Below are 576,716 nucleotides of genomic sequence, written 5' to 3'. Positions count from 1 at the left end.
CTCTTTCTGTCACTCACTTCCTCTCCCCCCCCCCCAGCACAAACGGTAGCTGCTCCTCCAGCCCCCGCAGGCCAAGAAGGAAGAATTCCATCGATCGCGGGAGGCTCATGCTGCTCTCTCCTTTCCCTTCCGCTTTCTCCCCCAGAGCAGGAAGATCAGCTGCCTCTCCTGCTGCCACCGGACTCCTGCTATCTTCCGGGCGTCCGAACTTCCTGTCGGGGGGGGGGTAGCGGAAGCGCAGCGCACAACGTCCGCTTCCTCCCTCCCCCCCCCCCCCAAGCAGGAAGATCGGCGGACCATACGGCCCGACGCCAGAAGATAGCAGGAGGCTGGTGGCAGCAGGAGAGGCAGCTGATCTTCCTGCTTTGGGGGAGAAAGCGGAAGCTGTGTGCGACGCTTCCGCTCCCCCACCCCAAGCAGGAAGATCGACGGACCATACGGCCCAACGCCCGAAGATAGCAGGAGAACGGGTGGCAGCAGGAGAGGCAGCTGATCTTCCTGCATTGGGGGGAGGAAGCGGAAGCTGCATGCGGCGCTTCCGCTCCCCCCCCCTCCGAACAGGAAGACCGGTTGGCCATACGGCCGCAGCAGCGCTTCCCCATGTGTGCCGTGATGGCGCGCGAGGCGTGGGTTCTCTTGCGGCACGGCCTTTCTTCTTCCCGCGCACCACTTCCTGTTCCGGGTCCGGGGGGGGGGGGGGGGGGGAATGCAGGCGCGGGAAGAAGAAAAGGGCAGCCGCGGATGCCACAGCTTTTTTTTTTTTTTGCACCGCTGCCGTTCCCGCTGGGCTTGAACGTGCTGATAGCCCGGCGGCAACGGCAGCAGGGAAGAACGAGCAGCGGGAGGGACCGGGAGCCACGCGACACACCTGCCGGTGCTTGGCGACACACTAGTGTGTCGCGACGCACCGGTTGAGAACCGCTGCTCTAGGATAAATATGCTTAGATCTTTAAGTCTATCCTCATATGCTTTAGAATGAAGACCACTGAACATTTTAGAAGCCACCTTCTGGACCGACTCCATCCTGTTTATATCCTTTTGAAGTTGCAGTCTCCAGAATTGTACAGAGTATTCCAAGTGAGGACTCATCCCTGACCTATACAGGGGCAATATCATCTCCATTTTTCTGCTGGTCATTCCTCTCCCTATGTAGTCTAGCAATTTTCTAGCTTTTACTGCTGCTTTATCCACATGTGTGTATCTGAGAGAGAGAGAGACAGTGTTTGAGAATGAGAGCCTGAGTGTATGTTTGAGGGAGGAAGGGAAGACAGGTGGAGAGAGAAGGAACAAAAAAAAAAAAAAAAAAAGAAACCCTGTAAAAGGAATTGGGAACAGACTGAGAAAGGGAATGTGGGAAAAAAACAACCTAGGACTAATTGATTAGAAAAATAAAATCAAACAACAAAGGTAAACAAAATTATTTTGATTTTTTAGTGATTGACACATCTTATCTTTGGAATGTGCATTACATATTTGTATTTTGTTCTTTCTTCAGTATTTCACTATTCAGAGTCTGGTTTCTTGGGCTTTCCATTTTATTTTTATCTGCATGTTTCTGTTTCTAATTTGTAGTCTCTTATTCTGAATTGGTTAAGGGTCTGTCTGTGTTCTGCATGTGTAACTGAGATGCAGCATTTCTGCTAATGTAGTTTTTTGGGGTTTTTTTTGTAGGACTTTGTTCTGTTAACCCAGTAGGTGGTGTATTAGTGTTCTAGGGCATGGTATAATATTTGCACTGCTGCCATGTCATAGATAAGGCTGCTGCAGTTTGAGTCCTGAAGGGTTTGTGTTACTTCTCAAAGTGTTTGGCAGTGAAGGGTTTGCAGTTACTGAGATGACTGTGAGTGTGGAAGAGGAGGACAATTGAGTGAGTGTGCATGTGTGTGAGAGTCTGGAGAGTGAATGAGAGGAATGAGAGTGAGTGTGTGTGTGTGTTTGTGAGAATGAGCATATATGTGTGTGAAAAAGTTAGAATGTAGCCACATATGGCAATGAATATCACCATAACTTTTCAGTTATCTGTCTACCTGGCTTTTGAATATTGACCTCACAATTTAATTTCTGAAGAAAAAATCCTTCACTCATGCGGAGAATAGGTAGTTCTGCTGATTTAAATGTGCAACTAAATTATGAACTTGCCAAGAAGTCTCTGTCTATCTGCATATAGACTTTGCATTTGCTGTGTAAAAAATGGTTCCCTAACACATGTAGCATACAGGCCTTTCTGGGCTGAAAAACTGGCAATGTGTCGGTGTGAGCTAAATTTCTGCCCATATGAATATTCAGTTCATCAAAGAGGAATGAAAACAGCAAGGTGGTGTGCACATGGCTGTGAGCACAGAGCATATGTCTCTCAAAACAGCATGCTAATGTTCTTCTAGGCTGAGGTTTTCTGACTGGTGGTGACAAGGGAGGCCCTTAAGACAGTGGGGCCCAAAAGCACATCCTGCTTCACGACAGGTGTAATTATTTTATGAACTGCCATTCATGATCATGCTCAAGGCTACCAGCGCATTATCTTAGGCCTTCCTGTAAACAAGAGCTGCCAGCCTCCTCCAGACTGGAGGCACCGTGAGGACTAGCTGCACAGGCAAATGCATACCTAGTAAAACTAGAAAGTGTCCTTTAAGCATGTCTTGGTTTTCACTGGCAGTACTGACTTCTCTTGTGGAAATCTCTGACTACTTTGTGACTTGAACCCAATTCCTAGCTGGCTAGGCGGCTTCTGCTCCATTGCCCATTAACATATTTGCCTAAGAAACTGGGACCCTTAGGGCCTTATTTTCCAAGGCTATCGCACGCCTGCGCTACCTACATCGGGGCAGAGTCGGCCCCGGAAGAGGAGGAGTCGGGGCGTCACCGGGGCCGACTCTGCGAGGACGGCGCGGACAGCGAAAAGGTAAGGGCCTTTTCGCTGCCTATTTCGCGCCCAATAACTACACCTTCTATGGTGTAGTTATTGGGCGCGATGCCGGCAGCGATCCCACCTCGGACGTGCGATCGGTGCCGGCTAGCGCAGGACCGCCCCCCCCCTGTTTCTGCCCCCCGCCCCTCATTACTGCAGTTTTCTAAAGTATCGCAGGCCTGCGATACTTTAGAAAATGAGGCACTTAGTCCCAAAATGGAGTCAACGCTGTAACGAGCTGTCTCAGACACAAAAGCAACTCTAATTTAGAACTGGCTTATTCCTGATATAATTTCCTTTTTTTTTTTCCAGTGAAAATATCAGGATGCTGCTGATGTGACGTTTTCTGTTCGTTAATGCACTAAATCTCATCAGGAGACACCTTAATTTATCATCCACCCGAGTGAGTCCTCTCTGCAGGAACTACGCTTCCTCCGCAGGAACAGATGGAGAGTGTTTTCTAAACACTACAAAGATTAAAAAAATGTTGAACAAAAGCGTGGACTCTAAAGAACTCTATTTTTTAAATAATTATGTTCATCTTTTCTTCATCTAAAAATATTTGCCAGCAGAAGTTTTATTTTGTTAAAAGAAAAAGATTAGCATTCATACTGAATGATTTTATTTCACACCTTACTAACTTCGTTGACACGCCATAATAGCCTCATGAGAAGCGGTAAGTCACAGTTTCTAAAGTCAAATGTCGACACATTCATCTCATGTTGTAGTTGGTCTCAAAAATATCTCAAGTACCACATGCAGCAGCATCAAAATGTCTTATTTTTCCCTACAGGCATTTGATTTATCAAATGTTTTCTCCCACTCTGCTTATGGGAAATGAGAAATCAGGTCTAAAACAATAAAAACTAGTAACAAAGTTAAAATAGTAGGATCAGTAATGATTCATTCTAGGGGGGTTTTCTCATACCACACCACATGTATTGAATTCCTTGGTACTGACAATGTTTGCAGACAGCTAGGACTTTATCACATAAAACATCCTTATGACATCCAAAGCAGACTTGAGTGAAACACTGTACTTCTGTCTATTGCTAAAAGCAAGAATTAAGTTTTGAATGTCACTAACAAAAAGCAAGCAGCCTGCAAGTCAGTTTGTTAGCATAATTTTTTAAATAACACATATTTAGTTCAGGGGAATTTGACTTCCTGCAATTTCAGGCAAGGACACATTTGCACTGGGGGAGAAAAATATGATGCAGGCAAAAACTCGTGCAAAAATCAATGGGAAACTTTTGTCCCCAATTCTGATATGTTGACGTTTTGTCCAACTATGCCTCTTTGCCTTGGATTTAAGGCCAGATCTTTTACAAAGTTGAAGAAAAGTTAGCAAAGGTTTGCACCCTTAAGAAACTAGTACAAACTCTCCTAAATATTCATAAGCAATAAACAGCAACATCAAAGGGCCATTGATAATATACTTCTATGACTTTGTGCCAAAATATTAAAGTGAAAAGTGGTGATCCCTGTTATTTGTAAGTGGGAAAACTTTGTCCTTCAAAGGAAAATAGGACAAGCTAAAAAGGTCCAATGCCAGAGGGACAGCATGGAGACACACCAGTATTGCAGCAAGGGGTGCCAGTGTTCGTTTCTGCCAGGATTATCAGACACCATGAGGTAGATTTTAAAAGCCCGGTGTGCAGCAAAATCGGGAGATAAGCACGCAAGTTGGGCTCACACACACCCACCAAATTTTAAAAGCCGTCCAGATGCATACATCTCAAAAGTTTTTAAAAAGGGGAGGGGCATGGGTATGGTCTGTGCAGGACAAGGGTAGCTTGGGGTGTGGCCAAGAGATGTGCGCATAAATATTTACGCACTTGGGCGCATACCCCAGATCCCCTGCTGCTTAAGTTTATTTCTGCTAGGGATGAGGTGTAAGCTTAAAAAAAATAAAAATCTAGCCAAACCTGAGGGGTTTTAAGGGTCTGGGATAACTGAGGGAGAGTGTAAGCTATGCAGGTGGGGTGGGGGTTTGGAGGACCTAGCTGTTAACTGGGCGAACTGGTGATACAACTGGCAATGGCGTGGATGCGCACCCCATTTAAAATTCCCCGATTTACACGTTAGAAGCAGGATTTGCATGCCTAGACAGGCGCCTATTTAAAAGTAGGCGCAAATGCACGTGTCCAGACTATTTTATAAGGTACGCACATATACGTGTCAGTGGGAGCGCCGGTGCACACGTGCCAATGTACGTCCGCACACTGGTATGAAAGTTACTGTCCCCAGGAGTACAGCCAGGCAGTGCATCTAGCTTACATGTAATGCTCACAGCGCCTCCATGTGGCAGCCGTTAGAACTACACAGAATCATGGACAGATGGGCAGGACCTGGATAGAAGGCATCTTTATTTTTCAAGTAAAGGAAGTCTAAAAATGTGGAATTTGTTAAAGACTGTATGTGACCATCTTTCATTTGAAATATTAAATAGTGAAATGTTTGTTGTAGTAGTTTGTTTTTTTAAGTAACTAATGTTATCTTAGTCACAATTCTGAGGAGACGGCAGCAGGCTTGTGAGGGCATGGGACTGGGAACTAGGGGGAGCATGAGGCTGTGCTTTCCAGCCTCTCACAGCCTTTCCATATATTTAGCAAATAACTGCAGTTGTCTTCAATCTGCAGATTCTCTGCGCCTGAGTTTTATCCTGTTTGTTCCCAATGTGTTCTCTCTCTCTCTCTCTTGTCTGCCACATCTATGACCCACGTTTTGCCAGACAAGAGAAATAAAGGTCTCAAAAAAAAAAGGTCCCTTTTCATTGGAGCACCAGTATACATTTCTGACTAGCTTTTGTGAGCAAGGCTTCCTTCATCATGTAAAAACAGAATGAACAGGGAAAGGATGAAGGAGGCTGAATTTACCATTGAGTCAGAGACTCACAGTTTTAGCGTATACTGTGTCTTAACACTAACAAGAATGAACCTTGAGCTGGCACAAGAAGAAATGCTTAATTCCAGTAAGTTCTTAGAAAGTGACATGTGGCTCAGGAAACAGAGTCCGCTGTGGCTTGCTTCTGACAGGAAGCAGGACTGCATTGACCCATCTTGGCAGGTAAATGGTGACCTGCTTGAAATCCTGTTGGATGAGAAAACTGAACAGCTTTAGTAAAATGATTTTCAGTTTCTCCATGTGTCTTCAGAATTGAATAGATCATGATATGACGTTCAGAGGGAGTAGACTTGGGAGTAAAAAATATTTCTTGGCAGAAAGAGAGGTGCATGCATGGAACAGGCTCCCAGTAGAGGTGATGGAGGCCAAAAAAGCACCCCCAACAACCCAGCTATAGATTTTAAGGGGCATGGCCTAAGCACAGAGGACTCTTAGTTGCAAAAGAGTGAAAGCAAAGCAATGGGATCAGTTGTGATCTATTGCACTGCAAAAGGAAGCAACACAAACTAGATGGGCCTTAAAATTCTTATCTCATTGATATATTTTATTTTTCTATATAATGTCAATAATTAGGATATATTTTTATTTGTACCTCCCATCAGGAGCCGACATGCTTTAAAACTGGCAGATCAATTTTAAAATATAAGTAGGTAGGTGCAAAGCTCGCAGGTGCACCAGCGTGCACCCACGAACTTTGCACCGGCTCTCTAAGGGAAACTTCATGGTGCACTTTCCCTTTGAAAATTTCCCCAAGGAAAAGAAATGCTTGCGGGGGGGGGGGGATTTGCACCTGTTTTTTTTCTGTGGTGACTTTATCGCTTCAAAGCAATTTGGAGTAGTTTTGAGAATGCAAAATAGACGTGCTGTTGCCTCCTCCAACCTAACCTCGCCTCTCAGGGCACTTACTTCCGGTGCTAGGAAAAGGCCACACATTATTGATCCCCACACATATTTTTCCCCGGAACAGGATGGGAGATTTTGAGACAGCTCTTTTACCCGGGTAAATGGTTTCTAAATATTGCCCTTTTAATATGCCTAGTTACTTTGGGTGCCTTATCTACATGACACCCTGCAAAGGGAAATGCCAACAATGTTATTATTACAGAGGGATAAATTAAGAAACCAGTGCTATCTTTCTCCTGAACACCTCCTCCTCGCTCAGTGGAATGAAAACGCCTTACACAATAAGAAGGGGAATTAAGAACCTTGGCGTGTAATCAAAGTATTGTGCTTTGTCTCTGGTTTCTCCCCATCTGAGCCATATAATTAAGTCACTTTACTTACTCAACTATTAGAAAATCATTAGGCTGATTGCCACTTATCGGCTGCGCTGGCGAGACGTCCAATAAGAGTGGAGACCGCAAACCACAGCACTAGAACGGGATGGCTTGCCGAAGACAGAACGGAACAACAAGGCACCATTTGGCGCCTTTTTACATTTTGACGCTTGGTGTTTGTATGCACCTTCCCCCCCGTTGCTCTTGAAATATGAAAACCTACATAAAGCAACTCACATTCAAATAATGACATGATTTATTTAATTAAATGAGTTCTTGTGTGCTTCTAAGACTAATTAACAGCAAATGACTGTAATTCTTGGCATGTTTACAGTCAGACTCGACTTGCTCGAGCATCCAGCCTGCATTGCTTTTCTTTGCATTATGTTTTCAGTTTCACTCCAGTCTGCTGCCTCTCTCCCCCTTACATAAGAAGAACAAAGGGCAAGAGCTAAAGGTATAAAAGGACAAAGCTGCAGCAACCGTCCTTCAGATCTCATCAGAGGCCCCCGCTTTAAAATTCTCTTTCACACGTGGCAACCACTCTGAAAATGAGCCCGTTTCTCTTTTTATTTTTTGCAGGTTCTAAATTCAGCAGCCGGCAGCAGCTTTGGTTCCTTTAACTCTCCAGCACGTGGGATGGAGGGCTGACTGCTGAAACGTGGCTAGGGGCTCTCACAGCCGCAAAGGAATCCCACTGGGGAGAAAGCAAGTTCCACGACCACAGAAAACACTCCATGGGATTTTCCAGGGTGAGAGGTCAGGTGCTGAAGTCCTTTCCCCAATTCCCCTGCTCTCTGGTTTGTTTGGTTTTTTTTCCCTTGATTTTCACCTGTTTATTTTTATTTTTTTTTATGGCTTTGGATTGTGATCAATAAAACCCTGATGCTAAGCAAAATGTATTATGGTTTACCAAGAATAACAATTTTTAACCCATCTGTAATTTAAAATGCTCATATAAAAATAAGCATCAATTCATTATAAGAGGAATATGTCTTAGAGAAATAATCAAAAATCATAAAATATATTCTGTTGATATGTATAGCATTTTGGCCCAGGCCAGCAGTTTTTTTTTTCCTTTGGGTTCCCATCTCAGATTGCAACCAGCCTCTGTTGGTTTTTTTTTTTTTTTTGCTTTGCTTTAGCATGCTGTATTATTACAATGTGTGCATTTTACCACATTTTGCAAATAGTATGTGCTAAACTTTTACAATGCGCATACTATACTATACGAAATTTTATTGCAAGTGCATTTTACCAAATTTGTGAATGGCGCAAAATGAAATGCTGTAGCGCATGCTAAAATGACAAACATCAGAAATACTATTTAATTCACTTTTTGTATCATTTCAAGTGAGAAATAGCACAAAGCAATATAACAGATATCATTTAAGCTTCGGTGTAGTTTTTCAGTGCCAGAACACCCCCCTGAGACTCCCCATTTTCAGGGCTTGAGAATGCTGCCTACAGAGCTTCCACAGATTCCTTTGCCTCAGCCAGCCCAGGAAGCAAAAGCTAGGTCCAGGAATCAAACCAAAACTGATGTCTACCACATGGCATTGCATACACTGCAACAGGCCAACCCTATCGATATATGCTAAATGGAAAAAAAATAAGGAATGGTAGAAAACAAATAATGGCATCATTCTAAAAGTGAGACATGGAAATATTTGAATCAATAAGGATACAGGAAAAAAGTAAGTGTTCAGTACTTTATATGCCACTTGTATTTGATTGGTGCCTAGCTAGGCGGGTACTTCCTCATAGCCGAAAAGTATGAAAGCCACCTTAAATTTTGAGCGTGAGTTTATCCTTGAAAAATCCTAAATTATAACCCCCTTCACCTGTCATTTATATAAGATTAGGATTTTATTTTTTTTAATACTGATGCATGTATGCCAAGCCTTGCTCATTAAGCATGAGTCTCACTCATTCTCAAATCACCAGTCTTGCAGACTTCAGCAGAATCTCACTGCCAGATATGAATAGTATTCCCTCTAGTTAGTAGTTACACATTTTGGCCTACATAAAGCCCACATTTAACTCCTTTGTATCCCTGGAATTTCTACTGATGGGGGCCGTTTATCTCTCTGACTTTTCTTGTCTGTGTTGTGTGACTAAGACACTGGCTTTTTTTTTTTTCCCCCTGCAGATGATCCTGGGTCACTTGTAAAAGAATAGACCTCACCACTCTACTAATAGATACCTGATGGCTGGTAACTGGGAGATATCCGACTCGCTTCTTCTTCAAACTCCTTCTTAACCCCCCACCCACACCTTTGGCCCCTTGACACAAATGACATGACTCTTTGTTTGGATTAATAAAGGCCGCAGTTTATTAACCAGACCCGAGCCCGCTAACAAAATTTTTTATACAATACATATAAACCCCCTTTTCATAATATTGTCCATTGTGCCCCCCACCTTTTCCAGTGGTAAGGCTCCTATAATTCAACGCCTCTGAGCATCGGCCCCCCTCCTGCTCATTAGCAATCTAGTGTAGCAGCCCCCCCGCACTACACAAGATTCTCCCCCCCCGCCATACAACTTTTAACCATAACATCAATTCAACAACGTTTGGGCTCGGGTTCCCCGCTTCCTGCGACAACTGCCCCTACTGGCACCCTTAACCTGCCTGCATGTCCTCTATCGGGTGGGAGGGAGGGAAATCCTCAGCCCGCCGCCTCAGCCGTTCCTCGTCCGACTGAGGAGCGCAACCGTTTCTCCCTCTTCCCATTCCCTCCTCACCCAATCACCATTCTCCTATTTAAAATCCTACCCTCTTATTGGTCCCTCCCATTATTCCTACCCCCCCCTTCTTTATTTCCTTCCGTATCTATCCCTTTTATTAACCCTTCATACCACTCGCTTTCCTCCCGTTACCTACGCTGAGCGAGACAGGCTCACTCTGCTGCATTAACTGGGAGATATCCGACTCGCTTCTTCTTCAAACTCCTTCTTAACCCCCCACCCACACCTTTGGCCCCTTGACACAAATGACATGACTCTTTGTTTGGATTAATAAAGGCCGCAGTTTATTAACCAGACCCGAGCCCGCTAACAAAATTTTTTATACAATACATATAAACCCCCTTTTCATAATATTGTCCATTGTGCCCCCCACCTTTTCCAGTGGTAAGGCTCCTATAATTCAACGCCTCTGAGCATCGGCCCCCCTCCTGCTCATTAGCAATCTAGTGTAGCAGCCCCCCCGCACTACACAAGATTCTCCCCCCCCCGCCATACAACTTTTAACCATAACATCAATTCAACAACGTTTGGGCTCGGGTTCCCCGCCACAGAACACTGACGACTTCAGCCGTCATTGTTCCCCCCCCACTGCGGCCCCATAACATTTAACTGCCTGTTCCAAACCTTCTTGTATGTCATTATTAAATAAATCTAACCCAACATCAGACAAATGCACACCGTCAGCTCTAAAGAATCCTGGTATAACCTCCCACGCCCATTCATGTTTTATCCACCCACTTCCCAATTTGTTTATTCACTTTCTTCACACCCTTACACCATAACGGCACTCCCAAAAACTTTATCCGCACAATGATGTCTGACCACCCCAACCGCGTGTCTTGCATCGCGTTCAACAAAGAACTAAAATCTTTCTTGATTTTTATGACTAGGTCCTTAGATGTCCCATCACCAATGTCATTACCCCCCAAGTGTATCAACAGCAACTTCGGGATCGGCAATTCCAACACGCTTGCTTGTAGAAAGGGCAAAAGTCCATCCCACTTCATCCCACGACGACTGAGCCATTGAACATTCCAATGCAGCGATTCCAACTCCAGATGTTCACCATAAGGTCTCTGTGCAGCTCTATGTTGCGCCCAATGTATGAACGAATGGCCCACTACCCAGGCCCATTCGCCTGCCCCCCGATGGAAACTGCGTTCTGCAAAAAACACACCAACGTTAGTATCCCCTTCCAATTCTTCGCCACTACCCCCCCTTGCACCCACACAACAAATCCACCCTAGAGCTTGCCTCCTTTTAGCACCCTTGCCGAACATAGGACTGAAAGGCTTCCGACTTCCACCTTCCTATTAACTGAATATCGCTGCTTGACAAGCCCCTCTCGGCCGCCGATGTCGCTGCTCCGATCCTAAACGAATGCGAGGTATATCGCCTCTCATTCCATCCCAGCACCCTTAAGACCTTTTGCAACACCTGTACAAACTGGTAAACCGTCATAGGGGAACCATCCTCGTGTATCAACAATAAACCGCTCCTCCGAGGTCTCTCATTCACCAAACGCTGAACACATCGCACTGGACATACCAGCTCGTCCGCCGCAGGCACTAAGGTAACAAATTGTCCTTTACCTTGCTGGTCCACCTTGGAACGATGAATACAAATAGTCACCGCTCGATTACAGACCCATACATTCTCCACCAACAAACCTGTCCGAGACTTGCTTGACTTAGATACCGCCACCAACTCGCTCACACGCATGGCCCCAAAAAATGCCAACACAAAAGCTGTTTGGAATAACAGCACCTCATAACCCGACCAACAGACCTGAGGCAGACCCCCCACCAGAACCCCCAAATCTTCATAACGAATGGGAAGCCTCTTATCTGGCACCCTTCCTTGCTCCCTTCTCCATCCCCTCAACACTCGTTGCAAAACAAAACTCTCTGTCGGATTACCCCATCCTTTTAGTTTCTGGAAGAACGAAAAACCCGCCAAGTGGGAACGCACCGCTGGCAGCGAATATCCCTGGTCCCTTGCCCATAATACAAATCCCACAGACTCGTTTTCCCCCACCGGACCTCCCTTCCATCCCACTCCCGTGAGATACTGTCCTATCACTCTACAGCCTCTCATATATGCCTTCCATGTGGACGGAGCCAACGACTTCTGGATTAACGACCATGCTGCAACCGACCCAACCTCTATAGATGCTCTGGAAACTGCTCCCCATCCCTCTTTGCTTCCGGCGCCAGGTCTCGGAATTCCTGCCACTTAAAACGAGAAAGAGCATCCGCGATTACATTCTGCTCCCCCGGCACATGTCTCGCTCTCACCGTGACATTTAACATTAAACATTGCAAAACCATTTCTCTCAATAACTCAGATACCCTAGGACATTTTGCCGACTGTCTGTTAATAACCTGTACTACTCCCAAATTATCACACCAGAACAACACCTTTCTATTAGCCAATCGCTGTCCCCATAGATGCAACGCAACGACTATAGGAAATAATTCCAGAAAATTTATGTTCCCAGTTAAGCCATCCTCCCTCCAATCTGCCGGCCACTCTTCGGCACACCAACTTCCTTGAAAATAAACACCAAAACCCACCCCCCCAGCGGCATCCGTAAATAACTCTAATTCCCGATTAGTTATCTCCTCACTCTGCATGATACAGACCCCATTAAAGGATTCGAGGAAGGATTCCCAAACCCCCAACTCGTCCTTTACCCTACGTGTTACCCTGATAAAATGATAACTAGCGCGAATACCTACTGTGGTACTGGACAACCTTCTGATAAACGCTCTCCCCATCGGGATTACCCTACATGCAAAATTAAGTGACCCAATAAGGGACTGCATATCTCGCAACGTGACTTTAGTAGCCCTGCCTACCTTCTGCACTAAATTCCGCAAGCGTTCTACCTTCTCCCCTGGTAATCGCACTTCCATGGACACTGAATCTATTTCAATACCGAGAAACACCAATCTGGATACAGGACCTTCCGTTTTCTTGTCTGCTATCGGGACGCCAAACATCTTTGCCACATGCAAAAATCCTCCTAATTGTCTCTCACAAAGATCAGACTCAGCTGGACCTACAAATAAGAAATCGTCTAAATAATGTAACATGCTTCGAAAACCAGTATCCACTTCCACTACCCAGTGAATAAATGTGCTAAATGCCTCGAACAACGCACACGACACTGCACAACCCATCGGTAAACATTTATCAACATAATACTGCCCTCCAAAATAGAATCCCAACAAATGAAAACAACTGGGGTGAATGGGCAAAAGCCTAAACGCCGATTCAATATCCGCTTTCGCTAACAACGCTCCTCTCCCCGCAGACTGCACCAAACGAACCGCTTCATCAAAAGAAGCATAACGTACAGAACAAAACTCTCGCGGTATCCGATCATTCACTGACCGTCCCCGGGGGTGCGACAAATTTAATATGAATCGGAACTTACCTGCCTCCTTCTTAGGAATCACTGCAACAGGAGACAAGTGCATATTAACATAAGGTTGAACATCGAACGGCCCCGCAACCCTCCCCAACCTAATTTCTGTCCCGATTTTTTCTTGCACAATCTCTGCCTTCGTACCAGCAGACCGGGCATTCCTACCCCTAACGTTCCCTCCCCCTTCTGCAACCGGTATCACGAAACCCCCGCGGAACCCCTCCAACAAAAGCTGCGCCTCCTTGCCATTGGGATACTTCGCTAGCCAAGGGATCATTGCTCTTAACAACACCGGAGATCGTGCTACCTCTCGCAGGCTGTTAAACCTGTCCCCCCCGTCCCTGGGCACTGCTAGCTCCCTGTCCACATTTGAGCGCGGAATGGGCTCCTCCACAGGTAGAACAAGCATGTCGGAACTTACAGGCTGGGAATAAACACACCGCTTTATTGTATCTCCAACATGTATCGTTCCCTCCCGCTTTATTCTTGATCCCCTGCCCTCCTTTAGGTAATTGTCCGATACCCCGAAAGGAATGCCCAGCCCCAACAAGACTATTCGACCCCACCCCCGCTCCCGCCCCACTAACCCCTATACCGCCCGCTTTTTGTCCTCTCACGCCTTTAAAAGACATTTGTGTTAACCATAAATTGATATCCTGTGAACCCCACGCCATTGCCCTACTACCTGCCATCTTATCCCGAAATTTCTCGTCGTAGTTGAGCCATGCCCAACCTTCATAATCCCGAAACGCCCCCAATATGCTATCAGCATATGACAATAAAGACCCATATTGAGATGAATCATAATGACCCACCACGCTAGCCAATCTTAAAAAGCCCCTTACCCAGTTCACTATATTTTTAGCTACCTTAACCCCACCTGACTTATGATGCTTCTTTTTATCCTTTTTCTTACTTTTCTTAATCCCCCTTCTCCCTTCCAACAACCTGAAGATATTAACATATCTCCGCTTCCTGATCCGCCTGCGCAATTTGCTCGGCACGCCCTCCCACAGCTCAGCCAAGATGGCGCATCCCGATTGACCCGCACCGTGCCTAGGCCCTTCCTCTAAAACCTCCGTATACTTAGGACCTGACTCCGAAGAAGTCTCAGAGGAATCCGAATCACTGAATGATGAACTAGAAGAATTAGTTTGATGTTTACGTTTGGACTTCCCTTTGCTACTCCTCTTCCTTTTTTGAGCCTCACCTGCTCCCCGAGACACCTTCCTCACGCGCTGCTGTGGAGTGCGATGCTCCCCTCTCTCCGATTCATCACCCCCACTAGTCTCTTCACCCTCGAATTCTCTATTTCTCCACGACTCCTGCATCGACGTGCCAGGCCTCTCATCCGCTTCCGGCTCTGAAAAACAAAACACATCCCTTCCCCCCCCCACCTCAAGCGTATTCCCGAACTGACGAGAAGATTCAAACTTGCCTTTGCCGCAGGTGCCTACCTGAAACCCATCCTTCGTAGTACTACTACGAAGCGCCAAGCCAGCTGGCCCACTACTGGGCATCTGGCCGCTAAACCCAGCTCCCAGACCTCCCCAAGCTGTCCAACCCCCGAAATGATCCTCTGAAACCTCTGCATAGTCTTTATTCTGCTGGGTAACACGCAGAGAGCCCCGTCCTACATGTACCTCACGAGCTGAACCCCCGCTACTGCTGCCCCTGACCTGTCTCGCACCCGAACTAAAGCACCTGCCTACGGACCCCCGCCCCCGCAAAGCCCTGCCCGCTCCCACACTAGACCGTCGGAAAAACCCGGAACCGGAACCTGCTCCCCCTCCCTCCAACCTCGGAACTATGGGCCTGTCTAGTTGCGAGGAAAACCCCGGCTCCGGAGGGGGAGGGGGCGGCGCGCTACGCCGGACCTCCCCCCTGCCGGTAGAGGCATAAGAAACCCGCCCCTTAGCTCTGCGCACAGGACATGCCATCAAACCGCGGGGACCGCGAGAAGCAGGGGGCGGCATGGCACGCGAACTAAAGGCTGGAGGCGCACTGGCACGCGCGCGGGAGCGCGTAGGAGGAGCGGGGGGAGGGGTAACTCCTAACGGAATGGCGCGGCGCACACCCGGCTCCTCGTCGAGGAAACTGAACTCGGCAGCGGAGGCATACAAGGAAATCTCTGCCGCGTCCTTACCCTCTACCGTCGCCAGGCCTGAAGTATCGAAGGAATCCTCCTCAGCCGCCTCTGCCGACTCGGGACCGCTCTCACCCGAGTCGACCATCGCAGAACCATGAGGTAACTGGGGAGTGGGCAGGAGTGGCGTGCCATAGGGGTATACAGGAGGATAGGAAGGAACCGCCTCACAGGGAGGTACCAGGGGAGCCGCAGACCGCGCGAGCCGGCTAGGAGAGGCTGAGGCCGGTGGTGAAGCTTCCCGTATAAGGGAAGGGAGGGCCGGAGGGCGGGGAGGGGGGCAAACGCGGTCCTTAACTCGTTTAGGCATTGCGGGACCGTAAACCACCCTCCAACAATAATTTACTAGAAACTATTTTTAAATTTCGGTTTTTTTTTTTTTTTTTTTACTAAAACCACATAAGGATAGGGACAAACTGTGAAAACCCTACCCCCAATGCAATTTGCCTCACAACCACAATTCTATCCAGGAGAAATCCTCACCCCGCCGCCTCAGCCGTTCCTCGTCCGACTGAGGAGCGCAACCGTTTCTCCCTCTTCCCATTCCCTCCTCACCCAATCACCATTCTCCTATTTAAAATCCTACCCTCTTATTGGTCCCTCCCATTATTCCTACCCCCCCCTTCTTTATTTCCTTCCGTATCTATCCCTTTTATTAACCCTTCATACCGCTCGCTTTCCTCCCGTTACCTACGCTGAGCGAGACAGGCTCACTCTGCTGCATATTTCTTTCCTTTCCTGATCCATCACAGCTTTACAAATTAGAACAATCCCAGTCAGACACACCAACAAGAAATCTGAAAGGCTACTTTTTGCATTTTATAATCCGACTTCTCATACTGTCTTCTATGACAAATGAAGAAATTAGTCACATTTACTTGCTAGCTTGCATTCTTTTTGGGTCACATTTGGTGCAAAGTTTCTCAAAAGATTCTAATTATTTCAAAATGCAGTATCATCTTACATGTAAGACTGACCTATTTTCTGCTCATTTTTCAGAGCGATTTTCTATTTTAATGGCATATGCCCTGCTATTGATGCAAGAGAGAAATCTCTGCTGTAAGAGTGAAGCCAGTAATTATACTCTGCTAAGCACATCAGCACAGCCCAGCTGGCACAATTAAAGAAATAGCTGATCAGTTCCAGTTATTGATTTCACTAATATGTTTGTTCACGGTCACTTCTTGTCTAATTAGTTTTTCTGCTTTTTTTAGTACGAAAGCATACGATTTCAGCTAAGCCTTTTCTCAAACATCAGACAGCAACTAACTAGCCTTTTTTTTTCCAAATGAAATAATGCCACCATTCACTCTTTCATCCCTTACTGAATCAGAGATTTTCTACTCTTGCATTTGGTGGTTTTTTCAGTTGTGAAAGTATAAGGCAATAAATACATATTTCCTGACAAATAAAATGCCATTGAACATAACTAAAGCTTCCATCTAGAGGTGTGCCAGCTATGCTGGCTAAGGTAAATCATGATTTGAGACTTATGACTCAACAAGTCAGTCGAATTTGAATCAAGCAGCTATTCTCCAGATCTGCCAGGAAAATTGACAGACTTTTTACCAGCAGATTTATGAAAAAAGTTAAAGGAATTAAAAAAGTTAATCCTGCATTTTAAGAATTGTGCTTCAACATTCTTCAAAAGGATTCATTAATCAGAGACTTGGCAGCAGCCATGGCCCTACACCCAGGGACTCAGAGTACTTTGTGGGGACTTCAATCTGTATCTATGAGGAATGATCGGTTTGTGTTTTTCCATAAATGATTAAAAAAAACAAACATTATTTCAACTTTTATCTTCAATTTACTGTATTAATGATGTACAAATAGGGTTGGAATTTATTCAGGCTGTACATCTCCATTTAGTTCAAACCACTTAAGAGAAGAGCCACACACTCACTCACTGGTACTAAGCTGTATTTCCATTTTTATGGTGTGCATTATGTTCCTTAAATCTTTTCCTATTGTATGTTTAACCAATAGCAGATCTTATCCTTCAACCAGTTATATTTCAAAAGGCAATTCTCATGCTTAAAGTCTTCTCCCCTCTGTTTAAAAAAAAAAAAAAAAAAAAGGCCAGAGAAAAGGAATGCCTTAGTGTTTATTAAAATCATCTTTTTTTTTTCCTTTTAAAAAATGCACAGTTCTTAGATTTAAATTGCTTTGACTGTCTGTGGCAGATTCATTCTCTTCCAGAAACTATAGGAGCAAATTCATACTGCACAAATGTACAGGGGCCTCCTTTGACCTGTGCGTGTTATCCCCTCAGTGGCAAGCTGTAAGCAAAACCACTACCAGAAGCCACAAGGAACTAAGAATATTAAAAAAAAAACAAAACAAAAAACAATTTGTAAAGAGTTTTCAAAGCTGAACTTTCAAAAATGTTCATTCTTTTATTAAATATGTTTGAACATGGAAATATTACCTCTTTAGAGGATCAATTTCCTTCTTATGTTGACTGTTGCTCTGAAAATGTATTATTCTCACTAGTGCTTTCTATTGCAAGAGATATATTTAGAAATAGCCACACACTTCTGGCTTGACACATGGAAGCCATATTTTTTTCCTAGATTTTTTCCCTTTAGCATCAATATATAAGGGGGATTTGTTGTACAAGAACTGAGAGGTCTGAGGGGATTTAGCAAAAAAAAACAAAAGTCCTTGATGTTAATTTCCTGCATGCTAACACTTCTTACATCAAAAAGCTCCCCAGCAGTGTTTGCAAGATGCACTCAGCACCAAATTATCGGCACTATCAAAGGAGAAAGAATAAGGCTTCAAAATATGGCGGCAGATGCCAGTGTGAAATGAAGAAATTACCTCGGTGGCAAAACAGAACAGTTTACGGATAAAGCTTTCTTCAGCTGTACAGTTGTGTTCAATAGCTTGACAGCTGTCAAGTTGCTTAGGGACTCTCTACTCTGACTTCAACATTTTAATCACTCAAGCAAAAACATGCAATATCTGACTGTGCTTCTTGAAACACTTTTATATTGAAGACCTGTTAAATTCACCCTTTTGGGTCTCTCTGTTTGTTGTGATAGAATTTGAAAATAAAAAATCAAGGTTTTCCTTTTGGCCTACTAGATTTTTTTTTTTTTTTACAATAAATTTGTAATTGTAGTTCAGCCTTTTTGCAGGCCAAGCCCACAGCTAATGCGTGTTACAATATGCCTAATGACCTACTCAGAGAATAACCAGACAAATCATCACATACAACAGCACTACTATAACCTGACCCTTCCCCCACTCTCATTAGGGAGCTGGAATAGAATGCACTACAAATTAAAAGCAAAACATCAAAATTGCTCTCCCTCCCAAACTCACATATAGTATAATAAATCATACCCCCCTCTTCATCGGCCAAATCAGCTGGTGACTAACTTACAATCAACCAACAATAGCATTAATAATATTAGCCAAACAAAATTATATCCTTCCTAGGAAGGATGCTCAAACTTAGGTGTTTTTTTTCATGATTCTAGCCCCTTCATAGAAGGATCACATGTTTCGTTGAAATCTACTTGGGATCCACAGGGACCTTTTAATCCTTTATTAATTGCATTTAAATGTATGTTGTTGATGGGTGTTTTAACTTTTTAAATCATCTTTGGGATGTCTCTAATATTCACATTTCTCAAAGTCAGATTGGTCTTTATCTTCTGATACTAATATCATAATAAAACCAACAGATAAGGGTGGTTGAGTGGTGATTTTGGATTGTGTTAAATATATACTGACGAGATTTAATGCCAGTTGTCTGACTCATCATATTAAATTATTGTTGTGCTCAGGGGTGGACCCTTGTCCTGGGGCAGAGGTGGAACGCCTTCTGAAAGGAAACAGGAGGTAACTGCCCCCAGGGGGCGGAGCACTGGAGGAGACAGAGGCTGGGAAGAGCTTCACCACTGGAAGCCTGAGGTCCCCCCGGGGAGGAGCCCGTAGGAACCCTCCTGGACTTAGATGGGCCTGGACTTAGATGGGCCTCGCAGGGTCTCCTAAGAGAATGAAAGTCCAGCGTGCCCATGGAGACAGGGGAGCATGATCGGGTTCAAAGGTGGCTGCTGGTTGGAGCAAGGAGAACCAGAACAGAGTTGGTGTTGACAAGGCGAGGAACAGAGCCAGAATCTGGAGATGAGGTCAGGCAGGCAAGGGTCAAGATCCAGAGGTCAGTCCGAGGAATGGTCATCAAAGCAGGGGTCAGGTACTGGAGGTTAGACGAGGTCGCAGGCAGGCAGGTCAGGAACAAGCTTAGGTCAGTACCAGTAAGACAGTCCGAGGGTACTACCTGGGTAGACAGACAAACACAGGAACTAGGATGCAGGAACAAGTCAGGAACAGAACTGGAACAGAAGGACCCTGGAACGAGACTAGAAACAAACAGGAACAGGTACAAGCGCAGAGGCAATCTTAGAACAAACCAACCCGATTGCTAAGGCAAGGAAGCAGTGATAGGAACTTCCTTATATCGAGGGATCAATCAGGGCGCACCGCGGAGCTAGGACCCACCCTTGGCCCTACATGAGTCTGGGCAGTCCACGTGTATGTATGGGCGTGGCTAACGTGGCCGAGCACACCGAGCCTCGGCTTGAGGCCTGGCGCACAGTGGAAGGCTCGGCGACCACAGCCGCAGGATGCCGGAGCCTGGCAGGACGCCGGAACCTTGCAGGACTGGCAACTACCGCAAGGGAGGTCGTCCTAGGACCCACTATGGAACCATGAAGGTGAGCAGGCCAGCGCGCGGGAAGACCACGGGCGGGGCGCGTAACAATTATCTTCAGATCCAAATGGCAAATTGTTAGTGCCTTATGTTTTTTTGTTCTATAACAAGTCCTCCTAAATCCACGTGGAGGAGAATGTATTCACTATTTGTCAAGGCTTGAACAGAAGTGGATTTATCGGTTGCATACTGTGATCTCTGATGGAATACTGTGTGTGGGTTTTTTTATAAGTAGGATTTGGTGTTAGATCTGCATATTTATATTTGTCTCGGTTTTTTTATTTTTTGTTTGTCATGGATTGGATAAGAATGGTTTCATTATTTGCATGGTATAATGTAACCAGTAAGTTATATCTGGCTAAGTTACATACCTGGCTAACTTTTAAAAACTGGGCCCATAGGAACTGATGCAATAACTGTCCGCAGAAAAGGGTGTCAGGTATGGCAGGTACTCAACCATACCTTGTCCCCAGGTCTAAATTTGGTGCGGGACGCTGATGAGCATCCGTTGCTCTCTTGTGCCGTTTGTGCATTTAGACGTTGTGCTTGGTGAAGTTGCTCCAAATTCTTGTGGTCAGTATATTTCATAATCCTGTGTTGCACACCTTCTAACCACTGTCGCCACTCTTCAAGCACCATCTTGATAGATTGCAACTCCTTGTCTCCAATTCCATAATTCCGCTCAGCAGAAGAGAACCTTCACGAGAAGAAGGAGCAAGAGTGGAGGACCCAGGTACAGCAGGGTACCTATAGCCAGGGAGGCGGTATCAATCTCCAGGATGGAAAGGGTGCATGGGATCTGGGTGGTGGAAGCACAGTTCCTGGAGGAAGGCCTTTTTCAATTCTAGGAACACCGTTACTGCTTCCGGCGACCAAACCTTGTATCAGCTCTTTTCCTGATGAGCACTGTGAGGGGGGGCTACTACCTGGAATAATTGAGGATGAAGTGCCAATAGCAGTTTGTGAAGTGCAAAAACCTCTGCAGTACGCGGAGGCCCAAAGGTTGGGGTCAGGCCTGGATATTCCGGACCTTCTCTGGATCCGTGTGGAAGCCGCAGGGTATATTATTTCCAATTGCAGAAGGCCTGTGATGTCATCTCAGGGCACCACGGAGGATTTTGCCACCGGTTGTCCTTAAAATGTTCTCAAGCCACGCATGCACCTAGGGATGCCCCACTCAGCTGAACAGTGGCCCTAGCGCGGTGCATTAGGCCTTCACAGCAGCCGACCGTGTTTCCACCCAGCTGGCGTCGGCGGGCCTCCTGCGGCCCGGGAGGAAAGGTAAGAGCAGCTGGTCACAGGATGGACCCGTGACTAGCCAAACGCAATAGTAAGTGTAAGTATGAGTTTAAATTCCCCAATAGTGAAAAAAAGGTAAGGACAGTGAAGACAATAGTAAACCCTGAGCTGAGACATAGGAATTTAAATCAGCTCTTTTATAGCTGTGACCAAGACTGAATGTGAATACATATTTTTTGTGTGTGTGTGTGTCTAAGAAAAGTTAAATTTACAATCTAGATTAAGTGAACCTATATATGGAAAATAGGCTTTAACCAAATTTTATTCAGAGCAAGAATAAAGGGACAGGAACTTTAAAATGAAAATGTGGGCATCCATATATGTATGAATGCGCGCATGAGTGCACATATGCAGAAATTTTAAATCGTCCACACATGTGCGCAAGTACTATTTAAAATACACCTAACGCAAGTATGTATGCTCCTCATTTTAAGCGGTTACATGAGCAAACGTTATTTATAGGAAATGATGGCAGATAAAGACCTTCCTTAGGAATTTGTTGGCTCTTACACACACAGCTATGCAGATTTTAAAACATGAGCGGGTGAAGGAAATAGCCAGTTTGGCCAATTATTCCATTAGTTTGCCAGGTCTATCTCAAGGTCATCCAGAACTCTCTAGTTCTTCAGCCTGCATTTCCCCTAGTTTAGCCAGACCCCTCACCCAGTCGTTTTAAGGCCTAAAGCGAGTTTTATTCAAACTTGCACCTCATCAAGAGCAGAAGAAAATAATCTGCGGGTGTGGGATCTAAAATCCGTTTTTACACGCATAAATGGTGGCCCCCATCCTGGAACGCCCTTGATATGCCCTAATTCCACCACTTTTTCCATGCATTGGGTTGTTCACACATGCACATATACATATATAATTGGGCCAGTTTATAATGCAAGTTGCTCGCACTCGGCCCAGTTACTCGCGTACATGGACCTTTTAATGTGAGCAACTCTTTTAAAATTCACCCCTAAGAATTTAAGTATAATAAACTCAGATACTAGTGATGACGTAGTGAACTTCATTTCCTCAGGTATTTTCCAGGTTTTTTTTTTGGGAAGCAACTTAAAAAGCCCTTAAACTATAAGGGAAATTAAACCTGATCTCTCTTTTAACTGCAGTTTTTATGTGCAAGTGGTAGAGAGTGTGGCTGAACTGGTAGAGGATGAGGGCAAACTGGTGAAAGCCTGTGTCAACTGATGTAGGTTTTAGCAAACTGGTGCACGCAAGAAAACACTAAGTCAACACCAAGAAAATTCCACAGCCTCAGAGAAACATAAAGCATCTAAAACAACCCAAGAATTTACAAGACACTCCACATAGCCACATTCAATGGGCTAGCATAATTACCTAAACTATATAATAACCATGATGTAAATTCTATCATTAAAAATATGATGTAACAATGTTCTCTAATACAACTCAACATTTGTTTATCTAATGTAATTATTCTGAACCTTTATGATGGTATACAAAACATGTTAAATAAATAAGTACATGCACAGGTATTTTTATAAACAAGATACAAGCATACCACAACCCAAAGCCCACTCTGTAAGATACCTGCCTCTGCACTTGAACTGAAGATTATATGCCTAAAATATACACGTGCATTTTTATAAAACAGGTATATAAACTATATGGATCCCTGCAATGCAGGCATAACCTTGGATGCATTTATTTAAGCATGTATAGGCTGAGTTATCCACACTATTGAAAATGACCATTCCTATGGATAAAAGTAGATGTTTCAATATGGTTGTTGGAAACTTGTTTCATTGCTAAAGTTTAGCAATGGAAGCTTAAACAGGTGGGCTGGAAAAGTATTTTCACGTTGTGCTGTCTTGTTTTTTTTAAACTGTGAATGATTTTATGTGAATGCAGAGGGATATGCATTTTATTTAAATAATAAAAATAAAGTTGTGCACCAGTTCTCCACAGTGGAGAAATATTGCACACCGCATGAACATTCACCCAGTGAGGTGAACATATGTTTTCCTGGAGGATGATGGATCACCTAAAGACATGCCAAAGCTTTGCAGCAAATGATCCCTAATCCAGGGGGAAGCAACATTAAAACTCTTCACCTTCAATTAGTTTACCAGTTTTACTACAACCATGTCTTAAAATACTGGAACACTTATTCAGTACATTAAGACATTTTTTATTAACTGGAATTCCGAAAGAAAAAAAACTGGTATGATGAAAACAATGAGGTTAAAGCTTACTAAATTTGTCAGCGTTCACAGACTCCAGCACGGGAAAAGAAATCCAGTCATAGCCATCCCACAAAGGCAGGAAGAGGGATAAAAATGAGTATAAACCCTGGGGAACTGTAAATATTCAGAGTTAGCCAGATAATTTATCCGGCTATCTCTGGTTGTGCCACTGACCTATCCTGAAGTTAGCTGGATAAACTTATCTGGCTAACTTTTAGATATCTGTGTATATTCAACAGTGCAACCACAATGCTAAATATATTCTGCTAGTTAGCCAGATAAGTTTATTCAGCTAACTAGCAGAGCCACACAGCAGCTGAAAATGGACTTCCTTATTATTTTTATTCCCTAGTGAGAGAGATGCTGTATTCATCCAGAATTCAAATTAAAATGTTCAATGGAAATATGGGATTAGGAATAGTAACATAGTAAGTAATGGCAAAAAAACCAAAACCCAATTGGCCCATCCAGAATTCCCAATTATTCCTGCTCACACTGCTGAGGATATATCCCAGCTGCCAGCTCTAAAACATGCAAGAAATAACTCTTTATCCAGGACAATTGTCATCTTCTTTTATGATTCAGGCAGTGGACCCTTGGTCCGACGTAGTACTTCAAGTCACTCACGTCGGTAGGCGAGGCGAACTCGGAAGATCTTGTGTGGTGTGCAGAGCAAAATTTGGATGCAGGCGCCTCCTGCCGGTCATGTGGTCCAGATAGCTGGCGCCTCCAGCGGGTCGCAACTGCTCTGGCTCATGCACACAAGTAGTCTGGTAAAGTCCAAAGAATAATCCGCAGCCAGTCCAGGGGTCAAGAATCCAACGATACTCCACAGCTAGTCCAGGGATCAGGAACCAAACAATAATCCGCAGCCAGTCCAGGGATCAAGAACCAAACGATACTCCGCAGCCAGTCCAGGGATCAAGAACCAAATGACACTCCGCAGCCAGTCCAGGGATTAAGAACCAAATGATACTCCACAGCCAGTCCAGGGATCAGGAACCAAACAATAATCCGCAGCCAGTCCAGGGGTCAAGAATCCAACGATACTCCACAGCTAGTCCAGGGATCAGGAACCAAACAATAATCCGCAGCCAGTCCAGGGATCAAGAACCAAACGATACTCCGCAGCCAGTCCAGGGATCAAGAACCAAATGATACTCCACAGCCAGTCCAGGGATCAGGAACCAAACAATAATCCACAGCCAGTCCAGGGATCAGGAACCAAACAATAATCCGCAGCCAGTCCAGGGATCAAGAACCAAAAGATACTCCGCAGCCAGTCCAGGGATCAAGAACCAAACAATACTCCACAGTCAGTCCAGGGATCAAGAACAAGACGTAGTCAGCAGCCAGTCCAGGAATCGAGCACGGGAGGTCAAACAGCGGATCAGGAATGGAACACCGGAACAAACAAACCATGGGAGCCAAGAAGCCAAGGCAAGGTCTGCGGTGCAGACCTTGCCTTAAATACTCATTCACAGATGGAGCTCACAGGAAGGAGCCAATCCCATTTCCTGTAGTGGCTCCTTTAAAAAAAATAGCTTCTGCCGCACGCGCGGCTCTAGGGAGATCCAGCAGGGGGCGGAGCCAGACGTGAGCAGGAGGACGGCCGACGCCAAGGCCATGTTGATTGAGCAGCGGAACCAACCCGCTGAAGTCAAGTGCGGTCACCGTGGGTGGAACGGTCTGCTGCGCCAGTGAGTGGCTGGCCCCGGTTGTGGCTTGCCGCCGCCGGTGGCCCTAACATCTTCGTGCTTCGAGGTAGTTAAGCATACAAGATCCCCCATTTATTTCACATCCAGAATTCCTCCCTTCTTATGTCTAACTGAAAAGCTTTGCAATAATCTAAATAGTTAAGATACTGATATGCATCAACCAGGAGAAAGAACTCAGGATGATTGTATCTGAAGATCTCAAGGTAGGAAAACAATACAATAAGAGGATGGCCAGAATGAGAAACATGCTCAGATGCAAAGGGACATAATCATCAGAAAGAATAAGGTGATAATGCCTCCGAACAGGTTGTTGATAAGACCTCACCTAGAATACTGTGTCCAACATTCCAAGAAAACAGAGAGAGGCCAAGCGAGGCCAAAGAAATGTTACTAAAAGGGCACAGGGTTGCTTTCCACAAACAGAAATACAACTTGAGACTTAAAGATCTAAATATGAGTATCCAAAAGGAGAGAAGAGCCTGGCAATGTGATAGAGACATTCACGTACCTCAAAGGAATAGATCAGGCGAAGATCTGTATAGAGGAAAGAATGCTCTAGAAGAAGAGATCCTGGTATTAAGAACATGCATTAATTTATTGATCTTATGTCTATTACCTTGTATCTTTGTAAACCGTTGTGATGGAACCTTCTAAATGACGGTATATAAAATGTTATAAATAAATAAAATGAATGCCATTTCTGTAACAAAAAAGTCTAATTTTGGTTTGCTAGAAATGGAATGAACTGAAAATTGGCTTACCAGAAAATATCCAAAAATATCAATAATACTACTAGTAGCATTTTTATGGGTTAAGCAGCTTTGACAATTCAGACAATGCTTCTTGAATGTGCTTTGATTTTGGATTTGGCCGTACAATCAGTCCTGCACATTTTCCTAATATCTGTGTATCAGTACCCCGGACCTTGTTGTCTGAATTCAATTCCTCTTTTTCCTCCACTGTTGAAGCAGAGAGAGATGTTGCAATTGTGTCAAAATCCTAAAAGCTAATTGGTTAATGGTAATAACTGCTAGGGATAGGAAATTGGGAGAAATGAAATAGAAAATTAGATCAAATTTCCTATTTTGTTTCATTTCATTATCAAGGCGAAACGATTGAAAATCTGATGAAATTCTGTTTTTCATCTTTCATTTTGAATACAAAATTGATCCGTTAGGCCTAAGCCCAGGCCTGAAGCAGGGGCCACGCCAATGGAATAGGCAGGGACCTTGGCCTAGGCCACAGCATGATGCTGGTGCTTGGGACTAGGCCTAGGCCCAGGCCCGAGGCCGGGACCTCACCTAGGCATAGGCCACAGCCCAATGCATGAACCAAGGCCTAAGCCAAGCGTTATGTCAGAGTCTCGGCCTAATGCCGGGGATTTGACCAAGACCCCAAAAATGTAAAAACCTTACCTTTTCTTGGGATCCTGAATTGCGGTCCAGGCCTGACACCATGACCAGGTCTGGATACCGGATCCTGATGCTGGCCTTGGCCCAGAACCAGGCCCAATGCTGGGACCTGACTGGGAGACAGGGTCCCGATGCAAGGGCCTCAGCCCAGACCCAAGCCCAATGCTGGGGCCTGACGCGGAGGCCGGGTCCCAATGCCTGGGCCTCAGCCTGGGATGGGGCTCGGCCCAGGCTCAACACCATAACATGATCCAGAGACTGAGTCACAATGTCAGGGCCTGGGCACGGACTCAGTCCCAATACCGGGACCTGACCCAGAGGCGATGTTCCAGTGCTTGGTCCTCAGCCCAGTGTCAGGCCCAGGCCTTGGAGCACTCCTCTTCCATCTTCTTTTCTTCAGCTCTTGAAGCCAACTGACACTGTAATCTGGGGTAATGCCCCAGTTAATTAACTCCACTGCATTCACCTCAGCAGATGGCACATTTTGATGTATTGCAACAATGCTGGGTCCCTGCGTCAAGCTGGGTCTGAGCCTAGGCATTGGGACCCAACCTCTAAATTGGGTGCCGTTGTCAGGCCCCACCTTGGCTAAGGCCTAGGCATTGGGTATAGGCCTTAAAGCCTAGGCCTTGGCATCGGATACCCCCTGGACCAGATAAGTGGGGGCAGGGGAAGATCCTGGCCCTGGCAATTTTTCTGGTGACAGGGATGTGTTGGGGGTTTGGGTGACCCAGTTTCTTTTTCTTTTTTTTGTTTAACTGTTTATTTCATTTTTTTAACTGAATAAATGAAATAAACATTTGTCAAAACAAAATGCATGGAAAATCAAACCCCCTAAAATGAAATGAAAAATGAAAGGAAAATGTTTTCTTCTTCCTACCCTAGGCTCTGAAAATTGGATGGCTGCAGAGGCTTTATCAACTGACCAACCAACAAAAAAGTAATGTAACTGCTGTGATAATCCATATTATAATTCTAGATGATACTGAATTATAAAATTGATTACCTGTTGTGGCTCCGGTTCAGGGGAAGCGTAGTGAATACCACCTCTGGAGTGGCACAGGATGACAGGGAGAGGCTTGGCCAGGCTGGCAAGGCTGGAGCAAAGCTTTGACAGTCAGGTATAGAGGCGAGGCAATGCTAGAACCAAGGCTTGGACTGGAACAGTGTGCAGGCAAGGCTGGAACTCAGGAACTGCAAGCAGGCAAGAGTGAAACTCAGGAACAGCATTCATGTAAGACTGGAACTTAGGCACAGAGTGCAGATAAGACTGGAATTCTAGCTGGGACAGGGACAGACTAAGATAGGAAAAGGACAACACAGAACATGAAGCCCAAAGGCAGAAATACAGGAAGGGGTCTAGGGGCATGACAGAGAAAGGTCTAGAGAGGCCATAGAGCTAAGCAAGTTCTGGATAGGCCAGAGGTTAGGAATAGGCCTAGAAGGCCGTAGAGCAAGGAAGGCCTACATAGGCCAGAGTAAAGGAAGGCTGGATAGTCACAAGGCAAGCAAGGCTAAGTGCAGAAGGCTGAGAGGCTAGGAGATAAGGCAAGGCAAGGCTATGATCACAAGGCCTGAAAACCACAAGACAAGGCAAGGCTGAGGTCAGAAGGCCTGAAGGCCACAAGGCAAAGCATGGATAGACCTGAGGAGGCCACATGGCAAGAGTAGCTAGACAGGGAGCCAAAGGAGACTCTATGCAGAAGCATTGAGGCAAAGGACAGACAGGGTTAAGTAGGGCTGGAGTCTGGGTGTGGTGCAGGCAGGAAGGAGGAGCTTGGCTAGCCGGTAGAGTATACTCACTGAAGTCACTTGGTGGAGGGTAACTGCATGGCAACCGAAACAGTAACAATACCAAATAAAAAGCAATTCATGAAAACAGCAGGCAACATGTAACAAAAGAATTATTGTCTATTCTACGTGACCAGTGTATGAGAAGACATTACAACTAAACACAAGGTAAAAGGTGAGCATACCAGAAAATTCTGAGACAGCGCCAAGCCAAAGCAAAGTCTAAAATGTAAAAGTTGAAAACAAGAAGACTTGTGCATTTCTCAAAAAGAAGTTAGGAGGAGAGAGAGACTGCCTGTCTCTTTATGGCTGTTTGGAAATATAAACTAAGAAGCAGAGACTAGGTTACAAGGAAAACTATTTGATCCTCATTTTCTATCATTTTCATTCCATATTGGATTTTATTCTTTACTCACAAACCTTTTCTTCCTGTTTCATTTTGTTCTCATCAGCAATTTTCCATTAAAAATAAACTGCAGGATTTAAAGGCCAGATCACACCTAACCCTGGCGTTTGAACAGCCAGCGCCTTCCGTGAGCATAGTTCAATACTATGAACAAAACCCCAGTGCTGTCACGCTCATTGCTGTTTTCCTGTACCATTTAAGGAGTTGAGCTAAGTGTTACAGGATCGCATTTTAGTTGGTAGGTAGAAGTGCAATAGCTGTATCTCCTCTCCCTTCTCCACCACCCCAAGTCAGAGATGGAAATGGAAGTGGAATGTACTCAAAGGCGGCCATAGGAAAGCTCTATCTGTATGAGTCAGAAGTATTAGCTCCCAAAAACTAGTCATAAAGGGGTACATATTAAAAAGCCATTTAGACGGATAACAGGAAATGTATCCATCTAAGGCCTAGATTTTCTAAGACACCGCAGCGGCGTGAATCGTGTGGTGCGCGGGCCTGCAATAGCCAGCAGCGATCACACCTCTGCGGTGCGATCGCTGCCTATTTCGCGCCCAATAGCGCCAGAATAAAAGGTGGGGCTATTGGGCGCGAAATAGGCAGCGAAAAGGCTCCTTTCCTTTTCACCTTCCACGCCGTCTTCGTGGCATCCACCCCGACTCCTCCTGTTCTGGTCTTGACACCACCCCTTTTTAGTGATCGCATGCGAAAAGGGACTTTTCGCATGCGATCGCTTTGAAAAATGACCCCCTAAATGGCTTAGCTGCATTTTTAAAATGCTTACCCGGCTAAATTCTAGCCAGATAATGAATTATCCAGCTAAAATGTAGCCGAGTCGGGGTGCTCCTGAGGTGGAAGGTAGGCATTCTGGGGAGGAGGTGAGTTAGCCTGCTAACTAGGGGTGTGCATCCGTTTTCCACGTATTTGTGATCCGCAACGTATTTTATCCTATCTGTTAAATACGTGGGGAGGCGAAACGCATCGCGACTCCCCACGTATTTAACGGATTTCTGTTTTATTCGGCCACCTAAATAAAAATTTAAACAAACCCTCCCTCCCCCCCAAGACTTACCAAAACTCCCTGGTGGTCCAGCGGGGGGTCCGGGAACTATCCCCTGCACTCACACCCTCGGTGCTGGTTTCATCATGGCGCCGATAGCCTTTGTCACAGGGGCTACCGGTGCCATTGGTCAGCCCCTGTCACATGGCCATTGGCGCCATCTTGTGCTCCTACCATGTGACAGGGGCTGACCAATGGCACCGGTAGCCCCTGTGACATAGTATGGGCAAAGGCTATCGGCGCCATTTTGAGTCCTGGCATCGGACGGCCGGCATGCAGGAGGTTGCTCTGGGACCCCCGTTGGACCCACAGGGACTTTTGGCCAGCTTGGGGGGGCCTCCTGACCCACACAAGACTTGCCAAAAGTCCAGCGGGGGTCTGGGAGCGACCTCCTGCACGCCGGCCGTCCGATGCCAATTCTCAAAATGGCGCCGATCGCCTTTGCCCTCACTATGTCACAGGTACTGGCCCCTGCGACATAGTGAGGGCAAAGGCGATCGGCGCCATTTTGAGTCCTGGAATCGGACGGCCGGCGTGCAGGAGGTCGCTCCCGGACCCCCGCTGGACTTTTGGCAAGTCTTGGGGTCAGGCGGCCCTCCCAAGCTGGCCAAAAGTCCCTGGGGGTCCAACGGGGGTCCCGGAGCGACCTCCTGCACGCCGGCCGTCCAATGCCAGGACTCAAAATGGCGCCGATAGCCTTTGCCCATACTATGTCACAGGGGCTACCGGTGCCATTGGTCAGCCCCTGTCACATGGTAGGAGCACAATATGGTGCTGATGACCATGTGACAGGGGCTGACCAATGGCACCGGTAGCCCCTGTGACACAGGCTATCAGTGCCATGATGAAACCGGCAAACGAGGGTGTGAGAGTGCAGGGGATGGCTTCTGGACTCCCCGCTGGACCACCAGGGAGTTTTGGTAAGTCTTGGGGGGGTCAGGAGGGTGGGGGGTTGTAGTTAATTTTAATTTTAGCTGGGACACGAATATAACTCGCCATATTAACGCATCGGGGCGCCATACGGCCGAATGTAACGCATTTGCTCCCCGACGAATCCGAATCACGAATGCAACATATGACGTCCTTCTGCACATCCCTACTGCTAACTCTAGACATGTCATAGGGCAGATACCACATGTCTGGCTAGCTGTAACTTATCTGGCTGAATATCCTGGTTAAGGTTGCTGGATATGGGTATCTGGCTAAAACCAGCCTCTTAGCGGCTGAATATGTACCCCAATATGTATTAAGTTAGTCCAATAAATAGGTATCACCTTATACCTTATATATATATATATTTTTTTTTTTTGTTAATCTTTATTTCTGTGCATGCATAGCAAGAAAAGGAAGCCCCAAAAGGCCATCTTTCAATTTGTGAAATGGCCTTATATTAACTGTATTGCAGCTCTATGGAGACTACCTCTGACAATGCTGGAAAATAGCAGATCAGGTGTTAAGTCCAGAATCCTGTCAGGAGCACACAGGGAAATGGAAGATCTCAAGCACAAGTGGAAGAATGTGTGATCACAGCTAGCTCATAAAGGTGGTTAGGTACCATCACTCCTCCTGGGTAACATCAAGCTAGGTTGCGAGAACATTGTACAAATCTCATCTTTGTGTGAGTTTCCTCACTCCAAAGGACATCAAATCTTCACAAGAGTGTACTGTTCTGTTCGTACATCTCACTTTGCATGTAAAAGTGGCCCCTAACCCCTACACTACTATCTAAACCTTACCTTGATTTACGAGGTGGGCCTCCTATAGTAGCATAAATAGCTGCTTACTATGATGCCATCCCCAGAGTCTGTCTCACTCTCTCTCTCTCTCTTTCTTTCCTTGTGCTGTTTACCACAGGTGTTAATGCAGCCCTCATCTGCTACACAAGTACTGCTTCCTAATCTCCTCAGGCAAGTCAAGATGGATTTAAAGATATGAGTCCAAGGAAATATATTCTTTTCCCTTCAGTACTGCCAATGCATAAGGAGGAGGAAGTAGAGCCCTCCGATAAGAGAAGTGCTCCCTCTTTCCCATACTACAATATTTTATTGCTGTATCTCCTGAGTTTATATGAAGGAGATGAGACCAAAAGGAGTTCAAGCTCCTATAAGACAATTAGTCCTTGAGCATAATCTGGAACAGTTACTAGATCTTGAAAATAAATAAGAAGAAAGTTTTCATGCACAGTAGGACCAGCAGACTGAATTTTTTCTCTGCTCAATAGAATTAACAGCATCAACATATCTGAAATGTGTATTTGCGCATGAGGGTACTGTTGTTTCCACACATAGGTGCAGATTTTAAAACTTGCGCGCGATGGCAGATTTGTTCGCACAACCCAGCGCAAACAAATCTACGCCCGATTTTATAACATGCACACACGTTATAAAATCCAGGGTCGGCGCGCGCAAGGGGGTGCACAATTGTGCAACTTGCGCGCGCCGAGCCACGCAGGCTGCTTCCATTCCCTCCGAGGCTGCTCTGATTTCAGAGCGGCCTCGGAGGGAACTTTTCTACCGCTCCCCCTCACCTTCCCCTCCCTTCCCCTATCTAACCCACCCCGCAGCCCTAACTAGATCCCCCCCCCCCACCTTTATTTCAGAAGTTACGCCTGCCCGATGCGTAACTTGTGTGTGCTGGCGCGCCATCCCCGGCACAGGCCGCTGTGCCGGAGGACTCGGGACTGCCCCTGACCCCTGGACACACCCCCGGACTGCTGCCACGCCCCCAGACCCGCTCCCTTCCCGCCCCTTTTTTGAAGCCCTGGGACATACGCGCATCCCGGGGCTTGCGCGCACCATTGAGCTTATGCAAGATAGGCTCGGCGCACGCAGGGGCAGCTTTTCGGGGGTTACACACATAACCCTTTGAAAATCTGCCCCATACAGTATATCATCAATACTGGACAACTATGAGGGAAATGTGGCAGAAACATATGACAACAAAAGAATAGTACTACCACATAACACCTCAACCCCAGTAATTCACCTGTCAAAAGGAAAGGATGTCCTTCCTGCACCTTCAAATTATTTGTAAACTGATGTGATATGTAAATCGAACACCGGTATATAAAAACAAACAAATAAATAAATATAGTTATAAAAGTCCGTCATAACAGGCTTCATCAGAAAAGTGTATTTAAACACCTTCGTAGCCTTCAGCCTTGCGTATAATCATAGGCCTTTTTTACTTATAATTGTCCAAATCTTTTAGTATTTTGCTTGCAAATAAAATGCATTCATGACCATTTCAACAGTTATAACTTATCTCATTAGAAACAATCCCATTGGTGTTTTCCGCAGCTTCTGCAATGACAATAACTTTTCAAAATAATCTGACTCTTCATCGATATTAAACACCCATCTAACTGCCAACATGGTCTATAAAAAACAACCACACTTGTTTTTTAGTGGAAAAATATAAATAAAATCAATTATACAAATACCAAAGCACTCAATACACAATGCTGCATGGTTTCACTCGGGAAATGACGTCAGACACCATACTAGAGAAACCACCCATCTTATACCATTTAGTCTGTCAATCAAATGATGTCATACCCTCAATACTACAACACTTTTTTTCATGTATTGTATTATATCAAAGAATATCAGTCCACTTTGTTGTTCAAATCCTTAGATGAAACTATCCAAATAATATATCCAGCATTCTCTGAAATTAAGCTCATATTGAAAGTCCCTACCTCTTGGATTCCTGTGAACTTTCACAATTACTCACCATTGCAAATCTGTAAACCCATGGAAATGGTCCACACGGTGCTGGACTATTGATGCTTGTAATTTCCCCGTAGTAAGGCAGCTATGATGTTCTATAATCCATTTATTAACAGGACGTGAAATGCGTCCAATATACTTTTTATTGCAAGGAGAGATTATCATATATATGACATTAGCCGTCCTTCATTCTGTATAGCACTGTGTCGTGTATGTTTGGTCATTTGAAACATCACACCATGTCAATCTAATGAATGCCTGTGTACATACTGAACACTCCCCACATTCCCAATGACCTTTCTTTTCCACTGTATCCTGTATCTCAATTGACTTCTCTTGAAAACACAAATGTACCACATAATCCTTGATGTTCTTGCCATGCTAATGCACTATTAAAGGTTTGTGTTGAAAAATAGGATAATATTGTAATAGAGACCAATACTTTTATATCAAAAAAGCCACCACTCCTGCCTTAGCTGTATATTTCAAAACACAAACTGAAATGTTATCAATATCTTCCCCTTCCTTCAGGTGAACTAGGAGTAACCAGCTTCTATCAGCATTCATAGCTCTTTTATATGCTCTCTTAATGATCTTGTCCGGATATCCCCGGTTTAATAACCGACTATATAGAATATCAGAATGTGTTTTTTAAAATCTCATTTGGAACAAAGATGTGTGGGTCTCAAAAATTGACCCATTGGAAGATTCTCCCAGAGATGTCGCAAATGATAACTAGAAAAATGAAGCAAAGTATTCTTATCCGTTGTCTTTCAAAACAATGTAGTACCCAATTTGGATCCTCTTTTGAAAATAGTCAGGTCCAAATAGTTAATAGATTCAAAATCATATATCATAGAAAATTGTATGCTAGAATGTAACGAACTGAGCCATTCAATAAAGAGACCCAATTGTTCCACAACTCCCTGCCACAATATCAGGACATCATCAATATACCTCGCCCAAAGGGCTATCTGTTGAATCCATGTGGAAGAATATAAATGCAATTGTTCAAATATGGCCATAAACAAATTGGCCAGAGAAGGAGCCATTGTTGCTCCCATTACCATTCCATATGTCTGATGATAAAACTTACCTTCAAAATGAAAATAATTCTCTCTTAAGGCTATCATGACCATTAGAGATGTGAATCGTGTCCTCAATCGTCTTAACGATCGATTTCGGCTGGGAGGGGGAGGGAATCGTATCGTTGCCGTTTGGGTGTTTAGAATATCGTGAAAATCGTTAAAATCGTGAACCGGCACACTAAAACCCCCTAAAACCCACCCCCGACCCTTTAAATTAAATCCCCCACCCCCAAATGCCTTAAATTACCCTGGGATCCAGCGGCGGTCCATAGCTAAATCGGGGGAAGGGGGAGGGCAGGAAAACCGGCACACTAAATCCCCCTAAAACCCACCCCCGACCCTTTAAATTAAATCCCCCCAAATGCCTTAAAGTACCCTGGGGTCCAGCGGCGGTCCGAAACGGGCTCCTGCTGTTGAAGCGTGTTGTCTTCAGCCGGCGCCATTTTGCAAAATGGCCGCCGCAAAATGGCGGCGGCCATAGACCAACACGATTCGACCGCAGGAGGTCGCTTCCGGACCCCCGCTGGACTTTTGGCAAGTCTTGTGGGGGTCAGGAGGCCCCCCCAAGCTGGCCAAAAGTCTCTGGGGGTCCAGCGGGCATCCGGGAGCGATCTCCTGCCGCGAATCGTTTTCCGTACGGATAATGGCGCCGGCAGGAGATCGACTGCAGGAGGTTGTTCAGCGGAGGTCCGGAACCCTCATGACCATTAGAGATGTGAATCGTGTCCTCGATCGTCTTAACGATCGATTTCGGCTGGGAGGGGGAGGGAATCATATCGTTGTCGTTTGGGTGTTTAGAATATCGTGAAAATCGTTAAAATCGTGAACCGGCACACTAAAACCCCCTAAAACCCACCCCCGACCCTTTAAATTAAATCCCCCACCCCCAAATGCCTTAAATTACCCTGGGACGTTCAGCGGAGGTCCGGAACCCTCGCTGAACGACCTCCTGCAGTCGATCTCCTGCCGGCGCCATTATCCGTACGGAAAACGATTCGCGGCAGGAGATCGCTCCCGGACGCCCGCTGGACCCCCAGAGACTTTTGGCCAGCTTGGGGGGGCCTCCTGACCCCCACAAGACTTGCCAAAAGTCCAGCGGGGGTCCGGAAGCGACCTCCTGCGGTCGAATCGTGTTGGTCTATGGCCGCCGCCATTTTGCGGCGGCCATTTTGCAAAATGGCGCCGGCTGAAGACAACACGCTTCAACAGCAGGAGCCCGTTTCGGACCGCCGCTGGACCCCAGGGTACTTTAAGGCATTTGGGGGGATTTAATTTAAAGGGTCGGGGGTGGGTTTTAGGGGGATTTAGTGTGCCGGTTTTCCTGCCCTCCCCCTTCCCCCGATTTCATTTAAAGGGTCGGGGGTGGGTTTTAGGGGGATTTAGTGTGCCGGTTTTCCTGCCCTCCCCCTTCCCCCGATTTAGCTATGGACCGCCGCTGGACCCCAGGGTAATTTAAGGCATTTGGGGGGGGTTCGGGAGGGTGGGGGATTTAATTTAAAGGGTCGGGGGTGGGTTTTAGGGGGTTTTATGTGCCGGTTTTCCTGCCCTCCCCCTTCCCCCGATTTACGATTTTTTGATGATAAATCGGGGGAATTGGTATTGTATCGTGGCCCTAACGATTTTTGACGATTTAAAATATATCGGACTATATTTTAAATCGTCAAAAAACGATTCACATCCCTAATGACCATGGCTATTACAAAGTCCATGGGAAGTCTATGCAGATGAACCCATGTCTCCAGGACATCCTGTATTACTTCTAAAGCCTCTTGCTGTTGGATACTCATATACAGGCCGATACAGTAAGGACGCGGTAGAAAAAGTGCGGCAGTGCCGGGCGCCCGCTTGTTTGCCGCGCGCACAGTTCGGATCACATACCGCTCGATATAGTATTTAAATGGCATGCAAATGCAAGCCGTGTCCAAAGCGCATCCAAGAAGCGTCCATGAAGCGCAATCCATTTTACTGTATAGAGCGCTATACAGTGCCTATACAGTATCCTGGGTGCGCTGGTACCTGTCATTTCAAATGACATTTGAAATGACAGGTACCAGGAAGTGGATCCCAACTTTAAGCAAAAGAAAAGGATCAGAGAAGTATCAGCCAGCCATTAACAGCAAGGGTCAGGATTTAGCAAGACAATTCCCCTAGGGGAAAAAAATACAATCAAATCAGACCAAAAGAAAAACGTATTAGGAAGGACCTGTTGTTTCCAAGCATAACCTAAATTCTTGCCTGCCCAACCTAAAATCCAACGCACCGGGAAAGCCACTCTTCAGATCGCGACTAATCCCATCACTGGAAGGGCGAAAGATTTTTTTTTAAGCGTCCCAGTTCCTCTCTCCTCTATGTCAATGCATTCTCCTTTCCACTGCAATGCAAACAGTATTCTGAAAAATAACTTTCAAACCCAGGGTGGTGGAGCAATGTTGTGCTTGATAAAACCTGCACTCAACAGGATCGGGCAAACTTTCCCCCAGCCCCCGCTCACCTGCCCTGGCCGCGTCCATGGGTGCCGGTCTCCGGAGCAGCCCCAGTCCTCTCTCCCCTCCTCCCAGGGGCAGCCGGCAGCGAGAGCGAGAGCGGCTTCAGCAGCCTGGGGCGGATCGGGCGCTCCCCATGTGAGGCGGCTTCCAGCAGCCCTCACCGGCGATGGTGCATGAACGCACGCCGTGACCTCTGACATCCAGCCAGGCGCTCAGGTCATGGAATGCATTCATGCACCATCGCCGACGGGGGCTGCTGGAAGCCACCTCGCATGGGGAGTGCCCGATCCACCCCGGTCTGCTGAAGCCGCTCTCGCTGCCGGCTGCCTCTGGGAGGAGGGGAGAGAGGACTGGGGCTGCTCCGGAGACCGGCACCCATGGATGCGGCCAGGGCAGGTGAGCGGGGGCTGGGGGAAAGTTTGCCCGATCCTGTTGAGTGCAGGTTTTATCAAGCACAACATTGCTCCACCACCCTGGGTTTGAAAGTTATTTTTCAGAATACTGTTTGCATTGCAGTGGAAAGGAGAATGCATTGACATAGCGGAGAGAGGAACTGGGACGCTTAAAAAAAATCTTTCATCCTTCCAGTGATGGGATTAGTCGCGATCTGAAGAGTGGCTTTCCCGGTGCGTTGGATTTTAGGTTGGGCAGGCAAGAGTTTAGGTTATGCTTGGAAACAACAGGTCCTTCCTTCCTGCTCTGGAGCTGTCAGCGCGCCCGCATGGGAGATCGGCACCCATGGACGCGACCAGGGCAGGTGAGCGGGGGCTGGGGGAAAGTTTGCCCGATCCTGGCTCCTCTAAACATCTTGTCCCTGGGGGGTGAGGGGGTCGTTTGCCCGTGAAATTTCGTTTCTCTGACCTGACGCTCCACACTAACGCAGGGGTAAGGGTAGGCGGTAAATTAGCAGGTTAAACACGCGGCAAAACTGCAGGTTAAAAAGGCGATAATCGGGGCGCACACGTTACTGTATGGGAGGGAATAGCTAATCCGATCGTTTACATATCATATACATGCCGCGGGCGGAAAGGGTTACCCGTTGATTTAAAGAAGCGGTAAGGATGGGTTAAAAGGGATAGTGAATCGCGGGTTGGACTTGCGCGGCCAAATTGTGGGTACGAAGCGGGTTAGAAGCAGGGTAACCGCGGCCGCGCTTTACTGTATTGGCTTGATAGAGAGCTTTTATATCAAGGGAAACCAGTATCATGTCCTGAGTATCTTGTATTCCATCCAGAATCCTTATCATATGGGCTGAGTCATGGACATTCAACTTAATAAGCGGGACAAATGGTCTCAAAAAATAATCCACAAAAGTGGATAAGGGCTCCAAAAAGGAATTAATAGCAGCCACTATTGGTCTACCCAGTGGTTGTTTCAAATCCTTGTGTATCTTCGGTACCACATCAAAAGACGGGATTTTCGGATGATTTTGTACCAAATACTTACTGTAGCTTCCCTAGAAGTCAAAAAAAACAATCTTTTCTCCATTTTTCACCTCCTTGATTATATATTTTTTTATATGTGCTGTTGGATTTTCATTAGGTTTTTTGTAATTACAACAATCCATTAATTGTGATCATACTTCCCGTATATACTGTGTCCTACTCAATATTACTGTGGCTTCTCCTTTATCCGCTGGCTTTATGACTAAAGACTTGTCCCTAGACAAAGTTTGTAGTGCCCTATATTCTACTTTAGTAAAGTTAAATCTGGGAATTGAGCTTGATGTTTCAACATCCCTTAGGCCATGTAAAACCATGTCCATGAAGGTTTTGATGTGAGGATCAATGGGTCCCTGCGGTACCCAAGATAATTTTGGATGGACACCTGAGATATCAGACTTAGTTGGTTGCTGCATGAAAAATTGATCAATTTGTAATTTGTAGAAAAATCAATACAATTCAATTCTACACAGAAACAGATCATGAAACTGACATGGGATGAAGGAGAGACCTTTTTCCAAAACAGCAATTTGAGCTGTTGAAAGTGACTTACCAGAGAGATTTATCACAGAAGATTTTGGCGTTTCTGCGACTGCATATTGGGATATTCCTCTGGGTAGTTCCACCTCTGACGAAATGTACAGCGACCATATGATCTGCCCCTCGTCCGTAGTATACCCCGATGTTCTTCCAAAAAAGGTGGGTTTTGAACTGGAACAGTGGAAGAATGCAGACGTGTATCAGATCCATATTCTTAATCTGAACTAGATGAAGATTCATCAGATGTTCCAAACAGATTAGCCCTGAAGAAGAATGTGAAGTTCGAAACACAGACCCGTGTCGGCAGTTAGATAGATGTTTCATATCGATGAAGAGTCCAATTATTTTGAAAAGTTATTGTCATTGCAGAAGCTGTGGAAAACATCAATTGGATTGTTCCTAATGAGATAAGTTATTTTAACTGTTGAAATGGTCATGAATGGATTTTATTTGCAAGCAAAATACTAAAAAAAGATTTGGACAATTATAAGTAAAAAAGCCCTTTGATTATACATAAGGCTGAAGGCTATCAAGGTGTTTAAATATACTTTTCTGATGAAGTCTATTGTGACGGTCTTTTATAGCTATATGTGAATTACTGTGGTTGAGGTGGTATATGGTAGTACTATTTTGATTCCCACTCATACCTATTATTGTTTGGGGATGGTGTTGGTTTTATCTAGTAAGAATAGAATAGTAACATCTGCTTTTGTGTGGACTGGGGATCAAGAATATGCACAGTCAGCATCAGCAAAGGTATGCAATTTACTGCCTAATCCAGTATCCTAAAGACAGGATGCTTCAAAATTTTAAAAGGATTCTGGATGAGGATTCAGTCTTTCAGGCTTGGAGCATACCAGAACATGATCCGAATTCCTCTTCTGCCTGCCCTTTCTTTCTGGATCCACATCTCCCTCTAGGTCACAAGCTCCTGGCCAGTCAGCTCCAAAATCCAAGAGATTATGCATAGGTTCCGGATATTAGCCATAGCACTTCCCTTCCCTTTCTCCTCACTTTCAGGTATAGAGGCTTGTATTCTCAAGCTCTTGGATTGTATAGGAATGTCAGGCAGCTGTATTTGACACATTTAAACTCTGTCCCAGAATTTCTTTAAATCTAACTTTTGTAGTTATACGCTGTTATCGGTTGTCTTTGGTTTGTGGTGAGCAGGATGGTGAGCAGGATGTTTTCTACAGCTGCTTGATATACTCCTTTGATATATAACAGAGGAAAAGTGATCATATGAGTTGGAAAGGTGGACCCTTGAGCCAAGACAATGGTTGTTGCTATCACCAGGAGAGGGATCCTCTTGGTCCTTGTCGTCGGGAGGTGTTACAGAAGAAGAAGACCTAACTGGACCTTCACCTATTCCAGCCCTCGTTCTCCACAGGTTGAGCCCTTGGGTACCGGGGCCAGCAGGACTTAGGCATGGGTCTCTCAAGGAATGGAACCGGAAGATGAAGCTGAAGCAGTGTCGGATGGGCCAAGGGTCGAGGCAGGCAGCGGACAAACAGAAGCAGAGACAGGCCAGAGGTCGGGACAGGCAACAAACAAGCGGTGTCAAGAGGCCAGGCAGAAGGTCAGGGCAGGCAGAAATCAAGCAGAGTCAAGATACTAGGGATGTGAATCGTTTTAGGACGATTAAAATTATCGTCCGATAATTTTAATATCGTCTTAAACCGTTATGGAACACAATACAATAGAGATTCTAACGATTTATCGTTATAAATCGTTAGAATCGTGAGCCGGCACACTAAAACCCCCTAAAACCCACCCCCGACCCTTTAAATTAAACCCCCCACCCTCCCGAACCCCCCCCAATGAGTTAAATAACCTGCGGGTCCAGCGGCGGTCCGGAACGGCAGCGGTCCGGAACGGGCTCCTGCTCCTGAATCTTGTTGTCTTCAGCCGGCGCCATTTTCCAAAATGGCGCCGAAAAATGGCGGCGGCCATAGACGAACACGATTGGACGGCAGGAGGTCCTTCCGGACCCCCGCTGGACTTTTGGCAAGTCTCGTGGGGGTCAGGAGGCCCCCCACAAGCTGGCCAAAAGTTCCTGGAGGTCCAGCGGGGGTCAGGGAGCGATTTCCCGCCGCGAATCGTTTTCGTACGGAAAATGGCGCCGGCAGGAGATCGACTGCAGGAGGTTGTTTAGCGAGGCGCCGGAACCCTCGCTGAACAACCTCCTGCAGTCGATCTCCTGCCGGCGCCATTTTCCGTACGAAAACGATTCGCGGCGGGAAATCGCTCCCTGACCCCCGCTGGACCTCCAGGAACTTTTGGCCAGCTTGTGGGGGGCCTCCTGACCCCCACGAGACTTGCCAAAAGTCCAGCGGGGGTCCGGAAGGACCTCCTGCCGTCCAATCGTGTTCGTCTATGGCCGCCGCCATTTTTCGGCGCCATTTTGGAAAATGGCGCCGGCTGAAGACAACAAGATTCAGGAGCAGGAGCCCGTTCCGGACCGCTGCCGTTCCGGACCGCCGCTGGACCCGCAGGTTATTTAACTCATTTGGGGGGGGTTCGGGAGGGTGGGGGATTTAATTTAAAGGGTCGGGGGTGGGTTTTAGGGGGTTTTAGTGTGCCGGTTTTGCGATTTTTAGATTTTTCACGATTTTTCACGATTTTTCACGATATTTTACCCCCCCAAACGGCAACAATACGATTCCCTCCCCCTCCCAGCCAAAATCGATCGTTAAGACGATCGAGGACACGATTCACATCCCTACAAGATACCAGGCAAGAATCAATGTAGGCGAAGGTCAAGCAGAGTCAGGCGAAGCAGGGTAGGAACCAGAAGATCAATCCATAGAGATGAGGAGCAGGGCAGGGAATGGAGACTAGGAACAGGAACGATGGAACCAGGAGTCAGGAACAGGAGGCAAGGGAGGGATTGGGAACGCAGACAACTTGCACTTAAGAATGAACAGGATCTGTTGCTGAGGCAAAGTGGTGGTAGCGGGGCAGGGTATATATACCCACCCTGCCTGACGTCATCTTCATAGGCCACAGGGAACTCTCTCATCGCTGATCCTTTACATTTTGCTGCAGAGGCACGCAAACATGCCCAGGGAGCCAGGCGCAGAACTTGGCATCGGCAGCATGTGGAGGTGCCGCATGAGCAGGCCGCTGCCATCAGCAGCGGGAGGCGGCAACGGGGCAAGCAGGAACAGGCCTCCTGCCCGCCCAGGTGAGGGGACCCGATCGCGGTCTCAAGCGACCAAGGATCTTAACAATATGGTGGACCCTGGCACAATGAAACACGACACGGATCACAGTACTGTCACTGCATGATAGTCCAAGACAATTTACAAATGTATGGAAACTGAGAAGAACATTTGATAGATTGTTTCATGTACAGTTGTGCTCATGACAGAGAGCCCAGCTGTTGCTTTTTGTGCAAAATAAAGATAGAGCTTCACATGTGATTAAATCCCATCCCCCAGCCCACACCTGTTGTAAATGATGGGAGCTGCATGGGTGTGGCAGCGCTCCTGGAACAGCAGCAAATATATGAGGAGGGACGGAGACAAATGAAAAATGCATTATGTATTTGGAAGAATTGATGTTTATGGACAGATTTAAAAGCACAGCAGAAAGCATTAAATGGTAAATTTATAGTGGCTCATCCTCCAACTCCATGCCTTGAATCTCTTTTTTTAGGGCTGCGAAGAGCATTTGATTTTATTTTGTGGTAAATATCTGCTTCTGTGAAAATGTGTTGCTGTTCAAGGCTTTTTTTCCATTATTTACACTCCAGTGGATAAAATGAATTGAGCCTTTTATGACAAGAAGACAAGCTTCCACTCTTGAAAATATCAGGTCTTGTTTAACAGTTTTCCTTCTTCTTCTTCCCCTATATCACAACTTAAAATATGCTTTTCCTTTCTTAAAATGTGTACCCTTTATCATATGTTGCAGCTGTGAGCCCAAGTCCTCCTGAACACGGGAGACCAGAAACTTCAGGGCACTGCGACTTGTAAATATTGTGCTCTTTCTGAAGTCGAAATAATAGCCGTGTCCTAAAGTTTTATAAAAATATAAAAAGAATCATGTTCAGCAGTTATGATCTACCTCATATTGCTAGCGAATTTTCAGAAATAATAAAAAAGCAGAAACTGAAGGGCTCTAATCTCAGGATTTCCTCTGTGTTGGTGCAAAACTCTTACATGGAGAGCCCTGCAGGACTCCATAATTACTTCTGTCTTGTTGACTAGATTTCCTATGCTTAAGAGACTAAAGCCTTATCTTATGGCCTGTTCTCAGCTCGATATTCTAGCAGCAGGTTTCTTCACATTCATTTTTACTCATGTCATGCCCTTCTTGGAAAACCATGGATTTAGGACTTGAAAGTAGGGCACAAGCATCATACAACAAGTTTCAAATGCATTTCCCTAACCCGGGGGTGTGAAAATGGTCGCAGAGAGGGAGGCAGCATTTAAATGATCCCGAAGGGAGGTCTGCCAGCTGGTTGATCAAACACAGCCTCCATTATTTGAAAATATATCTCTTGCATATTCATTGTGGATGTCCTGAAAACCAGACCTACCGGTGGCACTCAAAAACCAGAGTTGCCTACTGTGATCTAAACTATGCACGCTGTTTTACCCCTGGAAAGTCACCACACAGAAAACAGAGCTGCCAAGTTAAGCAGTTCCAGGAGGGAGCTTTTAAGTCCGTCTTGGATTTCTGACAGGCTCCCATCCTGATACATTTGTGGACAGGAGAAGAAAAATAAAACTAAAATTTAGCTGGGGAAGGGACATCCATACCCCCTAGAGGGGACCCCCTGGTAATGCCCATTCTCTGCAGAGGGAAGGAGGAGATGATAACCAAGGGGAAGCTTTCCCTCCCTTTCATGGGCCCTATGCCTGGGGAAATTGGGGAGGAGCAGGAATGCACATTACTGCCCTGGCTCTTCCCAACAGCTGCAGCAGTGAAGAGCAGGGCTGGCAATGAGGAAAGGGCTGCTGCTGATGCTCAGAGGAACGTGGAGGCGAGCAGAGAGGAGTACAGAAAAGCGACTGAGAGCCATGGGAAACTCCTCCATGCTAAACAGACTTTTGTTGGGCCCGGAGGCCCAGCGCAATGATGTCTTAAATGGACCAAGTCATGTCAGTGCTGCGGGAGCAGGATAAAGAAAGTAAAAGAAAAGAATAGTTAAAAAAGAGAAATTAAAAATTTTAAAAAGTTAAAATAAATAAAAGTAAAGGGGGGGGGGGGAAGAATGCAAGCAGCAGAGGGCACTGGACAAGCCCCAATGCATGGAGTAGACCCTCATAGCCCTCAGGATTTCCAGGCATGCACTAGGCCACATCAGGAGGATGGGGACAGCAGCAAGGGGTTAGAACCCCTGCCACTAGGGTGTGCCTGGGTTAGAAAGAGAAGACTTTGGAAGCAACTTCAGTGAAGTCTGGGGGAAAAACAGTTTAAAAATAAGCGTTTGGGCCAGGTTGAGTGATGGTGTGGTCAGTTCATGCCCCCATCACCTGTGCAAGGGGGGGTTGAGCACTTTAATGTGACCAGAGAAAGCCCCTGTGCAGGGATTCCAGTCTAGGCAAGAATCCAGTCTGGGTTTTCCTGCAGTTCACTGTATATCCCCTGTAGCAGACCCAAATGTACAAGGGCTAGCCTCATGGCTTTTGTCAGTGAATTGCCAGCATAAGGACACTAAAGAGTAAGGTGACCAGGCCCCAGGAACCTTGGTTAGGACAACACAGCTACTTTAAAAGATTATGCAAATTAAATAGAAGTGGCTGGCACCTGTGTCCTATCACTAAAAAGACTGAGTGTGATAGTAGCAGGGGGGTTGAGATTTTTCAAATGTGGCACTACTTCAGGTGAGATCAGTGGAGCAAGGATTTGCTCTCTGAAGAAAAAGGGTTGGCAAATGGAGATTTGAGAAGAAAGCCTGAGGTTTTGAAGGAGGTAGAAGTGTTGATCACCAGTTCTGCCTAACTCCAAATAAATTGTGGTGGAGTCAACCTGTACCCTAGGGAAACAGCCTCAGGAACCAGTATAACTTCTGTTACTGGGAGACTGAGGTTTGGAAAAAGAGAAAAAAAGAAAATTGTAAGTTTAAATTCAAAGTGCTTTCTATGCCCTGGTTCAAGGTAAAATGGGGACAGGGTAGTTATCAATAAAGAACTGAATAGGAATATGGTCTAATTAAACCTGTTCTAGTTAGAGGAGAGTGGGAAGACAGAGAGTGAATGCTGTTCCCCTGAAAAATTCAAGATGAACTTTTGATTACGCTTATTTTCTTTAGCAAGTTAACCAAGCCATCGGACAGCCTCACTAGGAAACTCTTAGCTGCGGGAAGATACTTGGTGCCAGGGAGGCAGACTTTGTTGTTGATTTGATACAGCCAGATAGTAGGTACAGCCAGGTAGTAGGTACTCCCTCAAGGTAGAGGCGGATGCAAAATGGAGGAAGGCCTGATGCTCATGACATTAAGACTCATTGCCAGGAAACATTGGCTGCGCCAGACACTGTCACCCAGGGTTAATAAACATGTGGATAAAGGTGAACCAGTAGTAGGGGTGTGCATTCATTTCCTACTTATTGGTAATCTGCAACGTATAGGGCCATATTTGTTGTATTCGTGGGGAAGCGAAACATATCGTGATTCCCCACGAATACAACGAATCTTCGCCAAATTATTCGACCGTCTAAAGGAGCGAATATAAACAAACCCCCCCCCCACCCTCCTGACCCCCACAAGACTTGCCAAAAGTCCCTGGTGGTCCAGCGGGGGTCCGGGAGCGACCTCCTGCCCTCGGGCCGTCGGCTGCCAGAATTCAAAATGGCGCCGATAGCCTTTGCACTCTCTATGTCACAGGGGCCGACCAATGGCACCGGTAGCCCCTGTGACATAGTGAGTGCACAGGCTATCGGCGCCATTTTGAATATTGGCAGCCGACGGCCCGAGTGCAGGAGGTCGCTCCCGGACCCCCGCTGGACCACCAGGGACTTTTGGCAAGTCTTGTGGGATCCTCCTGACCCCCACAAGACTTACCAAAAGTCCCTGGTGGTCCAGCGGCTGCCAGTAATCAAAATGGCACCGATAGCCTTTGCCCTTACTAAGTCACAGGGGCTACCATTGCCATTGGTCGGCCCCTGTCACATGGTAGGAGCACAAGATGGCACCGGCCATCCATTGCTCCTACCATGTGACAGAGGCCAACCAATGGCACCGGTAGCCCCTGTGACATAGTAAGGTCAAAGGCTATCGGTGCCATTTTGAATACCAGCAGCCAAGGGTGTGAGTGCAGGAGATGGCTCCTGGACCCCCCGCTGGACCACCAGGGAGTTTTGGTAAGTCTTGGGGGGGTCAGGAGGATGGGGGTTTGTAGTTAATTCAATTTTAGCCGGGAAACAAATAAGAATTAACGCATGAACGTATCGGCGGCCCCCTTGCCAAATGCAACGTATCTGCCCCCCGACGAATACAAATCCCGAATGCAACGTATGGCGTCCCTCTGCACATCCCTAACTGGTAGATGTAGTGTATTTGGATTTTCAGAAGGCGTTTGACAAAGTCCCTCATGAGAGGCTTCTAAGAAAACTAAAAAGTCATGGGATAGGAGGCGATGTCCTTTCATGGATTACAAACTGGTTAAAAGATAGGAAACAGAGAGTAGGATTAAATGGTCAATTTTCTCAGTAGAAAAGGGTAAACAGTGGAGTGCCCCAGAGATCTGTACTTGGACCGGTGCTTTTCTATATATATATAAATGATCTGGAAAGGAATATGACGAGTGAGGTTATCAAATTTGAGGATGATACAAAATTATTCAGAGTAGTTAAATCACAAGCGGATTGTGATACATTACAGGAGGATCTTGCAAGACTGGAAGACTGGGCATCCAAATGGCAGATGAAATTTAATGTGGACAAGAGCAAAGTGTTGCATATAGGGAAAAATAAACCTTGCTGTAGTTACACAATGTTAGGTTCCATATTAGGAGCTACCACCCAGGATAAAGATCTAGGCATCATAGTGGATAATACTTTAAAATCATGGGCTTAGTGTGCTGCAGCAGTCAAAAAAGCAAACAGAATGTTAGGAATTATTAGGAAGGGAATGGTTAATAAAACGGAAAATGTCATAATGCCTCTATATCGCTCCATGGTGAGACCGCACCTTGAATACTGTGTACAATTTTGGTCGCCGCATCTCAAAAAAGATATAGTTGCGATGGAGAAGGTACAGAGAAGGGCAACCAAAATGATAAAGGGGATGGAGCAGCTCCCCTATGAGGAAAGACTGAAGAGGTTAGGGCTGTTCAGCCTGGAGAAGAGATGGCTGAGGGGATATGAGAGAGGTCTTTAAGATCATGAGAGGTCATGAATAAGTAGATGTGAATCAGTTATTTACACTTTCGAACAATGGAAGGACTAGGGGGCATTCCATGAAGTTAGCAAGTGGCACACTGAAGACTAACAGAGATTATTAAAACAAGGGGAACATTATTGGTTCAACTAGCATTTTCAACGGACAAAGATAATATTAGGGATGTACAGAGGGACGCCATACATTGCATTCGTGATTCGGATTCGTCGAGCAGCAGATATGTTGCATTCGGCCGTATGGCACCCCGATGTGTTAATACGGCGATTTCTATTCGTGTCCCAGCTAAAATTAAAATTAACTACAACCCCCCACCCTCCTGATCCCCCCAAGACTTAACAAAACTCCCTGGTGGTCCAGCGGGGAGTCCGGGAACCATCCCCTGCACTCTCCCACCCTTGGTGCCAGTTTCATCATGGTGCCGATAGCCTTTGTCACAGGGGCTACCGGTGCCATTGGTCAGCCCCTGTCACATGGTAGGAGCACAAGATGGCACCGATGGCCTTTGCCTATACTATGTCACAGGGGCTACTGGTGCCATTGGTCAGCCCCTGTCACATGGTAGGAGCACAAGATGGTGCCGATGGCCATGTGACAGGAGCTGACCAATGGCACCGGTAGCCCCTGTGACAAAGGCTATCGGCGCCATGATGAAACCGGCACCGAGGGTGTGAGTGCAGGGGATGGCTCCTGGACCCCCCGCTGGACCACCAGGGAGTTTTGGTAAGTCTTGGGGGGGTTCAGGAGGGTGGGGGGGTTTGTTTAAATTTTTATTTAGGTGGCCATATAATTCGGCGAACATTCGTGTATTCGTGGGGAATCGTGATACGTTTCGCTTCCCCACGAATACTACGAATAGTGCAATATACGTTGTGGATCGCCAATACGGCGAAAACGAATGCACACCCCTAGATAATATTATGAGGTCCTTTTTTCAGAACAGAACAAACACCTTTTATGGCCAGAAGGTCTGGATTTTTCTTGACCTTACTAAAATTACACAAGTTCGTAGGAAAGATTTTCTTCAATATAGGGAGAAAATATTAGAAAAAGGAGGCAGTTTTAAACTGTTGTATCCATGTAAATGTAGCATAAGACTGAATGGTTTTAACTACCTATTTTTTGATCCAATAGACCTTAAAACCTTCTTGGAAATTAATGACCGGTTTAAGAATGTATAGAAAGAGATCTAGATAATGCTTGTTTCTTAAATTTGTATCGTTCAATTATACCAGAATATCACTTCTAATTTTCCTTATGTTTATAAATTTATGAAAGGAAGGTGAGATAATGTATTACCATATGAAATTGTTTCTTGAAGTTATTAGCAAAACTCAATCCTGATATTCCAATTTTTAATTTATTTGTTGTAAGTATGTGAAAGGATAAATAAAGAATTAAAAAAAAAAAAAAAAAAAGAATAATCAGAGAAAATTCTTTTTCACTCAACGCACAATAAAGCTCTGGAATTTGTTGCCAGAGGATGTGGTTAGTGCAGTTAGTGTAGCTGGGTTCAAAAAAGGTTTGGATAAGTTCTTGGAGGAGAAGTCCATTAAAGGCCATTAATCAAGTTTACTTAGGGAATAGCCACTGCTATTAATTGCATGAGTAGCTTGGGATCTTCTTAGCGTTTGGGTAATTGCCAGGTTCTTGTGGCCTGGTTTGGCCTTTGTTGGAAATAGGATGCTGGGCTTGATGGACCCTTGGTCTGACCCAGCATGGCAATTTCTAGGGGTGTGCATTCGGATTGACCGCATTAGTGAAACGCAACTCATTTTTTTTTTTTACTTAAAAAATTGATTCGACATAAACGATCGGATTTCCCACATATCGAACATAGATATGTTCGATATGTGGGAAATCGCGATTGTTGAGCCAAAATAAAAATATAAACCCCCCCACCCTCCTTAATCCCCCCCCCCCCCGACTTACCACAACTCCCTGGTGATGGAGCGGAGTGAGGACGCCATTTCTGCAATCCTTGGCGAGAAGCATGTGACGTCGGCGGCACGTCGAGTGACGCCGGCGTCACGTGATTCCCGGCTCGTTCGCGCCGGACGGCTCGTTCGGCCCAAAAAGAACTTTTGGCCAGCTTGGGGGGGTCAGGAGGCCCCCCCAAGCTGGCCAAAAGTTCTTTTTGGGCCGAACGAGCCGTCCGGCGCGAACGAGCCGGGAATCACGTGACGCCGACGTCACATGATTCCCGGCAAGTTCGCGCCGGACGGCTCGTTCGGCCCAAAAAGAACTTTTGGCCAGCTTGGGGGGGCCTCCTGACCCCCTCAAGCTGGCCAAAAGTTCTTTTTGGGCCGAACGAGCCGTCCGGCGCGAACTCGCCGGGAATCACGTGACGCCGCGTCACTCGACGTGCCACCGACGTCACATGCTTCTCGCCAAGGATTGCAGAAATGACGTCCTCACTCCTCGCTCGATCACCAGGGAGTTGTGGTAAGTCTGGGGGGGGGGATTAAGGAGGGTGAGGGGGTTTAAATTTTTTTTTTGCACATATGTACATATACCCAACTCATTGGATTTTTTTTATGTCCATATTGGCCGCAAGTGGGACCCCCTTTCGGACATAAAATATATGAACATAAAATTTTGCTCTGCACATCCCTAGCAATTTCTTATGTTCTTACTTTTCTTATGACAGATCAAATTTATACAAAGACCCAGAAACCACAGATAAGTTTGTATACACATCTGCAAGACACACCTTAGTTCTGGCTAGATTAGCAGTCTAGTATAAAATACTAATAATAATATTGAGCTCAATAGGAAAGTAATACAGAAAAAATAGACAACACTGAAAATACTACAAACACATACTGAGAAGCAAAGACAAGGATACTTACCGCAAAAGGGATTCTCTTTTTCATAGAACCTGAAAAGAAAAAAATACCACAAAGATTCAGTTTCTTAAGATATAAATTTGAAGTCTGAACTCAGAGTAAAATAAAGAGAAACAGAAAAAATAATACTTATCTAACTTTGAGTCAAAGTCAGCAAAAGATCCTGCAAGAAACAGATTAGGTTAATATTGTTTAGGTACTGCAATATATGAAAAAGAAAAAGTTCGAAAGCATTTAAATTTCAAATTGTTGACTAATGATATTTATAAAAAAGAAAGGAAAAAGGATTTTTTAAAGCATTGTTTCAAAGAACTTGAATACTTATTATCTTGTTTATTGCCAACAAATTCCAAATTATTTTCTTTCTAGTAAAATAAAATTAGTTCAACTTCTTACTTGAAGAATTATTCATTTCAGATTTCATGACTTTATCCCTACTTCCCCTCCCTATCACCAGGAGACTTTACTGGGTGGGTTCTAGACCCCATTTCTGCACAGGAGATCCAGTTGGGAAGAGGACATAAAACAGTGCACCCTGTAAAGTTCCAACTAGAGACCTTGCCACACAGAAACACCTAGCACCCCAGCAACCTCGGGTACGACAGTGGGAAAAGATCTCTGCTGTAGGAAGGTGCTGTGCAGGCACTATGGGATCCAACGCACTGATTTTGAGGGGTGGAATCAGGGACATCAGATACCACACTGCTTTGGGATACGAGTTCAAAACCAGGGCTGGGCAAACAGTCTCCCTCCTGGAACTTGGAAGCTATGAGAAAAAGAAAGTGCAAATGTATGCAGTAGCTTTGTACATACATATATTCTGAATAATGTTCAAAAGGATACTATCCAGCTAGCTTCCCTTTGAAAATTACCTACAAGATACACATGTACTAAAGTATACACACATCTTGCAGCAATTGAATGTGGCACGGTGAGCAGTCTGGGGCTAGCCAGAGAATAGATCCAAGCTAGATTCTGGCTCGTCTTTCATACATTTTTATTAATTAAGAACAGAAAAACAGCTCTGATTACCTTAGCAATTCTTAAACAAGGAAAATAACATTGTAGTTTATAGCTTCTGAATTTTGGCTTTCCCTAGGTTCCTTCTCTCCCCAGGTCTCCTCTTCCCTCCTGGGCCTGCTTAGTTATACCCCATTTCTGGGAACCCTCTAACAGGAGAGGGTGTATAGGGTTTAAAGTGGATGGGCCAGATCTCTGGAGCTGGTCTTTTAAAGTATTCTGGGATTTTCTCCTGTATACCTCTTCACATGCAGGCTATGAAATATAGTTCCCAAATAGTGCACTTCATCAGGTACTGAAAACAAGTCCTACATGCAGATTTCTTATAGACTCTGCTCCCAATGTAACACACACATGCACACACTCTCACAAACACTTCATCCCACCATCCACCCACTCTCTGAGCCCACTGCTTCCCCAGGTGAACAGATATTGGGGAAGGGGGGGGGGGGGGGACAGGGGGCAAGGTTGTTGGGGCTGTGGCAGGGCTGGCAACTTTGGAGAAATCTAGAAATATTTCTGATACTCTGTCTGCTACATGCCTACATATCTGGGAACTATGCTGCCTGTTTTTCCCCTTTGCCAGCATTTCAACTCACCGAAAGAGCTAAACGTGATCTCCTCTCAAAACCTTCTTAGTAAACAACTCCAAGGGGCTCTCTTCCTCCATCTCTCTCTCTCCCCACCTCCGCTTAGAAAACTATGAGGAGAACCTTCCCACCCCCTGGCCTTCTTGGTTATTTGAAACGCCCTAAATGGCCCTTCTCTTGAAAAGTGTGCAGACTCCTGCAATAAAAGGTATCAGACCCTGCAAAGAATAAAAAGCACTAACAAATTTGGCATTTTCAAGCAACTTATGTCTTTGTGTTTTATTTAAATCTGACTAAAAGGGAAGTTCTACCCTTTCTATACATAGTGGGCTGCTCCAAATAACTAGAGACATTAGTCTGAGTTGAATTTAAACCAGGTGGATTTCAGCCTGGATTGAGTTAGATAAGTTCTGATAATCTATCGCAAGATTCACAAGAAATGTCCTCCAGACTTTCTACCACTGAACCCATCAAAATCCTAGGGAACTCCAAAGTAGTTTTGATAAAATCCAGGCAGTTCCATTGAAATTCAAAATATGTTTTGAGAATATCTACTCACAAACTTGCATAGACCTGCTTTTTTGGTCTATCTTTAGGAAAAGGTTTGTGAACCAACTCAAGGAACCTTCCCCAGTACTGGTATTATTTTGAAACAGTCTGTGGTGACCCCAATTCTGAAACGGGCTACATTAGATCGATTCAGTCATGCTAGCTTTCACCCAATATTAATTGCTCTTTTTTTTTAATCTAAAGTATTTGAGAAGGTCTTGTGTTCACAAAGTTATCCAGTTATTTGGAAGAAGTGAAGGGGTTGGATAGGTGTCAGTTGGGGTTCAGAAAGGGCTATGGTACAGAGAAGATTATAGCTACAGTGCAAGATGATATTTTAAGATGTAGGAATTGGAGGGTATCCATGGTTGTTATACTTGTCGAGTGCTTTCGATATGGTAAATCATGGCTTACTTTTGGAGAAATGCAAGCAGGTAGGACTGGTGGGGAGGATGTGGAATTGGTTGTCATCTTTCTTGATGGGGCAGACATCTGTAGTACAAGTGAGGGGGGTTTCCTTCAGCATCATTTAGTTTAGAATGTGGAGTGCCTCAGGGATCACCCCGTCCCCTCTGTAGTTTAACCATTTTATTGCATCCCTTGGGCTCATTTATTCGGGAGCAAGGGTTTAATGGGTTTATATGCTGATGACATGCAATTATTGTTCCCAGTTGGTGAAGATATGACTAAATCGATGAATAGAATTAATAAAGGGTTAAGGAGGATATTGGGGTGGTTTGAATCTCAGAGAAAAAAATGAAATGGTTGTAAGCAGGGAGAGAGGCTGTTTTAAAGGAACCAGTTAGTTTGAATATAGGGGGCATGTTTATTGAAAGAAGCCAAAAAGTGAGGAATGTAGGGGTGCTATTAGATGAGTCTTTCAATATGGACACACACACACATCTCTTCGATGGTTCAGAGGGTTTGGTTTAGTTTGGTTTGGTTTGGTTGAGGAGGTTATGATCTTTTTTAGAGGTCTCTGTTTTTAGATTGTTGATTCAGGCATTAATCTGCCCGCTACTCGATTATTGTAACATTGTGTTAGTAAGTTCCCCTAAAAAAAAGTATACAGCATTTACAAGTGATGCAAAATAAGGCAGCCTGTTTAATTTTTGGCCTTCCGAGATGAGTGAATGTGACACCATTATTAATGAGCCTTCATTGGTTACCGATTGATAAGAGAGCACAATTTAATTTAATGACTTTGATGTATAAGGTACTAAATGGAGTGGGTTCTAGCTATCTACAAGATAAGATTAGGAATAATGTCCCTACCCATAATTTGCAGTCAATAACAGCGGCTTTGGCATTGCTTATGACGAGGCAGGAAGTGCACAAGGTGATAAATAGGAAAAGGATGTTCTCACAGTTGATTGTCCAGAACGGTGAAATTCAGCACCATTGGAGGTAACAGTGGAAACAAATTACCTCAGTTTTAGGAAAAGGGTAAAGGCCTGGCTTTTTCCATCATAGTTTGAGTTTCTGTAAATTTCTCTTAAAGGGATAGTGGGTGTTTTTGATTAGAAAGAGCACAGGTTCAATGTGCTATTAAATGTGTTCTGCGGTAGTTTTAAGGGAGTGATTTTTTTTTAAGGTTATGTATGTGGTTACCTTAATTGTAAACCTTTTAACTGCAGTTTTTAATTGTAAACCACTCTGGCCAGATCTGGAATCTGTTGTGTGGTATATAAGAAACAACAAATAAATAAATAGATTTGTCCATAGACCCCTTTGAAAGAATGTCAAAGCTCCCTTCAGCTCCCTTTCCACAGTGTATTGGAAAACAAGTGGCATGCAGTTTGATGGGCTTAAGGCTCTCAGTACCTTGTAATGTTCTTTAGGAACATGTGACAGCAGATTTCTTTTTTTTTTTTTTTCCCAGTTTACATGCTGTTCAGCTCTGGGCCCCTTTGCCACAGCTGGCAGCTAGTGCCAGTTTGCGGGACACACATCCACTAGCTCACTGTCTTTTTTTTTTTCTGTGAGCTGCCCAGGCTTCTGCTTCCCAGGGATGGTTTGGATATTAATCTGCGCCATCCTTAAACTGAGTCCTCTTAGGATTCCCCTTGTAAATTTAGGGGTCCGTATACTACATGCTTTCTCCCACTCTGTGCCCATGGGAGAAATGTTTAGTAAGTTGGGCCTTATTAAGATAAAAGTATTCCCTTCACTGACCAAATGCTGTATGACTAAATCTCTGAAAATCTTGGGTTGCAGTATCCTGTTTTCTCTGTGCTGTATAACTACAAAATAAAAATAGCACATTCAGAGAGTATTTAGGCAATGGGCGAGGGTTCCGAGACCTGAAACTGTGATGCTGCTTCACATGAAGGTGTCAGATCCTACTTTAGTCTAGATTATTTGTGGTGTTCAAGAGCCATTTAAATTATATAGAAAACACAATGCACAGTAAGTCAGTCAAGCTAAATTAAAGCCAGCCCTCTCCAAACTGGTCGCCATATTTCAATTCCCTGTCTCCAGCAGCTGACTGTTGCTATGGAGACCAGTCTCTGTCAGCCACATTTGTCGGTCCCGTGCGGCTCCTTTTTTTTTTTTTTCCCAGAGTATGCTGCTGTCACTGCTGAAACTGCAACGGGAGCAGTTTGCTTCCCCAAATCCTTCTCAGCACTACCACCTGGGTCAGGTGAATGGTGGTCATCAGTGGGCCAGTATGGAGAAAGACTGATGTTCCCTCACTAACCCAGCCTGGGACCTGTTTCATGAGAATGTACATATTCAACTTTTTGCGTTCTCCTTTAAGTGGTTCCGAAAGAACAGTTCAGAAACAACATCGTATCCTATAGGAACATTAATAATAATAATAAAAAAAAAAAAAAACCCAAAAACCCAGAAACATGGATTGACTACCTCCAAGATCAAAGCTGCTAAATTAATTACTTTAATGACCTAAACAGAGTTCACTCAGCAGAGAGAAGGCCACATGCATCAGCACACCTGGGCAGAAGGGGATGGGTCTTAGAAGGCTTAAGATATTCCAAAACGTCTTCTATGGACTTTCCAACTAAAAGCTCGGAGAACAAGATCCAGAATCTGTGGCAGAAACATCAGAAAAGAAATTCTCTCCTATGTCAGCTACCTAACAAGAAAAATACATACACGTACAGAGGGTTAATGTATAAAGGCCCGCAAATTGCTAAAGCCTGTGGATATTTTACACCTGCAGGCCACAGCCCCAATTTTCAAAACAGAATTAGGGGCATAAGTCTTCTTTGAAAATCCATGGCTTATCCCTCATGTGTGGAACCATGCGCATATGGAGTTACATCTGCTCGGACATTTCCGTACATATTTTAGAAAACTGAAAATGTGCCCGTCATCGCATCCCCTGCCCTGATGCCACCCCCTGAAATATCTCTTGCTAGAATGGGTAAAAGTGGGTGTGAAATGGGGTTTTGTGTGTACCTTTACCCACATAAACCCCACAACTGATTTCCAAAGTGCCACAAACAGACCTTTTTTGCCACGTGCACCACATTGAAAACCAAGCCCCTATTGGCCACATGTTAACAGAGATGGTAACAGAATCAGCACTAGCACAAATCGTCAAAACTTCAATCCTTGCTATGCTCCATTCACACACATTTCATATAAACTCATAATCTTAAAAGCATTTTTAAAGTGGAGAGTGTATCTCATATTTACTTAACCTTATGCTTGAATCAGATAAAAATGACTCAAAAAATTGGCTTAAAATATAGCCCTATAGCGCCTCATAGGAAGAGAAAATAGCATTTTGTCGAAAATATATTTTTTAGTACTACTTCAACCTAATTGAATTTGAGCTGACTGGCTTAATATGGTTTTCTCCCTCAGCCATGCACGCAGAGAAGTACACAACACCTCAAGAAATCTTTTGCTCTAACGTACCTCAGGTCATGTTTAATGGCACAAGACGGGCTGTTATTTATTTATTTATTTTTTTGCTCACACCTTTTTTTTCTGTGGGATTTTTCCTCCTTTCAGAAGTCTTACATTACGTGTGTGTGGGTGGGGGAGAAATTCCAAACTGCTTGCATAGGTGCAGTAACCGTGTGTACTATTAATGTTTTCTTTGCACCAGTTTTCAATATGCCCCCCCCCCCTCCCTCCTAGGAATGCTTTCTTTTAATGCGGTTAAAAGTTTGCACAGAACCACACAGCCTTTTAGCTTAATGGAGGAAGTGCAATTTGCAGGCTGCTGATTTATACGGTAAAGCACATTTTGCACACAACAAATCGCTTTGAAAATTGCCTTCATACTTCCATAAGTGACTCCATGTATAAATATTGGTGGCGGAGCTGGAGAGATGATGGATGTAGCACTGTAGGAAAAGGGCTAGGCCTCCAGGTCCCAGAGGAAAGAAAATATTGTAGTCCTATAAGCAATTATGCAAATGAATGCTATTCTTATTGCTCCCTCAAATGTTACAGTATATGTATGTATGTGTATACATATGTAATGCTGGCAGTTAAGAGAAAGGAAACAAGTTGTTATTGATGCTGGAAGAAAGAGTGTGTGCGTCATCATCTCAAATTATCCCCCTGAAACAGACTGTATCTTCAGACCTTTCGCTATCCTGCCCCCCTCCCAACAAACTCCCGCATTTAACCAGGATAGGCTTTCTGGACTCCACTGGAATCCCCCCATCTCCACGTCAGATCAAAGATGGGTCTTTCAACCCATCCTAGATCACAGACCAGCCTTCCAGTCCCCAGAATCAAAAACAGGCCTTCCGAGCTCGCAACCATCACTACCACTCACCCTCAGACATCACTTACTGGCTCCTTGGTGCCCCTAAATTTTCAACAGAAAGGAGATGGTTTCCCTCCTCTTGACTGTGCCAAATTTTAAATGGTTCTGCTAATACTTTGACTCACACATGCTTTGATGCCCATCTTTCTTCTTTAGGGTGTGTGGGCAGCAATGGGGCTTGAGATGGAATCCAGGAGCCAAGCTTTATGTTGGGGGGATAGGTTGAGGAAAAGCCCATTTTGTGTCAGGCGGGATCTAGAGCAGAAGGGTTCCAGTAGAAAGTCAGAAAGTCCGTCTTTGATCCTTGGGGTGTCGAGGACTGGGAACAGTCAGTCTGTGATCCACAAGGATAGAGGTGTTCATAAGCCCATTTAATGATTGGAGAATAAGGGGGGTCGTGAGCTACAGAGATCTAATTTGAACCTGGGAGCAGAGGGGCCACTCAGGCTCATAATTATGTTTCAGGGACGGTTCTGGTGGCAAGTACCAGGTGGGATTTGACACTTTAGCACCCATAGGCATTCTTGGAGAGGGTGTGTGGAACCTCAGGCATTGGACAGCCTGGGGGGGGGGGGGGGGGGTAAGTCGTCCCTCAGGATACCCTGGACAGGTCTTCTCCATCTGCAGACACACACCCCGGTCCTCTTCTCCACCTGGCCCATGGCAGCAATATCAAGAAGTTAGCCTGGGGCCCTGTTGAAAGAAGCAATGAAAATAAGTTAGTGTGGAGTTAAGGAAACCTGTATAAGGGGGTGGTGGTGCTGCAGGGCCTGTGAGAGCATACCTGCTCACCAGCTCCAGGTTAACTTCTTCCTGTTGCTGCTGCAGGTTGTGGCCAGAGGAGAGAAGGGAAGGGACACAGCACCATTTGGATCCCTGTCGGCATGATTCAAACTCTGGGCTGGTGCTGGAGATTAGGGATATGCATTCGTTTGAAATGACATAGACAATATCAATGACACTGTCAATGTCATTTCTTGCCATTTTCAAAATGAAATGATAGGAAAAGAACCACATAATGTTGTGGTTTTCCTTCTATCATTTTAGTACACACTTTTTCCAAACACAAAATACAAAAAAAGGGAAAACCAATAACGAAAATGAAAATCGACCCCCAAATGACACAACACCTGCTCAGCTCTATTGGAAATGGAATTAGCACACCCGTGAACTTCTGAATTATGGTCACCCTAAACCTGCTGTGGATTAGCAGGGTGTGAATGTGTATGGGCGAATGCATATCAACTATTTCTCTCTTTCACCCCCTACTCCTCCATACTCTACTAATCACACTCTCTCTCTCCCTCCCCCCACCTCCAGGGATGACCCCCCAGCATTCTTCCTTCTTCCAGGCCTGACTTCCAGCTCTCTTTTCTTTCACCCCTTCTCTGACCCCAGCACTATCCTCTCCTCTCCCCCCCCCCTATAAATTACTCACAGTTCCCGGACTTGTGCTCCAGGGTGTCTCCTTCCTGCTCTTTCCATCTGCTCTCATCTGAGTCCAGAGTCTTCTGATCACAGATAGCTGCAAGCTGACTGTGTCTGCTCCTGCCCTTCCCCACCTGTTAATACCAGAGAGGACAGGATAAAGCTACCTCTGACACATCAGAGCCCTTCTCCAACCCCCTCTTCTCCTGTTCCCTGCATCCTATTTGAAAGGGATGAGCTGAAGAAGTATTTATGGGGATCAAATGGTGCCTTAAAAATTTGGTGCTGGAGGTAATTGCCTACGTTGTCCTATGTGTAAATCCAGGCCTGGGCATGTGTAAATGTAGGTCATGGCAAAAAACAACTACACCTCATGAAGCATAGTTAACTTTCCTGCATTAGGTGGCCCATATTAAATCTGTTCAGTATTAATGTTGGATAGTACATCCAGTATTAATACCTAACTAGATCATTTGCATATGTTTTTGGATGGGGTGGGAGTTATTTGCATGTGCCATTACTATGCTATTTATATGCATGTTAGCATTATCACATACATTGTACATAGGCATTAGATAAAGCCTGTATTAAAGCACATAACTGCGCATGAACACTAACACCCTTTAGTACATTGACCCTATTGTGTAACATGCTCATTACTCAGTTTTTCACCAGTTATTGCAGATTTTTTTTAGTTTCTGTTTATTGAACCTGCAGTTGTTGCCTACAAGTTAGCACCATCATGTACATCTTCCTAGAGTCTTGGAGATCAGGCTTTTTAATTCTCTGTTGTAAGGGCTCAGGACCAGGAAAGGAAACGGCTGTCTTTACCATGGTGCTGCCTACCAGTCAATGAGAAGTGGTTGAGGGTGCCCCTAGGAGTGTCTTTCCTTCCTTAGGGCTAGTTATGGTTCTCGAAGCCTCTTTCTGGGGATCAAGGCTTGAAGATGGAGGGTAATATAGAGGTACAAAAGGCAACAAAAGAAATGTATTCTAAACTTCAAAACCCATTAGAATATTGCTAAATCAACTGACATCTGTTATTTTGGTGGGGTCTGGTACAAAGTATTTAGGACTGTCACAAATATTCAACCAATTGATATGAAAATAACGCACCCCCCCCCCCCCCAGCTATTAACAATAATTTGAAAACATGTTGAATGAACTTAAATGCTTTTCCCTAAGAATTTATGGATAACAGTTTCTAAGGGCTGATTTTGCTAATTCAAAATTATGACTAAAAATATGTTATGACAAAATTAAATTAAATTGAAATATCTAATTAGATACAGAAAAAAATTCCATTATAGAAATCCATGTGCTATCAAATAAAATAATGAATGTTGAAAAATGAATTACTATAGCAATATCTATTCCATATTTTTCCCAGCAAGGATGAATATGGAACAAATTGAAGAATCAATTTGGAAGAAAAGTCCATAAACCATTATTAAGATAGAGTTGCAGAAATCCACTTCTTATCCCTGGGAAAAGCAGCATGGAATCTACAGTATTTACCCCTTGGGATCCTTCCGGGTACTTGTGATCTGGATTGACCACTGTTGAACACACAGGATACTGGGCTTGATGGACCTTTGGTATGATCCAGTATTGCAAGTCTTATGTTCTTATGTACTTATTCTTTAGGGATGGACTCTTGTTTTCCAAAGTATCAAAAGTCTATTTACACCAAGCCTCCCACTACATTGTGACAACAGAAGCAGGTACCTAATGTTTATGTAGTTTGTGGAGTCAAAACCCTCAAAGAAATAATATCCTGCCAAAGCCCAAATATTTCTCTTCTCAGAATCAAATCATTATTTTCTCAGGCTCTGCTTATTAAGCATTTTTCTCATAGACACACAATAAGAGAAAATCTTTAGTAAAGCAGATACTGGCTAGCATGACAAACTCTATGTCTTTGGATTGGTGTCAAAAAAAGGTTGGCATTTATATTGACTCTGTGCATTGCTACAGCTGTGACAGATTTGAACCTACACACTTAAAATACTCATCTTGCGAGTTACCACACACCGTGAAGGCAATTGCCATTCAGATGCCTAGTGGCAAAATATACATCTGCCTTTATAGCTGAGTTCATATTAGCAAATATTCAAAGGGACATTTCCCAAGTAGTTTTCCTGTTGAAACTGTATTACTTTGCTGCTGCTATTTATATGAATGAGGACAGGCAGGAGAAACTCTTTGCATCTACTGAAATATTCCAGACACGTGTGTTCTTTTCTTCTCCAAGTTATGCTCCTGGGAACGCCTACATTTACAACAGCTAGAACTGAACCAAGGTGGCCAGATTTAGCTGCTCTGCATAGGGTGATTTCCACCTTCCTTTCCCCCCTGCCCCAGGAATCAAGCTTGCTAATTCATTATCCTGCTAGATCCATATTGAAAATTACTCTCTTTACCTGTGCATCTCAAGTGAAGGACATGATCATCCAATAAAGTCCCCTGTCTGTTCAAGCTGAGGCTGGTTGTGGGAGTAGCCTGCTATTTCAGGATATGACTTGTACGTACGCACAGCCTTCAACATGTACAGGCAGAAGAGTCTATGCCTTCTTGTTCTTAGCACTGCCTACCTTCAATGAAAACTGTTCTAGCTGTCTACGTGACCAGAAAACACAAAGCAAAATGTCAGAAAAAAAGGGAAACATTTTGTCAAGGAATTAGAAACATTTCATGTCATGTTAGGAATGGCTCAAAATCCATACTCTTGTGGCTCTGCTTCATTCTGCCATTTGTGATTGAGCATCATAGTATGAATGACCTGATAGATAGATAGATAGATACTGATGTGCAATAGTTTACACACATAGAAATGTGCTCCACTCTTTTTCTCCTTTAGGTAGATATGCATATGATTTAGAAGTCACAAACAAGTCATGCAATACGTTGCATTTCTTTCCTGAACATGTTTTTGAGGATATTGAAATTTGTTTGGTGGTACCTAATGAAATTCCTCCAAGAACAGCTAACAAAGAGGTCAAAGTGCTCAAAGCTATACTTTCAAGCTTTAATTGAGCTCTAGTGACTCAACCAGAAGTGCCCGCCTTGCAAAGAATGGTGGTGCTCTCTATGTGCTCCAAACAATGGAAATGTGTGGGTTGATGCCATCTGCAGCTCAGGGTTTTGTGGAAACAAAAAAAGCTGTCTGAAGCAGAGAGAATTTCTCAGAGATATGAAATAATGGGAATTATCTGAAAGTCATCCATCACTACGTTGACACAAATGACAACAAACAACAGCCCTGATCCAGGAGGTGTCTTGGGATGTCATGACCGCCCGCGGCGTGTCACTCCTCCTGGCATCAGCACTTTGTGCGTTCTACCACCGCTGATTTCCAGCCAATCACTTTCATCGGGCAAAGAGACCTTGGAATGTCACTTTGCCCCCGCTGGCTTATTAATGGGAGCATTATTATTGCGCATCCTAACATGCACTCAAGGCGCATTCATCCCTTGACACAGGCAGACAATTGATTTGAAACAGGATGCCAAATCCGCCAGATGTCAGATGATGTCATAATTAGGTAAGCGCTAATGCACCACAGCAACAGCCTTGAAACAATATAGGCCAACTGGGGGTGCAAGCAGACTTTTAAAATGGTCATCTGCTCCCATTCTCACAATCTGGCCAAAAAAGCTTTTTCAGACCCTAAGCTTCAGTCCTTTGCTTGGCATTCAACAAAATGCTCCATATATACAACTTGTTTTCAGAAATTCATTCTCTGGCAAATTATAAAGAAGAATTGACTAAACTCAATGGTTATTCATGGGTGCATTTCCTGCGCAGCTGCACATTTGTAGAAAAATTAATATCTACCATGACCATTTCAATTGGTTTCCTAACATCAAGAGTAAACTAGAATTAGACTTCCTTCTGACTAAAAATGTGATACATAACTGGGAACACACCCAAATTCTGGTTATTCATTGCCCATTAAGAAAGGTAATGCAGTTCATGAACTATAAGACTGAAAATGGCCACTATTATAATCTTAAGGTGAGAGATCAGTATTATTATCATCATTTGTATAGCACATACCAGATATACACAGCACTGTACAGAGACATATAATGGAGAGTCCCTACTCCTTGTAGCTTACAATCTAGTTAAAATGGACAGAGAAGCCACATAAAAAACAAATAAGAGGCTTTGAGTTAAAATAGTGAGGCCATGATTGAGAAGAATTAAGCCATGTGGGTTAGGTGGGATTACTTGAGGGACAGTAAAAATGAAGTGCATTCATTTTTGGAGTTTGTTTATATACATTTTTACACACATAAAATCAAATTCTATGCACATAAAATGGCAATTATTTATTAGTATTTAATTAAAAAATTGTAGGTCATGCTATCCCTTGTTTTGGGTAGCTAACATCATAAAAACATACATAACAAACATTTACATGGATAAACTCCAGAAATGCATGAACCAAATTGATAAAAAACATGCTAAAAAGACAAAACTCCTTCTAGCCTGCTCCTCCTTTCCCCCCTCCCCGTTCATTGTATTTTCCATTCCTTATAGTTAACTGTAAACCGGCGTGATGTTTCCCATGAATGCCGGTATATAAACGTTTATAAATAAATAAATAAAATGAATAACTGAGCCAAACCAAAAACCTTTTTTGTGCAAATCCCTACTATACTGTACTGTGAGACCCCCAAATTAACATCCAGATTGATCAGCATTATTTGAGCTAGTTTACAGCAGTTATCTGCAAAATATCTTCTAAATAAGAAAAAAACTGAAAAGATGTAAAGTCTAAAGTTGAACCCAATAAGTTGGACACACTGGTCTCCACTAGCATCAAACCTTTCCAGTGATCCTGATGTTTGATCAAAGTTACTTTCACTGTTCAATAATCTGAATCAACGGTGCCCCTCCTCCACGATTGTCTTTAGGATAACATCCTCCCAACTCTACCCTCATGGAAAATCTTTTCCCTCTTGAAAACTACATAAACATTTTCAAAACTTTTCTACCCTTCTTCTGCTCCACCTCAGGATTTTCTGGAAGTAAAGAGAGTCCCACACAACCTCCCTCCACAGAATGCCCCTGATCTGACTTCTCTCAGCCACTCACACACCACCAACAAAATAAGTCACAATTCCAATGCAATAAAAGTAACGTCTGAGCAGGCACAATCATATTCAGCTCCAAATGTTGTGCACTCAAAATACTTTTTTTGTATTTACAACATTCTGTCTTGTCACTTTTTTTGGAAACCTGTCCTTGATTTTTCAAACAAGTGAGCCCCTCCGCTCTCTAAACTTTTTCTCTGGGGAAGTCATGAAGAAGTATATGCTTTCTCTTTTAAACCACTGACAATCTGTCTGACAAAGCGTTTTATCCTTGCATTAAACTCTCTGCATTAACAATATCTTTTTACATCATTCTCTGAGGTCTTTGTCAAATCAAGCTTTTATTGGTGTGCTGAAATCTGCTGTTGAAATATAACTTTTTTTTATCGCTGCTCATAATGTTCCGAGATCCATCATTTTTAAGACTTTTTTTCTTCTAAATTAGATCTTATTGTGATGTAAATCAGTGGAAGCAGTCATGGTGTTCTAAGATGCTCTTTTCCATCAAAATGTTGGATAATGGAATAAATGAGAAACAGTATTTCTTAGACAGAAAAAGAAAGCTGAACAGACACTAGAGCCTTGAAATAGCAAATACTTAACAATTTAAACTAAAGCCATGTCTCAATTAATTGAGATCATGAATAACCCAGCACTCTGAATAAAATCATCATATTTGGGTGAAAATCATCAATACTACGTAGACTGGTTGTCATTTTGCTCTTCTATCCTGGTTACCATCGCTATGGTTTGCAAAAACTTGCATGAACTGCTATTTGAGCCCTGGTGATTCAGATAGAAACCAAATCCAGAAGGGGGCTGGTAGATATGGACCGGAACTGAGATGGGGGATAGTACCCTTTCCTACTTTAAATATGGGTCCAGTTCAATCAGCATTGGTTCTACTGGCATAAAATAAGAATTTATAATGAGACCTAGACCCCTACAGTAACGCATATGTGCAGAGCTCACAATTTCAGCATAGGTTTTTAGATGTTACTTATCCAAAATCTCAATGGTAATTGCTGGTAACTCTTGAATCTTCTAATTAGAAAGCTGAGAATTCTGATTCTAGAATCTTATATGTCAGATATAGCGGGCAGCAGCAAGAGGAAGGTGGGGGAGAGGTATCATGAAAGAAAGGGAGGGGGAGCGCTGGGTGCTGAATTGGGGTAATTTATCCACGCAAAATAGCAGATGGTCATAAAGTCACCTTGCACAGAGTGGCAGTATTTAAGTGTAACGTTTCCAAGAAGAGGAGGCAGGATAAACAAAGTGGCATCAAAGCAGTGGTATATTCTCAGGTGTAAATGGGGGAAGAGCCAATTTTTCTTGCTTGGACAGCAAGCTGACTTGGCTATAATACCCAGCAAAGAAGATAAAGGAAAAGTAACAGTTCTATTACAGGTGGTCAAGCTTCTACAGCTGACAACCGAGAGAGATTTTTTTTAATGTAGTGAGTAGGGATAAGGAGAAGAAAGGATGATAACCAGAGCCTTAGCAATATAGACAATCAAGCATCTGTGTCTGAGAGCTGAGAGAGATTCTCTTCGAGCAGTGCAGGTGGCACAATCTAGCACAGACTGCGTAGGCTAAATAGTTGTTATCTGTCAATATCTACTGTTTAGTTACTATGTTACTGTTCATTAAATTCAAGCCAGACTATTGCCAAGCAATAACTTTATGCCAAAGTAACAGAATCTGCCTTACAGGCCGATACAGTAAAAATCACGGGAGAGCGGGCGAGCGCCCGCTCTCCCGGCACACGCAAAGGCCACTCTCCTGTGCGCGCGATTCAGAAAAAAAATTATTCAAATGAGGGCCCGCGGTAAAAAGAGGCGCTAGGGACTCTAGCGCATCCCTAGCGCCTCTTTTTGGACAGGAGCAGCGGCTGTCAGCAAGTTTGACAGTCGACGCTCAATTTTGCCGGCTTCTATTCTCAAACCCGCTGACAGCCACGGGTTCGGAAACTGGACACCGGCAAAATTGAGCGTCCGGTTTTCAACCCGCGAGCCGCAGACCGATTTAAATTTTTTTTTTTTGATTATTTTTAACTTTTGGGTGCATAGAAAAGCAGTTTTTACTGCTTTTCTGTGCATTTTCCTGCTGCCCGGAGAAACTTACGCCTACCTTTGGGTAGGCGCTAATTTCTGAAACTAAAATGTGCGGCTTGGCTGCACATTTTACTTTCTGTATCGCGCGAGAATAACTAATAGCGCCCGCAACATGCATTTGCATGTTGTGGGCGCTATTAGTTTCAGGGGGGGGGGGGGGGGGGTTGGACGTGCATTTTCGACGCGCTATTGCCCCTTACTGAATAAGGGGTAAAGTTATGTTATTTTTTTCATTTGACTCATGAAGAAATGAAGATCAATAAACAAATTGTAGAGGACACTTTTTTATTGAGCTAAATGTATTTTTTGAGTAGCTTTTGAGAGCTATACTCCTGCCACCGGGTCACTGCAGCATGAGCTAAGGATGAAAGCAGCAAAAGTCTTAAAAGCTAATCACAAATGTATGACGTTAGTTCAATGAAAGGGGCATCATCTGTAATTTGTTCATTGTCTTTAATTTCTAGTTTTACATATCCAAATGGACTAGTACTGCAATCTCGCTACTTTATTCATTTGACTTAGAATTAGTTGCTTGTAAAATTAGTAACGGAAGGCCATTTACTAGCATTTTTCCCATAGACACAAAGTGGGAGAAAGCCTTTAGTAAATAATCCCAGAGACATTCATGGTGTACTTGATTCCCTCTTGTAAACCAGTAATGCACTACTTTAATCACAAAACCAAAATGGTTACTTCAGCCAGAGCTTCAGTCCATCTTTGAACTACCTATTATTCTGGCTTCCCTTTTACCTGATCCTAGGCTTCTACAACTCCTGGCTAGCCCTTTCAACCAGTTCAACTTTTATCCTCTTTCTGAAACAAATTCAATTTAAAAAAATATATAACTGTATGCTAATGTTATTTGAAAGCACTACAACAGCAAAAACCATAAAAAGACAGATAAAACAATAAAGTACACAGAAACAAATCCACCCACATAAAAGACACAATACTGTTTCCAGCACCACTCTACCTTAGGGGAATTCGGCAGACCAAGGAAACTCTGAGTTCCTCTGAGGTAAAGTGGTGCTCGAAACGCGGTACTGTGACTTATATTTGGGTGGAATTTTTTTTTTCTGTGTCATAACTTTATGTAACTTTAGAGAGAGTTTAAAAGCTTTCATTGGTGTTCATTATATTACAATACATTTTCAAAGACTATCCAGGCTTTCTCAGTCAGGTCTGAAGAAGACAACGATTTCATGTAGAAAAGAGGAAGTCAGGCTTGCCGCAAAATAAATAAGAGCTAAATTATTTACTAAAGCATAGAACACCCACCGCCATCACCATCACCAAAAGCAGATTCGTGGTCAGGAGAATCCCTGCTTTTTATTGCAACCCTATCTTCTGCCAACAGCTTTTTTTTTCCTTTATAACATGGGGACTATATTTGTAAAAGTCACACAGACATCACAGTACCTGCAGATTTTCTCTCCACTCCTCTTGGCTTTTGTACCAAGGCACACAGTTTTAACCAGCATCTTAGATTTGACCCTCCTTAAAGAGGAAAGCCATCTCCTAAACTTAGCCATGCAATGCAGGAATCTTCCGATTGTAATGGAGAATTTCTGAGCTATATACTACTGTGTTTGCGATTAGGAAATGTTTGCATTAAGCTTCTGTCACGATTGTGTGCTCAGTGCCTAAAAGTTGCAAATTTTGAGAATTCTGGGAAATTTTGAGGTGCCTGCTGAAAACCGCATATGTTTTCTGCTAAAAGCAACAAATAGCTTTCATTTTGAAGGGTCTTTGCGCCCATGAGGCATAGAGTTCATCAGGACTTGATCTAACTGAATTTTAATGCATTTTCTATAGCACTAGAAATGTGTCAAAGCTGTTGAGATTCTAAATATGTTTTTATTTCTTTCAAATAAAAAATAAAATAAGTAACACAGGAAGTGTCATTAACTTGCAAGAAAAAACTGCTATTTCCTAAAAAAAAAAAAAAAAGTAATCAAAATTATTTTGACAATTTTGTTTTTATATCTCTAGTGTTCCTTCTATTCTTGCAAAAAATATGTACATATATAACACAAAGACCCCTATGTCTGAAAACAGGTCTTATCCTCAACTGAAGCTGTAAACCTATGCTTGTTACATGACAAAATGCTGTTGGGAAAATGATATACGATCACCAAGATTTCTGCTTTCAAGTGAAGATGAGTAACAGGTCCCGATGGCTACAGAGAAATAAAAATCCAATTTTACATAAATATTTGAGAAATAGGTGGTAAATGACAGAACGATGGTCAAACTGCCCCGCCCCCTCTGTTAAACTGAAAAATTGCTAAACAGTTCTTGGCAAGGTGTCATTCCTTCTCCACAGGTATCATAAATATTGAAGACACAGAACAGACTTTTGGCCTCTAGAAACAAAAAAGCTCTGTTTTTAGGAATGTTTCATAACAGAGCTTATTGGCTTTGTTGGGTCTGTATGTCTGTCCATGTATCAGCTATGCGCCACATGAATATGCCTAATAATTTATGCTACGTGACCAGTGTGCAGTTTTCCAGTTTGATAATTTGACTGGGAAAGCTAGATTAAGTCATATGCCTTGGTTTTAACATTGTCCCAGAGGCACAGGGAGGTAAAGTGATTTGCCTAAAGTTACACAGATGATCAGTGGTAGAAGAAAGTCTTAAACAGATATTCCTGAACGTCTTCTGAACCATATGGTAAGGCCAGTGCTCTAAACACGAGGCCACATCTCCTCCTTTAGAACAGGAAATCATGGAGAAGGGGATGGTTACTTTGAAACAGCTGCGCAGGCGCGCATGCCGGCTTGCGCCATTGACCATGGCCATTTCATAACATACATGCGTATATGCGCTATAAGATAGGCTGTATGTGCGTAGATATGCACACAATTTTATATAGATGTGCACATGTGCGTACAAATGCTGCCTCTACCAGATAGGTGGGGGGATCTTAATAGCCACACGCCCCAATGCAATTATCAGTTTCCCCAGTTTGTTCCCATTTCGCCCAGGTAAAGGATAGGACTTCCTAACCCCTCCTACTTAACTAGCCTACCTTTTACCCTGTTAGCCCCAATCCTTAAAACCCCGCTAACCTCTTAGGGTTTGTTTTTTTTTGTTTCAGGATTTATCCGCCATCCATAGCAGAAGTAAAGTTATATGGTAGGGGACCCCCAGCGCATGCTTGACAGTGTAAATACTTACACGCAGATTTCATTGAGAAATGTAAGGATGCCCATGCCCTCCCCAGACCATGCCCACGCCCTGCCCCTTTTAAAATGTTTGTGCGCATACCGGGAGATGCGTGCGTACTTGTGTGCTTTTCAAAATCCGTGCGGCACATGCCGGCTCGACTTCTGAGTGTTTCTGCCAGCTTTGGCGCATGTAGGGCTTTTAAGGGCACAATTTTTAAAACTATGTAGGTAGTTACAAAAGTCCACAAGTACTTTTTCCTGCAAACCTTATACCAGGTCTCAAAGGAACATACACATGTACTTTCCCTTTGAAAATTGTCTAGGGAAAAAGTACTTGCCGAGATTTGAACCTGCTTTTTTTTTTTTTTTTGTGACTACATTTTCCCTGTAAAATGATATGTACGGCTTTGAATATGCAAAACTACACGTTATTGCCTCTCTCTTCCTAACTCCACCACTGTATTCACCTTCTTTCCCCTCCAGTGCATACTTGTACCTGCGTACATTATTTAGACAGCCTTTTAACCCGAGAAAATAGTTTTTGAAAATTACCCTCTATAGTTTTGTTTTCCAAAGTGCAGATTCATTGCTTTAACTGAAAATGCTCAAACAACTTAAATTACAGAGCAATTTTGGTACGGACAGGAAAAGGAAAGAGTGCATGTCTTAGAATGAGCAATCAGTGAGTGCTATTACGTGCAAAAGAAGTGGGAAAAATCAATGTGCCAATCCTGAAATATTTTTCACAGATATTTTTGCAAAGTTATACACAAGAAATCCAAAATATTATGTCTAGTGCATGAAACCACTTTCCCCTCAATTAAAAACTGATGCAGGATCATTGCACGGTTACCCAGGGTGTGTTGCTGGTATACACAAGGTCCTTTAATTGTAAAAGAAACCTTTAGTAGTGACAGTGTGAACACTAAGCCTTGGCTAATCTCATTATGGACATTTTTGTAAGTTAAAAAAAAGTGGAACATATACTATAAGATTGAGATAGAAGTCAATGACGTCTAATCAAACCTAGACCTCTAACTCCCGTCACAGAACTCGTCCTCCCCCCTGTACCTTTGCTCTATTTTATTTTATGATGTAATCTTTGCAGCTGTACATGTCTAATACATCTTTCCCATGTACCCCGCCCTCTTTGATGTAATTTAAAGAAATGTAGATAAGTTGCCTCTGTTATTATGGTTATTCCTCTCTCTTCTTTCACTTCTGCCCTTTTTCCCCCTCTCCTTTCTTTCGTTCCCTTCCCCCTCCCCCCTTTTCTCGCCTGCTCCCACTCCTTGCCCCCGTTCATTGTATTTTCCTCCTTTCTTGAGTTAATTGTAAACCGGCGTGACGTGTCTCACGAACGTCAGTATATTAAAAATTCTTAAATAAATAAATAAATAAATAAATAATAAAATAAATGACTTTTCAAATTTAATGTTTAAGGGATAAGCTCCCCTTTTTCCCAGTAAAGGATGTTTACTGCCACTCACTATCAGGCCTATCCTGTAAAGTGCGGCCGCGTTTACCCTGCTCCTAAGCCGCTTTTTACTCACGTTCCGGCCGCGTTAGCCCTTCCTGCGATCCCGAATCCCCTATAACCTACTCCTACCGCGTCCTAAATCCCCGGGCAACCCCTTCCGCCAGCGGCATGTATATTGCATGCAAACGAGCGAATTAGCTCGATATTGCATGCAAACGAGCGAATTAGCTATTCCCTAGCATCCCGTAACCCGCGCCCCGACTATCGCTAGTTTTCCCTGCCATTTTGTCGCGCGTTTAACCTGCAAACTTACCGCCTACCCTGACCCCTGCGGTAGAGGCAGGGGTAAGGGTAGATGGCAAGCTTTCCCCCAGCCCCCGCTCACCTGCCCCGGCCGCGATCGTGGGTGCCGGTCTCCGTGGCAGCCCCAGTCCTCTCCCCTGCTCCCGAAGCCAAAAAAAAGCGAAAAAAACGTTGCAGCCCGGGGCTGCAACGTTTTTTTCGCTTTTTTTTTGCTTCGGGAGGAGGGGAGAGGACTGGGGCTGCCACGGAGACCGCTTTCCCCCGTGCAAGTAAGTTGCTTCACCGCTTCAGTTCTTCCCTCCTCCCGGAGCTGCTTTTTCAGCCTTGCTCCGGGAGGAGGGGAGAATAGACACTGACAGCAGCGAAGCGAAAAAAAACCAAAAGCAATTTTGGTTTTTTTTCAAAAAGCTAAAAGTAAGTTGCTTCGCCGCTGTCAGTGTCCCCCCTCCTCCCGGAGCAAGGCTGCTTTTCGCGCCCTGCTCTGGGAGGAGGGGAGAAGAGATGACAGCGGCGAAGCGAAAAAAACCAAAAGGGGACCCGACCCGACCCAACCCGACTTACTTTTGCAGCCGTCCGGCATCGTTGCTCCCCTGCCTCGTCCGGGAAGATGGCTGCCAGCACGGGGGAAAGCGGCCCCTGTGCATTCAATTGGCTGCTCAAGACGTGACGTCACGACGTTTGCGTCACGGCAGCCAATTGAATGCACAGGGGCCGCTTTCCCCCGTGCTGGCAGCCATCTTCCCGGACGAGGCAGGGGAGCAACGATGCCGGACGGCTGCAAAAGTAAGTCGGGTTGGGTCGGGTCGGGTCCCCTTTTGGTTTTTTCGCTTCGCCGCTGTCATCTCTTCTCCCCTCCTCCCAGAGCAGGGCGCGAAAAGCAGCCTTGCTCCGGGAGGAGGGGGGGACACTGACAGCGGCGAAGCAACTTACTTTTAGCTTTTTGAAAAAAAACCAAAATTGCTTTTGGTTTTTTTCGCTTAGCCGCTGTCCGTGTCTATTCTCCCCTCCTCCCGGAGCAAGGCTGCTTTTCGCGCCCTGCTCCGGGAGGAAGGGAAGACACTGACAGCGGCGAAGCAAAAAAACCAAAAGCAAGAAGTAAGTCGCTTCGCCGCTTCCCTCCTCCCGGAGCAAGGCTGCTTTTCGCGCCCTGCTCCGGGAGAAGGGAAGAGTGAAGCGGCGAAGCGACTTACTTTTTGTTTTGGTTTTTTCGCTTCCTGGTATCTGTCATTTCAAATGACATTTGAAATGACAGATACCAGCGTGGCGTGAAGCCTTAGGCCCACACACCCAGGATCCTGTATAGGCGCTCTATCCAGTAAAATGGGTTGCGCGGGCCTAAGGCTTTTCGGACGCGGTTTACATTTAAATAAAATTAGTGTTCAGGATCGAGCGGTAGGTGAGCTGCACTGTGCGTGCGGCAACCGCGGGTGCCGTAGGCACTAACGCAGCTCTTCCTACCGCTCGGTACTGGATAGACCTGTATGGGGGTAATCAAGACAGGTTTGGGAAGCTCTGCCAGAGGGTAAGGAAGTCCTATTATTGCTTGATGGTGACACCTACTGGCTGGAACTAGGATCCGCATTCCACAGAGAACTGCAGTCTGTGGTGCTTCGTCAAGAAATGTCATTACAATGGCTCAGTGGCTGGGCTAAGGAAGGTTATAAAATCTCTGGGTAGCTGTGAATGAAAGCCCATGTCTCTATTATCTTATAGAGACTGATTCTGATTGAGCTGGAAGCCCAAAAAAGCGGGATGAAACGAGCCAAAAATATAATACACAGGTCAAGAATTGGAATACAAATTTATAAGAAATCATTTTATGTCTAATCTCCCCAGCTGCTTTCCTATCTGAGCCTCCCCAAGCTTCTTTTTTCCCCTTCCTTTCAGCTGACTACTTAAGCTTCTTTCCTCATTCCAGCTTGCTCCCCCCTCAGCTGCTTTCCCACCGCTTTTGAGCCTCCTGAAGTCTGCCTGTGATGTCACTATCACAGATGGACGAAGAAGCAGACAAATAGGGCTTCACATTTAAAGGTTTTAATCAATAATCCCGCAATAATACCACAATGCAAAATAAATAAATAGGTAAACACCAGAAAAACACCACTTCCCCTAGTACTCTCACCCCTCCTTTGCCTACCCTGGATCCTCTGCTTGTGCCTTTTCTACCCCAATGACTCCTCAGCTGCACAAATGTAGGTATTTGATTCAACCAGGAAAGGTACCCAACCATAGTACCTGTGCAGCCATAATATTTTGGCAATCCCAAAGAACCCGAAAGCCTGGAAAAACAACACCTACATTTACAATCAGAAGACCTATGTATAAAATGCAATAAAAATAATAAAAGATTTTTAAATTTGGGATGCAAGGATGCTTTACAAAAGAATAGAAGATTTCTAAATTTTGATTTACTTTGACAAATAAGTTAATTGATGTTTGCAAAGGTCTCTTATTATATAATTCATTCTGGTTTGGGGCTTGCAAAATTCGTAAATGTCAAATATCATGCATTAGAGTAAAATATTTCCTGAACCAAACTAATTCTCTTTTTGCAGTATGAGAAAACATAGCAAAGGTTCAAATATTCATCCATTTACTTGGATCTGGAACTGGGCGGAGGTGGAACCTGAAGAAATAATGGAACAGCCCAAATGCTGAAATGTCAACATCAGAACCTGAGAAGGAAAATGCCACGTGCTTGGGAACATATTTTTAAAAGATTCAAAAGTACACAACGAAAATGGTCTAGACACTGGAATATGGTTGGAGATTTTTTTTTCTTGCCTGGGAAAAAATAGGAACTCAGAGGACAATAATCAGCACCACTTAACTGGATAAGTTCTGACTTATTTGGCTAAGTGCTGTCATTTCAATATTTGGCTCCATTCAATAGCTGACACTTAGCCAGATAACTATTTATCTGGTCTAATAGTTAGCTGGCTAAGTGAGGGTTGGGACACGGGTGGGATGGGGCCATTTCAGAGCAGAGCTACTTATCCGACTAACTTTGCCAGATAATGCCAATATTCAACTTTATCCAGCTAAGTTAGCCATATTAATTTGACTGTTATTCAGCATGACTAGTTAGCCAGATAAACTTATCTGGCTAATTATTAGATAGCTGGGAATATTGGGCAGTGTGGCCACACCGCTGAATATCCCAGCCAGGCTAGCCAGATATGTTTACCCAGCTAACTTGCTCAGCCAGACAGCAGCTGAATATTGACTCCCAAGTTTCTCTTGTCATAAGTATGTTTCCTGATCCACTCTCATCTGTGTTTTGTGAAGAGATTTTGCAGTATTCTATTAGTGAACTTGGCTCAGTTCATTGCTGTGCATGCCAGCTTTAGCTCTCATGAAGCTGTGTGCCACGAAAGTGCTGGGCTGAACAGCTCCAGGTTTGGAAAGGAACCCTGTACCAGTTTGTCTATGCTAGATGCCTCTGAACTGAGCATAGCAACAAAGAAAAATGAGTGGCAGACCTGGAGGAGCTGAGGCAGAGGTACATAGATGAGACTTTTAGAGTCATAGTAGTCAAGTCCCAACTCCAGTCTGGCAGCCCTGGAGCTGCCTTGGAGGAGGAAGGTCTCATGATCAGACAGCATCAACCTGGTGCAGCAGGAAATGATCCTGTAGCAAGGACCTGCTCTCCAGGTGGTGCACTGTTCTCTCGCACCAAGGATGTGTCTCCCAGGGCTACTGCCCAGGAGGGAAGTGTTAGGTTGGCCGTCATAGTTGGTGATTCGATTATTAGGAATGTAGATAGCTGGGTGGCTGGTGGGCGTGAGGATCGCCTGGTAACATGCCTACCTGGTGCGAAGGTGGTGGACCTCACGTGCCACCTAGATAGGATTTTAGACAGTGCTAGGGAGGAGCCAGCTGTTGTGGTACATGTGGGCACCAACGACATAGGAAAATGTGGAAGGGAGGTTCTGGAAGCCAAGTTTAGGTAGAAAGCTGAAATCCAGAACCTCTGGGGTGGCATTCTCTGAAATGCTCCCTGTTCCACGTGCAGGTCCCCAGAAGCAGGCAGAGCTCCAGAGTCTCAATGTGTGGATGAGACGATGGTGCAAGGAAGAGGAATTCAGTTTTATAAGAAACTGTGGACATTTTGGGGAAGGGGGAGTCTTTTCTGAAGGAATGGATTCCACTTCAACCAGAGTGAAACCAGGCTGCTGGTACTAACCTTTAAAAAGGAGATAGAGCAGCTTTTAAACTAAATCAAAGGAGAACACCAACAGTTCAGAGGGAGGTATCTTCGAAGGATACTAATGAAGCATTAAAGTTAGGGCATCCCAACAGAGAGATTCCAATATTAAGAAAAGTAGTGCAAGTGCCTATAATTAAAAACTCACCTGAGCTAAAAGATTCCAATTTATCTGTTAACTGAAAAGCAGAATGTTAATACAAACAACACACTTTGAAATGTTTGTATGCTAATTTTTCTATTTTATTTTTCAAATCCATAATATATCGGGCTTGGAGTGTGTCCGTCAGTGATTGCGGATGTTCCGCAGCCCGCCGATAGATGGTGCTATAATATTTATTTATTTTTATTTAAAATCTTTTCTATACCGTCGTTAAGTTAATTTACCATCACAGCGGTTTACAAAAAGGCACAAATAGTATTAAAAGTTGATTGGTATAGATTACATATTATAGATGTGCCATTAGTGAACAGTAACATGGTTTTTATAATATAAAAAGCTATGTGTTGATTTTGTTTATATGTTGGTTGAAAAAACTTCTTTATGGTTCCTATATATAACACTCTAATATGTATTAGGAGATAGGAAATAAAAATTTTAAAACTGATTGCTTGGTAGGGATGTGAATCGGACTTTGGACGATTGAAAATATCGTCGATATTTTCAAAATCGTCAGAAATCGGGGGCTCCCCCGAAACGATAGGAAAACCCCATGATATTGATCGTGGGGGTTCTCTTATAGTTTTGGGGGAGGGCGGGAAAAACGGCACACAAAAATAACCCTAAACCTACCCCGACCCTTTAAAACTAATCCCTTTGCTTCCCCCACCCTCCCAACCCCCACAAAAAACATTTTACAGGTACCTGGTGGTCCAGTGGGGGTCCCGGGAGCGATCTCCCGCTCTCGGGCCGTCGGCTGCCACTAATCAAAATGGCACCGATGGCCTTTGCCCTTACCATGTAACAGGGTATCCATGCCATTGGCCGGCCCCTGTCACATGGTGGGAGCACTGGATGGCCCGCGCCATTTTTAAAGATGGCGCTGTGTATATTACGCGCGTAACCCTTTTAAAATCTGCCCCAATCTTCACAACATATAAAATATCGACATTCACATAACAATTGGTATATGCTATCAACATTCAATTAAAATAATAAATATTTCAATACATAATCTCTAAAAGCCTATTACAACTAAAATAACTAAAAAATCTTTAAAACTAAGTCTAAGTCCTGTATGATTTCTCTCTACCTTAGTCTGCCATATTCAGATGTTCTAGTTCTCATGAAAAGCCTGTTTAAAAAGCCATGATTTTAACAAATTTTTAAATTCATACTGTCTTGATTCTAGCCTTAATTCCACAGGCAAGGTGTTCCAAATTTTAGGTGCTGCAAGGGATAATGCCCTTTCTTTCACTGATGTTAATCTGGCTGATGTTAATGAAGGAATTGCCAATAATCCTTTATTTGAAGATCTCAAATTACGCTGGGGCATATGCAATCTTATTGATGCATTTAGCCATTCTACGTGTTCTGCATGTATTGCCTTGTGTAGAATAGTCAATGTTTTATATTGAATTCTTTGTTCCATTGGTAATCAATGCAGGTCTGCAAGTATTGGTGTTATATACTCATGTTTGGGAATTCCGGTCAATATTTGCGCCGCAGAATTCTGCAGGATCTGCAACGGTCTTACTGTAGTGTACCATGGGCCAAGTAGCAAGGCATTACGGTAATCAATTCCAGTAAAAATCAAGGCTTGTAAAACTGTTCTAAATTCTCTTATACCTAGTAATGGTTTCAGTCTTCTTAATAAATGTAGTTTATAAAACCCATCTTTAGTTTTTGAACTAACATATTTTTTAATGCCAGAAGTCTAAGAAGTAAAATGGGAGAATTAGAGTGTATAGCAGTGAATGATATCATAGACTTAATTGGCATCTCAAAGATATGGTGGAAAGAGGATAACCAATGGGATAGTGCTATACCAGGTAACAAATAATATAGCAATGATAGAGAGGAACATCTTGATGGTGGAGTGGCATTTTATGTCTGGGATGGCAGAGTCCAACAAGATAAAGATCCTGCATGAGACTAAATGCACAATTGAATCTTTATGGGTAGAAATCCCTTTTGTGTTGGGGAAGAGTATAGTGATAGTATACTCCCATCCACTTGGTAAAGATGGTGAGACAGACAGTGAAATGCTAAGAGAAATTAGGGAAGCTAATCAAATTAGTAGTGCAATAATAATGGGAGATTTCAATTACCCCAACATTGACTGGGTAAGTGAAACATCAGGACATGCTAGAGACATAAAGTTTCTGGATGGAATAAATGACAGCTTTATGAAGCAATGGGTTCAGGAACTGATGAGAGAGGGAGCAATTTTAGATCTAAATCTCAGTGAAGCGCGGGATTTGGTATGAGAGGTAATGGTGGGTGGGGCCACTTGGCAATAGTGATTATAATATAATATAATTTGAATTAATGACTGGAAAGGGGACAGTAAGTAAATCCATGGCTCTAGCACTAAACTTTCAAAAGGGAAATGTTAATAAAATGAGAAAAATAGTTTTAAAAAGCTGAAAGGTAAAAAATGTGCAACTGGCATGGACATTGTTAAAAAATACCATTCTAGAAGCACAATCCAGATGTATTACACACATTAAGAAACGTGGAGGGAAGGTCAAACGATTGCCAGCATGGCTAAAAAACATTAGCAAGTTAAATGTAAGACATTGATAAGACAGGCTAAGAGAGAGTTTGAAAAGAAGCTGGCCATAGAGGCAAAAACTCACAATAAAAACTTTTAAAAATATATCCAATGCAGAAAGCCTGCAAGGAAGTTGGTTGGACCATTAAATTATCAAGGGGTTAAAGGGGCACTTAGGGAAAATAAATTTCATTGCTTTGGTGTTTACTGAAAACGATGTTGGGAAGATACCTGTTCCAGAGATAGTTTTCAAGGGTGATGATTCAGATGAACTGAACTAAATCATGGTGAACCTAGAAGATGTGGTAGGCCAGATTGACAAAGTGAAGAACAGTAAATCATCTGGACCAGATGGTATACACCCTGGGTTCTGAAAGTACTAAAAAATGAAATTTCAGACCTATTTGAATTATTTTATTACCTATCATTAAAATCAGGTTATACCTGAAGACTGGAAGATGGCCAATGTAACCCTTATATTTAAAAAGGGCTCCAGGGGTGATTTGGGAAACTATAGATCAGTGAGTCGGACTTCAGTGCCAGGAAAAAGCGTGGAAATTGTTATAAAGAATATAATCACAAATAATGTAAATAGACATGGTTTACTGAGACATAGCCAGAATGGATTTACCCAAGGGAAGTTTTGTCTCACAAATCTCCTACATTTTTTTGAAGGGGTGAATAAACCTGTGGTCAAAGGTGAACCAGTAGATGTGGTGTATTTGGATTTTCAGAAGGCCTTTGACAAAGTCCCACATGAGAGGCTACTAAGAAAACTAAAAAGTCATGGGATAGGAGGCGATGTCATTTTGTGGATTGCAAGCTGGTTAAAAGAGAGGAAACAGAGAGTAGGATTAAATGGTCTGTTTTCACAGTGGAAAAAGGTAAATAGTGGAGTGCCTCAGGGATCTGTACTTGGACCGGTGCTTTTTAATATATTTATAAATGATCTGGAAAGGGGTATGATAAGTGAGGTGATCAAATTTGTGGATGATACAAAATTATGCAGAGTAGTTAAATCACATGTGGATTGTGATAAATTGCAGGAGGACCTTGGGAAACTGGAAGATTGGGCTTCCAAATAGCAGATGGAATTTAACGTGGACAAGTGCAAAGTGATGCATATAGGGAAAAAATAGCCCTTGCTGTAGTTATACAATGTTAGAGTTACCACCCAGGAAAGAGATCTAGGCATTATAGTGGATAATACATTGAAATTGTCGGCTCAGTGTGCTGGGCAATCAAAAAAGCAAACAGAATGTTAGGAATTATTAGGAAGGGAATGATGAATAAAACGGAAAATGTCATAATGCCTCTGTATCGCTCCATGGTGAGACCACATCTTGAATACTGTGTGCAGTTCTGGTCACCACATCTCAAAAAAGATATAATTGCGATGGAGAAGGTACAGAGAAGGGCGACCAAAATGATAAGGGCATGGAGATCTACAAAATCATGAAAAAACTGGAAGAAGTTAATGTAACTTGGTTATTTCCTCTCTCAAATAATAGAAGAACTAGTGGGCACTCCATGAAGTTAGCAAGTAGCTCATTTTAAACAAATCTAAGAAAATTATTTTTCACTCAGCACATAGTTAAGCTCTGGAATTCATTGCCAGAGGATATGGTTACAGCAGTTAGTGTAACTGGGTTTAAAAGAGCTTGGATAAGTTCCTTGAGGAAAAATCCATAAACTGCTATTAATTAATAAGCTTGAGATGTATTTAATGTTTGGGTACTTGCCAGGTACTTGTGACTTGAATTGACTACTGTTGAAAACAGGATACTGGGCTTGATGGATCCTTGGGCTGACCCAGTATGGCAATTCTTATGTTCTTAAGTTCTATGATGCCAGAGATGGATTACAAGGCTTATGTAGTCTAATCATTCCTGTTGCAATACCACAACCTGATCCTACCAGATCTTCAGGCGTTATCTTTATGTCCTTGCATCTAAGGATCTATTGTAGGTGTGTGCCTGGAATAAAACTTCTGCTCCCTTTTCTTTTACTATTTTTTTTTCTTTCATTTATGCATTTTGGCATGAGCTAAACTGTTCTGTTGGGTGTTAAGAATAATTAGCATGCATTACAGCTATTACATGCTAAATTATTTTGGCATCTCCTAAAATGCAGAAACAAAACAAAAATGTGTTGTTTTTTTTGTGTTTGTAGAGAACATGAGGTCTCCACTACATGGCCCTAGTCTCCAGTCCTTTTTTTTAGTTATCACTATTACAGGCTATGCCATTCCATATTGCACCTCCTCCAGAGGTGCAGGAATAGGCAGTCGGTTAGGCATGAAGGTGGGGGTTTAGACCATGTGACTAGCAGGCTGTGCAGCTTTGTTTTCAAAGAGGAAAGACGTGCTCAGTGTGCTCTCCAAAGTTAGGCCTACAGTTTAGCAAACAAGGGAGAGACACTGTCCTGCCAGTCTTGATGATAGTCTGGAGGAAAGAGGGAATGAGAGAGTGTGCTTTTCTATGTTTGGATCTGAGAATTAGGATTTTTGCTGAATTCTCCTCTCCAGGGGTGCAGGAAGGATCTGTATACACCTTTGTCCCAAAAGGAGGAGGTTGCAGAGGCCTGTAGGAAAGATACTGTCAATTTAGCTAGATTAAGTTTTTTCATCTTTTGGGAAGGAAGCATTTTGCTGCCTCCTTCCATGCCTAGGGGTGTAATAGCTGTTCCAGAACCAGCCTTTCCTCTAAGAGGGTCAAGAACTATTCTTTCAAAGAGGAGAATGGAGAAGAAGACCATCAGAAGAAACCCAACTGGAGTTTCCACCCTGGAACACGGGGACACACATGTAGGTGAGGAGCTGGAGTGCCCTTCTGGAATCAGATACTATTGAGAACAGGGACATCCGCCCTGGTTCGTATACCCCAGTCCCCTTGGGACAGCATTAATTCCACATCATGGAAGGTCATAGGGATGTGAATCATTTTTTGACGATTTAAAATATCGTCCGATATATTTTAAATCGTCAAAAATCATTAGGGCCACGATACAATACCAATTCCCCCGATTTATCGTCAAAAAATCATAAATCGGGGGAAGGGGGAGGGCAGGAAAACCGGCACACTAAAACACCCTAAAACCCACCCCGACCCTTTAAATTAAATCCCCCACCCTCCCGAACCCCCCCCCCCAAATGCCTTAAATTACCTGGGGGTCCGTAGCGGCGGTCCGTACGCGTATGGCCGGCGCCATTGTCCGTATGGAAAATGGCGCCGGCAGGAGATCGACTGCAGGAGGTCGTTCAGCGAGGGTTCCGGACCCCCGCTGAACGACCTCCTGCAGTCGCCATTTTCCGTACGGAAAACGATTCGCGGCAGGAGATCGCTCCCGGACCCCCGCTGGACCCCCAGGAACTTTTGGCCAGCTTGGGGGGGCCTCCTGACCCCCACAAGACTTGCCAAAAGTCCAGCGGGGGTCCGGAACGACCTCCTGCGTCGAATCATTTTGGTCTATGGCCGCCGCCATTTTGCGGCGGCCATTTTGCAAAATGGCGCCGGCTGAAGACTACACGATTTAGTGTGCCGGTTTCCTGCTCTCCCCCTTCCCCCGATTTAGCTACGGACCGCCGCTACGGAGGTAATTTAAGCTACGGACCGCCGCTACGGACCCCCAGGTAATTTAAGGCATTCAGGAGGGTGGGGGATTTAATTTAAAGGGTCGGGGTAGGTTTTAGGGGGTTTTAGTGTGCCGTGTTTTAGTGTGCTGCTGGACCCCCAGGTAATTTAAGGCATTTGGGGGGGGGGGGGTTCGGGAGGGTGGGGGATTTAATTTAAAGGGTCGGGGGTGGGTTTTAGGGGGTTTTAGTGTGCCTGCTCACGATTTTAATGATTTTCACGATACTTTACACACCCAAACGGCAACAATACGATTCCCTCCCCCTCCCAGCCGAAATCGATCGTTAAGACGATCGAGGACACGATTCACATCTCTGGAAGGATTCCAAGATCCAAGTTTCAGTAAAAAGGGACACTTCCACCCAGGGATATATCAGTTAAACTTGTACTACACCAAAGACAAGGAATCTGGATGTATTTTGTCATTTATTCACTTTATTGATTTTCTTACAATCAATATCGATCAATATTATTTTGAACATCCATTCAACAAGTCCTGTCTATTTTGTCCTAGTACCTGTCCTGAAGAGCAAGGGATACACACATATATAAGGTTTCCAATGCCTGGGCCCAGAAGGTTATCCTTCCCCCCCATAGAGAAGAATTCCCCCTGGGAAACAAAAGGGTTGGGGAAAGGATTGAGAAGCCAGCCCACGTCAAGAAATTATTTTATGGATGCTTAAGAAACAACATAAAATGAGCAATAAATGTCAGTGTTTACATTTGAATTGAGCAAATATCAGTGTTTACATTGTTGTTTTAAATGACTGCACATCCCTTATTCTCTGTAGTTATCCCATGCTTTCTTGAATTCTGTTAGTTTTGACCTCCACCACCTCCTCTGGGAAGCTGTTTCATGAATCAATCACCTTTCCTGTGAAGAAATATTTCCTTATGTTACTCCTGAGATGCTTGAGTGCTCCAAAACCCAGAGATGGTATAAAAATCGGTTCATCCTCTGGGTCTGGTGGCTGTCTTGGAAGGAGGTAGACTGTAGGCAGATTTATTAATGAAGATATTTTAGGTCTAATTCTGGAAGAAAGGCAATCATAAACATGGAACAGAAATTAGGGATGGGCAAAGACAGCAATTTCATTTCAGTTTGTTTATTTTTGTCACAGGTCACCAACATTCATCTAGTTTGTTTCAGATGGGAAAAAAAAAATGTTTTTGTTCATTTTTTCCCATTAAAGTCAATGGGGGAAGCAATGCAGCATGTTTTGGGCTTCAAAATTAAGGTGTTTTGGTTTTTTTTTAATCAATTCTAATGAAGCTTATGGGTAGACATTATCAGAAGTGAGAATTGCATGCTGAGGTGCCAAGAACGTGTCTATGTGGCAACAAAAGAGGCACGAAGAGCTCAAGGCACTGTAAAGGAGCAAAATGGCAGCAGCAGTGGCAGGAGTGCTCCAAGGCAATCTGTGAGGAGAAAAGCAGCAGAAAGAAAGAATGAAAAGAACACCCCAATGCTCCAAAAGAGGAGCGAAGAGTACCAGCAATAGTTGCAGAAATACACCAAGACAGCACGAGAGGGGCAAAGCAGTGCCAAGAGTATCATGAAGAGGGAACAAAGCAGCAAGGATGGCAGGAAAAGCCACGCGGCACTGAGTATCATGAAGACCCCCAAGCACCATTAAAGGTGTAAAGCAGCCACCCATAGCAGCATGAACACGCCAAGGCTCCAAATGAGGGGCAAAAATTGCCATCAACAGTGGCAAGAGGACCCAATGCACTAAAAGAGGTGCAAAGCAGCACCAAGAATGGCATGAACAGGCCAAGGTAACAAAAGGAAAATGCAAAGCTGGCAGAAAAAAAAACCCAAAGGCACTGATAGAGCATCAAAGCAACACAAAGAGTGGCATGAAAGTCGCCCAAGGTGTAGGATCAATGGAATAGCAGCAAAGCAGGAACATTTATTCCTCTACCTGATGCCATTCCCTCCTCTCCCCTTTCCTTACAGTGGCATGATGTAATTCAAAATTCCATCTCCTGGGGGTTTTGATGTCACAATATAATTTATTAATGTACTGTTGTGTATTCACCAGTACCACTCTAATAATGACTGTCTTTCACACACACAAACCCGTCATCAGACTGAGTGCTTAGCAAGCACTGCCAAGCAGCTTGGCACTGGCACACACTGTCTGTTAGCTGGCTATCCTTAAGTGTCGTGAAACAGTATAATGTAGAACACCCGGTAACAGTGTGTGCAAAAATGTCTCAAATACACATACAGTGCATGTGACCTGCACAGTGCATGTGACCCATTAAAGTCAATGGGGGAAGCAATGCAGCATGTTTTGGGCTTCAAAATTAAGGTGTTTTTTTTTTTTTTAATCAGTTCTAATGAAGCTTATGGGTAGACATTATCAGAAGTGAGAATTGCATGCCGAGGCAAGGCTCAGGACTCTGGCTGGTCTCAAGAATAGACTGCAGTGCACTGGAGGGAGACAGAAACACTAAAATTCCCCCTGTTCACTGGCAATTACTGCTTTTCTCCATTACCCTACTCTAGTGAACAGACAGACAGAATTCCAGTGCCTGTGTCTCTTTTGACACAGTAAGCACTGCAGCAGTGAAGATAAAAACAAGCCCTTTCTTTGCTCAACTCCTTCTTTCTTTTTATTTTCTCTTTTTAAACTTTTTCTTTCACTCACAAAGAGCTCCAAAAAATGCAACCTTCCCCTCTGAAATTCCCCAGAGAAGTGAATCTTAAAATGGAGTCTGAAAATGCTCAAACATTTCAGTAGGAGGAACTCACTGTTACTTTATACTGGGGTCAGCTATAGGCTACTTCCTGCCTTGACTCCAGTCAGACTATGACTTCACTCGTATTGTTGGTTGTTAAGTTACCTAGAAGAAAAGGAGGGCAATCTAATCTCCTCTGTTTTCCTTAGGTCATAGACTTGAAAGGGAAACATAAATGAATAGAAACTGAAATTTTGTGCTTTTGTGGGTACCCTCCATTTGTTTCGGGGGACCATCATTCCAGAAAAGATTAGTAGCCTGATAGTAGTAGATAAGATGAGATAAGGACGCTTTAGGAATTCCACAGGTCCAGCAATTATGGTTAGTAGAAATGCCAGCTTTGTGGATAGTCCATGGAGTCCAGATAGCACAGTCAGCCAAGAAGAACATTGATTGAGTGAGGTGAGAGGAGAGAGAAACTCGTAATGACTTATCCTAAAATAAGGTCCATGGAAAATCATAAGACATTGACAGCTCATGCGTCCAGATTTTTTTCTAAACTAGTGCAGCATTTGAAGGAAAAAGAGTTTAAAATGTTTACACACGCCACTCAGTCCTCTGGCAAAGGTTGAAAAAAAATTAAAAGGCTCAGGTTGCTATATTGAAAAAGATGTCATTAAGGAGGACATAGGGCATTTATTTATGTATAAAATGTATTAATCACTTTCCAATTTCAATAATTGCAACATCTGCAAGCTAAAAATAGATTATTCATATGACATAGCATATATGACATAGGAAAGTATGGAACATTACAAATTAAACGTGAATACATTGCAAAAGTCTGTAAGACCGTGATGGGGCTGGGTACGGAAAATCCAAGGAAATCAACAAAAAAAATCCGTAACTTCAGAAGTTGTAATAGAAACAAAAGTTGCACCAACTGGATCTTCTCCAGAGAGCTGGTGCTCACCAGCATCCCCAGGTGCTCATGGCCAAAGAAAGACAGAGAAATAGCGTCAGCAGTTACATAGAGCCTGAAAGCATAGGAGCAGTGTCAGCTGGGCCCATGTGGCTGAAGAGGAACAATGTCTACCCCATGAACAGGAGAGAAAAGAGTTATCCTTATCCTGAACAGGCCCAAGGAGGAGGCTGCTGTTGCTGGGAGAGGGAGAAAGAGACTATATATGTGTATGAGTGAGCAAGTATGCAAGAGAGCACGTGTGTGTGTGTGAAAGAGCTTGAAAGGCAGAGATCATGTGTGTGTATATGAGAGAGAGTATGTGTGTGAGAGAGAACACATAAGAGCATGTGTGTGTGAGAGAGCATATAAAAGTAGAGATTGTAAATATGATAAATAAATATAATATGCATGTTGTTGTAAGTGATACTGTACCTCAGAATGCCCTTTTTTTTATATAAAATCTATTATTACAAATGCATAGAGGTTGATTTTCAAAGCGTTGCTTGTGCAAAAATGCCCACATATGCCCATATGCATAAGCAACACAGATTTAAAAAAGCTGTGACGTACGCGCATATATACCCATGCACACATCAAAAATAGGAGAGCAGGAAATAGGCGGGGCATGGTGGTTCCAGGGCGGGGCAAACAGTTTCACACGTAACTCCGTAGTTTAAAGCTCGGAGACCGTGGCGCATGTCGGCTTGTTATCCGTGTAACTCTACTGCTGTTCCAGATGAGGAGCCTGTCTGTAGATTTCATGTTTTAGGACAGAATGAGGGTCTGGGTCAACTGGTTGGTGTGCAGGATGAAAAATCAGAAGGGTCTTGAAGAGTATGATATTAACTGGGCAAATTGGTGGACTCAATGGAAAAACTGGGTAGTTCCTCGCACATGCATGCTTTAAATTCCTCCTACATATGTGCGTAAAAGTCAGCAAAGTCCCAGGAAAGATAAGTGAAATGCGATCTCTTAAGATTAGGCACATACATACACACAGGAGGTGTATTTTAAAACATACACGTGCCACTGCGCGCACAATTTAAATTAGCAGAATAGATCAGTTCGGGGAGCATATGCGCTCATTTTTAAATTAGCCTGATAATTTTTAATTATCCAGAGGAAGGGGAGGGGCGCGAGACTGTAAGGTTCACCAAGGGTGCTTCATACCCTTAAACCGGCCCTGTCTATACCTCTGTACAGGGGATATTTGGAAGATAGTAAGAGAGAAGAGTCTGTGTGTGTGAGAGAGAGAGGGGAAAACACGGTGAATGTGTGCAGGTATGTGTGTATGAAAAAAGAATGGGTATATATGTGTCTGTATGAGTAGGAGGCTGGAAGTTTTGGAATGTAAATGGGTATGGACGGAGGCTCTGTGTTTGGTAGAGAGGTGTAAGGAGATGGGTGCATGTATATATATTAGAGGGGCTTTAGTTGTGATAGAGAGCACAACCCCATGTTTGATGTTTTTATAAGTATCATTGAAATAATTAATGTAATTTTATAAAATAAAATATATAGAGCAGGGAACTTGGAGCCCAAGTGCTGAAAGGACTGTAAATCAACAATTGACAAAAGGCCCTCCCCTTGCCCCGGTTCTCAGAGGGTAACATAGTGCTCTCTCTCCCCCCCCCCCTCCAAAATAGGTGGGGTGTCCAGTTGCTATCCATGGAAAAATTGGCCATTCTACACCCTTAACCCAAGACATCTTAAACAATCCACTCCAGCATGAACTGGATTAATAACACTCAAGCTTTTTGGCTAGACCACGTGTGCAGGCTCAGTAACCATCATATAAAAAGTATATCATTAAAGAGTCAATGGAATCAAACCTTAATGGTATAATATATACAGTTAGAAAGGCAGTCTTTTCAACTATCCAGTCCTAAAGTGTGTTGTTTCTTTAATCTCTCATCTCTACATTTTATATAAAATAAGATTATGGAGAGAGAAAGTGACTGACCTCTGGATTAGCAGAAATAAGTCGGAATACAATGAAACAGACAATAATCAGAATACAATAGTCGGGCTTGAAAGGCAGGCATGTCATACCTAGAACATGCCTCTTGACTGTGTCATAGAGGTAGCTGGAGAGATTGATGAAAGATAAATACAGAAGATAGAAAGTCTGACACAAATGGGAGGTTAGTGGCATGATCTTGAACAATAAAGCATGCAGGTCCAGATTTAGGCATAAGCAACCTAGGCAATTGCCTCTGAAACCAAACATTCATAGGCACCATGGCGCCACTGCTGCTGCCATGCCCCCATCTGAGACTGCTGCTGCATTGCTGTCCTGTCTAGCGGCTCCCAACCCACAGCAGGAGCTGCGGCACTCTGCCCCTCACATGGGTTTCCATGGTAACAGGACGCCCATGTTTGAGAGTGGGGGGGGGGGGGGGGCAGTGCCACCACAGGGCCTTAGTGTGTGTGATGACTCCTAGGTTCTGCACTGAATTTCTTTCCGGTTGCTGCGAGGCTGCTGCAGGGTGGGCTCTGATACACGGGATAGTGATGATTCTGAGGTGAGGGAACGCGCCGGGAGAGGCAAGAATACTGGGCAGGGGTTTTACCTCCCCACGTCTGATGATTCCTGGGGTGGAGTGGGGGGAAGCCAGCCTCCCCATTTGCATATGGGTGGCTATTTTTGTAAAACTGGCCCTGAAAGTATCAATAAGAAAAATTAGGCAGATCCAGCAGTACTCACTCCCCCCCCCCCCCCCCACTATGGATCCACTCCTGGATACGTCTATAAAGCACGCAGTGCTAAAAGTTACTGCTGATGTGTGGTGCAGAACACTGGGTGATGAAGACAAGAAAGGAACCTGTCAGACTTCTCAAAGATAATTAGAGTATGTACAAAACACAATAAGTAGCATAAAACATTAGAGAGGGGGCGCTGATGACCACCACATTAAACAAATCAACAGAAAGGAGGTTCAAATGGTTTAGAGACACATAAAGAGGAAGTTGGATTGATACTGTTGACAGGATGAGAGGGTTTAGAAAGGTTAAGAAAGAGAGACCAAGTTAAAAATCGGTTGTTGCTGTTAGGAAGCATATGCTGTTGTGTAATCTAATGGAGGGCCTGATTCCAGAGTGAGGACTCTGAATCGAACATAATGGGACAAATACAGAAAAAGAAGGTGGTGGAGATTGGGGAAAGGGGGATAGACTGCTATTTGACTCCACAACTTATGCATATTTTATAAACCATATCTAAAGTTTTGACTGTCCATCAGAGGAATAGTGTCATGGACTGTGGATGGGTACATCTATTCATAGGCAATATAAAATGCAATTTTATGAAAATATGCTTTTCACAGGATATACAATTCATTTTTTTTATTAGATGAGATAGAAAGGACACACAAATTTTCATGAGGTAGAAAAGGCAGATGCAAATGCTATTCTTAGCTGTTTATCGAATGGTGGGAATGGAATTAAATGTAATATCCAAAAAAACATTTATACAACAGGAATACAGTGCATCTTTTTAAAGAATGCACAGAGGTCCTTTATATCAGTTATTCATTGGCATAATGTTAAAGGACACTGTTCTAAACAGAGCCTCATTTTAATAAGATAAAACTAATAATAACGGTATATTTGTTTAATAAGAGACTTTCAGACCCATTCCTAAAACGTTTAATATAAAAAAATGTGGTCGTCTTCTATAGAAACCTGGCTAAGAAGAAGAGCCAGATAACATTGATTCACTAATTTCCTGAGATTAAAATGCTCCTTGGTTTGGGGGTAAGATAAGTGACAGCTACCAGCCAGCTTCATTGCAAGCAGGTGCTGCCGGTGACTATGCAGCTCCTCCGCGTCACTGCTGAATTTAGGACCATATGCTTCATGTATCACATGTGCTTTGTTTTGTACAAATATGTTGCAACTTAATCCTAATGATAATGGAATATGATAAACATGTTTGCAAACAAGGTACACGGAATTCTGTTTAACTAGATCTCACTTCATGCCTAAATGCATCACGCTACAGTCCTATAACGATCTGAACACAATTCACTTTCTACAGGCCTTACTGCAGGGTCCTATAGAATACAGACCTGGCCAAAAAAAAAATAAATGCAGTTTTAGAACAAGCTGCCTGTGTAACATGAGGTTCAGAAACAACTTCATGGAAAGGTGGTACATGCATGGGATAACCTCGCAGTGGAGGCTAAAATGGTGTCCATATTCAAGAAACCATGGGATAAGCACAGGGGATCCCTAGTGCTGGGGGAGGGAGGGTGAACCTGGGAATCAAGTCTGGTAGGCTGCACTGCGCTAGAGAGGGAGAATGGAAAGACCGAGTGAACCTTTGAGTTTTCTTACATCCTATTTTGTTTCTATGCAGCAGTTGCTTCTTAATCCAGTCCTCTGGGCACATCTAGCCTAGCCAGTCAGGTTTTCAAGATATCCACAATAACTATGCATGAGATAGATTTGCATGTGCTACTTCCATTGCACGCATACCTATCTCATGCTCACTCATTGGTGATATCCTGAAAACCTGATTGGCTAGCTTGTGCCCCAAGGACTGGGTTGAGAAGCATTGCTATACAATGTGGATTTGTGCCACATGGAGAGAATGGGAAAATCCCTGACTCAGCAGGCCTCTCAGAGGGCCAAATATTCTGAGCATGCTTCCCATAGCTACAATGGGACAAGCCCTGTAGCACATCTGGCCCACAGTGCCTACAAACAGTAAAAAAATAAATCTCTCCTTTAAAGATATAGCAAAGCTGTAAATCAGTCAGGGCCTTCTCTCATCTTGTGCTTGTGGGGAAACCCTCAGAGAATCAGGTGCTTTAAGGACCTAATTTATTAAGCTTCTAGTTTCATAGACACAGACTGAGGGGAAAAGCCTTGGTAAGTCAGGCACTTTCTGTGGTTGTGTGTGGGGGGAGGGAACAGGGAGGACATTCTGTTGGCGGGGAAACACTGAATGAGCCTATAGGATTAGATCAGTGGTTCTCAACCTTTTATCTGTCGGGGCACACCTGACAGATGGTTCTCACATGTGTAACACACTGAACACATGATTGTCATGGGGCTAAATGTAAACATATACTCTGCAACCACAGGAACCCGGACCCCCCCCCCAGCAATGGGTGCAGAGCAGAACTAGGACATTGCCCGCACAACTCACCGCACAAAAAAATATATTTCTGGTGTCATCTCAGTAGCAGCAACACTACCAGGCGCAATAGCCCTTTTTATGAAAAGACAGCAATTTACCACCAATGCATGCCCTAGTCAGAAAACACAACAAATAGGTGATACAAATGCCTGCATGCTAGTAAAATACCTCACCTTAGTCACATACATAGAAGTAACCTTCATCAAGAACAGAAAGACCTCAAATTACAAATATGAAGACAGAAACTGGAACGAAAACCCAAAAAAAGGCACTCTGCATGCAGTGCAAAACTGGAGAAATGGAAAGTGAAATATAGCACCTAACACAGTCCCAGGATCTGCAATAATGCACAGAAACTAATCTGCACAAAGTTACACCTGCATTATGGAACACATTTAAACAGTAACAACCCAACCTATGAAATGGCAACACTACAAATTTCAAACTAGGCCCTAGACACTAATATACCTCCTATTAGGAAAACAGAACAAGCCAAGCTGCTATAGAAAGTAAAAGCTTGCAGAATACCTCACTTCAGTCACACATGCAGAATACAGACAAATACAGAATAAAGTGATCATAAAGTTAATGTTTTTAATTTTCCATTGTTACACTGTATACAGAGTATGGCTTCTTACTGTTTTCAGTTCAGATTTGGTCTGCACATTTCTACTTAAACATTCCTCAAGTAATATAAAATAATAATTGTAAAATATACTAATAAATAGAATAAATGTTTCAAAACAGTTGACGAACACAATAATATCCAACAATTAAAAACACATAAAAATTCTCCAAACACCAATAAAATACTTCAAAGCAGTAGACACATTACATAATACTCAATAATTAAAATAGCAGTCAATCAAGAAAAATAAACTTAAAAAGCCACTGTTATCTTCCCTCTCCAGCAACTCTCCTTCTTCTCTCCCTTGCAGGCCAGTAGCACACACCAGCAGTAGCTGCTGAACCTCTGTCCTCACAGTCCTCTTCCTTAGGGCCTACAACCAAACTCACACATGCACACACGCACTCTCATACCCAGTTTCTGTCTCTCACACACACCAATCTCCAACCTCTCTCACACATAGTCACCTTTCTGACCAGTCTCTCTCTCTCTCACACACACACACACACACACACACACACACCAATCACCTGCTTGACCAGTCTCTCTCTCACACACATTATCACCTCCCTTCCCTTACACACACACATACCAGTCACCTCCCTGACCAGTCTTGTCTCTATCACATACGCCAGCCACCTTCCTGACCAGTCTCTTTTACCCACACACATCACTTCCCTGCCCAGTCTCTCTCACACATGCCTTCTCTCTCTTACTTATATACATGCTTTCAATCACACAAATGCTCTCTCTCTCATATACTTATACACTCTCAGTCACACACATGCTCTCTCTTACACACTCACACTCAATCACGCATATGCTCTCTTTCACCTACAACATGCTGACTCACTCTCTCTCACTCACTCACTCCCCCTAGAGCACACATAGCAGCTGCAGCAGCCTCCTTCTCCAGCCCCTACAACCCAAGAAAGAAGAGTCCCATTGGCCATGGGGGCTGACGTTGTTTTGCCTCTTCTTGTTCCAAGTATTGTTTCTTGAGATCTTCATGTTGATTCTTCACCATTTGAGGCTGTACATTTAGTGCACTGTACCTATTACTGGAGTCTTGCCTTCCATTAGTTAGTGTTTCTTGTGCTTTGGTTTATAGACAAAAAAAATATTCTTTTACTTACTTATTTTCAAGTCTTTCCTTTTGCAATGGTTTTTCTAATCGAGACTTGCACACATATACCACTTACAACTTGAGTGCAATCTCCTCGGCTTTCTTCAGCTGGTTCTGCAGGTCACAGATCACCATCGCGCCATATATGAAGTCGATCACGATGGCCAGCAGTGCTAGGGTCTGTAGCACTCGCCTCTGCCTGTGGGAGCAAATCCAATTCCCCATATTGCCCTGCATGGCGTAGGAGGCATGGGCTGTGGGGCTCCACGTTTGTCCCGCAGGTATCGCATGGGTGTGGGGAAGAGCTGGCAAGTCCACGGCGGGGGGGGGGGGGGGGGGCAACTGTTGCTTTGCCTGCGCTGTTCCTATTGCAATCGCTGACAGCTGCTCCAGCCCGATGCTGCTGATACATTTGAATGCAGCATGGCCCTTTCTTCTTCCCACGCATTCCACTTCCTTTTCTGGGCTGTGTGGGCTAGAAGAAGAAAAGGCCATGTTGCCATTGTCAGCTTCCACTACTGCTGCTGCCGTTCCCGCCCGGACTTGAATGTGCTGACTAGAATGTGCAGCAGCATTAGTGGAAGAATTATCTGCATCTCGCTAGGGTGAAAGGAAGAGGAGAGAAGAAGCCAGGCCAGTGGGAGACCAGGAAGCCCGTGACACACCAGTTGATAATCACTGGATTAGATTATTATAAAGCCCCAATGTGTAAGTGGCTACATCATGGTTGTATCAGGTGATTGTAAAGCCTTTAGTGCACAGGGTGTGTAGATTGCTAAACATGTCCAGGCTGAGAAATGAAATTACGGACCTGCTATTGGAAATTTGGAAGCTATCAATAACATCATCTATGGTACCTGAAGACTGGAAGATTGTCAATGAAATGTCAAGTTTTAGAAGGGATCAAGGGGTGATCCAGGAAATTACAGACCAGTGAGTCTGACGAGTGAGCCAGGCAAAATGGTAGAAACTATCATAAAGAATAAAACTGCTGAACATATAGATAAGCATAGTTTAATGGGACAAAGTCAACATGGATTTAGCCAAGAGAAGGCTTGCCTCACAAATTTGCTACATTTTTTTGAAGGCATAAACACATGGATAAAATTGAGCCTGCCCACTTCAGAACAGTATTGCAAGCACTTATCTTTTCCAGCACTGACTACTGCAACGCACTCTTACTAGGACTCCCAAGCACATCGATAAGACCACTCCAGATACTTCAAAATACTGCAGCCAGAATACTAACGGGAAAAAAGAGGAGGGACCATATAACCGAAACTAGCAGACTTACATTGGTTACCTATCGAATACAGGATAAAATACAAAGCCTTATGCACCATACACAAACTAATATATGATAAAGAAGCAGACTGGCTAAACACAGCCTTACGAGTACACGTTCCACAAAGAAACCTCCGCTCAGCAAACAAAACACTACTAACAATCCCTTCAGTAAAGTCAGCAAAATTAACCCAAGTGAGAGAAAGGGCTTTATCATCGGCTGGGCCCATACTATGGAACACGATGCCCCCCGAACTCAGATTACAGAATAATCTCAAAACTTTTAAGAAAAATCTAAAAACATGGCTCTTTAAAAAAGCCTTCACTAAAGAGTGTGGAGGGTAGAGAATGAAAGTACAGGGTAATGCAGATGAGAATGAATTTATTCAATCCTACATTTAAGAAGTAATATTTCAAAGCGATAGTAACTCAATAATACACCTGGACTTGACCAACATTACTCAAATAATGATTTTATTTATGAAATTGTAACCAAACTTTATTGGCACCTGTTAGAATGTACGATATCCTACATTTACTTACCTTAGTCTATGTGCCTATTTGTAAACCGTTGCGATGGTATACAACTTAGTGACGGTATAGAAGTTTTTAAATAAATAAATAAATATCTAGATTTCCAAAAATCATTTGACAACGTCCCTCATGAGAGACTTCTTAGGAAATTAGAAAGTCATGGGATAGGTGGCATTATTGTGGATTGCCAACTGGTTAAAAGATAGAAAACAGAGAGTAGGGCTAAATGGTATATTTTCTCGATGGAAAAAGGTGAATAGTGAAGTGCCCCAGGGATCTGTTCTGGGATTGATGCTTTTTTTTTTTTTTATATAACTTTTTATTGGGTTTTCAAACTTAACAGTCATTATTTTGAGTACATAAAGAATGCACTTCAAGTGACATCACGCAGAGGTTTTCATAGACAGGTAAGGCATAACCATATGCAAAAACAGTAACACCTAATAAATAACACATAACAACCAACATATAACAACGTAATATATTTATAAATTACTTGGAAAGGAGAACAACAAGTGAGGTGATCAAATTTGCCGATGACACAAAATTATTCAGAGTTGTCAAATCACAAGAGAATTGTAAGAAATTGCAAGAGGGCATTGCAAAACTGGGAGACTTGGCATGCAAATGGCAAATGAAATTTAATGTAGACAAAGTGATGCACTTAGGGAAGAGAAACCCAAATTATAGCTACAAATGCAAGGTTCCACAATAGGAGTCACCGCTCAGGAAAAGGATCTAGGTGTCATCATTGAAAATACATTGAAATCTTCTGCTCAGTGTGCAGCAGCAGCCAAGAAAGCAAATAGAATGCTAGGGATTATCAGGAAAAGAATGGATAATAAAACAGAGAAAAGCATAATGCCTCTGTATCACTCCATGGTGCGACCTCATGTTGAGTACTGTGTGCAGTTCTGGTCACCACATCTCAAAAAAGATATAGCAGAATTAGAAAAGGTAAAGAGAAGGGCGACCAAGATGATAAAGGGGATGGAACAATTCCCCTATGAAGAAATGCTAAAGAGATTAGGACTCTTCAGCTTGGAGAAGAGACGTCTGAGAGGAGATATGATAGAGGTCTATAAAATAATGAGTGAAATGGAACAAGTAAACGTTAATCACTTGTTACTGTTTTGAAAAGTACAAAGACCAGGGGACACACAATGAAGTTACTGGGTAATACATTTAAAACTAATAAGAGAAAATATTTTTTTACTTAGTGGTAGATTTTAAAAGAAGCGCACGGGCATACATGTGTGAGCGCTACCCGGTGCGCACACATGGACGCCCGATTTTATAACATGCTCGTGCTGGTGCACGCATGTTATAAAATCGGGGGTCGGTGCACACAAGGGGGTGCACAATTGTGCACCTTGCGTGCGCCGACGCCCACGGCCTTCACATGTTCCCTTCCCCCTACTCTGCCCTTCTCACCCCTTCCCCTAACCTTCCCACCCCCTAGCCCTATTCTAACCCCCCCGACCTCTATCTTACCTTTTGCATTCGCCGGCAGCCTGCTGGCATGCAATCCTCCAATACAGTGGCAAATGGCTGCTGTGCCGGAGGTCTCTGGCACTGCCCTGTCCCTGGACCACCCCTTTTTTGAAGCCCCAGGACTTAGACGCGTCCCGGGGCTTTATGTGCGTCGAAAGGCCTTTATAAAATAGGCCTGGCGTGTGTAACCCTGTCTACAAGCGTAAATACACTGGATTTACGTATGTAGAGCTTTGAAAATCCAGCCCTTAATGTATAATTAAGCTCTCAAATTTGTTGCCAGAGGACATGGTGAAAGCTATCATTATAGCAGCATTTAAAAAAGGTTTGGACACGTTCCTGGATGAAAAGTCCATTAGCAGTTATTAAGGAAGAGTTGCAGAAATCCACTGCTTATTCTTGGGATAAGCAGCTTGGAATCTATCTACCCTTTGGGATCCTGCAGGTACTTGTGACCTGGTTACTGGGCTTGATGGATCCTTGGTCTGACCCAGTATCAAGCCTTATGTTCTTATAAGTGTTTAATTTACAAATGTGAAAAAGTCAGACAAAAAGAAGGACTGACTAGCATATATATATATATATATATATATATAACATTTCCCATTCTAAATGTTTTAGTTTACAGTATATAGAAAAGGTCAGTTTGATTTCATAGCTGACATCCTAAGAACATAAGATATGCCATAAAGGGTCAAAGCAAGGGTTCATCAAGCCAAGTATCCTATTTCCAACAGTGGCCAATCCTGGAAGGTGGGAGCTGGGAAGGTGGGAGCTGGCCATGGGTTACAGCAGGATTGCACAAATTATTTACTGAATGATTCTTTTTTATCTAAATATATTCACCAAACAGCCAAGCCAGAGCACTGATGGACAGGATTCTCCTTGTTCATGTGATGGGATACTGAGCAGGCAGAGATTGCAAGACTTTAGAATTACTGGTTTTAATATTGCTTTAATGATGTGTTAACTTCCTTTCTCCAAGTAAAACACAAAAGGCCGGATTTTAAAAGGGTTACATGCTTAAGTTAAGCGCGCAACCCTTAAACCCCCACCCCCCATGAGTGCGAGCCTATTTTGCATAGGCGCGGTGGCGCGTACAAGCCCCGGGACGCGCGTAAGTCCCGGGGCTTGTACGCGACGTTCAGGGCGTTCCAGGGGGGGCGTTCAGGGGGGTGTGGTGCCGGCCTGGGGGTGTTCCGGGGGACGTGACCGAGGCCTCCGAACCAGCCCCTGGGTCCGGAGGCCTCGGTCACGCCCGCGCCGATGGCCCGCGGCAGCGGGCCATCGGCGCGGGCGAATTACACCTGCTTCAAGCAGGCGTAACTTGTGCGATAAAGGTAGGGGGGGTTTAGATAGGGCCGGGGGGGTGGGTTAGGGAGGGCAAGGTGGGGGGGGGGTGGAGGGAACGGGCAGCGCGCGCAGAGCTCGGCGCGCGCAAGTTGCACAAATGTGCACCCCCTTGCGTGCGCCGACCCCGGATTTAATAAGATACGCTCGGCTACACGTGTATCTTTTTAAAATCCGGCGTACTTTTGTTCGCGCCTGTTGCTCGAACAAAAGTACACGTGAGAGCTGTTTTTTAAAATGTACTCCAAAGTGCAAGAATGAATGACTTTTATTTGGCTGCCATTTGTATTTTCCATCAAATTTTATTTTCTATTGTTCTCCTAAAAGGTGACAGACTAATGCACTGAAACAGGAAGTCCTCTATTCCTCTGTTTATGCTTACCACGTGGCTCTACCCCACCACCGAACAGGTACAACATGGGCAGCAGCAGTGTCATCTTCCCTCACACACTGTCCCACCACCGAACAGGTACAACATGGGCAGCAGCAGTGACATCTTCCCTCACACACTGTCCCACCACCGAACAGGTACAACATGGGCAGCAGCAGTGACATCTTCCCTCACACATTGCCCCATCACAGAATGGGTACAACATGGGCAGCAGCAATGTCATCTTCCCTCACACACTGCCCCACCACAGAACGGGTACAACATGGGCGGCAGCAGTGTCATCTTCCCTCACACACTGTCCCACCACCGAACAGGTACAACATGGGCAGCAGCAGTGACATCTTCCCTAACACATTGCCCCATCACAGAATGGGTACAACATAGGCAGCAGCAATGTCATCTTCCCTCACACACTGCCCCACCACAGAACGGGTACAACATTGGCGGCAGCAGCAGCAGTGTCATCTTCCCTCACACACTGCCCCACCACAGAATGGGTACAACAAGGGCAGCAACAGTGTCATCTTCCCTCACACACTGCCTCAACACAGAACGGGTACAACATGGGCAGCAGCAGTGTCAGCTTCCCTCACACACTGCCCCACCACAGAATGGGTACAACATGGCCAGCAGCAGCAGTGTCAGCTTCCCTCACACACTGCCCCACCACAGAATGGGTACAACATGGGCAGCAGCAGTGTCATCTTCCCTCACACACTGCCCCACCACAGAATGGGTACAACATGGGCAGCAGCAGCAGCAGTGTCATCTTGCCTCACGCTGCCCTATCGCAGGACATCGGTGCATTCTGGAAAGGTTATTATGATAGTTTAGAATTATATTTTTCTATTGCTCTCCTACAATTATTCTTTATTTTCCTCTTTGAATACTTCCATCTTTGGTACTCAACTATCCAGATGGCATTCTCTCTGTGGCTCCTTCAAAAGGCACCTTCAGTGATGCTTTTTAGTTAGCAGGGGCTGACACAGCAGCAGCATAAGTTCTCCCCCTGCCTCCCTCCCCCGGCTTGAGTGCACCACTTCTACAAAATGCCCAGGTACCATCATCCCCTCCAGACAGGCAATCACATCCTTTACCCCCCCCAGGCAGGGCTTGATTTGAGGCAAACGATGCCCTGGGTGAAAAGCGCCTCTCCCCCAACTAATGGCGCCTCTCCCCTTGGGCCTCTCTTTGGCTGCAGTGGGATGATGTCTGCCGTGGCCACCAGACCTCTCTCCGGCTGCGGCGGGATGGGATTCACTGTGGCTATGCTGCCATGGGATGGGTGATGCTGACGATGCCCAGGGCACCCACCCAGCTCATGGCGACCCAGGCAACCACTCAGCTCACCCACCGCAAAATCTGGCCCTGCTCCCAGCACCAGCCCGTTCCCCTATCATTTTAGCCCCTAATAGACCCAAACTGAACAACATGAGTGCTGTCATTCATGTCACTGTACACCTGGGACCCTGCAGTCCTTATCTGCAGGCTCAGTAAGCCCAGCAAGAAGAACTACTGCTTTGAGGATGGTGCTTATTAGTATTCCAGAGAAGAATCTCCCAATAATTGCATTTGCTGTAATTTGTAACAGTTATTAAATTCTGTTTTCATCGTTATCTTAATCCTGGCTGTTTAAGGCTCCTGAGCTCCAATATTCTTCCTTAAACATTGCTTTGAGTACATCTGTGACACATAGTTCTCATCATGGAGCCAAGCCTCAGAGGGCCATATTAAAATACCAGTGTTTGGTAATCTGATCATGTGAAATGTATTCCCATTACCTTCTGCCGTGCTTTAAAAATTCTGCCAGGTGCAAGAAGCACGTTGGGGGACCCTGAAAATCCCACATATAGGCCCTGAGCCTTAGGCTTGCTATCACTGGGGTACAGAAACCAGAGACCCTAAGGAGAAACAACTCTTGCTTTAGGAGAAATTGCTGCTGTCAGGACCAAATGAAACTGTGAGAAGAGAGAAAGCTAAGCAGCACTACACTGGTTTCTTTTGGGGGGGGAAAAAATGCTTCTTTGAGTATTTGAATACTAAGAAAAAAAATAGGAAAACACGTGGAATTATATTTTTGGGAGGTAAAAAGAAATGAGGGAAACAGAAAACACATTTCCAAAATCCATCTCCATCTGTGGTAGTTACTCAATTACTCAATCAGCCCGACAGCAAGCAAACAACAACAGGGATGGGAGTAAATTCTGGAATAGGTAACGACGGAAGAGCAATGGAAAATAAAGCTGCAGGAACAGACTCAGTATGACTTACTCTTCATGCTGGGGACAATTTCCCTAGAAAACAGAGAAGAGATGTTGGTTCATACAACAATAATAAAAAAAACCCCCAAAACTCAAAACAGATGAAGAACAGTGGGGGATGAACCAAATACTTAAGCATTTTCAGGACATATTCTGTCATTGGGGAATTGTAGCACATGCTACATGATGCTATGGAAGAATTGTTGCTGCAGTCTCCTAGGGAGGTCAGAATAGATACACTAGACACCACAGCCCCCCCCCCCAGAAATAAGCACAAAGAAGGGGAAATATTTACATAAAATCTTTAATAAGGTAGCCAAGAAATGCATGACCCACAGCTGCCTGAAGAAGAGGCCCCCTGGCTTTTCAACTGTGCTGAGACAAAGCCCGAAAGATTCCAGAATTGAAAAGAATGGGAGCACAATGCGAGGGTGAAACATAAGCGGAGTCTGCAGTGCTTTGATTTCTCATTGGTAAACAGACCCCGTGCCACTACCTGTGAACAACCAGGGCCAGACTTGGAAGATTGGGGAAGGCAACCCCATGAAAGAAACCACAGAAGGACTCTGACATCCACTGTTCTGTGACTGAGGAAATAAAAGGAAGACAAGTCATGCAGCCTGTAAGATTTTTTTTTTTTTTTTTTTTTTTAATGAAAGGAAAACATCAAATAAAGAATGAAAAACAAACAAAAAAATTATAAGATCCTGGAGATGTCTCTTAAGGGTCCTGCCCGGGGAGGGGCCAATAGGGGCCTTTGCCCTGGGCTCATGCTTGGGAAGGAGGGGGACCCATGCTGATGTGACTGACCAGCCCCAGAACTATAAGTATCTGTGAGTTAGGGGGCAGAGCCGCCTATGTTGATGTACTGAGGCCCCACTGTGGCTGCTTTGTCCAGGCCCTGGGCCATCCTAAGGTCTCACTAGAAGAATAAATCCTAGATTATACTCAGCTCTTAGCAGCTACAAGAAGGAATGCGTGCTATACTTGTCAGCCCATGCTATCCTGCTAAGACTATGGTAGCCCATGCTAGTTGGAAAACAAATTCCTGTGTCTCCGTCTGAACCGTGTACCAGTTTTTCAATCTACAGCATGCCTTCACGTTCTTATACTGCGTCTTGTGTGCTTAGAATAAAAATCACGGACCCAATACGCAGCAAGGGACTAGGAGGTCCTAACCAATGTTAAGTCCCTCTGCAGCATCCTGTGCGTGGCGTAGGAAGACTGACCTACTTCTGGGATATCATAAACAGAAAGCTGCATCTACTCCCAAAGTACTCACTGGAAACTGCCATCCCTTCTGCACTAACGGAGAATCAGTCCTCCCTGGCAAATTAAGAGATGTTTAATCTGTGAACGAGAAGTCTGTGTTGCTCTCTGAAAAAGAAGCTACATACAGTCTGGCCGCCCTGTGATGCCCCGGACCAGAAAGGTGCACCTTTTGTGGTTTCTTTCTTTTTGACAAGTGGGCTGTGTGTGCTCGGGGTCCTGGGGCTGGTTCCAGTGAATACCAGAAGCTGGCAAGGAAATATGTGAGCCTGCACCACTTTGTGGGGAAGCCTTGCATACGAAAGGAAATGCTTGTGTTGTCTGTTTTCCCTTCTTCTATCTAAATATAGTGCCGGGGGCCTCAGGAAGCCCGGGCATACACAGGACCTCCTACTGAGGCTGTCACTCCTCTGACAGCAGAAAGCTTTTGGAGAGATGGACGGACATGAGTAGGTGGACATGGAAAGAGAGGGAGAGAAAAAAAAAAGCATTCACCATTGAAAACTAAAAGGATAAAATAAAACTGCATCCTGTGCTCCGCTGAGCGGTGCAGACTGAGTGGTGGTTACTGCACAATTGCATGTTAAAAATGAAAGAAAATGTAAAAAAAAAACAAACAAGGAGCAGTGAAACTAGGAATTTGTTTTAGCATCAGGTTAATAATAACATAGTTGGGATATCTGAGCAGTAACAGAGAGTCCTGCTGAGGATGGCCTGATAAGAAATGTGACAAGCTGATATCTTTCAGGATGGCGCCACCTTCATCCCTTATCCACCTGAGGAAAGAGTGCATCGTCAAGGATGGCCTTACATTATTGCACCTGCACGTTTGGTTAAGGTTTCTTCTTTCTATTCTAGCCAGAGCTAGTATAGAAAAAAGAATGTTTGCACTTTGGGCTCATCTCTAAAGTCCCCCAAAGACAGCAGATGGCCTGCTTTGGGGTCAGGCTTCTGGCTGCAAAGTGGTCTTTACTTAGCAAACTTAAACCTCCGACCATTTCTCCTGCCGTTGGCCAACAGTGTGTGCAATACGAGTGGTTTCAACTTGTCCTTCAGTGGAGTGTTCAGTCACTGGCCACCACCCAGTATCCCGTCTGCATGGAGTAGCCTAGAATGTTCTTCAAAAGGACAGGAAGTTCCCTGCTTTGGGTTAAGTGCGCAGTTCCCTTTGTTCATCTGTCCATTGGCCAGGTGCCTACCTCTATGGCTTTCAGCTTAGGTAGCCCACAGCCAAATGAAAGAGCTCCTGAGAGTGGTCAGAGGGCTAGGCAAGCTGGCAACAACAACAGGCTCTAACTGTATGAGCTTTGCTATAAATGTATTCATTTTTGGTTTTCTCTATTTATTGTTTTCACTTCTTGCTTTCTAGGGTAGGGTTGAGTTGGATGGGTGAGTGGATGGGATAAGGGCAGATCTTGAATTCTATGCACAAAGTATGTTCACTGTAACCACTCTGAGATATTTTTTGATAAAGTGCTGATCAAGTTGAAATGAACAATTGCAGAAAGGGAAAAATCCATTTGAAAAATAGGGTCTGTGTAACATTAACTAAGACCCTTGGGATATATTTTTTTTAACAGCTAACACATCTCAGCTCCAAAAGACAGGGCTTTAATTATTTTTAGAACTAATAAATACCTAAAAGTATAGAATTATCAACTGGAGCCAGGTGCCATTTAATGAGTGTAAAGGATTGAATGGAATTTCATTTCAAACCTAATTTTCTTAATTGAAGGGACCTGACTTATAGCCAATGAATGCAGAAGCTTCTTAATGCCACCAGAAATCTACAATGAACGGGTGATGTTCATATTAGAAGGTGCTTATGTTTCAAACTTGGAAGATCTGGCTGCTGGCTTTACAACAAAAAATACTTTGAATTCAGTTGTGTACTCTAGTGCATGCTTATTGCAGATGATGAAAGAAAAGTACCTCCAACGCATGTGACTAATAATTTAATAATAATTTAATAATAATTCTCTGTACGAAGTTGTATAAATCGTTCTCTGTATGAAGTTGTATAACTCGTTCTCTGTATGATGTTGTTGTTTCGCTGTAAACCGGGGTGAAGGCACTAAGCTATACTTCGGTATATAAAAGAATATAAATAAATAAATAAATAATGACCAGTTTTCACCAGTAGAAGGCACAGAAGTAGGAAATATGCAGAGCTGTAAATAAACAAATGTTGTGAACTCTCCTCCCACCCCCCATAATAAAGCAGACGATCTAAGAAAAAAGCAAAGAAACAAACCCCGTCACCCGTCCTCAAAAAAGAATAGTTCTCCACTGCAAGTACTGTTCGCAGCCACTATTAAAGATTTGCCGTCTCTGCCTCTAGTCCTTCTCTGTCTGTTACTGTTTTATAATTATTGGAAAAATAATAAAAACAGAATAAAAGAAAGCTCTCGTTCTGAACTTTGCTTCCCAACTGTATATGCGGGCAGTACTGGTGGGAGCGCCGCCAGAGCTGGAATCTTGATCATTACAATGTCTTGGCGGGGGAGGGAGGAAAGAGAGGAGATGGATTTTAAAATGTATCCCTTTTCTTAAATCGCTGTATTTAGAATAAATACACAAGCTAAAGCCTCTGGAACCCAAAACAGTAACTTTCTGGGATACATTATTGGAAGATAGTCTTCAACCTTTTTTTTAACGCGATTGTTGCGATTATTGTATTTGTTTACAACACAGTAATGTAGCTCTTTCTCGCTCCTAATTTTATTATTTTTGAAAAAAAAAAAAAGATCGCATTTATATTTAAGTGGACAAAAATAGTGTGCGCAATACTTTATTGCACTTCAAATTCTAGGGCTGTGTAAATCCAGCGACGATGGCACTAAAAGCAGTGATGTACTGGAAGACAGAGTCCCTTGCTAAATGATTTTATTAAAAAAAAACCAAAACAGAATGTCCCTGCGTCCCTCACCAGGTGGAGCAGACAGCCTCTTCCTAAGCAATTGGTAGGGTAAGTCATTATAACAATAATGTTGGTGTTAGAACAAATGTAGGTATCACTCCAGAAAAACAGCTTCATAATTAGGTTGCTATTTGTTATTTTAATTACTTTAGATTTTTTTTTCCTTCGACAAGACTTAAAATTTCCAATTTTTAATAAGTAAATGTATGCTACTCTTAGTCCCCGTGCAGAACAATTAGAACCAATTACTGCAATGCAATTAGTTGGACTATTGATACATAGTAGGAATTCATTCGATGCTGTATGTACTCTTCGCTTTTTTGTAAAACACTCACTTTTCCTCGCCCGATTTATAAGCTATCTTCTCCCACCAGGTGGCGCTATTGTCTTAGGCTGAGGTCTGGCCTCCAACACTAATTAAGAAACCAACAGACTGGGGGCAGCCTCTGGTCTACCGCGTGCGACAAAGCATACATTAGTAATTTGTCACTTTCGGTACCGAAATCTTTTAGTCATATACATTTAGTCAGGAAATCTCAGGAAATTGTAACTTTACCATCGCTTAATTTGTAAAACTGCTTGTTCGTTTTCCGATCGAAAATTACTGATAGGAATTTACAGTGTGCAAGTGACTTAAAAAAAAAAAAAAGCTCCGCCCTCGAAAACAAAAATTGGTTTTCCTGTCTGGAGGGAGAAAATGCATACTACTAGGAGAGGCAGAAAAAGACCAAAATAGCCCATCCAGTCTGCCCAGCAAGGTGTACGTCAACAAAGTTATAAATCAAATGCGAGTACTTGTTTTATTTGAAATCTTAAATGTATCAGCATGATAGAAAAACTTGCAGGCTGAATTAAATATCTTGACTTTTTTTTCATTTGCCTTACACTTTTATATTGTTCTTTTTCCGCTAAACGGTTGATATTTGCTTAGTATTGTTGCACTCGCTGAAACATCTTCAAAGCTGCTTTTTCACGCCCGATTCAACTGCCTCTTCCCGGCTCCTCTCTTTACAACCTTTCTTTTTCTGCTTTGATTTCACTTTTCCTGCTTTCTGCACGTTGCCTTTACATCGAGAAAAAAAAATCGTATTTTTCTACTGGAAAGGAAAAGATTCGGCACTGACCTGTCAGCCCCGGTGGACAAGGAAAATCTGCTGCTGTCCGTATACAAACCAAAAAAAACCCCCCAAAAAACCCCACTGGCAACCACAGCCCACAGCGCTCAGCAACTCGACTTCTACTAACCCAAGCCAATCCGGCGATCTTCCCATCTGAGATGCGCAGATAACCAAAGATCGTGGCAAAGTAATTGCTCCTTCCTAGGGAAGTCAGGCGGCTCCTGCGCAGCTGGGAGGATTCAGTCACGGTTTCCTGACTGCTGCTGCCAGTGTTTAACGTAAAAGTTCGAGGATGAGCACCTATCGGACACATGGTATGATGAACTGCATTATTCGTAGCTCCTACGGGTCCGAGGTCAGGTCTAACTTTCTTAACTGTAAAGGATGACTGCTCAAAGCAGTGCACTAACTGGGAGAGGCAAGACTCACTTTTCCTTTTGCCATCCTCCCCCTCCCCCTTACATCCTTTCCAAAAAGACACACTTCTTGTTTGTTTGGTTAAATAAAGGCTGCAGTTTATTTCAACAAGATCCGAGCCCCCTAAGCATTAATACAAAGCTAAACATCCCCCCCACCCCTTTGTAACATTGTTCTTAACATGCCCCCCACCTCGTCCAGTGGTAGAGCTCTGCCTGTGTCCTCCAAATCTCTTACCACGCGTCCCAGCGTGAGTAAGTGACAGGGCCTCTGAGCATCAGCCCCCCTCTTGCTCATTGGCCAACTCATGTAGCAGCCCCCACGCTACACAAGATTCTGCCCCCCCCCCCCCCCCGCATACCTTTTAACAATACAATCAAATCACCAACATTAGGGCTCGGGTTTTCCGCCATAGAACAATAACAACATCCGTTGTCATTGTTCCCCCCCACTGCGGCCCTCTATTCTGGCAATAACCTGCTCTAATCCTTCCTGCAACGTGTTATTAAATAAATCGATACCAACGTCCGACAAATGCACCCCATCAGACCTAAATAAACCTGGAATAACTTCCCTGGACCACTCATGCTTCACCCAAAACCCCCCCTGTCTCTCCAACCACTTCCCAATTTGCTTATTCAGCTTTCGAACTCCCCTGTACCAGATTGGGGAATCTAAACACTGATACCGCACAATTATGTCTGACCACCCTAACACTGTGTGTGGCATCCCATTCATAATGTTCGCAAAATCCTTCCTGATCTTGGACACCATTTCCCTATATGACCACTTGCCAATATCATTCCCCCCCAAATGTATTAACAAAATTTGTGGTACCCCATTCTCCATAACACACTGTTGCAAGAAAGATAATAATCCGTCCCACTTCATTCCCCGCCAACTAAACCATTTGATGCTCCATTGCAGCTCTTCCAGGTAGAGATTCGATCCATATGGCCTCCTCTCCGCTCTGTGATGGGCCCAATGCACGAAAGAATGGCCCCCGACCCAGGCACATTCCTGATCCCCCCGTCGCACCCGCAATTCTGTAAGAAAACACAATGTTAATACCTCCCATCTTAAATCTCACCCACCCCTCTTATACTTTTTTTTTTTTTTTACCAACCCTGTCTCACGTAAGACAATGGCTTGTATTTTTTCCTTAGATAATCTTCTCTCAGCCGCCGATGTCGCCGCACCTATCCTAAACTAATGCGAGGTATAACACTCTGTCTTCCATCCCAAAATACTTATCACTCTTTTTAACACATGTACAAATTGATAAACCGTCAAAGGCGATCCATCCTTATGTACCAAAAAGGAACCCCCCCACTTTTGGTCACACCTCCAGGAAATTCTGGATATTTCGCACCGGACACACCCGCCTATCTCTTGCTGTCTCCAAAGTTACAAAATGACCCTTCCCCTGCTGGTCAACTTTTGAATGATGTATACAAATAGTATACAAATAGTCACACCCCTATTACCCACCCAAACGTTCTTTACCATGAGTCCTGTTCCTTCTGCATTCTTTTTAGAATTTGCCACTAGCTCCCTAACTCGCATTGCACCAAAGAATGCCAGCACAAAAGCTGTCTGAAACAGCAGTACCTCATAATCTGACCAGCACACCATTCCCAAATGCCCAACTATAACTAACAGATCCTCATATCTGATGGGAAGCCTCCTATCTGGCATACACCCCCTCTCCCTTTTCCACCCTACCAAAACCCTTTTGACCATAAAGCTCGTAGCCGGATTTCCCCAACCATTTAACTTTTGGAAAAAAGAGAACCCTGCAATGTACAAACGCACAGATGTCAACGAACATCCCCTATGTCTTGCCCACAATATGAATTGTACTAAAACCACGTCCTCCACAGGGCCTCCCTTCCATCCCCTTGTCTCCAAATACTGGGTCACTACCCTATAACCACTCAAATACGATTCCCATGTTGTCGGTGCCAGTGACTTCCTTATCAGCGTCCATGCTTCACCCGGCCCAGTTGCCACAGGTGTACCGGGAACGGATCCCCTTCCAAATTTGCTCCGGGCGCTAGCTTTCTGAATTCTTCCCACTTGAAACGAGAAAGTGCATCAGCAATTACATTGTGTTCGCCTGGCACATGTCTCGCTCTAATAGTTACATTACATTTTAAACATAGGAAAACTAACTCCCTCAACAACTCCGACACTCTCGGACATTTCGCTGACTGTCTATTAATCACTTGCACCACTCCCAAGTTATTGCACCATAATAAAACTTTCTTATTTGCTAACTTCTTTCCCCAAATGCTCAGTGCTACTACTATCGGGAATAATTCCAAGAAATTGATGTTCTTAATCAACTCTTCATCCCTCCATTCCTCTGGCCACCTCTCTGCACATCAATTACCTTGAAAGTATACTCCAAGCCCCGAATCAGAGGAGTCCTCTGATGAATCGGTTGAACTAGATGAGGAACTGGATGATACTCCCTCACTTTTTCTTTTAACTTTCCTTTTCTTACCCTTTGCCTCTTTCTCACCTGCTTCCACTGGAACATCCTTTTCTTGCCCAGATGCAGAATGCCATCCTCCCCTTCTGGAACTACCGCTGTCTTGACCTGCCATCGGTCCTGCAAACTCCCTGTCCCGCCAGGCCTCTTGACTCGAAGTTCCAGGCATCACCTCCTCTTCAGGTCCTGCAAGAAAAGATGCCCCCCTTTCCCTGCCTAAACTGCCTTCTGAAACCTCATGCCTTACTCTGCCCTCAAAACCACCCCTGCTAGGAAATTGACCCCCCTTTCTATGCCCCTCCCTCCCATACAACCCCACTGGGCCCGAACTCGGTACCATACCCCTGCATGACTCCTTACCATACCAATCTGGCCATCCTCCAAAATTTCCCATGTCACCAATATCCCTATCCTCAATAACCTGCTTCCCCTTCCCTGCTCTAAATCAAAGCCTGAACTCTCCTGAATACCTCTGGGTAACTTACTCTGTATGCCCTGCCTCCTCCCCTAGCTTTCTCACCTGCATTACAATATTGAACTAAAGGGGCTGTCCTAGATTGAAAACCTGCCCCCTGTGCCTGAACATGCCCTTGCACATTGCTGATAAATTCACTTGTCTTGGCTCTGGCCCCAATCGTGGATGCCTCTAAAAAAAACCCTTTTTCCTCCCTCTCCCTGCCTTGGCCTGAAAAGGAGCAGCACCTTTTTTTTCCTTCTGTGCTTGAAGGGATCCCGGCATTATCCCTCAAAGGGCTGCCTCCTTGTCCCTTCCTATTGCTGCCCCTCCCCCTGCTAGCAACCGCCCTCCCATCTCCATGGTTACCCTCCCCCCTTTCCTTAGGTGATACCCTGCCTGAGCAGTTAACTCATTAGCATCTGAAAGGAAACTAAAGTCCATGAGGGAGGCATTAATAGAAATCTCTGCCTCCGCCCCTACCCCCACTGCACCCGAAAAAACTTGTGGAGGATGGAATAATTCCAGGTCGGCAGACTCTGGGTCACTCTCCCCCCACCCCCGAGTCTGCCGGCATGATCACCTGCTCTGCCGTGCCAGAGGCTGAGGACAAGGCAGCGCTCCTGACCATCGGATCCAAGGTATTACCCCTGCAAACGTTGGAAACCTCGTGCGGCTCCCAACCCTCCCCCGCTGGCGAGCTGACCAGGAGACATAGCAGCAGCAGTCTTACTTAAAGGGAAGACAGGCAACGCAGGATCGGTGCAGCCTTGCTTCGGATAATTTAAAACTTTTTTTTTTGTTTGTTTAATAACCACTCACAGAAACACCACAAAAGCTGCTTGCCTGCTGCCTCAGCCGTCTCCTCGCCAACTGAGGCGCGAAAACGGTTGCCCCTTACTACTATGCTCCTACATCCAATCCCTATTCCCATTTGAATTGTCCCCGCTGCCATTGGTTCCTTACCCCCGCCACCCCTCCTTTTCCCACTCCTTCACTCCCCCACCTCCTTTTCCTCTAACCCTCTCGCTGGCTTGCAACCCGTTATTATCAGCAGCGTGAGACAAGCTCACCCGCTTTAACAAAGGTTAACTTTTGCGGGGACCGCGCATTCATTCCTTGCGGCGGCAGCAGTGCGTGTTCTCGTTCCCTACTACGTTTAGCAGCACGGTGCATAGTCTCACCCTGCCTGCTCCTAAAACCTATGCTCCGTCTTTTATCATATTTACAACGCTGCAAGCCATTCCGGCCAATTTAAGAACTCAGAGGTCCTTCCCGCACATCACTGACGCATTTTCTTTCACTTGTCTCTAGCAGGGAAGTTACCTGATCTCCCCAGTCCTTCCTGCTGTGGGAAGAGGTGTTTTGTTCCCTTATTCTGTGTCTGGAGGACTCTGTCTATGCTTTTCTCAGCTAGCCGGAGGGTGTATGTCGCCTCCCTAATCAGGGCTGGATACGCTAAGCTTTTATCTCAGAGACACAACATGGGGAAAATCTCTTGACCCTTGGAGCTACAGCAGTTCGTGCACTCTTCGTTGCTACTGCTGGGCTGGCACGGTGGAACATGCATGCTCTCCGCGCCCACGTAAGAAAGAATGCACAGGTTACCTTACCCGGTTTACCCGGAGAGAGCGAGACCGAGCACCTCAGGCCCCGCCTCCTAGCCCCGCCCCTTCCAAGGCACCGTGTCCCAGAAACACTGACAAGGGGAGGAGGAGGTGGGGACGGGCCGGCTCCTCCCCTGCTCCCTGATTGGCGCAGGCCTACGTGCCGGGGACCCGGCCCCGCCTCCTGGCGATGCCCCTACAGCCGCCCTGTAAACTCCAGCAGTTATTCCACTGGGATAGAGGGAGCCGGAGCTGTGCGTGCGCCGCCGAGTGCCTGCAACCCCTCACTCACTCACTAATTCACTCACTCGCTCACGGACGGCAAGAAGCGGCCCCGGGCACCATGGCCAGCGTCCTTCACCTCTGCAGCTTCTCCCTTCTCCTGGGCATCTGCGATGCAGTCACCGGCTCCCGGGTATACCCGGCCAGTGAAGGTAAGGGTGCAGCCGGCTATAGGCAGGGGGGCCCTTGCACTGTGCTTGTCAGAGGGCACTTTGGATGACGGGGTTTCGCCCCCCCAACCCCCATAAACACACGCACACTCTTTCTCTTTTTTTTGTTCTTTTTGTTGTTGTTGGGTTGTTTTTTTTTTAAATTATGATTATTATTTTTTAACCGGATGGTTGGCAAGAGCTGACGTTGGACATCGCTTGCTCTGCTCCGAGCTGCTGCTCTCATCAAGTTTTGCACGAGGGACAGAGTTCAGCTGGGATCCATGGGGCAGGACAGGACTCCAGTCCGGAATCCGGTCCGTTTGGACTATATTTGGAGATAAAAGCACTGGGTTCGAATTCGCCACCCCCTCCCCCTTTTTTTTTGCTCTTCTATTTTTTTTTTTTTTTGTTGATCGGTGTTTTTGGAGGAAAGGGCTGCTCCGACCATTCTCCCGGCTGGATATAGTTGAAAACCTGAGGTCATTATCAGATAAAAGCGGATTTCCTTCCTTCTGCCTATTTTCTTTCCATTGATGGAAGCAGCAGCAGCAGCAGTACCAAATCTAGATTCGGCAAAAGTCAAATTGAGCTTGCTTCTGGTGGTTTTTTTTTTTTCTTAATAATTGTGCTGAAACATTCTTATGAGCGAATTTCCTTTGAAACATCATCGTTATTCCCTGTTAATAAATAGCTGCCGCCCTTCATAATAAAGGTGAACGTGATACCCTGGTGTGGGGGGGCAGAGTCCGTGCATCCGATCGGCTTCTGCTCCTTTTCAGGACCTGTCTGTAGAGAGCATCCTGCCGCTCGCTCCCTCCCTCCCTCTTCCCCGGGCTGTGGGATTATTTTAGCCTGCTCGATCTGTCCTGCCCGCTCCCAGAACTGCCTTCAAGGTGACAGAGAAAGCGGAGGATGGGGGGAGCCGAGATTTCTTGTCCCGGGCAGTGAACTTCATCTGATCGTTAAATAAAAGTGGCGGGTTTTCTGGTCTGCGCATAAAGCGGTAGGGGTTGCCGTGGAAGGTAGAAATGTGCACTTATTGACTGATACTTAAAAGTCAAGTGCTAGCCGAGTGTTTGGCGAGTGAATCCCGGGAGCCCCATAGCGGCACGCACGTCGCTGCTGCTGGCTGAGGGATGACTCCTGTACCAGGGGGGGGGTGAAAAACTTGCCTGCGATGCAAGTTGCAGGGCTGGGGTAGGACGCTTCGGTCGGCCCGAGATTGCTTCTTTTGATTCGCCTCACGTTTCCTTTCCTTTTTTTTTTCCTCTCTTCCCCCTCCCCCCCCTTTTTTTTTTGGCCTAAATTGGGTCGTATTGTTCCCTTTGTCTCCCTAATCCACTTTACATTAATCCAAAGGGATGGAGCCCACTTTTCTCTGGGGGTCGGTGACGGGGCCTCAGGAGGAAATGGGGTGCTACAGCCACGTTTTAAAATAAAAGATCAGTGGCAGGATCAATTTAATTCCACGATCTCCGTCAGGTCAGGAAACCGGAAGGCAGAGAGAAAAGAGGCAGACTTTGCTGTGAATGAATGCAGGTGAGGTCGGGGGAAGGGGGCCGAAGATGCTTCATTATTTTGTTGGCTTTTGCTAACTGGGTTTGAGAGCCGTCACCGCTCACAGTATTAATCCGGTAGAGTTGCTGTTCCACTTGATTTTACAGTTCAGCTTCCAACCATGACGGCTTTAGAGCCTTTGGCTTTGCCAAAACTCCGTGGGAAAAAAAAAAAGAGAGAGTTAACGACCGTGATTGCTGGACAAAATGCTACAGCTATAGTGATGATTGCTGCCAAGTCACTTTGTTCTCCAGTTGTGGCAGGGTGAAATCTGCTTTTGGGGTGGGGGCCATATAACTATAAAAACCCAAGCGCCCCCAATATTCTGGCCCTGCTTCCTCCTCCTTATTTTAATTTGAATTCACAAATGGAGGCTTCTGAACCCGACTTTGGAGAGAATGAAATACAATTCAGCATTCAGGCCAATAGAGCAAGGTGGAACTTGCCATGAAGAAAACGGCAGAGCAAGTCAGTAATATTTGCACAACAAAATAAATAAAATAAAAGTCCCCACTTAAGTATTTTTTTTTCAGGTGGGACCCCTTTGTTTCTTCACATCTGGAAAGCACACAGGGACAGTGCTCTTATCCAGTGCTTGTTGGTTTGTGCCTTTACCAATTGCTTGTGTTCTCTTCCATTTGTCTTCTCTGCAGTTACCCTTCTGGACTCCAGGTCGGTGCAGGGGGAGCTGGGATGGATAGCCAGTCCATTGGAAGGAGGGGTAAGTTTCTGAATTTCTGCTTGATCAATAGGGTGGAAAGGAGTGATCAGTGCGTTCCCGGAGAGCCCTAATGGCTTGGTTGTTGTTGATTGTGGAGAGGAGGTCAGGTTTCCCCCATGGCCCATGAAGAGAATAACTCTTTGTGGGGGGAGGGGAGGGGGGGGAACCCTATCCTCCCATTGGACAGCGCTGTCATGGCAGAATCAGAAACCAGAAGGGCAGGGGTTTGGAACATTATGAGACGGGTCGAGGCTTCCTCTTGGATGGCTATTAAACGCTAAAATACCAATGGGGAATGTGATCTAGGCATAAAATAGGAATATGCACCTGCAATTGGGGGTACTGAAAGAGTTAAAATTGGAGCAACTTACTGCTCTGTTTGGCTTTAAAAGGGGCAGGGGGAGGGAATCGGAGGGTCTCCAGGAAGACTTTAGATGGCATGAATAGAAAGTGGTCCAAGTTTATTCCTTTTTGCAATGGGAAACATATATCCTAAATGAATCTACAGCTTTGTGTTCCCTCCAGCCTAAATGCTGGGGCAAATCTGCTGAGCCTGCTGTAAGGAGCAGCCTATGGTAGAGGTCTTAGAGATCAAGCTATATCTATATTTGTCAGGCTATATCTCTATATATAGATATTATAAAAAATGGCCTGTGACCGACGGCCCGCAAATGCGCAGTAGAGCGCAGCTCTACTGCGCATGTGCGGGCAAGGACGTCGATCAGGAAAAAAAAAATGGCGGTGGGGCCGCAGGAGCGGGAGGAGAAGCAGCGGCGCCGCGCGCGCGCGGTGCCGCTGCTTCTCCTCCCCAGATCTGCCGGCAGATCTCGGGGGGGGGGGAGGGTGTCACTCCCGCGCCCCCCGAGATCTGCCGGCAGGAGCGGGAGGAGAAGCAGCGGCGCCGCGCGCGCGCGGTGCCGCTACTTCTCCTCCCCAGATCTGCCGGCAGATCTCGGGGGGGGGGGTGTCACTCCCGCGCCCCCCCCCCCCCGAGATCTGCCGGCAGGAGCGGGAGGAGAAGTAGCGGCACCGCGCGCGCGCGCGGTGCCGCTACTTCTCCTCCCCAGATCTGCCGGCAGATCTCGCGGGGGTCACTGCCGCGCGGCGGGAGTGACACCCCCCCCGAGATCTGCCGGCAGGAGCGGGAGGAGTCAATGGAGCCGGGTGAGGGTTGCGGGAAGTCGCGCTTACGGCGCCGGGAGGAAATGGAGGTGGGTGAAGGGAGGGACTGAGTGGGAGGGAGGGAGAGGGGGACTGAGTGAGTGGGAGGGAGAGGGGGGACTGAGTGGGAGGGAGTGAGGGAGAGGGGGGGTGAGAGACAGAGGGATGTAGCCCGTTTTAACGGGCTTTACGGCTTGTATAGATATATATGTCAGTTTAAAAAAATTAAATTATATATTTAAATAAAATGAATAGTCTGCCAAATGGTTAAAATATGTAGTGGCCCTTAAATTACCAACCTATAGTTTTATAGCATGTAAAGTGTAACCGTTTTGGAATCTGTATTAAAGCAGTATTTGCCAAGAATTTTGATGGTAAAAGATATTGCACTGCAGTACTCAATTGCCCACTCACATTACCGATATCTGTTTAATATGCTTAAAGAGTTTTACTCTGCAAAATAATTGGGGGGAAGGGTTCCATGTATAATCTCTATGCTTCGATACACACGGTCTTGTGAATTTACTTGATAACAGCCTGAGAAAAAAAACAACTGAGACAGATAAGGTAATTTCTCCAGGAAATAGGCTGTAGGCTTTTACTTTAGTAGATAGGGGACAGAAAAAGAGGCATTGTTGCCGCTCTGCCTGAACTTGGCTGCAGTGCTGGTGGTTTTGTGCTGGGAGCCTGAGCGCAATGTGCCGTCCCTTGGAGAGAGTGATTGGCAGGCTCCTGGCAGTGTGGCCAGTTCCCTTTCACTGCTGATCTCAGGCGATTGCCCGCATACGTAGTGTGGGGGGGGAGGTGCAGCTTTATCTCTGTGAGAGCCAGGCTTCCTTGTTAATCCTATGCCCTGAAAAGGTCACTCCTTCAGAAGATGGTGCCCTTCTCATTCTGTGCCAAGGGGTACCTGGGCTGAAGCTTAAAATTTATTGGCGTCTTTAGTGAGTAAACAGTGAGATTAAGGGCTTAATCTGTTGGTACACTATTAATATTTCGAGCATGTTGGATTCTGCCTTTCTTCTGTGCAAGCCTGTCTCCAGTTGAAGCCGAGACTACATACTCTTTTTCACTGTGGACGTGACTAGCTTCACTAAATCCCACATATATGTATGGCCTATTTTTAAACCAAGTAGTGGAAAATTTAAGAGCACATGAACCATGCATCACAAAACAGGGTGCATGGAAAGCATTTTTTCTAACTTGCTGTGCTGCAGAATCGTTTGGAAGCCCCGGAGAAAACCTCCTCCCGGCTTCTCTTAGGAAGCAAAGGGCCCAAGTAGAGGCTTTTGGAGGCTGTGTTGTCTTTGTAACCGTTTGTTGCAGAATAAGAAGCAGGACCCCCCTTTTTCCTAGCAGTCAGGGTTGAAAATGCAGATCGGGTTAGTCTTTAGGGTTCTAAACCCGGCCATATAGTAGTAGTGAAGTGAAGTAGCTATTAATCGATATGTACTGGACTAGAGGGAGTGCTATTATTCTTAATAGATTAATCATTCTTCCCGAAATTTCACAGCTAACAAAATAAGCTTGTTTTATTTGTAGCAAACAAGAACTTGTGTATTGGTAAACTCAAAAGAAGCTTTTGATTAGAAAAGTTAAATTTTGCTGGAAGCTTTTTCCTTGCTCACCAGCACATTTTCAGGTGCAACTTTGCAGGCTGGCATTGGTTGGGAATCAGCCAATTAATCAGTCATATTAAGTAGCTTGCTGTGTCCTGCTTATTATTATTATTATTTTTGTAAGTGAATGACATCGTCTCTGCCAACTAAATAGTTTCTTCATCTCTAGTTTATCTGCAAAAAATCCCCTAACCAATAGCTTCCTAGGGACATGCTGTACAGAGCAAGTTTTGCTGTTTAAAGATATAGAGGAAATCCCATTCGTGTTTTCTGTGCTTGGTTCTACTGCAGGGTAGACATAAGATTGGAGCCCCCATAGACAGAATGTCATGGTGGTGCCCCTCTGAAGCTGCGCTGGCACATGGCCCTAGAGCAAGCAGAGGCTGGCTTCCCTGTGGTCTAGATATTTGGTGCCTTCAAAATTTGGTGCTCTAGGCAGTAGTCTATGTTGTCCATCCCTAAATCTGGGTCTGTTCCGCTGCCCTTCTGGAACATAAGAGCAGATAAAAGCGATAGCATTTAATGAAGGCACTGCCTTGATACCCCTATAGCTTACTCTCTTGTTTTACTCCGTTTCTTTGGAAGTGATACGTGTTGCTTGATCAGTTTTGGGACTAATTCATAAACCCTTTTGAGTGTTAAGTAAAGCATGACCCTCCGTGGCTGCTGAACTCGAAAAATCCTAGATGGCTGAGCAGGTGCAGGTCCACGTGAAAGCCTCTGTGTATAAATAGCAATTACAGGAAGGGCGTTAGAAGTATGAAGAATTACACCCATAACACCAACACTTCCAGATGTTTTTCAGCAATTATCCTTGGCAAGAAACACTCCCTCTCCCCCCCCCCCCCCCTCGCAAGGGTCACCAGTGAAGGGAATGAGAGGAGTTCTGTATATTGGTGGTTACGTGAATCAATCGGGGCAAGCACAATGCTTTATCTTTAGCTTTTTATTATTATTATTCTTTTAAAGGCTACTACAGGCTTGTAGGTAAATCGGAAGCGCCAATGTTCTCTCACACCACGTTTTTGGGGACAGGGATTTCACGGTGTTGGGTGCTGAGCATGCAAAGTGATACACCAAAACCACCCGAGGCAGAGAGAGAGAGAGGAGAGAGTGAAGGAGATGATGCGTGCCAAGGAAATTCATCCCGAGAGTCCTTCTCTGGCTTTATGTACAGATGTGCGCAGAGAAATGGGTGCAGCGAGGCCCTCCACAGCAATTTCTTTTGGGGACTGTCTTCCTGACCCTGAGAAGTGACGATCATTTTGCATGCCTTTCCCTGACCCTCGGTTAATCATCAGGCATCCCTCTGAATTACTACATTTTTTTTTAAGCGGTGGTATTCTATGGGAATGATTTTGATCCATCTCTGAGGCTATTCTTTTTTCTTTGCCACGTCTCTTAGAACACAGTGGTGAGGGGGTCCAGCTCGGAACTACGAGTATATTGTGGGCCACCGTCCACCCAAGCATTGTACACTTTTCCAGACTTCAAATAAAACAGGGCTGTCTCCTGCAGTTACTAACAAGCGAGGGGAGGGGGTGCGGGGAGGCTTTGATAAAAAGCAGTCAATATGTCAAAAGAACTTTAGCAGCTATTTTTCAAGCAAAGTCCAGACAAAGGTAGATTGTTCCGTGATTAAGTTCTACTCTAGGCTTAACCGCCAGCCTTTGCTGGAGCTCTCTCTCTCTCTCTCTCTCTCTCTCTCTCCTCTCTCTGAGGACTCTTAATTTTCGGAATGAAAGATTGTTCCAGTTCTGTGCCCGTATCGAAATGCTAGCGAGCAGGGTCCACAATTTTTTACCAATGCTCTTTACCTAAACCAGGTGCAAAATAAAAGCTAGCTACAGAAGGCTACCGAAAATAGGGCGAAATCTGTATGGTGGCAGTCAGTGATTGTTGCAAAGTTGTTTTCAGGTTTTCTTGAATGGAAATCAGCCTAAGATGTTTGTGGATTGGAGCTTTTTTTTTTTTTTGAGTCATCTCTATTTTTAGCGTTTACGTATCTGGCGTTTTAGCTATTCATTACTTTCTCTTCTTGTGGGCCTCTGTTGCTGAAGACTAGCGGAAGCAGCTCTCCAGCTGACAAAAAAAAAAAAAAAAAAAGGGAAAATGGTGACTTGGAGATAAGATAGTAACACTATCTATTTTTTGTTTTTTTTGCAGTGGGAGGAGGTGAGCATCATGGATGAGAAGAACACTCCAATCCGAACCTATCAAGTCTGCAACGTGATGGAGTCCAGCCAGAACAACTGGCTGCGGACTGATTGGATTCCCCGGGAGGGAGCCCAGAGGGTGTACATTGAAATTAAATTTACGCTGAGAGACTGCAATAGCCTGCCGGGTGTGATGGGAACTTGCAAAGAGACTTTTAACCTGTACTACTATGAATCGTACAATGATAAAGAACGGCTCATCCGAGAGTCCCAGTTTGCCAAGATCGACACCATTGCCGCGGATGAGAGCTTCACCCAGGTGGACATTGGTGACCGGATCATGAAGCTGAATACAGAGGTCCGGGATGTAGGACCCTTGAGCAAGAAGGGCTTTTACCTGGCCTTCCAGGACGTAGGTGCCTGCATTGCCCTGGTATCGGTCCGCGTTTTCTACAAGAAGTGCCCCTTGACCGTTCGCAACCTGGCCCAGTTTCCGGACACCATCACAGGGGCTGACACCTCCTCCCTGGTGGAAGTCCGTGGCTCCTGTGTCAACAACTCAGAAGAGAAGGATGTGCCCAAAATGTACTGTGGGGCAGATGGCGAATGGCTGGTGCCCATTGGCAATTGCCTGTGCAACGCTGGGTACGAAGAGCGCAATGGGGAATGCCAAGGTAAGAATAACCACCTTGTACTTTTCATTAGGGCTTAGAGCACATAATTGAATCAAAGCTGAGTGCAAATGGAGGGAAGCCAGTAATTAGCAGTCCCTGTGAGACGCAGAGGGACAGAGAGGTCTAATGAGCAAGCTCCAGGTGGCAAGGCTGAGGCATGTACAATGCTGACAAAACACGTGATGCCACTGCAGCCAGCAGAAGGCAAAACAAGCCTTGGCTAACAGACGCTTAGATTACAAGTGACCTCATGCACTCTCTGAAATTTGAATGAACACAGAAAGGAAATCTAGTTGGGCAAACCTTATTTAGGGATGCAGAATGAGTTTGTTTATTGCTGCCCTCGTCCTTGGCCAGCCAGCTATTCATTGGTTTCGCAAAACACTTCGGATTGCGCTCAGTAAAATGAATTCTGCAAATACAAATAGTGGCCCCTTCCCCTCCCCCCCCCCAGTAAATTCAAAACGCTCCTTTTCGTAAAGCAAAGGGAGAGGGCAATTGCCCCCTTGAGCCCCAGCCATAAATGTAGGTAGCACAATCGGAGCCTGTACGTGTAACATCTGAGATCCGAGCGGTCTAAACGTTCTGCTCTTTGCTCCATGCTGCCGCCGGTCTCTGCGCAGATCCCCCGTTTTCTTTCACTGTTCGGTGCCGTCTTCATTAGAGGGATTCGGATAGCATGGAATGTATTGGAGACCTGCTTGTCCGTCCTCTCCTATCTGCCAAAGAGTTATGGCTACAGAATAAAACAGAAGGCGCAGTTTGGGTTTTGTTTTTTTTTTTACTTATTACAGACTGGCTACTGCCCAAGGATTTTTTTGTACTTAATGACTTCATTAGTAAACCGAACTGCAGATATAATTGGCTCTTTCACAGCTTCCATTTTCCCCCTGAGCAGCCTGGAAAAGTGCCTTAAGCCTCAGGAGGCTCTTTGTGGTTGGGTACCTGTGCTAGGATTTTTGGCCAGTAGTTGAAGATCTTTCAGCTGTACACTGACAGCATAATACAATCAAGATCTGAATGCTTTTCCATGTAGGAAACATACGGAAGAAGTGGTCCTTTTATCATTTTGTTTGAAATGGTTTTTTTTTTCTCTCTCTCCCCTTACCCCTAATTAGCAGCCGGCATAGAATCGGTTATCAATGAGTTTGAAGGCAGGATTTGCTAGCGCAGCATCGCCAAGAGCAGCTCTTGCTCTTCATTAGAAAGTTCTTGCTCACGTCACGCGTTTGGAGCCCATCTTAACTGTAAACAAATTGGGTTTTTATAGCGAGCAAACCAGTGACTGTGAGCAGAATTCACTAAAAAAAAAAAAAAAATCATCTTGAGAATGGAAGTTCTGCAGACTTGTATAAAACATTGCACTTTTCCTTCATGCAGCCTAGCCTAGCTCGCCAAACACTTTAGATAACTGTTTCTAGTAAGCGCACTCCTACTGATTTATCCACTGGGTACAGGAAGAATAGAAGTGCAGGTTGACCTAAGTGGTGGTTTATTGTAGGGGAATTAAGATGCGTTCTCTTATAAGAGTATTGGACAGTACCAGGGCAAAGGTCAGTACCAGGTCACGCTGATTGATGCTAATCTAATACTTTTCGGAGCCACTGGCCCAAACTTGATGAGATAATTGCATGACAAATACTGTGTTGTTCAAGAGAAGTCATTCGAGATGTTTTATTGGGGGACAGTACAGATGGCGGGGAACTTCAGAGTATAAATGGTTAAAGCAGCAGTTCAAACTGGATTGTTTCCGAGTTGAGTTGCACCCTATTATATTTATCCTATTTTTTGCATTTTGATTTTTAGCATAAACGCTACCTATCTCTTTTTTAAGGGGCACACAGTATATTTTGGAAATCTTTCCAGAGGTTTCACCTACTTCAGCCTGACTGCTCCTGATGTGAAGTAGCACAGCAGCACTCCTGATTTAACTGTGGGTGGGGAGTGGCTTACCAGGAAGATCTTTGGGATGCTTTAAACGCTAATAGCGCCACCACGGGAATGACAAAAAAAAAAAGGAGAAAGAGGGAGCTTAAGTGATTATGTTTGTTTGAACTAGCAGCCGAATTAACCAAGCGTTTTGCTCACTGCCCTGCTGCATTATCTGCTACCCCCACTTTCCTGCCCACAGACTGGATGGGGGGGACGCTGGCTGTCACCTGTTGCTGACCCTTTGCCAGCGGTGCTGTGATGAGGCTGTACTTCACAGAGGAGATCCTTTGCACTACACTGACTCCCAGTCCGGTGTTACCAGCTCCCAACACTATAAAATCCCCCAGCAGGTAGTAAAGTCGCTGGCTCTCTCTTTAGGGTTGTCATTGCAATGTGTTATTTGTTGACCAGGATGCAGTTGTTTCTCTATTTTTTTTTTTGTAATCATTGTAGAAGTTTAAAGTAGATCATGTGTTTTACAGGGTACAAGAATTTTCCTGATTTTCTACTTCTATAGAAACCCACGAGTTAGGCAGGGGAAAATTTTCAGTCATTTATTTGTATATTTACAGCTCACCTCGTCGCTCTGTGTATCCTGTTTAACGAGGTGGGGGTTGGGGGGGGGAGAATGATTTGTTTGAACATTGCTCTCCTCTGGGCAGAGTGTTCCTGGGCTTGCTTCATTTTTAGCCTGGGTAAAGACAGACATTCCTGCGAGCCTGGGGGGGGTGGGGGGTGGCTGAAAGGAAGCACATGGCTAGGGCATTTACAAATGTACACGCGCTCTTTTGCCCCTGCTTGGCCGACCGCACGAATAGAAGGTGCATGTGGGTGCGTTTAGTGCCTGTTACTTTGCAGCTGCTGATTTTCCAAAGGCCAGAAGCTGGCAAGTTTCCCTTCGAAAACTGCCCACAGTTTATGCGGTGTAAAAATACCGGTGTAGATTTCAAATGACACGGGCTATTCCAAATTGCCCCCCTTTGCATCCAGCCCATTCAATGTGTATGTGTGTGTGTGTGTGTGGTTCACAGCGAGAAAAGAAAGGAGTCTGCCCAGGTAAAGACGTCTGCATTAGATAAAGGCCTCCGTGTGAGTGCCTTGCTGATTATCGGCCTGCTTGTCGCTTCTCTGAAGAGGAGCAGCGATGGATCGGAAAGCAGTTGGCGCCCAGGCCAGTCTGCTCAATAACTAGGAACCATGCCCAGTTGCCCAGCTGTCAGGAGCAGGGAGAGAAAACTTGTACCCGTTTTATCACTGCCCTCTGCCCTAACATAGCGTACTTTTCTCAAGAGAATAAAGTATACAGCGTAGTTCTGTGCCGTAACACCACTTTGCACTCGTTCTGACAAAGCCAGAATCCCAAAGCCTGCGAAGACCACAAGCCCTTGTTTCAAACCTAATGAGCAAGTTCTGTGGGGGCAGCGTGGCAGGACAAATACAGGAGAGGTCAGAGGTCACTCACTTCCTCATCCATCTTCCTCCTGTCATTCTGAGGTCAGAGTGAGAATTGATTAAGACCTTAAGTTTGACAAAGGCCTGGTGGACTAAAATGACCAGGCCAGGGGTGGGTGGGGGGAGTAGGAGGATCCTGATGCTGAAGGCTTCAAGACTGGTTGTCTGCTGGGAAGCCGCAGAGCCACTAGAGACGGGAGACCATTCCTCCTGTGCCTCTCATGCCCAGCAGGATATGCTAATAAGGGTCAAGAGTAAGGTGAGATGTCAGAGTTTACAGGGTGCCCCTTCCCAAAAACAGCTGCAAGTTCAGTTCAGCTCCTGCTCCTAAATAACATTTCATTAGATTGGATGTGCGTGAACCAACAAAGCACCCAGCAACTGGTAGGACTTGTCAGGAAACCTGTGTGATCGGCGTTAACAGGAATGTAAAAGTGTGTGTGTGTGTGTGTGTGCGTGTGTGTGTGTATAGTCATAAGAGTATTTAACAGGATAGCTCAGGAAGCATCCCGGAAATGACAGAGTTATTCATTTTGGGCTGCTACTGCTGAAAGTGCATGGAATCCAGCAAAGTTTATTTTCACCATTGAAGGAACCAATTCTCCACTTCTGGTTCTTTTGCTATAGGCACACATTTCAAGAAAATTCTCAGTAAATGGGCCTTTTAGGTTTGTAGTCCTTGCTTGTACAGAAAGAATACATTTTTTTTTTTTTTTACAAAGTTTTCATTGGTTTTATATTCATGCAGTTATGATGTTATATTGTAAAGCTATATGCTGAATTAATGTTTGAATGTAAACCGAGGTGATGTTTCTTACGGACCCCGGTATATAAAAATCCTTAAATAAATAAAATAAATAAATAAATACATTAAATGAACCATACAAAGTTTCTGACTGATAGTAAATACAGTCTCTCTTGGCTCTAGTGCATGGTCGCTGCTCTGACTTCATGTGCATTCACTTTACTTTGCATAAAACCTGCAGTGTGCTGCTTGCATGTTTGCTTGGCAATTCTTAAATTAAGAAATCTTTATAAGTCCATGTAAATGCTTGATTTATCTAAACTCTTTCCCTCTAAAAAAAACTGTATAAAAGTAGCAGCAGTTGCAAGCCCAGAAAGCCTCCTATTCTCTTAATGCCCCAAAATTATGACTTAGGGTTTGATTTACTAAGTTGTTTTTTTTTTTTTTTCCCTTATGGACACAGAATGGGAAAAATAGCTTTAGTAAATCAGGCCCATAAGCTTCAAAACTGGAAACTTAAAGATGAATTTTGAAAGCCCGGCATACCAAAACCGGGAGATACGTGAATGTCTTGGGCCAGCGCCCGCAGAGTGGATTTTAAAAGGCGCCCCCGCGTACGTGCGTATCTCCCGTGACGCGCACACAAATGAAAAGCTCCGAAAAGGAGGACGGCACGGTCTGGGCGGGGCATGGCCGTTCCTGGATTTCAAATTCAAATGTGCATGAAAATACTTACACGCACAGGTACGGGGGCTGGGGGGTCCCCTGCCGGGTAACTTTACTTCTGCTACGGAAGACGTGTAAGTGATAAAATAAAGACAAATGGATCGGAGGTGTTTTAAAGGGAGGGGGCTAACAGGGGAAATGGGACGGCATTAAACTAGGGGGCTTGGGAAGCGCTGTCCCTTACCTGTGCGAACTGGGAAGCGAACTGGGAAAACTGTAAATGGCGTTGGCACGCATCTACTGAAATCCCCCCCCTCCCCCCACTTACGCGGTAGAAGCGGCATTTGCGTGCATAGGTGCGTCCGCACCCACTTGAAATTGTGCGCACGTGCGTGCGGTCGGTCCATTTTGTAATGCGGCAATTATGTAACATGTTATATAATTGCCGCGTCCCTGGATGCAGGCCGACGAATGCACGCCCAAGTCTTCCCGCGTTCCTGTTTAAATGTTTCCGGTCGTGGTGTCAGCATGAGGGAATGCTGGTAGCACTTGGAGCTCTTTTTTTTAGGGCACTAAAAGTTAGCTCCCTAGATTTAGGCCTGCTAAGTCATTTGCTGAGGCTTCTACTGCTGCAAAGCGGTGCTGAGCACTTTTTTTTCTCCCACCCCTAACTGTGTCTTCCTCCAGCACCCGCTTTTTAAGTTTTGTAAATTTAGGAGCCTCCTGAAACTTAGGAGCCTAATTTTAGAGGCTCGGCCCTTCTCCATTTTCAGAAGGGCCAATTTGGGAGCCTCACTCCCAAAGTTGGGCACCTTAAAATCTTTGAAGGTTGGCCTCTGTTTTCTGAAATCCTGCAGTGGGGTTTAAAGTAGGCCAAGCCCAATTGCAGCTGCTAGTGCTTAAAGCAGGGTGTTCAAATCGCTAGCCCTTCCTGGCTACAGAGGTGCTGGCCTGCAAGCAAGCTTCCACTATGAAAGGGGGTCAGAAGGGCTGCTTAGACCCTCTTTTATACATTTCTTCCAGCACCTTGCTTGGCCTTTCTGTTTTTGATTTTTTTTTCCTCTCATGTTTGATAACAACATCCTTAAGGAGTCCTCGCTGGAGTGATGGGATTGCTTTTATCTGACTAGCTTTGAAGCATTGCTCTGATCATCAAGAATAGCTGTTCATGTTGCAGCTGGAGAGGGCAGAGTTTAATTATGGTTATTTTTTTAATCCTTAGAACTTTTTGTTCTATCCTAGTTGCATTTTTGTTGGGTTTTTTTTTTTTGTAGAGACTAGGAGGAAAAAAAAAACACAATACCGGGGCCAGATCAATAGGATAACCCCGGGAGGGGAGCTGTGAGCGGGTCGGTTCAGATATAAGTAATCGAATGGGATCAGAAAAGCTTGGCTTATTTGTGAAGACCTGCAGAACCCATAGAAGGCGGCAGAGTGGACTGAACAGAGCGATTTGAGTCAAATCAAGCCTGTCTGCGGGAGATCCCACAGCTAGCTATGACATTTTAACGTATGACTTTTGCAGTTACAATGAATAGAGCCTGTTTGGTCCAGACTCCTGTTTTTTGGTGCAAAAAGGATAATTATATGATTATATCGTGCTGTAGGTGGAGTTTTGGATTTGCTCCCCAGTTTTAATTGCTTCTTATTCTGTTCTGTCTCAGGCTTTGCAGAGCCCATTATAGGATTTTCAAAACACTTTCTTTATATCTTTTTGTGCTGCTTTCATTGCAAGGTGAAATGATTCCTAACTTTAAAAAAAATCTGTACGTGTTGTTGCTTAGTTCCACGGTTGAAACTTTAGGTAATTTCTTGCAAGTAGATGGTCTGCTCATCAGGCTTCTGTAGTGCATTGTTCTAAAAGCTGTCTTGGTCATGGAGAAATGAGTCTTAGTAAGTTGTGATAAAGTTTAAAAGAAATATCCCCCTAAAAAGATGGATCAAAGCTTGTGTCAAAGAGAAAAAGATGATGAAGATGAGCACCCATTGCTCTAAATGGTTATCAGTAAGTACACCGTTGCTTAACTGGGAGTCATGTCTCATTAATCATCATTTGTCCCTTAGAAAAGATTTTAAAAGTTTTCCCTATACTTATTAAACAACCACTAAAACGTTCAAAATTAACAAAATAGCTTAAACAACTAACGTACTTCCCCCATAATGTTTATCTTCCCTTTTTATTGTGGCTTGTTAGCTTTTCGAAGACCAGCAACATCCAGAGGATCAAGTAGCATGAGCTTCCCAGGTCACCTATCAGAAGAAGGAGGTTCTGACAAAGTTTATGTACAACTTTTTTGGCTGCGCCTTCAAAAAGCTTCCCTACCATTTCAGACTTCTGTAATGTTGTCCGCCATGATAACGTTTGCCGCTGTTGCTGATTTTTTAACTCGCCGGACGCAAACCTTTATTCAGGCTTCAGGGGCTGCTTGTTTATAATAATAATCATAATGTAAAAAAAAAAAAATCAAGTTGGAATCCATCATTCTCTTCAATTTGATGATGTTAGGAGCTGAGAACATTGTAGCCCTACTAGCTCGGTGGTAAGAGGTTTTTGTTTTGTTTTGTGATGTCTGCAACCTTTTTCAGAAGTCTCCCGATGAAAGAACACGCCCTCCCCCTTTGCAGAGGGTAATACCCTTTATTGCCCTTGTAATAAAATGTATGAAAGAAACAGCTCCTTTGCTCACGTGATTTTTTTTTTTAATACAAGAATCAAGCTCCCCCGCCCCGATGGTGGGATAGACACTTTTCTGTCATTGCATCCCATTAGGTTTCCCTTTCGCTAGGTTTCTGGGGAGCAGGTGAGGTCACAGAGCTGGAGGACTCAGAGACAATTAACTCTCCCATGACTAAATGGCCATTTTATGAATATTCACAGCCGGGCTCCCCTCCCTGGGAAGCTAGGCCTGTTGTTCGTTCCCCCCCCCCACCCTCTCCCCGCCTCAGAAAGTTTTTCTCAGTGAATGGGGCCTGTCAGCTGTCTGGCCGGTCGCCCCCTCCTCCTCCTCCTCCCCTCCCCCCCCTTTCTTGTGGCAGGGAACAGATTCCTGATTTACATACTCCTTATACACCCTCATGCAAAACAGTCCTCCCATTTCCCCTCCATGTCACAAAGGACACAAGAGCTTCCATCGGAGGCTCCAGCCAACAACCTCCGTCTGTTTATGCAGAGCCTGATGATTTGAATTTCATGCAAATTCATTCTATTTTGATTTGAGCCTTTCTTTGAAAGATCCGGAATGCCCCTATTTGCAGACTGCTCTTTTTTTGTATGGCTTTTCCTTTGCAAATCTGGTTGCTTGTAGCTGTCGCTCGTTCAGTACTGAGCCCAGGGGCTTTAGGGATGCTCCATTTTTACTTCAGATAGATAAAGATTTTTATTGTTGCTCATTACATGTTTTTTGTTGTTGTTGTTGTTGTTGTTATTGTTTTGGGTGGAATTACTGCCTGACAGTTTAAATTAGGTTTTCCTACAGTTTTGTTTCCCAGTAAACTGAAAGAAAACCAGTTGATGTGGTATGGCTTTGGTTTCTGAAATGTGCCTTTTTTTTTTTTTTAATGGATGTATTCGAACACGAGTTAGCACAGCTAGCTTACTTACGTTTTTAGAAAGAACAAAAATAGTTCATCTACTGTGTCATAAGAAAACAGTCGTCCCCGAAAATAACATTGTAATGGAACAGGGAAACCAGGGACAGCAATTCAGAAATTCAGTAAGGAAAGTCGAATAAATGGGCTCATCGTGAGAACACAAGGCCTCTGGAGGGTATTTGTCTTATTGGTGCCTTGGAGATGTTTATTTTTTCCCCCTTCATTTTGCACTGCTCCAAATAACGGTTAAGGGCCAAACTGCTGCCACTGATGGACAGAAGTTATTTTCTGCAGCTTCACTGTGGAGTCCTGTGGCAAATTAAATAAAAAGCAGAACATGACAGTGACTAAATGATAATTTTTATAAACCTTTTATGTTGCCAGTTTTTTCCTTTACTTACTGCACTCCCTACCTTTGCTCAGTTTCATTCACTCTATAATTCTTTTTTCTCTGAGGCCTTCTCTGTTTTTCTTTTTTGTTGCTTTAATGCCACTTTTCCTAACTTCCCCTGATGCTTCCTCCTGCTATTTATTACCCTCTGCTTTCTTTACCTTGCTATACCTCTCTCCACCTTCTTTTGCACATCTCTCTCTCCCCCCCCCATCCCTTATTCCCTCTTCCCATACACCTTGTGGCATTCTCTCTCCTCCTTTGTTCTATCTCCCTTCCTTTCACCTCTTCAGCCCACCATCTGCCCTTCTCTTTCCTCCTAGGTTGGGCAGAAATAAAGCTGGCATTTGAGCCTGAGCTAATAGGGAGGGGGAGTGCCCAAGGCTATAAGGAGCGTCATTGGAAGGGGCAGGATTTGAACCCTGGCTTCCGTGGTTCTCAGCTGCTGCTGTAATCACAAGGCTACTCCTCCCTTTCCTCGCCCTCTCTTCTCTGTCCCCCCCTCCCCACAAATAAGGATGCTGCTGATCCCATCCTTGCACAAAGCTCTCTGATCTACAGGGGGCATACAGTATAGTTACTACAGAGGGCAAAGATTTTGTAACGTGAGGGATAGATGTTGCCTAATTTTTATGGCAAACGTATAAAATTGCAAGAAAATATCTTTGGATGACAATAAAAAAAAATAATGTCTCTTCTCTTCATTTTTCCTGCCCACAGCTATATTATTTTTTATTCTGATTCAATAAAAGGTAAACATAATCATAAGTTACGAATCCGTGGTAAGTGTGGTATAGTCAAGTCTCCTGATATTACAGTTTTTCCGCTTTCAGGTCTCTATGCTGCTATTTCTGCTCTTTTATACTGGAGTCAGATGTACTAACTTCTACGCCTATAGATACAAATTGCCACGGGGGCGAGGGCAAAAGATTGTTTACTACATCGGGCCCGCACTATAAAAATGGTGCAAGATTAGGGTTGTGCTGACAGGCAGCAGCACATCAATCACCAGATATGTACTTATAAAAGGTAAGAGTCTTTCCGAAGTGAAAAACGATTAAGAGGAAAAATAGGGAGCAAGAATGCTACTTTTCATTTGTTCAAAGTAATAGTTATCCGTTTTGCTCCTGCAGAGCGGGTGATCGTGCACCCTTTGAGGTGCCTGAAAAAGCGAAATATAAATAACATTGTTTCTTGTAAACCGATATGATATGATTGGTGTCATGAATGTCGGTATAAAAAAGCCCTAAATAAATAAATAAATAAACATAAAGAGAGAAAAAAATAAATAGCCAGCGCTGCTGGCGGAACTCACCAACTCTTTACACCTTATCCTGAATAAGGGGTTTTACAGCTGTCATTTAACAGTGACTGCCGTGATTAAGGGCCTGTTTGCTAAGCCTTTTTTTTTTTTTTTGTTTTACTCCCTTAGACCCAGAATGGGGAAAAAAAAGTTGTATATCTGGTCCTACAGCTGAAATTTCACTTATCAGGAGGGATCAGTGAGAAACTTCTTTAAACTGTGTCAAGGAGAAATACACCCTGATTTATTTGGCGACTTTTGGTTGCTGAATGCTCCGTTTGACAGTACTTTTTTTTTTTTCAAGATTTAGTGTTTCTATTTGGAGTAACAGGATGCAGGTGCCACTACTTTTGGACAATTTTTATTTCTAAACCTTGTAAATGTAACAGCCGCAAGCTGGCAGGAACGTTTTTTTTGTTTTTTTTTTTGAGACAACGACTCGGTTGGATTGAAAGTCAATTTCAGACTCACAGAGATCAGGAAGTAGCAACAGGGCTAGTAAAACCAAGAGGGACAAGCAAAAAAAAAAAAAAAAGTCTTTCCTGCTCTTAGGTACCTCCCATACTGTTTGCTGAGACTGGCCAAAGGCTGATTCCCATGTATTCATGGCGCTCCGATAGCTGCTCCTTAAAGCTTTCTCCATTTTCCCTGAACGAGATTCCTAACCGCCAGGTTTTTCCTGATCCTTTAACAGCTATATTCCCTTGACTGCCAACGTGCAGCATCTTCCCCCACTGTACGCAAATCCATTTTATTCCACTGCCCTGCACGAAGCCTTTTGTACAGATTTTTTTTTTCTTATTGTCCCCGCACGATCGTGTTTTTTTTTTTTTTTTTTTTGCTTTTGATGCTTCTAAATGCAATAATTAATTGCGTTTAGCAACGATGAGGCATCGGGATAATTAAGTCTGCTCTTAATAGAAGGCAAATGGCAGTCTAAACAGTAATTAGGATGTTAGACAGACTACTGCGCTTCAAAGCAAATTGGATTGTGGTTCCCCCCCTCCTTTCCATATAGTTCAGCAGGAAGCCCCATAAAGTTAACAAGCCGCGAGCGAGGCGAGTAAGGCCCAGGCTGGCTTTTTTTTCGATTTTTACGACGTTGGCTTGCTTCTCGCTGCTGCCGCTCCGGCCAAACGCTGTTTTGCCCAGCGACTTGGAAAGTATGCATTTCTAGTGATTGTACAAATTTTGTATTTAATAAAAAATTTTATAAAAAGAAAAAAAAAAGACTCCCTGGGTCGGAGGTCAGCGGGACGCGGGCAGGTAGCCCGCGGCCAGTTCCCATTCCGAGCCACGCTGCCCTTTCGGATGGTTGGCTTTCGGCTTGGCCAGCGAGCACACAGAGTCGGAGCAGGCTTCCGATAATAATTATCATCCCCGGCGTGTGTGTGCATTCCTGCAGAGCCAGCTAGCTTCGCAGTTTATTGTGGCAGTCTGCAGCTGCCTTTGGTGGTGGAAGGCAGGCTTGGGAGAGCATTATTTTCCTCCAGTGTTTCAAACCCATAGCATTTGTGTCGGTATCTTAATAAGCCAAAAAATGGAGCAGCCTTCTTAATATTTACCTGGTTGCATAGAGTCCATCAAAATGTGTGTGCAGGTCTATTTCTGGTTTTAGAAATGCCCAAAAAATTGTAAGCTAAGTTGGCAAGCAGCTATTGTGTTTTGTGCTTTGTGCTTTTTGGAAATGTTTTATTACAGTGCACCCTGCCCCTCCACTCCCCTTCCCTCCCCCAAACCACCGCCAGTGCTTTTGGCCTCTCTTTCCTAGATTGTGCTATCTGCTCGTATCAGTCTGGAAATAAGGCACACTGTCAGCTTAATTTCCCCCATGAATAACACTGGGAGGGATGCAGAGCATTCACTGGGGCCATTAATGAGTTATATAGCACTTTAATTGTAGTTAGATTCATTTTTTATCCCAGGAAGAGCAGGTGGCTTGGAATGGATCAATGAAACTCTTCAGTGGGTTACAGATTGTGAAACGTAGCTCTTCTCTTCTAGCGTGTGTGTGTGTGTGTGTGTGTTGGAGGGGAAATAGTTTTCGGGGTGCAGGACAAACTCTCTTTTATTTCACCAGCTTCCTGCCAGGACAGATTGTAAAGGCATTAATTAATGAGGCTTTCACCGTACATAAATTAAACATATCTGGCTAGGAGGATACAAAAAAAAAAAACCCAACGTGTTGCCCACTGCTCCTGTGAACTTAGTGCTTGAATTCTGTTTTGAGCAAAAGTGTTGTCAGGAGTTGCAAAAGACATTCTCGCTTGTTAAACAGTCTCCCTTTGAAGCATGCCTGTCTGGCAAGCAAGGGGAGAGCTAGGAGGCAAATTAGTTTAGTGAGAATCAATGTTCTTTTCTTTCCTTCTTTATCTCTTGTCTTTTATTTTCTCTTCAACATTTTCTTATCTTTTTTTTTCTCCTTTTCGAGCACGTTTTCTCCACCCTTTTATACTGCGTCCCCCCCCCCCCCCCCCATCTCCTGTTGGTGTTGCACCGAGAGCTTTCGCATCTCCCGGCAGCTTTCCTGAGATCTGTGCCAGTGCGCTCTGAGAGGGCTGTCAGGAGTGAGATAGGGGCGACGCACACAGCTTGATCAAATATCCAGGCTCCCTGGTGCGTGGCCATTGGAAAATGGAAATAAGGAGAAATAGCTTCAGTAAGCCGAGCCAGTTCATGTAATTGTGGGGAGGTGCAGGAGATCAGGACAAGGGCATCATCAGTGCCCCCAACTAATTTTCTGACCTTGGAATACTTGGGTTATAATTGCTTATCCTGGCTTAAGAGTTCTCCTTTCCAGAGAGCTGGGAATGCAGATTAGAGAGGGGCCCTAGCACTGGTTTCCCCTTGGAATGTGCTGAGGCTTGAGCTCATAAATAATGAACCCTGAAATGCTAACAACTCTTAGATGCAAAAGTGTTTATTGGCAGGTCTCGTCGGTTCTTATTAATTCAATAATGCTTCTTGACAAGATACTCTTTAAAAGCTGGAAACCAAATATTGTCCTTCATCCAAAAGGTGCATACTGTACTAATGGGCTCCCCCCTCCCCCTTCTTTATTGATGATTTGGAGAACAGTTGCATTTATTTGTGGAATATTGGTGCCTACCCCCTTCTTGCAAGTCAGCACCGACTTTTAACAGATTTCTGAGCAATTGTATAATTCCAAGTGTTCTGCCTTTGCTCCAACTTCTTCTTCCGTAAATGAAGAGTCGCCATTTCAGTCTGCTGGGGAGGATGACAGCCTAGCCAGCTTTGGGTCAGCTAGGCTGAGAGAATTCTTTACCAGGCATTGCAAAGAACACAGCAAATTGCAACAAAGATAATGAATGTCAGAAGGAAGGAGCAGACATGGCATCTGCTCCTGGTTCTATGGAAAGCCAAGCAAAAACTGGCACAGAAACTAATTTCTGGGTCATAAAAGTACCTTTTCATTGCACGCCACAAAAACAGGCTGAAATTTGAAAAAGCAAAGCTGGCCTCCTAAATTTAGGTTCCTAAGTTAGAAACCTGAGTTTTCAGCTGAAAATTCATCTACATTTCTGATCCTAGTCCTTAGGACCTACCTTGCCTGCTCTTCATTTGCTTAGGTTTAGATCCATACATTTGGTGCCTAGTGCTGGAAATCAGTGCTCAACACCTGTTTTCCCCTCCCCCTCACCCACATAGCCACCCATTTTTTAGACTCCTAAATTTAGAATCCTGATGAAACTAAGAGTCTAAATTTAGGAGCCTGTCCTAGTATATTTTCAAAAGCGCCAATTTAGGAGCAGAATTCAGACACCTAAATGCTTTGAAATTTGATCTTGGTATTCTTTATTATTCCAAAGACCATATCTTATGTGGCAAGCAGATGTCAATTTAAACACCATCCTATAGGAAAATTAGTTTCTTACCTGATAATCTTCGTTCCTGTAGTACCACGTATCAGTCCAGAGCTGTCCGGGGATGTCTTCTAGGATGGCTGGGGTGGAGCTTCCCTTGGCTGACAGAGCTTTGCTCTGTGTGGGACTGCGTGTACTTTCCCGTGTGGTGCTAGACAGGTGCTCCAACGCCAGGGCATAGGATCCGAAGTTGTCCTCTGAGGCGTGCGATCTTGGGAGCGCACTGCCTCTGGGCCCAGGGGGACATGCAGCCACAGTCCCTGCAGTTGGCCATGTCATGCTCCGGACCCAGGCACAAATAATCTGTTCCCATTTGGGGGTTTGACTGGGGGTTGGTTGTATAGTTTGGTTTTGTTCCATTCTGCTTTGACATTACGTAAGACTGTGGGAGGCACCTTGGTATATATGCCAGGGTTGTTTTGAAAAACTTCTCTGTCTCCATCTGCTGGAGGGGAGGCAAAACCCAGGTGTCTGGACTGATCTGGGTATGTACAGTTATAAAACTGTAATTCTTTTTTAAAGGATCATCATATACGGGCGGATTTTAAAAGCCCTGTTTGCGTAAATCCGCCCGGATTTACGCGAGCAGGGCCTTGAGCGCCTATTTTCTATAGGCCGCCGGTGCGCGCAGAGCCCCGGGACGCGCATAGGTCCCGGGGTTTTTGGAAGGGGGGGGGCGTGTCGGGGCAGGACCCGATGACGTGGCGTTTCGGGGGCAGGACCGGGGGCGTGGCGCCGGCCCGTGGGCATGGTCCAGGCCTTCGGACCAGCCCCTGGGTCGGAGCACGGCGCGCCAGCAGTCCGCTGGCACGCGTAGATTTACGTCTGCTTCTCGCAGGCGTAAATCTACGGACAAAGGTAAGGGGGGGGGTTTAGATAGGGCCTGGGGGATGGGTTAGGTAGAGGAAGGGAGGGGAAGGTGAGGGGAGGGCGAAAGAGAGTTCCCTCCGAGGCCGCTCCGATTTCGGAGCGGCCTCGGAGGGAACGGTGACAGGCTGCGCGGCTCGGCACGCGCCGGCTGCCCAAAATCGGCAGCCTTGTGCACGCCGATCCAGGATTTTAGAAGATAGGCGCGGCTACGCGCCTATCTTATAAAATCCAGCGTACTTTTGTTTGCGCCTGGTGCGCAAACAAAAGTACGCGAACGCGCTTTTTTAAAAAATCTACCCCATAATGAACTGTGTGATCACAAATGTCTTTCTAACAGTTCCGATGTTATAATCATCAGTCTTAATTTAGTCCTTGTGCAAAGTCTTTACACAATGTTTCTTTTGTAATACTTTTTAAAAATAACAACGTTCTTTTCAATTAGAAATTCATCTTATCTGCAGGTAGAAGCAGGCTGCTCCATCCCCGACTCGGGTTCGTGTTTTGATCGCTGAGTTTCAGGGGGACTTCGACATTGCACTGATAAATTCTGTGTTCGCTGCTTCATAAATAACACAGTCCTCAAAACCGCTGTCTTGCTCCCTTCCATGGATGGCAGTCATTCTGTCAAGCTCGGGGCTCTAAATGGGCCAGAACAGGGCACTGACAGCTGCAGAAAACATGTGGCCTCGGGCATTCCAGGCGCAAGAAGAGACGGGGCTGACCCGGGTAGAAGCAGGAGGAAGCAGCAGCTCGCCTGCGTGGCAAGCAGGAGAAGACCACACCGGGCCTGCGAGAAAATGGCAACAGTCAGGGGAGGTCCCCGCAGGAAAGGGGAAAGTAATTTGCCTGATTTGTGGAAGATCTAAGGCACAGAAGGAGACAACGTCGTGACCGTCCTGGAGGATGAAAGGGAAGGTGAAGGGAGGAGAGAGAGAAGAAGACATCACAAGGACAGACGGGGAGGAGTAGAGGGTAAACAGCAGGAGGGGGATGGTGAGCATGTGCAGTAGGGACGGAGGTGAAGGCGATAATTAAAGGGAGGAGGGCAAGATGTGAAGGAAAGGAGAGAAGGAGGGCTGGGTAGGGGTTATGAATGGGGGGAGTGGGGGGGCTAGAAGGAGAGAGACAGAGGGCCCTGTGCAAGAGATGGTGGAGGCAGCTACCCCCATCTTGGACCCACCAAGGAGGAGTTTGCTAGTTTGGCTTCCATTCCATGTGGAAGAGGAAAAAAACAACTGCTTTTCTACTTGACCTGTGCAGGAGGAAGGAAAAAGTAGACATCCTGGTGTCCTGGAGCCTCATTGGGGGTTAGGGGAAGATGGAGGACTGGGGTGGAGAGGGATGAAAAGGGATATTGGAATGTGAGGAAGGTAGGGCTACAGACCAAGAGCCTGGTTAGTAAGCCATGCACTAAAACTGCGAGCTGAAATTCAGCATACGGTTTCTTAACACACGCAGTACATTTTTAAACTCCCAATGCAGTATGCTAATTTTATGCTAATGAACTGGGAGAATTTCTTTGTGTCTTTTTGTTGCAGGGTTTCAAAACAAATTGAGTACATTTTCAAAAGGGCTATGTGTCAAAAATTAGCATGTACACACACAGGTGGCCTATATTTGTGTATATGCTGTTGTGTTTTGGGTGGGAGGTGTGGGTGAACTGGGAGTAGTTCAGGGTGAAGTACTTGCAAGGTCTTGACGAACTGTAGACGGACTAGGTGAATTGGCAGAGGTATTGACAAACTGGTGATGTCAAGTAGACATGCATATTTTAAAATATATCTGCTTCCACATATAAATCAGTTTTACATGTATTTATTGTATTGCAAATATTTGCCAGCACTGAAACATACATCAGAGCCGAGCGATGTGATATTTTATAAAATAGTTTTTATAAAATATTAGGATAAATTTCCACCTATCCATGTACATGTGCAAATCCAGTAATGCAAATAGGTTTGAAAGTTATCCTCCATATGTTTTTAGTGGATTCCCCTCCCCCACCCCAGTTCATTGGTGGGCTGAATCCAGGGTGCCTCGCAGTTCTCAGGGCCAATCTTTCTCTCTCCAAGGAAATTATACTGCTGCTGGGATCCCGGGATTCATCCGGCGGGAAGGAAGTTTACACCTCTGGGGTCCCTGGTGCAGAAATGGGACCCCGCACGAAGCCCAACGCTCAAATATACTGGTCAGTGGCTACTCACAGTGGCTGCCTAGAAGGACGATGCACTCTAGAAATGGACCAATATTGTTGTGCAAATGAAAAAACCTGTACTGTAACTTACACAGAGTGATCCAGGATAGTACTGAAAAAAATCATCACAAGAAAAGCAGTGGTTTCCTTATCCTTTGTGCACCTTTAGCCACTCTCCTTCCCCACAGAGGATTGGATGATTGTCCTTATTAACAATCATAAAACCGGGGGTAGCCCACCAAAAGAGTCTTTGTTGCTTTAAAAAAAAAAAAAAAAAAAGCTGTTTCCAACAAAAGTTCTTTTCACAGTCACAGATCCCCAAGGTTTTCTCCTTTGCTGTTAACTGGGCACAAACAGGGAAGAGCCCAAGAACTTAGTCCTTCCAGAGATGGGGTTTGCCCTTCTGTCAGGAACTGGCCCACACCAGATAGCAATAACAAAACTCTTCACTTTTTCAAAAAAATCCTCACAAAATTCCTTGCTTCTCACTACTCCTGAAACTCTTCAATTCTCCAAAACTCCTGGGACAGTCCACCTGAGGAGCAGAGAAACTCTGATCAGTCCTCTATGGTAGACGCCAAGAGGAACATTCTCTCCCCAAGCATGTGCAGAGGGTATTTATTAGGGATGTGCATTCATTCAGGACGAATTAGGCAATTTCAATTAATATTTCCCACAGTGGGCCGAAAACGAAACCCAAACCAAAAAGTTCGGGCTTTGCATATCCCTAGTATTTATTAGGGATGTGCATTCATTTTTTACGAATTAGACAATGTCAACGTTATTGTCTAAATCGTAATGGATCGGATGCGCTGAAAATTTTGCCAAAATTTCGTATTTCATGATAGTGCACACTTATGGAGTTACTGCGCACTACATATTTGCTAGTGCGCAGTAATACCAATTAGTGCACTGTTTTTCTAGCTAACAAACTCCTCTGAATTGATACTTTTTACTTTTTAAGTTGCATTTTTTAGTGCGTACTAACATTAGTTACAGCGCACAAACACATAGTGTGCTAAGAGTTCTATTAGGGTTCGTACTAACGAGCCTTAATGCACATTAGCATCTAGCTAGTGTGCACTATCTCATTCAGTGTACTGCATACTAATGCTGAGATAGTGTGCACTAACGCACTTCAGCAGAAATTGCCAAAAAAACCCCAAAATTTTTCACGGAGCAGCCGATCTGAAGCCCAACCCAATATCTTTAAATGAAGCACATCTCTAGTATTTATACCCCTAAGACACAGCCCACAAAAAGGTGGGGTAAAGGCAAAGGGAGGACCCCAAAAATACGAAAACCCTAAGATGCTGGAAAAGCCAGGGCAAAAATACTAGCAAACGAAATAAACATTAAGTAAACCACAACCTGAATTTAAAAAACTCCAAAATGACGAACACACATTTCCTGCACACCCCTATGAAAAAAATGGATCAGGGGACATTTAACACTGAAAAATTGTTTGTGGTTTGCAGTGTTAGAAATACCCATTGAAAAACAAAGGTCGATATTTGCCAAGCTAAATTAGAAAAAAAAAAAGTGACACTCTTAATACAAAATTTGCTAACAATGCTTATTTTATTATAGTCTTTTTTTTTTCAGTTTAATACCTTAGCTTGTCATCCTTGGTACACAGTGGTTTTTTTTTATTGGGCTTGAGATTTCCTCTTCACAACTCAAATACATTAATGTCAGTCAGTGGTGTCTATTTCTGATTTCTGGATGCCCCTAGGAATAGAGCTGTGATTATACAATTATGAAAGTGCAGGCCCTTGGTACATGGAGTGGTGTTGAGTAAATGAAGTTCCATTGTTGCAGTGCTTTTTGGATATTAGGAGCTGGGAACAGTCTTTGAACTCGACTATCGAAGAGGAATACAATGCTAAGAGGACTGGAGAATCTTAGGAGGGGGAGGATGAAGACTGTAAATATTGAAAGATGTCATCAACATAGTACTCTGAGTGCTGGGCAACATAATCAAATAACATGCACTTCAACAAGCATATATACGTCAAATAAGCTTCAAAGGCTTTGGGGATAGGCTTTGAATAATCAGAGATGACATCATATTTTATTGCTGCACAATGCAATGTTGCATTTATGTGGCTGATGTTAAAGGAAATTACCAAATCTAATAAGTGTGCCCACGATGATGGGTGTTTACTCCACTAGAACTTCTTAAAAAGGGAAGGTTTTCTTTTAATCCAGATGTTGGCTCTGTGGTGACACCTGCACTGATGGCTCTGGCAGCCCATTTACTTTGATATTTATTTCTCAGCGAAGCCCTTGTGAAGTGGGAGCATTCGCACTAAAGAAAAGAGCCACATTTTGATGGATCGAAGCCTTTGAAGCGGCAAAGAATAAAACAGATACTAGAAAATGGGAGTTCAGTGGTGCCCCAGAGTTTAGGCAGCTGCACATTGCTCACCACGGCACTGTATACCAGTATCTGCTTTCTGGTTTGCTACAGCCCTCAGTACTCACAGGGCATCTCCAAACAAATCTGCCCACCCTTTTCTTCCATCTAGAGAGAAGACAATTGGAGTTCATCCATAGCAGACCACAGCACATATAGGAGGTAATTTTGTAACTGCCTTCATTAATGGAAACTCTGCAGATTTGTTTTACCCACTAGTTTTCTGGAGGGGAAGTATGCATATACTTTCCATTTGAAAACTATCCCACCAGAACTACCCACACCCAGGGCCGGTGCAAGGGGATTGGGCGCCCTAGGCACCTTCAGCCTTGTGCCGCCCCCGGACGCAGCCCCCACCAAAAGAAAACGTACAAAATACCCGGTGGTCTAGATGGGGGCCCGGTAGCGATCTGCCGCTCCCGGGGCCTCGGCTGCCACTAACCAAAATGGCGCCATGATCTTTAGCCCCTACCATGTGACAGGGGCTACCGGTGCCATTGGTTGGCCCCTGTCACATGTAGGGGCTAAAGGCCACCGGCGCCATTTTGCTTAGTGGCAGCCGAGGCCCTGGGAGCGGCACATTGCTCCCGGGCTCTCTGCTGGACCACAAGGGGGGTGTCAGGAGGGTGGCACGGTGAGGTGGAGGCTGGCAGAATTTTGAAAGGGCATATTTTGCCCTTTCAAAATTCTGCTGCCTGCCGTGGCGCCCCCTTAATCGCAGCGCCCTAGGTACAGGCCTAGCTCGTCTAGTGGTTCCTCCGGCCCTGCCCACACCCGGCTGAAGTGTGCACTGACAGGTGAATTTTCAAAGGCATTACACACGTAAACGTGACATACTATCATAGCACTTCACAAAAGCCATTTATCCATGTTAAGTGCACCTACCCTATTGACAAATCAATGGCATATATTGTAGCAATTTTCAAAAGCTCACTTACATGGGTAAAGTTCACTTGCACATGTAAAACCCTGTTTTAAGTGTGTAAATGCTTTTGAAAATCAGGCCCATAATTTTTTGGGGAGAAAATGTACACACATACATTTGAAAATGCATATGAGTGAGTGTAATTCCAAATCCTGCCCTTACCCCACCTCTTCACACTGTGGATAAAAGTGCACATGTATGTTTGCATGTACATTGGGTGTGCAATTTTTTAGAAAGCCTATTTTATCAGGTGCTTATATATCTGATATTCACTTTATTTATTAAAATGTTTGTACCGCTTTTGCAACATTCAATAAAAACACAAACCCCAAAGCAAACAAATTAAAGCCTTGCTCCTCTCCAGGCCACCTTTTCCCCTGTACATCCCTAGTTAACTCAGCCTCCCCACAACATTATTTTCAGCACCTTAATTCCTTCCAACCACTCTCATCCCACCGTCCTCAATTGACTGAACCCAGACCCATCATATAAGACCCCCTTATCTTCTTCACTGTCATTCGCTATTTGTTCCTTGACTGGGATCTGCTGTCTTTAGTGTGAAACCTTTTAAATTAGCCTTCCAGTAACATTTAGTATGACATCAAGAACTTTGGATTGCTTGTGGTTAGCAACCATCATGTTCTATGCTTGAATAGCCATGCCTCTGAAATTATATTAGTTGATGCATGATACTGTTATTACTCTGCAAGCCACAAACTGCCCTTGAGTTATATTCTAGCTGTCTTTCCTTTGCTATTGTCCTTTGAGTTATTTTCCCATTTGCTTGTGATGTTATGGTGTAGCGTACACTTCAAAATGGGAGGGGAAAAGGAGAAGCTAAAGAAACATCAAAAACTGTTAAATAGACAGCAAGAGGTAATCTTGAGACATATCACCAATAAAACAGTTAAGATGTATCAAATCTTGCAGGAAGTGTCATCATAGAAACAGGATTGCTCATCAGTTATACCACCAAGGATGACTTTATCGTAAGTGAAAGCCCCCGCAGTATAATCGTATGACATTCATATTAAAAAAAATTTTCCCCTCCCTCAGCAAACAATATGAAATGTGCAATCGTTTTTCCTGAATTAGGCAATTTCGTTGAAATTGCCTAATTCAGAATGGTTGGGGAGAACCGAAAAACGATTGAATTTTTCCTGAAATTTTGGAAAAAATTCATTTTTGAGTTAGTGCGACTTAGCTCCCCATTAGCGCGCACTAACTCTGCCAGGTTAGAGAAAAAACGAAATTCCCGTGGGGGGGGGGGCCCCGAAACGAAGCCTGACACGAAATTTTTACCCGAAACACATCTCTATGTAGCAAACCCTTAAGAAAACACTGAAAGAAGTTCAAAATATACATAGAACAATAATACAACTACAAAGATTGAAAGAAAACATCATGAGCATTTGTTTAGCTCAGCTGGCTGAAAAGTTGGTGCTTGCCCTAACCGACCCCCTAGGAATGCCCAGTATTTGAGCTGCTCAGTGGCGATAGATATTTGAAGGGGGGGGGGGAGGTTTGATCTAGCCGCCTAACCACGGCTATGCAGGTAGATCATTTAGAAAATGTGCCTGTATGTTTACATGTATAATTTAAATTACACTTAAAAAAATGAGCAAATGTTTAATTGACATTTTAAGATATATTCATGTACATTTTCTTTGCTAGGCCAGTATTTGTTGACACATTAATACAGTACTATAGATGTCATAAATTTTAATGCTGTAACTGAAGCTGATCTCTCTCTCTGGGCATAGATCAACGAACGACTTCAACTCCTGGCTCTCGTAGGTTTTTTTTGCCAAGCTCAACTCATGGGTTTCGTGAAGTGCCAAGAAATAATTAATCAGCCCAGTGAATGCTGATGGATATTGTTTAGTTTTTGATTAAGTAAGCTCTGACTTTTTGTTTTCCTTCTTAAGTGACAAATCCGACTGATTACAATACTAACAGGTGTAAAGCACTCAGAATTTATTAGGCATGTCCTGTGGCTTTTGGACATGGAAATCTTGATTCCTGGGGAAGTGGAAAAGCTTGTGAAAATGTGCTGGCGTCCACATAATTTTGCATAGCGGATTTTCCTTTTTTTTACCCCTGTTGAAGCCCATTCACAAAATGCTTTGCTAATATTGGAAAAGCCTATGATAATAGCGTTGGGAAATGAGAAGGCCTGTAGAGATGCAAGTGAGGAGGACTGGGTTCAGGAATGGTCTTAAACCTTCACCTGTATTTCTGCAGGTAAGCATTCTTGAACCCAATCTAAGGCACTGGAGGAAATAAATGAATCACCACAAAATAGATTAGTTACATTTATTAGAGTTGCACAGCTTGCTATATCAGAGAAACTACTGCAGTAACACTTGCAAAATGTGAGGGAGGGGCTGGAAAAAGGGAGATGGCAATGGAAACAAATGTTATGGAAGAGAAATAGGGCCCCAAGTGGGCACGTGGTAGGAACAGTGGTACCGAAAAGTAAAAAGTGATGGGCAAAATTGTGCGAACAAAACAAAACGATAGCAATATTTAACCATCCAATCATCTGTGACAGATTAAGATTCTGGGGTTCCCAGTCACCAAGACTTTGTGGACCCCCTGCCCCCATAGCCTCTTATATAGGCTGTATAAGAGTCAGCCTGTGGGGGGTGGGGTTCCATAATGTTGGGGGGCCACTAGGTGCCTATTGGGTAATCTGGCATTGCCAATCATTAAGCTTGCTTGAAAAATCACAATACTTCTTCTAATACCCTCCACTACCTAACGTGGAATCAGATAAATCCAAATCAGATACATCCACTTCTGAATGATTTATTTTTTATTTACACTACCCTATTAAATCCAGCAACTCATACACATATTAACAGAGGTCTTCATACATGGCTAGCATTCATCATAATTGTGCAGTTGGTCCCTCCATATGATCATTGACCTCACAGCAGCCTATATTTTGATTTGAAATGTTTCTTATATCTGCAGTTAAAATGGCACTTATCAGTCTCTTGTAGCCTCTTTCTTTGTTGTATTCCCCAGTGGTTACCTAGTTGCTACTGCCTTTTCCCCAACATGGATCCACGTTGTGAAATGATCTGCTTCTGGTGTGTTCCGCTGCCATGACAGGGCTTGTCAAGCTTTAATGACTATGCACCTCTGGAGCCGCCAATGACTCAGCACAAAGAAGAGACCCATAATGACGACTGCACATTCCTGGAGCAGATCATTTCAAAACGCAGATCCATGCCTGGGGCAAAGGTAGTAGTGGATTTAACTGGATTTGAACATCACAAGATATGTAGTCCTGAGTTGGCAGTTTTTAGCTATATTGGAAAATTAATTGACTGTTTAAGCGTTAAAGAATGCACAATCCTTGGACATTCCATCTAGCCCAACCATTGGCCCCTAGGATGAGACTCCCGGCTTTGATTAATAAAAAAAGGAACTGCAGTACAACCAGTAGACGACGTGCACAAAGGGAAAAAAGAAATGTGAAGCGGTAAAAAAGATTTAGGCCAGTGCCTGAGAGAGGTCCAGATGGGTATAAGCAGGAGAAAGTGTCCCATCCTAATCCTGGTGCTGAGAATGTGAACAAAGATGCAATCAAACGCTTTTTGCTCAAGCTCACCTGTGCATCCAGAGAGCTCCTCTTACTCCTTCCCTCGCTCGCTAGTTTACTTTGTCTCATGAACTTGTGAACTGATTAAAGGAGTTAGGTTTTGGCTCCATTCATGTCTTCATGCTCTTAAGGAGCCAATCATTAACCAGAAAATTGTAACTAATTGTGCCACAATGATGCCTTTATGAAAATTGTGTAATTATGTTCAACAAAAAACAATTATCAATTTTAGATCTATATAGCAATTAAATGACCACTCAGTATAGTGTTATATTACACAACTCATTATTAAAAAGCATGGTTTACATTTCTCCCATGCGGACCCTAGTTTATAGTTATTGGAATGGAGATGGATCAGGGGTGGAGGGTCCTGCAGATAGCCAGACATTAAGACCCGAGAATTAGGAATCTGCGGAAGTCAGAGATTCTGCCAGTCCATACAGAATGGTATTGTCTTAGTGGGAGGAAAATAAAGCTAATGTTAGCAGATTAACTAATTGCTTGTAGGGACAAAGATTACAAAAGTATCCTTGAGCAGAGTTTTCTTGCAGTAGGAATGACTTTTAATGCGGTAGAGCAGGGACACTCGCCGCCATGGTTCTTTGAGGGTCACAAAAAAATCCAGTTTTCAGGGTGGCCAGATTACGCACATGAACCAGGAATACGCAGATATATTTGATTAGCAGTCTTTAGGGATACGCCAAGAAGAAGCCTGCTTCGTGACTCTTGGAAGGCTGGACATGAATACACCTGCACTAGGGTTTGTCTGATAAATGGAATATTTTTAGTTTTACAGAGGCTTGTATACAAGAGGTGCGCTCTCACCATGGAGCAGAGAGCCTGATTTAGCCAGCTAGATTTTGGCCACCTTAGTAAATCACATCTTTAATAAAGTGTTTCTGGCTGAAAATCAACTTAAATCTAGCCAGTCAAAATCTGAGTGGCTAGATTTTAGGGAGGTGCAGCTTCAAAATGTTTGGTTCAGGTTTTGTTTTGTTTTTTAGTTTTGTTTTTGCGTATTGGTTTGCGTATTGTTTTTTGTTGTTTGCCATTTAGAAGAAACCAAAAATGGCTTAAGTCATTGCATTTTTGGCATTCATTAAAAACAAAATGTACATCCCTGCTAGATTTAGGAATGCCATTACAGAGCCCGCAGTTTGTGGACACCTAAGTAAATCAGCTAGCGCTGAAAATCAGTGTCTGTTTAAAAAATATTTGCAGTTACCTGGCAAATGTTTCATCTTCTGCCATTCTGTGATCTCCTACACAGTAGCAGTTTTCATCATCAGATTCTAATTTAATATCTACAAATAAATCTCCCTTAATAAATTCTAGGTATCACCACCCCCCACCCCCTCCTGAAAGATTTGGTTTACAATTGTAGCCACATAATACTAAGAATTAGTAACCAGTTATTACTCTAATAGTAGCATCGGACCTCGGGCTGTCTCTTAATGGTTGCCTAGAATCACATTTCAGAACAGGAGAAGTTGTAAGAAATCAAGGACAAGGGTTAATGATGGTGATTGAGTGTAATCTGAGAGGGTATGTCACAGAGGCATGCAGAATTCAGATTTTTTTTTTTTGATATGGCAGCCTTTACCCCCCAAAAACCTAGAGAGAGAGAGAGAGAGGATCTGAAGTGCTGCAAGTGTAACTGACATCCTAGCTTATGCCTAGCAAAGCATTCAGAGCCACACAAAGGAGCCGGGGAGTACGTAAATCAGGTGAAAGATGTAAGTCCCTGTTTTATTGCTCGTTCCCTGCTGTTGCTCAGGGTTCCCGGTGTTGGTGGCATGGGGCAATCGTGGCCAGCTTGACCTTGTCCACTCTCTCCCCGTACCCTTGTTGGGGGGGGGGGGGGGGGGTCGCTGTCCCAGGGAGCCCTTCGGCCCTTTAAGCCCTTGTGATGTGAGAGTTGGGATTTGGTTTCACCTGGGAAGCAAAATGGAACGGCTTCATTTTTCAGTACAGTCCCTGGGTCTCCTACAAAGAGAGAAACGGGTGGTCAGCTGGTTCCTTTACTTGTCGTGCAGCGTGAGCAGACATCTCTACTCTTCTGTTTGTTGCAGGTCTCTTGTTTAGTAGCTGAGGTGCTTAACACTTCTGTAAAGCAGAAATTGTATGTTTTTTCTTTTCACTAGCCTGTTTTCATTAATTCGAAAATTTACTTTTCAGATGGAACAAATTAAAAAAATAAATCAAGTAGGACCAATGTTCCCCCTATCATTTTGTGGGCTGTGTGCACAATAAAATTCTTGTGTGCAATGCAGCGTACAGATTTGTGTGCAGTGCTGTTTGAAACACCAGTCTATATTCCTTTTCTTGTGTGTACTATGTTCCCCTTGGCAGGGCCGGCGCGTCCATTAGGTGAACCTTGGCGGTCGTCTAGTGCGCTGAGCCGTTGGGGGCGCCGAAGGGTAGCCACGTGGCGCCGCAAGCAGGGCCTATCCCACTCGCGGCAAACAGAAATAGAAACTGTGTGCTTCTCAGGACTTCTCACGGCCCTGAGAAGCACCCAGTGTCGCGCGCCCCCACCTGTTTTGGCGTCGACTGTTTCTATTTCTCTTTTCCGCGAGCGGGATAGGCCCCACTTGTGGCACCACGTGGCTGCTCTTCGGCGCCCCATGTGGCTCGGCACCCTGAGAAGCATACAGTTGGTGCCAAAACAGGGGGGGGGGGCGTGACCGGGAAAGGGGGATGGCAGCGCAAGGGTCGCCTAGGTCGCCCAATACCCTTGTGCCAGCTTTTCCCCTTGGAATGCTTGTTTCATGACCTGTGCGTGAGCGCACACCTGTGCACAGGTTACAGGGAGCACTATGGAAGACCAAGCTGTACGAATGCGAGCCAGTCAGGAAAATCTTTGGTTGCAGTGAGAGCTCGCTGTATTTTTTTCATTCTTAACCAGATCTCTTAGCTGTTAACTGCAGGATAAAACGAGTGAGTTGGGTGGGCAGCATGACAGTGGTTCTGCGCAGAGCTCAAGACTGGCGCTGGCACCATGGAATGGACAGGACATGGGAGAGAAGAGGGTAGTGTTGGGTACAGGCAGGCTGCTTGAAGAGGCCTGAAGGGGCCAATGAAGTTAGTGGTAATTGACGTTGACAAAGAATCTGGTTAATTTTTTGAAACATTCCTGTTTGCTGACCGTATCTGGAAGGTTAAAGATCATCACAGACTGCACAGGGCATTTTGTGGAAAGGCTAGATAGTTAAATCTCAGTCCATTAGTTTGTTTCATCTTTCAAGAGGACCATTGAAATCGGGCTGTGACAATCAAGCAGTGTTTGAAATTCACCTAGCAAACACACCAGGATTGTTGGCTTGGCCCACTGGGGACCCTCCCCATTTAAAGACTGCACATTTCTTGCATTTGCAAAGGTCAATGAGTCCTGCAAAGAGCCGCAGTATATTCACATGTATATAGTAGACGGAGCAAGGTAGTCTGCAGTTAATAATGCCAATATTGTATAAGCACAAAAGCACTAGTAAGCTGCCTTTATGCATAATTCAGCAGCACATCTTGGTGTGAAAATCAACTTAATTTAATTTACAGACATTGAAACAAGTTTGGATTGCTAAAAGGGATTACTTTTCTTTTCTTTTTTTTTTTTTTTTTTTACATTTTTTCTTGAAATTAGTGATGCATTCTCCACCCCAACCCCCACATTATACTTGAACTCACTGGCTATGCTTGAAAATATGCGAATAAAAATCAGAGAGTAGAAGCTAATTGCCGAGTCTGGAGACCAGTGTAATGCAGATCATTCCATCACCCATGTGATACATCCCCCACCCCCCTCTAAAATTTGACCTGCGGCAGCTGAGTGGATTGAATTCCACATTTCACTAAGAAGCTGACAACCTCTGGGTACATTTTGGGGGCTTTATAACACTCGTCAAAGCAGCACAAAATTTCAGGCAGCAGCAGCAGCAAACGTTGCTGGCATTGCATCTAAATGTTTATATCTTGTACAGATGTTTTTCTCACTGGGGTCTTTTTTTTTCTCAGGCTAAGGTTCACATGCTGGTTCTGTTCTAGACTTCCAAATGAGAAAGCGCCGATGGGAACCCGTTTCATCAGAAATAGCAGCCTGGAAGATCTTTGAAATGAGATTTGAGGTCTAACTGACATTTTACTGTGGTAGCTTGCAAATTAGGAGGAGCTCTTTACAAGCTGCAACGAGCTGGATAGAAAGAATGCATGAGCTAATCAGGGACTCATTAGGGTTTTGCTAATTGGCCCTGTTCACTGAGAATTTTTGTCATCCTCACATATAATGAAAGAAACACCTTGCGCAATGGGACCTCTTAGGGGTAATGATACAACTATTTAGCTTTAGGGTTTGGGTTTTTTTTCTAAGTGCAATTAAATGCTAATGCCAACCCTCAAAGTCAGTTTTAGGATTATTATTAGTTTGTTTATGGAAGTAAAATATTGTTAACCAAAGCTGGGGGATGTCAGCGGGCCCTGCCTACCATAGAGGGCGGAATGACCGGCCTCTGTATGTGGGCTGGTCCAAAGTTAGTCTCTTAGAGGTCATTATTGAAAGGGGTTTGTCCGGCTTAAGACCTGGATTTAGGCGGACAAACCATGGGATTTAAAATCCTGCTGGTCTGGCTGCCCTCGACTTAGCTGGCTAACTTTTATTAAAAAATGTGATGTCAGGTGTGATCTGGGGGGCATTTCAAGGTGGAGTGCACTTTTACAGCTACTCTGGATAGCACCGATTTTCGACAGGATACGGCTAACATAGGCCTAGATTCACCCTTCTAATGCAGAATGGTGACTCTAGCGAAAATGGGGGGGGGGGGGGCAGGTCTGTGAAAGCCGGCAGCCATCGCACCACCGCGGTGTTATCGCTGCCGGCTTTCGCACCCAATAGCGCCATCGTGAAAGGTGGTGCTAGTGGGTGCGCTGCTGGCGACGATAACGTTACTAACCTTATCGCTGCCAGCGAAGACATCGCAGCGTCCGCCTCCCTGACTGACCGACTCCACCCCCGGCAAGCTATCGCACGCGATAAGCAATAGAAAATGACCCCCATTGCGAGCTAACTTTCGGATTGCTGAAGAGCAGTTCCAAATTTAGCCAGATACATTTATCTGGCTAATTTGCACATAGCTGGTTATATTCAATGGTGCACCTGTGACATTGAGTATCCCAAGTAAATTAGCTGGATAAGTCTATCCAATTAATTTTACTGGCCAGCCTAGCGTCTCACTATTGACTCCTTAGACCCTGTCGTAATAAGGCATGAGGGAGGGAGATAGAAAGTGAGCATAGAATTTGTATCATTTTGTTCACGAAGTATGTTCTCTGCACACAAAATGTGATTTATGAGCATAAATTGGGAATAAAGTTGTGTGCACCTTATTACAACATTCAAAGTCTTTTTTCTGGGGTGAAAATGCATTCTACCCATGAATGTGCTGTCTTTGGATATTGCCCGATCTGTCTGCAGATAGCAGTGGATAGAAATCTGCATGTTCAACAATGCTGACGCTTTTTCTCATGGATTCTGGAGGCATTCCCAGAGGCAGAGAAAGCAGCTATGCATATAAGCTTTAATATTCAAACCTACCTATGTAGTTTCCAACAGAAAAATTACACACAGGGAAGGCAGGTGCAGGCCCTACAGTTAATTTTTGCAGGGGACAATAAATCAAAGCAAAAGCCTGTGTGGACATTTGCTTTGATTATTGGTCCAAATCCCACAGGTGAAAGTATCCACAGAGTTTGCACCAATGTGGGCAGTTTTTTGATTATTGCCCCTATAGAGGATATTTGTAAAAGGGATCTAGCACAATATCTAAAGGCTTAGCCAGCTAGTTCTGAAGGGCTGAAAGCTGTCCTCTGCTCGGTTGGCAATATTTAGCAGCTGAAACAAAAAGGATATGCCCGAGGAAAGGGTTAGATGGGAGGTGATGGGGAGAGAAACTAGGCACATACCTTTTAGAAGTGGATTTTCAGTGTGCGAATGCAACATATACACATGTGAATAGCACGTACATGCATGCATGCTACTTTATAAACCTCGAGACTGCATGCAGGTTATTTTACTAGGGGAAAAAAAGGGGCAATGCAGAGGCATTTTGTGGTGGGGGTTCCAAAGTACCTGTGCGAGATGCTGTTCTGGAAAAGGTGTACGTGCGTCAACTACCAGACTTCTCCAAACATTTTTACTCCTGCAGGTGGGCTCGCACAATCAAAATTGGACCTGTCTTTTGTCTTCGGGTTTTTGGGTGGGAGGTCTGAGTGAACTGGTAGGGCTTAGGGTGACATGCTAGTGGTCTCGGTGAACTGGAGAAGGATTGGGTGAACTGATGGAGTTATTGGCAAACTGGTGAGTCCAAATACATGTGCAAGTAAGTATTTTTAGAACGGGATACACACATGCTTTATAAAATATCTGCTGGCTATCGCAGGACCGTTACCGCGGGATTCAGAGAGCCCGGCGGTGTTAGTGAATCCAGGCCTTAGTTTGGTTGTGCATTATTTATATCAAATAAAATGTCTGTTCTAGTAACAGTGCTGTGAAAAAATTAAAATGTATAGTACTTGTTTCAAAACCAAACTGAAGAAAGCTTGCACTGCAGGTGCATTCCATTAACCAGATGGGCATAAATCCTCAGTGCCAATATCACTGTTGATTAACAGAATTCAGCCATTTCGGTCCCAACTTGGTCACTAGTCCACAAGTGTCAGAGCACTAAAAATGTCATCCACCAGACACTGAATACCCAAGTTCAAAATATTTAATAGTGGACAATATTCACAGGACAATCTTCTTTGACCAGTGGTAAATAATTAAAATAGAATGCAAGATCCATCATTGTATTCATTTGCTCTGAACATATGGCTATTTTGAACTGTATTTTATATGCATGAGATAGAGATTTGCATGCAAATCTCTCATGCATATTCATTGTGGATATCCTGAAAACTTGACTGGCTAGGTGTGTCCCGAGGACTGGGTTGAGAAGCACAAGTTCAGAGGCCATAGATTTGCACCGTCTTTCCAGATGATGCAAAATCTATGCTCATACTTTTCATCTCCCTCACACTCTCCAAACTCTCATCTTACATAGACCACCTCCTTTGGGCTGGCCCAGTGGCTCAGTGCAGAGAGTCACTACTTATATTCCCAGATCAGGACTTCCACACACTGGGTTGGCAGGGAATGCTGTGGAGACAGCATCCACAGCATTCCCAGCCTTCAGGGGTGAGAGAGTTGTGGTCATCCATAAGGGCAACAGCTGGTGACCAGATTTAGAGCTCAAGGTAAGGGGTCCCTGGTGCATGGCTCCCATTCTCAGGTTTGTTGCTGCATTGATTAGATTAGGAACAATGGAGGGTAAAATCTATTAAAATATGGTAAAAAAAAATCTCCAGGTAGTTGTGAATAAAGGATCATGGCACCAAGATCCCCCGCACTGGTTCCAATTGAACTGGAAGAGAAAGGAGGACCTAGCAGGCCAACAACCCCCTACCTCCCCTGGCACTGAAGCCTTGCTCTTCTTCCTTCCAACCTCAGAACTCCGATCTATGGAACAACCCATTCCCACCCCTGAGCCACGATCTACTCCACTGAACCACCCCCACTCCACCTTGTGCTGGCGCTATCCTCATTCCCATCCCTCAATCCAACAAAGAGCCTCTGACTCAAATCCCACCCCCCCCCCCCCCAAGAAAATCACAGCTCCTCTAAACCCCTTTACTGGAAGCTCATGATTCTAGAGAGTCTCTGCCGGCAGGATGAATATGGTTTTCCTAGTGTAGGCACATCTGATTATACGATGTCTGAGGGTTGAGGGAGTTTCAGGGAGTTGGGATCTGCTTGGAGAAGGAGGGGCAGTGGGTGGGGGAGGACCACTGGAAGCTCTGTTGGATCGAGGACATGAGGAATGACACCACTGGCTAAGGGGAGAGGGAATGTTAAGTGGATCACAGGTAAAGGGGGAGCTGGTTGGCAAGAGGGGATGCTGCCAAGTTCAGGATCATTGTAAGAGATCATCCAGAAAAGAAGAGAGCTGGGTGGCTGGTCTGTTTAATTTTGTTTCTATGCCAGTTTATTTTTGTATGTATTTGCAAAATTTTCTAGAAAGCTTACATCTTTTAAGCATAGTACCTTTTCTGTTTATAGTACACAATTTTTAAAAATACCATAACATTTTCCATCTGAGTTTTAAGCATCTACAGCCCTATACTACTTATAATAATGATTTGGAAATGATATATTCTCTTATATCCATCTGGTGCCTTACAAATATACTGGATAATTTTTAGGAGTAGGAAGAAGAAAAAATTTCATTTTGTTTTTCATTTTGTTTTCAGGGGTTTGATTTTCCAAAAATTTCATTTCTTCAAAAGTTTATTTTGTTTATTTATTTTAAAAAAACAAAAAACAAAATAAATATTTAAACAAAAACATCCCTCAGAAATAACAAAAATAAAGAAATGGGGTCTCTCAAGACCCCCTAACCTGACAAAAATGCCAGAGACAGGATCCTCTCTGACCCCCACTTACCAGGTCTGGGTGGGATCCGATGCCACGTCCTAGGTCCAGGTTCCTTGTGTAGGGCATAGGCTGAGATCATGGAGATCTATGACAACCTAGGTCTATGCAAGGCTTAGCTTCAGCCTTGGCCTAACTGTGGGATGGTCCAGATGCCTAGGCCCAGGCTAAGGCCTTGGCCTCGCATAGGCCTAGGCTGTGGTAGAACGCTGTGACCTCAGCCTATGCCCTATGCAAGGCCCAGACTTTAAGGCCTGGACCTGATGCCTGGGCCTTGGCCCAGACCCAGGCCTGATGCCATGACCTGGTCTGGAGACTCAGTCCTGATGCCTGGGTCCAGACACCACAACCTGGTCTCTAGGCCAGGGCCTCTTCCCAAACCCAGGCCCGACACAGGGACCTGACCCAGAGCCAGGGACCTGACCCAGAGCACTCCTTTTTTTTCTTTGGCTTTTGAAGCCAACTGAAACAGTCTTCCAGGGTTGTGCCAGAGTTAATTGGTTGTGTTGCAGCATTCAGCCTGGGCCTGGGCCTCTGGGTCGAGGCTCGGCATTGAGCTTGGGCCTGGACTGCAATGCTGGATCCCTGGAACAGGTATGTTTTTTTTAATATATATTTTTGAGGTCTTGGTCAAAGCCCCGTGTTAGGCTTGGGCCTTGGCTGAGGCCCCGTCATTGTGCTTGGGCCTAGGCCGTGGTTTGTGCATCAGGTCGCAGCCTATGCCTAGGCAAGGCCCTTACTTCATGCCTAGGCCCAGGCCACGATCTTGCACTCAGGCCTAGGCCGAGGCCCTTGTTTTTGTTTTCAAAATGAAACATGAAAACCAATAAATTTCATAGGATTTTCAATCATTTCACTTTGATAATGATATGAAATAGGTAATTTCATCTCATTTCTTATTTTATTTCTCCCGAATGCCCATCCCTAATCATTTTTTTTTTGGATTGATTGAAAGGATCCCTCTGGAGCCATCAGGTTCTGTAAACTCCAGTCCTTGTGGGGCACAAATGGGCCCATTTTACAGCCTAACCAAAGTTTGTAAAATTAATATAAGCCAGTCTTCTATAGAAATATCTTACAAATATTCTGTAAACTAGAGGTGGCCATGACTCTTGAGGAGTGAAGTTTTCTTTCCACAGCTGTTTCTAACTTGCTATCTTATGATCACTTTGCTTTACCAAAAATGTTGTATCTAGTTGGATCTCATGTGTAGGAAACAAGAAATGTAAATTTCTAGGCAAGCTGGCAAAAATCTAGCGCTTACAAATAGCAACCCTGTCTCAGAGTAACATTGTTACCCTTTCACATGCCTTACTTCACCCTTTCATAGGCACACAGCCTTTTTTATGAAAAGAGAGGAAATGAATTAGTCCCAAAACTCCAGTGAGGTAGAAGAAATGGATTATTCCCTTCCTGTAGGCCAATATAATGCTTATATGTAATACTTGAGATTGAAAATCTAGAAATATAGACATGGAACTCCCTTTTGCCATGACTAAGATCATTAGCTCTAGCGTTTTGGAATAGACTTTATTTTCAAGGTTCATTTAGAAGACACTGTTGTGGGGGTGGACCCTTGGATCGAGGTGGAGTTGGTGCAACTTACAAGATGGAGCCCTGCTGGTTCCCTCCGTTGGCTGGCAGAGTTGTATGAAGAAGAAGCCCAGCTGGAGCTTTGCCTATGCTGGTCCACATTCCCCTCGGGTTGAGCCTCTGGGTGACGAGGCTGGCAGGTCTTAGTTGGGGGCCTCTGCTAATGGTCAGAAGATCTGTTAAAGAGGCTGGAACATGCAAGCAAAGTCAGAGGCAAGGTTCTGTTCAATGGCAGGCAGCATTCAGGGATAACCAGGAGGCGAGCAGAGGTCAGAGGCAGGCAGCAATCAAGGGATGTCCAGAAGGCAAGCAGAAGTCAGAAGCAGGCGGTAATCAAGGGAGGTCCAGGAAGGAAGCTGAGGTCAATACTGGCTATCTGTCCAAGGGAAGGTGGGACAGATAGGCAGGGCAGGGAGGTGAGGAGCAGAACAGGTGGGCAGACGAGGAGACATGGATCACTGAAGAACTGACCACAAGAACTGAAGAGCAAGGTCAACAAGGACTAGAGGAGCAGAAGGCTGAGATGAAGTTCAGGAACTGAAGACAGTAATGCAGGAAACAGAGAATGCAGGCAGGGAACGCTGAGACAGCTCACACTACAAGGACTGTAGGAGACCTGTTGCTGAGGGGAGGACTGCAGGGAGAAAGGGCTATTTATAGCCTTAGGCTTGTGATGTCATCCGAAGGTGCTGCGGGAGTTTTCCTGCCGTGGGCTCTGTAAGTTTGGTCATGGGCATATGTGCCTAGGGGCAGCCATGTGTGAAGCCGGCGGCATCCTGCTGCATATCACATCGGGCTTGCCTGAACATGGCGGCCTGCCGTACGTCTGCTCAGAGGATCTTTGGCGGTGTCAGGGACTGGCTACGGTGGCTCAGAGCTGTCGGTAAGTGTAGCGGTTTGTGGGGGAGGCCTGCGGACCGCCAAATGCAACAGACACAAAGGATCATTTTAGTTTTGTGTCTGTTAATTTTAGTTGCTGTTGAGTTAAATGGATTTTTCAAAGTATATATATATATATATATATATATATATATATTTAATATTACACATTTTGTCCAGAAGCTGCACTTTAATAGTCATGGGAGGGGAGGGGGGCAATTTTGAACATCAATTTCTGTAGATAAAATATTTTACCTGTGTAAATTGGCTTCTTGAAATTGCCCACCCTCTGTTTGCTTAAACGTAATGCATGTAGATGTATCCACATTGACAGGAGATGCTCCCAAAAATGTGTTTTGGTTGTGTGAGGAAAATAACACGCAATGATTGCATTTTCAAATCTACGAACATTAAGATGAATTTTCAGAATATTAACATGAGTAAAAATTAGCATGTATGTGTATAGATAGCCTCTATTGTGTATTCTGTATTTTATAAGAGTCCAAAATATGTGCATATGTTCACTTTTGCATGGATATATACATGTATAAAAAAAGGGGTTGGTCCTAGTGTGTTCCTGGATGGGGCCAACAGTTACACATGTAAGTTTCTATTTTAAAATGCTCTTACATGTGTACATTTTTCAGCTTATGCATGTATTTTTACACCTGCTAATTATCTGGTGTAGATGATACTAAAGGTGCTTATTGTTTAGTATGGACTGGTGGGAGGGGTGGATGAATTGAGGAGAGTTCAAGTTTGAAGACCCAGGAAAGTCTCATTGAGCTGCAGAAGGACTGGACAAGCTAATGGAGAAATTAGTAAAACTTGCAGTTTCATCGACATGTTATAAAGTTCACTAACTTATTCACATAAATAAGGACTTATGTAGGAAAGTCTTACTTTATTTTCACGCATAAAATATACATGGATATTTTTAAGATAGGTGGGTAAAGTATGCGCATTCAGTGCATTGATATGTGGTTTCAGTGCATTGCATACATTCACATGAAAGCCTACATATGCATGTATGTTGCAGGGTAGAGATACGCACATGTTGTAAAATACTATCATAAATCTATGCACAGTCACACATTTATTTATTTATTACCTGCCCCCTCCAGGGCAGGGTGCATAAAAACATCCATAAAAATAAAAGACATAAAAACAACTAACAACATTATATTACTGCGTGTCAAGAAAAAACAATGTGCTTCTATACCAGAACAAGTTACTAGAATGCCTCTGCATGCAGAAAGGTTTTTATTGTTTTCTGAATAACTTTGTGTCCTGTGTGAGATGTAGAGGCAGCGGTAGGGTGTTTCAAAGGGTTGGACCAAAAATAGAGAAACAGCATTTCGTGTTGATAGAAAGACAAGCTACCTTTGGAAAGGGGACATCAAGAAGAAAATTGAGAAGACCACCAAAGAATACGAGCTGGAGTAGAAATGCGTAGAGTAGATGTGAGCCATGGAGACCTAATATTATGTAGTAAATTATGTATAATGACAACAACCTTATATTTAATACGGGCAGAAATTGGTAACCAGTGCAGAACTTTCAAAATAGAGGTTATGTAGTTTCTCATAGGAGTACCAGTGAGTAGATGGGTGGCGGAGTTTTGAATGATTTGTAAGGCTCTCAGGGAATATTGAGGTAGCCCGAAATAAAGAGAAATACAGTAGTCTATAGTGGGAAAAATTAAGCTTGAAGGACAGTATGAAAGCTTGTAGGTTCAAGAATAGGTATTAGATGACAAGGCATTTTCAGTTTGAAAAAGAAACTCTTTACCACAAATTTAATTAGAGGAACCATGGTGGGCTTTGATTTAACATGATATCAAGATTATGGACAGTTAGTGAAACTGGTATATTGACACCTGCAAGTTGGAAGGAATCTGGGATTGTGTATATGGAATTACGACAAGGACAATTACTTCTGTCTTATTAAGATTTAGGAAGAATTTGTTATTAGAAAGCCAAGAATTGATAACAAGAAGGCATGAGGATGCAAACTGAAGGGTAGAGGACCAGGTAGAGTGTAATGGAAAGAGAGACTGAGTGGCGTCTGTGTAAATCATTTATGTGACAGCCCAGTGTGAAAGTAAACGGCAGAGAGGTGTTAGATATTGAAGAGTGCAGCAGAGAGAGCAGAACCTTGTGGAATGCCAGAAGAGATTTGATACCAAGATGAACAATCATTATTGAAATAGATCTGCTGGGAACAATTAGAGGTGTATTAAGAAACCCATGCATGTACAGAGTCACCTGTGCCAGTTTCTGAGAGACAGGAAAGGGTGTCAAAGGATGATGAAATATCAAGGATAAGTAAAAGACAGTGAGAGCCAGAATCAAAGCCATGGTGAATAATATCAAGGCTAGAAATCGGTAACGTCTCTGTGCTGAGAGAGGGTCGAAAATCAAATTGATGCTGATCTAAAATGGTTTGTTCAAACAATTTGGAAAGCTTTTTTCAGCATGGGGGCTTTAATGATTTTTGAAAGAAAGGGCAAGGAAGATATAGGACAATAATTTGAGAAACAGAGGAGTCTAACGATGGCTTTGTAAGAATAGGTTTCACAGATGCTTTTCTAAGTTGACTGGAAGATAGTAGGGGTGTGCATTCATTTCCAGTGTATTGGTAATCCGCAACGTATAGGGCCATATTTGTTGTATTCGTGGGGAAGCAAAACGTATTGCGATTCCCCACGAATACAATGAATCTTCACCGAATTATTCGGCTGTGTAAAGGAGCAAATTTAAACAAACCCCCAATCCTCCTGACCCCCCAAGACTTACCAAAACTCCCTGGTGGTCCAGCGGGGGGTCCGGGAGCCATCTCCTGCACTCACGCTGTCGGCTGCCGGTATTCAAAATGGCGCCAATAGCCTTTGACCTTATGTCACAGGGGCTACCGGTGCCATTGGTCAGCCCCTGTCACATGGTAGGAGCACTAGATGGCACCACTGTCTTTTACTGGCTCTCACTGTCTTTCTTCTCCTTGATATTTCATCATCCTTTGACACCCTTTCCTGTCTCTCAGAAATTGGCACAGGTGACTCTGTACATGTATGGGTTTCTTAATACACGCCAACGGTGTGAGTGCAGGAGATGGCTCCCTGGTCCACCAGGGAGTTTTGGTAAGTCTTGGGGGGGGGGTCAGGAGGGGGGGGTTGTAGTTAATTCAATTTTAGCCAGGAAACGAATAAGAATGAATGCATGAACGTATCGGGGGCCCCCCTTGCCGAATGCAACGTATCTGCCCCCAGACAAATACGGAATACAACCTATGCCATCCCTCTGCATATCCCTAGAAGATAGTGATCTTTGTCAAATCTGGTACTATTTTATCATGACAACATTGGAGAAGTGCCATGGCACAGGGGTCCCGAGAGCAAGTGGTACAGTTGATAGAACTGATGGTCTGAGACATTTCTAACTGGGAGACAGAGAAAAAAACTGGTCCACAAGAGTTCTGGAGGAGAGAGAGGGACAGAGTCAGTACTAGGAAAAGACTAGTTTAAACTCTGAATTTTAGATTGGAAATACAAAGCAAAAGAGTCAGCTAAAGATTGGCCTGGTGAAGGTTTGGGGAGTTATGTATATTGGAAAAGGATGTAGTCATTGATTTTCCAGTATAAAACAATTCACGAGAGTTGTTTAAGGAGCCCATGATTCTATTGTTGAAAAAGTGATGCTTGGCAGTATTGACTTCAATGCGATATATTCTGAAAGAAGTTGTTTGTAAACGATGTGATTATCTTGGGACTTAAATTTCCACCAGCAAGTTTCTAATTGGCGGAGCAAACACATTTTCTTTCAATTGTTGTGAAAACCAAGGTGTATATACCGCTGCATGCAGTTTTTCTTAGTTATTCTCATTATTTCCCTGTAAACATTTGCCCACACAAAAAGAAGGAACAAAGTTAAAAATATTGAGTAAAGTTCACAGAACTGGAGTTCTGAGAATTGGGTAGTAATAGATTGTGGGGCATTTTGGGATTGTGTGTTTGGTTATGCTGTGCATAGTTCTGTGCTATGTATTATGTTCATTCTTTATTGTAACCTGTGTTGAGGTTTTTTATGAAATTGTGGGATATCAAATATACATAAATACTATGGGTACTTTGTACTGTGGCGATAGTCAAATTAAAATTATACATGTAATTTTGCTTTGGCTATTGGTGCAAAGTACCTGTGGTATTTGCACCAAAGCAGGCAGTTTGATTTTTGTAATCTATTGATTTTTTTTTTTTTTGGCTTTTTCTCCCTTCATTGTTGATAATTTCTCCCCAGATGGCATGCGCAGTTGGCCCTATGTAACCTTGACGACCTAAGGTCAGAGGGTGCACTTTACCAGGCTTCATGCCACTCCTTGGCTGGCAGGGATTGCCACTGCAACAGCCGCCATCTTTCCTTTCTCCCTCCCTCCCTGAGGGTAATTGATGCCATTGCAGTGGCGTACCCAGGCCTGACAAACCCCGATGGATCTGAACCCAGTCCCCCATGTGAGCTGCAGCCTCCATCACGGGACCAGCCTGCCGTATTTATTGATGAATGCGCAAAATATACTTTGGAAGTTGGTCATAATTTTCCTAGCAAAGCAGAAATCTGGGTTTTTCAGCTGCCAGCTGTTGGGAATTGCATTAAATTGCAGCATGTTTTGCACAAAAGATGTGACTGTTCACCATCAGTTTAGAAACTGCTGCTTTTTTTCTAATGATCTGTTTGTGTCTCTTTTTCTTGCCATGGCGTCTCTAATGAGAGCTGATTCAGGCCAAATCCCTCAAGCTTTATAATTTATTACCTGCTCAGACTGGATTATTTGCGTCTGCTGTTTATTTTATTTATTTTTGGCATTTGATTAGCATAACACCTGACATGATTTCACTTTTCTAAGTCAACAATCCTCCATGCAAGAGAAAGTTCGTAAGTGTTTATTCACTGCTCAGCCCTTAGCCATTCCGGATACGCCTTCCTAATTGTCATTTATATCCGACTGTCTGTGCCTGTAGCAGATAATAAGCTCACATGGCCACAAATGTATATGTGGAACTCTTGCATGTTTCAAATCAGGGACCTTGGTTCCACCTAAAACTCCCAGGTGATTAAGTCATGCTTTTTCCAGTTATTCCACTTTGTTATTTTTGGGCTGGTGTCAAACAGCCATTCTAGCTCTTGAGCAACTGAAATACTGAAGAAGCAAGGAACTGAAGCATTAAATTCCGACCCTGCACTGCAGAATATCCAGCTTTGCCCCTTCTGTATACCATAGGCTTCAACTGAGGGTGCCTGATTGAACTGGGTGCACGGTGGTATTCATTAGTTACAAGCAAGGTTGGAAGACTACCTTACTTTTATACTCTAATTTATAAAAGATGGAAATATTTGCCTGCGTGATTCAGAATTTTAAAATTCAATTTTGTCTGGCCTTACAGGGCTGGATGGGGGCATGGGCTCTGACAGCACCAACAGTGCCTGGGGGCAGGAAAATCCTATTTCTGTCATTGTAACTGGCCACACTACCTTCCTGTCTTTTCCTCCCAGCCCAGTCTTCTACCTTCTTCTGGCTCCGCAGCCCTCTTCTATTCTGTAGCCTCCCGTGGCTTTGCAGAGCGTGCTAGCCGGCACTGTTTGCAAAGTTCCCACATTTGATGGCAAACAGTGCCCCCTCGCTTCCAGAGTTGCAGTGACAGGTGCCTGACAGACACCACAATCCGCTCTAAGCCATTATATATATATATATACCGGTATATATGGAGAGAAGATTCCACCTGATCCTGCACCATAGATATTTGCCATTACACAGTCTGCCCAAATTTTCCATATTTATCATTCAGCAGACTATATCAGTAGGGGAAGACCCAAAATGTGTATTTTTGGTATTTCTTACAATCAGTTACCTCCTCTTTCTTCGTACACGTTTTTTATGTGTTTGTAAATAACATTTTCTATCTCGTATGTGTGAGATTGGTTGAAATGGAGTTGGCTTGTGCATAGGCCTCAACAGGTGGGCTCTGCTGTGCAGAAGAGTCAGGGAACTTACATGGTGTAACATTTCTGTCAATGTTTACACCACTGGGGCTTTCCATTCTTCAAACCGTGTGCACTCGACCTCCTACCATACTTCCTGTAGGGTACGCTTGCCTGAGAGAGAATTCTCTTGGATCACTGAAGCATTTGCTCTGTCTTCTAAAGAGTCTTATCATGCATCTGCCAAGGATCACAGCAGTTGCCAGGAGGCATCTTGTTTTGCTTGCAATCAAGAGGACATTATGAGTTCGTTTTGAACTTGCAGATAAGAGGTTTTGTATTGTAAATAAGTTCCCTGGATATGTTAACTTACAAGAATGATGTTTTTGTTGTTGTCTCATGGGCCATAGACATACTGGTTATATGAATTTCTGGTCATAAGACATTCTGTTATAAACAAATACAAGGAATGAAAAGTTGGCCCCTCTATAGTTTACAGCAATCTTATAATGTAAATCTACACAGCATTCACAGTCGTATAGTTAAAGCTCACCCTTTTTTTTTTTAATATGTTATAGCTTATGCTAGGTGATTTTACAGGGGAGTCAGGAGAAATTAGGCGACGTGGACAAGGTTTTGAACTGAAGTGCAAAAATCAAGTATGAATATGAGGAACAGGGATGTGCAGGGAAAAAAAAGTGTTTTTGTTTTTCGGTTCATTTTCAGGAGGTTTTATTTTCCCACAAATTTCAGTTCATGGATTTCTTGATTTGTTTCATCTGTGTGAAAAAAAACCCAAATTAAGCAATTAACCCCGCCCCCTTAAAAAAAAAAAAACGGCCAAAAATGTTATTTATTTATTTATTTATGTATTTAACATTTTTCTATACCGTCGTTTGGTGGGAACTGTCACAACGGTTTACATTAAGGCACATAAAATGAGGCTAACGTATCTTAAGTTACATAGGTGCCATTTTAGGGTCGGTAACATAGTTTGTAAATGATATAAATTGGTAAGTGTAATGAGTCATTTCCGATTCATATTTTCACAGTTTAGTTACTAGATTACCTTTATCATTGTACTTTCATCCTTTTGCTGAGCTTTAAAAGAATGAAACTTAATCTGATTAAAATTACACACATTGATTTTGGTTATGTGTTTGTTGTTCACTTGTTTGTACCTGCTTTCCCTTGAGTACTATTCTCCTTTCTCTTTTTGGTAAGCTAGTTTAAAAAGCCAGGTTTTTAGATTTTTTCTGAAGGTTTTGTTGTTGCTTTGTAGTCTCAACTCTGTGGGCATGGTGTTCCAAAGTATGGGTCCTACCAAGGATAGAGCTCTTTCTCTTACTTGTGTGAGTCTAGCTGTTTTGACTGATGGAATAGTTAGGAGTGCTTTGTTGGCAGATCTCAGATTCCTATTTGGGACGTGTACACGAAGGGCTGTGTTCAGCCAATCTGCTTTTTCATTGTGTATTAATTTATGTATGGTGCATAGTGTTTTGTACTGAATTCTTTGTTCAATGGGTAGCCAGTGTAATTCTGCTAGGGTTTCTGTGATGTGGTCTCTTTTGCTTTTGCCGGTTAAAATTCTAGCAGCTGTGTTTTGTAATATCTGTAGTGGTCTTAGTGACGTGTATGGTAGGCCTAGCATAAGGGCGTTACAGTAATCGATACTAGCAAAGATCAGCGCTTGGAGTACTGATCGGAAGTTGGCGGTTGTTAGAAGAGGTTTAAGTCTTCTCAGCACCATTAGTTTGGCGTATCCTTCCTTTACTTTTAGAGATATGTGTTGTTTTAAGCCTAGTTCTGTGTCAATTATTACGCCTAGGTTCCGTACTTTATCTGCAAATTCTATTTTTTGGTTGTTATTGAGTATAATTGGGTTTTGAACGATCTCCGTTCTTTTTCGTTCTAAATGTATAAATTCTGTTTTCTCAATATTAATTACTAGCTCCATTTGGTTTAGCAGTTGTTTGATGATATCCAGATACATATTTGTTATTTTTAATGTTTTTTCGATTGTGTCGTCAATGGGTAGTATTAACTGGATATCGTCGGCGTATATGTAATGTGTGATGCCCAGACCCGCCAGTAGGTGGCATAGGGGTAAGAGATATATGTTGAATAGCATTCCCTCCTACCCTCCCAGAAAATTACTGGGGCCAGGATCCCCTGGCCCCCATTTACCTGATCCGGTAGGGAGCCGCCAGTTCAGACTAGACCTATGCAAGGCCAAGGCTTCAGCCTAGCCCTAGGCTCAATGCCTGGGCCTCAACCTAAGCTGGGGCCCAGAGGCTGGGTCCTGATGCCAAAACCTCGGTCGGACCCAGGCCCGATGCCGCAACTTGACCCGGAGGACAGGTCCCAACGCCGAGGCCCGATGCTGGGGCCTCAGCCCAGATCCAACCCCGAAACCATGAGCTGACCCTGGGTCCTGATGCCCTGGGTCCTGAAACCATGAGCTGACCGCTGGGTCCTGATGCCAGGGCCTTGGTCCATGGTCAGGCCCAGGCCTTGGAGCTCCTTTTCACGCATCCTCTTCTTTCTTCGCTACAAAGCACAATGACGCCATCCAATGGGGGTCGCAATGGAATGAATTAACTCCGGCGCATTCACCCCAGCGTACAGCACCATTTTTATGTATGGCAATATGATGGGGGAGAGAGGGGCTGACAGAATTGTTGGGAGATAGGGAGGGAATGCTGGCTAGGAGTGGACCTGTGAGGGGAAGAGGAGCAGAGAGAATGAAGGGGATGGGAGAGGCGACATGGGCTGTTATTGGAAGAGTTTGGATGTGAGGATAGGTGAGGGGAACTTTAGAGTGTGAGAGAGATGAAGAAGAGCTGTGTGAGACGGAGAGGAAGGAAGGTAAACCGAGAGGTGGAGAGAATCATGGTGAAGGGAAGAGGCATGAAGTTGTGAAGAGAGGGATGGAAGTGGCAGGAAGTGGCAGGAAGTGGATGAGAGTAGATAAGCTGGGAGACACAGCTGGCAGACAGAAAAACATATATACATGGAAGAAAAATAAAAGGAATGATAAAGAAATGAGAGGAAGACCAGAAAAGGAATGAAGGGCGTAAAGAGGGCACTAAGATAAAGCCAAGAGCAAGCAGAGGCAGAGGATAAATTCAAATTATAGACACAAAGGTTGGAAAGTTATTTTAAGTTTGATGAAGAGTGCCGTGCTAGCTGGGAAGGGTCCAGGGTGTAGTATTTGTCCATTTCTTCCAGCCCTGCAATCATTGGGGTAAATGCTATATTTTACTGGAAGGTTGGGGAAGGGGAAGTAATTGTGGTGACATTGATACCATGGGCTGAAAATCTCACTTAAATATTGCTTCCCCTTGGCAACTCCAATATTGAGAGGGGCTATGGCAAAAGCTTGACAATAATAATAATAATTTCCCCTGTTATATCCCACGGGATACAACAATCACTTCCGGGGTGATTCCAAACAGAGAGTGGGAGGCACCACATGCAGCTGTGGCCCTAGAACTGGGGGAGATGCTGACTGTTGAGCTGCCAGGGCTGAGGATATGCAGGTGCCGGAGTGTCTTAGGTGGACTCTGTAGGCATTGGACCAAGACAAGAGCTGCAAAGGGTGGGAAAGCAGGAGAAGTACCATAAAAGAGTCGCACCTGGGCTCATGGGGGGCTAAGCCTGTGGAGGAAGGGAAATCACAAATTGAGAGCCCGTCAATGAAAGGAAGGTTGATGTTTCTGAGGAAGGGGATGGGGTGGGGAGCGGTGAGGGGGATGAGTGAATTAAGCCTACAGAGGAAAGGATCTGGCTAAGGGAGGGATGAGGAGGATGCTGCTGGAAAAGGAACTGAGAGGGGAACAGAGAAGGGTGGGCCTGACCCAAAATACAATTCAAAATATGCCCAGGCAGAAGGATAATTTACAAAGGTTGGAAAGTTATTTTAAGTTTGGTGAAGAGTTTTTACTCAACGCACAATTAAACTCTGGAATTTGTTGCCAGAGGATGTGGTTAGTGCAGTTAGTATAGCTGGGTTTAAAAAAGGTTTGGATAAGTTCTTGGAGGAGAAGTCCATTACCTGCTATTAATTGAGTTGACTTAGAAAATAGCCACTGCCATTAGCAACAGTAACATGGAATAGACTTAGTTTTTAGGTACTTGTCAGGTTCTTATGGCCTGGATTGGCCACTGTTGGAAACAGGATGCTGGGCTTGATGGACCCTTGGTCTGACCCAGTATGGCATGTTCTAAAAGTGCAGAGAGTAAAGAAGGGAGGGGGAAAAGATACCATGGAGAGAGGAAGAAGATTAGGAGAATGTGAGAGAAAAATGGAAGGCGGTCTTGAGGGAGAAAGTGGTGGGGACAAGCAAGGGTGGGGAGGAGACACTGTGCTGTGGAGGGGCTGCAAGAGGTGGGGAAGGGAAGGAGACTGGTGGGGATGAGCTGGGGCTTGGGATAAGAATGACTGGTGGGACTTTGAGTGCTTCTCTAGCTTTTGTTTTGACCGCATGAGTCTTTTCCATGACCAGCCTTACCTGGACTTTTAAATACAGGCCAGTCAGTCACACCCACTACCCGCCGTTTTGGGGGTTTTTTTTTCTCTTTTTTTTTGCTGAGGGTGCTGTTATTTTGTGTTTGAGTTAAGCACCGCCCTCCCCGATGATTTTCAGATTGGCTCTCATGGGAAACAGTGTGACAGAATAAACTGATAGAACGATTAGAATTGAAAAATAAGAAGACGGTTCTCTGTTGTATTATTCATTACTTTCCAAGATGCCATAAAATCCACCCAACAGGATTACGCGTCGCACCCACCTTTTCTGTGCTTAGATACTGAACAGACATAGCTACCAGGAGGACCTTCTTTTCAACAAACCTTTTGTTAAAAAAAGAAGAAAAGAAAGTGGGTTTACTAGTTCAGTAACTGTTATACAGTATGTAACTTCTTCTAGCAGTTAGGGTTCTGCTGTCATGGGTTGATTGATATGAAGGATGTGGAAGGGTAGATGAAGCAGACGGCTGGCTGCAGGGTGGTATCACAGCTCTGCCTACGTGCCACATAATGCGGGGTTTCAATGTTGCTTCCTCTTCCAGGAGGGCCTGTGTCCGGCAGCGCTTGCCTGCTGCTTGCATGGTCATTAGCCTATTCAAAACAACCGACAAACGACTGCAAAACAGGATTGGAAAGCCCTCGTGAATAGCAGGGGGTTGACTTAAAGTTCCCAAATTGATTAACATTTTTTTTTGCGTCGGGCGATGGCAGTTCGCTCAGTGTTTCAATATATTTTCAACTCAAATTGATTAGGCCTTGTTGAAAAAATGAGTAGCAAATTGCTCCGTTCTGCTTATCGGGCTAATGCAAGGCTGGGAGCAGCATGAATCCTAAATCCCTGCACACCCAGCGAGGAAAGCTGCTGCCTTCATTACCATGCATGCTCCCCTTTCGTAGGTTTGCTTTGTATCTGACGGAATAGAGGGTAAGGTATTTTTTTTTCTCTTTGTGTGAGACTGCTAGTAAATTATTTTTTTTTAATGTATGCAATATATTTACCAGTATTTTTGCTGGGCAGACGCTGACAAATTCTGAGTCATTCATGTGAGCTGAGGCAGTTCAACTCTCTCTTCCTTTATTCGGAGAAGCCTTTGTTGCTTGTGCTCTTTCACATCCCAAGTCCGATGTGGTGGAGGGCAGCACTGTATCAGAATTTGAATATTTTTGGGTCGGATGTAGAGGGTAGTGATAGGGGAACAGGGTAGAGACGTATGGTAAAATAACATGGAGGGGGTAGAGAACTGGTGTTGGTTTAACACCGGTAATTTATTTGCTCATTCTTCCTGGGGCTTCCTCGGGATCCCACGGCCTGGTGGCTTTTCAGGGTATCCATAGTGTATATGCATGGGATAACTTTGCCAATTTATCTCATGCATATTGGTTGTGGATATCATGAGGTCTCCAGGACAGGATCGGGAAGCCCTGATGTACCTAAAGTGGTAGAGAACCTAAGGGGTAGATTTTAAAAGGAGCGCACGCGTGTCCATGTGCTCGCGGTTCCTGGCTCACGCATGTTATAAAATCTGATGGCCACACGCACAGGAGGCAAAGATTATTTCTGCTTTGTGAATGAACACAGCAGCGCGGTACCACAGTAACACAGTAGATGACTGCAGATAGGGACCAGCAGGCCCACCCAGTCTGCACGCTTAAGGCCCAATTTTAAAATGGCCACGCGTGTAAAAATTGGCACTTATGCATGTGGCCGGGCCCTGCGCGCACCAAGCGCATTTTCAAAAGGGCCAGGCCACACGTGCGCCGGATTTTAAAACCCCCGCGTGCATGTGCGGGTGTCGCGAGCAGGGAGGGTGAACCTTTTGCTAACTGTGCGCGGTAACGCATAGGTAGGGGGGTTAGGGAACTTCCCTACCCCGCTACCTAAACTCCCTTCCTCTCCCCCTCTCCTCCCTGCCCCCTAAACCCTTCCCAGCAACTTATGTTTTTTAAAATTTTACTGCTCCCCTGGAGCTGAAGTAGTTTGCGCGCGCTGGCCGGCTGCTAGCGTGGGCTTCCCTGGGACGGCTGCTGTCCCGGCCAGCCTCCATCCCGCCGAGACCACACCCTCCGGCCCGGCACTTGTGCGCGTATCGGCACTTATGCGTGTGGCCTGGCCCCTTTGAAAATGCGCTTGGTGCGCGCAGGGCCCGGCCACACGCATAAGTGCCAATTTTTACACGCGTGGCCATTTTTAAAATTGGGCCTTAAGCGTGCAGACTGGATGGGCCTGCTGGTCCCTATCTGCAGTCATCTACTGTGTTACTGTGGTACCGTGCTGCTGTGTTCATTCACAAAGCAGAAATAATCTCATTATAAAGTCTGGTTTCAAGGAGTGTTCGTTTCCTTCCCTTGTTTATTGTGAACCAAAACATAATCTTGAAAAGGGAAGAAGTATTTTTAGCTCCTCTTTTTGTGTTGGGGGGGGGGGGGGGGGGATGATATTTTTTTTTCGTTTTCCGAGTTTATCACCCGAACAGAATTGCCTGGGGTCTCCTGGCAGAAACCTGTCCAGTAGCTGCAGTGTTTGTGTGAAATTGGCATGAGCTGCGATCTGGAATGTGCCCTCCCACCAGTGAGGCTGCTGCATACAAAGGTTAATTTATTTATTCTGAAGGCTGTAACGCTAGCCCTGTCATTGATACACTAAGGCCTTCCTGCTCTGAGCTGTGTGAGATGCTGTTGGGGATGTTACTGATAGCTCTGTGTAACTTGCTGCGGCTAAATGATGTTTTAATATGGCTTATTGAAAAGATAAGGGTGGTGGCACTGGGAGCGTAAGTAAATAGCTTTCGTTCTGAGGCCAGTGAAGCTCTGCTGTACCTGCTTGCAGTTCAGATGTCTACCTGCCATCCATAGTCTTTTCTGCCTTCCTCTGTTGTCAAATCCCTTTTTGCCGCTGTTTCTAAAAAGCCTCTAGTATAAAAATATAATCCAGTACTTTTCAATGGGTATCTTGTATATGTCGGCACTGATTTAACATGTTGGTGTAATCAGATATGTTTCTAAAATAATTCACTGGGCAATTGATGTGATCAAAATCATTTAAGATTCTCCTTTATTCTCACTTCATTTTCCTTTCAAGGAAAGGTTTTTGAAAGTTCTTAAATAGGGGTGTGGTATTTGCTTTGTCTCCTGGGCACTGCTTTTTTAGTGCACACGTAGGGCCTGATTTTTCTGAAGCCTTTACGTGCTTAAAACTGGGTTTAACATGTGTAAGTGGGCTTTTGAAAATTGTTACAGTATATGCCATTGAGTTGTCCATAGGCTTTACCTGCATTAAGTGCCCTCAGCATGGGTAAATGACTTTTGAAAATTGCTGTGAGTTCCACATTTTATATGTGTAACTCCTTTGAAAATTCTCCTGTATTTAGCACACACTAATGTGAAATGACATAAAACAAAATATTTGTGGCTGCACCCCCCCATATTAAGCAATTGTTCCCCTGATCATTGAGGTAGGTCCTGCCCTTTCTTAGTCTCCTCAGCTGGAGATCCGGTGGTCATGGCCTGTGGTGGAGCACCCGGTGGCTGGATTTAAGACCCAGGCTAGCAGGGTTTCAGAAGACCCCCATGGTGCAAATCATCTCCCTTGCCCCCAGCCAAGGACTGCCACTGCTGAGACTGGACTAAAGTAAATCGGAGGGGGTATAAAACAGGGGAGATAACGCCCGGGTTCTGACGCAGAAGGAGGAGAAAATGGCCAGGTCAAAAAAAAGAATAAAAAAAAAAAAAAGAATCCTATTGATCCAGCGGACGCAGCAGGGGTTTGGCTCCAGGGATAGGTGTTTGAAACGCAGAAGTTGTGCCCATCAGAAAAGGTGTGCTCCTTTTATTCCAAAATGCGGAAGATGTGAAATGCAGTAGGACAGAAAAAGAAGAAGCAAAACAGGTGGCAACAAGCTAGGAGGCAGTCACAATGATATTTTGAGGAATGTATTGAACACTGCTACTAATGGCCTGATTTAATAAGCCTTTTCTTCCATTCTGTATCTATGGGAAGAAAGCCGAGTGAATCAGGCCCTCAGTCCTGCCTTTGTTTGCACGCTGAAAGCATCCACAAATGTTACACCTGCTGTTTTGTGCCTGTGGCCACACACACTTTTGAAAGTGCCAAGTACACACACACAGTTTTACTCCTTCGCCCTAAACTTTCCTAGGGGAATGCTTCTTTTATCCCGTAGTAGCTCAAAGTGTGCATCCTGTGGAAGCCTGCCTGTACTTTTAACTGGACAGCGTAGGGCAATTCCGGCCACGTTAATTTGTTTTAACGTGCTTACATTACTTTGAGAACTGGCTTCCCTCTGACCTCAGCATTTTCCATAGCCTCGCTTTCTGTGCATTTCTTAATCCTGTTTTATCTGGCCCGGCACCAAGCACTCTTCTCCCTCTGGACAGACCGGGACGCGGTTCTCAGAGCTTTCACACCCCAGATTAAGATTTCTGCCTTTTTATATCTCAAGTGCTACTAGACCTTTCACATCCATTAGTTCCAAGGGACTTGGAGGCAATCAGAGCAAAAGCAATCAAAGAAACACATTCTGACACCAGTGCCGAGAGATGGAAAGAACTGTGGGAGAGGGGAGGAGGAGACTGAAAAATCTTTCATATTTGGATCAAGATCATCCAGGAGCTCTTGGTCCTGACCGTATCTAGAATGGTTACCTTTTCCCCTTTGCCTGAGCTCGTGCGTTCTGGAAGAGCCAGCAAAGGCCTTTGCGCTCCTGAAAACAGTTTATCAACCGACTACTCTAAAACAGGATTTCTCAATAATGCGTTCCAGTTATTTCCCGGGTTCCCCGAACTCGGGAGGCTATTGCCGGGATTTGAAATTTCTAAATAATTTTGTCTAAATTTGCTACTTCATGATGGAGTTCTGTGCCACCTGGTTCAGGGATTTTCTTGTCTCTCTCTGGAAATGCTGCAGGCATATCTAATATACTTGCAGGTTGCCAAATGCTATCAGAGATTTCTCTGTTTTTGTATGTAGGGACTTCTGTTTTCACTACATGGCTTTCCTCTTCACATTTGCCTTAGCCCATTGTGTTCACATAGTTTATGATCTCATCCGCAGGTTCCCTTTTGATTTAAGGACTGTGCTTATGTTTGTATCTGAATGATATTCTAATCATATCCCCAGTCCTATCAGAAATGTAGTGCCTCCAGAGAGTGATTGCCAGCTGCAGATGATACAAAAGTCTGTAACAGCTTAGAGATGCTGGAGGAGGTGAAAAAGGGAAAGAGAGCGTTAAAAAAAAATTGGAAGAACAATCAAAGGTTTGAAAATGAGCTTTACTGCTAAAAAGCGTAAAATCAGGCACTTGAGATGCAAAAGTTCATTTGCCCCATTTAAATTAAAAGAAAAAAAACCTGGAATCTGTCCAACAAAAATGAGGAAAAATCATTTCAGATTACCTCAAAGTATCCATTTAATGTGATAAAACTACTGAGAAAGTTAGCAGGATGCTTAGATGCAGAGAATAGGCGACAATATTACTAAGGATGTGCACAGAGCAAATTTTTGTTTCCAATCATTTTTTCATTTCACTTTGTTTAAAATTCAGTCTTTCAGATAGCCTGTTTTTTTGAGGTTTGACTTGTTTTCCAAAATGAAATAAAAATACTACTAATAAAAAGAACAGAAATAATGCTCCTCCTCCCCACAGCCCCCACTTACGAAGGGGCCTCCATAACAAAAAGGGGCTAGAGTGATGCCCACTTACTCCTTACCCACCGCTCCTAAAAATGGTGGCAGCGGCTCTGAGGCCAGTGGCAATATGTCTCACAGCCAGCCCGTGCCATTTTTCAATTAGGGACCACAAGGCAGGGGCAAGCGGGGACTGCTTCTCTCCCTTTTGCTACAGAGACCCTCATAGAAGGGGTAAGGAGAGTAGTATTTTGCTAATAGCATATGCTTTTATGCCAAAATGAAAATAGTCAAAAATTATTTTTGAATGACTTGATTTTCGTTTCAGTTGGAATGAATGGAACGGAAAATAGGAGTCATTCATAGTATAAATGAATGCACATTCCAAAGTATTATGTTGTGTAGAGGTCACATTGGATACTGGGTTCAGTTCTGGAGGCCACACCATTGTATGGATATTGAGAGGATGGAAGCGGTTTAGAAGAGTGCTACTAAAAGGCCTGCAGTACAAACTCCACAAAGAAAGGCTTAAAATGAACTCATTGCAGGAAAGGAGGAAAAGGGAATAGAAATAGAAATATTCAACTAGATTTGACAGGCAGATGACATTTTCCATAGAAATGCAATTCAAGGACAATCTGAAGTTGAGTTGTAGGGAGGAAGGTTCACAGGAAACGACAGGAAATACTTGATCTTAACTATTGCAGATGTTAGCATAAAGAAAATTGTCAAGCAAGACAATTTTCTTTTTTTCTTTTCCATTTCAGACTAGTTAGAGAGAATTCCAGAAATACAAACATGAAAAAAAATTCCAAGTAGCATCAGACAGTGTGTGTATATAATATATATATATATATCACAATATAGGTAAATATACAAACAATAACATCCCCAAATCTAATTGAGCAGATCTTTATCTTACTTAGAAAACATATTAAAAAAAGACTAATAACACGTAGAATGTTGTTCATTTCCAATTCTTATCCATGCATTTATAACCAAGGACATTAGTATCCCAGAAAATAATGGAAGAACAGATGGGTAATAGACAATTCCAGCACTGATGGCTAGAACCCATAATGCTTAAAGGAATGATAATAGCATTGCAACTAATGCTTTTCTGACAATTCCAGGACCCTGTATGTGCCATCCTCAGTATAACCTTTCATTTATCATTAGGTACAACAGTAAAAGCAGTTTTACTGTGCACATTTTCTCTCTTCATGACAAAACTGCTTGTGTCATGCTGCTACAAGTGATGCATTTCTTCTCAGATAACTCCCAGGCCTCTGCAGAATCCATTTGTGATATAGGACCACCACTGACAAATGAGAGTGTTCTCACCCTGCTGGATAATCTACCTGGCTCAGTGAAAGGTGATTTATACTTGATCCATGGAAAAGAATACACTGACCTCATTAATTATCCTGCAAATAGAGAGATAAATGTGCTCACAAGTCATCAGTGTAGATCAGATGAACTTGAAAGGGCTCTGGAATTCACCTGCAAGCATTTTCTGGCAGGCAGGCCTTTCTCAGGGAAAGAATGCAGCAGCTGCCAGGATCCATTCAACCTGTACCCAGCTGGTACATCTTGAGGTGGGACGTTCCTTTGGAGAAGTAGACAGAAAATCAGATTCAGCATGAATTCCATCCTGTCAGAGCTTAATTTAGACACGTGAGCTTGCCTGCTAGCTTAGTAACAGCCAGCAGGTAAAGACCAAAATGGGCCATCTGCCTAGCTGAGATTCACCCTCTTTTGGTAGATGTGCGGTAAGGATGTACACAGCCAGTGTTTTTTTTTTATTTTGGTTCATTTCCTTCATTCCTGAGTTGTTTTAAGTTCCATATTCATTTTGGATTTTTTTTAATGGTTATTTTTGTTTTTATTCACTTCAGAAAATAGTGTGTGCTATTTGCAGAGTTTTCAGGACCATTTTCAATTTGTTTCAGATTGACAAAATGAAACAAAAAAACTGCCACTTTTGGTTTGGATTACCATCCATTTTTAAAAGAACATACAACCCTAATCTGCATATAAAATTCCCAAATGCAACCCAGCACCAACTCCCCCCTTTTGTCTTCTCAGCCCTCCCCCCAAGCTTGGTCACGTCTGTCATGGTCATCACACTATTGGCCTCCCTGTGCTTTCCTTGAGCCTTGACAAAGTCATACCACTTCTGTTTTGGGGTTGTAACTGCAGCTCCATTCATATACTTTATTTCCATCTTCTTGCCACTAATTATCCTCTGTGCTTATCCCACACGGTTTTTTAATTACACTACCATTTTTATCTCTACCATCTCCTTCTGAAGGGCATTCCAGACATCCATCCTGCTGTCTGTGAAAAATATTTCCTGACATTATTTCTGCATCTTCCTCCTTGGAGTTCTTCATCATGAGCCCTAGTTGTTCAACTTCCTTTTGTGCACCATTAATACCTTTGAGGTATTTAAAGGTCTCTGTCATATCCCTCCTGGCTTTTCTCTCCTGTAGGACATACATGTTTAGTATCTTCTTCCTGTGGCTTCCAGGACCTTTTGCAAGTAGTAGTTTATCCCAACTGTAACAAATGGTAAATGGTTTCATCTGACATCAGAGATTATGATGGCAGAATTAACAGAAGTTGTAAAACTGTGATACATTCACGTATTTTCAGACTGTTAAAATTTAGTGATAATCCTTAGTATGTGCTACATGCTTTGATACTTCATGCTTTGTCAGTGCACTGTACCACTAACACTGGAGACACTGTCTTAGTATCATTTTGCCATTTCGGATCACCAAGGAATAAAAGCAAGAATTAGGTGTGCTTTGGCAAATGGTACAGCCTGCAGATTTTGAAGTATAGTTAAACAAGATGAATGCCTCTTAATGGTGGACAACAAATGTAGGAACCTCTGGTCCTCCTACAATGACTATTCATGACTGGGAACTATATGTTTTATTGTGTTAAAAAATAGTTACCTATATTGTTAAATATTATATCTCTATTCTGCAACATATGGGCCGGATTTTAAAAGCCCTGTGCGCGTAAATCTGGCCGGATTTACGCGCGCAGGGCACTTGTGCGCCGGCGTGCCTATTTTGCATAGGCCGCCGGCGTGCGCACAGCCCCGGGACGTGTGCACCCCCTTGCGTGCGCCGACCCCGGATTTTATAAGATATGCGCGGCTACACGCGTATCTTATAAAATCCAGCGTACTTTTGTTCGCGCCTGGTGCGCGAACAAAAGTACGCACTTGCGTAAATTTATAAAATCTACCCCTATGTGTGCATGTAGGCTTGTGTGTGAATAATGCATTACATTGAAACCATGCATATTGATGTAGGGAATGCTTGTACTTTTTCCTATCTAATTTAAAAATATACACCCATATGTTTTACATGCAAAAGTAAAGTAGGACTTAGTTGTGCAAATTGGGCAATTTTATAAAATGCGCACGTAAATGAAATTAACCAGTTTACCAGTTAATCCACCAGTTCTCACAGTCCTTTTCCAGGTCATCGAGATTTTCATTGTTCTTCAGTCTGAACTCCTTCCAGTTCCAGTCAGTACTACACAATAAGCACATTACGCAAGATAATTAGCAGGTGTAGAAATATGCCATTAAGTTAGCAATTGTACGTATATAGGTGTCTTAAAATAGTAACTTGCGCACATAAGTGCTGATCCGCCGGGAACACCTCTAGATTATCCCTTTTTTCGGTGCCTATACGTGCATGCGAAAGTGAAAATATGTGCATATTATTGACTTTTAGAAAATACGAAATACGTGAGAAGGCGCTACTTCCCTACATATATGCTAATTTTTACACATGTAACATTTTGATAATTCACCCCATGCCTTCTTAATACTTTATGCCTCACAGAGAAGTTAATATATGAGTTTACAATCTTGGACTTTCCCAATCAAACACACAGTCCACAGTTGAGCCAATATTCCATGACAATATGATAAAGATCTGTAAATAAGATGTTAGTGGAATTTTTATTCTGTGTTAAGATTAAATTCATCTTTAGCATACATTGGAATGCGTTTGCTATTTTCTTCTGCTATATTTAATGACAGCGCAGCTATTTCCAGGCTCAATTGATTGATAAATATTGGTATATTAGTGAGAATTTTCGTAATGTGGATGTCAGGTGGGCAAAACTGAGTTAAATCACATTTCATTTCATTTAAGAAAAGGAGAGGAGGAAGAGGGAAGCAGTTACATATTGATACAAGTTTATAGTTAATATTTGGGTCTGTAATGAGCAACTGCCCATTAATGCACAAGAATGCCCCACATATCAAAGGCTAGAAGGCAGAAACAATTATAGTTAGCATAGTAGATACCGGCAGATAAAGACCACTTTGCCTACCCAGTCTGCCCAGTGCTCACCATGTACATTCATCCAATGCTTGACTTTCTCTGAAATGCTGAGGGTAATCAAGTGTGGACTTGTTAATGTGTGATGATCTGCATGCAACCATTTGACTGATAAAGCTGTTTTCTTAGGGTTGGATAAGCTTTCCAGAGATGGTTAGCACAAGTCATTCAGAAGTTTCTTTGACTATCATCTCTCATTAATTTTAGACAAGACTACCCTTTGTGTTTGTTTCGAGATTACAGCTATTTGCCATATCAATTAATTGACATTATCATTCCAGACCAAGTGGGGCAGTCCTGTTTTCTCTGGTTGGACTTTGGTCCTATCTAATCTGTAAACCATCTGTGGTTTTTTTTCTTTCTAAAACTGGGTGTTGATGTAGACTGTTCTATGAAAGGTGTCTTTTTGGTGTCTTTTTTTTTTTTTTTCTTTGGAAGATCAGAGAGTTGCTAGGCTAGAGGTTACCATAAATATGTCAACATGAATTATGTGCATTCCCTTGGCACGGTCTTTTATAAAAGACCACCCATTTTCACATAGTCAAAGTTGGAAGGAGACATTGACCAGCAAAGTCCTGGTTCATTAAGGTATTTTCTCATTCTGTATCTATGGGAAAAGGACTTGATGAATCAGCCTAGTAAGTGTGCTATTAGATGAAACTGTAATGGCTAAACTGGATGACACACATTTATATTTCAGCTCCCTGTACATAAGCAGAGCTTTTGCTCCTGTGGGTAATACAACTGAACACACAGGGTTTGATTTTAAAAAGCATTTACCCCCTTAAAATTAAATTTTACACGTGCAAATGCACTTTACCCATATAAGTGGGCTTTTGAAAATTGCTACAATATATGCTATTGATTTGTCCATAGGATAAATGCACTTTATGTGGGTAAATGGCTTTTGAAAATTGCTATAGTAATATATTACATTTACACATATAGGGGCGGATTATCAGAGCCCTGCTCGCCTAAATCCGCCCAAAACCGGGCGGATTTAGGCGAGCAGGGCCCTGCGCGCCGGTAAGCCTATTTTACATAGGCCTACCGGCGCGCGCAGAGCCCCGGGACTCGCGTAAGTCCCGGGGTTTTCGGAGGGGGCGTGTCGGGGGGCGGGCCCGAACCGCGCCGCGTTTTCGGGGCGTGTCGGGAGCGTTCCGGGGGCGGCCCGGGGGCGTGGCCGCGCCCTCCGGACCCGCCCCCAGGTCGCGTCCCGGCGCGCAGGAGGCCCGCTGACGCGCGGGGATTTACGCCTCCCTCCGGGAGGCGTAAATCCCCCGACAAAGGTAAGGTGGGGGCTTAGACAGGGCCGGGTGGGTGGGTTAGGTAGGGGAAGGGAGGGGAAGGTGAGGGGAGGGCAAAAGGAAGTTCCCTCCGAGGCCGCTCCGATTTCGGAGCGGCCTCGGAGGGAACGGGGGTAGGCTGCGCGGCTCGGCGCGCGCCGGCTATACAAAATCGATAGCCTTGCGCGCGCCAATCCAGGTTTTTAGCAGATACGCGCGGCTCCGCGCGTATCTACTAAAATCCAGTGTACTTTTGTTTGCGCCTGGAGTATGAAAATCCGCCCCATAAATTCTTTTGAAAATTACCCCATTGTGTTTATTCAAAAAGGACATTTTCTCATTTTGGACGATTGAAAACATTTTTATTCAGAGAGGCTCATTGACTAGTTGATCCACATAGAATTCATATTTCATTTCAAGATAGCATTCCATTATCACATTCTAACCAATACAAAATGCTGGAAATTAAAAATGTCTTTGCACGTGTCTTTTATTTCCAGCATCATGCTAACCCTGCATGAACCATGGTTGGTGCTGGAAGAACAGCAGCAGCAAGCAGCCTTATTAGTTTCTGCTAGCATGCGGGCCGATATAAAAAAACCCATGGGAGAGCTCGGGTGCGCGCGATTCAGAAAAACAAAAAATGCAAATGAGGACCCATGGTAAAAGGTGGCGCTAGGGACACTAGCGCGTTCCTAGCGCCTCCTTCTTGACAGAAGCAGCAGTTGTCAGCGGGTTTGACAGCCGACGCTCAGTTTTACCGGCGTCGGTTCTGAAATCCACTGACAGCCACGGGTTTGGAAAATGGACGCCGGCATAATTGAGCATCCGTCTTCCAACCTGCAGGCAGATTTTTAAATTTTTTATTTTTTATTTTTTTTAACTTTCGGGATCTCCGACTTAATATCGCTATGATATTAAGTCGGAGGGTGTACAGAAAAGCAGTTTTTTCTGCTTTTCTGTACACTTCCCCGGTGCCAGCTGAAATTAACGCCTGCCTTTGGCAGGCGTTAATTTCTGAGAGTAAAATGTGCGGCTTGGCTGCACATTTTACTTTCTGAATCGCGCGGGAATAACTAATAGGGCCATCAACATGCATTTGCATGTTGCGGGCGCTATTAGTTTCGGGGGGGTTGGTCGCGCGTTTTCCACGCGCTATTACCTCTTACTGTATAAGGGGTAAAAATAGCACGTCGAAAACACGCGGCTAAATGCGGGCTAACAGTGCGCTCCACCGGAGCGCACTTTACTGTATCGGCCCGTTGGTGTCACTTTACCTCCAGAAGCTTTACTCTACAGACAGGAGCCCTTGGATTTGATATCTATGACAACTGGCACTCTTCACAAATCAGAAGCGTTACATGTTAGGATGCCAGGTCTTCCAGATCTGCTACTGCTTTCTATCAATGGCTTCATCTAGCTTGCCAAGCTTAATAGCTTTTTTTTTTTTTTTAGCCTGTCCCTGAAGATTTAAGGGATGGAAGATAACCTGCTGAAGGGCCAGTGCTTAGAGATATAGATCTTATTCCCATCAGGGCCTTAAGCAGGAGGGATGCATGTAAGCAGTTCTCCAGACAATGGAATTAAATCGTGTTAATCTACAAATTTGGCTAGCTAATCAGCTTGCAGGACAGGATTTGGTGATCCCTTGCTCGATTTACACTATAAATATTACAGACTACCTTATGATTAAAAATGACAGAAAAAAAATGATTTATGGCATTGTTTCACATTTAAACAGCAAACAAAAGTGCTTTGAATAAATCTGCTGAAGGCACTTAGAACCCTGAGGGCTTTAGTAGTGCTTTGAATCCTAAAATAACCCTCTGCAGCAGGGACATTTCCTACTGGGGCTCAAAATTTGTCACTTCAGCTTCTGCCGAACAGTTTTGTGGAGAAATTCAGTGGAAATGAAGGTCAACAAGCAAGTTGTAGGTAGTACTGATATATAAAACTAGCTTAATACATTTGTATAAGTTATCTTTAGTCATTTTTCTACTGATCTGATAAAAACAGTATAATTCTTAAAAGCTAGTTGCAAATGTATTTAGTCCAACAAAAAACAGTCACCTATGACTTTTTAGTTCACCTTTATTTCTGCGTAGCCAACTCCAGTCCTCTAGAGCTAGAAACAGGTCAGGTTTCAGATGATCCACAATGAATATGCATGAGGTAGATTTGCATGCATTGCCTCCATCGTATGCAAATATACCTCATAATTATTCATTATGGATATCTGAAAATCAGGCCTGTTTCTGCTCTTGAGGATTACAGATGGCTATCCCTGAATCTAAATGGACTAAGATGACAGCCACACCCCTGCATTCGAGGTGGAGTAGCTCAAAATTCATATTCAGATGTGACTTTTAACTTCCTGTGTCATACTGTTGACTTTCGCTCATTGTGGCTTCGTTGGACCTAAGTTCTTTATCCAGGGGTGATATGACTCAGTTCTTAGTTTTACAGAAGCTATTCTGGATATTCTTGACGTTTTTTTGTTTTCTCATACGAAGAGTAATAAGGCTCTTCAAGAGAAAAGGAGAATTGGATTCAGACAGCAAACAACACAGTCCCTGATGTTTACGGTCTCGGATACTGATACATAGACCTAAGGGAAAAAGCACCGGACTGCTTCTATGACCAAGTCCAAAAGCAAAGCATGTCAAGCAGCATTGTCTGAATGTTCAAGAAAGGGTCATCACCCAGTAAAAATGTTGCTAGCAGTAATTTATTTCTGGGTTCGACAGTTGCTTGGTTTTGACTGTAAATATTATTATCCTTATCCTAAGGCTTGGGGATAACAGAGAGGCAGTTACTACCCTTGAGAAACATGGGGATAACCTGCAAGGCGCGGCAGGTACTACCTTAAAAAGCTTGCTGGGCAGACTTCATGGACTGTCGTTTCTATGTTAAGATAGAAAAGGCTGCATTGCCAAGGGGTTTCAAGTGCCACCCCTAAAAAATGGCTTGCCAGCCCAGTTTCAAACAAGGTTATCCTTTACGCTGTTCCCGCTCAGGTGCACACGTTTACGGCCTCACGTGGCTCCTCATGTTGCTGCGCATGCCTCACCTCCGCCCTCACGCCACTCGGACCCAGATCTGATATGTGGCAGGAGTAGGAGCCGTTCCGCCACTTTCTCCTCGTTTGCTGGCCTGCGAGGGTATTCGGACCTCGCGGGGTTGGCATGCTCTGCATGCTGATCTTGTGATGAGCAAGAGCGGCCTAGAGTTAGCACCAGTCCTGCGAGTTTTGTCTACACTTACGGAGCCGGCAAGCAAGGAGGAATGGCAGGAGGGGGCTCTTACATTGCAGAGTTGGAAGATGGTGTTCCAGTGGAGCCTCTGACTAAGCCCATGCGTCAGCAGCTGAAGAAAGCAGGAGATGCTCGGTCTGTGTGTTAGTGTGAGAGGAAACCTGCCTGTGTGTGTGAGGGAGCCTGTCTGAATTTATGCATGTGGGTGTGTATGAGGGAGAGAGCCACTATGAGAGTTTTTTTTCAAGCAATTTGATTTTCCCACCTCATCCTCCCTTCTGTGGTACATCAGAAGTAGGAAGGCATCAGCAATGTGGTGTGTGTAGGTGTGAGCGAGAGAGATCCACAAAGGCTAAGAAGGCCTGTGTGTGTGTGTGTGAAGGGGAAAGAGAGCCAGTGAGTGAGCATGCGTGTGTGAGGGAGTGTGTATGGGAATAAACATGTGTGCTAGTGTGTGTATGAGAGAGAGAGGATAAAGTGTGTGTGCACCCTTCACCTTCCCCACGAATCCAGGACAATTTCAGGGTGACTGGAAATCAAATTTATCAGGTATGGAGAGTGGAGGATTTTTTTTTTTATGTCTATTACTTTTAATTATTGGATATCATTTAATGTGTCTGCTGTTTTTGAAATATTTTCTTGGTGTCTGGTAAATTTAAAAAAATGTTAATATGACTTTTAAATTTATTAGATGTTTTTCTGTTCTGCAGCTCTTTTGGAATATTTATTCTTTTTGTTAGCGCGGTTGATGTTTTGTAGTTCTTGATTTTGCTGTTTGATGTTTTATGAGAAATGGTGATGTTCCTGTTTATCCATTATTGTAGCATTTGGTTTGTTGTTTCCGGTTCGGTTTTTCTCTGCAAGTTTCCATTTATACATTATGGTCTGTTTCTTATATTTGGCGAGGGCTTTCTGTGTTCTTGTATGACTGTGGTGTGAGGTATTCTGCTGGTGTGTAGTTTCTGTGTAGGGATCAAGTGGCCACCTCTCTTGCTCCTAATAGGTATATTGGTGTTTAATATTTCCAGTGCTGCCTCTTCATAGCTAGGGTTGCTAATGTTGAATCCTTGGATTTGGTGCTGTCACGGTAGACCAGGTTTGCTATATAGGTTCTAAGCTTCTTTTTGTTAAGTTTTGTTACTTCACAAAGTGACTGGCAGTGTAAAGTGTTGCGTTGCTGTTATTGAGGTGACAATAACATTTGAAATTTTTTTTTTTTTTAATTTTTATATGGTGAATTGAAAGGGTCAATGTTCTAGGTCCATTGTTGGGGGACTTTCTATAGATGCAGATTGTGCATCTATAGAATTGGAGGTGCAGGATTTACAGTGCATTCAGAAAGTATTCAGACTCCTTCACTTTTTCCACATTTTGATATGTTACATCTTTATTCTGTAATGGATAATATGCATGTTTTCCTCCTCAGTCTACATATAATACCCCATAATGACAAAGTAGAAATTTGTGCATATTAATTTAAAAAATGTAAACTGAGATATCACATTTACTCAGTACTTTGTTGAAGCACCTTTTCCAGCTATTACAAACTCGTCTTTCACTTCATTTAATATTTATATACCGCATAAACCAAACTTACAAAGCAGATCAAGGCGGTTTACAGCAAATAAAAACATACAATTTCAACATTAAAAACCATCCAATTCCACACCCACCTCTTCATAAAATACACATACCCTTATTCCTCCTAGCCTCATTTCTCTCCTTCCCTACACAGAAATGATAACATCAATGATGTGCCAAGATTATAGCGTTTTCTTGGGTAAGACACTACCATCTTGGCACACCTAGATTTGGGGAATTTCTCCCATTCTTCTCTGCAGATTCTTTCAAGATCTGTCAGGTTGGATGGGGAGCGTCAATGCACAGCTATTTTCAGGTCTCTCTAGAGATGTTTGATTGGGTTTATGTCTGGGCTCTGGCTGGGCCAGTCAAGGACATTTACAGATTTCTCCCAAAGCCACTCCTGTGTTGTCTTGGCTGGGTGCTTAGGGTCGTTTTCAAGTTGGAAGGTGAATTGTTGGCCCAGTCTGAGTTCCAGAGCACTCTGGAGCAGTTTTTCATCAAGGATCTCTCTGTACTTTGCTCTCTTCATCTTTTCCTGAATCTTGACTAGTCTCCCAGTTCCTGCAGCTGAAAAATGATGCTGCCACCAACATGCTTCACCGTAGGTGATGATTGGTGCCTGGATTCCTCCAGACATGAAGCTTGGCATTCAGGCCAAAGAATTCAAACTTGGTTTCATCAGAACAGAGAATCTTGTGTCTTATACTCTAAGAGTCTTTTAAGTGCCTTTTGGCAAACTCCAAGCAGGCTGTCATGTACCTTTTAGTGAGGAGTGGCTTCTGTCTGGCCACTCTACCATAGAGACCTGATTGGTGGAGTGCTGCATAGGTAGTTGTCCATCTGGAAGGTTCTTCAATCTCCACAGCAGAGCTCTGGACCTCTGTCAGTGACCATTGGGTTCTTGGTTACCTCCCTGATCAATGCCCTTCTCCCCCAATTGCTCAATTTGAGTGGGCAGTCAGCTCTAGGAAGAGTCCTGGTGGTTCCAAACTTCTTCCATTTAAAAATGATGGAGGCCACTGTGTTCTTTGGGACCTTCAATGCTGCAGCAATTTGTTTGTACCCTTCCCCAAATCTGTTCCTCAACACAATCCTGTCCTGAAAGTCTATAGACAATGCCTTCGACTTCATGGCTTTCATGCACTGTCAACTGTAGAACCTTATATAGACAGGTGTGTGCCTTTCCAAATCATTTTCAATCAATTGAATTTACCACAGGTGGACCCCTATCAAGTTGGAGAAACAACTCAAGGATGATCAATTGAAATAGGATGCATCCAAGCTCATAAGAACATAAGAAATTGTCATGCTGGGTCAGACCAAGGGTCCATCAAGCCCAGCATCCTGTTTCCAACAGAGGCCAAACCAGGCCACAAGAACCTTGCAAGTACCCAAACACCAAGAAGATCCCATACTACTGATGCAATTAATAGGAGTGGTTACTCCCTAAGTAAACTTGATTAATAGCAGTTAATGGACTTCTCCACCAAGAACTTATCCAAACCTTTTTTAAACCCAGCTAAACCAACTGCACTAAGCACATCCTCTGGCAACAAATTCCAGAGCTTAATAGCAAAGAGTCTGAATACTTATATAATTGTGATATTTCAGGTTTTTAAAAATTAATTTGCACAGATTTCTAAAAACCTGATTTCGCTTTGTCATTATGGAGTATTGTGTGTAGATTGAGGAGGGGAAAAACGCATATTATCCATTTTTAGAATAAAGCTGTAACGTAACAAAATGTGGAAAAAGTGAAGGGGTCTGAATACTGTCTGAATGTACTGTATATTGAGATTCTGTCCCTTCTTTTATATATTTTACTCTCATATCCATATAGAAAAATTGGTTCAGTGAGGCTATTTAATAATTTTAATGATTGCTTTACTGAGACATTGAAACTGTTTTTTTTTTTCTCTAAATTGCACAGAATGAATTTGAGACTTTTTTTAAAATTGTATCTTTTACAGCCAATTTAATGGTGTGAGGGCGTGATGTGTGGAAATGTCATTTTGGCTTACCCCCCTGTCACCACCCCAAATACGTCTGTCTAGAGATGCCCCTGCACATCTAGCTGGATAAAGATACGAACGAACAAATCTGCTGAAAAGGAAATAAAACTGGACAGTGGCAGCTGCTGTAAGAAGCAAAACAGCACAAAAAGAAGTTAGGACTAAAATCCTTTAAAAAACAGCCCACAGGTCACGGGAAGAGTGGGTTCTCAAGAAAGCTTTGTGGCCATGGAAAGAACGGCAGGGATGTTGCGATATCACAAAAAGTCCCCTCGGGCTTTTCCCCTTTTTGAGATGCCTTTTCCCACTTTCCCCCTGCCCTCTCCCTCCCCACCTGCAGTGAATGGGGCGTTTAAAAACCAGCATTTGCGGATCAAAGCAATCCTTTAAATTTTAAAATCCACCCATGGTTGCCAAGCACGCATTTCCTTTGAGTGAGGAATACTGCTTTCTCCATGGCGGTCCCCGCTGAGATTAATAATGCAGGCACTGCTTGGTGAGAAACAAGACAATTTTGGGATTTTAATTCAGTATTTGTTTTTTCTTTTTTTTGTATTTGTATCAGTTTCTTGCAGGCAGAATTTTTTTTTAATTAGATTTAAAAGTGCCATATTCTTGTGTCCCTGTGACAAACTTAATAATAGTTTATTTCTTTGGGGCTGCCTAACCATTGAAGTAGGCATTGCAATCCCATTGACTCAGAAAGCATTGAAGTTGAAAGCCCCTCCCGCCATGTACTGCTAAAATACATCATTATACACCTCACAACTGGAGAAAATCACTTTTTAATGAAAAGCTGCTACCTCTGAAATTTGGGGCTTGCTGTGTTTGCTACCAGGCAGTATTCTATCAGACGGGAGGGGTCAAAGGGCAGTCAAGTACTTGGAGAAAAGCTGCAAATTACAAAAAAAACCCCAACTTTTCTTATAAACAATTTTTTTCTTTTTCTGTATAGCCATATATTTTAATTTTGTACACCCAAGGAGGGGATGAAGCACATTTTAACCTTGTCTTTTGGGTCTGTCAAGGTCAAATGTTTCCTTTCTGCTTTGGGTAAAGACTGAAAACAAATATCAGCATATTTGAATATAATATGAGTATGATCTAATTCTAGACAGAGAAGCAGCAGTAGAATTAAAAATCACTGAAATAATACATTTCATATCATTGCATTGGTCAGGGCTTCATAATATATTTTGTAGTAGCCAATCCAATGGATCTAAAGTTGTGATGGAACCAGTTCTGTTTAGAAAATATTGGAAGTGAAAAATGGATAAAGTGCAGATCTATCTCATCTCAATAAAAATGTTCTTGTGAGATGGGATGTCTAGACGATGTCATGGAATTGTACAATTTAATGTAACAAAGATTCAAAAAACAAGTTCATTTTGTTTTAATTTTCTGATGTTTGAACTTTTTTCCCTACCCTAAAGGATTTAAAGGGCGTGACTTTGTTGCACCCAACTAAATTTAGGATAATTTTCAGCTATAACTTGAATGGCTAGCTAGTGATTGAAAATTAGCTCAAACCTAGTCACATATAGCCAGATTAAATTTGCATGGCTATCTTGCCCTTCCTCCCCCCCAGTTCTCCAAACCCCAATCTGAAATCAGCCTCTTCCGGGACCCAGTCCCTGATCTGAAAGCAGCCCCCATGCCTCCACTACCGTGACGCAATCCACAATCTGAACCCTAATCTGAAAGCAAACTCAATATTCCCCCAAGCCAGCAATGGTTTCCGACCCCCCCCCCCCCAATCCCTCATCCCCAATTGTCCCCCTCCAACTATTCTGGAGGCAGGAGGAGGTATGTGATCTTCTCTCTCTGCTCCAGCGCTGAGTTCTGAATACCACCAGTAGCAAGCATTGCTGCAGTGCCTCCTATCCACGGTGTTTGGGACTCAGCGTTGGACCAAGGATGAAGTAAAAAATACCTCCTTCTGCATCCAGGGGGAAGGGCAGATTGCCTAGAGAGAAATGGACAGGGTCAGAAACCAGTGCTGCACTGGGGGATAGTAGGCTTGATTTCAGATCATGGATTGGGATAAAGGGATGAATTTCAGAAGGAGAATCAGATCTAGAAGGAAGGGGGTTGATTTCAGTTTGGGGTTCAGGGAGATGGAAGGGAAGCAAAGCAGAAGCATAAATTTGCATCACCTCCAACAATGGTCCAAATCTGTTCATGTAAACTGTATTCACATATATTCTAGAAATCAAACATATGGCGCTGATTGTAAAATTGTTGCTCGTGCTAAAATGCCCATATACATGCATATGTGGGCCACGCGTAAGCAATGCAGATTTTAAAAGCCACTAATTTTGTGCGTATATGTGTGCATGAGCAAAAATAAGGGGGCAGAAAATGGGCAGGGCATGGTAGTTCCAGGGTGAGGCCAACAGTTACACGTTTAACTCCATATTTTAAAACCTGAGGCCGCTGTGCGTCGTAGTTTGTTAGCTGCATAACTTTTCTGCTGCTCCTGATGAAGAGCAAGTCTGCAGATCTCGCATTTTAGAGTTTACATGATAAGGTGAGGGGTCCGGGTCAACTAGGGGGCATACAGGATGAAGAATCAGAGGGGTCTGGATGACCTAATTGACTGACTGGGAAAACGTGTACTAATTGGAAAAACTGGGAATGTCTCTTGCACGAGCATAATTTAAAATCAGCCATCATATGCACGTTAAAGCCTGTAAGGTCCTATGGAAGATACGCAAAGTAGGTTTTCTTGAATAACCTCTTAAAATTAGGAGCATACTGATGCACAGTAGGCAATTTTTAAACTATACATTTGGAAGTGTGTGAATGATGAAAAATTCCAGCTTATTCCTGTCACGTACCAACTTGTGTGTGTATGGGTGCAAGCACGCTTGTTTTAAAATTAGCTTGTATGTGCTTACTTTTCTCTCCCCGACCACACCGCACACCCAAGAATGTCCATTTTTTGAGCTGATAAATACAGTCTCCTAATTTTCCTATTTTCTTTTTCTACCGAAAGATACTGGTTATGGTGACCAGATCAATTTAAAAGAATCTTCTTTCTTGCACCCTCTTATTATGTTGACCAGTATACTAATAATCCAAGAAATCTGTTGGGTTGGTCATTGCCTCACTCAACAAAACAAAACATCTATTTATCTATAGTTATATCAAAACAGAAAAGCTCTGTTATGCCTGGGTGGTGGGAGAAACTTCATAAAACCTCATCTGCTGCCCTTCCATCAGCTTATTTTCCTCCATATTTCACTAATCAGCTTATGGTCTGGTTATCTGCAATATCTTTCACCTCCAATACCATCAAAAACCGGAGTGAGTTAAGAATACAATGTGTATTTATTTGTTATGACAATGGTTTGCATTACAAATGCTATAAAAGCATGATCTAATGTATCAAATTGGTTAATAATTGTTCTGTGTAAGTGCTTGTGACCATATTGGCAGCAGGGACATGACTATAGGTAGGCAAGAGGGGCAGCTGACCAGGATGCAAACAGATTGCAATGCAAGCATGTGCTAGAAGCAAATGAAAAGTCAGGAAGAGTGCAATTGTCCTTCTACCATTTACATTTCTAACGTTAATAGTTAAGGATCTGAAGGATGAAGGCCCAGGATATTTGAAGGACTTATTGGTCCCATATAGGCAGTTCAGCCATTATGATCAGCTGAGCAGCTGCACCTGATTCCCTCCTTTAAGGAGTTGCAACTTCAAGTAACCTGGAATAAAGCTCTCTCTGTTGCAGGTCCAATGATTTGGAATACTTTGCCACTGGAGCTGAAAAAAGAAACAGGGCTTGTGGTTTTCTTCAGAAAGAAGTTGAAAACCTATTTAAGGAGGCTCACGGAATGTGCAACTGATTGAAATTCCTGTTTTTATCATAAAAACTATGTAGCAGATTTTCAAAGGGTTACGCGCGTAACCCCTGAAAAGCTGCCCCTTCCACCCCCTGCGCGCGCTGAGCCTATCTTGCATAGGCTCAGAGGCGCGTGCAAGCCCCAGGATTCGCATAAGTCCCGGGGCTTTCCTGGGGGGGGGTGTCGGGGGGGGGGGCGTGTCGCGGCCGGCGCGTCATCGGCATTCTGGGGCAGGGCCACGGGCGTGGTTCCGGCCCAGGGGCATTCCAGGGGTGTGGCCGCGGCCTCTGGACTGGAACATGATGTGCTGGCAGCTGGCCGGCAGGCGTAACTTGTAAAATAAAGGTGGGGGGAATTAGTTAGGTCTGGAGGGTGGGTTAGATAGGGGAAGTGAGGGGAAGGTGGGGGTGGTCCGGAAGGAAAGTTCCCGGAGGGAACGGAGGATGGCTGTGCGGCTTTGCGCACACAGGCTGCCGATTTTGCACAGCCTTGCGCGCACCGACCCTATATTTTATAACATGCGCGTGGTAGCACACTCACACATGCTCTCTGGCCCCTGCCCACACACACATAGATGCGCTTTCTGTCCCTCAGCCTTCCCCCATCACATGCTCTCTATCCTCCAGCCCTCCCCCAAACACATCTTCTCACACACATATACATATACACACACACACACACACACACACACACACACACATGCTCGCTCTCTTCTATACACATGCTCTCACACACACATACATGCTCTCTTTCCTACACACACACACACATACGCTCTCTCTTCCCAGACAGTGCAAACAGCAGCAGCAGCAACCATCTCTTTTGGGTCAATGCAGTCACTGCAGCTTCAAGATACATGTTTTCTCTCTCTCATTTGTGGATCAGACACTGTTCTTTCTTCAGTCACACAGTCCCCGCTGCCTCTTCTCCGGAGCCTCTCTTTCACGCAGGCACTGCTACAATGGATCTGTTCAGTCTGAAGGGCCCGGCTGCCACTGCTCCAGATTCCCTGTTCTGTGCTGGTCCCTTTCTTCTGGCCCTGCAGAGCCCCTGTCTTCAGCCTCAGTTTGGGCCATCTCCTCACCTGTGTGGGCCCACTTCATTTTTCAGTCCACAGTTGGGAAGAAAGACCAATTGCTGTGGCTCTGCCACTGAAATCCAGGTTGTTGCTTCCACATTTGAAGAGTGTCCAGGCTGCCACTCCCAGACCTGTGGTTCCCTAGGTGGCCCTGGGAGGGGGGGACATATTGCATGTTTTATTTAAAACTATCTCACGTGCACTTTGTACAAACTAAGCTTATATCCCTGAATTAGTGCAGCATTGAAGAAAGGGGGAGGGATGTAATAATTTGAATCTACAGATTAGGTCATAAGCAAAGCAGTGTTAATTTCTCACCACTGAATGGCACTGTCCCTGGTTGAAACTGACCACCTCCTTTCTCTGGCAGCCTGCATGTTTCTAACCTGTGGGTTTCCCTTGACGCTAAAGATTTCTGCTCGCGTAGCACTTTTATATATTTTTTCTATCTTTTGATATTCGCAATTCCCTCTTGTTTGCTCATGTTTCCTGATTTTGCAACTATTTATTTTTCTTTTAGAGTCTAGGTAGAGGTCCGAGAAAGTCCTTAGTAGGGTGTTTGCTGGGGAGCTACATCTACATAAATGGTTAATTATCTGCTATGTGAGGATAGATTGCTAACTCCCAGTTACAAGCCTCACGGTTTCCCTACCTAAAGCTCTGACTGGTTAGTTTGTTATTGTTACTGCTTGGCATTATGCCCAGGCTTACGGCCTGAATTATTTGCTGACCTTAATTCAAAAATAAATCCCAGTCTAATGAAATATTAGACCGGCACCTATGGCTGGGAAACATCTAACAACAATGGTTTTGCTGATGTGCTAAAACAGCAGCTTGTACAAAAAGATCTTTCTCTAGCAATTTATCCTTTTGCCTTTATGCCCCTGTTGCTGGATCTTTGAGGGTTACCTTCTTCCTGGGGCTTTTCTGCATTTCTGCAGTCATCTGCCTAATATCTCTCTAGATCTGTGTCTTCTGCAGGTCTGAGATACTGTGAGCCTACGTCACCATCCAGGTCCAGGGATTGGAGAGTTAAATAGGCAAGCTTTCATAGCATGTCTAAGCAATTATTGACATTTTGTTTGACTTTCATCACAGCTTGGGTTGAGCTTAACACTTACTGGGCAGCACCCTGTTCAGTAATCCATTCTGCCTTTGTGTATTACATTTGTCAGTGTAATGCTTGCAATGTGACTTTCCTGAGTGGAAAGTTTGAGTTTTGCTTTAGTGCTGCTGGCAATGCAAAAGGTTGGGCCCGAGACTGAATCTGGGTAGATTCTGTTTTCCCAGTTTGATCTGTGATCAGAATCTTCTGATTCAAACATCAATCTGAATAAAATAAGATTTGAATCTCTAGCATGGTATGGTCATATCCAAATGCATTTTTGGATTGCAAACATCGTGAATCGTTCTTTTGCTAATTTTATTTTAAAATATTTTATAACCCACCTTATCCTTCATTCATTATGTCTCTTTTCATGTTCCCCCACCTTGAATTGATGTATAGCAAAATGAAACTAACATTAAGGGTGCATTGGCATTTGAAAATTATGATCATAACCTGAACACTGCAAATATCCAACCCATCTTTTGTTTTAAAGCGAGACAACACAGCAGCACTCTGATATACCTAGAAAGTAGGAGATCTTTAAACACTTTATCTATTGACGTCTTTCTTTTCTTTATTGCTGGTTCTGCTGCTTTAATTTCAGATTAAATTATTCCTTCCATTTTAAATCTTCTAATTTCACCCAGCCCAGGAAGAAAATTTTCTGGCAATGATCTGGTGAAGCATTATCCCACAGGTATTAGGCCACAACTAGGCCAGTTGATGACAGGGGACAAAAAAAGAAGCAACTCCCTTTCTCTCACTTGTAGGTCAAAAGTACTGGTTTTAGAGGCATTTAACAATTAGAAAACCTAGTTCAACATTTGGAGTAAAACAGCTGTACAATCACAGAGTCCTAGTGAGGTGGTGCTGGCTGGGCAGGGGGGGGGGGGGGGGGGGGGGAGGGGTTTCACGGTGTGAGGCACAGAAGCTCATCAATGAGGCCACACAAAACTGAGGCCTATAATTAACCCAGAAAAATCCCTTCAGAAACTGCAGATGATCCCTACAAAAGGAAGTGTTACTGCTACATCCATTTATTTTAGTGCACTGTATAATAGGACTAAATACTAATCAGAAAATGAAGGTTTGCTAATATTTCTCCTTAAAAAAAAAAGACACATTTGAGGCTTTGTTTTCAAAGGCCTTTCTGAGATTTAGTGGCTGTTCCAGACAAAAATTTTACTCCACAAGGAAGCTCCAGTCTTGAAGATGTTGTTCATAGGTGCATAATTGAAATGTAAATATTATACCTCTTCACTTGGAAAAGCTCCAGGAGCCACAATTAATAGCAAATATTAATAGTAGTAAACACATTCATGGAATGAGCGAATTCAAAAACATTCAGAGAAATCCTGCAGTGCAAGTCTCTTTAGGAGATGTGGATATGTGCCTGTTTATTTCTTTTAAGCTTTGCATCGAGACGGATGTCTCATTTTCAGCACATGACACCAACAGAAATTTGGCCCAGAAACGTTAAGCAAGATTACTGTATGTTTTAAATCGTAACCTTGGCTTGTTGGTGGGTGATCTGAATGCCTGAATGCTTCTTTTTTTTTAGAAAAGCTCACAAAACGAACGAATTAAGGCAAAGCTGAAGAAACTGAATTTAAAGGTTGTATCACACATGGGAAGTAATCTTTCCACAATGGCATCTTTCAAAGGCTGCGTTAAAGAATACCATTGGGGCCCTGACATGTCTGGCAAATCCTCGGCAGACGAGGAGGAGAAAAAGGGATTGCTTTAAGCTGGCATCAAAGACTTCAATTTGGGGGCTTGCGGGAGGGGAAACGGGGGAACTATTTATTGACTGCATGTTGGTCTCTTCATGTTTTGACTTGGGAAAATACAGTACCTTTGCCTAGCTCTAGCTGTTATTGTGTGCTGCCAGGCTGTAGACCTGTTTGATCCCAATGTAGCAGATCTTCCAAGAGCTGTGGGCCCGTCCTCAGGCGATCTCGACTCAAGGCGTGACATTCCTTGAGAACGGGACGGAGGTTGGCAGTTCCGAGAGCTGGCATGCTTAAACATTTGTTAACCACTCAACTAGGATGTCATCTCTGAAATCATTTGGTTGTATGCCTGTTCTGCGTGTCCTTCGATTTGCTTGTTGGGTTTCACTATGAAGACCTCATTTGCTTTCTTGCTCTCAAAAGACTTGCATGTTGATAAACAAGCACACAGAAGTTGCTATCATTTATTCAACCAGGCTCTAAATGGTGCAACACATGTCGGAAAAGTAATTTGTCATTCTTGGCAGCCCTAAATACAAGGAAAGTAGCCTGTTTTGCACAAGTCGCCTTTGTTTCCTGTGACTGACAAGCTGTGTGCCCTGGGTTTGTATGCATTCAGGGACTAATTGTGTTTGATGTGGGGATGCTGGGCTTGACCCCAGTGCTTCTTCCTGCCAGGCTGTGGTATCTGTTTTTAATCAGATAAAGCCAAAAATCACCTTTCAGGTTGAACCTTATCTAACGATGTGATATGGATGAACTCTAAAAGCATAAATCCTAAGGCTTTGGAGCAGTTTGTTTTTGTAAGGATTCTTGGTCCAGTAAGAAACTGGGAAAGCAAACCTAATGCTTCTCTGTAGTGGAACCTGCATCCTTAATGTGCTGGTGTATACCGGGGAAATTCCTCAAATATTTTTCTTAGCAAGAAATGTAGTGTCTGGTGTATTTTTGATTGCCTGAAGGTCTTGTAAGTTCATTATTTTGGGAATATGGTTCAAATATATCCAAAATTATGTTGTGGAGGATGCAGGTTGAAGGAAACAAAGCCTTTTTAGCTGGTTACCATTTTTCTAATATAGTATTCAACAACATGGCACATGGGCATGAGAATTAAAACTGGGAGGTCCATATTCAGTCACTGTCCAGATAGCAAAGTTAGCCTGATAAACTTATCCAGCTAACTTTGGAGGGATATTCAGTTAGCCAGGGATATTCAGTTAGCCAGCTAGACTTAGCTGGCTAACTTTAGGGCAACTCTTTGGCCCAACCTGAAAATCGGAATTAGCCAGTTAACTTAGCCGGCTTAGTTACCTCCTCTCAGTTATGCCCCTGGAGCCGCCCCTAACTTAGCCAGCTAGAATTTAGCAAGATATGTGCCCAAATATTCATTTACCCAGCTAACGTCTGAGTTAGCTGGCTAAATGCTCCTGAATATGGACCTTTAGGTGATTCTGGGGTCTCTACTAATTGCTGAGATCTCACAAATGATACTCATTGCTTACTCAAAATAAAACCACTTTGTAAATTAACTTAGATTGTATTTAAATAGCCCAGTGATATCCAACACTCAGTTCAAAATATTGATGGAGGTCTTCATACACAGATGCAGCCAGTCCTTTATTTAAAGGGACAGTAAGAAAACATAGTGATGATAAGTACAAATATAACAAAAAGTCCAAAAGTTGTAATTTGAAATTGATTAAGGAAATTGATTTGTGTAAGGACTTTGATTACAGTGAAGGACCTACTGCATCTGCAAGTGGTATATGAAGACCTCCATCAATATTTTGAATTGAGTTCTGGACATCAAAGGCTATTTAAATACAAGCTCTCCCCTAGATGCATTAAGCCATCCTGTTTTATCGCAGGAGGGGACCTACTACTTCGGGGGACTATCGCCGTGATAGTGGAGCTCTTCCCCCGGAAAAATAGTGCCACCCCCTGAAAAAAAAAAAATAGTGTCCCGGCCTCCAAGACTCTTCCCACCCTCCCCCCATGTCACTTGGCTGGGTAAGGTCAGGTCGGCGCCATTTTGGAAAATGAAACTGACCGGGCCTGGTGCGAGAGTGCACTCAACCCCGACATGGGATCCGTTTTTAGCTATGTAGGGGTGCAGGAGGGGGGGTTGGTTGTGGGGGCCAGGATTCTACTTTTTTTTTTCCTTTCTGGGGGGGGTGGGGATGGTGAGGACCAGTACTTTTTTTTTTTTTTTTTAACACAATCAGGAGGGCCATTACTATTACTTCAGGATGAGGGAAGGGGGCTGTCACTGTCACTTGGGTGATGGGGGGATTGGGATCAGGATGTCACTTGGGGTGGGAAGATCAGGGGCTGGGGCACAGCCACATTTGCCTTTTGTGCTTTGAGGAGGCGGAAAGGAGAGACTGGGCTGTCACCACATGGGTCTTTTTAACATTTTTAACATTTTGAGGAAGTTGGGAGCCCCCTCAACCAGTGGCCCCGGGTTGTGATGGGGGGGGGGGTGGTCAGCAGTGACCTGCATTCAACCTTTCTGTTTGTCGTGAATCTTTTTTTTTCCTGCTGCTTTAAATGTGTGGTGGGAGCCTTGGCTTGGTACCCGCGTTAGGGGCCCAGACCTCCCTCTTCACATTTAACACATTTCAAATAAGTAAAGTTATTTTATTGCAGCTGACCACCTTCTTTGCATGCATTAGCATTATTAATACATGCAAATCATATGCAAAGAAAGTCATTGTAATAGGGGAGGGAATCTATGCGAGGACATGCAAAATACCGTGTATATCACACAATACACACGATATAATGTACATTATTTATTTATTTATTTTTAGATTTTTATATACCGGTGTTCCTGTATTAAAATACAGATCACATCGGTTTACATTGAAACATAAAATTATGCCAAGAGGCGGTACATATAACAAGGTTATAGAACTTGGAAACAGGGAAAACTAGATTCAAAAATTAACATTGAGAAAATTGTAAAGTCTCTTTGAGTATCCAAATCATAAAATAAGGCGTAACTGTCAAAGTTAAATGTGATCTGCAGAAGGGATTGGAATCAATGTCAAGTAATATAAAAGACATGAATATTGCGATGGTGAGAAAATCTTAATAGCTGAAGGTGAAAAAAAAAAATGATCATAGTTCTGGAAAAGCTTGGCTAAAGAGCCAGGTTTTAATTTTCTTTTTTTAGAGCACTATCAGGGCTTACAAAGTGATGCTTGTTTTCATTGTCGATTTCCACTTTGGACGTGATTTTCAGTATTACACAGTAGTTAGATTTCAGCATTTATTGGTAGATTTGTCATTTGTTGTTTTCATTTTTAAATAAATGACTTAAAGAAGGAATTCAATGCAGAAACAGACCTACTTCATGGGCAACGTGTCTTCCATGATTGTCACCATGCACACATTTGGCACCACGGTGAGCAGCTCTGGCAGTGAAGTGTGCGTACGATGGCACTCTTCATACTGTAAATCACTTACCAACTGAACAAGTTCTATAAAATCACAAGGTGTCCTTTTCTTTTGAAAAAGGTGCTATGGGTAAAAGTCCCCCATCCATCGTGGACAAGGGCGGTGTAGCCAAAACATTTTTTTATTTCGTTTTGTCTCTTTTTTCCGTTTTTGCTATTTCATTTCTTTTCAGTGCACACTAATTTCCAAATAATTTAAAAATAGTGCGCAATTTCGATGCGGTACCCACTAAAAGAAATGAATGCATGATAATCAAAATGAATTGTAAAAAAGTGAATGCACATCCCTACCGTGGTCTCTTGCCACTTTTGTCAGAACTGCACAGAATTAGTGGTATTAATTAGCCAATGAAACAGTTTGACTAAACACAGTCTGCTTCTTTATTAATAAAAAAAAAAATTAAAGATGTAATGTGACTTTCAGCCAACGAGTTGATTGAAAACAAAAAAAGGAAATCCTGTTCTAAATCCCCTCGCCTGGCCTTTCGGAGTGTTTTTCCAATAGCTTGTTGGGGCGTGAAGCTGTAGTATTTGCCACTTTTTGCTCACGAAGCAGAATCCAGAAAAGGCACCTGTAGTTCTGCACTACAAATGTGATATTCCATTCCTCTTGCCATCCTTGTATTGCTTTCTGCATGGTGCAGCCTTCTTCACAGAAGTCATGTTTATAGAACTGATGGCACCAAATGCTTGCCAATAGGACAGATCAGCAGAGCCAGGCTTTCTCTGCAGTATCATTGCCATGTGTGGAGTTCGAGCTGAGATTTTGTCTTGCAGAGAGGTGGCCAAGTAAAATCTGCCTCACCAGGAGGGTGATGTGTGCCATTTCCTGGCATACTCCTGCTCTCGAGTTTCACTGCCAGGCAATCATGGCAGTTGTTGTTCCCCCATATAACTGACAGTCCCATAGCATAAACTGTCACTGCTTCAGGGCTTTACAGAAGCTGGAGAGCAAAGCAACTGCATTCCTTTCTTGCTTTTTTTTTTTTTTTTTCTTAAGGAGGGTTATGTGGGATGTATAAGTATTTATTTGTGCGTGGGTGCCTGCACAAGTCTGTGTGTTAATGCCAAGGGAGAGGACTGTTGCTTTTGGATGCTGTGGCAACTTCCATTTCTGCTTAATGCTCTTCACTGAATTAGAAACAGACTCTTCTATGAGCATTCACAAAGCAACCATCAAACTCTTATTTGGTAGTGTGTTCACGGCTTGCTTATACTGAAGAGGCCGTACATTAGGGATGTGCAGGCAATCATTTTTCTTATTTGTTTTGTACCTTCATTTTTCTGGGGTTTTTTTCATTTGTTTTTCATGTTTGCGGTTTTTAAACTTTTTTTTGTTTTCATCAAGTAGTGCACAATATTTGAAAATAGCACATGCTATTTACAAATAGTGTGCATTATTAGCAAACAGTATGTACTATTTGCTAACAGTGTGCACTATTTGCCAAAAACAAAAAACATATGAAATGTTTCATTTTTTAAAAACTTTTTGGTTCATTTGAAATGAAACAAAAAAACGGGCTCATTCTCCCCATTTTATACTTTTGTTTCAAACAAATATACATCCCATATTGTACATGGATGTACATATTTCCAGTTGTTCCTTTTCTAGATTCAATGGAGTGAATTTTCAAAGAAGTTTTGCATGTAAAAGTAGCATACATGTGCCTAAGTAACTTGTATTTGCGTATATGCTATTTTATAAACATCAAAAATACACGCATATTTTTGGTTTCACACATACATTTACCTGCACATAAAAGGGGTAGTCTAACAGCCTTCCGGGCTGGAGCCAAGAGGTACATGCAGAAATTGATATTTTATAAGAGATGTATGCAAATACATTAGACAACATATTTGCCTAATCTTACACCTGCTAGTAATCTAGCATAATTGATGTCAGACTTGTTTGTTGTCTGCTGTTGATTGGGTGAGAGGTCTGGGTGAACTGGGGAGAGTTTAGGTGAAAAACTAGGAGGGTCTTAATGACCTGGAGAAGGACTGCGTAAAGTAGTGGAGGTATCAGGAAATTGGTGATTTTAATGATGCGCATACCTTTTAAAATATACTGGCCTCCAAGGTTTTTCACAAGCAAGTTATATTTTTTTTTTTGGGGGGGGGGAATAACAGATATATGTGCATATGTTTATAAAATAGGTGGGAAAGGTGTGTGCTTTCAATGCATTGCGGGTATTCTTGTACAACCAAACATATACGCCTATGTTGGGGGTAGAAATATGTGAGGTCCATAGTCAGACATAGCTGGCTTAAGTAAATTAGCTGGATAAGATTTATCTGGTTAACTTAGCTGGGATAGTTAGTGGTGCAGCCGTGCTGCTGAATATGCCCAGATAAGTTTAAAGCTGGCCGAATGTGATAACTGGCTAACTTTAGACCTGTTCAATAGCCGGATAAGTTTGAATATCATTACGTCCCTGGAAAGCCTGTTTTTTTATCCAGCTAGATTTTAGCTGGATAATGAATTATCCGGCAAAAGTCTAGCTGGTTATGAGGCTGAATATACCAAAACTTGCCATTTAGATGGATAACTTTTTTAAAGTTATCCATCTGAATGGCTTTTGAAACATGCTGGGAGGGGGGGGGGGGGGGGGGGGGGACAGGCATGGAGCAGCAGTTAGTACCATAAAGTTGCTGGGTAGACTGGATGGACCATTTGGTGTTTTTCTGCTGTCAGTACTATGTTACTATGAATGTCGACGTCATGCATATGGGGCCGCACGGAGTTATATGAAATTTATCCTCAATGTATGGAACTCTTTACAGCTTGTGGTAGCTTTGCAACAGAAGCTCTGTCTAAACGTGATGTTGCATGTGAGCTTTTGAGACGGTTAATAGAACCCTGCACCGGACATTCAGAATATGTGAGACGACTTGTGACTGCTTTCTGTATAAATAATACGTTGCACTTCTGTTTCTCCTTTCAGCTTGTAAAACTGGTTACTACAAGGCCCTCTCAACAGATGCTGCCTGTGCCAAATGCCCACCCCATAGCTACTCCATCCGGGAAGGCTCTACCTCCTGCACTTGTGACCGTGGTTATTTCCGAGCTGAAAATGATCCTGCCTCTATGCCCTGCACCAGTAAGTTTGATTTTCTCCTCTTCTCTTCTTTTGCTTAGTCAACAATTATTTACGCAGTTAGAGAATCCCCCAGTGAGATGCATTCGGCTTCCCAAAGTGTCCTGTTGGTGATGGTGCCCTTCAGTGGCTAAACTAACTGTGGTGCATCCAGAAGAGAATGTTGCAGTGCCAAGGAAAAAAGGCTAAAGCATGAAAATGAACTATGCAAATAAGCAAATGTTTTAAGTCTTTGCTGTTGTAAGAAATAGGGCAACTGTGCCATAGGAATTCCCCCCCGGGGACCTTGTTTGGACGAATCCCGCTTACATCAGAAACTGTGGCAGTACGTTGGACATCCTTCTACGTTCAGTTACTTGCTGCAGAGTAGACCACATTTCATATCCCTGGTATATAGAAAACAATGTAAAATCTAAAGCTTTGAACATTTGATAGATTTTCTAGGGCTTAAACAAACCTTTCTTGTTGAAATTTGTTTTGGAAGCATCCCACTTTGGTATAGATTTTTTTTTCAGTGTTCCAAGTTTTACAAAGGTCTCTCAGTGTGATCAGAGGTCTCTGCTATGCTGAGTGACTTGATTGCCTTGAAGCCACATTTCTTCCCCGTTGATAAGGTGGCTTCCAGACGTGCCTGCTCATCACAGTCCCAAGCTGGCTGCAGTGCTGTGACTGAATTGGCTTCATCAGCCACTGAACAGATTTTTTTTTTCCCTCTCCATAAGGTATGGCTTTGTATTCAGTTTTCAAGGCCATGTACATTTGTAGCTGCAAAGTACGTGGGTACTCTTTTACTCTACAGACTCTGTAGCTAGTTTTCATGGGGAAACTACATGGATCATTTCTCTCTGAAAATTAACTAGTGCAAAATGTAAGTTGATTTGATTTATATTCTGCTTTTGACACTTCAAAGCAGATTGCATTTTGGTATTTCCCTATTCCCAGAGGGCTCACAATCTAAATTTGTACCTGAGGCCATGGAGGGTAAAATACCAGTAACTTGTCCAAGGTCATTAAGAGCAGCAGTGGGATTTGGACCCTGGTTTTCCAGGTTCATAGCCTGCTGCTCTAACCACTAATCTACTCCAGTTGCTGCACACTGTGCTCCTACAACTTGTATTTATGTATGTGTGGTGAGGAATAGCACCTGTCCATTTAAAATATCTCCTGTACGGGCTATTATACTCCTCTTACCTAAACACGCTCAAAGGAATGCTGCTTTATAGTGTGGCTAAAGTACACGCGTTATGAACCCTGCATATGCTTGCTTATTAGCTATGCTGAGAAGGGTAATTATCAGACTGGCCAATTTACCTGGCTGAAAGGCTTTGAAAATTGCCCACCAGAAACAAAAAAAATAATCCCGGTTCACTCTGTGGGAAATATAAAATAATGATAGCAAGGTAGGCAGATGTGAAGAAATGCAAATTCATAGCAAGAATGCAACCCACGGGCCTGAACAAAGTGTGAGATACCGTTGACTTATTGTGGAGGTCCAGTACTGTTTCCTTTGGTTAGGATAGCCCAGGGTTAGAAGATTAAGCCTGCTTCTGCTTCTGGAAGGTTTTGAGATGGGGGAGGGATGGTAGTATGTGTTTACCCAACCTCCCTTCTCCGAGTGAGCATGCTGTGGCGCATGGTCAGCCCGATTCTCCTGCTGGGCTGTCCACCATTAGGATTCATTTGCCAGTTCAAGCCAGATGCTTTGTTGACATTGCAGCAGGTGCCCTTAGGGAGCAGGTTGAGACGTCGCAATTTGTCACGCCTGCCTTCTGCGCAGCAGGGCATTGGTCGCAGCAGGTGGCGGGCTCATTTAAGGTGCCCTCTTTGCCATCCTATCCCCCTTCTCTAGGCCTTGCCCACTGGCTTGGGACTGATTATAATTTCAGGGGATACAGTGGCCTGAAACAATCCCTGGGTTCTGCCTTGAATTCCGTATCAACTCTTCAGTATGTTAGATTTTCTTAACACGTGTTGACCCCCCGATGGACACAAACACCACACAGTTTCTTCTCCATGGATTCTCAGACTGCAATCTCATCTTACTAGTTGGTTGAACCAGGTGACAAACCCAGTGAGCCATAATTATCAGCCATCTTTTTGTTCATTGTGCATTCTTGAGCCCTCATTCAGCTCAGCATTTAGTAATCACTCAGTGTGACGGCACGTTAATGAAGAAATAAAACATCCTATCTGAGATCCATTCTTTCACGCAAGAGAGATGCTCTGCTCCAGTGACTTGTAAAATCAGGTTTTAGACCAGGTGAATAAGGCAGGCCGGGCATAATTTAGGGGGGGTAGCACTTTGAGTGAAGCATGGAGTAATCCCTTTCTGGTGATTTTGTGGCTTACGAATTCCAAACTTTCGGGCATGTTTGTAAACCTTCAGTCCATAATTGATTTCTTTATAGAATCGCACTAGCCCACCTACAGTCATCTTTTTTATTCAGAGCTTGCTCGGCTGAAGGAGGGGCGACTGTCAGGGATCCATTTTTCAACCGCTGCGCATGTGGCGAGCCAAGCTGTACACTTAAAGGCAAATTTTAAAAGCCCCGTGCACGGCAAAACCGGGAGATACGCGCGCCACAAGTCGGCCAGCTCGTGCCGAGAGGATTTTAGAAGCTGCCCATGGGTGCGCGTATCTCCCACTTCAAGAAAGGAGCGGCGCGTGGGCATGGTCGGGGGGGGCAGGGCGTGGGCATGTCGGGAGAAGGCCAAAAGACGTTCACATAAACACTTAACTTGCGCAGGTGCGCGCCGGGACCCCCTGCCATGTAACTTTTCTACTGCCATGGATTGCGGGGAAGTAGGAAAACAAAAAATAAAGCAAACAGAAGATCGGCAGGGTTTTAAAGGCTGGGGCTAACAAGGGAACAAACCCCAAGAGTTAAATAGCCTCCCTGTTCCCTTGTTAGCTCCAGCCTTTAAAACCCTGCTGATCTTTTGTTTATTTTATTTTTGTTTTACTATTTGCATGCAATCCTTGGAAGGGGACCCCAGGCAACCTAGGAAAAGTGGCAATGAACTGGGGAAACTGGAAGTGGCGTTGGCACGCATCCCTTATAAGATTCCCCCACTTACATGGTAGAAGCAGCATTTGCGCACACACACGTGTGCATCCATTTAAAACGGTGCGCCCGTGTACACACGTCCAGGCTATTTTATAGCATGGGCGCATCTACGTGCTATGTTATAAAATGGGTGCAAGCCTGGAAATGCACGCATGTGTGCGTCCGTGCACCAGTATAAAAGTTACTGGCCCAACCCAGCCAATTGCGTGCGCTTTCACTAGGACTGCAATATTTTCTAAATTCAAACAAGTGCAATTCAATGTACGGTCCCCAGTACATGGGGAAAAAGGAGATTTGGAGGTAGTTCTGCACACTTGCAGAGGCATTGAATGCTAAGGAAGTCATTTTGAAAAGGATTTACGCATGCAAAACTGGATTTTACATGGGTAAATGGACTTTTGAAAATTGCTGCTTTTACGTGCGTAACTCCATTGGAATTTCACTGAATTTTCAAAAGGTATTACACAAGCAAATGGGCTTTTGAGAATTGCTATGATGTATGCGGCTTTTACCTGTGTAACTCCTTTGAAAATCCATTCCTAAGGCTCTTATTTGCTAAGAAATTTCTCCCATTCTGTCGCTATGGGAAAAAAAGCTTACGGGTAGAATTTCAAAACGTTGCGCGCATGAAAAATGGGGATAACGTGTGCGGCCAGGCCTTGCGCGCGCCGCATGCATTTTCAAAGGGGCCCGGCCACGCGTGTAACTCCTGTCACGCGCAGAAGTGCCGGGCTGAAGAAAAGGGGCGGTGTTGGGGGAGGGACGGGGCTGGAGGTGGCCGGTACAGCAGCCATTTGCCGCCGTACTGGGGAAGGGGCTGAAAGCACGCGCAAGTTGCTACTGCTCCAGTGGAGTAGTAAGCAACAAAATAAACAAAAACAAGAAAAAGTTAAGAGAAAGGGTTTACTGGGTGGGAATGAGAGGGGAAGGGGAAGGGAAGTTAGGTAGGGGGTGGGTAGGGAAATTCCCTCCCAGTCCGCTCATTAATTGGAGCAGGCTGGGATGCGTTGTTGCGTGAAGCTAGCATAAATCATCTCCCCTTGCTCGCGCCGCACGTTTATGCCATGCACGCGTGGATTATAAAATCCGGTGCGCGCGGCCCCTGGATTTTATGACATGCGCCCGCGTGTTATAAAATCACCACATCCACGTGTGCGTGCGCGTAGCTTTTAAAATCTACCCCTTAGAGAACAGGGCTCCAAATGTCTGTCGGACAGTCTCCGGAAAAGTGAGTGGAAGCAGACCAGAGGTAACATGAGCCATTTTCCTCCTTTGCTCATAAAGAAGACTGTAAAAACATGCTTAAAAGTTCATTTGCATAAGGTTGTGTTGGGGAATCGCTGCTCTAAGCTTTATCTGTTTTTCTCCGGCACTTGGTTGCATTCAGTCAAAGATGTTGATGCAGTAGAATAATGAGCGGGGGATGACTTCCTGGAGAAGAAACACAGGGGCTTTGAGTAGATGTTAGAGAAAACCAGAAAGACCTACAAACAGGAGTTTTTAACGTTCAGAATCAACCGTACTCGATTTGAAAGTGGACGGTTGTTTCACAGTTTGGCATTTCAAGTCTTGTACAGCGTGAAGGGACTCAGCAGCCAAGACAGAAATCTGTATGAGCTGCCAGAGCCTTTTTTCACCTTCATAATCAACATTCAGGAGCAGACATGCGGTGCTGTTTCAAGAACTTGTTATTTTAACCAAACAAAAAAATCATACAGTATAATCTTTTTATGGTCAACTTGATAGCCTGTATATAGTTGTTTAGCTATGCTTGCTGGTGGTTTGATGTTGTGGCTGCTTAAACAATGAGGTTTGATTATTCTTGATTGCTAACTTAAATGGGCCCCTAGCTTTACACTTGGAATAAATGACCTTGAATTAATTCAGTCAGCTTTGCCCATGCAAACAAAGTTAGAATGACAGATATTTTGGCATGGCCCAAGTTATTATTTTTTAAACTGTGAGCTGTAAAATATTTAATACTGGAGAAGCCCAAAACTAATACAGCTATAATTACCAGGATGTATGATAGAAGTGCTTGCTTTTAAAAGGGCTTTCTCTAGTTTAGGATATCAAAAAAAAAATAAAAAAATCGAAACATCCTTCCTTCAAACTGCGCACATCACTTAGTTTGCCTTTACATTTGCTCTTTCTAATTGGATTTAGTGCATTGCTGTATTTCCTTCAGAAAGTATATTGTTTTTAAATTACCATCTCAGTCATTTCAGTCAAGGCCTCGGCCTCTAATGCTTTCTGACAGGTATCAACATAATGAACCATAATGAAATGATGAGCAATCTACAGTGGGGACTCTGCGTGGGTTCTGCTAGTCCTGTGTGCCTGTCCTGCTAAAATCTGAGCACTGATTAAAGTCGCACTGTCCTTGCTTGTTTTCAAGGTCAAACATTTAAAGAAAAGTGGACTTTCTTTAGGTGCTGGATACAATCTTAATGTATAGGCAGATGTTTATTATAGTACATCTGAAATACTCCAGTGACTCCACAACTTTACCTTTTTTATAGTCATCGATTTACAATTTCCCCATGGCTTATTTGCCAGGGTAGAAATGTCCTTGTCATGTACTTGTTATGCTTCTCTTGCAGCCCTTTCATTCTCTTCCCCTCCTTTTTCTTCTCCTCCTCTGTTCCACATTCCCTTTCTCTCACAGCTCTCTCACTCTTCTAATCCCACGGCTCTTACACTCCTTTTCTGACCCTGTTGCCTTTCTCACTCTTTTTCCCTTCCTCCCACACCTCTTGGAGCTGCCTTGCTCTCTTCCCCTGCCCCCATCCACTCGCCGCCGTGCAGCCCTTCTCACGCTTTTCACTGCAGCTCTTCTGCTGCACGCCGTAGCTGCCTCCTCTGGGCCTTGATCGAGGCTGAGGATAGCCAAGACTTCTCCTCCAATGAAAAATCCACTTGCCCCAGCTGAGTGAGCAAGTGGATTTTGAAAACCCTGCATATAGTCAGTCACCTGTTTTGGCAATGTTTATTTGTTGAAATTAAATCTGGAATAGATTTATAGGGAAGATCTATATATATAACGCAAGTCAACATCTTATCTACAGGCAGATATGCTGCATAGTCTAAACTTCCTTGCACTTGGCTATCGGGATCCATCATCTTGCTTGATATGTTATGATTAATTGTCTGCTATAGGACTGAAACATTTTGCAGCTCTTTTAGGCTTGTGGTAATTCAGATTTTGCTGACAGCTTGCAGATTGGCACAGTCAACTTGATAAGGGGTTGGTGACACCTGCACATGGACTTCCTACTCTTGCTTTTCCTGTGTTGTAAATCAGGGGTCCCCCAAACTTTTTAAACAAAGGGCTGCATGCAACATTTCAAATCATTGGGAGGTCTGTGGAGGTGGGGGAGGGGGCAGAGGTTGGAGGGTTGCCCCTTTTGAGTCTGGCTATTTCAGTAATTTGAAGTGCTGAGGAAGAGGGGTAGCATAAAGCAGGAATCCTGCAGCAGTATGGCAGATAGGATGTTGGTAAAAATATTCCTAAGAGGTTGGCCACCCTTCCACACCTGGAAATCTACCACCTACCTCCCCCCCCCCCCCCCTCACAATCTGCATCTCTTCCCTGGGAGAGTGGGGGAAGGGGAATGGCAGGAAGATGCATTTGTGTCACACTCTCCCACTCACTCACACATCTCCATACACTCTTGCTTTTTTCTTCCTTCTCCTCCTCTCATTTAAACCTCTTCTCACTCAATGCACACTCTCACTCACACACCTCCACACACTCTTGCTTTCTTCCTCCTTCTCCTCCTCTCATTCATACCTCTCCTCCTTCTCACTCACACTCCTTCCCCTTCTTCTCTACTCCTTTTCCCACCTCTGGCCCTCCTCTCCACTAATATCATCCACATTCTCTCATCACGCCTCTCTCAACTTTCCTCCCCTGTCTCTCACTTCTCTAATCTCCACTCATCTTTCCCCTGTGTCTCACCCCTTCGCCACTCCTCACATTTATACTTCATCCCTTTCCTAAACCCCTCTTCACTCCTTAGACTCCTTCCCCACTCTTATTCATTCTCTTCCCCCCCCCCACGTCTCTCACTCATACTCCCTCCCGCGCCTCTCACATATTCCCTCTCCATTCTCTCATCCCCTTGCCACTCTTTTCATTCCCTCTTCCACCTCCTCCCCACACTTATCACCCACTCTCTCCCTTCCTCACTCCTTTTCTCACCTCACACTCCTCCTCTCCTTTCTTTCCCATCATTCACACTCTCATCTCCCTACCCCTCACTTTGCAGGGCTTCTGCTGGTAAGGGTTGGGGTCCCCACTAGCATTTCTTCCTTGCTTTGCTGCCACACAAGTCTTATTTGGCTGGCAGGGTTTGGGGACCCCCACCAGTCCTTCCTACATCTGTCAATATATATATATTTTTTTTTTGTAAACCTTGCTCCATGAGCTGATCTGGCCATGGACAAGGAACTGTCGGGTGGGGAGGAGCAGACTAAATTTCTATGGGGGCTGAATGTGGCCCATGGGACTTAGTTCAGGAATCCCTATTGTAAATAGTAAGTTGGAGACCTTTTCTGAGCACTTATGCCAGATACTTTTGAGACAACCAATGTAATCCATGATGAATAGCTGCAAATATGTTTATCAGGGAACAATAATCTAGTGTATCAACATAATTCCATAGATTGTCAGTTCTTCCGTGCAATTCTTTTCTTTTATTTCTTAAAAGACCTGGTCTGCTCAGGCCATGGTCACATTAAATCAATTAAAAACATGATGCACTTGTGTTTGTTTCATTTGTAATATGAGTTTTATGGATTTATCTAATGCACTTAGGAAGCCTACTGCTAAACAAGAAACATTTGTGGTCACAGGATCAGTACCCAGTAAAGCTTGTTTGCTAAGTCTGAGCATAGGGAATTTAAGTGACTCACTCAAGGGCACACAGTGAGGGATGAAAAGGAGAACTTGAAACCCAGTATCCAGGTTCTGTAGTTCTACTGGGCTAGACTCCTAGTCCCCAAGTGCAGAGACTGCTGGTGTTGGTTTAGGCAATGTGAATTTCTGTGCTCCTGTACCCAAAACAGATAGTGAAAGTCGCAATGAATAGTCAGGATGGGCCAGTTGGTCTTTATCTGCCATCACTTACTATGATACTGTGAAAGGTAGAGGTTATCTGTTTACGAGTGGTAATATTCAAGGGAAATATGCATACAAAATTTTTTTTTAAAAAACATGTATTTCCAATCCAGAAATCCAAAGTGAAGTGCAGTGGTGAGGATCAAGTGGAAAGAATACAGAACGGAAAAATGTAGTGTTGCCACTGTTAACGAAAGAGAAATTGTCAATCTATTAGAAGCTCGCACCATTTTGAAAGCATAAATAGGAAAGGAAAGTAGCAGATGACTGATATTTCAAGTGGCTGCTGCATTTAATGGACTGTTGATTTTGGACCTGACAGTTGTAAAAACACATTTCAAGTAATGATAAATGACCAGGCCTGTTTCTTGGAGCTCTCCAGCAAAGAAGCCAGGGATAGCCCTAAATGGAAGTGCTTCCGTACAACTAGGCCTCCAGCAGCAAGAGAGCCATCCCCCTGCTGCTCAAAGAGAGCAATTAGAAACAGCAGCAGCAGCTACCAATGTGGCAGAAAAAACACAGGCTTTATCTCAAAGTCAAAATTTACACCTCCAGTAGTGTTCCTGTTCGCTCTGCCTTATAGCCTTTCTTTCCACTGGAGACAGATGAACCCCCAAAGGCTTGTCCACAAGAGTTTTACAGGTCGCAGCCTGAAGCATCCTCGGCAGCCCTGAAATCAGCACTTGGGTAATGAAACTTCACGAGGTGGAGACTGAGAGCCTAGGAGTAATGTTGACCGATATTGAACCTGCTTTTCCAAGAACCGTGGGAGCCCTTTCAAGCTATTCTTACTAGTATAGCTCTTGGACTAGGGTCCTGCGTAGGAGTTCACGGGGTACGCACACAATTCTCGGGGATTAAATATCCTTCCCAGTTAACTCACTCTTTTCAGCTCCAATCCTCCAGGAATCTCCATAGTTTCGATTTGGCTCACACCTTTTCATTGGTAGGTGCAAGGCAAGTTACAATCAAGTTCTGTAGATATTTCTCTGTTCCCATAAAGCTCACAATGTAAGGGGCTCATTCACTAAGCCGTGGTAAATGATCCTGTTGCTCTGTGACTTCCACAGTAATTTTCCCCATGGAAAAACACTGTGAGTAAAATATAACGTGCACGATGGCCCAGCACAGCTTTCTTCTCCCCTTCTCATTCCTGATCCTCTCTCCCGATTCCTGATCTCCCCTTCATCTCCTATCCCCTTCCCATCCCTAAAATCTCCTTTTCCTCTGCTCTCCCCCCCCCCCCCCACCTATTAAACTCCCAAAAGAATAAATTACACAGGTGCAAAGCAAGGCTGGAAAATCTACTAAATCTTTATTATGCAAAATAAATTAACATTATTAAATATGCAAAATGATTCAAATCTATGCACACATGCAACAGAATTGCCACATTATTTTCTGACTGGTGCCACAAAATCTACTCCTGAGCTGCTGCAGGAAATTAGTAGCAGTGGGCATAATATGGCCCTTATTTACAGAGTGCACTGAACTTTCTTTCACTCGCAGGCCAATGCAGAAATCTAGGCATTAAAACACTCTGCACCGGATTTCAGCACACGGTTTTTTAATGCTCAGATTAACATCTTTTTTTGTAACTCCCAATGCAGCAAGCTAATGATATGCTAATGCATCGGGAGTAAAAAAGAAAGCGGATTGCCTGTAAAATATACGTTCGGTTCAGGCCAAATGCACTTTAACTCGAAGGGGGGCATCCCTGACAGGTAGCTCGACTCCGGATAAATATTTATCCGGCTAAGTAGCAGTGAACCTCACCAGATAGACGGATAAGTACTGACTTACTCAGCTATCTGGCAGCTGTTACCCTCTGCCACATTGCCAAATAAGTCAGTGCTTAACCAGGTAAATGGCAGCAGCTGCTACTTAGCCATGTATCCAAGTTCATTTTCCCCCTTTTTAGGGGTTTCAAGTGTCAGTGCAGTAGTGATAGAAACTTTAACTCCAGCTCTGATTTGGGAGTTAAGTTTCCAAGGTGTGTTGGACCAAATGCAGTCTCTCTGCATCGGGGAGTACTGCTTATTAATGCCCTCATTTGCATGGGATTTCCATGCAATGGCACCAAGCAGTACTCCCATTTAGGGATGCATATTTTCTACTCGCAAAACTCCTTGCTGTATCAGCAGTCAATTTACTGCACAGAAATGTGCATTCAAGGGGCAAGCAGCAAGGTGCGTTCGACTGAACGCACCTTTCTGCATGACGGTGTTTTTAGAAGTCAGCTTCTGATATTTTAAACTGCATGTTTTTTGTGAGATTTGCTAAAACATTAGAATGGGATATCCATTGCATGGAACTGAATAGAACATTACAGCATTGAGACCATCACATATCTCATCTGTTTAAGCTCTGCCGTGCCCCTATCAGGATGTCATTTTCTTCCTGCCATCCCAGCCCTCTCTTTCCCCCAACCAGAAAAGATAAAAGGTCATTACTGATATGTCTAAGATTTTCTACAGTCTTATGGGAGGCACTGGCAGTGTCATTTGAAGCCCACTGTGCATGAAGGTTAAATGCAGGCTCACATTTCTAGAGGAGATACTGTTTTAGCCAAGATTTTAAAACAAGGCCAGAAACAAAAAGGAAAAAGGTGATAATCTGAGTGAAATGTGGTGGCCTGAGGTATAGAATCCTGCTTCTAGTAGCCAGGTCTGAATTCCAAGCAGCAGTGGCTTCCATTTTCAATTTTGTAAATTAGAGCAAAAAACTACTACTACTACGTATTGTTTTTAAAGTGCTTCTAGACATACAGAGTCCCTGCACACTGGAGCTTGCTGTCTAGTCAAGCCAAACAAGAGCCTGTGGGAAGCGTATTTATTGTAGAGCAGTGTTTAGGATTTAAAAGGACCTGCACTGGTTATGCAATTTGTTATTGCATCAAAGGAGAGGGCAAGTGATGCTCTTGTTTATTATGTAAATGCGGGCCACTCACAAAACAGCAACCGGGTGCTTTCAGCTCAGCTGGGTTAGCAGTTTGGTTTTTATCTCAGCTGTCCATATCATGTGAGAGAAATGGGTCTGCTTGCAGAGTTTACTCACTTTGGAGGCATCATCCGAGACCTTCCTATTAATACCATGATCATCCTCATTATTCATGCCTGCCTCTGATACAAACCTTACATTATTTATTTTGTTGTTTTCTTAGTATCCTAAATGGGGGGGGGTGCCATACCTTGAGTTAGGGGGACCATGACTCCCTTCCCCGGAGAAACTTGCTATCTAAATGGGTCTCTGAGGCAAATGGGAGACAGAGTGAACTGCAGGATTTGAACTTGGGTCTCCAGATTCCCTAGCTACTTGGCTACACCCGATGAACTTTTAGGGCTGTTCTAAGAAAGACCTTGCTTGATTGAAAATGAAATGCAATTAGGTGACTGGAAACAAAGGCGTGGATGTTCTGAAATGTTCCAAAGAGAGAGGGTGTGCTTGTGCATGTTTCTTGCTTTTGTCACATCAGCACATTTTAAGTTGGGGGATATAAAATTGATACTGGTTCAAGGGATAAACAACCAAGCAGCCTTGATGCCGAGCTTGGCTAGTTGCCATGATTAATATCTGGCCAAGTCTTCTATGCAATGTGGTTATGAAGGGTGAAACCATGGGACATAAACTGGGGAGTCATCCTATAACAGCAGCACTAGCAAAGGTATTTAATTAGTTCAGTTGGCAGCTAAAAGTAACAAAATCATCCGTATCCCCCTTTTTTAAAATTTTGTTCCACATTTTGTTTTAATCCTGATGAGTTGTTGGTATGGGAAGTAGTTTTCAAAGCATTTCCTACTAAGTCACTATTACCAATGTGAATCTTAAGTAAATCAGGGTCTGGCTGTGCTGATCATTAACAGAAGCCTATTCAGGTATCAGTCGCACTGGTACATGGTTGAATACGATATACAAAATACGGAGTTGGGAAAGGGTAATCTTGACTATCTCAATATAAAAGGCATTTGGGTTTATAGCTGTGTTTGTATCCCATGTGCACACGAGCTGAAGGGACATAGTGCACACTAATAGAAATTACTGTGCGCTCTTTAGTGGACTCCGGAATAGAGGGCATCACAGCTCAGCGGGTGCCATCTCACACAGCTTGACTGGTGGCACGGCAGCGATTAGCGATAAGGGGGACCTGATATTCCTGGAAGGAGGATGGGTGCAGGATCAGTACAGTCATGTCAGTGCAGTCAGGGGACCAGAGCATTGTATCCTGTCATTTTGCACAGGTTGTCCTACTAGTAACTGTGATAAAAAGCTCTGACCGTTTTATTACAACAAAATGTGTATACAAACTACATCAGCCAGAAAACTTAAGCTCCCCACACACATACACACAGAGCAACAAGGTGGCATAAAACAAGTTGTATTACTGTTTTAACCAATGATAGGCAATGAGATCTTATGGTTCATTGGATATCCTGTGATGCTATTTGGGGATAATATGAATGTGTTTGGAAAGACTAGGGTTGGTGTTTCAGTAGTGCATAGTTCTTTGTTCAGTGGAAGATGATGCACCAATTCCTCATCAATATAAGCAATGCTAGTGCTGCATTACAAATATTCTGGTGCCTTCCATGGGTGTTCCTCGTTTCATTCTTTCATCAGGTCCAAGAAATGTGTTTTCATTGTTTGGATTCTGCCCCCTCAATCCCCCAATAGAGCACTTCCTGAGAGTGCCAAACCTTGTCTACCTGAGTTTCTGAAGCACTTATGATAGAAAGACCTGAACTATAATAATTTTTTAGTTTGCATTTGTTCTGCCTCAAAGTTATAAGTAGTGGTGCAACCCTGCTGGTTTTGTGTTTAGTTTTGATTCTGAACACAAAATCAGTGACCTCCCAGCCAATCAGATTACTCACTTTCCTCCAGCCATTTCATAACATGTGTTCCCTTGAAACTGGCAGTGCTTTTTGTTCCACACCCACAACAAAAGAAAATTAGCACAGGCTGTGGTATTTAATATTTCTCCACTGCATTCAGAAGCCATTAATCCACACCTGATAGGCAAACCTGACCAACAGTGAACTGGTTTAGAACATCAGTACTTGTCAGTCTCAACTTGTCCAGCTGGTCCAGTAAAGGAAAACTATAATTTAATGCTCACAGAAATCCACACACCCAGTAAGTCGTTAAAACAAACCGCCCTGCCAAGCAAAGCACTGTGCAAAAATATAAATAAATAAAAGATCAGTCCCAACTTTTCTTATACAGCAGCAAAATGCACTCTGCTGCCAAGTTACGGTGGAGAAATGGACATGTTAGAGCAGGATTCTTCATTTTTAAAAAAAATATTTTATTTATAAATCAGATATACAAAAAAGATGAAACTCTTAACACATGTTCCGTGCCGACTTCACTGACGTACAAGTCCCACACCTGCACCTCATTTTAAAGTGAATTTCAAAAGCCTGGCGCGTGCATTAATTAGGGGATGTGCAAATATATCGGGCTCGTGCACACCGAGTGGATTTTAAAAGATGCCGAGACATGCGCATATCTCCCGGAGCACGCACATCTCAAAAGCTTTCAAAAAGGGGCAGGGTCTGGGCAAAGCATGGGCACTTTGGAGCTTGAAGCCGAGATGTGCGCAGAAATACTTAAGTGATCTGGGATGCGCCGAGGACCCCTGTTGCATAACTTTACTTCTGCTATGGATGCCATGTATGTTATAAAATAAAGATAAATAGGCAGATCTGCAGGGTTTTGAGGGTTGAGGATAACTGGGGGAGAGAAGGCTATTAAACCGGGGGGGGGGGGGGGGGGGGTTTGAAAGAAATCTCTCTTAACTGGGCGAACTGGGACCGAACTGGTAAAACTGGAAATGTCATCGGTGCAAGCTCCTTTTAAAAACCCCACAACTCACACAGTAGAAGCAGCATTTGTGTGCATGTGCGTGCATCTAGGCTATTTTATAACTTGCACGCATATATGTGCACAACTTATAAAATAGCCATGTCCCTGAGCGCAAGCCGACAAAGGAGCACACACGTGCGCCAGCGTGCCATCTTTTAAGTTTAAGGTAGAAAGGAACAGAGACATGATCAATGTGCTATGATAATTTCACTGTGCATCAACAAACTGGGGCTGAAGCTTTTCTTAAGGCTTAAGAAGGCTCCCTCCTAAGTGAGATGGTAGTAAGAAGCTCATGACCCTTACAGAAGTGCTTGTATAAGTGCTGAGGTGGCAAGTTGCGATATCCCTGTTAGTAAAAAGTCAAATGCTGCGTGCTAAGCAAGTTTTAAAATGTATGTAATAAATAGATACATTCCCCCTTGTTTCAATTAAATATGCTACCGCCCAGTCATGTTTGCAATGCTGTCCACAATTTCCCTTGACGCCTGGAAGTCGTCATGTTCAGAGCAGTGTCATAAAATGACCTTGCAGAGAATGGAAATCCATAGAACATAGAAATGATGGCAGAAAAGGTCCACATAGTCAGTGTAGTGTATCTTGTCATGTGTGTCATCCCAGCCTCCGTGGACCAGTTGGATCTTCCGAGCAGCAGGTAATTTGCAGTTCTCTTGTTTACTCGACTCCTGGAGGCTCAGCAGGGACAATAGAACAACCTAACTCCAGCATCTGAACCCTGTTATAGCAGATAGAACATCAAGAAAAAGAGATCTCTGATCAGATGAGAATCCAACTGCTTGCTTCAACTATGAAATGGCATTCTATATTCCAGGCCTCAGAAAAACAAGGCATCAAATCAACTCTTCTGCCTGTAATCATAGTCTGAACTGTTTTAACTAGTTTACAAACCAGAAAAGACTACTACTGCTAATACTACTATTATTTATCATTTTTACAACACTACTAGACATATGCAGCATTGTACAGATACATATAAAATCCAGTCCTGCTCCATGGAGCTTACAGTCTAATCAAGACAAACATGCATGACAAAGAGGAGTCTGTGGAAAGTTTATTTAATGTAGAGAAGGTTTAGGCTTTAAAACCAACCTTAGAAAGGTGAGAATTTAGACTGGACAGAGGGAGCATGAGGCACCAAATCAGGAAGTTTATTCCATGTAGATAGCGTGGAGGTGGAGGAGAAAGGCATAGACGACAGCAACTTTCCTGATGAATGGAATTCACGAGGAAGAGAGTAGGAAGAGAAGAGAGAAGATAGGGCCAGCAGGGTGAATGTATATGTAGGTGAGTAAGAAAAGCTTGAGATGTATGCGGAAGTGGATTAGAAGCCAATGTAGTACTTGAAAAGAGGGGTTACATGGTCATAGCGATGTTGAAGGAAGATAAGTCATGCAGCTGAGTTCTGAATAGACTACTGCAGAGAATGATGGTTCAGTGGAAGGCCAGAAAAGGCAGCTGCAGTACTCTTAAGCGGGAGGTGATAAGAGAGTGGACGAGCATTTTGGTAGCATGCTCAGAAATGAAGGGATGGATTTCAGCAATGTTGCAGAGGAAGACATGACAAGGTTTAGCAGTGTTTTGGATGTGTGTAGAGAAGGAAAGGAAAGCATCATACATGACCCCCGAGAAACTAGGAGGATGAGCATGCCATTCACAGAGACCGAAAAAGAGGGATAAGGAGAAAGACATGAAGTTTTGCCTTGGCCATGTTAAGTTTAAGGTGGTGTCAGGACATTCAGACAGAGATTTCAGACAAGCAAGCTAAGATTTGAGACTTGGTTCTTGGTGAAATTTCTCGTGTAGAGAGGTAGATGTGGAAGTCAGTATAAAAGTGGTACTGAGAGCTGTGGGAGGAGGACATGGCACCTAAGGAAGAAGTATAGAGAGAGAAGAGAAGAGGGCACAGGACAGAGCCTAGAAGCACACCGACCGACAGCGGCATAGCAATGGAGGAAGAACCACTAAAAAATACATTTAAAAGCATAATGGGAGAGGAAAGAAGAAAACCAGGGTAGAGCACAGTTGCTAGCACTTCTTTTAAGCCCTGGCAATCTATTAATAAGGATATTGATTAGGTTTAACTTGGATTGATTCCACAGAAATCTGTGGATTCTGCTAGCATAGATCTTTTAAGAAATTTTGCCCAAGGTCTCAGATTTCCACAGATCTGATGTGGATTTTTTAAAAAATTGAAAAAAGGTGTGTTGAATTACTTCACAACACAATTTTTAGATAATTTGCATATGTCTTCTGTTGAACTTCAGAAGTGAAAGAGGGAGGGAAAATAGTGGGTGATATTATGAGAGCACACTGGGGTATCCATTTTATTATTCAGTGACATGGCTTTTTTAGGTTAATTTTAAAATTATTTCTTTCATATCCTTTATCCACTTGTAATACACTCGATTGTCTGAAGACATTTATATATAGAACATTTTGGATGGGTATTTGCCACCAGTCATGTCATGAGGCCTACCATGAAATATGACTCAAAAACCTCTCCTCTCTCTCTGTCTTCCTATTTTTCTCTTTGTTTCTTGATCCAGGGGATTTTCTCTCCTTTCCCAGCAAACAGGCCTCAGGCCAGTGCAATGAATCCTACTCGCAATCTGAGCTTTCTGTTAGTCCTGTGTCATCGCACTGGAGCCGAGCTTGCCGGTGTTCTTCTTCGCTCCTTCATTGCTCTGTGTTCAGGAAAGCAAAGTGCCATTCCCCTCTATCGCTGCTGATGCACACCACTTAGCGCTTCCCTTCCATCTTTCCTTTCATGCCGGAGATGATGTGCCTGCTCATCTCTGCTGTGACCTGCCAGCATCTGCTTCCTTAGTTTTCTGCTTCATTGCTCCTCTGTTTAGACACAGCCATGCCCTGTCCCACATACTAATTACTGACTTCTTGCTGCTGAAGGAGCTTGATTCATTGTGGCACATTTTCCCATGTGAAACTGGACACAGTGCCTTGGAAAGTGGCTTAATGGACTTGAGAGTAATCACGGTTAGCCCAAAGCTGGCTTCAGAATGTATGTGATGGCTGGCATCCTAAAAGGGACTCTAGCAATGATGTTGTTTTTAAAGCCAAAATAGTAAGGAAATTGTTAAACCTGGAGTTCTGTCTCAGTGACTTTCTAGGTTTAGATTTTGGACTTGTACATAAAAAGAAAGGAATATTTGTCCAGTTTTGCATGATTACTGTAGCTGTGCAATAAAAAGATGAGAAATTCTTTCTATTTATATTTTTTCCTGTCTCTTATTGCTGGAGTTCTAAGGAATTCTCTAAAATTATGCATTTGAAGAATATAATGAACTTGCGCAAAACCAAATAATAGTTTAAAGGAAGCTCTTCTGATACAGCTTGATGTTGCACACAATCTTTCTTTCCCCTAGGCTCCTCTGTCTCTGTATTTCTTCTTCTTCTTCTTTTTTTTTTTTTTTTTTACAAAATATGTTGTTGCTGTTGTATTTTCATTATTTAGCCTTTCTGTAGCAAAGTTATTCCAATGTTGAAATATTAAAAAATTAAGGTCACCATGGAAATCTTGTTTTGCAGGGCCCCCATCTGCCCCTCTAAATCTTATCTCCAATGTTAATGAGACATCGGTGAACCTGGAATGGAGCCCACCTCAGAATACTGGAGGTCGACATGACATCTCCTACAATGTGGTGTGCAAGAGGTGTGGAGCTGATCTGAGCCGCTGCCGGCCATGTGGAAGTGGGGTGCACTTCAATCCCCAGCAAGGCAGTTTGAAGACCACCAGAATCTCCATCACTGACCTTCAAGCACATACTAACTACACTTTTGAAATCTGGGCTGTGAATGGAGTCTCCAAGCAGAATCCTAGCCAGGAGCAGGCTGTTTCTGTCACTGTGACCACTAATCAAGCAGGTAAGAGTTCATAATCTTCCTCTTTCTCCTCTCCTCTTGCACATGTGATATCAGTCTCTGTATTTATAAAGAAACCAACCTAGTATGTGAGATACTTTTATTGGACCAATGACCCATCACTTCTCTTCCTTTCTTTTTCTCGCTGCTTAAATGTTTTTCTGTAGATTTGCGACTTAAAAAATGAAATAAATGCTGGGACAGTCCAGCCCTTTCTGTTAATAGTGACACAGCTTCATCATCTTAAATCATCACAGGAGTCTTGGGGATAAAGGGAAGCATCAGACTTAAGTGGCTTTGATGTCAGGCTTGGGAGACACAGATAAGAGGAGAGTTGCATGAAGAATTCAGCTGACAAATATTATAGGAGCTTAAATATTTAAGCACTTGTTTCCTTTGCTCTGTGGGTGTATAGCAAGCTGAACATTTTTGACTAATTGGGAGTTGCTGTGTACATGTCTGTGAGTGTATGTGTGCATGGGTGGAGAGACAAAGAAACTTCCACCCTATGATTTCACTTACTGGTGAAAATCAGAATGAAGAAGCAAACTAGAATGTCTAGCAAGATGACGCGTTTTAGAAGTGAATGTCTGTGAGCCCTTGGGTGGTGGACAGAGCTCACAGACCGTGTGAACCTTTTTCCTTCCTTATGGTTTACAATGCAAACCTAAACCTTTTGAATATGCAAACCCGCATTGCTGTTTGATTTCCTACGAACAATAGTTCTTCCCATCAGGCGGTCTGTACTTGTGCCAGCATTTCAAAATATGAAAATGTGTAAGACCCAGCAAATGCACCAGTGAGAGAGTGCAGCAGGAACTCTTGTAATGGGCAAATGCAAAAGTAGAAGAAGCCTTGCCTGCCTTCATTGTGTACTGTGCATTTCCAAGAAACAAAATAATTTTGCTAGAAGTTAAATTATTTTGAAATCCCTAGTCCTTTAATTTTTCTTGAATCAAACTGGTCTCCTTGATCAACAGAAAAAAAAAAATCTGTATATTTTATGAGCATCGCTGGGAGAATTCAGAATTGTGTATATTTCAAAAAGTTTCAGTTCTTCATCTGTAGAGGAGTCTGAAATCTGCATTTCTTAGCATGTAGCCAGATGGATTCAGGGCCAATGGATTATGCTGCCCTGCCAGCAGATGGAGATGAAGTCAGATTTCAAAGCTGACATCACCCTAGATACACCCCTGCAGTGCCCTCAGCCCTTAAGTATTTCTCCATCTCTAGCAGATGGTGGCCATATCTCTCCCTATGGGGATTGCTGTACTTTTTGGAAGGAGAAAATCTACATTTAAACTGGAGAAAAAAATTGAGCCCTGCTCTCCTGCGGTGATACCTAAAGGTCACTCCCCCAGTTGAGAATTCCTGAGGTGATTTCCAAAATCGCTCAGAGGTGTGCATTGGTTGGGTGGCCAGTTCCTGGCATGAACTTTGCTACTTAAGCAGCTGAAAGGAAGGGGGTGCAGAAAGCCGGTAAGCACTAGGGATGTGAATCGTTTTTCAACGATTAAAATTATCGTCCGATAATGTTAATATCGTCTTAAATCGTTATAGAACACGATACAATAGAAATTCTAACGATTTATCGTTAAAAATCGTTAAATCGTGTTAGTGCGCACTAACGGGAGTTAGTGCGCACTAACTCCCAGTTAGTGCGCACTAACTCGATTTAGTGCGCACTAACTGAAATGATACAAATAAACACTTTCCAGGTCACTGAAGGTCAGTTAGGAATGAATATGTGTTCCTATTGGCTGGCTGCCCTCTTATCTATTGATGTTACCAAGGTTACCACTGAGGTGATGGTTGGGGGGATGGGAAATGGAACTGGAAACTAACGAACACCAACAGAAATGAAACAAAGTGTTCACACTTCCCAGGTCAGTAAAGGTCACTTAGGAATGAATATGTATTCCTATTGGCTGGCTGTGCTCTTATCTATTGATGTTACCAAGGCTAACACTGAGGTAATGGTTGGGGGGATGTGAAATGGAAACAGTTGGAAGCTTGACAAAAAAAGTAATGTAATGATCAGCACTCACGTGACTAGAACTTGTTTGTTTATTATTTTTGTTAGCAGGCACCTGAAATGCTAGTGCATGTTGAATTTGCCAATCACTGTGCATTTTAGAAAGGTGGTCCTGGCTGGAACTGTACACAGTTCAATATATGTAATTGATTGTTGGTAAGTGTAGATTTTAAGTGATTTTCCTGCACACAGTGCCCTAACCCTGGCACCAGGGGTGTTGTGATCTTCCTGCACACAGTGCCCTAACCCTGATACCAGTCTGAGACAGCTCCCTCCCTGCATTACTAGTGAGAGGCTGGCTTCACAGACAGGGGGGAGCTGCCTGACCCTCACTCCTGACTTCCCCCATGTCCCAGCTAGTGAATGGTGTGTGGGTGAGGGGGGGGGGGGAGGATGGTGAAGTCTGAGACAGCTCCCTCCCTGCATTACTAGTGAGAGGCTGGCTTCACAGACAGGGGGGAGCTGCCTGACCCTCACTCCTGACTTCCCCCATGTCCCAGCTAGTGAATGGTGTGTGGGTGAGGGGGGGGGGGGGAGGATGGTGAAGTCTGAGACAGCTCCCTCCCTGCATTACTAGTGAGAGGCTGGCTTCACAGACAGGGGGGAGCTGCCTGACCCTCACTCCTGACTTCCCCCATGTCCCAGCTAGTGAATGGTGTGTGGGTGAGGGGGGGGAGGGAGGATGGTGAAGTCTGAGACAGCTCCCTCCCTGCATTACTAGTGAGAGGCTGGCTTCACAGACAGGGGGGAGCTGCCGGATCCTCACTCCTGACTTCCCCCATGTCCCAGCTAGTGAATGGTGTGTGGGTGAGGGGGGGGGGGAGGATGGTGAAGTCTGAGACAGCTCCCTCCCTGCATTACTAGTGAGAGGCTGGCTTCACAGACAGGGGGGAGCTACCTGACCCTCACTCCTGACTTCCCCCATGTCCCAGCTAGTGAATGGTGTGTGGGTGAGGGGGGGGGGGGGGAGACGATGGTGAAGTATGAGACAGCTCCCTCCCTGCATTACTAGTGAGAGGCTGGCTTCACAGACAGGGGGGAGCTGCCTGACCCTCACTCCTGACTTCCCCCATGTCCCAGCTAGTGAATGGTGTGTGGGTGAGGGGGGGGGGGAGGATGGTGAAGTCTGAGACAGCTCCCTCCCTGCATTACTAGTGAGAGGCTGGCTTCACAGACAGGGGGGAGCTGCCTGACCCTCACTCCTGACTTCCCCCATGTCCCAGCTAGTGAATGGTGTGTGGGTGAGGGGGGGGGGAGGATGGTGAAGTCTGAGACAGCTCCCTCCCTGCATTACTAGTGAGAGGCTGGCTTCACAGACAGGGGGGAGCTGCCTGACCCTCACTCCTGACTTCCCCCATGTCCCAGCTAGTGAATGGTGTGTGGGTGAGGGGGGGGGGAGGATGGTGAAGTCTGAGACAGCTCCCTCCCTGCATTACTAGTGAGAGGCTGGCTTCACAGACAGGGGGGAGCTGCCTGACCCTCACTCCTGACTTCCCCCATGTCCCAGCTAGTGAATGGTGTGTGGGTGAGGGGGGGGGGGAGGATGGTGAAGTCTGAGACAGCTCCCTCCCTGCATTACTAGTGAGAGGCTGGCTTCACAGACAGGGGGGAGCTGCCGGACCCTCACTCCTGACTTCCCCCATGTCCCAGCTAGTGAATGGTGTGTGGGTGAGGGGGGGGGGGGAGGAGGATGGTGAAGTCTGAGACAGCTCCCTCCCTGCATTACTAGTGAGAGGCTGGCTTCACAGACAGGGGGGAGCTGCCTGACCCTCACTCCTGACTTCCCCCATGTCCCCTGCTAGTGAATGGTGTGTGGGTGAGGGGGGGGGGGGGAGGATGGTGAAGTCTGAGACAGCTCCCTCCCTGCATTACTAGTGAGAGGCTGGCTTCACAGACAGGGGGGAGCTGCCTGACCCTCACTCCTGACTTCCCCCATGTCCCAGCTAGTGAATGGTGTGTGGGTGAGGGGGGGGGGGGAGGAGGATGGTGAAGTCTGAGACAGCTCCCTCCCTGCATTACTAGTGAGAGGCTGGCTTCACAGACAGGGGGGAGCTGCCTGACCCTCACTCCTGACTTCCCCCATGTCCCAGCTAGTGGATGGTGTGTGGGTGAGGGGGGGGGGGGAGGAGGATGGTGAAGTCTGAGACAGCTCCCTCCCTGCATTACTAGTGAGAGGCTGGCTTCACAGACAGGGGGGAGCTGCCTGACCCTCACTCCTCCGGGGTGATCTTCCTGCACACAGTGCCCTATCCCTGATACCAGGGGTGTTGTGATCTTCCTGCATGCAGTGCCCTATCCCTATTAATACCAGGAGTGTTGTGATCTTCCTGCATGCAGTGCCCTATCCCTAATACCAGGGGTGTTGTGATCTTCCTGCATGCAGTGCCCTATCCCTGATACCGGGATGTGTGCAAGAAGATCCCAACACCCCCGGTATCAGGAATAGGGTACTGTGTGCAGGAAGATCACAATACCCCTGGTATCAGGGTTAGGGCACAAGTTCTAGTCACATTGACTGATCACATTACTTGTTTTGTCAAGCTACCAACTGTTTCCATTTCCCATCCCCCATATACTGTCAGTGGGAAGCTTGGTAACATGAATAAATAAGAGGGCAGCCAATAGGAATACATATTCATTCCTAAACTGACCTTAACTGACCTGAAAAGTGTCAAATTGTATCATTTTCAGTTAGTGCGCACTAACTCTCCGTTAGTGCGCACTAACTCCCGTTAGTGCGCACTAACTCGAGTTAGTGCGCACTAATCGGAAAAAAACGATTTTTTAACGATTTTTTAACTAAAAAATCGTGCCTAACACGATTTTCTTGCCCTGCCACACGATTTCTATCGTTAAGACGATATGGAAAACGATTCACATCCCTAGTAAGCACTAAGCCCAGGTAAGCAAAAAAAATAAAAAGAGAAAGAAGAAGATTTACCTCCTGATTCAGAGACATTTGGAGAGGTTTCAGTAAGAGTTCCTCTGGTCTCTTTGCTCGGCGCACCATACCGATGTCATTTCTGACCCCATTGGGGTAAGGGGAAGTAGGCTTCCAAGTGGGTTGAGCGGCCCCCCAGTGGGCTAGGCCCCACTTTAGGCTTGCTTGGCATAGCATGTGGTAGGCTGCGGCAGCGCCAACTTGCACACGTCTTTGTGCATGCCGTATTGCCCTTCATAGAATGTCAGTCCATGAGTGCGTTGGCTCTGCGCACACGCTGTGTGCATAGCAAGTGCATCAGTTGATGAGCACGATACACCCAATGGTGTGAAGCTATCTCCAAGTTCTCAGTTTGATGGCAGCATTCCTGGAGGTAGTGCCATGGGCGAGGGCACATATGCGACCACTTCAACACTCACTACTTTCACGTTGGAAATCACAGTCTCAAGACTATTCAATTCACCTCCACTTACCAATGGGAGTATGCTCTCGGCTCCAGTGGTGGCTGCAGGAAGCTCATCTGAGCAGGGGTGTATTCCTGCCCTCTCCGAACTGGCTGGTCCAGCTCTGGGGCTGGGGAGCTCACTGTCAGGAACTGATGGCCTAGGGACGATGGACCGAGAAAGAAGCTCTCTGGAACATCAACCGTTTGGAAGCCTGGGCAGTCAGATTGGCATGTCTACAATTCAGCCACAGACTCCAGGGTCAAGCAGATCATGTAATGTCAGACAATGCAACAATGGTAGCCTTCATCAACCACCAGGGTGGAACCAAGAGCCAGCAAGTGTCATAGGAGATAGATCTCCTTATGGAATGGGCGGAAACACATCTACAGATGATCTCAGCCTCCCGCATCGCAGGAAGAGACTACGTCAGAGCAGACTTTCTAAGTAGGGAGAGTCTGGATCCAGGAATGTGGGCATTGTCAGCAAAGCCTTTCAGCTGATAGTAGATCGCTGGGGTCTCCTGTCCATCAACATGCTGTCTGCATATCAGAATGTGAAGGTTTCCCCGATTCTTCAGTTGCAGAAGAGTTCAGTGGTCCCTGGGGATTGACTTGGCCGGAAGAAGAGTTGCTATACACTTTCCCTCTGTAGCCCCTGCTGGGCAGGGTCATTCGCAAAATCGAGCACCACAAAGGGCTAGTCCTATTAGTAGCTCCAGATTGGCCTAGGTGTTCGTGGTATGCGGACATGCAAAGACTCCTGGTGGAGACCCCCCTGTGCCTCCCACCGCACTGGGAATTCTGCAGCAGTAATTGCAACCTTACTCTGAGCGTGGAAGTTCTCTACGTCCCTAGCATATGTGCTGGTCTGGAAAGTATTTGAGGCCTGGTGAGAGGAATGCGGTGTCCCCAATCAGGCGGTCAAAATCCTATTAATTCTGGATTTTTTGCAGGACGGCTTGAATAAAGGTTTGACCCTTTACTCCTTGCAGGTCCAGGTAGAGGCTCTCTCCTGTTTCAGGAGTGAGGTGAACAGAACCTGCCTGTCGGCTCATCCAGACGTGGCCAGTTTTCTGAAAGGGGTTAAGCACCTCTGGCCACCCCTATGATGGCCGATTCCCTTGTTGAATCTTAATCTAGTATTAAAATTTTTGGCAGGGCCCTCCTTTTGGCAACTGTGCAGTCTTTTTTGCATTTATTAACCTTGAAAATGGTGTTCCTGGTAGCTATATGCTTGGTACTTCACATCTCTGAACTACAGGCATTGTGTTGGGAACCGTTTCTCTGGATGACTCCAGGATCATTGCAGCTTCATAACATTCCATCCTTCTTGCCCAAGGTAGTCTCGGAGTTTCATTTGAATCAGTTCATTTCATTGCCATCCCTAGATAAGCATGAGGATGTGGAAGAATACCGCCTCCTCCATCATTTTAATGTCAGTAGACTTTTGTTGTAGTAGCTGGAAGTTTCAGAACTGGTCCAAAAGATCGACTGCCTGTTTGTCCTTCATGGTGGAAGGAAACGGGGTGAACTAACTTCACGGGCTACCATAGCTTGCTGGATTAAGGAGGTGGTCTTGGGAAGCTATGTGGAGGCAGGAAAGCCATTACCTTCTCAAGTTAAAGCTCATTCCACTAGGGCTCAGGCGGTCTCATGGGCAGAAGCTAGATTGCTGTTTCCCATTGATATCTGCCGAGCGGCATCATGGTGCTCCTTGTACACCTTCTCCAGGTTCTATTGTCTGGACATACAGGCCCGAGAGGATTCAGCCTTTGCAAAGGTGGTGATAACTGGACTGAGGGAAGCCTCCTGCTCCAATCGGGAGTAGCTTTTGTACATCCCATTGGTCCTGAGTCCATCTGGCTACACGCTAGGAAATGGAGAAACTACTTACCTGATAAATTTGTTTTCCTTAGTGTAGACGGATGGACTCAGCATCTTGCTCATGGCTGCCCAAGAAAGGTGCCAAGGATTTGTCCGAGGAGCGGATATTGATTCCGGGTAAGCTGTCATCCAGTCCCTAGATCAGGGCATGTATATTCTTATTGGGGTTCAGTGTTTATGATTGGTTGAGTGCAGGTATGATTATCCATTTTTAATCATATGAATCATATTTTAGATCAAGTTTTATAATAGTATGTCCACAGTGGCTTTTGAAGAGAATACTGAAGGGCTGAGGTCACTGCAGGGGTGTATCTAGGAGTGATGTCATTTTTTTAAATCTGATTCCGTCTCCATCTGCTAGCAGGGGAGCATAACCCATTGGTCCTGAGTCCATCTGTCTACACTAAGGAAAACAAATTATCAAGTAAGTAATTTCTCCATTTGTTTCTTGAGATATATCCTAATGAAAAATGCCAGTTGTGTACATAAGTAATTGTAGACAAGCCTACCGAGGATACCAGGCCAGTGGGGCAAACGGCAGAATTATAAGCACATTTCTAATTCAAAGGAAAGCTTTAATGGTAGGAAGGCAGTTTCATGGTTTGTTCCACATTCCTGTGTGAACACAAATTGTATAGGAAAGCAGTCACTGGGGGCTTGGAGGCTTAAGAGTCAGATTTAAGGAGTGACCAAAAGGCCCTTGGAAAACTGTACGTGCAATCCCTTTCTTTCAAAATGATTTTGACAGCAATATTAAAATTAAAGGGGTGCTGGACTTTGCAGCACAAAATGCTAAAATTCAAGGGACCTTTTCCTGTAAAGCTTTTGCAGATTCTTTAATGTTGTTGTTGTATAAGATTTTGGAAATGATTGTTAAAAATCAAATATCCTTTTTTTTGTTGCATGACTGCTTTTTGGCTTTTTGTCTGAAGCTAATGTTTTATTTGTAATGTTTGGAGGTAAGCAGAGCATCCACCATAGATACTAGTTTTAAACAAAAAAAAAAAGAGAGAATTGTTTTCATTGAACCTCCCTCTTCCATCACCCCACCCCCCACAATCACATAATTTGAGAGGCATCGCTTCTCCCACCACATGGTAACCGCCTGGAGGTTGCAGCTTGCTTCCACATTCACTGCTCTCTCTGGCTGGATTTGGCATATCGGAAAGCCAGCAACAAAAAAAAACAAAACTAGGGCCCCATGACTGCAGTCTCTCTTGGCAACACCCCTCTCGTCGCCTCTCTGGTTGCTATAGTGATGAAGGATCCAGTCGCAGCTGGCAGCATCCTGTACACCCCTCCGTCAAGATATGCCCAGGCAGTATGAGTGGGGCAAGCATTGCCCAGGCCATGGGAGCTGGTGCCGGTGCAGCACGGCTGGCGCTTCTTTGTCTGAGGGCAATGGAGATGAGAGCGGGCGCGGGGTCAAAGCACAGGTGTGGAGTTGAAGCTGGGGCTTGGAGCCCGGGGCCCGAATACAGGGCCTGTGTGGGAGCAGCAGTGGGCCCAGCCTTCTCCCCTGGATCTTCAGTGGCAGAAGAGCTGGCAGCTGTTCTGGCACTTAGTATTCATTTATTCACTTCACGTGAGGGAACAGACCAGTTCAAAACGCGGGTTATGGTGCAGCTTTGCCATGTCCTGGTACTTGGCATTCCTCCTAGCTGGAGAAAGTACGAGCCTTTCCTCTTTGCCACTGGCCTTCCTGGACGCTTATGGGGATTTGGAGGTGGTGGTGGTGGTGGGGGGGGGGTGTTGTGGAGGGAGGTGGGGATTTCGCAACAACTTTTTTTTTTAAGTTAAGGGAGGCAAGCGGTTGGCACCACTCAGCCACTAAATTTTATTATATCTCGGGGAGGGGAGATTCATAATTGGTGACCCTCAGCCTGCCCTTCTTAGGTAGAAGGATCAGCCATTGCTGTTCCCACTTAGGACAGCAATTTTTTTTTTTTTCCGATCAGAGTTGGCCGCAGAACTTTATCTGGCAATCGCTGAATACCACTGCATAGGTAAAGTTTAGCCATGCCCTGGGAGCGCCTTCAGCACGGCCTCATTTTATCTAGCTACGTTTTGTGCTGGTAATGAGTTAGCCAGATACAATTTAGCCAGGGAGTGGAGGAGAAAGGTTCAAACCATGGTTTTTGCCTGGGTAACTCCTAAAGTTAGCCAGACAAAGCCTTTGAATACTGACTTCTCAGTGCTTCCTACACTATGATCTGCCGCTTGTGACCGAACAGTTTATGGCATTTGTTCACCACACTGATACCAGTAAAAACTTTTTTTTTTTTAAATCTCTTTACTGGTGCTCATTGAGGATCCTGGGTTTACCCGTTGCATGCATGGAGATGGTAGCCTTGCTTTTCCTTAGAGAAGTCAGAACTACGACTCTGTGTATGCCTCCCTAGGATCGGAGCGGCCTCTTAAAAGCGGCAACGTTACTGGCTTGGGTCCTGGGCAGACGCCCGTCATGCGTGGCACGATCCCACTAGTGGTGAAGATGAAATCATAACCACTCAAGAGCCCTGCTTATTTTCTTCCCAGCACCTAAACGTTTTGGTAGGAGTCCCAATCGGCTCTTTTTCCATGCCCTGAATGGAAAGACTGAGAAAAGGATTCTATTCATTTTGCAGCAAGTTGTTTTATGAACACGGCTTACGTGAAGGAAAAAAAAAATGCTTGATGTTGTTAATCATGGCAAGTACTAACAGAATGCGCCATTTGTGCATTTTCTTTCTAATTTTCATGCCTAAGTGCCTGTGACCTTTGTGCTATCAGACCTGGGCACATAAATCTCTCATATCGTTTGCTAAAGCTCTCGGCTGAACCCTGCTTGGCGATCATAAATCTGTCCCTAAAGCCTTCCCTTTCCTTGGCTTCCGTGCATGCCGCTTCCCCTCTTGCCCGGTTTTCCAAGAAATTACCCATGGCAAATGGTTCGGTGGGGGGGGGGGGGGGGGGGGGGGAGGGGGGAGGGAGCTTGCTCTAAGGAGGAGACACATGGAGGGAATCTGCTGGAAAGTTTGCTGAGCCGCACAGAATTACATGGCCTCATTTAATTTGCAGAGAGCAAAACAAAAAAAAAATAAATTTCTCCTGAGCTTTCAGAATTAGAATGAAATTTCTCTGTTAGGTTTCTTTCTAACAGAAGACAGCTGGGCCAAACTGTGCTTTACTATGAGGAGGGGATACTACTAACATTTTAGTAGATATTTTATATTATGATAATTTAGGATTGTTGCCTGGCTATTTATTTATTTGCAGTGATATCTAACCCACCCGATTCCCAGATATCTGTTCTGGGCGGCTTACAAGTTTACATACACATTAAAAACAAAAACATAAAATAACAGCTACAACAGTTCATGAATCTATTTTTAATTGAGTGTGATTGTGTAACAAACAGAAGGTGTGTATAGTGTGAGAGGCTGTGTGTGATATGAAAAGAAATGGGGATGGCAGGTACGGGCGTGTGTGTGTGTGTGTGTCTTGAAAGAAAAGGTAGGGGGAGTGTGTGTGCAGTGTGGGAGGAAAGGTGGAGAGGGAGGGGGTATGAGGAGAAAGGTAGGGGGCAGTGCTTTTAGACTGAATGAAATTGTGTGTAATATAGGGAAGAAATGTGGGCGTACAGTGCAAGGTGGAGCGTGTGTTTGTGTATTCTGGTCGAAAGATTTCATGCTAGGGAACAGAGGAAGAAAACCAGATGAGATTCCAAATAAAAGATCTTTCTGTTTCTCTGCCTTTTTCCCCTCCTTTTCATTCTGAGAGGACAAAACCAGGCCTCCCTTTTCCTTCAATGCTTTCTTTCTGAAGGCGTTTACACGGCTGACATGGGGAACAGACATAAACAGAGCTGCCCAGTGATTTGTTACCTAGTTAACGTTGCTCAGCTCCTTTTGCCTTAAGTGAACCATCACTGCTCGAAGGATACAGGATATGCCAATTAGAACTGAAATACTGTGTAAGTAAATGGAGCTTTCTTTTTCCCTTGGCTAGGCTTAGCCATGGGTAGTTTTGAACAGCTGCTGGCAGCAAATAGGAGGCTTGTCTTATGAGTGGGTCTTTGAACTGTGCCCATCTTTCTATTCACGATGAAGAGTTGTCTACCACCCTCCCCCTGCCTCCCCCCCCCCCCAAACACACACACACACACACACACACACACACACACATTGCTGCCCTCTGATCTTACAGTTTTCCAGCTCAGGGATGCAGACTTTCAGCACCCGGTGCGCCTTCAACAATCCTAACCCTCCTTTCCATTGGTCTTGTTCAGTTTCCCATGAAAATGGCTCTGGCAACCCAAGAGAGGGTGACTGGGGTGGGGGCGGGGGAAGGAGAGGAGCGCGTGTTATCCTCCTGAGCTCTGGGAATGGAGACATTACCCCAAGGGAGCAGGTCCAAATTAGTACAAGAAGGCTTCTGGGACTCATTCCAGCAGCAATCTTTTTATCACGGGGAGCAGGATGCAAACTGTACCTGCTGTGGATATCCTAGTGCTTAATGACAAAGGTGGAATCCTTATCACACCAGGCTGTCCTCGACATGTTTTTCTGGACCTCTTTATTAAATTCTGCTTTGGGGGATTAATAATTCTGTTGCAATTTTCCACGGAATAGTGAGGGAATCACTAACCCCCCAAACCAGAATTTTAAAAAAAAGAGATAAAACGAGACATCAAAGACAGCCTGGTTTGATAAGGAATGTAAAAACTCAAGACAAAAAGTAAGCCAACTCTCAAATAAAAAACACAGAGAGCCCCTCTGAGAAATGTATGCAGCATCTGTCTTCACAATTTTAGAAATTACAAAACAACCCTAAACAGAAAAATGTGAACACATGAAGAAAAAACTGAAATAGAGGAAGCCATAGTTAACAATTCCTTCTGGGACTTTTGGAAGGGACGTAAACTCAAAACCAAATCAAAACTATCTCTCTAAAATGGGAAAATATGGACTGAGCACTTCCAGCACCTATATAAAGATATCAAATCTGAAGATCTCTCACATGATCAAAAACACACCCAAGAGGAATTATACCTGCTGGAAAGGGCAATCAAAGAATATCCTTGACAACCCCCCCCCCCCCCCACACCCCATAACAAAAGATTGCAAGACAAAGAACTTCTAAAAATGCCTACAACACGGAGCACACATTTAATGCAAATAAGAGACCGCATGTTTTCTATAGCAGGCCCCAAGTTATGGAACTCTCTCACAGAGTTACTACGTCTCATACCAGAGAGAGTTTCAAATGGGAACTGAAAACATGGCTCTTTAGAAAAGCTTATAACCTAACATAAAAGCCAATGTCACTATCAGATCTTTAAACAATATACGGTAAGTAAATTGAGTAAAAAGAATTGAACTATTTTAAGTGTAAAAGTCTTCAGTATGAGCATGGCACAGAGGATAATGAAATGTATTTATTTATTTAAAACTTTTCTATACCGTCGTATAGTAGAGCACCATCACAACGGTTTACAGTTAGGCACAAATATGTGGTTTCTAAGTTATCCAAAGGGTGCCATTATTATACGGTTACATAGTTCGATAATATACTCTTAATGGGAATGGGTGTGGTTACATTTACTATTAACTGTCTTTATAATTTAATACTTAAATTGTGAGAAAATAACAAAAGTAAGCAATACTGCTTTTTCTTAGTGACTTCCTGCTTTGTGTATGTGTTATTCCGCTACCTCACTGTGAAATGCTTTTTTGAAGAGCCATGTTTTTAAGCCTTTTTTGAAGAGTTTTAGTTCTTTCATTAGTCTTAATTCTAGTGGTAATGTGTTCCATAATAATGGTCCTGCCAAAGATCTGCCAAATGAAATAGCACCTTAATTAATGCATATGTGATGATGTGTTGACCTAGAATTAGTATTTATAATTGCAAGAAACTAGATAATGAATGAATATGACCTCGACTATGTATTAACTGTTTATATTAAAAACCATAACATGAATGCTGACCGAATGATAACTTTGTAAACCGTTGTGATCTTATCTTGGAATGCCGGTATTTAAAACACCAAAATAAATAAATAAATAACAAAACAGGAAATCAAAGAAGTCAGATTGGGTTCCTCCCAAAACACAGAACTACTGAACATAGTTTTATCTTAGAAACACAGATCATCAAGCATATAAAGAGCACCTCCTCATGGAGAATATTTGCATATTTTATTGACTTTACCACTGCCTTCAAATCTATCTGGTACCTTGGCCTCAACTTTAAATTACTGCAAAATGAAACTGGGTGGGGAAGACCTAAGATATAAATGTAATCCACGAATGAATTCATCCTTCGGCTGTAAGGTAAAAATAAACAACATTCAGACAGATGGCTTCAGACTTGAGTCCCGCCCTCTTTAACATCTACATCCATGACTTCCTGTGGTAACTCGAGTGGTAGCGGTTTGGAACCAGCTAGAGGAAAATGCAGGCAGACCCTGGCTATTCCTTAAATGAAATGTATTTACACAGAACAAATTAGGCAGCTCACCTTGAAATTCAGATATCTCACAAATACTCAGTATCACACATAGCAGGTCTTAGCATATTCCTAGTTCCTGCCTGCTCCCTGAGGCCTCTCTAACCCTTCTGGGCACTGTCAACTTCTATTAGCTGAAGGGATCCTCCCTGGGCTCCGAATACCTTCCAGAGCTGATCCTTAAGGGAGACCTGGCTAGATCTCTGTGGCCAGTCCCTTAAGGTAGTTTGAGGGAGCTTATGGTATACTCCCTCACACCTCCCCACAGTACTAGAGAGCTTCACAGCTCTAGGACGAAAACTAAGACTCAGAATTAAAATGTCTGCTATAAGCAGATGATTTTCTCATTCTGCCTCCCATCACAGAAGGTTTACAAAAATATTTAAACTTGTTCCTACTGCAAATCATGGGTCCTACAAGTTAACCTAGAGAAAACAAAAATTGTGATTTTCCAGAAAAGTCCAAAAATTGCCCATCACAAATTCAGTTACTTCCAAAACAAACAAGAAGTTGAGCATACCCTAAATACTTTAGCTTTAGACTAAATGCATCTGGGAGTTTTAAATTGGCTATAAAGCTCTAAGAGTCCTATCTGCATGAAAGAAACCGCTGGATAAATACAATCCTTGAGTAAAATTACAATTAAAATTATTTGACAGCATCAGTCAACCAATCCTCTTATATGAGAATGATATCTGGGGGCCCCAAACTATACAGAATGGAACAGGACCCCAAAAGATATCCTATACCTCCAGTTCTGCAGACACTGTGTCTACAGAAACCCCTCTAATAATGGGGGCAGAGGAGAATTACGATGCCTCCCCCTTCTACTCACCTTGTAAAAAAAACCAATATTCAAATTCTGGTGTCATCTCAATAACAACGATACAAACTCCCTCCATTAGCAGGCTCTCTGTGAAGTAACACAAAAACCCTGGAGAAAATGCAGCACCTATGTAGCAAACCTGTCATACTAATCCAGCAGTAACACCCAGAACTCAAACAACTACAACCCCGCACTGAAAAGACGACAGTGCAAATACTGCAAGGTGCCCTAGAACATCAATATACCAACTATGGGGAGAGGCAAACTGGAAAACAGAACAAGCTGCACTACTACAAATCTCTACAAGGGAAGTACACACTAACAGTATACCTCACCTCAGTCACAAATGCAAAAAAACAAGCAGACCCCTCACCAAATACAAGATAAATGATCACAGATTAGAAACTGTTATCGCAGCACATCTGTGGTATCCTGTCACTGAAACCTGACCCGGGACAGAATACAGAGCAGCACCAAGGCCCGAGACATGTTATTTGACTTATTATCATGTTCCCCCTTAGCTTCCTACCCTTTTTTATTTTAAATTATTCTGTAGATTACTTGGTAACACGTGCAAAAGTGCCCTGCTAATAAAGGTATCTGAAGCTGATATTCTAGCCCTTAATGGTAAAGGTGGAACGGAGGAGGATGAGATAAGAGTTCTTCTTTTATTTGTTCTTGGGAGTATTGCAAAGTCATGGCAAACCATGAAGAAAATGCAAAGCTTTGCTTAAGCTACTGAAAAAAAAAATCAAAGCTAACTTGAGGTTTATTTACTTTTAAAACATACTCTGAAATGACTATAGATGAATAGCAAGAGAGCTCATTCATTCTGTCCTCTTCAAGGGACTGAAGGTTATTAGCGGTCTGTACCTTTGATGTCCAGGGAGTGACGTGAAGGTGAAAAGCAAAGTAAAGAAATGGTTTTGAGGAAGTCACAAACTATTGTCAAAGAGCAGATTCAGTTCAAGGAAGATAATGAAGTCCAGTCCAACATTTCTCTTTTAAGTACAAGTCATATAAAATATTGAAAGAGTGGTATATTCAACCAGAAATGTATTTTGTACAGTCAGTCTTGATTAACCTGTTCAAATTGGTAACATTACTTTGCATTTGGATTAACATAATATCCAATCTAAGGAATCCCCATTAGCATGCATGAGAATTCTGTTCAATGTCTGTTTTAGTTTTGTACTCTGCCTTTCCAGGCAAAAAGACTACCCAAACAGGCTAACGAGCACAAAATTAACAATCTACCATCCAGTACATAATTACAATATTAACAAATACAATAAAAAAAATCTATAGCAACAGGAGCATAAATATAATAAAAAAATCAATCAAATCAATACATATGCATAAACTATAAAAATAATCAAGAAATGAGATTCATCTAAAAGCCATCAATACAGTTTTAACAACCACTATATCCTGGACCCAAAACAAATGTAGTTAACACCACAACAGCAAAACCATTTTTCAAACAACCCAGGACATTAGCAACTCCCTGATACATTTTCCTAACAGAAGCCACTCCCTTGCTGTGCAGGAAGGGGTGAAATTAGGTTCCCAGTTACAATAGCAACACAAGTTAGTTGCAGACTGGTGCTGATGTCTTGTGACATTTTTCCTGCAGTACAAACATGGTATAACATAATCAGAACTGAATGCTCCCTACAGCCTTAGTTCTGCAAAATGTAAAATTGGCAAAAATCCATGCAAGGGAGAACCCTTTTGCAGGACAGAACCTATCTGGGCAGTGTGAGAAACACAGTGATAGGTTCAGACTCACCAGATATATACTGTAATTTTTAGTGTTGAGGAGTGTTGTAGAATTGGGGCCAAGAGGAATAATGATCTGCTGCACAACATATAGCATGAACATGCTACTTAGCCTATGCCATCTGAATAAATATTGGGTAATATTTTATCTGGAAAGCGAATAAGTGCTAATAAATAAATGTCATGCTTATGAAACACTGGCATGATCTGTTTATAGATGTTGTAGCACAAAGCAGTTGGGATGTGCATTGGGTGCCCGATCGTTTGCGCTTTTGGGTTCGTGTGGCGGATCGTCATTTTTTTTTTTTAGTAAAAAATCATTTTTTGGCTTAGTGCGCGTTAACAAAAATAACAAAATAACAAAAATAAACATTTTTTGTTAGTGCGCGCTAAAGGGAGTTAGCGCGCACTAACCCGAAAAACGATTTTCATGAAAATTCGGTGGAAAAAGTGTTTGTTTCTCATTTTAACCGATATATAACGAATTAAGAAATATCGTACAATATTTCAATTTTTATAAAAATGATTCACATTCATACAAAGCAGCTATACTTTGAAATGTTTTCACTCAGCTAGAGTTAGGACTTCTTTTGCTACAGATCCTTAGCTGATAATGGGGCCGATGCAAAAACAATGCGCTGAAACTGGGCACACTCCCAGGCACTTCTCTTGGGGGTGCCATGCAATATTTTAATTAGGGGTCACGCTGTCAAGGAGGCACTAGGGTCGATTGCATGCCCCTAGCGCCTCCTTGACAGCGGCCACCCGGGAGAGGTTGGCTGTCCGCCGGTTAAGAAAATGGATGCTGAATTTATCGGCATCTGTTTTCCTAATCGGCGCACAGCCATGGGTTCAGAAAACGGATGCTATTTAACTGAGCCTCCATTTCCTGAACCTGACCACCTGCACCTTTAAAATTTTTTTTTATTTTTTTTTTAAATCTTTCGTTCCTCTGACTTAATATCACCACGATATTAAGTTGCAGGATGTACAGAAAAGCAGAAAATACTGCAGGTGTTAATATCTGAGCACAAAAATGTGTATATTGGACGCACCTTTTTTTTTGCATTTGGGGTGACTAATAGCCTCAACAACATGCATTTGCATGTGATGAGCGCTGTTATTTATGTGGTGCACTGAATGCACATTGTGGAGGCGCTAATCCCCTTTTAGCATAAGGGGCTGTGGACGCGCCTACACAACCTGCGCTGTATTGCATCGGCCCCGATATGCTTTACCCCTTCCTGAGCTATATTGATCTAGAGTGCTATAGTTGAGCAGCTGAGTGAGGTTGCAGGTCCGACTCGCAAGCTTGCTTTCAAAGGGAACCAGCTCTAGAATTTCTCTTTGTAAATGTGGCTGCAAAATATGCACATAAGAAGTATGCACAGAGATGTTCAAATGTAATGCCTGCGCATGCCTTCCCTGCCCTGCTATAACACCCACCCACTTTTTTTCACGGGTAAAAGGAATTGTACTGTGAAACAGCAAGCGTATTCCACCAGCACTAAAAGCTTTTGAAAGTTGCCTGCCTTGTGATTGGGTTATGGCATGTGTTATCCTGATTTCCTCTCTGCCGTTGTCTTTTCACAATCACCAGGTGTGAGATCTTCACAAGGGTAGTGGGTAAGGTTTATAGGAGAGTGGGAGGAAGAGGTATTTGGGGGGGGGGGGGTGGCGTAAGGGAGCCACACTGAAGAAGAGCCTAGAAATGTGAAATGCTAACCGTTAGTAATGAGACACAAAGGAATCAAGGCACGGGCAACCTTAATAGGTGTGGGGGGAGACTTACAGAAAAGGTCCTGTAAATTGCTCGGGTGTTTGAAACTAGGGGCTCAGAGTGCACACCGAGGTCCCTGATCAGAAACGGTTTCTGGAAGCCGTGCATTTAATTAGCCAAACCTCAACGCTCCTCTCTGTTCCTCCAGACTGGGGCTGTCCAGAGAAACTTCCAAGTTGTGGGGCGATCAAGCTTTGTGACACCAACCAAGTCAGGGGCAGCCTTGGGAAAAGGAGATGCATATCGGTGCATGGTTGATGACATACCGTCCCGTCCCGGGTAGACATCATGGTCTTAAAACCTACAAAGAGAGTGCTGCATCACTGACTCGCATAGATTGTAACGGCAGAGAAGAACCTCGAGGCTCGCCTAAGTCTGCCCAAGTAGAAGCTGAAACCCCAACAAATGTTGCTCTTGGTGCCCCAGCATGTTTTGCCTTGTGTTTTGCTTTGTTTTTAAGGTAATTGTAGTTCAAGACAAAGCTGGAAGAATCAGCATTCTTGTACCGCCCATTTCCATGAATTTATATTCCAGGTGCAGATATTCAGTCCCAGTCAAGGGAGGAAAGAAAAAAAAAGCTTTTTAAAGAGCTTTAGTAAATAACTAGCTTTAGGGTTCAGTGAACAGCTCAGCAAGCAGCATGTCAAACAGTGCCAAGAAGTAATCACAGCATTTTAAATAAAAGTTGGGTCACGTTTTGCTTTTGCAAGGTTGTAAGCAGAAACCCCTGTCAGAGATGGAAGTTATTACCATAGGCAGAGAAATGTGTTTCTGAGACTGAGCAGTATCTCAAGTGTTATTTTTACTGACGTGGTAATGGAAATGCCTCGGCTGGTACCTAGAAAATGAATAACTTGAGGTCTCTGCTTTAGGTTGAGCTGCGCTTAAAGTGACACTGCTCACTGCTCTGCTCTCCGCCTGCACGCTGGCATTTCACCCAAAAGATCCCCTGCCAGATTTTCAGAGTACCAGACAGTACTGTAAAGAAGGCTGGTACTATGGTCCCCCGAAATTGGGCAGAAGCTGAGCAAACCCTGTTTCCCCACCCCAGTGCTTCTGTGAAATTGTAATTCCGAGAAAAAAAAAAAACAGTCAACGATAACCTCGAGCTACTTGACAATTTCATTTAAAGAGACTCAAAATCAGGCCGATACAGTACAGTGCGCTCCGGCGGAGCGCACTGTTAACCCGTCATTGGACGCGCGATTGACGCGCTAGCTTTACCCCTTATTCAGTAAGGGGTAAAGCTACTTGACAATTTCATTTAAAGAGACTCAAAATCAGGCCGATACAGTACAGTGCGCTCCGGCGGAGCGCACTGTTAACCCGTCATTGGACGCGCGATTTCGACGCGCTAGCTTTACCCCTTATTCAGTAAGGGGTAAAGCTAGCGCTTCAGTAAGGGGTAATAGCGCCCGCATCATGCAAATGCATGTTGATGCCCTATTAGCTATTCCTGCGCGATACAGAAAGTAAAATGTGCAGCCAAAGGTAGGTGTTAATTTCTGCCGGCGCCGGGGAAGTGCACAGAAAAGCAGTAAAAACTGCTTTTCTGTGCACCCTCCGACTTAATATCATGGCGATATTAAGTCGGAGGCCCCAAAAGTTAAAAAAATTTAAAAATTTTAAAAAAAATTTAAAATGGGCCCGCGGCTCGAAAACTGGATGCTCAATTTTGCCGGCGTCCGCTTTCGGAACCCGTGACTGTCAGCGGGCTCGAGAACCAATGCCGGCAAAATTGAGCGTCGGCTGTCAAACCCGCTGACAGACGCCACTCCTATCCAAAAAGAGGCGCTAGGGACGTGCTAGTGTCCCTAGCGCCTCTTTTTGCCGCGGACCCTAATTTAAATAAATTACTTTACTGTATCGCGCACACAGGAGAGTGTCCTGTGCGTGCGTCGGGAGAGCGGGCACTCGCACACTCTCCCGTGATTTTTACTGTATCGGCCCAATTGGGTTAGGTGATACTGGAATTCTGCAGCACCAAAGCAGAGCTTGGGATACCCTGAAAAGAATGTAATGTGTACATGTAAAAAAGTTTCCTTTCACATTATTTGGGGACTTGATTCCAGGTGCCATGGACCCACCCACATCCTGTGGATTATATCAGGGAATGGCTGAGGGTTAGGATACTGCCAGGGAGAAAACCTAGATTATATTGTCCAAACCCTGACTTGCGGGCCGATACAGAAAGAAGCACGGGAGAGCCGGCGAGCGCCCACTCTCCCGACGCGTGCACAGGCCAGTGTCCTGGGCGAGCGAGTCAGTATCGGCCCGCATGCAAATGAGGGCCCACGGTAAAAGGAGGCACTAGGGACACTAGCGCGTCCCTAGCACCTCCTTTTTGACAGAAGCGGCGGCTGTCAGCGGATTTGACAGCCGCCGCTCAATTTTACCAGCGTCGGTTCTTGAACCCAATGACAGCCACAGGTTCGGAAAATGGACGCCGGCAAAATTGAGCATCCATCTTCCAACCCGCGAGCCGTGGGCAGATTTTTTATTTTTTTTTATTTTTGGGGTCTCCGATGTAATATCGCTATGATATTAAGTCGGAGGGTGTACAGAAAAGCAGTTTTTTCTGCTTTTCTGTACACTTTCCCGGTGCTGGCTGAAATTAACGCCTGCCTTTGGCAGGCGTTAATTTCTGAAAGTAAAATGTGCGGCTTCGTTGCATTTTACTTTCTGCATCACGCGGGAATGACTAATAGGCCCATCAACATGCATTTGCATGTTGTGGGCGCTATTAGTTTTGGGGGGGTGGGGTAGGGATTGGTCGCTCGTTTTCGACGCGCTATTCCCTTTACTGTATAAGGGGTAAAAATAGCGCGTCGAAAATGCACGGCCAAACGCGGGCTAACAGTGCGCTCCACCGGAGCACACTTTACTGAATCGGCCCATTGGAGAGAAGATAGAGTAATAAAGGTTAACAATAAAAACAACAAAACATTATATAAGGTGATTCCTTTTTATTGGACTACCCTAATACATTTATTGATTAGTTTTTGAGAGGTAAAACTCTCTTCCTCAGGTCATAAAATATTAAATAGTGCAGCTAAGTGAATCATATGGGGTAACCTGCACGGAGCGCTAGTTACTACCCTTAACAGATCACATGGGGGTAACCTGCACGGAGCGGCAGTTACTCCTCTTAACAGATCACATGGGGGTAACCTGCATGGAGCGGCAGTTACTACCTTTAACAGATCACATGGGGGTAACCTGCATGGAGCGGCAGTTACTACCCTTAACAGACAGCCGCCACTGGGCCCTCATTTGCATACTAAATCGCGCGCATAGGAGAGTGGCCTGTGCGCGTGTCGGGAGAGCGGGTGCTCGCCTTGGAGCGTCGGCTCTCCTACAGGTTTTAATGTATCGGCCTGTATGTTACTGTGTTAAGAGCACTGCAAAGACAAGGTGAAGGGGGAGGGAAGAGAGTGGTAAGGGAGTTTGATGAGTGATGGGAAGGTGACTGGCAGTATACTGTTATGGCTTATATTGTGATGATATATGCTGGTGTTCCCCTGCCAGATTTATTAATTTAATTTAATTTTATATATTTACAGAATACAAAATGCTACTTGAAAGATGGGGTAGTCATAGGGTTCTAGGGTATCGGGGACAAGCTGAGCAAACCCTGTTTTATTGCCCAGTAAGTGGAAAAGCGTGGGTCTGTGGTTTTTCTGTTTATAATTTATAAAAAGCTATTTTTTCCTACCGTTTCCTATGTAATAAATTATGTTTTAATATAAAACCATGAGTTTCTGTCTCTTATAGAGCACAAGAGTCTAAATGTGTCATGTAAATGTGCACACGCTGATTTTGCTTATATCTTTTTGTATTCTCATTTCTTTCTGTTCCAGCCTCTCCTCCCTATCCCCCCTGTGAACCCTTAGTTGTGTGGGCCTGTTACACTTGCTCATTCTAAATCCTACAGCTGAGAGATGGATTATGCATGTGGCCCCTCCTGTAGGAAGTGGGGAGGTAGCACTTACAATGCATTGTCAATCCAATAAAAAGATATCACTTCAGACAGTGTGTGTGTGTATATATATATATATATATATATATATATATATATTTGGACTAACAGCAGTGACACTACTTTATCAGAGAGAAAATAACGTTTTTTCATTTACTAGCATTCATTCACTGTTTGGGGGTATAATAGTGTATTATTTCTCTGCTGTACGCTCGCAAGGAGCTTTTCACCCATTTTTTAGCCTGTGAGAACGAAGTTGCTGTTTTACCTTTTAACTGATTTTAGGTCGTTGTTCTCTTCATAAAAATGTTGATATATTTTACAATTAATATGTCCATGAACATCCCCCCCCCCCAATAAAATATAATGTAGCAGTTCCTTAGAAGTCTTTAGCTCTTCTTTGGTGTGTTACTTTTAGAAAATAAATCACTAAAACTTCTCTGTGAGTTAGAAAAGAAAAGAAGAAAAAAAAAGTCCCTTGGCTTAAGAGCTTAGGATAAAAACCTAAACAGTTTGAAGCCTGCGAGTTACTAAGTAGTCAGTCCAATGAGTTTTTCCCCCCAACTCCTGCGCCGGTCTCCTTCAATGCCCCGCGTTAATTGGTGCAGGCCAGGCGGGCCCTGGAGCGGGACTGAGAGCGCGTTATCAAAGCTTCCATTAACCCCCCGCCGCTGGCCTCAATCAGGATAGTTTTCAGAGCGCCCAAGCACAAAGGCCTCGCAGCCCCGGCTGATTCTGTGAGCGCCCCTGAAAGGGTTGCAGGCCTCACAGTTGCTAATTAAAGCGCCGCGCCAACACGGCGCAAATAAACAGAGCCTTGCCTCTGCCCCATCCTGCAGCGGCGGGGATTTTGTTATCGTCGAGAGAGTCTGCCAAGCCCTGGGATGGAGAACCTTCTTCTCCCCCCCCCCCCTCAGTCCATGCCCCCTTTTCTCCCACTGCCATTCTGCTACGTAGCCATTAATCTGGAGCCACTGGGTAAGGAGGTGTGAATGAGCTCATTTCTATGCACAGAAGATATCCCAAATCATTCTTTTCAACTCCAGGCATTGTTGAGCTGCAAGTAATAAATTGAGCTGTATTTGCTGGCAAGGCTCTCTAATCAAAGGGATGCACTTCCGTGAGACATTTCAGGACGCGGTTGCTCTTGAAAGCTCTTTCTTTCATTCAGGAATGTCACTTCAGATTTAGCTTGCTCCTGAACAATAAACAAGTGCACACTTTTTTTTTTCCTCTTGAATTTAATGATTGTGTAAAGTGTTGGATTGATAGCCCTGAAAATCGAAGTTTTCCCCTTATCATGAAGAGGGCCAGTCTGGGTTGTGAGAGTGTAAGCTCCCCCTCACTGGTTCTGCCTCTGCTCTTTCCCTCTGTCAACATTGCCAAGAGTCCCAGTTTTGATAGCGACTTTTCTTTTAGTGATATGGGCTGAAGCTACCAATTCATGCCGCATGGACTATCCAATGCTTTTCATGATATTTAACTTTCGGCTACTATTTGAACTGCAGCAGCCCTAGAGGTGGAAGGCTAATGTGCCAGCTCTCCAAGGAATTCATTCCGAGAGGTAAAAAAATAAAATAAAATAAAATAAAAGGTATCAGGGTGGCCCAACAGAGGCCTCTACCTTTCACTTTTTCCCAATTGGGGAAAGAAATCAAGTTCAAAAAAGATTCTGGCTTGGTGACTTGGTGTGACATAGCAGAAAATCACCATTGAGGGGCAGGCTGAGACTGTCCTTTTATTTCCCCCAATGTGAGTAATGCCAATGCACTAACCTTGCTGATAAAAGTGTCGACCCCCTTTGAGCCATCCAGACCTAGATGCAAAATACTCTGAATCTCAGTGCCAATTCACTGAACTGTCTAGCAAAAGTCGCTGTATATCAACTCCTGTGCCATCCAAACCTAGAAGTGAAAAGCTCTGTATCCCTGTGCCAGTCCCTTGAGCCATTCGGACTTCACAGACCTATCCCAGTGACCCCCACAGCCAGGCTAAGCCACCGTGAATATGCATGAGGTTACATTTGCATATACTGGGTTTCCACGTGCACATTCAGTGATTGACTTCGGGGGGGGGGGGGGGGGGAGTCACCAGGACAGGCTTGGGAAGCCCTGCTCTTTAACCCCGGGCCAACACCTTGGGCCATCCAGTCTCTTTCCATTCCTCTCAGTATTGTGTCAGTGTTTGTTTAGGACGGTTTCAAGGGATTTCCTCCGTATTATCAAATTCACACACAATGTTGAATCATTGACAGAACACATTAAGATTTCATTTTAAAGCACTCTATCAACATGGTTTTTGTTGTGCGGGCTGTGCAGAAAAAGTATGGTGTTTGCACGAGTCAATAGGAGGCAGTTTGCTCACCGAAGATAAACTATTTTTGAGGAAGTGAGTGAGCTCTGTAAAGATTTTGCCTGGGTGTGTATCAAGACCAAGTTCTTTTCCTTTCCAGCCCCTGCTGACCCCTGTGAGAGGCCCCATGCTAGCCTCAGTGGTTTGTGGGGGTGAGGAAAACGAAGAGGAAGATGGGGGGAGGGGACCAATTGAATATGGAACAGGAACGCAACCAAAATTTATGGAACTAATGAACAATATTTTGTACCTTAGGGCTTGACGCAGAATGGGAGAAAAGCCTTACTGAATCAGGCAGTTAATTTGTAGTTCCCTTGAGTGCATAGCATTAACCTAATAACTAAAAATGTAAGATGTGCCATGTTGGATCAGACTAGAGCTCCATCGAGCCCAGTATCCTGTCTCTGACAGTGGCCTATCTAGATGATCACATCCTCTGGCAACAAATTCCACAGCTTAAATATGTGCTGAGTGAAAAAATACAGTCTCCAATTTGCTTTAAATCTGTTATCAGTTAGTTTCTTGGAATAATAGTAGCTCAGTGGATGATGGCAGAAAAAGGCCATTTGGCCCATTCATTCTGTTCAGTTATTCCTAAATTACTAAAAATATATCCCAACTGATAACCATAGAACTTTAGAAACATTGAAACATGACAGCAGAAAAAGACCTTATGGCCTATCTAGTCTACCCGTGCAACCTTCTAATTTAGCTTTACAATTCCCATCACTCCCTCAGAGATCCCTTGTTTTTATCTCATGTTTTCTTTAATTCAGATACTATGTTTGTGTCCACAACCTCCCCTAGGGGACTGTTCCATTCATTTACCACCCTTTCTATAAAGAAATATTTCCTATGATTACTTCTACCCCCTTTCACCCTCATTCCATGAACCCTCGTTCTAGAGCCTCCTTTCTGTTGAAAGAGTCCTGCCTCTTGTGCATGGAAACCTTGGAGGTATTTAAATTTCTCTATCATATCTCCCCTATCTCATCTTTCCTCTAGGGTATACATATTTAGATCTTTAAGTCTGTTTTCATATGCTTTAGAGCAAAGAACACTGACCATTTTAGTAGCCAGCTTCTGGATTAACACTATTTGGTTTATATCCCTTTGAAGGTACAGACTCCAGATCTGTTCACAGTATTCCACATGAGGTCTCACTAGAGATCTATACAAGGACAACATCACCTTCCTTTTTCTGCTGACCATTCCTTTCTCTATACAGCCAAGTATCTTTCTGACTTCTGCTATTGCTTTGTCCAGCTTAAGGTCATCAGAATCAATCCACCCCCAGATCCTTCTCTTCTTTTGTGATTAGAAGCATTTCACCCCAATAGTCTCCCTTGAGTTTTTGCAGCCTAAATATATAACTCTACATTTTTTTAGCATTCAATCTTAGCTGACAGACCTTAAACCATTCCTTGAGCTTTGCTATATCCCACCTAAATATTTTCCACACCTTCCTCACTGACTACTCTGTGCAGATATTGATATCGTCAGCAAAAAGGCAAGTCTTTCCCGACAATCCGTCTGCAAAGTCGCTCACAAAAATATTGAAAAGAACCGGTTTAAGAACCAATCCTTGGGGCACATTGCTATTAACACCCCCTCCAATGCCTCGGAGTGACCTCCATTTACCACTAACCTTTGCAGTTTCTCCCTTAACCAGTTTCTAACCCAGCCAGTCACTTTAGGGCGCATACTAAGGGCACTCAATTTATGTCACCTATACAGAACGGTGTCAAAGGCCCTACTGAATCCAGCTACACATCTAGCACTCTCCCTGGATCCAATTTTCTGGTCACCCAATCAAAGAAATTGATTAGATTCATCTGACAAGGTCTACCTCTGGTAAAACCATGCTGCCTGGGATTCCAGAAACCCTACTATATTCTGATTTAGAAACAATTCCATTACTCAGAAGTTAGAGTAACTGGCCTGAGGTTCCCAACGATCTCCTTACTTCCATTTTTATGAATAGGACCCATATCTGCCCATCTCCTCGCCTCCGAAACTACTCCCAGTTCTAAAGGTGCATTCACAACGTTAGTCAGCAGAGTTGCCAGAATTTCTTTACGTTAGCTTAGTACCCTCGGATGTATCCCATCCAGCCCCCATCGCCTTATCTACTTTAAGTTTAGTTAGCTACTCCTTAATATACTTTTCTGAAAATTGATTAAGGTTTACCTCACTTCCCATCTTATTTGTCTTCGTTTTATAAGGCCCTGCTCTCGGCTCTTCTTCAATGAACACCGAACAGAAATAGTTGTTAAACAATTTTGCTTTTTCCTCGTCACCCTCTGCATATTACTTCCCTTCATCTCTGAGCCTCTCAATGCCATTTTTGTACTTCTTTCTCTCATTAAAATACCTAAATGTTGTGAACGTGGACCCTTGGGCCGGCTAGAGTGTGTGGTGGAACCACTGAAGGAAGGCCTGCAATGGTACTCGTAGCCGGGAGGTGGATCTGGACCAGGAGACCAGACAGGACCTTCACCTATACCAGCCCTCGTTCCCTGCATGTTGAGCCCTTGGCTGCCGGGGCCGGCAGGACTTAGGAGAAGGTCTCCTGGCGAAGAGGAGTACAGAAAACAGTCTAAGTCGAGGCAGGCTGCAGATATGGGGAGTCGGTGATGGTCCAGGGGTTCGAGGCAGGCAGCAGAGGAGCCAGACGAGGAGACGAGCCAGAGATCAGGGCTGGAAGAAGATAGACGGAACCGAAGAGCAAGCCAAGGGTTAGGACGGGCAGCAGACAGATGAAACCAGGTACCAAGCTGAAGTCAAACCGAAGAAGCAAGCAAGTGGGAACTGGAACTCAGGAGCAGGAGAGGAGCTGGAGCAGGCAGGAGCGGAGTCAGGAACAAGTAGGAAACTGGAACAGAGTCGGGAACAAGTAACTAGATTCTCCCAGGAGGTGACCTCTTGTCAAGGCAAGGCAATGGGGTCTGAGGCAGCCTATTTATAGTCCTCCAGCGATGACGTGGGATTTGGGGCCGGGCTGAGGTTTCCTGCCGTGGCCCCTTTAAATCCCGGGCAGTCGGGCACGCGCGCGCCTAGTGGGCGAAGCTGCCCGAATTCTCCGAAGGCTTCTCCCTCTTGGGGAGAAGGCCCTGACACAGCCCAAGCAGGGCTGGGGCAGCCCGCGGAGCAGGAAGAGAGCTTGGAGGTAAGGGGGACCTGACTGCGGGGGGATTCCCAACACTAAAACAAGGCATTGTCCCCCCCGTTTTACCATATTTACTACTTTTTCTTCAGTTTATACATTCCTGACTTCTTTCCCTTACATTTTCCACATATTATCGCCTGTCTTCCTCTTTCTGTGATTTCTTGTAGTTTATGAACACTGACCTTTCTCCTTTACCTTTTCAGCTACTTCTTTAGAAAACCATAGCAGCCTCTTTTTCCTTTTTCTTTTATTCACCCTCCTAACAAAATGGTTAATTGCTCTTATAATATCTCCTTTTAGTTTTGCTCTTCTGCTTCCCCTAGATTTTCCCACCCAGCCAATGATTCCTTGAGGTGCTCCCCCATTCTAACAAAGTAGAAAACTAAAAAGTCATGGGATAGGAGGCGATGTCCTTTCGTAGATTACAAACTGGTTAAAAGACAGGAAACAGAGAGTAGGATTAAATGGTCAATTTTCTCAGTGGAAAAGGGTAAACAATGGAGTGCCTCAGGGATCTGTAATTGGACCGGTGCTTTTCTATATATATATATATATATATATATATATATATAAATGATCTGGAAAGGAATACGATGAGTGAGGTAATCAAATTTGCAGATGATACAAAATTATTCAGAGTAGTTAAATCACAAGCGGATTGTGATACATTACAGGAAGACCTTGCAAGACTGGAAGATTGGGCATCCAAATGGCAGATGAAATTTAATGTGGACAAGTGCAAGGTGTTGCATATAGGAAAAATAACCCTTGCTGTAGTTACATGATGTTAGGTTCCATATTAGGAGCTACCACCCACGAAAAAGATCTAGGCATCATAGTGGATAATACTTTAAAATCGTCGACTCAGTGTGCTGCAGCAGTCAAAAAAAGCAAATAGAATGTTAGGAATTATTAGGAAGGGAATAGTTAATAGAACGGAAAATGTCATAATGGCTCTATATCGCTCCATGGTGAGACCACACCTTGAATACTGTGTACAATTCTGGTCGCTGCATCTCAAAAAAGATATAGTTGCGATGGAGAAGGTACAAAGAAGGGCAACCAAAATGATAAAGGGGATGGAACAGCTCCCCTATGAGGAAAGGCTGAAGAGGTTAGGGCTGTTCAGCTTGGAGAAGAGACGGCTGAGGGGGGATATGATAGAGGTCTTCAAGATCATGAGAGGTCTTGAACGAGTATATGTGAATCGGTTATTTACACTTTCGAATAATAGAAGGACTAGGGGGCATTCCATGAAGTTAGCAAGTAGCACATTTAAGACTAATCGGAGAAAATTCTTTTTCACTCAACGCACAATAAAGCTCTGGAATTTGTTGCCAGAGGATGTGGTTAGTGCAGTTAGTGTAGCTGGGTTCAAAAAAGGTTTGGATAAGTTCTTGGAGGAGAAGTCCATTAACTGCTATTAATCAAATTTACTTAGCGAATAGCCACTGCTAATAATTGCATCAGTGGCATGGAATCTTCTTAGTGTTTGGGTAATTGCCAGGTTCTTGTAGCCTGGTTTGGCCTCTGTTGGAAACAGGATGCTGGGCTTGATGGACCCTTGGTCTGACCCAGCATGGCAATTTCTTATGTTCTTATGTTCTAAAGTAAGTATTCCTGAAGTCTAGGGCCCTTGCCTTTGAATGAACCTTCGTCTCCTGCACTCTGATTCTGAATACATCATCCGGTGATCACTGGATCCCAGGCAATCATCCACTACAACAGCAGAGATACTGTCCCCAGTGATAAGCTCTCCTCCCTCCTTTGTGGGTTTGCAGAACAGTTTTCCCTGTAGAGAATCCAGGAACTTCCCTGCTTCTAGGAGACACTGCAGCTGGGATGTCCCAATTACCATCCATCAGATTGAAATCCCCTAGCAATAGCACCTCCCCTTTCGTAGCAATTTTGTGACTGTCCTCCTCCAATTCAATCTCTCCTTTCCTAGAGGCATAACTAAACTACTCTGGTTTTCAGGATATCTGTATTGAATATGGATGAGATCAGGGCTTATGGCCTCATTTACTAAGCCTTTTTCCCATAGACACAGAATGGAAGAAAAGCCTAAGTAGATCAATTTGTAGACAATTAGGAATTGGAAGTGGGGAGCCGGAGAAGGGAGAAAAATGTGGGGCCATGTCCAGGTATGATCTGTGTGAAGGGGTGGGGCCAGGAACTCTCTCCCAAACAGCTCCTCCTCCTTAGCCCATCGAGCCTCCATTCTCAGCCCATGTCCAGGTATGATCTGTGTGAAGGGGCGGGGCCAGGAACTCTCCCAAACAGCTCCTCCTCCTTAGCCCATCGAGCCTCCATTCCCAGCCCCCACCAGTGTTCAGCCTTCAGCTGCCTGGTGCCCACCAGATCTGATATGCATCATTTGCCCTGCCCCACTTCCTCAGGCCCCAGAAATAAGGTAGCAGAACACCATTTTAGGTCATGCTACTAAAAATTGTGCCCTAAGTAACAGACACAAAAAGGACTGGTGAATTAGCACAAGCTTGTAACTTGTGACCAGTAGCATAGTAACCAGGTTTGAAGCCTTGACAATTGACATTACTGCTCACAAGTGCTAATTCAACCCCTTTCTGTGTCTGTTCTATGTACTTAGTGTCTGCTTCAGGATCACATGGTCCTCTCCCCTGAAGGAGAGGGGACAGAACAGCAGGGGTGGAGTGACTGCTCTCTGAGGGGGAGACTGGAGCAGAACACTCCTGCTGCTCTACCCGTTAAAGTCGGAAAAGAAGTGGGGAACCTGCATTCCAGACCGTTCTCCCACAAATTAAGCGCTGGAGGAGATAGATTTGCATACATTGGAGTCCAGTGCATACAAATCTATCTCATGCATATTCATTGTGACAATCCTGAAAACTTGACTGGCTAGGTGTGCCTCCAGGAGAAGATCAGGGAAACACTGATCTAGTTTAAAAGCTTCTCTGTCTCCTTTATAAATGTTAGCACCAGCAGTCGTGTTCCATTTTTTTTTTTAAGGTGAAGAGCATCCCATCAGAGTGGGCTCCACCATTTCCCAAAAAGTCTACCCAGTTACTGATGAGTCTAAAGCCCTCCACCTTACACCATTGCCTCATCCAAGCATTGATCTTCCAAAGCTCAGCCTGCTTCTGGGGTCCTGTGCAGGGCACTGGAACATTTCTGAGAATGCTACCCTGGAGTTTCTAGATTTTAGTTTACTACCTAGAATCCTCCAGAGCCTCCCTCCTGTACCTTTTTATGTCATTGACGCCCACATGAACCATGACATCTGCCTCCTCCCTAGCATCCTCTAAAGTTCTAATGTTATGTTAACGGGTAACATGTGCTAGTGATTCATTTAGTGCTCAGTTTTATTTCTTTCTGCAAATGGCGATTTTAGTGCAAAGACTTTTTCTTTGGCATGCTTTAATGCAATTCCATTACTAATGAGTGACTGTGATGCAAAATTATGCAAAGCAACACATTAGCTATGAATGCATAGTTAAAATATATACTTAACACTTCACAAATGCTATTTCACAAAACATTTACACCTCAGCGAGGTGTAGTTAAACATTGTGCGATAAAGTCCATAGAAAAAATACACCTGCTATTTGGCTACTAGGCTAATTGGCAAATAATGCCCGATAGCAAAATAGCACCTGCTAAAAATGAAATAGCATGCAATCTTTCATGAAATTTGATGTTCTTTAGTATACTGGCCTCACAGTTTGAACCTGTTTGGTCTACTGTAATGAATTTATCATCCCTCCGGACCGATGGATAGATTGAAACATCAAATAAACTCTTTTCAGATATGTTAGAAGCAGTACTAATAGCAGTATACATCAGTGACTTTCTCTTAAAATATAAATGAGTTTTGATTGGCTGCATGGAAATGCTGCTTTAAATGCAATGAAATTCTTGACATCTAACTTCACTGCTGCACCTCCTGGCTGCCTTTGAAAAGTTTTATCTGAGTACCCAGAATGGTCTTCAAGTCAAATGTTAGCACCTGCTAACAGAAAGTGAAAAAAGAACATTTTTGTTTAATGTGTGCAGCATGAATAGGGCTTTCTGCAAGTCAGGAATAACTTGCGGGATGCAAACCTCACAAGAATGACTTCACCTCACAGGACTGATGACCAGCATTGATTGTTGAAATGTGGCTGATTCTGCACAGTGCTTTGCAGAGCTCTTTTATTCAAGAATCATTTGGATTGCCTGATCAGTTTGTCTGAGGTGCATGGCATGTTAGGTGATCCAACATATTTCAGCACAGATGAGGCTCTTGAGACTAAAAAAAATAAATTAGAAAGCATATGCCTGAGTAACTTACTATTTGCACTTGCATTTTCTTATTAATCGTTTATCTCAGAACTCACATGGAATTTGTCCACAGTCAACATACTTCTTAGTCCTACTGTTGCGAACCACTTGTTCTAATCCATCTAAAAAAAAACAAACCCAAAAACGCCAGACTGCAGCATCATAATTCTGCCATGCTGCAGATGGTGAGAGAATCTGCTTAGATTAAAGCTCATTGCAAAAGTAGTAGGAATATGCTTCATGTTTGCTGAAGAGTACTAGGCACATAAGAGCAGACTGACTCAGGCATAGTGGTCCAGCTGTCAATATAGAGGAACTCACACCCCACCATTTTACAGAAGTGCTGTCTACATGTGGTACATTTTTAAAACATTCATATCCGCAAACAAAAAAAAATAAACATAAGGCAGGATATGTTCGGAACACAGTGTGTGATTCAGTGGCTTCCTGGGCTGACTGCATTTGTCCTGTCAACATTTTGCATGTGTGTTTTTTGGGAAATTGAGTTGCCTTCTGACTCAGCTTCAGTTTTTCTTTCTTAGCACACTAGGCGTAACAGTCAGTATAGTTCTCCTTCCAGGTCTGGTTTTGCCTTTTGCTTTCTCTCTCTCTCTCTCTCTCTCTCTCTCTCTCTCTCTCTCTCGCTGAAGAGAACATGTTCACAATATGGTTCCTTTTGTGTTTGATGGCACCCCTAATTATTTTTAGTTATAATAATTGTATGTTTTAGTGCCATTAGTGTAGACTCAGCACTGAACAAGATAATTCACATAGTTATTGTGTCCTTACCTAAGAGACGTTACATTCTAATGCTTGAGCAGAGGGAGGTTACACAAGTTTACCCAGCGATGGTAGAAAATAGGAGCTATGGAGTCAAGGTCTTCCAGTATTGTAGCTCTGTATCATGAGCCTATAGACATAGACCAGGGTTGGCAAACTGAGGCCCTTGAGGGCTACAAATAAGTGTGGGGTTTTTTGGATTTTCACAATGAATTTCCTATAATGTATTTGCATGCATTTGATCCAAGAACTGATTAATTAGCATATCATGGCTATCCTGACAACTGGACCTGTTTGCAGCTTTTGAAGACCGGAGTTTGCCATCCCTAAAGTAACCAAAGAAGGAGATGCAGGTTAGAAATCATCCTGTTACTGCTTTCACTCTCCCTCTCTCAGCTCAGCTGCATGCATATAGTCAGTCATTTCTCTTACTGATTGCATGCCTCTAAACATGCTAAAACTTTGGCATTGTTCTGCATTCAAAGAAGAATGTTGTCTCTTGATCAGTTCTTTGCACAGTTGGTAATTTAGAGCACAGACAGGTACAGTTCTCAAATAAGAGTTGACCTGATTTCAGTGTTTTTTAAAGCCATTACTAAAGGAATCCATTTGAAAAAAGGTGGCGGCAAGACTCAGGGGAACCCGGTCCATTAGTGTCTCGGCTAAAAAAGCTCTTGTTCCCTATATATGGATTATGCCCCTATGCACAAGAATCTGAGGGAAAATGCAACCACTGTACAAGTAAATTCTGTCTAAATATTGTATGTGGCAGTAAATCTATTTCCTTACTCACTGCCTGCCAGACAAACTTCAGCAGTTAAAAGTGAAACTCAGGGAATACCATAGGGATAGGTATCAGGGTGTTTTATATTCTCTAAGTTCCACAGTAATATCACCTTCCTTTGAAAATACTGGATGGAGATAAAAGGCCAATAAGCATTGTATCGGAGAAAGAATAAAATGTGTTTACTAAACAGATGTCATCATCTTTCCCACTAGCCTTCACCCTACAATACAGAGAAAGATGAAGAGGAACATGTGGTTTGAATAAGGACTAGGATAGGATACTCAGAAATCTCAATCCTAAATCTCTGTGCCCCATTGGTCCGAAAGAGGAATTCTGCAGAGGCAAAAAATAAGGGGAGAGTGAATAAGAATTGTCCACCATATCCAATGGACAGATTGAATAATTCGGTCCCAACTCTAAGGAATAAAGCCAGGGACCTAAAAGACTGTGCAGGAATTAAATCTGACAGATGTCTGCAGTTATAAAAACCCTAAAACAAGAGGTTACTTCTTTTTTTATTCCACTAGGACAACTCCTTTTTCAGCTCAAACTTACTTAGCGTCAGGCAATGTAACGGTAACAATGGAAATGGACCCCACATCACTCCTGAGCAAGTAAAGGAATAAATCCTGCAGAATGAATTTCTCTCTACTTAACCATCCGCAGGCTCCAAAATAATTATTGGGTGCCTGGAATCTCTTCATAAATTCCAGTGACAATGATGAAACCTCCCAAGAACTGCTGTGGGAAGCAAGCAAGGTCTTGATTAGGGAATCACTAAGAAAAACTGCCTCTAAACAGGAAAAAGGAACCTAGAACTGACCAACCTATATAAAAAACCTATATATAAAGCTTTTGGAGTTGGAGGAGAAAAGAAAAACATATATGCAAATGATGAAAATCTGAAAAAAGGTGAATAGTATAAAAAAATGATAAAGTAGAATACCTAATGAGATTAACAAAAACAAATTATTTAGAGTATGGGCAAGCTGCTAGAATGGCATCGTAAAGAGAAACTGCATGAAAGATGAGTGCTAGAAATCAAAACAGAAGAAGGCTCACATCAGGGTCATTTGTGAGGCATTCAGGCAATGCTATAAAACACTATACACTTCAGAGGTCACCAAAGAAGCCCAGGAGATAATTGAGCATATCCCAAGTGTAAGTATGGACTGAATAAATGAGCAAGAAAATAGAGGTTAATGCACCCATTACAACTAAGGAAACAAAACTAGCCATAAAGAATTAGCCCTGGGAAAAGCAGCTGGACTAGACTGCCTACTAGCTGAATACTATAAATTCCTTACTGATAAGGTATCCCCACCATTAACAAAAGTATTGAATAGAATTCTGGAGACAGGGTCCCTCCCAGAAACAATGAACAGAGCCCACATTTCCATAATACACAAAGAAGGCAAACCAGAAGAGACATGTTCAAGCTACAGATCCATATCACTGCTAAGCCGAGACCCTAATATACCAGCGAAGATGCCAGTAAAGAGGACTAAAAAAATAGCCCCTAAATGAATTCAGCATTACTAAGCAGGTTTCATAATGGAATTGTTAGGGGGCCTCTTAAACATCATATATTCGTTAATATGAAAACAAAGAAAAAGCAATGTTCATTTTATTAGATGAAGAAAAAGTGTTTGATAAGAGTAGAATAGAAATATCTGCTCACAATGATAACATCTCTAAACTTTGGAGCTAAGTTGTTGAAGCATTTTGTAATAACCCCGAAGAACAAATATAAATACCCTGGTGTGCATCACATAATTTTAACCTATACAAAAGAATCAAATAGGGTTACCCGCTCTCCCTATGCATAATTGAATCCTTTGCCTGCAGTATGCAGCCAAAGAAATTTAAGGCAATGGTGATGGAGAAATAGAGGAAGGAAAATAGTGGAGTGCCACAGTAATCTGTACTGGGACTGGTGCTGTTTAACATATTCATAAAAGATCTGGAGAAGGGAAGACATTTCCAGATGACACAAACACGCGCGGACTGTGAGGAACTGCAGAAGGACCTTGTGAGACTCAAGGACTGGGCATCTAAATAGCAGATGAGATTTAATGTGGACAAGTGCAAAGTGTCGTACATAGAGGAAAATAACCTTAACTATAGGAACACAATGGTGACTTCTGTATCAGGAGTCACCCAGTGGCATAGCGAGGGTCTCTGGCACCTGGGGACCAATGCATCTGTGCATCTCCCTCGCGCATCAACCCATCCACCCTTGTATTAATTCTTAAGATTACAGAAAGTACACTAATACAAACCCCAAAAAAGAAATTAACTCAGAGACTGCTGTGAACAGCCTATGGGGTGAAAGCTTTTCTGTGCCAGCATTAGTGGTTTGTAGACCCGGCCAAGATCTTCAGCAGCCTGGCAGCTAGAAAACGTGGTGGGAAAAGATCCTGGGTGATTCACTCATTCTGATGCCTATACCTTCCCCTCCCCCCAGGCTGGGCCCAGCAGTACTGCACTCTACCCCAGTACCACAAGCCAAGGCCAAAACAGTCACCTGAGGCACAGAAAAACACTCTCCCCTCACTTCAGTTGAATTCAAGCGCATGAGCAGTGATCCCACCTGCAGGAGCCTGCTGCCAAGTGGCGTAGCCAGAACTGGATTTTTTTTTGGGGGGCCCAAGATTAATATGGATGGGCTGTAGGCATTTGGTTGTACTTTTATTGATTAAAAGTATAACTGTACTTAGACATCCATGCTACTTAGAAATCCACTTGACAATGGATTTCTAAGTAGCGTACATAACCATTATGCATCATGAGTGATGCTTTAAAATATTTTGATTAAATTATTTCAAGCACTTACCAGTATTAAAAATGTTTTATTAATCTGTATTCATTTATTACAGTTTATAAATACACAATATCATGTAAAAAGTAAACAAAGGACACTTAACACAAACATCAGATCCAATCATGTAATAAAACAAATATGAATGTATTCTTTTATGAAACCTCTTTCCAAAAATGCAGAGAATATCATAACTACAATAAAACAGCAATACTCATAATAATCATAAGAAGATGTGCAACGGGTGCAGAACAGAACTAGGACATGCAAAAAAAAAAAAAAAATTCAAATTCTGGTGCCACCTCAGTAACAGCAAAACAAACTCCCACTGCAAAACACTTTGAAGTAACATAAACTCATACAAAAATAAACAACAACAACAACAACAAAACTCCCCACCTAGAATCTTGGCATACCATGCCATAATAGCAGTAGCTCAGGACTCAAACAGCAGCAACCTATGAAAAGGAAGCAATGCAAATATTCACCAGGCCCTAAAAGACAGACAGAAAATTAAGCTAGACAGATGGGGCCCAATCTTTGTAAGCTGGCTGGATGCACTGCAGTTATTCAAATGAATATTTTGTCTACACTAATATACCTATTCATCATGCTGCCAGTAAAACTGCGGTCCAGCTTCTTAACCAAACTAACCAAGATGCTCAGCTCCTATATTTTTGAATGGAAAGAAATTTGGAACAGAATGGAGCACATTACAAATATCAATAGAGATAATAAAGATAAGAGACAGAGCCTGCCTTAATATCAAACTGTAGCAAATGGCAGCAATAACAAAAGCCATTACATATTACTACAATACCTCATCATCTGCTGCTTGGGTGCAGATAGAGAATAACGTCTAACAACCAAAATCCTTCACAACTCTGGTAGGCTGTGAGAAGGCGACACACACATGCTTCTACAATACAGGCAACCCATTACGCAAACCACTCCCATCTCACCTGGAAAACGCTGAGGAAGAAATTAAATATCAAAGGAACCCTGCTCCTGTACAGCAGAATTGCTTTCTGATCAATTTACAGCACCAAAATATGCAGGCTGGGTCACAAATCTTGAAGATGCAAAGATCACTCTTACATGGTCCTTTTGTTCACTGCAGACAAGTCATTCATGTCCGTGACTCAGATCAAAGATAAAAAAAAAAAATAATAAATCTAAAGATGCCATTCTATTAATGTTTTCTATTGGGATACTTTGTAATGAAGAAAACCCATCTACAGCAAACTATGAGGTTAGCACACTTACTGGAAAAAGCTCTTTTACAGGAATGCTCCAAGAAGGTGCCAAACTATACAAAATCTTGTTAGAAGAACTAATGGGGTAATTTTCCAAACCGGATGCACTGACGCAAAGTCCATGAGTCCTTTTACATGCAGGCTTTACACCATTGCTCAAGGGGAACATAGGAGCATGCTTTCTCTTTGAAAATTGCTCAAGGCAAAAACTACCTGCAGAGATTTGCACTTGATTTTTTCTTTTCAAAAATAATGCGCATAGATTTGAAAAAGCTGATCTGCACATGTTGCTTCCCCTCTCTGGACCTAGCCACGCCCCTTGAGCCTGCCTACTTTTTCGCCCGAGCAGAAGTGCACACGTTGTTGATCCCTGCATGCACCTTTCCCTGGGGAAAGGGCAGGCAGTTTTCAGACTTTCCAATTTACCCGAGTAAATAGCTTTAGAAACTTCCCTCTAAATGATAAAGAGCCTCGATACATAAGATCCGGAATTTATTTGGCTAACAAATGTAAAACATTTACAGTAAATCCCATAAAACAATCGAAACAAAGACACAAAAAACTGAGTGTTACTGTCTCAACGTATCTCTCATAGCTCAGATATCTGTAGTGGAACAGGCAGAAATCTACAGTATCTGCAACTCAGGATGCGGGAGTTTCCAATATCATGACTGCCAACTGTGTGTAAGCTCTACCTTAAATACAGAGTCCAGCAGTTCTGGGGATTTGGTGTGGCTCAATTCCCCACTGGTTGGAAGTGGTTGAATCTGTGCTGAAATGGGCCAAGAAGACCCGCTTCTTTTTTACCTCCCTTCTGAGCAAGGACCCAAGGTTTCTAGACAAATTCAGGAAAAAGTTGTTTCACAGCTCAGTGCTGAACATGTCCAACATAGCCCATCAACTGTACATGGTCCGATATCTTCATGAATTTATGAAGAAGCTGAAGCCTCCAAGTCTTTTCCTGAAAGGGAAGCACAAATCCTATCATCAGGTTCTCCTGAAAATGAAGAAATGTCAGCATCATTCTGCTCTGTGTATAAATCCTTTGACACTGGGTATGTTCATCTGCTGCTGCCATCACAGCCCGTCGCATTGCTTGACTTCAAGATAGCAGCCTCAGGGTGGTCCTTCATGAGAAGCTGGCCAATGTCCAATGTGTTGGCGACAACCTTTTTGGTGACAAAGGGCCTTATTTACCAAGGCTATCGCAGGCTTGCGCTGTTAGCACAAGCCTGCGATAGCCTGCAAAGGTAGTGCACGCCTGTGCTACCTAAATCGGGGAGGAGTCATCCCCGGAAGAGGAGGAGTCAGGGCGTCACCGGGGCCGACTCCGCGAAGATGGCGCCGCCAGCGAAAAGGTAAGGGCCGTTTCACATCCTATTTCACGCCCAATAGCTATACCTTCTATGGTGGTGCTATTGGGTGCGAAATCAGCAGCGATCGCACCGTGGCGGTGCGATCGCTGCCAGCTAGCGCAGGACCGCCCCCCCGGGTCGACTCCCCGCCCCCCATTAGCGCAATTTTCTAAAGTATCGCAGGCTGCAATACTTTAGAAAATGAGGCCCAAAGTCAGGGATATGGTCATGCAGATCAAAGAGCAGCATGCAGCGATTCAGTGCTTATCTGGTGCATTGGATCAGCCACCATTGCTGAAATGCTACTTCTCCTATAAAATGCCATTTTATCAGAGGTTCTGCTTCTCGCCTTTCTAGAGGCTTCCAGCAACTCTGCCTTCCCAACAGCTTCCAGCAACAAGTCATCAACGGGAACATAGTCAGCCAAAATAACAATCAAAGGCCCAGCATAAACAAAGCCTGAGTTTTTGATGGTTCCGCAGTTTCAAACCATGGAACCCCCAGTCTGGGGCAGGATCCAGCAGTTCCTGTCCTAATGGCAGGATGTCACTTTAGATATCTTGGTCCTCAAAGTGGTGCAGTATGGCTACCATTTGCATTTTTCCCACATCTTATGCTGTTTGCATCTGACCTACAACCTGGATTTGTCTACTGAATCTCATCTCTACGTGGAGGTAGAATCCTTCTTTCAGGAATGACCTTTTGAACTAGTCCTGTCATGGGAGCATGGCCAGGAGTTCTACAGATTCTTCCTTATCCCGACGAAGTGAGAAGGCCTGAGACCTATCCTGGATTTGAGGAAGCTGAGTTAATGCATTCTTTGACAGACATTCAAGATGTACACCTCCACTTGACCTGTTTGCATGGAGGGGAACAGGAAGGTTGAGAAGTTCTGTTCCATCTGCCCAAGTATTCTTTTTCTCACTCCAGGAGCCTTCTCAATTCCTTGGAATGAGGGACTCCTCTATGCATTCTCTCTCTTCCATTGGTGGCAAGTACAGAAGGTGCTTGAAGACAGAGCCCACCTCCATCCTGATCACACCAGCCTGGCCCAGACAACCTTGGTTTTTGAATATCATCAGGTTATCAGTTTCTCCACCATTCCACCTGGGAAGAGACCTGGCGTTGTTGACACAGGAGACAGTTGCCTGCTTCACCTGAACCTGCAGTCCCTCCACCTGACAGCATGGATGTTGAGCACTCAGTAGTATCCTCTCTAGCACTCTCCAAGGATATAGAGGACATCCTTATTATGGCCAGGAAACCATCAACAAGGAGATCGTACGGCTTCAGGTGAAACGGTTCTCCTTGTGGTGCAAAGCAACTTCCTTGGACCTGTTCTCTTGCAAACCCAAGGACATAGATACTAAATACATTTGTTATTTCTGGCCTCAGTACCTCATCAGTGAGTGTCCATCTCAGTGCTAATGCTGCTCACCATATTTGAAGGGACAACAAGCCCATGTCTGTTCATCCCTTGGTTTCTAAGTTCCCACTCACCATACCTGCATGTTTTCCATAGCAGAGTGGTACTCTGCACCCATTCTAAGCTTCTTCCCAAAGTGGTGTCTGCTTTTCACATCAACCAATCAACTGTCTTGCCTACATTTATTTCAATGCCTCATGTGCCTTTCATCTCCAAAATCCTCGAAAAGGTTGTTAACATCCAACTCACTGACCTCCTCGAAGACCACAATATTCTACACCCTTTACAATTTGGCTTCCGTAAAGGTTGCAATACTGAAAATCTCTTACTAGCAATCACTGACACTATCCTCAAAGGCATGGACCAAGATAAATCATACTTACTTGCTCTCTTAGATATCTCGGCAGCCTTCGATACTGTCAACCATCAAATCCTCATTTCCCGGCTGGCAGAGATAGGTTTCTCCGACACAGCACTATCATGGTTTTCCTCCTATCTCACCCATTGAGAATTCTGAATCTTCGCAAATTCCCCTCACACAAGGTGTCCCCCAAGGTTCCTCCCTATCCTCCACCCTATTCAATATTTATCTCTTGCCACTTTGCCACCTACTCTATGACCTAGGCCTGAAGTTTTTCCTGTATGTTGATGATGTGCAAATCCTTATCCTTATTCAAAGAACCCTCAAGGAATCCCTGCAATTCTGGGAATCTTGCCTTGTTTCTATCAATTCCCTATTATCCAACCTCCATCTCGCACTAAACGCAGCCTAAACAGAAATCCTCATCATCTCTAAGCAACCAGACCACACATCTCTCTCCACCTCTCACAACACTACCTTAGCCCTTACCTCCTTGCACTCTGTAAGAGACCTAGGTGTTACCCTTGATCAACACCTAAATTTCAAACCCCACATTAAGTCTCTTCTAAAGGGGGGCTTCTACAAACTCCACATCCTTAAAAAAATTAAGCCCCTCCTCCACGCCCAGGATTTCTGCTTAGTTCTACAGATGACCATTCTATCTAAACTGGACTACTGCAACTCCCTTATCCTAGGCCTCCCGTCCTCCACCATTAAACCCCTACAAATCCTGCAGAACGCCATGGCGAGAATCTTAACCAATACCCGTAAAAGGGACCTTATCACCCCCATACTCAAGGATCTGCACTGGCTCCCCATCCCCTTCCGCATTCAATACAAAACACTTACCATCCTTCACAATACGCTATACAAAAATAATCTCCCCTGGCTCGAAGAAATGCCTCGTTTCCATTCCTCTAACCGCCCCACCAGAACCTCCCTTGTGGGTACCCTCCACACCCCATCCCTCAAAACTGCACAACTTACCTTTACTAGAGAAAGAGCTTTCTCCATTGCTGGCCCTTCCCTCTGGAACTCCCTGCCCTCGGATCTCTGCCTTGAATCCTCCCTACACAAATTCAAAAAAGGTATCAAGACATGGCTTTTCCGGAAGGCCTACCCAGATGCTAACCAAATCTAGACAGTGCCTCCAGAACGCATTCTGCTCTGTATATATATATGTGTGTACGGCCTGTAAGTGAGAGCCATGGCTACCTCAGTTGCTCATGGATGACATCTGCAAAGCTGTGACTTGATCATCTGCGCATACCTTCACGTCTCACTATTATCTGAACAATCTCTCCATGGTTGACAGTAATTCTGGACAAGCAGTTTCACACTATCTGTTCTCTGAGTAGTCCACTCTCCATGGCGGAGCCAGGTTGCTTTTCAATATGTGATCTGCCTGCACAACCCTCAGCTTGGGACTCCCAATGTGTCATGGCTAATTCAGCCCTGCTTGATGTTAAAGAAAAGCATGTTTGCTTACCATAAATGGTGTTCTCCGTAGACAGCAGGATGAATTAGCCATGCTTAATACCTGCCCACCTCCCTGGAGAGTCGACTATCTAATTATAGCTTAGTTACAAATGGGCTGAGGAAGCTCACAAGGCAGTGCTCACATGGGAACACCAGCGCATGCTCAGTAGGGTGTAAAAGCTCTCCTGAGCTAAAGAGAAGGATCTGTTCAGCAATGTTGAATGCCATTACCCCCATGTGTTGTGGATAATTCATCCTGCTGTCTATGCAGAACACTTTTTATAGTAAGCAAATATGCTTCTCCTCATTTCCTGCAGCTGCCCAGGGGTAGCTTCTGAGGCAAGAGATAGAATTTTGTATTACAGTTTTGCAGCAATTTTATATAAATTCCTATCATGTTTGCATATAGATGTGTTTTGCACAATAAAAGTAAAGTAGTTTTCTAACCTTGCCTTATTTCTCTATAGTTTATTATGCTCTCTTGGAAGTTTTATGAATGGGAGATCTCAGGGATCAATGTGAGGGAGAAGAACAAGAGGAGAAAAGGAAAGAGAAGGAAGAACATCAAGGACAGAGAGAGGATTGGAGATGGGGATAGAGCAAGGGAAGGAGACTAGAGAAGGTAGCAGAAGGAGGGGAGGGGGGAGGTTCTCAGAACTTTGGGGGATCCACAGGAAGAAAAAGGGATTCTGGGACCTTACGAGGATCCAGCAGGAGGGGATAAAAGTGTCCCCCCCCCCCCCCCCCACACACACTAAATGTTCAGCATCACTTTGACATGTATACCCCCTGATCCCCCAGCTCTTCTGTCACACATACACCCACACCTTCATCCCCCAGCTCTTCTTTACTCCACATTCCCCCCTCTCAGGCTGATCAGGCCAGCAAAAGAAGGAAGAGAGTGGCAGGACCTTGGGCCACATCCTCCTTTTCTGCCACCATATCCTTCTCTGCCACCTGCTGCTTTGAACTATGTAGGACAAGCAGCAATTGGGCCATGGGAGGCAGAAGATGTGACATGGCCCGCGATGCTTCTTCCTCACGCCAGCTGGATTGGCACAGGAGTTGCAAACGTGTCCCCAGCCATTTGCCTCCTCCCTGATCCAGCTTGGCCTCCAGTCTCCTCAGCAGTTCTGTAGGAACTGGCTAATTCTGCAGTAAGGGCCGGATTTTGCGTCCCTTCCCTGGGCTGTGAGATTGTAGGAGACTGAGGACCCTGGGTATACCTAATATATTACTATCTGGGCCTCTGCTGATGCAGCAATGAAAACAATCCCTGAATCTGACTAAGGACTTCCAAACCGAAGGCTAAAGAAAGGTAGTAACTCAACAAGCAGAAGGCACTGTGCTATGAGATACGCAATTTAACGTATACTGAGACTCCTCAGCTTCTGAGTATGACTGTATAGGTTGAGTTCTTAGTATGTGTCAAGGCAATGATACCCACATATATGTGTAGAAAAATAATTAGAAGAATATACACTGATTCACCGCAGTCTGTAAACATATATATAAAAATTGCATTTTAAACTCTGTTTACTTAAGGAAAAACTCAATAACAATAAACTGCATCTAATCCAATTTTTCACCGGACCAGTATAATCTTACACATTCTTTTGCATGACAAGCAGTAAGGCCAGAGAGTCCTTAAGCTAATGGTAAATATCTAGCCTTGCTTTTTTGTTTATTACCAGTATCTTAAAGCAAACATCACCAGTTAAAGCAAAAAGTGGCAGACTTGGTAGTATTTAATTTAAAAGCCTTAACCAGGCGTTTACTGACAAACATGTCTGATATTCGTCAAGAGCCCTAAACTTCTCAACCTTTTGGCTCAGATCAAATGTAAGGTGTGAACCATGAACTGAGGATCTTTTGGCGGCTCCATTTGGCTGAAACTAAGAACCTTTTTCATACTGGGGGATTAACACCCTGCCACACAGCCCCCCCCCCCCCCCCCCCCATCATGGACCCAATTATGGTATGACTGGCCAAAGCAGGAGGAAGAGACTTCTTGTTAAAAAAAAAAACCAAAAAAACTCCTAGAACACAAGTGTGAGGCGTGCTTAATATCTGCCAAACCTTGCAACCTAAACATGGGTTAGTTAGGGTAAAAATGGCTTTTAGCATCCCTTTTAACTGTTCCCCTGAGACGTTTTGGTTCACCTGTTGAAATGTGGATATTGCATAATTGATTTGAGCAGCAGAAGCCATTGGAGTAAACCATAAGCCAATAGAAATCAAGAAAGGAGCTGTATAGTTTATAAAATACCATGTATTTATACTCTGAAAGCACTCATGTTTCCAGTGCAAGAAAACGAATACTTTCTGTACACATTTTATAAACATATGTGTGTATATTTTACATGCAAAATAATCGTGAAAGTGTGCAAATAAACACCCAGAATTAAACATGGAGGCAGGCATTTTATGAAGTGTGCACGTATACCGTTTTGAAAACACTTGCTGGTGCGCATTCTTGGAATCACCAGTTCGCTGATACTTCTGCCAATTCACCCAATCGTTCTCCAGTTCACCAGGGGCCTCTAATGCTTCACTCTGAACTTCCACCAGTTTATCCAGACCTCCCACCCAAAAACTTCAAACAGCTGACAAGTCTGATTTCACTTGCAAGTCAATTAGCAAGTGTACAAATAGGTTTGGTAATGCATATGCATGTATCTCTTACAAAATAGCAACTACTGCACCTACTTACGACTCTTGTTCCGGAATGCCCCATGACTGTCCCTTTTTTCCCAGGTAAAATATACACACATACTCCTGAGGTTTATAAAATAGCATATAAGTCCTTGCTACTTTCATGCATACATGTACAGAACCCCTTGGCAAATTTACTCCTCACTGTTCTTCTGTGGAGTCTCAAGTTTTATCAACATTACTTTGGCTATTGGACATTGGCACATTTAACTTAAATAAACCAAATGTTTTACATTTTGCTGTATAATGATCCCATGAACACCTAGAGCATTCTTACCTGGTCCCTTATTAGGGGACAAGTAGGCATTCTGTCCTCGTAGGAGGTTTCTGAGATGCATCTGAATGATCTTCTTAAAGACAGGGCTGACCAAGATTATTGCAGTCTTTACAGAGTCATCGTGCCATGTTCTGAATCTTGCCTCTTCTGCTACTTTCCTAGATTACATTTGCAGTGATATCCTTTTTGAATGCTTTGTTTAGAGTCATTTTATGTATTTATTTTTTACATCAGATTTCATTGCAAGTCTCTCTTGGGTTTTTTTTTTTAGCTCCACTTTTCACAGTATTTAGCTTAGGTACTCCTGATTTCATAAGAGTCCAATTTAATAGCAACAAAAAGTAGTTCATGAGGCATAAAATTGGGAGCAATAATTTTGATTTGTATGACTGTTAGCCCGCTGTATATTTTGATTGTGCTCCCCCTGTCTCTGCAGAAGATGCTCCCATATACAAGTTGCTGGAGTCTCATGGGCCTATTTCAAATAAAAAAACAAAAAAGTGATTTGTGTGCACTTTGCCAGGGCTTTGAAAGGAGCTCTTGTTAGGTTTTCTTTAATTTGAGCCAAAATCCAGACACAGTGGGTGTCTGGGAGTGAATTATTGTTCCTGAAACCAAACTTTTATCAGCGGCACTGCAAGAAAGGATGCGCCCCGCAGCAGAAATCTCAGTTTGTCATCCAGGGATTAGCAGAAGCCTTACACTTATTGTTGTCATCTAGGGATTAAGAAGAAACCTTGCTTAGCTGTGGATACAGTAGTGCCCTCGCTATCCCAGGTATTTCTCTGTGTACTGGAACAATGTCCTTTTTCATCCTGCCTGCTCTCTTTTGTGGCTGTCTCTTACATTGATTAATCTGGTCTGTCTCTTCTTTTTTTTTTTGTTGTTGTTGTTGATTAATCAGTTCTTTGTGTATCCAGATTAGGAAATTATCATCTCATTTGACAAACAAATCCTAACTCATAAATGTTTATTTTTGTGATTTTCTATGATTCATCTGTGAACAAATTCAAACATGTACCCTAAATATCGGCATGATAAAAAGGTGAAGAACATTTTATCTCTCTCTTTTCTATTTTTTTTTGTCACTTAAGCAGTTTTATCATGTAAGCAGGTCTTAACGAATGAATTTGAATCCCTGTTCTCCTTTTAGGTTTGAACTGGTATTCATATACCCAGGACGTATGCTTAGTATCCAGCCATGTTTCTTTTGGCATGTTCTATGTTAATGCTGTTGGAACATGCAAAGTAGACTTTTAAAGAAGAAGAAACAAAGCTACAAGGGTCACATAGGGCAGCACATATTTATGCTTGAACACTGGTATTTGCTTCAGCAGCAGTTCTGGATTTCCCATTAGGCACCTGCACAGGGGTTCATGAAAAAGAGTGCATGGTGAAACATTTTTTGTCTGTCCTCTTTGCAACAAATTTCAGAGTTTCATAGATGGAAAGTCTGATTTTATTTATTAGACATACAGCTCCTTTGGGAGGGGCAATTCAGATGTGCTGGGATGCAAAACATCAATAAGGGGGTCATTTATCAAAATGATCTAAGGCTTTTTTGCATGTGTTAAGGGCTTAGCGCATGCGAAAAGTCCTGTTAACACATATGATAGGCCCTTACCGCATGCGAAAATGTGTTTAACACATGCGATAGCACCATGTTGTATGGTGTGATGCAAATATGGAAAATAGTGGGAGTTAGGGGTGGGTTTGCCTGTCTGTGAAAAGCTGTTGCACAGACTTAACAATACCTTTTTGAATTGTGTTAGGCTGTGTGATAGCTGCCATGACTGGGTGGTATGGTTTTATCACCTTGCATGATGTCTGAGAGAGAGAGACTGACTAGCCATAATGTCATCTCCCTAGATAGGTATTTGTATCCCTATGGGATGCCCACCTAGTAACTCGAGGTGGGGTTTAGGTATCAGTGTAGGGGGTTAGGGGCCCCTTTGACATTCAATGTTAGACGTACGAACAGAACAGTGGTCTCTTGTGAACATTTGATGACCCTCGGAGTGAGGAAACTCACTCCAAGATGAGATTTGTGCAATGTTCTCTCCACCTAGCTTGATGTTACCCAGGTAGAGAGTCCATCAAGCTAGGTTGAGAGAACATTGTACAAATCTCATCTTGGAGTGAGTTTCCTCACTCCGAGGATCATCAAATGTTCACAAGAGACCACTGTTCTGTTCGTACGTCGAACATTGAATTTCAAAGGGGCCCCTAACCCCCTACACTGATACCTAAACCTCACCTCGAGTTACTAGGTGGGCCTACCATAGGGATGCAAATACCTATCTAGGTAGATGACATTATAGTTAGATTCTCTCTCTCTCTCTCTCTTCCCCCCCAGTGGTCATATGTGGGAAATATAACAGGTCTGGCTCCTATCACAATGTCTGATAATGTTATCACAATTTGCACTAACTTAGCTCTTCACATAGGTAATTAGCACAAATTGCAATAAAATGAATATTTGCATAAACCATGCCCCTTTTGCTATCACATGCAATTGTTACCGCATTTTGATAAATCTAGGTCTAAGATAGTAGCAGCGTCTGAACATAGGGATACCAGCACCGTGGGTAAGTTTGGGAGGGGGCCCCACATTTCGACATCTCATCAGCATAGTCCTCATCCCATGTGAATCCAGCCTTGTTTAGTGGTATCTTCCTTTCTAATTTCCAACTTTCTAAATCTGGCATCCATCTCATTCAAGTGTTATCAGAAAATTATGAGACCTTCCATGACATGAAATCCCTTCAGACCACAGTTTTAGTAATTTGTACAGCTTCATACTGTGTTTGTTGTACAATTTAGGCACCTTATATTTCCAGATGGCTCTGCAACACATTGAAGAGTTGGCAGCTTTGCTTTCTGTTGGAAATAAAGTACTGTTATCTCCTGTATTAGTCCACATAGGTATAGAGAATTAAAAGTCAACAACAAAGTTGTAGGCTATACTTATTTAATGGATTAACTGGATATATTGCTCACTTGCTTTCAAGAGTTGTACTCTAAGAGGTCAATATTCAGCGCCATTTAGCCAGATAAGTAAGGACTTAACCAGCTAAGTGATAGTGGCTGAATATCCAACCACCACTTATCCAGAGAATTACATAGTCTAATAAGCGGTGGGCAGGAAATGGTCATTTCGGGGAGGAGTTACTTATCTGGCTAACTTAGGGGGTCATTAATCCAATTGCTTTAAGGCATTTTCGCATGCTATAATTCAGCTTCTACAACTCCCAAACATTCCATTTACATTAATTTTAAAGAAAATGCAAGAGAAAGGGGATAACTAAATGAAAGGGAATAACTAAATGAAAAATATACTGAAATAATGTTAAACAAAAATTATATATAAGGTGATATCTTTTTATTGGACTAACAGTTCATATCTTGACTAGATTTTGAGAGCTAATAATCTTCCTTAGGTCAGAATAGAATGAGCAAAAGATGATTTTACCAGGAAATATAAGTGGATCATGAAAGAGTGAAGAGGAAGTAGGGAATAGAAATGTGAATCGTGTCCTCGATCGTCTTAACGATCGATTTCGGCTGGGAGGGGGAGGGAATCGTATTGTTGCCGTTTGGGTGTGTAAACTATCGTGAAAAATCGTTAAAATCGTGAGCCGGCACACTAAACCCCCCTAAAACCCACCCCGACCCTTTAAATTAAATCCCCCACCCTCCCGAACCCCCCCCAAATGCTTTAAATTACCTGGGGATCTGGCGGTGGTCCAGAACGGCGGCGGTCCGGAACGGCCCCCTCAATAGAATCGTGTTGTCTTCAGCTGGCGCCATTTTTCAAAATGGCCACCGCAAAATGGCGGCGGCCATAGACAAAAACGATTCGACGCAGGAGGTCGTTCCGGACCCCCGCTGGACTTTTGGCAAGTCTTGTGGGGGTCAGGAGGCCCCCCCAAGCTGGCCAAAAGTTTCCTGGGAGTCCAGCGGGGTTCCGGGAGCGATTTCTTGCCGCAAATCGTTTTCGTACGGAAAATGGCGCCGGCAGGAGATCGAGTGCAGGAGGTCGTTCAGCGGGGGTTCCGGACCGCCGCTGAACGACCTCCTGCACTCGATCTTCTGCCGGCGCCATTTTCCGTACGGACAATGGCGCCGGCCATACGCGTATGGCCGGCGCCATTTTCCATATGAAAACGATTCGCGGCAAGAAATCGCTCCCGGAACCCCGCTGGACTCCCAGGAAACTTTTGGCCAGCTTGGGGGGGCCTCCTGACCCCCACAAGACTTGCCAAAAGTCCAGCGGGGGTCCGGAACAACCTCCTCCGTCGAATCATTTTTGTCTATGGCTGCCGCCATTTTGCGGCGGCCATTTTGAAAAATGGCGCCGGCTGAAGACAACACGATTCTATTGAGGGGGCCGTTCCGGACCGCCGCCGTTCTGGACCACCGCCGGATCCCCAGGTAATTTAAAGCATTTGGGGGGGGGGTTCAGGAGGGTGGGGGATTTAATTTAAAGGGTCGGGGTGGGTTTTAGGGGGTTTTAGTGTGCCGGTTTTCCTGCCCTCCCCCTTCCCCCGATTTATGATTTTTTAACGATAAATCGGGGGAATTGGTATTGTATCGTGGCCCTAACGATTTTTTGACGATTTAAAATATATCGGACGATATTTTAAATCGTCAAAAAACGATTCACATCCCTAGTAGGGAATGGGGTGAGGACCTGAGGTTTTGATAGGGGATCAGAAGGCTACAAAGTAATATTTTATGGCTCATAATGTAATAAGAAACCTAGGTCTTTGTTGTTGAATTCTTTAGAGTCAGTTCCTAATTGTAAAATGGTCTTTAGGATTTAGCTGCACTTGAGGACAAGTCTGTGACTAGATATATTCCAATAAGTGAATAGGAAAAGTCCTCTGTGGAAATACAGTCTAATGCATCTGGAAAGGTAACTGCTGTAATAAGGGAGGTATTCTCACTAAAAATTGACTATCATTTACATCTGGCATTCATGCAGTCAGGTTGAGCATTTCATAAAAAGCTGCTTGCACTCATGATTAATACAGGCCAGAGGCCTTTAATTGCAGCTGCTTACTTGCTGTGTTTTTTTTTTTTCTCTTAAGCCATTAATGAAACTGTCTGCCTCTTCCCTACCTCATGACTGTCATAGGCCATTCATTCCTGACCCTGAACAATAGCTTTATGTTATGTGGTGATGAAAACGTTTGTAGCTGCATCTGCCTACCTACCCTTACTAGTACAAATGAAAGACTGAAGCAGGCTATTGTGTCTTTCAGAATGAGAAGAGGTAAAAGCATTACAGCACAGATTTATTCAGGAGCTACTAGGGGTAGGCAACTTCTAGTCCTCATGACCACCAGTCCTCTTGGGTTTTGAGGATATTCTTAATGGATATGCAAGAGATAGACTTGCATACAATTGAAGAAGTGTTCATACAAATGTTTCTCATTGAGACTTCAAGATTGGGCATCCAAATGGCAGATGAAATTTAATGTGGACAAGTGCAAGGTGTTGCATATAGGGAAAAATAACCATTGCTGTAGTTACACGATGTTAGGTTCCATATTAGGAGCTACCACCCAGGAAAAAGATCTAGGCATCATAGTGGATAATACTTTAAAATCGTCGGCTCAGTGTGATGCAGCAGTCAAAAAAGAAAACAGAATGTTAGGAATTATTAGGAAGGGCATGGTTAATAGAACGGAAAATGTCATAATGGCTCTATATCGCTCCATGGTGAGACCACACCTTGAATACTGTGTACAAATTCTGGTCGCCGCATCTCAAAAAAGATATAGTTGTGATGGAGAAGGTACAGAGAAGGGCAACCAAAATGATAAGGGGGATGGAACAGCTTCCCTATGAGGAAAGGCTGAAGAGGTTAGGGCTGTTCAGCTTGGAGAAGAGACGGCTGAGGGGGGATATGATAGAGGTCTTTAAGATCATGAGAGGTCTTGAACGAGTAGATGTGACTTGGTTATTTTCACTTTTGAATAATAGAAGGACTAGGGGGCATTCCATGAAGTTAGCAAGTAGCACATTTAAGACTAATCAGAGAAAATTCTTTTTCACTCAACGCACAATAAAGCTCTGGAATTTGTTGCCAGAGGATGTAGTTAGTGCAGTTAGTGTAGCTGGGTTCAAAAAAGATTTGGATAAGTTCTTGGAGGAGAAGTCCATTAATGGCTGTTAATCAATTTTACTTAGGGAATAGCCACTGCTATTAATTGCATCAGTTGCATGGGATCTTCTTAGTGTTTGGGTAATTGCCAGGTTCTTGTGGCCTGGTTTTGGCCTGTGTTGGAAACAGGATGCTGGGCTTGATGGACCCTTGGTCTGACCCAGCATGGCAATTTCTTATGTTCTTATGTATTCATTGGGGATATCCTGAAAACCCAAGTGGATTGGTGTCCACAAGGACTGGAGATTTCCTACCCATTGCGCTTACTCATACACCGAATAAGGGAGATTTTGCAGCAAATAGGAGCAAAGACAGTCAAGAGTGTGCTCTCAGCTTGAATACCCTTGGTTGCCACCTAGTGACTGGAGCTAATGTTGATATGCTATGCTCAATACATAACACAGGCAATAGCAAAACCAATGGTCAGCAAATTATTGAGAAAGGGACAGAAAACAAATGGTTTCATTCATAATAGCAGAGAGTAAAGTCTTTGAGGCAGATGAAAAACAGAGCTTTCAACCATGGAAAGTTGTGTTTACATTTTCTTTCATGCCAGAGAGCCTGACATTCTTTACTGCAAACTAACAAGCAAAACTGTTCAATCTCAAGTCATGATTAACTCTCTAATTAAAGGAAGCAATGTTTAAAAACCCAGGCTACATTAAGAACAATACAAATACTGGGTTGTAGGACACCTTCCTTATAAATGCACGCTTAGAAGACTCTACAAGTTATGGGTTCCCTTCACTAGCTACATTTTACACAGATAGCATTCCATGACTCACTGAAAGCAAACTGAAACAGAGATATAATACTACAAGTTTTATAAGTAAAGCCCATCAAAATGAATCAATACTGTTGTAAAGTATTGCAAAGGGCCTACTAGAAGAAGTGCACAGCGGTGCATTTCTGCCCCGCCCCCCCCCCCAGTCTATGGGGTGGGAAGAGCTGGAGAACAATGAGTGTAACGGCGGGAGCATGGACAGCCGCTGCTCCTCCCCCTCCCCACTAAAACAGCTCTAGGGGCACAAATGCGGAGCAGAGGTAGATGCACCAGCAAACACTCCCAGCGCTTGGTCTGCCCTCCTTCCGAGTCCTTGCTCCTCAGTCTATGACCTGCGTAGCTGTTTCACTAAATATTCATGACTGCACATATGCACACACTGCATATGGATGGATGGACAGACACTATCTCCATAACAGGTGGTCTTGCTAAAAGCTCGACTGTTTTTGTTCTGTTTTCTGAGTTTTGTGGCTACATTTATGCCATTTTGTTGTCCACTTAAGGAATGAATATTTAACATTCATTCTTAGTGTTTTTGTACCTGATTCCACATGTACTGGAAGAAGTTTTCAGAGGTGGACCACGTGGTATGGCGTGCCTTAACCCAAAGCCACTGGCTATCTACGGCACCACAAAATGGGAGGAAGCATGTGATGCAGTGCGATTCACTCTTTCTTTGAAAATATTTATGAAAATAAAGGCTTAGAAAATCCAGAAAGATGCAATTGCTGAGGGAAGAAAATCACTTTGGCTGATGATCATAATTGTAATGCATTTTCAATATACAAGGTAAGCATTGAACAGTAATTCTGTATTGGTTTACCTTTTAGTTTTATTTGGTACGGTATAGTATGTAAAGTTGAGTTAATAATTTCAAAGGGTAATTTTCCCCTCATTTCATACCTTTTAAATCCATGCTTGTGCATTCTGCTGAAACACAGGAAGTAGTTTCTGCTCTTAAATGACATATCTAATCCTCCGCTCACAGTCACCTCACCGCTGATATAAAATAGAACATCGTACAGAACAGTTTTGTGTTAAAATGCTCTTTAAATCTCATATCTGTGACTTTGGGAGCTGAAATGGAAAAGTGAGAAGAGAGAGAGAGAGAGCAGAAGGGAAAGAGAGCATAAAATGAACCTCCTATCAAAGGCTGTTGAGGTCAGATTAGTAATTGACAGATCCTGTGTGGAAGAATTGCTTGTCTGCACTCAGAATGGCACTGATTAACAAACTAAGCAAATTTCTGGCGTAGGCAGGCATGAGGAAGAGAATCTGATTTGTATTCAAGATGCTGAGCAATGAAGTTGCTTTTTGGATGCCCCAGTTTTTCCAGGCCATTAAGTAAGCTGGTGGGGCAAGATTTGCTTGCATGACTCTGGATCCTGACTGAGCACACCTTGATCCTCCCTGTTCTCCGAGTTTACTCCCATGGCCTTTACCATCTTGAGAAAATGAGTGCAATTCTTTGGACATGACTAGGCGCTCGGCCAGGCTGCCAACTATTTAATGGCCTCATTGCAGCAGGGAGAGTCCATACAATATCCTCTGGTGGCAGTAGGCTCTTTGCTGTGATCATAGAGGTCATGGGCCTGAGATTGCAGTCATAAAATAATTTGCATTTATGAGGAGTTTCCCCATCCACATAGGATTGCAAAACACTTCACAAATCCGAAATAGGAGGAAGCTCCATCAGCTGAGGCCTCTTTGTAAAGGAATGTAGAATGGATTGTCCTTCTGTCCCCCCCCCAGCACCAAGACACTACACGGCAAAAGTGGTGGTTTACTAAGATATGTGGGTTAACACTAGGGGTGTGAATACATTTGTTATGAAAACGAAGCAGGCTGGTTGGTTTCACTTCCGGTTTATCAAAGTTCATTGCAAAAAAAAAAAAAAATTCCATTGCAGATTTTCTTTAAAATTGGCAATCTGTGATAAAATCTAGCACGGATAAGCACATTTTCCCTGGATTTTCCTGCAGCAGTAAGCTTCACCACAAATTGCAGTGTTTCAGCATAGACTGGCTTCAGATTTGGATCACAGATGCATTTGTAATCTGTTGATTTATCATGAAACTAACTTTTAGATGTTCTTACATGTTTTCTTAAGACTCCTGTCTTGAGAAAAGAGCGGGATCTTGAAACTACCTTTTTAAAAATGAAAAGAAAGAATTGAAATTCAGTCTCCTGTAATCTGCCCCCTTCTGTTCTGTAGCCAGCACTCCTACCTCACACTGGTTCTACAGATCTAGTGATTTGTGAGACAGGGAGACAGCCTTTTAAATTTGAGTCCTGACTTGCTCCCACTTAATTTTGTATAGATCTTATTTCCTGTCATTTTATCTTTTCAGGACTGTTATTATGTTCATATTCTTCTTGCACCATTTGAGTTAGAATGACAAGGTTTCTCTACATAAGTGGGAGAGGCACCGTGGCTCTGGGTCATATGACAAATATATTCATTGTCAGTAGGCCTCCAATCTCTGGTTGTACACAAGAGCTTTTGCTGAGATAAAAGATTCAGACTTTCCTGAACGTCACTTCTCTTTGCCCTGGAGACACCACATTTCTAACTGATAGTGTCCTTGGTGGCAGAGTCTGATAAAAGTTTGCTGGAGGCGTGTGACCACAAACACACACACGCAAAAGGTATAACGGCACCAAGGACTGGACAGCATGGTTCATTCAGCTTCAGAGACTTGTTTCCCAGGCAGAACTGAGAAGCTATTACTACGGTTCCAGGAGGAATGCAATGTCTTTCAGCTGTCTAGGAATACATAAGCAATGCCATGTGGCCCACTGGAAAATTGAGGCAAAACAGGGCCACCTCATATCTCTTGCAGTAACCAAGCTCCCCAGATGAGATGGTTCCACTGTGTGTTTTCTTTTGGCACAAGAATTCAGTTCAACTGAGCATAGTGGATTTTCTCCTCCTCAGTTCCTTTCTTCCTTTTTAAAGTTTCAGAGGACTATTATATGTTGCTAATTAAGTTGTAACGAGGAGGCCTGAAGTCCTGCTCCAGACACTTTAGTTTTTCTGCTTTAAGGGACCTGTGGAAATATTGCCAGGAGATAACATTGAGAGGTTTACTGCGGAATCGGAGACCGATCCCGCATGGCTTTTGATCGCTTAAGCAGTGAAGCTCAGTATCCTAAAGTATATTTCTCCTCGTCCTATTCCCTCTGCATGCACATGTAAATACAATACAAACAACTTTTCAGATTTGAATTTCTTACTACAGAACCTGTGCGTAATGGTAGAAATTTCTCTCTCCAGTGGGCAGGCTGGATGGACCATTTGGTCTTTTTCTGCCGTCACTTCTGATGTTTCTGTACGGGTGGCAGAGATTATATCAGAGTTAGCAGATATTATATAATTCCTCCCAACCCCAATAATGCATGTAGTTTTAGCTCACATTATAAAAGAAAGAATAGTTACATCTAGTGATTAATAATATAGTCCATATCTTGTGAAAAATAATGAGCACATTTTTTCATTTGCTTTGACAGCTCCATCTCCAGTCACTTTGATCCAGCCAAAGGAAATAACCAGACACAGTGTTTCATTGGCCTGGCCAGAACCTGAGAGGCCAAATGGAGTCATCTTGGAATATGAAGTGAAGTATTACGAAAAGGTAAATGTTCTGAAGATAAATATGGAGTTGCTATCCCTGTCTAACCCAGGGAAGGCTATAATATCAAGAAGGCAATAGAGCCTGCTGTGTATTTTTATTCCATTAGGGATATCCTTCTTTGGGATATTCGCAATAAATAAAAACAGAGAGAAAATATCTCATTCTCTGGGAAGAAAGCAGTTAATAGAGTCAGATGGACAAAAGTGTTTTTCTCATTGATACAAAATGGGGGAAAACAACTTTTTTGTATGTCTGGTCCGTAGTGATTTATAAGGAAAATCAATATGTGCAGAGTAATAAGTGTGAGGACTGCATCCAGTCAAGCAATGTAATAATAAAATGCATTCTGCACCATTGTGCCATTAATACTTGTTCATACTTAGAAAGATGTCATGAGGTTGCTGGTTGTTAATAGATTGGTGCAAAAAAAAATAAAAAGAAGAGAAAATTACATTTTGCCATCCCCAGTAAAGCTATGTGAAGACATTATTTCTGCAAATAAGTCTTCGATTTAAAGCACTAAGGTACAAAAAGAACTATTCATATTCCATCTTGTTTTATAAAAGCCTGAATAATGAGCAATTACTTCTTTTTTTAAAGCAAATCTTTCATTTACCTTCTTAATAAAGCCAGCAAGGAGTACCTGCATAGTACTGAAACCACATTTTCTGACACTTTTCTAGAAAAAAGAATAAGATTAAACTGTCAGGTAAAATCTTTCTCGCCGAGATATACCCCAAGGATTCTTGAGAGTTTAGATGCTTCAGAAAAGAGAATGACAAATTGAAATGTTTTTGTTCATCTATGAAGTATCGAAAGCTGAATAATTTTTCCAAAGTATTTTGCACTCCTTTTCTGTTTCCTGAATACAGTTACTGGAATCCAATCAGCCTAACTCAAGCCCCTCTCCAGACTGCCTGAAAAATTAATAGCCACCAGCAGGACCGCTTGACATTTTTCTACCTTTCACAGTAGAGGACAGTGGGGTGCTACAGTTTACTGTAGAGAGGCATGTTCTCTGTTTCTTCCTGACGGGGTTCTTTTTCTCAACAGGATCAAAATGAACGCAGCTACCGAATTGTCAGGACTGCTTCTAGGAACACGAATATCAAAGGCCTCAACCCCCTGACTTCTTACGTGTTTCATGTGCGGGCTAGGACAGCAGCTGGGTATGGAGACTTTAGTGCACCATTCGAGTTCACCACGAACACAGGTAATAGAGAAATCGGTCTGTGTCCTTAATCTTATAGCAAAGTTTAGGAAAAAAATGAGAAGACTTTTGCTTCTATTGAGCTGACGACACCATTTAGCAACTGAATGTAATCCACTTTGAAGTGCCGAAAAGTGGAATCTAAAATCAAATAAATAAATGTATTCATTGAAATTATGCAAATACATTCTACCCATAGCCTCCTAGAAGACAGTTTGGGTAAAACAGTGATGCCACTGATCTTATTCTTTACCTAAACTAAACAAAAATAACACATGGAGAATGTTTCTTGTTATATCCTTGTTAGGAAACATTAATTAAACAAGATGGTGTATATGAATCAGTTAAATAAGGGCAGGTTGAGGTCTATTTATTTATTTATTTATTCTATTTATTTAAGGCTTTTATATACCGACTTTCTTGATCTATAAGTGCTTTATTTGATTAGTAAGGCTGAAGAGCTTTGTCTTTCAGTATAAACCTCCCAGTTAGATTTTTAAATTAAATAATGGTTAAAAAATGCAGCATAACTTCAAATTAAGAGAAACTCGTGGCCGGATAGGCTCCTAGAAACTTTTGCAGTGCTAGTGGATTATTCAAAATAAGTTACACTTCCTAGGCCTGATGTATTCTCTTTAAAATAAATAAGGTTTGTTTAATTTGGGGGGGGGGGGAGCTCAATTTGTTTTGGGGCTCCCCAAATGAAACAAATTGCCCTTATTCATCGCATTTTGCACATTTGTGTAAAACGAATGCACATCCCTACTGGAGAACAATAATCTTAGAACTGCAGTTCCTTGTTTAGTCTAAGCACACCTTTTGTTTGATTAATTGCTTTACTCAAAATTGACTCAGAATTAAAAGCTGGACAAATTGGAAATGACCCCTGAGTTTGCGTGGTGCTGTACACATTCTGTGTGAGAAAAGAGCTTGGTAACATGCTGTTTCTCTGTGATTCAGGGCTCATGTGCTCCAAGAAAGCTCTCTTTCCTCCCTGCTAGTGCCGAAGCCCCTGCCAAGGCTGAGAGGCAGCGGTGAACTTGTCTAGTGACTCCTTTAGAAGCTCCTCCAGGCGTTCAGAAAGTGAGCTGGTGCATGGCACCTGGAAGAAAGCCATGAATTCTGAGGGACATAAACAACTTTTCATTAATCTTTGCTTGTATTGTCAGTTTAAGGTGCTCTTTTCTCATGTACGTAGGGCAGCATGTTAGCATTTTATGCTCTTGGGGAGCAGTTCGTGATATAGCTTTCCAAATAACACATCTCCACAGATAAAGGAAGGACAATTAAACCAAGTTTATTTAATTTTCTACTAAGCCAACTTTAATAAAATCTGACTAAATCATTTTGAAGCTAGCAACAATTATTTGGGCATCAGCAAACCCATATTATGCTCTGACTGCTGGGTGGCCATTGCATTATAGGAGATTAATTTTTAGCAGACCATGTTTCAGAAAAGAATACCTTCATCTCATTATGAGTCTCTTGGAAAATGGCAGAATGAATGAATAAATACACAATGAAGGCACAGGAGAGGCTTTGAGCGCCAGTCGAAACCATCGCAGCCTTCAACATGCTGGGCTGATGGGTTTTTTTTTGTCCATTGGATACTAGAGATGGGGCATTAAGAATGTAGCAAGGTCTAAAAAGACATTACACTGACTGATACATTTTGTGTTTCTAGTTCCTTCACCTATGATTGGTGATGGTGCCAGTCCCACAGTCCTTCTGGTCTCAGTGGCTGGCAGTGTTGTTCTGGTCATCATTCTAGTTGCTGCTTTTGTCATCAGCAGGAGGTAAGAACTTAAGCAGCTTTCTCTCTCTCTCTTTCATAAGGCAGCTTTTTGTCTCACTCAAACAAAGCTAAATTCCTTGGTTAGCATCAAAAACGGTGCATTTGCATTACAAGCCCTCGTCTACATGGCTTTGATCTTCCAAATGCTGGTACCCCCACAGCATGTAATGCAGTAATAATTGTTCTAGTGTTATTTGCCCTTAAAATGCAAACTGATTCCAGTAAACCGCAGCTGAGAAGCAAGCCAGTTGGAGGGTGCCCGTGTTCCTTGACTTGATTATATTTGGGATGAAGTGCTAGATGGGAACACTGTACAACCCAGCAGACTGCATTGGGAGGAGATGCACATAGTTAGCGAAGACACATTAGAAAAGCGAGGAAAATGACCTGCAGAGATGCAGAGACCTTCTTGTGTATGGGGCCCTGTGCATTATGTCTAGGCATTTTAACACTCTTAAAGCTAGTCACTTCATCATGGAGAGAGAAGTGCAGCAGATAAAATCAGAGCAAGGCTCTCAATGTGTTCAGTGACACCTGGAAGCCTTTAATGTGTTCAGCCTAGGATTCTGGGAAATGTGGCTTGCATTCCACAGTTGACTGAACGCCTTTTCAGATGGTACAGGTGCATTTTCATCAGTTCACGGATCAGGCAACATGGCAGAATAAAATGAGCAGATTTCTTTACTCAAAAGTTTGATGCAGTCACCAGTTTCAGCAAGGGACAGACAGGTTTGTCTGAAGAGGCTTCCTTATGCAAAGAAAGCCTGAAGAAATATTTCCATTTTCAGTTCTGTCCCTCAGAACCAAAAAAAACCAACCAAAAACCCTTCCAGATTTTAAAAGCACAACAGGAGAAATAAATATGCAAAACTGAAATTGTACCAATTTTCAACTACAATAGCACATATGGTAAATTCTTTGCTTATCCATTGAAATGCAATGGAATTTCATACTGTTTTAGAAATTGGAGTAGAAATGTACTTTCACATAAAAATACCTGACAATGAAATCCAATGATTGTGAAAATTGTGTAACATTACAACTTGTGTAAAACATTATGGACATGATTTTAAAAAGAATTTACAAGCTTAAAAATTGGGTTTTACATATGTAAATGCATTTTACCTGTGTAAGTGGGTTTTTGAATATTTCTACAATATATGTCACTGAATTGTTCATAAGATATTTATGTGCAAGTACACTTTACTATGGGGTAATTTTCAAAAGGATTTATGCACGTAAATGTAACTACTGTTGTAGCAATTTTCAAAAGCCATTTACTCAAGTAAAGTGCACTTATGTGAGTAAATCCTATGGGCAATTCAATGGCATATATTGTAACAATTTTTAAAAGCCCATTTAAGAACACAAGGCTTGCCATACTGGGTCAGACCAAGGATCCACAAAGTCTAGTATCCTGTTTCTAAAAGTGGCCAAGCCAGATCACAAGCCCCTGGCAGGATCCCAAGGAGTAAATACTGTAGATTCCATGCTGCTTATCCCAATAATAAGCAGTGGATTTCTGCAACTCTTCCTTAATAATGGTTTGTGGACGTTCGTACAGGAACTTGTCCAAACCTTTTTTAAATGCAGCTATACTAACAGCTTTCACCACATCTTCTGTCAACAAATTCCAGAGCTTAATATTTTTTCTTATTAGTTTTAAATGTATGACCCAGTAACTTCATTGTGTGTCCCCTGGTCTTTGTACTTTTCGAAACAGTAAAAAATTGATTGCTGTTTACTCATTCCATTCCACTCATTATTGTTTAGACCTTTATCTTCCCTCAGCAGTCTCTTCTCCAAGCTGAAGAGTCCATAGGGGAATTGTTCCATCCCCTTTATCATCTTGGTTGCCCTTCTCTGTACTTTTTCTAATTCTGTTATTCTTTTCTTGAGCTGTGGTGACCAGAACTGAACACAATACTCAAGATGAAGTTGCATCATGGAGCAATACAGAGGCATTATGACATTATCTTGTTTTATTCTCCATCCCTTTCCTAATAATCCCTAGCACTCTATTTGCTTTCTTGGCTATTGCTGCACATTGAGCAGAAGATTTCAATGTATTTTCAATTATGACACTACCCTTAACATGTAAGCCACAAGTCCATCATTGCTGTCTGCTTCAACAGCAGGGAGAAAGGAGGAAAAGGGAATTAATTATAGACAGCAAATAACTAGGACATTGAATTTTGCGGTCTGGGAAAAATAAACATAGGGGTAACTTGCTGATGTGCCTGTTACTACCCTTAACCAATAAGCCTGAAACTCTTGATGCAATTACAATATTACTCTCAACTCCAACATTACTCTCTGCTTCTACGGCAGAAGGTAACAGGGAATTGGACTCTAACAGCAACCAACAAGGTCCCTGTCTTTGATGGCCTGGGAAACTGATAAGAATGGGGGAGAAACTGATAAGAATGAAGGACTTGCATGGTTCAACAGAAACTACTATAAACTTGCTGGGCAGACTCGATGGACAGTTGGTCCTTTCCTGCCGTCATTTCTATGTTTCTATATGACACCTAGATCCTTTTCCTAAGTTTTGACACAAACAGGCCGATTCAGTACAGCGCGCACACAGGCCACTCTCCTGTGCGTGCGATTCAGTATTTAAATGAGGGCCCGCGGTAAAAAGAGGCGCTAGGGACACTAGCACGTCCCTAGTGCCTCTTTTTTGACAAGAGCGGCGGCTGTCAGCGGGTTTGACAGCCGACGCTCAATTTTGCCGGCGTCGGTTCTCAAACCCGCTGACAGCTATGGGTTCGGAAACCGGGCACTGGCAAAATTGAGCATCCAGTTTTCAACCCGCGAGCCACAGGCCGATTTTAAATTTATTTTTTTTAAATTTTTTTTACTTTGGGACTTCCGACTTAATATTGCTATGATATTAAGTCGGAGGGTGTACAGAAAAGCAGTTTTTACTACTTTTCTGTATACTTTCCCGTCGCTGGCAGAAATTAACGCCTACCTTTGGGTAGGCACTAATTTCTGAAAGTAAAATGTGTGGCTTGGCTGCATATTTTACTCAGTGAATTGCGCGGGAATAACAAATAGGGCCATCAACATGCATTTGCATGTTGCGGGCGCTATTAGTTTCGGGGGGGGGGGGGGGGGGGGGTTGGACACGCGTTTTCGACCCCTTACTGAATAAGGGGTAAAGCTAGTGCATCAAAAATGCGCGTCCAAATGTGGGTTAACAGTGCACTCCGCCGGAGCGCATTGTACTGTATCGGCCCATTAATGTGGAACCTTACATTTTGTAGCTTTAATTTGGGTTACTGTTCCCTAAGTGCATCACTTTGCATTTGTCTACATTAAATTTCATTTGTCATTTGCATGTCTAGTCTCCCAATTTTGCAATGTTCTCTTGCAATTTCTCACAATCCTCTAGCGTTCTGACAACTTTGAATAATTTTGCGTCATTGGCAAATTTGATCACCTCACTTGTTGTCCTCATTTCCAGGTCATTTATAAATACATTAAAAAGCATAGGTCCCAGAAAAGATCCCTGGGGCATTCCACTATTCTCCTTTTTCCATTGGGAAAATGTACCATTTAGCCCTACTCTCTGTTTATCTTTTAACCAGTTTGCCGTCCACAACAGGACACTGCCATCTATCCTATGACTTTCTAATTTCCTAAGAAGTCTCTCATGAAGGACTTTGTCACATGGTTTTTGGAAATCCAGATACACTATATCAACTAATAGAAGAACCAGGGGCACTCCATGAAGTTAGCAAGTAGCTCATTTAAAACAAATTGAAGAAAATTCTTTTTTACTTAGCACATAGTTAGGCTCTGGAATTCATTGCCAGAGGATGTGGTTACAGCAGTTAGTGTAACTGGGTTTAAAAAAGGTTTGGATAAGTTCCTAGAGAAAACATCCATAAACTGCTATTATGGTAATGAATAAGCAATAGTAGCTTGTGATCTATCTAATGTTTGGGTACTTGCCAGGTTCTTGTGACTTGGATTGGTCACTGTTGGAAACAGGACACTGGGCTTGATGAACCCTTGGTCTAACCCAGTATGGCATATGTTATGTTATGTTAACTGGCTCACATTTATCCACATGTTTATTTATGCCCAGTTTTAGTCAAGTAAATGCTTTTTAAAATCAGGCCTGATGAGTGTAAATGGCTTTTCAAAATTGCTACAGTAGTATGTTACATGTATGTGTGTAATTCCTTTTATTATTATTATTATTATTTTTTATATACTGACATTTGATCTGAGATATCACATTGGTTTACATTCAGGTACTTTAGGTATTTCCCTGTCCACAGAGGGTTTACAATCTGAATTTTGTACCTGAGGCAATGGAGGGTAAAGTGACTTGCCTAAGATCACAAGGAGCAACAGTGGGACTTGATGCCTAGTCTCCTGGTTCATAGCCCACTGCTCTAACCACTAGGCTATTCCTCCTCCTACCTTCTAAGAGTGCTGTCAAGTTTTCTGTGTTAAGGGCATTTTAAATGTTTTTGTAAACCTGTTCAGAGTCCTATGTGAAAGGACAGTATAAAAATGAAGTTAAATAAATAAATAAAATTTCTAGGATGTACGTATGGGAAACATCTTTGAAAAATCAGGCTCTCTGTGTCAGTGTTAACTGTAAGCCCTTTTCCGGGGCAAAATGCATTAAGCAGCGCTATGACAGTGACTTTAAAATGGAGGCGCAGATACCTATATACACCTGTATATGGGTGCGTGGCAAGATGCGCTTCAATTTTACATTCTGTGCACAGGTGCACATAAATATTATGAAATAGGCTGGGCACATGTATTTTAAGTATGCACCTGCACAGCAGAGAAATGTCGGCTCTGAGATGTGCAAGTGAGGGAATTTTTTAACATGCGCGTGTCCAGGACATGACCAGTTTCACCAGTTCTTCCACTAGTTTTATACAACAAAAAGAGGCATTTGTCAAACTATTAGTTATTCAAAGGTGTTGCCTATATCGGACATCAGCGATGCAGTGTTAGAGACCATCAAAACACCCGTAAGTGTAAAAATGATTGTTTATTCATACACATAAACCGGGTCATATATAATCATTGGTCTCAAAGTGGTTTTTTTAGTCTCCGAGTACTTTTGGTATGGTATTTCTTTTTGCAAATAAAATAAGTGAAATAAAATCACTTCCCTCAAAGGCTTCCTTTTGAAACTTGTATAGGAGGAACCGTGATTCATTCCACCATAGACACCTTCAAGCAGCAACCGACATAACGTTAGCATGGGGCACATTTAAAACTAATCGGAGAAAGTTCTTTTTTACTCAACGCACAATTCAACTCTGGAATTTGTTGCCAGAGGATGTGGTTAGTGCAGTTAGTATAGCTGTGTTTAAAAAAGGATTGGATAAGTTCTTGGAGGAGAAGTCCATTACCTGCTATTAAGTTCACTTAGAGAATAGCCACTGCCATTAGCAATGGTTACATGGAATAGACTTAGTTTTTGGGTACTTGCCAGGTTCTTGTGGCCTGGATTGGCCACTGTTGGAAGCAGGATGCTGGGCTTGATGGACCCTTGGTCTGACCCAGTATGGCATTTTCTTATATTCTTATGTTCTTATGTTTCAAATAGTTTCTGTGTCAAGAGTACATGTTGCACGAGATGTCACTTGTTTCGTGGCATCAAAGACTTCAATTTGTCCGTGCTGATAACAGACCATTTTGCCCAGTCTACAGTTAGGTCCTCATGACAATGCCTAGTTCTTTAGCCTGCACTCCCCCAGTCAACCCAGACCCCTCAAGCACTTCCTCGACGGCTGGAAATAGTTTTCTTCAGACTTACACCTCATCCTTGGCTGAAGTCACTTTCCACTGAAAAGGACCTGGATGTGTACCCAGATGCCCGGCTATGTGTGTGCGTATCTCTTGATACCGTCCCAGAATGCCCTTGCCCAGCCCACTTTCCACCCCTTTTATTCATGCATCACTACTTGTGAGTGCAAATAGGCAATTTATAAAATCGGATGGGCATGCGCATGTTCTAGATGCTCATCCATCTCCCAGTGTTGCACATGTATGGCTTTTAAAATTCACCTTTAGAATGTAACAACGACTTGTGTACAACACAAGGTAAATAATACAATGGCAAAAAAATACTCAAAAATAGATCATCTCATTAAACTTGTGTATATATATAGAGAGAGAGATAGATAGATAGATAGATATAGATATATACACCAATAGAAGAAGGAAGATCTATTAAACTCAGCAAGGTTTATCTTTATTAAATTAGTGACTTTTCAAGCAACACAATAGTTTTTCATATTTTATGCATAATATTTATATTCAAGCATTAATAATTATTGGAGTGAAAAACCCAGTCATTCCAAAAATGTGTTCCGTTTGTAAATGACAACCCTTATCCTGTAATCATCCAGAGTTAAAAACACTTCAAACCTTTCATACCATGTCGTAATAGTTCATTGCAAAAGAAGTCTACAACAGGTCTATGAACTGCAAAAACACCTGACAATAATAAAAAAAGACCAACCCCAACAAAGGGACTTTATTTTGCCAGATAGCTGGCTTCTTGAAGAAAACTGGTTCCAAGATAGCTTTTAACCTGGTTATTTCAAGGTTTTAACATTGATAATCTATGCAATGAATAAACATTCAATTTATTTGATTGGTCGGCGCGATAATATGTAACTTCATAACACTTTAAAACTTCTAAAATTGTTCATTTATTTCAGTAAAGATGAAAAGCCACATGCTCCAAACTTTAATACATTTGATAATATATAGAGAAATATATATAAATATTCATAGACTTCCTCCAAAAAACCTTTTCATAAGAGTGTAGCTGAGATACTTATGCATTAGATGTCAAGCTGCATCCAAGTTTATTAGCCACCTTCTGGGAGGCTTCCGGAAGCAAGCATTTTATGGATAATATAATCTAAATAAACTTTGCCTCTCTGTTCAAACCCACCTTTGAAAATACTTATGGTAAGACATAAAAAGCTTATGGTAAGGCATCATAAAAAAGCCTGCCACTCTATGTCCCAATTTAATCCTTGGGAAGCCAGTGTTTGCCATTGATAGTTGACACATTGTTCACAGTGCCAAAGCAGTTGAGAAGTATCACCTCCTACTACAGAGCAAATCCATTGAAGAACAACAAATTTAAGAAGCCAGTGGGCTAATAAAGGAGCATCCTCGTTTTTATTCAGATTGCAGGACTTTGTTCCATAATTTACATTTTTATCTGTCTTTCAGTGTTCCCTATCTATATATATTTTTTGACATAGGCAAATGATAACATAGACAACTTGAGTGGTACAACAATTAAAAATGTCCCATACGATGAAGCTGGAACTGTAAATGAGGATGAGTAAAAGCAGATATCAACAACGCGTATTTACAAACTGACCACATACCACACTGAAACTGCCCCTTATGTTAGACATAGTTGGTGGCATATATAGTGAAGATGTAAGTTGGTCCCTAGTATTTCTGCCTTTTTTATAAGCCGTGATAAAAAATAGAGAGGTCAATTTTAAAAGCGTCGCTCATGCAAAAATACCCACATACATGCATAGGTGGGCCGCGCGCAAACAACCTGGATTTTAAAAAGCTGTGAAATACGTGGCGTGTATATACCCATGCGCATGCGAGGAATACGGGGATGGAAAAGAGGCAGGGAATGGGCATTACAATGCGGGGCCAACACTTACACATGTAACTCCAAATTTTAAAACCGAAAACCACAGCGTGCATACACAAGATTTATTTATTTAGGCAGTTTGTATACTCTTGTTCCATATCAAGATCACAATGGTTTACAAAATGAACGTTCATAATTAACACATATTGAATGAACTGCACCATTGCCCCTCTGTGGCCTGTCAAATATGTGACATCTTTTGAGGACACCTTTGTTTATACCTCTTCTTTTTGGCCCAACATTCATTGTTGGAGATGCTATATAGTTGATATATGTTTTATTTGGACAGGAACTGGGAAATTATTATCTAAATTTTAACATGGTTAAATCTTCCAGATCCAGCTCTTAAATTCTCTTTTCAAAGAAGCAATGAAAGCATCTCCTTTTTGGATATTAGAGTATATTAAAGCATTGCAGGATGTAAACCGCTATATTCAGAAAACCAAAAAAAAAAAAACCCAGAAAGATAACATCCTGACTGGCCAGTTTTTTCATCTATGGCGTTTATGTTCCTCCAAACAGGAATATTGTGCTCAGGTAAATAATATGCAGGCAAGATTTCTCTAGCATTGTTAGCCATCATCTGTTATTAACAAAGTGAGCTCTGTTTGCGGACCGGTCGCTTTAACTCCAAAGAGGACAGTAAAATGCAGCACAGTATTTAGTCTGTGCTATACCTTACTCTTCTAAAGCAAATTTGGTGAAGAATATTATTCTTTGACATTAGAATATACTACCTACAAAATCTATTTTTAAAGACTCACCTATTGTGGCTTATAAAAAAAAGGCATAAAGCTTAGGGTCTAGCTTACATCTTCATTATATACGCCACAGGCTATGTCTGTGAGTAAGAGCCAAAAAGGGCAGTTTCAGTGTTGTTGATATCTGCTTTTACTCATCCTCATTTCCAGTTTCGATTTCACTGTATGGGGGACATCTTGATAGTTGTACCCCAAGTTGTCTACGCTATAGTTTGCCCATGTCAAGAAATATATAAAGGGCATGTAAAAAGACAGATAAAAGCATGAATTGTGGACCATACGAGCTACATTCTGAATAAATATGAGGATGCGCCTTTTAGTGGCCCACTGACTTCAAGCACATCATATGATGGAAGATCTACATTTTTTGTGTCTCAACGGATTTGCCCTGTAAGGGGGGGGGGGGGGGGTGATATTTCTCAACTGCTTTGGTGTTAAGAGCAGTGTTTCATCTATCTACCTCAAAGCATTCAGTACGATGTTCTATTCCCTGGTTTTCCCTCAAGCAGCTGCTGTCAGTTATCTTTTTTTCTAGGAAGCTCAAGTCTTATTTTTTGTTTACTGTTGTTTTTTTGCGTTTATGGTTTTATTTTTGTGTATATTTTAACTGCAACTGTACATAGCAAGTATAAATCAATATATACTAAACTATTAATGGTAAAAACTAGCTGCACACTTGTGATAAGGTTTTTGGAGGAAGCCAGTAAATACTTATATATATTTCTCTCTGTACTTTCATATGTATGCAACGGTTTGGAATATGTGGCTCTTTATCATCGTTACTGAAATAACTGAAACATTTTAGAATTGTTTTATAGTGTTAGGAAGTTACACTTTATCACGCTAACCAGTCAGATAAGTGGAAAGTTTATTTATTGCAATGATTGTCAGCATTAAAAACTGGAAATAGCCAGGTTAAAAGCTTTCTTGGAACCAGTTCCCTTGAAGAAGGCAGCTATATGGCGAAACAAAGTCCCTTTGTTGGGGTTGGTCCTTTTTTATTATTGTCTGGCACTTTTGCAGTTCCTAGACCTGTTGTAGCCTTCTTTTGCAATGAACTATTCTGACATGGTATAGAAGGTTTGTTTGGAGTGTTTGTAACCCAGGATGAGTACAGGATATAAGGGTTGTCATTTACAACCGGAACACATTTTTGGAATGACTGGGTTTTTCACTCCAATAATTATTAACTGTTTGAATATAAATATTATGCATAAAATATTAAAAACGATTGTTTTCCTTGAAAAGTTACTGATTTAATATAGACAACTCTTTCATTTTTCCATTGATGTTTCTATACAGCAAGTCATGTAACATTTACGACTTTTCTTTGCTACTTATTTCTTAATGACTGACTGGGAGACCATTTCTATCTGTGCATTCCCAGCTGAAAGAGTTAAGGCCTATGGATAAGAAATGCATATTTCTAAAATCATAGCTATCATAAATCTTTAAATTACAGCGAAGGAATAAAAATGCGATTTTATTGAGCTTGTCCTGCCAATTTCCAGGGAAATAAGAGCTGGTTGCCATAGTGAGTTGTCCTCTGTTTACTGTGACAGGCTTTTCCGAACTCTTCGTGCACCGCACTGAACCCAATTAGAAACTGGAATTTCTGGCTAGGTGCTTGGCTAGGTAGAGGATCCTAGCATTCCCTGGAATGAGCTGAGCTCACCTCTGATTTTCTCTTTCACTTTAAACCACACCTGAAAGATGTTGGAATCAGTACGATCCAGACGTCTAGGAAACAGAGCTCCAGAATAATGATTTCTGTGGGTGTTCTGCTTCAAGTATTCACACTGCAAGGAGGAGGCGGAGGCCGGGACATATGAAAATGCAATGCAAGGAGGCGGCTTTATTAAAAGCCATTGCAACAGGAAACAGCATCATCAGGCGTGATAACTTAATCGCCTCTTTGCTTCTATTGATCACTTTATTATTTGAGACAGGATTGATAGCCGGATGCATTGGATTTCTAATTATGAGCCGCCACCTTGGAGAGCTGAGTCTCTCTGCTTGCTCAGGGATGACTCCTCCCCCTCCCCTCTGGAGAAAAATGTCACTTCCCAAGGCTGATAAACGCCACCTGGTGATTGACCCTCAATGGATCACGTTTTGGAAAATGAAATGTCAACCCCTTGCCCTCCATATTGATTTTTCTTTAGTATCGTCCATAAAGCTGTCAGAGGAAAGGCTGCCTGGAGCCAGGTAGCTGACAAGCTCTCGGCTGCTGACGTGCACCTCGCCGATTCTTCCCTCTGTTCGGGCTGTCTGTTTAGTTATCACAGTTTAGAGGTGTTCCAGCTGACAGGAACGGATAAAGAGCAGAATTTGTACGGGAATGGGGTTGAAAGAAAGGAAAGGGGGTGATGGGGCTAAACAGTGGGCTCCAGGTGTGTCACTGGGTGCGACAAAAAGAACAAAATGTAGAGAAGCTGGACTCGAAATGCCTGACGCAAACTTTGGTAATAAAATCTGCAGTCGAACAGTTCAGTGAGCACCCAGGCATCTGCACAGTGACATCACACACACATAACATCTTATGAACTCCAGAAGGAGGCTCTTTGGGCACAGTGCAAGTATTAAGAAGGACATTAGCAGTGAATTTGAGAGATTTGAGATCGCACTCAGCATATCCTGGTTTATGAGTGAGGTTCACTCCTGTCAAGCTATGCACAAAATAAAATTTGGAGAGAAAGATATATGAAATCACAGTTTTTAGAGTACTACACGGTTTGGTTACTCTAAAAAAACATACGACACAGCATACTGGGTCAGACCAAAGGTGCATCATGCTCAGCATCCTGTCTCTGACAGGGGCCAATCCAGATCACAAATACTCACCAGGGTTGCCCAGTTACACATTCATCCATGTTACCCTCTTATAGTCCCTGCTCAGTCCCAAGCATGTGCTGACTTGCACAGAACATTTCTTAGCCCTTTGCTATTGGCAAAATGACAGCAAATGAAAACTCTGCTGTATTCTGTCACCAAGGAAGATTATGGTGAGGATAAGAACGAATCTACTTCAAGTGTTTATTTTAAATTTACTTTGATGAAGTTATGTAAATTCATCAAATAGGAGGCAGATGGTGGCTTGAACGCCTCTGAATAGCTTCCTGCCGTCATATCGCTAAATTTTCCTAATTCCAATTGCAGCTTTCTAAAGAGAATTTGGGAAACATTTTGTGCAGGCAGAATGAGGTTTTAAGAAGGGAGGATAAAAGTAGATGGCTTTTATGAATCCTCAGCGGTAAAGTAGTTAAATGCTAAAAAGTGTCCTGCAGGAGCTATTCTAGTTCTGAGATTGCTTTACCTTCATTAATCTGCACTTTAGAAGAATATATTACCTGGCTTTTACTAATTAGTTTGGAACCAGCATGCTCCATCCATCAAAGCTTGAACACTTAAGTTACTGTATGATCAAACTGAGTCTGGCTAACCCTTTGCTTCTCCTCCTTATGCTTGCCCCTTTGTCTGTGTGTGATGAATGGGAAAGGTAACAGCAGGTTCGGCGCACACTCTGCCTGCTAACAGTGCATGAGACTGCCTCCCTTTGTTCTGGGCTGTGGAAGCCCATGGGGAAAGGTCCTTGCCCTTCATTCTCCTCGGTCTCACCTATAGACCTGCAGTCCTCTGACTCCCGCAGTCTCTGAAAAGCCCCTGTATTTCCTTTCTGAACACGGCTGTCCTCACCTCTCCCCCCTTCCCTGCTTCTTAATCAGCACCACCTAAAGACCCTGTAATTATGGAATTCAAACCTGTCACAAAGGTTTCCCTCTGTCAATCAGGTGAGCTGTCTTTAAATATCAATTCGGACTCTGCAGGCCTGTGGCCCTTCTCAGGCTCCCTGTTGCTTGACGGCTGAAAGAGTACTTTCCGGGGGTTGGCTACAGTGGACAATGGTAGGACAGCAGTGCCCAGCCCCCAAGCTGGAGAGTAAAGGTCAACAGGTGACAAAAGGTACAGCCGAAGGTGAATATTTGGTTTTAAAGGTATTATTAAAAGCTAATAAGCTATAATTAGGGTTTGAACAGTAATCCATGTGTTTCCTTTGACAAAACCTGACTTAATTTTTTTCCTTTTCCAAGCAAGATAAAAGACTAATAATGATCACCTTCCCTTCTTCAAAATCATATTTAATTTTCACATTTTTCCCTAGTTGTATTTACATGTTCGTTTATTTAAATATGTAAGGCCATTTGCAAAGTCTAAATCATACATATTTTCATCTCCTAGTTTTTTTTTATCACTACTATTCTGTTCAATTATTTATCCTGTATTTATTTTAACCTTGTATACAAACCATATTTATTAAAGATAACAGCTTTCATGATTGCACTTTTAAATTAGTTTAATTTGATCATGCATGCCACTTAACAGAATATTCCAGAACATCTTAAAAAAATAGTACTAGAAAATCTTTTGTTTCAGTTAACTCAGTTCACAATTAAATAATAGAAAGAATAACATTCCTCTTTTACTTTGCTATAATAGACTCACATTGGTAAAAACAGAGGTGAATTTTCAAAGCACGTGCGTGCGTAAAATTAGCATGTACGTGCGTACGTAGCTTCTACTCACATAATCGCTGTTTTATAAACATTGAAAGTGCTCACATACTTTGGATTTCGCATCCACACATGCATGCAGAAAAAGGTTCCTTCCAGGGGCATTTCAGGGCGGGGCCAACAGTTACGCACATAAGTTCCTGTTTTGTAAGAGGCTTGCGCGCATGCTTTTGACACCTTACTCGTGTAATTTTACAGCAACTAATTATCTTGCGTAATTGATATCAGACTCGTTTACTGTGTAGTGTTGGGTGGATGGGAGGTCTGGGGGAAGTTCAGGCTGAAGAACCAGGAGGGTCTCAATGACCTGGAGAAGGACTGAGCAAACTGGTAAAGGAATCCAGAAAACTGCTCATTTCAATTCCATGCATATGTTTTAAAATATACCCACTTCTGCACATAAATCTAGTTTTACCCAAGGAAGACCTACTTTTCTCCCCGTGTAAAATATTTGCGCCTATATTATTAAAATTGGTAGTTAAGGTATGTGCGTTCAATGCTTTGACATACTTGCTTTCAATGCATTTGCTTGTATGGATGCTACATTGAAATTCCTTAATAGCCAATGTTGAGGCATTCTGAATGGGATTAACTTGAACATTTTACTTTGAGTGATCAGTTTTGATTTGTATTCATTTCTGGGGCAATCTTCACGTGTCTGCAGCTAGTTGCAAAGTGCATGGACATTTTTCCCTGTGGGCTTTGCAGTAATTTTCAAAGAGGAAGTACGCACATAGAAGGTAATTTTCAAAGGCGTTACGCACCTAAATGTAACATACTAGTGTAGCAATTTTCAAAAGCCATTTACTCAAGTAAAGTGGATTTACAAAGGTAAAACACAAGTTTAAATGTGCAAATTATTTTTAAAATCAGGTCCTTACCCATAGAGACTTTTACCTGCTTTTTCTGAGGGTACTTTATGCATTCCTGAACTTTTAAGGGGCTGAGAGGAGGTGGGGATAAATAATTAGCTGTCAAAAAGTAAATAAATTTGGTGATTTCAAACTTTTACATGTCCAGTCCAAGGGCAGTGGGGCTCCCCAATTAAATTACTCCCTTACAGGCACAGAGGATCAAGGACTGCTGGTGATTCCAGTGCCTCCAAATGCTCTAACTGCTGCATCTTTAAGGGGCTGACTCAGATGGGACAAGGGTGGCCGACTCAGAGTACATGAAAGGAGGATACCCACCTCCAAGAAGGACAAAATGCAGCATGTATAATTAGCAGAAATGAATTTGAATATGCAAATAGGTTTACATAGATGCAACATTACAAATTATTACTAGAATTTAAATGGAAATGCAATTCATCATAGTGCAGAAGACCGTAACCAAGTAATACAGGTTACAGCATATTTAGAATTTAAGTATAATAATTCCCAGCCTCAAACCGCTTGCCATCTGTGCAGATTCCTTGCCACATCTCAATCTCCCTATCCCCGTAGCCTGCTTATTATTTTTGTGGAGGTGCCCTGCCTCAGCTCCTTCTCTTCCCCTGTCTGCATTCAAGCCCCTTTTTCTCCCCTCTGCCCAGCTCCAGGTCCCACTCCCCTACCCTGAACCCCTACACCCTCCTGTCATCCAGCAGCAGATACCCAAGTCTGCCCCACTTGCAAGCAACAGGAACAGATCCCTCCCTCCTCCCTCTCTCATTGCCAAGTCCCTCCCCCTGCCCAGCAGCAGATCCCCCTCCCCCAAGCCCCACCTGTCCCCTACACAGCATCAAGTCTGTCTCTGACGTACACTTACTTACTCTGACACACACTATCTCACTCACTCACTCACACTCACACACACACACACACACACACACACACACACACACACACACATACACACACACTCACTTGACTTCTGCTATTATGCTGTTCATCATTCAGCAAGTGCTTCCTCATCCACTCTCCACCCACTCCAGGCTCTGGAGCAGCACCACAGAAAGTTCTTGGGTGGGCTGCCAACTCTTCCCCAGCTTGCAGCCGCCACCTTCCCACCATCCCTTGGTACCTCTGCTCTCTGGCACACTCACTGGCTTTGCCTGTGGTGGGCCAGCAGCTCCTCCTTGAGCTCAGGCTGACTGCACGCACTGCTTGTCTTCGAAAATGCAATGACTCCCCTTCTCCACTCACTTGCAGTCCCCGGCACAGCTCACTCCCATTGGCGGCTAGTGTTGCACACAGCCCAACTGACTCTTGGCCCTTTCCACATAATAGGTTGGAGGGAATAGATTATATCATTAGAGGAAAGCAAGAGGGGGCAGTACCCTGCCTTACAAAAAAAAAAAAAAAAAGCATTCAAGCCTAGACTCAGACATTTGGGAGGGTTTAGCCAGGCAAGGCTGCAGGAGGCCCTGACGCCTGGATAGGGGAACAGAAAGTTTACTTTACGGCAAAAAGCCAGACACATGACCACCCTAGATGGGATAGGACCCTGCAGCTAGGATTGGAGGCCTGAGCCAAAAGTGAGGATGCATGGATCCCTGAGGCACACTCGTGACTACACCACTGATTTACACTAGTGCTACTGCTGTGCTTTGGATGGTGTCTTCCCATGGTGCAAACTGGCAAGGGAGCATACCTCCTGTACTGTAGTGAGAGGCTTTCTGTGAACTTTAGTTTATAGAAGCTTAAAAATCATTTTCAAGAAAATTGCATCTTCACGCAAAATGCCCAGGAAGGACCTAGTGCAATACAGAGCAGGTACCTCTTATGGCAACATACAAACCCAGAGCTAGAAAAATCATCAAAGATCTACAGCCAGTGCTAATAAAGAATGAATCATTGAAAAAAAAAAAAAACCCTGCTTCCTCAGTTCTAGCTTTCTGGTGGCCACCTAATCTGAAGCAAAAACTAGTGGGAAACAAGCTTCACACAAATTAGATAAGAAGAAATGTGCACAAAACCCTGCATGAGACCCTGCTGAAAAAGTGCCAGAGAAAGGATGTTTAGTTTAAAAGGGTTATATTCATTCCCACCTATTACTCTTGCACATACTATTCAATGCAGAAAATGTGAAGAGGGATGCTGCCTTGTTTGAATGGCTCACACACCATACATAGCCAGGTGATGCTCGCTTGGGGGAACATTTTTCCTTTCCAGACCTTTGTATCAGTGATCTTGGTATTACAATCCTAAAGGGGAGTTTCAAGATTTCTCAAGAATGTAAAACATTTGAAAGGAAAATGATGAAACACTTTGAAACAAAGAAAATGAACTAAATAGAGACATTAGTTTCCTGATGCATTATCAGACATAACCATTTAAGAACATAAGAAAATGCCATACTGGGTCAGACCAAGGGTCCATCAAGCCCAGCATCCTGTTTCCAACAGTGGCCAATCCAGGCCATAAGAACCTGGCAAGTACCCAAAAACTAAGTCTGTTCCATGTAACCATTGCTAATGGCAGTGGCTATTCTCTAACGGGTCTATCCTGTACCGAGCGGTAGGAAGAGCTTCGTTAGTGCCTGCGGCACCCGCGGTTGCCGCACGCACAGTGCAGCACACCTACCGCTTGATCCTGAACATTAATTTTATGTAAATGTAAACCGCGTCCGTGAAGCCTTAAGCCCGCGCAACCCATTTTACTGTATAGAGCGCCTATACAGTATCCTGGGTGCGCGGGCCTAACGCTTCACGCCACGCTGGTATCTGTCATTTCAAATGTCATTTGAAATGACAGATACCAGGAAGTCGGGACTGCCAGCTCCCCTCCTCCCGAAGCAGGGCGCGAAAAGCAGCCTTGCTCCGGGAGGAGGGGAGAAGGGACACTGACAGCGGCGAAGCAAAAAAAAAAAAAAGCGAAAAAACCAAAAGCTAAAAGTAAGTTGCTTCGCCGCTGTCAGTGTCTCTTCTCCCCTCCTCCCGGAGCAGGGCGCGAAAAGCAGCCTTGCTCCGGGAGGAGCAAAGAATAGACACTGACAGCGGCGAAGCAAAAAAACCCCAAAAGCAATTTTGGTTTTTTTTCAAAATTTTGGTTTTTTTCCAAAAGCGACAATTTTGGTTTTTTTCCAAAAGCGACTTACTTTTGGGATCTGTCAAGATCCCAAAAGTAAGTCGCTTTTGGACGCCTGCACAACTTACTTTTTTTTGCAGCCATCAGCAGGAACACATGGCGATCGTGGCTCCGGTAGCTCCTCCCGACGAAGATGGCCGCCTGCACGGGGGAAAGCGTGCAATTGGCCGCTCAAGACGTGGCGTCACATCTCGTGACGCCAAACGTCGTGACGTCACGGGAGATGTTAGTGGTGGTTTAGGGTTTAGGGTCAGTTTCGCATGTAGAGTGAGACATACGAACAGCATAATATACTAGAGATGTGAATCGTGTCCTCGATCGTCTTAACGATCGATTTCGGCTGGGAGGGGGAGGGAATCGTATTGTTGCCGTTTGGGTGTGTAAACTATCGTGAAAAATCATTAAAATCGTGAGCCGGCACACTAAACCCCCCTAAAACCCACCCCGACCCTTTAAATTAAATCCCCCACCCTCCCGAACCCCCCCCCCCCCAAATGCTTTAAATTACCTGGGGATCCGGCGGTGGTCCAGAACGGCGGCGGTCTGGAACGGTCCCCTCAATAGAATCGTGTTGTCTTCAGCCGGCGCCATTTTTCAAAATGGCCGCCGCAAAATGGCGGCGGCCATAGACAAAAACGATTCGACGGAGGAGGTCGTTCCGGACCCCCGCTGGACTTTTGGCAAGTCTTGTGGGGGTCAGGAGGCCCCCCCAAGCTGGCCAAAAGTTTCCTGGGAGTCCAGCGGGGTTCCGGGAGCGATTTCTTGCCGCGAATCGTTTTCGTACGGAAAATGGCGCCGGCAGGAGATCGAGTGCAGGAGGTCGTTCAGTGGCGGTCCGGAACCCCCGCTGAACGACCTCCTGCAGTCGATCTCCTGCCGGCGCCATTTTCCGTACGAAAACGATTCGCGGCAAGAAATCGCTCCCGGAACCCCGCCGGACTCCCAGGAAACTTTTGGCCAGCTTGGGAGGGCCTCCTGACCCCCACAAGACTTGCCAAAAGTCCAGCGGGGGTCCGGAACGACCTCCTCCGTCGAATCGTTTTTGTCTATGGCCGCCGCCATTTTGCGGCGGCCATTTTGAAAAATGGCGCCGGCTGAAGACAACACGATTCTATTGAGGGGGCCGTTCCGGACCGCCGCCGTTCTGGACCACCGCCGGACCCCCAGGTAATTTAAAGCATTGGGGGGGGGGGGTTCGGGAGGGTGGGAGATTTAATTTAAAGGGTCGGGGGTGGGTTTTAGGGGGTTTTAGTGTGCCGGTTTTCCTGCCCTCCCCCTTCCCCCGATTTACGATTTTTTAACGATAAATCGGGGGAATTGGTATTGTATCGTGGCCCTAACGATTTTTTGACGATTTAAAATATATCGGACGATATTTTAAATCGTCAAAAAACGATTCACATCCCTATAATATACCTTGGTGAAGATTTGATGTCATTTGGAGTGAGGAATGTCTCAAAAAGATTACATTTTGTACTATGTTATCTCACCCTAGCTTGATGGTACCCTGTTATCGTGGGCATTATCAATGCGTTAGTAACACTTTTTGATGAATCTAGGGGACTTTTATAATTTCACATGCAGTTTGCTTCTAAATTCAGGCAACATCACCTTTAGTTCATTTTGCACCTAATAAAGGGGGTCAATTTTACAAGCAATGCGTGGGCATCCATGTGTACGCGGTTCCTGGGAGCGGACTGAGAGGGAACTAACCTAACCCTAACCCTGTCCTTCCTCCCTCTTCCCCTCTCCTTCCCGATCCCTAAACTATTCCTACCTAATCCCTTTTTTTCATACTTACTTCAGCTCCGGAGGAGCAGTATCTTCTGTGCACGGGCCGGCTGCTGGTGCACGCTTCCCCGAGACAGCGGCTAATGGCGCTGTCCAGGCCCACTCCCGCCCCTCCCCTCCCCACCCAGACCCTGTCCCTTTTGAGAGGCCTGGCACTTTGGCGCATAAGGGGGGTTACGCGTGTAGCTAGGCCCTTCCAAAAATGCGCACAATGCGTGCAAGGCCCAGCCACGCACGTATCCTCTGTTATTATGCACATGGCCCTTTTAAAATCAGGCCGAAAGTGAATATAGGTCTTGAAAACTAATCACAAGTATATTATGTTTGGCCAATAAAAAGATATCACCTAGAACTTGTTTGTTGACCTTTATTTGTACATAAATGTCAGGTAAAATTATTATGAAGCATATATCACTGTCAACCTGACAATAAATTAGAGACTCTGCACCAAAGATACCTTTTATAGGATTAGAGAGCTACTGCTTTCAGTTTTGGATAGACATAAGAATATAAGAAGTTGCCACTGGGTCAGCCTGAGGGTCCATCAAGCCCAGCAGGTTACAAGAACCTGGCAAGTAGCCACACATTAAATAGATCCCATGCTACTAATGCCAGTAATAGCAGTGGCTATTCCCTAAGTCAGCATGATTAATAGCAGGAACTTATCCACATTTTATTTTAAACTAAGCTACACTAACTGCCCTAACCTAGACATGTTTTTGTGAATTGACCTTCTTATCCTATAATTAACATCTCTAGCACCATTAGCTTATAGAAAATAAGGAGTTCATAATCTTTTATTTTTTTAATCCGACAGGCGCAGCAAATACAGTAAAGCAAAGCAAGAGGCAGATGAGGAAAAGCATTTGAATCAAGGTAAAGGATGAGTATTTGGTATGCTTTTGCTGACTGATTGTTCTGTCTCTCCACTTTCCTCGCTGTACCATTTCTGTACCTGGTGGAAGATTTGTTTTGTTGCTTCACCACATTTCAAGTCCAAGAGAACACTTGGGAGGTTAACTCTGAAGTATCTACTGAATTCTGGCATAATCTCTCTTGAGAAGCTCCACAGTAATTAAAAAAAAAAAAAATACTAAGCCCATCCATACATTTTATATTGCGGGTACAACTCTGCTGTTCAGATGGAGACACATATATTTCCCAGCTTGTATTGTTTATAATTCTTCTCCCAAAATTTGTAAAACCCAATCCTGGTAGATCAGTAAAATAGTATTTATATGAGACCATCTCAGGACAACACAAAATAAATCACAGAGAACAGAGGCTCCCAGAAATCAGGAGGCCCAGCATATGTATACTTATTCCATGCATATTCAGCTGAGAGTGGATGTCCTGGAAACCTGTGACTGTGGGATCACAAGGACAGTTTCGGGAGCCCTTAGTTTATATACCTTAAGTTAGAGCACAGGAAGAAAACTGGGGCATCAAGCTAGAGTCTCTAGGTTATTTGCACTGTGCTATGCACCACATGCAGGAAGAACATGACTAATTCTAAAGCTTTGTGCTTTTTGAATTTAAATTATAGGGCTTATGGCAGATGTCCTACAGACAACTACAAATTCTTTCTATTGCAGAATATTTTGGAGGATGACTCATTCCTGTACTGCAGGCTTTCTGATTTATACCAGGAAAGATTCAATTTTTTGCAGATCAATGGTTTTTTTTTTTCCTCCCCTAAAACCTCAAATTGTTTTCTACAGGTATAAGAACATATGTGGATCCTTTTACATACGAGGACCCCAACCAGGCTGTCCGAGAATTTGCCAAAGAAATTGATGCCTCCTGTATCAAGATTGAAAAAGTTATAGGTGTTGGTAAGTGATGAAACATCTCCAGGAATGTTATAAACCCACAAAAGGATATCTCTGGCATCCATGTTGTCCTAATTAATTAAGAGAAAATAAATAATGCATTACAGAATTAATAAAATAACCAACAAAAATAGTTATTTGATTACCAGCATCTTATGTATTTATTTATTTATTTATTTATTTAGAGTTTTATATTCCGCTTTTTGCACATTTTTCAGCACACATATCTTGGAAGTTTTCAAAAAGGGGCGGAGAATGAGTGCTTCAGGGTGTGAACCTGAGGTTTTCGCATAAATACTTGCCCTATCCAGCATGCGCTGAGGCCCTCCTACCGCTTAACTTTATTTCTTCTATGGATGGCTATGTTAAAAAATAAAGAAAATGGGCAGATTTGCGGGGTTTAACTGGGAGGAATGAAAGCTATTAAACTAGGGGTGCCTCTCTCTTAACTGGGTGAACTGGGGATAAACTGGTAAAACTGGGAATAGCGTTGTTGCGCACCCCTTTTAAAATCCTCCAATTTACGCCGTAGAAGCAGCACTTGCACATGCGCGTGCCCACTTAAAATTTGGTGCACCCTAGAAGATTTAGGGAAAATGATAATGAAGTTAGATAGTAACATTATAAAGATGAATGATTCATTGTTGTCAATTATTAAGGAAAATAAGATGTCCATAGAAGTTCATGAAAAGAAAATAGAGAAATGTGAAAAAGATATGGTGATGGTCACTAATAAGTTACAACTGATACAAGGTTCTGAAAATGCTTTTATTAAAGATAGTTTGATCATCCATAAAGACCTAGAATATATGGAAAATTTAATTAGAGTAAAAAATTTAAGAAGAATAAATTTTCCTGTGACAAGACTGCTATCCCCCTGGGAATTGTTTAAAAAATATCTTAAGGAGAATCTCTTATATGAGAAGGAAGAAATCCCCAAACTTTCTAACATTTTTTATTTACCTAAGAAAACCTCTAGAGGTACTAGAGGTCATGATGAAGGGGAAGAACCGTCCTCACCAGGTCTATCGACATTTTTAGAAGAGTCAGTAGATCTGATAAATAAGAGAGCCACCTTGATAATATCTTGTTTAGCTGAACAGGATAAAGAGAAGCTGTTTAGGAAATATTTTTCAGTTAAAGATATATTATTCTGTGGACACCGAGCCCAAATCTATCCTGATGTGGCTAGGGCCACTCAGGCTAGGAGGAGGACATTTTTCCTTTAAAACCAAGAGTAATAGCAATAGGTGCTATATTTTTTCTGAAATTTCCATGTTTGTGTTTGTTGAATTACAATGGAAAAAAATATGGATTTTTAGATCCAATGCAATTGGAAATTTTTCTATCAGATAAGAATCTAACTTCGGCATCAGAGACTGAAGCCACATAAGAAAAAAATACTTCTCACTCCGGTAATTAACAGTGATTGTTACCTGGTTACTTAATGTTTAAGTTTTTCTTTGTTTCCTCCCAAATATAAGAATTTGTGGAATGTAATATTGTATATTTATATTTATTTTCTTACCTGTAAATTCATATGGTAATCTTGTATGGTAATTGAATTACATTGTCCACTATTTTCTTTTCTTTTCATAAAGTGTAAACTGTGAAAAATTAATAAAATATAAATAATAAAAAAAATTTGTTGCACCTGTGCACTCGGCCAGGCTATTTTATAACATGCGGCACATATACGTGCACAAATGATAAAATAGCTGTATCCTTGGGTGCAGGCCGACGCATGCGTGCACATGTGCACCCACGCGCCCGTTTGAAAGTTACCGTCATTATGTGTCGTCTCACCACTGATTTCTATGCTTCCCACAGGTGAATTTGGTGAAGTGTGCAGTGGGAGACTCAAAGTGCAAGGAAAAAGAGAGATTTGTGTGGCAATCAAGACTCTGAAGGCTGGCTATACAGACAAACAAAGGCGGGACTTCCTCAGCGAGGCCAGTATCATGGGCCAGTTTGACCATCCCAATATCATCCACTTAGAAGGCGTTGTCACCAAGTGTAAGTAGCTTTTTTTTTTCAGCAGCAAGGCTCTGCTTGAGAAGTCATTGAGAAATTAAATCTGCATATCTTCACGGGGAGATGACAGATGGAGCAGGTCCACTAATAGCTAATAGAAGGAAATCAGTGCACTTCAAATCATTCATCTTGCTGTCATCTATAAATGGCTTTTTGGTTTCTACTGATACCCTGTCTCTAGGCAAACCACACCATTTTAAAGTGAAATGAACACTGTCATTGGTTGGTATGCCAGGCCATCTTGAAAATCTTTGCTAGACTGAGCTAATCATCAGAGAAGAAGCATTTAGATAAAAGCATTTAGATTGAAAAAAAACAAAAACCCCAGCCCCAGTCTCTTCCCCTCAGATTGTAGACTATCACAACCGCAAGGATTGTATCTTTGCAAGAGATCTTTTGCCCTCACGGAACTGTTTTTATGCTGGGACTTGCTGGTGTATGGCCTCAGCAGGTCGGTTTCTATTTACTGCAAGTGGAGTGAGTATCTCTAAATCTGTTATCTCGTGAGCATCGGTAAGGAGGTGAACCAGTATAAGAGATGTGGTTTTCGAGCAGTTTCGGTTAAACAGCACCTGGCGAGCTTTGTTTGAAGAGCTTCATGAAAGAACTCCAAGGGCGCACAGTTCGGTGAATATTTCCTGTGATAAAATACTGTCTGTCCGTACGGCTTTGGAGCAGGTCAGTCACTTCCCTTCCTCCAGGAGCCCTGCAATTTAAGGCTGAGCACAAAGAGATGAAGAGATTTGCTGAAATATACGCAGCGAGTGATGGAATTGATTGGAGTTGTAGTCTCTAGATTTCAGAGTCCTGTGCCATTGTCAGTCCTGTACATGCTCTCCACAGTGTCACCGGAAGTAAAGGAAAGCCTCACATACGCTGCAAGTGCTTATTTACAAAGTGCCAGCAGGTTTGCTGTAGGTTCTTACTCCGAATGCTTACAACAATGAGCTGAAATAAGATGCAATACCTCCTTTATGATGTATTGAATGATAAGCTGCCAAAATGTTTGCTCCACCCTTGCTAACTACCATTCAAATGCATTTTAATCTCTGTGGGCCCTGCTGCTTCATGTAAGATAAGGATTGCTGTGAGCAGATGACAGGATGGGAAGAAGTAAACCAGGGCAGACCCTAAATCTCTTGCTGTAAAAGATAAAGACAGTGTGCAAAGAGCAGGAAAAGAAGGAAGAAAACATTATATGGACACTCTCATGGCCTTTGGTTTAGAGTTTCCTTTCCTTTCCATTTCGGCCAAGGATGCAATCCTTTCATTAATAGTTATTCTGTTGCTCTGCTTATGCAGATCTCTTCCTTCAGTAGGTTGTCTTCCAGAGTGCTGATATATTTTGCCAGAGATCATAGTTTTCCTAGCACTTCAGTAAAAGGGGGACCAGGAGGAATCAGTGTAAAGACCTCCAGCTGAGGCCTTAAACCCAAAGGGACAGATTTTTATTTATTATTTTTATATACTGGCATTTGATCTCAATTGAGATATCACACCGGTTTACATTCAGGCACTGTAGGTATTTCCCTATCCCCAGAGGGCTTACAGTCTAAGTTTTTTGTACCTGAGGCAATGGAGGGTAAAGTGACTTGCCCAAGGTCACAAGGAGGGACAGCAGGACTTGAGCCCTGGTCTCCTGGTTCATAGTCCACTGTTCTAACCGCTAGGCTATTCCTCCTCCCCCTAATCAGAGGAGTGCTTGCGGGTGTACATTTGTGCGCGACACCCAGTGCGCACAAATGTACACCCGATTTTATAATATGCGCGCGCTGCCACGCGCGCATGTTATAAAATCCGAGGTCAGTGCTCGCAAGGGGGTGCACACTTGTGCACCTTGCGTGCGCCGAGCCCTAGGGGAGTGGCCTCGGAGGGAACTTTCCTTTCGCTCCTCCCCCTCCCTTCCCCTATCTAATCCACCCCCCAGCCCTACCAAAATCCCCCCCTACTTGGCCGACGTAACTTGTGCACGCCGGCCAGCTGGGCCGCTGTGCCAGAGGACTCAGGACCGCCCCCCCCAGATCGCCTCCGGACTGGTGCCACGCCCATGACCCCGCCCCTTTTTCAAAGCCGCAGGACATACGCACGTCCCGGGGCTTGTGCGCGCCGCCGAGCCTATGCAAAATAGGCTCGGCGCGCGCAGGGGCAGGTTTTTGGGGTTACGCGTGTAAGTTACGCGCGTAACCCTTTGAAAATCTACCCCAACGCTCTTAACAGCTGTAACGGTTATAAATGGGTGGATTTATCCGCACAGTGTAGTAAAATGATGTAAAACCATTTGTCCAGAATAGAGAGGGGTGACCCGCCATGACCCATCACCTAGCCCCCAGTGGTCACTGCTTCTGCTGCGGTCAGCATGGGAAGCTGACACCTCTGCCAATTGGTTTTAAGTGCTGTTTACTGGCAATGGCATTCATCTCCATTTCTCCTTTAGGCTTTGTGAGGGCTGTGATAAATGAATGCATTTAATAAACACAAAATTAAAAATGCTAAATAAATTACAGAGGTGGAACAGACGGGGGGAGAGATGTAGAAATTCATTAGTTTGCTTGTTGAGCAAGATGATCAGTTTCCTTCCAGTCCTCCTAAAGTAAAACCTCCTGTAAGGAAATTAGCTGAAAGTACCCTTCTTCACTGATGAGTTGTTTTTTTTTAAGGCAGTTTAACAACAAGACCTCATTTGAATTTATCTGTTGCATCAGAAAATCTCTCTGGTTACCAAAAATGCAGATGCATTAGTGAGCCCAGGAACCTTTTTACTTAATTTGTTGGCGATGTTAATGATACCTTTTACTGCACCAGCATAAACATTTCACCCAAACTTTATTGTACTTCAGCTCTGAGGCTGCAACAGGCCAGATGTTCTCTTTCACATCCAAGGAAATGCTTCTCCTGATGCTTCCAGGGTACAAAAGTATACAGCCATTAACACAGAAGTACAGGTACAAAAGGGAATTTACGGATGAAGAGGCATCAGTTCAAGAGCAGATCCGCAGCAACTCTGTGGTTCTTACTGTTATAAAATAAATGAAATACTAGGGGATCAAACAGTTTTAAAACTTAATTTGAAAGCTTAAAACAAAGCAAAGATTTTACTGTGGATAATATACCGTATAGCCAGTCGTGACAGATAATTTTGTTCCGAAATGGAGTCTGTTTGTTAAACTTCTGTTTGCTCAGAAGCCAGGATGTTTATCTCAGCAGTCTGTTAGGACCTCCCATTGCCTGCGGTTCTTGGATTATAATATGCATCAGAATCCACCACATTATATGTGGTGATGATGATGGTACAGTAAGACACGCCATTTACTATCTACATTGAATCCATTTTCCCAGGGCCATCAGAACGACCAATTTTTCTTGGTCACAGATATACAAATACTGTTGAAAACCATTTTCTGCTTTGTACATTTAAAGATGGGGAAAGGAGCATTAGGGTTCATCTTTTCTGGAATAAACCACTCACAGGAAGCAGAAGTGAGGCCTACTGAGTAGGAAGTGTATCTGAAAAGCAAGACTGGCAGAATTTATCAAGGTTAAAGTATCTCACTGGAAGACATTCTCCTGGCTTAAGAATATTCTTGCATATATTAAAGTAAATTTTCAAAGTGGGTTACAGGCATAAAAATAGCATATACTTGAATAAGTAGCCTGTATTCATGTAAATGCCGTTTTGTAACCATCAAAAGTATTTGTCTGCTTTCAGTTTTGCACTCACATTTACCTGCGTAGAAAAGGGACGGTCCTGGGCATTCTGGGTGGGGCTAAGTGGTACGCGGAGAAGTTGCTGTTTTATAAGAGATTTACGTGAATACAATAGGCAACTTAGTTATGCAATTTTACATCTGCTAATTCTCTCATGCAATTGATATCAGACTCGTCTGCTGTTTTTGGGTGGATGGTCTGAATGAACACCTGGGGGGCCTTGGTGAACTGGAGATGGACTGGGCGAGCTTGCGGGGGAGGAGGGGGGGTGGTAGCGGCAAACTGGTGATTTCAAGAGCATGCGCATATTCGAGAATATATCAGCCTCTGCATATAAATCGGGGTCTTACGTGTGCATGCTATAGTTTTTTGCACACGTAGAATACACTCGTATATGTTTATAAAATAGGTAGAGGAAGTACGGGCTTTTAATGCATTGCAAATATTCATTCACACATACTAAAACTTACTCGCCTATGTTGGGGGTGGATATTTGTGTATATTTTATAATTTGCGTGGACCAGATATTAACAGATTATAAAATACTGTAGAAGATCCCTCCTTGCCCATATACATGCGTATATGGGACCACGCAGATATCTTTGAAAGTCAGTGCTCCATACAAACAAAAGAGAGAATTAAACAAAAAATACTGGATAAATGTTCTTCATAAATCATCACAATTGATAATATAGAATGAGGTTCCTTTGGTAGCTGTTTCATGCTGGGTATGCTAGCAGGTGTTACCAGCTGCCTGTATCCCCAAACAATCATTTAACCTACATCTTGTTCATTCACAAAAGATAAATGCTTTCCAAATACTGCTGTTGTAGTAGCTGAGAAATTGTCACCCTCATGTGTCTTTATTTCAAATACAGATGTGCTAGCCAACCCTACATCTGGGTCTTTGTCAGGTCTTTTCCTCTAAGATTGGAAGCCTTGTCAGAAGGCAGCTCAGTGTTAGCTTTCCAGTTCTTCTTTTGGAAATAATGAAACATTAGATCACATTCTTCTAGTACATCTCCAAAGTGAGACCATCCCTTTCATTTGGACACCTCAAAAGCATGGAGCACTGTTCCATAAAAGTGGACAAAATTATTTTTTTTGAGTCCCACCGAGAATATAAGGGTTTTTTTTCATGTTCTATCTTTATCACTGATATTGCATTTCAGTATCTTCATACTCCTTTGCTCCTTCTGGTCTAATTTTGAAAGCAAATATATAGAGGTAAAATTTTAGGTGTGTGCAGAGCATTAATATTGTTTTTCATTTCATTTTTTTCCATTTTGTTTCATTTAGTGCTTTCTTAAACCATTTAACACATACTAGAATGACTTTAATGCACTCTTAAAATCATTTAGTGAGCGCACACTCAGCTTTTTAGCTCATGAGAAATAAAACAAATGAAAGCACAGCCCTAGCATACATCTTCAATAAGGCACCTAACTGGCAAGTAGGCATTCAGTGTTCAGCCTACACACTCCAATCTGACATGCAAGCACAAAATTCGCATATAGATTGTACTTAAAGATTGGGTGGCTATGCAGAGAAAAAATATGTGGGGAAGTCATTTCAAATGAAGGCATAAAATAAAATATGGGCATTGCTACTGAGTAAATTTTCAAAGGGGTTCTGCATGGAAAAATAGCATATACGCGCCTAAGTAGCCTGTATTCACGTATATCTTATTTTATGAATATTGAAAGTATGTGTGCATTTTTGTTTTCGCGCATGTATTTTACAGGTACAAAAAAAGGAGCAGTATAAGGGCATTCTAGTGTGGGGTCATGAAGAACACACAGAAGTTGCTATTTTCCGAGAGATAATACACATGTATTGTAACCCACTTAACACAACTGGTTTGCTATGTGCAGGAAATAAATGTGTTCAGTCACTAAATATATGAACTTATTTGTACAATTTTACTCCTGCTAATCGACTTGTGCAAGTGAAAGTCTGTTTGCAATTTTTGGGTGAACTGCTGGGATTCAGGGTGAAGCGCTAGAGGGTCTAGCTGGAGACAGGCTGGGTGAACTATTGGATGTATTGGCGAACAAGTGATTCCGACTGCATGCAAAGTATTTTCAAAATGCTATATGCGCATACCTTCTAAAATTCCTGCCTCTGCATATAAATCAGGGTTATTATGCGTAAATGTTATATTTTTTTCACACAAAATGTACGTGCGTATGTTTATAAAATAGGTAGAGAACACAAGTGCTTTCATTGCCTTGCAAATATTCGTGCACACTTTCAGAGCAGAACTACATGGTATTTTAGAAACTGCATCTCCTGCTGCACAGCTTATAAAATATTAGGATAGATCTCTGTATATCTACTTATGCATGGAAATCAAGTATTGTGAATAGGTTTGAAAGTTATGTTGCCTGTGCATTGATTTTTGGTAATTAAATATACCTCTGTAGTTTTCAATCATGCCTTCTGACAGGCCCCTGGAATGCCTTTTTTTCATGCAGCAAAAAGCCCTCATGTTGTGAAAACATGCACCTGCTTTTAGATGGCCATTTTACCCAATTTTGTAACCTACATAGAATCTGACTAAGCCTTCAAAAATGTTTCTTATAAAGTTTAAATTAAATGGTAAAAGCAACTAGAGAGGAAGTGAAGACTAGCTCCCTGAAGATCATGTGAGATAAGGTCTGTAAATTTACATCAGTGACATTTCTCCATCGGGAAATCTGCTTGAAACAAAAGAAGAAATCATTTTTAATTCTTTGCTTCATAATCACAGATACAGGAAATAGGAGTCTGTGGAACTGTTCAATAAGTTTAGGATGTAAAGGGTGAAGAGATTTCTACAGCACAACCATATTTTTATGTGTGACAATATCTTCTCAATCTAACATTTTACTTCTCATCAAAGCAGTTTCTGCTACAAGAACCTTCTAGATTCAATTCAAAGCACCATTGACAGTGTGCATCTTATGCAGAGATGTGGTTTGTCCCAGAAGGCAGACACATCTCTCAAGACTGTATGCTTTGGCCTCTTCCCGTACATGCAGGGTCTCTATGTGGAGCGTGCCCAGTGACACTAGATGTCTGAACTAAGCCTAGTGCGTATACCTCTAGTCTCTGTGATCTTAAAAGGCATCCAATGCATTTAATTCTATAACATAAGTATGTACCATTGAGAAGGAGTTTAATCATAAAAATGAATCATGCCGTCCTGTGGCCTTCATTGAAACAAGTCGATTTTTTTTTTCTGGTTCTTAAGTACACAATTATCCACTTCTACAGTCCTGAGAGACCCCCAACCATATTAGTGAAGACCTTGTAAACAAGTCAATCAAGGGGTTAATCTGCCAGATGGAGCTTGAACTTGTCCTTTAATATTTTATTTCCGTCTCTCCACAGCTGAGGCAATAGCTTGGCGTTTTTAATTAAATTAGATGGTGCAAGACAGATGTCTTGGCAATAAAATAGTGTGCAGCCCATTTTTATCCCATTAACGATGGTGTTTATCAAGTAATGGTGTTTTTCTTTCTGAAAACTCTAGGTAAGCCAGTAATGATCATAACAGAGTACATGGAGAATGGCTCCTTGGACGCTTTCCTCAGGGTAGGTGATTGCAGCGTGATAAATGGGAAGCTACAGCACAATTTCTTCATCCACATCCAAAAGTGTGGATTTATTAACATGACTTAAGAAAATAAAATTCAGAGCTGCTGTAAGATTTTAGAGAATGCTCTATGTAACAATGCCTATCTAATCGAGGTGCACTTGATTTATTTTATTCAAACCTTTTTAAAAGCTTTCTTATGTCGCCGTCTTATTAGAAAGGGCTGTAATCCATATATCACTGGGAGCCATAGTGAAATTTCTGAATGCATCCAAGGTTCATGAATTATTGCCGTGTCGGGCAAGCGAGGGAAAAAGTAGAAAATTTCACTTTGGAGAAAAGGATGGGGGTTTTTTTTGTCTGTAATACCAATATATGATTTGATATGATCCTTATGTTTCTCTGTAGAAAAATGATGGCAGATTCACAGTAATCCAGCTGGTGGGAATGCTGCGGGGCATTGGTTCAGGAATGAAGTACCTGTCTGACATGAGCTACGTGCACCGAGATCTGGCCGCACGTAATATCCTAGTCAACAGCAATTTAGTATGCAAAGTGTCGGACTTTGGCATGTCTCGAGTGCTGGAAGATGATCCAGAAGCGGCCTACACTACTAGGGTAAGGCTGGACAGACTTGCATTGTGTGAGTTAGTATAATTTATATATGTTCCCACTGGATTAGTTCTTGTTAGGGTACCAAAAGATGTCAGTGCTCAAGTACCTGGCATAATTTAGCCTTATATTTGATGAATCAGTGGAGAAATGAGGGATTGTTATTCCTGAACAAAGTTAGATGGCTGTGTAACTGTTTCAGCTGAAGCATGAAACCCCTTTGGTTTGGGTTTTTTTTTTTGTTTTTTTGGTGTGCATAGAAACTTGATTTTAGCTAGTAAATAGGATGTAGGACCAGAAAGTCATAGAGAAGCCAAAGACACTGTAGGTGGCCAAAACCTTTTGCTTCCCTAACATGACTGTTATCCCAGGAGGCCTGTTAGATTGCATTTTGATTGTTGCAATTGCAGCCGAAGCTGTGAAGTCACACAGTAAATAGCAACGAATCTTGGTTGTTTGCACTAAAATAAATTGCCTTGGTTAGCAGCACCTTCCAGAACATGAATCTCTTGGATTGTTCTCCGCATAGGCACCTAAAACTCTGACTTCAGCTGAAAGTCATTCTCCTAGATGGAAACGCTGAAGCTCAATTAAAATCACCTTGCACATGAGCGTGAAGAGACAGAGAAATCTTTGGCATGATTCAAGTAAAACAGAATAAGATAAACGTTGAGGAGCTCCTTTCCAAACCAAACTAAGCAGTGACATTGAACTGCTGCATCTTGAAACACACAGTAATGAAAAAAAAACAAGATCTTTGTCCAGTACTATTGGAATTGGCAAGACCGTTCACATTTTCGTATCCTTACACTAGCAAAACGTACCCTTCTTTGACTAATTTAGAGGGCCCTCGAACACCCCCCCTTATAGGCAAGAACATAACATTTTTGATTACATCAATTAAAAGGGAAAGGTTGAAGATATTTACTGGGCAAAATGGCCTGTTTAGATTAGGGGAGGAAAACAGCGTGCCTACGTTTGATTTTCAACTGTATGCATGCCGTTCTGTCCCATCCATTACTGTCACCACAAATAGCAGGTACAAAGTACATGGATGCAAATTTTCAGAGAGAAACAACTCAGGAAATTTCTGTTTGAAAATTTGCATAGAACGTGGCATTAAAATCCCTCCTGTAGATTTCAACTTCACAGGCCCCACCACCTCCAAAGCTTTTTTGCCAGACAGCTATTAGGGGCTGTTGGAAGGCTTGATTGCCTGATGGCCGACCCGCCTCCCTCCCTCCCTCTCTCCAGTTTCAAGGGCCTACAGGAAGACCTGCGTCCTTCCCAGCTTATTGCGCTCTGAGACAAATGTATGCTGTGAATGCACTTTTACATTAAGCCGAGCTTTTGGGAAGATACCAGTTCTCACTGCCTTGTTCTATGTAAGACATTCGTGTTATGTCATCCCAAAGTTAAATGTAAACCGAAGTGATTGATAACATTGTTACCAGAACCTCGGTATATAAAAAGATGTTAAATAAATAAATAAATAAATAAATAAATAATATTAATAATAGCTGGTGTGCCTCAAATACCAGCTCCTCTCAGAAGAAGGATGCTGGAGGGGGAGTCCTAACAGTCCCTTGGGTAAGCTCTCCCCTGAGGGAGGGTAGGACAAACCAGATGGTCTTTCCAGAGCTCACCATGGTGTAAAAGTGCATAGGGATGGTAACTGTTAAACAGGCACGTGTGCGCACATTTGTCAGCATGTGCCCAGGGACGCTGCTATTTTATAACATACGCACATATCTGCACACGTTATGAATTAGCCTAAGTGTGCGCACAATTTTAAGTGGATGCGCACTTGCGCGCGCAAATTCTGCTTCTATTGCTTAAGTGGTGGAATTTTAAGAGACACGTGCCCATGTCATTGCCCATTTTCCCAGTTCATTCACAGTTCGCCCAGTTAAGGGATAAGCGTTCCAAACCCCCCCTAGTTTAATAGGCCTTCTTTCTCCCTTTAGCCCCCAACCCTTAAAACTCCACTGATCTGTTTCGATTTTTTTTTTTTTTTGTTTTAGGACTTGCACGCCATCCATAACAGAAGTAAAGTTACATGGCAGGGGACCGTGCGTGTAACTATTTACGCGCAGATTTCAATGTGAAATCCAGAAACACCCATGCCCCGCCCACACCATGCCCATGTCCCGCCCCTTTTAGGAACTTTGCATTTGTGCACGCAGGGAGATACGCATGTACTCGGGCGGCTTTTAAAATCCGCTCAGCACGCGCTGGCCAGACATTCACATATCTTCCGGTTTTGGCGTGCATCAGGCTTTTAAAATTCACATTTCAGAGCATAGTGTACACTCCAGCCACCCAAGAACACTCAGCCATCCCTGCATAACAGCCAACCATTTTATAATATTAGCAAAAACCTTGAAAACAAGTCAATCAAGGGGTTCATCTGCCAGATGGAGCTTTAACTTGTCCTTTAATCTTGCATTTCTGTCTTTCCACAGCTGAGGCAATAGCCTGGCATATAAATGTTGCTTTCACCATTTTTCCAGGCATTTTGAGTAGAAGTCACAAGCTACTGGTTGCTGCAGCCCTCAAATGCCAGAATTGCAGCACTGGTCACATAGGAGAGGATGTGCACAGCCATGGAGGAGACTGATTTCACTCTTTGGCATGGCGTTGCCATAAGCAGACTAGGACATCTGTCCATTTTGTGCCCTGCTAAATGTTTGTCATTCCGTGCCTAGCACTCAAATTCACAGGCAGTGAAAATGGAAGCTGTAACATGCAAAAGTGGTTGCCAGCCAAAGGCAAAGCTCACAAACACATAGCAAAGCATGTATAAAACCCAGATCTGCTGATTTAACTGGAATTTCTTCCATAGATCGAGGAGACAGGGTCCATATTAGTGAGGATATTCTGATATCAGTTGACAAATTTAATTTGTTTTAATTTGCTTCAAGTGGTTATTTGGAAGCTAATGCTAGAACCTTTCTAGTACCAATATGCTAAGGCAGGGGTAGGCATCCGATCCTCGAGTGGCACAAGTCAGTTGGGTTTTCAAGACAGCCTCACTGAATATTCATGAGATGTATTTGCATGCATAAACAACTCTATTGTTTGTAAATACATTTCATGCATATTCATTGTAGAGATCCTGGAAACTAGACGGTTTGCAGCACTTAAGGTCTGGATTTGCCTACTCATGGAATAAGGGGTAAATTTTCCAAAGGGCACCCAACAGCAGAGGTATAAATGTACTTTTCAGCCTGCAAAAACTCAGATGATTTTCAACCATGAAAAGGCCTTTGCAGTCATTAGTGTAAATGGTAAGGGCTTTTTGTGCATTATAAAAATAAGGTGCTAGATTAAGAGGGTAATTTTATAACTGTGCAGGTTGAGGTAGTCCATGCAAACCTTTTACGTGCAGACTTTGCACCAAATTTTCAAAGCAAACTTAGGCCTGGATTTTCTAAGGTTGCAGACCTTAGAGAATCCGGCGGTAATGGGAGGTGGGGGGGCAGGCCTGCAAAAGCTGGCAGCGATCGCACCTCCACGGTGCGATCGCTGCCGGCTTTCACACCCAATAGCGCCATCGTAAAAGGTGCTGCTATTGGGCGCACTACTGGCAGTGAAAAGGGTTCTTACCTTTTCTGCCGCGTCCGCCCCGATGACGCCCCGACTCCTCCTCTTCCGGGGCCGACTCTGTCCCCGACTCCGATCCGATCTAGCAATCGCACGTGACACGCTACGAAAATGACCCCCTTAGGCACATAAGTCCACTCTGAAAATGCATATGCAAAGTTACACCAGCTCTATCGTGGCTTGACTTGTGGGGGTGAACTCATGTGTAAACTTTTTTAACTCCCAGCTCTGACCTCCCCCCAGAATGCATCTCAGTGCATCTAAAAATACGTGTCAAACCAAGTTATGGGCGGAGTTTTACATGCACTAAGCCCCAGTCTTTTTACAGCAGCCATTCATGTACAGAAACCTATGTTTTATGCATGTTAATGGCTTTACAGATCAGGCCCTAAAGGATAAACTGGGGTCTGATGCTGATTACCAGATATGCTTTGTCCCTACCAGTCTGTAAATGAAGGAATTTCACATGCAAACAAAGCATTAGCAATACAGGTAGACGGCGTGGCATGCTGTCCTCCTCCTGCTGTTAATCCTGCATCTGTTAAGGCTCAAGATGTCTTGGACCAGGTATTAAATATTTGGCACACGCTCTACTTAAAATCCCCTGTGCTAACCAGTCCAAAACGAAAAGGCTGGTAGGCATGGAGGATTTCTACTTTCATCTTATCAAGCTTGCCACTTCCCCCCCCAGAAGGTAAAACCCCCCATACATAAATGACCTCTCCAGAACCTCCCCTGCACTTCGGAGTGCCCCAGAATCCCTTCCTGCACATGAAAGCACACCCACAATAAGTCCTGAGCTCCCATCACCACCACCACCGCCAGGAAGACAAGTTGTAAAGCATTACTTGACAAGTATCATTCAGAATTCGGCAGCGGGCCAAGCAGCCCTCCTGCCAGAAGGGATCAGAAAAGGGAATGCTCCCGAATGGTAAGAAGGCGGGAGGGGGATCTGGAGGTGTGTTGGGGCTTCTAGTGGGAAAGATTTGATACGCAGGAAGATATTCGGGGGGGGGGGGGGGGGGGAGGCACTCTGATGTGTAGAGAGGATTTTGGAAAGTCCTTATATGAGAGAGGGTTTAGAGATACCTTTATATGTGGTGTAAGGAATTAAGGGCTGCTTTGATATGCAAGAGTGATTTGGGGGTGTCCTAAATGTGTGGAGTTCAACCTTCTAGTGAGGAGACAAGTTGGATTGGAGGTTTGGAGAAGAATTGAAGAAACCTCCCCTTTTTCCTTTCCCTTCAGGCTGATTATCATGGAGGATTTATGGCAGCAAGCAGGGACATTATACATTTTGGAGTTAGCTTAATAGAGTGCACACACTGTTGCAGGTGAATTTTAGTATGCACACTGTGAAATTTATTGCCACATCCATTAAGTGGCATTTTAGCATGCACATTAACATTTTACCTAGGTTCATGCTAAAAAATGTGTAAGGTGGGTTTTATTGTATAGGCCCCACAGTACCAGCGCAAATTGTGCTTGAATATCGGCTTGTTCTACAGCTAAAAGTACATGCATACGTTTGCATATGTTAACTGATGGCGTCAATGTACACACATCAACAGTATGCCTGCTACATAAGCACGTTTTAAAAATGTAAATGTATGCACACAGTTTCTAACCTTCTCCCCAAAATGTCCCATGTGGAACTCTTCTTTTTAATGTGGCTAAACCTACACACCTACTTTCACTGATGAGAACCCAGTAAATTAATTGCATAACCTCTTACTGTTCATCTGTATATCCTGCCTCACCATTTGGAAACTTACCCCAGATGTCTGTACTTAAAAATCACTCAAAAGGTGGCAAAAATGCAGAAATTTATGAATTGTGGTAGGGTGGGGGATTGAAAATGTTAATGGATTATTAATGAAGCTACAAACTCCTTGTGATGAGTGGTGTGGAAGTGAGCCCTTGGTGTGTTGGTGTAGTTGACGCTGTCTTGTAGGTGAACCTATGAGGCCTACTCTGACAGCTGGCAACTGCATCCTAAGACGGGACATGCTGAAGCTTCACCTATAGCAGCTGCCTCCCCTGCAGACTGAGCCCTTGGGTTCTGGCAACTACCTAATGTGGTAGAGACAGCAAGAGTCCGAGGGTATGCTAGTCTCAGGGCAGGCAGAAAGCTGGAGGAAGGCCAAGGTTGGGACAGGCAGCAGACAAGTGGAGTCAGGTCCAATGCAAGAGGTCAGATCCAGGCAGCAGGCAAGCGTGGTCAGATCCAAGGCAAGTTGGTCAGGTCCAGGCAGCAGGCAAGCATGGTCAGGTCCAGTGCAAGAAGTTGATTCCAGGAGAGCAAGCCGAGGATGGCTGAAGACATATGAGACACACTAGATGAGACTGGGATGAAGAGACAACGCTGGATGAGAAAGGCTGGACGAGGCAGGTCCAAACAGGAATGCAGGAACGATCAGGAATGCAGCCACAACATGCACTAGCACAAGACAGGAGACCCATTGCTGAGGCACCAGTGCAAAGTCCTGGGGTGCCTTAAATAATGCAGTATGCTGATGTCATCAAAGGGTGCCATGGGGACTTTTCCCTGCTATGTGCCCTTCAAGTCTTGTAGCGTGCCAAGCGTACGCACATAAAGAGGCCCAGGGAAGAGTAGGAGGAGGATGGCGTCTGAGTGCCATGCACTGCTCCCAGCTGCATGCATGCACTGGTGGCATCCCTGCTGTGGAGGGAGGCCCTGTAGTGCACAGGGTGAATGCAGCAGCTCACGGGGGCCATCCCATGAGCCACCTATTGTAACACTCCTCCTATTCCCCACAGTCATCAGTTGGTGCTGCAAGCCTTAACACCTTAATTGAAAGCTTGTGTACTAACCCAGGTAAAAATACACAAATGGCACACTATATGTTAAATCCCACCATAGTGCATGATTTTGGGTATAATGCACACTACGTAGGTATTTAAAGGGTAATTTTAAAAAAGGATTTACATGTTTAAATACTGGTTTTATGCATGCAAATGGTCTTTTCAAAACTGTCCGGAGAGTTGAGCGTGTAAAAGTGTGCACAAAAAAGCATTTTGCCTGTACTTTTACTACAAAGAGGCATTTTGGGGGACAGGGGAGTGTGGAGTTTGAGTAGGGATGGAATTTATACACGTTCTTTCGATTTTTAAAAGTGTGTGTATAAATATACATGCATAAAGTTGCACCTGCTCCCAAGCAGGTTGAACTTTGTACGTGTATGTTGGCACTGATTATGTGCACACTTGCAAATTTTCAAAGCAGATTTATGCACATAAATCTGCTTTGAAAATTGAGGCAGCCCTATGAAAGCTGTTTGAAAACAACTCTTTTAGTGCTCAGAGCTCATTTGCGAAATTTTGTGCATTTGCAAATAGTAAAATTTCACTCATCATGAACTGAGGTGCAGTTTACTTCTTTGTGAAGTTTTTCACTGCCAATTTCATGCAAAAATTTGCTATGGAAATTATTTGCATAAATAGGGACATTTTGCATGAAATTGCTGATCCCCCACAAGAAATGCCAGGGTGTAGGTGATTTCAGTATATATCGCACCCTGAGACTTTACCCTAACCGTTCTCATAAAATGTTATTCTTTTCAGTTGTCTTCCTGATTTTACCCCACTGCCTGCATGGACTTCTGTAAGAAAATCAGAACTACAAGTCCCTTTGAGCAGTGGGATAAAACAAGGACTGCATCAAACTGCCCTAAAAGAAAAATGGGACATGTTGGCAACCCTAAGAGGAGGCACTTAGTAAGTTACCATACTTTGTTCGGACCCATCAGTTAGCTCCTGTTTAGTTTGGAATTCCATGTCCCTGTTTGCTTTATTCAGCCACATTATAAAGGTGGATGAGCTGCTCCTGTAGGAAAATAAGAAAATGAAAAATTGTCAAGCCTTTGTATTATCAACATGCAGTGGTTATTATGTACACAGAGTTTATATAATGTACTCCTGGCTTTTCCCAGGCAGCAGATGGATTGCAAAAATTTGATCATCACTTTAAGCAGGATCCTAGTTTTGGAAAAGCAGATAAGGAAAACCTGTCTTAGGCTGAAATACTTTGTTGGGATATCTCAGATGTTCCATTTTAAGGTTGACCGCAAACTTTTGCCTAACCTGTGTGCTCTGCTAGTAGGTTGAATGCTTTGGGTGTGTCCATATAGGTTTTTAGCTTTTCTTTTTTTTTCTCTTAAAGGGCGGCAAGATTCCCATCAGGTGGACTGCACCAGAAGCAATTGCCTACCGCAAATTTACATCTGCCAGTGATGTGTGGAGCTATGGGATTGTAATGTGGGAAGTTATGTCTTACGGCGAGAGACCATACTGGGATATGTCCAATCAAGATGTATGTTATTAGTAGCATGGCACTTTTTTTCTTTTTGTTTTTAGTGATCCTAAAGCAGAAAATATTAATTTTTTGAGATTAACACAGATCTTCATTATGAGCCTTGGGACAGATTATTTTCACCTTACTGCTGCAGTCTTCAACTAAGTATGTCACCTGCAATGTGTTTTTCCTTTCCTTTCCCAGAGAGAGAGGCATTTAATTATATTGCTAAATATGGAGCGGATGTTAAACCTCAAATTGCACTCATATTTGACTTTAAAAAAACGACAGGTGTAAAATGCTAATGCTATTACTAACTGTAATCAGGACCATAATAGAACTGTGACCTTGAGGAAGTCAAAAAAGGATTTCTTAAATGACTTCCTTAAAACATTTACAGCCATTCTAACATGCCATCTGGCCTTTTCCTGCTTATTCTATATCCTCCCTCACTGCTGTTTCTGAAAAAAATGCATAGCAGTTATGCTCAAAAAATAAGATTGTGGAGTAAAATCTGCTAAAGTGTGCTTTTAATTAAAAAAAAAAAAGAAGAAGAATTTAAAATGAGACCAAAATGTCTCTTGCGGGGGCATTTTTTAAATATAGACTGTTTCTCCTCTACATTACTTGAACTGGAAAGAGAGAAGGCTTCAGGCTAAGAGAAAGACACAGGACATTGAATTATAGCTTTCATCAATCCAGCATTTCACCAGTTGTGCTCCGTCCTGTGTATAGCCGACTCTTTGCAGAATGCACGTACATGTGGTAGGAATTTAATTTTTTTTTAAGGCTTTGCTTTTCTTTTTCCCTCCTGATGTGGATGTGCCTCATTTGGCAAACTGCCTTGTCCTGCATCAATGGAAAGCCATCAAGATTTCCCATGCTAAGAGAGAACCAAGTGCCCTCCCCCCCTCTCCCAAAAAAAAAGATGTACTTTCACTAGTGAGGAAAGATAATTCAAACAAAATAAAAATGAGGCTGCAAATGTTTTGTCCAGCGAGCTGAGCTAGAAGCAAAAGCAATACCCCTACTGGTTTTAGATATGGACATATCCAGCTAAGTAGCGCTGTTCCAATACACAGCTGGGTTCAGTAGCTGCCACTTAGCCAGCTCACTGTTTAGCTGGATAAATGGTTACCCAGCTAAGTAACGGGTGGGATGGAGTGGTCCAGGCCAGAGTTATTTATCCGGCTAATTTGATATTCTGCCATTCCGGCTAACAGGGTCATTCATCAAATTGTGTTAGGGCGTTATGGCGCAATAATAGGCTATAACGCGCATTATGTCACATATATTGCGCACTATCAAGTACCACTTGATGCATGTGATACTTTGCATGTCCGTGCCCCTATCACAATGATCTTATTTGCATTTGATTTGCATGCATGAATAATGCAAATACATGCAAAGAAGGTCATTACGAGGCAATTCAATGCAAATATTTTATCACAGCTGACTGAGAAGGTGGTCATCTGTGATAAAATAACAACTCCTCCCTGGTAAGCATTAGATGTGCAGCGGGAGGCCCAGGACCCTAACGCGGATCCAAGGCTCCTGCCGTACACTTAAAGCGGCGGGGGAAAAAAAACAAACTACGGCCAAATGGGGAGGTTGAGTGGAGGTTATTGTTGATCCCCATTTCAACCCGGGGCCGTCGGTGAAGGCAGCCCTGACCTGATTCCTTCAAAATGAAACTAAAGTTTTTAAAATAAGTGTGTGGCAATGGCCCCCCCTCCCCCTGGTTCCCCTCGATAGACAGATCCCCTTTCTTCTGGCCCCCTGATAGATTCCCCCCCTCACCTGCTCCCCTAGCTCCCTGATAGACAGATGTCCCTTCCCCCACCCTGGTCCCCTCCAGAGACCCTCTTATCTTATAATCTGGGTCCCCTGCCACGTAGCTTTACTTCTGCTATGGATGACATGTAACTTATAAACAAAAAAAATGTAGACAGCTCAGCAGGGTTTTAAGGGTCGGGTCTAAAAGGGGAGAAGGAAGGGTATTAAACTGGGGGGGCTTTGGAAGTCCTATTCCTTAACTGGGTGAACTGGGAAAACTGGCAATGGCATTGGCGCATGTATCTTTTAAAATCCCCCCACTTGCATGGTAGAAATGGCATTTGCGTCCACAAGCGTGTACCCACTTAAAATTGTGCGCACAAGCACAGTCCAGCTATTTTATAACATGCACGTATATACACGTGCAAGTTATAAAATGATTGCATCCCTTGGTGCGGTCCAATGAATGTGTGTACATGTGCGCCAGCACACCACTGTGAAAGTTGCTGTCTTAGGGCCAGATTCAGTAAGATGGTAATTTTTAAACAGCCATGCGCATGTATGCACACACGGTATAAAATAGTGGGGATGTGCAATCGCTTTGGACGAGTTAGGAAATTTCAACAAAATTGCCTAATTCGTTCTGGTCCAGGAACCCTGAAAACCAAAGGAATTTTTCCTGAAATTTCGGGAAAATTTGGTTTTCGGGTTAGTGCGCGCTAACTCCCATTAGTGCAAGCTAACGTTAAAATGTTAGCGCGCACTAACCCGAAATTTCAGGTCCCAGGGAAAACAGAAGCCTGAACCGCAGGAAAAACGAAACTTCCCGCGGCGGGCCGAAAACGAAGCCCGAACTGTAAGGTTCGGGCTATGCACGTCTCTGTAAAATAGGTTGTATGCTTGTACATGTGCGCACATTTTTATACAGATGCACACAATTGCATGCAAATGCCATCTCAGCCATGCAAGTGAGGGGATTTTAGTAGAGATGTGTGCCGACGCAGTTACCAGTGTCCCAGTTTGTTCCCTGTTCACCCAGGTAAAGGATAGGACTTCCTAACCCTCCCCCACCCTAGTTAACTAGCCTACCTTTTACCCTGTTAGCCCTAACTCTTAAAACCCCGCTAACCTCTTTAGTTTTATTTGATTCAGGACTTACACACACACCATCCATAACAGAAGTAAAGTTATGTGGTAGTGGACCCTGGCTTGCGCTTGTTTATGTAAATACGCACAAATTTCACTGAGAAATCTAGGAAAGCCCATGCCCCGGCCAGACCATGCTGCCGACCCACTCCTTTTTTAAAAAAAATTGCGTGCGCGCACTGGGAGATACATGTATACTCGTGTGCATTTTAAAATCCGCGTAGTACGCGCTGGCCCGACTTCTGCGCATATCTCCTGGCTTTGGCGTACCTAGGGCTTTTAAAATTTGTCTTTAAGGCTTTTCTTCTATTTTGTGTCTATGGGAAATACCCTTAATGAATCAGGCACATATAGGATCATTTATCAAAATGCGTTATAGCGTTAATGCATTATCACACGCGTTAACGCCATGCAAAACATATAGTAGCACATGGCACAAATGCAAATTTTTGAGGTGGGGAGTTTGGGCTGGTTTTAATTAAATTAGGGGCCATATAGTGCCAAGCGATAGCATAACACATGCTATTGCTTGGTTTTAATGCCAGAAATAACTACAGCTTTTTCCCTGGCGTTAAGCTGTGCTATATGTCTGAAATGGCCATAACGCAATTCGTGATAAATCTTTTAAATTGCATTTTGGCCATTTCTGTGTGAGAGTGAGAGAGAGAGAGAGCACCTTTGGGGAGGGCCTCACTGTGTGCATTTATTGATATCTCTATAGGTGGGCTACCTGATAGGTCGAGGTGAAGTGTTAGTGGTGGTTTAGGGTTTAGGGGCCAGTTTCAAATGTAGAGTGAAACGTACGAACAGCACAGTACACCTTGGTGAAGATTTCACGTCATTTGGAGTGAGGAAAGTCTCACAACGATGAAATTTGTACTATGTTCTCTCACCCTAGCTTGATGGTACCCTGTTACAGTGAGAGAACATAGTACAAATTTCATCGTTGTGAGACTTTCCTCACTGCAAATGATGTCAAATCTTCACCAAGGTGAACTGGGCTGTTCATACGTCTCACTCCACATGTGAAACTGGCCCCCTTAACCCTAAACCACCACTAACACCTCACCTCGATCTTTCAGGTGGCCCTTCCATAAAGATATAAATACTTAACTACTATGAGGGCCTTATAGATAGTCTGAGTCTCTCTCTCAGTCACTCTCTCTCTCCTTAGTGCACACCTCTTTTTTATAACACATGCGTTATTAACTTTTTTTGATGTATGGTGGGGCTAGATTGTATTTTCAAGTCTGTGCATGTTATTTTCTAAAGAAAATCTACCTGCATCAAAAGCAGGTGCAAATATCCATTGATGTTTTGTATCCATGGCATTTGAAAGTGAAAGTATTTGTGCATATTCTCTTTGAAAATTGGTTCAAAATCTGCAGGCAAACAGTACCTGTAGACTTTGTCCCAATGCAAGTAGTTTGAAAAGTGCTCCCATTAATAGCTCATGCAGCTCTAGATATATACAGTATGATATATATGTATATACGCACACACATGGACACACATACAGATGCCCACACATCCATCTACTTATAGCAGATACACATCAAGGAAAAAGGCGGGTAGGTGATTTAGTTTTCTAATATATTACATAATTGGTTTGAGGCATTAGTAATATTAAGTACTTTTTCCCTTTACAGAAATTTAGAGAAAAAGCTTTCAATGTATAAGGATTTGATGCTCTTGAAAATGTTCTGTGTACTTCTGTTTGACAACGTAGATTCAGTTTTTTCCAGCAGTAAAAGCTTGGGTCTATAAAGGTCATGTTAGAAGTTTGAATCCGGCCCTAATTACTTAAGAGCTTTATTATGTCCAATCATCTGCTGCAGTGCATTTTAATGTTTAATGTTGTGTCATTTTCCTGTTTGAAGGTCATTAAAGCCATTGATGAAGGCTATCGACTACCTCCTCCCATGGACTGTCCCATTGCCCTCCATCAACTGATGCTGGACTGCTGGCAGAAGGAGCGCAGCAACCGGCCCAAATTTGGGCAGATTGTCAACATGTTGGACAAACTCATTCGCAATCCCAACAGCTTGAAAAGGACAGGCATGGAGAGCTCCAGGTTGGTAGTATGCGTCCTTCATAGTGATGTCTTAGGAGACAGACAAGCGATGGGCAAGCTGCAAGTCACTTAAACTTCTTTGTAGGCATTAGCACATTCTTCATGACAGCACTTTTACTATCCAGTGGAAGATGCTGATTGTTCTTCACTAAAACCTGCACAGATGTTTCATCTAACCACACCAAAGGGTCTAGTATCTGCTGACTACTAGAAAGCAGATTTAAATTAAGTGTCAAGTTCCTTACAGTTTTTTTTGCTTAGATTGCATTAGATATATTGCATAGGACTTAGATGCGTTTAGTAATCACATATGCAGTAGGTGTTAAATGTAAAGGAGGGATGTACACTAGAATGGTTTAACTAATGAAAGACAGATGGCTTCCAATGGAGAAATACCAATTTATATAAGCAGATTATAAATCCATGTGAATGAATAAGGCAGTGTCAGGAAAATTTTGTAGTAGGATATCATCCCAACATTCATAGACTTTATCAACTGTTCTGTTTCTGCTGTAACACTGCATTTAAAATGGATGGTCAGAGATGAGTGACACATTTTAACGGTGAAAGAAAATGTTACAGCAGTATAGATCCCTTCTGCTGATTGGTCCAAGCCTACAAGGGGAAACATAATATTATAATTTGAGAGTCAGTAAACAAATGATTGACTTGCACTGTGGAAACAGAATTGCTGGTGGGTCTTCTGACAAGGTCAGCAGAAGGAGTCTCTCGCATGAAGCTAATTCACTAGAGTGATTCTTTATGTCTTAACCGATTATAGGCCAGCATCTCGGAGAAGGCTGTTTTTCTTTGAAACTAGCATAATCCCTCAATGACTATTGCGTATCTCTTGCATTACCAAAGACAGGTTATTAGCCGTCCAAGTTCTCTATCATCTCGTTTCCTCTACATTGCTCTAATTGCAGCTGTAGTCTGGCAAGTATATCTTTCTGTGGGTTAAATTATTCAAAATGGAGGAAGTTATAGGCATAGGATCAACTGTTTAAGCATACCGTGACTTCCACATAGTCCCCAGTTCTACTTCAAAAACAGTCATGACGCTTTAAGAATACTAAATATACTTTACATAGAATGCTAGTACACATGTAACAGAATACCATGCAATTCTGCAATAACAAATGTATTTTAGCAATATAACAGTTCTGTTAAGGAACATAATTTGGAAAATCAGTAGTACAGTTGCTTTGTCATGCATAATATTAATCAGCTCTGCAGTGATTGTCCAAATTATTTTACAGTCCCTAGCTAGAAGGGATACTAAGAATCCCATTCCACAGTGGAAACGAAGATGAAAGGACCATTATTGCTGCAAACCCTTGCCCATGAACTGGTTAGGAATGGGTTGATTGAAATAAGGATTAACTCCCAACTGTCCCATTTCTGAGCCCATTGTAGAGTAACAAAATATTCTTGAGCCAGCCCTGCTTTTTGTTCTTGTTTATCCTGGCATTTTGGAACATCTTTCATTCTTTACCAGTGTATGTGTTGGTGCTACAACAGGATGTGACTAACGTATCCTTCACTGGGACTTTAAATGCTATGCATGGGCTACAGACTTTTAGAATATTGCACTAGAGTACAGTAGTTTACTTGGCCGCAACTTTAGTAGATTCCATGTGGAGTTGCTTCACATGAATATTAAAATAGTAGCATTTGTGAACGCTAATATTTCAGCATTTGAATTTCCATTGTTAGTGCAGTGGTATACGTTTTAAAAATCCACTTACATTTCTTCATTATTACATTGACCCCATTTTTTAGCATATACTATTAGAAATGCTTGCATCCATCTTTACTAATGCATAGGGCTACTTTGAGTATTGTACATGGAATCTAAGATACTGTTTTCTTTTGCTACTTTCTTCTCACAGACCCAGCACCGCCTTATTAGATCCTAGCTCACCTGAATTCTCTCCCGTGGTTTCTGTTAGTGATTGGCTCCAAGCGATCAAAATGGAACGGTACAAGGATAACTTCACAGCTGCTGGCTACACCACCCTGGAGGCTGTGGTGCACATGAGCCAGGAGTAAGTAATCAGCCTTATAACAACAAAAAAAACCTGGGAAATTCTGTTTGGACTTAATTGGCCCCTTTTGACTGCATATCATTGCACTCATTAAACAAATGGGATGGATTGCATTTTGACAGAGAGCATAATTTGAAGTGCCACTACATTGTTGCACTGAAATGTTTAATTAAAGGTTCTCATGTACCTGCCATGCTTTACAGTGTGAATGGTGGTTAATTGTAATATGCTTATGTTCATTAGATTTGGAAATCAAAATAATGCTCTTGATTTATGTCTCTTGTTTTCACTTTTTCTGTTCTTTGAATACAGTGATCTGGCAGTAATTGGCATCACTGTCTCTGCACATCAGAACAAGATTTTGAGCAGCGTCCAGGGAATGCGGACCCAAATGCAACAGATACAGGGCAGAATGGTTCCTGTCTGAGTCAGTACTGAATAAACTGAAACTCTGGAATTTAGTTTACCTCATCCATGCACTTTAATTGAAGAACTGCACTTTTTTTACTTCATCCTTGTCCTTTGGATTAAAAGACCTACAGCCTTGCTTGAAGTATGGGCTGCTGAACTGCAAGGGGCCTATCAAACTGACTCATGTCTTTGGAACCAGACCTGGAATGAGCTATTTCTTGCAGTGAACTTCTGTTGATCAACAATATGTAAAATATATAGCTATCTATATAACATGGAAACCACCATCAAATTTTGATGCTGTTTGCTGCCACATACTGTACTTAGATCTTCATTTCTTTTGCTCTTGTTCATCATACCCATGGATTACAACCATAATATTTTATTGGTGTGGAAAACCACAGCTGTGCAACTTTCTGTGGAATGAAGAACATGCTTGTTTTTCTTTTTTTTCTCTCGTCATGATCTTGGTTTTCAGTACACACCCAATGTTGCGGAGAAGCCTCAGAAAAAAGACTACAGTTGGCTTATTAATGCCTGAGACAGATTACGAAGTGTTGAGTAAAAGGCCATCTCATGGATAACAGCCAAACCTGACTTCTGACTATGAAACTTGTGAAGGGTTTTTGCTGGTTATGGGTGCATAATATTGGGACTAATTTAAAACAATGTAAAAATGCTTGGCCGTGATGAATTGTTAGTGTCATCTATAAAAGTTCCAGACACTTCCTTATCCCTGCTTAAGAAGCAACCGGTGTCAAGAAAAACAAAGGTCAGTTGAAGAAGCTCTGTTTTACGTCTTGTTACCTATTAGGGTAGTAGCACATGCTAGAAGCTTTATGATGCTGCTTGTTCTTTCTTTGAGGATGCATACAGTTGAAACAACAAAAAACAATGTGTACATCCAGGCTGTAGTTGAGTTGTAGTTGTAACATTAGTTAATTCAGTAGAAATAAAGAGATTGATCCCAACATTATTTCTTCATTAGAGGTAGAAATTGAAATATTTCCTTGTGTGAAATATACTGCTTGAGGCCTTGAATTCCCAGGAACGTTTGCTGAAGTAGTGGTGCATGCTTAACTATGACCTCCTCTGGTCCTCTCCTTTGTGGCTCCAACTTTTCACCATGAGTCTCCCCTTTAACTCATTTCTGATCAGATTCTAGAATCAGCTCTCTCACATTCTGTCGTTTATTGTGCTCCTTGTCACATAAACAGAGTGAAATTCCAGCACCCTTATTTATTCCAGAACCAAAACTGCTGACGCAGTTCAGTTGAACAAGCCAAGCTTATCATGTCAAGATGGGATTTTTTTTTTTCCCCCTAGCGTCTTTTTACTGCTTTTGACAGCAGCTCATTGACTTGAACCGCTAGCTTTCACCACGCTTCACCATGAAAAGCAAATTGTTGTTCAGCATGCTGTGGATATATGCGATGCTAAATTTGGAGCCTGTCAGACTGACAGCTTAATAAAAACTTTTCTGCAAGATTAGTTAGGAAAGCTCTCTTTTATTCCAATGGAATATATGCAGTGTTTGAAGCAAATCTTAAATAGTCATGCACAGAGCATCCTGGTTTTCAGTTTGAAGAACTGACAAGTGCTTTTCCTTGGGGGAAAACCTCATATGTAAAGAAGCTACTGTTCCATATTGATTTCTCACTGGAAACTGGATCCAAGCAGATAGCGTTAATTTGCTGAGGTGCAATACTAGAATACAATCTCATTCCTTCTCAATTTAAAGAATTATGTACCATGGCAAGTTTTCAGTATTTCCAGTGAACCATTATTATTAGTAGTATTTTGTAGTATTTAGTAAATGTTTTAGTGCTGTCCTTTAATTTAGTTTTAACTTCCTTGTCACATATGTATATGCAAATGTGCTAAATAAGGTGTGACCTGTTAGCTTTTTGACCATTTAAAAAGCTAAAAGGTTACGCCTTATTTTACACATTCTCCTTTGTTTCGTTGTTTTATGTGTGAAGTATTTACTCCACCTATACCTTTTACACATGTATTTGAAACATTTTGGTCTCCATCAGGATGTCAGAAACCATACTATATGGTAGACTTGATTTGAATTTGCCTGATCATAGAAAACAGCTATCATGTGACGGGGCAAACGTTTCTATGTGGATGACTGGTGCCATTTTTCAAAAGGCAATGCTGAACCCAGAGCCCTAGGGAGTGGTCTGAGCTCCGCTGGACCACTGGGGACTTGTAAGCACTGAAGGGGAGTTGGGTGGGGATGGGCAGGGTTGGGTGGACCAAGGGTGTCAATGGAGACTTTTTGTCTCAAAGGGCTTTCTGAAATGGGGGCAGGACTATGGATGGTGTCAGGGACTTTAAGCTTTTTTTTAAGTTACTTTTTAAACTGGCTGTCTCATGGAGCAGTGGTGGTGCGTGGGACAGAAGCCTCAACAGATCCCCCAAGGTTTTTAACTCTATGGGGGTGAGTGCAGGCAGTATGCAAGCTGCTCGGTTCCTGTGAAAGATGGCGACTCTGTGTTTTGGGGCCACCATCGCAATGGGATTTTTTTTAGGTCACCTAAGCTGTGGTATTTTTTTATTTTTTTTTTGCGGTATTTTACCACCAGGGAGACTACTGCGGGAATCACTAACTTGTGGTATTCAGGGAAAATGCTGCAGTTTGGTAAATAGACCCTCCCCTTTATATTCGTACCTGAGGCAGTAAAGAGTGAAGTAGCTTGTCCAAGGTCACAAGAAGCATCAGCAGGAAAAGTGGCATTTGAAGCCCGGCTCCCCTGGTTTTTCAGTCTGCTGCTTCAACCACTAGGGTACTCCTTCACTTCTTAAGGAAGGGGACTGGGGCAATGAAACATATCCAAGTAAATCTCCCCACAAAGGCCTCTATTCTGTAAAACCTGGAGGTGCAAAGAATCCATGTACAAGAGTAAATCTCCATTGGACATAATGCCAGCTCAGGACGTAGTCCACTATCTTTTTTGGAGCCAGAGAAAACATTTCCTAAGTGGGAGTGTTTCCAAATATTTAGCTATTTGCATGGTTCAGGAATTTTAGTATCGCACTGGTTCAATATAATCATGAGGTGGACGATCTTTCTTTTCTATACCAATCATTACCAGCGGGTGAAGGGAAGATTTAAATAAGAGGTTAGATCAGGCTGATTTAAAAACCATTACTCCTGGTGGGTTAAATGAAAACATTGACTGGTTATCCTGCAATTAAAAATCTTTTTGACGATCTCTGGTTGGCATGTCTTCTGTGCTTTGGGATAGATATAGATTTGATTGGTCATGAATTTGCATGTGACTTATGGACCAAGATGTGCCACGTCTTGGGGAGAGGCTCCTCACATGTTTGATTTGGCGATAGCATTTGGTGAGTTTCAAAAACTTTTCTAGCTATATTGTGTGTTGTTGTTATTGGGATATTGGCATAGGTATTTGTGACATATTGTTTGTTGTGCTTTTAGAGAGAGCGCTGTTATCTGTTAAGAGAATTTCTTGAAGGTGTCTTCAGTGTTTCTGCAGACGACTATAAGAATTTCCAGTGCTGAGGTGATTTTTTGAAGGAAAGGTATAAGAAGCAAATTGTGGGCAGGTGGGTTAAATGGTGAAAAAGGGGGCGGGGGCGAAGGGAGGGCGGGCCTGCGAAAGGCTGCAGCCGTTCGCACCACGACGGTACGATTTCGCCGGCCGTAGCGCAGCCGGCTGCAGCCTTTTGCAGCGAATAGCGACACCGTAAAAGGTGTAGCTATTCGCCACGCTACTGCCAGCGATAATGTTCCTCACACTATTGCCGGCAGCGATGCCACGGCCGACTCCTCCCCCTCCCCGCCCCTCCAGCTAATTTAAATCCTATCGCACGTGAAAAGGCCCTTTTCCTAGTGTGTAGCAGATGGACTCAGGACCAATGGGTATAGTATACTCCTGATAGCAGTTGGAGACGGATCAGATTTCAATCTGACGTCAGCCCTAGTTCATATACCCCTGCATGAAGTGCAGCTCTTCAGTATTTTCCGTCTCCATAGCAGTTAGGGACTCTATGCATGCTAGCACAGCGTTAGAGTAAATTTTACCAAAGAAAACCAAATTAAGAAGAAATCTTTCCTCTACAGACGAGCCCTGCTCTCCTGCGGTGACACCCGTTGGGTCCCTCCCCCAGTTGTGAGATCTTCACAACAATTCACTTGAGAGGCCTTCATAAGTTAGGAAATGAAAGAAAATTTGCTGCTTTGTTCATATAAGTGGTCTTCATTGTTACACGTGTTGCCCACTGCAGCCCCGCGGCATGGCCCTCTAACCTCTTCAGATGGACTCCAGCTGCTGGCTCCTCTTCGCTGGCGGCGGTGGGCCGCTAGTTCCAACCTTGGGTTCCCTCCAGTGCCTCCGGCCCTGACACATTGCCCAGTGTTGCCGACCAGGATGTCCTTGCTCTTCAGGCCTCTCTGCATGGCCCGCGGAGAGAAGCCACCACCAGTGCCGCTCCCCTTCTTAGGCGCGCACGTGCGCATCAGTGATTCCTTTAAAAGGCCCGCGGTGGTAACTTGACCGCGGACCCGGATGCTGACGTCAGACTTTTCAGCGTATAAAAGCTCAGGCCTCGCTCAATAGTGTTGCCTTTGCAACAGATCTCCTCGTACTCCGAGCACTCGTTGCTATTCCTTGGATCGTCTCATCATGTATTCCTGTCTTCCTGTAGTTCCTGGTTCCTGTTCTCCTAGTTCCTGTTCGTCTATGTGTTGGATTGACTCCTTGTACTTGACCTTTGCTATGCCTGACCATTCTTCAGCTTCTCTCCAGCCCCGGACCTCCGCTACGGCTGATTACTCTTCAGCTTCTCTCCAACCCCAGATCTCCACTACACCTGACTACTCTTCAGCTTCTCTCCAGCCCCGGACCTCCGCTATGCCTGACTATTCTTCAGCTTCTCTCCAGCCCCGGACCTCCGCTATGCCTGACTACTCTTCTGCTTCTCTCCAGCCCCGGACCTCTGCATTGCCTGACCATGGCTCCCTTCTCTGTGACCTGACCACTGCCTTCCTGACTAGGTTTGCCTGCTCCATATTGTGACTATTGCTTGGACTGACTATACCTGCCTTCTCCGTGCCTTGACCTTCGCTTTGTACGACTATGCTACAGACTCTCCTTCGTCCAGAGTTCTTCATTGTTTGCCACAACTACCATTCACAGCCAGCTCCAAATCCAGCCTGTCAGTGATGCCTCTCCTTGCCTATTCTCTGGACGTGGACTTTCAAGGCTCAGGCCTTCCTTTGCTCAGGTGCCTTCAGTTCCCTATTGTTCCTTTGGCACCTGAGCTCTTGTACCAAATCCCATCCAGGATAGAACTACACCATCTACTGACTGCTGTCTCTGGGCTGTACAGCTACTCACCTCTTGCTAACCTCGAGGCCCACCTAAGTCCTGCCAGTCCCGGCACCCAAAGGCTCAACCCAAGGGGAATGAGGGCTGGTATAGGAGAAGCTCCAGCGGCCTCTAGCTTCAGCCCACTCCACCTGCTGATGGTGGGGACCCATAGATCCTTGCCTACGGGTTGCGTCAATCGCACCTCAGCCCAAGGGTCCACCTCCGATGCAACATTCATTATTTGAAGAGTGAAAAGAACTTTTGCTGCCTTGTTGATAATTATAAATCTACAGCTACGGAGATATGGATAATTTGAATTTATTGTCAGAATCTGGGAACATTTGTGCCAATTAATGAATTAAATGATGTTATCTGTTTAAGCATATTTTTTAAATTTTGTATATTGGATTCACCTATGTTGTGGTATTTGCGATGGATATTGAGTAACTACATTTTAACAGATATTTTGTAAAAATTGGTTGATATTTAAGAGATAATAATTGTTTCCCCTGAAGCAGCTTTTACAAGTGAAACATGTTGGGAAAGTGTTTTTATAAATTTGTGATTGAATGGATGTAGATGAAAGGATTGTTGTGTGGGTATGATTGTGGTGTAGTAGTTGTATGATATCTGTGAATGTGACATGCATTTTAATATATGTTTTCTCTATAAACTAAGTTATGATGAGTGGTGGGTAAATTTACGTGTAATAAAGATTTATTGAATTAGATTTATATATTCTAATATATCATTTATTTTCTGGGAGTATTTGGTTGATATTTTATGTTTTACCTATTTGGATAAATTTATAACCTGCCTGTCTATACTGTATATATGGGAAAATGGAAGTGAATACAGTAACAAGCAGCCAGTATTTTAAATGTAAAATATTTAAGAGGCAGCACTTCAAAAAACCTGATGAAATAATTGCATTTAAAACAGGTTTAATTACCTTCATTTTGACCCAGAAGGGTGATTTCAATTACCCTAATAAGAACTGGGTAAATGTCTTCTCAGAGCATGCTATAGAGGTGAAGTTTCTAGATGCTATAATTTATTTATTTATTTATTTTTGGTTTTTATATACCGGAAGTTCCTGTATAATATACATATCACTCCGGTTCACAGATAACAGAGATAACTATCGCCGAGATGGCGGTTTACATGGAACATATAGAACAGTTAATCTATTATAAAGTAGAATACAAACTAAGATCTACTAAGAACACATAAATAAAGCAAATAAACATTACAAAATTGCTGTGGGATGGGAGGGTTGTTATTCTTCCTGCTCTTAGCTCTCTGGGAAAGCTTGTAGGAAGAGCCAAGTCTTGAGTTTCACTTTGAACGTGGAATGGCACGGCTCAAGGCGGAGGTCTGGTGGTAGTGAGTTCCAGAGCGAAGGGCCCGCTGTGGATAGTGCGCGTTTCCTCAGGGAGGATTTTGCTGGTTGGGTGATCATTCTGTTCTGATATGCCCTTCTGGTTGGCTTTTTAGAAGTGTGTAGTTGGAGCTGGAAGGTTAAGTTGAGTGGAGAGATGCTCTGTAGGGCCTTATGAATCATCATGCTGGTTTTGAACTGTATCCTGTATTTAATGGGGAGCCAGTGGAGATGCTGGAGGATCGGGGTGATATGGTCCCTTTTTTTGGCGTTGGTGAGAATTCTTGCTGTGGCATTCAAGACCATCTGGAGGGGTTTGGTGGTGCAGGCGGGAAGGCCCAGCAGGAGTGAATTGCAGTAGTCCAATTTCGGGAGAATGATGGCCTGGAGTACTGTGCGGAAATCCCTGTAGCGGAGAAGTGGCTTTAGTTTCTTTAAAACTTGTAATTTAAAGAAGCATTCTTTTGTGGTGTTATTTACGAATTTGTTGAGGTTGAGTCTGTTGTCTAGGAGTACACCCAGATCTCTGACTTGAGGAGAGGTGGTGTATCCTGAGGTGTCTAGAGGATTGCAGGCGGTGGTTGGGGCAGATTGTTCCGGAGCTATTATAAGAATTTCCGTTTTGTTTGTGTTTAGGACTAAGTTGAGACTGGCTAGTAGATCGTTGATGGTTGAGAGGCATTTATTCCAGTAATCCATGGTTTTGTGTATAGTATCCGTTATAGGGATGAGTATTTGTATGTCATCCGCGTATAGAAAATGGATTAGATTGAGGTTAGTAAGTAGATGACAGAGTGGGAGGAGATAGATGTTGAAGAGGGTGGGGGAGAGTGAGGATCCTTGTGGTACCCCCATTTTGGATTGAATGGGGTGGGACTCCTTGTTGTTTATCTTGACTTTGTATGTTCTGTTCTCAAGGAAGGATTTAAACCAGTTGAAAGCTGCTCCTGTTATGCCGATGTCTGTTAGCCGTTGTAGTAGGCTAGAGTGGTTCACGGTGTCGAACGCTGAGGAGAGATCCAGAAGTGCGAGGAGGCAAGGTTGGCCTTTTTCCAGATTGAAGATAATGTTGTCCGATAGTGTGGCTAACAGAGATTCGGTGTTCTTTGTCTTCCGGAATCCAAACTGGTTAGTGGTGAGGATATTGTTGTCATCAAGGAATTCTGAGAGTTGTCTGTTAACCACTTTCTCCATGATTTTAGCCAACATAGGAAGGTTTGCTATAGGTCTGTAGTTAGCAGGATCCGAAGGGGGAAGGTTAGGTTTTTTGAGGAGAGGTTTGAGCATTGCCAACTTGAGTTGGTCGGGAACTTGGCCTTGAGCAAGGGAACGGTTGATGATGTCTGCCACTGGCTTGGCAATGATGTCGGGGATTGAACTCAGAAGGTTTGATGGAATATGATCTAGCGGGTGAGAGGATGGTTTTATCTTCTTAAGGATGTTCGCTATTTCTAAGGTGGACGTGGGTTCAAGAGATTCGAGTGCTGCTGTGTATGTGTTGGGTTGAGGAGTTTGTGGGCTGTGGTTGCTTGCGTAGCTTGTGTGCAGAGATGGCCCTTTGAGAGGGGCTACGAGTGAGGTGATTTTGTTGTCAAAGAATTCGGCTAGTTCATTAGCTTTTTTAAGAGCTTGGTCATCTGGGATGCTAGGTCCGGGAGGTTTGGTGAGTGCTGAGACATAGGAGAAGAGGGCTCTTGAATCGAATGAGAAGTGGTGTATCTTTTTGGAGAAGAATTCTTTCTTGGTTTTGTTGATTTCGTTTCTATATGAATTGAGGCATGCTTTGTAGGTGAGGAGGGTTGTTGTGGATGGGCTTTTTCGCCATTGGTTTTCCTTGCATCTGAGCTCGTGTTTACGTGACTTCAGCTCTGTGGTGAACCATGGTTTCCTGTTGTCTTTGTCCGGATTGATAGATTTTGTTGTCATGGGACACACTTGATCTGCTATCTTGTTAGTTATGTTAATCCATGAAGATGTTGCTGAGTTGGCGTCGGCGAGGTCCAGATTCATTAGTTCCTTGGTTAGGTGTTTACTGAGGTGATCTCCTGAGCACTGTTTCCTGACCGATATGGTGATGCTTTGATTTGTTTGGGGAGGATTTGTTTGGGGAGGATTTCTTCTGCCATTTCTTCTGCCATTCAGATGGCTGGTTCCCCAGTTTTGCAAAGTCTCCTAGAAATTCCTCATAGTCTGCTCAAATTTTAGCTACTTAGAATAACTTTGTCATCTGAAAATATGATCACTTCACATTTTACTCCCTTTGCTAAATATCTAGGGGCGGATTTTAAAAGGCGCGCGAATAGCCTACTTTTGTTTGCATGGTCCACAACCAGCCATGGGCGGCTGTGTAGGGCGTGCTGCAATGCAGTTCTCACCCAGTACTTTCGTCTGACTCTTGAATCCTTGCCTGAAACGTCCGAGCAACCTGTATCCTTGTCCAAATCTTCTGAGTATCCTGAATCCTTGTCTGAGTCTTCGTCTGAGTCTCCTGAGTATCCAAGTATTTGTCTGAGTCTCCTGAGTCTCCTGATTCTCCGTCTGAGTCTTCATGTTCCTGCCCTCAGCCTCCGTTTGGCCTCACGCACTCGTCGTTCCCAAGCGACGGGTCCGGAAGGGCTATCAAGTGGCTGGAGGGCTGCTCTCGAGACCAGCATTGCGTTGCTGGGTCTCATTGGTGCTTGTTTGACAGTGGAGGGCTGAGCCTGCCTTGCTCCTGCTCCACCCCTGCTCGTACCTGCTCACCTCTCGCGATGTGTCTTGGGGCTCCTCCCTGAACCGCACCGTGACCCAAGGACTCACATCCTACTTCAGATGGGACTGCGCCTCCGAGCTCCTAACCGGGCCTGAGGGCGCGTTCCACAACAGGGAGTTCCTGGGATGGACTCTTGACAGAACCAAAGAAGAATCCCATTCTGATTTCCCTATGGAAAGCCTCTTGCTACTTTCCAGTACTGGAAGCCATCCAGGAGTTGATTGACCTGGAATGGGATACCCCAGAAGCAAGTTTTAAAAGGGGAAAAGCATTATAAACTGTATACTCACTGGATCTGGCAGTGAGAGTGTTTGCGTTTCTCTAAAATGGATGCGCTGGTCTGTACCATCTCTAAGTGAATAACTCAGTGGAGGGAGGAACGGCCTTAATGGATACACACGATAGCTGGATGGAGTCCATCTTTAAACAGGCCTTTGAAACAGTAGCAGTGACCTTACAGATTGCTTCTTGTTGTGCCCTGTTAGTTCGTTAGTGCCTACTCCTCTCTCAGGAGATGGATGATTCAGGGATGAATTCCAGAATGGTTATGGAACCCGCCACCACCTTTTTAGCTGACACGGGCTCGGATCTAGTCCATACTTCGGTTAGAGAAGGGACCTCAGTGGTGGTGGCCAGAAGACAGCTATGGCTGCAGAATTAGTCAGCAGACGCAACTTCGAAGGCTAATCTTACAAAAATGTCCTTTAAGGGATCACTCTTTTTCAGAAGTGAATTGGAAAAGCTGCCAGTAAATGGGGCGAATCTCCAGTTCCCCAGCTAACAGAAGAGAAAAGAAAGCAGTTACAGTTCCCCTCTCCTATGAGGGGTTGATTCAGGGGCTCCCAACGCTTTTACCTCTGCAGAAACTTGACAATTCAGAGCTTTCTGCCCTTAGGGAGGTCTCAGTCCTTTCGTAGTTAACAGCCCAACAGAGGGATAGGCTCGGGTTCATATTAGTCCCGAACCCCTCAATGACATTTTGCCAACCCACCCTTGGAACGAGGAGATAGGGGGTCAACTGTCTGTCTTCCACCAGTGGTGGGTCAAGATCACTTTGGACAAATTGGTACTGGAGTTCATACGAGAAGGATATGCGCTAAAATTTCACAGCACTCCTTGGGACATATTCATGATGTCTCCTTGCCACTTCGAGCACAAGAAGCAGGCAGTGGAGACTACTCTTTTAAAGCTCCTCAGGATGAGGGCTCTAATCCCAGTTCCTGGGATCCATACAGGGTGTTATTCCATCTATTTCATTGTATCCAAGAAGGAAGGTTCCTTTTGCCCCATCCTGGACCTCAAGAGCATCAACCAACATCTACGAGTGAATCATTTCTGCATAGAAACCCTATGCTCTGTGATAATGGCCATACAATCAGGAGAGTTCTTAACCTTCCTGGACCTATCCAAGGCCTACTTACATATTCCAATCTATCAAGAACACCACCATTTCCTACGCTTTGCAGTACTGCATCACCATTATAAATTCCAGGCACTGCCCTATGGCCTAGCCACTGCCCCCAGAACATTTTCCAAGATTATGGTGGTCATAGCGGCAGCATTGATAAAAGAGGGGATCCTGGTGCACCCGTACTTGTACAACTGGTTGATCCAGGCCAAGTCTGTGGAAAAGAGTCTCCAGGTGACCAACAGGGTGACCTCCTTGCTTCAGGAACTTGGTTGGTTGTAAACCTGGACAAAAGCAGTCTCAAACCCTCCCAGTCTTTGGAATATCTGGAATTCTGGTTCAACACCAAGCAGGGCAAGGTCTTCCTTCCAACCACGTGGATAAGGAAGTTGATGTCCTAAGTGCATCACGATACACCTGGATGGTGTGGAGCTATCTCCAAGTTCTTGGGTTGATGGCGGTAGCCCTGGAGGTAGTTCCATGGGTGAGGACACACATGCGAGCACTTCAATGCTTACTACTATCACGTTGGAACCTGCAGTCTCAAGAATATTTGATTCACCTCCACCTACTGAGGGGAGTATTCGCTCGGCTTCAGTGGTGGCTGCAGGAAGCTCATCTGAGCAGGGGTGTACCCCTCTCCTCTCCGAACTCGCTGGTCCTCATAAAAGACATGAGCCTCTGGAGCTGGGGAGCTCACTGTCAGGAACTGATGGCCCAGGGATGTTGGACAGAGGAAGAGGTTGGACCGAGGAAAAGGTCCTCTGGAAGCCTGTGCAGTCAGATTTTCATGTCTAAAATTCAGCCACAGACTCCAGGGTCAAGTGGTCCATATAATGTCGGACAACGCAACAACAGTACCCTATATCAACCTCCAGGTTGGAACCAAGAGCCAGCAAATATCACAGGAGATAGATCTCCTTATGGAATGAGCGGAAATACATCTACAGATGATCTCAGCCTCCCACATCACAGGAAAAGACAACATCAGAGCAGACTTTCTAAGCAAGGAGATTTTGGATCCAGGAGAGTGGGCGTTGTTGGCCAAAGCCTTTCAGCCAATAGTAGATTGCTGGGGTCTCCCGTCCATCGACTTGCTGGCCACATCTAAGAATGTGAAGGTTCCCTGATTCTTCAGTCACAGAAGAGATCAGTGGTTCCTAGGGTCTGATGCTGTCATTCAGACCTGGCTGTAAGAAAAGTTGCTATAGGCCTTCCCTCTGTGGCCCCTGCTAGGCAGAGTCATTTGCAGAATTGAGCCCCACAGGGGATTAGTCCTACTAGTAGCTCCAGATTGGCCCAGGCATCCACATCTGGTGGAGACCCCTCTGTGCCTCCCACTGCATAGGGACCTGTTGCAGCAGGGACCACTCCTTCATGAGAATCCGACTTGATTCTATCTTACTGTCTGGCCCTTGAGAGGGCTCACCTGATGAAGCAAGGATAGTCTGTGGCATTAATTGCCACCTTATACTGCATGCAGAATAACTCTATGTCCCTAGCTTATGTGCGGATCTGGAGAGTATTTAAGGTCTGGTGTGAGGAACATGGTGTCCCACTTGTGCGGTCAAAATCCCACTAATTCTGGAATTTTTGCAGAATGACTTGAATAAAGGTTTGACCCTTAACTCATTAAAGTATCAGGTAGTGGCTCTCTCCTGTTTCAGGGGCAAGGTGAACGAACCCGCCTGTTGGCTTATCCGGACAAGGCCCATTTTCTGAAAGGGGTGAAGCACCTCTGGCTACCCCAACAGTGGATGGTTCCCTTGTGGAATCTTAATCTAGCATTAAAAATTTTGGCAGGGCCCTCCTTTCGGCCACTGCTCAGTCTTTCCTTGCATTTATTAACCTTGAAAATGGTGCTCCTGGTGGCTATATGTTTGGCACATCACATCTCTGAACTACAGGCATTTTCGTGTTAGGAACCATTCCTCCAGATGACTCCAGGAGTGTTACAGCTTCGTACCATTCCATCCTTCTTGCTCAGCGTAGTCTCAGAGTTTCATTTGAATCAGTCCATTTCATTGCCATTCCTAGATAAGCACAAGGACGCAGAAGAATACCGCCTCCTCTGTCATTTGAATGTCAGTAGACTTTTGCTGTAGTATCTGGAAGTTTAAGAACCGGTCCAAAAGACGGACTGCCTGTTTGTTCTTCACGGTGGAAGGAAGCGGGGCAAACTAACTTCACGGGCTACCATAGCTTGCTGGATTAAGGAGGTAGTCACGAGAGCCTATGTGGAGATGGGGAAAGTCATTACCTTCTCAGGATAAGGCTTATTCCGCTAGGACTCAGGCGGTCTCATGGGCGGAAGCTAGACTGCTGTCTTCCATCGATATCTGCTGAGCGGCGATGTGGTCCTCCTTGCACACCTTCTCCAGGTTTTATCACCTGGTTCATAGAGGTCTGAAAGGATTTAGCCTTTGCAAGGGTGGTGTTAACCGGACCATGGGCAGCCTCCCACCCCAATCAAGAGTAGCTTTTGTACATCCCATTGGTCCTGAGTTCATCTGCCTACTTGCTAGGAAATCTGATAATTTTGTTTTCCTTAGTATAGACAGATGGACTCAGCATTGCCCACAGCTGTCCAAGAATGGTGCCAAGTATTCACCCGTGAAGTGGATATCGATTCCAAGAGGATACGGGTAAACCATTATCCAGTCCCTAGATCATCTATATTCTAACTGGGGTTCAGTGTTTATGATTGGTTGAGTACAGTTATGGTTATCCATTTTTAATCATATTTTAAATCATGTTTTTTCAATAGTATGTCCACAGTGTTTTTCAAGAGAATACTGGAAGGGCTGAGGTCACTGCAGGGGTGTATCTAGGGTGATGTCAGCTTTCAAATCTGACTCCATCTCCATCTGCTGGCAGGGGAGCATAACTCATTGGTCCTGAGTTCATCTGTCTACACTAAGAAAAACAAAATTATCAGGTAAGACAGGCTAAGAGAGAATGTGAAAAGAAGTTGGCTGTAGAGGCAAAAACTCACAGTAAAAACCTTTTTAAATATATCCGAAGCAGAAAGCCTGTGAGGGAGTCAGTTGGATCGTTAGATGATCGAGGGTTAAAGGGGCACTTAGAGAAGATAAGGCCATCACGGAAAGATTAAATGATTTCTTTGCTTCGGTGTTTACTGAAGAGGATGTTGGGGAGGTACCCGTACTGGAGAAGGTTTTCATGGGTAATGATTCAGATGGACTGAATCAAATCACGGTGAACCTAGAAGATGTGGTAGGCCTGATTGACAAACTGAAGAGTAGTAAATCACCCGGACCGGATGGTGTACACCCCAGAGTTCTGAAGGAACTAAAAAATGAAATTTCAGACCTATTAGTAAAAATTTGTAACTTATCATTAAAATCATCCATTGTACCTAAAGACTGGAGGATAGCAAATGTAACCCCAATATTTAAAAAGGGCTCCAGGGGCTATCCGGGAAACTACAGACCGGTTAGCCTGACTTCAGTGCCAGGAAAAATAGTGGAAAGTGTTCTAAACATCAAAATCACAGAACAGTGTTCTAAACATCAAAATCACAGAACATATAGAAATACATGGTTTAATGGAACAAAGTCAGCATGGCTTTACCCAGGGCAAGTCTTGCCTCACAAATCTGCTTCACTTTTTTGAAGGAGTTAATAAACATGTGGATAAAGGTGAACCGGTAGATATAGTATACTTGGATTTTCAGAAGGCGTTTGACAAATTTCCTCATGAGAGGCTTCTAGGAAAAGTAAAAAGTCATGGGATAGGTGGCGATGTCCTTTCGTGGATTGCAAACTGGCTAAAAGACAGGAAAAAGAGTAGGATTAAATGGACAATTTTCTCAGTGGAAGGGAGTGGACAGTGGAGTGCCTCAGGGATCTGTATTGGGACCCTTACTTTTCAATGTATTTATAAATGATCTGGAAAGAAATACGACGAGTGAGATAATCAAATTTGCAGATGACACAAAATTGTTCAGAGTAGTTAAATCACAAGCAGATTGTGATAAATTGCAGGAAGACCTTGTGAGACTGGAAAATTGGGCATCCAAATGGCAGATGAAATTTAATGTGGTTAAGTGCAAGGTGATGCATATAGGGAAAAATAACCCGTGGTATAATTACACAATGTTGGGTTCCATATTAGGTGCTACAACCCAAGAAAGAGATCTAGGTGTCATAGTGGATAACACATTGAAATCGTCGGTTCAGTGTGCTGCGGCAGTCAAAAAAGCAAACAGAATGTTGGGAATTATTAGAAAGGGAATGGTGAATAAAACGGAAAATGTCATAATGCCTCTGTATCGCTCCATGGTGAGACCGCACCTTGAATACTGTGTACAATTCTGGTCGCCGCATCTCAAAAAAGATATAATTGCGATGGAGAAGGTACAGAGGAGGGCTACCAAAATGATAAGGGGAATGGAACAACTTCCCTATGAGTAAAGACTAAAGAGGTTAGGACTTTTCAGCTTGGAGAAGAGACGACTGAGGGGGGATATGATAGAGATGTTTAAAATCATGAGAGGTCTAGAACAGGTAGATATGAATCGGTTATTTACTCTTTCGGATAATAGAAAGACTAGGGGCACTCCATGAAGTTAGCATGGGGCACATTTAAAACTAATTGGAGAAAGTTCTTTTTTACTCAACGCACAATTAAACTCTGGAATTTGTTGCCAGAGGATGTGGTTAGTGCAGTTATATAGCTCTGTTTAAAAAAGGATTGGATAAGTTCTTGGAGGAGAAGTCCATTACCTGCTATTAAGTTCACCTAGAGAATAGTCACTGCCATTAGCAATGGTAACATGGAATAGAATTAGTTTTTGGGTATTTGCCAGGTTCTTGTGGCCTGGATTGGCCATGGGTGGTTCATGAGCATTTTGGGACTTTAACCAGAAATTTGCGCATAAATACTTACACAATCTGGCATGCTCCGAAGTCTCCTGCCGTGTAACTAGTTCTGCTTTGAACATAAGAACATGCCATATTAGGTCAGACCAAGGGTCCATCAAGCCCAGCATCCTGTTTCCAACAGTGGCCAATCTAGGCCATAAGAACCTTGTAAGTACCCAATAACTAAGTCTATCTCATGCTACTGATGCTAGTAATAGCATGTAAGTTTAAAAAATCTAGCAATCCATATCTGAGGGGTGTAAAGAGTCTGGGGTAAATGGAGGCCCTATAGGCTATCAAACCAGGGAGTTTGGAGGACCTTTCTGCTAACTGGGCAAACTGGGGAGGAACTGCTAAAACAGGCAATAACATTGACACATGTTCCTTTTAAAATTTCCCTACATGCGGTAAAAGCAGATTTTGCATATACAGGTGTGTGCCCACTTAAAATTAAGTGCACATGTGTGCATGGCCAGGCTATTTTATAACATGCACACATATCGGTGTATATGTTATAAAATGGCCGCGTATCTGGGTGTGGGCCGACAAATGTGCACCCACGTGCCGCTTTAAAGGTTGCAATCTTAGCATGCATCCTACAATGGGTTTCTAGGTAGTCTGCAACTGTCATTATGTATCATGAGGGAAACTTTAAAATATTTTAACTCTATTATTTCAGTTCTTATCAGCACTACATGCATATCAGAAACTACATGCTAGCAGAAATACTGCATCTCAGTCACACACAAGTAGAATACAGGACAACTCTTAATTAATACAGAAATAAGAATAAGGGACTACAAATTAGAAACAGAAACATGCAGACAAAACTGAAATAGAAAGCCTGAGAAATCAGACTCTGAACAGTGGAACTCTAAATAAGGAGCAAAATACAAAAATATAAGAAATACACATTGCCAAAGATGGCATATTTCAATCTCTAAAAACTCTAAATATATATATATATTAGGGATGTGCATTCATTTGCGACGAAATAGGAAATAGAGACGATATTTCCTATTTCGTCGCGTTTCAGGGGGGCGACGAAATGATAAGAAAACCCACAAAATTTTGTGTGGTTTTCTTATCGATTTTGTAGGGGGAGGGAGAAAGGGCACATTAAAAAAAAAATAAAAACCTACCCCCAACCCTTCAAATTTAATTAATTGCAATCCCCCAAGACTTGCCCAACACCCCCACCCCCCAAGATTTACCCAACATCCCTGGTGGTCCAGCGGGGTCCTGGGAGCGATCTCCCCCTCTCGGGCCCCTGTCACATGGTAAGGGCAAAGGGCCATCGGCGCCAATTTGATTACTGGCAACCGATGGCCTGAGAGCGGGAGATCGCTCCCGGGACCCCCGCTGGACCACCAGGGAATTTCAGCAAGTTTTAGGGGGGGTTGCAATTAATTAAATTTGAAGGGTTGGGGCAGGTTTCGTTTCGGGGGGCTGCTGAAATAAAATTGGCCCGAACCATGGGAAAACGAAATTTCCCGCGGCGGGCCGATAAGAAGGCCGAACCAAAAGGTTCAGCCAAATCACATCTCTAATATATATATGTTTTTCTACCTTTGTTGTATGATCTTTTCATTTTTCTCATCTTTTGTCCCCGGACTCTCTTTACTACTTTCCCCTTGTCGGTCTTTTCCTAATTCCTTTTTCAGGTCTCACTTCTCTTTCTGTTTCTTCTCTCTCCTATGTTCTTTCCTTCCTCCCTCACACACACACATACAGGCTTATGCTTTCTCTCAGACTACCTAACACACACAAGTTGTCACTCTCATTTGCTTTCTCTCTCACTCACACACACACACAAACACACCTCTCACTCTCACATGCTCTCCCATATACACACATATGAGCTCTCACTGTCATAAGCTCTTACTCTCTGTCATACACACAAACACACACACACACCCAGGCTCCCTTTCTTTCACACAAACACACACACTCCCAGGTACCCATTCGCAAACACATAAGATCCCATTCACACACACACCTCCAAGCTCCCACACTCATATACACACACACACACCACCAAACTCCCGCTCTCTCTCACATACACACACACACACACACACACAAGCTCTCATTCTCACACACAAACACATACAAATACCCAGGCTCCATTCTCATACACACATGCACACAAACCCAGGCTCCTGCTCTTACTCACACATATTCACACTTCTTCAGCCACTCACACATATTACTCACATCTTCAGCCACTGCCAGACTCCTTCTTCCGCTATCACAGGGTGGGATCCTGTGGTGGCCTTGCTTTTGCGGGCCCTTTTCTTCTTCGGCCATTGTAGGGATGGGATCCTGTGACAACCTTGTTTGGCAGGCCCTTTCCTTCTTTGGCCACCATGATGATGGGATCGCACAACAGCCTTGCTTTAGCGGTCCTTCTTTTTCTTCAGCCGCTATGAAGATGGGATCCATGGCAGCCATTCTTCAGTCTTCTTCCAGTGGGGCAGTCTTGACTGGGGGAGCCATGGCCCACCCATGGCTATGCCACTGACTAGAAGTAGGTTATAATCTATGAAAATATCTAGTAGCAGATTTAAAATAGGAAAGCATTTTTTTCACTCAATGTACAATTAATGTGTTATCAGAGGATGTGGTCAAGGCCAGTATTATTGCTAAGTTTAAAAAAGATTTGAACAACTTATGGAGGTTTAGGGAATGTTACCTCTTAATGCCGGGTGCTGATTGTGAACAACAGGCAATTAATCTTTCCATGAGTATTTCTTGGGTTTTTCTTCCACATGACCCTGATTGGCCACTGGAAGAGACAGGATGCCAGACTGGATAGACTATTGATCTGACCTAGTATGGCACTTCTTATATTCTTAAAAAGAGAGTTGTTCTGATGGTTGTTTCATACCCTGGAACTTCATTAGAGTCACTCCATTCTGTGTCAAAATTGCCATCAACATGCCTATCTTCATTGGGCGTAAACCAGCAGTAATAATTTTATTTTTCAAAATGCCAATTTTTTGTTTCTTTGCTCTTTTTATTTTTTGTTAATTTTTAGACATTTCCTTTCTATTTTTTTCCCAATGTATTTTGTTTTGTATATTTTTTATAGCTTTTTAAAAAATAACATACCTGCCATGCTCTGTTTTTTCCCCACAATTCTTCTTTCTGGATCCCTTTCTTCCTCCATTCTGGTTTTTCTGCACTTTGTATATAGGGTTGCCAACTTCCCAGTTTTGGACCGGACAGCCAGGTTTTCAGCTGTGCTGTATAGTGTCTGGTCAGACGTTCATACCGGACACTGTAAAATCCAGTGTTTCTCATAGGCTCCTCTTTCTCACAGCTTCCTGGTTATAGGGAAATACAGAACGGAAAGCTGAGCTGTGTTCCTGCCCACTTGCCTCTTTTCCTGTGTTGTGATTGGATGGGATAGGGAGAAGGAGAGGAGGCGGGGCACAGCACAGCCCTCAGTTCCCAGTGGCTCCACAGATCTATGCAGCAATGCCCTCTGGGTCCCTCCCCCTCCCTCAGTGCTGGGCCAAGACCCAAGAGAGGGGGCTGCAGTGAACCAGCCAAGGAATACAGGAACAGAGGAAGGGAAGAGATAGTCAGAGTTGCAGGTTGAGGAAAGGGGAGAGACAGAGGGAGACACAGAAAAGGGGAGGAAAGGAAAATAGAAACATGGGGAGCAAGGGAGGAAAGAGGCACAGAGGGGCTATGGAAGGAAGGTCACGGGGAAGGAGAGGCACAATGGGAGTATGAGGAAAGGAGGGAAACAGAGGGGGAAGGAAGGAAGAGATAGAAGAGTCACAAGGGAGATGGGACACAGGAGGAAAGATGGGGAGGAGAGGGAAGGAGGGAGAGAAAGACGAGCATGGGGAGGGAGGCAACTAGAGACAGGAGGGCAGCACAAGAGGAGTGCACAGAGGCAGGGGAGGGAATATTGAGACACAGGTGGCACAAGGGAGACAGATGAAAGGTTGGGAAGGTTTTAAGGAAAGGGAGAGCATATTGCCTGTATCTGTGCTGTGTGTTTGGGAGTTTGCATGCATGTATGAGATAGGAGGATAAGTGTTTGGGAGTGTGAGTGTGTGTACGAGAGAGGGAATTGTGTTTGGGAGAGTGTGTGTGTATGTGTATGTATAAGATAGGAGGCTGTGTGTTTATGGGGAAGTATGGAGGAGGGTGTGTATTAGCAAGGCTTTAGTTGTAACAAAGAGCAAAACTGCGTATATTGAGGGGGTGCTTGAAAGCAAAGTAATAAGTGGATCGACAATTGACAGTAATCTTCTCCCCACCCTGCCTCCCCTCCCAAAGCATGAAGTTTAGGGTGGTGTCCAGTTAAGATCCATGGAAAAGATGGCCACCCTATTTGTATATCAGTGTGATACCTGTGTCAGATTCTAATGAGGGTCCAGACAGCATCATTGAAATTCACTTTGATGCCTAAAATCATTGTAGTTAGAATGGCTAATTAGAAAAAGCTTTTTTTAAAAAAAATACTTTACACAAAACCAGAATAAAGGAGGGCACAGTAGAAAGGGACTGTAAATGTCAAGTGAATTATCTATAAATAATTTTGCTAATATAAGGTCTCCTTGAAATGATAATTTGTGGTTGACTTTTGCTCCCATTTATCATATCTTCTGTACTGTGCACTTGTTTTGATTTTCAGGTGAACACATGTATGCATGTCAAGTGAAGAGGAACATGGGGCCATAAAAAATAGCATAAATTACATTACAATGTTGTATTTCTTGCAATCAGGATCTCTGTGTTAGTACTGCTCAGGGAATGTAAAATCAGTTTAGATCTTGTCTTGTCTCCTTCTCTTCTGCAGTGATCCTTCTCTTAGTCTTCTCCTGGTCTTGGATGGAGTGATATTTCTAGGTTTGGAAAGAAAAAAGCACCGCCATGGCAGCCTTGGAGGCTCAGCAACAGTGCTATCTGGATCAATTTCAAAATGCCAATGCATTTAATGGGGTCATAAGAACATAAAATATGTCATACTGGGTCAGACCAAAGGTCCATCAAGTCCCATATCCAGTTTCCAATCCATTAAATAGATCCCATGCTACTAATGCCAGCAGCAAGCAGTGACTGTTCCCTATTGATTAAAAGCAGTTTATGGACCTCCTCCAGGAACTTATCCAAATCATTTTTAAACCCTGATACACTAACTGCCTTAACCATATCCTCTGGCAATGAATTCCAGAGCTTAATTGTGCACTGAGTGAAAAAGAATTTTCTCCGATTTGTTTTAAGTTAACTTGCTAACTTCATGGAGTGCCCCCTAATCTTTGTATTATTCAAAAGAGTAAATAACCAATTCACATTTATCTGTTCAGTTCTTTCATGATTTTGTAGACCTCTATCATATCCCTCCCTCAGTCATCTCTTCTCCAAGCTGAACAACCCTAACCTTTTTATTCTTTCCTTATAGGGGAGCTGTCTGTCCCTGCTTACTCCTTGAGAAAGACAGGACCTCTAGCTTAGCTTCCCTCTACCTTTAATTTCTAAGCATAGGGCTAGGCTCCACAGTGTAACTCCCTTAGACAAATCTGAGCATTTCAAGGTTCTGCAGGCTGTGGAATCTGCTGGAATTAATTGTAAATTTTGGAATGAACCATCAGGGTTCCTACACACAGCTGTACCTGTGGGCTTGGACATACTGTACTACAGGCAATAAGATCAAGTTTCCTCAGAGAAGGAGACATTGCACTGTTTGTGGAACCAAGTTTTAATCTTCCCAAACTCTATGTGGGAAGTGCCTTAGATAAGAAGGACCCAGAAAGGGTACAGATTTCTAGGAAATAAAAAGAAAATCTGAGATTCTTTGACATTCTGAATAACCTGCACTGACATTCGGATCCGTGCAATAGAGATGTGCTTCGGCCGAACCTTTTGGTTTGGCCTTTGTTATTGGCCCGCCGCAGGAAATTTCTTTCGGGCCTTTTCTTTTTCGGCTGCTCTGAATTTCGGGTTAGTGTGCACTAACCCCAAAATTTCGGGAAAATTTGCTTTGTTTTTCAGGGTTGCCGAAACAGGACGAATTAGACAATTGAAATTGTCTAATTCGTCCCAGACGAATGCACATCTCTACTATGCAAGGATACCATTGCTCAGTTTGATGCCTTGGAAAGATTCTTGTACTCTCAAGGTGCTTTCTGATGACAAAGCAGACAGGCATTCCCAGAGAAATATAAATCCTAGTCTATACTCCCTTTGGTTCTAGTTTCAAAGGCTGAGGAATCTGATACATTCCTCATTTTCAAAGAATCTCCCAAAAACCAGTGCAGCCATCCTAGTAAAAGGCACAATTTTTATGAGTCCTTGATTAATTCTCTCACAAAGAAAGTCGCTGAGGCCCTTACTCTAGTGACTGTAGAGTCCTAAGAAGCTTCTGTGCTATAAAGGTATCAAGATAGTATACTGCTGGTATAACCAGATATGAGGGAGCTTGTTAAAAGCACCTAGTTTATCTAGCGAAGAAGGCTGATTCTTCCAAAGTCTTGGCAATATTAAAGAAGTTACCTAAGGTTACGATGGACTTGTGAGAGTCGAAGCCCCTAATAGATTCTGCTACTGTTAGAATAGCTTATAAAATCACTATTCTCATAAAGAGTGCTACCACTTATAAGGATGCCACCTCGAAGAGAGTGAAATGGACCTCTGAGCCTACTAGACTCTAATATGTTTTGAACACGGTTAACTACACTGTGATCTGCTGTGAAGAGGCTGACCAGATATGAAAGGCAGAAGAGAAATCATAAATTCAATTAAAATCTTGCTGCTTTGTAGTTAGTTAATGTATCTATGACCAGGAGCAAGTAGTATATCAAAACACACAGAAATCAGTTAGCAAACCTGACGTATGACCAACCTGTTTCCATCCCTAATGTGTACAGAGATGGCAATAAAGTTCTTGGCAGATGCAGTCACTCTCCTCTCCAAGGCTGAAAAGTTGGCCTGTAGATGTTTTTTCTAAGAACTGCTTGCTTGAGATCCCTTTTTAAAGATGCAAATCTGTTTGATGCTCATCTTGAGGAGCAGATTAAAGAGACTAGCAAAGGAACAACACTTGCCACAGGACAAATTTCAGCCCAAGCATTCTACCGAACGAAAAACATTTTTAGTGGGAGATGTATTTTAGTTTCTTCAGCAGTGTAACATCCAGATCCATCAGTATAGATTCTTCTCAGATTGTAGTCCAGAAATAAAAGGAGATCCTCATAACAGAGGAGGAGAAAGGGAATATGTTTTTCCTCTTGGGAGAGTCTGCTTCAAAAAATAAGGAAGATACTGAGTTTCTTCCCAGTTTGGGAAAATTCCTTTGCAGATGTTTGAGCCCTAGATATTAGGGTTACCTAAAAAAAAATAAATCATCAAGCCTACCTAGGACTTAGAGTATTCTCCAGTTAAAGGGAAAAGGCTGCAGCACTGTAGAATACTCAAAATTATTGTAATAATACAGATCATAGCATCTGTGGCAAAAACGTATATGAGGGTTTATTTCAATAACTACCCGTTCCCAAAACAGCCAAGAGGCATGTATGAGATCAACACTGAAATCCTTTTTCTCTATGATTAAACGCATTCACTTCAGAGGGGCTTCATTTGCTCTTTTGATCTGAAGGTTGTGTGCCTAAACATGCCGAATGCCCTATACCATCAGAATTATCTCAGATTTGCTTTAGGAAACAGCATTAACAATGTAAGACTCTGCTATTTGGCAGTCTCTTCTTACACGGAGAAGCCCTGTGGTATGCAGAGCAGCAATGTGATGTTATATTCAGACTTTCATAAAATAGCACAGAAAGGAAAAATAGGTAACAACTGATGGGGCATCTGCCTGACAAGTTGTCTATGCTGCTGTTAATTCTACCCTATGAAGTTTAGCTATAGTACATCTCATAGCTCATGCTTGCTGGTCAAGTGTAACAGAAAAGGAATTTTACTTACCATGAATTTCTATTCTATTATCAGTAAGGACTGACCCTCCCTGGAGGTTAAATTGGGTATATTGCATGTCTGTGTAGAAAGTGTTGTTTTGTATTGCATATAGTGTGTTATATGATAATGTCAGTACCGAGAGATGCATTTCAGACCCTGAATTTGCTGAAGAAAGCTCATATTACTGAGTTGCTTGACCCGATCTTCTATCCCCCCACTTTGACGTAACCCAGGCACATAATGTAGCCCCCTAACTGTACAAAACGTATGCAAATAGTTTTTTTCTATTAACGTTAACTGTGATCCACCTTTAAGTGGCTCACCAGCCACAAAAGGTAGCGTAGACATTTAAATTAATTTAAATATTGGATGGGAAAGACTGCTGCAGGAGGAAGAGAGAGAAAGAGAGAGAAGACAAAAATAGCTATGACGGCAACTTTCATGTTGAAAGCTGTTAGTCTCATTGCACTTCCCCAATAGTAGTAAGCCCTCAGGCCCCGACTGCTGTAGAGGTTAATCGAATAGGAATTACCCATCAGGAAAATTTCAGTTTTCAGACATGAAAATGTCTTTGTTTAGCCCATTGATTTAATGTTAAAGCAGAGGGAGGAGGAGTGAAAACAGTCATAATTATATCTCCCTCCCCCCATTTTAGAAATGGTGATATCACTTGGGTGGCATGTGATGAAAAAAATGAGCTGACAAAAATTATTGAAGAGGCTCATTCTCAGTTCAGCATCTGATAAGCAGGAGCAGTTCAAATCTATGGGGTAAAAATGAAACCACCTTAAAAAATAGTTTATTTCTCTGTAAAATAATGGAGGAAATCATCAACAAATTCTGTTCCTTTTTTTGCTTGGAAGCTTCTTAGAAAGTAATCATTTGGATGAAGCCTGGTAATATTTTGCTAATTCAGTTGCAGAAATGGATATAAAATATCAAAAGCAGAACTTACATATATACATACATATAAAATATCAAAAGCAGAACTTGCATATATACATGCTTTCTTTTCCTGGAGAACTTAGCTAGCTGGGACTGTTTTTATTTATTGGCTCCATGAATTAAATCCAGATCTGAACCCATCTGCTGCTTATTATATTTTTAATAGCATTAACCCTGAGAAGTCTAATTAGTGTTTTATGGAAGACATGAAAGTGCATTCTCTCAGCTCTTCCATGGGGACATAATAGTAATGGAAGAAATACTATGCAAGAAATGTGAAGAGTAGCATCCCAACTATCCCAATAATGTGACTGTAACTGTTCACAACTCAAGAGGAAGTGATCACTGAGTAATAAACTTTTGCCTTTAACCCAACTAAGAAACTAATCATGACAAAACAATATTGTTTCCCTGAATATGATGTAAGCTGTTTGCGTCTGTTCACTATAGGGTAAAACCATTTTTGTTTTTATTCTTCTATTACTGAGCATTCATGTAATCTATTTTCATCCGACTATATATGATTTGTGCAAACTTTCTAGAAGAGGTGAGTAGTATCATTCATAATGTGCAAACTATAAAATGCAGTGGTGCTCGACAAGGCATTTTTTGAAATCTCTGCGTTGCTTGCAGGCCCACAGGTACTTTGCACCCACAGACTTGCAAGAAAATTTTGGGGGGGGCTAGCTGGCACCATAAGTACTTCTGTACCTGAGGAGGAGTGCAAAGTTCGTGCCATAAGGCACATGCCAGGATTTCAAAGTGAAATCTCAGTGGATCCCTTGCTGGCGCCATTCCGAGACTTACTCCATTGCAGCAATGGAAAAAGTACCTAGACTAAGAAGCAGCATGGGTACTTTTAGCCACGGAAGGGGAGAGCAATTTTGAACTGCTGATTTCTCCTGTTCAGTTAGCTGGGTAAAATAATTTAAAATTTTCCCGCTCTATGCGTGTCCCTAAGAGTTGGATGTATGAATTATCTTTTAGCAAAATGTACACGTTTTCAGGATTTAGTTTTTTTTTGTATATATTAAAAATAGATTCTCCTGTAGCTAATCAAGCCAATCTACTGCAGTTCAGTGCTGTTCAGGGGTATACTGCAGCCTGCAAGACCAAACCGGTGGATTTTAAAAGCCCTATGCGTGCCAAAGCCGGGAGATACACCCATGTCTTGGGCCAGGACATTGATTTTAAAAAGCGCCATGTGTGCACGTAACTCATGGTACGCGCAAAAATCCCCAAAATTAAAAAGGGGTCCGGGGTAGGGCATGGGCATGTCGGGGAAAGATCAAGAGATGTGCGCATAAATTACGTGCACAAGTGTGCGCCAGGGGTCCCCACCGCATAACTTTACTTCTGCTTTTGCTGGAGTGTAAGTCCAAAACGAAAAAAATCAGGGCTAGTCAGGGTTTTACGGATCGGTTTAACAGGGGAGAAAGAAGCCTTTAAAACTGGGGGGGGGGAGGGGGATAGGATGTGCTAACTGTACGCTGGGTGAACTGGGAACAAACTGTGAAAAGGGTAAGTGGCGTCGGTGCACACCCCTTGTAAAATTTCCCCCACTTACACAGTAGACGCAGCATTTGCATGCACAAGCCTGTGTCTATATAGAATTGAGTGCGTATGTATGCACATATATTATACATTTGCCGTGTTCATGTGCATGAGCCGGCATATGTGCCCACATATGCGCATGTACGCAGATCTTAAAATTTACCTCGTAGGGTATTGCATTCCCTTTAAATGGAAATCTATTAGCACTTTACCTATAACTGTTTCCACCATTACATCTGGTTCATCTTCTGTAGTGACAGCCAATTTTGAATGCTTCTTCCAGGAGATTTGCTGACGTATTTGAGTATGGAGAGGGGATACTTTTCCAATTGTATCAGTATGCAATTCACTATAGAGGCAGCTCTTTTGTCTTTTTCTACACCCTGCCACTGGAATGTCCTAAGTGTCCTATCATGTTACCTATTGTAGTGCTAGCATTAAAAAACAATAAAATTGGATAATGAGTTTTCTTTGTTGAAACTCTCACCTTCAAGCATCTGGTGCTTAAAACTGTTTTGAAATAAAGAAATAATGAATATATTCTGAGTACATGTAGTGTGGCCATGGGGTGGGATGTTTGTCCTAAATGATCTGGTGGAAATAAGGCACAAACACTGAGAGAAATTGGCAAAAGAATGTATGTGAGCTTTTATTCCCACCCAAGAACTAGCAATAATATAACTCACAACAAACAGTTCCCCAAAAATTATAGGCAATGAAATTAGCAATGTGGCAGAAAGTATGTAATATCTTAGCCTATCAAATAACTGAATATATGAAGCAATGCTATATGAAACAGCATATATATAAGAACATGTAAGAGAATGGTACACAAGAATATTTACGGTATGCAGTTTCCTGAGCGATGACTCCATTTTATCATCAGCAATGTCTATAAAAAAAGGTCTTGGTGGGGGAGATGGTGATGCATCGGACACTGTGGTCATCGTGGGCAGATATCGGGTCAATTGCCCACTCTGTGCAAAGAAATGCTTCCAATCCTCCCTCTTATATACTCCTAATTACGGAACTAGCACTGAGTTATCACCCATTTATAGATCATCAGCCAAGTCTGAGCTACAGTCCAGGACTCTCTGTAGGCGTGAACATAGTTTTTTCCCCTGTTCTTGCCATCATGTTATGTGGGGTCCCCAAGTTGCTAGTTATTACATACACAAGTGTATTTCAGCTTTTACAGAAAGATTCTTCCTTAGTCCTGGGCTATCTGAACTTGCTGTAGTCACTTCCTCTTTTCAATACTACAATATCTTTAATGTCACTATAGTATCTTCTTAATGTCTCAAATGTATGGGAAATATCTCAGTATCTTCTTATTGTAAGGGGAATATTGCTCTCTTACTAAACACTTCAGAGAAATGCAGTCAAAGTATAAACTATGATTTCAGAATAGTTCCTGTATTTTAATTGCAAATATTATAAACCAATATATTTTAACCTAGAGAAAGTCTCTTCCTGTCCATCTGGGTACACATTCAACTGTATATGGGTAGCTCTTCTTTTTAAAGCCTTTGCTATTCTGGGCAGAAAGCCAGTTCTGGGCATTTGGAAAGGGTTGATCTACTTCCCTAATCTAGATGGTCTACTTCCTTAATCTTTAGCAGTCCTGGGCAGCAGTCCAGTTCGGGGTGTATAGCCAGGAATGATCTATTTCCTTAATCTTAAAGTAACAGATGCATCTTCCTGAAACCAACTTTCTTATCTTAGAGAAGCAAATGCAGTACTGCAAGCTTAGCTATCACATGGTTATCTAGTTTTAATGCCAATGTGTCTATTCTAAGGTGCAGATTTTCAAAGGCTATGCGCGTAACCCAAGAAAATCTGCCCCTGCGCGCACCAAGCCTATTTTGCATAGGCTCGGTGGCGCATGCAAGCCACGGGACATGCGTATGTCCCGGGGCTCAGAAAAAGGGGCATTCTGGGGGCGGGGCTGTGGGCGGGTGCCGGCTCGGGGGTGTTCCTGGGGCAGGACCAAGGCCTCAAGAACAGGTGCAGTGCTGGGGGATGGCGCGCCGACAGCCAGCCGGCGCGCGCAAGTTACGCCTGCCCAGAGGCAGGCGTAACTTCAATGATAAACAGTAGGGTTTTTTTTTAGATAGGGCTGGGGGGCAGGTTAGATAGGGGAAGGGAGGGAATGGAGGAAACCTGTGTGGCTCAGCGCATGCAAGTTGCACAATTGTGCACCCCCCTTGCACACGCCGACCCTAGATTTTATAACATGCACGCGGCAGCGCACGCATGTTATAAAATCGGGCGCAGATTTGTTTGTGCTGGGTTGCGCGAACAAATCTACGCCCACACGCAGGTTTGAAGATCTGCCCCTAAGTGTTCTGAGATGAAAGCAGAGATAATGATAGGCTTGTCTTTTCTGTCAGGGGGAAAAAACCTCTATAATATTCTAAGATCCCAAATGCAGTTTCATATGGCTAACACTAACTATAATGTATCTAGTATATGATCTCTTAATTGTAATGAGGCAGTGTTTCTTTCTGCAATGTACTGTTTTTCACTAATAAAACAATCGACAATGACATTTTATTGAGTATAAGCAAGCAGTATATATGTGTGTGGTCCTTGGTAGTGATTGATTTTGATCCATTTTACATAGACACAACCTGAACTTCTGTATCCTGTTTTCCGTAATTCATAACTCCATGATAGTATACAATAAAATAATTATTTACATTTCAAACAGGAAATAGAATGTTTTATCACCAGAAAGTTAACAATCAGTTTTGTTATAATGCAATTACTTGTTTTTCATTTGGTTTAATGTGTCCCTTTTCTTGTTCTTCCAGGGAAATAAACTTCTGTTTTCCTGGTGGCAGCAGCAGCCTCACAACCCTTTACTCTGATGGTGTTGATCATAGAATAACAAGAAACTGGACTCAACATTTTGAAGCTCCAGTACTACAGGCTCCAGCTTAACCAGCCCTGGTTCTATGGACACCGAATAGACTGCATTTGTCTCTGCCAACCAACAACAACTTCTTTGTTTTACATTGAAAAAAGAAAATAGGCCTTTTCAAGTTCAGCATCAAGATTGTCATTAGAGGAATATACTGCATCAAAGCAGCTAGTTCTGCAGACTTCTCTATATTTTGTCTAGGGTTTTATTTACATATATGTTCTTTTATTTTCTGCATGTCACTGCTACGTCTAGAACAAGTGACAGAGCACTCCATTGCTACCATTGATGCCAAGTCAGCTGCCACAGCACAGATCCCCTAGTGCATATGAAAGCTGCCTATATACATTGCGGAAGTAATATTCTTCACAAAATGTGCCATTGCAGTGATATATATAAATAGATATATATATATATCTATTTTTTTCTAGAATGAACTGATAAAAGTGCTTCTGATATTTGTATGTGTGAGTCACTCCGTGTTTTAAACCTGCCTGTTAGCACCTCCATGAGCTCCAGACTTCACCAGTTGCAAGTTAAAAAACCAATGTGATGTGCAATATGGTGGACCTGATGGTTATGTCTTTAATTACTAGCAAGAAAAAACACAGTGATGAACAGTTTATTATTATGTAATTGTCTTCATTAGTTGCCATAATAATCCTAATGGTTCTTCTGCTTGGATTAGACACACTTTCACTTATGTGGTGTAGTAATAATCACTAGGGATGGGCATGCGGGAGAAATGAAATAGGAAATAAGATGACATTTCCCATTTCGTTTTGGATCATTTAAAAAAAAGAATGAGTTAAATTCTGACTAAATTTCACTGGAATCCCATTTCGTTTTGAAAGTTGCTGGTCAGGGCTAGGCTTCGGTCCAAAGTCAATGCTTTACCTAAGGAGTAGGCCAAGACCCAAAGCAGGGATCCTGGTCTATGCCCAAGCATTACTCTGGCACCTTGGCCTAGGCCCAGGCCCAGGCCCGATGCCTGGGTATGCCTAGGTATAGGCCACAACCCGATGCCAGCATCGCAACCTAGGCCCTGTTCTGATGCCAGGGCCTAGGCCAAGACACGAGCAAAGGCCCAGGAAATTTCCCGACAACATCCCCCCATACTTAACAAACCCAACACCTGGGCCTCGGCTCGGACCCAGACACAACACCGGGTCCCGGCCCAGAATCTGGATCTGAACACTTTGGCCCCCGCCAAGGCAGTGGCTCGGACCCAGACCCAATGCCAGAGGTTGGGTCTCAACGCTTGAGTCTTGGCCCAGGCCACTGCAACCCAGCTCGAAACGCCAAGTTCCAATGCCCGGGCCTAGCTCGGAGGCTGGGTTCTGATGTCTGGACCTTAGACCAGGGTCAGGTCCAGGCCCGGAGCCTAAGACTTGGAGTTCTTTTCATTGTCTTGTTTCTTCATCTCTTCTTCACCAACTGACGCCATCCCATAGGGTTTTTGCACCAGGGTTAAATGTGTCCATTTAACTCCATTTTAACCTCCCCAGCGAAGGGTGTCATTTTGACATATGGAAGTTGAATTAGCTGCTGTACATCAAAATGGTGCCCTCTGCTGAGGAGGATGCACCGGAGTTAACTCCAGCTCATCCTCCCCAGCAGATGGAGTAAGTTAGCGAAAAAGAGCCGAAGAAACAAGACGCTGAAGAGGAGCTCCGAGGCCTGGGCTTCAGGCCTGGGCCAGATCCTTGGCTGAGGTTCAGGCATTGGGACTTGGACTGGTGTCCAGGCTTAGGCTGAAGTAGATTGCCACAACCTCAGCCTAGGCTCTACGCAAGGTTCCAATTTGGGTCAGGACCTAGGCCTCATCTGCAGGTCCTCCCAGGACTGGGTAAGTCAGGGCTAGGGAGGATCCTGGACCCTGGCATTTTTCTGGATGGGAGGGATGGATGGGGGGGGGGGGGCACAGGAGGCCCCGTTTTCTTTTTTCCATTTATGGGATTTTTTTTATCAATGTTTATTTTGGTTTTTTTTAAACTAAAGAAATGAAATAAACATTACACAAAACGAAATACATGGGCAAAATGCTCCCCAAATACAAAACAAAAAGCAAAACAAAATTTTCCCTCCTTCCCACCCCTAATAATCAATAATATTCATAAGGGTGATAAAGACCACCATCAATATCATTTTTTAATATCAAGGCTTGTTCATTATTATTAAAAATGTACAGTAAATCAGTTTACTGAAGATAAGGGAAAGGTGATGAAGCGTGAATCTATCAGCTAGTAACCCTTAACTGTAATGTAAGTGGGCTTTCTGTATATTGGCATTTGAAAAGACTTGTTGAATGTGAATATATTCAGGTCTTCCCTATTCAGAAGCATTAACCACCTACTCTCTAAACATGGTCCCTGAATCTTGGCGTCCCTTCTAATAGAAAACTGTAAAAGTGAGCCACAAAACTCAGTTTTGAATTGAACTGTAGCCTTTCCAAAACTGTTTTGAGGTTACAGAGGACTGTGGTTTATGCAAGATCATACAGCACAGTCAGAGAAGCTAAAACAGGGTGACTAAACTGTTCATTATTTGCTAGAAAAGCAAAAACTAATGACATGCCAATGAAAGGTAGTCCTTTGAATTGAAAAGAGTCACAAGAAGAGCTATTGTTGGAAGGTATTTTACTTCCATATCACAATCCCTTTGTCTCTATCTCATTCAGTTTAATTTTATTAGATTTACATTTTTCTTTTTCATTTTGAGTTTGAATATTTTTTAAACAGTGAGCAAAGACGTGACATATTCACAGTGCATTATAAAGAGAATTGTTAATGACAGCTGAAATTCTGTTCGTTTGACATGGTTTAAGGAGCAAAAGCATAAAGATCAGTATGGAATGCCAATATATGTGAGAAGATATTTCAGGCTGGACCATCACAGGAGAACATGAGACCCAACTGCGCTACCCCTAGCATTCAGAACAGAGCTGGCAGGCTGGAAGAAAACTCGGGGAAATGAAATGAATGTAACAAAATGTTAATGTAGTCTTTCAGATGGGAGATTTTTCAGATGTATGATAAAAAAAAAAAGACCTGAAATTTACTCTCAAAATTATTAAAATTGTAAAGCAGCAGGAATTTTCCATTAATCAAATTACTTTAGTGACTGGCATACTCCCTGTCGTTAATGTCTATAGATTGCTACCAACCACATCAGTTGTAGCATTTTGATGTAAAGGAATTTTCCCTTGCTAACTTTTTTTTGTTTTATTTTAATATAAATATAACTTTGTGGGTGGTTTATAAGTTGTGACACGCTGACACCCGATACCTCTTACTATATAAGAGTGTTAGATTTGTCCTTTTGCCTTGACGGAACCCATCATTTCACATGATGTATCTCACAATCTCCTTAGCAAAAGTGTACACAATGCCACTTAACTAGTATGAAGCACCAGCTCAGTACACCTTCACTAATAAGAGAAGCCATGCCCTCAAAACATTTGGTAGTTGATGCAAGCTGAAAATTGTTCAGCCTCTTTAGAAAGCACTGAGTTGAAGATATATAAATCAGCAATATTCCAATGTAATTAGCAATATATATGCAAAATGTTACATTATCTGACTTCCTACTAGATGGAATCATCACAGTTGACCTTCCTTGCAGATTGTCAATGGAAGTCTTTTTTGAGGCCTGTCAAATTAGAGAGTAGCCCTTTGTCAGTTCTGGTGACCACACAGAGAGGAACCTGCAATAAATTTTGAAGACTCCACTGCTGTCCATGCCATCTCTTTCTCTCTTTCCCTGTCTCCCATCATTTTGCAGGGACCGCAGACATATGTGAAATATCTGAGCAACTCTGGTTGCCATTTGCCGAATGTAGAAACCAAGACAGCACTTGCAGCTAGTTAAAGGATTGTGTGGATCACAAACTCAATACATTCAGATTACAGGCAACTAATATATTTTTTTAAAAGAAGCTAACTATCGTGACGTTTGCTTCTACTTCGTCTCCTAGTTATGGAAGATGCTACCAATAGGACCTCGGCTGTGCAACTGCCTCTGTACAGTAGCAGGAATGCTGTTTCTCTGGGTTTTCTTGCTGTGCTAAATATGTGATGGATATATGTACTAAAAAAATTATAAATATAAATATATATATATATATATATAAATATATATGTGCATATAAGCAAAAAGAAGAAACCTGCCCCTCTCTGGTTTCTGAAGAGGACTTGAAAATCAGTATTTTCATTTACATGGCCTTTCCATCTCCAGAAAAGAACTTCTTGAATACTAATCAGACAAATGAAAGAGAACATTTATTTTTTGTATCACTGCAAGTATGTTGGAATATGCAAGGACTGTGGTTTAAAATTAGAATGTATGATGCATACTATAATTTAGTTCATACTGAAAAAAAAAGATCTAACCGAGCATTTCTTTGGCTCGTGTATTTGAATGATCTATGGGTTAGGCATTATAGATTTTTCTATTTTGTTTTAATTTGTAATTTTTTTTTCCTTCCTTGAATTTTAGGTACACATAACTTATGTCATTTATTTATGGTCTTTTATACCTAGTTTGTAAAATTGTAAAATAGCAAAATAAAATGCAGAAATTTGCATTTGAAAATAATAAAGTAGTTGCCGTAAAAAATTGGATTCTCACCTTCTTGAGGCAGGTTGGTGTGGGTTGGGGGAAGTATAGAGGAGTTGTATGTCTTTTATCACAGAGCAGATAATCCGAAGAGGCATTATGACCTGACCGTAGTGATGATATTACCGATGTTGTTTAGGAATGAGTGCAACAGTCCACATGAATGGGCCTCCCACAAACCAAATGCAAGGCTGAGATTTAGATTTTTCCAATAAATAAAACCCAGATAAGAGTATGTGGCTATATCTAAAAATAGATTTAATTGGAGGCTTCTAGACATGACAGGCTGAGTATCCCTCTACCCATCTTCCAAATGCTCCCGTCCAACAGGTGAAAGGCTCTCCATGCATGCATCCATCTCCTGAGCCCTCCATTCCTACAGGTGACAGACTTTGTATCCCTATGCCCATCCCCTGGGCCCTCCAGTCCTAGAAGTGAAAGGCAGTCTATATATTCACTCATATTTTATGCCCTCCAGTTCTAAAGGTGATAGGCCAGGTATCCCCGCATCAAACCCCTGAGCCCTCCAGTGCTAGAGGGGATACGTTGTCTTCCATTCTATTCTTGTGGGAGAATAGCCTTTGATGAATCCAGTGCAAAATCTATAAATATAGCAAACAGTTATGTACTGTAAACTTACATGCTGGTGACAGTGTGTCAGTGATTCTGAACTTTGAATGGTTTTATTTCCAGAATATTAAAAAATTACACATAGTTGTTTTAGTATCATTTTGACTTCCTAATATTAGGGTAGATTTTTAAACCCGCGCACGTGTGTCCATGTGCGTGCTGTTCCTGGCGAGCGTACACGGACGCGCTGATTTTATAACATGCATGCATTAACGCACATATGCCATAAAATCTGATGCCTGCGTGCACCCAATTTTGAATAAGTGCACGCAGGTGTGCACAGGTGCCTCACTTGCGCACGCAGGGGGGGATTTTTTTTAAATACACGCAGCAACGCAATCCTACTTTCTCCCAGTTCCCTCCTAGTCTGATCCAATTAAGAAGCAGACTGGGAGGGAACTTTCCTATCCCCCTAACTATCCTTCCTCCCTTTTCCCCTTCCTCCCTGACCCCTAACCCCTACCTACCTAGCTTTTATATTTTGTTTGTTTTTAAACTTACCTGCTTCGATGAGCTGAAGTAAGTTATGCGCCGGCCGGCTGCCAGCGCACCCTTCCCTGGGACAGGGCCTAATGGCCGCTGTCCTGGTCAGTTCCCACCCCACCCCGCTCCCGGCTCACCCTTTTTACATAGTCCAACACTTCGGTGTGTATCGGGGGATAAACATGTGGCCGAGCCATTTGTAAAATGCGCACAGTGCACACAGCCCGGCCACGCGCATATCCCCTGGTTTTTGCGTGCACGGGCTTTTTAAAATTTGGCCCATAATGAGAATCCTTTCATATCAACACACATAGAGGCCGATATTCAGTGCTACTTAGGTGGATAAATAGTGGAGGCTGAATATCCAGCTGCAATCAATGGTCGTCATTTAGCTGGATAAGTGGAGGACAGGATGTGGGCATATCAGGGAGGATCTACTTATCCAGTTAACTTAGCTGGATAGTGCTCTGTTGTGGTAATATCGCATGATATATAACAGGCATTAGAGCACTACTACGGCTTGATGCATCTCCCAGATAGATTGTATGCCCTTTAGGGATAGGGAAATACCTACATTACATGAATGCAATCTGCTTTGAAGTGCCAAAAAGCAGAATATAAATAAATAAGACACTCCAAGAAACTAACTGGTAGCAGATTTAAAATATATTTTTTAAGTATTTATTGCAGTCAATGCACAGTTAAACTATGGAATATGTTGCTGGAGGACATGACAAACTGGTTTAAAAAAAAAGATTTGGACAAGTTCGTGGAGGATAAGTCCATTAACAATTATTAGCCAGACAGACTTAGTGTTTGTCACTTCTTCTGAAAGTTGTGAGAGTGGGTATCAGAATTAAATTTAAAGGGTCGGGGTGGGTTTGGGGGTTATTTTTAAGTGCCCTTTCTTCCCGCCCCCCCCCCAAAATGATAAGAGAACCCCACAAAAAATGTTGTGGGGTTTTCCTATTGGGTTTGGGGGCCCCCCGAATTCTGACGAGTTTGAAAATACCTTCCGATATTTTCATTCGTCAGAAAAATGATTCACATCCCTACTGTTTGTGCTGTTGCTTTTTGTTCAGTTGGGAAAGAACTCATTGGACCACACACACACACACACACACACAATCTCCATAAATGGCTTCATGCTGAAGTACTGTATTGGATTTTTCCCATTGAAACACTATATGACAGGTACCAATGAATTCAATAAAATCTTTGAGGAATGAGTCAAAAAGCCAAGAGAATAGCACTTTGGTCAAAGACCCTCGTTTTTTGTGGCAGCCAAGTGGACATTTTTCAAAGGCATTTCTGTGGGTAAAAAAGTGTTTGATCTGGCAATATGGCTTTCTACACAATTACCCACCCAATTTGTGGGTAAACGTACATGCATATTAACTGTTCATGTGTTAAATTACCCGGACTGAGTGGAGGTGTTCCCAGGGCAGAGAAGGGGAGATGTTTGGACTTATGCATACACTTTTTGATTTTTAAAAGTATGAAGGTAATTTTCAATGGAGTTAGACATGTAAAAATAACACTTAAATGTGTAAATCCTATGGATAATTCAATGGCACATATCAGGGGTGGCCAACTCCAGTCCTTGAGAGCCACAAATAAACCTGATTTTCAGGATAACCACAATGCATATGCATGAGATAGATTTGCATACAATGGAGGCAGTGCATATATTGTAGCAATTTTTGAAAGCCCACTTACATGGGTAAAGTGCATTTACACTTGTAAAACCCACTTTTAAGCATGCAAATATGCTTTTGAAAATCAGGCCCTTTGTGCATACATTTTTTCTAAATTTTCCATGTACATAATAGCAGGTGTAATTGTGTATGGGTAAAATTAATGGGATCATTTTAAAAGTCAGCTTATGTGTGTGATATGTCTGATATATAAAATATATCAAAGCATTGCTAATTAGTGAAACATCTTAATGCAGCTAATTAATTACTCATGTATGGTGATATCAACCAACATCAGGAAATATTTCTTCACGGAAAGGGTGATGGATGCTTGGAACACCCTTCCAGCAGGGTCGGATTTCCCATAAGGCCAACCTAGGCCATGGTCTAGGGCGCAGCAGTCAGGGGGGCGTATATTCAGCAGAAATAACAATCAAACATTTACAAATTTCTCAGTATTATTTTGAAAAGGCCATATACAATGCTGTTTTTTAAATTTACATCCTTATACTTTAAATAAATTGAGCAGTACATTTACATTGCCCATCTCTACAGTTTGAGCTGTCTTGCTCAGACACAGGCAAAAAGCATTTGCTATTCCTCTCTCACACACTCGGCGTAAATCACGTGTTAAAGGAAAATTCCAGATTTGGCGTTACAATAGTGATTCCAAGTGATTCATTATGCTCATGTCACTTGTCTTTTACATATCTACTGATAATAGGTACGTAAAATATATCATTACTACTTTTATATACTGTTTTGTTAACGCAGGGCTGAAAGCCGTAAGCAGAAAAAGTTGACTTGGGTGTTCACCAAATTATAAAGGGGCTGCGAGTTTTATTACAAAACACGAAACATACACAACTTATGGCTTGTTTATGCAGCATCATTTAATATGGTGTAAGTTTGACACAAAATGCAAAACATTTCAATAAAATTCTATAATGTCAGAAGAGAATCGATTTAAATCTTCTGCATTTTATGTCAATTTTATACGCTGTTTTTGTATCGAATACACCATCTGGGTGAATAATTTGAACTAACCAAAGAAGTAATCATCGTACCTCGTATGGGTTATATAGGCAGACGTCTGCATTTTGCGGGCTGGCCCGACCCGAACCCGCGGGTTGGACAGAAGAACTTCCGCGGGGTGATGCGGGTCCTGCGGGCTGAAAACATTTTTACTGGTTTTGGTCTGTTTTATTTTGCTTCTGGGTTCACTCATCGCAAGTTTGAAAACGTTTCAAAAATAAACTATTACATATTAAATTGAAAATTATAAATCGACTTTTGAGGGGGAGGGGGGCGCAGAATTGTGCTTTGGCCTAGGGCGTAGAAATGTGTAAATCCGGCCCTGCCTTCCAGAGGAGGAGGTGAAGAAGAAGAAAACAGTGAACAAATTCAAAAGGGCATGAGATAAATACTGTGGATCTGTAAAAGCAAGAGGACAGAAATGAAGAGGGGTGCATGGGAATAACCTGCATGGCGCAGCAGTTATGACCCTTAACAGAAGTCATGGGCACTGCCAACCTCAGCCAATGATGCAACTGCATCAGCACTCCCTGCTTTGGCTGGGGTAAGGGGAAATAAAAAGGGGAATTGAATATAGACGACAACCAACATGGGCCCTGTCAATGAACATCAAGCAGCATTGTTTGAATTATCAAGAAGGCTCCTGACCCAGTAAAAATATTACTAGCAGTAATTTGTTATGGGTTTGACAGCTGTTTGGTTTTGATTGTAAATGTTACTACCCTTATCATAAGGCTTGGAGGTAACTGCACAGAGTGGCAGTTACTACCCTTAAAAACATGGGGATATGAACTAAGCGGCAGATACTACCATAAGACGCTTGCTGGGCAGACTGGATGGACCATCTGGTCCTTTTCTGTCATCTTTATTATGTTGCTATAATTCTAGTGAGACCCTCATATATAAGGGTTGCAGATGAGACATCACTTTCTTAAATTAAAGTCATCCAACTCCTGTGGATTAAATGTCATTTGGAAGCCTGTGCATGAGATTCAAATCCCTGAGATTGAAGATAAGTAATGTTTTTTCATTTTACTTTGTTTAACCTCAACCAGGGAATTTTTTATTTGCATTAAAAATAATTTATTTAAAAAAAAAAAAAAAGAGACTTGGAGAAACAGGATTATTTCCAGACCTATGATTATAAACATCTTGGCACTCACGTATCAGGACTTAAGGCACTAAGAAATATCGTGCAGGCCTGATGTCCTTTTATATGAGGTCTTTTCTATGCAAAGTAGATTGCCTGTAGTGTCCTGTTATTTAGATTGTATTGACTGTTTTTCACTCTAAGGGTTCTGATTCAAAGAACAATTCTAGTACCATTATAGAGGACTTGCTGCCTGATGTCTAATAGCCATGCCCTTAAAACTATTATAGAGGACCTGCTAGCACATGCTTATCTGCCATTCCCCTTCTGCCACCATAGGTCTTGCAAGTTGCTGCCACATGGCACACCATCTTTTTATGTTGAATGTGAGCTGCATAGCAATTTTGAGAGTATTTTCTAGAGATGTGCATTGTCTAGTTTTTTTTTTTTTCGTGGGTCCTGATTTTCGTGTCAGTGCACGCTAACTATGGTTAGCGTGCATTAACACGAGCTATGAATTTTTCCAAAATTTCGGAAAAATTCCATTCGTTTTCAGTTCCCCCGATCCATGATGAATTAGACAATTTCAGGGAGGCAAGAAAACATCGAGACCAATTCAACACCAAGAAACGTAAGGCAAAAATAAGTGAACCCTCAGTCTTCTGCTAAGCTATGGGCATGCCAAAATGCTTTGCTACCCACAAGAATGACTTTAGTAGCTCCTCACAATCTCTGCTCTACCCACAAACAATAAATCATTTAGATAATGAATCATATTTGCCTCACCCATTATCTGAACCATAACCCAGCAAATGAACATGCTAAAAAGCTCAAATATGGACCATGAAATAGAACAACCCATAGGCAAACAATGGTCCAAATAGAAGCTTCTTTCCCACTCAAAGCCCAACATTGGAAAACAATCAGGGTGAACAGGCAAATGTCAGAAAACTGCCTCAATATCCGTCTTGGCCATCAAAGCCCCAGCTCACAATGCTGCACTACCTGAGAACTGCAGAATCAAAAGATGAGTAATGTACTGAACATAATTCTCTAGGTGCAAAACCAATCACAGAGCCCCTGCTGAATAAGATAAATTATAAATCAGATGAAACTTCCCTTGCTCTTTCTTGGGTGTCACTTCCAATGGAATAAAGATCATCATTTGATATGGTGGACGTGAGAAAGGACCCACGATCTTGCCCAGTGATAACTCCACATGTATCTTATTAGCTACCATATCCCAATGTCTGGAAACGGACTTTGAGTTGGAAACATACCCACATTCCCCCAGACCAAAGTACGGAATTGGGAAGCCTTCTGAAAACCCTGCCTACAGGAACTTAGCAGCCTCCCCGTCAGGATACCTAGGATCAACCAAGACTGTCAGGAGTCAGAGCTCTACTTGTCGTACTACTTAGCTGGCACTAAAGCATTTGGGCTGAACTTTTGGGGGCACTTAAGAGCCGAGTGACTGGCACCACAGACCGAGCAGACATGTTTAAACTTGCACTTGAAAAAATTACAGGTGGATCTATTGAAGCATCGGCACACATCCAGTATGCATTTTGGCACTTTGCTGGAGACATTTGATGCAGCTGCATCTCGAAAAGGACGATCACTTGCAGTAAGGGCCGCAGTTCTCTGTCCAAACCCTACTGACTTGTTAGCCTTTTGCATCAGCAAATAAGTGGAGTCGGGGAGCGGTATACTCTATCGGTGAAAAACCACAAATAGGAATGGTATAGTGCTAAAAGTTCATGGATCCTTATATTGGATTCATCAATAGAAGAAGCGGGGAGAGCATTAAATTAAGCTTTTCCACCCTTTATTCATGAGTGATTGGAAGGAGGTTTCAGTCCCCCAACACGGACCGTGTTTCATCACATGGGCTGCGTCGGGAGGGACAGAGGCCCAGAAAATCGACTATCAACAAACCAAAAACATAGGTCAGAGAAATATAATCAAGGATCCAAAAAGAACAAAAAGATACCAAATAACAGACAGTGCTGCGTGCATTGGCAAAGAATACAAAAAATTATAAACTAAGGGGCAGATTTTAAAACCTGCACGCAGCCTACATTTGTGCGCGCTACCCGGCGTGCACAAATGTATGCCCAATTTTATAACATTCGTGCGCAGCCACGCACATGTTATAAAATCCGGGGTCGGCGCGCGCAAGGGGGTGCACACTAGTGCATCTTGCGCGCGCCGAGCCCTAAGGGAGCCCCGATGGCTTTCCCCGTACCCTCTGAGGCCGCTCCGAAATCAGAGCGGCCTCGGAGGGAACTTTCCATTTGCCCCCCCCCCACCTTCCCCTCCCTTCCCCTATCTAACCCGCCCCCCAGCCCTACCTAAATCCCCCCTATCTTTATTTTGTTATTTACGCCTGCCTTTGGCAGGCGTAACTTGTGCGTGCCAACTGGCTGCCGGCGCGCAATCCCCCGGCACAGCCGCTGTGCTGGAGGCCTCGGTCCCGCCCCACACCTTTCACAAAGCCCCGGGACATATGCGTGTCCCGGGGCTTGTGCGTGTCACCAGGCCTATGCTAAATAGGTTCTGAGCGCGCAGGAGCAGTTACTCGCATAACCCTTTTAAAATCTGCCCCTAACGGTGTAAAACACATGTTAAGGAGACATATATAAAACATATATATGATCTGATATGAATTTCTTTCATGAAGGTCGGTATATAAAAATGTTAAATAAATAAATAAGAGATCACGTGAGCCAGCGGGAGGAACGGATGTGGGTTCCTTAGCTCCAGGTCCCGTTCCCCAATCTATACCCATCCCCAGCTTGAATCGCTTTGGCATTTTAATTTAATTACTTTTACTACTCACTCCCATTGCCAGCACTCTCTGGCGGTGATAATATGGCGACCAGGACGATTCGTAAGGACAAGGATCGGGAGAGGCCTAAGGGAACGGATCCGCCATCTTCTCCAGATCGCCCGCAGCCAGGCCAGCCACCATCAGGTATTGATTTGGAGCACATTAAGACGGCGGTGGCTGCGGCGTTGGGGCCCGACCTTAAAGCGATAGCGGAGCAGATTGCGGAATTAAAGCAATCCTTGCAGGGTTTTGAGCCGCGTTTTGTGGAACTGGAATCGCGGGTGTCCGAAACGCAAGACGACCTCGTGCTAGCCCGGCAGGATATAGACGCGCTCAAGGCCTCCGTCTCGCAGCAGGCCCAAAAAATCGACGATCTGGAGAATAGATCACGTCGATCTAATCTCCGTTTGATTGGGATTCCGGAGACGTTGAAAGATGCTGACATGCCGGCTTATCTGGAGAAATGGCTGATGGAACAACTAACTCTCCCTCAGACCAACGGCCCGCTGAGAGTGGAGCGTGCCCACCGAGTGGGCCCGCGGCAGTCTGATGTCGCGCGTCCCCGACCCGTGATTGCTAAACTGCTAAATTATGCACACAAGCTGGATATTCTTCGGGCATTGCGGGGCGGGAGAAGTCTTCAACTCGACGGTAAAACTATCCTGGCCTTTCAGGATTTCTCGGTGGGCGTATCTCAGCAACGCCGTGCTATGGCTCCGCATTGTTCAAACTTAATTAACATGGGCCTCAGGGCTACTCTGCTGTACCCGGCGCGGATGCGAGTGGTAACGGCCGGGGGGATCCGGTGGTTTGAGAAGCCAGAGCAGGCTCGCGCCTTCGTGGAGGAGTACAAGGCAACTGCTTCGGAGAACACGCGGGCCGTAGGAGGAGAACCGTGATCGGCAGAAGTTCAGGGAGCGGAGAAGCAGCTGATACGGGAGTGCAGTGATGGTTATCTACTTGGTTTTTGTTCGTGTGGTTTTGCTGACTTTTATGTTTTATTTTCACCTGGGGTTATTTTGCCCATGTTGGTCCGCTCGACTAGTAATGCGTGGCGGACCCTAGTGCGATGTTAACTGGACAAGGGGCCTCTGCATAGCGGATTTGGAGCGGTTCCTGGTTGGAATCGGGCCCCACATTTTGTTTTTTGTATTATGGTTCCCCCTTTATTTTGGCTAGCCCTGCGGCGAATAGCAAGACCGTTGGGAGCGCGGGAACTGACCTGCTGGTTTGATTTTTATTTTTTAGTTATTCCTTCTCTCGCCCCATTGTTTTTTTTTCCTAGTTATCTAACGTCGAAGGATTCTTCGCATCTTTTTTGTTTCTTTTTTTTATGTTATTTTTTTACCAAAAACAGTGCTCAAAGGAAGGAGGGCGGCCAGGCAGACTGACACGGACGAAAACGGTCCCCTATTTCCTTTTCCTATTTTTCAGTTTCTTTGTGCAATTTGCACTGGGGCCTCATGTCTGAGCATCATGGCTGCGGACCGCAGTGTTTGTTTTCTAGTGCTTTATTGACTGCCAGTGCTGACAATCCATTTATTGGCCGGGAGGTTCAACTCTTGTTTCTGGGTCCCCTTCTAGTTACTGCCTGGGCTGCCACCAGCTGGATGGCTATTATGGTTTGCTGATGGTACTTTGGGAATGGCAACCGTAGGGGGAGGTTTTTTTATTATTAAATTTAGGTATATATTGTCCTAAATAACAGTTTACTCGCTGGAATGTTGGGGGGGGGGGGGGGGGGGGGGGGGGGGGGAGGGGTGCCAGGAGCTCACCAGAGGGAAGGGGTGGTTGCGTGATCTCCTTAAGCGCAGCGTCACGGGAGTTTCTGCCCGTATGGACGCTGTGTTTCTCAGGGGTAGGGGCCTTGGGGCGAAGGGGGGGCAGGGGAGGGTTGGGGAAGGCGCTGGGGGGGGGGTGAGGGGAAGGGGGGGGGGGGGAGGGGCGGGGAAGATGGGGGGGGGGAGGGGGGGGGGGGGGGGGGGGCGGGGTTTGCTTGGTATCAGTTTTGGTCCAGTTCTAATGAAAGGTTTCGATATGCTGTTGACCCGCCTAGAGGTAGGATGGCTTTGGTCTGGACTCCTGCTGGGAGAGTTCAGATCAGGTTGGGGGTACTGTTACTGCTTCAAATGTTTGGATTTCTCATGACTCTCTAATACCCATACCCGTTTAATATCCTGGAATGTTAGTGGCGTGCACTCCTCTGTTAAGCGTACAAAAATCTTGACTCATCTTCAAAGAAAGGGAGCACTGGTGGCCTTCCTCCAGGAAACCCACCTCACGGATGCTGAACATCTTAAATTACGTAAACACTGGGTGGGACAAGTGGCCTATGCATCTGCGACCTCGAAATCTGCAGGGGTGGCGATTTTGTTTCATAAAACTCTCCCGATCCATGTCAAACAGGAAATTAAAGATCCGGACGGCCGCTTTATTATCGTAGTGGCTGAGTTGTTTCATAGGCAGATAGTCTTTTGCAATATATATGCCCCAAATGTGTATAGTGCCTCATTCTTTCAGACGATCTACAGGCATCTGGTGCCTTATCTGGCCGACACTCTTCTTGTGGGAGGAGATTTCAATACTATCAGGAACCCCCAGGTAGATTCCTCGCAAGCGCGCAGATGCGAGTATGGGATGGGGAAGGGCCCCGGGATGTTGGAATCCACGTTACATTTGGTGGATGTTTGGAGACTCCTTAATCCAGCGGTCAAGGAATTTACCCATTTGTCTAGGGCACACGCGACCTATGCTCGCTTAGATTATATACTGCTGAGTGGGCACGCCTTTCATTTGGTGGCAGAGGCTGGCATTGAAGATATTCTTATATCTGATCATGCGCCAGTATGGGTGGATCTGCAACTGGCGCCCCCTAGTGGGGGAGTCCGGCAGTGGCGCTTTCCGTATTATCTGGCGGAAGACCCAGCTTTTCAGAAGTTTTTGGCGGAGCGGTGGTCGGATTTTGCTACTCTTAATGCGGCGCATAAGGAGGACCCTTCTTTGTTTTGGTATACGGCTAAAGCGGTCCTACGGGGGGACATCATTTCCTATGTCGCCCATCGTAGGAAGTCTATTAATGGGCAAATCCTGCGACTCACGGATCAAATGCAGCGGGTCAAGCGTCAATTATTGCGGAGCAATACGGCGGAGCTTCGTGCTCAATATCACTCTCTCCAATGCACGTTAAATACGGTATTACATGCCCGTGCAAAAAAAAGTATACTGTATTATCAATATCAACTGTACCGATATGGTAATAAGTCAGGGAAGATGTTGTCCCACTTGATTCGCTCGGCTAGGGGGGCGCGGTTTGTTGCGGGCTTAAAGAATGAGTCAGGACAGGTTGAAATGCGCACTCAAACTATCTTGCGACTCTTTCGAGCTTATTATGACAAATTGTATCAGGCGGGGGAGTGGTCTGGGGAGAGGTGTAGTCAGTTCTGTGATGCCTTGTCGCTGCCTACTCTCACCCCAGAACAGCAGCAGGTGCTTAATGCCCCGATAACGGCCCTTGAAATTAAGAGGGGGATCCTGAATTCCAAAACATTGAAGGCGCCAGGTCCAGATGGGTACACGGCCGAATTTTATAGATGCGTGCTGGACCAGATCTGTGACCCCTTGCAGAGGTTTTTTTCGACCTTGGTGGATGTGGGCAGCTACCCTCCCCAGATGAATACTGCGCATATTACCTTACTAGTTAAGCCGGGGAAAGACCCACAGCAGGTTGACTCCTATCGGCCCATTTCTCTGATCAATTACGATCAGAAATTACTGGCGAAAATTGTAGCCAACAGGTTGGCAAGATTTCTTCCTGGTTTGGTGGGGGAGCATCAGGTGGGATTCGTGCGCAAACGCTATGGGCTGACTCATATTCGAAAGATTCTTACGGCCCTCGCTCTCTGTCATTATACCGATACTCCGTCCCTTCTGATTAGCTTCGACGCGGAAAAGGCGTTTGATAGGGTGGAATGGCCTTACCTTTTTTCGGTGCTCCAACGTATGGGATTTGGGGGATTTTTTCTTCAGGCCATACAGCTGCTCTATTCACGACCCCAGGCGGCGATATTGGTGAATGGAGAGTGCTCGGCACCTTTCAACATCAGACGGGGTACTCGTCAGGGCTGTCCCCTTTCTCCCTTACTGTTTGTTTTGCAAATGGAGCCGCTTCTCCTGACTATTCAACAGACGATGGGCATTCGAGGGATTCGCTTATATGATTCAATCTTTAAAAGCGCCGCCTTTGCGGATGACCTTTTGGTGTATTTAACGAATCCGCAGCAGTCCCTTCCAATCCTTTTGGAAACAATGGAAGCTTTTGGGGGGTTTTCTGGGTTTCGGTTGAATCGGGGGAAGACCACGGCGATGGCATACCCTGACGCTTTACGGGAGGGTTGGCTTGGTGTGTTTCCTTTCCAGTGGGCTACCCGAGAAATCCGCTATTTGGGAATCCGTATTACGGTAAACCCCGACCTGATTTACGCAGCGAATGTCCCCTTACTATTACAACAAACACGAGACATGCTCCATCGCTGGGGCTCTCTTCCTCTTTCTATTAGTGGACGGGTACATCTTTATAAGATGGTGGTGCTACCTAAGTGGCTCTATCTTTTGCAGAGTTTACCTCTTTATATTAAATGTTCAGACAGGGCTTCTCTGGAACGGGCACTCGGGGCGTTCCTGTGGAGGGGGAAGAAGGCTCGACTGCCCCTGGCCTGGCTGCAGCGGCGTTGGGGGGACGGTGGCTTGGGGGTCCCAAATTTATATTTATACAACCTGGCTTGTAATATGCGCATTATTCGGGACTGGATTAAGGGGGAAGCGACCTACACCGATCTTGAGGCGGACAAGGCATTGATAAATCCCCTAGCTCTCACATATGCGCTGCAGGCGGAACGTTCTCGGTTAGCTTATGTCTTTACTCAATCCGCGTGCCTGAGTCCGATCCGTAGTGCGTGGGTGGCGCTCACTAAGCGGTTGCATCTTCCTCGCATTTGCGCTTATTTACTTCCTGTCAGGGGGAATCCTGATTTCACTCCTGGTATGCAATCCCGGGTTTTTAAGCAGTGGCAAGATCTCGGTATCAGTTACTTGGGGCACCTCTTTCAGACAGAGGGACGCAGGCTCAGCTGGCCTGAATTCCGGGAGCGTTATGGCGTAAAGGGTCGGGAGGTGTTCTCATATTTGCAACTGGCGCATTATTTGAGTTCCTTACCCCCCACCTTTCTACAGCCCAACCTATTTCAAAAACTGGAAACAATGTTGCAGTTGTCACAGGTTCGAGCTCCCTCTATCTCTTCTTATTATAGGTCCTTAAATACGGAAAGTAATGATGATGTTTTTGTAGTATTGGCTGACAGGTGGAATCGGGATGGGGAATTTAATGTGACAATTCCAATGCTGCGCTCATGCTACAGGGGGGTGTCCCGGATCTCCAGTAATAGTGTTTATAAGAGATACAATATAAATTCTTGGGGCGGGCCTACATTTCGACCCAGAGGGCTTTTCAGCAACGCTTCGTGGTGTCGGACCAGTGTCACAGATGCCCGGGTTGCGTTGGCACGTTAACACATGCCTTTTGGTCTTGCCCGGGGGGTCTTGCGGTTTTGGACGCGATTGCTAAGTATTTAGCGGGGATTCTGGGGGTATCTATTCCGATCGCCCCTATTTGGCTGATGTTTGGCTACATACCTGCATTGCGAATTCGGGATCCGGGCACCCGCCTGTTTATTCAAAAAGCGGGAGTGGTGGCGAAGAGGGTTATCTTATTGCAGTGGAGAGAGGTGGATCCACCCTCTTTTTGGGTGTGGAGAAATCTCCTATATACTATGATGCATATGGAATCTCTTTCATCACGGGGGCCTCCTCGGTTGCGGACCCGATTCCTGGACGTCTGGGAACCTTATGTACAAACACTCCCGCATCGGGCCAGGAGCCGAGTTCTTAATTTCTGAGGTCTTGAGGACAGTCTTCGGAGGGGCGTCCTTCATTATTAGCGCCACTGGAACATGGACAATTCTGCTAATTGGAGGAACTGGACACTATGTTTGCGGGATGAGTAGGGAGGGTAGGGATGGGAGGGCGGGGGGGGGGGGGGGGCTGGAACGGGGGGCACGGGGGGGGTTGCCACTGATTTCATTGTTCTCACAAGTTTGTTGTCAGTTTGCTGGGACCGGGGACAGAACAAATCCGGTCCTGGATGTTTGTATAATTGTAATATGTGAAACACAATAAAACTGTTTAAACATAAATAAATAAATAAATATAAATATCATATAGAAAAGATATATAGAAAATGTCAAGAAACATAGAACCCTGTGTTTTGGAAAGGGAAAAAAGGGGGAGGAAAGAGGGAGGGGGTGAAGGAAGAAAGGGGAGGAAGGGGAGAAAAGAAGGGAAGGGGGAGGAGGAGAAGGGGAGGGGTGGGAAGGAGGAAACGAAAGGAAGGGGAGGGGAGGGAATGTTGAACCCAGTATACTACATCAATAAAGTATACAGAACTATTAGATTCAATTAAAAAGCTTTCTTTGCCCTTCCATACATTGGTATGGTTTAATCATATGGAATTTCAGACTTACTGAAAGCAAGAGTGAAAAAAACGGGAAGAGAGTCATTCTTGGGAACTGAACGTGGAATAGGGGAAAAAGGCAACAAAGACAATGTTTCTGTGTTCAACATTTCCTCCCCTCCCCTTCCTTTCCACCTTCCTGCCCCCTCCCCCTTCCCTTCCTCCCTTCTCCCCCTCCCTCTTTCCTACCCCTTTTTTTCCCTTTCCGATACACAGGGTTCTATGTTTCTTGGCATTTTCTATATATCTTTTCTATATGATATTTATATGTTTTACATACATGTCTCCTTAACACGTGTTTTACACCCTTGGTTTATAATTTTTTGCATTATTTCAGCCCACAGGGAGCATATAGGGGAAGGGGGCCTGCAAGCACCCCTAAGGCTGGGGCGAAAAGATGGACGGGTGCCCATAGCAAATCCCCAGCTCAATGGGAGCACATAGTAGCCTGAAGCCAAACTGCTGCTGGCTGATGGGTCCAGAGGGAGACCCAATCCTGCAATATAAGAGCTCATCCCCATAGCCAACTGACCTGAAACCCTGGGTAGTTAACCTAAACCCCATACCCAATATATCCCTACAGGATAGTGAATTACAGGCAAGATGATTCACAGTCAGTAAAGAAACAAAAAGGTAAATCAGATAAATGCAGATTCTGCAAAACAGAACTAGAAATGATTACACACCTTGTTGTTGGATGTCAAGTGCCTGTATACAGAAAGGCATAATAAGGTGGCACAGCTCATCCACTGGAAAGTGTTTAAACCCTTTACCATCACTGTGCAGTGATCACAACCCTAAGAGAACTATAAAGAATTTAGTAGTGATCACCGGGGACATTCCTATTCCAAATGATTAAAAGCATGATGCAATAAAACTGGCTATTGTGGTAAAGGAGAAAAGCACAAGCAGTGCATTTCTGATAGAAATGTCAGTACTGAAAAACTAGTCTGTGCAACCTATGGAGAGAGAGAAGATCTTTAAGTAATAAATGATACAATCAGTGATTGTTGCGTTTCCCGGCCACAGCAGGGCCATGGCCGGCTCCACTCACCCTCGACGCCCGGGTCCAGGACTTGTCCCTTCCTCCTTGGCAGCGGTAGGCAGTCGCCTACACGCTTGCACCCCTGCTATGCTCCCTGGCTCCTCCGGCAGCTCCGCGGCCTCCTCCGGTCCCAGTTGGGTCTCCCCACGTGCGTCGAGGGGAGACGTCGCCATCTCCTAGTTCCGGCCTGCCCGCCTTAGGTGCACGTGCGCACACCTTTGCTGACTTTAAAGGGACCACGGCAGGAAACCCACTCGTGGCCCCAGATGATGACGTCTCTCAGCCTTGCTATATAAGGTGGGCTCCGCCATTCAGTCTTTGCCTTGGCAACAGGACTTCACGCTTCCTGTCGTGTGCTTAGTTGCTCGTTTGTGTTCCTGTTCCAATACCTGCTCCTGTTCCAGTGTTCATGTTCCAGTGTTCGTGTTTGTGTTCCTGCTCCACTACCTGATCCTGTTCCAGTCCTTGTGTTCCAGTTCCAGCTTCCAGTTACCACTACTCTCTGGACGGATTCCTTGGCTTTGACCCTTGCTTGTACCTGACTACTCTCTGGACGGATTCCTTGGCTTTGACCCTTGCTTGTACCTGACTACTCTCTGGACGGATTCCTTGGCTTTGACCCTCGCTTGTACCGGACCTTGTCTTCAGCCGACTGCCCTGATCTCAGCTTGAACTTGACCTTGTCTTCAGCCACCTGCCCTGACTCCAGCTTGAACCTGATCTCATCTCCAGCTAATTGTCTTTGGACTTGGCCTACTTTTAGGCACCTGCCTACTCACAAACCCAGACTTAACCTTGTTCCTAATCGCTTGCCTGCTTCTGTCTGTCCAGGCTTCTGGAACCTGGCCTTGTCTTCGACTTTGCTCCTTCGGACCCTGCACCTCTGCTGCTTCCTGGCACCCTGTCTTGGACACTCTCTCCGGGATCAACCACGCGGAGGCCTGGTACCCAAGGGCTCAACCTGCGGGGAATGAGGGCTGGTAGTGGCGAAGCTCCAGTCGGCCTCCGCTTCCTGTTCAGCCCCATTTCCCGATGGTGGGGACCTGTGGGGGTTTCCATTGGCCAAGGCACCAACCCCACCTTGGGCCAAGGATCCACATCCGTACAGTGATCACAAAACTATGGTAGAAAAATACAGAAATTGTCCCAATTGTATTGGGCGCCACTGACCTAATTAAAAAGAACATTCAGGCACATCTAGACAAGTTACCTGTCCATACTGCACCTTCTGAACTCTAGAAGGAATCTAAGATCATTCTCAACAAACTCTGGCTTAGGAGTGAGGTTCTTGTCTTGTCAAGGTATGCACAGAATTAGTCCATTTGGAGACATTACCACGTGACTGAGCATACGGGGTTAAGAGGAGAGGTGACAGTGGCAAGAGGAGAAGCTGGGCTAGAAGCACCAGATCGGAGGGGAATGGAGGGGGCGGGGCTCTGAAGGAGCTACTTTTTTCTGTTTATCCCTGTTCTTTCTCATCCTCTTGTAAAACATTGCTCAACTGATGGCACTTATATCAAACCTAGCTTCCTAATGAAGAGTCTCTTCCTCGTTTTCCTCATTTGCCTCTACGTTTTATGCTAGTGCCCATTCTGAAATTCCTTTCACTGTACTTTGTATGTCTTTTAGGGAGAGCATTGCAAAGAACAGATAAGGAGCTGTTTTGGAGTCCACTGGCTATCCTGCTGTGTTTTAATGTGTCACTGGTGTGCTTTTAATTAGCTGGGAAAGTAGGTGGAGTTGAAGCATCCACAGAAATCAGTTGTAACCTGATAATCCAATCAACTCTGGTTGACAGAGTACCTTTAGTTTAATTAGTTGATTGACCTTGTTTTTTTTTTTTTATGAGGGATTATGCTGCTTTTTAAGGCAGTCCAAAACTAGTTTTCATCAGAAGAACACCTTGTAAGTTGCACATTCGATTATGCATGCAACATATTTTGCAGTCTTTGTACCCTGTTTTCAAAGGAGTTTTGCCAAAGATCTGATGTCAGAAACATTTATGAAAAGGAGTTCCTTTTACATTTGCCTTCCCAAACTACACCCAGTTGCACACTGAGATTTTCTAAAAAGAATGACACATGCTCTTGTTTTTAACATAAAAGTACTCATTTGCTTTGCTTCCATTTCTGTTTGTTTAAAGGAACAATGCGAATATTCCTTTGCTGCTGCATCCCATTCAAAAAGCAGAAAACTTTTAGAAGAGCACATTTGTGCTGACTGCCCAGGGCACACTCTCTGGGCCCTTTACTGCCTGCAGTGCACAAGAGGTTACGGCCTGCTGTAGTTAAGAAGGATGGGTCTCAGCAGCCTGCCCTGGAAACCTCAAAACCACAAGTGACTTTAGCAGCATCCCCTTATTATGGGGGCACTCTTTCCTCTTTCTTCTACATGATCCTCTTACCTGGAACTTTTGGGTTGTCAACATCCTGAGGGGCCGAGCACACTGTATAACTCGCAGTCGTATGCGGGATAGGCGCTAATCCACCCCCTAATGCAATAGGGGGATTAGCGCCTATTTAACACGCATCCGACGCGGAGTGAATGTAATAGCGCTCATCACATGCAAATGCATGTGAATGAGCCTATTACTCATTCACTCCAAATGCAAAAAAGATAAATGTGCTGGTAGCCTAATATAAACACACAATATACATAGTTCCAGGCCGTGTATATCGTGCCAGTAATGGGAGAAAATTGACGCTTGTATCTGAACCTGCACGGACAGCCATGTCTCCCGGGTGCCCAATGCTGAAGTGGATTTAGGGACGCACAAATTCCCCTAGTGCCTCCTTTAAAACACCGTAGCTTATTAGCTTACTGCATCACGCGTCCAGGAGAGATGGATGGGCGCGTGTTAGGAAAGTGGGCGCTCAATCATGAAAGCCTGTTTTTCGCATGCCGATATTGCATCGGCCTGAATGTGAATTAACTTTCTGTGCTTCACCCCCATCTCTGCCTCGCTGCTAATTCACGCTCTCCCCCTTCAGAGATGGACCCCAGTATTCTACCCCTTCCTGACTCTAGTACTCTCTTTGCTCCCAATTGGGCCATATCAAGTTTCACTGATCCCAGCATCCTTTGATAGTGGCCAATCTATACGTCACAACTTCTTGACTTTTGCACCCAATCTCCAGTTTCTCCCCATGGATTGTCAGCAGTGTTTGTGCTTCAGGTTTAGCACTCTTCTCCTTTTTCCTGCTTACTGAAAGGGAGTGGCTGGAGCAGTAAATAGAGAGGTGCCTCAGCGTTTCAGTATTTCCCTGGAAACCCTGCAATCGATTTAAATAAACTCCCTGAGTCTCCAAGTAAAATCCAGAGATTTCTCAGATAAGATGATCCTCCTATGTACTTCTTCTACACACCATCCCCCTCCACAGATGCACCAATCCATGATGCTCTCATTCTCCCCCCTTGTACCCTGTGCAAATCTGTCTTCCCCTCCACACACAGTGGGTACCCAGTACCATTCTCTTTTTCTCTCTCTCCCTTCTACTGTGCAATTCTCTGTCTCTCTCCCTCCTATCTCCACATCCTGTATAATCCTGTCCTCCTTTTTTACATACTATTCTCCATTTTCTTCCCTGCATCCTGCATTTCTCTGTATCCTGCCTTAACCTCTTTCTTGTCCCCTACCTCACAAATGGGCCGATACAGAAAAACCCGGAGGAGAGCCGGCAAGCGCCTGCTCCCGGCGTGCGCCCAGGCCACTCTCCTGGGCGCGCGATTAAGAAAGAAAAAATATGCAAACGAGGATTCGCGATAAAAGGAGGCACTAGGGACACTAGCGCGTCCCTAGCGCCTCCTTTTTGACAGAAGCGGAGGCTGTCAGCGGGTTTGACAGCCGACGCTCAATTTTACCGGCGTTGGTTCTCGAACCCGCTGACAGCCACGGGTTCGGAAAACGGATGCCAGCAAAATTGAGCATAGGTCTTCCTACCCGCTGGCCGCGGGCAGATTTTAAATTAAAAAAAAAAATTAATTTTTTTTTATTTTTGGGGCCTCCGACTTAATATCGCTATGATATTAAGTCGGAGGGTGTACAGAAAAGCAGTTTTTTCTGCTTTTCTGTTCACTTTCCCGGTGCCGGCTGAAATTAACTCCTGCCTTTGGCAGGCGTTAAATTCTGAAAGTAAAATGTGCGGCTTGGCTGCACATTTTACTTTCTGTATCGCAAGGGAATAACTAATAGGGCCATCAACATGCATTTGCATGTTGTGGGTGTTATTAGTTTCGGGGGGGTTGGCCACGCATTTTCCTCGTGCTATTTCCCCTTACTGTATAAGGGGTAAAAATAGCGTGTCGAAAATGAGCGTCCAACCGGAGGCTAACAGTGCGCTCGGCCTGAGCGCACTTTACTGCATCGGCCCGAAATTGTACAATTCTCTCTTTTTTTCCTCTCATTCCCTGGGCAATTCTCTCCCTTCATCTCCAGCAGAAGGAGAGTATTGCTTCATGACCTGTCTGCCTCCTCTGCCAGCTGAGTTCGCTTTGACAGTTTGAAAGAGCAGCATTATTGGATGCCATGCACGCAAGCTGCTAGATTGAACCCAGCTGGCACAGGATGAGCAAGTGACTTGACATCTTATTTTCTTCTTGTGGACTGGAAGAGAAAGGACCATAGAAGGAGTTGTGTGGGGGGGGGAGGGGGAGCAGGGGGCAGGAAGACAGGGGAAAGAGAGGATCATGAGGAGTGAAAGGGGTTGAGAGAGAGAATCATTAATGGAGGGGGAAGGACTGGGGATCAGTAGTGGTCGCTGTTCCAATACCCTGCCATGATACTGGTCCTGGACTTTAGCTATTTATTGTGATATAACTGACAGGAATGATCTGAGAAGAAATTATTTTATCATTGGCAATTACTTGTGAAATGAAAGGTACAATGAAAATTAAACAACCTTTCATCATCTCCTTTGCAACATATTTATTTATTTAAATTCTTTTAATATACCGATGCTCAAGACGAGGTCTTATCGTACCGGTTTACAATGAAACTAGGGGAAAACCAATTAACAATATATAGAAGGTAAAAGTTACATTGAACAAGGGGAAAAAACATGGGCTTTGGAAGAAAGGAAAGATTTCAAAATAATACAACTGGAGAGTACCAAAATGGTAATGAGACAAAAGTAAATTAACAAATGGAAATTAACATAAGGTTGCTGAATTCGGCTGGAGAGTTCTCAGGCAGGTGTTATCATAACATTTCCAGAGGAAGGAAGAGCAGGAAGGAAGAGCATATAGGTGGGCACAGACCCTCTCAATGGTAGATTTCAGGACTACCAAAGAGACACAACAGCAACTGTTTAATTGATTAGAATGGCCATTCCAGTAAATAATAATTGTGTTTTCTATTCCACCTTTCTAGAGTAAGCTCAAAGGTTCAGACTCCTGCCGCTCTTTGTGACCATCGCAAGTCCCTTCACTCTCCATTGCCTCCGGTACAAACTTAGGACCCCATTTGTTGAACTGCAATGTTTTAACTATGGGAGGGGTAAAATATAGTGCGGGGCATTCCCACGATATATGGCCCCTCAGTAAAATATTCTGGTGGTTTTACCTGCAATATTTGTTCTCACGTAAAATCTCTACGAGAAAAATTATAGAAATGAAACGGGAAAAAATGTGCCATGGCAGCCCCCTTCCCTCGGGGCTGCAATTGTCTTAAACGGCCACTATGGCACAAACAAGCACCCCCCCCCCCCCATAGTAAAAACCTCTGGGGGTCTGTATAAACCTCTGACTACCCCCCCTGTCATCTCTAGAAGTGGTCCAATAGGGCAAAAGTGCAAACATGTATCCAAAACATTGCACGGTGGTGCCCTACCACCTACCTAAACTCTTCCCTTTCTCTCACCTGACCCCCCCCCCCAACCGGTTCAACTGCCCCCCTCCATCAAGAGCTTCCTACACCCCTGGATGCTCCTATATTAGATTAAGTCTCAAGCAGTCTGGTGGCCCCTTAGCCCCAGCCCCTGCCCCTGGACCTCTCCCATAACCACTGCTAGTCTAGTGGGCATCCCTGGTGTCTAGTGGGGCCCAGAGTGCCCCCTAGTTTTACAACAAGTCAACACCATTTTCCAAAATGTTGCCTGCTGGTCTTTGCCCCATCATGTGAGGTGGGAGAGTGAGTTTTATATGAAAGTTAAAGGGTTTTGGATAGGGGGATAGGTTGTTGCCACATGATTTTGTAAAAATGTTTTCACATTTTTGCCCCAGTGGGGCCTCCTACAGAGGCAGAGGGAGCTGGGGTGGGCAGACCCCTGGGATTTATTTTTTGTATGTTGGGGGGTGGGAGTGTTTGGGGCCATGGCTGGACCTTTAATTTTCAAGCCAGGAGGATCGGGTCATGCGTTACCGTTGCACCGCTCCTGCAGAAAGTTAGCTAGAACTCCTGAGCTGTACCTTTCTTCCTAGGAAAGAATGCAGCTCTGGCAAGCTGCATTATTTTATTAGCATTGAATTAGGTAATAATGAGCTGCTTTACATGCATTTAAAAAAATGTTATGCATGCAAATTGCATGCAAAGCAGCTCATGGTAATAGGGTTGGGTTTTTCACCAAAATATTGTGTAATATTGCTGTGATAATTGTATATTGTGTGATAAACAGCATTTTACATGCAATAAATGTTGTGCGTCCCGTCTGTGTCCCCACCACTGTCGGCCCTGCTCACCTGGTCCGTGCTCCAAGAGGCCCCAGCCCGGTGTCTCCCACTGCTGCAGCCAGTTACTGCTGTCCCCGGCGCTCTGAGTCGGCATCCCCTGCCTCCTCTGAGCCTTCGACTTCCCAGGCTGCCCTGCAGGCCTTGCGTAGGGCCTTGGCATCCTCCCGTGCCGGGACCACGTCCCTAGGCACGTGCAGATCCCGCGGCCCTTTAAAGGGTCCACGACAGGCACTCCCTCCGCAGCGTGCCCGGATGATGACAATTGAACTTCTTACTTAAAGCGAGGCCCTGTCCACAGGACCTCGTCTTGGCAAACAGGTCGACACCTCCGGCGTTCCTGTGTCCCTGTGTTGTTCCTGCGTTCCTTGATCCAGTCTCTGTTCCAGTATTCCTACATTCCTGTGTTTCTTAGGGGTGTGCATCCGTTTTCCACGTATTTGTAATCCGCAACTTATTTTGTCCTATCTGTTAAATACGTGGGGAGGCAAAACGCATCGCGACTCCCCACGTATTTAACAGATTTCTGTTTTATTCGGCCTCCTAAATAAAAATTTAAACCCCCCACCCTCCTGACCCCCCCAAGACTTATCAAAACTCCCTGGTGGTCCAGGGGGGACTCCAGAAGCCATCCCTGCATTCTCACACCCTCGTTTGCCGGTTTCATCATGGCGCCGATAGCCTGTGTCACAGGGGCTACCGGTGCCATTGGTCAGCCCGTGTCACATGGTCACCGGTGCCATCTTGTGCTCCTACCATGTGACAGGGGCTGACCAATGGCACCGGTAGCCCCTGTGACATAGTATGGGCAAAGGCTATTGGCGCCATTTTGAGTCCTGGCATCGGACGGCCGGCGTGCAGGAGGTCGCTCTGGGACCCCCGTTGGACCCACAGGGACTTTTGGCCAGCTGGGGGGGCCTCCCCTGAGGGGAAAATCACTCCCGGGACCCCGCTGGACCACCAGGGACTTTCGGTAAGTCGGGGGGGGGGAGGTTGGGCAAGTCTTGGGTGGTCGGGAGGTTGGGGGTTTTCAATTAATAAAATTTGAAGGGTTGGGGTGGGTTTGGTTTGGATTTTTTTTTGGTTTTGTTTTACAACCCCCCATTGTAAGGGTTGGGATGGGTTTCATGCTTCGGTTCGTGGTCAGACAAAATAAAATTGGTCCAAACCGTGGGAAAATGAAATTTCCTACAGCGAGCCGATAACAAAGGCCAAACCAAAACGTTCAGCCGAATCACATCTCTAAAAACAAGTTTTTTTTACAGAAAAAATGGGAAAAATGCATGAGCCCAGGAGGGTGGGAAAACTCCTTGCTCAGCTAAAGAATGTCCTTAAAAATGGTTCTTCAAAAATAAAGGCAGTCTCTCTAACTCCTTATCTATCTCAGGTCTCATTATTGAGAACCCAGAGGCCTTACCCCTTCAACACAAGAAATCAGGGAACAACCTCGACATGTTGCACCTAGGAAGGATAAATGAAAAATCCACACTACAAAATGGTGGTCAGAGTATTTATATCAGAGGAGCTCACTATGTGCACTTTCCCACATGGGGGACCTACCTGCCCACATTGTTTCCTCCCCACACAAATGGAATATTTTGCATGGTTTCAGTAGAGATCCAAGGGGTCTGTACATAAGGCACTATTATTGCCAGGGCCCCCAGTTTGTTGTGATTCTGCAGCCAGGGTAAGAGCCACAAAATTCAGCCTTTGTCATGGCACTGGTCAGTCCTGGCCAAATTGCTGCAGGAGACCAGGGTCTGAAGGCAAACACATTGGTGGCAGTGGGATGGTGCATTGATCTTCTTCTGGCCTTTCTCCTTCCCCCATAAGAAAAACACATTGGGATGATGCATTGCTTCCCTGCGCAGTCCCTCCTCCCCTCCACCCCCCCCCCCAATTTCTTCACTCACCCACTTATCTGGAAATGGGATTAGGAAGGCAGCTTTACAGTGCTTCCTCATATTTCCTTCGTCTCCTTCTCCTTCTCCTCCACTCCATCTTCAGTCCTCTCTCTGTCCTCTCTCTCTCTTTTTCATTGCAATCTTCCTTCCTTCTAAAACCCCAATCCCTTCTCTTCTTCATCCCAATTTTCCTTTCTTCTTTTCCAGCCCCATCTCCAATAGTCTTTTTCTTCCCACCTTCCACCTCCCCATTCTTGATCCCTCTTCCCAACTCTCCCCTCTTCCCATACTCTTTCCTTATCTTCCCTGAATCCCACATCTTCTCCTCTCTCTTTGCTGTGCCTCTATCCTCCTCTACCTCTTACCCTTCTACCCCTCCTGCCTAAAAAACTAATTTTGAAAGCCTTACACATGCCAAAATCAGGAGAAACGCATACAAATCAGGCTGGCGCTGTTATTGTTTGGGTTAGTTGTGGGTGGATCCTTGGGCCGGTGGCAGATGACCACACCCTGGGGGAAGATCCCGAGAGGGACCACCGGTCAGGCTCAGAGTATGGAGACAGACACACATTAGTTCTTTTATTAAACAGTATATTGAACCACCAGTGGTGGCAGTAGTGAGCTGGAAGTGCCCGGCTGGGCTGTAGTCCCTCAGATACTGGAACAGCGATCCCAGGATGGCAGAGCTGTAGAGAAACTAAGTATAGTGAGTAGGCAGGGTATGCAAAGTTCAGGAATAGAACCTTGATGGTAACACTCACCAGTAGTCTCTTGAAGCAGCCCAGGAGCTGGAATGGATTAGGCCCTCAAGGAGCGAGTACCTGGTTTCAGGGAAAGCTCTGAGAGAAAGATGGTAACTCACTGCTGTTGTAGGCAGCGATGACTTCCTTGCAGAAGTGGTATTCAGAAGCAGGTCCGAGAACATGGGCCCTCGAGGAGCGAGTGCCGGTTCCAGACTGTGACCTGAAAGGCAAAAGAGAAACGAGGCCCCCGAGGAGCAGGTACCCCTGGTAAGTCCGAGGAGGCAGAGTAGCTAGAAGCGTAAGAAAATCTTTCCTTGCTAACTCCATTAGTTAGCAAATTCAGAGACCTTAAATATCCGGTGCAGATGACGCCTTCTCTGAGGTTCACGCCACTGCTGGTACTTGAGTTGGGGGCCACGCCGCGCACTGCCCTTAGGCTTCTGGGAAACATGGCGGAGTGCAGCTTCTGGCCAGTCCAGGGACGCCGGAGGAGGGCAGCAAGATGACGCCGCGGCAGCCAAACATCCAACAAGCAAAGAGGGAGTCACCTGAGAGGTAAGGTGGGTGGGGTGGAGATGTCGGGCAGCGACGGCCGCAACAGGCGCGCACCGAGCGGATTTTAAAAGCTGGCTAAGGATGCGTGTATCTCCCGCTGTGTGCACAAGTAAAAAGTTTATAAAAAGGGACGGTGTGTGGGAGGGGTCTGGGTGTGGCAAGGGCGTGTCAGGGCCTGACCAAGAGATATGCAGGGGTCCCCTGCCATATAAATTTACTTCTGCTATGGATGGCGTGCAAGTAGTAAAACAACAAAATAAAGGCAAGGCAGAGAGGTTTTAAGAGTCATGGCTAACAGGGGGAAGGGTGGATATTAAATTAGGGGGGTTTGCAAATCCTATCCCTAACCTGGTTGAACTGGGAATGAACTGGGAAAATAACGAATGGTGTTGGTGTTCATCCTTTGTAAAATTCCCTCACTTACACGGTAGAAGGGTCCATTTAAAAATAGCCCACTCATGTACGTGCATACAGGCTATTTTATAACATACGTGCATATACGAGCGTATGTTATAAAATGGACACGTCTCTGAGTGCATGTCGACGAACATGCATCCGTGTGCCCGTGTGCCTGCGTGCCTGTTTAAAAGATACCGTTTCCAATTCCATCTTCATTTCCTTCCTCTGAGTTCCTCTTTCCCTCTTTTGAGATATCCTCTGTTCCCATTCCCAGAACCCTTCCCCTCCTTCCTCACCAGATCCAATCACTAAGATCCCTTTTCCTCTAAAGAACCAAATAAATTAACTGGAAACAAAAATGTCAGAAAAGGACTTAATTTTTTAAAGCAAAAAAAAAAAAATTACATTATTTAAATTACAAATAAAGTATATAAAAAATTATGCAAATTTGCCATATAAATTTCATAGTATTTTGAGAAGTCTGCCCCAGGATTTGCCAACGCCTACTGCATAATCTTGAAAAATCTTGTTGCTTGTTTGCTTGCATTCACCCAAGCAATGTTATTTATTTATTAATATTTTTACATTAACATTCACATACAACGTAATCAAATGATCACTTTAATTGGTTTACAACTAAATAAAAATATGTTGCAAAAATACTTTATAAAAATGCATTGCAAATAAATATGCTAAATTCAATAAAAAAAAAATATACAACATTCATTGATTCTGCACTACGTTTTTCTTTGTGAATTTGCTAGTGATTTTATTTACTATTTGCAAAACTATAATCAAAAGAGAAATACGTATCACATGTGTAATTATATGTATTATAAGTATTCAGCACAAGAATTATTATTGATTAATAATGTAGCAACTAAAATCCCAAACACTGAGTCCATAGACATCAAATGTGGGCGAAAAAGCCCACTCACAAATTTTAAAGTCTATGAAGTGACAGCAGCAGTGCCCTCTCTGCTGCTGTGTGGAACTTTGCAAACCTCCCAAAGGGATGCTTAAAGGAAATCCGACAGATATGTCAGCAGTAATCCTGTGGTCCTGTTTAAGGAATGGTGTACCAAATATGAGAATGAAAATTGAATATTTTTCAGCGTGATTTTTTGAAGCTGTGAACACCACTAAACTACAGATCTGAAGGTAGCGTATTGGTTCTCCAGCCAAATCAACAGATCCCTAGCAAAATTCCCAAAGCATCTCCAGCCTAGCATGAGTAATTTAAGGTATTAAAGCCTTAAGATAAACACTTTGTATTAGTTAAAAAAATAAACTTTCCTTAACATTGTTTTTGAAACTTGCCTGATTGCTGTATTTGTTCCATAATCAAGCAAAGACCCTGAAAATTGTTTACTTAAAAGCACAGTCATTACTCAAACAAGAAACACTTGCAGGATCCTGTTTAAAAAAACAAAACAAAACCAAACAGACATTTTCAAACACACAAATATGTTTTAATTGAAAGTGGGTACATATTTTCCGGCTAACATGAAGAAAATGATATGGCCTGGTTTCAGGGGTTTTTTTTTTAATCTTGATTGTTTCTGTTCATGAAGCCCGCTTAAACAAGCCCTTCTTGTTTTCACTGAGGGGGAAAAAAAAAACGTTAATAGAAAACATTTTGCATTCCTGCAGAGCACAGCCCCATGTTGGGTACTCTTACAGTGTTTGCTGATGTGCGTCCCACCATGGCCTGAGATAGAAGAACATCACTTTTTGGCACTGGAAGGAGTGCTTTAACACTAACATCTTTGCATCTTTGTTTTGTATTCAATCACTGAAACTTCATTATGTCCCACAAAACAAACATATAGTCCAACAAAACGATGCTAGAATGTCGGCATAAAATCGAGCAGGACATTTAAGAATGAATTTTCATAGGGGTTTCACATGTACGAGTGTATGTGCTGTTTTATAACCCATGCGTATCTTGGCTTTCATGTGTATATTTTACAGTGCAGAAGTTGCTGTTTGAAAGGTGTATGAGTGAACATTAGCGAGCTTGCTAGTACACTTTTACACCTGCTAATTGACTTGCACAAGTGAAATCGGACTTCTCTGTTCAATACAATTTTTCGGTGGGAGTTCTGGATGAACTGTTGGGGGGTTCAGAGTGAAGTGCTAGAGGGCCTAAGTGAACTGGAGGAGGACTGGGTGAACAGGTGGAGATATCGGTGAACCTCTGGTAAGTACTTCTGCAAGAATTTTTAAAATGACATTCGCACATACTTTATAAAATACCTGCCTCTACATTTAATTCTGGGTGTGTGCAGTGTCACATTTTATTTCGGGCACAACATATATGGGGTGAATTTTAAAAGCCTGGCGTGTGCCAAAGCGGGGAGAAGTCAGGCCAGCGTGTGCCACATGGATTTTAAAACGTGCCCGCATACGCGCATATCTCCCGGAATGGGCACAAAACATTTTCCCGAAAAAAGGGTTGTAGTGTGGGCGTGGTCTGGGTGGGGCACGTGCGTTCCAGGATTTATGAATGAAACCAACATGTAAATACTTATGTGCACAAACTTGCTGGTTTCCCCTACAATGTAACTTTACTTCTGCTATGGATGCTGTGTAAGTCCTAAAACAATAAAAAAAACTAGACTAGTCAGTGGAGTTTTAAGGGTTGGGGCTAATAGGGTAAAAGGGAGGCTAATTAACTAGTGGGGCTAGGAAGTCCTATCCTTTACCTGGGTGAACTGGGAACAAACTGGGGAAAATGGTAATTGCATCGGCACACATGTCTACTAAAATCCTCCCATTACATGATAGAGGTGGCATTTGCGCAGGTCCATCTAAAATTCTGCGCACATGTCCGCGCATCTGGCCAATTTATTCCATTCGCACATATTCGTGAGTATGTTATTATATGGTCGCATCCTTTGGTGCGAGCTGGCATACGCACGTACATGTGCGCCTGGGTAGCTGTTTCAAAATTATCATCCTAGTGCACATGTTTGTAAAATGGGGAAAGAAAATATGGGTTTTCTTGCTTTGGAAATATACATGTGCACCGAAGCATACTGTGTATTTTCAGAGCAGTAATATGCAGTATTTTATACATTCTGCAGCTCTCGCCGCATAGGTAGTATTAATCTCCACATGCCCACTTTTGCGTTCAAATACTGCACTGCCGATAGATTAAAAAGTTGGACTCCCTAGTTATATATTTTTTAGTCCTTACGGATTGTGAAACTCCAGCTCCTCTGTAAATGGATACATGGTGGCCTTATGGGTGTTATTACCCTACTGTATTAGAGTGGTGATACTTAAGGTAAAATGGAACAGAACAGTACACTCTTGTGAAGATTTGAGTGTACTGTTCTGTTTGTATGTCTCACTCTGAATGTCAAAGTGGCCCCTAACCCCTACACTCCTACTTACTTAAACCTCACCTCGAGTAACTAGGTGGGCCTCATATAGAGGTATAAATATCTATGTACTATGAGGTATAGCTAGTCTCTCTCTCTCTCACATCTGCACTTTGAAAACTAATTAGGACTGAGCACCTAAATGTCTAATTTTTTCAGCTAAAAATTTCCTACAATTTAGGGTTCTAAATGAAGCACTGAACGTTTTTTGAAAATTGACTCTAATATGTTTGAGATGATATACTTTACCCAATAAAATGAATTGCAAAACCTGAGTGGCAGACAACAGCAATCTGAACCCTCCCCCCCTACACACACACACTGATTAAATAATCATGAAAAAATACAGAACAAAAGGCAAGCAAACATAAAATCCGACAGGTGTTTCAGCTATTTTTTGAACTTTCTGAATAAGCATTAAGGTTATATTTATCCTGCCTGCTTTTGATGAGGACTGCTTGTTAATAATCTCTATACCTCTCTGAGCTACAAAAGGCTTCAAAAGCTACAGAGGTGAGACTTCTCTGATTTTACTTGGAGGTTGTTTGCCTCTTGTGATCTGAAATGCTTGTCAGACTATGTTTCCTTGCCTATTGTTTTAGGCCATTTTTATCTGCTTTTTTAATAAAAGTTTTGCTTGTGTTGCAAGCTCATCAGTTTTTGAATTTGGCAAATTCTACTTATGCAGAAAAAGTCTAGGGATAGATATTCAAACAAATCTAAGGCCTAGATTCATCATTTTGCGATAAATATAACAAAAAGGTAATTTTATCACATCCCTGATATTCAGGCTTTTATCGCATTGGCAAGAGAAAGAGAGAGAGAAAACGAGCCTCTGTAGGGGCTCACTAAAAACTGTAAAAGGGGGCACTAGTAACTCAGGGTGATGTTCGTGGGGTGGGTTGGGTTCTGGGGGGTAATTTTACATGCCAGGCATATATATGAACAGCACAGTTGCCATCAGTGAATATTTAATGTGATTTGAAGGGATGAAAGTGAAAGAAGAGTAGATTTGTACCATCTTCTCTTTACCTAGCTTGATTGCAGCTGGGCATCAAGCTAGGTAGAGAGAACAACATGGTACAAATAAACATAGAAACATAGAAATGATGGCAGAAGAAGACCAAATGGCCCATCCAGTCTGCCCAGCAAGCTTTCACACTCTCTCTCTCATGCTTATCTGTTACTCTTGTCATTTAGTAACCTTTTGGTTATATTTCCCATCCACCCCCGCCATTAATGTAACCTTTTAGTTCTATTTCCCTTCCACCCCTGTCATTAATGTAGAGAGCAGTGCTGGAACTGCTTCTAAGTGAAGTATCTAGTTTAATTGGTTAGGGGTAGTAACCACCGCAATAAGCAAGCTACTCCCACGCTTGTTTACCCAGCCTGTGCAATTTAGTCCTTGTTGGTTGTTATCTGAATATAAATCCACCTTTCTTCATCCCCCCCTGCCGTAGAAGCAGAGAGCTACTCTGGATATGCATTGAAAGTGAAGTATCAGGCTTGTTTGGTTTGGGGTAGTAACCTCCGTAACAAGCAAGCTAATCCTGCTTTTTTGTGAACGCAAATCCTTTTATCCACATTTCCTCTTGCCGTTGAAGCATAGAGCACTGTCATAGTCGCATTAACTGTGTGTATGTCTATTGAATAAGGGTATTATCTCCAGTCATTAGCAGTCATTCCCGCAAGCCACCCTCTCTTCATTCACATCCTCTAGACTTTATGGATCCACAGTGTTTATCCCATGCCCCTTTGAAGTCCTTCACAGTTTTGGTCTTCACCACTTCCTCTGGAAGGGCGTTCCAGGCATCCACCACCCTCTCCGTGAAGAAATACTTCCTGACATTGGTTCTGAGTCTTCCTCCTTGGAGCTTCAAATCGTGACCCCTGGTTCTGCTGATATTTTTCCAATGGAAAAGGTTTGTTGTTGTCTTTGGATCATTAAAACCTTTCAAGTATCTGAAAGTCTGTATCATATCACCTCTATTCCTCCTTTCCTCCAGGGTGTACATATTTAGATTCTTCAATCTCTCCTAATAAATCATTCGATGAAGACCCTCCACCTTTTTGGTTGCCCTTCTCTGGACTGCCTCCATCCTGTCTCTGTCCCTTCAGAGATATGGTCTCCAGAACTGTGCATAGTACTCCAGGTGAGGCCTCACCAAGGAGATAATCACTTCCCTTTTCTTACTCAATATTCCTCTCTCTATGCAGCCCAGCATTCTTCTGGCTTTAGCTATCACCTTGATACATTGTTTCCCCGACTTTAGATCGTTTGACACTATCACCCCAAGGTCTCTCTCCTGCTCTGTGCACATCAGCCCTTCACCCCCCATCAAATAAAGTTCTTTCAGATTTTCGCACCCCATAAGCATGACTCTGCACTTCTTGGCATTGAATCTCAGCTGCCATTTCTTCGACCACTCTTCCAGCTTCCTTAAATCCCATCTCATTCTCTCCACTCCTTCTGGTATGTCCACTCTGTTGCAGATCTTAGTGTCATCCGCAAAAAGACAAACCTTACCTTCTATCTCGTCCGCTATGTTGCTCACATAGATATTGAACAGGATTGGTCTCAACACCGATCCTTGTGGCACTCCGCTTAACACCACTCTCTCTTCAGAGTAAGTTCCATTTACCATCACACATTGCCTTCTGTCCGTCAACCAGTTTGCAATCCAGGTCACCACCTCGGCACTCATTCCTAAGCTTCTCATTTTACTCACCAGCCTCCTGTGCGGGACCGTATCAAAAGCTTTGCTGAAATCCAAGTAGATGACATTGAGCGCTCTTCCTCTATCCAATTCCCTAGTCACCCAGGCATAAAAGTCAGTCAGATTTGTCTGACAGGATCTTCCCCTGGTGAATCCATGCTGCCTCTGGTCCAGCAATTCTCCCAACTGTAGATAGTTCACTATTCTTTCTTTCAGCAGCAACTCCATTACTTTTCCCACCACAGAGGTGAGGCTAACCAGTCTGTAGTTACCAGCCTCCTCTCTGCTCCCACTCTTGTGAAGCGGAACCACCACCACTCTTCTCCAATCTCTCGGCACCACTCCCATTTCCAGGGATCTATTGAACAGGTCATTTAGCGGAGCCGCCAGCACATCTCCGAGCTCTTTCAGATCCTGCGATGAACCTCATCAGGCCCCATGGCTTTTTCTACTTTCAGTTTCCCCAGCTCTTCCCATACATTCTCTACTGTAAATGGAGTTACATTTATTCCACTCCCCTCCGGTTTCTTGTTAACTAGCGATGGTCCTTCTCCAGGGTCCTCTTTAGTGAACACTGAACTGAAGTATTTGTTTAATATTTCTGCCATTTCTTCATTTCTCTCCACACATTGATCCTTTTCACCTTTCAATCTCACTATACCACTTTGGACTTTTCTCCTTTCTCTGATGTATCTGAAAATGTTTTGTCACCTTGCTTTACCTCTTTGGCAATCCTTTCTTCCACTTGACTTTTTGCCTTCTTGATTACTTTCTTCGTCTACCTCAATTCCACCAGATATTCTTCTTTGTGCTCTTCCCTTTGGGATCCTTTACTCTTCTTTCACCTTTCACCCACCAAATCATATTAAATCTTCACTGATGGTAACTGTGCTGATCATACGTATGACTGTGCATGTTAAACTGCCTGCTAAAACCCAACAGACCCCACAAACCTCATCCCGAGTTACTAGTGCCCCCTCTTACATTGGTATTAGAAGTTCAAAAATCAGTGGCTTCCACAGAGGGTTTCTCCCTCTTTTCTCCCCTCCCCTCTCCCTCTACCCTCTGAAATGGGATTTGCGCTAAATCCTGTTTCAGCTGTAACGCACTGCTATTGCAGGCATAACGCCCAGAAAAAAAGGTATAGTTATTTCTGGTAAATCCTGTGATAGTGTGCATTACATTATCAAACATTAACCAGCCCTCATTTCCATTTACTCTGCCAAAACCTCCTAAACTCATCCCACTTGAATAAAAATGTCAAATTTGCATACGCATTTTGCAATGTGGTGTTTATCGCATGCGTTATCGCGGGCATTAGGGCCCTAATGTCCACAATAATGCCTTAATGCATTTTGATAAATGACCCCCTAGGTGAGTTAGCCGGATAAAACTTATCCAGCTAACTCGCACCACATATTCAGTGGCACGACTATGCTCTGAATATCCCTGAATAAGTTGTTCATTTAGACGAATAAGCCTTATCCAGCTAACTTTAGGCCTGCTATTGAGCAGGTCTAATTTATCCAGTTAACAACTAGACAAGTCCGAATATCATTACTTATCTGGCTGAGTTGACTGGATAATTAACTCTTCCATATTATGCCCACTACTTATCTGGCTAAATGGTAGCCGCTGAACAGGATTGTAAATTCAGCTGCCACCACATACCAGGATAAGTCCATACTTATCCCCTTAAGTAACAATGAATATCAACCCCTTATAGTGGATTTCCACCAAATACAGCAGACTAAGACTTTGTTGCAACTAAAGAATTTTTTTAAAGAAGCAAAATATGCAGTGCATATTTTTCATGAACTATAGCGAATTAGAAGGATTTCCATAAAAGCGAACCAGGTTAAAATTTGCATAATTCACTTCCATAACAAATATATATTATTAGCATACAAATATATTAGACTGTGGTAGTTTAAAGTCTTAAGAACATATGAACATAAGAAAATGCCATACTGGGTCAGACCAAGGATCCATCAAGCCCAGCATCCTGATTCCAACAGTGGCCAATCCAGGCCATAAGAACCTGGCAAGTACCCAAAAACTAAGTCTATTCCATGTTACCATTGCTAATGGCAGTGGCTATTCTCTAAGTGAACTTAATAGCAGGTAATGGATTTCTCCTCCAAGAACTTATCCAATCCTTTTTTAAACACAGCTATACTAACTGCACTAACCACATCCTCTGGCAACAAATTCCAGAGTTTAATTGTGCGTTGAGTAAAAAAGAACTTTCTCCGATTAGTTTTAAATGTGCCCCATGCTAACTTCATGGAGTGCCCCCTAGTCTTTCTACTATCCGAAAGAGTAAATAACCGATTCACATCTACCCGTTCTAGAACTCTCATGATTTTAAACACCTCTATCATATTCCCCCTCAGCCGTCTCTTCTCTAAGCTGAACAGCCCTAACCTCTTTAGTCTTTCCTCGTAGGGGAGCTGTTCCATTCCCTTTATCATTTTGGTAGCCCTTCTCTGCACCTTCTCCATCGCAATTATATCTTCTTTGAGATGCGGCGACCAGAATTGTACACAGTATTCAAGGTGCGGTCTCACCATGGAGCGATACAGAGGCATTATGACATTTCCGTTTTATTCACCATTCCCTTTCTAATAATTCCCAACATTCTGTTTGCTTTTTTGACTGCCGCAGCACACTGAACCGACGATTTCAATGTGTTATCCACTATGACGCCTAGATCTCTTTCTTGGGTTGTAGCACCTAATATGGAACCCAACATTGTGTAATTATAGCATGGGTTATTTTTCCCTATATGCATCACCTTGCACTTATCCACATTAAATTTCATCTGCCATTTGGATGCCCAATTTTCCAGTTTCACAAAGTCTTCCTGCAATTTATCACAATCTGCTTGTGATTTAATTACTCTGAACAATTTTGTGTCATCTGCAAATTTGATTATCTCACTCGTCGTATTTCTTTCCAGATCATTTATAAATATATTGAAAAGTAAGGGTCCCAATACAGATCCCTGAGGCACTCCACTGTCCACTCCCTTCCACTGAGAAAATTGTCCATTTAATCCTACTCTCTGTTTCCTGTCTTTTAGCCAGTTTGCAATCCACGAAAGGACATCGCCACCTATCCCATGACTTTTTACTTTTCCTAGAAGCCTCTCATGAGGAACTTTGTCAAACACCTTCTGAAAATCCAAGTATTCTACATCTACCGGTTCACCTTTATCCACATGTTTATTAACTCCTTCAAAAAAGTGAAGCAGATTTGTGAGGCAAGACTTGCCCTGGGTAAAGCCATTTCCATATTTGTTCTAATTAAATGTATATGCATTTTTCATGCATTGTTTATGTTTTGTTTTCATGAAGAATGCCTGGCTGATTTTTACGTTATATGAAATTACCAAATGCTAAGTTATATTGGGCCATTTTACAATAATCACTTTTGCAAAGGGGTTATGCAGCCTGCAAGCTGATATTCTAGGGGTTAACAGTTCCTCTTTTCAGAGGTCAGAGAGCAACTTCTCTGCACATGTTAGAGAGTTAGGTGGAGTTGGATAGAGCACTGCAGGTCATGCTGGAAACAGGCTGTGTGACGTTCTGAATAAATGCCTATTGGAAGAACTGGCTTTGACTGTATTGCATCTGAGCCCATGAGCTAACCATGGCAGTTGAATGGATGTACTCTATTTATGGCTTTATCCTCTGCAGCTTTGGAGCTATATTTTCTGCCTAAATATATAAGGCTGAGTTGGTGAATAACTCTGTATTCAGGTTTTAATGGTTTATGTTGGAAAGAGATAATTTAATTTGGTTTATTTCTTTTTAATATACCACCTTTCCTCCAAAAATGAAAACAGTTTACATATCATAAAACACATAAAACTCTTCACATAATAGTACAGTCCTAACTTAAAAATAAACAGCAAACAAGTTAATCCAATAAGGCTCAAAGTGATAACATCTAATAATAGTAATCCAAAAAAATTTTAAATACTGAATAATGATCTCTTCACTAGCATTTCTTATCTATTTAAAGTCTGTTTAAGGAGCCTTGCTTTGGGCCCTTTCCTAAATCCTAGATAATTTTATTGTAAGTGAATCTCCAGCGGGAGTGTTGCGAATGCAGGGGCGTGGTTGCCTGCGTAAGGGAGATTGTGAGCCCTTGGGCCACGGCGTGGCTCAGGGAGAAGCCCCAAGACACTCCATGGGAGGTGAGTGTGTTCAGGCACGGGCGAAGCAGGAACAAAGCTGGACCAGAAACAAGGCAAGGAATGTCAGGAACTGGAACAAGGCAGGCTCAGCCCTCCACTGGACCTACACGCACCAGTGAGACCCAGCAACACAATGCTGGTCTCAGGAGTAGCCCTTCCGTACCCGCCGCTTGGGAACAACAAGTGTGTGAAGCCACACGGAGGCTGAGGGCAGGAACAGGATGAGACATGGAAACTGGAACTTAGAAGAATAGGACGAAGACTCAGGATTCTTGGAAGACTCAGACAAGGTTACGTGGAACTTGGAAGACTCGAACAGACACAGGATACTTTGAGGACTCGGATGACGTTACGTGGAACTTGGAAGTCTCAGGCAAGGATTCAGAATTCAGGCATTAGTACCGGGTGAGTACTGCATCGCAGCGAGCCCTACACAGCCGCCCATGGCTTGTCGGGGACCACGCCAGATGTGAAGCAGACTCCAGGCGAAGCAGTGGAACTTGGAACTGGAAACATGTCAAAGATTCAGGAGAGGACTGCACCGAGGCGTGCCTTACATAGCCACCTGTGGCTGGTCGTGGACCACGCTGAAGTGGAGCAGGTTCTGGCAGAGTCTTGGGCATGGATAGAAGCAGGCACAAGGTACTCCAAAGATCGGGAACAGGATTCAAGACTCAGGATTCAAGACTCAGGAATAGATCTTGGAATTAAAAACAAGGAGCCTTCCGGAGACTTGCGCTGCAGACATGAAGACAGGCCTTGTGCCATGAAGCGCCCTACACAGCCCTCCATGGGCTGGTCATGGACCATGATGGTGGCACGCCAGGAAAGGTGGACAAGCAGGTAACCTGGAAGCAGGATGAAGAACTGGAGACGAGGACATCTGAACAGGATTGGAACCCGGAACATCTGGAACATCAGGATCTTCCAGAATGCGGAACATGGAAAATCAGGAACTTCTGGATTTCTGGACAAGGAACATCGGGACTTCTGGACAAGTAACAGGCGATGAAGGAGCTCCGATGAGGAACATGAGCAAGAATATCAGACGAGGGAGACCAGGAACACCAAGAACATGGAACACAGAACCATCTGGACAGGAGCAGACCACGGAAGACCTTGATTAGAGAAGAGAAACATGGATGACCATGGAACTGATTTGAAGGCCCGGAGGAAGTGAAGCTGAGCCCTCAGTCTAGGGCAAAGACTGATGACATCAACGTTGGGGCTGTGGGACTTTTCCTGCCGCTGGCCCTTTAAATGAAGTAGAGAGGCGTGCTCCCATACCTAGAGGGCCTGGAAGGCAGGAAGTCGGTGGTGGTGGCACCAGGGCCATGAAGAAGGCGGCAGCAGTGGTCTGGGATGGGAGCAACGCTGCAGTCCAGGCCACGTCGAAGCAAAGTCCAATGGCAGCAGTGGCGGCGTTGGAGTGGTATGTGAGGGCCTGCTTGCGGGATGGGCTCCGCGAGCAGGATCCTAATAGGGAGAGCATTCCAGAGAAATTTTTATTTATTTTATTTAGACATTTTCTATACCATCTGTTATAGTTCTGACAGTGGACCCTTGGTCCGAGGTAGAATCAGCGCTACCTAGGAGAGTAAACCTTCTTAGGTCCCTACCGTCGGAAGGCGAGGCCTGGTGATGTAGACGTGGAATGAAGACTTCACCCTGGAAGCTCATGATTCCCCCAGGAGGAGCCCATAGGAACCCAGCCACTGGGACTTGGGAAACTCCCTGGAGACCGAAGAAGATCTGGATGCAGGTGCCTCCTGCAGGTCGTGTAATCCAGATAGCTGGCGCCTCCAGCAGATCGAAGTCAATTCAAGTGTAGATCTTCGGAGAAAGGTCCGAAGTCGGTCCGAGGGACTAAGCCAGAAGAATGGTCAGTAGCTGGTCCAGGGGCCGAAGCCAGAGGATGGTCGGAAGCCGGTCCAGGGGTCGAAGCCAGAGGATGGTCAGAAGCTGGTCCAGGGGTCAAAGCCAGAGGATGGTTGGAAGCCAGTCCAGGGGTCAAAGCCAGAAGAAATCCGTCCAATGAGAGGAGAACCAGGAACAAGGATCAAGAAGAACAGGAACCAGATGAGCAGGCTGCAGACCAAGAACTCAAGGCACAGGACCAAGAGCCAAGATACCAAGGCAAGGTCTGAGGAGCAGACCTTGCCTTAAATACAGGGCACCAGGAAGACGTCCCGAAGAGGAACCATGACCATTTCCTGTCATGGCCCCTTTAAATCACCTCAGCAGCCATGCGCGCGGCTCTAGGAGGCCCGGTGGGGGCAGAGTCAGCAGAACGGTGGCCATCTTGGAATCGGCACAGCCACAAATAGAATCTCTGCAGCGGCTGCCGGCTCCTGTGGCCGTCCCAGGAAGGGTCCAACGCTGCAGGTGAGTGGGCGGCCCCTGGTCGCGGACTGCCACGGCTGGCGGCCGTAACACCATCGTTGCGTGTATAGGTCACAACAGTTTACAAAGTGACAAAGTAGTGACTCGACAAACAAACAATAATTGGTTATAGAGGAGGCATTTATAAACAAATGCAGTATAATCTTATAATCTGCAATCTAATTTCCAATGAAGAGGGAATCCTATGAAAAAGAACAGCCTGAGTGCGAGTCCAGTTACCATTTTCTGCACTCCACAAAGCTGAACATTCTCATTTCTTCTTTCCCCAGAGGAGTCATCACACCCTGCTGCTGTAACTGTGGATACAACTGGTGATCGTGTCTCTTCATGCTACAATTAAAAAAGGAAGTGAATTTGCCAGAATTGCTGTTTTCACCACCTATATGAATGACTTACTGTGCTAAGTCATGTCCTGCAGTTTACTTTAGATACAAATGTTAGGGATGTGCAATCGTTTTTCTGAATTAGGTAATGTCAATGAAATTGGCTAATTCGTATTGGTTCGGGAGAACTGAAAAACGATAGATTTTTCCGAAATTTCGGGAAAAATTCATTTTTGAGTTAGCGTGCACTAACTCTGCCAGGTTAGTGCGCACTAACCCGAAAATCGGGTCCCCCAAAACCCCCCCCGAACCACGTGAAAAACGAAATTCCTGCGGGGGGGGGGGGGCCTGAAATGAAGCCCAACACGAACATTTTACCCGAAGCACATCTCTACAAATGTATTAATTTTTTATTTTCTTATATTCTGCTTTTTGGCATTTCAAAGTGGATTACCTTCACCATTACACCATTGCATCCACATTACACTATTCTTTCAGAAAGCTTTTTTTCACTGGCCATCCAGTCTTTCTAAAATGAATTATGTCTGTGCCAGGGGAGAATCTGTACAAACATCTGAAGTTATGTGTGTATGTGTGTGGTCTATTTTTGGAAGGAACTGGCTGAAAATTTTGGAACTTTATTGATCTACTATAAAAACATAAGATTTGCCAAACTGGGAGAGACAAAAAGGTCCTTGAAGCCCAGTATCCTGTTTCTAACAATAACCAATCCAGGTCACAAGTATCTGGCAGGATTCAAAAAGGTCAATAGATTCCATGCTTCTTATCCCAGGGATAAGACGTGGTTATCTCCAAATCCACCTTAATGTTTTATGGACACTAATTATTTTTAACCACATCCTCCAGCAAAGAATTCCATAGTCTAATTATGCACTGATTAAAACATATTTTTTCTTATGTGTTTTAATTGTATTACCTAGTATCTTCATTACATGTCCCCTAGTGTTTACCTGTTCTATTCTCATTATTTTATAGACCTCTATCATATCTCCCCTCACCCATCTCTTCTCCAAGCTGAAGGCCTCATAACCTCTTTAGCCTTTCCTTATAGGGAAATCATTCTATCCCCTTTATCATTTTGGTCTACTTCTCTAACCAAGGGTCCATCAAGACCAGTATTCTGTGTCCAACAGTAGCCAATCCAAGTTACCCAGAAATTATCAAGTACCCAGAAATTAAATAGATCCCAAGCTACTATTCCTTTTTGATTAATAGCAGTTTATGGACTTCTTCTCTAGTAACTTATCCAAACCTTTTTTAAACCCAGTTACTCTAACTGCTGTAACCACATCCTCTGGCAATGAATTCCAGAGCTTAACTATATGTTGAGTGAAAAAGAATGTTCTCAGATTTATTTATTTATTTACTTATTTATTTATTTAAGGTTTTTTTATACCGGCATTCATGAACTCGTTCACATCATGTCGGTTTACAGAAAAAATTTGTTTTAATTGAGCTACTTGCTAACTTCATGGAGTGCCCCCTAGTCCTTCTAGTGTCCGAGAGAGTAAATAACCAATTTACATTAACCTGTTCAAGTCCTTTCATGATTTTGTAGACCTCTATCATATCCCCCCTCAGCCATCTCTTCTCTAAGCTGAACAGCCCTAACCTATTTAGCCTTCCCTCCTAGAGTAGCCGTTCCATGCCCCTTATCATTTTGGTCGCCCTTTTCTGCATTTTCTCCAGTGCAACTATATCTTTTTTGAGATGCGGCAACCGGAATTGCACACAGTATTCAACATGTGGACTCACCATGGAGCGAATCAGAGGCATCATGACATCACCATTTTATTTGCTATGCCCTTTCTAATAATTATTAACATTCTGTTTGCTTTTATGAAAGCCACAACACACTGAGCCGATAAAGCATCACCTGGAGAACAGGTCCTAGCTACAAGATCACTTCCTGCCTCTCCAAGGTGATGTTCTCCTGCCCTGCCAAGTGACCTTGCTCTTCAAAAGCAGCTCAAGCACTGCTAGACGAGTTGGAACTGCTTTTCTATGTTCCTGAAGTTCTCCTCTATATACCTCCTCCAAGTGTGCCACTCTGGCCTCCAAAGATTGGACTTGTACTCTGAAAGTCAGAAGCTCTTTGCACTGAGTACACAAATACAACCTCTCACTATCAGTTAAATAATCATACCTGTGGCTCTTGGTGCAAAAGACTGGATAGCCCCTATCTCACTGCTGGGCTTCTGTCTGCATTTTAATTTGTTGAGTTGATAAAGTCTTAAAGGCTGATTAAGAAGTTGGTAGTCTCAATTTAAGGGTTGCTAAGTGTCATTAGGGTTTTAAAAAATATTTATTAAGTGTCTTTTAAAATATGTGGTTTTTTAAATTTGATAACTGGGTGATTAATATTAGTGAATGACCAGAAGCAGAACTAAAATTAGTCAATCATGAAAATGTGGGTTAATTTTATTTTATTTTAAGTTACTAACTGACTTATTTTGAAGACTTTCCTCCTAGTGGAGTGATAATCTACACATCAAAAATGAAATGGGGTGGGTGGAAGAAGGCATTGATGAGAGTAAGGGAATCAAGCTATTAATCAATTGCCCAGGAACCAGTACTCTCATTTTCTAAGATCAAGTAAGTAATTTTTGCAAATTCACAATTCAACCACCGGAAAAGAAATACTATCCTTCATTAGATCAGAGAATCAAAGTTTATTTTCCCATAACCCAAACAATTCTTATACTGGCCACCAAATATTATCTTTTACTAGCTCAGAGAATCAAAGTCTATTTTCCCCACTACAGAAAAAAATTCTAACACTGGAAAACAAATACTAACCTTAACACTAACAAATAATTCTAACATTGGCATACAAATGCTATTCTTTTCTAGCTCAGAAAATCAGTCTATTTCCCCACTACATAAATAATTCTATCACTCACAAACAAAAATTTAAAACTAGCAAACAATTCTAACAATAGCAAACAATTCTAACACTGGCATACAAATACTAAACTTAAACTAGCAAACAGTTCTAACACTGGCATATAAATACTAAACTTAAACTAGCAAACAATTCTAACACTGGCATATAAATACTAAACTTAAACTAGCAAACAATTTTAACTCTGGCAAACAAAATACTAACCTTCAAACTAGCAGACAATAAACAGCCAGTAATAGTTTAACCTTATAAGAATTATAGATGTTTTAAAATTTTATCTCAAGATTTAAACGCTTCTTCGCACCAAGTCCAAATTTACCACCAGCAGATGAAGGTTCCACTGGCAGCACTCCCTCTGGGCTGGGGAATGGCAGCCAGCTAGAGTGGCGGCAAGACTCCCAAGGTAGAACATCTATGGCATGGCAGCAAGGCAGAATGGCAGCAAGACCACCCCCCCAAGCTGGTAAATCTGGGGCATGTCAGTTAAGCAAGAACCCCCAAAGTGGCACATTAGGTGCATGGCAGCCAGGTAAAGCAGCAGCAAGGCCCCTAGGTTGCAGGGCATGGCAGCTAGGCAGAGTGGCAGCAAGACCTCCAATATGCCTTTGCGCATCTTGCCAGTCACATGAAACTTCCGGAAAGCCAAGAAAAGGCAGCCTTGAGCAATAAGGGCTCATGATGTCCCCTGCCATTGAGAAGACATATTCACAAGCTGATTGTCGGGCTCCTTGGCCAGGTCTGGCTAGACTATGGATTTGTGTGCCCAGAATGCCAGCACATAACTGTCCATCTTTTTGATGAGTTGGTTTTTTTTAGGTAGCATATCACAGACGTTCCTTCTGGGGTCTCCTTTACTGGAGGGGACAAAGGTCTATGTTGCCGAGAGATGGTTCTGTGGGGGCCGCCTGGCTTTGGTGTATTGAAGTGGGGGAGTAGGTGATAGCCGACAGGATGCTGCTAATGGCTGTACTACTCTCTGGGTGGCCACTATTTCCTGTGCTGCATCCCCCACTCTACCTCTGCCTCGGATGCTCCTGTTCACATATCCTAACTGCCAGTATATCCTTCATGTATGTGAGATGCTGGGTCTGGAGGATGCGACTCCTTTTCACCCATGGTTCCCATTCCAAAGTGTGGCAAGCATGTAAGCATTGTTTTCTGTCAGAGGCTTTAGTCTCACTTGCACCGGCTGCTGCTGCAAGGAGTCCACAAACTGCAACACCTCTGCTTTCATTCCCGCTTGCTCGTGGAAGCCCTCTAATTTTTCCTCCAGAATATTTACTGTGGGGTTTACCCTGTCGAGGTGGCATTTCTGGAACTCAGATCCTCCATGGCATCCTTGAAGGGCTTCAGGATGTATAATAGCTGCTTCATCACTATCCAGTCATGATGCCCCAGAGGGTGAGCCACACCTATCTTTGTTTTCAGAGACAGATTATGGAGGGATGTCTGCTGCTTCACCAACCTCTTCAGCATCAGACAGATGGATTTCCAGAGGGTGCCAGCATCTTGAAGCAGATGCTTATGAGGCACCTCAAATTCTTCCTGCTTCTCATGGAGATACTGTCCGATCTTCATGCTTCAATGAAAATGCCCTGAAATTTTCAATTACCTCAGAAAAAAACCTCAGGTTTTTCAGGACCGGAATCCTGTGGCCCAGGTGCAGAAAGTGTGGAAAACAATGGATCCCCCAAAAGCCCCATCTTCCATGGCCCTTTTCATATTTGCACCTCTACCTGTCACAAAACGCTGCCTGAAGACTCCTGCCTTGCCGGTCTAGCTGCCAACCTTCCAGCATCTTTCTTATAGTTGGTAGGACATTGCATAAGGTATGAGTGCTATTCATCACCTGGGTGTTGAGCACATCTCACCTTCACCCTGATGCTCAGTGCCTGCTAAAGCTGATGCCTGTCCCTGCCTTGGCCAGCTCCCACCAGTGAGCCATCAGGGAGAGGTAAGCGCACGCAGCCTTTGCCCTTGTCCAGATGTCACTGGTGAAAAGCATGCTACTCCCCTCTGCCTTAGGCAGCTGTGCCTGCATGCGATGACAGCACTGGTTACACAGGGTGTAGATAACCTGCCTATTAAATGTAGTCCTGGATGGCACTTTGTAACTGGGGGCTAACAGGTGCAGCAGATGCTTAACGCTCAGTCTCTTCATTATCTGCAGGGGTGGTCCAGGGCATTGATTTCCCTGAGGTACCTCAGAACTACTTTCGATACTGCCTGCTTCTTATCCTGGCAGAGTACTAGGGAACACCATACTATTTCTTTTATGGAGGGTTGCCACCGTACAAGCATGGCAGGGGGCTGCTGACCTTTCACCTGACTGGTGGAAGAGGGCATGGGATCAGCTTGGGGAAAAGTCTTCCCCTTTCCGAACCCCTCTCCCATGACTTTTACTTTGATGGCAGAGATGGTCCACAGGCCAGTTCTACCGCCCTCCCTAATGCCAATGCTAGCAAGTGCAACTTCTGCAGGTGATGCTGCCATCCAGCTTTGTCAGATGCTTTAGTATCTTCCCTCGATTAATGTCCTTACTGCAGTGAACCCACTAAGCAAAATGCGGATCCTCTCTCACTTTAAAGTGACTCCATGTCAGGGATGTCCTGTGCGATCTCTTCTCTGCATCCTTGAGGGCTGATGCTGGCACTGGAGTTGAGGTTGAGGGTAGATGCATGTTAAAGCAGTCTCCCAACACGTTAAAGTATTACACACTACAATTAATGCCTGCAAGAATGTAAATTAGTGATCATCATATGCATATGAGGATTTCTCAGGCTCAATGCAAATAGTATAGTATGCTAATCTCCTGTTGTTATTTACTGTGGGCTTGATAAAGCCAAAAAAATGAACACCTGTCTCAGACTTGCTAACTTTTTTATAAGAATGGAAAGTCTTGAAATGCCTTGTGCTAGTAGTGAAAGGGCTGGCTAGCAGGGAGACTTAATTCGCCCCCATTGTAAAAAGCTGAAGAGAATAGGAAGACTTAAAACTCCACATTCACCACTGCACACATGCTGAAGAGGATTAGTGGCCCTGATCCCCTCCAACAAGCACAATGATGATGGCTCTGTGAACCCAACAAGCTTGATGATGGGAGCTTGGTGGCTTCCCTCCCATCCTGTTCTCAGCAGCTTCCAAAATGACATTGGCTGAGCTCTTGAGTTACTTTTCCCCTGGCCTGGGCATGAAGCAAAGTAGCGCAAAAGCACCTCCAATGCCATTTTGGAAATGGCTGGGAGTGTGATGGGAGACAGTCTTGCTCTCACCTGCCCCCATCATCCTTGCTTCGTATTGGAAGGGGGAAAGGGGACCTGCCTAGGGGGAGGGGCTCCATTAGGGCATAGGTCCCCTTGACCTTGCTGGACGACTGGATGGTCTTTATTTGCTGTCAATATTACTAAGTTACTATGTTATGTACTGGGTTGGGAAGGGGAGATGCTTATCAGATCATAGGGCTTTTTTATCTTGTCTCCGGGGGGTGGGGAATTGAGGGTGGGTTATTGGGACGTAAAGCCTTCACCTGCTCTATTCTGTGTATTGGGGATGTTGGGATGTTGGGATGTTGGGATGTTGGGATGTTGAGATTGCTGAGCCCCCATCATCACATTTGTTAAGGGGAATCAAAGCCACAAAGTCCCTTTTGTCTTGAGTATGTGTGTATTAGGTGGGACACTGGAATATGCTGGCTTCTTCAGCTTTGTTCCAAGGTGAGTTGAAATAAAATCCCCCTGCTATCTTGACTTTTCAAGTCAGGTCAACTAGAATAGGGGATTTTCAAGAGTGTGAATGTTGCATGTTTTTGTGTTAAAGTGCACATTAGCATTGAAGCCACACTATTGAGGGTGTGTTTAGTGTGCCCTCATTAAAATTTATTGCATAGCATGTTAAGTCTTGTTTTAAAGTGCACATTACAATTTTACCAAATTCCATGCTAAAACATTTTAGTGCAGGTTCTATTGCACAGGCCCTTTGCATTAAAGAAATGTACATAAATCATCAATGTGCTTATGTTACTCACCCAATGGAGATGGCAGATAGTTTGCAGGTAGTTTGGGTTTAAAGCTAATGTTTGTTTGTGTGGACTGAAAAGTACAACAGGTACTTTGTCAGCTTTGCAGTGTGTTGAAAATGTAGTCAATGAAGTCCAAATGAGTGAATGTGTATGGAATGCTACTTAGCATGACCTTTTATCAAGTACAAGGGAAGCAATAATCCACATTATTTGAAAAAACCTTTTAAATTCTTGCTTTGAGAGATAACCTAGGGTGATATTCTGTATTAATGATGTTAAACCCTAATCTCATTTAAATCAGTTTAAAACATTCTATACATTCCCTACATTGAACAGGTTATCATTAAAAGTAAAAAAAAAAAAAAAAAGCAAAAATCTGTTGTTGGTTAAGAAGACCGGTATCTGAAAATGTTTATGCGATACATTGCAGGCTCTTGATTTTATCAAGGAAAGATGGATGTTTCTAATATTCAATATACGTTTCCATATCTGCTTCTAATTTTTGAATCCATAACCTGTAGTGTTGTTTAATTTTATTTGTTTAATTTTTTTTCCATAATCCTGCTCATCTAATGATGACATTAACTAAAAGGTTACAGATGGGAAGCTGACATTGCTAAAAGATACTAAACTCCCTTTGAGCCAAGCTTGATTTTCCTTCCGATTTATAAAGAAAACTTGTATTACATCCATTATAGAGCAGCGCCATGGCGTAACCTGCTTCCAGACCTGCTTCTAGAAGTAATTAGATCTTCTGCAAAACCTAAACCAGGAATTTTTTAATGTGTATACCAAGGGATCCATCACTAAAGAAAGCCCAGTATCACTTGGCGTGCATGCTAAATAGCTGGCTAGTCACTAATGATTTAGTAAGGGTGAAAATCAATGCTAAATCTGGCACACTTGTGCAAGCAAAAAAGATTGCACACATGCACATAAAATATGTAAATAGAATGGTAATGAGTTCATTAGCTATTAAAACCCTATGCACAAAAAAACCCACAACATTTACCAAAGCTAGTGGGCCCCAGTAAATTTAGCACAAGTTTGAGGGAAGTATTAAATACTAGGGATGTGCATTCGTTTCATCCGTTTCCTATACAAGCATGTAATATGAAACGAATTAAACGTATGAAACAAATGCACATCCCTATTAAATACCTATCTGTGTAGTTTGTTCTAAGATTATCCCTTGTAGGCATTATGTATCTTTGAGAGGTTACACCTCTGAGTTTATTGTATTTTTAATTTTCCATTTTTATTCCCATTTCTTTCTTTTTTTATTAATTATTGGATTCAAGTTCAGAAACATTGTTTAGCATGGAATCTATAATAAATATAACAAAAAACACCTACGAATTGAGTAAATGAACAAAAAATATTTAAAGAAAAATCTTTTTATATTAGAGGAAAAACTTCAGATGCTAAATTTCTGGCCATAGATGCTTTCAAAATGGTTTAAAATGTACCATCACAAGTTAAAAAAAAACACATTGTTTTAATTTAATTATGCATGACCATCATATCCTCAAAGGTGACTGTAGTGTCCAAATATTTATGAAAAAATGATAATATTCATATCAAAATGATACTTAAAATACAGCACTGTTTTGGCAATGCACAAAGAACTTAACTTGAATAAATCTCTTCATTCCTGGTGCCCCAGCATCCTGGTTTGTTCATTATCTCCGCTGCTGTCAGCGTTTTGCCTATATATGCTGCATCAGGGATACTTTCAATCAATCATTATGTGCAATGCTCAACTTCCTCTGTGAACAAAAAAATGGTCATTAATAAATACATTTTCTTAGTGTAAACAAAAATCATTGAAAACATACCATTTTCTGCCTATTTTCTCGTATCAAGCATTTAAAGGTGCCGACAAACATCTACCAAGTCAAGTCAGTGGATGGCCGCAGTCATTTTAGCTGCATGTATTATACCCAAACGTATCCAATCACAAATGGGTACGTGGAAAAGAATTAATTTACAATCAACATGTCTAAAATACACAGCTTCCAGATCTTAAAAAACTTCCAGATGTTAAAAAGGAAGTAATTCATTGATAGCAAAAAGATTTGTCTGCAATTTACATAAAATGTCCCCATTTGATACATGTATTAAGACAGCTCGGTTCAGAATGCCCAATTCATATATCCACCTCTGCTTACACTGTATTGATATTCTTTCACGGTCACCACCTCGTGGATGTTTAAAAACAGTATCAATTGTAAAAAAACAAAATTCAACGAATGTATGTGTTTCCACACAGTGTGATACAAGTGGTGCTTCTGTGCAATTATGTTTAAGGCAACTACGATATTCTGATATGTGTGTTCCAATGCACCTTTTAGTTTTTCACACATAAAGGTGAATTTTAAAAGCCCTACACAAGCCAAAGCTGGGAGATACATGTGAGCCTTGGGCCGGCGCACGCTGCACGGATTTAAGAAGCGCCCGGTTACGTGCACAATCAAGTTAAGAAAAGGGCAGGGCATGGGAGTGGTTTGAGTGGAGCATGGGTGGAACATGGGCATTCCAGGAAGGTCACTTAAATGTGTGCACATTCTGCACAAGTATTTATGCGCACAAGCGCGCGCCGCATAATGTTACTTCTGCTATGGATGGCGTGTACATTTTAAAATAAAAAAACAGGGACAGTCAGCGGGATTTGAAGGATTGGGGCTATTAGGGTAAAAGGGAGGCTATCTAGCTTGGGGGGTTAGGAAGACCTATTCTTTACCAGGGAGAACTGGGAATGAACTGTGGAAATGGGTATTTGTGTCGGTGTGTGTGCCTAGCAAAACTCCCCCACTTACGCAGTAGAGGCAGCATTTGTGTGCACATGCGCAATCCATATAAAATTGCACGCAAATGTATGTGCGTACTGCTGATTTTGTAACATATGTGCATATACACGCCTAAGGTATAAAATGGCCGCGTATGTACCTGGACTCCCACACAGGCACAACACTATGAGACAACAAAGGTAGTCACACATGTTGTGAAATTTTGCAGAGAATACTCCATCGTTGTGAATGGATGGGCAAACTTCTTAATAACCTGTATAACTTCACATACAGAACATGAACCACACTTAAAATGCCCTTTAATTAAATCCATTCCATGAGTTAAATTGTCCTTGAAAAAAGACAGACTTAGTTTTTCTTTTAAATTTTTCCCATGTTTGAATACAATTCTCAGATGCTTGTTCTCAGAGCTCTGATTAAGCGAGAGTATATCCCAGTTTTTACAGATGATATTACAGAGTTCAGATGTCCCAGCCATGTACTGCAACACACAAAAGTGCACACATTACCATCACTGGATCTTTTGTTAGAACCCTTGAGAAGACCATCTCTTGGGTAATACAGTGCTTGTTTAAATGCTTTAAAGTGAATTTTAAAAGCCTGGCAGGCACCAAAACCGGGAGATATGTGCACAAATTGTACCGGAATGCGCTGAGCAGATTTTAAAAGCCGCCCGTGTATGCGCGCATCTCCCTCTATGAGCACAATTTAGGATTTCCAAAAAAGGGGTGGGGCATGGGCACGGTCTGGAGGGGGCATGGGCGCTCCTGAATTTCAACTTGAAATTAGCATATAAATAGCTACACGCACAAGCACATGCTGGGCTCCCCTGCCGCATAACTTTACTTTTGCTATGGAGAATGTGCAAATTGTAAAACAAAAACGTCGACAGATCAGTGGGGTTTTATGATTTGGGTCTAACACCTATATTCTTCGTTGGTTGAACCAATTTTTTTGATTCTCAAAAACTGAGCAAATGGCAAGTTTTCTCTTAGTGCTCTTGGATGTGCACTTGTAAAATGCAACAATTTATTGCAATCTGTTGCTATGCTGTGTTCACCGGCCACAAATTGCATAGTCATTTAAAGTGATTACCACATCTAAAAATGTAATCTGTGTCTGATGGTAATTTAGAGCAAACTGTATGGAAGCCTCACAAGAATTCAACCATCTATGAAACATTCTCAGTTGATCTACCATACCAAAATATCAATGATATGTCTTTTCCAAATGATTATTTTTTTTCTTTGAATGGAGTGCGCTCTATTCAGAATTTTTCAAACTCACAGATAAAGATTGGCTAATGATGGTGTCATGGTTGCTCCTATGACAGTTCTACTAATCTGTAAAAATAACTCACTTTGAAAAAGAACAAAATGTCTTTCAAGGCAATAGAGACAAGACATGAAACAAATAAAGATGATACCGAGTGAGGATGTTCTTTCATACTTAAATATGATGAATTGACTTCTAACGCTTGACTCTGTGGAATGCATATCTATAATAAATCTACATGCCTGTGTGGTCTTCAAGAAGATTTTAATGAGGGCATTTACTATATTTACTGAAACATTATAAAATCTATGGCATGCTACTTTACTTTCTAAAATGTTTAGTGATGAATTTTAAAAGCCTGCCATGCGCAAAATACAAGTTCTGAAAAAGGGGCGGGGCATGGGCACTCCTGGATTTCACTTTGAAATTTGTGCATAAATACTTAACGCAGACAGGCAAGCGTCGGGGTCCCCTGCTGCATAATTTTACTGCTGCTATGGATGGCGTGTAAGTTGTAAAACAAAAAAAACTAAACACATCCATGGGGTTTTAAGGGTTGCGGCTAAAAGGGGAGAAGGGAGGCTATGAAACAAAGTGGGTTTGGAAGTCCTATGTCTTACCTGGGTGAACTGGGAATGAACTGGTAAAACTGGTAATAGCGTTGGCGCATGTGTCTTTTAAAATCCCCCCACTTACACGGTAGAAGTGGCTTTTGCACGCATAGGAGCACATCTACTTAAAATCGCATGCACATGTTCACGTGTATGTTATAAAATGGCCATGTCCCTGAATGCAGGCCGACGAACAAACTCACATGTGTGCCCGCCCCACATGCCTGTTTCAAAGTTACCGTCCCTGATTTTACTATAGAGCATAACAATGAATTTGCACTTTATGGGGATTATTTTGAAACTGCCCACATAAACTTAAAGCCAATTACTCATGGATTTTATACATATTTTCAAAGTGAAAGTATGCCCATACTTTCCCTTTGAAAATTATCCCACTAAATATACGAGTTTTCAGGCCCTGCACATACACTTTTTCCCACATATCAGGTGACCAGTTTTGTTAAATCCCATTTCCATGGGTAAAGCACTATTTTACCAATGGAAATGACTGAAAATTCCCTCTAAGAAGTCAATATGCAAAATGCATTTACCTAGGTAAATGGCTATTAACCAAATAAATAGGCTATCTGAGAAATGCCTGCCCTGTTCACTGGTAAAAACACATGCAGTGATCAACAATATGCTACTTTTACCTATGTAACCCTTGCCTGGGGTGTTTAGTCCCAAGGGCACACAATTACATTTATGACCTCCTGGGGCTGCTCTGGCTAGCTGACTCCTTCCCGCTTGACTCTTGATCCCTGGGGGGGATTCCTTCTATAGGGGAGACTTTTGTCTATGGCCCAGACAATGAAAGAGTCGTTAGTGTGTTCCTTGTGTTTATTTGTAGCTGTGGCATCCTCTGGAGGGAGATGCTGTAAATAAGCAAACAGGACCAGGTGCTGGGTGTTAAATAATTCACTGATCGGTTTAAGGCAAATAAAAGTCCATCTTTACATACTGGTGCAGTTACAGGTGTTGGCTCTACAGATAGATGTTTCACTGAGGGTAAGTGTCCTTTCCTTTCAGCACTCTGGTTGAGCTTCCCATGGTAGTGTAAATTGAGCACTCAAAGCTCTCCCAGTGACTTATCTGGGAATCCTAGGTCAGGGGACCCCTGCTAGCATAGTAATAATCCTAGTTTAAAATCCAGCATATTCTCAAACACCCAGCCCTGTGTCCTGGTCCCAAATTAGTGGAGATCTGGATAAGGTCTCCTCACTTTTCCTTGACTCTATTAAGCGGATCCAAAAGGTTGACTCCTCAGGTTGAAAAGGCTTTTGGGGGGGAACCTGCTGATCCAACCAGGCTCCCAGTGAAGAGGGGTGGCTTAAAACCACTTCACAACAAAAAGTGTATTTTCCTTCTCGAAAAACAAGATAGATTTTGGCCATCAGAAAGCTTACTCAGAAAGATCTGTCACCACTCTTGCCCACCTAGGGAGTAGAGAGGTGCTTATGGATCTTCAGTCTCTGGATAGAGAGCCCTTTTGCCCCAAAGGGAAATCCAGCAAAAATGTATCTTACTGAACTACATACTTAGGGATCCTCTGGCAGGTTGTGCATAGAGGCCAATCCCCTACAAAATAAGGGGAAACCTGATGAGGCAGGAAGCCTCTGCAGGGAGGAAAAAAATCCTGCATCTTGCTTCTCTGGTGTCTGCTGTAAAATGAAACTAATCACATCTTAAAGTTATAAAGTGCATGAGTAACCAATCCCTACTCTCCTAGGTGGGAAGAGGGCAAGAGGGGATGGATAGCTCAAGATGTTTTAGAAAAAGGAAATATAACTAAGGCATATGGTGATGGACTGGGGGGTACGGTCACTTCCTCCCCTCCTTTTTTTTTATAAAAGCCCATGGTTGGGGTAATGTGGCTGATAGTTGCTTTGTTAAGTGCTTGATGGGTGGTTGGTTAAGTGGTTTGACTCCAGTGGGTGATGGTAGGTTGCCCATCATGCATAGTTCGTTATTACAAATGTGGGAGTGTCTGCCAAGGTTATGTTTTTCTCCTTTTGAATCTTGTTTGTTTAGGACTGCTTTTGTGCTGGCATTTTTTGGGACATTTAGGATGGGTGAATTGGTTGATTGAATTGCGAATTGTGGGGATCACTCCGGTTTAAGGGCCGAGATTGTTTGTTTGGAGGGAGACAGAGTATGTTTAAAAATTCACTGATCAAAGACGGATCAGGTTGGGAAGGGTTCTTGACTTGTTTTGTTGGCAGTGCCAGGGTTTCTGACCTGCCCGGTTACCAATGTTCGGGCATACTTGGATGTGCGCCCGTTGGGGAGGATCCTCTTTTTGGTGCATGCTGATTGCATCCCCAATACCAGGAATCAGTTTGTTGTGGTGTTGCAGAAGGTTTTGGGCAAACTTGGTTTGGAGGGTGGCAGATTTCATCGAAGACAACAATCTTCTCTTCATCCCACAACACGGCTTCCGTAAAAATCGAGGCACAGAATCCCTCCTCACTTCGTTGACAGACCATATCTTACTGGGCCTCGACAAAGGAAACTCTTTTCTATTGATCTTGTTAGACCTATCAGCAGCGTTCGACACGGTCAACCACACCATCCTCTTAAACCAGTTATCGTCCATAGGAATCTGCGGCACCGTCCTATCTTGGTTCAAAACCTTTCTCAACAACAGAGGTTACAAAGTTAAACTCCAAAACAAGGAATCCTCAAGATTTGACTCTGCCATAGGAGTCCCACAAGGTTCTTCATTATCTCCGACTCTATTCAATATTTACCTGCTTCCTCTTTGCCAACTTCTCACTGACCTCAATCTAAAGTACTTCCTATACGCAGATGATATTCAAATCATCATCCCCGTCAAAGACACATACTCTAAAACTCTTGACTACTGGGAATCATGCCACCAAAAAATCAAACAACTTCTCAACAGCCTTCACCTCATCTTAAATTCCTCCAAGACAGAAATTCTACTCATCTCTCCCGAGAACAATACACCTAACATTACTCTTCCCACCAAACTACCTACTGCACAAGTTAGAGACTTAGGAGTGTTATTGGACAACCGGCTAAACTTCAAGGCACACATCAACAAAACAACCAAAGACTGCTTCTATAAACTCCAGGTTTTGAAAAGGATAAGACCTCTCTTCCATGCTCAAGACTTCAGAACGATCATCCAGGCAGTCATTTTTTCAAAATTAGACTATTGCAACTCCCTATTGCTAGGTCTGCCTTCTTCCTATTCCAAACCATTACAGATGGTGCAAAATTCAGCAGCCCGACTACTAACAGGCACAAGAAAAAGAGACCACATATCTCCCATCCTGAAAGAGCTACATTGGCTACCCGTATACTTCCGTATCATGTACAAAACCATATGTATCATTTTCAAAACTATACATCAATGCACTTCCCTCGATCTTCAATTTCCTCTCCAAGTATACAACTCGACAAGACCTACCAGAGATGTTTATAGAGGCACACTCCAAGTTCCCCCTGCAAAAAACGACTAGACACATTACCCTAAGAGATCGCGCCACCTCCACAGCTGGCCCCCTTCTGTGGAATTCATTGCCCACAGATCTCAGACTGGAACCTTGCCTCCCAACTTTTAGGAAAAGACTTAAGACTTGGTTATTCAAGCAAGCTTTCCAAGACACAATTTAATGACACAATCCAAGGACACAACCCAAGGACTCCTCAAAACATTCAGCCATTAATCATGCCATTTGTACATAACTTGTAATGTGACTTGTATATCGTTTAACCATTTATTCTTTCCTTTTTCTTCCTCTTCACCAAGTTCTGCCACCCTTGTTAATTGTAACTGTACTTTCGGTCACCTGAGTTCTAGTTTGATGTATTTAATGCACTCCCGTTTCATGTAAACCAGCAAGATATGTTCTCATGATTGCCGGTATATAAAAACCTTAAATAAATAAATAAATAAATAAATAAAGTATGGGACCCATTCTTTTTGTATAGGGGAAGCCACCTTGGCGGCAGATTCGGGCCTTTCTGGCAGTGTCATCCATTGTATAGGTCACTGGAAATCTGGGGCATTTGTGTCTTATGTGCGGAGGGAAAAGTTACAGTAGGAGTCAATGTATGGTATTTGTTTTTTGGTATGTTTGCTGTGTTGATTTTTGTGTTTTTCAGGTGCAGGCAATTGTGAAAGAAGTGTTTGGATTATTAGACACTCATGTGATCTGGGCATACTGCTGGGCGGTGAAGCAGCCTTATGGTCCTCAACTTGGTCTGGCCCTACATGGTGTGTGAGTGAGGTCATTTGGGCGCTGCGGGATGCATTGGGATCAGTTGCTGTCATTTGTTCAGTAGTTGTATAATAAATGGCCATCTCCTGCCGTGCTGCTGCTTCATCTTGGGGGTAACGACCTGGGTGCTTGGTCCTGTCGCTAATTACTGGATGCAGTTGGAAAATACTTTACTATTCTGATGTCATGATTGCCTATCATGGTTCTGTGTTGGTCAGACATTATTCTAAGACCTATCTGTATGGGTCTAAAAATTTGGGGTCATAGTCAGCGTAAATAAATCGGCAGATTGGTGCCTGGCTAGGTGCGCATGATGGACTGCATGTTAAACATGCTTGGTCCTGGGATGCTTCTAGGGGGTTGTATGGTAAGGATGGAGTGCATCTTTCCGATGTGAGCCATGATTTGTTCAATAATGCTATTCAGGAGGCCTTGGAATGTGTCCTGTGATTGGAAGTATAGGCTGCATCTTTATTTGGTGGTGGTGGAGGAGGGCTTGGTAGGTTTCACCTACCCTGCCCCTGTGGCAGTATTAGCAGAGCTATTGTTGTGTCGGTGTACTGTTGAAGAATCCGACACTGTGTACCCCAAGTAAATTGCATGGCATTGGGTTCAGTCACATGGTGGGGACTCCTTGCTGGGCTGTGGTGAGGATCCCGGTGAATGGTGGGATGGTGCTGGTGTTTGCAGGCCGGATGGCCTGGGGGGGTACATCTTGCTGAGCCAAGGCAGATGCACCCTGGGGTTTGTTGTATTTGGCACTTGGCAGCTCTGGTGAATTAGTATGTTAATAAAGCTGTTGCCATTTTGACATTCCAATCAGTTGTTTGGTGTATTATTTCTGAGTGTGGGAGTATTTTGTGAAGGAAGACAGAGCGAGGGATACCAAGAGTCCTGGTTGCCCATATTATGTGCCGGGCAAGCGGATCCATGTTTCTGGATGCTCATGATAATATGTGCAGCAGGCTTGGCTCCTCCTGAGTGAGGTGGTAGAGAGTGCATTAAACTATGGGCCTCATTTTCCAAGCCGCTCGCACGCGATAAGGGACTTTTCGCACGCGAAAAGTCCCTTATCACGTGCGATGGTGTGATCGCTGCCGGGTAGCGCAGACCCGCCCCCCGTTTTGGCCCCCCGCCCCTCATCTTCTAAAGTATCGCAGGCCTACGATACTTTAGAAAATGAGGCCCTATATCATCTTTGTGTACCTTTCCTCACTCCAAATCACATCAAATCTTCACTGATGTGTGCTGTGCTGTTCGTACATCTGTGAATGTAAAACTTCCCCCCAAAGACTAGACCACCACTAAAACCTCACATCGAGTTACTAGTTGACTCTCCTACCGTGGTATAAATAGTTGACTAATATGAGAGTCTCTCTCTCTCACACACACACACCAGGAGCAGCCCAAAACACGGACTTGCTTGTCTAAAATTTCCCTAACCACATCTCTTTTTTTTTTTATCGCGGGTACTATTCATGTAAAATTTATAGCAAAATGATAAATCTAGGTCTTAGTTGGATAAGTGGCAGCAAAGCTGTTACTACCAGATAAATAGGAACTTATCCACATACGTGCCACTACAAATGTGAATTTAGCCAGATAAGTTCAATATGTATCTGTGTGTTATTTTTACCTATGCATGCATGTTGCAGGGTGAATTTATGCATATTTTATAATCTGTGTATATCATATAAGCACAGTTTATAAAATACAGGAGTAGGTTTTCACACATCTGAGATACATAATGATCTATAGGTTTCCAGATTTCTTGACTTTTCACAATCTATTATGTTTTTTGGTTAAGACTTAATATTTGTACACAGACGTACTGTATTCCAACAAGTACTTATCATTAGTGTTACAGAATTAAAGCATGTGAGAATGTTGAAGGTGGAAGCTGAAGAAGGCAGAGAGGTTATTGTACTGTGAATATAGGGCATAAATGAATGAAAGCAGATGCTGATAAAAATGACTGGAATAAAGGATGGATTGAGCATTTCATATAGCAAGGGCCAAAATGCAGTCCTTGAAGGTTTTCTGGGAAATAAAATGTGCAAATTAACCTGATCATTAGTGCAAATATATGCAAACTATATACCATGTATATGAATTAATGATATCCTGAAAACCAATCCTGCAGAGGGTTTTTGAGGAGAAGATTTGGAAACCAGTGGTCTTTGGAAAAAAAAAAAACCCCAACAAATCATGACCATGGGAACTCGAGTACATTAGGATGGGGATTATAAAAACCAGAAGTGTGAAAATCAACATATAGTGGAAGTATTTTCCTTTAGACTATTTATATATATGATTTATCACTTATGCCTATTTTGTGAATTTCAAGCACAGTGAAATGTAAGTGTATTGTAAAAATTGGCATCTCTTGTAGACATATGCAATTTTAGACCTCTCATATAACAAGAAAATCTATAGAAGCAGTTTTAAGCTGACAAAAATATATATTTTATTTTCATGGAGCAGAGTTTCCCACTGGTTTGCCAGAGGGTCTAAAAGAATGAGCAAACAGTTCAATAGCGTGGCTGTCAGTGGGGGCAGCTGGGCATGCTGATGTTTTATAGAGTTTGCCTACTTACCTGGTTGCAGTGTCACAACTCACAAAATGCCAAATGGGTCCTTACAGCGATCAAGCCCACAAAGCAGACCAAGGGCTTGTCAGAGGGACTTCAAGAATTTGATGGCATCACCCGTCTCTCTTTCTGTTCCCTACTTACCCCTTTCACAAATTAATTTCTTTCCTTTTTTTTTTCTTTCTTACAACGAAGTTATTAGACAAATTGCCAATCTGTGTCTCTGACCCTTTGGAGTGTGTGTGTGTGTGTGTGTATATAGAGTATATATATCAATTAATGCTGCTCATTTTGCCAGCTTAATAAAAGCTGAAAGAAGAGAAAATATGTTTACACCAGAAGTCTTTACAAGGGCAGGATTTTAATGGCTGAATAATACGCTGTGAACGGAGCAGTAATTTCTTCCTTGAATGCTGGGATAAATTATTTATGCTTTGACAACACTGTGTGTCTCTAAAACAGCTTTTACTTATTTGCCTAGCCTAGGCTACAGCTGATCCTACTGCCCGCTGTTGTAATTACATTAACCTCTTGACACTACATGACAATCTTTTCCTGTGAATTGCGATCAATAGCCCATAACTGTTACGTATTTAATAGGCCATGGTTATACTTCAGTTCACATATAATTAGCTTTTTTTTTTTTTTCTTCTTCCTACATTTTTAATGGGGCAAGCAAAAGAACTGTTATTCTATTTATTTATTTTTTTCTTTAACTAAAGCTTGTTAAGGAAAAGAATAAACACATTTATGTCACAGCAAAGACAAGTGATACTCTACCTATTTTTCCTGTGGAAATGCATGGCCTTTCATTAATCCACATCTGCATTTTAATAGAGTTGGAAGTGGTGGCGCATAAGAACTGGCAGGAATTAATTACAGGCGTACTGGTGCAGGTGGGCAAGGCTGCAACCTGATTCAGGGGCTGTACTGTGGGAAACAGAGAATGGGGGCTCATTTTCTGAGCTCATTTACGTCAAGGTTGTTTGTTGCATCTGGTGCTCAGTTTAAAATGAAACAAGAAACACAAGCTGGGCACCATAAATTGTAAATATTGGTAGAAAAAAAAATCTTGGCTTGAGAGGGATGGGAGAAAATGTCCATGTTAAAAGCAAGAATGAAAGCCACATTTTTTAGTCTTGCTACTTTATGGATCTTATGGAGAATGCAGCACTTCACCTCGTTTGACTTACTAGGCTGATTGTTATTGCCTCTGTTGCCTCAGGGTTCCACACAAATATTGTCACTAACCAGCATTTGTATACTAAGGGGTCCATAAGGGACTTCTCTAGTGAATACTTACTACTACTATTACTATGGCTCATTACTTTAGCTCTACAAGATGTATGCAATGTTGTACACGTATCTAGAAGAGATTGTCAAGGCAAAGAGGCAAGACAAATTAGTGTTTGGGGAGGACCAATCATACAATTCAACATCTCAAAAGTGAAGTAATAGGACAGGGGCTACATTCTCTAATTGGGTAATGCTGTAAAAAATTAGGTCTATGCCCCACAAATTATACATGAAAAGGAGTAAATGAAGTGGGTGGGAAAGGGGCAGAGAGGGTGAGGTATAGCTAGAACCAGTTTATATACCCTCTACGAAATCCTACTAGCAGCCTACTCAAAACCTCTCCTACACCAGGTCAGACAGTACCTGAGTATCTACTCTCCAGCACCCAGAAAGCTGTGGTACTCAATTCAAATTTTAGTTTCTCACAGAAGTACAAAATTCGCTGTTCCGAGTTGGAATGGTCTCATAGTGGAGGTGGTGGAAGGCATGGAATAATCACAGAGGATCCCTAGTGGGAAAGAAGTGAGAAGTGAGTCAGAAATCCACTAGGGTCTAAGGCACTGCACCTGGAAATAAATTGGGAAGACTAGATGTGCTTTATCATCCTTATCGATCATCATATTTATGAGTTAATTTTATATTGAATTCTTCAAATAACTAAAAATCTATGAGCTACATATTCAGTCAGTGTCCAAATAGCAAAATTAGCCTGATAAACGTATCCGGCTAACTTTGGAGTTATATTAGCTGGATACATTATCCAGATAACTCTGAATATCAGTTAGCTAGATAATGTATCCAGTTAACTTACTTCCTTTCCGACAAGTTCCTGGAATGCCCCTAAGTTATATGGCTAATTTTTAGCGGCATAATAAGATATCTGGATAAAATTTAGATGGATAAGTTCCCAAATATTCTTGGTCTCTGATTTCATCTCTTGGTACTTAAGGATCTTTGCTTTCTCCATAAGGGCCACAGAACAGTCACTAGGTACTGACACCTCTATCAGCAATGCCATTCTTGTGGTTTTTCTCCTTCACCACAAAATCTGTTTTTTGCCCATTGAGCTTCCTGTCAGTGGGAATAGGAAGGTCAAACATGATCACAACTTCTTCATTTTCTTCCACTCTAGTAGGGCTCTGCTCCCAAAGTTTGGGCCGCATTTACTAAGCATTTTTCCCATAGACACAGAATAGGAGGAAAGCCTTAGAAAATCAGGGCCTTTTGTTTGGTACGTCGATGTTATAATGTTTTACACAGCTTCCAATGAAAAGGCTGTGCTAATGTGTTGTCCTTTTTGTATACAGGCCTTCCGACATTTGCACATCACATCCAGCGATGGGTCTGCATGTGTCCATTTTATCAGTCTTTTCTATGCTGGTTGTGAACCATCTTGTCTGCAGTCCACTGTCCTGTACTGCAATTACCAATCTCTCATCCATAGGTCTGAATTCACCTCTCCTCAACCATTGCTGTGTCAAATCTTGATCCACATGGGGTTGCTGAAGTAGCTCTCTGTACTTCCCAATATGCTTCTGCCAATTATCCTTTCTTGTTTGCTGGTCTAATTCTTTAAAGAGTTTGTTCTCTTGCTTTGTTAGCTCTGTAGTTTTTATACCTTCATGTACTGGCGGTTTTTCAGTCATTCCCTCTATTTGCTGGAACGATTGTCCTAGCTTAAGAACTGAGACTGAGGATACTTGATCGCTTTCGTACTTCTGCACTATTTTAGCATTTGGGACTGTTGAGGCTATTAAGAACACCTGAAGGCCTATTATGGTAACTCTATAGATGTAATCAATGTCACTAAGACTCAATACCACCTTCAGCACTGGGGATGTACAATCTCAGCATACAATGGTTCTTATACATTAATTACCTGATGGGCATGGAGGAGCTTTTTCTTGTTTTTGCATCCAATTCTTCAAGATATTTATGAGGCAAGTCTACTATTCCAAAACTGCATGATAATGCACGAATTGCAAACTGGTTAATAATTTGTGTCTTATTTTGTACTGTAAAGCACTCTTCAATATCTGCTTCACCTCATAGTATTTTTTACTGATTTTTTTCTCTCAATACTTTAGCATCTTCCTCAATTCCTAGATATTTATGTACGCCTTCCTACTCCAGTTTCTTTATATTGCAGTCTTCAGTCAGAAGATGTCAGCTTTGCTTAATTTTTTCTTTTTAAGAGAAGTTGCCTTAGCACATTCATGACCAAGATGAAAAACCCTTCACCACACAAAGTTGTTCTGTTAAATGAGCATCACAAGAACTATAGAGTTTCACATCATCAACAAACAGTAAGTGAGATATCTTCAGTAGGGGATTTCTCGCTTTAGAATTAAAGCTAATTCCATAACCCAGGGAGTTAATGAGAGCACTCAGCGGGTTCAATGCCAGACAAAACAAAAGCGGTGATAAGGAATCTCATTGAAATATTCCTCATTGGACGTTAATATTGGAGTTGACATATTGTCCATCCTCTTAATTCATGTGGAGTATAGTCTGTGGAGATGTGCATTCATTTGGGACGAATTAGACAATTTCAATGAAATTGTCTAATTTGTCCTGTTTTGGCAACCCTGAAAAATGAAGCACATTTTCCCAAAATTTCGGGAAAATTTGTTTTTCGAGGTAGAACGCACTAACCCGAAATTCGGGGCAGCTGAAAAAAAAAAAGGCCTGAACCACGGAAAACTGAAATTTCCCACGATGGGCCGATACAGAAGGCCAAACCAAAAGGTTCAGCCGAAGCACATTTCTAAAAGTCTTCCATATTTTCATGGTGAACTTCATGTTCTCTATCAGTACAGGATTCACTTTGTATAATTCAAGGCAATTTTTTATTCAAGAGCCTGGGATGCTATCAAAGGCTTTCTTATAATCAATCCATGATATACTGAGGTTTTGACTATGTATACGGCTGGTCATAAGGGTTTTATTCAGCATCAGCTGCTCTATGCTTCTATGCTCTTTGCTCTTCTTTTGCTCCCTTTCTGTTCTGTTTCTAAGATTTCATTAGAACCGAATTTGGTGATATATTCTACCAGTATCAATTGCAGTGAGCAGGTTATTAGTTAAAGGTTTTTGGGGACATTATTTGGCTCTTCCTTTCACAGGAGAAGTATTCTTCCAGTTATTAGCCATTATGGAATTAATTCTGACTGCCTAATCAACAAATTTTTGCTGATAGCCAGATCTTGCTGGAGAGGGAGAGAGGTCCAATATTTGAGTCAAAAGCTGGGCACTCCATCAGGGCCAGGGCATGTCCAACCTGGGGCTCATTCTAGCCAAACTTCCAGCTCTATTGTTGCAACTTCAGGCTATTCCATAGTTTTGATGTTTGCCTGCTCTATACTCCTATGCTGGGTAGCCATTCTGCTTTTCTGTTATGCTCCACAGGATCTTCATATAAATTTCTCCAAAATTGTTCTATTCCTTTGGTGGTGTTTTAACTGCACTAAAGTTCTTCCCCAATTCCTTATAGAACCATTCCAGGTTCTCTCTAAATATTTTATTTTGGTGCTTCTTCTTTCTGTTTTCTTCATATCTTCATATCTTCATAAGTACATAGAAACAAGAACATATTATGGGCCTCATTTTCCAATATCGCAGTGGTAACGCATGAGGGGGCGTGTCCTATGCAAATAAGGCATTTTTCGTGCAGTGGGGAAACATCGCCGCACTCGAGTGTCCATCAAGCTAGGTTGAGAGAACGTTGCCCAAATCTTTTCTTGGAGTGAGTGTCCTCACTCCGACGGCCAGCAAATCTTCACTAGAGACCACTGTTCTTTCCGTAGGTCTCATGTTGAATGTGAAAGTGGCCCCCAACCCCCTACGCTCATACCTAATCCCCACCTCGAGTTACTAGGTGGCCCTCCCATAGGGATACAAATACCTGTCTAGGGCACAGGCATTATAGGAAGTCTCTCTCTCTCTCTCTCTCACTCTCTCTCTTTCTCTCTCTCTCTCTCTCTCTCTCTCATGTGAATTTATCTCCTGCAGTAGAGCTTGGCTTCCCTTCACTCATGCTGCTCCTTCTTCAGACACACAGCACCAAGACTGGCTTCTCCTTTAACAGAAGAGGGGATGGTGTTTAACAGAGCAAATGGTCAGCTTCCTGCTGTGGGACCAGTCCAGGCTTGGAGCACCCGGACAGGCTGTGGCACTGTGGGCCTCCTGCTGTCTTTGGCCCACGGTGCTGTGGTCTGATGACAGCAGGAGACCATGTGTGTGTGAGCTTGTATGTATGAATTTGTGTGTTTGAGAGCCTATGTGTCACATATAGGCTCTCACAGGCACGCACACACACATAATGTATCTGTGAGGGAGAGGCAGTCTGTGTATTTTAGAGAGAGAGAATGAATGAGTTATGGAGTGTGTGTATGTGACTGAGAAGATAAAATTTGGGAGTCCCTACCTCACCCAATCTATGACACTTTCAGGGTGCCTGGAAATCAGAAGATCACAGGTATGGAGAATAGGAGATTTTTTTAAATCTTTATTAGTTTTAATTAATTGGTGTAATTTGATAATTCTGCACTTTCAAAATATTTAATTTGGGGGGGGAAATAGAACATTTTTTAATTATTGGATATTTTATTCATCACATATTTTGAAATATTTTCTTGGTGTTTGGGAAATTTTGTATATTCTATTCATTAAGGGGTAGATTTTATAATGTGCATGCACTTCCCGGAGTGCACACATGGATGCACTGATTTTATAACATGCACACGCCGACATACACATGTTATAAAATTTGTGGGCCGCGCGCACATGAGCGCCGGATTTTATAATCCACGCGTGTATGTGTGGGCGGCGCGACGACAGATTGGGGCCTTTCCCAGTTCCCTCCCAGTCTGCTCCAATTAAGGAGCGGACTGGGAGGAAACTTCCCTACCCACCTACCTAACCTTCCTTTCCATTCCCCTCTCCCCACCCCCTACCTATTTTTTTTTGTTTGTTGCAGAACTTACTTCAGATCCCCAGACTGAAGTAAGTTGCGTGCTCCGGCCAGCTGCCGGCATGTGAGTCTCCGGGACAGCGATCCATGGCGCTATCCCGGCCCACCATCCCGGCCCACCCCTCCCAGCCCAGACCCCACCCACTGGTCCGTCCCTTTGAAGAGGCCTGGCAGTTGTGGGTTTATCTCTTTGAAAATTCGCCAGGCACGCACAAGGCCTAGCCACATACGTAAACCCCAGGATTTAAGCACGTAGGCCTCTGAAAATCTACCTCTAACTGTTTGAAATATTCTTTTTATGAATATGATTTTACTATTATGATTGTTTTATATTTCTTGATTTTATTATTTAATGTTTTATGAAGAATGGTAATGTTCCTGTTTTTCCATTGTTGCTCTGCATGTAGAGGCTGGCTTGTTGTGGGTTCCAGTTCATTTCTTCTCAGCAGGTTTCTGTTTATATTTTCTGATCTCTTTATTCTGTATTTGGTGAGGGTCTGTCTGTGTTCTGCATATGTGACCAAGGTGAGGTATTTTGCTGGCATGCAATTTCAGTGTAGGGATCTATAGCAGCCTGTTTTCCTAATAAGAGTTTTACTGGTGTTCTAGGGCCTGGTGTCATATGTGCAGTGTTGTTAGGGTTGTTTTGGTATGGGAGGTTTACTATATTGTAATGGTAATTCTCTTTGTTCATGGCTTTCTGAGGGCCAAGCTCATACCCAATAAGCATTACAAAAAGTCTAATTCCATAGGAAATCCAAGTGTCTTTTTTGCAGAGTTTTCTGGTTGGCACCACAGGCATGCATGTAAATATAATACGCATGTTGGAAGTGTTATTTTTGCCTCAGCAGACTGTACATTTGAATGTTCTTTTTCATGTAATATTTATTATAAATGCATAATTGAATTGTGTGTGACTGTAAAGCATGTGGGGGGGGGGGGGTGCAAGGCTGTAAGGTTTGCTAGGCTACCTAATACCCTTCACTATCCATGGCTTCTGGTGGGGGGCACAGAGTTGGGCTTTATTTGATGGGCCCGGTACAGACACTGAATGAATCGGGGGGGGGGGGGGGGGGGGCAGCACAGTAATTTTTCGCACAGCACAGCAAAGCAGCTAGCACCAGCCCTGATAGCAACACATTTGAGAGATTGAAATCATCCAGGTATGCACAAAACCAACCTATTTGGAGAAACTGCCCCCACAGTCTCATACACATATGTAAGCAGACCCCCACACCCATACTCAGGCACAGTCCCTCCCCCCCACACAAGCACAAGTCTCTGCCCCCACAGGCACAGGCGCAGATACCCAGGCCCCATCCCCCCATAGGCACAAGCCCCTCCCCAACACACACCCACACGCACAGGCAGAGGCACACACACACCACACTCCACATACCACACACACACACACACACGCTCTCTCCCCACACAGCCAACCCCCCGACAAACACCCATAGGCACAGGCAGAGGCACACACACACATACCACACACACACAGACAGGCTCTCTCCCCACACAGGCACAGCTCCTCCCCGACACACACCCACAGGCACAGGCAGAGGCACACACACACACCACACACACACAGACAGGCTCTCTCCCCACACAGGCACAGCTCCTCCCCGACACACACCCACAGGCACAGGCAGAGGCACACACACACCACACACACACAGACAGGCTCTCTCCCCACACAGGCACAGCCAACCCCCTGACAAACACCCACAGGCACAGGCAGAGGCACACACACACCACACACCACATACCACACACACACACACACACACACACACACACACGCTCTCTCCCCACACAGGCACAGCCAACCCCCTGACAAACACCCATAGGCACAGGCAGAGGCACACCCCCCCCAAAAAAAAACACATACACAGGTTCTCTCCCCACACAGGCACAGCCACCCCTCCCCCCCCGACACACACCCACAGGCACAGGCGGAGGCAAACACACACACACACACACAGGCTCTTTCCCCACTCAGGCACAGCCCCCCGACACACACCCACAGGCACAGGCAGAGGCACACACACACCACACACCACTCACTCACACACACACACACAGGCTCTCTCCCCACACAGGCACAGCCAACCCCCCGACAAACACCCATAGGCACAGGCAGAGGCACACACACACCACACAAACACACACACACACACACCCACAAAAACACATACACAGGTTCTCTCCCCACACAGGCACAGCCACCCCTCCTCCCCCCCCGACACACACCCACAGGCACAGGCGGAGGCAAATACACACACACACACACACACACACCGGCTCTCTCCCCACTCAGGCACAGCCCCCCCGACACACACCCACAGGCACAGGCAGAGGCACACATACACACCACACACCACTCACTCACACACACACACACACACACAGGCTCTCTCCCCACACAGGCACAGTCACCCCAACATACACCCACAGGCACAGGCAGAGGCACACACATGCCACACACCATTCACACACATAGGCTCTCTCCCCACACAGGCACAGCCCCCCACCCCCCCGACATACACCCACAGGCACAGGCAGAGGCACACACACACACTCCACACACACACACACACACACACACACACATATACACACACACACACACACACACCGGCTCTCTCCCCACACAGGCACAGCCCCCGACACCCACCCACAGGCACAGGCACACATACACCACACACCACACACACATTCTCTCTCCCCCCACACAGGCACAGCCACCCCCCCCCGACACACACCAACAGGCACAGGCAGAATCCTCCTGACACACATCATAGGCACAAGCACACACACACACACACACACACACAAGCCATCTCCCCACACAGGCACAAGACCTCCCCCTTCACAGGCATAGCCGCCCACACACACACACAGGCACTAATGCACTCAGGTGGTTATAGACCAGACTACCTGAGCAATGCAGAGCACTTTTCAGTAGTTATAAATAAACCTGAGTTTGTTTTGGAGGTTGTGGTGGAAAGAAGATTCAAGGAAATAGGTCTCCTGTGCAGCTGAGATCATTACTTGGCTGTGAGAGTGCCAGGTGTACTTTTAATTAAATTGGATACTCTGAAAGCCTAAACAAAATGAAACAAGCTTTGAAATTTATATAGGAAGAGGATACTTGCCAAGTTCTTATGGCCTGGATTGGTCACTGTTGGAAACAGGATGCTGGGCTTGATGGACCCTTGGTCTGACCCAGTATGGCATGTTCTTATGTTCTTAGGATAGGGATCATGACAGGATTTCTGGCACTGTATCATTATTATTATTATTTTTGTGACTTAATCCTCACGTCAGCATCCTAATTAGTTTAAAAAATGTGCTTCTTTAATAACCCCCAGCCTCTCCCCTTCCCTAGATAATCAAATCCCTCTACAAAACTATTTCCCTATTGATATTTGAATTTCCTGTGGTTTACAACGAGAATATTCAGCCCCTTCTGACCCAAGCAAGAAATGAGAGAATATAAGATGTACTCTTTAATTAGAGAGAATTTTTGTTTGTTTTTAAAGATAATTTAATTATGAAAGATGTGCAAATAGACAGTAACTAGGGTGGAAGTCTTGTGATTGGTGCTACTGCTCACAAGTTTCAAAATTGTGTTAATTCTACCCATTTTTGTGTCTGCTCAAATATATGTGAATGCAATTTTTAGGTGATAAAGAAAACAGAAAATCTTTGGGATACCTGAACAATTATTTCTTTTTTGTTTTTAATTGGGTTCAGCTGAGGATACATGCATTTTAAATTTAACATTTCCTTGTTTTGTGCTTTAGGCCATTACAGTGCAGGGAAGGAGACAGAACTGCTTAGCTGACTATAGGATGTACAACTTTGTCCCAAATTCAGTAACTGTCCACTGGTAAACAGATCACAATCCCAGGTTAGATAGCAATGAGTCAATAAAATCTAAGCATAAATAAATAGAACTGGGAACCAATCCCATCCATGATCTGGAATTCATTGGATCATGAGTCTAGATTATTAGCACCCCCCCTAGATAACTGACGGAAATTGGGACATTATTGTGCCTTTCTTGATTGCCGTTTCTGGGTGCGCCGATGCCCAAATGCCAAAGTATGTCTGTGCGCAGCTTTGAAAGTTACTTTCATGCTTTTTAAAATCTATAGACTATACATAAACCCAAACTCCATCCCAACTCTGCCTCCTGCAATACCTTATTCTTCTGTGCACGTACACGTATGCACAAAACCAGACTGCGTACATATTTTTATGAGCACAAACCTCAGGCATTTTTTTGACAAACCATTTACACACATAAACCCATGTTTTATGCACATAACTGGCTTTGAAAATTCACTCCTAAAAGTTCAAACTCAAATAATATAAAAGTATGAATACTGACAATTATTCTGTGTTGTTATAAAAGTCACCGGTTTGGCATGTGTTCTAGCTGGTTTAGTCCAGAACATGATGACCTTTAATAAGGCAGACAGATAATAGTAAGCAAACATTGTACTGGAAGGTATGGCCAAAACCTCCAGCAGTTCCTCTTTACAGTATCTATTGTATAACAAAGATTTACATTTGACTTTTATTCCTTTCAATTATGATTGCTTTAGGCTCTTTTAAGCTTTGATGTGGTTTTCTGAACACACTATTCAGAGTTTGTTCCCACAAGGAAGAGATACAGAATAGCCTGCCTTAGATGAATTTATTTGTACATGGAAGAAAATGTTCAGCAAAGAATAAAGAATGCTTTGCAGTGATGCTATGATAGTCCATGATCCCCACTTACTAAAAGCTTAAAGTTGAATTTTGAGAGCCCGATGCGTGCAGCAATTAGTGGATGCGTGAATATGTCGGGCTCACGCGCGCTGAGCAGATTTTAAAAGCCACCTGGGTACGCATGTAAATGCCGCTGCGTGCAGATATCGGAATGTCTCAAAAAGGGGGAGGGGCAATGGGTGTGGTCTGGGGAAGGGCATGGGCAGTACCTGGGCGTTTCAGAATCTTAAACAGAAATTTGAAAGCAAATAACTTACTTACGCCATGCAGCGCACGCCGAGGCCCCCTGCCGCAAAACTTGACTTCTGATATGGATGGCGTGTAAGAAAAATAAAACCGAGCCATTTCAGAGCGCTTTAAAGGATCTGGGGTAACTGCGGGGTGTACGAGCTATCAAACTAGTGGCGGCTGGAGGACCCATCTATTAACTGGGTGAACTGGGAACGAAATGTTAAAACTGACAAATGCGTCAGTGCGCGTCTTTTTTAAAATCCCCCCCAATTGACGAGGTAGAAGCAGCTTTAGTGCGCACTTAAAATTGGGTGCGTATTGTAAAATATCTGTGCCCCTGGGCACAGGCCAACAAAGAGATGCACATGTGAGTCTTGAGTGCCAGTTTGAAAGTTACGGTCCATCTGGATAGATTTTTTTTTTTTTTGAGGTGATTGTTGTTTTCCCTCTCAATTATATTCTCCAGGCAGCCCAGTTAGTTCAGGACAGGAATGGTGCAAAAGAACAAAGTAAGAAATATCTGCCAGTTTTGTGACCATTTTGCTGCCGGAGAAGACCGGAGTCTTTTCTGGCTGTGATTCCTATGTCAGTTCAATAAAATTATCTAAAGAGAACGCTGTACAAGAGCCTTCAAGACTATGCCGATCCCCGAAGAAGGGAGATTTTGGAGAAGAGACCCAAATGGCTCAAAAGCTTATGTCCAACATTATCTTTAGGCACTTCTTATGTTGATCCAATTAAAGTTGTCTAAACCTGTAATGCGTCCAGTTTTGGGCAGCACTGAAAAAGACTGCACTTTTAAAATGAGTGCACTGGTGCCCGTGCACAGGTGTATGGGCATGCAAGCGCACAGATGCTGGAGTTTTAAATCATGCAAGTGGTTACTTAAGCAAATGTATTTCATATATCTTCCTTGGGACCTTGTTGGATTTAAAGTGCGCAGGTCAGCAGATTTTAAAACACGCTCGCGGGAAAGGCATTCTCAGTTTTATCAATTAGTCCACCGGTTTGCCTAGTCCATCTCAAGGTCATCCAGACCCTCTGGTTTTTCAGCCTGCCCTCCTCCCAGTTGACCCAGACCCCTTACTTTGTGTTGTTTTAGGCCTAAACAGAGATTTATGAGGATTTACACCTCATCAAGAGCAGAAGTAAACATGAGCGGCTAACAGCCCGCTGCGTGCTGCAGTCAACGGATTTAAAATCGGATTTCCAGGCATACATTTTGGCCCCGCTCCAGGACGCCCCTGAAATGCTCCAGTTCTACCCCTTTATATTTTACTTGTGGACACACACACATATATGGGCATAATTTACAGCTTTTAAAATACGCATTGCTCACGTGTGGCCCATTAACTCACGTATATGGGCCCTTTAACGCGAGCACTGCTTTTAAAATGAACCCCTAAGTAAATGCAGTTGGATGCTTACTGAGCAAAATTTCATCTCATGAAAACATTTTTTTCAATTTTGTGAACACTTTGATAAAGTGTGATTCAAGATCATCATCCACTGTTGGATCATGGGACAAAACTCAAACATATCACCATTAGCAACAACAGCCGTGTTGAAAGAACTTCTCTGATGAATTTATTTAGGAGTCTTCTTTTATTTGGTTTTCCTTCTAATCAGGCATTTCTGATGATGAACCTAGGCACAGTGGATTTCACATATTAGGGCAGGGATTGTGTAATATTAAAAAGCATGTAATAAACGGCCAGCCTGCTGCCAAGCAGGAAATCCTAGACTGGTTCCGTTTGAGTGTGCACTGCATACTGGGTGCTGTAAAAAAGCAAGAACTGGGACAAGGGAAAATAAAGGATACTTCATTTGCATTGAGCAGATGAATAGAAATGTGAAAAAATAGACATCAGAAATGGAAAAACCAGGCATTCACCTCTGTGGAAAAATTGCAAAAAGGATAACTTTGATGAAATGTTTCAATGGAAAGGTTTCATGAAACAGAGAAAAAATGAAATTCATCACTTTCACTGCATTTTCATCTGCTCTTTTTATATTGATTCAAAGCTGAACAACTATTGACTTTTCCTGTTCTTTTTTCCTTTATGGGGCCATTTTAGCATGAATATCTATGACAAGTATTTCTGAGAATATGGAATAATCATGGCCAAGATGGTGAGACGGACAGTGAAATGCTAAGAGAAATTAGGGAAGCTAACCAAACTGGTAGTGCAGTAATAATGGGAGATTTCAATTACCTCAATATTGACTAGGTAAATGTAACATCGGGGCACGCTACAGAGATAAAGTTCCTGGATGGAATAAATGACAGTTTTATGGAGCAATTGGTTCAGGAACCAACAAGAGAGGGAGACATTTTAGATCTAATTCTCAGTGGAGCACAGGATTTGGTGAGAGAGGTAACGGTGGTGGGCTGCTTGGCATAGTGATCATAATATGATCAAATTTGAATTAATGACAGGAAGGGGGACAGTAAGCAAATTCACGGCTCTAATGCTAAACTTTCAAAAGGGAAACTTTGAGAAAATGAGAAAAATAGTTAGGAAAAAACTGAAAGGAGCAGCTACAAAGGTAAAAAGTGTGCAAGAGGTGTGGACATTGTTAAAAAATACCATCCTAGAAGCACAGTCCAGATGTATTCCACACATTAAGAAAGGTGGAAGGAAGGCAAAACGAAAACCGGTATGGTTAAAAGGTGAGGTGAAAGAGGCTATTTTAGCCAAAAGATTTTCATTCAAACATTGGAAAAAGGATCCAGTAGAAGAAAGTAGAATAAAGCATAAGCTTTGGCAAGTTAAATTTAAGACATTGATAAGACAGGCTAAGAGATAATTTGAAAAGAAGGTGGCCGTAGAGGCAAAAACTCACAGTAAAATATTTTTAAACTATATCTGAAGCAGAAAGCCTGTGAGGGAGTCAGTTGGACCGTTAAATGATCGCGTGGTTAGAGGGACAGAGAAGGTAAGGCCTTCTTGGAAAGATTAAACAATTTCTTTGCTTCGGTGTTTACCGAAGAAGATGTTGGGAAGATACCCGTTCCAGAGGAGATTTTCATGAGTAATGATTCAGATGGGTGAACCTAGAAAATGTGGTAGGCCTGATTGATAAATTGAAGAGTAGTAAATCACCTGGACTGGATGGTATACACCCCAGGGTTCTGAAGGAACTAAAAAATGAAATTTCAGATCTATTAGTTAAAATTTGTAATGTATCATTAAAATCATCCATTGTACCTGAAGACTGGTGGGTGGCTTATGTAACCCCAATATTTAAAAAAGGCTCCAGGGGCAATCTAGGAAAATACAGACCAGTTAGCCTGACTTCAGTGCCAGGAAAAATAGTGGAAAGTGTTCTAAAGATCAAAATCACAGAGCATATAGAAAGATATGGTTTAATGGAACAAAGTCAGTATGGCTTTACCCAAGGCAAGTCTTGCCTCACAAATCTGCTTCACTTTTATGAAGGAGTTAATAAACATGTAGATAAATGTGAACCGGTAGATGTAGTGTATTTGGATTTTCAGAAGGCATTTGACAAAGTTCCTCATGAGAGGCTTTTAGGAAAAGTAAAAAGTCATGGGATAGGTGGCAATGTCCTTTCGTGGATTACAAACTGATTAAAAGACAGGAAACAGAGAGTAGGATTAAATGGACAATTTTCTAAGTGGAGGGGCGTGGGCAGCAGAGTGCTTCTGGGAGCTCTACTGGGACCTGCGCTTTTCAAAATATTTATAAATGATCTGGAAAGGAATATGATGAGTGAGGCAATCAAATTTGCAGATGGTACAAAATTATTCAGCGTAGTTAAATCACAAGCTGATTGTGATAAATTGCAGGAGGACCTTATGAGACTGGAAAATTGGGCATCCAATTGGCAGATGAAATTTAATGTGGATAAGTGCAAGGTGATGCATATAGGGAAAAAAAAACCATGCTATTGTTACATGATGTTAGGTTCCATATTAGGAGCTACCACCCAGGAAAGAGATCTAGGCGTCATAGTGGATAATACATTGAAATAGTTGGCTCAGTGTGCTGCAGCAGTCAAAAAAGCAAACAGAATGTTAGGAATTATTAGGAAGGGAAAGGTGAATAAAATGGAAAATGTCATAATGCCTCTGGGAAAATACAGACCATGGTAAGAACGCACCTTGAATACTGTGTACAATTCTGGTCGCCGCATCTCAAAAAATATATAGTTGCGATATAGAAGGTACAGAGAAGGGCAACCAAAATGATAAAGGGGATGGAACAGCTCCCCATGAGGAAAGACTAAAGAGATTAGGGCTGTTCAGCTTGGAGAAGAGATGGCTGAGGGGGGATTTGATAGATGTGTTTAAAATCATGAGAGGTCTAGTATGGGTAAATGTGAATTGGTTATTTACTTTTTCGGATAATAGAAGGACTAGGGAGCACTCCATGAAGTTAGCATGTAGCACATTTAAAACTAATCGGAGAAAATTCTTTTTCATTCAATGCACAATTAAACTCTGGAATTTGTTGGCAGGGGATGTGGTTAGTGAAGTTAGTGCAGCTGGGTTTAAAAAAGGTTTGGATAAGTTCTTGGAGGAGAAGTCCATTACCTGCTATTACTAGCATCAGTACCTGCTATTACTAGCATCAGTAGCATGGGATAGACTTAATTTTTGGGTACTTGCCAGGTACTTGTAGCCTGGATTGACCAATGTTGGAAACAGGATGCTGGGCTTGAAGGACCCTTGGTCTGACCCAGTATGGCAATTTCTTATGTTCTTAACGTTTTGCCCATCCATGCAGTTGAAGGAAACACATTTCTAATCTATTATATGATTTGCCCTCTTAAACACTACATTATGCAAAATGAACAGTAAGGCCTTTCTATTATTACCAGGTATAAAACAAACTATAGAAAGTCAGGAAAACCTTACTCCAAGGTCGGCTACAGCCAGAGATAACAGTCTATTGCACACGCTAGTAAAAATACATCTGACCTGAGTGGGCAGGGTTAGGTCAAGCAGGGGAAGGTAGGAGAAATGATCACATTTTCAAATCGCTCTGTGTACATTAAGGTGCATGCTTTGCCCTGCTTTAGTGCAGGCACATATTACGCAGGTACAAAGGTAGCCATGGTGTGCATTCCACCTGCATTTTCAAAGGGAATCTCCTACAGGCACCATAAGTAGTATCAAATATATATTTATTTATTTCCATTTGTTATTCGCTTCCTATCATAATTACATACATTAAATTTCAACTTACACAACAAACACTGCCATATAAATAAGGAATAAAAACTTTAACCATCAGCATCACATACATTTAAATTCTCTAGGATACAGAATTTTTTTTTTTTTTTTAAATTGTCTTTTATTGAATTTTCAAAAATGTTTACCAAATTACAACAGTTATAATTTGAGAACAGCCCTGCTTGGGTGAGTTTAAAAGACGTCTCCTCTTGTAATTTTCTGTATAAGGTACTCAGGGTGTACTCACTACCATACTGGTGCATTACTCGCTCTCTGTTGTTGGGTATTTCTTTATAACTGTTGTAATTTGGTAAACATTTTTGAAAATTCAATAAAAGACAATTTCAAAAAAAAGGATACAGAATTTTTACTAAAAGTGACCACTAAACAATAAAAAAATTTGATGTACAGTTCTGATCGAATACATTAAATGATTACTCAAAAACAGACAGAAATAAAAGAGCTTTAACTCTTCTAGAAACTGTCTAGTAGCCTAATCTTAAAACCAATGTTGTAAGATGTGCTCAAGAGATTGCACAGGATTACCTGCAGTTATACACAAGCTTTATTGCTAATGCATGAAATAGTTCTGGGCACACAGCAATGTGCACAGAAGTTAGTGCCCTTGCATGGAAATTCCATGCTAATAATGGCACTAGCCAGTTATCCCCCTCCCCCCCCAATGCAGAGAGGTGCAATGGCTTATCTTGTGTTTTTTTTCAGCACTTGGAACTTAACTCCTAGCCTGAGGTGGAATTTTCTGGGCTAATGTTAGTCTACGAAGAGAAGCAGAAGTTCCAGTTTTGGGACCTGTAGTAAAGATTTTATCCATATAAAACATGCTTTGTGCACCAAATGCATGTTTTCCACAAACAAAATATGACATGAGATAGATTTTAAAAGGGTTGCGTGCAGCAAAACCAGGAGTTATGTGTGTGACTCGCACGTGCGTGCGCTGCGCAGATTTTAAAAGGCCAGCGGTCACCCGCATATCTCCCGGTACTTAGGTGAAAAAGGTTTGCTGAAAAAGGGTTGGGACATGGGTGTGGTCTTTGTGGGGCATGGGCGGGCTGGGACTGCACCATACAGTGCGCGCCAGGATCCCACAGCCTTGTAACTTGCTTCTGCTATGGGCTACGTGTAAGTAGGTAAATTTTAAAAAAAGTGTAGTTAGTGGGGTTTTAAGGGTCGGGGGTTAGTAGGTTATAAGGGAGGCTGTTTAGGTAGGGGCAAACTGGGAGGGAAGTGGGAAATAGGCCTAATGATCTGCTGCGTGCATTTACTAAAATGCCCTCACTTACACGCTTGAAACGGTATTTGCACGCACATGCATGCGTCAAAATAAAATTGTGCTCACATGTAAGCACCGGTAGCTGATTTTATAACATGCGCGGATAAACGTGCGCATGTTATAAAATTGGTGCATCCATGTGCATGCGCCGGCAAATGCGTGCACATGTGTGCACGCACGTCCCTTTGAAAATGATTGCTTATAAGGGAGATTTTTAAGCCGGTGCTTGCGGTTCCTGGCATGTGCTCATGGGTGCGCCGCGCGCATGTTATAAAATCCACTACCTGCACACGTGCACGCGGGTGCCGACTCGCATGCGCAAGGGGGGAGATTTTCTTAGAAGCGCTCGGCGCGAGATAGGGCCTTCTCCAGTTCCCTCGCAGTCCGCTCCGGGAACTTCCTTAACCCCCTACCTACCTTGCCTCCCCTTTCCCCTCTTTGCCCCGACCCCTAAAACCCCTCTTTCTTTTTTTATATCCAAACTTACCTGCTCTCCTGAGCAGTAGTAAGTTGCACGGGCCGGCCAGCTCCCAGCGCGGGCTTCAGCAGGACAGCAACTAATGTCATTGTCCCGGACCACCCACTGCCCGCCAACGGCCTGCACAGACCCCCTTCCCTGGCCCTCCTCCAGCCCTCTTAACTTTGCTGGTTCTTAATCCGCGCGTACCGGGAAATACACGCATGGCCATGAGCCTTTGATCATGTTTTGCTGTGTGCTAAGATTTTCCTTCGTGTACATTTTCTGGTTTGTGTTCATTTTTAACTCCCGATGAATTAGCGTACTATTAGCTTACTGCAACAGGAGTTTAAAAAAATGAGCTTGTGCATTAAGAAACTGCACTGAATTTCAGTTCACAGTTTAACGATCAGCTTTTCGTGTCGGCCCCCATGCTTGGTAAAGCAGGCAAGTGCTTCGTGCCAGTATAAGAAAATGCCCTATTTCTTGTTCCCTGCAATTTAGCCTCCCTCGGTTGGGGCAATTTTAAGATAGCTTCCTGTAAGGATCTCACATTTCTTGCAGGGACTTACTATGTCGGTCGGTCTGACAAATAAGCAGGACCTAAGCCATGACCTGCCTTGAAAGCTATAGCAAGGATCTTGAACCGAGTTTGAAAAGTTACAGGAAGCCAGTGCAAATCTTTCATTGTGACTGCAATGCGATCTTTACGTTTTCAACCAGCCTCAGTCCGAGCAGCATTATTTAGCACAATTTGCAGTCTGCGAACTTCTTTTTTTCATTAGTCCTGCATATAAAGCATTTCAAGAATTTAATCACCATTTTCAGATTAATTTTGTTTTTTAATTGACAATTGTGTTTCACTAGCTACAGATAATAGCAGGTGCTTTGGACCTCTGAAGACACTTTCCTTTTAGGTTGGAATCCACCATTGCGCTGAGTATTTGAACACAGTCCCTATGAGGAATCTAGTTATCATCCAGCACAATAGGTGGCACATTTATAATAGTGGAAATGTTCCTAGCCCACAGAACTTTAGAGTTTAGAAGGTTTAACGTTATCTTATGTATCTTCAGCTAATCATAGATTTGTCTCAAACTATTTGACACCCTCTGATTGTTTTTCTTCCACAGAGGGATGCAAAACTGAGGGACGGTCGCTTTCAGACCGGCAGGGAGGTGCACGTTAGCGCAGGTGCCTAGATGCGCACCCAGGGGATGCCGGCATTTTATAGCTTGTGTGCATGTTATAAAATAGCCTAGCTGCATGCACATGTGCCCCCTAATTTTAAGTGGGCACACGCATAGGCATGCAAATCCTGCTTTTGCCATGTAAATCAGGGGATTTTAAAAGGGGCATGTACCCACGCCATTGCCAGTTTCACCATTTCTTCCATCAGTTCACCCAGTTAAGAACGAGGTCCTCCAAACCCCGCTAGTTTGATAGCCCAAACCCTTAAAACTCTTCAGATGTGGCTCGTTTTCTTTTTTTTTTTTTTAACTTATACTTCTTCCATAGCAGAAGTAAGCTTACATGCGCCCAGGTACGCAGTTATTTGATGCACATCTCTCGGCCCTGCCCCTGAATCCCCATGCCTTGCTCAGCCCAGACCATGCCCCTTTTTTGAATTGGAGAGAGATGTGTGCACTGCGGGAGATACGTTCATATCTGGGTGGCTTTTAAAATACGGTGGGTGCACATGAGCCTGACTGGGCTTTTAAAATTCACCTTTATGTCATCTGCTCAACGCACAATAAAGCTCTGGAATTTGTTGCCAGAGGATGTGGTTAGTGCAGTTAGTGTAGCTGGGTTCAAAAAAGGTTTGGATAAGTTCTTGGAGGAGAAGTCCATTAATGGCTGTTAATCAATTTTACTTAGGGAATAGCCACTGCTATTAATTGCATCAGTAGCATGGGATCTTCTTAGTGTTTGGGTACTTGCCAGGTTCTTATGGCCTGGATTGGCCACTGTTGGAAACAGGATGCTGGGCTTGATGGACCCTTGGTCTGACCCAGCATGGCAATTTCTTAAGTTCTTATGTTCTTATACATCCACAACTTTATCTTCAGCTTTATAGAAATTTGGCCAATAGTAACAGACACACATTTAAAAAAAACCTGCAGATAGCAGTTACCCCTAAGATGAAACTCCACATCTTAGGGGTTGAGGGAAGGAAGAGAATTCAACCATCACAACCTCCTGTTCTCCAGGAAAAAGCCAAAACAATTGTGATGAAGCAGGGGCTTCACACACGATGAGAGAGTCTAGAAAGACAGGACATTAGACTCCAGAAGGCAGAGGGAGCTCTGAAAGGAAGTCCAGGTAGAACATTGCTTCAAAGGGGAAAGAAAACGTAAAGCAGAATTGGCACGTCAGAAGGGGAAATGTAGTCTGGGAAATGTAGTCTGGAAGTATTTGGCAGAGAACCAACTGGAAAGAGGGCAGTGGCCGCAGAAAGTAATTGTGAGGCACAGCTGAGACTAATTTATAGCTGTGGAGAAAGCCAGCATATTTCTTAAGACAGGCTCAGTCTGATAGAAACAGGGAGAAGAAGGAGATCTAGACCGGGAGTCAGGAGGGAAGGCTCATCTGGTCCCAGAAGGAAACATGCCTGTAGTCATTCATTAGGGCTTTTAAATCTGCAGAAAGGAACAGTTGTGGAGTAGACACTACATGGTCCTGGGAAGGAGGGCTGGCCTATGGCTGACCAATAATGTATCTTGCTGGGGTGATACTGCAGTCTCCGAGAAGGAAATGAAAACTTTCAAGTGTGAAATGAACACTGATGTCTGGAATAAAGTCATTTTTACTGCAAGTGGCTGGTTCTGAGGAGTGTGTTCCAGAAATTGTCTGCAGGTTATGCAGTACTTAAGGCAGTAACCAGTGCCACAAGTCCAGAGAAATCTCTTTTACACCAGTCTCTGAAAGGCGTTTTGCCAGCGTCTTTGAGCCACCATGGATAAAGCTGTAATAAGGTCAAGCAGAACTACTGCAGAATCAACACCTTTATCTTTGTTTCTGTGCAAGTGTCCAGTGTAGGGATGTGAATCGTTTTAGGACGATTAAAATTATCGTCCGATAATTTTAATATCGTCTTAAACCGTTATGGAACACAATACAATACAGATTCTAACGATTTATCGTTATAAATCGTTAGAATCATGAGCCGGCACACTAAAACCCCCTAAAACCCACCCCCGACCCTTTAAATTAAATCCCCCACCCTCCCGAACCCCCCCCAAATAACTTAAATAACCTGTGGGTCCAGCGGCGGTCCGGAACGGCAGCGGTCCGGAACGGGCTCCTGCTCTGAATCTTGTCGTCTTCAGCCGGCGCCATTTTCCAAAATGGCGCCGAAAAATGGCGGCAGCCATAGACGAAAAAGATTGGACGGCAGGAGGTCCTTCCGGACCCCCGCTGGACTTTTGGCAAGTCTCGTGGGGGTCAGGAGGCCCCCCACAAGCTGGCCAAAAGTTCCTGGAGGTCCAGCGGGGGTCAGGGAGCGATTTCCCGCCGCGAATCATTTTCGTACGGAAAATGGCGCCGGCCATACGCGTATGGCCGGCGCCATTTTCCGTACGGAAAATGGCGCCGGCAGGAGATCGACTGCAGGAGGTCGTTCAGCGAGGGTTCCGGCGCCTCGCTGAACGACCTCCTGCAGTCGATCTCCTGCCGGCGCCATTTTCCGTACGAAAACGATTCGCGGCGGGAAATCACTCCCTGACCCCCGCTGGACCTCCAGGAACTTTTGGCCAGCTTGTGGGGGGCCTCCTGACCCCCACGAGACTTGCCAAAAGTCCAGCGGGGGTCCGGAAGGACCTCCTGCCGTCCAATCTTTTTCGTCTATGGCCGCCGCCATTTTTCGGCGCCATTTTGGAAAATGGCGCCGGCTGAAGACGACAAGATTCAGAGCAGGAGCCCGTTCCGGACCGCTGCCGTTCCGGACCGCCGCTGGACCCGCAGGTTATTTAAGTTATTTGGGTGGGGGATTTAATTTAAAGGGTCGGGGGTGGGTTTTAGGGGGTTTTAATGTGCCGGTTTTTCGATTTTTCGATTTTTCGATTTTTCACGATTTTTAACGATTTTTCACGATATTTTACCCCCCCAAACGGCAACAATACGATTCCCTCCCCCTCCCAGCCGAAATCGATCGTTAAGACGATCGAGGACACGATTCACATCCCTATAGTAGTGCTATCAATGTTGTTTCAGTGCTATGTTGTGCTCAGAAACCTGATTGTGACACATCCAAGGGATTCTATTCACCTCTAAGTTGAGTAGCTACAACCTTCTAAAGCCATTCGTAATCATTGGAGGAAGAAAGCAGCATGATAGACACTGGCCTAAAATATTACAAAGTCATTAGGATCCAATGAGGGCTTCTTTAGTGAAGGTTTTATTATGGCCACTAAGTGCCAGTGGAAATTAGCTCTCTATATCATGAAAAACGAATAACTAGAATCAGAATCTAATGGGATGTGAGTTAGATAAACCTAACAATTAATCTCTTTCTCTCCTTGAACTCATTCAGTCTGATCCATTTGGAGCAATCCAGTAACCCTAGCTTTCTTTATGCAGGGATGATCAGAATCTTGATTTCTGTACTGCTCAGATATTATTTTTTTGCCTGGTTGCTTCTTCCTGTTTTTTCATCTCAATTAGAACTTGCATTAACTAAGTCTGTGTCGCACGAACCTTTATACATAGCGACCCAGGGTTGTCCCCTCTCATTTTTATTCCTTTTATCCTTCTAAAATCCAATCAATGCATCAATAGTTTTCTGTAGGGGCCACATTAACTTCTTGCACATCCCAAAATATGAGACTAGTGAATCTTTCTTGAAGGTGTCACCATTGTGCAATGTCAGGATTCCCTTACCGCAGGTCTGTGAGCACAGCTTCCACAGCATCTTGAGCATCCTCAGTCCATGCCAACCAAATGGGATGATGTCAAATCCAGGAACCAAAGCAGACATCCATTATGGCAATGTATAACTCTGACAGTAGGCCGTCAAGCTGGCCCTCTAAGAATAATCTTGTATGCCATTTATTGACTGAGATATTAGAAGGTTGAGGTAAATAAAACGTAATTCCAATTGATAAAAAGGGATACATTGATATAGAAATGTTGTCTTCTGTATCTTGGCTTTGTGTGGTTTCAAAGCCCAGATCCTGGTCTCCCCTAATGAATATATTCTGTCCTCTCTTTTAATTATTATTCTTATTCTTATTATCATCATGTTTTGTATAGTGCATAGCATATATATGCAGTGCTGCACAAAGACACAAAATGGACAGTCCCTACTCCTTGGAGTTTACAATCTAGTCAGGACATGCAGAAAAGACATTCAAGAAAAGCAAAGAACACTTGAGCTAAAATAGCAATACATGCCATTCCCTTATTCCTTATAATGCATGAACTCAGTCTAAAGATGTTGGATAAATTCTAGGGTGAACAGATGGAATAACAGTGATTATTTAAATTAATGTAGAAAAATCCTATGAAAATTCTAATCAGGTGAGCAGAAAATGATCTCTTTCAGAGACATGGGTCACATTTATAATAATTTACACCATAACAATTATTTTTAGATTTTCAAATGCTAAAATTGAATTTGGAAACATAATCAGACAAGTTCCCTGTTTCATGCCTAGCATAGTCACCCTTCCTTACAAGTCCCTGAAAAAAAAAACCCAAACCACGGGAAAAATGAAATTCCTGCAGGTCTAGAATGGGTAGATGTGAATCGGTTATTTACTCTTTCGGATGGTAGAAAGACTAGGGGGCACTCCATGAAGTTAGCATGGGGCACATTTAAAACTAATCGGAGAAAGTTCTTTTTCACTCAAGCACAATTAAACTCTGGAATTTGTTGCCAGAGGATGTGGTTAGTGCAGTTAGTATAGCTGTGTTTAAAAAAGGATTGGATAAGTTCTTGGAGAAGTCCATTACCTGCTATTAAGTTCACTTAGAGAATAGCCACTGCCATTAGCAATGGTAACATGGAATAGACTTAGTTTTTGGGTACTTGCCAGGTTCTTATGGCCTGGATTCGCCACTGTTGGAAACAGGATGCTGGGCTTGATGGACCCTTGGCCTGACCCAGTATGGTATTTCTTATGTTCTTATGTACCAACAACCTTTTTTCACAACCTCAAGCATTATCTTAGCATTCCCAATCCTTTCCTTCCACTTCCTCTGCTCTCCACACCAACTAACATAGGCATTCACAGCTGAACTTTCAAGCATAGGAAAGGTGTTCCATGCCAATAACTTTCATGCAGACTAATTTATTTCTCTTTATTCTCTTTCAGTTTCTTATGACACAGGAGGCTGTAGTTTGGATGAAGAAGCCACGATCAGAGGGATATTCCCTTTATCAAGGAGTCACAGTTCAAGCACCCTAGGTATAATCGGACAGCTCCTTTAGAAACTTGAAAGCCTGATGCGCGCCAAAATTAAGGATGCCCAAATATATCAGGCCGGCACATGCTGAGTGGATTTTAAAAGCCAGCCGGATATGCACTTACTTGCTGCTATGCACACAAATAACATTTTTTAAAAAAGGGGCAGGGCATGGGTGTGGTATGAGCGAGGAATGGGCATTCAGGGGTTTAACTATGAAATTTGCACATGCAAACTTATACGCACTGGTGCGCCGATATAACTTTACTTCTGCTATGGATGACATGTAAGTAGTAAAATGAAAAATATAGATAGATCAGCGGGGTTTTAAAGGTCTGGGCTATCAGGGGGGAAGGGAAAAAGGTAAACAGTGGAGTGCCTCAGGGATCTGTACTTGGACCGGTGCTTTTTAATAGATTTATAAATGATCTGGAAAGGAATACGACGAGTGAGGTGATCAAATTTGCAGATGACACAAAATTATGCAGAGTAGTTAAATCTCAAGCGGATTGTGATGAATTGTAGGAGGACCTTGCAAGACTGGAAGATTGGGCTTCCAAATGGCAGATGAAATTTAACGTGGATAAGGGCAAGGTGATGCATATAGGGAAAAATAACTCTTGCTGTAGTTAAACAATGTTAGGTTCTGTCTTAGGAGTTACCACCCAGGAAAGAGAGCTGGGAGTCATAATGGATAATACATTGAAATCATCGGTCCAGTGCACTGTGCCGATCAAAAAAGCAAACAGAATGTTAGGAATTATTAGGAAGGGAATGGCAAATAAAACGAAAATGTCATAATGTGTCTGTATCGCTCCATGGTGAGCCTGAACCTTGAATACTGTGTTTAGTTCTGGTCACTGCATCTCAAAAAGGATATAGCTATACTGGAGAAAGTGCAGAGAAGGGTGACCAAAATGATAAGGGGCATGGAAAGGCTGCCCTATGAGGAAAGGCTAAGAAAGTTACGGCTCTTCCATTTGGATAAGAGCTGACTGAGGGGGAATATGATAGAAGTCTACAAAATCACGAAAGGACTTGAACAAGTAAATGTAAATCACTTATTTACTCTCTCAGATAATAGAAGGACCAGGAAGCACTCCATGAAGTTAGCAAGTAGCTCATTTAAAACAAATTGAAGAAAATTCTCACACCATGCATAGTTAAGCTCTGGAATTCATTGTCAGAATATATGGTTACAGCAGGTAGTGTAACTGGGTTTAAAAAAGGTTTGGATAAGTTCCTCGAGAATAAATCCATAAACTGCTATTACGGTAATCAATAAGCAATAATAGCTTGTGATCTATCTAATGTTTGGGTACTTGCCAGGTACTTGTGACTTGGATTGGCCACTGTTGGAAATAGGATACTGGGTTTGATGGACCCTTGGTGTGACCTAGTATGGCATTTCTTATATTCTTATGAAAACTAAAGGGGTTTGGAATCCTATCCCTTAACTGGGCAAACTGGGAACGGACTGGGAAAAGGTCCAGTGGCACTGATACGCTTGTCTTTAAAATTCCCCCTTTTACATGGTAGAAGCAGCATTTCTGCACACAGGCGCATGCCCATTTAAAATTGCATGTACATGTGTGTGCAGTTAGGCTATTTTTTAACATAAGCACATATAAACGCATATGTTATAAAATGGCTGCATCCCTGGGCGTGCCCGCACGCTGGTTTAAAAGTTACCGTCCCTATCTTCAGCAATCCATATAGCAATAAAACAAATCTCCTTTCTGTATTGGGTAGATGCAGGATTTCTAGTGGGGATGCAGTGGCCACCGCTGGTTTCACCCAGGCCTGGATTTCTTTACAGGCCTACTAGCTCTTTGCCTGGGGCAGCAGAATTCTGGGGATGGCAACATTTTGAGGGTCATAAAATGTCACAGTAGATACCTGGCACAGCACCCAATCACCTACCTCCTTAGTTCATTGAGAGAAGCAAAGCATCACTGCTCCAACAGTCCATGTGGGGCCAAAGAGCCTCTTGGTAGTATCAAGCCAGCCATCACCTTTGCAGCTTTCATCGAGCACTGGAGAATGCAAGAAAGAGATGAGATGCTGAGTGCTACCACTGGCTCCACCCAGGCCCGTATAAAGGTTTCCTGGGAAGAAGGGAAGATGAGGGGGGGGGGGGGGGGGGCAGTGACACAGAGTACCTAGGGACAGTACAAATATATCTATCATTAGTTTTAACCATTGCTTCTTTGTATTCATAGTACTGGCTTTCTTATAGAAATTGGACGTACAAGTCCATAGATATAATGGGCGAACGTCAGGACTGGATTGGCCTTTTATTGATTTGTAACTTAGATATATAAAACTACCTATCCAGTTGGAGGCTCCAGCCAGGTACAAAACATGTACTGATTAGTTTGCCGTGGGCAGATTTAACAGATTAGTTATTGCATTTCTCAAGGGATGAGGTCCTTTTCCTCCTCTTCATTCAATCAGAAAATGAGACCACCACATCCAAAATCATATTTTAGTCCCAGAATACTCCAAGTTGACACTATGAAAACACAAGTGGCTGCAGTGAAGGATTTTCTGGGATCTGTGAGGTACAAAGTTCACTGAAGTACCCTCCCTAGTGCCCATGATATTGGAGAAGTGGATTACCTCAGAAAGGCTCCATCTCATACCTTTGATCTCACGATCAGTAGAGGAGAACGGGATGTGTTAGGGATAGGGAATGTAGGCTTGCATAGAGAATGTAAAAACAAATCACATGCTTGGAAACTGATAATTACTTAATGTCAGTTATGTCTTTAGCCACTCTCTGAAAGGATCCTGTGCCCAGGAATCCTAGTGCCATCATGCAGTGATGAGATGAGTTTCTGCCAGATCATTGCCAAATCACTACCTGGAACCTTTTTGAATTTTTTTCTTTTTGCAGCTGAAAGTGGAGGCTGCCACTGAGACCCGACTTTGTGCCATTTTTTTTTTTTTAAAGAAAATTACTATTGCCGTCACTAATAACCTCTATAGGCAAGCTTATTGAGGTTCTAGATATGAACCTGTTGCTGTCCTTGTATCTAAATAAATACATATTGTTAGTTTACATAATGCAAATAAACTGGTGATTATTATTTACGTTTAATAATGTAACTGTCTCAGGCTTTGTCTGAGTTATTATAATCTCAGTGCTCTCAGTAATCTGCTAAAAGCATGCATTTTGGATTAGCAGACAAGCTGGGAACAAATCACTAAAGGTCTCTACAGTCTGCAAGTATTTCTGTGTGAACTACTCTAGTGGACCCATCACTTTTTTCCCATACAGAAGTAAAGGGTATCAGTAGAAAACTAAATAGCAAACTGTAGGGACGGAATGGATATAGAAATTACCCATGCTAGTGAGACTTTCTAGAAAAGCTTTGAATCACATTCGTGGAGAGAATAAGGAAGTTTTACATGAGAGCTGTCCAAGCTGTATGTGTGTCACTCAACTGTTTGTGCCTTCTCTCTCTCTCTCATCTTTTCTTTCTCTTTACCTGTAATTTTCTTCTGGTTTATCTCTTTCTGTATTTCTAGTTCATGTTATCTCTCTCTTATGCTTTCCCTATTTTTTTTTCCTTTCCCATTTCTACTTTCCATTGAAACATCTGTGTAACATCTGTGTAAGCCAATTGCCTCTAGCACACTTATTTTGCTTTGTTGAGTATTCCCTGGTGAGCTTTCATCTGGTTCATAGAATTTCCTGACTATCAAAAAGAACATTAAATGGGAATCTCCCAGAACAACTGAAGGCAATGCTTCTCTCCACAAACTGAACTTGATACCAAAACTGTAGACTCATTTTTCAACAGTTGCTGAACTTTAAAGTGTCAACTTGAAATTGGCCACTTCCCCCTTAAAATATTAAAAATTTGGAAAAGGCGGGGGAACCTTAGTGATGATTTTTTTTTTAAACAAATTGTATTTTTAGTGAAACCACAGCATGCTCCAGTACTCCCACTGGTGGATCTTTTTACATTCTGCCAGTAAGGGTGATGTATGAGACATAATTGGCTTCTGGCATCATGGTACGATATTTCTACAGATCTGCTGGAGGGAGCAGTAGGATAGATAACTTTTTTGCCAAAAAGAACATTTATTTATTTATTTATTTATTTATTTATTTAAGAAAAGGTTCTTGTAAGCTAATTCTGGCCCCTTTCATTTCTTTTATATGGGAAAAGGGAAGTCGCAGGGATCTGTATATGTTGAGAGCAGGCAGTTAAAAAAAAATACTCAGTCAAAATGAGCTATTCAACATACAAGAAAATCACAGAAGTTAAAGAAAACATTCAGGACATTATCAAAATTAAAATAGTTGCACAACACAAAACCTAATACAAATTATATATTTTTCTCTAATTAGGAATACTTTATTTATATTTGAAAAGTATATTTGGAAGAAATTATTTCTATTGGGTTTTAAGAAACAGATAATTAAACATTATTTAGACCAGATTATGACTTTTGTAAAAAGCAGAGAATAATGTAGAAGTGCACTGAACCACATTACTCTCTGTTAATGACTATATAGAACTCTGTAGAAATCTGCAGTGAATGAGGCTTTAAAAGATGATAATTTGGGATATCTAGAAACAGCTGCATGCTCAAAGGCTATGAAGAGACCCACTAAGGTGGTCCAGTTTAATCTCTGGCCAAAAGCCTCCTAAATCCAGTTTGGATTATGTTTTAGACTGCTAGCGTCAACAGCAATCCAGAATGGAATTTTAATGGGAAGGTGTGGCTTCCTTGAATCTACAGAAAGTCTTCCATTATTTTAGAATTCCTTTGACATTTTGATGAGACATTCATGAAAGACTCATGAGAAGCCATCAGACTAATACTGACTCAGTTCAGTCAGGTTGTTTTGGAGTTTTGACTAGTTTGACAATCTGGAATTCTTATAGCCAGCCAGTCCTGGGAAAACAAAAAAATCTTTGTTGGTTGTGATGAATGGACATATGTAGTCTTGGAAGCTCAGATGCTATAATATCTGTTTTTGATCCAATAAGAAGTACCACAATCTACAAAGATAACAGCTTTGGTGACTTGTGTTTAACCCCCCTTGCTACCAGCTGAACTCCATGGCAGCGTGAGGTGTCAGTTTATTCCTGTAGTTTTCTAACCCCTTATAAAAAGCAGAGCTGCCCTTGTTTTGCAGAGAGATGTAGTATGGAAGTTGAAAATTAGAAGTGGATCAAAATCTCATTTTGATAAGGTGCTAGAATGGCACAGTAAGCCCTAACTGCATCAGACTCCACATTTTTGTGATGTATCTGGATGTACAGTATCTGGTTTGCTTCATCTCTAATATTAATGCAGGTTGACTTTAATTTACAATGCAATTTAATCCTGATTTGCCAAGCTTGTTGAATAGCTGAGAAAGGTAAGACAATCTCTCTACCTAACTCAAACCTTTTGTAACTTTTAGCAGCAGTTAGTGAATGCCAGGGTTATGAATCCTAAGAAGCAGGGATAAAGCAAAACAACTGAAAAGCAAACTCAGCGAGGAAGGGCATTTAAAGCAGAAAACTCCTATATCCTTTCTTCCAAAAAAAAAGAAAAAGAAAAAAAGGAAAATACTTGATAACCTGGGGCAATTTGAGGAGCCACATAGTTAAAGTTCAGGGATATTTTTACAGTGTGTAATTTGTAGGGATGTGCAATCGTTTTGGATGAATTAGGCAATTTCAACAAAATTCCTAATTCGTCTTGGTTCAGGGACCCCAAAAACCGAAGGAATTTTTCACGAAATTTCGGGAAAAATTTGGTTTTTGGGTTAGTGCTCACTAACGGAGTTAGGGGTAGATTTTAAAAGGTTGCGCGTATGTCCATGTGTGCACGCTACCTGGCGCACACACATGGATGCCCGATTTTATAACATGCGTGCGCAGGGGGTGTGTAATTGTGCAATTTGCGCTTCTGACGCCTGCAGCCTTCCCCTGTTCCCTCCCAGGCCTCTCCGATTTCGGAGCGGCCTTGCAGGGAACTTCCCAACCCCCTAACTTAACCTCCCTTCCCCTTCCCCTAACCCACCCGCCCCCTAGCCCTATCCTACACTCCCCCCGACCTTTATTTTATCTGTTGCGCCTGCTTCCGGGCAAGTTGTGCGCACCAGCAGCAGCCTGCCGACCCGCAATCCTCCGACAGTGGCAAATGACCGCTGTGCCGGAGGCCTCTGGCCCTACCCCACCCTCTCCCTGCCCCTTTTTTGAAGCCCTGGAACATACGCTCTTCCTGGGGCTTTACGCACATCGCCGGGCCTTTCTAAAATAGGCCCGGCACGCGTAACCCCACCTACGTGCGTAAATCCAATGGATTTATGCGTGTAGGCTTTTTAAAATCTACCCCTTAGTGCACGCTAACTCCCGTTCATGCACTAACCCGAAATTTTGGGTCCCATGAAAAAAAAAAAAAGCATGAACCTCGGGAAAAACGAAATTTCCTGCGGCGGGCCGAAAACGAAGCCTGAACCGAAAAGGCTTGGGCGATGCACATCTCTGGTAATTTGTAGTTAATTTTTCCTTTTAAATTAATTAGCATATAGTATGTGCATGCACAGCATCTGCTTACATGGCACCTGCTATTTGTATGGAGCGCAGAAGGGGAAAGTACTTTGGAAAATGCAAAATACGTGCCCTGTGTTTTTTTCCTTGCCCTAAAGACACCCAAAGAAACACATCTTTTGCTGTAGCTAAAAGCATGTGGGTTATGAATCCTGCATTCACAGCACCTGCATACATGGCACCTGCCCTGAGGAGGGCAGTGTTTAGACAGGCTAATTTACTTGGGTAAATCTCAGTTGATCCTGGTAAAAGGCTTTGGAAATTGGCCTCTACCATGCCACACAGGGACAGTAACTTTCAAAGGGGTACACATGTACACATGCGCGCCAGTGGGCATCCAGAGATGCAGCCATTTTATAATATGCGCATATGTTATATAATAGCCTAGGCACGCGTATATGTGCGCTTAATTTTAAGCTTGTGTGCACCCAGCGTCGTAAGTTGGCTTAAAGGATGCACAACTCCCTGTATTTTAAAACAGACGCATGCCCAGCTGAGGACCCGTTTCACTAGTTCGCCCACTAATTCACACAGTGTTCTCCTAGGTCCTCCCAGTCTCAGGTTATACACCCTGCACTTTCTCCAGTTACCCCAGACCCTTTAAACCCCTCATAGATGCTGGTATTCTTTTTCTGAATTACACCTCCTCTGTAGCAGAAGTAAAGTTAAGCAGCACTGCACGTGGGCGCTTGCCCAGACATGTAGGTGCTTGTGTGCACATCTCTTGGGCCCGCCCCGGAGCACCCACACCCTGCCAACACCACGCCCCCTTTTCTTCCAGTGAGAGATAGGTGCACATCTACCCACTTTATAAAATAGAATGGACATGCGCTAATGCTAGATGCATGTCCAGCTTTTAAAATTCAACTTAAAGGAATCTATAAGATCAAAAAGTAAAGTAAATCCATAAAGCTAATATTCTGAAGAATATAGTGAGTACTCAGGAATTCAAAATGGCAGAGAATCCCTAGTCGTGAAAGGATGAAAATGTTGAAAAGGGATAATCTGTGTTAACTTTAGGTGTCCATGATAATGCTACTGGAAAGGGAATCTTGTCTACAAAATGACCATCCTATCTTGGCAATCGTGCTATGTGAAATCTTCAAGACTTGAAGGCACTTATCTTAGAAAAGTCCCAGTAATAGTGATGGAAATGCAAACACCCGACACTGTCAGTGTTTTGTAATCCACTCCGGGATTTGCATCAGGGGCTGCAGGACAATATGAGCGAAGGCTCAGAGTTTTACCTCAGGGATACTGAACAGCATTCTGTTTCTGCGCTGCTTCAGTAGCATTTCTGCATGGGGTACTCTGCACGAAGCGGCAGGTACTACCCTGAAAAACTTGCTGGGTAGACTGGATGGACAACTTGGCTGTTTTTTCTGCCATCATTTCCTATTTTACTATGCTTCTGTTCTATGACATTGCTGTTAGCCCATGTAGCATATCACTGGACTTGGTGTTCATTTTCTTTTGAAGGATATTTAAGGTTGAGCCAGATATTCGGTGCTATTTCCAGCACTTCTTGACTCTATTGAACATGGTACTTCATGGCATTAAAGAAAGAAAAGCAGTAGAGGAAATAACAGTGCTGTTAACCTTTAACATCACTAATAAGTTAGTACTAAATAATAAGCAATTGGTCTAATACACAGGAATTTAGCAGCTTAAATACATGGTAGCTGGTGTTGCTGGGGTTATTTTTGTAAGAAAATTATGCAGGCATATTATTTTTTCCAGATGATTAAAGCAATCTCTTTTTTCTTGTTAAAAGCCGTAATGTGTTGGCCTCAAGTGAACTCAAACTTAAACTATGACAAGCAAAGGTCATAAGAAGTCCTGTGTAAAGAAAATTAAGCATAACATCTTTTCAAATAGCACATCAGAACATAAGGATGGTCTACATTTCTCCTTGGCCAGAAAGAGGATGCTAAGTGAGAAATTCAGAGCATATACTATGAGGCATTTAAATTGGAAGGCAGGGATGGCAGGAAGTGACCAATGAAATTGCCATGTTACCCCTAAACAAGACAAGAATTGGGAAGAGAAAACAACAAAGTCAATCAGCTCAAAATAGCAGAAAGATGACTAAGAAAAGCAGCAATCCTAGGGGGTCATTTATCAAAGTGCTATATGGCGTTTTCGCATGCATTAAGGCATTTTCACATGCATAAAACACCTTTAACGCATGCGAAAATGCCATTAACACATGCGAAAGCACCATAACCTTTGGTGCGATGCAAATGAGAAAAAGGGGAGGATATTAGGGTGGGAATTTTGGCCAAGTGGGCTGGGCTCACAGTTTTGCGAAGCCGTATCGCACGGCTTTAACTACACCTTTTTCATTTGCGTAAAGCCGTGCGATAGGGCTTTATCGTGATTGCAATGTTTTGTGCACATGCTCCTGGAGAGCCAGCCAAGCTATCAGGGCCCTGGGGGGAGGGCGAGGGGGGGGGGGGAAGAGAGAGAGAGAGAGAGCGCCTAGCCATAATGCCCTCACACTAGATGGACTCTCTACCTGGGTAACATCAAGCTAGGTTGAGAGAACATTGCACAAATCTCATCTTACTGATGCAATTAATAGCAGTGGCTATTTCCTAACTAAACTTCTATTTCCTAACTAAACTTGATTAATAACAATTAATGGACTTCTCGTCCAAGAACTTATCCAAACCTTTTTTGAACCCAGCTACACTAACTGCACTAACCACATCTTCTGGTAACAAATTCCAGAGCTTAATTGTGCATTGAGTGAAAAAGAATTTTCTCCGATTAGTCTTAAATGTGCTACTTGCTAACTTCATGGAATGCCCCCTAGTCCTTCTATTATTTGAAAGTGAAAATAACCGAGTCACATCTACTCATTCAAGACCTCTCATGATCTTAAAGACCTCTATCATATCCCCCCTCAGCCATCTCTTCTCCAAGCTGAACAGCCCTAACCTCTTCAGCCTTTCCTCATAGGAGAGCTGTTCCATCCCCTTTATCATTTTGGTTGCCCTTCTCTGTACCTTTTCCATTGCAACTATATCTTTTTTGAGATGTGGTGACCAGAATTGAACACAGTATTTAAGGTGTGGTCTCACCATGAAGCGATACAGAGGCATTATGACATTTTCTGTTTTATTAACCATTCCCTTCCTAATAATTCCTAACATTCTGTTTGCTTTTTTGACGGCTGCAGCATACTGAGCTGACAATTTTAAAGTATTATCCACTATGATACGTGTGATACTCAATGTAAAAACTGGAAATCCCCCCCTCTTGCTGCTGGACTGCTGCCTTCATCTTAATTTTATTGAGTTCCTAGTTAAGTTTAGAATACTAAGGGAGTTGGAATTAAAGTACTTTAAATTTACAGGTGAATTTACTAATTAATCAGTTAGTGTCCTACAAGAGGTTGATTCAACTTTCAATAAGGGCTGGTACAATAGTATGATTTAGTTAAGACCCTGATTGATTTTTATGAGAAAGTGCCTCTTGCCAAAAATAAAGGGTTGAGTGGGTGGGAAAAACAGACACTAGAATTAGCTATCTCTGGCTTGCTTATTATCTCAGACACACGCAAACTCTAAAGAATATATTTCTCTATTTCACCTTTTACCAAACTTTTATAAGTCCAAAGATTTCCCAAAGCAATACTTACCAATCCTTTTTAAACACCATTAACTTGATCCGGTCCTCTTCTACTGCAAAGGGTGTGGGGCCTCTGGAAGCTGGGGCTGTAGAATTCAATCCCTGGATCGCTTGTGGTGACCTCTGGACTCTTCTCCTGGGGGATGGTGGGAGCAGTATGCAGATGAGCCTTCCGGTTCTCTTCTACAAAGGGGCATGGGATAAACACTGTGGATCCCTAAAGGCTAGAGGATGGAAATAAAGAAAGTGCATGGGGTTAACTGGGGGCAACTTGCTTGTGTGGCAGTTGCTATGTTTAACAATTAAGCCTTGTTACTGTTTAATAGGGATGTGAATCATATGCCCAATCGTTTTAACGATCGGGTTTGGCTGGAGGGAGAAAAAAATCTGATCGGTAGAGATGTGAATCGGAATCAGTTCCGATTCCAATTCACATCGCTAATTTTTTTTAGTGAGGCCTAAGCCGATAAAAAAAACCCCCACCCCGACCCTTTAAAATTGACCCCTTAGCTTCCCCCACCCTCCCGAACCCCCCCCCCAAAACTTTTTACAAATACCTGGTGATCTAGCGGAAGTCCCGGGAGTGACCTCCTGTTCTCGGGCTGTTGACTGCCACTAATAAAAATGGCGCCGATAGCCCTTTGCCCTTACCATGTGACAGGGTATCCGTGCCATTGGCTGGCCCCTGGACCACCAGGTAATTTTAAAATGTTTTGGGGGGATCGGGAGGGTGGGGGAAGCTAAGGGTGCGCTTTTAAAGGGTCGGGTGGGTTTTTTTTTATCGGGCCATCGGCGCCATTTTTATGAGTGGCAGCCAACGGCCCGAGAGCGGGCGATCGGTCCCGGGGCTTCCACTGGACCACCAGGTACATGTAAAAAGTTTTGGGGGGGTTTGGGAGGGTGGGGGAAGGTAAGGGATTAGTTTTAAAGGGTCGAGGTGGGTTTAGGGGTTGTTTTGGTGTGCCAGTTTTCCCACCCTCCCCCCAAATAACTCCCTTTAGTGGACACTATCCCGATTAACGATTTTTTCACGATAAATCAGGGGAATTTCTATTGTATCGCACTCTTTAACGATGTTTGACGATTTCAAAAATATCGGACGATATTTTAAATTGTCAAAAAACGATTCACATCCCTGCTGTTTAATACAACTCCATCATAGCTCTCTACTTCAGTAGCAGAGGGAAAAGGGGAATTGGATTCAGACCTCAACCAACGAGGGCTCCGACTTTTACGGTTTGGGGAACAAATAAACATGGGGCTAACTTGCTGAGGTGGTTTTTACTATCCTTAAACATTAAGCCTGATACTTTTTATGAGGATCCATCATTGTTCTCTGCTTCCACAGCAGGGGTTAGGAAAAATCAGATTTGGACTGCATCTGGGGGCCCTGACTTTTATGGTCTGAGAAATTGATAAGCATGAGGATAACCTGTATAGTGCAGCAGATTTGCTGGGCAGACAGGGTGGATCATTTGATCCTTTTTCTGCCATCTTTTCTGTGTTTCTATGTTTAAAAGGATTCTCTGCAGGCTGTGATACCTTTAACTGGACCAACATTTATTTATTGATGAGGCACATGAACTTTCAGGATAACAAAATTCCTTTCTACAGCTATTGAAAGGACCAATGTGATTTTGAATGGCCATGGACATTGTTGTCTTTTATTAATTATGATGTTATTTCTAGAACATGTATTAAGCTACCAAAAGTGGACCAACTGGCACAAGAGGTGCACTCAATATATAAAAAATGTGTACAAAAATAAACAACTCTTTTTTGTCCATACATGTAGAATCCAGAAGAAATCCTCAATTCTGCAAAATGACCATGTACAAAACTACGATGAAGAGATTCACCAGGAGGCCCAGCTTTAAGATTTTTGAGCCCATAGGTAAAACTGGAGAGCAGAGAGGGGAAAGGGAAGCAGAGGCTCTAAAGCAAGTGAGAGCAGACTTTTAGCAAACCTTGAAATGTTTGTGCCCTATTGCTGATGCCTAAATCAGGGTCTTAACCTAAGAGGAATCAGACAGTGGACTCTTGCTCAGGGAATTGAAACAAATATTTATAATCACAAACCCCTATAAAAAAATGTATATATTTTTTCATTTTTTCATCAAAATTGAAAAAAAAAGTGCTTTCCTGATTATAATTTCCATAGTCATCCATAACTAATGTAAAAGTCTAAGACTGCTCTAATCACTGCTGTTACTGCAGCCAAGCTACAAAACACACAGCACTACTACAGTGAAATTCTCATGGTGCCAAAGTTGTCAGATATCCCAAAGTTGAAGCCCTGCTACAATAAAGAGCTTACAATGTTGGCAAAGCAAGAAACAAATTACTCAGGGGTCTCTAGATATCCCAACATTAACCAATGTTTCTGCAATGCCTGCTTCCAACCAATTCCATGGACAAGATACCCCAGTCAATATCCGGCAAATTAAATTCTCCTAATAACACTTCCCATCATTTGGATGTCTTCGACAAGATCTCTATCCAGTTCTTTTGTCTGTGTCAGCAATCTGTTGATCACATGGGTAAGGATAGAAGCACCATCTCTACTTTCTAAGATAACACATTGTGGTTGGGTATCAAAGGATACCACAGTCTATGAGCTAAAAAGTGGTAATAGTGTTCTCTCATCCTATGAATATTTCTCCTTGCATGTCTCTCATTTTGTTCCATGTGTGTTATCATATGGTGTCTGATACTGATGAGACAGGTTTCATGCAGTGTGCTGCTTTATTTTAATGTTACAGGTCCAGCTGTTTTATTATATACCCATGTGTCTACTATGCCATTATTCCCATTTCATGCTTTGGGAGTGGTTGGCAGATATAAGAATATAAGATTTGCCATACTGGGTCAGTCCAAGGGTCCATCAAGCCCAGTATCCTTTCTCCAACAGTGGCCAATCCAAGTCACAAGTACCTGGCAAGTACATAAACATGAAATAGATCCCGTGCTACTAATGCCAGCAACAAGCAGTGGAAAATACATTGAAATCATCAGCTCAGTGTGCTACGGTAGTCAACAAAGCAAACAGAATGTTAGTAATTATTAGGAAGGGAATGGTGAATAAAACTGAAAATCTCATAATGCCTCTGTATTGCTCCATGCTGAGACCACAATTTGAGTGCTGTGTTCAATTTTGGTCCCTGCATCTCAAAATAGATATAGTTGCACTGGACAAGGTAGGGAGAAGGGTGACCAAAATGATAAAGGGGATGGAATAGCTCCCCTATGAGAGGTTAGGGCTGTTTCATTTGGAGAAGAGATGGCTGAGGGGGGATATGATGGAAGTCTACAAAATCATGAGCGGACTAGAACGGGTAAATGTGAATCAGTTATTTACTCTTTCAGATAATAGAAAGACTAGGGAGCACCCCCATGAAGTTAGCAAGTAGCACATTTAAAACAAATTGAAGAAAATTCTTTTTCACTCAATGCACAATTAAGGTCTGGAATTCATTGGCAGAGGATGTTGTTAAGGCGGTTAACTTAGCTGGGTTTAAAGAAGATTTGGACAAGTTCCTGGAGGAGAAGTCCGTAAAGTGGTATTAGTCAAGCTAGCTTATTACTGGCATTAATAGCATGGGATCTATTTAATGTTTGGGTACTTTTCCTTGTCATTTAAATTTTGAAGTTACACCTGGATGATTTTTAACTGAGTAAATTGGGTGACCACTTAATTTGTTCTCTGGGCCTGGCTGCTGGGGGAGGAGGAGTGGCTTTAGGAATGGAGTGCTTGCCAACATTTAGTTATGCTACCTAATATCGCACACTCACATGCATACACACACAGACAGGCACTGTCTAAGCTGTGCTTCTCCTCCCCCCTCCCCTCCTGACATCATGGATGCAACAAGTATTAAAAAAGCCCATCCTGAAGTGTAACCCCTACTCATTAGGAACAAATCCGTAACATCATGCACAAGTTAGCCAGCAAATATGCACATAAGTCGCACCAATTTTTGAAAATTATCCCGGCAAAATTATTTGCACTAGATTAAACCTGCCATCTGGTGTGCATCGTTTTGCCCACAGAATTTATGTGCAGACATTTTAGAATGAAAAAGAATGCATGTAGGTCTTAACCCCACCCAGCCTGCACTCCCTGAAACGCCTATCCTCCATACACTTAAAAATGTGTGCATAATTTTACGCTCATATCAGTTGTGCGATTTTCAAAATGGCTATTTGTACAGGTAAAGCACTACTTTACCCAGAGAAGTCCTTTTGAAAATTACTGTCCTGATATAATGTAAAAAACTTGTCACCCCCATCGACAAATCACTGCCTGAAAGTATTCCCAAAGCCAGGCATCTTCACGGGTTCCCCATTGGTTTATTATTGAAATGTGTCAAATAAAGGCAAGATAAATGTAAATGTTATAGTCTATCCCAATGGAATATGATAGAGTAAAAGGAATGAAAGCGACACAAGTCACTGCCACCTATTAATTCTCATGGCATAAAAGAAAATAATAAAGACATTTCTCCTCCTAACGAGAGAAATGAGAGCTAAACTGCCAAATGGAAAGCTCAAAATGTTACTCCAGCCCTAGCAGTGGCAGACAGTTTTGAAGGCTTGTGCATAGAAGTAGCATAAAAACATTTCAAGGTCTATATTCAATGGGGTTTCCCAGGTAACTTTTAGTTACCAGGACAGATGCCTGGAATTAAACATGTTCCCCCCTCACTCGCTGGCTAAATTTTATCCAAGAAACCTTTTTTTTTTTTTTTTTTTTTTTTACCAAGGTACAATTTAAGTGGGTAAAAAGTGGGAGGGTGGGAACATCCCAGGGGGAGGGGCTTAAGTTTAGCTGGGTAGCACTGATATTGAACACTATCTGGTAGACATTTCCCAGGTAAGGCTGATCAGAAAAAAATGCTGCTTTGAAGCTGCCCAGTAAACATTGCCCGAGTACCTTGATGCGAGTATATTCAGCAGCAGACTTACCTGTAAGTCCCACTGAATTTTTCATGTAAAGTTCTCCCCATGCTGCTGAATTGGCACCTCTGAGATTCTTACCCCTGATGACAATTAAATTGGGAACTAAATTATTGGTAGTCAAATGCAAAAATGTGAGCATCTGATGAAGCTCGCCATCTGTCCACTGCACCCTGGCAACTATCTTAGATTTTAAGTTTCTGGAGTTGGAACTGAGTCCAAGAGATCTTGGACTATTTTGTCCACATTGATCATTGCCTGTGATTTGGACTGATGGAGTCATTGTGATGATGTCAACCAATCTGATTTCTTAGCATGACATTCATAAATAAAATACATACAAAATTAAACATTTACAAGCCTTAGACAAGCTGGCTACATTTCATCAAATTCTGCACTGTACTGCACATGATTGTCAAGCTAACATACTTCCAGATTACAATATGACACTTCATTTGTTCACTAAATCTAGACCAGATGAGCTCCATATTAATTCAGAATTAGCATTTCTGAAAGTTACCCGGCAAGCACTTTATTAGACTGTGAATGCAAGTTTGGTAGAAATTAAATTATTATGACAGAAATGCTAATTTATTGAGTCTTTTGTTTAGCTCTAAAATTAATTTCTCACTTCATACAGCTCCCTAGGGACTAGTAGGTTGCTTCTGCCGTGGGTGCCACCAGAGACAAAAAGAAAAAGTTTTCTTTCCCATCTCTGTTTGGTAACAGGCACAAAAAGGGGTTGAATTAGCACATGTCTGGAATTTGGGAGCACTGATAGCTGTAAGCCAGACCTCACTAAACTGCTTTTTTTTTTTTTGCTGAAGTACAGCATTCGGTGGCTTAAGGATCCTTTTAGATTCTTCCCATCCCTCAGTTACAGAAACATCTGGTTCGAGTCTTTGAGAAATATTTGTTGCAGTTTTGCATCAGGATTTAATTACCGCCACTGAAACACTAATGGATGCCATACCATATTTAATAGATTTTTATCTACACTACTTCTTTAAATCTATGAAGTGTAATTGACAAATAGGGAGCCCTGTTTAACAGTGACTTCAATAGCAGCAGCTATTCCACAGAGGACCTGTGCTCTCTGGGGGAGTTCAGGTGATGGGAAAACTCAGGAGAACTGAAGGTTCGGATTTCGCGGCGAGTCATAAGCAGAGTTTGCAATTAGATTTTCCTTGGGGCCCAAGAGTCGACTCCTACTCCAATGCACTGTACAAGCGCCTGAGCCATTGATGAGACAAGAAATGTAACAAGAGCCACCAGTGAATTGGAGACTCTAAAAAATCTTTATCTAGGAATAGACTCTTGTTTTTTTTCAATGAATGACTTCCTGGCTAATTTTTTTTTTTAATTTTGATTTCATTTTTAAATCCTATTTTGATCGATTTCCCAAAATCGATCAAAATAACAGGATGAATAATGAACTTGAAGTTAAAGAATACAGACATTAGAACCCATGCATAATTCAGGAAATTAAAGAAGACAAATTCAAAACTGAGAGTACTAATGGAAGACCTTAGAATGACTTAGATTTCACATGATCTGTTTAAATAAGGCCAAAAGCTAAGATCATTAAAGGTTTCAGATTGCAAAATAATTGAACCCCATTTCTCAGCATGTGTGTCCTGTTCATCCTCTATGTGATTTGAGACAACACCCCCCTGCCAAAGGTGTTCACAGTGGGGCAGATTTTAAAGGCCCTGCACATGTAAATCTGGCTGGATTTACGCACGCAGGGGGGGTTATGCGCGCCGAGCCTATTTTGCATAGTCCCGGCGATGCGCGCAAGCCCCGGGACGAGCGTTATGTCCTGGGGCTTGAAAAAGGGGGCGGGGTGTAGGCGGTCCGGGGTGGGGCGGGGGCATGGCCAGAGGCCTCCGAAGGCCCACTTGGCTGGCGCGCGCAACCTACGCCTGCCCAGAGGCAGGCACAATTTAAATAATAAAGGTTGGGGGGGTTAGGTAGGGCTGGAGGGTGGGTTAAGTAGGGGAAGGGAGGGGAAGGTGGGGGAAGGTGGGGGGGGGGGGGGGCAGAACAAAAGTTCCCTCCGAGGCCGCTCCGATTTCGGAGCGGCCTCGGAGGGAACAGGGAAAGCCATTGGGGCTCCCCTAGGGCTCGGCGCGTGCAAGGTGCACAAGTGTGCAACCTTTGCACACGCTGACCCCGGATTTTATAACATGCGCTCGGCTGTGCACGCATGTTATAAAATCTATGCCCGCGCGTAATTCTTAAAATCTGGCCCAGTATATTTAGCTAAATACCCCTCAGGAAAATCTCCCTTTGTTTTTTTTTAATTTTTTTAAAGAAAATGTGTTCTTTATTTATTGTCTATCTACACATGGACTATAAATATCAGCAAAGTTCCAGCAATGCATAGCAGAGTAAGAACAGCAGGGTGAACCACTTTTCAGTAGTTCTTGTCCATTTCAATCTTTGCATTAAGGGTGTGACGTTTGACACCTAGTATATTGTGGTCATTTTTGGAGGGTACAATGTTTCCCACTCACAGCTATGCCAGCCATGCATTGTTTTGGATCCCTTCTGGGAAATGGTCATGAATTCCAGACTGCAAGAGGATATATAGGCGTCATGACCGGATCCCAGAAACCTGGGCACAATGTCTAAGAAAATGCCCTGAGAATCACTGCTAGGAACTGATCTATAACAAGGAGGTGGCAGACTGGCTTATTCCAGCCATGATGTCTAGAGGTGTCTGAAAGCTGTCAGTGGCTAAAAATACCAGGGCAGTACTGACCTTGACGTGTGTAGGCAATAGGGATGTGAATCGTTTTTTGACGATTTAAAACAATCGTCAGATATATTTTAAATCCTCAAAAATCGTTAGAGCCGCGATACAATAGCAATTCCCCCGATTTATCGTCAAAAAAATCGTAAATCGGGGGAGGGGGGAGGGCGGGAAAACCGGCACACCAAAACAACCCTAAAACCCACCCCGACCCTTTAAAACAAATCCCCCACCCTCCCGAACCCCCCCAAAATGTTTTAAATTACCTGGGGTCCAGTGGGGGGGTCCCGGCACGATCTCCTGCTCTCGGGCCATGGCTGCGTTAATAGAAATGGCACCGGTTGCCCTTTGCCCTTACCATATGACAGGGCAAAGGTAGCACTGGCGCCATTTTGGTTCCTGTCACCCGACGTCACGAGTGCAGGAGATTGCTCCTGGACTCCCGCTGGACCCCCAGGGACTTTTGGCCAGCTTGGGGGGGCCTCCTGACCCCCACAAGACTTGCCAAAAGTCCAGCGGGGGTCCGGGAGCGACCTCCTGCACTCGCGCCGTATTGCCAATATTCAAAATGGCGCCGGCGTTACCTTTGCCCTCACTATGTCATACGACCCGTATGCCATACGTAGCCATTCGTAGCGCCGGCGCCATTTTGAATATTGGCAATATTGGCAATTGTTTTAAAGGGTCGGGGTGGGTTTTAGGGTTGTTTTGGTATGCCGGTTTTCCCGCCCTCCCCCGATTTACGATTTTTTATGATTTTTTAACAAAAAAAACCATGACGATCAGATTTCCCTCCCCCCCCAGCCAAAATCGATCGTTAAGATAATCGATCACACGATTCACATCCCTAGTAGGCAAGGCCTGACCCCCACAGGTGGAAGAGTGTAGGTTTTGCTATATCTGCTGGCATAGGTACAGTATGGTTTCCTTGTTGCATCTGAACCTGAATATGACTTGCTCTTCTGAGAGATCCCAAAGCTGTGCACCAGTCCTGTATACTATCTGTAAGGGATACCTCCTCCTCTTTCTTTTTTTCCTCTGTCCTGTTTCTCCCTCCTCAAGTGTTGTGACATGAAGACCACAAGCCCATGAGAATCATTTTGAAAATGGATGCACCACCACGGAATCCCCCCCCCAGTATAGCCCAGTATGTCTTATTAACCCACAGTATGGGCCTGTTTATCCCAGGGACACCAGCTGCCATCCTCAGTATAGCCAAGTATGACCCAGTAAAAGCCCTATGGACAAACTGCCACCCCCTAGCCTGCTGCCATGTCTACTCACCTGGAGAAGCTAGCCAGTTAAACACTAAGGCCTATATTTTCTAAAACACCGCGGCGTCGTGAATCGCGTGGTGCAGGGGGGCGAAGCGGGGGGGAGGGGGGGTGGGCCTGCGAAAGCCGGCAGCGATCACACCTCTGCGGTACGATCACTGCTGGCTTTCACACCCAATAGTGCCATTATAAAAGGTGGTGCTATTGGGCGCAAAATGGGCAGCGAAAATGCTCCTTACCTTTTCGTCGTCCACGCTGTCTTTGCGGCGTCCGCCCCGACTCCTCCTCTTCCAGGGCAGACGCCACCCCAATCCACCCCTTTTTAGCTATCTCACGCGAAAAGGGACTTTTCACGTGTGAAATGTCCCTTTTCGCGTGCGTTAGCTTTAAAAAATGACCCCCTCAGTGGCAAAACAGCATGAAAATTTGAAGTTGTATGTGTAAATAAGCAGTAGTTAATATACTCACATAATTTTGATGATGTTGGTGCATAAGTCCCTTTTAAAATAGCTCATTATTTACATACATGCAAACCATGCCCTCAAATGCTCCCTTTTTTCATGTGTAGTTTAGCACACAAAGGTCTATTTATAAACGTATATGTTGCACATTTATAAAATACGTATTGCATGCATGTGCCATATATATATATATATATATCTGTGTGTGCATTTTTATGTGTGTAAGCTTTTGAAAATTCACCTATATGTGTACATAAATATTTTTTTTGCTGTTTATCTAACTATTCGGCCACTCTTCCTCCCTCCCAGCTTAGGGCTAGATTTTAAAAGCCCTGCGCCGGCGCGCCTATTTTGCATAGGCCGCCGGCACACGCAAAGCCCCGGGACGTGCGTAAGTCCCGGGGCTTCGTAAAAGGGGCGGGAATGGTGTGTCTGGGGGCGTGTCTGGGGGTCAGGGGGCGGTCTGGGGTGGGTCCGGGGGCGTGGCAACGGTTCAGGGGCGGGTCGGGAGGGCGGTCCCGAGTCCCCCGGCACTGCGGCCTGTGTGGGGGATGCGAGGCAATGCGCGCAAGTTATGCCTGCTTCAAGCAGGCGTAACTTGCCCAACAAAGGTGGGGGGGGGAGGGGATTTAGGTAGGGCCGGGGGGTGGGTTAGGTAGGGGAAGGGAGGGGAAGGTGGGGGGTTGCGGAGGGAACGGAGGCAGGCTGTGCGGCTCGGCATGTGCAGGCTGCCGATTTTGCGCAGCCGACCCCGGATTTTATAAGATATGTGTGGCTACGCGCATATCTTATAAAATCTGGCGTACTTTTTAAAGATCTACCTTAGCATTGTTAGAGTAATGGGATAAGAACCAGGAAAGTCAGGATTCAAATCCCATTTTTCCCACTGACATGGCTTGTGACCTTGGGCAAGTCACTTTGGGCCTCATTTCCTAAAGTATCGCAGGCCTGCGATACTTTAGGAAATGAGGGGCGGGGGGCAGAAACGGGGGGCGGGCCTGTGCTAGCCGGCAGCGATCACACCATCGCGGTGCGATCGCTGCCAGTTTCGCACCAAATAGCGCCACCTTAGGAGGTATAGCTATTGGGTGCAAAATAGGACGCGAAAAGGGCCTTACCTTTTCGCTGTCCGCGGCGTCGGCGCAGAGTCGGCCCCGGTGACGCCCCGACTCCTCCTCTTCCGGGGACGACTCCGCCCCCATCCTGGTATCGCACGCGATAAGGGACTTTTCGCGTGCGAAAGGTCCCTTATTGCGTGCGAGCCGCTTAGAAAATGAGGCCCTTTGTCTCCCATTGCCCCAGGTACCTATTTCGATTCTAATTTCTTTGGGGTAGGGACTTATTTTACCTGAATACTTATAATTGTGAAGTGCTGCATATGCCCAGTAGTGATATAAAAATAATATATATATATTATATAGAAATACAGAATAATGACTTTCTCAGACAAAATTGTATCAAATATGTGTCACAAAGCATTTTTTTGCCTATGACATTTTTGTTAGTAGACACGGACCTTTGTCTATTTATACCAAGTATCCATAATATCATTTCCATTTGAACTTTCTCGATTGGTGGTATTAATATTTATTTTCCTTCTGTATACTGCAAATATTTTTATTCAGGGCCTTCTGAATAACTTTTGGAGTGTTTCAAAAGAGCAGGTTTGCAGCTGAATATCCACTTTTACAATAGTAGATATTAAAGACAATCTATTATTTGACTATATGTCTGGTACAGGCCCAGACGTCTGGGTGTAAATCAAGCTCATTGTTCTTTTTTACTGCCCTTAGAGTGTCTTAAAGTGCAATTCTGTGCTTTTAAAATTATCATCACTATATGTGCTTACCAAGTATTACAATCTTGCTGAAGCAATATGAATAAGTTAAGAAAATTCAGTTCAGTTTGGATTTTTGGTTCGGTTTCCTGTCTCATTCATTTCAGATCATAAGCTCATTTATTTCATTGCTTACACTATTGAATTTAATGGAAAAAAATGGGAAAAAAAATCCATTTAATTCAATAGAGTAAGCAATACATCCAATTTTTGACTCTAGCTTTGGGGGCTTCCATCCAAATTTAAGGAACTTGCCAGCAGGCATCAGCAGCAGAGTCAACACTACTACAGGACACCAAAAGTGGCATGAACACCCCATGGCACAAAAAGAGGGCCTAAGGGCACCAACAATGGCATCAACAGTCTAAGCTACTGTGAGAGGGGCAAAGAGGCACAAACAGAAGAATGAATACCCCCAAAGCACCAAAAGACATGCAAAACAGCTCAAGTAGTGGCATAAACATCCCAAAACATAGATTGAGATGTATGGCAGCACGCTTAGTGGCCTCGACACCACAAGGCAGGCTTGCTGACTGTCTGGCAGATTTTGAAAGTCCTCGCACGCCAGAGCTGGGAGATATGCATATGACTCGGCCCGGCACGCACCACGCGGATTTCAAAAATCTTGTGAGTACGCGCGTATCTCCTGGTTCATGTACAAATCAAAAAGTTCAGAAAGGGGCAGGGCGTGGGCGGGGTCTAGGCAGGCCATGGGCGGGCCGAGTCTATCCCATGAAGTCTGTGCATAAGTATTTGCACACACAAGAGTGCGCCAGGGTCCCCTGTCACATAACTTTACTTCTGCTATGGATGGCATGTAAGTCATAAAATAAGAAAAACTAGAGTAGTCAGTGGGATTTTAAGGGTTGGGGCTAACAGAGTAAAAGGGAGGCAAGCTAGCTAGGGTGTTTAGGAAATCCTCTCCTTTACTGAGAAAATTGGAAATGAACTGGGGAAACGGGTAATTGTATTGGCGCACGTATCTACTAAAATCCCCTCCACTTATGTGATCGAGGCAGCATTTGCGTGCACATATACGTGTTAATATAAAGTCTTGCACACATGTACGTGCATAGGGCCGATTTTATAACAGGTGCGCAGATATGCACGGGACTTAAAATTCACCTCTATGTACACTAAGGGGCGGATTTTCAATATATGCGCGTAACCCTGAAAACCTGCTCCTGTGCACGCCAAGCCTATTTTGCAAAGGGTCGGTGTCGCGCGCAAGCCCCAGGACGCACATATGTCCCAGGGCTTTGAAAAAGGGGCGGGGCCGGAGCCTCCAGGCACAGCAGCCATTTGCTGCTGTGCCCAGGATCGCGGGCTGGCCGTCAGCCGGCGCACGCAATCTACTCCTGCCCAGAGGCAGACGCAACTTATAGGACAAAGGTAAGGGGGGGTTTTAGGTAGGGCTGGGGGGCGGGTTAGGTAGGGGAAGGGAGGGGAAGGTGGTGGGGGGGAAGGAATGTTCCCTCCGAGGCCATTCCGATTTCGGAGCGGCCTCGGAGGGAACGGAGGAATGCTGCGCGGCTCAGCATGAGCAAGTTGCACAATTGTGCACCCCCTTGCGCGCGCTGACCCTGGATTTTATAACATGCGCGTGGCTGCGCGCACATGTTATAAAATCGGGCGTAGATTTTAAAATCTGGCCCTAAGAATTTAGTGCAAGAATCACACACTGAAAAATTAATGCAGTGCCACCAGGTCACTGACTCTTTTGCACAAAGAAAGCAATTTTCCCCATCACAGTTATCACTGGCCACGCTACACACTCTCTGTATGTTTCTTAGAAACACTGATATGATATATGCTGCCTGCCTGCTGTAGAAGAAAAGTGCAGTTTTACCCTGCTGATACAGAGTTACACTATAACCCTCATCAGAAAGATTGTAGTTTCTCCTGTGGCTAGCAGCGCATCTGTAAAAGCTCCCCAGGCTTTCTCCTCTAAATCTATTTTCCCAAATGTTTCTTTAACTCGTAAAGTTTGGAACTTCAAAATCTCTGTCTTCTTTTTCTGAAATCCAATAGAGGAATGACTGAGAAGAGCGTAAGAACATAAGTGGTGAATTTTAAAAGAGATGCGGATGCCAAAATCGTGAGATGAGTGTGCATCTAGTACTTGCGTGTGTCCACCAAATTGTATATAGTGGGGGGATGCACGGGCACATGCTGATGTACACACATCTCACATCAGAGAAAAAAGGGGTGTGGTGCGGGTGAGGATTGGGCATTCCGGGTCACAGCCAAGGGATATGCATGCAAGTACCTGTGCGTCAAATCCAGTACTGCATAAGTTTACTTCTGTTATGGAGGAAGTGTAAGTTACAAAAAAGAAAATCGGCATCCCTGAGGGATTTAAGGGGTCTGGGTAACTGAGAGAAGTGCAGGCTAAAGAATCAGGTGGATTTGGAGGGCCTAGCTCTAGACTAGGCAAACTGGTGAAACTGGCCATGGCATGGACGCGGGCCTGTTATAAAGTTCCGCCATTTGCATGACTCGAGCCTAACCTTGCATAGCTGTGCACTCCCACTTACAAAATTAGGTGCACACATACACATGCCTAGGCTATCTTATTATGTGTGTGTATGTTATAAAATTGTCTCCTCTCTGGGCGTGCGCTGAAGCACACATATACATGTATACGTGCACACCGGTTTGAAAGCTACTGTCTAAGAACATAAGATCTTGCCATACTGGATCAGATCGAGAGCCCATCAAGCCCAGTATCCTTTTTCCAACAGTGGCCAATCCAGGTCACAAACACCTGGCAAGATCCGAAACAGTAAATAGATCCCATGCTGCTACTGCACAGTGATTAGTGGCTATTAAGAAATACTTGGTTACCAACAGTTTATTGAATTCTCCTCCAGAAATTTGTCCAAACCTTTTTTAAACCTAGCTACACTAACTGCCTTAACCACATCCTCCAGTAATGAATTCCAGAGCTTAATTGTGTGTTGAGTGAAAAAGAAATTTCTCCAATTTGTTTTGAATGTGCTACATACTAACTTTATGGAGTGTCCCCTAGTGATTATATTTTTTGAAAGAGTAAATAATTGATTTATAATTACCCATTCAATTCCACTCAGGATTTTATAGACCTCTATCATATCCTCCCTCAGAATTCTCTTCTCCAAGCTGAACAGACCCAATCTCTTTAGCCTCTGTTCATAGGGGTGCTGTTCCATTTTGGTCACCCTTCTCTGTACCTTTTCCAGTACAACTGCATTTTTCTTGAGAGGTGGTGACCAGAACTGCACACAGTTCTCTACGTGTGGCCTCACCAATGAGTGATACAGGAGCATTATGCCATTTGCTATTTTATTCTCCCTTCCTTTGCTAATAATTCCTAATATTCTGAAAATGGTTACTTAGCTGTTCAAAGTACTCTCAATTTCACTTTCACCTAAGAATTGATGAAGCCAATCCATGCAGTTGCCAGCTGGGATAGACTGGTTGAAAAAGTGTAACAAGTGGAATGAGATCAGCTGATCTGAGATTGAGTGGTGCTGTTTTTTTTGACAAGCACATAAGTCCCCCAGCTGTGGTCGGGGTTTTGTTCCTTTGTTGATTGAATAAATATGATTTTCATGGGAACCTGCTCATTTCATGGGGATTGCACAATTTATTGTACTCATAGTTGTTGTAGGCCATATGACCTTATGGTGTCTTTTTTATCTGCATAGTAAAAATCTTTCTAAAAAAAATGTTTTGTTGCTATAAATAGATTTGAGTGAATGATTGAGTGCTCCAGGCTACCTCCCAGCTGTTACAGGAAGTCTAGCACTTTGTCCTGCCTTGCTGATACCCATTTCCTAAAGTATCTTTAGTGGTCAACATGTCACCATATATAAACTCAGAAAATTTGGTTGTCTGCATATGTGTTTTGTTTTGATTGGTTTGTGTCAACCCTAGTCGACTTTTGTTTAGTGATATTCTTTACGGACTTTTATAAAAAAAAAAGTGCTGAAACATAATTGGTTCTGCTTTTTCCTTGTCCTGTTTCCAACTGGCTCAGATCTATCTGGCTTTACTTCCCCCATAGACTTTAATTAATGTGAATGAACAGAATGAGCCAAACAACATTCCGATTTTTGGGGGGATTGGACCCATTTGACTTGGATGATTCCAATCAAAATCAAAATAGACTTATTTGGATAAAATCACATTCAGATCATCCAAATGCATGTCCCTAGTACCCATCATACTTCTGAAAAGGGAAGGATATCTCATCAGTTCATAAAGGTGCATCACAGACAGTTGCCAGTATTCTGTGAGACTGAGACTCCTACTTGGCCAAAAATTATATTGTTTTCCCTTCCTAATAGTTCTCTTTCCCTAATCCATCCTAATATCAGCTTTAGACTTTTGTTTTTTTTCCCCAGTAAATCTCCCTCTTTATTGTTTACAAATATTTTTATATGATGCTTTGCTCTCGATAGCATAGGAACAATCTTCTCAACTTTGCATTTAGGTCCAACCATTCATGCCATCCATTCATTACAACTATTCACTAATAGGAGACATCCCTCAAAGTATTTATTACTATTAAAAGATAGGCTTGGATTCCCATCCTTTGGCAGAGGTACAGAAAAAAAGCAACACTCTTCCCTGCCCTCTTTCTACTACAGGCTAAAAGACAGATCTCAAATTCATAGGTGACAGATATTAGTCATTGGGAAAATGGGAACAGTTTGTAAATTAATCCTATCCTTGGTTTACCCATAAAGGTTGACGTATCTTGGCTGGCTGGACAGGTGCAGTTAAATCAGAGGCTTAAGCTAAAACACATTTTTTCTTGCAGCAGTATATTTTATTTCTAGTACAACAGCATGATTATATGTACCTTTAATTTACATCAATGAGCTTTCTATGCAAATGTGTCATTTTAATACTAATTTTGATATAAGGCTGCTCCTGATTTTGACATAAAGTTATTATGAACAACAACCTTGGGTCCACTACAGAGTGTGATGCTTCATGTGCATGGACAACATATAATATGCACTGTAATGGAAGGAAAAATAAAATGAAATGATCAAATGTTCAGCAGTGAGAAATGATCTTAGATAGCGAAAGAAAAATAGTTTCAGAGAGATTTAGGGTCTTTTCCCTCTACAAACCAAGGCAAAAGATTTGGTACTCAATAAACACTGACACCAATAGAAACCACTGAAAAAGGCTGGGGACTAAGTGCAAAACATTTCATTTTACATCTTTCTGCGCATCTGAGCATGAATAAATACAGCTGGAGCTGAAGCAAGCAAACCAGCCCGACACTATGTCATGCAAATACACTTTCTCAAGGAGGTCACCTAAGTTACAATGTGCCCTCTTTGGCCAAAGCAACGTCATTGCAATGCTTATATCAAAACCGGGGGGGGGGGGGGGGGGGGGGGCTAAAAGAGCTCCTACACTTTTGATTTTCATGTCAACATGCTGCTGTACAGGTCTGAAGTAAGTTCTGAACGGGCTAAAAGCACAAGGAAAATGGAAACGGATGCCAAAAGAGAAAAAGAAAGAAGAACCATGTCTACTTTCACCTTTCAGAAGTCTTGAAATGGTCTCCCCCAGGAATGTGTGCATGCAGCACATCCACTATACTGTACGTTAAAAGTATGTGATAAAAGTGTCCCATGCATGGATGTCTATATGGGATGTACTGGCATAAAACTGAGAGCAACAGCGCATGAGAACTCAGAGATGTGCAAATCCTGCAGGATTCTCCCCAGTCATAAAACTCATTTCACATCTCATTCGCTAGGCAAACAAGTTGATCTGAAAACAAGCACACCAAATGTTCCTGTTCAGCTTCCGAGTTTAGTAATTCTACTCACTGGGGACACATAAATCAGGATTTCTTAATCCCAAGATGAACTCATTTGCAGCTGCTATTTTATTATGGTTACATAGTGTTCGAGTGGAATTAAAGATCAAAAATAAAATAATACCTTTTGACCTATATTTTTAAACATATTTGTTTATCCTTATATTTTTTTGCAGTTTGCTATTGACCTTTACTTTTGCACATTCAAATGGAATAGCACGGCCACTGCACTACAGTATATGAAAATCATACAGCTGCCAACAACCGACCCTATGCCAGGAGTGGCCAACCTGTAACATATCAAGAGCCACAAACCAGAATTCACAAAGACTGAGAGCCACCATGCTTTTCATGAGTAGGAAGGGGGGGGGGGGAAGGAATGCCTCCACCCAAAAGAAAGAGTCCTTTCTCTCTATATCCCCCATCAGGGTCTCTCTCTTTCTGAGAAAAAGACACACACACACATACTCATTCTGTCTGACACAATGACATTCACACCCATCCACATGTACACAAAGGCATCCACACATCCACATACTCTCTCTTTGACAGAAAGATGCCCACACACACATACTCACGCGCTCTGCACTGTACTATGCTCCAGTACTACTGCATTATGTAAAGTTCTTGCTTGCTGCCAGTCTTTCTGCAGCCTGCAGCAGTCCTGTCCATTTCCCATTCCCACCCCCTTCTCAGCACCCACATGCTCCAGGAGATTTACTGGTGCCACAGGCAATGCATGCAGCTCAAGAGATGTCGGTTGATCACTCCTGTGCAAGCAGAATACCTCATACATGCAGAACACAGACAGACCTTCACCAAATACAGAATAAAAAGATGATAAGGTATGAACAGAATTGTGCAAACTGAGGGGGTCATTTATCAAAATGCGATAAGGCATTAAGGCTTATTGCATGTGAAAAGCCCCGTTAACGCATGTGAAAATGTGTTTAACGCATGCAATAGCACCATTTCGTATGGTGTGATGCAAATTCAGAAAATAGGAGGAGTTAGGGGTGGAGAGTGGGCTGGCTTAGCCTGTCTGTGAAGAGCTATTGCACAGCTGTAATGCTGATTTTAACAACATCTCTTTGAATTATGTTAGGCTGTGTGATAGCTGCCATGACTGTGTGGTAAGGTTTCATTGCCTTTTGTGATGTCTCCTGTAAGGCCTATTTGAGGTGAATTGAAGGGCCCACAGGGGGGGGGAGGGGAGGGAGGGAGAGGGAGAGAGAGAGTGAGAGACTGAGACTGGCCATAATGGCATCCACTTAGGTAGGTATTTGTATCCCTATGGTAGGCCCACCTAGTAACTCGAGGTGGGGTTTAGGTATGAGTGTAGGGGGTTAGGGACCACTTTGACATTCTTCGTGACATGTACGAACAGAACAGTGGTCTCTTGTGAAGATCTGATGGCCTTCGGAGTGAGGAAACTCACTCCAAGATGAGATTTGGGCAATGTTCTCTCCATCTAGCTTGATGTTACCCAGGTAGAGAGTCCATCAAGCTAGGTTAAGAGAACATTGCCCAAATCTCATCTTGAAGTGAGTTTCCTCACTCCGAAGGCCATCAGATCTTCACAAGAGACCACTGTTCTGCTCGTACGTGTCACATAGAATGTCAAAGTGGCCCCTAACCCCCTACACTCATACCTAAACCCCACCTCGAGTTACTAGATGGGCCTACCATAGGGATACAAATACCTACCTAAGGGGATGACATTATGGCCAGTCTCAGTCTCTCTCTCTCTCTCTCTCTCTCCAAAACTAATAAACATGGTCATATGCAGGAAATACAACAGATCTGACACCTATCACAAATTCTGATAATGTTATCACAATGTGCATTAACTTAGCTCTTCACATAGGTAATTAGCAGAAATTGCAATAAACTGAATTTTTGCATAAACCACACCCCCTTTTGCAATCACATGCGGAACCTACCACATTTTGATAAATCCAGGCTTGAGCTGGAAATTGCAACAAGCCTGACTGTATTATGCAGTGCATCAACTGAAAAATAGACACATCAAACCACTCATCATAAAACAGAAAATATTTAAATCAAGAAATATAAATAAGTCATAATAGTAAAACCATGCTAATAACAAGAATAAATATATTTCAAAACAGCTGACAAATAGAACATTTAATAATTAAAAACATATAGATTTGTTTTAATATTTCCCAAAAATATTCAAAAAGCAGACACAAACACCCAAGAATTAAAAATAATATGGATTAATAAATCTCCTACTCTCCATACCTAGAATCTTTTGATTTCCAGTCATCTGAAATTGCTGTGGATTAGGGAAATAAGTCATCATACAAACATTATCCTCTATCTCTGACACTTACACATGTTTAATCTCTCATAGGTATGTGCAGAGAAAAAAAAATTTCATTTCAGTTCATTCGTTTTGTAGGTCACCTCCATTTGTTTCATTAGTTTCAAGTAAGAAAAAAAGTGTTTATTCATTTCATTTATTTTCCATTAATGAGGGAAGCATTAATGCAGCCTATTTTGGTATTTTCTAATCAATTCTAATGAAACTTGGAGGGGGACAACAACTGAAGGGGGAAGAGAACTCCAAGGTACCAAGGCTGTGACAAAGTGGCACAAAAATTGGCATTAATTAATAGCCTAAGGCACCATAAAGGGGAAAAAGGGTACCAGCAGCAGCAAGAGAATAAATAACACTCCAAGGCTTTAAAAGAAGGCAATGATAACAGTGGCATGAACTTCCAAAGGCAGTATGAAAGGGGAAACATGGTACCAAGAGTGGTACCATTTTACATGGAATCGACTTAGCTTTTGGGTACTTGCCAGATTCTTATGGCCTGGATTGGCCACTGTTGGAAACAGGATGCTGGGCTTGATGGACCCTCGGTCTGACCCAGTATGGCATTTTCTTATGTTCTTATGTTCTTATGAACATCCTAAGGTACCATGAAAGGGGGGGGGGGAGGGAACAAAGCAGAAAAGGTGCGGTAACATGCCTCAGGCATGGGCAGAGGGGTAAAGCAGCACAAACAGTAGCATGAAGACTCCCAAAGCACCGTGAGAGCTGCAAAGTAGCCACCCACAGTGGCAAGAACATCCCAAGGTATTGAGTCTAGAGTTTGGCAGCAAGGCAAATTGGTAGAAAGACCCCCAAGGTGTAAAGTCTGTGATATGGCAGCAAGACTGAATGGCAGTAAGATCCACAAGGTATAGCATAAGGGGTATAACAGCAAGGAAGAATGGCAGCAAGATTCTCAAGGTATAGTATCAGGAGCAGGGTAGCAAGCAGGCAAAAGACCCTCAATGCATAGATTAAGGGGTATGGCAACAAGGCATAATGGCAACAAGATCCCCTAGATATAGCATTCACAATATAGCTGCAAAGAATAGTGGCTGCAAGACCACTAAGGAGTAGGGATGTGCAATCATTTTTCCTGAATTAGTCAATGTCATTGAAATTGCCTAATTTGGAATGGTTCGGGAGAACCGAAAAACAATTTAATTTTTTCTGAAATTTCGGAAAAAATTAATTTTTGAGTTAGTGTGCGCTAACTCCCATTAGTGCACGCTAACTCCCGATAGTGTGCACTAACCCGAAAATCGGGGCCCCTGAAAAGAAAAAACCTTGAACCACAGGAAAAATGAAATTCCCACGGCCCCCCCCCCCCCCCAAAGAAGCCTGACACAAAATTTTTTCCCGAAGCACATCTCTACTAAGGAGTAGCATAAGGGTTGTAGCAACAAGACAGAGTGTCAGCAAGATCATCGTGTAGTTTCAGGGCCATGGCAACTAGGCGGAGTGGCAACAAGACCCCTAATGTTCAGAGTCTGGGTTCTGGTAGCAAGGCTATGTGGTAGCAAGACCCCAAGTGCAGCATAATGGGTATAGCAGCGTGGCAGAGTGGCATCAACACTTCTAATGTGTAGCGACTGGGGTATGGCAGTAAGGCAGAGTGAAAGCATGACCCCCAAGGTTTATGATCAGAAATAGGGCAGCTTCATCTTGATTGGTCCTCTGTCCTGTCTACTTGCCCTGTTCCTTCCTCTCCCCTCCCCCCACGGGTAGAAGTAGGCATGCTTTTCACAGCACAGGTATCTTTACCCCAGTGGTGGGGAATAGCAATTTTCAAAGGGTCTTTTTATGTGGATAAACAGGTGTTTATCCACATAAAAAATTTTTGAAACATACCATCCCTGAAAATTGATCCCTTTTTAGTCTGATTTCTTTTATAATTTATTATTTTCTTTTATGATTCTTAGAAAAACACAGAAAATGATAGTCACTAACTGGGAGATATGCAAAAGCCAATTAGAAGGATAACTAAAAAGTTATCTGTCTAAATGGCTAAGCTGCTATTTTAAAAAATCTTAACTGGCTATATTCTAGCCAGATCAAGAGCTATCCAGCTAGAATATAGCTGGTTAAGTTGGGGGCATTCCAGGAACAGGCATTAGGCATTCCCTGGAAGAGCGGAATTAGCTGATTAGGTTAACTGGATAACTCTGATTTATCCAGTTAACCTAACTGGATAACTCTAGCCATGCCAAAGGTGTAAAGTTAGTCAGATACACCTATCCTGCTAGCTTTAAGATATCTGGCTATTTTCAGCAGTGCTGCCGTACCACTGAATATCTCGATTAAGTTAGCTGGATAAGTGTATCCGGCTAAATTAACTAGCTGCTCAGTGGCTGAATATGGACCCCTAAATAATCTACATTTCACATAAAACAAAACCATAGCTTTTCTAAAGGGATGAAGGCTTATGAGATCTTTATTTGTCTGTGTGTTTCTCTAAATAACTTTTGCGTTTAATGTTATATCTATACTTGGCTGTTATCTCATCCTCCCTCCTCCTTGAGCTCTGGTGGTCTTCTTTCCCTTCTTTCTTCCTGGACTGTGGTCACCCTCTATCCCTCCCTTGCTCTCTCTCCCTTTTTCAGCATGATTCCCAGGAGTCCTCTCTTTCTCTCTCCTAATAGGCAGCCATCCACTCTCACGCCCCTTAACCAGATCTATCATGGATTCCTGTCTCCCTCTTTATTCTGCATTTCTTCCTTGTCCTATCTCATTTCTTCTCCCCTCTGTCTTTCCCTTCATTCTGTAAACCCCAGTCTCATTTCCTCTTTTCTACCTTTAAGCCATTCTACCTTCTTTTCTGGTGTAGCTCCCCCCTTCTCTCTATTAGGCTAGTAGGAGAGTATGGATGCAAATGGCCCGTCTCTGTCTCTCTTCCTCCTCCTGCCTTGTAGCAATCAGGTCAATACAGTAAAGTGGGGCCGCGGTTACCCCGCTCCTAACCCGCTTTCTACTCACTTTCCGGCCGCGTTAGCCCTTCCTGCAATACACAATCCCCTTTAACCGATTCTTACCGCCTCTTTAAATCACCGGGTAACCCCTTCCGCCCGCGGCATGTATATTAAATGTAAACGATCGAATTAGCTATTCCCTCCCATACAGTAACGCGCGCCCCGACTATCGCTATTTTACCCTGCTGTTTTGCCGCGCGTTTAACCTGCTAACTTACCGCCTACCCTTACGCCTGCGTTAGAGGCAGGGGTAATGGTAGACGGCAAGCTTTCCCCCAAAAGGAAACCTCTAAAAACCTAAAATCCCCTCCTCCCGAAGCGACTCAACATTACTTTTTGTTGCTTTCTTACTTTTTGTTGCTTTTCAGCCCCTTCCCTTCTCTGCTGCCCTCCGGAGGGGGCAGCCAGCGGCAAAAGTGGCTTGCAGCATTCCCCCCCATGCAGGTCCCGGTTCTCCTGGCTCGGCCCTCATCAAATTGTGAAGTCAGGTGAGAGCCCACTGTTCTGTGCCCTCTCCAGTCACGGCGCAAGCGAAGCGTACTTTCATTGGCCTGAGCGCCCGTCAATTTGGGCGCTCTAGCCAATAAAAGCAAATAGACGGGTGTGACGCACGTCGTGACGTCATGCGCGCCTGTGGGGTGAAGTTTTCAGGGCCATAATAGACCCCACTCTCCTGGCCTGTGGCAGCAGCTCAACTAATCACAGATAGTTGCAGCCCATTCATTTTCTGCTCAGCTAAACTGTACCCCTGGGATGGTCTTGCGGATTCCAGGTTGTGAATCTCTGGTCTAGGCTACAGTGCATTCAAGTTCTTTCTGATTCATTTTTACAGCTCCATGCAGATCTTTTCATGAACTGTATACTCTTGTGTCTAAAAAACCCCACAAAGGTGTGCATTAACTAATCATATTGGCCAATTCTGGCTTTTCCAACAGATTAATCCCTCCTATATGAGGGATAAATGATTCTCAATATATTTATGTGGGGTGTTGTTTGATTTTTTTATTTTTTTTACATTTATAATATTTACAATAATTTCAGACAGTACTATCTGAAAGGAAATGTGACACCAAGAGAATTATCCAAGCAGTGATAGATATCAATTAACAAAAGACAGCATAAAGCTGAACGTATCTAAACAGTCCCCAATATATTAAGGGGAGAAACTCTAAGAAAATGAAAAGATAACAAAAAAAGGAAAACAATTATTATGGTTGATAAATAACCAGAAATTACACCTAAACTTTGAGGTCCATTTTCAGTTGCTGTCTGGCCAGCAAAATTAGCTTTGCTGTTGTGTTTGGTGGGGTGGCAGTGCTACTGAATATACGCAACGATCTTAAGGATATCCGGATTAGAGATGTGAATCAGAACCGGAATCGGTTTGGATTCCGGTTCCGATTCACATCGTGTTTTTTTTTTCGTCCGGCCTGATCGCAGTTTTGTTTATCGGCTGCGCCCGAGCTGATAAACAAAAAACCCACCCTGACCCTTTAAAACTAATCCCTTAGCTTCCCCCACCCTCCCGACCCCCCAAAAAACATTTTACAGGTACCTGGTGGTCCAGTGGGGGTCCCAGGAGCGATCTCCCGCTCTCGGGCCGTCGGTTGCCACTAATAAAAATGGCGCCGATGGCCTTTGCCCTTACCATGTGACAGGATATCCAAGCCATTGGCCGGCCCCTGTCACATGGAGGGAGCACTGGATGGCCGGCGCCATCTTTAAAAATAGCACGGGCCATCCAGTGCTCCTACCATGTGACAGGGGCCAGCCAATGGCACGGATACCCTGTCACATGGTAAGGGCAAAGGGCCATCGGCGCCATTTTGATTAGTGGCAGCCGACGGCCCGGGAGCGGGAGATCGCTCCCGGGACCCCCACTGGTCCACCAGGTACCTGTAAAATGTTTTTTGGGGAGTCGGGAGGGTGGGGGAAGCTAAGGGATTAGTTTTAAAGGGTAGGGTGGGTTTAGGGGTTATTTTTGTGTGCCGTTTTTCCTGCCCTCCCCCAAAATGATAAGAGAACCCCCACGAACAATATCGTGGGGTTTTCCTATTATTTTGGGGGAGCCCCTGATTTCTGACGATTTTGAAAATATCATACGATATTTTCAATCGTCCAAAGTCCGATTCACATCTCTAATCCGGATGTCTTTATCTGGCTAACCTACTTATTCACTCAGGCTCACCCAGGTTGATTATCCCCTTCAGATCTGTGTCTTGCTTCTCAGCTATGAACTGTATGCAAAGGCCTTAATTCCTTGTGTGCTTAATGTTTGTTTCATCTTTTCTGTTATTTCAGTTATGTATGTTCATTATGTAACCTGCCCCGAACCTTGAAGACTGTGGGATAGAAGTAATTTAAAATAAATAGATAGATAAATAAATAAATACATAAATAGGAGTGTTCTATGGCACAACCAGCATTAGCTAGATAAATTAACCAGCTAATGCAGAAAATCGCAGTTAGATGGATAACTTATCCTGCTAACTTAACTCCACCCTGAAGCGCCCCCAGAATGCCTCCAAGTTATCTGGTTCAGTTGTATCTGGTCAGCCAACAAGGATTTGAAATCCTGCCATTTGTGCGGCTAAGTCCGAACCTAGACAAATGGCGCTGAATTTTTCAGTACCCATTACTGTAGTAATGGTGGTGGTGGGGTCCTCAATAGACTCAGGAAAAGGAAATGCAATATAGACAAACCAAATGATGAGAGTTAGATAAACCGTATTGAATGTTTTGAAATGCTACCACTATGTCCCCACTGGTCCCTCTCTGATGCACTTCTGTAGCCAGTCCCCCTCTGAGACACTGTGCAAGAGTGCTTCTGATTCTGTTTCCCCTCTGATGTGGTGCGCAGGAGTGCCAATGATAATGTTTCCTCTCTGACATTGTGCCCAGGAGTACTGCTGACTTTGGCCCCCACCCCTCTTCGAAGTGTCATCCAGGAGCACTGCAATGCCACAAAAGTGATAGTGCCCAGCAGCAAATAAGAATGCTGCTGCTACTGCCGCCATCACCGCCACCGGGGGGAGCCTCTGCCTACATGGACTGCTGACTCCATCACAGTTAAAACTCTCAGGGACACATTTAGCATGCAAGATGATGGTTAATCACCCCTGTGGGATATCTAATGATATCCGGGGATCGTGGCCCAGTTCCTTCTGTTGCTCTTTTAAACAGTACCAGGCAGATAAAAGGCCTTGGGAAAAAGCTAAAGGGTTTCAGAGGGAATGTTCAATTTCTCTCATCTAGCTCCTCAGCATATCAATGAAATGGCTTAAGAAAATTAATATATTTCAAGTTTTTTCTTCTAGCAGCCTTTTCTAGTTCTATTTTCTTATTTATGGCCAATCTATCCTAAACCAGGCAATCTTCCATGTATCTATTCATTTATTTATTTAAAAACATTTATATTCTGCTTATAATGGATTCCACTGTATGGATTGATGTCATTTGTACTTCAGCTTTCAGCAACTGCAGGTCAAATTCACATTAACAGTCTTTTGTCCTATAGCCCGGAAGCAATATCTGAAGTAATACAACATAAATAATTAATTCAGTCCAGAGAATGAGCTGTTCCTATGCAAAACAGCCAACCAAATTTTCTATAGAGTGATCTTACCTGATCTCTGGGTGGCCTCCTGCAATACGTTAATCACAGGTTCAAGGAACTTCAATGCAGCTGACACTCTGCTCAATCTTATTATCTTCTTATTCCAGTCATATATCTTTATTGCTACAAAGGCTCTACTGACGTCATTAATCCTGGTGTCCTCCACACCCGAGGATGCACGTGAATCTAGTGCCTCAGCCTGTGCACGCTTTGCTCAGGCGTCACAGTCCTTCACCAGAGAAAAGATCAGTCGTGCAGCAGTGTTCAACATAGCTTACCAGCTAGTATGAGGGGTGGGGAATGAGGAATAAAGCATGATCCCCATGTTTTCAAGGAGATTTCCAAGTCTTCTGCTGCTAAAATTGTTCCCAGCATTTGTGGCTGCTAGGACTTTTCCTAAGGTAGTTTTCAAAGTATATTCCTACTTTCCCTTTGAAAACTGGTGCAAAGTCAGAGGTTAAAAAAAATACCTACAAATTGACTGAGCAACAAATTACTGCATAACTCTAGGAGTACTAAAGCAGACACAATGGGGACGAATGGGGGGGGGGGGGCAAGTCAAGATTTCTCCCCTTATGCTTAACCATGAAATAATAAAAGAAATGAATACCTGAAGAAAACAAAGAGAAAAGCAGAGCTCAATGGTCAGAGGATGTTAAGCTGCAGCTATCCCATTTATTTATTTATTTATTTATTTAATTTATTTAGAACCATTTGATATTTTTCCTTTTCCTAAAGGAAGGTCCAAGCTCCTCACCTCAGGTTCTAATTACATAGTACTATTCTATTTACTTCTACACTAGCAGACATTTCATTTAATACAGCAGCAATCGCCTAAGAGTGCCTAGTACAACCACCCAGTGTCCAATAATAAGAAGAACATAACATAAGAACTTAAGATTTGGTCTGGCCCAGTATGGTAAATGTCCATCAAGCCCACTATGCTGTTTCCAACAGTGGTCAATCCAGGTCACCAAGTACCTGGCTGGATCCCAAAAGGTAGATAGATTCCATCCTATTTATCACAGGGAAAAGCAGTAGATTTCTGCCACACCACCTTAATAAAGGTTTATGCAATTTTCCTCCAGGAATTTGCCCAAACCTTTTTAAGTACAGCTACACTAATAGCTTTCACCACATCCTCAGGCAACAAATTCTAGTGGTAATTATGCCTTGAGTAAAAAAATTGTTTTCTCCTATTAGTTTTATTTTTTATTTTAATTTATTAAATTTTCATTAAATTTTTTAACAAAATATTACAGGCAATTGAAAGTAAACAGTTACATCTCTTACATAATTATAACAAATAATCCATAATAACTGCTTTCAAAATCCATAATTGGGGGAAGCTCAAATAAACATATTTATTTACAAATATGGTAAAAGGAAATGAATCACCGAGAAAGAGAAGAGGTTATTATTACATTCTATATTGGTCGTCTCTTCCATCTCCTCCTGTGCTCTTATCAACCATAAAAGTTTCTAAATGAAACGGATCAAAAAAGCTATATCTTTTCCCCTGAAAAGTTACATAACATAAACAGGGATATTTAAGAAACAAATTTGCCCCTAGGGTAACTAATCTACTTTTCAAAGACAGGAAATGTCTCCTTCTAGCCTGTGTGGCTCTGGAGACATCTAGAAACATATACTTTTTGTCTGCAAAAATTCACATCTCTAAATTGAAAATAATTTTTAAATATTTTCTCTTTATCTGTTTCAAGTTGGAAAGAAACAAATAAAGGGGTAGATTTTCAAAGGGTTACACGCGTAAGATACTGCGTAACCCCCGAAAACCTACCCCTGTCTCCCCCTGTGTGCGCCGAGCCTATCTTGCATAGGCTCGGTGGTGCTCACAAGCCCTGGGACGCGCGTACGTCCCGGGGCTTGAAAAAATGGGCATTCCGGGGGCGGGACCGAGGCCTCCGGAACAGCCACCAGGCCAGGGATGGAGAGCCGGCATGCACTGTCTGGAGGCAGGCGTAACTTCTTCGATAAAGGTCAGGGGGGGTTTAGTTAGAGCTGGGGGGTGGGTTAGGTAGGGGAAGGTGGGGGAAGGTGGGGGGCGCCCAGAAAAAGTTCCCTCCGAGGGAACAGAGGCAGGCTGCTTGGCTCGGCAGGGAACGGAGGGAACAGAGGCAGGCTGCTCTGCTCGGCGCGCACAGGTTGCACAATTGTGCACCCTCCTGCGCACGTTGACCCTGTCGCGCGCATGTTATAAAATTGAGCATAGATTTGTTCGCGCTGGGTTGCGCGAACAAATCTACGCCCGCGCATAACTTTAAAAATCTACCCCAAAGTGTTTTTATTTTCAATTATATCAACTGATTCTTCAAGAAACGTAATTACCCCAATGCTTGATATTTCAACAGCTTGCCCATTTTGAGTCTCAATTTTTTTCTCAGTTCTTTTAGGGAAATACAAATTTTTTGAAATTAATGGTAAATCCTTTTCATGCTGGGGTAGATTTACAAATACGGCGCGTTCGTGTACTTTTGTTGGCGCTCCAGGCGCCAACAAAAGTACGTGGGATTTTAGTAGATACGCGCGTAGCCGCGCGTATCCGCTAAAATCCGGGATCGGCGCGCGCAAGGCTATCGATTCCGTATAGCCGGCGCGTGCCGAGCCACGCAGCCTACCTCCGTTCCCTCCGAGGCCGCTCCGAAATCGGAGCGGCCTCGGAGGGAACTTTCTTTTGCCCTCCCCTCACCTTCCTCTCCCTTCCCCTACCTAACCCACCCGCCCGGCCCTGTCTAAACCCCACCCTTACCTTTGTCGGGGGATTTATGCCTCCCGGAGGGAGATGTAAATCCCCGCGCGCCAGCGGGCCGCTAGCGCGCCGGGACGCGACCTGGGGGCGGGTCCGGAGGGCGCGGCCACGCCCCCGGACCACGCGGGCCGTAACCACGCCCCCGGGCCCGCCCCCGAAACGCTCTCGACACGCCCCAAAAATGCCGTGCGGATCGGGCCCGCCCCCTGACACGCCCCGACACGCCTCCTCTGAAAACCCCGGGACTTACGCGAGTCCCGAGGCTCTGCGCGCGCCGGTAGGCCTATGTAAAATAGGCGCACCGGCGCGCAGGGCCCTGCTCGCCTAAATTCGCCAAGATTTAGGTGGATTTAGGCGAGCAGGGCTCTTAAAATCCGCCCCTATATGAAAGGATCTCCTTCAAATACTTTTTAAACATTTCCACTGCCGATAGTAAATGGGTTTGTGGAAAATTCACTATCCATAAATTTTTTATTCTAATCATATTTTCAATATTTTCTATTTCCTTATGGATAATTAAACTATCATTTATATGAGTTGTCTCAGTTTCCTGTAACAACTGTATTTTCTATGTCAAGGTACCAAAATCTTTCTCTATACTAGAAAACTTCTTAACTTGTTTTTATTAACAGTAGATGTTAATGATGTGTTCATTTGCGAAACATTTTGGTCTACTTTTGTTAACATTTTCCATAAATCTATAAGGGTTACATTGTTTGGTGGGTTGGTAGGCATTACTCCTTGCCTATCCATAACTCCACTTTCAATTTCACTCCCCATAAGCGACACTAGATTAGTTGTTACCTGACCAGTCCTTGGGTCAGGGCTGTCTTTCCCAACAGCTCCCCCACTTGCTGGTAAATTTTCTAATGTCTTTTTACCTTCATTTAATAATGTCATCAAAGGTTGTAGAGGGGATGACGGCCCATCACCGGGACTCAAGGAGTTAGCAAATGATGCCCCTACTCCATCCTCATTTGGCATTTCCACCAGCCGTTTTACATGATCGTCCATAAGGCCCTTATATGCTACTGGTGAGGAAGCAAAAATCTTAGCTTTCCTCTTTCTTCCCATCCCTCAAGGGAGATAGGTAAAAGCCAGTATTTGAGACCCAAAACAATGTCCAGTCCACAAGTCTTCGCCGAGCTAAGCCAGGCCGTGCGCGGCTTAGACATCGCACCGGCGGCAGCTGGTGTGCCGCTCTGCCTTGAGATTTAAACTGGCAGTGTGCCGCTCCTGAGAAACGTCTCCAGCTCACCTCACAATTAGCTCCATCTGGGTAGGCAGAATCTGCATTTTTCTTTTCTCTAGCTGTGCTGTTGCTATGGGTGCTGGTCGGCCCTCCTCGCCTCTTTCTCCAGCTTCCCCGAGGCTTACTTCTCTGCCTTGAGATTTAAACTGGCAGTGTCGCTCCTGAGAAACGTCACCAGCTCACTTCACAATCAGCTCCAGCTGGGTAAGCAGAATCTGCAGGGTTTTTTTCTCTAGCTGTGCTATTGCTATGGGTGTTGGACGGCCCTCCTCTCCTTTTTCTCCAGCTTCCCCCTCTCCTATTAGTTTTAAAGGTACAATTTAGTAACTTCATTGTGCGTCCCCTAATCTTTGCGCTTTTACTCATTCCAATCCACTCATTATTTTATAGACCTCTATCATATCTCCCCTCAGCCATCTCGTCTCCAAATTGAAGATCCCTAACCTCTCTAGTCTTTACTCAAAGGAGAATTTTTCCATCTTTTTTATTATTTTGGTTGCTCTTCTCTGTACCTTTTGTAATATTGCTCACGATACTCAACATGAGGTCACACCATGAAGTGATACAGAGGCATTATGATATTCTCTGTTTTATTCTCCATTTCTTTCCTAATAATTCTTAGCATTCTATTTGCTTCCTTGGTTGCTGCTGCTGCACACTGAGCAGAAGATTTCAACACATTATCAACGCTGATCCTTTTCCTGAATGGTGACTCCTAATATGGAACCTTGCATTGTGGAACTGTAATTTGGGTTGCTCTTCTTTAAGTGCATCACTTTGTGCTTGTCCATATTAAATTTAATTTTCCATTTGCATGCCCAGTTTCCCAGTTTTGCAAAGACCTCTTATAATTTTTCACAATCCTCTTGTGATTTAACAAGTTTGAATTAACAAATTTGATCACCTCACTCATTGTTCCTATTTCCAGGTTGTTTGTAAATATGTTAAAAAGTAATGGTCCCAGAAGAGATCTCTGGGGCACGCCACTATGGGCCTCATTTTCAAAGCACTTTACCGCGTGCGATAAATTCACGAATCTCGCGGATTTTAACTACAACTCCAACTTCGCGTTATGGACTGCGCTATTTATTTATTTATTTATTTGCTGGCCGTCGGAGTGAGGACGCTCACACCAAGAAGTGGTTTGGGCAACGTTCTCTCCACCTAGCTTGATGGACACTCTACCTGGGCAACAACATGCTAGGTGGAGAAAATGTTGGCCAAATCTCCGCTTGGAGTGAGCGTCCTCACTCCGACGGCCAGCAAATCTGCACTAGAGACCACTGTTCTGTCCGTAGGTCTCATGTGGAATGCAAAAGTGGCCCCCAACCCCCGACGCTCATACCTAATCCCCACCCCGAGTTAGTAGGTAGCCCTCCCATAGGGATTCAAATACCTATGTAGGGCATAGGCACTATAGTAAGGCACGCTCTCTCTCTCTCTCTCTCTCTCTCTCTCTCTCTCTCTCTCTCTCTCTCTCTCTCTCTCTCTCTCTCTCTCTCTCTCTCTCTCATCGTGTGTGGCGAAAACATCGCCGCACACGATGTTTCCCCACTGCACGAAAGAAGCCTCCTTTGCATTGGTAATGCCCCCTAATGCGATATTGGAAAATAAGGCCCTATATTTCTCCATTGAAAAAATGTATCATTTACTCTATTTTATATATTTTAACCAGTTCCCAATGCAAAATAGAATACTGCTCCCTATCCCATGACTTTTTAATTTCCTAAGAAGTCTCTCATGAGAGACTTTGTCAAATGCTTTCTGGAAATCCAATTACACATTATTCAACTGGCTCACCTTTATCCACATGTGTATTTATGCTCTCAAAAAATTCTACTTTCAACAATTTTTTCCTTGTTTGAAATAGCATATTTATTTGATGTTTGCTACAATTGTTTAGATATCGGAGCTTTGCAGACTGAGAGCATAACAATTGTTCCCCTGAAGAAGGTAGGGTCCAGAGCTTCCGAAACATTGCAATGTTGGGCATTTCAATCAGAATATGGTGGAACTAACCTCACAACATCCTTTCTTTAAATTTATCACAAAGGGAAAGGGAAGTATGCATTTTGCAATTTTTGACATCATAAATGTGTGATTTTGAGTTTTTGCACAAAAGGAAAAAGGAATCTTTATTGATTTACCTCAAAATTTCTTAAAAATATTTTCAAGAGTGACTGATGATTAAAACCAAGGCACTATAAAAGGGCAGCATCTTGAGTCCAGACGATGATTATCGTGCAGTGCCATATGATGGTCACTCTTCTTCATTTATAAATTATTTCATGTGAATATTTATACATACATTGAGTTCAGCCACACAGCTTTATATTTAGTGAGACTGGTTTTTTTTTTGTTGATTCTGATTATTCTTATACTTTGTGGGTTATTGAATATTGTCTCAAAAAATTGTAGCAGACTGGTGAGGTAAGACTTCCCTTGGCTAAACTCATGTTGGCTTTGTCTTAGTAATTGTTCGAGTATTGCTTCTACTAAGGAAGTATAAACATACTTTCCCTTTGAAAACTACCTCGGGAAAAATTAACTATAGACATTTGCCTTTTTCATAGGAAAATAGAAAATTACACGTGTTGTTGCCTCCCCTGACCTAACCCCACCTCCATCCAAGCCTTTCTATAATGAAGGTAAAATAATGCGTGTCTTTTTATCTGCATCAAGAGTGAGTCATTTTCAAATAGCCAATTTACCTGGGAAAATTGATATTTACCTGGGTAAATATATTTGGGTACATTTTAAAAAAGAGCGCACTCGTGTACTTTTGTTCGCGCACCAGGCACGAACAAAAGTACGCCGGATTTTATAAGATACGCGCGTAGCCGTGCGGATCTTATAAAATACGGGGTTGGCGCGTGCAAGGGGGTGCACATTTGTGCAACGCACACGCCGAGCCCTGTGCGCGCTGCCCGCTCCCTCCAAGGCCGCTCCAAAATCGGAGCGACCTTGGAGGGAACTTTCCTTCCACCTCCCCCGACCTTCCTCTCCCTTCCCCTACCTAACCCACCCCCTGGCCCTATCTAACCCCCCCCTACCTCTGTCGCACAAGTTACGCCTGCTCGAGGCAGGCATAACTTTGCGTGCGCCGGGCCGGCTGCCGTGTGCCATGTTCCAGTCCGGGGGCTGGTCCAGAGGCCGTGGCCACACCCTCAGAACACCCCTGGGCCGAAACCACGCCCACGGCACCGCCCCTGGATGACGCACCAACCACGTCACGCCCCCGACACACCCCCTGATGACGCGCAGATCGTGACACACACCCCGACACGCCCACCCCAAGAAAGCCCCAGGACTTATGCATGTCCCAGGGCTTTGTGCGTGCCGGAAGCTTATGCAAAATAGGCTTGGCGCGTGCAGGGGCATTTTAAAAGGATTACACGCATACCTTGTGCGCGTAACCCTTTTAAAATCCGGTCCATTATGAACATTGCCCACAATGGGTGAATTTTAAAAAGCCTAGTGCATGCCAAAACCGGGAGATAAGTGAGTTTGTCCGGCACGAGGGCACCGCGCAGATTTTAAAAAGCGCCCGAGCGCATGCATTTCTCCGGTATGTGCACAAGTAAGAATTTGCAAAAAAGGGGTAGTGAATGGTCTGGGCAGGGCATGGGTGCTCCTGGACTTTAACATTAAATATGCACATAAGTATTTATGCGCACAAGCGCATACCAGCGTCTCCCGCCGTGTGACTTTACTTCTACTATGGATGGCATGTAAATAATAAAATAAAAAATTCTAGGCTCATCAGTGGGGTTTTAAGGGTTGGTGCTAACGGGGTAAAAGGGAAGCTGTTTAACTAGGGGGGTTAGGAAGTCCTATCCCTTACCTGTGTGAACTGGGAATGAACTGGGTAATTGGGCCGGCGCGCATGTCTACTAAAATCCCCCCACTTCTGCGACAGAGGTGGCATTGGCGTACACATGCCCACATCCATATAAAATTGTACACACATGTATGCACGCACAGCCTATTCTATATTATGCGTGCGTGTATTTTATAATATGGCCGCGTTGTTTGGCGCAAGCTGGCATATACGCGTACATGTGTTATAGAAATGTCCTGTAGCATCAACGCATCTGACAAACAAACCCTTAGAAATTGTAATTATTTGAAAATATATTTCATAGTCATCTGATGGGTACAACAGTAGAACTTCCTATCCTTTATCACTCTTCAGATATTTTTCTCTGTCTCGTTTTTAATTTCTCCAAATAATTTTTTTGGCATTGAATATTTGCATCTTCTATTATTACTATGCCCCCGGTTTTTTGTTTTTTTTTTACTAAATCTCCTTTCTTAAGGTCAATTATGCTGCATTTTTTATTATATAAATACTGTCTGAAGATACATGAATGGGTGTGTGTGAGGGAGTATACAGAAAACTCTCGGAGACTACCTGAAAGGACTGGACACCCAGTCCTCCTTAAAATACAAACCTGCAGGGATTCTGGGTAAAGGGAGAAGCCCCTCACCAGAATTTAAGAACTCAGGGCCTGGAAGGTTTAGAGGGGCCCCGGGGAGCAGGCAGGAAGCCACTGGATGAGAAAACCTGCTATGTTTGAGGTCTGTGTGTCTACTTGAAGTTAAAAATGAGCTGTATCATTTGTTGATTTTGCTTTACTCTTTATTCTCCACCGTAAATAAATTGCACAAAAGTGAAACAACGGGAGTTTGCCTTCTTATTCTTTCTGGCTGTTTCCAAGCCGTTATCGCTAAGTTACCTCAGTGTGTTTGAAAAACCAGACAGTTGAGAGTTCTTCTATCAGGTAAATGCAAAGGGCACAAAGGCTAGCAGATGAGGCATGTTGGAAATTAAACAACAACAACAACATAATGATTTCCAGCCAGTTTCCCAGAGATGCTGTTTTTATTAAAGAACTTCCAGGAGCGAGACCTGATCATATGATTACAAGACTAAATTCCCATTGAATGTACTACTTTTCTCCGGCACACATTGCTTGAAAATGTCCCCTCTCATTGGCTTTTTTTTTTTTTTGGCACTCTAGGATTTTTTTTTAGGATTTGCCATAAAGCTTTTGCAGCTCATATTAGCAGCTTGGACACTGAGAATAAGCACTTGAGATACAGATTCCTAAATTAAACAGCTTCTCTTTTTCCAATCCCCAAAGCTGAAGAATTTTGAGTCTATGTATCTCATCCAAAATCTTTTCTAAGAAGCTCAGAAAGATGCATTTCACTGCTTTTATTTTCTTTTTCTGCTAAATCTATAGAATATGTTCTCTTCTCCTTCTGGGCCAATTAGCAGCGCTCTTAAATGAAAGCTTCTCCCATCCTTTGCTTTTTGGCGAAATTCTTTTGAAAACAGAGCCCGCAGAATTCTGCTAACAAGAACTACAGGCTGGGGAGTAGTGAGAATGTAGTACTGGGCTTCAAGGCTCCTCAGTTCCTAATCTCGGACAAATTGCACTACCACCAGTCTGAGCCTTCATTTGCTCATCAGAAATCAGGGAAAATAGTTTTTTTTTAATATATTATTTGAATTTTGTGTCAATGAAAAGATTTAAAAAAAAACCAAAAAAAACCAAAACCTAATTGCTAGCTTTAATTCTTGACTTTCTGTTCAAAACATAATAAGCTGAATTCACTAGGAGATCAGACTTTTCCCCAAATATTCCAGTTATATGTGATAGGTTTTGCATAGCTGCTTTTATGAAGAAAGTGGTATTCAGACAAAAATCTGCATTATACATACTCCACCAAAATCCTAGACTGATGTTAGATAAAAGAATTTGCTAGCTAACAAGTAGGGAAACAATAAGAGGATAAAAACAAAAGATGTGCCGGGTTGGAGAAGACCAAAGGTCCAGTAAGCCCAGCATCCTGACACTATAGTGCCAATTTAAGTCAGAGGTACTCAGCACATTTTATTTGATTTATTTAGATTTATATTCTGCTTTTCACACTTTTTTAGTGCTTCAAAGTGGGTTACATTCAGGTACTGTAGGTATTTCCCTACAGTACCTGAATCTAAGGCCTGGATTCACCATCCTTTTGCAGAATGATGAATCCTGCGAAAACAGGGGGGGCGAAAGGGGGGGGGGCGGGCCTGCGAAAGCCCGCAGCTTTCGCACCACTGAGGTGTGCCGGCTGCCGGCTTTCGCACTGAATAATGACACCATAAAAGGTATAGAACATGTTAGTAACATTATCGCCGGCAGCGAAAACACCACTGACTCCGCCCCTCCCCCTAATTTGCATCATATCGCATGCATTAGGGCCCTAATGCACGCGATAAGGGTTTAGAAAATGACCCCTAAGTTTGTACCTAAGACGAGGTCACAAGGAGCAACAGCTGGACTTGAAACTTGGTATCCTGGTTTGTAGCCCACTCCTCTAACCACTAGGCTACTCCACATCCCAAAAGAGTTGATCCATCCCTTGTTGCTCATTCCAAGGGATAAGTAATAGCTTTCTACCTGCTTAATAATTGTTTCTGTACTTTTCCTCCAGGAACTTGCTCAAGCCCTTTCAAAACCAGCTATCCTTAAATGCCTTGACCACATCATCCAGCAACAAAATTCACAGCTTCATTGTTTGTCAAGTGAAAACATACGTTCTCTGAATTGTGTTAAATCTGCTGCCTTCAAATTTCATACAATAGAGAGATCACATATAAATTAATGTGTAACCATTTATTGAAATTCACATCACACTTCTCTACTTCAACATGATAAAAACTAAGCTAGCACATTCATTCCACACTCACATACATCCCATCATTTAAAAACATGTATATGCACAAATAATGTTTCACACAATTTTTCAATTAAATACATTCAATTAAATACAACAATCTGTTTACAAACAACATCAATATAAGGTGTGTCAACTCCTATTCAACTTAGATAAGGATCTTTTTTTACTATTAAATTCTTTATCCTTGTCCTTGTCCTCCTTGTCCAACAAAAGATATCTTCGTTTCGCCTATTGATTTAGGCTTCCTCAGGGACTAATAGATCACACAATGGATGATTTATCCAAAAACCTTCATATTCATGTATATCCCATACACAGAGGCTTTCTTTTTAGATTAATTAATGAACTCTCATCATCCTCACACTGAAAATTCAAAACAAACATCTTTATTAAACACAGCTCACATCCCTCTGTATAATCACACCCCACTCATCACACCGATTCCTTACCTTATATCAATCCCAAATAACTCCCTATGTCTCACCATGATACAATTGTATTAGGATAATTATCTTCTGAATACACACCATTCAAAAAGCCTACAGCCAATGACCCTCATCTACAAAAGACAACAATGTTAATCACGCAATACATCCAATGGTAATTTTCCACAAATACCACCACCACGTTTATAGCAAGACTTACACAAAGCTTACACAGTTCCGACGTTAGTCAGCATCACCTCCATAACCACCACATACACTTAAACCGTTGAAATCCTAAAAATTCTCAAATGGAAATTGGAGTTGCTCATATAACATTATGTCCCCGGGTCAGAAAGGCTTCACATGTTGTGCTTCACAATTTCTAAAAAGAAATTATACAAATACGTTGAAAACAACCATTTTAATCCAAAACCTTACCTCTTCCACAGCACTTCTCACCGGCACAGACGCCCAAAAGCGTCATGTGCCGTCATGTGGAATGAATGTGCTAGCTTAGTTTTTATCATGTTGAAGTAGGGAAGTGTGTTGTGAATTTCAATAAATGGTTACACATTAATTTATATGTGATCTCTCTATTGTGTGATATATTTACAGTACAAGTAGAGAGTGTTTAAAAATAAATTACCCTCTGTGATATTTGCCTTCAAATTTCATGGCATGTCTCCTAGTCCTAGTACTCTTTGAAAGGGGAAATAACCATTCCTTATTTACCTATTCCACCCTACTCTCATTATTTTATAAACCTCGACGATACCCCCTCTCAGTCGTCTCTTTACCAAGCTGAAGATCCCTAACCTGTTTAACTTTTCTTCATAAGGGAGCTGTTCCATCCCCTTTATCATTTTTCTTGGGACTTCTTTATACCTTTCTAGTTCTGTTACATCTTTAAAGAGATGGAGTGACCAGAGCTGCACACAGCTGATACATTTTTCAGCTTTACAAATAGTAAAAGCTGTATTATTTTACATTTGAAAAATGTTATTTCAATTGATCCAGATGCTGCAAATAAAAATTATTAGGTGAATTTTAAAAGCCCGGCACACACCAAGACCGGGAGATATGTGCATAAGTCAGGCTGGAGGGCGCCGAGCAGATTTTAAAAGCCATCTAGAAACACACGAGTTTGCTATAGCGCACAAATGAAAACTAAAAAAAAAAAATGGGAGGGGCATGGTTGTGGTCTGGGTGGGGGCATGGGATTTCCTGGAATTTAACTTGAAATGATTGGGTAAATACTTACATGCACAGGCATGCACCAGGGTCCCCTGCCACATTACTTTACTTCTGCTATGGACGACGTGTAAGTTGTAAAATAAAAATATTTTAGGCAGATCAGTGGGGTTTTAAAGGTCAGGATTAACAGGGGAGATGGGAGACTAGTAAACTAGGGGGCTTTCGAAGTCTTATTCCTTACCTGAGTGAACTGGGAATGAACTGGGAAAACCGGTAATGGAGTTGGCACGTGTCTTTTAAAATCTTCCTATTTACACAGTAGAAGCTGCATTTGTGTGTAACGAGTGCCGTCCGCAGCAGACCCGCAGCACGGCCCCCTAACCTTTCTACAGTGACTCCAGCCCCTGTTTCCTCCTCGCTGGCGGTGGTGGGCCGTCAGCTTCGTCCTCGGGCCTCCCCCATTGCCTCTGGCTCTGCCACAGTCCCCGGCATCCCCGGTCCTGCTTCCACTTCTCACCAGGCCTCTCTGTGTGGCCCGCGGAGAGACGCTGCTTCTCACGCCGCGCCCCTCCCTAGGCGCGCACGCATCATTGACTCTTAAGTAGGGACCGCGGCGGGAACTTAGCCGCGGCCCCAGATGATGACATCAACTTAACCATAGTATTTAAGCTCAGGCTCCGCTCCCTAGCATTGCCTTTGCAACAGGTCTCCTCTCTGGTCGAGTACTCATTGCTTCCTAGAGATTCGTCTCAACCCTGTGTTCCTGTTCCTCGTTGTTCCTGGTTCCTGTCTCTTCGTTCCTACCCTGCTTACTCTTCGGATTGACTACACAGACTATTGACTTTGCTTTGCCTGATTTTGCCATTGATTCTCTGCAGACCCAGACCTTCACTTCATTTGACCATGCTACTGCCTATCTCTAGACCCAGACCTCTGCTTCATCTGACTACTCATTGCCTATCTCCAGACCCAGACCTGTGCTTCGTCCGACAATGCATTGCCTATCTCCAGATCCAGACCTCTGCTTCGTCCGACTACGCATTGCCTATCTCCAGACCCAGAAGTTCGTTTTGCTTGACTACGCTATTGACTATCTCCGTGATCAGACCTCAGCCTTGCTTGCCATTGCCTTTGGATCGCCTCCAGCCCTGACTCAAGCCTACCATTGGATGCCTCTTCTGCTTACTCCCTAGACATGGTTTCTTCAGGCTTCGGCCTACTTTTGCTCGAGCGCCCCCTGTCTTTCTTCGTTCCATTGGTGCCTGAGATTCCAGGACATTACCCAGTCTGGAGTAAGACTGTACCATCTCTCATCTGCTGTCTCTGGGCTGAACCAACTCCTACTGCAAGTATATACAGAGGCCCACCTAAGTCCTGCCGGCCCCGGCACCCAAAGGCTCAACCTGCGGGGAATGAGGGCTGGTATAGGTGAAGATCCAGCGGCCTCTGCCTATCAGCCCACTCCACCTGCCGACGGTGGGCACCCATAGGTCCTTACCTACGGGTTGTGTCAACCCCACCTCGGCCCAAGGGTCCACCTCCGACGTAACATTGTGTTCATATGCACGCATCTACTTATAATTGCATGTATACGTGCATGCAGACAGGCTACTTTATAACATGTGTGCATATACACATGTATATTATAAAATGGCTGCGCCCCTGGGCATGGGCCGATGAACGTGAACACATATGCACCCGCTTGCCACTTTGAAAGTTACTGTCCCTGCAAATAAATTCATTAACTATTAGATGGTAACTTTCAAATGGGTGCACAGATACATGCGTATATGGGCATGCAGCCAGATACGTGGCAATATTATATCTTGCACGCACATATTATAAAATAGCCCTGGTGTGCATATGTATGCTTCTAATTTTACAAGTGCGTGCACACAGCTGTGTAATGTCAGCTTTAAGCCATGCAAGTGAGGGAATTCTATAACAGTGGGCGGCTTATAAAATTGGGTGTACACGAAAATATGTTAGATGTGTGCCCATTTCCTGGTTTCGGCGTGCACCCAGCTTTTAAAATTCATTTTTAAGCGTACAGATGAAATTGCAAAATGTCTTCAAAAAGCTGATTTTGCAAAAATAAAATACTACACCTTAATGAGGTTATCTTTTTTGCAAATGTTTCCATGGCAAAATTGGCACAATATTTTTCTACCAGGTTCACTTGCATATACGTCATAATAGAAGAATTACGTGCGGAAAATCACCAATAGTGGGTGAAATTTGGCACACCTCAGCACATTGGCCTCAGTGACACTTTGCCCCTGAAAAATGGATTTCTAAACATATGTCATTTAATAAAACACTTATGGATCTGGCAAGGAATGAAAGCTAATTTCTCTATCAGTTCTTATTGAATACACATCTGATTTACAACGGTGCAGACTCAGTACTGCATAACAGATACTTAGAGCTAGCGGTAGTACTTGCACATGCAACAGTGAAAGTTTGGGGGAGTTGCTTTGTAGAATATATATGCATCTTATAAAGTCATGAAAAAACCCTTCATGCTAGGGCTAGAAAGAGGCTGGAAGAAGAAAAAGAGTGTAAGCATACAGCAGTGTCTAAAGGACATGATTACTGATATGATAAAGAGACCATAGCTCTCCAAAATTAGTTACAAAAGTATTAAATCCAACAGTAAGGTATCACCTAAGAGACATAGGGCCTCATTTTCTAAAGTATCGCAAGCCTGCGATACTTTAGGAAATGAGGGGCGGGGAGCCGAAACGGGGGGCGGGCCTGCGCTAGCCGGCAGCGATCGCTGCCGGTTTCGCACCCAATAGCGCCACCATAGAAGGTGTAGCTATTGGGCGCGAACTTGGACACGAAAAGGGCCTTACCTTTTCATCGTCCGCGGCATCTTCATGGAGTCGGCCCCGCTGACGCTCCGACTCCTCCTCTTCCAGGTCCAACTCTGCCCCCATTATGGTATCGCACGCAATAGGGAACTTTTCGCATGTGAAACGTCCCTTATCGCGTGAGATCCGGATGGAAAATGAAGCCCATAGACACACAGAACATGATGGCAGATAAAAAGCATACCACCCAACCAGTCTGCCCAGTCACATCTCCTGCTCAATTTTATTGTCCCTTCCTTTTTGGTTGACCTTTCTTTCTTCATGTTTAATATGGATATGCACCTGGTTTAAAATAAATGGGAATTCAAACCAAATCGGCCATTTTTGCTTTGGCTCATTTTATCCCAAAATGAATGCACAAGTCTTCCAAAATCCACACATTTTGGGGTTCATTCATTTTGGAAAGTATTTGAAAATAATGCACACTATTTTCTGAAATGAATTAAAAATAAAAAAGCAAAGCAAAAAACGCCTACATTGCAAAAAAAACCCCCAAAAAACCCAAATAAAAAAATGATCTGAAAACGAATAAAATGAATTGAACCGAAAACATTTCCCTGTACATCCCTAATATTCAAGTACACGAACATGGCAACAACACTACTTTACTTTAGAGGGCCTGGGATTGCTTTGTCTGGAAGCAATAAAGAGGAAGCTTCAGTAATTGATGACAAACCTTACCATAGATTTTCTGTCAGATCATTTTGAGACTTCTGGACTCTGTCTTTGCTCTTGCCTCTTTCTATTTTCATTCCATTACAGGGTTCATACATATTACCACTAAGACAATAACTCATATTAATAGTGGTAAGCTTTCTATAAAGATCTAAATATGTCTTCAATTTATTTGTATCATGTTTATAGAGGGAAAAGGTTGCCCCAGAAGCCAACCACAACAAGGAGAGTGTAATAGCTTATGTTATAGTGATACATTTTACAATGTGCTTGATGCATGACGACATTTCACCTGCTCCACTCTCAAAGTCAATGCTCACCAAGGCCTACATGTGAATGGGGCCTGAAAAGTCATCAATCAAGCTCACAACGTGAACGTGTATAGCTTCACAGAATTGATCTGCAATAACCAGGATGGCTGCCATCAGAAAAGGCTCTGTTTGTGAATTTGGAACCTCTGCATGTGGAATCATTATGAAAGAAGATAAAAAATGAAGAGAGTTCTAATCTTTCTCTCTGGCAAGTCTGTCTTTTTGCTTCTGTATAATTATTAGGGCTATGCACGGATTATTTTCATTTTATTTCTTTTTAATTCTTTTGCTGTTTGTTTTGTTTATTTGAAACAAAAATACAATGTACAATACAGAAACAAAACAAACAGGCAAAAAAGTCAGTATCAGGCCTTTCCCTATTGAAAAAAACCGTTCAATTTGTACATTTTTTAAAAAGCGTTCCTGGGTCCCTTCACCTTGTCTCTTACCCCACTGGAGGATCTTCAAAGGGTAGGAGCAGGAGCAATCCCCAAGCCTTCTGCCCTGCTGCTATTGTTTCTTATAATGCCGCCAGCCTTTAAACTTTGCTGTACAACAAAATGGTACTGGCCAACCAGGAGAGGATAGTCCCGTTCTGTGGTACAGAAAAATGTAAAGGCCAGAGCCATTATGGGCAGCAGCAACTGCAGAGAACAATCCCACCTCCCATCCCACCTCCCATCCCACCTCTTCCCCATCCTGTTGATGGGGAAGAGGGGATGGGAGGAGGCCCTTGGGGACTTTTCTCAAGCCCTTGGGGGGTGGGGTTTTTTTTTTTTAAAATTTAAATGGTGCAGGCTTTGTTTGCTGAATATCCAGTTTGAAAAAGAAACCAATTTCATTCCTTTTTTTCTTGTTTTCTTTTCAAAATGAAATGAAACAACAGGAAATGTCATTAAAATTTCCTGTTTCATTTCATATGATAGCACATCCCTTGTAATTATAGAATCATTTGATAAATAATCATGGCATACAGAGATTTAGAAGAGACTACACATGTAGTTCAATCATTTCAGTTCTACTATAAGCCTCTTAATTGTTTCCATAACCTTGTGTAGAATATTTGGGCCTGCTGTGGCAGCAGGAATAATTCAGGAATCCAATAAGATTGGACCAACTTGCAGGTATTTATTTACAGTGCTTCAAAGATGTAAGAATCAAAATAGTAGCTCACCTTGTGACAGGCACAGCTAACTGGTAAACGTCCACTGTCTGAGTGTATCGTGAGATCCTACCAGCTCCCTGAGGCCTCCTCAAGCTCTCCAGGCCTGGGCTCTTATAGCAGGGTGAAAGGAACCTCCCTTCACCCAGAATCTCTTGCAGCCTTCTGCCTTAAGGAGACACATCTAGGGACATAGCGTCCATTGTGCACAGTGGTGCACAGGCTCCACCAACTTTAGAAAGGTGTGTTCCATGCACCACCAATCTTAGATGCCCGAAGCCGCCAAGAGATCCCATCCTGCCTGGCAGTCGAACTGCAGGAGGCCAATGTGGCTGCTGGAAGATCCCAACCTGCCTGGCAGCCAAAGTGAAAGCAGCCTCGCGGTTGCTGAAGGATCGCATCAGGCTCAGCAGCCAGTGTAAGAGGCCTGGGAATCTCATCCCAACTGGCAAAGAGGGAAAGTGCGTGTGTGTGCATGAGAGAGAAGGAGCAAGGAAGCAGTATGTGTGTGTGCTTGAGCCAGCTTGTGTGTGTGCTTGTCTGTCTGTCTGAGAAGAAGCCAACATGTGTGTGCTTGAGTGATTAGGGAGCCAGTGTGTGTGTGCAGGGCTGGTGCAAGGTTATTAGGCACCCTAGGCAAACCTTACAGTCTGGCGCCCCCTCCCCATACACGATTTTAAATTATGCATTTATAACATATTTTACATTTATTTTTATTTTTATTTATTTAAGTTTTTTATATACCAACATTCAAGACAATAGTCCCATCATGCTGGTTCACATGAAACAGGGGTGCAAAATAAGCTTAAACTTGAACGATTGTGCGGAAAAAGCAGTTACATGTAACAGGGGAAATTGAACTTGGAGAAAGAAGGAAAAAAGGAAAAGGAAAACCAGATAATTACATATAATTACATATAATTACATTGTAAGAGGTAGCTAATAGTGATATTGATGGTTATGTATGTTGATTGTTATGAGTTAAATAAAATTGGAGTTATGGAAAAGCCTGCGTGAACAGCCAGGTCTTGAGTCTTTTCTTGAAGGTTGAGAGGCTGGGTTCCATTCTTAGATCTGGGGGGATGAAGTTCCATAAGGTAGGGCCGGCTGTGGAGAAGGCCTGATCTCTTAGCGTAATGTGTCTGGTAGTTTTGGCTGGGGGTACTTGAAGTGATCCTTTGTAAGCATCTCTTGTCAGTCTTGTTGAGGTGTGTAATCAGAGGGGGAAGTGAAGGTCGATAGGGGCTAGTTGATGGATGTTTATGTATATGGTGAGAATGGCCTTATAGATTATTCTGAAGTGGATGGGTAGCCAGTGGAGGCCCATTAGGATTGGGGGTTATGTGGTCTCTTCTCCTGGTGTTAGTGAGTATACGGGCAGAGGCATTTTGAACCATTTGCAGTGGTTTGGTGTGTGATGAGGGGAGACCAAGCAAGATGGTGTTACAATAGTCCAGCTTTGCGAAGATAATTGATTGTAGAATCGTTCTAAAGTCATGAGTGTGGAACAGAGGTATTATTCTTTTCAGCACTTGGAGTTTATAAAAGCAGTCTTTGGTGGTTTTGTTGATGGTAGCTTTCAGGTTCAGTCGATTGTCGATTAGAACTCCTAGGTCTCTCACTTGTGTAGTTTTTGGTAAAGCTGGATGAGTAGTGGTGGAGGAGCTGTTCTCTGGTGTGATGAGTAGTAGTTCCGTTTTAGATGAATTTAGTACCAGGTTAAGGTTTGTGAGAAGCTGTTTGATATTTTGGAGGCATGTTTCCCAATGAGACAGTGTTTTCGCGAGGGACTCCTTGATGGGGATCAGGACCTGGATATCATCAGCCTAGAGGAAATGTTTGAGATTGAGGTCAGTGAGAAGTTGGCATAAGGGTAACAGGTATATGTTGAATAAGGTAGGAGATAGGGATGAGCCCTGAGGGACTCCTACTGACACGGGGTAAAGTGAGGGTTCTTTGTTATGAATCTTAACCTTGTATCCTCTATTGCTGACATTCTGAGGTAAAATTAATATACAAGTTATTGTGATAATTTCATGCACTGTTGTGATGCCAACAAGAAAACTTTGCATCTTGGAATTCATATGGCATCATACCTATTGTGATATATTTCGGCATGGTCCTCCCGTATCAACACAGTACTATCTGCCAACAGTCAAAGAATATCAACTCTACCTATGAAAAAGAATACCACAAATATTACACCAGAATCTAAAATATCAATACACCTCCTATCAGGAAAACAGAACAGGCCAAGCTACTACAGATCCCTACAGAGAAACCACATGCTAAAAGAATGCTTCATCTCAGTCTTTTCATGCAGAACACAAACCCTCACAAATACAGAATAAAGTCACATAAAGTATAAATAGAAATGTGCAGACAAAAACTGAACTGTAAAACGCATCATGCCAGAGTCTATACAGTGTAACAATGGAAAAACAAAAATTTCACCATTCTTCGTAAAACAAATCAGTAAAATCAAGATATATAAATCATTAATCATAATTATAAAATCATACAAATTAAATAATTTCAAAAACAGCTAATGAATAGAATATACAATAATTAAAGACTCATGCAAATTTTGAAAGCTTTACCAAACACCAATAAAATATTTCAAACAGCAGACACATCACATACTACCCAATAATTAAAATGGAAGTCAATCAAGAAAAATGAACCTAAAAAGCCACCTTTACTTTCCCTCTCCAGCAGTTCTCCTACTCCTTTCCCTTGCAGGCCACACCAGAAGCAGCAGTAGCTGCTGAAGCTGTTCTCACAGTCCTCTTCCTTAGGGACCACAACCAGTCTCTTCTCTCTCTTACACACACACTCACACACCAGTCACACCCTCAGGACCAGTTTCTGTCTCTCACACACCAATCATCTCCCCAACCAGTCTCTCTCTCTCTCTCTCTCTCTCTCACACACACAAGCACACACATACCAGTCATCTCCCTGATCAGTCTTTCTCACACATACACACGTCACCTCTCTGGCCAGTATCTCTCAATCACACAATGCTTTTGCGCTCTCTCTTACTTAAACACAGGCTTTTAATCACACACATGCTCTCTCTATTTCACTTACACACAAGCTCTCAATCACACACATGTTCTATCTCACTTACAAACAGGCTCAATCACACATATGCCTTCTCTCACAGCCACAAGCCAGCCAAAAACATGCTCCATCTCTCTCGCACACACACATTGACACACACAAGCACCCTCCCTGACTCACATATACACCACACACATACAGAAGCACCCTCCCTGTCTCATATACATGAAGCACCCTCCCTGTCTCACATACACATTACACTCTCACAGAAGCACCTTGCTTTCAAACTTGCATGATTTTTCACTTTTACTAAAAGTGAAATTTATGCTCCCAACCGTTAAATAAGAAAACCACATTCCTATCAGAAGGCAAAATGACACCCTTCCTTCAGGTTCTGCCCTCCCAAGGGACAGCCACCCACACCGTACAGCTTCTCTTGTTTTACGCTTTCAGGCAATAAAGCAAGTGTCTTTCTTCAAACTATCAGTCTATGATTATTCATGTGGAAGATATGGAACAGAAAGACATCCTTAGTCAGCTTGTCTTTTAAATGGGAAGATTCCAGTCTTAGTTATTTAAAAATATACATTTTCTAAAGGCTCAAAAAAAAAAAAAAAAAAAAGCAAAACCATTTCAGATTGGAACTATTCTAGTCTTCATGCTTAAATTATGCTTAAAAAAACCAAACCCAAACCCCACCTGGCATCAGTATCTTACATTTGTGATTTTGCTGAGATGAACATTTTAAATACTTTAATTTTTTTTGCTTTAGTATTTGTCTCTACCCACTTTGTTAAATTTTATTTTCCAGAAGATGGATGCTTAAAATTCAGTAATTTCATCTTTCATCCAACTTTTGAAAAGTTGCGCTACCAGCACAAAAGTTGAGGTATATGTATTATCACATTTGATTTTTTTAAACTGGCAGATTCCTTTCTCACATACACATCACATACACCCACACAGAAGCTCCATTCCTTTCTCACATAAACTAACATACACCCACACAGAAGCTCCAGTCCTTTCTCTCATCACATACACCCCACATACACCCACACAGAAACACACACACACACACACACACACACACACGCACAGAAAGAAGATTGGCGCAGCCAGAGACTTCGGCCATGTGATCAGCTAGACCGACCCACTGGGGGATGCCCGTTCCCCCAAAAGGCCAATCTGCCCCTGGAGCAGGTGGCCTTCAGCCCCTACCATGTGACAGGGGCTACCGGTGCCATTGATTGTCCCCTGTCACATGGTAGGGGCTAAAGGTCACCGACGCCATTTTGGTTAGTGGCAGCTGAGGCCCCGGGAGCGGCAGATCACTCCTGGGCCCTGCGCTGGACCATCAGGGGGGTGTCAGGAGGGTGGCACTGGGGGGGGGGGGGGAGGCAGGGCGAGTTGGGGGCTGGCAGAATTTTGAAAGGGCACTTTTTTGAGAAATATTTTATTGGTATTTGGGAAATGTAAAAATAATTAATATATGCATGTTTAATTATTGGATGTTGTTCTTTTCATCAGTTGTTTTGAAATAATTATTTTTATTAGTATGGTTTTACCATTATAATTGATGTTTTAGATTTCTTGATTTTATTGCTTGATGTTTTCTGAGGAATGGTGATGTTTCTGTTTTTTCATTGGTGCACTTTGTATGTACTTGTTGAGATTTCCAGTTCAGTTTTTGCTGCATGTTTCTCTTTAATCTGTATTTAGTGAGGGTCTGTCTGGGTTCTGTAAGTGTGACTGAGGTGAGGCATTTTGCTCGCTTGTAGTTTTTTTGTGTAGGGATCTGTAGCAGCCTGGTTTGTTCTATTTTCCTAATAGCAGGTGTATTTGTGTCTTAGGGCCTGGTGTAATATTTGCAGTGCTGCCTTTTCAAAGGTAGGGTTGTTACTGTATGAGTGCTGGCAGTTAATTAATTAATTTATGTAATGGTTTATGTTGCTTTGGATTGGGAGGTTTGTTATATTGTAATTATTGTTTAGTTTGCTCATGGCTTTCTGAAGACCAAGCTCACACCCAATTTGCATTACATGTTAAATGTTATTTGTTATTAGTTATTTATTCAATTTTCTCCAAGTTCATTTTCCTGTTCTATGTAAGACACACATGTTAAGTCACTCCAATGTTATATGTAAACCGAAGTGATTAGCAACATTGTTGCTAGAACTTCGGTATATAAAAAATGTTAAATAAATAAATAAATGAATTACAATAATCCTAATACCTTATGTTCCAAGTGTCTTTTTAGCTTTTATGCAGGGTTTTCTGGTTGACACCACGCGGTGCATGTAAATATAATATATTTGTTGTTGTGATATTTTTACTTCAAAAGGCTGTACTTTGAGTGTCCTTTTTCATGTAAAATTTTGTATTATAAATGCATAATTTTAAATTGTGTGTGAAGAGGACTGAGTTGGGGGAGGTCTGGGCACAAAGCTGTAAGATTTCCTTAGGATGCCTAATACTCTTGCACTGGCCCTGATTAGAAAAAGAATACAATTTAAACATTAAAAAAATCAGGATGAGGAGGAGCCACAATGGTAATTGTTTGCACAGGGCTGCAGAAAAGTTAGCACTGGTCCTGTACAGCAGCACTCTGTGATCATGCACTATAGGAGTTCCCATCCCTCCCCAGTCTGAAGAGACCCTGCGTGGTAGTGAGTGGGTTGGAAGGGTTGAGCGACTGAGAGGGAAGGTATGGGGGTGAGTTGAAGGGAGGGGTGAGTGACTGAGAGGGAAGGGAAGGGTTAGTGGGAGGGAGGGGGTAACTGACTGAGAGGGAAGCGGTGAGTGAGTGAGAGGGAAGGGAAGGAAAGAAGACAGTGTATGTATGTGTGTGTGTACCTGATAGAGAAGGAAGGAGTAGGAGGGAGAGGTGAGTGACTGAGAGGGAAGGGTTAGTGAGAGGGAGGGGGTGAATGAGTGAGAGGAAGGGGGAATGAGAAAATGGAAGAGGGGAATAAGAAGAAGAGAAGGTAGAAGGGTTTTGTGAGAGAGGAGAAAGTTTGTGTGTTCCCTGCTCCCCTCCATCTCTTCTCCACTAATCCACGACAATCTCAAGGTGACTGAAAATCAAAAGTTCCCAGATGTTACATGAAAACGTTTCTGGCAGTGAAAGGTATTTGTGTGGCTGTTAATGAGGTGATACCAGAATTAGAATTTTCTTTTGAATGGTGGGTTGGTGTGGGCTGACTGTGACAGCAGGAGATGGTGCTTGTTTAAATGCAACTCCTGCTGCTGGCTAGAGAGGTGGGGAGGTGGATTTAACCTGAAGGATCATGGGGGTGATGACTGCATCTCAGCATTGCATCCAGCAGGAATTTGGTTTATCCCTGCCAGATCCAATATATAAAACTTGGATCACAAGCCATGCTTGGGGGGGTGGCAATTGCCAACGATTGCCACCACATAGTGATGCCTATGTTCCTGCAGGGCCGCAGTGTCCCTGTCTTTTCTGCTTCTGTGCCAGTGAGAGGGGTTCCAATGATTGTGCCACTTCTGGGTTGGTGGGGCATCTTTGGTTCCTGTCCTGGAAAGGCCACAAATATAAGATGAGGAGGGTTTTGAATATGTTTTTCAAAACTCCCATTTTATATTTGGGCCAATACAATATGTGGAAATGTTTTGCCAAATATCATAACCTTAGGCAGAATCTACTAATAGTGTGCATAAAAATGTTTTTCGGTCTGGTTTGTTATTTAGTTCAGTTTCCATTTATTAGAACTTCTATTCATTTGGGTTCCCAACTTCATTCATTCATTCATTTCATTCATTGTGTCATTTCATTTGTTTTTCATTAAAGTCAATGGGAGAAGCAATGCATCCTATTTTGGATTCTAACCCTGCTGTTTTCTTTCCAATGAAACTTGCAGGCAAGCATCCAAGACAACAAGAATGGGAAAAAGTGGTACAAACAGTGGTAAAAACAGTTCAAGGCACCACGAGAAGAGAAACGTGGTGCCATGCCATGGTGCCGTTAGAGCAGTGGTTCTCAACCCTGTCCTGGGGACCCCCCTAGCCAGTCGGGTTTTCAGGATATCCACAATGAATATGCATGAGAGAAAATTTGCATACACTGCCTCCATAACATGCACATTTTCTGTCATGCATATTCATTGTGGATATCCTGAAAACCCGACTGGCTGGGGGGGTCCCCAGGACAGGGTTGAGAACCACTGCGTTAGAGGGTCAAAGCAGCACCAACAGAGACAGGAACACCCCAAGGCACCAAGATAAAGGCAAAAGTGGCACATGAACACCACAAACACCAAGAGAGGGGCAAAGGGCACCAACAACAGTGGCATGAATATTCACATCAACAAAATAGGAGGTGGAATTTCACCAGATGGCTATATCCTGAATAAGCTGGTACAGGAGGTGCCTCAACTGCTTCCTGCTTCTCACAGAGCTGCAACCCACTTGTTATGCTCTGATTAAAATGCTCTGCTATTTTCTTGCACAACTCTATCAATTCCTGGAGGACAAAGCTGCCACTTTCCTAGTATCCAGTCTCAGGGAATCCCTTACTAGGGGTGTGTTTTTGTTTACAACGTATTGACAATCCGCAACGTACTGGGCCATATTCGTTGTATTCGTAGGGAAGCGAAACATATCGCGATTCCCACGAATACAACAAATCTTCACCGAATTATTTGGCCGTCTAAAGGAGCAAATTTAAACAAAACCCCCACCCTCCTGAACCCCCCCCCAAGACTTGCCAAAAGTCCCTGGTGGTCCAGCGGGGGTCTGGGAGTGATCTCCTGCACTCAGCCCATCGGCTGCCAGTAATCAAAATGTCACAGGGGCCGACCAATGGCACCAATGGCACCAGTAGCCCCTGTGGTCCGGGGCCATTTTGAATATCGGCAGCCGACAGCGTGAGTGCAGTAGATGGCTCCCGGACCCCCGCTGGACCACCAGGGAGTTTTGGCAAGTCTTGGGGGGGGTCAGGAGGGTGGGGGTGGGGGGTTGTAGTTAATTAAATTTTAGCCGCGAAATGAATAAGAATGGAACGCATGAACGGATCGGGGCCCCCCCCTTGCCAAATGCAATGTATCTTCCCCTCCATGAATATGAATACTGAATGTAACGTATGTGGTCCCTCTGCACATCCCTAGCCCTTACTGCCAGGTGCAGCAGGTGTGCCAAGCACTGGATCTTCTGGTAGCTTCCATCACTCACTACCCTGGTCACTTTTCTGCCATTATTTAGAACTGTAAAAGTAGGAATGATCATGCATTTATGGCCTAGCTGCCAGCCTTCTATTGTCTTCCTTATCACTGCTAAGATGTGGGCCAAGATATGCAGCCCAGCCTACCTGTAACCTGATGGCGTGTTCCTGATAGAGATGCTGCCTGACCTTGTCTCACATAGCAGCAGCTGGTATGCTGTCAAGAAGTAGAATGTATAGTATTCTGGCTGATCCAGATGTTGCCAGTGAAGGGGATCCTGGCACTTCTCTCTGCCTTGGCCAGTTGTGCTTGCATGGTTTTCAGTGTACAAGGCAGGATTACCCACCTAATAAATGTCCTAGAAACAACTTTGCAATTTGGGACTAAGATATGCAGCATATTCTCAAACACCTGAGGGTCTGGTCTTCCAGATCAATCATTTTCCCAAAGGTCTGTATCACGACTTTTCATGCTGCCTGCCTCTGGGACAGTGATATGGAACACCATTTGCAGCCATTCAGTTCAGCTGACCCAAGAAGCCAAAAGTCAACTCATTTACTATGAGGCAGATTTTAAAAGCCTTACGCGCGCAGGTGGGTTACGAGCGCCGAGCCTATTTTGCATAGGCCTGGCGATGCGCGCAAGCCCCGGGGCGAGTGTATGTCCCGGGGCTTGAAAAAAGGGGTGGGGCGTGGGCGGGGCAGGGGTGTGGACAGAGGCCTCCGTAGGGCCTCTAGGCCGGAGGATCGCATGCCGGCACTTGGCCTGTGCGCACAACCTATGCTTGCCCAGATGCAGATGCAATTTGAAAAATAAAGGTCGGGGGGGGGTAGGTAGGGCTGGGGGGCAGGTTAGGTAGGGGAAGGGGGGGGGGGGGGGGCGGAAGGAAAGTTCCCTCCGAGGCCACTCCGATTTCAGAGCGGCCTCAGAGGGAACAGGGAAAGCCATCGGGACTCCCCTCGGGCTCGGTGTGCACCCCCTTGTGTGTGCCGACCCCGGATTTTATAACATGCGCACGGTTGCACGCGCATGTTATAAAATTGGGCGTAGATTTGAAATCCGCCCCTATATTTTTCCTTTTGGAAAACACAAATCCTAAAATCTATCCTTGTGCTGCGGAAGAAAGAGAGATGCCTTGACTATAAGCAATATTGCTGAAGAATAAATAAAGATAAATCACATTCTGACAGAACGAATTGTTTATATACCAAGGAGAACATCTTTGCAATGCCCCATATATGGGGAACGGCTGATTCAATATTTAAAAAAAATACTCTAGTGGTCTGCAAATTTAAATCAGGTCAACTAATAATTCATGGAGCTCTAAATTGGCATAGCTGATAAATACCACTTAAAATGCCTTGCAAAACAGGTTGAACATATAATGCAAACTATCTCCAGGCATATTAAAAGGACTGTGACAATCTGTTCTCAGGAAGTTTACATGCACACTGAGGTAATTTAAATATGGTGAGAAAACTATTAAAGGTTATAAAAGCTTCTGACTACAGTCTTTAATATGCTTATTATAACTAAATAGAAGTAAAAAATCATGAACTAGGATCATGATCCTAATTCCTGCATTTGTCTGGGCGTGGGTTTACATTTGTGAGCATACAAATTAGAAGGATTTACATGAAAAATGACAATGTCCTCAACAAGTTAAGGGAATATTACTTTACAATTTGTTCTAGAATTACAATCTGATGAACCTTGACTGAATTAAAGGTGAAGTTAAAGATTGCATTATTTAATCCCATCTCTAATTATAACAGAATACAATTCTAAGAAGAGGAGTTGATTTGGACACTGCAGCCTCTGCTAGCTGTATTGTACAAATCAACTCCTTTTCATCACTTATAAGGTCTAAAATTCTTTAATGAGGTCACTTTTACAATGAATACCTCTGGTTGTGTCTGTAGCACCATCTTCCAAACCCCAACCCACTTCCCAAACATTCACCCCAAATCAAAGTGTCCCCTTACATTGATTGATCCATATAAGGAGTGTCAAACCAAATTTACATATCAATAACATAACACATCAGATCAGAATTAGACCACATCACAGTCAGAAAGGGGCCAGCTATAACATCAAACAAAAAAAATTTATCAAATTGGCCAAAAATAATCTTCCCCTCCCATTAATCAATTCTACCAGGGATCCAGATGACTTCTCAGCAAAAGTGGTTCCAGGATGATTAGGGTCTCTAAGATCAGGCAGGATGGAATGTTATCCCCAGAAAGGCACTATTTTATCTGGAAAAATGGCTCCTTGCCATTAAAACCTGGCATATTGCCAGCTGACTTCTGATGAAAATCAGTCATATAATGCAGAATTTCAGTAATACAAACACTCATGTTTAGATATTATGTCCTTTGGAGCAGGTAAAATCTATGCTTTTATTTTATTTCGTTTTAAAAATAAAACAAAAGAAAAACAACCAAAATTTCATTTTGTATTGTGTAAAAAAAAAAAAAGACAATAGTAGCCTGCCCGAGGGTCCCCTCCCTTTAAGGCCAAATTCACAATGGCACCAGCTATGCTCTACCAGCATCATTTGTGACACCTGCAGCTTCAGGACAGGAACAAACAGGCATCGTTTCTGCCTGTAAGGAAATTTTCAACAAAAGCGAAAGAGGGTTTGGGGGAGGATTAAAGAGGGACTAAAAGTATGTATTTATTAGGCTGAAGATTTGGAAGCAATTTTTTGTTTTGCTTTCCTTTTTTTAATTTTAAACAAAGGTAAAGAAACAAAATAAAAACAAAAATATGAAATGAAAAACAAAACACAATAAAAAATATGCACCTCTAGAGACAAAGGGATTTTATCCAGAAAAAGGAGGCCCAAGTGATATATGCCTTAAAACAAAGAGATTTTAGATGCCTAAAGTCGGCCATAGGTGAATTTCTCACAGTAGTAAATCACCTATTACTAACAATTCTCAAGTATGTTTATTGTAATACCAATCACCAAATAACAGTATTGTATAAGTCTATGTTTAGAAATAAAAGACTATTACATTTACGCACTGGGATGGTTTTAAAACTAAATTCATTGCTAATCATTAATAACCACATCTATTAAAAATCCCCAAAATTTAAAAGCTTACTCATTTTGGGTTCATTATTTCACTCTGGTATCCACAGCTAAATCCAAAATCTTTCCTCAAAGCCTTTTCTCATGTTTCATATACATTTCAGTCATTAGCTCACACACTGTGATGACAATATAATGGCCTGGCCTCTAATGCTTGTATTCAGTCTATTAGGGACAGTAAGGGGGTTGATTTTAAAAGGAGCACGCATGTGTCCAAGTGCGCGCGGGTCCCGGGCGCACACATGGACGTGGTGATTTTATAACAAGCACGTGCCGGCACGCGCATGTTATAAAATCTCATGGCCACGCACACATGCATGCCAGATTTTAAAATCCATGGGGCATGTGTGGGTAGCGTGTGCAGGGGGGTTGAATTTTATTAAACTACTCATGGAGATGCAATCGGGCCTCTCCCAGTTCCCTCCCAATTCGTTGCAATTAAGGAGCAGAATGAGAGAGAACTTTCCTATCCCTAACCCTACACTTCCTACCTCTTCCCCTTTCCTCCCTGACCCCTAATCTAACCCTAACTATTCCCATTTTTTTTTTGTTTTTTTACTTACTTCTCTTTCGGAGCAGAAGCAATTTCCGTGCGCTGGTCGGCTGCCGGTGTATGCTTGTCCGGAACAACGGCTAATGGCCGCTGTCCCAGCTGGCTTCCATCCCACCCTGCCCCTCCCCACCCAGTCCATGCCCTCACAGCCTGCCCCTTTTTCAGAGCCTGGCACTTGTGTGTGTATTGTGACTTATGCGTGTGGCCAGGCCCTTTTGAAAATGCACACGGCATGCACAGGGCCTGGCCTCGCATGTAAGTCATGATTTTTACGCGTGCATCCCTTTGAAAATTTGCCCGAATATTTTTTCATGTTTGTTTCATTTTTGGATTTTTTGTTTTTATTTTTCATTTTTGGGGTTTTTATTTTATTTGTTTTCTCTGTTTTATTGTTTTTGGGAAACAAAGTGCATCCTATTAGCAAATACAGCACATGGATGGTAACTTTCAACCCGGCATGCAGCTGCACATTTGCATCTGTGCATCCTCCTGCACCCAGGGAAATGGCCATTTGCATGCATATAGACATGCATGTTAAAAAGTAGCCTGGCCATGTGCACCTAATTATAAATTGGCACATGACTGGGCACACAAATCCCATTTCTTCTTTTTTTTTTTAATATAATTTTCTCTTTATTAAACATTTCTTTTTACATGAAGAAACATATTACAAAATATAATGTAGGCAAACTTGTATACAGTTTACATTAATTCAAGAAAATTAAGCATACTCATTATTCAATTAATTAAATAATTTATTTATTTATTTATTTATTTAACAGTTTTTATATACTGATGGTTGTTGGGAACATCTCATCAGCTGACAAGAAACAAAAAGCAGCAACAGGCTTTACAATGAACAAAGAACTGATAAATATAGTTGAGAGAATTGGGGGGTGGGGCATGAAGGTTAGAAGAGGGGGCACTGGGGCGAGAATTTGGAAGAAGGGGTATAGTAAGAAAAAATAAGTAACAGGATGCTACAGGAACATACATTTAAGAATCAAATTTTTACAAGGAAGAGTTATTTACATTTTAGGTTACAATGACATATAATAGGTTACAGTGACATGTCATACTTCTATTCATTTACAAAAGAGATTATATAGCGGTGTCTATACAGGACTGAGGGACATGGGAGGCAAGTGTATGGGGGAGGAGATAGAGAGGGGGTGAGGAAATAGAGAGGGGAAGAGGAAATGCTATTCAGGAGAAAGGGGGTGAAATATGGACATCCCGTGGAAAGAGGAATCCATTAAAGGGGGAAGGATGCAGGGGGGAGGGCTGGATAGTTGGAAGGGGATGAGCGGTGTAAACAATTTACCATTGTAAACTGGTGAAAGTGTGCAGTCAGGAGTAGACCTGCTTGAAGAGCCATGTTTTAAGGCTCTGCTTGAATTTTTTCGGGCATGATTCTTGGCGGAGGGAAGATGGTAGCTTGTTCCATAGAGCAGGCCCAGCTATGGAAAATGCCCGGTCTTTGGTGGAACATAGCTTAGTGAGTTTGGGTGATGGTGTATGTATAGTTGCTAGATATTGCTTTCTAGTATGTCTGTCAGCGTTACGAAAGGTGCCTCAAAAGATCAATATAATTTGGGGGACAATTAGGAAATCAAATAACATAGGTAATACAAAAACCAGAGGAGAGGTGGGTTAATTTATTTTAAGGCTCTATTCATCTGCTATTAGTGGACTCACTTTAATCTCAGTTTTATCTATTAGGAAAGTTTCAAGGTGTGATGGCTCAGAAAATATAAATTCTTGCCTTGATAATTTATAAAACATCTATATGAGAATTTCAAATAAAAAGTTGCCCCAATCTCTATGGCTTTACTTTTCAAGGCAAGGAAATGTATCCTACGAGCCTGGGTGGGCTTGGAGACATCAGGAAAAATGAATATTTTCTGTCCACAGAAAGGTACATCCTTGTTTCTAAAGAATTTTTCAAATACACTTTCCTTCTCTCTTTCCAAAGAATAAGAAACAACCTTGCTCTTTTGTTTATAATATCTAAAGATTCTTCAAGAAGTGTTGAAATACCTGGGCTACTCTCAACTGCCCTGCCCAGTGTGTTATTTGGCTGGCTAGGAAAAGAAAACATTTTAGATATAGCCGGAATCTTACTCTCTTCATATGCTAAATTTTCCTGTAAAAAATCCCTAAACATTTCTTAAGGAGATAGTCTTGTTACTGGGAAATTAACAAAATGCAAGTTCTTAACTCTTATCAGATTTTCAATATTTTCCAGCTCTATATGTTTTCAGCATTCTGAATATACTGAACTTTTGATGATAAAGGTTTAACAGAAGATTCTATCTCAGACAGTCTTTTGCCCTGATCTTGAATAGATAATCTATTGACATTCACTAAGGAAGAGAGAGAAGAGTTCACCTGTGTTATATTTGAGTCCAGTTTAACCAGCATTCTCCATAAATCTCCCAGTGTGACATTGGATGAATCTACTGTATTCACCTGAAGATTTCCAATGCCTATAGTGGGGGTTCCGTTCACTATTTCTTGATGTTGCAGATTCAAACAAGATGTTACAGCAAATTTCACCAAAGGAGAGTTTAAGTCTTGATCACTTATGTTTGCTAAATCATTTTCAATGGAACCTTCCCTCTCTGTAACACCTGGGGGTTGAGGAGGTGTAGGGCCATTGTCCGGGCTCAGAGAAACATCTAAGATGTCTCAAGCGCAGTCCTCCCATGGCATATCAAGCCTATTCACATTGGCGTCCATAGGGCCGGTATTTCTATAGACAGCTGGAGATGAGGTAAGTAACGATCTTTGCTTTTCTTTTTTGACCCATCAACCCAAATAATCCAATAAGGAAAATGCCAACTATACCGTCAAATACAGTTGAAGGCGGTCAAAGCCGGTCAAAGCTGCGCGCCCCTTTGGCACGCATGGCTTGGGCAATGTGCTTGTGGCAGCAGTGAGCCACAGTGCCACGGGTTTAAAAAGTCCTGCGGTCCCTCAAAGATGATGTCAGCGACCGGCTTGGAACTCAGCTGGTTCTTTATTGCAATTAAGTCTCACCAAGACAGTCAAGTACAGGGTAGGCTTCTCTGTGAACCTCCTCTCCTCCACCTCAGTCCCCACAGTGCGCTGCAGTGCCACGGGTTTAAAAAGTCCCGCAGTCCCTCGAAGATGACATCAGCAACCGGCTCGGGAATCAGCTAGTTCTTTATTGCAATTAAGTCTCACCAAGACAGTCGACTAAGGGTAGGCTTCTCTGTGAACCTCCTCTCCTCCACCTCAGTCTCCACAGTGCGCTGCAGTGCGGCAGGTTTAAAAAGTCCCGCAGTCCCTCAAAGATGACATCAGCAACTGGCTCAGGACTCAGCTGGTTCTTTATTGCAATTAAGTCTCACCAAGACAGTCCAGTACAGGGTAAGCTTCTCTGTGATCCTCCTCTCCACCTCGGACAAATCCCATTTCTATGGCGTAAGTCAGGAAATTTTAAAAGGGGAGAATACCCATGCTATTCCCAGTTTATTAGTTCACCTAGCTAATAGCTATGTCCTTCAATACCACCCCAGTTTGATGGCCTACACGCCCCACCCCCCCAGTTACCCCAGACCCTTTAAACCCCTTAGAAATGGCTCGATCCTTTTATTTTATGACTTACACGTTATCCATAGCAGAAGTAAAGTTACGCAGCAAAAGGCTTTGGCACATGCCAGGGAGTATAAGTATTTACGAGTGCATCTCTTGGCCAGGTCCTGAAATGCCAACACCATGCCCTTGCCATGCCCCTTTTGAAAACTTTTGAGATGTGTGTGCAGCAGCATTTATGTGTGTATCTGGGTACTTTTTTAAAATAGGGTTGGCGCGCATACGCCTGACATATTCAGGCACTCCCCAATTGCTGAGCATGCCGGACTCTTAAAATTCACCTTACAGTTTCTTAAGAACAATAAAACACAAAAAACAAATAAAATAAAAATCACTATTAGCAATCCTATTTACTAAAAGGGGGTACTGTTTCCCAAAAACAAAAAAAATGCACAAAATTGTTCATTATTAAAACATGTTTTGTTTTGTTTAAAAGAAAACAAAAGTGAGATAATTCATTGTTACGCTTTTGTTTCAAATGAATGCACATCCCTACAGTCAATGAATAATTTCAGAATATGACTGATAAATTCAGCCTATTCATTTCCATTTCTTTCATTGCTAAATATTTCCACAGACTTATGGGATACTCATTATCACCTAAACTCTGAAAGTATCTTGTCAGAGGTTCCGCATATCAACAACTAGTCAATAGGTAGAAGCAGAAAAGTCACCTGATCACAACATGCCACAATAGATTGCACTCTTTGTTGTGGGAGTCTCAGTTTAGTGGACCCTTGGACCGACCTGCTGGAGACTGGGTATAGATGGTCAATGTCTCTAATGAATAGCAGGCTGGGAGGCAGATGTTCAGGCGGGATGGAGATGCTCTTCACCCTGGAAGCTGGTACTCCCCCGGGAGGAGCCCGTAGGAGCCCAACCGCTGGGACTTAGGTGGCTTCACCCTTGGAAGCCAAAGCCCCCCCCCCGGGAGGAGCCCGTAGGGGCCCGGCTGCTGGAACTTAGGTGGGTTGTGGATCAGGACAGGTAACTGGAACCAGACTAGGACAGTAGTGATACTGTAACTGGGTTCGGGTTCTGGAACCAGGCAGGAACTGTAGCAGGACTCAGGTAATGGAACCAGGCAGGAACTGTAGCAAGACTCGGGTACTGGAACCAGGCAGGAACTGTAGCAAGACTCGGGTACTGGAACCAGGCAAGAACTGTAGCAGGTAAACAGGAACCGAGCAGGTACTGTAGCAGGCAGGCAGGAACCAAGCAGGTACTGTAGCAGGAACGGCGTGACGAAGCCAAGCGAGTCACTCCGGGGCACAGCGCAACAGGAAACTGGGAAGCTAACCCGTTGCAAGGCAAGGACTGGATGGCCGCGGCCGGCTTATCAAGGCCGTGGCGTCTGACGTCAGGAACTGGGTGGAATCACCACTGGCGGGAAACGGGCTAGAAAGGCGCCCAAGTGGCGTGCGCACGCGGCTAGGAACAGGGCGTCCTCAGGCACCTTCGCGGCTGCGCAGCCCCAGCGGGGACGCCGCCAAACAGGCTGCAAGCCAGGGCTCCGGAGATGGGAGCAGGTCCGGAAACAAGGAGGTAAGGGCCTGGCCGCGGTGCTCGCGGCCAGGACCGCAACACTCTTTGAGATCAAGGAAGTTGCAAAACTCCTTCAACTGTGCTGATCTGCGTGCAGAAATATTAGAATGAATGTATATCTGGTGAATTATTTTTCTGCATCAAGGTTTCCTACAGTGTACCTTGCTGCATTTTACAAAATATGTGCCAAAAAGTTGACTGCAAAAATATCCTTTTGAGCATTTTTCTGTTTTTGGAAAATATTGTCATGCTTTCTATAATTATTGCTTATGCTGTCTGCTGTAAATGCAGAATGTTTAGCCAGGTCAAGACTGCAAAGTTTGGATAATAGTTGTTTTGCAGTTCCTTCTGGGGTTTCCTGATTATCACTATAAAAATCCAGAAATACATACTGAACCCTCTTCTCAAAAGAACAATTTTTAAAACTAAGGAGAAAAACTTTATTGCAGCCTTGCTTGAGGCATCGTTTGCTTTTAAGTAATCCAAATAATTTGGAATGGAATATGGCATTAGAATGCTCTCAAACAATGCCTTCACCTTTCTTTCACATATCAAACTTTTGGCAATGGTGAAATCATAAATTTCTATCAACATTTACATTATGGTACAAATTTCTATACGAATGGTTAGAGTTTGCAAAGTTCAACAACTATAACTTTTATCATCCTGAGGAGACACAGAGCACTTATTTATTTATTTAAAATATTTATCATCTGCCTACATTGGAACATACTATGCTATGCGAATTTAAAACAAGAGGTCAAAGACTACATTCCTGCACTTTCAAGTGTTCAATTTGTGCTTTACTGACAAAATGTGTTGATGCAGAGTTCCCTTTCCTTGGCTGCTAACACCCCTTTCAAGGGATTTTCTACCAGTTTGGTTGATGCCTTCTCCCCTTCTTTGGAGCCTTGGGTTGTTTTTGCCAGGCTAACTTTGTGTCTCTCATGATGCTTTGGATCCTTCATGCCACTCTTTCACTTGCTTTGAACCTCTGTCATTGCCTTTGAGGGTTCTCTCCCTTTTGGTGCTTTGTTCTCGCTTCATAGTGTCTTTAGCTATTCATGGCACAATTAGTGCCACTTTGCCCCTCTTGTACAGTCTTGGAGCTTCATACCATTGTTGTTGGTGCCCTTTGGCCCACTTTTGCAGCCTTGGAGTAATCTGGCCAGTCTTTTTTCTGTTTTAGTCTTCTGACAGTGCCTTGGAGAACTTCTGCCTCGCCTGCTACCATTCTGCTCCTCTGCAGATATTTGGGCTCTTCATGCCTCTTATGGTTCCATTTGTCACAGTCTTGATATATGGATGTGCCCTCACCCTTCTGATATCTACCCACCAGTTTCATTAGAAATGATTAGAAAATAAATAATTTGGGAGCCCAAAACAGGCTACATTACATTTTCCATTGACTATGGCTATAATAATAAACAAATGAATGAATAAAACAAGCCAGCAAAGTTTTTATTGTTTGAAACTCATAAAATGAATGGAGATGTCCTATAAAATGAATGAACAAACCAAAAGAAAAACATTTTCTCTGCACATCCCTTTAGCAAGATCTCAAGGTGATCATATCTGATGATCTTAAGGTAACCAAACAGGGGGATAAGGCAATTGGAAAAGCAAGAAAGTTGCTTGGGTGCATAGGGAAAGGAACAGTCCCCAGAAGAAAGGAAGTGATATTGCCCCTGTATAAGTTCCTGGAAACCACATTTTCAAAAGGGTATAAACTGGAATGGGGTTGGTTCAGAGGGTTGCCATTTGAATGATCAGTGGTATCCTATATAATAAAATATGGGCTCAGACTTAAAGATCAAAACATAGAGATCCCTAGAGGAAAAGTGAGAAAAGGATATGTGATAGAGACATTTAAATCCTCCAAAGTTTTCATGCACAGGGGGTGGGTCTCTTTCAACCAAAAGGATGCTCTGGAATGAAGTATTATGGGATGAGGGTGAAAGCAGTAATTCTTAATCTTTAAAGAGAGGGTGATGGATGCATGGAACAGCCTTCCAGTGAAGGTAGTAGAGACAAGGACAGTATCTAAGAACATAAGAACATGCCATATTGGGTCAGACCAAGGGTCCATCAAGCCCAGCAACCTGTTTCCAACAGTGGTCAATCCAGGCCATAAGAACCTGGCAAGTACCCAAAAACTAAGTCTATTCTATGTTACTGTTGCTAGTAATAGCAGTGGCTATTTTCTGAGTCAATTTAATTAATAGCAGGTAATGGACTTCTCCTCCAAGAACTTATCCAATCCTTTTTTAAACCCAGCTACACTAACAGCACTATCGACATCCTCTGGCAATAAATTCCAGAGTTTAATTGTGCGTTGAGTGAAAAAGAACTTTCTCCAATTAGTTTTAAATGTGCCCCATGCTAACTTCATGGAGTGCTCCCTAGTCTTTCTATTATCCGAAAGAGTAAATAACCGATTCACATTTACCCGTTCTAGACCTCTCATGATTTTAAACACCTCTATCATATCCCCCCTCAGCCGTCTCTTCTCCAAGCTGAAAAGTCTTAACCTCTTTAGTCTTTCCTCATAGGGGTGTTGTTCCATTCCATTTATCATTTTGGTCGCTCTTCTCTGTACCTTCTCCATCACAACTATATCTTTATTGAGATGTGGCGACCAGAATTGTACACAGTATTCAAGGTGCAGTCTGAACATGGAGCGATACAGAGGCATTATGACATTTTCCATTTTAATCACCATTCCCTTTCTAATAATTCCCAACATTCTGTTAGCTTTTTTGACCGCTGTAGCACACTGAACCAATGATTTTAATGTGTTATCCACTATGACACCTAGATCTCTTTCTTGGGTGGTAGCTCCTAATATGGAACCTAACATTGTGTAACTATAGCATGGGTTATTTTTCCCTATATGTATCACCTTGCACTTATCCACATTTAAATTTCATCTGCCATTTTGATGCCCAATTTTCCAGTCTCACAAGGTCTTCCTGCAATTTATCACAATCTGCTTGTGATTTAACTACTCTGAATAATGTTGTATCATCTGCAAATTTGATTATCTCACTCGTCGTATGTCTATCCAGAACATTTATAAATATATTGAAAAGTACGGGTCTCAATACAGATCCCTGAGGCACTCCACTGCCCACTCCCTTCCACTGAGAATATTGTCCATTTAATCCTACTCTCTGTTTCCTGTCTTTTAGCCAGTTTGTAATCCATGAAAGGACATCACCACCTATCCCATGACTTTTTACTTTTCCTAGAAGCCTCTCATGAGGAATTTTGTCAAATGACATCTGAAAATCCAAATACACTACATCTACTGGTTCACCTTTATCTACATGTTTATTAACTCCTTCAAAAAAGTGAAGCAGATTTGTGAGGCAAGACTTGCCTTGGGTAAAGCCATGCTGACTTTGTTCCATTAAACCATGTCTTTCTATATGTTCTGTGATTTTGATATTTAGAACACTTTCAGGCAATAGAAGGAGGCATTTTACAAGCACAGAGGATTGCTGAAGGAGAGGAAAGGTTTGTAGAGTTGATCAGTTTGTATAAATGGGCAGACAAGATAGTCTGTATGGTCTTTTCTGGCATTATGTTGTTTACTATATTAAACTGAAATGAAACTATATAGCAACAGAAAACATTTTTTCCATGCACACTCCTAGTTTCCTGTATTTTCTCCTAGCTAATAATTCCTCAGGTGCTAAAATTAGACCTTTTCTCCCTCCACAACCTCTGCACACTATTTCCTGCTGTTCAAACTCCAGTTGTACAAGAGGATACATTTTCAGCCAGTTTGAGAGCCATCTAAAGATCACTGGTTAAAACTTGCAGGCTCATTTATCAAATTGCGTTCAGCACCATAACACATGGCGCAATGCAAATTTTTGAAAGGGGAGGAATTGGGGGCAGGATTTCCATAAAAGTGGGCTGGCTTCATGAAGCCATAATACATGATATCACTGAAAATAACCACACCTTTTTCAATTACATTAAGCTGTGTGATATCATGTGTTATGCTCATAATGCAATTTGTGATTGGGGGGGTGGGGGGTAAGCACCATAGTAAGCAGCTATTTATGCTACTATAGAAGGCCCACCTAGTAACTCAAGGTGAGGTTTAGGCAGTTAGTGTAGGGGTTAGGGGCCACTTTTAAATGCAGAATGAGATGTACGAACAGAACAGTACACTCTTGTGAAGATTTGATAACCTTCGGAGAGAGAAAACTCACACAACAATGAGATTTGTACAATGTTCTCTCAACCTAGCTTGATGTTACCCAGATAGAGAGTCCATCAAGCTAGGTTGAGAGAATTGTACTAATTTCATCGTTGTGTGAGTTTCCTCACTCCGAAGGACATCAAATTTTCACAGGATTGTACTGTTCTGTACGTACGTCTCGCTCTGTATGTAAAAGTGGCCTCTAACCTCTACACTACTACCTAAACCTCATCTCGAGTTACTAGGTGGGCCCACATCCATCCATCCTCTATTTCATTTCTTGATTTATTTATCACTTTTCATTCAGGTATCCTTTCTACTTCTATTTATCGCAAACCGACTGATCGTAATACATTATTACATTTCACCAGTTTTCATCCAAGATGCCTTCGTGAAAACATTCCCGTTGGACAATTCTTTCATCTACGACATCTTTGCTCTTCGCGTGATGATTTCATGATCCAAGCTCAGTCTATGATGGCCCGTTTTAAATCACATGGCTATCCACATTGCTTTCTGAAATGAGCTTTCAAGCGAGCTTTATATAGTCATCATGATCTTCTACTGTTACCACAGCACCAACCGGCTTCACCAGAACTCACATGCATCCTTCCTTTTTCTCCCAAAACAGGTCAGATCTGCACAATTATCTGTCAGTTTTGGCACATTCTCTATTTCAGGACCCTCCCCGATTTGCATTCACTCGCGCTCGGAATCTTTGAGATATTTTGGGCTCTTCAGACCTTTGTTCCACTCCCTTTTTGACTTCTATTCCCCTTGGCCTTTTCCCATGTGGGATATGTGCTGCTTGACCCTTGCACTCAGTATACAGACTTTTATACATCCCGTGTCTCATCACACTTTTACGCTCCACCATTCCTCCTCTTGCATTACCACTGGGGTTGTATACTTCATCATTTGTCCATGTTCGCTTTTGTATGTGGGAAAAACCAAGTTACGCCCCTTAAAAACTTGTATATTCGAACATATGAGTTGCATATGTAACTCTCGTGAAGAAGCCCCCCTGGTGTCACACTGGCTAGAATTCCATTATCAACCTGAGGACTTGCGGTTTTTTTGCTATTGAGGTCCCCACCCCGCGGGCGTGCAGAGGAGACTTTAACACATGGCTTAGAAGACGGGAACAATGGTGGATTTTCACGTTCCAAACATCTTCCCTGACTGGATTGAATCAGGAGATTCAATGGTTGTCCTTTTTCTAATTTGTTGCCTTAATATGCATCCCTTCACTGCTTTGTTTCCCCCTCCCCCTTCCTTTCCCTCTTCCCTTTCCTCCTTCCCCTCCCCCTCCTCTTCCCCCCTCTCCCTCCCCCTTCCCTGTCCGCTGTCCTTCTAAGAAATCAGACTACAATACTCATCTAATTTTTTCATTTTTTCTTTACCATGTTGTACGTTTTTAATACAATTCAATAATTTTTTCAATATTCTTGCTCTGTTCCGCCCTCCCCAGCTTGTTTCTATTGATTTTACTTCTATTGATATTCCCTTCCAACTCTCACGCGACTTCTCACGTGATTTTGGTTCTCCTCCCCCTGCGTTGACGCAGCAGTGGCCTTGCAGAGTTGCCATACTGATTGTGACACTTGGTAAGTTTTACTTTCATTTCGTTTTGTTGATGAGTGTCTTGCCTATACTTATTGCTGATGCTTGAATTTAGGCTGAGCTGACACGCCTCTCCTCCCTTCAGAAACCATCCCAGAAGGAGTTGCCGATAAGACGCTTTGAATTCCAAGCTTGTAAGGTTTTCTCCTCAACACTCAATTATTTATCCCCTGGGCAGCCTTTTTTCCTCGATCTTACAAAGTTTCCTGTTTTAGTTCTGTTTCAGCTGAATTGAAATTCTCTGCAGGGCTCCATTCCCTTCTTTACACACCCAGGTTACAGCATTCACCGGTATCGTTACATTTTGCTTTCACCTGCCCCCTTGCTTTGCTCCTTCGGTCTGACCTTTTTTCTTTGTTTTCCCTACCTTTTCTCTCCCCCTTCCCCTGCCTTCCTTTCTCTCCCCCCCCCCCCCCCCGCTCCTCCCTTGCTTCCTTCTTCCACCCTCCTCTCTGTATGTCTGTCTTCCATTACATCATATACTCTCATGCCTATTACTACTTTACCACTCATATTCCAGTATTGTTTTTGTTTTGAAGTAAAAAATCTATTATCATTTAAGTATTATTTACCATTATGTCAGTCTCATTTTTCATGTAAGCATATTTATATATATTAACATTTGTTAGTAATATTCTTGTGCTGTTGGTGTCCTTGTTTTTTATGGTTCCTCATTTTAGTACCCTTTGATTTTTCCTAGTTACAATTTTTAAGCTTCAATCTTTGAAAAATCTAAGACAAGGTTCCATGAACTCACATAGCGCTCTACCACTCTTTTTGGTTTACACTTAATTGTATACCGCTCATCATCTCCACTTTTCATTAGCAATTTTAAATTAACCCCATCTGCACAGCTATAGGGTGAAGGGGAGTTATGGCTGAAAACCAGTGGTATTATTTCCAGGATTATAGTGACAGAGTGGACATGACTGTAATTTCTAGAGGGAACTTCTGTGCAGAAAATGGCAAAGATGGAGGAGAACCCAACATGCCACAAGTGGAGCTCGTCCTGCTCACAGTGAAGATGAAAGCCTTGGTGTGCTGCGAGCGGAGCTTGTCCCACTCACGGTGAAGATGAAGACCCTGGTGAGAGTGAGTGTGTGTGTAGAGGGGTGTATGTGTGTATGTAAGAGATTGCGAGCCTGGGGGTGGGTGAGAGAGCATGTGCGAGGGTGCTTGGGGGGGGGGGGTGAGAGAGCATGTGCGAGGGTGCTTGGGGGGGTGAGACAGAGCATGTGCGAGGGTGCTTGGAGGGGTGAGAAGTGAGAAGAGACAATGAGAGTGCATGTATGAATGGAAGCGGGAGAGAAGTGAAGGAGTGTATATGTATGATTGCATGTATGGGTGTGTGTGGAAAAAGGAGGGGGGGGGGGGGCGCGGCTCCATCTCATCCCTTGCCTCAGGCAGCAGATTACCTTGATATTGCCCCTGAAACTTGCATTTAGACTCCTGGCTCTGCGGTCTAGTTTGCCATCACTCCAGCATCTCACGGCTGATAGAATATTGCCTAAGTATGGGGGCTATACAACAAATGGGTGTGCACCAAAACCTAATTGCACCCTAATGCTCTGTCTCTGCTAGAGATGCTGCCTCTCTCTGCCTCAACCATGTCCCACCAGTGTGTCATCAGGGAGAGGTAAGCATGCATTGTGTTCTTGCTAGTCCAGATGTCACTGGTGAAATGCACGCTACTCCCTTCTGCCTCAGCCAGCTGCATCTGGATTTGACTACAACACTGGTTATACAGGGGATTACCTTCCTACTAAATGTACTCCTAGAAGTGGACTTTGTAATTGAGGTTAATACTTGCAGCCAAGACTTTAAAACCCAGGAATAGATTTAGGATTTTGCCACCCCTATGCACTTTTAGTGTTTTTATCCCCCTGTCTCCTCTAGGAACTGTTTCAGGGTAGCAGAAGGCTATTCTCTGCTGAATGAGATTAAGTACAGCTGGAAGGCAGCAAATCTTAGCCTGCCTGCTGCCCTTAAATGTCTGCCACCCTAGGCACAGACATAATGGATGCCTATTAACAAATCCAGGGCTGTTAAAACCCATGTTCTCTACTATCTGCACAGACTGGTCATCAAGAGCATTAATTTCCCTGATGATGCTCATTACAACTTTTGATGCTGCCTGCCCTGTGGTAGTGATACAGAATACCACCCAATCTCCTCCACGATGGGTTGCCTCTTCAAACATGTTGCAGGGGGCTGCTGGCCTGCAACTTTCATTCATTTATTTATTGACCTTTAATCTTCCGCTTTTTACCATGAATGGCCTCAAAGCAGATTATCATAAATTGAAAGGGGGTTACAATAGTATTAGAAAAACCTGCAATATTGGTTGAGGATCTATATATTTAAAGTTAGATTCATAGTTGTTGTTTTGTTGTTTTTATAGAAATAGGAATACTTCTGTGTTAACTTGGTTGCTGGAAAGGAAGTCTGTTGGGAATGCTTGGCTAAAAAAATAAATGCTTTAGCTTTCTTCTGAAGGTGAGGTAGCTGGACCCCATGCATAAGGTTATTGGAAGCATTTTCCAGATCTTTGGTGTATAACAGCTAAAGGCCCAACATCTGGTGCAGGACAATCTAGCAGAGGCCAGAAGCAGAGAAGAAAGTAGAGCCAGTGGGAGGATCTGAGTTTTTTTTGGGGGGGCATAAGGGAGAAGAAGTTTCGAGAGACATTCTGAGACCTGTTTATTGAAGACAAAGCAGAGTGTTTTGAATTTGATCCTGCTCTCTATTGGTAGCCAGTATAGCCGAGATAAAACTTATTCTATGTGGCCAGATGCTTTTGCTCTTACTAGGATTCTTGATGCTGTGCTATGTAGGACAAGGAGGTATTTTGAATTATATAGAGAGGAGGCATTTAATAAAGGCATCTTTATTTATTGATTGCTGGAAAGGGCCATGCCATCAGCTTTGGGAAAATGTTTTCCCTTTTAACTTTTTTTTTTTTTTTTAAATCTGGAGTGGCAGAAGGTGTCCTCAAGCTAGAACTACCACCTTCCCTTGATGCCAGTGCTAGATGGTGCTGCTTCTCCACGTGATGCTGCATATCATCATTTGTGAAATGCTCCATTTGCTTCGACTGATATCCTTCATACAGTGAATACACTGAGCAAAATGTGGGTCTTTCCTCACTTTGAAGTGCTTCCAGATCAGGGATTTATTTCGCAATCCCTTCTGTACATCCTTGGGGGCTGATGCTGGCACTAGAGTTAATATAGAGGGTGGACCCTGAGGAACAATGCCAGGGACATCACTCACACTATGTACCTGCTATTTCTCACAATCCTCATTTTCCTCTATTTCCCCCATAACTGGTGGAGGCTATGGTACTAACTAATGCACAATAATTTTCTTCAGCTACTAGCTCTTAAATATCTGATTCAGGGAATCCTGTACAAGATTCTTCCTCAGAATCATTTGATATAAATACTGCCTTCACTGCCTCAGTAGCAGTAACTAAAGAAGAACACACTGCTGGTTTGGGACATTTCTCTTATACTCTCCCTGCTAATACCATTCTTGGATGGCTCTCCTATCATTTCTCTCTGCTCTAAAACTACACAGAGAGGAATAAGTGGTTGTGGCACATCCTCTCCAAATTTCAATTTCTTCTGCCTGGAGCTGCTTTAGTCTCCTGCCATTCTAGACTTGAAAAATTCCTTCAATTTATGTGTGGGACTGCCTTTTTTATTGCTTTCAACCCTGCCAACATTCCCTCCTCTGTCTTTCCATGACAGGATGGAATTTGTTTAGTTAGTGTACTGCCCAGTGGAGGTTTGAATATTACAAAGATTGTTTTTATTTCTTGCTACCATAACTGTACTCCCACTCACAGTACCACTCAAGTGTGTATGTGGAGAACTGTTTGTGTCTCTCTCTCTCTCACAGACAGTACAGTATACACTATGTACTAGTACTGACAGACAGACAAAAAAAATCTGTTAAATACCAACCAAAAATATTGGCAGCCTGGGATAGACTCTTCACTTGACAAAGCAGTGACGTTAAACTGGAAAGGGCTGGTTCCTATAGTTCCTTGCACCTGTTGCAGAGCATAGACTAGGGCCAGAGAAATGGATGGGAAACATAAATGAATGGAAAGATTTTTTGTTTCTTTCATGGGACCCTTCCATTTGTTTCATGGACCCAGGAATGAATCAAACAGGGACACATTTGTTATGCTGTACCCTTTTATTTCAAACAAATGCATATCCCTAATGTTCTGAGCAGCTAAATTTATCCAGCTTGTAATTTTAAATGGCTACATTTAATTAATATTTTTGGAGAAAGTTTTCAAAAGCAGAAGTTTAACTAACTCCCAAAGTTAGCTGGCTAAACCATTTCAAAATTATTAACAACTAGAGAGAGATAAAAACAGTATACAGCACATACCATGTTAAAAAAAGATGCAGCAGAAGACATCAAAATGGTTTCAATGAAGGGTCACAGGGCATAGGGAAAATAACACACTTTAAAAAGACTTGAAGACACCAAATATGGACCTAAATTTTCAACAATGAAAAACCCTCTACTCCTTAATTCTGCTCCTGCTCTTACTCCTTCCCAGCACAGACTGTGCAGGCAAATGCACAGGTCCTTCTTATTTGTTCCTGCTGAAGAAGGGGCCAAGAAACAAGATGAGCTGTTGGTGTGCATGCACGCAAAGCTGCATGTGGTTATGCTGCCTCATTGACAGGTTTCAGCAGGAACCTAAATTCTGTTGCACTGCTGTTTTCACACCCCTGCACAAGTTGTATGAAGTTTTAGTGAATCATGCACATTTTTGTTTTACAGCTACTGAGGTCTCCTATGTAAAAATAAAAAGTTACATTGGGATGTATACGGCTTTCTTGCAAAGAAGATGAATTAGGCTTCTATGGGCCCTGTTTATGTTTTTGCTTGCTGCTGACTTGTTCTGCTAGATGCAATGCTGAAATGTTAAGCATACTTTTAGTTCAAGGTGTTTGCTTAACATTTAAATTAGTACCCTCCATATCAAATACAGCAGATAAGCCCTCTTCCCAGACAAAAACCAGGGCATTTATGAGGAGGAAAAAGACATGAAAGAGCAGGAGGATAAGGACGGAGACAGTTTCAGGGCGTTCACAGGTAAGCTGCTCCCAGGTTGATCCTAGAAGCTTAAAGGAGATTAGTGCTTTATCACTCAACATAGCATCTCTCAGGCATGAAGAAAGTACAGGGATTAGAGCAAGGAGTTTCTTTGTATTCAATGATGTGGGACAGATTCAGAGCTATAAAGAGCCCAGTATGTAATAAACTTTTCCCATAGATACATAATGGACAAAAGTCTTTTAAGACTGGAATCTAAATGTTTTATCTAGAAATTTGCTTTGCATGTGGGAATTTATAGATTGGAATGTATAACAAGCTTTGTTTTATTTTGAAGTTGGTCACATAAATATATGACAATATTCCAGAATAGTGTATATTCTTCTCTACATAGCTTGCTTAATACTGCATATGACACGTTCTACAGCAGAGGTGCATAATTCTGGTCCTTGAGGGTTGCAAACAGGCTTGGTTTGCTGGGAAACCAATTTCTGCAAATAATCTGCTTTCAGACTAAATGTATGCAAATATGCCTGATGAATATTTATCATGGATAGCCTGGAAAAACAGGCCTGTTTGCAGTCCTTGGAGACTAGGGCTTTGTATTTCTGTTCTATAGTATTATTTTAATTTTTCCTGTGCTCTGTAGCCTCATTTCTTCTCTTGCAAATAAAATTATATCGTATAAAGATTGCTCCACCTTCCTTTACTCACCTAGAGGGACACATTACTCCTGGACTTCTATTCCCATCTCTCCTGCTGTTTCTTTTCGCTTTCCTGCATTCTGCCTATGTTATTATAGAATCCCTTCTGAATATGTTGACATGCAGTACATTGTAGCTAAGCAGATGGAGATACAGTGGGTTTCACGAAGAATGGGAAGCAGAGCTGACAAGATGAAGATACAAGGAAAAGAAAATTAATAAACAACAGAAGTGTAAACACAAGGAAGAAGCTTTTCTGGGTCTTCTTTGGGTCCAGACTGAGCCACTGTATAGATCGACAAGTTAGCCGAATACACTTACCTGCTTAACTTATTTGGGGAATTCAGTGACACGGACAAATATACCCAGTTATCTTAAAGTTAGCTGGATAGATTTAAATGGCTAGCTTTAGTACATGACTGTGGCCTGACTAGAGTTAGCCAGATACATTATCCAGCTAATTCTGAATATTGGAGTTACCTGGATAATTTTATCAGGTTAACTCGACTCCTCCCTGAACTGCCCATTTTCCACCCATGAGTTATCCAGCTAAGTGGCACTCACTGACCGTAGCCAGATATTCAGCAGCACTACTTAGTCAGATAAGTCAGACTTATCCGCTAAGTATTTTTTAAATATTTGGCTCCTTGTATTTTAAGCATTAGTTTCTGCTAATTCATCCATGGCCCAGCTGTTCTGGTACATATTTTTTTTTTATTTTAGATTTATATTCTGCTTTTCACACTTTTTTCCAGAGCTTCAGAGTGGATTGCTGCAGGTATTTAGGGGTAGATTTTCAAAAAAATACGCGCGAGCATCCATGTGCACGTGCTACCCAGCGCGTACACATGGATGCATGATTTTATAAGCATGTTATAAAATTCCAGGTTGGCACGCACAAGGGGAGGTATAATTTAGCAAATTCTTGCGGCGACACATCGGAGTTCCTTCCCAGTCCACTCCAATTAAGGAGCGGACTGGGAAGGAACTTCCCAACCGCCTTCCCTAACCTCCCTTCCCCTTCCCCTATCGTACCTTCCCCCTATCCTAGCCCCCCCCCCCCCCCCCAATTTTTTAACTCACGTTTTGCTCCTGCAAAGGAGCAGGAGCAAATTGCTGCCAGCGCGCAATCCCCCGGCACAGCTGCAAATGGCCGCTGTACCGAGCACCTCTAATCCTGCCCCCTTTTAAGGTCCCAGTACTTACATGCATCTCAGGGTTTATGTGCGTGGCCAGGCCCATTTGAAAATTGACCCGGCACATGTAAGGCCCGGCCACGTGTGTAAACCCCGGGATTTACCCGTGCCGGAGTTTTAAAATCTGGCCTTTAGCGGGTACCTTCTCCTGGACAGAATTGGCTGAAATTTTGGCAGCAATATTTGCTAGGGATGTACATTCATTTTACCTGAATAGGTAAAATGTGACCAAATAGTCCATTTTATTTTTTCTGAATGAAACAAACTGAAAAGTGGCCTCCTTCTGAAAATATGAAAATTATTTTGATTTTTTTAGCTTTTTAAACAGTGCATACCTGCAGACAGCATGCACTATTTACTAGCATATCCAGCCCCCCTCCTCTGCTCTTACTTACCCCACTAAGGAGTTTCTATGATTGAAAGTGTTAGGATTAAGTCCCACTTGTTCCTGCCCTGCTGGCAGTGATTTAAAAATGGTGCCAGCCTCAGGGTTAGCTATGACCAAGGTATATCATGACTGTAAAGCAATACAACCTTCAAACACGTTTTATAGCTATAATGCTTTGCAGCTGTGTTGCTTTAAGGCCTACAAAATATGACCCTGTTCATGCCTGAGACCATTGTCATTTTTATATTGCTGCTGGCAGGAAAGGAGTGATTAGGGCTTGCTCCTGCCCCTTTCCACCTAGAAAACCAAATAAATGGATAAGTAGGGGCCAGGGGAGGAGCTGAGGGGAGGTAGAGGAGTGGGAGGGGCAGTTCTTTTTGGTTAAACAAAACAAATCCCAAACTATTCCAAAGCAAAATAAAACTAAAATAAATAAATGAAAATTGTCCCCCTGCATTTCCTATCAAATTTTAAGCCAAATCTGTTAGGGATGTGCAGCAGGGACGGCTTCATCCCATTCAGTATTCGTATTCATTGGGACCCAAATCCGTTGCATCCGTTCTCTGGGGTCCCCGGTCCACTCATTAGTTATATATGTATTTGTTTTCCAAAAAAAACCCCATCCCAACCCTTTAAATTTAATTAGCTACAACCCCCCACCCTCCTGACCCCCCCCCCCAAGACTTGCCAAAAGTCCCTGGTGGTTCAGCGGTGGTCCTGGAGCAATTTCCTGCACTCGGGTCGTCAGCTGCCAGTATTCAAAATGGCGCCGATAACCTTTGCCCTTACTATGTCACAGGGGCTACCGGTGCCATTGGTCGGCCCCTATCACATGGTAGGAGCACAAGATAGTACCGGCCATCCATTACTCCTACCATGTGTCAGGGGCTGACCAATGGCACTGGTAGCCCCTGTGACATAGTAAGGGCAAAGGCTATCGGCGCCATTTTGAATACTGGCAGCTGACGGTCCGAGTGCAGGAGATCGCTCCAAGACCCCCGCTGGACCACCAGGGACTTTTGGTAAGTCTTGGGGGGGGGGGTCAGGAGGGTGGGGGTTTATTTGTTAGTGAAACCTTGTATTCGTGGGGGTTCGCCATATGTTTTGTGACCCCCCCACGAATACAACGAATATAGCATATAGGTTGCGGATTGCCAATACGTTGCAAATGAATGTACACCCCTAAAATCTGTCCATGGAGAGGACCCCCAAAAACAGGTACAGACATACAGATGGACAGACATGGTGACAGCCTTAGGTACTTTGCCCTGACAAAAATACTTACAAATGAAGAGCATAAACAGGAAGGTAGGAAAGAGAGGGCAGGAAACAGGAAGAAAGTGCATGCATGCAATCGGTTGGTCGGTCAGCTTGTGAGAGAGTAGAGGAGTGCATTCAGAAGAGAGTGTGTGTGCTGAAGGAAAGGGACATGGCACATGAAGGGTGTTGGTAATGCTGAGACTGAGCAAGTCTGCTGACATATTTGATAGAGAAAGCTGTAATTCGCAGTGTTGATGTCAGACCACTGAATTATACCTTTGACATCAGGAGAGTGAATTACAGTGTTTTAAAGATCAGGTTATCATTAGAAGATGGAACCAAGTATTATGTATCAGATAACTAGCACATTTGTTTTTCAAAACTTTTACGTTTCTTACAAGAAGTTCTTGTTTTAGTAATCTCGGTACATAGGTATTATAATAAGAGAAATGAAATTATATATTATCATTGCAAAATGTTAACAACATATTTAACCATGTACCTCAATATAAGTAATATAGGAGGCTGAACATATTACAAGCGAAAACAAAAGGAAAAATATTACTTTGCAATTCACTAATGGCACCGAGAGGGTATGTGGTTTTAATCTTTATGTCGAACCAGCAGCGGGTACTCTTTGGGGGTGACCGTCCAAAAAAGCTCTGAGCTGATTAATTTCAAAAAAGACATATTTTATATTCTGATAGTTGACACAGCACTTACAGGGGAAACACAAATCAAATTTGGCTCCCATTTGTAAAACTTCAGGTCTCATGGACAGGAAATGTTTCCTCCTGGTCTGTGTAGTTTTTACCAAATCAGGAAATGTCCAAAGTTTCTGACCAAAAAATAATGACTGCCTATTGCGAAAAAATTGTTTCAGAATGTTATTGTGATCCATTAGGAAGGCAAATGATACTAATAGAGATCTTCTTTGTATAATCTCCTCTTCCTGGGATAGGTCCAAAATTCTTGAAATATCTAAAGATACAAATGGCTGCACTAGCCCCTCTTGGGCTGCTTGATTTTCTTGTGTAGACTGTGAAAGGTAATACATTTTTGTAACAACAGGCATTTCAGCCTCAGGGATTTTTAATACTTGTTGAATATACCTCTTGAAAAGATCCAAAGGTGAGACGAGATTAACCACTGGAAAATTTAAAATTCTCAAATTATGTGCTCTCAGGGCATTTTCTGTTTTCTAATCTTTTATTGAAGATTGACTCAGTTTTAATCAAATTCTGTTGAACATTTTCCATGGCTGAAATTAATTGGCCCATATCTTCTAGTTTTAAGTTATATGTAGTTATGAAATTGGTATTGACCAAAACTTGATTTTTAGTTTCAACTGCCACTTGAGATAGTGCAGATAAAGACATTTCAATGGATTTCAACACAGTCCATAAGCCTTCCATGGTCATTGATTCAGGGCAAGTTCAGCTTAGTTCAAGTCCCAGAGTAATAGGGAAGGCCTTCCCCAAGCCCACACTACTGCCTGCTCCCTACCTCATACCTTGGTCAGTTATTATAGAAGACACAGTAGTTCCTACCACTTCGAGGGGGTTTAGATCAATTCTGCCCTCTTTACTTCGAAGACTTGCCCCACCCGGAACCCGAGGCTCCCCATTCTCACCAGAGGATCTCCGCCATTGCAACTGCCCAGAAATTCCCCATATCTCCTTTGGGGACGTCTCTGCTGTCGCCGGATTCTCGATACCCTCATAGCAGGGAGGGGCAGGTCTGTTTGGCTCGCTGGGGCTAAGCATGGTATCCAGGGTCAGGGGGGAGGGCGCTCGTTCTAGCTCCCTCCTCCAGTGACCGCATCTCTCGGCGTCTGAGCCACATTGTTGGTGAAAAATCCCTCGATGCAGGGTTGCAAAGAATCCAAGGAAGGAGAACTGGAAATCAACCCTTGCAATTTCGCTTTTCTTTTTGTGTGAGACATTTGAAGAAAATTTACGAGGAAAGAGAAAGCAAATCAAGGTAAACTGCAAGGAGAGCGCTCTCACCACATCCCTACTCGGCGGCCATCTTGGTTCAACCAGTTGACTTTTTCAACTAGCACATTTTAAATATCAAAGTTACCTGAGACATTCTGTAAGTATATTTTGTATCTATTTCAAGCTTCTTTAATAGTATGGTTTACAGTTTGCCTCAAAAATTTGAAATACATAAATGTACCCAGTGAGTCATGTCCATCATCCTGTAATTCAGATTAGATTGTAAAAGTAGAAACTTCCAAGTACAAGAACAGACATTTAAAACTAGATCCGGCTCTGCCTGTCCTTCAGGTGGAGGTTGGAACATGCCATCTAGCTGATGTCCTCAGGCTTGTGGAGGACACTGTTGCTACTGTGGTGAATCCTACTAGTGAATAAGCAGCTTTGAGAGTGAAATGAGCCAGAAGGGAAGTGTAGAGAGGAGAGTGACTCATACACCCACTCCCTATTCAGCCACAGAGGAGACCCCCTCATCCTGATCTTCAACTGGACCTTGGTGGTCCTTGAGAGGTATTTCAAAGATACTGGCAAACCAAGTAAGTTAGAATGTCCCAAGAGAGAAGTGGCTGTAAAAGCTGAAAAAGCACACAGATAAAAATGACTCCAAACCCAGTATCATTTGATAAAAAGCAGGTTGTGGTACATAAAAAAAAATAGAAATACAAATAAACCTACTTTAAAATGTCTGTTTGCGAATGCCAAAAATCTGAAAAATAAGACTGGAGAATTAAAGGTGAATTTTCAAAACATTGTGCACTTAGGGGTTGATTTTAAAAGGAATGCACGCGCGTCCATGTGAATGCGGTTCCTGGTGCACGCACATGGTCGCACCAATTTTATAACGTGTGTAACGCTGCATGCATGCATGTTATAAAATACAATATCCGTGGGCACATGAGTGCCCAATTTTTTATATTTTGCATGCACATGTGCGGACAGGTACCCCATTTGCTTGCGCATGGGGGTCAATTTTCAATTACACGGCTACGCGATCAGCCTTTTTCCCAATTCCCTCTCAATCCGCTCAAATTAAGGAGCGGACTGGGAGGCAACTTTCCTAGACCTAACCCTACCCTTCCACCCTTCCTCCATTTTCCCATTTTCCCTCTCCTCCCCGACCCTTAAACTATCCCTAACTAACCCCTTTTTTTGTTTCAATACTTAACTACTCCTCCAGAGCAGAAGTATCTTCCGGTGCAAGCTTCCCCGGGACAGCATTTAATGGCACTGTCTCAGCTTGCCCCCAGCCCGTCCTTTTTACGTGGCCTAGCTCTTCTATGATTAACGGAGGTTATGTGCGTGGCCAGGCCCTGTCCAAAATGTGCGGCACGCACAGGGCTCAGCCACGTGTGTAATCTCCGATTTTTATGTGCGTAAGGCTCTTAAAATGTGGGCGATAAAATATAGCATATACACATGTAAGTGGCCTCTACTTGCATATTCCATAAAAGTTGAAAATATGAGCATCTTTTTTTTATTCGATTGATTTGTATTTTGCTTTTTGGATACTACAAAGTGGATTATAGGCAGGTATTGTAGGTATTTCCCTGTCCCCAGAGAGCTCACAATCTAAGGCGTAGATTCATCAAAATGTGACCATTTTCTCATGAATAACACCCATGATAAGGAAAAGGGGCATGGCGTTGAAAATTTAAGAGTTACCGCACCGTGCACTATATTTGCATAGGTACTTTATTGTGCCATGCAATAACGTTATCGCACCCTGCGATATTTGTACTTCACAACTTGCGAAGTGCCCAGACAGGCATTTCTTACTTTTGGGGAAGAGAGAGACTCTTTATAAGGCTGTCATAGGAGTCCACTCTTTATGTCACTATAGGAGGGCCAGCTACTAACTCAAGGTGAGGTTTTGGTAGAGAGTCCATCAAGCTAGGGCAAGAGAACATTGTAGAAATCTCATTTTTGTGTGACTTTCCTCACTCCAAATCATGTCAAATCTCCACTGATGTGTACTGTACTGTTTGTATGTCTCACTGTGCATATAAACTGGCCCCAAAACCCTAGACCATCACCATGACCTCACCTCGAGTTACTAGCTGGCCCTCCTATAGTGGTATAAAGAGTTGACTACTATGTGTGCCCCCCTCCTCTCCCTGCCTGAAAATGCCCAAAACAGAGTTTGCGATGTTTATCACAAATCCCGCTTTGGGCATATCGCATAGTTTAATGCCAGAAAAAAAAAAGTGTAGTTATTTCCAGTGTTAAAAGCATTCGATAATGCCCCTCATTTTCATTGATCCTGCCCAAACCCCCTCCCCAATCCTGCCCCTTTGAATAAATTCAAAACATTTGCATATCATGGATGTTAGGGCCCTAATGCCATAACACATTTTTGTACCTGAGGCAATAGGGGGTGAAATGAATTGCCAGCGGTCACAAGGAATGTCAGTGGGATTTCAACCCTAGTTTCCTTGGTTTGTAGCCCACTGCTCTAACCACTAGGCTACTCCACCACTCCTCTTTCACATCCACATATATGGGTATAAAAGGGTGGTCTAGGGCGGAGCCAACAGTTACACTCATAAAGGTGAATTTTAAAATAGATGTATGCGCATGCAAGTTGTGCTTATTCACATTACCATTATTATATAAATCTCACACATATGCACCTAAGCATCGGTGCATGAATAACTTTGCTCATGTAAAAAAGAGGCAGATTAGGAGCAGGTGAGGGGCATTCCAAAGTATTCCTGGGTAGGACCAAAATTTACGCACATAAATCCTGATTTCATAACCTGCAAGCATAGCACGCATAAGGCTGCTTCCTGGTCATGTTTACTTCTGCTCTTTATCAGGTATAAGTCTGAATAAAATTCTTTATTGCCAAAAACTGATTGGGTGATGGTTCTGTATAAACTGGGGGTGGGGTGGGCTGTGGTTTTAAGAACCAGGGATGACCTAGAGATAGACTGAGCAAACTGATGGACAATTTGGTAAAAATGGTATTTTCCTTCACCGCGCGCATGTGATAAAATGTGCTCACTTGTGCATGTAAAATTGACTAGCCCATAAAGTGAATATATAAATAAAGTTTCTTCATGCAACTGCTTAAACTTAGGATCACACATAAGCGCACTAGGCATATTTTATATAATGTGTGCGCACTTGAGCGTGTTGTGGAGCGCTAAGAGAGCGATCCCACTCCTGGGAGATGTGTGTGCCCTTGGGCCGCGGCTCGACGCCAGAGGGGTCTGGAGAGGTGCCGCGGGAGGCGTGGCATGCCCGAGCATGGGCTGGACGGGAGCAGGGCTGGAGTGAAGACTGGCTGACAGGCCCTCCTCTGGACCTGCGCGCTTCGGAAGACCCAACAACGCAATGTTGGTCTTGTGAACAGTCCTTCGACCGTTCCCAGCCCTTTCGGACCTGCCGCAGGGTACGGCACGAAGCGGCAGGCCAGATGGAGGCCAGGACGGTGAAGACTGGAACATGGATTCAGACGAGACTCAGGAACGACGTAGACTCAGGCGTAGACGTGGACTCAGGATGAGGTGCAGGGTCCATAGACGTGGACTCAGGCAAAGACGTGGACTCAGGAATGAGGTGTAGGATGCATAGACGTGGACTCAGGCAAAGACGTGGACTCAGGAATGAGGTGTAGAATGCATAGACGTGGACAGGCACAGGCATGGACTCAGGACTGGATGCACAGAGGTAGAATCAGGAACGAGGGCTGAAGGTAGACAAGGGCACTGACCCTCAGGGCGCCCTACTCAGGCCACCCGCGGGACTGAGTCGCGGACCACCCTGTCCCATGCGCGCCCTACACAGCCCTGGAAGGCTGGTCACGGACCACTCTGAGAGCGGGAGAATGCAGGAGAGATCCAGGCGAAGCAAACTCCGATGCTGGGATACTGACATCCGAAGTGCCATCGGCTGGCAGGAACGGAAGCTCCAGAGCACAGGGACGAATCCCACCTGTTGGCCACTCCAGGGCCCAACAGGCCAGAAGGCTCAGGAGCCAGACGAGACGGAGGGCAGAACATATGGACTGGATTAGGAACAGGATCTGGCACCGACATCTAGGTAACAGGAAAGAAGCTGGTTGCTGCACACCGGCAGCCAAAGCAGGATTCGCTGCACTCCTGGCAGCTCAAGGCAGGTAGAAGCATCAGGATCAGGAACAAGGATATCAGGAACATCAGGACTGGAACACATATACTGGAATAGGAGACACACCTCTGGGCTGGAACATGGACATCAGGAACATCAGGACTGGATCAAGAGACAGACCTTGGGACTGGAACGGCAGGCAGACATCAGGACTGGAACACTGAAGACATCAGGACTGGAACAACTTGACAAGAAGCTTCAACAGGAAACATGGAACACAGGACCTTGCAGAAGGCTGGAATACAAGGCATCTCCTGGAACGAGGATCTCAGGAGTGACCAACTCCTTGTGAAGGCAAAGACACAGTGAAAGCTGAGCCCTTTAGTAGAGCTGAGGTGGACAACGCCCAGGGAGGGGTCAGCAGGGGGCCACACCTGGCTGGCCCTTGAAGAGAAGCAGAGAGGAGCGCGCTCGCGCCCTAGGAGGCTGGAGAGAAGAGCTGGAAGCTGGTGGCGTCCTCAGCCACGTGGAGGGCCCAAGGAAGCCGCGGAGCAGCCCTGGACTGGAGCTGGGTGAAGGCAGTTCAGTGGAGCAGCTCCCAGCTGCATGGACAGAAACAGAGAGATAAGGCTGGCTGCAGAGGAAGCGGGGGAAGGGCTGACTGCAGGAACGGCTCCATGCCGTGAAGACAGCCCCAGGAGCAGAGGTAAGAGTGCAGGCACTGGCAGGGACGGCTTCCCAGCCAGGCAAGGACCCGGGCTTGAAGCAGGCACTGGGAGAGACGGTCTCGCTGCTGGCTAAAGGTCCCGGGATCGCAGCAGCACTTCAGGGAAAGGCAGGAACAGTAGCAGAGAAGCAGACCGCATGGCAAGAGCTGCGGGGACAGCCCCAGCTGATTCAGGGAGGAAGCAAGCAGAGTCAGCAGCCCGGCTGGCTGTGGCTGTGAGAGGTAAGAGTCTGCCCACGCTTCTTGCGGGCAGGAGCATAACAGAGCGGACGGCATGCTCATTTTAAAATTACGTTTCCAAGTTGCTATTTTAAAAGACACTTACATGGCTGAAGTGTGTTTGGTGCTAAAGGTAGATATAGACAAAGTAGGCATGTTGGAGACTTGGTGGAAGGAGGGTAACCAGTGGGACACTGTGATACCAGGGTACAAATTATATAGACATAACAGGACAAATAACATTGCAGGAGGGGTGGCATTATGGGGTAGATTTTCAAAGGGTTGCGAGTGTAAGATACGCTCGTAACCCCCCAAACCCCCCAAAAAATTTTGCATTAGCTTGGTGCGCGCATGCCCCGGGACGCGCGTATGTCCTGGAGCTTTCAAAAATGGGTGGTCCGGGGTCGGGACCGGGGGCGTGGCGGGGGTCTGGGGGTGGGTCGGGGGCGTGGCAGCGGTCCGGGGGCGGTTCCGGGGGCGTAACTCGCTGAAATAAGGTAGATGGGGGATTTAGGTAGGGCTGGGGGGCAGGACAGGTAGGGGAAGGGAGGGAAAGGGGGGGGGGGAGGCAAAAAAAGTTCCCTCCAAGGCCACTCCGATTTCGAAGTGGCCTTGGAGGGAATGGGGAAAGCCATCGGGGCTCCCCTAGGGCTTGGCGCGCGCAAGGTACACAAGTGTGCACCCCCTTGTGCGCGCGCCGACCCTGGATTTTATAACATGCACATGGCAGTGCGCGCATGTTATAAAATCGGGTGTACACTTGTGCGCGCCGGGTAGTGCGCACAAATGTACCCCACGCGCGTAACTTTAAAAATCTGCCCTTATATGTTAAGAAAGGCATAAAGTCAAACAGAATAAAAGGTTTGCAGGAAACAAACTGCACTCTGGAATCCCTATGGATAGAAATTCCAAGGGTAAAAGGGAAGAGTATTGTAATGGGGATTTAGTAATGCCCACCGAGCTAGGATTAGGAAACAGACTATAAAGTGCTGACAGAGATTGGAATGGGCAACGCAATAATAATGGAAGACTTCCATGTATTGATTGGGTAATTGTCACATCAGGACATGCAAGGAGGGTGGGGGGGGGGGGGGGGGGAGGTAAATTTCCTAGATGCCATCAGTGACTGCTTCATGCAGCAGTTGGTCATGGAAACAATGAGAGGGAGAATTTTATTAGATCTAGTTCACAGTGGAATGCAGGACCTAGTGCAAAAAATAAAGGTGCTGGATCCACTTGGCAACAGTAAACACATGGACGCACAATTTAATAACATGTGCGCGCCAATTAAGGAGCGGACTGGGAGGGAACTTTCCTACCCCCTACCCTAACATTGCTTCTCCTCTCCTCCCCACCCTCTAAACCCCTTTTTTAAAAACCTTTTATTTTGCAAGTTACTTCAGGGCCTGACGTGAAGTAACTTGTGTGTGCTGGCAGCCGGCCGGCGTGCGAGGCTCCAGGACAGTGAGGAATGGAGCTGTCCCGGCCCACCCCCGCCCCTCCCTGCCTCTCCCCGCTCCTGGGCCCGCTTCTTGCAGGAAGGTCGGCACCTATGTGCGCACCAGCCTTTACGCTCGTGGTCGGGCCCTTTTGAAAATAGGCTCGGCGTGCACAAGGCCTGGCCACGCGCGTAAAGGCCAGATTTTACGTGGATGGGGGGCGGGGGGGGGGGGATTTAAAGGGAGGTTATGATAAATTGAGGAAATTTGTTAAAACAAAACTAAAAGGAGCAATTCACAAGGTTGAAAAACTTGTAGGAGGTGTGGACATGGTTTAAAATTACCATCCTTGGGGTTCAGATAAAATGTATTCTATGCATTGAAAAAGGTTGAAGGAAAACCAAAAGACCTCTGGCATGGTTTAGTAATGAGGTAAATGAGGCAATTAAAGGCAAAAGGACGTCATTTAAAAATGGACAGCAGACCCAAATAAGGAAAACAGGAAAGAGTATAAGTTCTGGCAAGTTATATGTACAAGATTAATTAAGCATACTAAGGGCCTGATTGACCAATGTATTTTCCCATAGACACAGAATGGGAGAAAAGCCTTAGTGAATCAGGCAGTAAGAAAGAATTTGAAGGGGGAAAAATGCAAAAAAATGTTTTTCAAGTACATTTTAAGCAAAAAGCCTGAGAAAGAGTCTGTTGGATCACTAGATGACCAATGGATAAAAGGAATACACATGGGAGACAAAGAAATAGCAGAAAAGCTAAATGAATTCTACACCTCTGTCTTTACTGAGAAGGATAGTGGGGTCATACCCACACTGGAAACTTTTATTAATGGTGAATATTCTGAGTGACTAAATGAAATCACTGTGAAACTGGATAATATAATAAATCAGATTGGTAGAGTTAAGAATAAAAAAATCACTGGGAATGGATGGCATTTATCCAAGAGTTCTGAAGGAACTCAAACATGAAAATATAGACCTCTTTCTGGTGATTTGCAACCTACCGTTTAAAACAGTCACAGCACTAGAAGATTGGAGATGGCCAAATTGATGCCAATTTTTTAAAAAAGACTCCAGAGGTGATGTGGGAAACTATAGTCTGGTGAGCCTGATATTGGTGCCAGGCAAAATGGCAGAAACTATTCTTAAAATCAAAATTACTGACCATATATAGATAGACATGGTATAATGGGGGGGAATCAACATGGTTTTTATAAAGGGAAGTCTTATCTTACTAATTTATTATATTTTTTTTAAGATATAAATAATTTGGATAAAGCTAAGCCAGTTGATACAGTGTAATTGGATTTTCAGAAGGCACTTAAAGTCCCTCATGAGAGACTCCTCAGGAAAGTAGTAGGCATGCAATAAGAGGCATTGTCCTATTGTGGATTGGTAACTGGATAAAAGACAGGAAATAGAAGTTAGGGCTAAATGGTCAGTTTTCCAAATCGAGAAAGGTAATTAGTTGAGTGCCCGAGGGATCCGTACTGGGATCTGTGCTATTTAGCATATTCATAAATGATCTGTAGATAGGAATACAATGATTGAGGTGACCACATTTTCAGATGAAACAAAATTGTTTCAAGTTGTTAAAATAGCAGCAGATGGTGAGGAGCTGCAGATGGGCCTTGTGATACTAGAAGACTAGGCACCTAAATGGCAGATGAGATTTAATGTAGACAAGTGCAAAGTAATGCATGCAGAGAAAAATAATCCAAACTACAGCTACATGATTCCGGGTTCCATAATAGGAGTTACCACCCAGGAAAAAGACCTTGGAGTCCTTCTGGACAATGCATTGAAATCTTTGACTCAGTGTGCAGTGTCAGTCAAAAAGGCAAATAGAATGTTAGGAATTATTTGGAAGGATTAGAGAGTAATACTGAGGATTAGAGATGTGAATCGTGTGCCCGATTGTCTTAACGATCGGGTTCGGCTGGAGGGAGAAAAAAATCTGATCGCTGGAGATGTGAATCAGAATCTGTTCTGATTCTCATCGTTAATTTTTTTTTTAGTGGGGCCCGACCCTTTAAAATTGACCCCTTACCTTAACCCCCCCCGAACCCCCCCAAAACCTTTTACGAATACCTGGTGGTCCAGTGGGGCCACGGGGACCGATCTCTCGCTCTCGGGCCATCGGCGCCATTTTGGCTGCCACTCAAAAATGGCGCAGATGGGCCACCTACCATGTGACAAAGGCCGGCCAATGGCACGGATACCCTGTCACATGGTAAGGGCAAAGGGCCATCGGCGCCATCTTTATGATTGGCAGCCGACGGCCCGAGAACGGGAGATCGCTCCCAAGACCACCACTAGAGCACCAGGTAATTTAAAAATGTTTTGGGGGGATTGGGAGGGTGGGAGAAGCTAAGGGGTCATCTTTAAAGGGTCGTGTGGGGTTTTTTTTAATTGGGCCATTGGCGCCATTTTTGAGTGGCAGCCAAAATGGTGCAGATGGCCCGAGAGCGGGAGATCGGTCCCCGCACCCCCACTGGACCACCAGGTACTCGTAAAAAGTTTTGGGGGGGTTTGGGGGGGTGGGTTAAGGTAAGGGGTCAATTTTATAGGGTCAGGGTGGGTTTAGGGGTTGTTTTGGTGTGCCGGTTTCCTGCCCTCCCCCCAAATAACTCCCGTTAGTGGACACTAATGGGAGTAACAATTTTTCACGATAAATCGTGAAAATTTCTATTGTATCGTGCACTGTACCGATTTTTGACGATTTAAAAAATATCGGACGATTTTTTAAAATCATCAAAAAACGATTCACATCGCTACTGAGAATATCTTAATATCTTTGAATAGATCGGGGTGCAACCACAACTTAAGTATATGCAATTTGAGTTGCCCCATCTCAAAAAAGACATGACAGACATAGAAATGTTCTAGAGAAATGTGACAAAAGTGATGAAGGGTTTGGCAAATTTATGGAAAAAGGCTAACTAGACTTTGGCTATTTAGCCTGGAAAAGAAAATTGAGGGGATATTATTGAGATTTATAAAATCAAGATAGGGATAGAATGGGTAAATAGGGAATGGGTTATTCATCCTTTCAAATAATACTAGAATTAGAGGATACTTCATGAAACTAGCACCTGGCAGATTTAATCAGAGGAAATATTTTTTCATTGTGTACAATCAAGCTATGGTATCTGTTGCTGGAAGATGTGATCAATGCAACTAATACAGGGCCTTATTTTCTAAACGTATTGCACGCGATAAGAGACGTTTCGCACGCGAAATGTCCCTTATCGCGTGCGATACCAAAATGGGGGCGGAGTCGGCCCCGGAAGAGGAGGAGTCGGGTAGTCACCGGGGCCGACTCCGTGAAGACGCCGTGGGTGACGAAAAGGTAAGGCCCTTTTCGCGTCAGAGTTCGCGCCCAATAGCTACACTTTCTATGGTGGCGCTATTGGGTGCGAAACCGGTAGCGATTGCACCGCGACGGTGCGATTGCTGCCAGCTAGCGCAGGCCCGCCCCCCGTTTTGGCCCCCCCGCCCCTCATTCCCTAAAGTATCGCAGGCCTGCGATACTTTAGAAAATGAGGCCCATAGTGAGATTCAAAATAGGATTGGACAAGTTCCTGAAGGAAAAAGTCCATAAAGAATTATTAGTTAGACAGACTTGGGAAGGCCAGCATGTATGCCTGAGAATAAATATAAGAAATAGATCAACTATGGGGGATCTGTCGCATACTTGAAACCGACTGGCTTGAAAGAGGATGCTCTGCTCGATGGAAATTAGTCTAATCCAGCTCCACACTTCTTATGCTCTTATGGTGCAAGAGCAATTAACATGGCCTATGGTGAAAAATAATTTGCAACAACTGTATCCTCCAATAACTATTTAGCCATACATTAAAAGGTGACCATAATAATAGGCACTATCAGCTATACAGCTTTCATTTGCTTTCTAAGTAATCATTGGTCAAAGTCTATATATTGCCATCCATTTTACATTCTGTATGTTTAATATGTAAATTCAGGAACTTATCTGGGTTTGAAAGAATGCTTTGAGAAGTAGACACAGCATTTCTTCTAATGTGTTTTGAAAGGAGGAACTGCATCAGGGGGATTTTTAATATCTCTCTCATACAGCTGTGTTGAGCAGAAAAATATCTTCAATTTCTTAGTAGCAGCATATCCATATTGCATTTTGAAATAAATATATTGAAGATTGATTGCTCTGACTGGCATAAAAAATCTATTATCTCATAAATCTTCACTTACATAAATATACCAATATAGCATCTTCACTCATTTTGGCGCCAAATTTATACTGGAAGGTAAACCAGTCATAGTGTATTTTTTAAAATATATCCACTTCTGCTGACATCATGTTTCCCCCGAATTGCTTAAACACGTTAAAAGTAGATTTAAATAATGGAACATCATTCAATGTCAAGATTAAGCCCATGAGGAGCTTTTAAGTAGAAATTCCACAATTGTTCCCTAAAGTTCAGACAAGCTTGGTGGTTACCTCCTCTGAGTAGAATAGGAATATGTTCTAGAGCACCTCATCTAAGGTCATAAAATATATGTCCCACATCAACAGTGTTGTGCTATGGGCACTGAACACACTGTTACCTTTGAACAATTCAGTTACTCTCAAAGACAAGACAAAATCAAAAAATGTTGTAGTGGTGAGGGAGACTACAGGTCAGGTGTTATATACCCCTGTCAGCATGTTAAAAGACCTATTAAGAAGAAAATGACATTTTAAGATTTCGCCAATGAATAACCCTGGTGATCTTAAAGTTAGCCAGTTATGTCAAACTGGCTAACTTTAGGACAGCCCTATGGGCCGACCAGAATTAGCCACACCGGTTAAGCAGCTTACTCCGAATATCAGAGTTAACTAGCCGCTCAGTGGGTGAATATGGACCTCACTATATATTACTGCTGTAAGCAAGTATAGGGGTGCAAGGATCTGTCTGCTACAAGACACTGCCAGCTGCCCTCCCACCTTACTTGCGATCCTAAGTCAGGAAAAGACAACGTGTATGCTCCTCAGAAATATACTTTTGTTTGTCAGATTTGGCAGGATAGAGCAATTAGAAAATAACAACAATTCCTATCTCTAAGCATCATTTTTCCCTAAATATTTGCTCTCCAGGGGGTAAGTTGCTTTCCAGCTTTTGAGCTCCTTCTTTTTTCTTCTCCCCCCCCCCCCCCCCCGTCTTATACTTCCCAGCTGATGAATATGTATGCATAACCACGTGGTGGGTGGAGGGTCTTTTACCACATTGCAGGTCTTTGCCCCCTCCCCATTTCTTTGGGGGGGGGGGAGAACTTCCATATCGGTATGCCAAGCTTTCTGCTAGTATCAGCGTTTTTCTCTATCTCTGACTGTTCTTCCTCCCCCCCCCCCCCCACTAGGGTGGGGGTCTATCTGACCTTTGCTTGCTTTGGCTCACCCATGACTCCTGCTTATGGGCTTAAGTTCTTGTCTCTCTGTCTGCTTTGCTCCTATTGACACAGGAACATGCAAACAGGCACATCTTGATAAGGTATCCTTCAGTGTAACAGGTCAAAAGTTCTTTTTCCACTGAGACAGTGCAGTTATGAAGTTCACCTGGGTAAAAGTCTTTCTCTTGCTGTGACAGTGCTTGGGTCCTGTCAGTTTCTTGGCTCTTATGATTCATATTTGATGATTCAGTGGTAAACATGAGATATCTCCCTACACTGCTTTTTTTATTGTGGACTATGGCAAATACAGCAGAATATGCACAGAAATTAACCAGGCAGAAATCTATAGTGAATCGTTTTGCATATCCATACTAATGAGAGCAGAGCTCTTCACTAGTTTGTATATTATACATAGAGAAGCCATTTTCTATTATAAAACTGCCTGTCTGACATGCAGGTAAACTTATATGTGTATAGCCTGTATGGGGGTCAATATTTAGCTCAGTTAGTTAGCTAGATAAACTTATCTGGCTAACTATCAAAGTATATTCAGAGGTGTAGTTGTGTCGCTGAATATACCCGGCTATTTTAAAGTTAGCCTGATATGTTTATCTGGCTAACTTTAAGCAGGTCAGTGGCATGACTAGAGTTAGCCAGATAAATTATCCAGGTAATTCTGAATATCAGACTTAGCAGGATAATTTATTTCATTAACTCTGCTCCTCCTTGCTAGAACTTAGCCGGTTAAGTCTCTAAATATGCCAATATTGCCATATTTTTGTAAGTAGGGTGGGTGAGATTATTTGGAAGACTGGTTTTTTTTTTTTTACTGTACATTTATGCAGATGATGTACAGATCCTTGTGGATGAACCAAGATGAATTTTATCAGAAATTGGGAAATTGCCTGAAGTATTTTAAAAATTTGTTAAATGAGAATAAATTGGTTTTAATCTCTGATAAAACAGAGATTTTGTATTTAGGGAATGGAAAGGTTGATTTTCCTCTGAAATTGATGGGTGTGGAGGTTTTCCAGAAGAAAGAAGTGAGATCATTAGGAGTTCAGTTGGATTCAACATTGAGTATGGAGAAACATCCATTGAGTATGGATTAAAATGCTAAGGCAAATTAGATCATTTCTGGATTTTCTGATGTTGAAAGCTGTGGTTTATGCCTTGTTCCTCTGGTACATTATTGTAATGCTTTATTTTGGGGACTCCCAACAAAACCTATTGGAACCTTGAATTGATTCAGAATACAGCGGCCTGCATTGTGACTGGGAGGATTAGGAGGACTCCAGTTGGTCCTCTATTAATGGATCCTCACTGACTCCCAGTAAATGCCAGATGCAAATTAAAAAATCTTTCTTTGGCATGTAAAACACTAAGGGGCAGATTTTAAAAGGGTTACTCGCGTATATTACGTGCGTAACCCCGAAAACCCGCTCCTGCATGCGCCGAGCCTATTTTGCATAGGCCCGGTGACATGCGCAAGCCCCAGGACGCGTGTAAGTCCCGGGGCTTTAAAAAATGGGCAGGGTGGGGCGGTCCGGGGCAGGGCATGGGGGTGGCCAGAGGCCACTCCACTGCTGCTGGACCTGGGGATCGCGCACCAAATGCAGGCGTAAATAAAAAAAATAAAGGTAGGTGGGGATTTAGGTAGGTCTGGGGGGTGGGTTAGATAAGGGAGGGAGGGGAAGTGGGGGGGCGGAAAGAAAGTTCCCTCCGAGGCCGCTCCGATTTCAGAGCGGCCTCAGAGGGAAAGGGGAAAGCCATCAGGGCTCTACTAGGGCTCGGCACACGCAAGGTGCACAAGTGTGCACCCCCTTGCACGCGCTGACCCTGGATTTTATAACATGGGCGTGGCTGTGCGCGCATGTTATAAAATCGAGTGTAGATTTTTGCGCACCGGGTTGCGCGCACAAATCTACACCCACGCGTAGGTACAACTATCTGGCCCTAAGAGAAATAGGTTCAAAGCAGCTGGAAAATTGTTTGAGCTGGAACAGGCCCAGTAGAAATTTGAAATCAATGAAGGGGCAGTTATTGATGGGTTAGGCTGTTAAAGCATTTGATCATTCTCGCCTGAAAGGTAGATCCTTTTCTGGGATGGCTCCTCAGTTGTGGAATAACCTGCCTGTAAGTCTGAAAGAGGAGATGGATTTGTTAAAATTCAGGAAAGTTTTAAAAACTTGCCTTAGGAATAGCTTGTAAAATGAAAGATTGTTTTATATGGCTGATATGTATTTAAACGATGCATTACTGAATTATGTTGTACTACTAAAGTATGTTGTATGTCACCTAGAAAGATTTTATCTGTTAGTCAATTAACAAATGATTTCAAATAAATAAACTTTTCAGTTATCTGTCTAAATGGCTTATGAATATCGTGACCTCTATGTGTGTAAGTTAAACTGTAGTGTACAGAGGTGTTTCTGGGGACAGAGTTGGAGAGATATTTGTGCTTTTAAAGAATGCATGTGAATTTCCTCAAAAAATCTCTGTGTACAGTTTAGTAGGGGTAATTGAGCATGGGTAGTTTGGTGGTGTATTTTGAAAGGTAAGTAATGTGCACGTATTTGATGGAAAATGTATGTGGGCAGTTACAAATTTACCCCCATAATGGAAGGCATACAAACATAAACTCACATGCACACATATACAGGCCTAGTTCTGAACATATGAATGGGTATAGAGGGATATGTATTGCCTAGCTAGTAAGAAATCTTTTAACATTGAAACACTAATTTTTCTGACTGCTTTAATTCAGTTTACAAACAGGTACAGATTTGTCAGATCTGACAATATATATTTTATATATATTCTAGCTGCTCAATTCTTGGTATATAAGCAAGTTGTACATTTATATTAATAGTGCAAAGGTGGAATCTGCTATTTTTTCAAAATTAAGAATGAAAAATTTAGATAAGTATTAGTAACTGCAGAACTGTATGAAGTAAAAACAGTTTTCTCATTGAGGCACCTACTGAGCTTCATCCCTCATTCTTTGCTCCGGTTCACTAAAAGAATGATTGACAGGTAGAATGCTCCAATCAGCAGACTCATTTCAGTTCTAAAATCTGCCATCCTTTTCCTCTGTTATATGGTTGCCAACTGGCTCAATTTTTTTTTTTTCAGAACAGGATGAACTAGTCCTGGTCTTACTCCATTGCTTGTGTGAATCCATATTTCTGATTTTCTAAAGTAAAGCAGAACTACAAGTGCCTGTTTGCAGTGGCATAAAACCATGACTGAATCAACCTTGTGCTGCTTCCTGGCTGACCCTCATTTTTCCAAGAATAGAAACATTTGTCTTCTGGTGCTAGAATCACATAATTAGTTTAAAATGTACCTTGGATATGGGCAGTTATTTTTCATAATTTTTAAATACTTCAAAAATGTTTTAAAAACATTTTAGCAAACAAAAAATGTTATTGCTCAGCAAATATCATTAAGCTACATAGCATACACAAAAATATATATTTTTTTATTATCCTCTAAAACTAACATACATAATATTGAAATCTATCAAACAATTATGAGTAATACATAATTTGACAGTGGTCACTTACACATTTCCAGAATATAGGGCACAATGGGAAGAAATGGAGAGGAACCTGGTGGTAATGATGAGGAGATGGAATTTAAAATGGTGAGGGAGTTAAGAGGGAGGAGGAGATGGTGAGGTACCTCACACAGGAGGGGGAGGTGGTGAAGAATCTGGAGGGAGAAGACACATATGGGAGAGAGTGGCTGGAAATGGAAAGGCACCTGGAAAGGATCAGATGAGAGGGAGTGAAGGAGAGGAGAAGGAACAGAAAGGTGAGAACGAGAGAGGAGAAGGAGAAGATTATTAGAGAGACGGAGCAGCAGAATGATAGTGCATCAAAACATCTACCACCAAATCTTCTCATCAAAATTCTTGATTTGTCCATATGAGTCATGCATGGAAATCAGTTGAATTTAGTTTTCAGATATGGCCAGGCTAAAAAGCAGGATAATTGTGCATTTTGCTTTTGCTGAAGCAGGATGAAAGAAATTCCTTTAAGATAGGTAGTCTTGCCTGAAAAGAGGGGGGGGGGGGGGGGAGGGGGGGGAGATACTGATGAGACAAGGTTTAGCAATTAGGAAACCAGTAATCTTATTGAGAATATTTCCTCAATGTCATAATTTGCTACTTACTGCACAATGTAAGCCAAGGGTATGCAACTCCAGTTGTCAAGGGCTGCAAACCACTCTGCTTGTTCAATATTGCCATCTGATGTCAAACTGTCACATTAAATGTAACATGGCCATGATAGACCATCTTATTTTCCCTTCCAAATCCATGTTTCCTTTTCCATTCTTTCTATGTCTGAGGATAACACTTTCATTTTCCCAGTCCCTTCAACTCATGACCTTGGGCTCCTTCTTTGCAAAATCCAGAACACTGATAAAGCATAATTTCTTTCTTTATAATATCAACAAAAACCATCCTTTCTAGTCTGAACACCATCACCTCCTGCTTCGACTACTACAACATGCTACTTCCAGGCCTCCCATCTCTCCACTACAGCCTCTTCAAAATTCAGCTGCATGATTTATAGTCCTCTGATGCAGTTACCTTTATCCCCTCTTCTCAGATCACTGCATTGATTCCCCATCAATTTTCCCATGCACTTCAAGCTTTTCCTCCTCACCTACAAATTCATTCACTCACTCTGTAGCACCTCATTTCTTCTACTCTCATATCTCCTCCTACCCACCTCCTGGCAACCTCCATTCATCATCAGGCAAGCTGCTATTATCTATGATCTTCTCCTTTTATCGTCAGCTCCCAATTCCCTGCTTTTCATCTTGCTGCATCGCATCATTGGAGCAGCCTTCCTGAGTTGATACATCCTGATCCTTCCCTGACTCGATTCAAAAAGGGGGCTGGATAGACAATTTTTCCCTTTCATTTTGTTGTTCAATTCATTTCAGTTTTTGTTTATTTTCATTTATTTAAAACAGCAAAGACATCTCAAACAAATTAAATACAAAAACACATGAAAATGTCAGCTCCATCCCCTTCCCCCCTCCCCCAAAAAAAACCTCCCCGTGCCTCAGTTCAATTTCCCCACCCCCTCTGAACCCTTTTAATATATTGATGTTCTTCACAGGGCACGAGCAATCATCGATCACTCCTTCCCTGCTGGTACTGCTATTAAAAATGATGACAGTAGACCAAGGCTGGCACCATTTTTAACTTCTTATATACAAAATGGCAACAACCTGGCCCTGGACCTGTCCAGCACCATTGTTAATTTACTGTACAAAAAGGTGCTGGCCATGTGCAGGCCCAAGCTGGCAACATTTTGTATGACTGAAATAACATAGTAAAATAGTAATGATAGCAGAAAAATGCCAAATGGTTCATCAGTCTGCTCAGCAAACTTCTTATAACTGCTGCTCCATGCAATAGGGTTGGCAACGATCCAGATTTTCTCCGGACTGTTCTGATTTAGGCTTTTGTGCCCAGAAGCCAGAGGCAATGCTGAAAAACTGAGTAGTCCAGCTCTGACTGCAGCCTGCAGTGTGTGCTTTAACCCATGTCTTTTCCTTCCCTCCGGGAACAGCACAGCCAAATCACTTAATACCACCATAGCTGTGAAGTGCTAATAGGTTGGCTGTAGCACTGTGCATGCTGCACATGCAAGCCAGCTTCACAGAGCATGTGCACCTTCAGGCTGTATGGAAGGGCTCTCTGGCTGGCTGTGCCCTGGGTATGTTGCAGTTTGCATGGTAAGCATAAGACCTCCTCCCATCCCTCACCGAAACAGCGCCTTGTCCTTGCCTCCACCAATTGTCGGGACGTCTTTTCGACTGTCCTGCAGGCAGAGCAACGGGAAGCCTTGTCTGCACATCCGTCTGTTCTCAGTTGCCCACAAGACACATGAGTTAACTCCTGCCACTCCCCTCACCCCTCCCCAGCCCTGCTGTGGGCCAAGGGGGCCTTTGTTTTTATAATTCAGTTTCACCTGGGCCCTACGTGTAAGGAAAACTGAAGTGTGCTGTCACGTTGGACCGCATGCCTAAGAAGGCAGAGTAGTGGTATCCTTAGCCTGTGTACATGGCACCTCCGGCAGCTATTGGACTACAAAGAAGGAGCAGTCCATCAAGGCCACCATGGATCTCATCCTGCGGTGGCCAAAGAAGAGGTCTGTTGGGCCACAGGCTGCAATCCTCCAGCAGCTGAATTCAAGAAAAAGCCATGGGAATCCTCTTCCCCCTTGTATTACATGACAGGGAGAGGCCCAGGTGAGAGATAGTTAGTATAGCTGTGTTTAAAAAAGGATTGGATAAGTTCTTGGAGGAGAAGTCCATTACCTGCTATTAAGTTCACTTAGAGAATAGCCACTGCCATTAGCAATGGTAACATGGAATAGACTTAGTTTTTGGGTACTTGCCAGGTTCTTATGGCCTGGATTGGCCACTGTTGGAAACAGGATGCTGGGCTTGATGGACCCTTGGTCTGACACAGTATGGCATTTTCTTATGTTCTTATGGAAGGGCATTCCAGGCATCCATCAACTTCTCTGTGAAGAAATATTTCATGACGTTGGTTCAAAGTCATTCCCCCTGGAGTTTCGTATCATGGCCCCTAGATCTACCATTTCCTTTCCAATGGAAAAGGTTTGAAGTTTGTGCATCATTTAAACCTTTCAGGTATCTGAAGGTCTGTATCATATCTCCCCTGCACCTCCTCTATTCTAGGGTATACATATTCATATCCTTCAGCCTCTCCTCATAAGTCTTCCAATGCTGACCCCTCACCATTTTGGTTGCTCTTCTCTGGACCGCCTCCATCCTGTTTCTGTCCCTTTTGAGAGATGGGCTCCAGAACTGAACACAGTACTCCAGGTGAAGCCTCACCAAGGACCTAGACAAGGGAATTATCACCTCCTATTTCCTGGTAGTTATTCCTTTCTCTAAATGGTGCCAGCCTTAGTCAGACAGTGCCATTTTTAATTGTAGTACCAGTGGGGCAGGAAAGACTGGAGAATGTTCTTGTCCGATTCAGAACATGACAAAAGGATTCAGGGTGTAGGGGAATCAGAAGGAGATCCCAGGAGTGGTTTATTTTGATAGCATTCTTTATTAAAACAAGGTAGCAAAAACACATAAAATTTCATATTTCTGTTTTATTTAAAAAATGAATTGAAATAATGGGAAATTTTATTAAAATTTCTCATTTCAGTTCCAAAAAATGCATACCCTTTATATTCAAGTTCCACGTAAAAATCCAGCTTTTTGAAATTGCTTTTAAAACTTATATCCTGGTTCTCTCTGTTTATAACCTTCATGAATCTAACCATATTTTCTGTAAAAAATGAACTTCTTGCCTGTGTGCTTTGTTGCGAGTGTCGAGTTTCAAAAAGCAGGGACTTTCTCTTGTGCATCTCTGCAGCCCTGCGCTTTGTCTACCAGGGCAAATCATGCAAATCAATCTGTGCTTTGGATCAGATGGACTCAAAAGTTACCTAGAAATATTGTTGATATGTACAAAACCAAACCTATGTAAGATTCTCAAGGACTGGAGTTTCACATCCCTACCACAGTAACAGATTTGAAAGAAGCAGAGGTTTATTACAGCACTTGAGTCTACTAGAAATTTACAAACAGCTCAAAGTCAATGTATATTATACAATGTACCATGTAACATAAGATAAAACACTTATAGGAAAACATATATATATATATATATATATATATATATATATATATATATATCCAGATCTCATCACAGGAAAAAATAGAGAAGATTATTTTTGAGCGAGATAAATTTAGTTACATTTTCAATTAGGTATGATGCAAAGCCACCCCCTATTTACTTATAGCCGGTGTTACTATATTCTCAAGGAGGTTCTCCAGATGTACGGGTTCTAAAAACGAGTAAACCTTCCCATCAAACTTAACCACACAGTTACAGGGGTATTTTAATAGGAAGTTACCACCCTTTTCAATTACACTCTTCCTCATACCCAAAAATTTCCTCCGACGTATTTGGGTATTCCTGACAAGGTCAGGATATACCCAAATTTTTTGTCCATAGAAAGGAGTTAATCTATTGCGAAAGAAAAACCTTAATACATTTTCTTTGTCAGTAATGAAAGCAAATTTCACTAGTAATGTACTTCGCAATTTAACTTCAAATTCCTCTTGGGATTTTTGAAGTAAATCTGAAATATTGATTACATTTCAATCAGAAATTATTTGTTCTTTATTGGCCTTGTCCTCGCCCTGTGTTAAATCCCTATATAAAAAGCTTTTTCAATTACAGGCATAGCCTGGTCAGGAACCTTTAGTATCTGTGAAATATATGATTTAAATAAATCAACAGGGTTTAACTGTTTAATAATTGGAAAGTTAACTACTCTTAAGTTCAGTATCCGCATATTATCCAGAATTTCAAATTTTCTTTGACACTGCTCCTCAGCCTTAATTTGATTGCACTGAACTTTTTCAACTTTAGTAATTTGCTCTTCAATCTTATAAATTCCCTTTTGCTGACTCTCAATCTTTTCTGAATTACTTTTCATAGTATTATTTGCTTTCATTACTGCATCTGTCAAATTCAAAATAGAAGTATCCAACTTAGCTATATAGTTCCACAAAGTCTCCAAAGTAATATTTGGAGGTTTCACAATTACAGAAGTTGATACTTTAGATTTAACAGCTTTAATTGTGTCCTTATGCTTCATCAAACTCAACTTTTCTATCTTAGGTGTACTTTCATCTTTAGGAATCAAAATTGGGCTGGCAGAATCTTCTAATCCAAACAACTCAGGGGGAAGTTCCTTATTAAATTGGTTAGATGTAAAGCCTTGTTTAAGTCTCTGATCCAGGACCCCCAAAGCCTCCTGAGAGTCACCCGGTTCTTTTTCTGGGGAGTCCCCAGCAATCCCAGGTGGGGGAGGTGTTGCCGGCGCCCCTGGACTTAAAGAGATCTCCTCAACCAGGTGGGGTGCAGTCCACTCCACTGACACTTCCACAGCGGTTTCCTCTACAGGGGTTATCTGGGGGGGTTCCAGCCACTCTGTTACACTCCTCTGACTCATCTTGGAAGGTATGTTACCAGAGGGAGGTTTTAATTTAGCCTTCCTCTTGGTATGAGGCATTATTTGTTTGAGTTAATATAATGAGTTACATACTGAGAAGGCAACTTGCGGCTGTTATACATTCAGTTTCAAAAAATCTTCTCTAATGGGGGTTAAGAGAGGATAAATCAAAAGGCAAAGCCTACCTGAAGGGAATTCAAACGCCCCTTGGAGTCTCTTTTCTTTAACAAAACGGCAAAGATCTCAATCTTATTAAATCGTATCCACCGACTCCAAACAAATCCGGGCGAAGCCGGGCAAAGCCACACGTCCCTTTGGAGCGCTCGGCTTTGGTGCCGCGCCGGCACCGCCCCACGCCGCAGTGTGGCTTGTTCTTATGGCCCTTCCGGTGCAGACAGGAAATAGAAATCAGCTGTGCCCCGTCGGGGCTAGGATCGCTCCTACTCCGGTAAGGCTATGCTGAAGGAAATGTTCTCCTCTGGCGCCCCAGGTGATTTTCAGATTTTTACCAAATATGCTGGGGAAATCTGTCAGATGTTTACGAGCATACTTACTGAAAAATTCAAAATAAACATGAATTAAATTCAAAGCTGATCTGCAATTAGCCAAAATTCATTCTGCATTTTCCAAAAGTCCAAAGAAATTTTTTCAAATATACATTGGATGAACCTGTTTTAAAGAAGTTCATACATCTCTAATTATTATCATTATTACAGTACTAAAAACAAACAGAAAATATCTAAAATTCAATTTACAAGTAACCAGAGTTTTCAACTATGAATAATCCATGTGAAAGTTAATCTACTAGGAGTTTAATCCTCCTAATCTCAAACTAATAAAAATAATTGTGCAAAAGCTATATATTTATCTTGACATTTATATAGTACCCTAAACCAGGCTGCTGTACAATAAATTACTACAAGTAAAAGTGCCTTCCGTAAAGACTTATCAATTGAAGTGAGTACCTGAAGGACTGGGAGATAAACAGGGGTGTGCAGATTAAAAAATATATAGTTTAGTTGCATTTCATCAGGGTCTGAATTTGCATCACTTTTTTAGGTCTCAGAAAATAGTGGGTAGTATTTCTAAACAGTGCACACGGTTTGCAATATTAATTGTATATATTTAATTATAACATTTATAAAGCACAAATGGCAAATACATTGTTCTAAGTGCTGTACAAGAATATAAAAAATATCAATCTATGCTAGAACAAACATTACAATGTGAAGGCCAGTCAGGGCCAGGTCATGGGCTGCCCGTGATAATGTGGGTGCCAGGCTAGACCTGGCCTTGTCACTATGTAGAGGGTGGCCAAGGGAGCAGCTAGGCCCATTGGGAGGGGAATGTTTCTCCTCTAGGGGTTTTGAATTAATCCAAGGCAATATGATCTGCAGACTGGTTGGAGGCCCCAGAGGAGCAAGAGAAAAAGGGGTGTTGCAACTGGTGACAAAAGGAGGAAGAGGTGGTGCTCTGCCTTTTGTTACCTGGGAAGCTGCTTGTGAGCTGCATAGCGTCTTTAGCAAGATTGAAGCAGTTCGCTGGTGAGTTTCCCAAATATCTTTTTTTTACTTATGTGGTATGGTGGCTCGGAGTTGGCATCGTCCAGCATTATTGAAGACTGTGGTGGTGAGCAGGGACATCATTAGTCAGGCTCTGCGGCAGGGTGAGGCAGCAAATAGGTGGGGTGCGGCAACAGGAGGAAGCTGGCAGCAGAATGCAGAGCTCAGCATGAGTCGGGGCCGCAATATAGGCCTAGTGCTGTGAGGTAGCTTGGGGCCGGTAGAGAGAAGTGTCGGGCAAAAGGGAGACCCTGAGAGGTGTCACATTCGAGGCAAATGGTCAGAATCAAGCAGGGGGAGCAAGGTAGTGGTGCTATCAGTGATTTGCGAGGTTTGGATGCAATGGGAAGCTTGGGGGTTGAATGGCCTGCACCTGCACCAGTGGAAGGAGTTGGAGAGATGAAACAGACTGGTGCACAAACCTCAGTCTCGGTATATGCAGCCTCAGCAGAGGATTCAGCGTGGCAACAGTGATTATTCGCTGAGGGTGTGTCTGTGGTGGTGGTTGTTATGGTTGAGTGTGTTTTGGTGGATCCTTGGGTGCTGTGGGAGATGACCACACCCATGGGGAGGAGCCCCGTGAGGAGCCACAGCACTGGGCTAGATTCGTAATGCACAAAACACAGTTGTTTTTTATTAAACAGCTTGAAGAGAGCCACCAGAGGTGGCAGTAGTGAGGCAGTCTGGTAGTTGCAGTCTCAGGGACCTCAGCAGAGGGAGCCCTTCTCTCCTTGATGATAGAAGGTTCCGCAGCAGGTTTCCCAGCTAGGAGATACTGTGGATGAGATAGACTGAGAGTTAGAGAACAGGCCCTCAAGGAGCGAGTGCCTGTTCTCTGTAAGGCACATGAAATAAAGCAGAGGGCCCTCAAGGAGCGGGTACCCAGGTTAGCAGTTACCCCGAAGGGCAGAGAGAGAGCTTCCAGCAGCAGCATGTAAGCGGCAGAGTAGCATAGACAAGAACGAATTTGAGTCCTTGCTAACTCAATGAGCTAGCAACTAGTGAAGGTAATATACCCGGATGGTGTGATGTCAGCATGAGGTAACGCCCTCGAGGTTTGCGCCAAGGGTGGTATAAAGATGTGGGGTATGCAGGCACGCACCCTAGTAGGTACCTGGGAGGAGCAATGGTGGGAGGCTGCACCATAGCCATTCTGGGGACGCCGGAGAGGTCAGTTTGTAGACGCTGTGGTAGCCATCTATCCTAGGTAAGCAGGAGGAGCCGTGAATAAGGTGAGACAAACAGGACGAAGCTGTCTAGCACCGACGGACGTAACAGTGGTAAATCCACGGGGCATATTGGGGGAGCCTCATTCACACTCGACTGGGTATTTTTTGGGAATGGGGGGGGTCCAGTGGTAGGGCTTTCTAGAGAAGGGGGAGCAGCAGGGGCATTCACTCTGTGATGGGGAATGGATATGTTGCACTGGAGGTGGACCCTTGGCCTGGTGCAGGATTGGTACGGCCCTCTGGTCGGACCCAGAGAGCACCTGCCACCAGGAGGCGGAGCACTGGAGGAGACAGAGGCTAGCTGGAGCTTTGCCAATAGCAACCCGGGGTTTCTGCAGGTTGAGCCCTTGGGTACCCAGGCCGCCTGGTCTTAGGTGGGCCTCGCAGGGTCTCCTAGAGAGGAAGCGCAGGGGAGTGCCCACCACGAACAAGGGTGTGCGGTCGATGCCCAGCAAGAATGTCCAGAGGTCACAGGAGGCCAGAATAGAGTGTCCAAGTGGTTAGTGAGGATCAAGGCCAGAGTATCAGTCCAGAATGGTCAACCGAAGCAGGGGTCAGTACCTGTAGTCAATCCGGGCATAGTCAGATCAGGCAAAGGTCAAGTTCCAGGCAGCGGTCAGGAGTGGTCAGTGTAGAGGCAGAGGTCAGTTCCAGGCAGCAATCAGACGTGGTCAGTGTACAGGCAGAGGTCAGTTCCAGGCATCAATCAGGCATGGTCAGTGTACAGGCAGAGGTCAGTTCCAGGCAGCAATCAGACGTGGTCAGGAAACTGGCAGCAGTCAGACGTGGTCAGTAGCAAGCAAAGGTCAGTTCCGTAAGATCAGACCGAAGGGTACTACCAGGAGAGATGAAGGAACAGGAGATGCTGGAACAGGAGACGCTGGAACAGGCAAACTAGAGAACACCTGAGTGTACGACCCAATTGCCAAGGCACTGGGCTAGGGGCTGAGCCCTTCTATATATACCGGGTTCAGGTGATGTCAGAATCAGGCACTGCCCGTGAGTTTCCCACGCTTGGCCCTTTAAGTTAGAAGAGCTCCATGCACGCACGCTAGGGGGCGGGGCCGATGCCAAGGAGGATGCTGAACCCCGGCGTGAGGAGCACTGTGAGGGAGAAGGCCCTGATGGGCCTGGGGATGCTCTTGGAGGCTGTGGCCGAGCAGGACAGGGACTGAGGGAGGAGCTGGTGGACGGTGACGCTAGGTGAAGAGGCCCGGTCGCAGCACCAATGCAACCGGGAAGCGCAACAGGATATGTGCATTGACTCTGTGGGAGGTTTTGGGTTCGGGATGGTGGCGAGATTGGGGGCGATGTTGGGCAGCCTATACAAAAGGAATTTTTGACAGGTAAAGGGCAGTGTACGAGTGTTAGGTTGGGAATCAAAAGGTGACAAGGTAATCAGATGGACTGATTGGCACAAGGGGCTTATAGTAATCAGGGGCAATTAATTAAGGGGGTTATCCAGTTTGGTGGAGCAAGTAGTCTCAGAAGGAGGCATCCTGGTCCAGTCACCAGGGGTGTTAGGGTGTAGAGGGTTGTCTGTGCCTTTTTCTCAAGTTGAAGGGTCAAATGGGAATTCTGGGGAAGTGGCGATGGAAGATGGTCCTGGAGTCTCCTGACAGGAATATTGGAGAAACGAACAAGACTCTACAGAACAGAGGGTTCATCGCCAGGAGGCTGAAACCACATCTGGAAAGTCACCTGAAGCAGGGATGGAGATGCCCTGACTTGTGGTGAAACATGGTGAGTTGGGGGATTGTCAGAGGGGAGTCGCTACAAGGATGGGGGATGTTCAGGTTGGGCTTATGATGAGGGGTGTGGGCATGGAGAGAGCACCTGGTGAAGGGTCCTAAGAGACTATGGGAGGGGTTATAGTTGTTTCTGGGGTGATAGGAAGTAGTGATAATACAGAGGGATCTACTGAGGGCATTGTCTCTGGAAAAGGCTGGGTCATGGTGTTGCTATTGCAGGAATGAGTGCGGAGGATAAGGGGGGTCAGGCAGAGATGGATGCAAGTGACCAAGGGAGGCAGGTGGGGATAAATGCAGGTGACAGAGGGAGTCAAGCAGTGAGTAGTCAGGTAGCTGGGAGCACCACCAAGGTTTGAAAGGGGAAGCATAAGTATCCGAGTAAGAAAAGTCATTAATCAAGAACATCAGAATCCTACTTCATGTTCCTTGACTTCCTTGCTGTGAAGTTCTATGCGCTCAGTGCCACAGACTGGATAGGATGCATACAGAGGTGTACCACCACTGGTGGCATTGACGGAACTGTGAGAAGGAGTGTTGTGCTCCTACAGGAATAAGATCAAGAAAAGGAATATATTGACATCTTGTTTCAGCTCCTAAAGGGACAACAGAAGAGGAGAAAGGAGGAGAAGAAGAAAGGGAAGCAGGAAGGTATTAGGGGAATGGAGGAACGGGTCCCTCATATGATCCTGAATTGGATCAGGTGTTTTCTTCGTTTGGCCAGTGTGGTGGGTCACTTCGATCTATTGCAGTATGGGGCCTTGCTGGCTTATGTGGATACAATATTGGCTGCACACAAAGACTATAAAGGTTGAGCTTGGCTCAACTATGATGAACATTTACGTGATAAAATGGAGGAGACCAAATTTATGTCTTGGGGGCCTCAGGATGTAACTTTGTGGCTGACCCAGATGACGAACAAGGGGTCAAGGGGTGGTCATATGGCTGGTGATATGCAATCCAGTGCTGGGAAAACATTTTGTGGGCAAGAGGTTGTGGCATCAGTTATTAAAGTTACCTTTCCAATAGCGGATGTGTGTTGGCGCTTCAGCCGTTCTGCCTGCTCCTTTACTGACTGCAAATTTAAACATTTATGCTCCACATTTGGTGCACTGCATCCAGCCACCAAATGTACTCATCAGGCAGGAGGAGGTTCCATTGTCAGCGCAAAATAAGGAATGTTTTGAGAGAGGCCCTACTCTGTTCTCCCTGGAGCATATATTGCCCTGGTTAGATTGTTACCCGCTAAGGAGGCAGTGAGCATTTTGTGGGATGTTTCTTGTTTTGGTTTTAAGTTTCCATGTACAGGTTCCTTGATTGGGAGTGTGGCTAATTCGGAATTGGCGTGCTGCAGGAAGAAGGTGGTGTAGATAAAATTGGCGGAAGAGTTGTGACTGGGCAGAATTGCAGGCGCATTCCCCAGTCCTCCTTTTAAAAATATTGATGGTGATTCCCAAAAAGGAGCCTGGCAAATTTTGTTTGATACACAATTTGCCATCCCGCAGGAGCATTGCACAGTTCATTATGTATCTTTTGATTTGGCGGTACATTTGGTTCAACATTGTGGTGTGGGAACGCTCATGGCAAAAGTAGATATTGAATCTGTTTTTCGCTGTTGCCCATTCATCTGGCAACTTCTCTTTGTTTGGTTTTCAGTTTCAAGGGCAGTTTTATTTTGATTAGTGCATGCCAATGGGATGTTCCTTTTCTTGTGCTTATTTTGAAATGTGTAGCACTTTCATACACTAGGTAGTTGCTCAGTTGGCAGATTCAAATTGTATCATGCATTATTTTGATGATTTTCTTTTTGTGGACTCGGAGGATTCAACAGCATGTGCTGATTTATTGGGGACCTTTTTACATATCACAGTGTTTGGCATTCCAATTGCTCGTGATAAGACAGAGGGGCCACCTAGTTTTCTTAGGAATAGAACTGGATTCGATAGCATTGACATACTGGCTCCCAGAAAGGAAAGTAGTTCAATTGAGGGAAATAGTTAATGAGACTTGCAGGGCTAAGAAGATCACATCACAGAAGATGCAGTCCTTAGTGGGCAGTTTAAATTTTGCATGCAGGGTTGTGCTGATGGGCCGAGTGTTTTTAAGGTGTTTGCCAGCAGCTATCTTGGGTGTGCTTAAGGCCTGTCATCACATTTGGATAAACCATCGTATCAAGGAAGATCTAGAGGTGTGAGCTATATTTTTGGTACAATTCAATGGAGTGTTTACGTGGCAGGCAGCATTAGTGGCTAATAGAGGAAATATTCTCAGATGTGGCAGGGGAGTTGGTTTTAGGGTCTATTTCTGGGGTTCTTGGTGTGTGGTGGTGTGGCCAGAAGATTGGGGATGGGCAGGGACTACCAAGAACATTACATTTTTGGAGCTCTTCCAAATAGTGATGTCATTGGTTATTTGGGGGGAAAGGCTGCAGAATAGACAAGTTGATAATGAGTGTTGTGATAACTTGGGGGTAGGGCAGTTTATAAATCAGCAATTGGCTAAATATGTGCTAGTGGATGACTTGCTGCGGGAATTTGTTTTGTGTTGTTTGCAGCTGAATGTGACTTTTCATACCTGCCATGTTCCAGGTGTTCATAAAACAATTGCAGATTCTCTTTCTCATTGTAAGTGGTCTTGATTATGGATACTGGCACTGGCAGCAGATCGATGTAGTGCAATGATTACACATTTCCTATGGAAGTTCGATGTACCAAAGCCTAGAGCCTACTGTGAGATTCTTTAGCAGCATCAGCTTGGGCTGCATATTCTAGTGGGTCTGGGAAGATGGGGAAGTTTTTATTTGATAGGGGATGGTCATGGGTTCCTATATCTGATGAGTTATTGATGGAGTATGTGACCTTTGACAAAGAGGCAGGGTTTTCCAGAGTAGTGGTAGCTAATCTTCTCTGGATTCTCCTTCTTTGCAAAGGCACATGAGTATGGATAGCCAGCCGGACAATTTTTTGGTCAATACATTATTGGCGGGGTGGTCGAGGGGTTCAATGTTGGTGCCAGATGTAGATTGCCCATTATGCATGACCAACATGCTTTGATGATCCTAATGCACCTACAACATTGCTCCCTGCTTCAATGGCAGGGGAAAAGGAGAATAGGATACAGACAACAACCAAGAGAGGGCCCAACTTCTATGGTCTGCGTACTGATACTCAGACATAAAGGAAAAAGCACAGAACTGCTTCTATGGCCAAGTCCATGAGCAACACCAAATTTTCAAGAAAGCTCATCACCCAGTAAAAAAATGTTGCTAGCTGTTTATTCACAGGCTTGCTTTGTCAGATCAGGTTATTTGGGGGTGGGGGTGGGGACGAGCTAAATTGAAGCAGCAGTTAGGATCCTGGTTCTCTGTGCAAGGGGGTAGGTGATTTGACATCCAAAGTTGGACAAGACCTGTTGAATAATGATTTCCAAGAGACTTGGGAGGAAGTCTTGATGTTGGAATCTTAGGCCACAGCTTTTTTTTTTTTTTTTTTTTTGGGGGGGGGGGAGGGCTGCACAAGTGGTTTCACTACCATGTGCCTGTGATGGAATGCCTGAGCAGGTTAGGGAATTTCATCTGCCAACTGCGTGGCTGGGGGGACGGCCAGTTGGTAACAAAAAACCCTGTAGGTAAGGTATAGTGTGACTGGGTGTAGCCACATCTGGTGCAAAGCTCCTTGTTGGGATGTGGTGGGAGCATCACAGGGGAGGCAGTGGATGCTGCTGGATTCCTATAGGTTGGGGGTGCCTGGGGGTGGTGCATTTTGCTGGGGTGTGGCAGATGCCCACCAGGTCATTTTGGGATAGGTTATGTTGGCTCAGGTATATTGTTGACTGCTAGCTTGATTTTGTTATAATAAAGCTGTATGTAGTCTTTGACTTCTAATTTTGGGTCTTGGTGGTTATTTATAGTGGGAAAGAGTTGGTGAGAAAATGAATGTGATGAGTCTGTGTGACAGGTTAGTCTGTCTGTCCAGGCTGCCCATATTATAGACAACATTGACAAAAGCTAAAAAAATAAAAACATGTATTAACTAAAATAACAAATAAAATCAATTATTAACAAATGCTTCAATGAAGAGATAAGCCTTTAACTATTTACAAAAAATGCTTATATCATCAATTAATCTCAAGTAACGTAGGAGAGCATTCCATTAGTGGGGGCAATGTGTTTCAACCCAGTGTACTTCTTTTACTAGGGCTAAGGCCAACAGACAATCTCTGCACTTTTCAGAAATAGGGCATGCTATTCAGAAAAAGTGTTCACCATGGGGTGAATTTTCATACCTACGCGCGGGCGTACATGTGCACGCACTACCTGGCTAGAATTTAGCTGAATAAGGGCTGAATAGAGCCGAGTAAGCCATTTGGATGGATAACTATTAAGTTGTTCGCCTAAATGGCTTTTGAATATGGACCTCAATATTTCATGATTTTTCCTATTGTTTCATTTTAAAAATGACATGAAGTGATACAGACAATGTCATTGACATTGTGTATGTTGTTCAATTAAAAACACATCCCTAGAGATAAATAGGCCAATTCACTAAAGTGTGATAACTTGGGATAATATTAACATAGGAAACACATATGTCATTAAGTAAATAAAACTATAAGAATTTGGGACCCGTGGCAATTAATGCACATGTTCATCCACATTGACGTTAGCAGTGATTATCATGCTTAAGTGAATCGACCTCAAAGTGACTTGACCAATGTCACAAGCAAAAGCAATGGGAGAAGCAGGATTTGAAATCTCGTCTCCAGTTCAATATTCTAACCACCAGACTGCCTGGGGTATGTATGGATCAAATGTTTTCTTACTTTTGTTTTTTGTTTTATTTTCCATTTATTTCATTTCTTTGTCTCATCTATTTAGCTTATTTAATTCATTTTGTTTTTAGCTTGCATTATATCTTTACAGTGCCCATACTTTTGTAAATTATGTAAACTGAGTGAGCTGAAACACATTAGTGGCAGCTAAAACAATAGAAAAGATATTTCATTAATTTTTGTTTTGGCCATTTTAGTTGGGAAATGGAAGACAATGAAACAAGAAATAGTCTTAGTGTTTTCATGTTTTTCAAATGAGAGCACATCCCTATAGATTATCCTTCTCCAAATTAGCAGTAAATGGAGGAAAAGTATCATTTTAGTTGATGGCATTGTCAGGATGACAACAAATAATTATATCATTTTTCAGCTATTAACTGGTGTTAATTGGATGAATATTATAGGCCACAGCTTAGCATATTATATGAAACAACTGAACTTTCCTCTCCTACATTAATTTGAAATGAGATTTGTGTATATGTCAGAATGTTTAGACACTTGCAAACCATGAGACTTGCTAATTAAACATGTCAATGGCCTCTAAGCACAGTGATCTGGCTATGTTTCTTTTTTCCTTTGGCCTGGCAGATTCTTCTGGTTTCCAGCTAAAATGGGAACCAGTCTATACTAGGCTATAGTGACAACAGCCTTCATAACTTCTCAGCTCTTGTTTTCCCATTTTGTAACCTCCTCTCCCTCTCCCATTTAGTCCAGGCATCACAACAACACACTGTGGCTCCTTCAGAAACTCGGAGCACCGGTACTCTGACTCTCGCCACTAGGTGTCACCATGATGGCTGAGTCTCCACTTCTCCCAATGGGACTATGTACATTGCCCCTACAGACTATATTCATTTTTTATACAATGCTAATGCTAAAGTATTTTCTCCACCTCTTTTAGGGGGACACCCATAGGTTTTTAATAGTTGAGGCCAACAGTGGAAACTGAAATTTAGATCATTTTACCATGTAGCAATACTTTGCTACCAAGACAGCCTTTTCACAAACCAAATAAAATTAGCATTATGCATATAGATTTGAAACTCTCTAAAGACTATCTGTCCATTAAGAGTAGAAATATCCAATCTAATGGTGCTCTTACCTAGCAGACTACCTATATACCTGTGTTATTATAAATTATATGAAGATTCTGCTGACTGAAATTAATATAAAGCAGGTGATCTGAAGTACTGGTTATGTAGGAATTGGAATTGGCTACATTTAAATTATTGATTTAAAGCATCATTATAACAATGAAGAACAAAGGGTTTGTAATGCTCAATTGAACCACTCGAAAAGTTATATCTCATAATTCTTGGACTGGTGCTTGTCAGGAACTCTCAGTTTCCCTCCTTTGTGGCTCTTTAACTAGTTGGCATCTATCAGGCAGTCAGCATTGACTAATGGGATCCAAGTGGGGAAAGGGCTCATCAAGCAACTGAGAGCTAGATTCAAATGACAAATTTCTTGCATCTGCTCCTTAGACATGACTTTTGGCCAACTAGGTTAAAATGCTTCTTTGAGACATAAAATCTGTGAATCATGGATCTAATATAATTACTCATGCAGCTTTCTTGTATAACAAATGTATAATTATAGATGTCAGCAATAAAACCTGTCAGTGTGTGGGATGTATAGGAGGTGCTCTTCCTTGGCTCATAGCCATTTAGTTGATTTTCAATTTGCACAGCAGGATTTTTCTTTAAAGCTCAGACTGGTTATAGAAGAAAAGTGTTTATAGTTTCTAAAAGCCTCTATCAGTCTGTCCTGCTGCTGCTGTCAAATGCCATTGTGAAGGCCAACAAAAGAATCCATGCATTCAAGAGAGAGAGGAACAGATTTGTAAAGGTAGCCTCAATCAGATAATACAGGCATTAGTTCAGTTTTCAGATTAAGAAAGGGGTTTTTTTTGTACAGATAGACAAACGCTAAGGATATTGATCTTGGATGAACTAAACCACAACTATACTATTACTGACTGTAGGTTTAGGAACTTCTATGTGCAGATACAGATATTCTTATGTTCTCAAAGTTATACTGTAAATCAAGGGTTTGGTTTATCCAAGACCAGTATACTTTGAGTTTTCCGATCTGTACCAAAACCCAGAAAAAACATCCTTTGATCAAGGAAAGACCTAAACACTTTATAACTTTACTATAGCTTTGGTTTTCTTGTAACCAATTACTGTGATCTGAAAACTGAATAGCAGTATTATCTAACTGAGAATTTCTTCTATGTATATAATTATTTTTTCGTACAGCAGCTTCATTCACCTGCTGCTCCTCCTCTTCCCTTATAGGCAAACTTTAAAAGCCCTACTCTACCAAAGCCAGGAGATACACACATAAGTCAGGCTAGCATGCACTGAGCAGATTTAATAAGCCACCCATGTGTATCTCCCACTATGTACACAAGTCAAAAGTGTAGAAAAGGGGGTGGAGCATAGACGTGTCAGGGGAAAATCAAAGATATAATGTATTTATGTGCACGAGCACACACTGGGGTCCCCTGTGGGCAACTTTACTTCTGCTATGGATGGCGTGTAAGTAATAAATTAAAAAAAACTAGGCATGTCAGCGGAGTTTTTAAGGATCAGGGTTAACAAGGGAGAAGGGAGACTATTTATAGCCTAGCAGGATTAGGAAGCCCTTTTATCTGGGAGAACTGGGAACGAACTGGGAAAATGGCCTATTGCGCCGGCGCACGTGGCTTTTAAAATCCCCCCCACTTACATGGTAGAAGCGTGTCCACTTATAGTTACATGCACATGTGTGCGCACTCAGCCTTTTTTTATACCATGTGCACATATACGGTGCATATGTCATACAATGGCCTTGACCCTGGGTGTGAGCTGGCAAATGCACAGAAGTGCGCATGTGAGGCTGTTTCAAAGTTACCATCTCTGGCATCCACCTCAGCTGGAACCTGCCCTAACTGGTCTAAGGTGTTGTAAATCTCCATTCAATATTACATAGGGTTTTTCCCATACAACCCCTTTTAAGCTGAGTGCAATGGACCATGGTTCCATAGATCCAACACATATGCACTCAAAGTCAGCCAGTAGGTGGTGCTGTTTCATGATGACTGAAGCTCCCTTTCAGGGGCTATAAATGCTGCCTTCACAGCATCCTCAGCTTGTTTAGCTTGAGGAACAGGAGCTGGGTCTAGGTATTCAGCCATGGTAGCCCACATTCATATCACTGAGCCATCAGAGCAGCCCAGCCTTCTTGCTATAAATATTTATTTATTTATTTATTTATTTATTTATTTATTTATTTATTTAGTGATTTTTGTATACCGGCATTCATGTTGATACATATCACGTCGGTTTACAACATAAATCAAATGTTAGTTACTACATTTGCATATAAAAGAAGGGGAACTTTTTAAAACGGTTCATCTAAAATATAAAATCTGTCTCAACATAAGCTGAAATACAATAACAATGGATCCAAGTACATCTTAAAAATACAAATAAAACTATAGATCAAAACACATCTTAAAATTCAAAATGTAACATTAAAAGTATATCACTAAAAATGATAAATAAAAGAAATCAATCCTTGTGGTTAAAGGCTTGGTTAAAAAACACATTTAGATGTGTCTTCTCTCATGTTGGCCCCATTTTGGTTCCTTAATAAAAAAATGAGTAAGAGATTAAATAGTATTTTTTCGGCAAAACATACTATGACAAAAAATTGTACCTGAAAACTGCTGCAAGATGTCTTGAGCATTATTTGGAAATGTGGGCTACAAATCTAAAATGTGAGAAGCACATTACTACTTCTGACCCATTGAAGGGGGAAATGTAGCATTTAATAAATGTCCTTTAACTTTTCACAGTTCCTTCTGCTCTCAGCCATAAAACTGTTTACCCTGGACTAGCTTGAGCTGACTTCTTGTTCTATAGTGTGTGATGGGACTGCTCTTCATACGAGCTGCAGAAGACAGATTATGCCAAGTCTCCTCTGGCTAAATTAATACGGGCCCCATGAGCTGTCTGGAATTGTGGAAACAGAATAGAAAAGATGAACCACTCTGTCCTGGAGAGGACACATCTGTGCTTTTCTAAATGCACTGAATATTATTTTGATTATTTTACTTTCAATGATTGCCTTTCCAACAGTCTGCTGATTCATGAAACATTCTATTGTATGAAGTCCCTTGCATATAACCAATGACATCTGACAGGGTGTCCGGTGACACAGCATACATAGAAGCTTTGTTGGGTGAAGGAAGATGTGAGACAAGACCTTCTTGTTTGAAACAATTAGGTACCTTGGTTTTTACCGTACTATAATCACCTACTGGCTCTTTGAAAAAGGATTAGCATTGAGAATGAGAGAATTTGTTTTTATTTCTCTGGTTTTTTTTTGTTTTTTTTTAAGAAACAAATATATTTTTCTTGCTTAGAGTGAAACTCACAGGGTTGATTCAAATATTTTCTAATGGAAAACATCTTCTACCCAGACAAACTATGCACTAATGAAAAGCAGATCTGCCCAGCCTGATACACCGAGTCATCATTTTCTTACCTTGTGTGAGGAAATGCAAGGTAAGGCAGGAATTTTTTAATGTTAAGAATTTGATTGCCATTCAGATAAAAGTATTTTCCTTTTATAAAGATAGAATGAGCAAATATATTTTCTTTCATCTTAGTTTTGATCAGTAATAAGTAAATAGCATGCCACTGAAGCTCTGTAGTAAGCTATACTGATCTTCAGCACAATGATGGTGATGAATTAAAAAAATTGTAAACAGTTTTAGACCACCTTTTCAATTTAGTGAAAAGTAGTTTACAACATTTTTTTCACGTATGACAAGTCCCTTCCCTAAAGAGCTTGCAATCTAAGCAGATACCTGAAGCAACAGGAGATAATGTGACTTGTCCAAGGTCATATGGAATGTTGAGCCCATTAGGATCCTTACAGATAGAATTTAAAAACATTGCTCACATAAAAATGGCCCCATACACAGGTATATGGGCTGTGCATGAGCAACGTGAATTTTTTTTTTTTTTTTTTAATTCTTTATTTTCAAATTTTTTGAAATTACATCCAAGAATTACCTTGTACAGAAAAATTGATGTTTGTCATTATCCATACACCATAACAAGAAAAAAATAATAATAATTGAGTAACCCTCATCTCATATATTTTACAAACATCATAAATTATAAGAAAATGTGGAGGCGGAACTATGAGCGCATATTTAAGGCAAAATTAAAAATTATAAGTGAATTAACAACCAAGTGGTGCCTTTTACAATTTTTCTAATGAGCCGATATTTGAGGGGATACCTCTTGGGTTCTGGCTTCTATGAAAGCCCTAAGTTGTGCAGGCTCTAGGAAATTATACATAACTCCAGAATGCTTTACACAGCATTTACATGGATATTTTAGGGTGAAATTTGCACCTAACTGAAGTACAGAAGAACGCATATTTAAAAATTCTTTACGTCTAGTTTGAGTTATTTTAACTACGTCAGGATAAATCCAAATCGGATAACCATATACTTTACTTTGTCTGTTTCTAAAAAATTGTCTCATCACATAATTACGATCAGACAAAAAAGCAAATGAAATTAATAGTGGTTTCCTTTGAGTAATCTCTGTGTCCATAGATGTTTCTAATATTTCAGAAATATTTATCCCAGGTGTTTGAGACTCAGCTCCTTCCATTGCTTCAGTTTGTGTCCTTTGTTGTAAATAGTAAGCCTTAGTAATCACTGGCAAAGCCGCATCTGGTATTTTGAGAATTTGTTTCATGTAATTACGAAATAAGTCCATCGGAGAAAACAAGGCAACAACAGGAAAATTCAGAACCCTTAAATTATGGGCTCTAAGAGCATTTTCAATATTTTCTAACCGTTTGTTGGTAATATTATCTGATATAATTAATTTTTGCTGCACATTTTCAACCTTTGAAACTTTTTTATCCATTTCTTCAACCTTTTTCCCAAAATTAGAAATAAGGTTATTATTCACCATAGTTTGATTCCTAGTTTCTAAAGATACAGCCGACAAATTTTTTATGGACAGTTCTATTGATTTCAGTATTGCCCATATCCCTTGTAATGTTATAGTTTCTGGGGTAGTTATGGTAAAACCCGCAGCTAGGGCCTTCAAGAAACCATCTCCCGTTTCCTCCTCAGTGCTCACCAACCTTCCTTTGCCATCAGTTGTCATTGGCTTCTCCTTCTTTCTGGCCCCCAACGAGAATTCCGGGATTGAAGCTGTTAAAACCTTTTCTGGACCCAGAGACACTGCTCCTTCCAGACTTCGGACCTCGCAGGGGCTTGCCTCCCGCTCTGCAGGGTCTCCTCCGGTCAGATCAAACGCCGAAGGACTCCCCACTTCTTCCGGGGTACCAGGAGATATCGCGATGTTACCCGGGTGAGGTGGCTTCTTCGGCTCTCCGGGGCTTAGAGTGGTGTCAGGGGTCAGGGGAGGCTGTGCTCGCTCCTGCACTACACTCCCAGCGACCAAGCAATCCGGTGAAGATGTAACGGCTCCCGCGAAGAACCCTTCGATTCGAGGCTGTCGGGGATCTATAGAGGGCGAGTCTTCTCTCGTCTCTCTTAATCTCCCCTTCCTTTTAGTATGGGGCATTTCTCCGAAGAAGAAAAAAATGTAAAGGTAAGAGCCTCTCGTCACGGTGTTCACTCCAGGCTCACTTGGCGGCCATCTTGCCTCCAAGTATGGGGAGCAACGTGAATTTTAAGAAAGCGGGAAGTATGCACGTATATACCTGTGCACATGTCAAGAATAAAGAGGCAGAAAAGGGGTGGAGCATGGGCATTCTGAGACAGAGAGAGAGCGAGAGAGAGTCAGAGACAATATGACACTCTATTTGTCTCCTACTTTAAGAGGGGCATTTTCAACTCAGGTTGGGTTTTTTTTTTTTGGGGGGGGGTTACATTGATCTGCCTAGGGCGCAAGGGTGTGTAGACTAGGGGGGGCACTCCATGAAATTAGCAAGTAGATCATTTCAAACAAATCATAGAAAATTATTTTTCACTCAATGCATAGCTAAGCTCTGGAATTCATTGCCAGAGGATGTGGTTATGGCAGTTAGTGTAACTGGGTGTAAAAAAAGGTTTGGATTAAGGTTCTTATGATTCAAACCCACTCTGAGCTGAAAATGGCCCTCTTAAAGTATTAGATATATATAGTATCATATTGTCTCTTTCTCTTTTATTTTTTGTTTCCCTGGAAAAATCCTAGGCCCCAGTACGTGGAACAAGGAATTTTGGATATGTGAGAGTCTTTCTGAATTATTTTAACTTTTTAGGCCAGAAAAGACTCTTCACTTTTGGAATTTCACCTGAAAGGATGTTTCCCACTCTTCCTTTCTCTTGTATTTGGGAATTTGTTTTATTTTTCCATCTTTTCAGTGCCGACATGTCAGAGTTATTGGAAAAGATAGGACATGTATCCAGGTCCACAAAAAGAAATAGAGAAAAAAAAAAGAAAATATTTAACTGTTTTAAGACAATGTTAGTGCAAGAGAGTTATCCAGCGTTTCTGTTCAGTAAATTAGCAGAAAGAGAGAGCGGAGTAGAAAGCACACACATTTAGGTAAATAGCAACAAAATAATGTGCGGCAAGGAATAACAGTTTAACAAACAAAAGACACGGCCGTGTTTCGCGTCAGGGGGACCAGAGTTTTCAGAATTTGAATGTTAAAAGTGTGGACAGTTGTCTGCTGATTACTGAATGGTAGATATGCAGCTCAAACTGAGAATTCAGGAAGACAAGAACGCGGCAATGACTGTAGCACCAAAGCATTGAAGAAATATGAAACACTTAGAAATCTGAAGTCCACAGGGACTTTCTCATGTATAAATGATTCTGCACAACCGGAAGAGGGCCATCGCTGGCACCATCACGGGACAAAATATGCTAAAGCAACTGTAACCGGACCAGGAGGTCTCCAATACTGTAGCTTAGAGATTTGAAAACTTTTTCATGTTTAACCGACAGGATATGACCGCAAGGACTAACCCAGGGAAATTTACAGTGAGGAAACTTAAAACGGACCGGGAGGTCTTCGAAACTGTAAAAGTAAATGCTGTGAACATTTTTGGTCGTGGTGTTCCCCCATTATTTTGCCAGTAAATTAGCAGCCCAGCAGGGAGGGAAGATAAGATTCCAGAACAGAGAGGCTTCTATCATTTAAGAATGCCTTTTGAGTTGAAAGCTCCCTTATATCATACTGCCCAGTGATGCATTGGGGCATGCATGGGATTCTGGGTTGGCCTAGCAGTGCTTGAAAGACTGTTTGGGGAGACACGGGGAAACCCGCAATAGAGTAGCTCCTGGCAAAATTTTTTAAACTAATTGTTTCAAGCAGGAACAGTAATGGGGTACCCTGCATATGCCCCCTAACTTATGCCAAGGTAGTTATGTATGTTTTTAGTGTCCAGAAAAGTCCCTGAGACAGCACTCCAGATTCAACAGGAATCCAACTCTGGCTTCAAGCACTGTGATCGATTTACAGCCTTTCCAAACAGCACAGGTTTTCCTCGTGGTCTTTTGGAGGTTCGAAAGCCAGTGGAGGGTTACCAATAAGGAGGTCAAGTAAACAGCCCTTAGGATCTCCAGGCAGCATTGTTATTTTGAAAAGTGATGTGAATTTAATACAGGTGGCTGGCACCTATGCCATACTGTGGGGAAGCTGGACAGTGATAACATTGGAGAGAATGATCAGTTTTAAATATAGGACTCTTTGGAACTGCTGAAAAAAACCAAAAGTTTCTGAAATCCAATGGATTACAAGATCATGGCTTTAACTAGAATCTGATCAATTACTGTCTGACCAAAGACTCAAATCAAGGAAGAGTGTTAGATGTTGTATATGTGGATTGTAATAAGAGTTTTGACCTTGTTTACATTGATGACATAAATAAACTGTTGCACCCTTGGTATAACTCCTAAAGGGACTGACTGGGTGAGAAACTGGTTGAGTGGGAAGCAACAAAGGGTAATGGTAAATGGAGCTCCCTCTGAGAAAAGGGTGTTACTAGTGGTGTGCTGCAGGGATCAGTCCTTCGACTGGTTCTTCTCAACATTTTCATAAGTGACTTGTTAGGTACGTTTTATCTTCTTGTGCTAAATACCAAAGGGGCTGATGCAATAAAGGCACGTAGAAAGTGGGAGCGCCCGCTCTCTTAATGCGCGCATGGTGCCCCAAAGGGGGGGCCCCCATGCAATATTTAAATTAGGGGGTCATGCTAGGAAGGAGGCGCTAGGGTCGCTTGCGTGACCTTAGCGCCTCCTTCCTAGCGTGACCCGCCGTGGCTGCCTATCTGCCAGTAATGAAAACGGCCCTTGAGTTTATCGGCGGCCATTTTCATTACTGGCAGACGGCGGGTTATGAAAACTGACGCTGGTAAACTCGGCACTCCAGCAGCAGGCAGAGCCGCGAAGAGGAAGGCAGCGCTGGGAATGCTCCCCCTGCCCTGCAGCAATTCCGGGAACCAGCCCGGGTAGGACGGAGGGAAGGTGAGGCAGGCCAGTCGCGGCCTCCGCAGCCGGCTGACGTAACAGAATGAGAATGGCATATGGGATCTCTGAGGGAGTGTTAGAGATTGCAGAGTCGATCAGATTTGTTGTTAGGTAGGCTAGATAGACCTTATGGTCTTTTTCTGCCATCAGGTTTCTATATTTCTATATTTGTAATGCAGAACTATGCATAGTTTCTCTACCAATTTCATAAAATTATGCACATGTATTTTACATCCATAATAATCATAATAATTATAAGAATGTATATATAACAATCCATCATAAAATGTAGAAAAAGATATTTTGTTAAGTATGATCTTCAGAAAATACTTGCGCATGTACTTGGAATCACCAGTTTGCCAGTACCACCGACAGTTCACCTGGAATCTCCACATGCCACAATGAGCCCCACCAGTTCACTCAGACTTCTTACTCAAAAACTGAAGACAAAAGACAAATGTGATTTGAATTGTGTGAATCAATTATCAGGTGTAAAAATGCATAGGCAAATTTAGTAATGTTTTCATTATACTGCTTACAAAATAGCAGCTTGTGCACATACTTCCAAACCCTGTCATGGAATTCCTCTAAATTGTCACTTTTTCCCGTTAATATTTACACATAACACAGCAAGTCTGCATATAATCTCAAAGTTTATAAAATAGGATACATACATTTACATGCTACTTATGTGCAGGCCTGAAATTTTAATTTTGATTTGTTTTTTCACTTCAGGGTTTTTTTTTTTTCATTTTTCAGTCTCTTTAAAAAAAAAAGTTTTAAAGGTTTGGTTTGTTTCTCAAACCAAACAAAACATTAAAGCCCCCCCTCCAAAAAATAAAAATAAAATGCATCTCCAAACCTCCTCCTGCCTTATAAAGTCAGGGCCAAGCTGGCTCCTCCAACCCCTCTACTGCTCAGTAAAAATCAAGTCTTGGATCTGGGCCTACCCAGTTAGGCATCCCTGGTCTTCCTTGACCCTTACTCCTTCCCTGCCAAACAAATACAAAGTGTAGGAATGATGCCCTCTAGGGTGACCCTTATTTTTCAACTTTTAAAATTCTTTGCTCCCAACCCTTAATCTTGCTCCAATATATGAAAAAGTGCTCCTAGCCAAATTTTAGCTCAATTGAACTATTTTAAGGTGACACCCAAAGGCCTTAAAGTTTCAAATTTCACCGAAAATTTATATTTCTTATTTAAAACTTTTGTATTTCATTTTCAAACGTTGCTTGGGAAAATAATAGTCAAGCATGATCGAAAGACAATTTTATCTATAACTATTTTCTTCATATAGTTATTTACATGAAATAAAAATTAGCAAAGATATTGAGCAAAAATTGAAACCAAAAGAAAAATACATACTTTGTAAATTAACATCTAAAATGGAAATAATAACAATAAAAATATAATAAGATCATTCCATTTCCTTGTAAGTTCTCTTTTTTCTCTGTTTCCTTTTCTATGCATTCCTGGTTTTTTGTTTTTGTTTTTTTTTTTCCCACTGGCTTTAGACTTGTGATCAATGCCAGCCTTGGAATCTGATCATCCTTTCTTGTGTTGTAATAATAAAAGCTTTTTATCCTCTTTGTTTTTAATCATGTTTAACACATTCTCATGTGCATCATCGAATAAATCATCTAATTTATCCAGGAATTTCGTTTGTTTTTTCACTTCCATATCTGAGTCTCTACCCAACCGCTTCTGTAAATCTTGCCATTCTTTATGTAGTGGTATAACTTTTTCAATGCAATAATCAGTTCATTTTGGATGAATCTGTCCCTTTTCCCAAAAAACAAGAACTTCTTTTACAACTAAGGTCACACTTACTTTCTTTGATAATTTAACAACATGTAAATTGAAGAAAAGAACACTGAGTATTTGCCGATTTGAAGGTAGTTTCGCTCCTACAATTTGGTTTGTTATGATTCTGATGAGACTATATTCATAATCTTTCCGTAAGCAATGCGGAAGTCTTGAAATGGACTTTGATGATGATGATACCATTATATTGCACAAATGGCCAGATTTTTAATGGCCCGCGCGCATAAAGCACAGGGGTTATGCGCACAGCTGGGCCTTGCGTGCACCGTGCACATTTTAAAAGGGGCTTGGCCACGCACGTAACCCCTGGTACTTGCACAAGAGCCAGGCCTCAGCAGGGTGGTGGTCCTGGGGGCAGGGAGGGGTGGTCTGGGGGGAGAAGGGTGGGGCTAGAGGTGCCCAGGACAGCAGGGTGCCCCGTACAGCAGGGTGCCGGGGCGTGCGACTTGCTCCTGCTCCTTTGCAGGAGCAAAACATAAGTTAAAAAAAATGGGGGGGCTAGGATAGGGATAGGGAGCAGGTAGAATATGGGAAGGGGAAGGGAGGTTAGGATAGGGGGTAGGGAAGTTCCCTCCCAGTCCACTCCTTAATTGGAGCAGACTGGGAGGGAACTGGGGAAGCCCGATGATGCTTCGCCTCGTGAATACACAAAATTATACCCCCTCTTGAGCGCGTTTATGTGTGTGCCGGGTAGCGTTTGAAAATGAACGCGTGCGTGTTCTTTTTTTAAAATCTACCCCTTAATGAATAGAACTATAACTTGAAATCTGTGTCAGAACTTAGAAAACTGCCTTACTGGCTGTAAGACTTGAATTGAACTGACTGAGAGTTGCTGAGTGATGCCATCTATATATAGGCCTTCTACAACCTTCTATAAGCTTCCAGAAGCATTTTTTATTACAAATTAAATTCTCTTTCAATCATATTCTATATCTCTTTTGAAAAAAGTATGATAAAGAAGATAAAAACAGTTTAATATAAAAAATATCGATTTTGTTAAAGTCTGAAACTTCAGGGCCTTTGAGGACCATTTTAATATTATCTGATTGAGCTGAGATTTTACAGAGATTGGAACAATTTTGGGGTTGGGAGATGAGAAATATTTCAGTTCACAAAATCATATACAACTAAGAGCCACCCTAATGCCCACTTGATTCTAACTTCAGTAAGGGGTAGATTATAAAAACTTGTGCGCATGCATCCATGTGCACACACACATGGACACATGATTTTATAACATGTGCACGCATGTTATAAAATCGGGGGTCGGGTGCACATTTGTGCAACTTGCATGCGCTGATGCCCACGGCCTTCTGCTGTTATATCCCAGGCCGCTCCAATTTAGGGGCAGCCTGGGAGGGAACTTCCTTATCCCCTATACTTACCTTCCTACCCCTTCCCCTAACCTTCCTGCCCCCTAGCCCTATCCTAATCCCCCCCCCCCCTAAATCCTTCTTACCATTTGCTCCTGCCTCGGGGCAGGAGCAAGTTGCGCGGGCTGGAACTCTGCCGGCACGCGATCCCCCAGCACAGCAGCAAATTGTGCCGGGCACCTCTAGCCTTGCCCTGTCCTGCCAGTGGACCTCTCTGCCCCTTTCCCGAGGCCCCGGGACTTACATGCGTCCTTGGGATTTACGTGAGTGGCTGGGCCTTTGAAAATTGGCCCGGCGCGCGTAAGCTCAACTACGCATGTAAATCCCCAGGATTTACGCACGCAAGATTTTGAAAATTTACCCCTAATGTAGCACTTTAAAATGGTGCCGGTGGCCCTTTGGATGGCACCAAAGTGACATCTCAGGGACAATCAGCACCATTTTTAAAGTACTATGTGCTGAGTGCAGCAGTGAGAGGGCATTATTTATGCCCTATGCAGCACTGCAGATGGGATAACAAGGGGCTGGGGAGGTCCTTGACCCCAGAAATGTTTGATGGGGCAGGAGTGGGGGTTAGAGGGATCTGAGTCCCAGCCGAGAAGGCCCACTCCTTGGCCTAGATTTTACAAAATGGGACAGGGGTTGAAGTATCTAGTTTTAGATTAAAAAATGAAAATATCCTAAAATATTAGGTGAGAGGGCATTGTTAGTTCAGAATGAACTGGAAATGGTCTCATGTGAAACACTTTTCACTTTTCTGAAAAATGAATGCACATCCTATGGGGTAGATTTTATAAAAGTACGTACGCCGGATTTTAATAGATACGCGTGTAGCCGTGCCTATCCTTTAAAATAAGGGGTCAGCGCACGCAAGGCTGCCCAAAATCGGCAGCCTGCCTCCATTCCCTCCGAGGCCGCTGCGAAATCGGAGCGGCCTCGGAGGGAACTTTCCTCCCACCCCCCCCGCACCTTCCCCTCCCTTCCCCTACCTAACCCACCCCCAGCCCTATCTAACCCCCCCTACCTTTATTTTAAAAGTTACACCTGCCAGAGGAGTCCCATCCTTTAACTGGGTGAACTAAGAACAAACTAGGAAAATGGGGAATGGTGTCGGCATGTGTCCCTTGTAAAATTTCCCCACGTATGTTCTAAAATGACCGAGCCTGGGCGTGCGCTGACAAATGTGCGCCTGTTTAAGAGTTGCTGACTGTTGTTTTTTTTTAAGTTATTAGTTTTATTTATATCCATTTGATATTCCTATGAATAAGATGCAAAGAAGATTAAATGGGGGGGGGGGGGGATAATTTTCAAGGAAACGTCTGTGTAAATTAGAATTCTATCCGCAGAATAAAGCCCTTTAGATACTTGTAGCACAAATTCTTGGGTAAGATTTTGCATATGTACACCGAATATGCTTTCTTTTGGGTGCCTAAGGGGAGTCTGGGTGGGATTTTGATAATATGTACCTACTTTTTTATTTAAAAAATATTTGTGTAAATTCACTTGACAGAACTATATGCACTAAATAACAGGCATATTTGTGTGTGCAGAGTTGTAATGGGATAATTTTCAAAGCAAACTTGCATGTTGATGAGTGCTTTGAAAATTGGTGTAATTTGGGGGGCATAACATCCAGCACTTTTATAAACTTACCCCCATTGAGCTGAAGAATGATGTATGCATGCAAAGAAAATGTATGCAATGAGGCTTGCACACAGACTAAGTAAATTAACATAATGATAGAAGACACTAGATACTTTGGGAAGGTGGGCAACATAAAAATGAGACGTTTCGTTTGCAGATGTCTAGTCACTAGCAACTATTTTTTTCAGTCTATGACTACAAATGAGCTTCTGAACTTAAAAGAAGTTAATTTCTTCAAGCATCCACCTTCTTTCTAACATGCAGGCCGATACAGTAAGGACGCGGTAGAAAGTGCGGCAGTGCCGGGCGCACTCGCATTTGCCGCACGCACAGTTCGGATGACATACCGCTCAATACATTATTTAAATGGCATACAAATGCAAGCCACGTCCAAAGTGCGTCCATGAAGCGCAATCCATTTTACTGTATAGGCGCTATACAGCACCTATACAGTATCCTGGGTGTGCTGATACATGTCATTTCAAATGACAGGTACCAGGAAGTGGATACAGGAGAAGGGCTGCCTGACCCCCTCATTCCCCGGGACAAGACCAAAGTGAATCGGGCAAACTTTCCCCCAGCCCCCGCTCACCTGCCCTGGCCACGTCCATGGGTGCCGATCTCCCGCGCTGACAGCTCCAGAGCAGCCCCAGTCCTCTCTCCCCTCCTCCCGGGGACAGCCGGCGGGGAGAGCGGCTTCAGAAGCCCAGGGCGGATCGGGCGCGCCCCATGGCTCCCTATTCTCTAAAAGGTAATGAGCGCAAGCCGAGACCTGAGTGCCCGGCTGGACGTCCGAGGTCATGGCGTGCGCTCATTACCTTTTAGAGAATAGGAATCCTGGGAGCCATGGGGAGCGCCCGATCCGCCCCGGGCTGCTGAAGCCGCTCTCGCCGCCGGCTGCCCCCAGGAGGAGTGTCCTCTTCCGTGCTGCCCCCTCTGCCCCTGCTGGGGTTCAAGCACGAGGCCGACCTGCAGCACCTCTCCTCGCTGATCCACCCCGTCCACTCAGACGTCCAAATTGAAGAGGCTTCCCTTCTACGACATATACAACGAGCTGATCAAGCCCACCACGCTAGATAAGCCCCGTGCCGGTGACCGGGTGGCTCCATGTCGCCCGGGAAGGCCATTATCTAAGTCAACTTAATTAATAGCAGGTAATGGGCTTCTCCTCCAAGAACTTTTCCAAACCTTTTCTAAACCCAGCTACACTAACTGCACTAACCACATCCTCTGGCAACAAATTCCAGAGTTTAATTGTGCAACAATAAAATTGGTTAAACGAAAATTAGCAAAGAAGGGGAGCAGACGGGACACCTTTAAAGAGCTAAGAATAAAGGTCATTTCCTTAGGTAATATCTGTGAAAGGGATCATAGTAGTCCTGAAAGTTTGCATCTTACTGGTTTGGCCTTTTTAAAATGCAAATTCTGCCCAACTATTTTGTTGCTTCTTAACTAAAAGCTTTCTTTGGTAACAAGTCCCTTTATTTTTGAAATACTTTCACCCAAAGTTTTCTTAAAGGAATCATTGCAGAAAGAGACATATGGAAGCAGCATTGCTAGCAAAACTTCTAGTTTTGTGTTAGAAAAATATGCAGAAAGTAGCAGGTAAACTGCAGATCAACACAAACCTGACTCATTTCAGCAGTAAACTGGGTCAAAATCACTGAAGAAATCTGAAGGAAGAAAGTTATGAAAAATGCCCTTATGCTATGTCAAAAACAGAATGCTAGGAATGACCATTTGCCAGCTATTTCAAGTTGTAGATTGCTTGGTCCATGTTCTCTGCTCTTTATCTTGCCGCAGCAGATTGGAAGAGATTCCATTAGACAAAGGTGATAATCCAAGATACAGGCTGGGGATGCAGAAGCTAAATGGAAAGCAGAAAGTGCAAAAAGGAAATACAGTCAGAAAAAGTGCATAGTAAACATGTGAAATGTTAGAGATGCCATGAAAGAGGTAGCGCTCTCTCTCTCTCTCTCTCTCTCTCACTTCGGGCCAATTAGCCCAAGGAATATCCTGGCAGCAAGATGGAACTTTATACTTTTTTTTTTGTATAATCATTCACATTAGTACTGAGGTTATACTACTGTGGAAATGTTTTAGCATGCTCTCAGTAAAATGTATTGCATAGTGCATTGTCTCATTTTAATTGTGTATGTTAATTTTACCATATTACATGTTAAAAATAAATTTCACACAATTCATATTGCATAGACCCCCAAATCTCTGTTTTAAATCTGGAATACAATTATTCCGTAACAAAATCTTTAATTAAAAGGCCAAAAAGGAGCTTGAGCCTGGGACAAAGTATAAACACATGCTAGAGTGTCTTTTGGAGGTATAAAGAAGGGATAGGTCTCTTGCGCCTGCCTTCTGGGCTCTGCAGAAATAACAGTTCTCTTTCTGGGGTTTGCGGAAGTGACAAATGTCTTTCTCCGCTCTTTGGGGGTCTGCAGAAGGGATCTGTCTTTGTCTCTCCTCTGGGATGTATTCATCTGTCAACTGTAATTTGAAGATAAACATACAGACAACTGCAGGTGGGAATGAAGGGCAAGACAGGGATGTAGCCTAAGATTTACCCTCTTAAATAGCTACAATAATATTCACTCCAAACTTATGAAGAGATTTTCAGCCCCAAGACCAAAACAAAAAAAAAAAACAATGTACTAAAGTCAGTTAGTGTTAATGCAAATGCTCTAAAAATTGTTTTTGTGATAACTCAAAAAGACCGGTATAACCTCCTTGAATTATATCATAAACCAGTTGCTGTATAATCAGTCAAATGGCTTTTGAGATAGTTTTGATTTGATTTATATACTATATACCATATAAGTCTGTAAGCATAAATTGTGTAAAAATTGTTTTTATGTAATAGATAAAATGTAAAAGCACCATTGTAAATGACTTTGAAAAGCCTGACAAAATGAGTTATATCCTTTCATCAATGCCTCCCAATTCTCCAGGTTCGATTGCAGATGTGACAGCAGATTTTATCACAAACAGCTTGCTGCATGAATCCTGCAATAAGCTGGAAGTCATTACTGGATAGAAATTAGTAGGTAGGAACCTTTGTTTTTAGATTTTATTTTATTTTTCCTGGGCATTTCTCAGTGTTTATTATAGTGAACCAAAATGGGAGAAAATTAGTGGGAAAAATAAAATGCCCAGGAAAAATAAAATAACTGAAAACAATAGTTCCTATCATTAGGATAGTTGTCATCAGGCTTGATGATTCTTTGCAATCTCTCCCTAATGTCTTTCATCTTGGCATCTGGCAGACAGCACACTTCCCAGGACAAAATGTCTGGTCAAAGGATGGATGCCTCCATGCCCCCCAGAAGTGACTCACCAACCACTACTATACTCCACCTCTGGTTGTTGAGCTTGCAGCTTTGGGGTTTGCAAGTTTCAGTTCCTCCTTTTCCTGGGATGGCTTCTCCTCCTCCAGTTCCTCCTCATCCTGAGATGGTTTCTGTTTCCCTACTTCCAGAACTGTATATTGGTTCTTTAGTTCAATTGAAAAATGGAGTCAGGGTACAGGGTCTAGTGGCTTTAGCTATTTGAGTCCAGTCCAATGTCATCATCTCCTCTGCTTGAATTTTCCATCTTTGATGCCTCTACCTTGATGCTTTTCAATCTTGCCACCTACTTTCTCTGCCACCTGTTGTCTGAAGGAACATCCTGCAAACAACTTTTATACTGAAGTGGTTTCTCATTGCGAATCAGGATATCCATTTGGACAGTGTCAGAATTAGTAAGAGTGGGGTCAGCTTTGGCGAAACAATGTTTCCTGGCCATCCTTCAAAGGAAGCTTTCTTTGAAGCAAGTATCAAGAAGAGCATTAGCAGTAAATCTGAGAGATTGAAATCATTCTCAGCATACCTTGATTTATGACTGACAGTGGTGACAGCTTTGGTTCCATCCATTTTTCAGCTCTTAGGAGCTTATGATACTTGTTGAAAGGAATGAGAAAGACCTACCAAAGTCCTTACCATTTCATCAGCTGCTCTGCAAGTAAAATCAGCCAGCCCGTGGAATGTAACTTCCACCTCTACTCACAGAATCCCTGTTTATGGTTTTGATGTTCAATGTTTTTGTATTTTTTTGACATGTTAATTCTTGTTATTTGAATCTCCATTTTACCTATATTATTCACTCTACTGTTTCTTTTTTGGAACATGCACATTTCTCTACATGATGGCAGCTTTATCACTTACAAAAACCCAATGACAAGAATACACTCCTTACCTATAAAAGCCATCACTCTAAGAGCCTCTGTCATAACATTCCAGTTAGCCAATATTTCACAATTCATAGACTTCCCATGAGGTCTTTATTACACAAGCCAACCAGATGTTTTACTACTTCCAGACAAGGGGTTAAAATTTGTTCTGTTTGTCCAGTTTTTCTGTTTGCTATTTTTTGGACTTATCTATTTAATTATTTTCTGTTTTCCAGGTACCGTCCCTCCCGATGCAGCCTTAGCAAAACATGGTCCATGTTGGAGAACTGCAGCATTTGTAATAATGTTTTGAGCATATAATGTCATCAGTAAACTTTTCCTCTTTTTCATGACACCTGTTATTTTTTGGCTTATTTACTTTGGTATATGTTTTTCCATGCAGAAGCATTGTACTTGTGTCTAATATTAACCTATATAAGAATATAAGAGGTTCTATGCTGAGTCAGATAAATGATGCATCAAACCCAGCATCCTCTATCCAACAGTAGATGTCCAGGTCACGTGGAAGTACCTGACAGATCCTAATAAAAAGTCCATTCTATGTTTCTCACTTCCAGAAGTAAAAGGTGGAGACGCCCAAGTCTGATTAAGAAGTTATGATGGACCTCCCTCTAGAAAATTGTCCAAACCTTATACTACTAGACTTGACCACATTTTCTATTAACAAATTCCATAACAATTATGCATTGTCTGAATAAATCTTTCTTATGTCTTATCAGTAAGTTTCCTGGAGTATCTCCTAGTCCAAGTACTATTTAAAAGAGTAAATAATCATTTCCCATTAACCTGTTCCATACGACACATAAAAAATGTATAAACAATGACTATCATATCCCCTCTCAATCATCTCTTCTGCAAGCTGATCAACATTAGTCTGTTTAGTCCATCTTCATAAAAGAGCCATTCCATCCCCTTTATCATTTTTGTTGTCTTCTCTGTAATTTTTCTAGTTCAGTTATATCTTTTTTGAGATAGGATGGGGGACTTTACAAAATACTCAAGGGCAGTTGCACCATTGATCTATACAGAGCCATTATGATATTCTCAGGTTTATTCTCTATTCCCGTTCCAATAATTCCTAATATTCTATTTGATTTTTTTGTTTATTGCTTCCCATTGAATTGTGGATTTCAATGCATTATTTACAATGACTTCAAGCTCATTTTCCTGGGTGGTAACATCTAATGTGAAGCCCAGCATTGTATACATATACGGGCGGATTTTAAAAGCCTTGCACGCGTAAATCTGCCCAGATTTACGCGAGCAGGGCTTTGCGCGCCGGCATGCCTATTTTCCATAGGCCGCCGGCGTGCGCAGAGCCCCAGGGCGCGCGTAGGTCCCGTGGTTTTTGGAAGGGGGCGTGTCGGGTGGCGGGACCCGATGATGCTGTGTTTCGGGGGCGGGGCGTGGCATTTCGGGGGCGGGACCGGGGGAGTGGCGCCAGCCCGGGGGCGTGGTCCAGGCCTCTGGACCAGCCCCTGGGTCGAAGGACGGCGCGCCAGCAGTCTGCTGGCGCGCGTAAATTTACGTCTGCTTCTTGCAGGCGTAAATCTATGGACAAAGGTAAGGGGGGGGTTTAGATAGGGCCGGGGGGGTGGGTTAGGTAGAGGAAGGGAGGGGAAGGTGAGGGGAGGGCGAAAGAGAGTTCCCTCCGAGGCCGCTTCGATTTCGAAGCGGCCTCGGAGGGAACGGAGGCAGGCTGCGTGGCTCGGCGCTCGCAGGCTGCCCAAAATCGGCAGCCTTGCACGCGCCGATCCAGGATTTTAGAGGATACGCACAGCTATGCGCATATCTTATAAAATCCAGCATACTTTTGTTTGCGCTTGCTGCGCAAACAAAAGTACGCGATCGCGCTGTTTTTAAAAATCTACCCCATAGTTAGGATTATTTTTCCCTATGTATATCACTTTCTACTTGTCCACATTAAATTTCATCTGCCATTTAGATACCCAATCCCTCATCTTGAATCTGTACAGAATGGGTCAGAACCATAACAGAAACCTTGCATCTCTATAAACAGGCACTCTTGGGTGAATTTTAAAAGCCCTACGCGTGACAAAACTGGGAGATACGCACGTAAATCAGCCATGCATTTGCTGCGCGGATTTTAAGAGGCAGCTGGTATGCGAATAAATATTTTTTTCATAAAAGGGATAGGGAATGGGCATGGTCTGGGTGGGGCAGGAGCACTCCAGGAAATATGAATGAAACCAGCATGTAAATATTCACGCACACCAGCATGCGCTGGGGTCTCTATCCTCATAACTTTACTTCTGCTATGGAAGGTTTGTAAGTCATGAAACAAAAAAACTAGGCTACTCAGCAGGGTTTTAAGGGTTGGGGCTAATAAGGTAAAAGGGAGGCAAGTTAGCTAGGGGGTTTAGGAAGTCCTCTCCTTTACTGGGGTGAATTAGGAACAAACTGGGGAAACAGGTAATTTCATTAACGCACGTATCTACTAAAATCCCCCACTTACATGATCAAGGTGGCATTTGCACACAGATGTGCGCGTCAATGTAAAACTGTGCGTACAGGTACGTGTGAATAGCCAATTTTATACCATGCATGCATGTAAGCACGTATGTTATAAAATTGCCGTGTCCATGTGTGCAAGCCAGAAGATGTGTGTACATGTGCTCCTGCGCTTGGGTATTAAATTTCACCTTTTTATATTTAGAGATTTCTGTAACAATGAGAGTAAGAGCAGAACTAAGATGGTTTCCCTAAGTGCTCACTCTCTCGCTCTCTCTCTCTCTATCTATCTATCTATCTATCTATCTATCTATCTATATCTATATATATATAGATATAGATATATAAAAGCAATTGCATTCTGATTTCATTTCAGTAACAGTGACATCAACTCTATTCAATTCTAGGCACTTTGTTTTTTATGCAGGATTTTGAATTACATCACACACTCAGCATTTATGTAGTAAACCTACCCTACCATAACACTAATTGTTAAGACTCAAACAGCAAAAACCTTACCAAAGCAGCATTGCAAATATTACAACACATGCTAAACACAAATACACTTCCTATCAGAAGCTGCAGACTGGAAAACAAAATAAACTGGATTACAATGGATCTCTGCAAAGAAATTGCATCTTAATATCCTACCTCGGTTGCATTTGCAAAACACACAGACCCTCGCCAAATATAGAATAAGAGGCCTATGCAATAAAGTGTAGAGTATACATTAAGAGGTTCATTTTAAAAGCTGAACCCATGCCGAAATCAGAAGATAGATGCTCATCTAGGATCAGAAGAAAATGGGGTGTGGCGTGGGTAGGATGTGGGGCCAAGGGATGTGCACGCAAGTACCTACTCACCCTTGGTGTGTTCCTAGGTCCAGTACCACATAACTTTACTTCTGCTATGCAGGAGGCATTAGTAACAAAAAAATACAGACATCTATGAAGGGTTTGAGAGGTCTGGGGGGAGTGCAAGCTGCATAACCAGCGGGGGTTTGAAGGATCTAGGAGAATACTGGGTGAACTGGTGTATGAACTGGTGAAACTGATCCTTAGCTGGATACGCATCTGTTTTAAAATACAGGCAGCTGTGCATCTGTTAACCAACTTACACTGCTGGGCACGCATAAGCTTAAAGTTAGGTGCACAGATACGCGTACCTTGGCTATTTTATAATATGTTCATATGTGCACAAATATTGGGGTAGATTTTCAAAGGGGTATGCGCGTAAGATACGCACGTACCCCCCGAAAACCTACCCTAAACCCCCCCTGCGAGCGCCGAGCCTATTTTGCATAGGCTCGGCGGCACGCGCAAGCCCCAGGACGCACGTAAGTCCTGGGGCTTGCATGGAGGGGCGTTTCGGGGGGCATGCCGGGAGTGACGTGGCGTTTCGGGGGCGTGTCGGGAGTGACGCGGCGTTTCGGGGGAGTGTCCGGGGGCATGGTTCCGGCCCGGGGGCGTTCCGGGGGCATGACAGCGGCCCCTGGACCAGCCCCTGGAACAGAACATGGAGCGCTGCGGTCGGCCGGGCGTGCACAAAGTTACGCCTGCTTCGAGCAGGCGTAACTTTTCTGATAGAGGTAGGGGGAGGTTTAGATAGGGCCGGGGGGGTGGGTTAGGTAGGGGAAGGGAGGGGAAGGTGGGGGGAGGACGAAGGAAAGTTCCCTCCGAGGCCACTCCGATTTCGGAGTGGCCTCGGAGGGAACGGAGGCAGGCTGTGCGGCTTGGCGCGCGCAGGCTGCCGATTTTGGGCAGACTTGCGTGCGCCGACCCCGGATTTTAATGGATATGCACGGCTACGCGCGTATCTATTGAAATCCCGCGTACTCTTTTTCGTGCCTGGTGTGCAAACAAAAGTACGCGTGTGCGCAAATTTATAAAATCTGCCCCATTATGAAATGGCCACGTCTCTGGGTGCGCGCTGATGCACATGTGATTGTGTTCATCCATGAGCCTGTTTGAAAGTTACCGTTGAAGCCTGATTAGCATACATTAAAAATATAAAGCTATACAAGAAGGCCTTAACAAATTTGCTAAACCAATCAGAATAGCCATTAGTTAATATGTCCATATTAAAACTAACATGTAAGGGACATCTTATGCAAATGAAGCTTTGGTGCATGCATGGTATATAGCGTGGTATCTAGCATTCACTTGCTTGCTAAAGCCAAATTTAATACCTTTCTAGGTCATGGGGTTAACTTTCTAGCTTGCATGCTACTGAAAGGGCTCTGCTACTAGCAAACCTTGTATAATGAAGGCCAAACAACTGCCAGCATGATTAAAAGGTGAGGTGAAAGATGCTATTTTAGCCAAAAGAATTTCTTTAAAAATTTGGAAAAAGGATCCATCTGAAGAAAATAGGAAAAAGCATGAGCATTGCCAAGTTAGATGTAAAATGTTTATAAGGCAGGCTAAAAGAGAATTTGAAAAGCAACTAGCAGTGGAGGCAAGAACTCACAATAAAACTTTTAAAAATATATCTGAAGCAGGAAGCCTGTGAGGAAGTCAGCTGGACTGATATGATTGAGAGATTAAAGAGATACTTAAAGAAGATAAGGCTATTGCAGAAAGACTAAATTGTTTCTTTGCTTTGGTGTTTACTGAAGGGGATGTTGGGAAGATACGTGTGCTAAAAAACTATTTTCAAGGGTGATGATTCAGAAGAAGTGATATAAATCACTGTGAAGCTGGAAGATGTAATAAGGCAAAGTAACAAATTAAAGAGTAGCAAAATTCTGAACCAGATGGTATACACCCCAGAATTCTGAAAGAACTAAAAAATGAAATTACAGACCTGTTGATGATAATTTGTTGGGATTGTCCACTGTGCCTGAAGACTGGCCAATGTAACCTTGATCCTTAAAAAGGGAACCAGGGATGATCCAGGAAACTATAGGCTGGCGAGTTTGACCTCAGTGATAGGAAAAGTCATGGAAACTATTCTAAAGAAGAAAATCACAGAACATACAGAAAAACATAAATTAATGAGACACAGCCAGCATACATTTTCTCAAGGGAAATCTTGCCTCACTAATCTGCTACATTTTTTTGAAGGGGTTCATAAACATGTGGATAATGGTGAACTGGCAGATGTAGTGACTTTGGATTTTCAGATTATGTTTGACAAAATGCCCAATGAGATATTCCTGAGAAAATTAAAAAGTAATGAGATAGGAGGCAATCTACTATTATGGACTGTAAACTGGTTAAAAGGAAGCAGAGAGTAGGACTAAATGATCATGTTTTCTTAGTGGAGAATGGTGAACAGTGGAGTGCCTCAGAGATCTCTACTGGGACCAGTACTTTTTTTTTTTAAACAATTTATTCAAATTTAACATTTTCAAATACACATACTTGAAAAAAAGAAATCAAACAGGAACATTATAACATTAAAACAAAATGAAAAACAAGAAGACTAATAAAAAGCTTAAATATATTATAAGCCCCCTAAAAAGACCACTATAAAGGGGGGAGGGATATAGAGGTCTAAGGGCTAAGACCTGTAAATAAACCAAAAACAATAGCCTAAGCACAAAGTCGGCCTGAACATGCTCTACCTTTCCTAATAAGGACAGACACACTAAGGGCCAGATTTTAAAACTTATGCGCGGGTATAGATTTGTGTGCGCAACCCGGCACGCACAAATCTATGCCCAATTTTATAACATGCGCATGCAGCCGTGCACATGTTATAAAATACAAGGTCGGCGCACACTTATGCACCTTGCGCACGCCGAGCCCTAGGGGAGCCCCAATGGCTTTCCCCATTCCCTCGGAGTGGCCTTGGAGGGAACTTTTTTTTCAGTCCCCCCCACCTTTCC

At 43.3% G+C, this 576,716-nt stretch overlaps 1 protein-coding gene across 3 annotated transcripts; it reads left to right on the top strand.

The window, feature by feature from the left end:
- Nucleotides 1-109,977: 109,977 nt before the first annotated feature.
- Nucleotides 109,978-351,017, top strand: EPHA4 (EPH receptor A4). 3 transcript variants are annotated; one of them, XM_029615382.1, is made up of 18 exons: nt 109,978-110,174; nt 112,385-112,452; nt 117,399-118,062; nt 195,871-196,026; nt 213,643-213,978; nt 269,680-269,804; nt 270,858-271,017; nt 272,699-272,810; nt 292,447-292,505; nt 293,351-293,464; nt 295,292-295,477; nt 302,718-302,779; nt 303,189-303,398; nt 311,182-311,331; nt 316,116-316,309; nt 318,202-318,357; nt 318,670-319,540; nt 347,794-351,017. In XM_029615382.1, the coding sequence occupies exons 1-17, from the start codon at nt 110,084-110,086 to the stop codon at nt 318,782-318,784; spliced, it is 2,958 nt and encodes a 985-aa protein (XP_029471242.1). In that variant the 5' UTR covers nt 109,978-110,083; the 3' UTR covers nt 318,785-319,540; nt 347,794-351,017. The 3 variants fall into 3 exon arrangements, with proteins under 3 accessions (XP_029471242.1, XP_029471244.1, XP_029471243.1); XM_029615383.1 differs by lacking the exon at nt 109,978-110,174 and adding an exon at nt 111,527-111,713; XM_029615384.1 differs by lacking the exons at nt 195,871-196,026; nt 213,643-213,978; nt 269,680-269,804; ... (10 more) ...; nt 318,670-319,540; nt 347,794-351,017 and adding an exon at nt 146,059-147,363.
- The last annotated feature ends 225,699 nt before the right edge of the window (nt 351,018-576,716 follow it).

The sequence above is a fragment of the Rhinatrema bivittatum genome, chromosome 9, assembly GCF_901001135.1.
Source record: "Rhinatrema bivittatum chromosome 9, aRhiBiv1.1, whole genome shotgun sequence".
NCBI classification, from domain to species: Eukaryota; Metazoa; Chordata; class Amphibia; order Gymnophiona; family Rhinatrematidae; genus Rhinatrema; species Rhinatrema bivittatum.
Note: the sequence above shows the minus strand (reverse complement) of the source record. Positions and strands in the feature narration are given on the sequence as shown.

What these genes read in the sequence shown, in the direction of transcription:
- EPHA4 (XM_029615382.1), top strand. Translation starts at nt 110,084, where the DNA reads ATGGCCAGCGTCCTTCACCTCTGCAGCTTCTCCCTTCTCCTGGGCATC. An exon ending in CGAGTTCACCACGAACACAG is followed by an intron (nt 271,018 to 272,698) that starts GTAATAGAGAAA and finishes TTGTGTTTCTAG; the next exon opens with TTCCTTCACCTATGATTGGT. An exon ending in TGAAAAAGTTATAGGTGTTG is followed by an intron (nt 293,465 to 295,291) that starts GTAAGTGATGAA and finishes TGCTTCCCACAG; the next exon opens with GTGAATTTGGTGAAGTGTGC.